The 576,716-nt window shown below is 33.0% G+C and overlaps 1 protein-coding gene and 1 non-coding gene across 5 annotated transcripts; one reads left to right on the top strand and one right to left on the bottom strand.

The window, feature by feature from the left end:
* Positions 1–66,544: 66,544 nt before the first annotated feature.
* On the bottom strand, positions 66,545–345,597 carry LOC118181677 (paired box protein Pax-6-like). 4 transcript variants are annotated; one of them, XM_035350860.2, is made up of 9 exons: positions 345,262–345,595; positions 327,870–327,957; positions 302,120–302,154; positions 207,614–208,618; positions 161,019–161,168; positions 144,268–144,423; positions 96,153–96,446; positions 75,814–76,004; positions 66,545–68,537 (listed from the first exon to the last, which is right to left on the bottom strand). In XM_035350860.2, exons 4-9 carry the CDS (start codon positions 207,891–207,893, stop codon positions 68,286–68,288), a joined length of 1,323 nt encoding a protein of 440 aa, XP_035206751.1. In that variant the 5' UTR covers positions 207,894–208,618; positions 302,120–302,154; positions 327,870–327,957; positions 345,262–345,595; the 3' UTR covers positions 66,545–68,285. The 4 variants fall into 4 exon arrangements, with proteins under 4 accessions (XP_035206751.1, XP_035206753.1, XP_035206752.1 ...); XM_035350862.2 differs by lacking the exon at positions 327,870–327,957 and having other exon boundaries at positions 66,545–68,520; positions 345,262–345,597; XM_035350861.2 differs by lacking the exon at positions 327,870–327,957 and having other exon boundaries at positions 75,814–76,001.
* On the top strand, positions 83,502–83,575 carry TRNAT-AGU (transfer RNA threonine (anticodon AGU)). Its single transcript has one exon. It is a non-coding gene; the product is annotated as a tRNA-Thr (tRNA).
* Positions 345,598–576,716: the final 231,119 nt, after the last annotated feature.

The following is a 576,716-nucleotide window of genomic DNA, read 5'->3' on the forward strand; positions in this document are numbered from 1 at the left end:
ATATGCAAGTGAAGCATAATAGTTTGGCTTTTTAAATTAGTCAATTTGACCTCAGAATAGCATTAATTTAAAAGATGTGCTTTCAACAGCAATGTTCTCTTTTCAAAAAGTAACATTAGTCTGTTGCAGAGTATTTTTGTTTTATGAAGAGAAACTTCTGTCTGATATTATTGAAAGGCCTTTCATATTATCATTTTGATTAATTTAAAAGTTCAAATTGATATGCTACTCCTTATATTTGCCCTGTAAAATAGCTGAAAAAAATAGTATGTTTTATTTGCATGTTTTAGTGTCAGTTAATAAGATATGTTCTAGAACTTTCTTTTTAGTAATTTTAGCTAAAATAGACACATGTTGCTTTAGATTTAACTTATATGAGTAAACGTGTTGCATGTTGATATGATCATATTATTACAGTAAAAGACATTTTGTGAAATATTTCTATGAAGAACTCAGAACAGCTGTTCTTCATATTTCAAAAATATATCCTCTCCTTCTAAAAAATGACATTTTCAGTAAATTAAAGAATTCAACATAGCAATAAACTTCATTTTGTTACTACAAGGAATTCAAATTTTGTTCATACGCTTGAATTACAACGTCTAACTATTTTTTTTATTCTTATCTGCACTCAGTGTTTGTCAACAGTCTGCTATTGTTTGAAATAATGCATAACTTTTTTACTTACCTTCAAATAATTTCCTTTGAATTAACAGATAGAAGTCTTTCATTAAAAACCTAATGTCATGCTTTTTGAATAAGCATAAAACTTTGCCAACTGACCTTAATTTTTAAAGCCTTGTTTCCCTTAAAATTCTTAATACAATTATGCCTTTAAGAAATTTATTTCTAAAATTAATGCTTCAGTTTAGCTTAAAATTTAATGCATTTTAATTTTACCTATAATTTTTTACAAACATAATATGTAATAAATCTAAGCTTAATATTTACCATTTCGAAAGTGATACTAAAAAGTATTCCTAGTTATTATAAATTTCGAGATTCGCATACAAAATTGTGAAATAAACATGTGACAACAGAAAACAAACTTTATGCTCTCTCTATATTACAGCATGTTAATTAAGAAGTTTATTGAATTTATAATTTTATTGTGAAACACTATGAAGCAAATGATATGCTAATTAAAATACAGAAGTAAAAATAATTTATTACTTAATTCATAAACTTTACATAAAACCTGAAAAAAAGAATTAATTAAAAAATAACATAATATAATTTAATAAACATTTCACAAAAATTCGTTTCGACTGCTTGGAAAAAATGAATGGTTTTTCTCCTCTTTGTAAACCATGTCTCCTAAATAAAGAAAAAAAACATTTCTTTTAAAATCATAATCATTCTCTTAAAAAGCTTATAAAAATTATTTTAATAGATGTTTTAAACATGTGCTTATATAACACTTTTAATCATATTTCCTTATAATATCTTATTTAATTAATAACAGCTTAAATTCTTTAAAAAATTGGATTACAGTGAACCGTCTCATTACGACAAGCTACCTCAGTCAATCACTTTTTAAATTTAACCAGCATTCCTCATAAAATAACTAATTAGTAAACATAACTTCTCTAGGATGCCCACTATCATTTAAAGATCAAAATTTTCAGGAATCACGTATAGCTAGCTTAGAGAAGGTTCATTGTACAAAAACAGCCAATATTCAAATATTTTCATAAATGAAGCCACCATAGTTATTAAATATAATATACAGTATACTTATATTCAGAATTCAGAACTTGAATAAATTTCTCGAACTGTTTTAGCATTCGAAAAATATTATATTTATTACCTTAAATTTCTAAAACAATATTACATATTCGTCCAAAGGAATCACTGGGACTCGGACAACATTTTCCCCCTAGCTTTCTTTTAGCACAGGATTCTGAATATGTTTTAAAGATTTAGGTAATGTTTGTCTCCCTTAAGGCGGTCACAAAACAAGTTACCCTAAATGTTTTGTCCGCATAGTGGTCATTTTCATCTTACTAACTGATTTGCTAGTGGATTTTGGGTGCATGGCCTATCATTGATTAAACAATAATAGTGAACAGCTTCAAGAAAATGGGGATATCTAATGCTCTTGATGCCATATTCCCACTTATTTTTACTAATTTTATCTTCCGAAAATTAAGAGGGAAAAATTAAACGAATAATTTAATTTCCAAAGGACACAGTCACAGTAGGAATATAACAAATGAAAAGTAATCATGGATAAACTACTACTGTCACAATATTATTTATTTAAAAGAAACCTCTATTTCAATAAGAATACACATAATTGCAACATCTAATAAGTTATCTCATTTCTTCTTTATAATTTGAACTTCTGTCATTCTCATTGTTGTTCTTGCAAATCCTTAGGCCTCAGATCATACATAAATAATTAGAGAAGGTTGTGGTCCGATGCTTGCTAGGGTGAACATTCAGCTGAAATGGCAAAATTGCACAGTGAATGGCAGTTGGTATTTGCTTTCACTATCACAGATCATTGTTTGTATTAGGCTGACATAATATTCAACAGTTAGAAGAGAAAGATTCAACGGGGCCTTAAGTGTGCAAAAGTTTGCCTTTGTTAGTATGACGAAACAATTATTATGTTGATAAATCCATTTTAAAATCTTGGGATATTCATTTTCTGAATGCATTAAAAGGGGGAAAATTATGTAAATATTTTTTTAATTTTCAGAATCTGGTTCTAAAGCTGGGTGGGGTGGAATATGCAACGCAATACGGTAATTCTGAAGATCATTGCTCGTGGCAGTACAAACTAAACGGTGATAACTTGCATGCTGTAGAAGAAGACACAAACTGCAGTTCCAGATGCATTAAATGCTTTGAGGTCTAGGGAGTAGCAGTGGGCAATACTAAGAGTGAAATTCAAGGTATAGGGAAGTAGGAATGAAAATTACTTTTATCAGATAACTTATATGGTTATGTTACTAAGCGATCTTATTGGAATGTAGGTTTCTTTTAAATAATAATACTATGATAGTTACCAGTAGTTCATTCATGAACATTTTTGATTGGTTATGATCTTATTGTAATCACATCCTTCAAAATTAAATTGATTGCTTAATTTCCCCCTTGATTTTCATACTATAATATTAGTAAAAAGGAAGAAAAAAGTCTGCAAGTAAACATAACTCCTCTTTCTCCCTCTCTCTCTCTATATATAGGTATGTATCTTCGTGTGCAACTAAGCAAACCAAATGTGACTTTTTCTTCTTTAAAAAAATTGTGTAAATAAATAGAATTAAGTTCATTTCAAAGACTTATGACACATGAAATATACATGATCAAAATAAATTAGAAAATTAAGTTCAAATAAATTTTAAGTTAAATTACGTGTTGCAATGTAAGTTGGAATAATTCAGTTGTAATAATTAATACTAACAAAACCAAACATCATATTCCCATTCTGCAAAGTATAAAAATTCTTCTGCAAAACTGAAAAAATGACCAACACTTTGTTTATTTGATAACTTTCAAATTCACTCCTTTGTTTGCATTTAGAATTTATAACTTTAATTTTCCACAGAAATTTGTTCTTGATTTTAAAAAATTTCACTGGCGTAATTTCATTAACTTCAGCATATATTAATAGATGCAGAAGGTTTTTGTACCTTACATAATTTTAAATCTTATGTAAACTAACGTAATTAATAACAAAATCAAAACATAGATCAGAAACAGCATAAAATTTAATTAATAATTACTACTAGTGTCACGCAAAATGCTATGAAATTAATTAATAAAATAAGAATGAGATAAAAGATATAGAATTAATATTCCACATGTGTGAAGTTTAGAAGTTTTACGTTAAATATTTTTTTTAATTAAGTATTTTTAAAAATGACCCCTTAAAGCATGGGACCTTTCGTAATTAGAACTTGCAAATCCACTTCGCTAGTCTTTCATAACATTGCTTTTCTTTTATTAACAAGAAATATTGCATTCAGTTATTTAATTTAAGATATCAAAAATAATGCTACTGAAAGGCATGAATACTTACTTAAATTTGAAATTAATTTGGTTGACTTAAAATAATATTTAAAAAAATAAATCTTCATATATACGTCTAAAAATCAGACCTTATTAATTTTCTTTTATTTGAACGATATCTGAATTCTGCCTTAGTTTGGACTAGTAAATCATTGGGCAATTAAATGCCAAGCTATAAGAGAACTAATGTAGTTTATAAATGCACTGAATCTTATTTCCGGTATTAACTTTCAAAGAAAGTAAAATTTTCTGCATATTTGCATCATTTGGATTGATAGAATATGGCAAAGCATGCAAAGACTATCAGCCTAAAGGGAAGTATATATTCATGGGCGGTTTTGTAAGGAAATGTAGCTTGCATTTCCATTTATTCATGTGTATATTTACATTGTTAATGCTAAAATCAATGCTTCATTAAAAATTCATTATTATTTTATTTTTAATACAACATACAGATACAGAATTGTTTTAAATTTCAATAAACAATAATAATTTATTTTTAAGAAAACTTATTTTATGATTTATATATTATATTACATGAATAAGAGAAACATTTGTCAAGAAATGTATTAAACTTGTATTAGCAGATTCATGCTATCCTAGTAACAAGACTATCATACTTCAAAACTGTATTAAAACTGGGCAAAATAAAATCAACGTAAATTCTACATTAAATGTTTAAAAACTTATAAGTATGCAATGGTAGTTATATATACAATATAATATATGTTGTCATTTATAAAATATTAATGAAATGATATTTTTGGAAATAATGCACAAAATTTTAGTTTTGTTTTATAATTAGATTAACGAATTGTTCGAAAAATATTTTAGGTCATTTCCATTTTTCCCCTGTTGATATTGGTATATTCAAATATATGGAATAATTAAGTTGCATCTAGTTAGTAAAACAAAACATTACGAAAAGTATGATACGGCATATTTTTAATCAATATAATTACTTCATTTTGGAGTTATAATATTTTCGTAAGAAATTAATACCACTGAAAAAAATATTATTACACTAAAGGAATAAACGAGATTCTCGACCGCGTTGTTCAAGTTTTTGTAATTTTACTTCATAACACACTCGTACATAAACATATTAGACTGAATTATAAACCAGGTATAACTAATTAGATAATCGCAGAAAAAGAATAAACTAAACCTAGTAAGCAAAAAAATATATACATTACATTCAGAATTCTAAATGTTTATATAAACGTTTCTCGCAAGGCCTGCCGGGAAAAAGATGTCAAACGTTCTTTGGTCAGACGATTGGAAAAGAACGCTAAAATGATTAGTTTTGTTTTCAACAACCACATTACCATTTCAATTATATACCACAAACAGTGATTAAATTTTGGAATAATTAGTTTTAAATAATAATACGGGCAATTTAAGGCGTAATTTATCGGATGCACAATGACAAAATACTACTATTAGATCTGCATTTGGAATAAATATTTTGCACTCTTTCAACTCATTAGACATTACGAACACTGATATTAATTAATCGCTAAGCTTAAACGTTTAAATACTTACTCACTACATATAACAGTGCAAAGTGCATGAGAATAATCTGCATAAAATGAACAAAAAATATTTCAAGTGGTAATTGTAAACATTTTCTTACTTACCTGCGCTATACAACCAACATCCATTCAGCCATGTTTTTTTCTGCAACTAGCTTTCAAACACTTTTCTCCTGATTGGCTAATTTCCAGTCAGTCACGTGATTCTTCCGCGCGGCTACTGAAACGTTATCTGTAATGTTACAAGCAAATCAGCTGTTACCGCTACAGTTTGCTTTCAACCTGTTACCATTACAGGAAATTCTTCTGTAACTTTTCGATTTCTGTAACTTTACAAAACTTTTGCCTGTAAAGAGCGAACTTTTTTTTTACCGTGTGCCTGCGTACAGAACGAATGCGCACAGATCTTCGCAATGCATTGAATGCATACAGAGCCGACGAAGTTTTTTTTCGCAGATGAAATACGTTATAGATCTGTAAATTTTCACAAAAGGTACTCGGACAGCTCTTCTCAGCAGGACAAAGCCCAATCAGTAGTTACCATTCATTTAGTTTCTTCAACTGCTGTGTCGATTTTAAATACCTAATGAATGAATTAATTCATTCTGCTAATATTCTATATGGCAGTCCAATTTGGTCTGCGTCATAGATTTTATGCAGCTTGTATTGATTTAGCAGTCCAAGTAAAACGTCTTTTATCCAATTATCAGCAGCATGATGATCTATTTCTTCTCACTATACATTTTATGATGAACAATGTTGGATTCTTTCTTTAACTTGCAAACCGTGTATCTGTTGACACAAAACTTTCTCCCTGCATTTAGCGAAATTGGGTGGGGAGTACAAATTAAAAATACAAAACTAATCTTAATCAAAAACTCATAAATGCTTTACAAAATATGAATTAGATAATAAAACAAATTCCAAATTCCAAATTTGGGCTTCCAGATACCCATATTCGGGTGGAAATGTACGCTATTCATGATTTGATGGCTCTAGGTACCGATGTTTTATCACAATGCGAGAAACATGTATACTGTTACGAATGTTGCATTTAGTTAGATATTTTTAGTAGAACTACAATTAAAATTGTTTTATTTCCCGTGCAATGCAGCGCGGGATAAATTTTAAAAGAAAGCTGCACCAGAAAAGTAAAAATGCAAGAGCACGTGCATTTAACATTTAATAAAAGTTTATCTGCGCAATTGATATTTAATTTGAATAAATGCAATTGACTACTATGTTAACTATAACCGGTAGGTCTACTCTTTTTGCTTTCCAGAAATTAATAGAATTATCCTGCAAGGCCGATTTAGAAAGCTATAAAAGCCGGGGAGAAGCGTCTCAGCTCAGTTGTGGTTTAGGTAACTGTTGTTTATTGTAGCGAATTCGAGGTGAGATTGGATTAGCTTTTTCTGCGCTTTGGATTGCGTTCTGTTTAATGTTTTAGTAGTGTAAAATCTAGCTACTGATTATATTGCATTATATCGTGATATTGTACGAACATCTTTGAGGGAAAAAAATCAGCGTTTTCTTATATTTCTTGTGATAAGAATAAATTTTATTAACTTTTTATCGGACTTAATCATTCAACCTATTACGAACCCGTACGCATGCAACAATACATTTATGCAGATTCTTCATTATTTAATTTCTCTAAATATAACACAGGGCTCTAATATTTGCTGGCAACAATTTAAAAAGGGATTCGTCATTTATAGTGAATCCACGCAAAATGCCAGAACGAAATTAGCAGCCCCTTTGGGCTAATAAATTATTAAATGCATACTGCATAGTTAAATAAAAGAAATAAAACATCGAGCCTCATCTTATTTGGAGCACCGGCTGGGTTTAAATTTCATTCACAAAACTAAGCAATAGCTTAGTTGGTTTCCGACTAAATTCATTCCCTGAATATACGTATAACATAATATTTCAAGAATGGGAGAAACAAAAACCATTATTTTTCCAGAATATCAGTCGAAAAACTTAAAAGCGTCACTAATAAGAATAGAGGGAATGCTAGAAACTATATGAAAATACAGAAATAAATTTTGATGGCGAAGTGTAGCTTCCAAAACAAAAAGAGAAGGGTCCAAAGCTTCCTGACCGCGATGCCCTGCCCATATAATTCTACTGTCAAGCAGATTGTGACTGGGCAAAAAGCTTTCGTCCGAATCGGATAGAGTAAGAGATCGAGAGAAAATTTAAAGTCTGCACAAGTGAAAATTTTTGTCCCACATATTTGGTTACATAGTTCAAGTCTACAGAAGCTTCGCAATTCACTAGCGCTGGATTACTAAAAATGATTACCCTACTTTTGGGAACAAAACATAAAATGCTACTTCCAATCATTTATTCAAATTTTAAAACCTACGTTTCTAGGCCTCAGAAGGTTTGCCTTTTGTCAGTTTAGTCGATCTGCCCAATCATCATTATAGGCATAACAACGCTTTCTTTGCTTTTGTTTTAACCTACGCAATTGCCAGTTTTTTCCCTTTCAAAGACTAAGACTTAAAACTAAGAAGCATTTTATTAACTTCTATTAAAAATCTCTGTAAGCAAAATCTGCCTATTTCAAAGGAAAATTTTGAGTATGAAAGACTTAAAAGAAGGGGTATAGAAGTTGTGCACTTCCACCTCCTATCAGCTGCTACTTAAGAAAGAACTCTCACTGAATTACAATATCCTCAAATTATTTTGATCGCGTAATCCTAACAGGAAAATAATAATAAGTAGTATACATACCATACCATATCATGCCATGCCATGCCATGCGATACTGTATTAGAAAGGCCCGCCAGCGGCCGAGTAGTAAAGTCACTGAACACTGGTAGTTCGGTCTGAGGTACAAATCCCGCGAACGGACTGGCTGCATGCGCCTTTTCGTGGTTTTCGCCATGTGTAGCGTGTATACGAGCCAATTTCCTTCAGAAAATCGTTCATGAAGGCACCCCTTTCCCCAGACAGATAGCCCTCATGTGCTTTGCCATAATCACATAAACCAAACAAATATTATATTATATTACACTATATGCACTTTAAGTCTGTGCACTTATGATGGTGAGCTCCTCAGACTCTAGTGAAACTAGACACAGCGACCAATGAAAAAAATCTCGTATTCAAGTGATCGTGAACCTACTTCTTTGGTGTACTATCACTTTGCACACATACTGGGCTATGCGTACCCCACTTTGGAGACCACTGTTCTGGAAGATTGCTTCTGTTAATCTTAAGAAAAGGAAATTATATTATTCTGAAGTCGTTATACATTTACTCAACTTACAATTTTCTAAGGACAGTGATGGACCGTAAGCACAGGTAAGAGAATTTTTTTAAACTTGACATTTGCTTCAAATATACACAGGAATATAAATGTTTGCTCACATAAACTTATAAAATATATTTTTATAAGTTTGTGTGAGATATGGCTTGTAAGAAATTTAAGTCTCAAGATACATTAAAATGCTTGAAACCCGTTTAAAAATTGAACATATACCATAACATTGGGGAGGAGGGATAAGCACAATCTTGGATTAGAGTAGATTTTCAATTATCTCTGTTCACTTCAATAATGATCAGTTGCAGTCCTTTCTTCTCCAGGAACAAAAAGTACCTGTTTCCGTGAAAACAGTTGCTATTAATTTTCCAGGTAGAACTGAAAACAATTTAAATGTTTCTTTGGGAACAGGGGAATTATCTAAATTTATATGCCAATCTATTTGCTCAATTCTTTTATGATAAAATTATGCCCATATTCTCAAAGGATATTAAAATGTTTTCTCGCGTAGAAAGTTATTAAATATACATCTTACACCCGCTTTTCAGATTATGAAAGTTCCTAAAATAAAGTAAGCAGTTTTGTAAGAACAGTTTTAATACTGTTCTGTAAATATAAAACGTATTTTTTACGTTTTCCGTAAAGCAAAATTTCTACTTCGTAAAATATTCATATAATATAAATTTTACAGAATTTGTGATTAAATTTTTCATGTGGGCAGTTACTAATTTAATAATAAGTACTATTATGCCATAAAAAAAAAATAAAAAATAATAAAAAAAAAAAAAAAAAAAAGAAGAGAACCATTCATTGCCAGAAATCCCAAATTTTTGTTTTGAAATAGCTTTCTTAATTAGGTTCAAAAGTTGTAGATTTTGATTAAAAATAACCTTGGAGAGTGATTTAAATCAGTAAATTTCCTCCCGAATATCTTCGAATTCTGCCTTCAATGGAACAGTAAAACATAATGCCTATTCTACTGGCCGAAAATTGTTCAGACCCTGTTAAAAGTCAGATTTTACAGGTAAGTAACTTTCTCATTCACAACACTCAAAGTTGCTTCATTAAATTCTATGCTTAATCTTGAAAACCATTTTCTACTTTTAATCAATAAGCTATCCAAAATGTGAAATGCAGAAAGCAAGTAGAACACTAAAGAATAAAATTATAATATACTCAATGTAAATACATTCATTCGCTTGCATGACTGTATATAAATAAAATCATTCGTTGGATACATATATTTGTTTACTTAAATATGTATTGTATATATTTATATATACTGTTTATATTTCACGTAGTTATTCTTATTTCCCAAGTTTTTCAGCACTTATTTGATCTTATATATATTTTTTTAATGTTAAATTTGGATCCATAATATTATACCATTTTAATAACATAGTTGTTTTTCTGTTTTGGACTTCGAGGCGGTTAAAAGCACTGATTTGAAGACCGCTTAATTCACAGAAAGACCGTTTCATGCTTGAAAAATTGCTGTTGTTAGGGCAGTATTCAGGATTAGCGTTATTTGCATGCGGCTTTCGGTAACACCAACATAATAGTCCAAACTATGAAATAATGTCCACTGTTACAACACTAAAACATTACATTTATAAAAAATTATTATGTGCATGTGTATTTATTAACCACTTTAACAGATTTATCTCCATGAATTTTGAAATAAAAAGAAGTTTACTTTTATTGGATTGAAGCCCATATTCACTCCTCAAACACTCATTTTTTAGCATTAAATGGCAATTCTTAAGCTTTGTTTGTTGTCATTAGTTAACGAGAGTTATAGTGTAGCCTAAGTTCTTTTTCTCTTTCTTTCCTTTCCTTTTCATTTTCTTGCACAAAGTAAAGTAAGTATTGTAATCGCGAAAATTTTCGGATAGCATATTTCAACGCAAATATTAATTTTCACTGCTCCTGAATTCTTTTGAATGATTTTTTTGCTTGATCTCTTGTACGTACATACAGAGTTAAAGGCTCTCTTCTCCAAAATTGATTGTAAAATGGATTCAAAGGAAACTTTTTTTTGTGATGTCTGTATGTATGTATACTGCGGGGGGGGGGGAATCTGAAAGGTTTCAGATTTAAAATTACGCCCAAAGGGGCATTTTTTTTAGCGTTTTCTGTGTTACCTTTATTTATTAAATATCATGTTCTTTGGATTTAAACCATAAAATTCAGTTCAATAGCAATATATTATAAATAGAATATAATTTAATATTCCGTACAAGGCAGTCATATCGTGTAAACATCAGATTTTTTTCCCTGCAGACGAGAGGGAAAAAACACATCGTTCAGAATTTCAAATAATTTTAACAAACTGCGTAAACCACATTTGGCGTTATTATAGCTTATAACAAATATGCCAAATTTCAAAACGCGCTAATATGGAAACTCAGATATATCTTAGAAAATTTTGAATAAAATACTAGCAAATTCAATTAACATCGAGAAGCTAAAATTTTGAGATCTAATCTTTTAGAAACTACTCGTGCGATTTTTACAAAACTTGGCAGTTTGGAATAATTTGAGTCGCAGAAAAAAAATATTGAAAAGTATTGTCATGTCATTTCAGAAAAAGTCCAATTTTGTGTCATATTACCTATATTAGAACAGTGCTATATATAAATCTAAAATATACCCTAAGTCGCGCTTTCGAGATATGAAAAACGCAAGTTGAATTTCGTCTATCAGCCCAGTAGAACGGGACACACAGAACTGTAATATGGTGTGTGTGTGTGCGCGCGCAGTGTACGTGCTATGCATTTCACAGAATTCAAAAACGATTAGCAGTAGAAAGTCGAAATTTTGTATATGGAACTGCTATAACATCTATTTGTGCGCCTACCTTTTTTATTGAAATCGGCAGCGCAAAACACATACACATTATATACACTGGTGAACTAAATTAAGAGAATTTGCATATTTTATCGAATTGCGTGAAAAGAACTGAAGGAAAACCACTGTTTCTAGATAAAAATGCGAATCTTGTACGGCAAATACGCAAGCGTACACGTGTGTAGGCGTATCCAGCATAAAAACATTCTTTATAAGCGCGTGGAGGGTAAAACGAATTGCGTTCGCTAGCACACCTCGGCGAATTCCTTGGTGTTATCTTGCAGCAGTCGGTTAAATTCACATCGGAACAGTAAAAATGAATAACCACCAAGATTTATACGAGATATGATGGAATGAGGTGGCAAATTTAGGGAAGGTCAGAGGCAGGCGAATCGCAAGTCCAGATATGTAGAGAGTTTAATTTAAAGCCCAGCGTCGTGTGTAACCTATGGAATCAGTTCTAGGATACTGAATCTAACGACAGAAAGCTTGAGCAAGGTCGTCCAAGAGCCACGACGGCCAGAGAAGATCGCTATTTGTCCATTAAAGCGAGGCGTAACAGAGAGGCTAGAGCTTCTCAACTCTCTCGGAATCTGTCTGCAGCCACAGGAATCCGTGTAACAAGGGTGATTGTTTCCAAAAGCCTGAATGAGAGGGTTGTTTGCCAGAAGACCGGCTGTTTGCGTCCCGCTTACAGGAGAGTTCGATTAGCATAGTGCAGGCAGCATAGTGTGCATATTACGGAGCAATGGGCGATCGTTCTGTTCACCGACGAGTCCCGTTTTAGCCTAAACACCGATTCTCACCGTAGTTTGATATGGAGAGAGCCAGGGACCTGCTATCTACACTCCAATGTCCGAAAAATTAACAATTATGGTGGTGACGTGTAATGGTCTGGGCAGGCATCATGTTGATGGCCATACACGTCTTTGGCAGAAGCTCTGTGACTGGTATGAGATATAGGAATGAGGTCTTGCAGTCCTATAGTCGCCTTTTCCGGGGGGCAGTAGGCCCCGAGTTCATCTTACAAAACGATAACGCGAGGCCATATAGAGCTCTTCCGGTCGACAAATTTCTCGAGCGTGAAGATATTCGCTGGATGGATTGACCAGCCAGGTTCTGTCCAGTAGTTCTGGAGATCGTAGATCAAATATGAAAACTCTCTTAATTTATTTCACCTGTGTATATATATACACCCCCATCTTATCTGGCCTTTATTTTTGCAATCATTGGTCGTAGTCAAATACTACTTCCAATTACAGAAGTATTTTAAATGACGAAAATATTCCTGTTTTGGCATTGTTAAATTTAAAACAAAATGAATTTTCATTAAATAACGAAATTTAATTTTTAAGGCAATCTCATGGTTCTTTCACATATATTTGTGACACTTTAATACTCGCTATGAAATTTATTTATATTTGAAAATTTGTTACGAAATTTATTTATCAGATATTATTTGTGAAAGTCTTATACTCATAATGAAAAAATAAAATTATGAAAAGTTTGATTCCCGCACCCGCAAAATCAAAATTTGACTGCGATATTTAATTTTAAAATATGCAATTTTTTATGTCATTTTCAACTTTCCTTGAGAGATCGGTTAATTATCTTAGAACAAACTGAATGAAAATAAGTTTAAATGAAGTGCAGCAAATAATTTGTATAATAGGCCGTCCAAGGAAGTCATGTGGTGCACACATCAGATTTTTTTTCTTTTATGTTCTGTTAAACTACGGTACGTTACATCAGAATTAAACACAACAGCTATCTGGATTTGTAAAGCAACTTCATAAACTATTACTAGTTGTGAGCACGGAGTTTCCTGGATGTAAGAACTGTTTCTTTTTTCCTCCTTAAATTTATCTTTGAAATTTTAACATGAGATCAGTGTAACAAATTAAGCTAGTTAAAAAATAATATTAGTGCTACTTCATTTTATTTTTTTATCTTTCAAATTATAATTAACATATCTTGCATAATATAGAGATTGCTTATCAGCATAAAAGGATGAAAAAATTCCAATTAACTGGGAACAGATTGGTTGTCTAAAAATGATTACCTTTCTTTGCTGTTGAAAAAGTTACTATTACAACGCGTTATCCATCGATTATCTGGATCCAATGATTCTATATTCGCCTGAAAATTATGGTATCGCGACAGACAAGAGAAGCGTTGTCGCAGAACGATAAGCCTCAATTCCGACAGGCCACGATCCAGACGCGGTCAAATTCCGAAACATGCCGGTAGGCGCTTCTCCTTCTTACTCGAGGCATAACATGAGCGTTATATAAGCAGCCAACTTCAGATGCTATTTACAAATGAAAACCCTCTGTACAATCTTCCCGTGTACACAAATTATAGGTGGCATAACTCATACCTAATTTCCGCTCAAGCGCCGAAATGTTTATCGTTAGTGCATATTTGACATTTGTTGCAAGTCGCCTTCATGGTCTATCTATTTTAATGGTTAGCAGTGCAGAACGAATTCTATAATCTACAAAATCTCTAACATGTATAAACATGTAATTTTTAAGTTACACCATGCCTTGACTTTTTAAAGAATACACGTGTTGTCTAGATATTTTACATAATATCAGTTAAATCTCTACAGTACTATACATCTCTTTTCTCTGATAAAATCTTCAATAAAAGCATGCTACCGACGGCTTTTGCATAAGAAAAAAAAAATACTGCAATTACTTCTTTCGCATGGAATGCGAGGAACTTTTTCTCCCATTTCGCTTATTTGTTAAAAAAAATAGAATAATAGAGTTTAGCAGTAAAATTATTTATGATACTGACGCTTAATTTATGGAAAGAGATTTTAAGAAGATACTTAAAGAAAAGTACTTTTTTATAATTGCTAATGTAGAACTGTAGATAAAAATATGCATTAAATAATTTTCCTTAAATAAATTTATTTCAGATGTAGCAAGAATTTTTTTTTTTTTTTTTTTTTTTTTTTAAATATTAAAATGTTATGTTCCCGGATGTCTTCTCCCGGATTTTTGGTATCGCAGTCGGCTTACCTAACCACTATACCGGCACTAGGCGGCTCTATGTTCTAAATTTAAATCATCATGTCCAAAATTCAGTAACATTTCGTAGATAAATTATGGACAATCTCGAGAAGGGAAAAAGGGACATACTGAGGATCGCAAACACAATTATAGGCCTAAAACTTACTCCTTTCTGAAATGTCTTTTTACATAACAGAAAAAAGTTATTTTATTTCTGTGATGTATAATTGCAAATAGCATAGATCAGCGATTCTCAACCGGTGGTACGCGTACCACTGGTGGTACGTAAGAGAAAAATAGGTGGTACGCAAAGAAACAAAGTATTTTTAACTATTAAATTCAAAAATCTTATGAAAAAAAAAAAGAACACTTGATAGAAATTCCCTGTTATCGAACTCTTAACTAAGATTTAAAAAATTGCACACTTGTTAACTTTTGGGTAAATAAAAAATTAAAAAAAAATATAAAGGCTATTCAAGTAAAGCTATTAAATTTTTATTGCCGTCTTTGCACCACCTACTTGTGTGAAAAAGGATTTTCTTCCACGTTTTATTTGACAAACAAATGCAGATCAAAATTAAAGGTGGATTCTAATTTGCTGTTAAAGTGGAATAAGATCAGAAATAAATAAATTAACCTCTCTTAAACAGGCCTGAAATTCACACTAAATTTCAGAATTAAAGTATTATAGCTTAAATTTTGATAATTAAAATGGTAACCAATTTTTAATCTAATATTTTTAATGTGGGCATATTTAATAGGCTGTGAAAATGGCAAAATATATTTGTTTTTAAATATACCTATTGAGAAATAATGATTGTAAAATGTAGTGGTGGTATTAAGTATTTGTTTAGATGGCACGCGTTAGTCAAAAGGTCGAAAACCACTGGCGTAGATCCAAGTTACTTACCCGGCCATCATAAAAAGCACAACATTTTATTTTTTTCTCTTTAGCCTGAAACCTGAGCAGAAAAATAACTATTTGCTTTGGGCAAAGTCTGCTTAAAATTATCTAATAAATTTTACAACGTCCATTTCCTTTACTGATTACATACACCTATTTAGAGTGCTAAATTATTTTGAATAGTAAGGCGCTATCGAATTCTGGAGCTTCAGGTAATTGTTCGCGCGTATTTTACTACAGTTTTGTTACTGTGTAACTGGAGCCGTAACGCCTTCCTTTTAAGAAATACGAAGGAAACTTTCCACCTAATTGTTGGTCATAAACACAGTTTACTATTCCGGTAGCAAAAGCTAACAACAACTGCTTCGTGTTCTTTAATGGTAACTATCAGCGGCAGACAATTTAAGAGTCTCGTACCTCAACGTTAGATAATAAAGACATTGAAATAGACACAGCTACATTATTCTACTCAAATCACTACAGTTGTACCTGGAAACGAATACAGATAAATCTTAGTAATTTTAACGTCTAAAGAGATTTTGTACGCGTATGTTTGCCGCTTTCGGATTTCTTTGTTAAAAGATAATTTTTTTCGGTTCCCATTTTTTCACCAATAGATTTAGCACAATTGTTTCTTTAATTTAAAACCGGCCAGTTTGTTGTGTTTGTCGGTCAAGTCCCGACAGCTTGGTTGTTGAGTCGTGGGAAGGGTTTTGTTTTGATGCGTAAATTCGATTCGAAAATTCGGCGTTCACGTAACGTATTCAGATTAGTCTTTCAGACGACGTTGGATATAAAGATATCACACCTTTTGTAGAGATTAAATTTAATGCATGCTTCAAAACAGATTTGAGAGTCAAGTAAAGAGTGAAGCAGGCTTTTTTGGCTCCCTGTGCATTTTTTTACAGGTCCTACATTCTGTTATGTCGCGCTTCCTTAAATTCTAAAAAATTTGCCGATTCTAAATTTTGCTGCTTAGTGTCTCGCTTAAATCCTAATAATTCTGTAATCCATAAATTTTGCTGCTCGTTATTTCTCTAAATTCTAAAAATTCTGGAATCCCTAAAACAACCGAGCTCGCGTTCATCTTGAGTAACTAAGTACCATTCATTATTGGTAGTTCGGTCCGAGGTTCGAATCCCGCGAACGGGCTGGCTGCATGGGTGTTTTCGTGGTTTTCCCCATGTGTAACGAGTATACGAGCCAGTTTCCCTTAGAAAGTCCTCCACGAAGGCATCCCTTCCCTTAGGCAGATAGCCTAGTGTGCTTTGCCGTATTCTCAATACACCACAATTCATTGTCCTCTAGTGTCGAACAGGAAGAAAGATTCAAAGCATGCTTATTTCATCATTGTTAAAGAACCATTTGTAAAAGTTTTTTTTTTTTTTTTTTTCCAACACCAAAGAAAAAAATCTGATGTGTACACCACATGACTTCCTTGTATGGAATATTAAATTGTACGCATTTTTTCATGCATTTCCTTTAAACTTATTGGACTGAATTAAATCTACTTCGTCGATAGCACATAAGATGCAATAGAATAAATGCACTTTTTAAAATTCATTATATTTGTATACCATAGCGACACTCTGGCGCTAGGTTCCCTTAACAGCGTTATATTTCGTTTAGGTTATAACTCAGAATGCACAAAATTTATATCATTTGAAGAATTATCTAATCCTTGTCACATGTTCTATTCGAATACTATACTAAATCTAGAACGATGTATAAAAGAAATTAAACAAACAAAACAAAAGAGAAACAGCTTTTCACAGACGATTGAGTATTTCTCAGTTAATTAATTCAGTTCTTACTTCGCGAGAAGGCAAAAATACATAAAAACTCAAAATACTTATATTAAAATTTACGAAGTAAATCTTAAACGCTTATTTCCTCGAAAAAATTCCACAAAAGATTAAGCATGAGTAAATTCGCAATAACAAATGAAGGCATTATCTTTGTTGTTGCAAAATTTAGTCTCTCTAGATTGACAACAAATCCACTATTCTGCTGTTTCAAATGATGTTATTTAAAAATTAGGCTTAACCGCACTTAAACAGCTTTTAAATTGTTGATAATTCTACAAATATTGCAGATTTCCTAAAGGCATAATAACCATAACTGGAAGATAATAACAACATCATTCAATCATTTTTAAAGCAAAAAGTGCAGAATTTAGAAACATAGAAGAGTAAAGAAATTGAGATTACTGAGCTGGGTAACAGAGTGGTTATATATATATATCCTTGAGTTTGTTAATCAAAAATTCGGTAAAGTTTTACAAAATATGAATTCGATAATAAAAAAAAAAATACCATATTTCAAATTTGGGCTTTCAGATGCCCATATTCGCAGTAGGATTACGTCATTCAAAATTCGATGGCTCTAGGTACCGTTGTTTTATCATAATGCGAGAAACATACATACATTTATGCAGATTCTTCATTACTTAATTTCTTCAAATATATTACACGGTGATAGTATTTAAGGGCAACGATTTGAAAAGTGATATAGCCTTTTAAAGTTTTCAACGCAAAATCGCAAAACTAAAACAATAGTCCTTCAGGGACAAAACCCCCCTTTGGACTAAAAATCTTTGCATAGCCATCTTATTATGAAAACTGAACATTAATATACCAACTCTCAACGCTGCATAGGGGATCCCAAACATATCCTGCTATGCTGGTTTTAAAATCTTTGTATTGCTGAATTGTATTTGGCGTAAAAGTGAAGGAAACGATACTTAGAAAAAAAAAAAAAAAAAAAAAAAAAAAAAAAAAACACGTTTAGCGGGAATGAGTGCAACAACAGACTAGTAGATTGCGAGCTCAGCAAGAGCGTAAAGGACCATAACAAACCCTTTTGAGAGACGAATAAAATATGAAATCTTTCAGTTTTTTGTTTTTATTTAATGATTAAAATTAGTCGATCCAAGGTCAAGATTATTATTTATTCAATTCATAATTCATAGAAACTATGAATTATGAATGCTCATGAAATTTACTATTAAAATTATTTTTAGAACTTGAATTATTTCGATAAATTCTGAGCCATCTTTTCATTTATTATTAATTAATTAATTTCAATATTATGAACCATTGCACTTTTTATCACTAAGGAATTATTTCTATAATGTTGAATTATCATGCGATTTAATATTAAATAATTATTTCTAGGAATTTGGGGTCAACATGGTATTTAGCATTAAATAATTATTTCTAGGAATTTGGGGTCAACATGGTATTTATCATTAAATAATTTTTACTATGAACTCTGAAGCATTGTGTGATTTACCTCCCTTGAAATTTCTATGAATTTTCATGACTTGAAATTTATTTAAATAATTTTTTTTTTTTTTTTTTTTTTTTTTTTTGTAGTAGAATCACCGCATAATTACTTCTGTTTTCAATTTTTGAAGTCCGGAAGTGTCCTTGTAATGATTATGTAACGTAAGAAGTTTTGTTATTGCAATAAATAAAGTTATAAATAGAATAATAAATAAATAGCGGAAAATATCTGATAATTTTATTCTTTAATTCATATCATTAACTGACAAAAATAAATAAATAAAATTTAAAAAATGAAAAAAACTGAAAGCTTTCAGACTTTTATATTACGCCCAAAGCGGCGGGTTTTTAACGTTTTGCGTGTTAATTTTTTTTATTAAATATCATGTTCTTCGAACTTACACTATAAAATTCAGTTCAACAGCAATATCACAAAATATTTAAAAGGGCGTATCTTTAGAATTTCCGATACACAGTCTAGCGCGTTGGAGATTTTTTTTTTTTTTTTTTTTTTTTTTTAAATCGTTCACTGTTACCATTGCTCACTTTGAAATTGTTGAGTTTGTTAATCAAAAATTCGTTAAAGTTTTACAAAATGTGAAATAAATAACAAAACAAATTATAAATTCCAAATTTTGGCTTCCAGATGGCCATATTCGAGTGTAGTACTGCATTATTCAAAATTTGATGTCTCTAGGTACCGTCGTTTTTACTTCCTTATACGAAGTAAAAAGGAAGTATTGTAATTGCGAAAAATTTCTGTTATCATATTTCAACGAAAATACCGATTTTGATCGCTATCAAATGCAATTTAAAGATGTTTTTGCATGACATCTGTACGTAAAAAGAGGATAAAGGACTCTTTTCCCCAAAAAATAATTGTAAAACTAATTTAAAATGAATTCTGAAGAGAATTTTTCGTGGCGTCTGTGCGTACGTACGTATATCTCTCGCATAACTCAAAAACGAGTAGCCTCAAAACGTTGAAATTTTGTATATAGGACTGCTATAACATGTAGATGTGTACCTCGTATTTTGGTTGCAATCGGCCGCACCAAACGTATATAAATATATGTATATATATATCCACTCTGTTACTCGGCTCAGTGAGCTCAGTTTCTTTATTCTTATACATTTGTAAGTTATGCATTTTTTTGCTTTAAAAAATGATTGAATTATGTTGTTTTTATCTTACGGTTAAGTTTTTATGCTTTTCGTAAATCTGGAAGCAATATTTGTACAATTAATCAACAATGTAAAAGATGTTTAAATGCGGTTTAGCTAATCTTTAAATAAATAACATGGCGGACATGTTTGTTTACATTTGAAACAGCAGAATAGTAGACTTGTTGCCAATCTAGAGAGACTAAGCTTCGCAACAACAAACATAACGCCTTCATTTATTATTGCGAATTAAATCATGCTTAATCCTTTCTGGTTATGTATTTTTCCCTTGTCGCGAAGTGAGAACTGAATTAATTGAATGAGAAATACTGAATTGTCTGTGAAAAACTGTTTCCTTTTGTTTTGTTTTCTTAATTTCTTTTATACATCGTTTTAGATTTATTATAGTATTTGAATAGAACATGTGGCAACGATTAGATAATTCTTCAAATAATATAAATTTATATGCATCCTGAGCTATAATATGGACGAAATATAACACTGTTAAATGAATCTAGCGCCAGAGTTTCGCTATTATAAACAAATATAGTATAGTGAATTTTATAAAGAGTGCATTTATTCTATTGCGGTTTCTGCGCTATCGACGAAGTAGATTTAATTCAATCCAATAAGTTTAAATGAAATGTAAGAAAAATGCGTATAATTTAATATTCCGTGCAAGGAAGTCATGTGGTGTACACATCAGATTTTTTCACTTTGCGAGAAACATACATACATTCGTTCAGATTCATTGTTTAATTTCTTTAAGTATAATTCCGGACTCTATTATTTCGTTGCAACAGCCTCAAGAGTGAAAGGCCGTTTTATAATGGACGACGCAAAATGCCAAACCGAAATTAATAGCCTTTCTGAGGCAAATTTCCTTTTTGGGCTAATAAAGTCAAATGAGGGAAATTAAAGCTAAAAGCATTTTATGATATTGGATAAGATTGGGTTAGATCATTAAAATTATGTCAAAGCCCTTGAGGACTATGTGCCTAAGATGCTTTCGTGGAAGTCTTTTTAAGGGCTATTCTTTCGTATTAATGTATAGGGAAACGTTGTGAAAAGTTCGTTCAGCCGATACGTTCGTTCACTAGGGACGAAATTCGGCGGTTTTATTCTTAGCTGTTGCTAAACCTTACGTTTAGGAAATAGTACATTTACTTCAAATCTCTTTCTGCCATAATTTTATAATTTGACTGATCAATTTACTGCTTGCAATACACTGCTGTAATCTGAATAATAAATTCAGGATCTTCTTTGACAGGAATGACACCAATTTTCAGAGCTGAGAGTTAGCTAATTATTGTGGTTAAAGATCTTATCCTTCAAGACTGGCAACAGATCTCGGAATAATCAATTTACTGTTGTTGCAAGGTTAATTAATCGTGTAACAGCTTAAGGGAACGAGAAGCGAAAAATGGAACCCCCCCCCCCAAATCCAATAATAAATATCTTTCCTACCCAGTTAAGTCAAAGTGACTATATTGCATAATACCAAAAAGACGTAACTTTCGAACTGCAATACTAATTACAATTTGCTCGGCATTATATAAATAAAACAGATTTTACATTTCTCAGAGTTACGTATTCTTTGTCCATCTTAAACACCACGACACATTTTTTTTTTTTTTTTCCTGATCACCTTTAAGGAAAAAGGATAAGAAAAATGAAAGGTACTCTTTTTTTTATGTACGAAAAAGAAATCGAACGACAGGTTTCCGACACCTGAACCTATTGGAGCCTCCTGATTATCTCTAATTAGAACTCCCGAAAAAGGAACCTTTCAAACAAAAAAAAGTAAAGTTAAAACCAAGCGGTATACGAGCTTTATCTGCGCTTGTTTATGGCTGCTATTAAACACGCTTACCCCGACACCCTAATGAAGTCTACGCCAACTTGATTAGGGGGACGGAGGCACCACTAGATTACTGCTTCTGAACCCCCCTGACGATCCCCTCCCTGACTCTGAAGTTGCCCCCGTAAGTTCAAACTCGGATAATGCAAGATGCTACTGAGCCTGATACTATCAATATCAGCCGAAATTTATAGTTGTCACTTTGCGATTTGTCGTGTAAGGACAAGTTGCTAGAAGAGATTATTTATCGCTCAATCGTGAAAGGCTCAAACCACGCCAAGTACGAATTCATCTAAAAGTTTGCTTTTCAACCTGTATCACATACAAAACGTTAATAATAGAAAGACAAAATATTTGTAAAGCTAAGACAAAAAATTTAAAAAGCTATCTTAGTAAGGTAACTGAACATAGATATATGATGAACTGAGAAAAGACGGGGGGGGGGAATCGAATAGAGTATTTATAAAAAAATCTGGAATGTTTCAGATTTTAAATTACATCCAAAGGGGCATTTTTTAACATTTTGTGTGTTACCTTTCTTTAACAAATATCATGTTCTTCGCACTTAAACCATAAGATCAAGTTCAACAGCAATATCGCAAAATAGTTTTAAAATGAGCGTATCCTTTAGAATTTCCCATACAAAAACTCACCCGCGCTGGAGACAACACCGTTTTTTCTGCACAACGTTGCCATGGCTCGCTTTGAAATCCTTGAGTTTGCTAATCAAAAATTTGTTAAAGTTTTACAAAATAGGAAATCGATAATAAAATAAATTCCAAATTTCAAATTTGGTCTTCCCCATGCCCATATTCGTTGGAGGATTACTTCATTCAAAATTCGATGGCTCTATATAGCGTTATTTTATCACAATGCGAAAAATATACATACATTTATGCAGATTTTTCATTTTTTAATTTCTTCAAATATAATGCAGGACTGTAACATTTTTGTGGCGAAAAGTGAACCGACATTTATAGGAGTCCGACGCAAAATGCCAAAACGAAAGTAATAGTCCTTCGGGACTCAAATCACTTTGAACCAAAAAACAAAAGTCAGAAAAGTGATTTCAAGTGATATAAGAAAAGAACCATCCACTGAAGCAGTTTGCCGTTGATATCCAGTTTGATATTGTGGTTTGATTTGATTTGGTGACAACAATTTGAATGTGAACCGAAATTTAAAATTTTCAGCACAAAATGGCAAAACGAAATTAATAGCCCTTCTGGGCTAACTCCCTTTGGGAAAAAAAAAAAAAAAAAAAAAAAAAAAAAAAAAAAAAAAAAAAAGAAAAAGAAAAAAACATTATGTTTCATCATTGAAGTATTTAAAGTACTGAGCATAATATCCGCGTATTTATCGTTAATAAAAATACAGCTGTTATTGAATAATAATAAATAATAATAATAATAAAAATAAAAATACAGCTGTTATTGAAGTTGCTAATGCTCCCACTTGTCTGACTTATCGTCAGCCCAAGGACACGAATTTCTCGTGGTAAGGAGCGCAAGTTTACGCCTGCCGTTGGCAACAGCCTTGAGCACTTACAAGTGACAGTGCGATTTAGCTCAGTTCCGCCCCCAATTTTGATGAAGAGCATTCCCGGAAGGACGGGTCCTAGGTGACCCACCTCTCTTCTCCTACCACCAACCTCACGAGAGGACTTTTGGCTCGCCGCATATTTAGAGTGTCCCCACTCCACACGGACACTATAAATTTACAAACATCCATGCCTTCTCCGGGATTCAAACTCGGCCCCTTCGGCACAGCAGTCAGCAACGCTAACCACTATACCGGTTTTGGCGGCAAAAATATATAGTTTTCATGTCCAGTTTTGTTATACAAAAATTTTCATCTGAAAAGGAATGATCCTTTTGTTCGAAGGAATGTAGATAAGCGTGATATTTAAATAATTCTAGAAAAATAAAAAAAAGAATTATAAATAAAACAACTGATTGAAATTTACTGTGTGTGTCATATTTTTAGTTTTGTACCTTTGTCAGGAGATGTATGTCTTTTCACTTGCTTCGAAAACATAACGTATCCTAAATAAGAACATGGAGCTTACTAAAGCTCTGTTCCAGATTGTGTGGAATAGACGACACAAGCAAGAAGGGTATACTGAACCCTTTATTCTCTATTTCTTTACAGGTGCTCCCGTACTTCGGGATACAAAGACCAACCACTCGTGGTCTGAACGTAAAAAATATAAAACTACTAACTAAAACTCTAACTGAAAGCTAACTTTGAATTAGTATACAAATGCTTAACACTAAGACTGGCCTTTTTTAAAAGGGGTACGTATGTAGTACGTCGAGCTGCTGAAACTACAATACGTTTTCAAATATCAAGGGGGCAAAACCTCTGGCCTTAAAGGCACGCAGCAACCGATTGAAAACTCGAAAGAATACAGTGGCAAGTGGCTCGCTTCCTCGCTCTCTCTCGCTGTCTTGGCAAAAAGTCACAACTTAAATGATTGGGTGTTAGCAAGACAATTTGCATAAACAAGTTAAAGCATTTAATTCTGGCCGGAAGTACAAAATAAGAAGTGATAGTACAGTTTTAAAATAAAATAAACGTTAGTAAAACTTAGGATCCTTACACCTTTTGCTGCGAAATCGTGTGTGAAAGAACGTTTGATAAAAGAGGAGTTACGTAACTGTATAGATGATATAGAACTTAAAATTTCAGAATTATTTTTTGAGGAAAACTTTTTTAGCACTTTTATGCAACAAACTTATTGGGTCTTTAAGAAACCAATTCATTATCTTATTTAGACTTTTTATATTTTACAATAGCTCGATCAACGCTTTAAGAGATTTATGTTGAATAAATTCCCTAATAAGAATTGTTATTTTCATCACTTTACAACTTCATCACTTTGCTTCACTTACTAAATTACTTTTTGTTTTAGATAAACACATTTCTCCTTTTCTTATTCTGTAACTACTTCGATAATAAATTAAATGAACAAGAAAATGCTGAGATAGATTTTCTCACAGTACAGTCATATACGTTTAGATTTCAATTAGATGAGAAGCAAGCCAATGAGCAGTTTAAACTCTATCCATTTCGATAGCGATCTGTCACTGGTCACACTTCTTCAGAAGAAAAAACAATTGCAAAGGTTGGAAAGGCAATCAACTAAATATACAAAGAAATCTGTTTGAAGCAATAGAAACGAACATAATGTGATTTATGGAGGAAAACAGTAATAAAATCGGAAAAGAAAACCAAGATAGCATAAATTTTTAAAGCACTGCGGAAAATAGATTAGATCTAGCGGCAAGTGCGCCAGATAAGCGGACTGCGGCCAAAGCAAAATTTACAAGTAATTGTAATTTGTGCATGTGTGATTTCAATACTTTCAACAATTCATTGGGCTCATTCAATAGAGCGTGCAGCTCGCCGGCGATGCGTTTGTAGCCACAGAACACCAGAGACGAGCCCCGCCATGGTACCGAGCCTTCCGGGAATTGCGTTCGTACTCCTGAGACCATCCAGGGGGCGGGCAAGCCCTACTGGTCCCACTTGGGCTTCCACGAAGCATGGGCTGGGTCTAAAGAACTCTATGCCGAGTTTAAACGAAGACTCTTTGCCCAGGTTACCATTCCGAGAGCATCGAAAATTTAAAAGAGTGGTCCATACCAGTACACGTCCCCACGAGGGACCGAATGAGACCAAACCCCTAAAGATAGCCACGTATCATACGATGTAACAACCCCACAGCCAAGGGGCAAACACGATAGTACCAGTACGATCCCTGCCAAGCCTGAACCATCCTGAGAATAAACCCGGGTTCTAGTCCTGTGAAGAGTGATTACATACCCCCGTGGTTGAGACTGCCTAAGTACAGATCCTAGCCAGCACTTTCCAGGAATTCTCCTGAGTGAACATCCCCGGGGAGAGGGGTTGTAGACACAACGTGCATCCACACGATTGGCAAGTGCTCTTTCGTAATCCTCACCGCCCATAAAGTAGATTTGTAAAAATTTGTGTAGTTCGTTTGGCATTGGCAGCAAAGGAGCAAACTTTATATTTGGCCTTTGATTTTGAATATTGAATTGAATTGTTGACCATTTGCAGCAACAGGTTAGAATCTGTATCCGTGCCGATAAGTAAACAGTTCAATGGTTCAGGTGATGTATCAATTTCAAGTATTTGCACCTTTCCTGAGGCGCAACACATCCCTGCTGGCTCATTTTTAAATTTAAGAGTATTACAATGCGGGCATTTCTTGTACATAGTACCAATTACCACTTTTGAATGAACATAATATTGAATATCGGGCTCATACTCGAATGGTAGACGCAGGAATAAATCAGATGTAAACGATCGATGTACCTGTTGGCGTTGTTGGTCATTTGCTCCGCGTCTGTTAACTATGAAACGGCGCGCTTGTCTTTGTTCTAATCTTGTTTGCTCATTTCGTTTAGCTCGTGCATCTTCTTATTCTGCTCGACGCAATTGCGCCATGCTCACACGCATATCAGTATTATCTTGCTGGATTTATTCTTCTGTTCTTTTGGGCTCTTCTTTTTCGCGTGTCTGCAGCTATACTTGTTTGACGGCCCAAATTAGCCCCTTTGCTTCTTGTTGGCATTGTTCACTATACAAAACACACATAAATAGAACAAATTGAATTACTTAATGATGAGAAACAGTATAGTAATAATATATTTATTCTTTGATATATGCTACATTTAGTGTTATTTAGTGTATATCTTGTATATTTTCTTTTATTATTTTACCTACCTTTCACAATATTTCTCTTTCAAAATGATTCTCACAAAATTTTTGTACGCACTGACTATAATAGTATTATTATAGTATCATTTAATAATAAACAAATTAATAAATTATAAATAAAAACTAATAAATGTATAAGAATAATTTATACTTGTTACACAATAGCCGCTGTTGGCGGGAGCTTGTGACACGTGGTGAGTACTTTTGAGGTTATATGAAATCACTTAATCAAATAAACGCGGAAACTACTTAAAAAATTGCTAATTTTATTAATTATTAATTAATAAAATAGGAATAAATATAATATCCTATCCTTAAAATTAATAATAAATTTACTTGAGAATATAATTAAAATGAGAGTTGCACTGAGATAGTAAAATGATAATTGTAAACGTCACTACTACGATCGATATACGATCGATAATAAATGGCCGAAAACTGTGTAGGGAGTGAGAGAAGGCTTATTGTGTGAGAGAGACAGGAGACCGGCTTCGGTCTCATCCTTACTACGCGCTGTTTACTGGGTGAGACATGACACCGGTAGACGCCTGTGAGGATAACTGATCACGACCAAGGTTGATAATCGTCAAATTACTAATATCGCTATTAAAACCCTCTGAGCGTTATGACCGGCTTTATCCGGCCATCAGAGGTTTTGCTACTTGGCATATATTAGCTTATAATGTAAGATATTTTGCTTTCTTACCTGCTTTAATAATGTAAATATCATTTTAATGATTGTAAGTAATTATACAAACTTAATTAATAAATGCTGTTTATATACCAGTCTTCATGACGGTTCTAAAATCCTGTGCCGCTCAGAGGGTTAAAAAATAGGGGTTGGTGGTAGAAGGGTGAAAATTTAGGGTTGTATGTATTTTTTAATTCCACATCATAAAAAAATAAAAACGAAAAATTTTGTCCAAAATAAAATAAAAAAACAAAGTTGGGGGGGGGTGGACCAACCTTATCACTTTGCGGTATGAAAAATAGATTACAACCGATTCTCTGACCTACCGAATATACATATAAAATTTCATAAAAATCGGCCAAGCCGTTTCGGAGGAGTATTGTTACAAACATTGTGACACGAGAATTTTATATATTAGATGTGTGTGTGTGTGTGTGTAAGATAAAATAATGAAGGTGAACTTCTAAATTTAATTCACATTAATCTCTTTTATTTTTTATTTCATTTGGGAACTTCATCTCTCTGTCCTGGAAATAGCGCCGTAAGTCTAAACTGCGTCATTCAAGTTAATCAGGCGATCTTACGTAACGCTTACTGCAGATATCTCTTGCCCAATCAAAACAATTGTAAACCAAAACTAACTTGAACTGAAACTGCGACACTCTTCTTTCTCTTCTGCGACTTTCTCTTCTCGTTTACACTTTCCTGCTGCTCAGACGCTGCAGCAATCACGCTTTTATCGCCATAGTATCAAAATTGTAAATGTTCTTTAATAGCGAAGAGTAGAGTGCCAAGTGATTGTGTCCACAAATGAATTTAAATAAATAATAGAATTTAATCCGGCTCCACTGCTTTTTCTTCAAAATGTATGGACGCTCTAAGCATGAAGTATCTACGCCATCAGTATTTGTACGTTTCCACATCACAGTGTTCTTACATTCAATGTTTCAAACATGTTGTGCTAATATAACATATATACATGTGTGTGTGTGTAATATATATGTAACTGGTTTTACAGGGCTATTTTAAATTCGGCTCATAGACGGATTTTTAATCTTGACCGAATATTTGCTGCAAATTCTTACCTCTCAACTTGTTCAAGGATCGACCTACGGAGATATAAAGGTATTTTCAATGGAGGGAAATAAGGAACGCTTTTTACAATGTAAACAAACAAACAAACAAAAAAAAAAACAAAAAAAAGCGAGAGATGTCAAGTGTTAAACCTACGCGTTAATGAGCTAGATTATTTATTTTTAGCCTTCGAACTCTTATAAAAATATTAGCTGAGTTTTAATTTTAGGCAGCATTACACAAAACGTCTGAAAAATTCCTTTATATTAATTTTCATAAAGACTTCTTATAAAACAAAGCTTCCCATTCCTCTCAGGTCAGACAAGCATTATGCATCTACTTCCGAAAATACTCACTCATTCGGCATACAGTAGCCACAGATCGATTATCGATATAAATAAATGTATCGATAATTCCTCGGAACAAGCCGAAACTTGTTTAATCAATTCCCAGCAACTTCAAATCGATACCTTCTCTCCCATCTAGAATAACACACGAGTGATAGCTTCGAGTTAAAGTACGGTATAACAGCGGGTTCAATACTTTTCCCCTTTGCGCAAAAAGGGGGGAGGAGAAATTTTCCTCCTTCCAACAACCACCAGATGTCATTCCATCCCTACCTGCATATCTTCCTCCCGAAATAAAAGAAGAAGACGGTCAAGAAAAAATTGTCGCCAGTGTACCTCTAAAAGGTTTGGCTGTGGGTCGAATCTGTAATGCCTCGGGCGTTGTTTTGACGTCATGACTGATAGTCAATCTGAAAAAGGCTAACCTTTTGGGTTGTTATCTTTGGCTCAGATTTTTGATTTGGTATGATTTCTTATTTATTTTTAATGCGTGCCCGCAGTCTCATGCATAGAGAAACGATTAGAAGGAATCTGTTTCGCATTCATTTTTTACTCGTAATTGTCGTCACAACCGCAATTATATGCGATCGCCGAATCGATTCGGTGTCACTTCACCGGCTGTATAAGGTGTTATTTTCTTCCGCGCTATCTTATATATAGATAAGAAGATCGTATGAATGCGGTGAGTGATTCGGTTCATGTCCAACTCTTAGGGTTGTAAGAACTTTAATTTTTCAGTTTCTAGTGTGGCAGTAATATTTGAAAAAGCACGTTTGTAGTACATAATATATTTTTTAAATGAGTTTATAATTATTTTATACATCACTCAACAATTAATAAAGCAATTCGCAGTTTAATAGCTTAATAGATGTCATCTGTTTTCCTAAAACTCTTCCTTCTCTTAAGGTGGGGGGAAAAATTACATTCCAAAGAATTTGGATTATTACAGTCTAACTCTTAATTATCAGTAATTATCATTTATCCGCGATTATAATTAGTAATATTAAAATAAATTCAGGGCTTTTTTGAAGGCTTTAACAATAGTGTGAATGCTACATAAAATACAATATAATTAGACCAAAGAGGCTTTGTCCCTGAAGGCTTATCGTTTTCGTTTTGCGGTTTTGCGTTGAATCACTATAAATGTCCGTTTCACTTTTCAAACTATTGCCACCGAATGTTGAAGTCCTGCATTATATTTGAAGAAATTAAATAAAGAAAATCTGCATAAATGTATTTCTGTTTCTCGCATTGTGATAAAACAACGGTACATAGAGCCATCGAATTTTGAATGACGTAATCCTCCTACGAATATGCCCATATTCGAATATACCAAATTTGAAATGTGGAATTTGTTTTATGATCGATTTCATATTTTGTAAAACTTTTTTTGATTGACAAACTCAAGGAATTTTTATTGACTTTTTTGAATTTTTGATTGAAATTTTGATTGACAAACACAAGGATTTTTGATTGACAAACTCAAGGATTTCCAAGCGAGCAATGGCAACACTCTACGGGGGGGGGAATACCTTTTTATCTCCAGCGCGCGGAACTGTGCATCGGAATTTCTAAAGATATGCTCATTTTAAAATTATTTTGCGACATTGCTATTGAACTGAATTTTATGGTTTAAATGCAAAGAACATGATATTTAATAAATAAAGTAACACACAAAACGTTAAAAAAAACCCGCTTCTTTGGACGTAATTTAAAATCTGAAACATTTCAGATTTTTTTTTCCTTTTATTGTTGTGACTTTGGGCACCATACAGGTGACAGTACGACTTTGCTCACTCCCGCCCAGAATTTTGAAAGAGAACTTCCCGGAGAGTAGTAACGGAACCACCAACCTCTCTAGAGAACTTTTGACTCGTATATTTGGAGTGCCTCCAGGCCGCACAGATACTATACGTTTACAAACATCCATGCCTTCTCCGGGATTCGAACCCGGGTCCTTTTACTACGGCAGTCAGCGTCACTAACCACTATCCGGGTTGGGCGGTAATATTTAATTTAAAATCTACATATATATATATATATATTATTCTCTCATAGCTGCTATATTTTTTTTTCAATTAAATGTGCGCATTTGCCTTTTTAATTCTTCTAAAGCCGCTAATTTTTTCAGTTTAAATCTGCCTTTTTTTTTTTTTTTTTTTTTAAATTTTTCTATACCTTTTAATATTTTTTCCCATAATTACAGTCTGCGTTTTCTTTCTTTCTTTTAAGGCTTCTGTTTGTTTTCCATGAAACTATGGCTGTTTGTTTGTCATTTTCCTATAGCATCTATTATTTATTTAATTGAAATCTACATGTATGCTTATCGATTCTTCTATAGCTCCTATTGTTTTTTAAAATTAAAAACTGAATATTTGCTTTTTTATTCTTCTATAGCTTCCCCTGTTCAATAGGAGATTTTAATTAGAAGTATATTTGTTTTTTTATTCATCCTCGACGTTTTCATCGGCAATGTTTTCGGCAGATTCCAGCCGTAAGTCCACCTCTTCACATGATACCCATAGTTCAAAAACGACTGAAACGCTAATCATAACTGCAACAAAATTCGTGCGACAAAAAGCAATAAATGTGTAGGGTTTATATTTATTTTAACTAACATTTATTTTAAGCTATTTTTCCTGTCAAGCCTTACTTTCCCCTGGAATTGCCAATGCCAGAGTATGTAAATTTTAGTAGAACGCGCAGAGTATTCAAATTGTAAGCAGAAGTAATTTAAGTTAAATAGAAGGAAAACGAGTTTGTAGGTGTGCTTTCTTGATTCACGAGCGTGAAGGTTGCTAGGTAGAAATTTAAGAACCGCGCGTTTCGGCCTGTGTGCTTACTTCGGCACTTAGTTGAATCTTTCAACTTTTTATTCAGAAAGTTTGCTGAAATCTCAGCTGTATCTTAGAACGCGGTTAAGTTAGCTACGTTTAGAGAGCCTCGTAGGTAGTGACTTGTTAGTATTCATTTTTAGTTGTACTTTCTTATTTTTATTTAACCGCCGGGTCGGCGTAGTTTGTGAGCGTCAAGTTGTAAGGATCTTAAGTTTTACTAACGTTTATTTTATTTTAAATCTTTACTATCACTTCTTATTTTCTACTTCCGGCCAGAATTATAAGCGTGAAGGATTTTATGCAAAGTTTGTCTGGCGAACGCCAAGTATTTAAGTGTGGCCTTTTTGCCAAGCGAAAGAGAGGAAGCAGTGAGTTCGAAGCAGGCCGCTTACCTTAGAAGTTACGCAGTTGCTATTTGCCTTCCAGGCCAGAGGTTTTAATCCTCTTAATAAATTAAACGTATTGTAGTGTTCACAGTCTCTGTGCTACATACGCTTCCTGTTATTATAAGGCCAATCTTCCACGTGTGTTATTCTAAAGTTAAATTAGAGTTTAGTTTTATTTTTTATACCTTTTACGTTAGACCCCGAGTGAAGGGTCATTGTATTCCGAAGTACGGAAGTCATTGTATATAAAGAAAAATAAAGGGTTTTGTATACCCTTCGTCTGTATCCTGTCTACTTACTACAATTAGTGAACATAGCTTTAGTAAGCTCTCTGTTCCTAGTCAGGTCATTGTATGTTTCCGAAGAAGGTTAGAAGAAACATTGAACCTGATAGTGGCGCCCGACGAAGAATAACCATGGCCGAATTTCAAGAAGAACCTGTGCTGCCTGCAGAAACGGCTCAGAATCCAGAAATGCCAGCTGCCGCCCTGGAAGGATTCGGTTACATCGTCCAGACCATGCGCGCTTCGATGAAACCAGAAGCAACGTTTAATTGAAACTCACCGGTAACCAGTTTTTTGGAAAAATTGGATGACCACTTCATGCTCTACCCCGTGCACGAGTTTCAAAAAGTTACCTTAGCTACCAGCGCTTTGAGGGGCCAAGCGCTTAACTGGTTCAAATGTATCGGCAGAAGTCTCTTGGGTCAAGCAGGAAGTCCCACCTATACTTATGAAAATTTCAAGACTGCCCTACTAAAAGCCTTCCCTGTTGTAAAGGATCGTGCGAAATTAGAAACGGAACTTTTTAGTATATATCAACAAAGAATCGAAAACCTCCCGAGCTTTATTTTAAGAAAAATTCACGTTTTCAAGCTCTTGTATGGAAACCGTCCGGATCCTGAAATAATTCAAGTGATTTTGCCGAGGTTACTACCCCAAGTGCAAGACTTTATTGAATTGAGAAATCCGACTACACTGGAAAAATTATTTGAGCTAGCAATCCAGTTTGAAAGTAGAAGAACGGCGGACGTCGAAAGAAGACGCCAATATCAACAGCGAAACCAATTTGGTACGCCAAGACTACAGCAAACTCAAGCACATGGCTACGGAGAAAAAGCGAATCAGTGGGCAAGGAAACCCGAGCATTCAAAAACAGCCGGCGAACGTCGACAGTTCAATAGCAACCCAGGAAAAAAGTCTCAAGGCCAATGGAAAAAGAAGGAAAGCACGGAAAGGAAAAATAATTTAAACTAAAACGGATTTCTGCTGACGAGAGGGTGCGGAAATCCGAAGGCCACGAAAACCCCTCTTCCTACAAGTTAAATACAGTAATGGTGAAAAATTTGACTCTTCCGAAGATTGAAGTCTTGGTGAATAATATCCCGGCCACCGCACTCCTGGATACCGGCGCGCAGTGTTCCTGTGTGGCAGAAGTCTTTTTTAGAAAGTATTTTCGCAAATACCGCATATATAACGCGGATAATACGACAGTATCAGCGGCGCAAGGAAAAGAATGTAAGTGCGTAGGTAAAGTACCTTTATATATCCGTATCAAGGACGAACAAGTAAAGGTGATGTTTTTTATAGTAAAGAATTTGCAAGCACATTTAATCCTAGGAATAGACTTTCTTTCAGACGCACAAGCTACACTGGATTTTAATGAAGCGTCCCTTAGGCTGACAATGAAACCAGTGCGTGTAGAAAAGGTTGAACCGCCAAGGTTAAATCTTGACCACCTGCCTAATGACGAGCAAGATAGAATCCGACAAGTGGTAAGTGAATTTGCTTCCTTATTTAGTGATATTCCAGGATTTACTCAGGTTACTAACCATAGTATTGACACCGGAGATGCATTGCCGGTTCGTCAAAAACCATACCGGTATGATAAGAATAAGGAAAAAATTATAGAATGGCATATTACCGATATGCTACGTAAAAAGATCGTAACGCCTATCTCAAGTAGTTATGCTAGTCCGGTGGTTTTATGTAAGAAAAATAATGATTATCCTTTGGAGCATCCAAAAAGGTGGAGATTCGCTATTGATTACCGTAAATTAAATTCCATAACGAAATATCCGGTATATCCGTTACCGATTATAGAAGAAATTTTAAGGAACATAAAATCAACCAAATTTATGACAACTTTAGACTTAACGAATGGTTATTTTCAAATAGGGATCAGGCCTGAGGACGTGCCCAAGACTGCTTTTATAACCAAGTCTGGCACTTATGCATTTTTGCGAATGCCGTTTGGCCTTTCAGGCGCCCCAGCAACATTTCAGCGATGCATGGACATTGTGTTAAGACCTGTTCTTGGAAAGTCCACATTTATCTATTTAGACGATATCATTATTACTAGTGATAATCTAGACCAACATGTACAGGATTTAAGACAGGTGTTTTCTTTATTAAATGAGGCCGGTCTAAAAGTTAATGTCGAAAAGTGCAAATTTGCAGCCCCTGAATTAAAATATTTAGGTTACAAAATATCCCAAAAAGGGATCGAGACAGATGAATCAAAAATAATCGCTGTACAAAAGTATCCGACTCCAAACACGGCAAAGAAGCTCTCTTCTTTTCTAGGACTTTGTTCATATTATAGGTCCTTTATAAAAGATTTTGCGGCTATCACTGAGCCATTGTTAAAATTAAAAAGGAAAAAGGCAAGATTCTCGTGGACGGCCGAAGCCAATAGTGCTTTCGAAAAATTAAAGCAAGCATTAACGCAACCCCTGTTTTGAAATTTCCTGAAAATGATGAAAATTTAGAAATTTTAGGATTTTGCGGTGGGAGCGGTACTTTCGCAAAATCAGCAGCCTGTGGCATTTTTTAGTAGAACTTTAAATCAAACACAAAGAAATTATTCCGCGACCGAGAGAGAGAGGCACTTGCAGTTCTGTTAGCAGTGCAAAAGTTCCGAGTCTATTTTGGAAAGGCGCCGATAACAGTATACTCTGATCATGCGGCGGTAACTAGATTGTACTCAGGGGAAAATTTATCCCCAAGGTTAATAAGATGGGCACTCAAGTTACAAGAATATAATCTGGTAATTAAGCACACCCCCGGAAAGGAAAATATCGTAGCAGATGCCCTATCCAGAATAAAAATAGATGTAGAAGGTAATATTGTAAAGGTGGCAATGCTCACAGCATGTACAATAAATTCCCGAGAAACTGTAATAACCGAACTGGGTAAGGATCCTGAGTTTGGAAACATTTATGAGTATTTAAAGGATCCTGAAAATTTTAGCCACCAAGATATTGTGGCGATAAGAAATAGGGCGGCCCATTACGAACTAATAGATGGTCTATTATTTTATACAAAAACTACGAATTCCATCAACGAATTTCGACCTGTTATCCCAACTAGTCTTAGATTAAATATACTGCAGGAGTTACACGACTCCCCATTAGTTTCTCATGCTGGTATTCGAAAAACCATCCAACACGTACGCGAAGCAGTTTATTTTCCTGAGCTGCAAAAGCTAACAAGGGCGTATGTTCAGTCCTGCCCAACATGTCAAGCAGTTAATTATATTAATTTCCGCCCGGCCGGGTTTCTAAATAGTATTAAATCCGAATTTCCAAATGAAATAATTGGCATCGATTTATTGAGCCCTTTCCCAAAAAGTCAGTTAAATAAAAGTCGCTATCTCCTTGTTATGGTTGATCATTTTAGTAAATGGACCGAAATTGTTCCCTTAAAACGAGCCTCCGCGAAATTAGTTACTGATTCTATTTTAAATAAATATATTTTAAAATATGGGGCGCCCCTAAAAGTTATATCGGATAATGGTCCTCAATTATTTGAAGTAATATATTTCAAGTAATATATTTGAAGACATGTGCCAAAAACTGGGCATACGTCATTTAAAAATGGTCCCGTATCGGCCGCAATCAAATATAGCGGAACGGGTCAACAGAAATATAGTGAAAATTATCCGTAGTTATGTTAAAAATTTTCATAAAAGCTGGGATAACTATGTCAATGAATTTGCTTTCGCCCTTAGGACCGCAAAACATGATACAACGGGAAAAACTCCTGCTGAGTTATTTCTAGGCAGAAAGATTATAACACCGTTAGATAAATTATTTTATGTGCAACAAAGAGCCCCAGAATTTAAAATGGGTGATATAGAAAAACTAATTAAGGAGGCAAAGAAGAATACTGAAGTAGCACAGAGAAAACAAAAATTGTATTATGACTTGAAACGACAGGGAGTAACTTATAAAGTAGGGGATGAAGTACTAAAAATTAAGCATTCACTTTCTTCAGCACCAGAAGATAAAACTGCCAAATTTTTTCCACGATTTGAAGGACCATATGTTATAGAAAAAATAACTCACGCTGTTGTAGTGTTAAAGGCCAGAAATGGTGAAATCTGTTCCGCAAATATTGATCAAATTAAGCCCTACTTCGATCGTAATAAAATGCAAATCTTTTCAGATCTTTTGCAGGATTCGGCACGGCAGACACCGCAGGTACAAGTTCCAGAGGTGGGAAAACGACAAGTACAAGGGCAAGCCAATGAGAGACAGAAGCAAGTGAAAAGAAAATTGCCCCGCGGAAAAATTGAAGGTAAAAAGAAAAAGAAGCCGTTCCACCGTCCAGAAAACAGAGTTCACGAACACCCCCAGAATGAAGAAGGGAGAAGGACGACGTATGTGAAGAAGACCAGGAGAAATGACGGCAACTATAACCCGGTTTTAAAACGGAAGATCGACTCATCCGACAGAACTCTCCGCAGCAAAAGTCGCCGAACTGCGGAAGGGCCATCAGCGGCGGAGGAAAAAGTACAAGAAAAATTTGAACGGCCAACAACGAGGTCCAAGCAGGATCACGACAGAAGTTTCCCGGTTCCACCAAGACCAGCTGCCTTCAAACGGCCAAGACCACAAGCAGAGGACAAAAGGAAGGTGTTCAAGGGTGGCCGTACTGGTGAAAAACGGAAGCTTCCAGAGGAAAGCACTGAAGGGCGAGCCCGTACAAGAAGGAGGATCAACCAAGCTACTATCTGCTATACCTTTAAAGACTGGGCCCAGAAAAGGATGTCCGAATATTACAAAGATAAGTAAAATTTTATGTTACGTTGCAAACTTAAGTTAATCTTTCATTCTTACTGCAAGTGGCAGATTTCAAGAAGTTTTACCTCATGCGAGGTCTACCTTTATCGCCAAAAGGGCGAGAAATGAGTTGTGACCGATTTTCTTATTATGTTTTTCAAATTACTCGCGCGTAAAACTAAAGTTGATGTATAATAGCGTTGTGTAAACTTAAATTTTTGTAAAAAGCTATTGTATAAATTTTATTTAAAACATTCTAGCAAGAGAGAAGTTTTAGTCTGAAAGACTTTTTGAAATGTAGTATTATTTCAATGTAGAAAGAATTGGCACTTGCTTTGAAAAGAATAGAAGTTAACAATGTACTACTAATGTATGTTTTCAAATGTGTAAAATTAACGGCATGTTGATATGTTCTTATATACATGTGAACTGTTATTTTAAATGTTAAAAAATACCGTGATATGGTAAAAGTGAAAGTAATGTTAAAAATTTGTTATTCGTGTGACTGTAAAGATTAAATCATGGCGAATATGTGGTAAAGGTTGAATGATGTAGTTAGGCTCTCTGACGCTACACTTTAGAGTTAGCCACTTTTAGAATAGTACCTCAGGGTTTAGAGTTGAAAGTAGGGTGTGTTAAGAGGTCTCGTTATGTTGAATTTTAACACGTTAGTGTTTTGATTGTAGGAGGAAGTGTGGCACACGTAGACAGAAACACATTCGTGTTTGGTGTTCTTTTACAACACATGTCAGAGAGCACGGGGAGAGATAATTAAAATAGTCATGAATGAAATAAGAATGTTAAGAGAAGTATATTCTATATGTTATTTGCAATGTCATTGTGTAACATTTCATTAAACTAGTTTTCCTTCCAGATCTCTGGAAGGAACCAGAATTGAATAAAGCTCCTGTTTAGATGCAGTACAGATGAAAAAAAAAAAAGATTGTTGTAGATCCTGGGAGCTGATATTGTAACAAATTTCTTTCTTTTAAATTTTTCTAGTTTCTAGCGAAGCATTTTTTGTAAAAGGTTGGCCTCGCGTTAGATTCTAGAGCTAAAAGTTTTCAACAAGGTCGTTTTAGACCTCAGTTTCAAACTAATTAACTCTGGCGGGAAGTATGTAAGGATCTTAAGTTTTACTAACGTTTATTTTATTTTAAATCTTTACTATCACTTCTTATTTTCTACTTCCGGCCAGAATTATAAGCGTGAAGGATTTTATGCAAAGTTTGTCTGGCGAATGCCAAGTATTTAAGTGTGGCCTTTTTGCCAAGCGAAAGAGAGGAAGCAGTGAGTTCGAAGCAGGCCGCTTACCTTAGAAGTTACGCAGTTGCTATTTGCCTTCCAGGCCAGAGGTTTTAATCCTCTTAATAAATTAAACGTATTGTAGTGTTCACAGTCTCTGTGCTACATACGCTTCCTGTTATTATAAGGCCAATCTTCCACGTGTGTTATTCTAAAGTTAAATTAGAGTTTAGTTTTATTTTTTATACCTTTTACGTTAGACCCCGAGTGGAGGGTCATTGTATTCCGAAGTACGGAAGTCATTGTATATAAAGAAAAATAAAGGGTTTTGTATACCCTTCGTCTGTATCCTGTCTACTTACTACAATTAGTGAACATAGCTTTAGTAAGCTCTCTGTTCCTAGTCAGGTCATTGTATGTTTCCGAAGAAGGTTAGAAGAAACATTGAACCTGATAAAGTGAACGCATCTGTAACTTCTAAAGTGGAATAAAAAGGGAGTTGAACCCTTCTTAAGAGTTTGTCTACTTTCCAGTTCATAGCAGTCACTACTGTTGTTGCGGGCAAGTTGGGGCCACGCAACACCACATTGGCGCCCGGACACTTTTCGAACTTAAATGACCGAAAACTGGATGGAAGCTCCTGGACAAGTCCAACAACAAGAAATGGCGAGCCAATTGGAAGGATTTGGATACCTGGTCCAGACGATGAGAGCATCAATCAATCCAAACGTCAATTTCGACGAAAAAAATTCGGTGGCGATATTCTTAGGTCTTGAAAATCATTTCCAGCTCTACCCTGTGCCTGAAAGACAAAAAGTTGCCATAGTTACATCTGCACTAAGAGGACAGGCCTCACTATGTTGGAAGAATATAGGTAAATTTTTATTAGGGGAATTCGGAGGCCAAACACCTTTAAAAATTTCAAAAAAATCATTATTAAAGGCCTTCCCCATAGTGAAAGACTGAGCAAAGCTAGAAGCCGAACTGTATAGTTTTTATCAACGGAAGCTGACGGATATGCTGTATGGGAAGAAACCCGACGCGGAGATTATTGAAATAATCTTACCAAGATTGCTACCTGCTGTTTAAGATTACTTCGAAATTCGAAACCCAAGCACATTGCAGGAACTCTTCGAGTTGGCGGTCAAGTTCCAAAATCGCAGAATAGCGGAAAAAGCTAGAAGGGCATCGTATTCTCAAGGCCTCCGAAGGCAATCCTCAAATGAACAGACCAGAAACAGAAATCGCTCTTATGAGGGAAAGAGCTATCAAGCTAACTCATCGAAGCTCGAAGGTCAAGGTCCAAAAAGAAAATTTGAAAACAACCGTCCGCGTACCCAGAAGGCAGAAGTTGAAAGGAAAGCTTTAAACGAGTAGAGGGGCCTGTAAAAGCGAGGGTCCAGACCCCGGAAGTTTCGAAAAAACCCTCAAGAAGATACCTAAATACGGTTGTCGTAAAGAACTCACAATTACCGATAATACAAGTCCTGGTTGGCGATGTACCAGTAGAAGCCCTCATCGATACAGGGGCAGAAGGTAATTTTATGAGTGATACGTTTTTTAAGAAGAATTTTAATAGGTTACGATTATTTAAAAATAAAAACACAGAAATCATAGCAGCGCAAGGACAAACTTATCAATATATTGGCAAATTATCATTACAAATACAGGTTAAAAATGAAAGCTTTAAAGACTTAGAAGAGGTTTTTAAATTATTAAAAGAAGCCGGTCTTACAATGAACGCATCAAAATGCAAGTTCGCAACTAAAGAACTTAAATATCTGGGGTATAAAATTTCGCAAAAGGGTATAGAAACTAAGGATTCAAAAATAAAAGCCATCAAAAATTTCCCAACTCCCAACACCGCCAAGAAACTTTCTTCTTTCCTTGGGTTATGTTCTTATTATCGGTCGTTCATAAAAGATTTTTCGAATATTGTTGAACCCTTGTTAGTAATTAACAGAAAGAAAAGTAAATTCACGTGGACAGCAGAAGCAAATACTGCATTTGAAAGGTTAAAAGAAGCGCTCATCAATGCCGCTGTTTTGAAATTCCCGGAAGGGGACGAAAACCTGGAAATTGCAGCAGATGCGTCGGACTATGCCGTAAGTGCGGTTCTCATGCAAAATGGCCATCCTTTGGCATTATTTAGTAAAACTTTGAACCCTACGCAAAGGAATTATACAGCTACAGAGAGAGAAACATTAGCCGTATTAATGGCTGTACACAAATTTCGAGTTTATTTCGGCAAAGCGCCAGTAACAGTCTTTTCGGATCATGCAGCTGTTGGTAGACTTTACTCGGGGAAAAACCTAACGCCCAGGTTAATAAGATGGGCTTTAAAACTTCAAGAGTATAACCTCATAATTAAATATAAACCGGGTAAGGAAAACAATGTAGCTGACGCACTATCTCGTATAAAACTGGACGATGAAGGCAATGAACTCAAATGCGCTGTGTTGACTTCAAAAATTTTAGATTCTAGAGAAACAATTATTGCTGAATTGAAAGCTGATCCTAAATTTGGAAGTATCTATGCGTATTTGAAAGACACCGAAAGCTTTGAACACACAGATATCGATGCGATAAGAAATAGAGCAGAAAACTATGAAATAATAGATAATTTATTATTTTATACGAAAACAACAAACGAAAATTTCGAATACAAACCAGTCATCCCAGCCTCGCTTCCATTAAGCATTTTGAAGGAATTACACGACGCGAAAACAGCGGTACATTTAGGTGTCAGACAGACTTTAAAAAGGGTACGCGAGGCAGTATATTTCCCGCAATTATACAAAATAGTAACTGCGTATGTCAGGTCCTGCAATCAATGTCAGTTAATAAATGATATTAATTACAGCCCGGCCGGGTACTTAAATAGCATTCGCGCTACATTTCCGAATGAAATTTTAGACATAGATCTTCTTGGTCCTTTCCCCAGAGTGAGTTAAATAAAAATCGTTTTCTTTTAGTAATTGTAGATCATTTTTCAAAATGGACAGAAATTGTTCCACTTAAACGCGCGTCAGCCAAAACAGTCGCAGATGTATTCTTACACAGATACATTTTAAAATAGGGTGCACAGATAAAAGTCATTAGCGATAACGGTAAACAATTCGTTAGCCAAATATTTGAAAACATTTGCACTGGACTTGGCATACGGCATATCAAAATGGTTCCGTATAAACGTTCCGTATATCGTTCCGACCACAGGCAAACATCGCAGAAAGAGTTAATAAAAATATTGTAAATAATTCGAAGTTATGTTAGCACACATCACAAGCGCTGGGATGGCTACATAAATGAGTTTGCTTATGCTTTAAGAACAGCAAATCATGATACTACGGGGAAAACTCCAGCAGAATTATTTTTAGGACGGAAGTTAATTACGCCACTAGATAAATTATTCTTTGTGCAACAAAGAGAGCAAGAGTTCAAACAAAAAGATGTACAAAAACTCATTGATCAGGCGGTTAAAAGTTCGGATACGGCAAGAAATAGACAGAAATTGTACTATGACCGAAAACGCCGTGAAGCAGATTTTAAAGTTGGGGATAAAGTGTTGAAGCGGAAATTTTCATTATCAAGTGCCCCAGACAATTTTTCTGCAAAGTTAGCTCCAAAATTTGAAGGCCCCTATGTAATTCAGGAAATCAAGGGAGTCGTATTGTACCTTAAGAACAAGAGAGGGGAAATCTGTAAAGCAAGTCCCGACCAGGTGAAAAAATATTATAATCAAAATGATTTTGAAATCCTTAAAAGTTTCTTGCAGGACTCAAGCGCAAAAGATGTGGAAGGTCCAGAAGTAACGTCACCCGCTCCACCACCCAAGAAGCAGAGAACAGAAGAGGAACCTAGCCCTTCTACAAGTCATGCTACGGTCCCGAAAAGAAGAAAGGAAAATGTTCAGACTCCAGCATTTAAGAAATACAAGAAAGCAACTCCGCCGCTTAAAGAATCTTTGGTAAAGAGGAAAAGACCAGTTACAACGTATCGCAGTAGAAATTCTGCGTCGAGGAAACCACTTCCAGGGCCAGATAGTAAGGAGCAAACAAGGCCGCCTCACGAGAACAAAAAGACAGCAGGAGGAACGAAAAGACCACCACCAACAGAAGAAATTCAAGCACGATTCCAGACCGGAGGCCGCCAAGACCAGCCGTCCAGGGGCAAAACGTAAAAGACAGGAACCCGACGACTACCACTTCAAGAGGCCGGCGTACAGAGGGCGAAAAAGAAAAATCACCATGGATGAAACTAGAAGAACACGAAAGAGACGACTGACTTCTATGATTTCTATAACGTGGGAGCAGTTCTGCCGGAAGAGGATGTCGGAGTTCCAATCATCGAAAACTCAATGATAAGTTAAAATCATCTATAATTTTTTTTCTTTTGTTCCGAAATGTTATGCGTAAATACGAAGTTCTATGTTTTGACGGAAGTCAATTTGTGTCGGTTGAGACTTAGTTTTGTTTTACTTTATTTAGCTAAGGCAAAAAGTATTATTTTCTTTAAGTATAAAATCTAAGAACAAGCAGTTCCTGTTGGTCGAAAGACTAATTCTGTTATGTTAAAGCCAAAATTTGGCCGAAAGTAAAATAACTTCATATTCTTGTATTAATGAGAAATTTAGTTTCAGTGCCGCCAGCTTGGCAAAGAAAGCGTGAAGTAAAACTTTATTTTTATCTTATTCATTGTATGGTAAATTGTAAAAATCATATGTATTAGAATTTTGTAAATATACGTAAATACTTGAAAATTATGTAAAAGTAGAATTTAGTCTAGAAGCATAAAATTTTAGATGCTGAAAGTAAATACTCGAAAGAAATGAATTTAAATTTAAGTATTAAACTGTAGATAAAATCATGCTTTAGAGCGAAAGCCTGCATGTCTAAAGATGAATGAGGGGAAAATTAGAATGAATGTGTTTTGTAGGATTGTCCACCTACACTTGAATTTTAAGAATGTTAAACATAGCTCATCGAGTTTTAGTATGTCGATTAAGGTGTGTCTATTTGGTCGCTGAATTCTAACAAATCATTGTGGTTAGGGAAAGTGTTGTAATACTAAAACACGAATATTCCCGTTTGACACCACACATGGTGCAGAACCAGGGCAAAGTTAAATTCATGTTTGAATACTTGAATGAATGTGAATTAAGCAGTTAATTAAGGAAAATAAAACGATCAAAAACAAAAACTTTATCCAGTGTTAAGAAAGTTTAAATTATAATGTATTTAGAAGATACTGATACTTATTAATTCCAGATGCTGGAAGGAAGAGAACAGATTGATTGCTGAAGTCCAGGAAAGGTTGCTGTAAGAAGAGATGGTAAAATGATTATCTACAGAAATTTATTCTAATTTGTGAGAAAACCGTTTGGTTTATGTAAACGAGGCTCTTGAATTTTAGTTCAGAATATGGAAACTTTTCAACAGGTCGTTTCTAGGACCTGCTTCCAAGTTTACCAAATTCTGGCAGCGGTAAATGCAGTGTTTATATTTATTTTAACTAACATTTATTTTAAGCTATCTTTCCTGTCAAGCCTTACTTTCCCCTGGAATTGCCAATGCCAGAGTATGTAAATTTTAGTAGAACACGCAAAGTATTCAAATTTTCAGAAGTAATTTAAGTTAAATAGAAGGGAAACGAGTTTTTAGGTGTGCTTTCTTGATTCACGAGCGTGAAGGTTGCTAGATAGAAATTTAAGAACCGCGCGTTTCGGCCTGTGTGCTTGCTTCGGCAGTTAGTTGAATCTTTCAACTTTTTATTCAGAAAGTTTGCTGAAATCTCAGCTGTATCTTAGAACGCGGTTAAGTTAGTTACGTTTAGAGAGCCTCGTAGGTATTGACTTGTTAGTATTCATTTTTAGTTGTACTTTCTTATTTTTATTTAACCGCCGGGTCGGCGTAGTTTGTGAGCGTCAAGTGAACGCATCTGTAACTTCTAAAGTGGAATAAAAAGGGAGTTGAACCCTTCTTAAGAGTTTGTATACTTTCCAGTTCATAGCAGTCACTACTATTGTTGCGGGCAAGTTGGGGCCATGCAACACCACAAATGGATTGAAAGAAAAAGATTTAAGACACAAAATATATATAAATAAAAATAAATAAATAAATTCGGAAAATAAACTAACAGTAAACTTAATAAACTCATTTTCTTAACTTAACCGTCGTTATCTTTCTTCTCTGATTGATAACTAATCGATCTAATTCTTTAACTCCATTGTACAAAAATGGGAAATTTTTATGTCCTCAATACCCGCTATGGTGGCACCTTTATGCAAATCGGCTACTGTTCAGTTAGATCTTTACATGAACGTCTCAGCATCTTGGTAAAGGTTGCATTCTTCATGGTATAAACTAAAATAAATAAGAGTGCCGGATTTAAATTAGCATATGATTTCTTAATGACTACCAGCCTTACAAGTGTAGCATTTGAGAGAGCATTCCCATGCACTTGCTTCTGCTGAATAAAAAATTATATTTTCGATTAGAGCACTATAGTATGGACAAATTATGCTTTTTTCCCCAATTTTTTTGTAAATTAGCTTATAAATCACAAATAAACAAGTGGTAAGATGACAGGCTTTAGTTTGGGAATCCCGTTCATTTGTATTTGCCACTATTGAGAACTTGCAGCATTTCATGTTACATTTTATAAGAAATACTAAGATTTGCGTATAATCTCACTAAAGTTATTCACATCTATACAAAATTCCTAAAAATCTGAAAGGTTTCAGATTTTAAATTACGTCCAAAGGGTCGTTTTTTTAACGTTTTGTTACCTTTATTTATTAAATATCATGTTCTTTGCACTTAAACCATAAAATTCAGTTCAACAGCAATGTCGCAAAATAATTTTAAACTGAGCATAACTTTAGAATTTCCGATACACAGTTTCGCGCATTGGAGATAACAAAATAGTAATAATAAAAGATAAAAAAGTCCGCCTCCCGTAAAGCGTTGCCGTTCATCGCTTTTAAATCGTTGAGTTTGTTAATCGAAAATTCGTTAAAGTTTTACAAAATATGAAATCGATTGTAAAACAAATTCCAGGTTTCACTTTTGGGCTTTCAGATGCCCAAATTCGCAGTAGAATTACGTCATTCAAAATTAGATGGCTCTAGGTACCGTCGTTTTATCACAATGCGAGAAATATACATACATTTATGCAGATTCTTCATTATTTAATTTCTTTAGATATACTACAGGGCGATAGTATTTGGTGGCAACGATTTGAAAAGTAATACAGACTTTTGAAGTTTTCAACGCAAAATGAAAACAATAGTCCTTTTGGACTAAAGCCCCTTTGGACTAAAAAGAAATTACTTATATATGTAAAGAATTTTCTCAATTTTTTTCAAGCAGAGAATTTGCTAACATATCGCAAATTATTAGTACAAAGAGGCAATTTGCCCAGAAGGACTATTAATTTCATTTTGGCATTTTGCGTCGATTCATTACAAGCGTTGTTTCACTTTTCAAATTGTTGCCACCAAATATTAACGGTACCTAGAGCCACCACATTTTGAATAACGTAATCTTCCTGCGAATATCGCCATCTGGAAGCCCAAATTTGAAATTTGGAATTTGTTTTATTACGAATTCATACTTTGTGAAACTTTAACGACTTTTTGATTAACAAACTCAAGAATTTCAAAGCGAGCAATGGCAACGTTGTACAGAAAAACCATTTTTGTCTTCAGCGCGAGAGACTGTGTATCGGAAATTCTAAAGATACGCTCATTTTAAAACTATTTTGCGATATTGCTCTTGAACTGAATTTTGTAGTTTAAGTGCGAAGAGCATGATGTTTAATAAATAAAGGTAACACACAAAATGTTAAAAAAACTCTCTTTTGGACGTAATTTAAAATCTGAAACCTTTCAGATTTTTTTCTTTTTTCCCCCTTGAATTATTTTTATATGTATTCTCCATCATTTTTTTATTTTATGTGCAGAACATAATTTATCTTCCTAAATTTTTATAATGCCTGAAAAGTTCCGAATAAAATGTCTATGTTTGTATTATTCACGCTTATATTTCCAAATACTTTTTCGGAAAGGAAATATTATGTTTGAATGCCGTTAAAACTGTTTTATTCAGCAATTCTCTTGAATTACCTGTAATTGAAAATGTCGATGTCTTCCCGTAACCTAATTATTTCTAATTAATATTTCAATTTTGCAGTTAAGCATTACGATCATTTCATACCTGTAATTCTAAATTCTTCCTTTAAGAACAACATATACATTGCTTAGTTAGAGAATGTTTACCAAACCTTGTTTTTTTTTAATTTCTCTTGGAAAATTCTCCCCCGAAATTTCGAGAACTGCGCTGACGTAACATTCTTCCAATTCCAGTTTATTTAACCAAAACCTCAGGAAGCATCGGAGAAGCAGTTTTTCAAAAACAACCCTAACCAACTTCATAAAAAAAGACGATGAACTGTCGCTAAAAATGCTTTTAGAAAACCGTCTCAAACCAATTTGGACACTCGTTAAAAATTATTTTCTCTTCCTCCGTTTTTCCACTTTTCCCATTCGTGTCTAAACAAAACCAATTTAGTGAGGTCGTAAAACTTACGCCGCTTTTCAACGTAAGAGGGTGGAAGAAGTGAAATATGGCCTTTCTATGTTCTCCGGCTATAAATATATCGTCTGCAAGAGAGAATCCATATCTATTAAGGATATGCTCGAAGTCCCAGTTGTTGGCGGGAACTAGTGAAGAAGTAATTTGTGGGCGTCATTAGTACGTTTAAAGAAGGCTTTCACTGGAGGGAAAAGATTTCAGAACAAAAGCACGTGAAACTATCTTCTGCTGCTTTTGTTTTCGAATAAAATATTATCATGTAAACATTGGCTCAATGATGGTGATTGGAATGAATAATTTTATCACGGTTATGTGATCCTCTAACTGCTATGTTTTAACCGCACTTCGTCTCTCATTTTCACTCACTAAATATGTCCCAATAAAATGAAAGATGCCTGTAAAACAAGAAAAGCAAGGAACTGAAAAAGATGCAATAATGAAGCTTTTTAACCTTATTAGCCTTCTTCCAGAGGATCATATTCAAGAGCTTTTCATTTAAATTTATGAACATGGACATAAAATTTTTTAAGGATGCCCACAAATCTCCTAATCAATTTTAAGGTGAGGAAATATCGGTTAATTATCGGAAAACGTTAGAACATAATTTTCTGTCTTTTGGTAAGCTTCTTGAAGGGTGATGATTAGAATTTTGGTACGACAACCTAATTTACACTCTGCACACATAGCAAAAAAGAGAATGGGACAGTTTTATATTTCCTATTCAACTGGGCCGGTGTACGAAATTTAACTTGCGTTTCTCATGTCTCGAAAGCTCGACTTAGGATGCATATTAGATTGATATATAGCAGTGCTCTAATATAGGTATTTTGATGCAAAATAGGACTTTTTCTGATATGACATATCGATTTTTTTCCATATTTCGGTTCTACGATTTAAATTATGCCAAAGTTCCAAGATTTGTAAAAATTGTGATAATAGTTTTTAAAAAATTAGGTCTCAAAACTAATTTTTTAAACCAATTACCTCAATGTTAATTGAATTTGCTATATATTCATAAATCTCTCTTTTTATTTCCTTGTACGAAGTAAAAAGGAAGTATTGTAATCGCGAAATGTTTCAAGCATCATATTTCAACGCAAATATCCAATTTCACCGCTATCGAATGCAATTGCGTGACATTTGTACGTAAAAAGAGGATAAAGGACTCTTTTCCCCCAAAAAATAATTGTAAAACTAATTTAAAACGAATTCTGAAGAGAATTTTTCGTCACGTCTGTGCGTATGTATCTCACATAACTCAAAAACGAGTAGCCGCAGAACGTTAAAATTTTGTATATAGGACTACTATAACATGTAGATGTGCACCTCGTATTTTGGTTGCAATCCGCCGCACCAAAAGTTTATAAATATATGTAGTATATGTATATCCACTCTGTTACTCGGCTCAGTGATCTCAGTTTCTTTATTCTTATATGTTTGTAAATTGTGCACTTTTTGCTTTAAAAATAATTGAATTATGTTGTTCTTATCTTCCGGTTAAGGTTTTTATGCCTTTAGTGAATCTGTATGCAACATTTTTAGAATTATCAACAATTTAAAAGTTGTTTAAGCGCCGCTAAGCCTAATAATTTTTTCCCATGGCGGCCATTGCTTGTTTACATTTGAAACAGCAGAATTGTAGATTTGTTGCCAATCTAGAGAAAGTAAGCTTCTCAATAACAAAGATAACACCTTTTTTATTATTGCGAATTAAATAATGCTTAATCCATTCTGGAATTTATTCGAGGAAATAAGTGTTTTAAGATTTACTTCATAATTTTCAATACAGACATCTTGAGTTTTAATGTATTTTTGCCTTGTCGCAAAGGGAGAACTGAATTAATTGAATGAGAAATACTGAATCGTCTGTGAAAAAAACTTTTTTTTTTTTTTTTTTTTTTGCTGTTCTTTGCTAAATTTCTTTTATACATCGTTTTAGATTTATTATAGTATTTGAACTGAAGATGTGGCAACGATGAGATAATTCTTAAGATGATATAAATTTTGTGCATTCTGAATTAAAAAATCTGATGTGTACACCACATGACTTCCTTGTACGGAATATTAAATTATACGCATTTTTTCTTGCATTTCATTTAAACTTATTGGATTGAATTAAATCTACTTCGCCGACAGCGCATAAACCACAATAGGATAAATGCATTCTTTAAAATTCACTCTAGTATTTGTTTACCATAGCGACACTCTGGCGCTAGATTCACTTAAGAGTATTAATAATTATATAACAGTTAACTTATATAATAATTATATAACGGAAATTAAGTTAACTGTTATATAATCCAATAATTATATAACAGTTAACTTATATATTTCGTTCATATTATAACTCATAATGCACAAAATTTATATCATTTAAAGAATAGTTTAATCGTTGCCACATGTTCTATTCAAATACTATAATAAAGCTAGAATGATATATAAAAGAAATTAAGCAAACAAAACAAAAAAGAAACAGTTTTTCACAGACGATTGAGTATTTCTCATTTAATTAATTCAGTTCTCACTTCGCGAGAAGGCAAAAATACATAAAAACTCAAGATGTCTGTATTGAAAATTATGAAGTAAATCTTAAACACTTATTTCCTCGAATAAATTCCAGAATGGATTAAGCATGATTTAATTCGAAATAATAAAAGAAGGCGTTATCTTTGTTATTGCGATGTTTTTAGTCTCTCTAGATTGGCAACAAATCCACTAGTCTACTAAAGAAAGCTTAGCGGCACTTAAACAACTTTGAAATTGTTGATAATTCTAAAAATATTGCATACAGATTTACTAAAGGCATAAAAACCTTAACAGGAAGATAAGAACAGCATAATACAATCATTTTTAAAGCAAAAAATGTACAATTTACAAACATATAAGAGTAAAGAAACTGAGATCAGTGAGCCGGGTAAGAGTGGATATATATATACAAAATTTCAACGTTCTGAGGCTACTCGTTTTTGAGTTATGCGAAATACGTACATACGCACGTACGTACATACGTTCGTACAGAAGCCACTAAAAATTCTCTTCAGAATTAATTTTAAAGCAGTTTTATCATTTTTTTGGAGGAAACGAGTCTTTTATTGTGTCCTTACGTACAGATATCACGCAAAAACAGCGTTAAATTGCATTCGATAGCGGTCAAAATAGATATTTTCGTTGAAATATGCTGCCTGAAACTTTTCGCGATTACAATACTTCCTTTTTACTTCGTACAAAGAAGTAAAAAATGAACGAAATATAACGCTGTTAAGTGAAACTAGGGACAGAGTGTCGCTATAGTAAACAAATATAGTGAATTTTAAAGAGTGCATTTATTCTATTGCATTTTATGCGTTATCGACGAAGTAGATTTAATCCAATCCAATAAGTTTAAATGAAATGCAATAAAACATGAGTATAATTTAATATTCCGTACAAGGAAGTCATATGGTGCACATTAAACTTGCTTGATTTCTTCTTTCATAGTTCAAAAGTTCAATTTAAATACAATTCGCAGATACTTTTTAATTTATTTTTAAAATTTGTATTTTTTAGTAATTTTTATAAATTTTCCAAAAATATTTTTGAAATATAACCTATAAAATTTATACCATCACCTTAAAATGGATGTATTTCTAGGCATACTTGAAAAAAATTCACACACGTATATTTAAACACACGTATATCTTGGAAAATTTTATTCAATCAAAATTTTCCAAGACATACGTGTGCTTAAATATTGACGGGTTTTTAAATTTGGCATATTTGTTATGAGTGACAATAACGCCAAACGTGGTTACGCACTTTGTTAAAATTATTGGAAAAAAATGAACGATGCCGTTTTTTTTTTTTTTTTCGTTCGTGCACAATGAAAGGGGAAAGGAAAATATGTTACCATCAATTCCTTCTTTCGCAATTCAAAATTTAGGTTCAAGCCAAATAAAATTTGCAGATATTTTATGATTTAATTTTAAAGTTTGTAGATTTTAGTAGGTTTTATAAATTTTTCGAAAAAAGTTTTTAATTATGACCTAGATAGTAAAGTTTTTACTATCACCTTAAATTAAATGTATATCAGGGCACACCCACCAAATATTAGAGATTTTTATTCAAAATTCCCGAGATATATGTGAATTTATACATTGAAGAGTTTTAAAATTTTGCATATTTGTTATAAGCGATAATAATGCCAGCTGCGGTTTGCTCACTTTGTTAAAATTATTTGAAAGGATGAATGATGCACCTTTTTTTCCGTTTGTGCACAATGAAAGTGAAAAAAATTAGTTACCATAAATTAAGCATTTCTACAAGTAAAATTATTCTTGGTGCAACTGGAAAAATTGCGCCAAGATAAATTTTTAAATTTCTCGGTAAGTTCCTCAGGAAATTTTACAAAATTTAATATTTAGGCATTAATTGAGTCGTAGCAAAATATCTATGTTATAATAATGCTGCATAAATCTAATATTTATCTCAAGTCACTCTTTCGAGGCATGAAAAGTGTAAACTAAATTTCGTCATTAGGCCCAGTAGAGCGGGAGCTACAGAGCTGTCCCATTTTTTCTGTGCAGAGTTTACCAAACAACTATAGCGTAATTAATAGTTTGACAATTACTCATCTACGTGGGCTGTTATTGGAACGTTTTTTCTTGGCATTCACTAATCCTCTCTCAGTTAATAAATTGTGGGAATCTTAACAAATATCTTTTGCAGCAATGTAAAACAGCATCGCTTTGTTGGAAAATAAAGCTGGCTATCGAGTTTGGTTCGCATTACTTTTAGAAATGCCATCATTGCCATTCCAAACCCAAATTTTGAAAATCCAGTGGTTTTTTAAAGTAAACATATCTAACTGCTAATTCGTTAAATTATCCTTAAATTATCCCTAAATTAAGAGGTTTTTAAAACTCTGGGACAAGGAATATAATTATATATGCAATAATGATTTTTCTCTTTTGTCAGTTGTGACGAACAAGTGTCCTGTAAATGTAAAAATTTCTGGTTTTTGTTGGATGATTTTGTCTAGTATTTTAAATGCAAAATATGTTTTCTATCTCTGTCTTTACAAAAAATCAAATCAGGATGTACTGTATATATAACGTTAATGTCTGCAGTTTAGGCTTTCTGTTTTTTGCATCCCTCTACTACGCTATGATTGTTATATTACGTTATAATACCAAAGTTTACCATGCAGGCGACCAAGAAATTACCAGTGTTCATAAGGTCATTAATTTATCTGACACATTAAACTGACGCATTGCTTAACAAAGTAATTTAAATGCATGATACGGGGTTTCTGAGAATGAATGTGCGATTTCGCGAGATGTCCGTGAAGTATGTGTTACGTAAAATGGACTTAAAATTTTCTTATTAAATTCGGTCATTCAAAGCGATTACGAATAAAACTAATAAGTCTGAACAAACGCGCCGTTATCAGCACGATGAAAATCGTAACGCTGTTCAATTTCGATCCACTCTCTGGCAAGAACATGTAAAGGCACGTTGGTAACTGCTTGCGTAATTTCTCGCTCAGATACTCAGAATTATGAAATTTTTCACTGTAAATATCATTTGTGACGAAGTCTCAGAGAACGAATTCTAGTGTACAAGATCAGGACTTCTTACAGGTCTACGGTACGAACTCATTTCTACGAGCTCAGCATTTTGGAACTGGCACTTGCTCGCACACAATTCGCAAAGCGTACGGTACTCCATCTTGTTGAAAGATCTACAACTCACCGTCTTCTATTTCCATTTGCCTGATTTGGTAAATGGAAATCTGGATCATGTTGGAAAAATATCTGGATCATGTTGGTGTATACATTGAAACTGATGTTATTTTCTACGAGGAAATATTATCTAAATCTTTCTTACATAAAATACTTCACCAAACTTTATCCTTGGAAGAATCTCGAATGTGTTCAGGAGTCATACGCTAACTTTCAGAGCCTCAAACTTAGCAAGAGGCAATACAAATGTTGGACAAACGTAACTTGTCTTCCTCGAAAAGGAAGATATTTTAAAATAATTCTAGATCCTTTATCAAGTCTCTATAGCTTTATAATAGCGTATATAGCCCTATGCTCCTTTTCTGCGGCTCTGTTGAAAGCAAAGGTTTGAACCTCAGTATTTTATTCGAGGCTTCATAAAGAGCTGATTTAAAAAGTCCTAGATGTTGATTACAGCTGAAATAGATTTTGAGAATTACGAACAATTTAAATTGGGAAGCATTTATTGTCCATTGGCGCTTTTTGTACGCACTACTATAAACACAAATGTATAATATTTGAGCTTGATTATATAAAAGCATTTTCAAAATACTTCACATAATGCACACTTTACAGAGCCTCAAGAAATCTTGCCATTCATTTTAGAATTCCGTATTATTTCTCCTGCTGTTTACGATATTCTTAGAACTGAAATGGCAATATTCTCTGCAGATAAAAAAGACAGTGAGCTATTTAATTATACAAGAAACATTAGGAACATCTCTCAGACTAACAGAAGATGATGAGGGCATTTCAGTAAAACCGAGGTGGATAATGCTGTAATAAGTAGCAAAAACCCATGCGAGGAATCTAAGTTATTAATAGCAGGATACAATATGAAGATACTTCCTCACTGTGAATCGCAATGATCTTGCATCTATTTTTATCTTACTAGTTACCGTGGCAAATAATAGACATGGCATGTAAAATGTTACGTCTAAAATACTGTCATTAGCGTAACTTGTAATCTCTAAATCTATATGGGCAATATTCTATTGAAATGAACTATTGATATAAATGAATTATTGACTTCATTTATTAATCCATAAATGAACTATTGACTTCTATTATTTATTTACGTAAAAGCTCGTTTTATATAGGTCACATGACTTCATATATTAGCAGTCGCTTTTATCAGAAAAACAGTTCTCTTTGCATTGTACAATCTGCACCCACCCACCCACTTGAAAGCTTTCAGATTTTATAGTACGCCCAAGGGGTCGTTTCATCGTCTATGCACATGTACAAGTTTCGAGAGCATTTGGGCTAATGTCTCTTTCGGCTAAAAATACTTAAAAACAGCATATCTTTAGAATTTTTGATAGACACTCTACCGTGGTTGAGATAAAAATGTTTTTTCTTCCTTAAAGTGTTGCTATTGCTCTCTTTGAAATCGTTAAATTTGAATAAAAAATTCGTTAAAGTTTTACAAAATATGAAATAGATCACAAAACCAAATTCCAAGTTCGGACTTCCAGGTGCCCATATTCTGATCGAAGATTGCGTTATTCAAGATTTGATGGCTCTAGGTACCTTTGGGCCCATCAGCGGCCGAACGGTAAAGATACTGAACATTGGTAGTTCGGTCCGAGGTTCGAATCCCGCGAACGGGCTGGCTCCATGGGCGTTTTCGTGTTTTCCCCATGTGTAACGTGCATACGAGCCAGTTTCCCTTAGAAAGTCCTCCGCGAAGGCATCCCTCCCCTTAGGCAGATAGCCCTCGTATGCTTCGCCCTAATTAAATAATCCAATCCATCCTAGGTACCGTTGATTTTTCACAACGCGAGAAACATACGCACATTTATGCAGATTCTTTATTATTTCATTTTTTTTTTTACTATAATACAAGACGATAATATTTTGTAGCAACAATTTGTAAAGTGAAACTGAAGTTGTGAACCGATGCAAAATGCCGTTTCCAAACTAATAACCCTTCTAGGCCAACACACCTTTGGGCTTAAAAAAAAATGGGGAAATGTTTTATATCTGCTATTCAACTGGGTCGACGTACGAAATTTAACTTGCGTTTTTCATGTCTCGGACCATTAATTATGCTTAAATAATTATCTGATGATACAAATATACAATAACTCAGATTTTTTTCGTTGGAATTTCGTTCGTTCCACTGGAATTAGCTTTTTTACAGTTTATCCTTAGATTTAAATTCTATATTATCCCGAAATCTAGGAAGACGTGGCCAGAATTTCTTTACTTAGAACTTTCTAAAATGGATGTAATTTGAAATCCTTTTTTTCTTCCAGATTTTATTAAATTATCTCCACTTCCGCTCTTTCGGGTATTTAAAGTACACTTAGAAAAAAAATCTGGCAGTTATAATAAGTACGAAGTAAAACTGATAAGATTCCGTTAAAAAATCTTTTACTAGTTAATATAATGCTGTAAGTGTTCATAATAATTATCAATTAAACAATATGTAAAAAATAAACACTATATTTTAAATTATGTTAATTAGATACAATATTAAAAGTAAAATAAAAGTTTAAATTATTGAAAAGTAGTTAAAATTATTAATGCTTTTAATTTGTCAAGTTATTTTACATTGACTGAATTTTAAAGATAAATTAAAGACCTTATGTTTTGCAGAATGGCAATTCTCTGGAATTAACGATTTGTAAGGCCGCTTCAAAAATAAATTACTAATCCTATATTTCGCACAACGGCGACATTTCCTAGTTTCACGTGAATGATATACGTATGGCAGGGCAGGCTACCGAACACAATGTAACACAGCGTAACGGTACGAAAATTTTGGGAAAGCACCGTTAAAGACTCTGTTTCTAATGTCAGAATAAAGCAAAGACTTAAATTAATGAGAAGTGCATTTATTGCTCTTAGGTTGCTTAGCTTGGGAAAAGAATGCATTTAAATTAAAAATATAAATTAAATATTTTTTATCCCCCTGAATGGCAACACTACAGAAAGAAGCTATTTGTGAATCAGTATGGAATTAAATTAAATACCTTATATTTCAACAACATCAGCCCTTGCTTATCTGCCTAATTCATAAACGCATAGTGATGTAAAGTAACTTAATAGTCAAACATTTTGGTAATAATTCGATAAAAGTGTTTCTAGTGTTTAAAGAACGTTCATTCGCTTTACAGTGCAAGACATAGCATTTTTCCGAATGTTAAGTTGCAATGCAAAGAATCAGAGGGAAAAATCCTTTTATGTGTGTTTGATTTATTTCTCAATTATATTATCGATCACTTGTTTAAATAAAGAAATATGTATCAATTATTTTATCGATATTATCGAATGACAACAGCATAATTATGTTGCTACTTGAAAAAGGTAGTCGGTTATTGATGTAAATTAAAGGAAACGGATAAGCATTTAAAAAATAAATCGCTTAGAATTAGCTTTTTTCTTTATATCTAATGAAGAAAAAAAGAAGCAATATTAAGTGCAGACATTGATCTTTTGTGGGATGATTTTTAATGCTCGATCATTCCCTTTAAATGCACTACTAATCTTCGTGATTAGAATATTTATATTTTGGACTTATGAATAATTAACCAAGGTTATTGATGAAATTTATATCGTGTTTCAAAATTAAGATAAACGTTCTACGAATACAAACCAAACGTTCAGAAAGATGTAAAACTGTCTTCATTAACATTCATCTTACATGGTTGAAATCATTTGCTGCACATATTGCATTGATAAGTTTACAAAGCAAAACCTTTCAATTTTATTCATATTCATGTTATAATGTTGTAAATCTGTATAAATATTTGCTTGTAATCCGTCGCATTTTTTTAAAATTTGTTTTTGGATTTGAATTTATTCTTTTTTTTTTTTTTTTTTGTACAAAGTAAAAGAAGTATTGTAATCGCAAAAAATTTCGGATATCAATGAAAATATCCATTTCAACTGCTCTCGAAACCATTGGTATTATTACTCCAAAAAGAATATTACTCTCGAAATAGATTTTGATTACTATAAATCCGTCGTTCACTTTTCATTCGAGTCTGTTGCCATTCGGCAAATGTAAAATAGTTATCTTTCAAATTGAATGGCTTTGTTGTGGATTAACAAACTGAGCTATTTGAAAGCAATACGTGCAGTGCTTAAGAATATTCGTTCCTTACCATTGAATCGGATTGATTTAAATATTAAAAATGCATTTAATTTAGGATCTATATCTATATATAGAATTGAAAATGTTGAATATTTTCAAACAATGACTTTACGTATTTTTTATTATTTATTTTATTTTTTATAAACCTTCAATGAATTTTTAATTAACTAACTCGATGATTAGAAAGCGCGCAGGTCCACAACTGTACGGAATAAATTTTTGTCTCCAACGCGGGAGACTATCTATCGCAAATACTAAAGATACGCTGCTTTAAAATATTTTGTAATTTTGCAGTTGAATTAAATTTTATATGTCATAAGAGCGCAGAACGTGATATTTAATAAATAACATTAACACATAATAAATAACATTAACGTTAGTAAAAAACACCAAAAAAAAAAGTTTTGCAAGCCAGCATTGAATATTGATATGATGAACTGAGAAAATACTGAAAAAATATATGCCAAAACTTATCACTACAACGGGAATTCCTAACATGTGTTGCTATGCTGCTTTTAAAATTTTTTATTTTGCTCACGTTTTGTGTGTTAGTTTTATTTATTAAATATCATGTTCTTCGCACTTAAACCACAAAATTCAGCTCAACGGCAATATTGCAAAATAGTTTTAAAATGAGCGTATCTTTAGAATTTCCGATACGCCGTCTCGTTCTCTGGAGATAAAAATATTTTTTTTCGTACAGTGTTGCCATTGCTCGCTTTGAAATCGCTGAGTTTGTTAATCAAAAATTCGTTAAAGTTTTACAAAGTATGAACTAGATAATAAATTCCAAATTCCACATTTACGCTTCCAGATGCCCATATTCTGCTGGAGACGTACGTTATTCAAAATCTGATGGATGTAGGTACCGTTATTTTATCACAGTGCGAGAAACATACATACATTTATGCAGATTATCCATTATTTAATTCCTTTAAATATAATACAGGGCTCTAATATTTGGCGGCAACAATTTAAAAAGTAAATCAACGCAAAATACCAAAACGAAATTAATAGTTCTGGGCAAATTGCCTCTTTGGACTAAAAAAAAGGAGGTGTATTATCAGGAGTGAGTGTAATAGCAGACTGGTAGACTGCGAGCTTAGCGAGAGAGTAAAAAACCTTAACAAAGCCTTTTGAGAGACCGTTAAAATCTAAAACATTTCAATTTGTTTCTAATTCACTTTATCCTTTACATTAAGTGTTGGCATAATTTTTTTTTCGTTAAATGACATTTTATTTTGTCATTTTCGCGTTACTGAATACAGTTAATGGCAGAGTCGGTAAAAGTACTTAAAGCTGGCAAACGCATCCACTTTCTCGATTCCATGAGGAACTAAGGAAAATTTTGTTTTTGTTACAAAGCTACCTTCTTTAATCACATCAGATACGAGCTAGTTTTTGTTAAGAATAGAATCCACGTAAGCATTATTCCTTACAAAGGTAACCTACTGCGTATTTTTCCTGTAAATTGCTTACTTTTGTCTTTATGCTGCATGATTTTAATTCATCCTTATGTAATTTCTCATAACGCTTTATGAGTATTTATGGGTAATAACTGAAATCAAAGAGAAGCTATGGGGTACGAAAGCTCTGGATCAAATTTAAAGAAAGGAACAAGATGGTGAGAAAACTAGAGGAAATTTTCTGTAATATAGCAAATTATTAGAGCATTAATTATGAATTAAAGATTAAAATGTTAGCGTAAAGAACGCGAGACTCGGTTTAGTAACCGAGTAATAAAATATACCTAGGTAGAAGTGAAATTAAATCTGCTAGGTAAGTAAAAATTCCCAGCTTAAAAATAATATCGTAAGTAATACTTAAAAAATAAAATTTAGTAAAAAATATTGACTAAGATAAAACTCTTCGTGAATAATATTTAAAAGATAAAATTTAAGCTAAAAACTGCAGAAAATAAATTTCTGGATTAAGCATTTTTGAAGGAAAAATAAATGCTAATGGGTTGATTTAAAACCTCATTTAGCCGTCGTAAATTTTATTCAATTTCGTTACATTCTCTCTTTATATATTTTCACATACATATAGGTTAAGAATTAAAAAATCAATTTATCTTAGCTAGGCTTTAAATTTTTTAATTTCTTTAGTAAAATTTTAGGTGTATTATTTTTTTTAACATTATTTTAGTTTTTAATTGAAAATTCATGCATACTTATTTCAATTGCTCAGAAAACTTGTCTATTCTTAAAAAAATTTTCAAATTAGCTTTCAATTTTTCAATATTTTTCTCTAGAGATATAATAACATTTTATTTATTTTGTCCTGCCTTTAAATGTCCTTTGTAAATCTGAATAAATATATCAGAAAAAAAAAAAAAAAAAAAAAAAAAAAAAAAATGGAGAACGCTCGGCTAAATTTTTTTTAGGTTTCAGCTCATTTTCTCATAAATGAGTTATTTGCTTACTTACACTAATGGTTGTAATAATTGCAATACCATGAAGGAATTATGAAAATTAAACCAAACTAAGAGAAAATGTAAAATGAGGTAAGACATGTAAGTGATTAAAATTACAAAGCGATTGCGCATGCGTGAAATGAGAACCGGCCGCCTGTTTTGTGTATATTTTACTGTGAAAGACCGAAATTGGAGAATGTCGACTTTCACCGGAGAATGTTAACATTCACCAAATACGTTGGTGAAACATCGAATATTGCATTACATTCTTGTATATTCGGACCCTCACCGGTGTATGTCGACAATCACAGATATGCTCTAGTGTATAAGTCGAAAAGAGAGGTCATAAAGTGCCATAATAGTTTAAGTTGTTGCAATAAATAAGATTTGAATCACATAATTTAGTAAGTTTTTTATTACTGTTATTTTATTTTCTCATTTAGAACGTACTGTATAATTAAGTAAATTTTTAACTTCTATTATTTTCCTTTCTCATTTTGAATGTATTGTGTGTTTTAGGTTCTCATGTTCTTAAATTCTTATTTCAAGTCTCAAGTGCATTTATTCGCGACTGAATTACGGAGAAGAAAATATAATATTGTTATATGTTCAACATTCACCATTAGTACATGGTAAATGTCGACATTGACCGGTGTAAGTCAGAAATAAGAGTACTTGGAAAATATTTCGGACATACACCAAGAGACTATATGAATGTTGACATTCACCGGAGAAAGTCGACATTCTCCAGATTTCGGTCTTTCACCGTAACATATATAAAGGATTGTAAAGTTGCGTTGCAATCTGTTTATCGTCCTCTGTGTGAGGTGAACGCTTAATTAGTGGTTAATATACCTCGTCAATAGCGGAGGGTGCCTGCCTTACCAACAACTAATGGACTTCCAACGAGGCTGCATCGTCGGTATGCGAGAGGGTGGACTTTCGTATATAGCAATCTTTGCCCGCACGCAGCATAATGCCGCAACGGTAATAAGTGTTTGGAAGAAGTGAGCAGAGGAGAACCAAATAAGGCGAAATCCTGGCAGTGGGGCACGTAATAGCGTAACGCGCGGGACTACACACACCTCATCCGCATGTCTGTGACGGATCGTACAGCGTCCTCTCGTGTTAGCACAACTTTCGAGCCCAGCTACAGTTGTTATGTTGTCTAGCTCCACGGTCCGTCTGCTGCAGAATAAACTGTTTGTAAGGATTTTTCTATGCAGGATTCCCCTGCCGTTGTCTAGCTCCACGGTCCGTCATCATCTGCTGCAGTATAAACTGTTTGTAAGGATTATCTATGCAAGATTCCCCTGTCGTTGTCTAGTTCCATGGTCCGTCACCGTCTGATGCAGCATAAACTGTTTGTAAGGATTTTTCTATGCAAGATTCCCCTCTCGTTGTCTAGTTCCACAGTCCGTCACCGTCTGCTGCAGCATAAACTGTTTGTAAGGATTTTCTATGCAAGATTTCCCTGTCGCTGAATCACAGACGCTTCCGACTTCAATGGGCAGGACAACACAGTGCGTGGCGTGCCCTTAGGCAATAAGTTGTTTTCTCCGATGAATCTGGCTACAAGCTGGACTAAAGTGATGGAAGACTGAGTGTCAGATGTTACAGAGAGGAAAGCTCTGTAACACTGCTCCCACAGTGCGATATCCAGCGTCATACCACACAAACGCCTGGCATCATGGCGTGGGGAGCTATTGGGTATAATTGCCGATCCCATCTAGTGAAAACTGCGGACAATCTCAACATTGATCACTACATAAGGGAAATTGTGGAGCCAGAGGTCCTCCCCATTCTTCGAGGCATTCCGGGTGCTGTATTTCGGCAGGATAATGCCCATGCATATGTTTCTCAGGCTTCACAAGCCTTCTTTAGGGCACAAGAGGTTTCACTTCTTCCACAGCCTACTTATTCACCGCATAAGTCTCCCACTGAGCGTGTAGGGGATTTCATCGGTGGGCGACTCGTTTGTACACCTGGTGGGGCACACAGTAAGACTGAACTTTGGTGTCTAGTCGAAACCATATGGAATTCCATTCCTCAGGATTACATTCGGAACATGTATGGTTCAATGCCATGACGTGTAGAGGCTCTCATCGCTCAACGTGGCGGTTTTATTTGTACCACTATCAATAATATTTGGAATAAATTTCATTCATTTACGACAATTCATTCACAGTGCTCCATTTTTCACAAGCGTTAATGTATTAGACCAACAGGGCCTTAGCCGGAATGGGCTATTAGTCTCGAAACCGTATTTTGCGTCTTCCACTATAAACGGCGAATCACTTTTTAAACTTCTGCCACCAAATACTGTCACCCTGTATTATCTTTAAAAAAATTAAATAATTACGAATATGCATATATGTATGTATGTTCCTCGCATTGTAAAACAACGATGGTGCGTAGAACCATGACACTTTGAATAACTTTGCCCTCCATCCAAACGTGTGCACCAGGAAGCCCGAATTTTGAATTTCGAATTTTATAGTTCATATTCTGTAAAATTTTAATGAATTTTTGATTAACAAACTCAACTGTGTGAAAGCAAGTAGTGGCAACACTGTTCGTAATAAAATGTTTTTTATCTCCAGTATACGAAACTGTCTGTCGGAATTTCTAAAGATACGTTATTTATAAATATTTTTGTGATTTTGTTATTGAATGGATGTTTATGTGACTTAAGTGGGAAGAATGAGATATCTAATAAATAAAATTAACACACAAAACGTTAATAATAAAAAGACTCACTAAAAAGGTTTGTAAGCCATGTTACTAAAAGTGAAGATTAATATAATAAACTGAGAAAAATGGAAAAACATATGTCTACACTTAACACTTCCTCTGAAATTTTAAACATATGCTGCTATGTTGTTTTAAAGCTTTTATAATTTTTCTATTTAATCGTATGTGGCGTACGTGCGAAGAAACTAGTAATAATAAATCTAGCAGGAGTGAATGCGACATCAGACTGGTAGATTGCGGCTCAGCGAGAGTATAAAAAAAGTAACAAATCCTTTTGGGGCTTGTTAAAATCTGAACTCTTTAAGTTTTTTTTATGATTTTTTTTAATTAAAAATTTTTTTTTTTTAATTTTTTTCCCCGCTTATGTAGGAAAAGGTAAAGTTTAGGGCCCGGAACATTTTAAGTTTATTTCTTGCCGAAATTAGCTTGAAAAATAGCTTGAATCTTCTCGTTTCTAAAATTCGTATTTGGTGCGTGTATTTTGCATTTAATTAATCACATTTGTACTTCATATGTTGCCGATTTCACATCATAGTAAACCTTTTGTTTAATTTCAGCAACACAGTTGTACTGTAATATGCAGTCGTTTTTTTAAGAAGTGCACGAATGCTTAAAACTAACTGCAACCGGAACTATAAACCAGAACTTGATTCCAAATTTCCGTCGCTCTGGATTAAGTCTTTTGCAAGCTCTCGTGATGTGGAGGAAATGTAAAGCATTTCCAAACCTCTTCTTAACGAGAGGAATCAAAAACCAGAGATGTGTACAATTAGTACCCCTTTGATTATTTACTTCTGTCCTATTAAGTGTCTGTCTCCCACGGGATGGTTGCGGTGTCACGACAGGAAGGGCTCTTCGAGAGTGGGGAATGTCTCACAACCGGATGCCCTCACGCGCGCCTAGTGGTGTAATTTACTGAGTTACGACCTCGTTAAGGTCGTTCTTTTGCACCTCTTGCTCGCCCCGTGGACAGGTCCATTCGTCACCGTGATGACTTCGTTAAAAATTGACCTCTTCATTTGGTCCGCCTTTCTCTTCCGGGAGAACTCTGTTTGTTCAATGCATTAACGACTTGACAACCGCAACTTCCACCCTTCATTTAAAGAGATCCCCTGCTGCTGCAGGGCGGTGACTGTCGAGAAATAGCAGCTCTAACGCAACCAGCGATTCGTAAAAGAAATATCCTGACTTTGTTTATCTGTTAAATACCTTGAATGTATATATCTGTGTGCGCGTGTGTCTAATGACTTTAGACGATGTTAAAAATAACATTTGCTTAAGTTCGCAATACTTTTAAAAAATTGAAAATTATATTACGTTGCATTATTGTTTATTGTATTGTTCCTTTCAGTCGGTAGATAAAATCCTGATCGCTTTGATTAATATCCTCTATTACAAAATTATACTGCCCATCATCGGAAAAAAAAGGGAATCATTTATAAGCAATCTTCTCTTCTTAATAACATGTTTAAAGAAATGCTATTTTATACCATTAATATGGAAGAAAATAGTACTTAATAATAAAGCTAGCAGGAGTTATAAGGTATTTTTCCCGCCTTCTTAGCATGCCTTCGTGGTGTGGTGGTCTGCACGTTGGGCACGTATTCAGAGGTCCGTGATTCGATTCCCGGCGAAGGCGTTGCTCATTTTTCATTTCTCCTGCTTCCAAAAATATACCTAATGTCTCTCCAGAGTGAACGCAACAGGAGGCAGGTAGACTGCGAGCTCAAAGAGAGCGTAACCTTAACAATAATTGTTTGATAACAAACCTTATTGATGCATTGCATATATTGCATACATTATGCATTGCATATATTGCATACATTGCAATTATATGCAATATAATTAATTATATCATTATATTATATATTATATTATAATGGCAATTGATACATTATGCATTTTCAATAATAATTAATAAATATTGATTTTAGTATCAATTAAATAATTATTAATTTTAATTTGACACTCATTAACTACTTAATTTTAAAATTATTAATGATATTAATAATAGCCATTTTATTTATTTATTTACTCTTGTTTGCTCTTTCCTGGATGTCTTCCATAGGGCTCCGGCACTTCTACTTTTAGATATTAATTAGCATTAAATATTGATTGTTTTATTTTGCTTAATTAGTCCTCAAAAATATTCTTTAAAAGCATTCATTTTTCTAAACTTAAATTTCAAAAGTAAGTTATTCACAAAGCATTAGTTAATAAAGCATTAGCACAAAAATAAGTTATTCACATAGAATTAGTAACATAGTTTTTATCCTTGCATATTAATATTCAGCTTAGTATGCTTATTCTTATTCATGAATCTATAAATCTCTATTCAGTTATAAGGTATTTCTCTCGCTTTCCTAGCGTGCCTTCGTGGAGTAGTGGTTCTGCACGCTGGGCCGGTATTACAGAGGTCCGTGGTTCGATTCCCGGCAAAGGCGTTTGCTGATTTTCCATCTTGCCTGGTTCCAAAAATTACCTAATGTCTCTACACAGTAATCACAGTTCCATCAGAGTTCTTGATTTGCAGCTTTTTGAAAAGACTTAACAGAGCCGATTGTGTTAGTCTGAATAAAGTTCATGAGTCATAGTTTTCAGAAAGGAAAATATACTACGAAGTAGTTCAGAAAAAGATTATATAATCATAAAAAAGTGACTAAAATCATTGATCGCAAATATAGGTAGAGTCACTAGTTAACATCAATGCAGAACATGAGAAACATGCTATGCCTTCTCCAGGATTCGAATATCGGACCTCCCGTTTGCCAGTCGGACATGCTAACCATTTAAAACGCGAAGGAATGTGCAAGGAAAGAGAACTTATTAGAAATTTTAAAAAAGGATTTAGTAGTAAGTTATTATTGTAGGAGTAAACTAGAGTGTGAGTTAAAAAGGATTTTAAAAACCAATACACTTTTGCAGGATAATATAAAGTAACTAATAACATAAAGTGTTCATTACTGCGCACAAATAGTAAATAATAACATAATGTGTAAAGTAAATAATAACATAAAGTGTTGCACAATATTTGGAAGTTTCATTTCAGAAATTGCTGTATTTTCTGTGTGATGTAACGTGAAAAATCTAAAGATAGAAGCTATGGCGGAACAATAAGAACACAGGAGCAAGTCCATTTAACACAATAAATGGGTATCTCGGTAATTTATCGCCCAGCTGACAATAATTTTGTCGCCAAATTTATTATTTTAAATAAATTATTTTGTTGCCAAATTCGGCAAGAAATCGCCAAAAGTCACAAAATTTGGCGACATTTTGATAAAGTTACTGTATTGCCATAATAGACATTGTACTTGAATAAAGGATCACTATCACTAATTCGTATTTGTATCAGTAATTCGACTCTCATATTGTTTTCTGGTAATTTCGAGATAGAAAAATCTCGGCGGCCGGGTGAAAGCTATGTAAAGCCGGAGAGAGAGCATCTGCTCTTATTTAGGCGTTGTTGTTATTTTTTCGAGTTGTTAATTCAACCTGAGATCGGACAAGCTTTCTCTTTAGATGCGCTTTGCATTGCGTTGTGTTTAATGTTCTTAGAAGTTTGAAATGTAACTACTGATTGTACTGCATGATACTTTGAACACTTGTACGAATATTCTGTGGGAAATTCCAGAGCTCTAAAATACTTTATTTGATAAAAATAAATTTTATTAATCTATAATCGGACCTATACATTCAATCTATTACGAACCCGTACGCATGCAACAATGCATGCAATATAAATTAAGGATACTGCTTTTTATTTTTTATAATGTTAGAGCCTTCCTATGTTTCATTATATTACCAAATACTTTATGGGTTTTTAAATTGGGAAAGTGGTTAGTGACTCTGACTGCAGTATCGAAGGGCCCTGATTATAGTTCCAGAGAACGTATGGATGTAAATTGGCTCTCCCTTTATAGCAGACAACAGTAGCCCACCTATTAGGTGCCTCCACAATAAAGTGATCATCCCTTAAGGCCTCAGTAATGGCCAATGCCTATAATGGTTAGTGCTCCTCACTGGGGGAAAAAAATTATGGGTTTCACGTCAAGTACCAGATGCATTTCGCAGCTTTGTCAAAAACTTGACCACTTCCTAAATTAAGAAATTCGCCATCTTCTGTGTTATTCCGTATTTGTGTACAAAGTTTATATTTACTGTTAAAACATTTAAGAATATATTTCGAAATGTACATTTTGTTACAGGGTAGTATTATTGCACCATGAAGTAATTTGGTGTTTTCTATCTATTTATCACCCTTTCATAAAGAATCAATACTGCAAGGTTTATTGTTTCATGATTATTATTTTTCGTGCTAGAAATTTAGGCTTTTTCATAAGAATAAATAAAACGTTAAATTTAATAAATAAAACGTTAAATTCTCAGAAATATAATATTGATGTCTGATTAACCCTACCGTGTATGAATTGAATGAAGTCTTATGATGAATTACAATGAGCAGATTAATGAATGTTTAGGAGGGAAAAAAACACAAACTCTTTTTTTAAAGAAAAAAGGAGATAAATTATATTTCACACAAGACACATACAAAACAATGATTGCTAACAAAATGCGAATAAAACAGAACAATATGCTGAAAAACTGTTTACTAAATACAAACATGGAGCAATTTCAAGGACTCATGCACATAATGAACATTTTGTAAAAGTCGCTTCTCTAAAAATAACACATACTGGGTATTACACAGTCCCCCAGATTTTGGAACTCAAAGACCAAAATTGGTTCATAGTTTATCTCTGTAGGGTCTACAGATGATTTCTTACTCTCACTTGTTAATTCATTGAAACGCCACAAGGCTGTTCTCGTATATTTTTACAATGTATTTAATATGTTTTAACAGTATTATCTGCCTTTCATAATGAAGATGAATTCAGTGAAACATTCTCACAACATTTACAAAATATTTAACTCATAAATATAAATAGTTGGATGTTTAAATGATTACGAATAATATAAATACAGAGTTAAGATAAATACAAAAGAAAAAAACGGTTTAAAATTTCAAAATGAGATTAATAATGTAATACGATTCGCTAACTAAAAATCATAACACTTAGTACAATTTTGTGTTTAATTAAATTTAATTTTTAATTTGAAAACAAAGGTTTAATTTATTTTTAATAATTTGCAACGTATTTTCTAGAAAGAAAATATTTTGCTTATCAAGCAATTAATTTTTGTTCATTGCATTGTTTTAAACGTTATTACGCATTTTTATTCAAAATCAAAGATTATTTCTTCTTTTTTTTTTTATGAAAATTTACAAAAAAAAAAAAAAAAAAAAAAAAAGAGAGAGATTTGTTAGGAAGCGAATTAGAATAATTGCTTTGTTTTTACAGAAATTCCAACAGAATATACTGCACATATTTATAATTTTTATTATAACGATTTTAGATTTTTGATTTCAATTTATATTTCAATTTAAAATATTCAATTTTAAAACTTTTGCTAATATATGGCGCTTATATACCTATGTTAACGAAACTATTTTTAGTTGCTTTACATATAATCGGCATTACACCCAATTCACGAATCTGTACGTTTTACATAAAATTACATCAAAAATTAAAGTCTTAAGCTTGCAGCACATGATCACAAAACATGAACTGCAAAGTCATCTGTAATTTTTTTATTCATAATGTTCAAGGTAAGACAACAAAAGTTTAATTTCTAAGTAGTTTTAAGATTCACAGTGAAATGTAAAAATCAACACAGAATCCCGAAATCTCGAGTAAGAATCACTAATACCTCGTTTTCGTTTTCTTTCTTTACTTAACGCAGTGCTGTTTAACAAATTTAAAACAAACAAGAATATTTTAAGTTTAAAAACAGAAGTAAGAATTTTAACAAAAAATTCGTAAATAAAAGAATATTTGTAAAACTGCGTGTTATAATTCGAATCAAAGTTTAAAACAATTCATAAAATTATGTCACAGGAGTAAATGGTACTACACAATGTACATTTAAATGTCTTTTTCTAAATCTTCCTTTTCTTTTATCATGAAGTGTTTTAAAAAAACAACAAAAGAAATAAAGATAACACCAGACTTGTGACCACAAACCAAATACTTCGGCTGTATCTTCATAATTTAAAGATTTTCGATTTACAGTCTTCGAAAGAGAACAGCCGCTGACAGCGATGAGTGATGTCATCGAGTTTAGTCTTTCAGGAAAGAACATATGAAAGTAGAAAGTACATTTGTCCGAACTTGTGTCAACGATTCATGAAGATTTTAGTGAGGAAAGTTTTTGGTGCAGATGATCCACACAGCAGGGGAAGATGCAGATAGTGATGGTGAAGAGAAGGATGAATCATTCCGAAGACGGTGAAGAAGAGGGTTGCCTAGCAGCTGGAGTAAAAGCGGAATTCTCGCCTCCCATCTTGGGTAGGTGATCCATGAGTCTTGGAGGTTGAGGTTGACTAGAGGGCGCCACTGGTTCTGGGGACGGCACCGGGCTTAGGCTTGGGGTCGGAGATGTAGGTGGGACGGCCCCATTCACCGGCTTCATCATATTCATGCGTTGATGGCGTCGCCATTTTGCTCGTCTGTTAGAAAACCATACCTGTTTCAAACAACCAACATAAACTGACTTCAAGAAGAAGAAGCAGTCACTCGCATTCACACATGAGCACATTTTAAACCCTCCATTACAGAGGACGTTAAATTAAATACTACAGGCACTTTACAGTTTCACAAAAAGCTTATCAATTAATTTCTTTACTAAATCGGGGCAAAGATAACCTGAGAATACTTATCGAACGATTTGCTATGTTTTCCTCTTGGCGTTATCATTATTTCAGAGAATGATGTGCAGTGTTTGGATATTTATTGTATTTTATAACTTCCAATGTAAAGCTCACATTCGACGCAGACTAAATTTACTGGTTTACAATCATCTTTTGCGCCGCCCACACGGTATAGTGGTTAGAGGAGCCTGACTGCGATACCTGAAGGTCCCGGAAAAGGCGTAGATATAAAATTGTCTGTCCCTTCACAGTAGGTAACGATTGCCGCCTATTAGGAGCCTTCACAATAAAATGGCCGCCACTTCTGGCCTTAGGAGTGGCTATTGCCGTTATAGGCAAGTGACTTCCATTGGAAAAAAACACAATCATATTTTTCTTTCCTGTTCTCCCTTTCTTCATTCAAAAGGGAGGGTAGGGGGCTGTTTCATATCAGACTTACAATAAGATTCCAAACAACAAACATATAGAATCCACACGCTAATAGATTTCGTGAGTTAACTCTTTATTACAATTTCCGAAGCATGGAAGTAATAAAACAATCAATTCATAAATGAAAATAAGTGAATTGACGGGAATCAAGCACAAAGAAAGCGAACTGAAAGGAAATATATTTATTGGTGGATATTGTTCTGGTGTGAAAATATAAGTTAATTAATGAAACAGGTTAAAATTTTAATAATCATGTATTAGTTGCTCTCATCTGATTGCAGTGCTCTTAATGATTTCTTGTAATTTATGATGATTTTCTGCTAAAATATCTTTATAGAGTATATTATCTAACACTTATATACCTTTCCTTACGTCTTCAGGTTAGTTTTGCCCCAAGTATAGATTTAATACTTATTACATACCTTAAATTAAATCCATAGTTAAGATCAAAATATAAAATGCAAATAAAAACATATACAGTGAAACTAAGATTACAGCTTTGAAAATAGTCTAATACATTCGCTGCCATGAGTGTTAAGTGTGAATGAATTTGTAATGGCACATAGTTATAGAAATCGTGGGAGGGGCTTCCTTTATTAGGCCAGTGGATTTACAATAGCTATTTCTCGAAATCAACTGCCAAATTTTATTATTTCGTGAGAATTTTGCCGCCTATTTGTAACCGACGAGGAAATGTTGCGAAAAATGAAAATTAATTTTATGTGTAAAATAACTAAAAGTACAGGGACGAATAAAAATATTTCAGTATCTGATTAACTGAATTTATAGAGTATATGCATACATATTAGGTACTTTTTAGAACTTCAGGAAATAAATTCTTAGTCTCCTTTTTTATGAAACATCCCGTAAACGAATTTTGCTGTTGAAATCTATTGGTCCATTTTAGAAGCCCGTCCCATAGTTGCCATAGTTATGTGCATTTACGAAATTCGCCGCCGGTGATTCTCAGCAAATATGTACCACCGATCTAAGTATTCAGAATTCAGCTTAATTTTTCATAGATATCATGCGTAAGTAAAGATTTAAATTACATACTAAAACACAATAAACATTCCCCGAATATTTGATTTAAATTGTGCTGCGTATTTAATGTCCTGCAAGTGATATGAATTCAAACCGTATAGGATTAAGATCCCACTTACAATGAATATCCGTAATACTGAATGCATTCTTGCAGAAGGAGAACCATAAGAGAAAAACAGAAAAGATGCTTCTTTTTTAAAATAATTTCTTACTCTTGTATTATTTACTTGATGGCAGCCAATGTACTAGAACGCATTTCTTAAATTTATGAAACCTCAAGTTCTATCAAAATTCAAATCTGAGTGTGAATTAGATTATTCAAAAGTTATTTTTATTTATTTCTGCCTTATATTTTAGCAGTACTCAATCCCAACGTTCCTTTAAAACAATTAGCATTAGAAAAGGAGTTTAGCAACCTCATTTACTGTATTGAAACTAATAAAACATTCGCTAATGAAATATTACCCTCTGAGAAATTTTCTCGGAAATTTTGTTTGCTTGTCTGTTTTGTATGTATGTGTGTGTGTGGCTCATGACATTGCAAATGTATTTGCATCGTTTAAATGCAAACCATTTTAGACCTTAATTTTATACTTATATATAGTTTTGTAAAGGTATATACGTTGTGTATAACACTGCTTTGAATTCAGTTCCCTGATACAAATTAATATTAAATCTCTTTTAAAACTTTATATTTCCCTCACATTTCTATTTCCAACCTTTTTTGGAATTTTTAAGTAGATTCCACATATTTAACCTAAACAACCTGCCATTTAAAAAGTTGTCTAATGGTACTAAGGATGGTCGAAAATTAAATTAAAAAGTTCCCTAATAGTACTAAAACTGGCTGACGGTGGTACTAAAAATATGTTGAAATTTAAGTAAGTAGTAAAAACTGATGCAGTTTAGAAGGGTGTATATCCTAACTAAATGTGAGGTTAAAGTGACTAAGAACTAAAATTAAAATTTTGTGTTCACATGTACCACAAGCATCCACCCATACATACACACGCATATACATATAAATTATTTTAACCATAGTTTAATTAAAAGAATGAAAACTAGCTAAATGGGGCTATTGAAATTAACAAAAACCATTTGCAAAAAGCATCGTAATATGTAGAATGAGAAGATTTTTAGTTCGACAATAAATAGAAACAGATATTTTACGTCCAAGATAAATTAAAACAATAATAAAAATGCATATATATTGAAATTTACAAAGAAATAGAGCTCTTTATTTTAAATAAAAATTTTATCACTATTTTTATTATTATGAAAAATTATGTATTAAATATTAATAGTTCGCTGTTACAACTGCAGAGTAATCTCATTTCTTACACTTTTACTTTAAAAAGATGCTTAAATACTTATACCAACGCTATTAATAATAATTTAACTCATTTGATCTATGACACCCTATAAAGAAAGGAATTTGGTAATTTAATTTTATCCAAAATAAAAATTCATTTGCAGACGCAGAAAAAGTTACCTAAAGGAAAAAATTTCCAGGTTAGCTATCACGTAAATTAATTTTCAGTCTAGTATCCAAAGGTGAAAATAATACATAAATTCAGAAACCTTCACGTCATACGAGAGCATTATATGCTTAGACTTATTTGTACAATTATTGATACAGGCCGAAACAGGAATTCCATAAGGCTAAAAGGTAGAGAGAACAAATACAGCGTAGAAGGGAAAAAAGCAAAAAAGTAAAGAGAAAATAAAAGAAGGCTCGCTATATCATTGCCTATCCGATAATGGATTCTCATATTGTGAAGCATAGTGTTTGAGCTGTACGTTGTAATACGCGGAAAAGGTCTTTCGTTTTGTGTATATAATATGCATTAGGTACGCCTTACTGTAGGTGGGTTTTTTCATCCGCCCTTTTGCTGCTTTCATCGTCATCATCATTATTATTATTCATTCTCCTTTTGTGTGATCCTCTATTTTTTTTCTTTCATTCTTTTCTCCTTTCTTTTTCCGTCGGTTCCTGCGAAAATAATCCAATAATCCAAACGCGGATCTGGCAACGCCACTGCTGAATAAACTATTGGAGTTGAGTTGAGTGCAAGCAGGCAAGCAGCTACACGGTCGATGCGTTTCGGGGATACCACCCCGCCCGGCGAATACACATGTGGACAGACAGACACATCACTTACATTAACTCCGCCCACCGTGGCAAAAGCACAGGGCTCCCATTTTCCGGCAAAGTTAAAAATATAATAACTTGGAAGAAAAAGAGAAAAAAAATTCGACAAATAAAGCTCCCCTTTTCAAAAAAAGTGAGCATATCTGCATTGGTTACACTGACGTTGCCATGGGCAACTTTGCGCGACCACTTAACGCTACATCTGTGTGCCCACGTGACATTATTCGTCTCTACCATAGGCGTAGAGCGATCTGAACACGCCCACGGGTGTTCTTGACGTCACTAATAGCGGCTCGTTAAGAGGTAATTACTGGTACATAAAGAGAAAATAGGGAACAGAAGTAGTTCGGTCATTACAGTACATTAATAATGATCTTAAATCGCTTCCGAAACGGTAATGGTCAGCTCTAGCGGTAGAGCAGAAAAATAAATTGTTGTTTAACAGTAAACTAGGGAAAACATATTTTTACATGGCCGTGATATTGTACTCAAAATGATTCTGGCATATGAAATATCAAAAAGAGTTAAAATTTTTAAAAAGAGAGAAATTTAAAATTCTTTGTCGTTTACTGAACACCGTATGGCCTGAAGTATCACATAACTGCAATATTTTTAGCACTTTACAAGGGAAAAAAAAGTTTGCATTATATGGGACTGAGATATCTAAAATTCTAAAATAATTATATGATTAAAATCTTTGTAATAAATCCAGTTAAATATGATTTCTTTTAATAGAAAATTTATTAGTCCAAAACTAAATGAAAGTATCGAAATGTGAGTTATGATTTTCCGTTGGTTCATTCCTATTCCATCTGAGAAAACTCTAGTGATCATCTCTACGGACAAACCATGTTAAACTTCGAAACAGCCTTTTTGGGCAATCGTCAAAGTCAGCTTTCAGATTTTTAATGCATTTTTTTAAATGCCTGACTATGTGACAGTGTATGATTTATAGGAGGACATATTATTGAAAGCATTTATTTAATAATTAATAAGGATGCAACATTCTAATCTTCAAATCCTATGAAGGATGAAAAACGTGTTGTAGATTTGAAAATTCAAAATTACCGCATTATTGTCGTCAACTGTAGTTTTCGAATCCTAATCTAAAAATTTGTGAAACCTGTAAATTCAAAGCTTCGGAAAAATCAGTGATAAATTTTATTATTAAGTCAAATAAAAGCGTTAGGAAGAAAAAATAGGATGAAAGAAAGGAAAAGAACTCTACTTGTTGCAATTTCAAGTAGCCCCTCGTTCAGCGTCAACAATATGGAGGACCCGAGTGATGGACTGTCAATGTGCTTTTATAAACGCTTAGACTTCTTTTTAATTTCCTGAAAAGAATTTAGCGTTCCATATTTAGTATTCATCTATTTTAATTTTTGAAATAATTTCGCCCGCCGCCCTATACTGTTATACCATATATCTTTTAAAATGAATGTGTACATTTGTAAAATGATTTAAATTATTAATGAAGTGTTTTTATCCTGTTAAAAATGCAAGAATATAAATTACAAATTTCATTTACGCTTTCTTAATAAATGTAGGCTTATTTCTTAAAACTGTGTTCTTAAATTTGTTTTCCATTAAAAGCAGATTTCAAAGTTTTCTTTAATTTAAAACTTTTAAGTAAAGTTATTTTTTTTCCTCCTTACCCTTACATGAAAGATTCGAAAGATCAGAGAAGAGTTTAGAATTTGGATTTGAGGAAATCTTAAGATTTGTTCAACCGTAATACGTAATCCTTAACATAGCAAGACATTTGTCAGGTTTTGGCAATAAATTGCTTTGTTTGCTAATAATTAGTCAGCTAAAATTTGTGGATTCTCCAAATTGTGTGTTCAAAATTGCGTGTAGTCAAAACATTCTTCCTGAGCAAATATAAATGAAAATGGCAGAGAATGTATTTAAAATCTAAAATCATAAACTTGAGTTTTGCATTTAAATTTAGACATTTTTTAAAATTTATTATCTCTTTTTATAACAGAAACTTTTCTAAAATAATAATAATGAAAAAATAAACATCCAAACTCTGGAATTCAAAGTAGAATCCTGAATTCGAATGACCATTAATGATGAACAATTTTTGACTATGCTAAAGAAAGAATAGTCAAAAAGGCAAAAGAATTTTTATACTTATATATTTTGGCATTCATATCTTATTCATTTATTAATTTTAATACACATTCGTATAAAAACATGTAAGCATGAATACAAATCTGAAAAAATGTATCATTCATACACATTCACTCAGGATGTTATTAACATTAGTATGCGTAAAATTGGATTCAAATGTTAAAGTGTTTACAACTACCCAAAAGCATCGACGTCATTTTTTATTTTTTTTCTGTATTTCTATATTTAAAGGGAAATAATTTATTACTTTCTAAATTTTAGCAGGTAAAATGAATTTTGATAAACAACTAACTTCGCAGACTTAAATTTTCGTGAATTTCGTAATTATTGTTTTATTTAAAAACGTATTATCATTTAATTCTTATGTCTATTCCTTTTTACTATTCTGAGTAACAAAGAAATATAAATAAGATTTAAACGAAGCAAGCAATCTTCGTTTTAGTTAGGATTTTTTTTACAATAAAATTACATACTATTAGAAACTGCGATTCCTTAAAACGTTTCAGTTTAAAATATAAGCATTTGTGACTGCTGTTGTAAAAAATAACAAAAGAGACAAGAGAAAATATTTTGCCAGAGGCTTATTCTGTTTAAGAAATGCAATATTAGAGGCTCTTAAAATGAAATTTTTATACACAGTATAAGCCCGAGCATTCGAAAAGTAGTAGATATTTCAGAGAATAACTGAAAAGGCAAAATTACAGCTGTTAGCAATAGAAACCCTTCATGTAAATACTTCGCAAATTTATGTGGCGCCGTTTCAGTGAATTTCAGTGGTGTATCATTTATTTTATTTGGAATATGTGAAGTACTTAGTTCTGTGGTATTTCATTTATTATATTACTAATTAGTACGTAAAGTACTTATCATAATGAATTATTTATTATGTTGCTAATACATAAAATCGTTTAAAAAAGGAAAGCATGTATAATTTTCATACACATATGTTTTAATATTAATGATTTGTTTTGAATTATAGTCGAGAATAAAATCATAAAATTTTAAAACATTCAGTTTAAATATCGGAAATGTCAGCATAGCTGGTTTTTGTTATTTGTATAAACTTAATGTTTCTTTTTTAAATTTAAAAATATGAAACACGTATCTTTTCATCATTTAAAACATTTTTGCAATCGGAAGTATATATCTACTACAAACGATTGAGAAAAATGGAGGCCGGGTAAAGACTTTTGGGGATACAGTGTATTAACAACACATTAAAAAAACTCAAATAGTCAAGATTATGCTGTATGTAGAACAAAGAAGTATGATCCTAACGGAATAATAATAATAACTGTTTGTCTTAGAACATAAAAACGTCATTTCCTTACCTGTACTCTGGCTTCCGACAAATTAGTTTTGGCTGCTAATCTTTCGCGGGTGCTGACGCAAGGGTAGTGCGTTTTCTCGAATTCCTCTTCTAGGACTTCGAGCTGCTCCGGACTAAAAGTTGTCCTATTGCGGCGAAACTTTGGCCTGTCTCCTGAATCCGAGCTTGCCCCTTCATCGATATCTTTGTCTGCTGAAAGAGAAAGGTAAATATAAATCTTCAGCTTATACTCGACGAAATGGCCATTTTACGGCTGTTTTACGGTTATATCTTCAATGTAAAATATATACGGTTATATCTTCAGTGGGCTAGGAACAGATAGACCAGAAAGGGAAATGCGTATAATTAATCGAGTTTCAAACAGACAGGTTTTCGCTGCAAATTTATTGATTTATCTCCGTTTGAAATTGAAAATACTTAATTACCTAAACCAACTGCGACGCACTTGATATTAATTAATTAATCTGGGATCGTCACTCAAATAAAAAATTTAGTTTTCAGACAAATAACAAGAATTATTGAAATTTTGAGTTACTACACAAATAAAAGGCTTAATTTATCTCTAAGACTAATGTTTCGAACTCATTAGAAATAAATTATTTTGTACTTAAGATTAGCTAATTATTTGTTTTCTAAACTTCTAACCTTTAAATTTCATATGTATACTATGTATAGAAGTCAAATTTTATCAATTATTAAATTGGCTTGTATGTATTAAAAATCAACCCTAATTACTCATAAGCTTATTTGCCTATGAATAATTTTGTGTTTTGGAAACTTACAAGAGAAAAATTACACGATGCGCATCATTTCTCAGGGAAAATACCAAAGAAGAATTTAATTTTAAAGCACATAGCACATAGATGTACTATAGTATTCTATATTTTAGTTGCATTTATTACTTTTAATACTATTCGTTTTACTTAGAAGATGGGCTTCTCTCTTTGTCCAGCATTGTTTGGATTCAATCATCTATAAATTTAGAAAGTCCTCCACGAAGGTATCCCTCCTCTTATTCAGAAACCCCTCGCATGCTTTCCCATAATTAAATATACTATTCAACCATAAATTAAATTTTCTAAGTCATACGCTGAAAAAGCAAAGGTAAGAAATATACGAGGATGAAATATACGTGAGTAAATACGGTAATTTATGATCAACCATACCAGAATAAACTTTTTACTATTATAAACTTACACGAAATGTTAAATACGATTAATTTTTAAACAGTATTTATTATTTATATTAACGAAAACTGAACGAATACACGAAAACGTTCAGCAAATCAATTAATGTAAACTGAGATTTGTCTCTCATACATGCAAATACATTAAAGCATTTGACATACTTAACATTACATATTAGAAGAATTCTGGTATTTCGTAACATAAATTTAAATAATGCGTTTTAATATAATTCATAAATAATGTACGAGGCTGAAAATGATAACCAGATCATTCGTTGATTAAAACTCGCCTATGTGTTGTCTTTTCCCCATAGCTCTAATCATGCAGGGAAAACCCGTTTTACAGGATGGTTAGTAACTGAAATCCCTTAAAGCAATAACTTAACAAACTTATGCAAGATGAAATGCAATCTTGTTCCAGATTTCATTTCAGGTAAAAGGAAACCTTATGTTTTTTAAAGATTACGTGGTTTTTTCTTAGTCAACATTTCCTTACTTTCATTCTTAAAACGCATCTGATTTGATTTTGGAAATAAAGTTAAACGCATTTCAAGAATGGACGGAATTTTCACGTTAAAAAGGAATAAATATCAAATTTTACTACTTAAATTGGTTTCAGAATTTGCATTCTCGCTTCCGTTTAAGCAACGCTGAGAAGGAAAGTAAGAGCAACTGTACACAACCCCCAGCAGAAGCCAGAGCTGCGTATCGTCTTTGTGGCCACCGTCCTGGTTATCATTGTGGTTGTACTGCAGCCCGCCGTCATACAGCGGTGTGTCAAACACAGAATGCTGACGTAAATACAGTTGTCGTAGATACAAACGAAACTAGAATTCTTTTAAATTACGAGATTTAATGTCCCGGGCAGTATATATTATGCAACAATATTAGTCGCGTGTCTGCCGACGTTATGCAATGGACATCACGTAGAGTAGACCCAACAAACATTTCGAAGCAGTGTTACCAGAATCAAGCCGCCACGCGTTAATCTGACCTTGTTACTTCCTTGTACGAAATAAAGGAAATGCTGCAATTGCAAAAATTCGGGTATCATTTCGATAAAAATTTTGACCGCTCTCGAATGCGTCTGAATGATATTTTTGCGTAACATCTGCAAATACAGACAGAGTAAAGGACTCTTTTTCCCAAAACGGATTGAAAAATACATCTAAAATTCGTTCAGAGAGATTTATTTCGTGGCGTCTGTACATACGCATGTACGTACAGACGTACCTCGCATAACCTCGCATAACGTTGAAATTTTGTACATAAGGACTGCTATAACATGTAGTGCACCTCCCTTTTTGGTTGCAATCGGCTGCATCAAAAGTATGCAAATATTATATATCTGTTATACTTTTGTATATAATACAAATACAAAAGTAAATAATATATACATATATATATATATGTATATATATATGTACCCACTCTGTTACTCGGCCCTGTGAGCTCGGTCTTTTTTTAATCTTATATGTTGGTAAATTGTGCCTTTTTTGTTTTAAAAAAGGATTGAATTATGGTATTCTTATGTTCCGCTTAAGTTTGTTATGCTTTAGTTAGTCTGCATGAGATAGTTGTAGATTTATCAACAATTTAAAAGTTATTTAAGTGCTGCTAAGCTTAACGTAGCCGCCATTTGTTTACATTTGAACTCTTAGTATAATAGGCAATTAAGTCAGTTACTGTACTTTCAGTTTCTTTTTGTGCAGTGAGGCCAAAACTAATCTTTCAGTTTTGTATACCGAAAAATCTGCTTTCTAGCCCGCTGGCGGAATTGCTTGCTTTTGCGTAGAAACTCTAATTTTAATTCTAAAAATCGTTTTTTTTAAAAAATTGTGTTAGGTGTTTTATATTTTTTCCTATTTTACAATTTTTAAAGATTGTGTTATGAGTTTTTATGCATGCTTTTCTCAAAATGGGCTTTTTCAACATTAAAATTCATTATAAATCTCTGAGAGACAAATTCAGATCTCTCATAACGTTTTATAAACGAGTTGAATGATTTAGACTGTGGCAAAACGCCTTAGGATTTTCCAATTTCCGTATAAATTTTATTTTCATAAATTAACTTAATTTGAATGTATTGCATGAACTTATTTAAATACAGCCGAAGAGCTGAATTATTAAGTCACTTATTTTGTTTAAAAATGTGTTTCATTGTTTTCAAATTAGGTTACATTTAAAATTGTTTCCAGATATTTATGCCCATCAAGATAAAAATAGGTGCATTTAAATTTCTAAATGTATTTGGAAATATCAAAACAAAGTGACTTTATATAGATTTCATGCATTACCTGTTTGTGTATCATGTATATGAGATGTATCGTGTCAAAGCATTTCTCCCCAAACTTTGCTGCTGAGGATAAAAATTAAATTTTTTTAACTAAAACAATCTGCACTTTTTATAAATAAAATGTCTAAACTATGTACTGAGTTTTACTTGCAAAATAATCAGGTTATTTGAAATTAAAATTTCTTTTTTTTCCTCTGTCGACATTGTTTTATTCTTTATAAAGTATAATTTTAAATCGATTAAAATAGTATTAAGAGCACTGATACAGTTTGTGGACGTCAGAATATTAAGAAAATTAAAACGTCTTTGGTTTATTGGAATAATTTAGAAATGTAATAAACAATGAATCTATTTTTTAAAAAAATGCTGAATTGTTTTTATTTATTAAAATAATTACCTGCGCATTAAACTGCACATTTATCTATGTAGTGTGATTTACACAGCACCACTTCACTGTAATAGGATGATTTTTTTCACATATCTATGGCAAAATTAAAAAATTCTGAAAATTCAAACTCGAATGTTTAATGAAAATATATGCATTGAGCCATGCAAATTTGAGAACGACAATCTGTCAGTTTTTGTCACAAGTCCCCATATTTGGTTTACCGTAATATATGACTCTACACTATTATATAACTTTTTTAATTAGCATTTTAAAAACTAGAAAGTGCATGTGTCTTAATTTTGAAAGGTGTAAAGCTACTATAAAAGTTTAGAGACATTAGGTTTTTTTTTTTTGTTTTTTTTAAGCAAGAATTAAAAAGTGAGCAATTTTCTCTTCATGTCTCGAATCTCGACCTCTGGAATATGTGTCGAGTGTGCTACCGTTACACGACGAAAGCAATGAAGAAAAGCATGAAGAAAGGAGGGAGAAAATACGTTATATACTCCCTTTCCACATTTACCAAATCCTGATGGTGAAAAATAATCATCCACCACCTTTTAGTTCGGGAGCTACTGTAGAGTCATTTAGAATTTTTGAACCAGGAAGCATGAAAAATGAGCAATGCCCTCGCTGGGACTCGAACCTGGACCTGTGGAATACGCACCGAGTACTGTTTCACCCCGAAAGCATGCGGAAAAGAGGGAGAAAATACCTTATCAGTTAATAATAACGAATGAAAGATAAAATTTTTATTACTCGATTTATAATTAACAAAACTCAGATAATTTCTTGTTAAAGTCTTAAATGTCTTCAAATTATAGAGTTAAATTTTTCAGAAATTAAAGGATTTTTTAAACTCAAATGCTATTATACCAAAAGAACGGGAAATATATGAGACGGAAATTCTGTAGTTAATAATTTTAAAGCAAACTTTTAGCAATTTAAACGCTAGACATATTTCCACAGGCCACATGAAGCTATTTATAATTTTCTACGAAGCTGGATAAATGATTTAGTTATTTTGATTTACAACCTGAAAACTTTTTTAAATTACCTTTTTATAAATTGCATTTCGGTGATCGAAACTGCCAGCATTTTATACCGGATCAGAAACTGCGTTGAATTCTGGCAGCGTATCTGATTACATTTGGATTGGGCACGTTAATTGCAGACTTATCGATACCACATAAACTTCGAAGTAAGAAAATTGGGTTTATATGGCCAATCAATGGCAAGCTCCCATCGATGATGGCATATGCACTTTAATCGATTTTTCCGACTTCGCATCGTATCAGCGTAGCTCTCTGCGTCACGTAACGATGCAATAATTACATACGAAGACTGCAGTGGGGAGGAGGGTAACGAATCTCATCTAGAAACGCACAGCGTGTTTCAGATTATAGCATGCATTTTTAATGCAAGCGGCAGGTTTAAGTAAGTCTGGACACAGCAAGCGCGGCAGTTGCACCAAATTTCTCTTCAAACTGATGAAGAATTCATCGTTGAGTTTATTGGCTGTAGTGTATTGGTTGCCATTAGCAACGAACTCTAAAGCTCTGATGAGCCAACACATACACGTGCAAGTGAGACGATTTATTTCACGTTTGCTTACTTATTTATGAGCACTTTTTTTTCAAACTTAGTTTAAAATCTAGCTGTTTGCGCAGACGTTTGTGAACACTTCAAGGGATACCGCTTTCGAATGGTTCATAAAATGTCGTACTAATATCCCCTTCCTCTCCCCCTTCGTCAACTTTGATTTTTTTTCCTTTCCGTAAGTCAACAAGATGGGGGAAGAACTGTTTTTCTTTTTGTTGTTATATTTTTCGCCACTTATCTTACACTTCTTTATGTGGTGTCGGACAATTAGTTGACTCCGGCGCCTGAAAGTTGTTCAGCGGGGTTGACAGATGGCGTGTGTGTGTGGAAAGCGAGGGGGGGATGGAGTTTCTGCCGCAAATTCTCACGACCCAGTAGTCCTTAATTTGCAGAGAAATATTTCTTGGGACTTTCACGATTTGTTTTTTAGTATTTTCATTTTATTTTTATTCGAATTTTTTGTTATAATTCATTTCGTCTCCCAAACGATAATTCGTCATTTTTAATAGAACGCCGGTTTCCACTTCAACACAAACAACAAAAGAAGAATTCACCGAATCTTATCTCGGAAGCTCATGTGCAGATATGGATGATATAAATTTCACAGAGGCATTTCAACAAAAATTTCTGGACTTCTAATGAATTTTGTTTTAGTTTCAGGACAAAATGTGAATCTTAGAAAGCACAATGTGCGTACATGACGATACGTAACAAAAATAACAGAATTATTTTACAAAGAATATAAAAAATGTAATCGCTACAAATGGGACTAATATAGCCTTTCTTTAGATTAGTGAAGCTTTAAAAAATCTCACTTTCCCCACTGAATGAGTTATTATGAGTTAATTGAGTTTAAATTATTAGCCCAGAAGGGCTATTACTCTCGAAACGGCATTTTGCGTTGAATCACTTAAATGCGATGTATCACTTTTCTGATTGTTGCCAGCAAACGTTATCCCATTGTATTGTCTTTAAGGAAACTAAATCATGAAGAATCTGCTTGAATGTATGTGCGTTTCTGGTACTGTTAAAAAACAGATGTCCTGAAGTAATCAAATTTTGAATAATATCGTCCTCCCACCGAACATGGCACCTGGAAGCTCAATTTTTTTTTTGTCTATTTCATATTTGATAAAATTTAATGAATTTTGTATTAAAAAATTAATGAATTTTTTATTACAATTTCAAAGTGAGCAGTGGCAACATTGTAGGGAATAAAAAATTTTTATCACCAGCGCACGAGACTGTCTATCGTAAATTCTAAACAGGTGCTGTTTTTAAATATTTTTAGCTCAAATTTTCTCGAAACGTATATGTGTCTGTAAATGAAAAAAAAAAGCCCTTCTGGGCGTAATATAAAATCTGGAAGCTTTCAGATTTTTTTTTTAAGTTTATAATTTTGATTTAAAATTGTTGGTTGGTATTTAGATGATGGCGCATTTTTGGCATAGCACTGCTAAAGTTAACATACATATATAGTAAAACTAGTGCTAAGAGAGCACCTTCTTCCTTAATACAAACATACTTTTCATTAACTTAAAACATTACAAATGGTAATAAAGAAAGGCGGCAATCTACATGTTAACTAGACAAAGCAGAAAAGATTATCTTATTAGTGGGAAGAGTCATTAGATTTTTTCGAAGCACGAGAAGTGAAAAATGAGCAATGTTTTGCCGGGACTCGAACCACGGACCTCTCGAATACGCGCCGAGCGTGCTGACCATTACACCACGAAGGCATGCTAAGAAGGCGGGAGAAATACCTTGTAGCCTTGTAGGGTTTTTCTTAATTTGCATAGCAAATTTATTTTAAGTTTTCCTGTTCTCAACTTCTCAAACTTCCCCTCACATTCTCTCTCCAGGATGTAAATTTAAAGTTAAGTGAAGTGCTATTTAAACGTGTGATTATCTCAGTTTATTCAGAGTGTGATCGCTAGCCTAGCACACGTTTCGTTGTTATTTCGCGGTCACGCTAGTAAACCTCTTGGCCATATCTGTTTAGTATCACGCCGGTTAGATTTCTGTGAGTCCATCTCTTAGGAGTAATTTTGAAGTGCGTTCTTGCAATCGTTTATTTTTCAGATTTGATTTGTATTCTAGTCTATGTTTAGTTATGGCCGCAAGTGAACGGTGTTTTGTAACGCACGAAGTCCGTGCTTTCTGTTAATTTAGTTTGAGTTAATAAAGGGTTATAAGGTATTACTCCCACTTCCCTAGCGTGCCTTCGTGGTGTAGTGGTTCTGCACGCTGGGCCAGTATTCCAGAGGTCCGTGGTTCGATTCCCGGCGAAGGCGGTTGCTATTTTTCTCCTCTCCGGCCTCCCCCCCCAAAAAAAACACCTAATGACTCTACAGGATTATTTTGCACCCTTCTTCTGTGCTGGTATTTAATTCACGTCTGTGCAAGAATTCGCCAGGTTTATTGTAGGATCTAAGTTAGTGTATGTGGACAAGTAGAGATAGATCTTACAACCTTATAAGTGTTAAATTAGAATGATTAAGTAACTTGAATTCTCAATAGAGGGACATAGTGTCACCTTATTACTATTAGTTGAAAAAAACTTTGTTTAGAATACTATCGACTCAAGGACTTTAGTTTTACTTTTGCCGTTATATAAATACATACGTCACTAGCCTTAGATAAAATTAATATGACAAAGACTAATTTTAGAACGACGCATTCCAGAAATTTTTATTATAAGTATTTTACTATTTTTAAGGTATAAATTGAAGTAGCTAAGTTAAAAAAGATTTTGCAAACATAATTTGGAGCTTTATTTTATATGTATATGTTAAATTTTGTCATATATTTCTTCCGTTACTAACAACACCAGAGGATAAGTCACATATATATGAAAAATGTCCTAATATCATATATTGAAACTTTATTTTTTTCTGCATAGTTATTCTGAGTGCTATGTTTGCCAAATTCCGCCAATAATTGTAACTTCTATTCATAAAATTATTTTCTTTATTAACTGACAAGAAGTTTCTTATTTGCCTTTGACAATGGTATTAACCTTTCTAGCAATCAGAGCATAAAATTCTTTTTTTTTTTGATACATAATAATGGGCCCTTTATGAAAAGAATGATGTTTAATATCTTCGTTCTACCTTAAAAATCAGTGTTGTTCTCAGCTTTTCTCTAGTTTGTTTATATTTATGCCGTTCTTCCTGATGAACACACATATTAAAAAGAGATACTGAGTTTAATTTTTTAGTTTTGTTTACTAAACATTTTTATGCCAAAATTCATACGTATTGTCAATAGAAATGATATAAAATTATCAGAATAAGTTCATATCTTATATCAGTTATTAATCAAAGATGAAGAAATTAATAATTTTTCTACAAATCTTCTTATTATTTTCGTTATATTTGTAAGTAAAAAGCATGCGTTTGTTTTTTAACAAACAAAGGAATTGTTCTGTTGTAGTCAAAATCCACTGTTAGCTTCCTGAAAACAATGGAACAAGAAACGTGTATTAAGGCTCATATCCCTACTAAATCTCCTGATGTATCATCCGCGTATTTTTGCACTTCTGGAGTTTTAAAAAGCGAATTATCCAAACGTCAAGCCACAACCCTCCTTGGACTTTGGAAAGCTGTTCAAGAGGAATGGGATAAAATAACACTTTCGATACTAGAATAGGCTTTATTGTCTCGAAAATTACGGCGTAGAAAAATTGTGAAGAATAAGGGGTATCAAATGGAACATATAAAATACAAAACTTTTAGGTAAAATATTCCTGTAGACACAACGAAAATCGTCTAAAAATATGCGAACAGTTTCTGTATAGCCGAAGTCTACCAATTATATTCCGGCATAAGTCGTTCGCTAGCGGACATTAGATAGCGCCATTAAAGTTGAGAAAGCTTAGTTAGACCATGTATGTACTATCGACATGCAATCCCTTTATAAATTGTAAATTCAACTTTATGTTGTTTTAATACCCAAAAGTGGCGGAGTTTTGAGTGTACGCAGATGTTGCGCTTATGTTCAATTCAAGGTTAAATAAAAAAGTTTATTTGAAACCTTCTTAAAATTCTGTCAGCGTTATGGCTTTCGTCTTGATTACATATGAAAATTTCTGTCGGATTTTAATGTATCGAATTTCGAGTTGGATATATAGTATGAAAAGGGAATCAACGTACAAAGTGAGAGAGTCATTTGTTTCATTGTAATCAAGAAAATACCATTTATTCATGGCATTTTGAGAATTTCGAAATTTCAAGGCTAAATCCGTAATGTTCGGAAGGTTAATAATTTGTCGTACATTTTCAGACGGATTAATAACTGGCATGTTAGTTTACTAGAGTCTGAAAGACTTAATATAACACAATTAGGACCTCATAACATCCTGCTCCAAAACAAATCTGGGATGAAGATAACATTCGGTCAAATCAAGGATAATCTTTAGCAATGCTCATTCAGGGATCACTCCGAAAATGTTGTCCTACATAAGGATATAAAGTATATTCTCCTTACTACCAGCATGCCTTCGTGGTGTAATTAGAAGCACACTCGACGCGTATTCGAGAGGTCCAGGGTTCGAGTCTCGGTGAGGGCATTGTATATTTTTCATGTCTTCAAAAAAATCTAATTACTCAATAAGGAAATTATCGACGATTAGTTCCTAGCATTAGTAGCTCAGTGATGCAGTACTTGTTCGCAAGGAGAAATCTCGGGTTCAAATGCCACTTAGAAGGCAGTTTTTCCAGTTTTAATGTATTTAGTGCAGCTTAATTTTGCTATAGCAGTAATAAGGTACACAGCCTAAGTAATAACAGTTTGAAATAGCACTTTAATTATTGCTAGATTGTGCAACATCATTATACTATAGCATTTTCCCTTTTAGCGAAACAGTTTCCATCTTTTCAAGTTTCTTCGGCAATGTCTGCATTTCTAAATTTTTTAAATTTTCATTTTCAAATGTAAATGTTTATATTTTCCTCGCATGTTTTTCATTTCGTTGAATGGAACTGACCAATTATAAAATTCTTTCTTCAGTTTAGTGCTGTATGCTTTTTGTGGTAAAGTTTCGGACGGGAAAATTTTTATGAGTGCCATCACCTTTGAGATAAATTTCATCTAAGATGTTATTTTCATTAAATCATTTCTGAGTGTTTACTAAAATAGCTCCTTTTTAAATTAATACTTAATTTCAACAGTTTTTTCTCAAGGTGTTTTTAGGAATGTCATGTGAATTTGAAATTTCCCTAAAAAGTTGCCTCCAAAACTGTTTTATTTATTTTCCAATGAAAGATTCAAATCATAATATAAAATTTAAATTATACGTATCATTTTCAGACCAAGTGAAATTTAGCTTTTCTAATTTATTAAAACCACGCTAAACTAAAAATGTTCTTTGATTCAAGGACTATAAAGAACTTAACATTTTACATTGCAACATCCTGGATTATCTGGATTAATGTCGGTGAAGCAGGTCACGATTAATTAGAAAACACAGATATTCCAAATTATCAGTTTTTTGCATATTGTATGCTTTCACATCTTTAAAAAATTAGTAATTTTACTTTGAGAACGTTTAAGTATTTATCGAATTTCAGTTCGTATTTCAAAGTACATATTTTATCATTGTATTCGAATCCACTTTGGCCGACGAAGTCCAACAGAAATCATTGCTGTTTCGGGACTAATGCAATTGTCAGTATTTTCTTCGCTTTATTTTCAGTGCCACTTTCTCCCTTTTCTGCTTTTGTGACATTTGAAACGATATCGGCACCTGAAAGCTCGCAGTCGAATCGCCATCGAACCATTCCAGGATTTTTTTTTTCGGCCTGATATTTTCGAAGAATTTTACATTTTTTATTTTTATTTTTTTGCACATAACATTTTTTATTTTATTTTATTTTTTTGCGTATAAAATTTTTTATTTTATTTCCTTTTTTTGCATATTTTTTTTAAATATTTTTTTGCATATAACTACAGCTACTGCCTCGGCTTCTTCACGATTAGATAAATCTTCCATTTCTATATTAGGAGGAATTTTTCTCCATGATGGAACGAGTGTTATTTATTTTACTTTCGACCAAGCATTTGCTACTCGTCTATAGTATCCATCGCAGTCAACGTTTTCCAGAACTTCATCGCAGTCCACCAGTAACGGAACGGTAAAATCACTAAACACTGATTGTCCGTTTGGAGTTCCAATCCCGGCGAACGTGCTGGCTGCATTAGCGTTTTCGTGGTTTTCCCCATGTGTAACGTGTATACTAGCCAGTTTCCCATAGAAAGTCCTCCACTTAATTAAATAAACCCAATCAAAGCACTAAATCATCATCTTCCTCGGTAAGAGTTATGAAAAGACCAGAGCGGTAAAGTCATTTCACTGATGATATTAAAATTTGATCCATTGGCTGAATTTAACTTGTAACATTTAGGGGTAAAAATTTAGCAGTCATTAGACCGTTCGTTATAAATATATTGAGAATCTCTCTCTCTATATATATATATCGCTTTTGAGTTACGCGAGATACATACAAACATACATACTTACGGACAGACGTCACGAAAAAAATCTCTTTTGACTCCATTTTATAATCTGTTTGGGGAAAAAGAGTCCTTTATTCTGTCCGTATATAGATACATTACGCAAAAAAACTCTTCTTAATGGATTCCAGAACGGTCAGAATGGATATTTCCACTGAAACATGACACCCAATATTTTCCGCTATTAAAAGAAAAAACGGGAGAGCGCGAAAGAGGCATAGTATTGACAACTTGTCTACCAGGACAAGATTGACACGGTAGCTCAGAAACCGGTTTTGATCCTGTATCGATGTTGATGACGCGCAGGTTTCGTATAGTTAATAATTTAATCAAATTCTTATATTATCCTGATCATGAGCGTTTACTAATTATAAATCTTGTCGGCTGTGCCAGCTTCGTATGTATGCTATGACAGTTTATTCGTAGTGTCTGTTTTATATTTGTGTCAGTCTTACGCCATGTCGATCCTGTCCAGTGTGGACCCTAGGCAGCGACGAATTTATGCCTGTATGCCGATCCTGCGCAGTGTCGATGCTATGCGGACATTGCACCAAGTAAACAAACGCTCATTAATCGTGTTGTTAATTATTCCATCATTTTTATTGCGTTAATTTAATGTCGGTTACTAGTAAAGGTGTATATCGATGTCGATCTAGTAAATGCAAACCAAATAGGAACCAAAAGATTCAGATTTTTTTAATTATCCATATGAACTTGTTGCAGTTACTTCCATTATTTAGTACTTTATTATACGTTTAAAATGTCGTTCTATATAATAGGGGTATATTCTATTCATAGAGAGGGGGAAAATACTTTTTCAGCTGCTCGCTCGATCTTGCGAGCAAATACCTACATGTTTTATAAATTCATTGCAAACTATGCATAAAAAGCACTCATAAAAATTCCTGTATAATTAAAAAAGAGGCAAAACCATCCTCGGAATGTAGAAAACCTCCATCGCGTCAACTAACGTAATGCCTGAGGTCACGTTAGCCTTTATTCTTCTGCATGAAATGGTCGGCAACAGGTATACAAAGTCTTTGTTGCCGTAACAGCTCTTCACATGTTAATAGCGTATAAATATCACGGCGAAGAAACAGTAACGGGGGTACTCAAAGCTACCTTACGACCGAATTAACATATCAAAGAGCAAAACAGAGCCAAAAAATTAAAGCAAAGAAATCACCAATTGTTGCAAGAAATTTCACGGAAACATAGCATTCTTAATCATGTAATTGCTTTAATTGCTAAATTTAAAAGAGACCGCAACAAAATAATACTAATAATAAAGATACTAAAGAGGCCGACTAATCTTTAAATAGAGACATCAAAGGCAACGTGACCTAAAAAGGGAAAAAAAATATATTACGAACACAGAGAAGAAATTCCTTTCGGCTTTGCTCTCTCCCAACAAATTCTCCCAAAAATCGCATTTAAGAAGTCCTAATCTACACTGAAATAACATTATACTGCGCACTAATATACGAGTATCAGTCAGGGGTAGAAGAGGCGCAATCGTGAGGGGGTATTAAAAGAAGATAATGCTAATGTATGCACCCCCAGGCACTCGCTGTTAATTAAGATAAGGGAAAAAAAGTCTCTGAAACAAAGGGAGGGTACCGCAGTAAACACGAGACTCATTAAGTTTGCAGAGATTGGGTTCAATTTAGTTTTATGTAAACTTAATTGTTAATCATTTGTGAAAAATTGGCTAGGCTTAACTTTTTCTTTTACGTAAAGCGGCCTTCCTTTGCTCTAATAACTTCATTGATGGGATTATTTGTAACTTTTTTTTTTTTTTTGGCTTTGCTTGTGTGGTATTATAAGCGTGGTTTCGTGATTGTGTGCTTTGGCTCGGTTTCGTATCAAATAATGCAAATCGGATTCAATTCTTATGATTGCAGTAGTAGAATTTTGCGCTTTTTAAGTATTAAACAAGATAAAAGTTGTTTTATACAACATTAAAGACGGCATATTTTCCTTATTATTGTCCTAGGTTCATGGTAAATATTTTTAAGTTCAGAATGAATGCAATATTTGTATCCCCAATTATTTCGAGCGGAGCTTTTAAAGGGTTAATTGTGTTTGTTTAGGAAAATGCTATTCTAGTGTAATTATACTAAATTATGTCTCCATGCTACATTGTGGAACGTTTTAGCTCCAACAATGCGTTCTTTCATTTTAGAAGGAAAATTTTTTTTTAAAATATACTCATGATCATCTAATTTTAGCAATATTTTTGATACTTAATCCATTTCCCATTTCATTCTCAGCGTAAATTAAAATTATTGAAGTTAAAAAATACGAATAATTTTATTCAAGTTTTAACGAATAAACTCGTAATTATGCATAACATACATTTTGCAGTTCTTTTTCTATATTTAAGCATTGCATCATTTTCGTAAAATGAAAATCTGACTATCCATTGAGAGCTAAATGCAAAAGCAGATATGAAATGGTGCTCTGTATATAAGTGAACCGCACATGTTTTTCAATGAACACATAAATTTTTAACTCTACATACTGATTTGTATTTCTTGGAGTCACCTTCAGTTATCAGGTAGACTATACATAAGTGAATTGTAAGTAAACTGTAAATAAGTGAATGACATAAGTGACTACTATGAATGTGACAAATAAATATTACACAGGAACTCTGGAAATATGTGAACAGCACCATATGATGTATATCCCGTTGATATTGTTCAGTGTAAAATGCATTTGAATAACTTCTTATATCCAAGTTACCACTGACTTCTAGAGTAAATATTCTCTGTAAACTCAAACTCCCAATGTATAAAACATTGCTAAAATCCTCATTCAACACAATCAAAGTTTTGACAGGGTCTCTTTAATAACCACAGGTCGCAAATACCCATCTTCCAAAGAAATTTTATAAATTACACTACAAATTTTAATATTCCATAGAGATTTTTCTTTGGGCCTAGCGACAACAGAATGCTCCACCAACTGAGCCCGAATGCTGATAGTCATATAACAGGAGTTACAGCAACTCAACTGGTGGTAAATAAGATAAATGCAGACACATAGTTTATTTTATGTTGTATTTTAATAGTGCACTATTTTTTTTATTGTAACCGAAAAAGTTAAACTTAACATCTGAACTTTTATCAATCTTTTTGCGCGAGAAAATTTGCTTGTTATTAAAAGTATAACTTATTTATACATATAGCAAATGGATAGCGAGTGAACAAATATTTATGATGTAATAGATGCAAAAAATGAAGATACCTTTTATAAATTCGGTAAAATATTTACTGTTAATTTCCTATGAAAGAATTTAAAGAAATTTGGAAGGTTAAGTTATGTGATCTATTTCAATATTCTTAAATAACTCAAGTTAGTAACTTGCGTCAGGAAAAAAGAAATTAGTAAATCTTGTATTACTAATCATCTCTTCGTTTCGCATTAAAAGCAGGATATTTTTCCATTATATATATAAAAAATACTTTTTCGACTGTTCAAGTAAAACTTTATATTTTCGCAGAATTTTTCATTTTCAATACATTGCAAGTCCAAGCTTTAACTTAATGAATTATTTTGTTATTGGCACAAGAACCTGCATTTAATGTATTTAATTATCATATTGCTTCAATATATCAAGTTCATACACATAAGCATTATACTGAAAATTAAAGTAACCGTACTACACAAAGAAAATGTCAATATTAAATAGCTTCTGGACTGTGAAAGGATTTACACATTTCAATTTTTAAAGCAACTTTGATATAATTTCGTCCGGGTTTATTGAACTCTTAGTGAGGTTTATCTTCTTCGACTATTTAAATGGACTTTCTTTTCTATTCTTCTATATTTATAAGATCTCTCGGTGACTCACGAGATCTCTCAGTTTTCAGTTACTGATTTTCATTCCGAGGTATGAGTCTCTTTAAGCATTTCATACGTCATACAGGCGACTCTTGATTCTCGTACATAATTGGTTCCTGAAACGGTGTCCCAAAGTTGAATGTTCGAAAATAGAGAGATGTAAAATTAAGCATTAAAAATTGTATTTTAAAATATTTATTTATCAACAATATTATTTATCTATGAATATGCGTGCATAAAGTTGACGAAGCCTGTTTAACCGGTTTCAGGCATTTTCTATGTAAACTTGTCAAGAGTTACCACTTTTCTTTTCTTAATAAAGAGTTCTATAAAGTGCTCGCCTTTCTCGATCGCTTTGTATACTTAAGGTATACGTTCTCCATTGAGATCACATTCTTCCATGATAGCCTCCATGATTCTTCCATGAATTTCTCAATATGCATGAAGGCTCCCTTCATATTTTTGATTGTGAAAGTGACGACGGTTTTATCAGTTTCATTTTTCTTTCACTTTCACTGTGTATTTCATTTAACACCTGTTGCTGAAGTAAATATTCCTTTGACGAAGATATTGAGTGAAATTCAATGAACTCATTTTAACACCTTCGTTGTTGGCTTCATTGTTTAGTTCATTCAGTAGACTAACTATTTCTGCTGTGATAGCTTTCGGAATTTCTTCAGAATTTGTAAAGTCACTTTTCATTTGTGGGCATAATTGTTTCCAAGAGACTTTCATTGTTGACTTTTTTTATTTTAGCCCACAAGTCTTCAATATTGTTCATTGCGTTCCATACGTTATAATTCTTTCAAAAATATCTCAATGTTGCCAGATGCCTTGATTGCGTGAGTCATCATTGTCCTCATATAATGTCGTTTAAACGTAGCTGTCCCTATTTGATGCATGGGCACTATTTTAACCATTGTTTGATCAGTGGGCTGAATGAGGTAGTTAGTATTGAGTGGAAGAAACATAACATTGATTTCCTGGTATAAATTCTACAGAAATTTTGGGTGTCCTGGAGCATTGTCTAAGATTAATAATGCTTTGAATTACAAATTTTTATCTTTACAATATTGCTCAACTGCGGAGACGAAAGGAAAAATCAACCGCTCTTAAATACTAACGCAGTAACCCAGGCTTTTTTATTCAATAAAATTTTATTCAATAATTCTCATATAATGTCGTTTAAACGTAGCTGTCCGTATTTGATGCATGGGCACTATTTTAACCATTGTTTGATCAGTGGGCTGAATGAGGTAGTTAGTATTGAGTGGAAGAAACATAACATTAATTTCCTGGTATAAATTCTACAGAAATTTTGGGTGTCCTGGAGCATTGTCTAAGATTAATAATGCTTTGAATTACAAATTTTTATCTTTACAATATTGCTCAACTGCGGAGACGAAAGGAAAAATCAACCGCTCTTAAATACTAACGCAGTAACCCAGGCTTTTTTATTCAACTTCCAAATGATTTGAAGCAATTCTTTATCTTTCTTTTTAATGCTTTCAGATTTTCTGCTTGATAAATTAACATTGGCTTCAGTTTTAAATCACAGACTCTTTCTAACAAGAAGCAATGCAGTTGTTTTTTAAGTTTATGTCCAGGCAACTAATTCTTCATTCGAAAAGAATGTACGATTAGGTATTTTTTTCCAAAATAAACCCGTCTAGCCTACATTGAATTTTTGGCTAAGAGAATATTTTCCAACTATAATAATTTTGTACAACGAGGAATTAAATTCTTTTAGAGTAATTTTATCTGTATCAGCGGCTTCTCCAGTGAATTTAAACATATTTTAAATTTGTCGAACCAGAATTAATTGCTTAAAACACCGCATCAGAATCTTCTTTTAAGATAGTCTTCTAATCTTAATGCAAACTGAGAGCTTTGCTTGAAATAATTGAAAAACTCAGAGAGTACTCTTTTGATGGTGATCATCAGTCCATGATGGTAAAGATCCTTTCATTTCATCCTTCTCTATGCCGTCTCTTTTCAAGAAAAAAAAAAAAAAAGCTTTCAAACTGTATTATTACAATTTGGAAGTATTTATCGTAATTTGAACCTTATTATTGTTTTTCAAAATTGAACATATTGTAGACTATTTATATTGTACAGATGGCCGATTGAAGCAAAAGATTTACTGCTTTTAGAATATTTAAATGAAATACTTTAGAATGATCGTATGAAGTTATGACGTCTTAATTTTTGTTTGTTCGTATCAACACTGCAGTTTCACCATTTCTCACTCATGTTTGTAAATTTGTAAGGGCGAAAGAAATTGGCAAAACACATAAAGCATCGACGAGTACTCTAATGCAAGACTTAAACCTGCCTATACATTAGCCCAGTAACCGCAGCTCGGAACCCTAGTGACATCATAACGACTCCGAGAAGTCCGCTACTCGAGGAGGCAGTATTTGTGAGTACTTGAGCTCTGTTCCGTAGTATAGTTCGGCCGTCTCAAACACAACCTCGGCTGGCATTCTGCCAAAACACAGACTCGTACAAAAGGGGCGTTATTAATTATTACGACGTGAGAGGTCACGTGAAGAATTCCAGAAAGAGAGAATTTTACATGCTCGAGGGAAAGAAAGTCCCCAGCCTTCCACTTTATTTTGAAAATAATTCGGTCCGAATGGCGCATGCGTGTTTGCGCTCATGGTTGGAAGCGAACAATTTTTGCAATATCCACAAAAATCCTTAAAACTAAATTTTCATTCTATTATTTTTCATTCATCGTGAGTTCAAACGCATCGTTCTACAAATTCTATTCATGACAGAGCTTTGTGATAGGTGAAATTAAATTCAATTCAGTCTTGTAAACTACATATTTAGGTTTTTATTCAGAACTGAATTGTCCTCTATCAAAGCACAGTTACTAACTAAACGTTTTTATAATGGGCTAAAACATTGCACGGGGATATATAACTGCTAATTTTATTTGCAAACTGATAATTTTTTAAATACCGAACTGCAGTGCTATTACATTTATACGTAGAAGATATGAGAAATAAGCTCATTCAGTTTTGCGTGTAATTTACACGATAATAATTTAGGATATTTAACGAATGATATTTACTGTTTTTTGTGGTACATGGTGGAAAATTTGTTGTTTTAGTTCCATTTGAATGACGACCTTTTAATCTAATCATCATCATTCAGGCAAAGCCAAAGGAAATGATGAATGATAATCATGTAATCTAAGATAATCATTCAGGCGAAACTTAAAAAAAAAGGATGAATGATAGCCACTATGATCTGCATGTTGCATTCAGGAAAAGCATCAGTTAAATGACCTATTTTTATCGGCTAACGAACGTGTGTTTTAAATTATTCTGTAAGCGCTCATTTATTTGATAATAAGTCTTAATAGTAGACTAATTCATTAAAGAAGTGTTTTTCCTTGTGTATACGTTTGAAATGTGAAATATATAATTTTCTAACGAAATCTTATAATTTTATGAACAGAAATAATAATGCTGCCCCCCCTCATTGGCGGGCATTTAGTAGGCTAGGCTTGGCCACTATTAAGTCCACTTTATCGTGAAAGAACCTAATAGGTGGGCCACCACTGCCCTCTATGAAGGGATGGACAATTACAGCCATGCCTTCCCCGGGAATCGAACCCGGACCTTTCGATATAGCAGTAGGGTCCCCTAACCACTATACCGTCTGGGCGCCAAATAAAACATAACTGTTCGTAAATTGCGTGCTTTAGTTCTTCTTTTGAACGTTTTTGGTTTCCAATAATGAAAGTTCAGACATTATAAAATAAAAAGTTGAATAGTTTCCCTTATTCGAAACCCAATGAGAAATCTTCTAGACAGACGTGCATTTCCGCTTCCCAGAAAAATTCTTCTATAATCACTAAATCCATAATCATTAAGCGGAATCATTAAACTATAATTTTCCATAATCATTAAACGCTTATCTAGTTTAGCATGAGATCAGGACTGTTTGACGCATTTTAAATTTCTATAATCAGAATAAAATTTTGTGACGCAAGCCTAATTTACAAGAAGTTTGTAAATCAGACTTTGAAGTTTAAGATAATCTTGTTAAAATTATCTTGAATGGGATTAACTGTAGTCAATATTAACTGTATTAAAAATTTAATAAACTTCTGAAATCATGATATCCAAATTAAACGGAATAAATAAAAATTTAAGAGAAAATTTTAAAGTTTATTTTGAGCAAATTATAGCCAAAGGTAATATTACTGACGCAAATAATGAGAACTAAAATGAGCCGGTTACTTTCTTTATGAAAATAATGTTAATTGTGATTATCAGGGCAGAGGAGCTTTGTCTAAAATGTTTTCTTTCCTATAGTTTGATTCAATCTACAATATCTTTATATCGTTATTAGTTTTTATTTTCCTTGTGAGTTCGAGCAAGCAGCTGAAGTTGGATACATTATGCATTACATAATACATATCAATTTATGAGGTCTTCCAGGCCGTTACATATGTGCATATTTTCATTCAAGAAATGGTTTGTTTCTTACCCATCTGCCTTTGGTCTCTGAGAGGGTTCATACCGGACAATGATGTCGGATCCACCGGGGATCCAGTCGCTAGAGGTCCGGCTGATCCTGCATGGAACGCCGGCCACATATGAGGTGTTGTAGCTGCAGCGGCCGCAGCGGCGCTCCAAGGAAAAGCTGCCGCAGCCGCGTACGGGTGATACATCCCATATCCGGCTGCCCGGGCAAACTCGGCGGCGGCTCTCTCGGCTGCCCGATTCCTCAATATCCGGTTAATGGAGCTGACGCTGGGAGCCGTACTGTTGGTACACACACCTGTCCGGAAGAGAGAAAGAGAGGAGAGTATTAATTACGAGTTACTAAGTTATAAATTTATAGTTAAATCTGCATAAAATAGCTACAGTTGCCGTGGCCAGATTATACGAGCGGCAATGAAAGTTAATTAAATCGCAGTTGAAATAGTACAGCTTTACTACACTTTTCGGTTATGACGCATCAAGATATACCGCGTTTTTTAACTATCATGTGAGGGTTAAGCATAGATGTCATTTAACCGAAATCATGCAACAAAGCAAATAAATTTAAACTTTGGATCCCCCTCCCCAATGGCGGGCTCTAACCATTTATAAGCGTTGCTCATTAAGGTTGGGAGCGGTGGTCTCTTTATTATGGAACCACCTGACAGGCGTGCCATCTTTGCCTCCTATGATGCGACAGATAATTTAAACCCAAGCCTTCTCCGGGATTCGGACCCGGGCCCCTTCAGTACGGCAGTCAGTGTCACTAACGTCTTTCCCGTTTGGGGCGGCACACTTTGGAAGTTGTGTGACACGTTTTAAGGAAGCATAGATTAAAGCTCGAAATGCAAACGGAATTGAAAGCAAATATTTATCTACGATAGAAAATTTTACGGAAAAAGCTACGCAATTTGAAATTTCTGATACGAAATCTTGGAAAAAAAATTCTTAAAAACAACTTCATAATTTGATTTTAGTTCCCGTATTCACCCGGAGTTATGGAAGTACGTATTTACTTTTGTGTACTATCTACTGCAAAGAATCAATAATTTCAATCAGGCGATTACAATTATTGGTTTAAATCATTGTTTTAATCAAATTTAAAAAAAAACACTGATTATTATTAGAATTTTACAGGCTCAAAAATAGCCTAGATTGAATTGCTTATTAGCCAGCTATGCTTATTAGTGAGGTACAAGGAGAATTTTTGCCAGAAAGGCAAACACTAGTTTATTAAATTGAAGTCTATATCTCAATCACCATTCTTCAGTGGTTCATTATTATTTAATGAATCTTTACTAATAACGGCAGCATTAAGACATTAGGTAGTATAATAGTATTATGACAGTGTATAATTGCATAAGTTATAAAAGACAGCATGAAAGTAAAAAAAACTAAGCAGCGCTGAAAACGCTGAAATAATATTTTCTGATATTGAAAGAATGTATTCAGAATTTGGTCGGGAGGCAGAAACTTGAGAGAAAAGTTAGGATTTAAAAAATTTTTCAAAGCTCATCTTTTTACTTCAGTAATTATATAAAAAAGATTAAATATGTAACTAAAAACGGGAATAAACTATCTTAAATTTGTATGCAGAGTATATCTCCAGTTGATTTCTGCTAATTGTTTAATCATTTTAAATTTCAAAGATTAAAAAAAAATGTTAATGGCCAGTTTACGATGATATTTATGTTTATGGTATATAATTATTTTTAATAACTGGGCAATAAAACTAGGTAGTGTTACATTAATTGGCTTGGACTAAAACTGTTATTCTTTGCGATAAAGAAATTAAAAACAAAAAGGCATGCTAAGAGCTTAAATAATTAAAAAATTCCGATTTAAATTACGTGTGTTAAATTTAGTGTGACGGTCCTCCCCCTGGTGAGGGCGGGGATATTACAATTCCTAAATTTAGTTTTCTTATTATATTTGTCATTTTATCAATAATACACGCTTTATTTATTAGCTTTTATGCATATTTTGTTGACCAATATGCATAGAATTTTTTTCTGAAGTTCACTGTTAAATAAATAACTTGGGACATAATTTCTCTATTTTAGGAAAATATTTGATTTTTAAAAATATTTTCCTAAAAATATATATTTGAAAGATTTGATTTTTTTCAATAAGGTATACTTCATTTTTATTGAAACAGGGAGGGCTTATTAGAGGTAATTAATTTTTGCTTAAATTATATTTCGCTTAAATTTTATTAAAGAATCACTGACATTACCTAATTAAGAAAGTACTCCAAAAATGCCAGCGAGAGCTGCAAACTATCAGGTGGATGGTGGATATATTGTTTATTACATCAACAAAAATAATATAAAATAACTAGGTATAAATTTTTAGGGAGTATTTTTATTGTTTTAAACGACTTGGATTACAACTGTTATAATTTAAAAGACAAATTAAAGATCTTATGTTATGTAGAATAACAATACTTAGGGAACAGGCTATTTGTATTTGTCAGTTTTCATAGTGGAGGAGAGAAGCTTATGGTGTAGACATAGCACAAATGGCTAACATAATACATAATTCTACATTAATAACAACCTTTTCAGAGTGACAAAAGCTTCTTCTACTGAAAGGTTAAGAACGCAAAATTAACCAATATAATAATAGTTAAATTTATCAGCATTTTCTGAAGCAAAGTAAAAAGTTAAGTTTAGTGTTCAAAAAGTAATCGGATAAAAAATTAAAAAGTGCCAAACGGCAGTACAAATTCCACAGTAGTAAGAAAAAAATCTGTAAGATCTAAAAAGCAAACAAAAGATCCCTATTGTAAAAATAACAATAAAAAATTATTGTAAATAATAATAATAAATCATTTTTATAAATAATAATAACTAATTATTGTAAATAATAACAATAACTGAAGAGCAGTCGAATTACACAGCATCCAAAAATTAAAGAATTTCTGTTTTGAATATTCAGTGCTAGAAATTTAAATTGATAAAAATAGTGGAATCCGGATGCCATAGATTCTAAAAACTACTTACATCTTACTAAAGGATTATAGAAATGAACCCTGCTGAGAATGAAAAATAAAGAAAGGGCGAAAAAAAACTTTAATACATGAAATGCTTGGGAGTTTAGTTCTATCCCTCTAAAGGATATTTATAAGTGAAATATACTGACTTTGAGTAAAAGAAAAGTATGTGTCAGTTGGTAAGGTTATATTTAAAGGGTGTTTAGGATTAATTTCAGTATATCTGTGAAACAAAATAATTCTTAATAGCGTTAATTCTGAGAACTTGAAATATTGTATCTTCATCCCATTTCTGCGAAATTCTTTATATTTGATATTACCTCTAAACATTTTTCAAGGTATTTAAATGGAAAAGAAGCAATCCAGTGAAATTATACATACATGTATAGCCTTAGCTTAGCATGAATTTTGAATAAAACTCCTGTTCATAAATACAAAATAATTAAGTTGTCAATAATTAGACATTAAGACGAAATTTTTCTACTTTATTTATAACAAATCCAATTATTAATTTTTCCAAATCCGAATTTTTTAACTGTATCATCTTCAATGAAAAGGATTTCTAGTCTATACGATCGCCGAATTTTATTCTAAATCAACGCCCGTCTAAGATTCTATCTTTGCTTTAAATTTCTAAGTGCGACAATGAATTGAATCCATTAAACTCGAGGACCAAAAACAAATAGTTAAATAAGATCACATGCAAATAAAAGCGTTCATCACTTTAATTACATTTCAGTACACTACTGATTAACCAGGGTTATAAAGGAGACAAGTCCAAGACTAACCCCCAATAGTGATTAATCAGAAGGTAATTAAAAAAACGTAAGAAAGACAAATAATGCAAGTTATTATTAAAGGAATTATTAACAACTGACCCGTACTTACAAGCAATTTAATCTGGAGGATATTTTCATTTGATTACGTAAATTAAATCAGTACTTAAAAAAAAAATTTTTTTTCAGAAAGCTTTCAGATTTTATATTACGCCTAAAGAGTCATTTTTTTTAACGTTTTGTGTGCTACTTTAATTTATTAAATATCATGTTCTTCGCACTTAAACCACATAAAATTTAATTCAACAGCAATATCACAAAATATTTAAAAACAACATATCTTTAAAATTTCCGATAAACAGTCTCGCACGCTGGACATAAAAATGTTATATTCCGTACGGTGTTGCCATTGATCGTTTCGAAATTGTTGAGTTTTTTAATTAAAAATTACTTCTTAAAATTTTACAAAATGTGAAACAAATTCGAAATTCAAAATTTGGGCTTCCAGATGCCCATGTTCGGGTGGAGCATTACGTTAATTTGACGGATCGTTTTTTCACAATGCGAGAAACATACATACATTCATGCAGATTCTTAATTATTTAATTTATTTAAATATTATGTAGGGCGATTATATTTGGCGGCAACGATTTAAAAAGTCATACGTCGTTTATGGTGAACCGACGCAAAATGCCGTTCCGAGACTAATCGCCTTTCTGAGCTAACGCTCTTTTGGGCTAAAACATGTAAATAAAGAAAATAAAGGAAGAATAAGCATTATTGTTGATTTAAAGAAACATATTAGTTTAAAACAAAATCGGTTAATCGTTATAAGCAGTTAAAACCGCTTATGTTTTAAACACTTTAGTTTGAAACAAAATCGGTTAATCGTTATAAGCAGTTAAAACCGCTCATGTTTTAAACACTTTAGTTTGAAACAAAATCGTTTTATACAGTTTAGTGTAATGAATTTTAATCGTTTTAAAAAGTTTAGTTTAAAACCAAATTTACAAGAGAACTTGCAAAATTTTATCAAGTTCAAACTCGTGTAAAAAGTTGGTTTGCATATACTTTTTGTTTTGGTCAGATTTCATCTGGTAGATATCATCTACTTTCACAGCTTTTATATCACGCACTTTTTTCCGGTAGAAAACTTTGTTTTATGATGACGATTTGTGATTTAATTTTTCTATTGTTCCGCAATAAACAAAATTAACCTTTTTTTTCACAGGACCCTTTAATCTGCAACCCGGTTAATATGGCTACGGTTAATCGGGAGTTAACTGCATTTTACTTCCATTTCAAAGTACATGTTTTTACTTTCCTTAATTACCTTTCTTTTATGCAGTAACGATCCATCACACTTAAACAATACATTCTGCTTTCCACAATCTCCAGAAAACTATTTAACATTCTAATTCTCACCCGCTGGAAAAGGGCAATTCATTCGAACCTGCCTTCCCTAACTCCTATCCCCAACCTCCCCCAGTTCAGTAGCGACGACCAAGCGACTGTGAAACAGAAAGACAAAGAAAATTGAAAAATAAAAAAAAAAGAAGGGAGAAAGAAGAAAAAGAAGAGACGGAGTTGGGGAACACACGGGTCATTATATGGTAGCTTCGGTTCCAGGTTGCCAGTTCCGCCCACGCAATTGTTGCCAACGCCGGAAATCAAAGTCCAAAAGGCAGGTGCTCAGTAGGCTTGTTTTTTATACGAGCTCATGGCTTTTCTGTATAATTATTTGAAGCCTAACCTGCCTTTCTTCTCCTTTCTTTAACTGTCTTTTGTCGGTTATTATACTGTCGTTCTGTAATCGTTCGTAGTATGTGTACTAGACCGGAAGTGCGGTAGATATGTCGCGAGCTATGTAGCGGACGCGGGTAACAGCCAATAGGATGAAAAGCCTCTTGTGACGAATTGGAACATTTGCTACAAGTAAACAGTCTATTATCCAATACGCCACATCATAGCCATTTAAGCTAAATGATAGGAAAACGAACAAATTATATTTACATCGAGTTTATGCGAAGAAAGACTCCGAATTTAGGGCGGAAAAAACTGGTTGCTATCAATACTTTTCCGCCAAAAAATTAAGCATGTTTTTCTTATTAAAAATTAAATTAAACTCATTTGAAAGTTTGCTTAAATATGTTTTATCCTTTTATCACAGATATCATCTCTTCTAGATTTTATTTTAAAGCGTTCTTCAATTATGGTATTCTGTCACGTGGGAAGCAGAACCCAAATTAAATTCGTGTTATAAGATCTCTCCCTTATACTAAAACATGAAGAGTATAAGGTCTTTCTTCCGCCTTTTTGGCATGCCTTTGTGGTGTTGTGGTCTGCAAGCTGGGCGCGTATTCCAGAGGTCCTAGGTTCGATTCCCGGCGAAGACATTGCTAATTTTTTTCAATCTCTCTTGCCTGCTTCCAAAAATACCTAATGTCTCTACAGTGGCTCCCGAACTAAAAGGATGTTGGATAATGGTTCTTCACACCCAGGATTTCGCAATTGGGTCCCCTAAAAACCTCAGTCGCCCTTTTAAAGGGCGAGTATATAAAGTATTTCTCCCACCTTCTTGGCATGCCTTCGTTGTGTGGTAGTCTGCACACTGGGCGCGTAGTAAAGAGGTCCACGGTTCGATTCCCGGCGAAGGAGTTGCTAATTTTTCATCTTGCCTGCTTTCAAAAAAGTATTTAATGTTTCTGCAAGAGTTTCTTAGTAATAATATTGATAATAATAATAATAATAACAGTTATGTTTTTGCTCATCATAGGAAGGAACGAAATTATGTTATTTTATAATTAGTAGTGAACTTCAAAAACTATTCGTATGTATTTCAGATTCAAATTTTGCATATTCTAAATGTACAAAATACAATAAATACACAGCGTATCAGAAATATAAATTTAGCTAACTAAATAGTCGATTTAAAAGGATAAATGCCGCTCTATCTGAAATCTTTAATTTATGTTTTGAATTATAACTATATTGCTAACAACGTATACATACGTTTGAGTTTGCCAAATGCAAAAAGAAAGGGAGATGTAAAACTAAATGTTATAGCAGTCCATATACGTACAAAATTTCAACGTTCTATGGCTAAACGTTTTTGAGTTTGGGGAGGCACATATGTACGTACGTACAGGCGTTACGAAAAATTTCCTTTATATTAGAGTATTTATTCTGTTTGCATGCACACGCTTTACGCAATAAAAAACCCTTCGAAATGCATTTGGGAACGATCAAAATGGGTATTTCCGTTGAAATACAATATCCGGAATTTTTTTCGATTACAATACTTCCTTTACTTCGTACAAGGAAATAAAAATTAAGATAATGTTGAGGATTACTATATAGACTCGCCATATACGATATTAATATATAGACTCGTCGCAATAATACATTATATGCAGTCGACACCAGCATAACATTGACACGACTTAGGATATAATTCAGGAATAGATCTAATAAAGTGTAGGACTGATACCTGCATATAACCTATATTGACATAACATTGGCAAGGCTTATGATTAGCAAAAGCGTATAATCAAGAGCGGGAGAACTTTGTTACGTTAAGCTACTTGGATATGGATTTATTTTTAAAGGGATGTAAATCCATTTTTTTAAATGGTAAAATCATATAATTTATAATTTACTGTTCGCATTTTATTTATAAACAATTCACAGTTATTATGAAAGCATATGGATATTTTTAAATAACGAATATGGATATTTAATCCATATGCTTTCATCAATTTAAAATTCGTCAATAAATGAAATTGCGTAACGATTGATTCTGAAAGTGGTTAAGTCCATTTTCCTTAGAAATATTAATTAAACACTTATAAGAATGGGAGTAAAACTTGAGGAAAAGATGGTCTATTACATTTAATTCAAATCATGACGCCATACGTATATATATTAAGCTGAAAGGTCCAAAAGTTTTTTTTTTTTTTTTCTTTTTCCTGGTTTAGCAACAAAAATCACTTAAATAGTTTAACAATAAGTAAATATTTTAATATTGAGAATAGGAAACGTTATTTTATTTTTAGCCCATTTCGTTTCGGCATTTTGCGTCGAATCGCTAGAAGTGGCGTATTACATTTCAAATTGTTGCCACCAAATTTTAGAGCCCTGCATTATATTTAAAGAAATTAAATAATGAAGAATCTGTACAAATGGAGGTATGCTTCTCGCAGTGTGATAAAACAATGGTACCTGAGCCATCAAATTGTGAATAACGCAATCCTCCACCCGAATATGGGCATCTGGAAGCCCTAATTTAGAATATGCTTTATTATATGTTTCATATTTGTAAAACTTTAGTGAATTTTTTGTCAACAAACTCATCGATTTCAAGGCAAGCAATTTCCACACTGAACGGGAAAAAATATTTTTATCTCCAGCGCGCGAGACGGTGTATCGGAAATTCTAAAGATATGCTGCATTTAAATTATTTTGTGATAATGCTGTTGAATTGAATTTTATAGTTTAAGCACGAAGAACATGATATTTAATAAATAAAGGTAACACACAAAACGCTATTAAAAAAAAGGTCCCCTTTCGGCTAAATTTATTATTTATTTTTTATTATTTTTTTATATACAAAATCAGACTAAAACACACTATATTTCAAGTAGAATTAAATTTTTGATTATTGAAATTAAAGGATTTTCACAATTTAGTAATTATGAAAATAGTGCAAGTCCATTTAAGACCCAGAAAGAGTATATTATTTTAGTTTAATTCAAATAAGTCATTTATGTAATGAAATTACGTATTTCTAAATTCGTTGAAATGTAGCCAAACTTAGTACAATTTATTTATATTTTTTAATTGACTAAAATGCTAACCTTTAAATGTCGAAAGAAGAAAAAATAGACTCACACCATTTTCAAAATAAATGCTTAATATAATCGCTGCCCTACGTTAGGCTGCAATAGATGTATTGTCATCTACTCACTGCACAATGGTAAGCATTGCCATTGCGCGATATGCAAAGTATTTATCTTCCTCGGACATGACCAATTTTCAAGATGCTACTACTATTCAGCAAAACCTGAGTTTTAATTTAGCTTTGGAATTTTATCATTCTGCATTAATTTTATTTATATTCTTAATTAATATAAATAAAATTCGGTACTGCAATTAGCAGAAAATATTTCTGATATTAATTCAGTATAGAACAGTTCGTGAACTCAGTACAGAACAGTTGACATGTTGATAAACTGCGAGCACAATTCTTCAGATCACTTTGTAATTTGTAAATCCTGTCACAGGTGTAGTAACATGAACAAACAGCAGATAACATGCCCTTCGGACAAACAACATGCATGAATAATCAATCAGTAATCCACAAGCAAAACAAATTTTTCCTTACAATGAACATCGAATCTATCATCGTCGGAAAGAGAAAAAAATAAAGCGTGATAAGCTACAGAACGTTCACTTATGGATCCTGTACCACGGTCTGATGACTTATAATGCCACGTGCCATTGGGATTTGTAAACAGAAGCTGATAGTCAAGTAGCTATTGTTCACCATTATGCCATCGGTCACTGTATTATAATCGAGATTAATGAGATTGAATGCAAGCACCCATGAATGTTAAGGAAGTAATTTGTCGTTATTTATTAGGCGTTTTATACTTCAGCTAACAACGGTAAATTTCTAATTGCAGTTGAAATGAGTATGGTTAAAATAAAAAAAAATTTCTATATTAAGAATTTATAAATATATTTATTTTCGATATTTGTTGAGAGGGGGACGAAAGTTACGGATCAGGGATTGCAACGCAATCGTTTTCCAACTAAAGTTGAAACGAAAACCGCCATTTCGAAAATTACTAATTCCATTCTACTAGTTCTTACAATTACATTTTTTAGAATTAAATAATTTTTTTTAAAAATCTGAAAATCTTCTTAATCTGAAAGTCTTTCAAATTTTATTTAAGTTTTTTTAACGTTTCGTGTGTCACCTTTATTTATTAAATATCATGTTCTTCGCTCTTAAACCATAAAATTCAACTCAACAGCAATATAGCAAAATAATTTAAAAGCAGCATATCTTTACAATTTCCGATAAACAACCTAGCGCGCTTGAGATATTTTTTTTTTTTTTTTTTTCTGACAGTGTTTCCATTGCTCGCTTTGAAATCGTTGAGTTTGTTAATCAAAAATTCGTTAAAGTTTTAGAAAATATCAAATTGATGATAAAAGAAATTCCTCATTTTAAATTTGGGCTTCCAGATGCCCATATTTGAGTGGAGGACTACGTTATTCAAAATCTGATGTCTCTAGGTACCGTTGTTTATTCACAGTGCGAGAAACATACATATATTCGTGCAAATTCTTCATTATTTAATTTCTTTAAATATAATACATGGCCCTAATATTTGTTGGCAATGATTTGAAAAGTGAAACAACGCTTATCGTGAAACGATGCAAAATGCCAAAACGAAATTAACAGCCCTTCTGGGCAAATTGCCCCTTTAAAGTAATGATGGTTACTGTTGCCAACTTATAAAACTAAATCTTTACTCTTAAAACAACTGGAATTCAACCCTTAAAATAATTTTGATTTTGAAATCTTCGATGCTTGTTTCTAACAAAATATCTTACTGTTTGATTAACATTTCAATTAGCGCTTGATTATAATAAAAAAAAATAATAATGATAAAAACAGAAATATTTGTACAGTGTTGCAATGTATATATTCCTGCAGAAGTTTCTTCAACAGAATCTTCCATAGATTTTTATTTCTAATCCAAACACTGCTGAGCACAATAATAATAATATATATATTAATACACATATATAGCTATACGTAGGGTATTTACACATTTATAGAATAATTTTGGGGCCATTTAATTTTAATGTTTAAAATGTAAAGAGTACATTTTTTAAATTCTCGATTTGACAGCCTATTTCAGGATTGTAAGCCTGCATTGTGATTTCCATGATAGAAGGGCTTTTCCTACAAATTTTCAATTGATTTTCTTTCCTCTTCTACTACTTTCCAAATTCCATTAAACGTGGTGAATTTGGGCTTAGAAAAACTCTTTTCAAGAGACCAAAAGTACAATAGTATATAAGTGAAACGTCAAGGCACTTCACATGAATACGTTGAAAAAGTACATGTGCAATACCTGTACCAGTCTTCAGTTTCTTAAGAAATGCAGTGGTACTTTTGGAAGTATGACTTATCGCTTTGTTTTGATGAAGTTTTACTCTTTGAAAATCATTGGGATAAACAAATGGAACTTGTTCCGTAAATATAGGATGTAAAACTTCGGCTTGACAGTACGTTGAGTTGATTTTAGTACTTTTATCACTCTCTTACTTTTAATTTCCCATTACAAGCTAATCCTGCCAAAATCATAAACCTCTTTCTTTGCATTGACGGAAATATCGTACATATTTTTTCTCTTCGTTTTCGTTAAAACAATGGATTTTCCCTCCATTCATTCTATTCTCATCAACAGTGACAATACAGTTCCATTTATGTCTTGCTAAATAATTTTCATACAGGGTTCTACAAACCGTTTTGCATTGAGCCTCCACAAAAGATGTTAAACATTATGTTTTTTTAGCTTTTTTAAGTTATAAATCTTTGTTTATTATTTTATTTATTGTTGCCACAAGTGCATTTATGGAATTTGCAATTGATACCTGCGTCGGCGAATTTTCTCTTGTTACCAAATATTTGACTTAAAAAGCAAAATACATACCTTTTTCGGCTATTCATTCGGAGCTTACTTTCCAAGTAGAAGTAATGACCAACGGTTTTCCCCTTTCAGATAAATAATGTTGTTTATTTTTCACTTAGAAATTTTATTACCATGCATTTTACAATGTTTTTGAATTATAAAATAGGAATATTTCTCTTAGAAAAGAACACAAATATATCTCTTCAACCCGCAGCTTTTTTACATGGGACATTTTGAAAGCAGAATAAATTTGAAAGTAGCAGACGATATTTCTCATTTCAAATAAGAAGCTATTGTCAGAAACTTATTCCAAAACATTTGCTTTTTTAAAATTCTTTACCGAAATCGCTCTAAAAATGTATAAACAGCCATTGTAATTAAAGTAGCATTGTCTATAGCTAATTATTTCCCAATGAATGTAAATTAACATTTTTTGCAAACCCGATTAAGATTCAGATGTAAATTACTTTTTAAATAATTCATATTTCGCACTCAAGAGGAACCCTAAAGAAAGATCTTAAAACTGAAATATAATTCTGCTAAAAGGAAGCTACCGGTATTTTTTCCGGAGCATGTAGATATTTACATATTTAAATAAGCATTCTAATATAACGGTGAAAACTTAAGCTAGCCTCACTTACGTTTGTTACGTTCCTAAGCATTCATTAAACGATTCGATTCTCCAAAATTTCTTCGAAACGAATCATATTGTATCTGTTTCAGCGAGTGCCATTTTCAATTTCTTTCATAAATTTCTTGTTTGCAGTATCATTTCAAGACATAATCTACTATATGAGTTCAAAGAACACTTTAAACGACTTTTGTTTCTCTTATAAAATATGAAGTAGAATGTTGTTTTCTGAACTGTTTACTTCTATTGGAATTATACACACAATCTGCTTTGAAGATATCATGAACATATTTTAAGGATCGTTGAACAAATGTTGTTTAGTTCTTTTCTGTTTATGAAATAGGATGATTACTTTGCTTTAACAGAAATTTTCATTATTTATAAAAAGTTTTAAACTATCTGGCAAAGGATTGCCGCACGGAACAAATTTTTAACTTTATTTCTAGTATTATTTCATGTCTAGATATTAATGTTTTGTTATATGTTTCGTTGACATTAACAAGTTCTGCAACTATTTTACATTTCTTATGTAAAACAATGGAGTAAAAGTAATTTTATTTAATTTTTAGGTAAATTTTACGTCAATAATACAATTCATATTATGTAATATTGTCGGAAATAATGTAACTAAAATAACAATGTGAATTTTTTTTAATGAAATGAATTACTTGTTTTTATAAATCACTTATGTAAATACTTATTAAAACAATTCTTTCAGATATGGACCCCCCCAAAAGAAAAACGCATTTATTTCTTGTTTTAACTAAACACCAACATGTAACAGACGCGGAATTATCATCAGGATTATTTAGTAGCAAGCTCATTTTGATCGTCTGTTATAGAGAACATTTTTCTACTTCGCTCTTAGAAAAGCAAAACAAAAAACTTTAAAAGCAACTTATTTTATACGCTTTAAATGTGCAAAAGAATAAGAAGTTTATATAAATATCAATGAAATTTATGAAAACATTTTAACGAAAACAGCTTGGTAATTTTAACATATGCTAAGTTAATTAATATCGCTCTAAATAAAAATTATAATTATAGGCAGCATATTTTTAATATCATCGGTCTATAAGTGAAATTATTGAATTCTTCACAGGAAGTTTTGCAGTGAATGAAAAAAAGTATCCCTATTTTGATTAACAAAATATTACTTTATACCTAAAGCATATAAAGTATCGAAGTCTTTTTCTAAATTAGAACATTTCTTGTGAAGAACACATTTCTGTTGTAATTAGACAAAATATTCTGATTAACACTCAAGTGTCCTTGACTGATAGAATTCTAGATTCTGTATTATAAAATACCCAAAGATTGAATATTCTTTTTATTCAATTTTTCACTCTGATTTCTTTCTTCCTGACATTATATTTAAAATATTTTAACATTGTAATTATTACAAAAAATTTGATACAGCTACAGATTTATTTAACTTTTAGGATTTACATTAGAGATTTAAAAGACTTATTTGGTTCTACTTGAAGTTACAATATACATATATATATATACTATTAAAATCTGTGCTCGTCTGTCTGTTTGTTGGTCGGTTTGTTTGTTTGTGGCATTATCTCTTCCGGAACGGCGGAGAGTTGAGCTTCAACCATTTCTCATCTTCGCACGACTTTAATTAGCCGAGATATTAATTAAAAAATCGGTAAAATGCTAATTTTCGCCCTCATTTTACCGAGTAGCAACAGTCTTACGCGCCGGAGATAAAAATCTGCTTTTTTTCGAAAAGTGTTGCCACTGTTCGCTTTCAAATCGTAGACTGTTAATAAGAAAAATTTGTAAATTTTACAAAATATGAAATAAAAACAGCGTTGCCGAATTTTAAACATATTAGGACTTTGCAATATTGATGGTGTAAAACGTAGAAGGTTAAACCTGTAATGAAGAGCAAACTGGCAACCGAGGCAAATTAAATCTTCATTTTATTTCAGAAAACATGTTGCGGCCACAAACAACTTGTCATATTATTTTGCTCATTTAAAAATGTTTACATTTTTGATAAATTTGCAATAAGAAGAGAGCAGCAGACGGAAGTCCAGTAGCAAAGCCAATGCGTTATGTTCAGGATAAAATCTTACTTGAGACTTAGTTTTGATTAGTGCTGTAAAATTATTATTGGCTGTTTGAATTTTAGTTTTATTCACATCATCAGAATTACGTATTAGAGTCACATAACATGGATTAGTCTCGAAATGACAAACAACAAATAGAGTTGCTATTTTTAGAATACAGAGGGGAAAATAATTTACGATGCTAATTTAAATTATAATTTCCCTTTTACATATTTTTACTGCATCATTTCTAGATCAATCTATATACATGGCTCGCGTTACGCTGATGACGTAGCTAATTGGGAACTTGAACTCAAAATTTTGAGAGCTGAAACTTTTCTGACTTAAACCTTCCTCTTAGCGATCTTCCATATTGGATTAATGTGTACTTAGCTTCTGTCTTTGTTGCTGCGCTTAGACGCAGTTTCGCTGTGCTCCCTTCCTATCGCAATAGTTTTAAAAAATGTAAATGTTCTTGAATCAGGCATGATTAGAGTGCAAAGTAAATTGTGGCCAGAAATGTCACTTGAAGTAAAGTTGAATATTTAATCTTACTCGGCTGTCAGGTTTCCTCTTTAATATCGATCTACGTGCTTCGCCGTCGTTATTTCTGCGTTTCTACGTCTCATGTTCGTACATCACTATTTCTAAAGTTACTTTTATTGCATATATAAATATATATATGTGTGGTCTGATGTCTGCTAGGCATTCAAACTGACCCTATATATACAGTGGTGGCCAAAATTGTGGACACTTTTGGAAATTTTTATGTTTTTGAAATTCGTATGCTTATAGAAAACGTTACGTTTCACAAAATGCAAACTTGTATCATTTTAAAGAGAATTTATTACTGAATTCAATACAAAATACTAAATTCAATTATTTGCAATACAAAAAAGTTAAACGATAATAATTATCGATATACATTAGATAGTGATGATTGCAGTGAGTTATCAGTATTTAGTAGGGTACCCTTTATTTTTGATTACAGCTTCACATCGACGTTTCATTGAGCTGACAAGAGTTTTAAGCTCTTCTTTCGTTATTCCATAATGCCAGAAAACAATTTATAGCCTCAATTAGTTCCCTTTTATTTGATGGGCGCCTCATTCGGACAAGAGTTTTCAAACGGTGCTACAAATTTTCGATAGGATTGAGGTCAGGACTGTTTCCTGGCCATGACAAAAATTTAATGCTCTTTGTACGAAACCACTCTTTCGATATTTTGGCCGTGTGACAAGGAGCAGAATCCTGCTGAAAAATAAGTGAAGCATTGTTGGGAAAGAGATCTCTGATGGAAGGTAGAAGTTTTGCTTCTAGAATAGTGTCAATGTATTTTCTGGCATTCAGTGTCCCATCGATGACATGAAGGCGACCAATACCATCCGCTGACATGCATGACCAAATCATAACACTAACTGGGTTCTTCACAGTTGCTTGAATGCAGTCAGGATGTAGCTCTTCTCCTATTCTACGTCTTACATATTTTCCCCCATCACTACCGAATAACGATATCTTAGATTCATCACTCCATATAACTTGTGACCACTGATCATCTGTCCAATTAATGTGTTCCTTTGCCCATTGTAGTCTTTTTTTTTCGTTGCTGAAAATTAAAATAAGGCTTTTTTCGTGGAATTCTACCTCTCAGTCCAACGTCTGTTAATCTTCTCCTGATTGTTCTTGAACTGACAGAAACACCAGCATCATTCAGATCAGTTCTGATGGCCGCTGATGACATTTTTCTATCTTGGAGACAGTCTTTTTATTATTCTGTCATCAATAGATGTGGTGCACCTTTTTCGGCCTTTTTCTTCTTTGTTTTTTATTGAATTTGTCTCCTGATATCGTAAACAAAACTTTCGGACTCCAGATGTAGTCACTGAACCACCCACCTGTCTTGCAATTTCAGCATAGGAAAGACCACTTTCTCGTAACACAATAATATTACATCTCTTTCTAGGTGTCCAATCTACTCTTTTATTTGATGTTATTGCTTCTTGACTAAATATTAAAAGTTTTTACAAAAATTCCTACTTGTAATTGCAGTGTATAAGAAACAGGTCCTCCTTCTACAGAACAAAGCAAAATAATGAATTGTTTCAAGTGTAAACATGATGTCAGCTTCCACTGGCAGTTACAAACATTTGATTGGTTCTCAGAACAAGAACAGTGATTGGCCAGGAAAGCTAGACATTACAAACCACTTCATAACTGTGTTTTTTATTTATATTAAAGTACATATAACTTTTTTGTATTGAAAATAATTGCATTTTGTGTTTTGTATTGAATTCAATAATAAATTCTCTTTAAAATGATATATACACATTTGCATTTTGCAAAACGTAACATTTTCTATAAGCATACAAAGTTCAAAAACATAAAAATTTCCAAAAGTGTCCACAATTTTGGCCACCACTGTATATATATATTGTACTTACTACATAGCTTTTTAATTTTATATATAAATTTCAATGTATTTTTAATTATATATTTAAGTTTATATATATATATATTATTTTTAAACTTAAATTGCCTTCATTTAGAGAAATGCCCGCATTTCAGCTTATGGGTACCTTACAGATGGTTACAGACTCATCGATGCCTATTAATAACTGCCATGCTCAGCATACTAATTTACAGTTACACATGCATCAGGCGTTATCTGAAGGATGAAGCTGATTGTTTTGATGCTCTACATAAAACTCGAAGCTTAACAGACGTTGAATGATATTTCAGAATACTCAGTGCCATGCGATCCTAAATTGAGCGTCCGAAAACGGTCAAATCAATTTGGGTTTACGTGATGAATAGTGCAAAAACATTACCACAGAGCTGAAACGCTCACAAATACAATTTAGGGTTCCGCATGAACTGTCTAACATCAACAAGGGTAATACCGTTCGATATGCAGGAGCAGACTGACAAGACTGCGCAGTAAGTATTCTCATGTGAACTACAAATTAGAAAATAGGTAGTTCCTGCAGTGCTTGTCATCTCAGATGGAAATGCTTGCCAATGCTTTCAGCAGATCTGGCTGGATAAAATTCGTTAAACTTTATAAAAAGAATCACAAACTTACAGTATAATAGTAAAATATATAATCATGCAAACGAAATCTTTTAAAAATAGATATAAATTAAGTAAATGAGAATGGGAAATTTCACCACATCCTTCATGTTCTATCTAAATACCCTCGGCTATCTGTCCCCTGTTCATTTCTAGATTCTTCCTTCACTGAGAAAATAATTGAATACACTGATAACGACCGTATCTACAGTCATATTAAAACCATTAATCATCGAAAAAAGCCAGAGTTCTTCCGTAAAGGAACTCAAAATTTATATGGAAAATAGATAATAAAATATTGTGACGAATTTTGTACATATCTAAGTAATTTTAGTTAAATTATCTGTGAAACTGTAATATTTTTTTTTAATAAAGTAATTTGAAATGCTTGAAAGAGAAGATGCTCTGCCGAAAAAATAAGAATACGGTGACAAGTCTATTTAACATTAAAGTAAACGGCTCTATCGCTAAATTGGCGAGATATCGCCAAGCTAGAAATGCAATTAAATTTTATTATTAAAATTATTTACAAGGTGGCCTATAAAATGTCAAACACTGAAAATGGCTTCAAAATTTTTAACGCGAATGATAGTATAGAAAAATTAGTAAAATAGTCATTGAAGTATTCATGCACTTCGCACCATTCTAGAAATCATACGGGGTCGAAAGATCACACGAAGCTTACGTAAAAACTGTCATGCACGAAACCGGCAACGTTTTAAAGGCTGTGATCGCCAGCTTCAGAAATCGCCGTTCTTGCTTGAAACTAATATGCCGGGGGATCCAAAAGTCCGTTAACATTTGAAAATTCAATAATTTACTGAATAATGTAGGTAGAGAGGTAAAACTTCACACACAGGCTTGAAATGACATGGGGTTTTATTGAAACTGAAAAAAAAAAAAAAAAAAAAATGCGAAAAAGGCCAAAACATGGCGCTGGGCAGCAAAATGTGAGTGACACGGCATTAGAATCGTAATTACTTTCTATCCTCGCTTTCGAGTAATAGTCAGGGTATAATGTGGATTTATCACATCAGTCATAATCGGACCCTTTTTCTTCGAGCAAATGCGCGGTTCTGCTATTGAAACTCGACATGTGATGAGTGCGAGGTACCCTGATATGTTACAGAATCGCATCATCACTAGAGTCTGGCTGATAAACACACGACTTTTATGCAAGATGATGCTCCACCCCATATTGCTACTTGTGTGAAAGCTCTCTTGCACAGGTGAGGATTGCGGCGCCTCACCAAGCACAGGCGCTTGGTGAGACTCGTATGCTGAGCTGCCACTTCCGTCATGGTTGGTCTCTCAGGTCCCCAGATCTCAGTTCGTGTGATCATTGGTTGTGGGGTTACCTGAAATCGCAAGTCTACCGCGATCGTTCGACTTCATTACGGATGCTAAAAGACAACATCCGATGGCAAATTTTCACCGTACCTACAGATATGCTGTACAGTTCTGTTCACAACATCGCTCTTCCACTGCAGGTGCTGTTTATGAATAACGGCCGGTAATCATTTGTTATAAAGAATATAGTTTTTGCTGAAAATTAATTGTTGTGCTAGTGATTACTTTTGTTATCATCCTAAGCGCCATCTGTTGGCCATTTCAAGCACTTTTTTCTTTCAATAAAACCCCATGATATTTGAAGCATGTGTGTCAGTTTTTACCTCTCTACTTACATTATTCACTGAATTATTGAATTTTCAAATGATAACGGACTTTTGTATTCCCCGGTATGTCACTGCAAAAATCTCAAATTCCAGTATGAATATTTTGAGCTGTCTGTCACGTTGCCTTTGATATGCACATCTTTGGTAGGGCAGTTAAATGTGGTCGCCACAACCCTCTAATAGAAATTTTTTTTCATTAAGGTAGTTGAAGAAAAAATTATCAGAAGCTAGAAAAACACAACGTAATTGAGAGAAGCCGTCATCTGGAGAAAGACTGGATTTCATTGAGGATTGGTAGGAAATTTATGTTGCAAAATTATCTAAGGAAATCTAACGATTCACTTCAAAAAAGCTTTTCCTCTAGACGATCTACACATTGAAGAGGTTTTGCATACTGCTTAGTACACGCAAACGCCAATATGTTAACTTTAGTTTTTTGTAATATTTTGTAAATTGAAGTGTTTGGCCTTCCGTACGTCAGCCACTCGATAAATTTGCTCAATCAAAATGTATCTAATGTGCAATTTTCAAGGTAAATTGGTAAATAAAGAAAGAAGGGAAAAAAAAGAGGGAACTTTTCGGAAAGGTATGATCACTCAAGCAATTCGCCTTTCGCTTTCTTTCGTTTAATTTTTCACAACCTGTTAGAATTCCAGAAACTTTTCACCCAACAAATATTTAGTGATATGAGTACCTAAAACGAAAGTAAATACATAAGCATTAAAAAAATGCTTACCCTCACCCAACATACTACAGGCATTTTGCGTTCTCAATGACTTCTTAATAACAATGATCACTACTATAACTCGTCAACAGCTCCTGTGGTCCTTCTTTTCACGTGCCTTGTGATCAAGCGTCCAGAAATGGAAGGTAAGCAAAACCTTTGCTTAATGATACAGATCAGACTGAAGCTGGTCAACAGTCCGGAAAAATTTTTTAAAGGAAAACATCGTTGCTTCTTCAGTCTTCTTTGCTTTCTTTTCTTTTTTGATGTTTTGTTTTTGTTGCCAAACCTCCTACTTTCGTTTATGCCACCAAGTGAGCTAGTTAGGTGAAAGATTTTTAGGAAGAAATAGAATTGTGACTCACTGGGATTCTTTCTTTTATTTATTTATTTATTTTTTAATTGTGATTTTTTTTAGATGCGTCTGCTCTTGCAATCTAAATGCGATCTAATAAAAATAAAAATCAATAAGATAAAATTACGTAGTGCTTATTGAAGATCAACAATTGTTCTAAATATAGGTTGTTTAATATTTATTGGAGTGTGTTTTCTGTGAGAAACTTTTCATAAAAAAATTTCATCTCGAACAAGAGCAACTAAAAACCACCGATTCTTCAAAGCAGGTTCAATAACCCAAGCAATTTGTTTGCAGTTTTAAACAAGATAGATCAGAATAAAGAAAAACAGAAAAATATTTACATAATTTTTTTAGTTAGATGTAACTTGAAATTTATTTTAAAATTTAATTTTAAAACTTATTTTTTAAGATAAACATTTTGCATAAAGGTATAATACTTTTCCATCTCTAGAAACAAATAATAAAATAATTAATTATTTTTTAACATTTACTATTCTTTATTGTATCAATTACATAAATATATTTTGCTTAAGAAATTTAATTTTTATACCATCAAAAGTACAGCTAAAACGATAAACATAATTTAGAATAATATTTGTGTATAAAAGTCATTTTCAGTCGGTCATTAATAACTTTTCATTTTAAATTTTATAATAAGTTAAACTTAGCACACTTTCTATCCTGTCCCGCTGCCAAGTAGTTTAGAGCCAATCAGTGATAGAGCGTACTAAATGCTGAACACTGAAAAAGCACTGATCTCTGATAATTCGATCCGGGCTCGAAACTTAGAAAATGGGCTGGCCGTATGGGTCTCTTTGAGGTCTTTCCCACGTGGAACAAATAAAAGCCAGTTTCCTTTAGGAGTTCCTCCAAGAAGTCATCCCTTTCCTTGGATAGATAATCTTTGCGAGCTTGGGCCTAGACACACCTAGTGCTCTTCACCCAGACACAATCAAAAGCATGAGCGTATATAAATAACTGAATAAGCAATAAAATCACTCTGTAATTCAGTTTCTAGTCCAAAAGCTTGGTTGAGGGTTTAAAGCAAAGCACGAAAGGGCTACTTGGCCTGAGGAAAGAAAAGGATATCTTCGTGGAAAACTTTAGGATAAATGACTAGCATTTGTGTTACACATAGGAAAAGCCAGTCTAAAGCACGCAAGCAGCCCGTTCGCTGAAATCTGGCGTTGGCTACACGGTCCCTATTCATGGGTCTCATTCTCCTGGTCGCTGGCAATCTAATGTCCAAAAGATATTTAAATTAACTCTTATTTGGGGCTAACACAGTAGAGGTTAGTGCAAATTACTTTTTGTTCGCGATGCAAATGTTCAAGTATGTGAATATTTTAGGAGGTAAAGTAATATTCGACGCCTTTCATAAGTCTGTGTCTCACTCTTTCTTTTAGGCAATTTTGTGTAAAATCCTTTGAAGCAGGAGACGTGAAAATGTACATTGCCCTTTCATGGACTCGAACCCTGTATCTCTCGCATCGCGTCGAATATGCTTCTAATTACACCCCGAATGCATGCGGAAAGGGGGGAGAAAAAAACCTTATATACTCAATTTTTAAAGGACGACTGGGGATTAGGAAACCTAATCACCAAATCCTGATGGCGACGAATTAGCCTCCACCACCTTTTAGTTCAGGCATCACTTGTAGAGTCATTAGGTTCCTTGAAGCAGGAGTGTGAACAACGTGCAATGCCGTCTCCGAGACTCGAACCCTGGACCTCTCGAATACGCTTCGATTACATAACATCGTCTTCCAATTACATAACGAAAGCATGCGAAAAGCAGGGAGAAAATACCTTGTAACTGAATCCTAACAGGTTTTTAATTTAGTATTTACGCTCGCTTTGTATATTATTCTTTCTTTTCGATTTAGTACATTATTCTTTCTTCTGTACATTTAATTGTAGTAAAAGTGTTTGAAATAGTTATTTGAAACTGAATTGCAATCTGCTTTAAAACAATATCAATTATCCAAATACAGTGGAAATCGAAAATAGAATGTTTAGCTCCATAAAACTTTTAACTTTCTCTTGGAAGAAACATTTTTAAAATTCGCATAAAGAAATTTCTTAACACGTTTTGACATAGACTATATAAAATAAGCTTCGAGTATGAGAGTTTAATTTACTGAAATAGAAATTAATAATAGTAGTCGTTATTCAATTTTACCTATTTTCCCTAAATAGCAAAATTAAAAATTCTGATGTGTACACCACATGACTTCCTTGCACGGAATAATAAATTATACGCATTTGTTTCTTGCATTTCTTTTAAACTTATTGGATTTAATTAAATCTACTTCGCCGACAGCGCATAAACCACAATAGAATAAAGGCATTCTTTAAAATTCACTCTATTTGTTTAACATAGCGACACTCTGGCACTAGGTTCACTTAACAGTATTATATTTCATTCATATTATAACTCAGAATGCACAAAAAGTATATCATTTAAAGAATTATCTAATCGTTGCCACATGTTCTTTTCAAATACTATAATAAAGCTAGAACGATGTAAAAAAGAAATTAAGCAAACAAAACAAAAAAGAAACAGTTTTTCACAGATGATTGAGTATTTCTCATTCAATTAATTCAGTTTTCACTTCGCGACAAGACAAAAATACATAAAAGCTCAAAATATCTTTATTAAAAATTACTAATTACTAAAAATTAAATTACTAATTATTAAAAATTAAGTAAATCTTAAACACTTATTTCCTCGAAAAAATTCCAGAAAGGATTAAGCATCATTTAATTCGCAATAATAAATGAAGGCGTTGTTTTTGTTGTTGCAAAGCTTAGTCTCTCTAGAATGGGAACAAATCTACAATTCTGCTGTTTCAAATGTAAACAAATATGTCCGCCATGTTATTTAAAACTTAACCGCACTTAAACAGCTTTTAAATTGTTGATAATTGTACAAATATTGCTTCCAGAATTACAAAAGGCATAGAAACCTTAACCGGAAGATAAGAACAACATAATTCAATCATTTTTAAAGCAAAAAAATGTACAATTTACAAACATATAAGAGTAAAGAAACTGAGATCACTGTGCCGAGTAACAGAGTGGATATATATATAAGTATAGTATTTATATACGTTTGGTGCGGCCGATTGCAACCAAAATACGTGCACATCTACATATTATAGCAGTCCTATATACAAAATTTCAACGTTCTGAGGCTACTCGTATTAGAGTTATGCGAGATACGTACGTACGTACGCACGCACGTACGTACATACGTTCATACAGACGCCATGAAAAATTCTCTTCAGAATTAATTTTAAAGCAGTTTTATCATTTTTTTGGAGGAAACGAGTCTTTTATTGTGTCCTTACGTACAGATATCACGCAAACACATCGTTAAATTACATTCGATAGCGGTCAAAATGGATATTTTCGTTGAAATATGCTGCCTGAAACTTTTCGCGATTACAATACTTCCTTTTTACTTCGTACAAGAAAGTAAACACGTTAATTGTATTTTATCTTCCTTTAAATTCAAATCTAATTTGGCATTCATTACATTAAAATACTCTTTAAATTTCTAGAAAGTATGACACAAATATCTTTTATTCAAGGATGCAAGTAATATTCCTATCATTCTGCCAAATTCCCCTCCTTAAGCAAATGAAATAAAATGAAATTCAAAAAAGAATAAAGGAATTCAAAATTATTGCTTTTTATTCATTTAGTGATAAAATGCGGCTGAATAGAGCAATAAGGATTTTGAAGAAGGGAGGATCATGTCATATTCTCTTGAAACGCAGAAAATGATCCATAATCAAACTAGCTAAAATTAAATTTTGTTTAAATTCAACTTTTCGCACTCTGCATTTGGCGATGCAGTGACAAAATTCTTTTTTTTTTTCCCAAACTCTCGAAACAACTTCCTCATGGCACTGTCATGACAGAGAAAACGAAACTTTATAAAGGAAACATTTTTAGGAAATAGTTGTAAAAAAGCATATTTATAACCATGAAATCTTTAACAGTTTACATGCCCAGTAAAGAAACATCTGATGTGTATTTGAATAAATTTACGCAAACACGATTACGAAATAAAACTCTTTTGAAAAAGTCATCTTTGTGCTTTACGAAGTTTAATTTCCCTTTGGACTTTACTTTTTTATATATAAAATTTAACTGCATATTGGCCCAAAAGTAATAGAATGAGTATAAATGACTGTTTCTGTTGAATACAGAAAAACGCTCGCAAGACCCAGTATTCTCTAGTTCAGTATTCAGAGCTTTATTTATGCGGAAGTATGGTCCAAAGCAAAGGATTTACTGTTTATAATGCTTTAATACAAACCTCCGAGACGGAAAGTGGTTAGCTGACTATCATACCGAAGAACCCAGGTTCGAATACCGCAGAAGACATGGATGTAAATTATGTGTTCCTTCATGGTGAATTCCTGGGAAGTACTGGCTAGGATCTGTACTTAGGCAGTCTCAACCATGGAGGTAGGAAAGTACTTCCTACCTCCATGGTCTCAACCACGGGGGTATATAATTAGTCTTCACAGGACTAGAACCTCGTTCATTCGGGGATGGTTCAGTCTCGGCAGGAACCGTATTGGTACTGTTTTGTCTGCTCCTTGGGTGTGAGGTAACAACATTGCTAGATATTGTGGCTCTCCTTGGGGGTTTTGTCCCCCTTCGGTTCTCTTTGGGAGACCGACATTTCAGACGGTATTCGATCTTCATCTGCACTTGTGGCTGCCAGGGTAGCGTCTGGTAGTATTTATGGCATGGGCCTAGTGGAGACCGCGGAGGCTGCGCCCTATTGGAGGATCTCCGGATTATGGATGCTGATTCCTGAAAGGCCAATACTTGGAGGAGTCCGTTTGTGATAGTCTGTCCTTTCATAGGAGGCAATGGTGGCCCACCTACTAGGTGCCTCCATAATAAAGTGACCACCGTTTCCGGCCTTAGGTGTAGCCAACGCCTATAATAGCTAGTGCCCACTATTGAAGAAAACAATACTTTAATGCAAAGAAAACTTAAATCTTCGACCGCTTGAAAATATACCCGACACTGTCTTATTCAGAATTTATATTTCTTCACTGTTGTTAGATTCTTCTTCAGATGCGCTGCTGTATTAATGCGTTGATGAAACTTCTGCTGAATATGAAACGCAATATGCGTTGAAGCATTATTAAAGCGATAGATGATGTATGGAATGATATTAACGAAGTTCTTGAGATAACATATCCCAAAATTTCGTTTTCGGCATAATTAAAGAGCATACAAATTTGGTAATAGTATGCCGCTATGGTTCATGGCAATTAAAAAATTAAATTTGGATTAAATTACTTATAATGTAAAGAGTGTAAATAATTTGAATCTTTGCAATTTTAACAAACAAGCTTTTGCACGAATCAATAATTAAAAAAAAAAAAAAAAAAAAAAAAGGCAATAAAAACAAAATTTGAATGTTTTCAGATTTTATATTACATTCAAATGGGCTTTTTTTTTAACGTTTTTGCGTGTTACTATTATTTATTAAATATCATGTTCTTCGCATTTAAACCATAAAATTCAATTCAACAGCAATATCGCAAAATAATTTAAAAAGAGCATATCTTTAGAATTTCCGATACTCGCGGGTCTCGCGGGCCGAGTCTCTATTTCCGAGTCTCGCGGGTCGGATATAAATTTTTCTTCTTTCGTACAGTGTTACCATTGCTCGCTTTGAAATCGCTGAGATTCTTAATCAAAAACTCGTAAATGCTTTCCAGATGGTGGAAAACAGGAAACATATTCGGGTGAAGACGTACGTTATTCAAAATTTAATGGTTATAGATACCGTTGTTTTATCCCAATGCGAGAAACATACATATGTTTATGTAGATTCTTCATTATTTAATTTCTTTAAATATAATACAGGGTTCTAATATTTGGAGGCAACAATTGAAAAAGTGAAACGCCACAAAATGCCAAAACGAAATTAATAGTCGTTCTGGGCTAACGCCCTTTGGGCTAAAAACTATGACAAAATTTGAATGGCATAAATTTAAATACATTGTATCTATAGTACAATAAAAATGTAGACAAAAATCACCTCCAGTAAAATATCGAAAAGCAGTTTATTGCAGCTGAGTGTAACGAATCTAGGTAATGAAGTCTAGGCATCCTTTTCCTTTCAAGCGTTTTCCTCGGGATACTCAAGAGTTAGCCCGAACAAATAGGTTCTCCAACCGTATAAACGATGAAGTCTGGAAGATGTGACCTTCCTGCTGAAAATGGTGAAATTTTAAGCTGGCAATAGGGCATGAAAATGACAACTTAAAGATATCTATCAAGTCTGTCGTGATAACCATCTGGGACTACTTCTCGAACGTAGGTGTCGTCTCTTCTTGGAGTGCCACTGTCTCCGATTACGCATGCGTCGCACGAGCAGTTGTCTTAAAGAGGGGTCTGCAACCTCTGATCGTCCATTTGACCAGGGCATCCTCACCGGATATGAGATAGCTCGACCCTTAATCATGGTCAATCGGCAAGCACACGCCGGTTCGTTACGCTCTCCTGCTTCTGCAATTGTACCTTATCATCATCTTCTTTTTGCTTTGGTCTTTTATTTATTTATTTTTTTTTTCTTCTTGCAAACACCCGCGGGTATCTTCTAAAAGTCTTTCGACTTGAATGTTGAATTTTTTTCCTGCCCAAGGGTATTTTGTCAGCGGAAGCGTCATTACTGTCTTGGTTAAGCTTCGGACGCAAAATGTTTCGACTTTTTTCTCTTTGGACTCAAAGCTTTTATTAGTGTTATTTAGTGCCAAATCGAGGGCGCGCTTGAAGAATTCCGTACGGTAACAGGAAAATTCTGCGAACTAAAAAGGTTAGGATTAAAAATAATATAAGTTTCAGCTCTTGCTCTGAACACAGAGACTTTTTCTTTCATGGAATTTTGTTTTATACTAACGATTTCCTGCGAATTCGTTGCAGGAAATAACGAATTTGTTCGTTAGTTGCATATACATGATTTCTCGAGAACTCTTGTATAAATTCAGAAAATCGATTTAAATGCTCATTATGATTAAAAATGATAGAACTTACAGGAAACAAAAATCGACTGAAACATTATTGTAACAGAAATAAATTTGTAAAAAATAATGAAATCATGTTGTATTATTTTTTCATCTGCAGCATTCGTACACCTTTGAGCTTCCGTTCCTTTTGCTACACCGTTTTTGTCCGGAAGGAGGTAGTCGTGTGTACATCATCATAAATTGCAGTAGTCATGCAACTGGGTGCAGTTGCCCTACTCACGATATACTTCGAATTAAATAATTAGTTCACTAGACATACAAAAACTTTTCTTGCTTTGTTAAAAAGGCATAGATTTTTACATTGGTGCAGATACTGAACATTTTGTGCTCCACCTATATGGGCAATTTATTTAACCATTTTTCTTTCTTAAGAATTTATTACATTTCTGTTATATTAAAAATAAATTTAAAGCAGTTTAATATTCTTGAAGAAACTATTTTAATCATGCATAATAGAAGTCAAATGGAATATATAAGTATTTCTGGAAAATAGCTTGCTTGCCAGGGAGCGGAGAGAAGGTACGCCTTTCCGAAGACTATTATTTACATTGTAAACACAGTCCTTTTGACTGTTCATATTTTTTCCTACGTTATATATCAGTTCAGATATCCTTTCTATATATCATTCAATTACATTTTGTAATGAATATAGGTTAATTTTGACACATGTAATGTAACCATATGAAAGGGTTATTGTTATTTAGCCCTTTCTTAAGAAAATTATATCTCTGCAAAATACGAAGTTGTTGCCAGTCCCCGCAATGTAACTCTTTCTTATATTTTTGTAATTACAGTAGTAGATTTCTTTTAAGTGTAACAGAATGCTTCTTAATAATATCTGCAAATTTTTTTATTGAAACAGGATTATTAATAGCATAATTTGTTCATGTGCAGTAATTTCCAGATAGTGATCTCAGTATTGTTCACAAATTGTCGTAAATGCTGACTATTTGGAAGTAAAAGCTATGACTTTAACAACATACCTTTTGTATAATTCATGAAAGACGGTTTCCGGATCACTTGCTATGTGATTCAGTTAAAAAATTTCTTTATAGCTTTTCCACCCTGAGTGCTATTTTCTGTATCAAATCCCAAAACTAACCATGATGATTACATTTAGTACTAACATTTAAGTTGCAGTAGTCTGTAACTGACTATATAATTATAGTTAAACATAAGACACTGCATCTTTAATTAAAGATTTTGCTTTATGAAACTATGCAACATTGAGTATTATTACTTACTATTATTACTGATGTTATTTATTCGAAGTCCTCCTATTTATCGACCTATGTAGTCATTTTATTTGTTGGAAAATAAAAACTTCAGCACTAGTGGTGACAGTGCGACATATCAGTCTCGGTCATGGCCAATCAAATCTTAAAATTCCAGGGCTTGCGCTATCATGTGAATGATGTTCAGTAGTCTTTCAGCTGAAGTGTGTCTAGCATCGTCTATGATATGGCATGAATTCAACAATTTTGCATTGTTATTGAATCAGTTGTAGAGGCATTATGTTATTTCGAAGCAGAAGAGATGAAAAATGAGCAACGCCCTCTCCGGGACTCGAACCTCGGACCTCTGGAATACGGGCCGAGTGTGCTGACCATTACACCACGAAGGCATGCTAAGAAGGCGGGAGAAATACCTTATATACTCCCTCTTTTAAAGGACGACTGGGGTTTAAGGAACCCATTCGCCAAATGGTAGTGTAAAATCATCATGCACCACCTTTTTTTAGTTCGGGCGCCATTGTAGAGACATTATGTATTTTTTAAAAGCATCAGAAATAGAAAATGAGCAATGCCCTCGCCGGGACTGGAACCTCTCGAATACGCGCCGAGGGTGCTGACCACTACACCCCGAAGACATGCTAAGAAAGTGGCAGAAATACCTTATAAGCTGTTTAAGAGGTGGATGAAAACTTGACTCATAGCTCCGACTTTACGACGGTCTCGCGTTAGAAAACTGCAAGGTTTCGCAAAGACCACAGAAACCAAGGAAAGTTATGAGGGACAAAAAAACAACGCTAATATTAATTTCCATTATCACGTGCATAAAATATTCGTATTTCAAGCTCAGACTCCTAATGAGAGTTTTTATTGTGAAGTTTCGAGATCACTCAGAGAGGATTATTTCGCGAAAACCCTATACTGTGCGAATGAGTTTTGGTTATTTTGTAACCAGAAGCGGATGGAGCTTCGGAAATTCGGAGATTTCTTGAAGTGCGGTACCTGTAATGCTGCCTCGTATCTTAAAATGTCGATGATTTAAAGACGATGAAATGTTAATCATAAATGTAAAATTCTTACAGCAAAAGAAAAACGATGGAAGAAAAAGATTTCAGGGTACTATTAAAAAAAAAAATCGAAAGATAAACTAAAGGTAACTGCTCTAAACATATCGTCTTAAGTCCGACTTCGTTGGTTTTTCTCAAATTCATAATCGTTCGACCTCGTTCTTTATGCCATCGCATAAAAACGAGGAATTTTGATATCCCGGACGATTTCTTAAAATGTCATAAAGGTGCCGGCATCTGTATACTAGTTGGCGACTGTTGACCAAGATAAAGACTTTGATATGTGTTATAAGGTTATACAACAGTTATAAGAGTGCTCAGTTATAATGGTGCCCGGCGTCTCTCTGCTTTTATGCTACAGCACCCTTATATCTGAGTAAACAATAGCCAACTTGCATTAAGATGCCAGCACCTTTATGCAAGTTGCCAGCACCTTTAGCAAGATGCCAGCACCTTTATGCAGGTTGGTCACGCCGATTAAAATAACCCCATCCGTCTCTGTTTGTAACCATAGTCCTAGTTACAAACAAAGTGTTCATTTTTCGGGAGGAGGCAGATACAAAACTCTTGATGGTCCTTCATTCTGTTTACTCGCCAAATTTTGTTCACTGACTTTCTTTTCTATTTTTTACTTCCACGGTTAAGAGTTACTATTCCTTCAGCCTAATTGCAAATGGTCTAGATATACTTAAATTAAAAAAATTCTAAGAAGTACTGAAATAATATTTTAAGCATATATACATAAATGCAGAAGGGATTACTTTGAAGCGGATGAAGAAAAGATTAATTGAAGTCAGTTTTCAAAACTTGTTTGAGCTCGTTCTATATTTCTTTTCGATCAGTTTCGTACTTCTACTATAACATGGAGTACTTTTTAATATCTTCGTCATCTAATTAGTGAGGTAATATTAGCTTTATTTATCTGTAATTCTTTTATCATTAAGGTTATTAATAATACCAATACAATTTTTATTGTCACAAAAATACTGTTTGTACGAGAAATTTCAAAAAACAATCCGGCATAATTTATTTTTTAAATCTTAAGTTTGAAAACTACACCAGTAAACATATCTTCAATATTTAAAACCATAAAAGTCAAGTAAGAAGCGATTAAAAGAAAAATATCACTAGTATTTAATGCTATAAAAGTCAAGGTATACATAGATGGAAAACTAATTGCTGGTATGCAGTGTTATAAAGGTCGAAGGAGCTATTAAGGTCAATAAACTCATCTATTGTCGTTAGTACTCTAAAAGAGTCATTTTAAGTGACAAAGACCATTATATCTTCCATTAGTGCCTGTTATTGCGAAAGGTCATGTTGGAGACGGAAACCAATACATTTGGTAAGGTTATTTTTGACGATAAAAGTCAAAACGGTGACCACGATAAACAAATGCATTAGTACCACGATAGCAGGAAGGCAGTTGAGACTATAAAATGTGTAAAAAATGTTTATTGCTCTAAAATTCCAGTAGGAAATTTAAAAAAGCATTAAAAGTACTCAGAATTGTCAAGCTAGATTGAAAGTTAGTAGAACATAGAGCAATCAAACTGGTCCATCTGACCAGTTTTTTAACCATCTGACTACCTGACCATCAGACTGATGGTTCATCTGACCATAAAATTGTCGTTTTTACATACCTGGGTACATTTCAAGTCGCATATTTACTGTATAATATGTGAAAGAATTTTTTATCTCATTCCATTCCATTGTTTTCACCGCATCATAAAGGTTATACAGTTAAAAAATTGAATGTTTTTTAGTGCATAAATCTCAGTGCAGAAATCTTCAACATAAGCCTTGGTTTACGTGAAGTTAACAAAGTATTTAATCTCATTAAAATTAGTATAGACTAAATTAAATATTAGTTTAATTAAAATAAAAACAAATATTACTATTACAGAAATAGAAAAATATTAAATTTTAAATAATAATACGACATTCAGTTTTAAACATTTTGTTTTAAATTTATGTAAATAAATGTATGTTTTCTTCGCATTTCTTTTACATTTTTAATGAGTTCGTTTAGAGAATTTTATATAGTTTTAAATTTGTGCATAAATTTAAATAATAACAGCCAAGTTAACGATCAAGGCAAACAAATCTCTCGTTTGTGATGCCATAAAAATAATAAAAAGAAGCTTAAGACGAACACCTTTTATCAGTATTTAGTATTATAAAGGTCGTAGTGGCTGTTAAGGTCATTATTCTCTAATACATTTACTAGTGCATCTATTTTTACTTTATTTTACTTTGCTAAATTTTATGTTTATGCCAAGGTTGGTAATAAACTCATGAGGATTAGACTGCAGTTAGTTGTTTGGCTTGTTTTATATTGCATATGCCTTTGTTTGCAATACAAATAGTAAAAAATAAATTGCTCCGGAATTAAATTTGAAATTTTCCTGATAAATTCCTTCATCTATTTATTTATCTAATTTAGTGTCAAGGAAGGTTTTATGAGATAGACAATTATTTTATGCAAATTCGGAGAATAAAAGGCCAAAGTAAAATTTCTGAGTAGGCAAAAATGTCACCTTAGTTATGCTTTGCTCCTGAAGTAGAGAACATTTATCTGATAGCTCTTGAAATCGAGAGTTTTATTCAAAATTTAAGCCAAACTAAGGCTGCTTTTTTGTCGAATTATAAATTTTGCTACCTCAAAGGCAAAAGTTAACAACTAAAGGAGCAAAGATACTAAATAGAAGGTGCAGGAAAATCTGAAGTTAAATTGAGGATAGTTAAATTGAGGATATTGTGAGGGAGGATATCCCTTAAAATTGATTCACGAGGCTTACCACCTGCTTAAAAGCAGGTGGGTGCAATCTCTTAATGATAGGTAGTCGGATGACTACCATTTTTGGTCAGATCTTTTTTTCACCTTGCTTAAAAGAAGAGAGGTAAAAAATTAACAAAAAAAAAACGACTATCCCATCTGCTAGCATTTTCAAAGTATAGAATTTTTCAACCAAAAATAATGATAAAAAAGGAAAAAAAAAAATGTCTGTTTAAAAAAAAAATTGTATATGGGGGAGGGGAAGTAACAATAATGTTTTTCTCATTTTTTTCTGTAACTGAGAAAATCAGTGATAATATATTCTGACATACATAATTAAAATTTGAAAATTTTGAAATAAAAATGTTTTCATAGATACAAGCTTTTGATTTAAATCTCAAACTAGTTACTTTTGGGGAAAAGAAAACTTGAATGCATATTTATTTTTCCGAATATATTGCTTATTTATTTAATACGTCCTGCCATTTTAATTTTCACCATTTAAAGAAAAATTAGCATTTATGGAATGGCAACGAGGCAAAGCTTTCCTTCTGCGTTTTGCCGGTGCTTTTATTTGAAAATGTTATTAGATTTTTGAATTAGAATAAAGAGATCTGATTGTAATAACAAGCAACGGAAATCTATTCAGTAAGTCACACAAAGGGAATTATAACAATAATATATGTCCAACTTTTATTTATTTATTTATTTACTTAAAATTTTAAACTGATTTCAGTTTGGTTTACATTTATCTTGTGTACTATTAATTATGTCTACGTGAAAAAAGGAAATAATGTGAACGAAATACGCTTTAATAGATTGCTGTTTTACTGAAGCCTTTTAATTCTGAATATACTTAATACTGTAATTAAATACCCAAATCACTGTCTTTTTTTTATTCATCAGCTATAACATTGAAACATCTATAGTTGTTAATATCCATTTACTCAAATAACCATTTACTCAGAATCCACTTTGAACAGTAATTTCGATCTCATAATTTTCACTCGTAGAAAAGAACGGTAGAACTAAATTTTCACTTAAGAAATTTTGTATTTAATTAAAATCTAGAGATTGAAAAACACACCTCAGAGTCAAACGCGCTCGTTGTTTCGATACTCGCAAACAGTTATTTTACACAGAGATGCGGGATGTCTGAAGCTAGAGGGATCTTTTATAAATTATGTTAATAATCTAAACATTTATAAAAATCAGTTACATATGTTACAAGTTAAAATACCAGTTATTTCTATTAAAAATTGATCAGTTAGATACATTACTAAAATTAGAATGAAAACCCTGATTATTAAGAAGCACGTATATATTGTTTTAAAATTTTAATTTAAAAGATAAGTTTAATATCTTCCATCTATACAATGGCAGTACCTCTAATGAGATACGATAATTTGCCTAGCCGCGTGGATGATAAATGCCCTCGTAGCTTAACGTTGCCCAAAATATAGAAAGACTAAGCTGCGGTCATTAATAATGTTAAAATTGCATTTGAAAAATTCATTTCACTCTTTCTGTCGCAGTTCTATTCTTCATTCCAATTCGCGAAACGTATTCCAAATTCCGCTCACGCTCTCGCACACTTATTGCGAACTCCTCACGCAAGGGGGTCTTCAGGTACGGAGAGCACACGCAAATTCGCGACGCGAGAAATGGCTGACCATTAGCCTAACCACCTCCTCTAAAGCCTCCCCGCGAGATAAAATCTCACTGCTCTCATCTTAAATGCACGCATAAGCATTGTGTTTCGAACACTTCCTCTGACGATAACAGAGATTTGTTCCACCCCCAGGGGTTCTAAGTGGGGGCTGTTATCTCTGGAAAGACATTGTTTCAATCTAGAATGGCGTGAGCCGCTCCTCCCCATCGGGGGGGGGGAGGTGAAGAGTCGAAGGTTAAGCATGTGCTTGAGGCGCGTGCCTTCCAGCATATAGATAGAGATGTGAAGATCAAGTTACTGAAGTGGGAAAAATGGACTGACATACGTCAGTGTTCTGCAAACTGTGCTAGATTCATTTGAACGCGAAGAGTGACTAGATAGCTTGGATTTTAGTGCGATGTCCCATTATAATATAAATCCCAGAATTTATTTTGAATTCTGAAAAAAGTTTCATATTTCATAAAAAATAAATAAAGATATTTCTAGTGAAATGGATCGTAATAAAATGCATGTGGATTCCAGATAATCAGAATGCCAATTATACGAATTGCTTGTTCTTCTTTTATAGGTCAAGTAATTAAATTTGTAGTTATTTTTTACGCAATATCTTAATTTATTTGTTGCTAATTACCTTTAAATTTTTTCTGAAAATTTAAATATTATTATTATTACCATTACAATTATTATTATTTGCATTATAAACAAATAAATAACACAGCAAGGTAAAATGGTCTTAACAGAAGATTTTAAACTAGTTAAGAACGAAATATGTGCCATCGAGATTAGTTTGCAGTGTTCACCAATATGTAACTTTTGAACGTTAAGGAGAAACCATTATGTATTATACTTAGCCCTAATGTTCATTCTTTACCCGTGAATCACTGTTGATGCAATGATCAACGTCCTTTAATGTAATACAGAAGAGAAAGCTTCTCTATCAACCCACAATCGATATGACAGCTGCAGTTTTGGTCTTGAGCTAGTGCCGATTTTATATTGGTATCAATTCTATGCAAGTATTTAAAAAAAAATATCTCATGTGGACACCACAGGACTTCCTTGCAAATTATACACATTATTTTTGCTGCGTTTCATTTAAACTTACTTCCTCGAATTTCATTAGAGATATACTATTTCTCATTCAATCAATCAATTCAGTTCTCACTTCGCGGCAACTTAAAAACTTAAAAATTATAAAGCACAGAAAAACCTTAAATACCAAATACGGTTTAAAAAATTGAAAAAATAATTTTATATTAAAATCAGAGTTTCTGCGCAAAAATAAGCAATTCGGCTAGCGACGCGAAGACAACACTTTCGGTGCAGCAAATTGAAAGTTAAATTTTGTTCTCACCGAGCAAAAAGATACTAAAGCTAGTGCACCAACTGACTTAATTCACTGTTCTATTGGGAGTTTCGTATGTAAACAAATGATGGCTTCGTTAATCCTAGCGCCACTTAAACTTTTAAACTGTTCATAATTCTACAACTACTGCATGCAGATTAACTCATTTCCCGGGTTTCGTATCTTGGTAAAATGAAAAACCTTGTTATTAGTAGAAAATATTTGTTGCGAGTCCCATTCGATAGCAATTCAGTGAAATGAATGCACTGCTGCGTTTTGAATAATTAAATTTTCTTCGTTAAATAAGTGCACAAGTATCCACGTGACATTAATTTAATCATAGCAATATGTTTTCTAACATTTGGTTTTGCATTTTAAGAATCAAGTTTTATATTCTTACCTTTATTTTCTAGGGGATTAATTCTTTCATCAGTTTATCAGGGCTTGTGCCAAGAGCCATACGAAAGCTGACTTTTGAAACAATCGTTTTAGATAACAAAAAGCTTAAACTGGGAAATAAAAACAAACAAATAAATAAGCATCAGGTAGATACTCCCTTTAAGCCTTCCTCTGTCACGGGCTGCCGACTAGAAAGTGACTTCCGGTCGTAACCTACCATCAAACCCCTCTTCCCCCATCTAGAAAGTGCCCATTAGAAACTATATCTTTCACTTGGCTCTCCAATCTGTCCACTGGAAAGTCACCGGAGAAAGGGGGGGAGAGGAAAGAGAAAAGGCTTCGAGAAACTATTATCAAAGTAACAGGGTTTTTTAAGTGTAGTAACTAGCGAAAAGGGAATATACTATGGAATTTTGTTTATTTTTTTCTGGTCTGAGTTTTCGCACTTTATTTTCGTCTGACGCAAGATTACAGGTGCAAGGGCAAGTATTGATTTATTGTTCAACTTTACGGTTTACGGTTAAGGCAAAAGGGGGTAAACGTAACTCGCCAACTGCTTTTTTGGTTTTAATGTAAGTTAAAAACGGATGTAAGAACGGAACTGCTCTTTGGGTACCATTGAACTTTTTATGACTTCTCCTTTTGAATGGAGATTGATCTCTGTCTCGTCGGCGACGCGGGGTCCTCTCGTTTCGCCAGTATAATGAAGGTGTCTGATATTGAATGAGAACACCGAAATCTGAAGTTAAATTTGGGAACTCAATAAAGTTTGACCCTGGTCAATGTTTGCTGCCCTGAAATATTGCTAAATACGGATTCCTAAAATATTGAAAAAAAAGTGCAAAAAAGCCCTCGAAAATGCTCCTATTACAAGAAAAAGTTTTAAAATAATAATAATTAAAAAAAAAAAAAAAAAAAACCTTGTTGGTGTGCTGTTGTTGTTACTTATCTCACTTGCCTGACGGTAACATCAAAACAAGTGAATGAAATTAATCGTGGCAAGGAGCGCAAGATTGCACCTGTCGTTGGTAACAGCTTCGAGCACTATACAGGTTACAGCACGACTTTGCTATGTTCCGCCCCCAATTATGATGGAGACCCCCCTGGCGGACGCGTCCAAGGGTCTCCCACCCCTCTTCCCCTACCTCCAATCTCTCGAAAGTTCCCGCATATTTAGAGTGTCCCTATGCCCCACAGACACTATACATTTACAAACATCCATGCCTTCTCCTCCGGGATTCGAGCCCGGGTCCTTCGGTACGGCAGTCAGCTTCGCTAACCACTATCCCGGTTGGGTGGCAAAAATAATCTTGTCATACGTAATTTGAAGCTAACTTATACTCTAATATTCCCCCCAAATAAAGTAACTGTAATTTCAAAGAAGATTTATTATATTTTAGAATGGCATAAAGAAAAATAAAAAATGTGCAAAAGATAAATTATAATTTAAATTAACAACGTAAATTCATTTCTCTTCTCTATTCTAAAAATAGTAATCTCTCTTTTCATTGTGTCATTTCGAGACTAATCCATGTACTATGACTCACATAATTCTGATGATGAAAATGGAACTAAAGCTCAAACAGCCAATAATAATTTTATAACTGTATTAATAATCCAGTCAAAAGGTACTGAGAATCTTAACTATCTCAATCTGAATTAAGATTTCATCCTGAACATAACGCACTCTCTTGCAACTTCAGTCTAGCTGAACTGCTGTCTCTTGCTTCTTTCTTACTCCAAAGTTATCCAAAATGCAAACATTTTGAAATAGGCACAAATATTGTGCAAGTCGTTTGTGGCCGCAACTTGTTTACTGAAATAAAATGAAAATTTAATCTGCCTCCACTGCCAGTTCTCTATACATTATGGATCGGCAATTCAGTTTTCTACGCCACTAAAATTTTTGCTCTTTGTTATGGATTCAATCTTTGACGTTCTACACAATCACTATTGCAAAGTTTCCTTTTTTTATTATATATATACTATTCTAAAATGTATATTTGTGCCGATTTTCAAAGATACTACGCTTGTTTACAAATCAAAAGCTCGAAACTAATGTGCAGTTTTACGAGTCCATTGGCACCAGTTTTCTAATTGACATTTAATCACTGTGTCGCATCCTAAATCTCTTGGAATCTTTCAAAGGTTTTCATTATTACTAGTATTACATTATTATTGAAAGCGGACCAAATAATTATCCTAGAAATTCAACGTTCATTGATTGTCAATACGTTTACATCTGAGTCTTCAAAAGAATCTTAATCCAGCGTCGGGACACTTGCTAGTTACGTTTTCTTCGAGAATGGCTTAAACCAGTCGGGAATTTATCTGTCTCTGCACCGAGAATTGCACTTCAGGTGACAGCCGATATTATATCCGTAAGAAGAGTAATAGACAACTGGAAACATCGGAGGCTTTGTCAAGCAGCCTTTCAATCGGAGCGGGGCCTTCAACAGACTTCTGTATCATTAAGATTACGCATCTCAAGAATTCCTCTTTTTTTCAGAGCATTTCTGAAATTTTCCTACATTTTATGCAAAAAAATTGCAAATTCTAGAAATATTTTAAACATTTTCCCTTTATATTGAAATTAAGACTACTAAGAATCGCACATTGTTTATTATGCATTTAGGTAAAATGAATCTTTGCAATTAAATTAGTTATTGCATTAAAAATAAAAAAATAAATTAGGGCCCTCTCATTAATTAAGGGATAGATCACGAGGACTATGTGCATCAGGGAATGATGCATTGATGGAAAACTTTCTAAGAAAACTTGATTCGTATTTAAGTTGGAAAACCTATGAAGCCCATGAAGTCTACCCGTTCGCTGGGATTTAAAATGGTTCGAATTATAAAGCGTCAGCTACTGGTCTACATTCGGTTACTAGTCAATGGTAAAGTTCTTATCAGAAGTTCTACTTTAGCGAACGAAAAAAAATGAGAAGAAAAAGAGCATTACTAGTGTACTGTGCTGTGCAAAATAAAAGGAAATACGTTATGAAGCCTGAAATATCATCTCACTTCATCCTTTGGGTCTTCTCTCATCTTAAGACAAGGAATGTGTTTGGCTTTGTTTAGAAAGTAATTAGTGATTTGGAAGCCTATCTCGACAAGGGAGGTCATTCGTAATTTTGTTGTTGTCTTGTCCATGTAATTCATGGAAGAATGGCTGCTAGAGCCTCAAGGAGGTTGGACTTCTACTCGCCCCCCCCCCGATTTTGAGAGCACTCGGGGAGTGGTCCGAGGGTCTCCCACCCCTCTGCTCTACCACCAAGCCACACGGCTGGCCATATGTTTAGAGTGCCTCCATGCCGCAACGACATTATACATTGACAAACATCCTTGCTTCCTCCAGGATTCAAACCTGGACCCTTTAGTACCACAGTAGGCTCTCCTAACCACTATACTGTGTAGGTGGTACTGGTAATTTTCACATGCATGATTATATAAATCAACTTCTGACTTATGCGTCAGGAAACCCAAATGGTAAAGCTATTCGCTTCGTCACTGAACCTCTAAAAATTGGACTTACATCCGCATATAGTTATTTAATTAAAAAAATATGACCAATACTACTACTAAGGAGATAATATTAAAAGCAGCCCCTCAAACTTTTTAAATGAACGAAAATTAATTTTAAACTTAGTTTAATGGTGGTGTTAAATATACTTACTTGATACCGTACTATTGCTTCCTTTTATTAAAAAGTAATAATTTTTTAGTTTTCTCACAACTGCTGTTGTAACTAAACTCTGGAACTAGGCATTCTCCCCCCTCCAAGAAAAAAAACTATCCATAAATGTCAGGAATATAAGTTAAAAGCCTGTCTCAATAAGTTCTACAAAGCCACGAAATATCTGAGGTCTCAATTAGTTTTTTTTTTTTTTTTTTTTTTTTTTTTACAACTAATCAGAAAACGCAAAATCGTGATACGATTGAAACAATAACGTTTGTTCTTTTCTAAAAAACTAAAAAAATAATAAGAAGTCGAAACTGCTTTTATATTGAGTTATTAGTGTAAGAATAAAATTTTAGCACACGAAATATTAATATTTTCCCAGCGCAGTTTTACAGTTTTTTCCCCTTGTTTCTTTTAAATGGCTAATAAAAAGGGGTGTTCGGAGTGTAAGTCAGTGTCAATGAAAACAACTGGTAAACTTTGATTTATTTTACTCATTTCTTTCACATGCTGTACTTTCACCCTCCCTTACCATTGCACCTGTTATTCGTGAGAATCAAATCCCCCCTCCACACTTTTTGACCCCTCCCCATTTATATGTTCATCGTAATGCTTCCGATTCGAAAAACGTGACCTATTGCACACAATATTCCAATAGCAAAGGGACCGCTTACAAATAGCGCATCAAAAATCATCTCTTCCGATTGGCGAAACGTGACCCACTGCTAGGGGGGTTACTTACAAATCTATGAGTGAGAAATCACTTTTCCGTTTGAAAAGTCCTGAAGTGCAAAGGGCTGATTGAAGCGGTTTGAAGCTGTCTCTGTTTCACCTTCATATTGCGACTCTGTACCGGCTTTTACCTGAAATCTGGTTACAGGTGAACATCGCGTAGAAAATAACGTCTGCGAGAAACATACATACAGTTATGCAGATTTTTCATTATTTAATTTCTTTAAATAGTATAATGCGGGGTTGTAATATTTGGCGGCAACAGTTTGAAAAGTGAACCGACATTTAAAGTTCTTAACGCAAAATGCCAAAACGAAATTAATAGCCCTTCTGGGCTAACGCTTTTTGGGCTAAAAAAGTATATTGTAATAGAAAATAAAAACGAAGAAACGTAACAGAATATAAAATGAATGTAACGTAACGGAAATGAACAGAAATGAAATTGTAATAGAAAGAAAATCGAAGTTTTTGCATAAATTTGTATCGAAGTTTTGCCATCGATTTAGAATGAAATCGTAGCAGAAAATAAAATCAAAGAGTTTGCGTAACCAAAAATTTGTAATTTTTAAACATCGTCATGCAGAATATCATGATAAAAAATAAAGCATTGCAGACTTGCGTTTTCTGACTGAAAAAAAAAAAAAAAAAATTAAATTAATTTTCGTGTAACGATTTGCGAGCAGACAAATAAACAGGTAATACCTATATTTTTCATATTTTTCTATTAGCTGATATATTTTTTTTAAACTCAAATTGCAAGAAGGAAGCTTAAACATTAAGAATCTGGAAATTAGGTAAAATTAATGCTATGTACAGTAATCAGTAAAACCTTAAATTTTTATATATCTTCCAGTTTCCGGTATTTTTTATACTATACGTTTTCATGAAGATTCACTAATATGTAATTTATAAAAGAAGTAAATTACAAAAAGCTTTTAAAAGATAGCAAAATAAGTTCAAAGTTCTATTTTAACAGAACTAAATTGTAAACTGAAACCATACACTGACATATGTGAACAAATAACATATAGTTACGTGCGTTCGGGTTCTTTAATGGATTGAATACATACAGAATCGATAATAGCTTGAATAAATTTATTTTCCAAAGAAAACCCCTGCACCGTTTTCTGGAACTTTCCACAAAAGTACTTGCACAGCTCTTCTCAGTATGACAAAACCCTAGTTCTTAGAAGTGCGCATGGTTCAAAGTAAATGGGAATGCTTCGACTTAAAAAAGAATTTTCATGCCTGCTTTAAACAGCCTGCTTAACATCCTTTATATACAAATGAATTTTTAAATGTCTTTATTTCTGTGTAACCTTGAATATATTCCATTGTTATTTTAAGAAGGTCTTCAGCTACCACCTCTACCCAAAACAATAATGTAAGCTTGATTAATGAATTTATTTATAAATCGCTGTAAAAATCTGTACGTTATCCCTTTTGACACTTTTGAGGGTTAATAAAATGCTCGCTAATCATTCTGCTAACTTTTATTGTGTCTTTTATTCTCTCAAAAATCTTTCACGTACAAAAAGTTGCTAACTCTTCTAACTTCCTGTGACCTTTGAAACTGTTACTAATGGACAAGCTCTTCCCGGCGTCTATTTTTCCTTTCCTATTTTTGATCTAAGTTTATAAATACGAAAATATTACACGAGAAATGGAAGAAATGTTACACATTGTTAGTTCAAAATACTTTAAAAAATTCTCTGAAGAAAACGTTCATAAAATTTATCATTGTTCATAACTGTTGAAATGAGAAAGTTCTCAGCTACCGATTGTTTCTTCTAACGCAGCCTCCTGCTGCGGCCAAGAGTTTGAATGTTTGAGTAAAAGCCTGACCTCTGACCTACCTGTCCTTTTCTTCATGCCCTTCTGAAGGGGAAAAACCCAGGAGCCAGTCGCTAAAAAAAAATGATAATAATAAATAAATAGAAAGGAAAAAACCTTCAATTACGGTAGCTTTCGCCCTTTGCTGGGGTGCAGTGCTGAAACGTTTCACGCCCACCTCAAACATTTCTGAATTCCTCCCTCCTCCCAACCTTCCATGGAACGTTGAGGTATTCTTAGGGCAGTGGGTGGAGGGATGGTTAGTTTTGCATCGGATGGTGACGTAATTGATTTGCGGTTGTGGTTATATTTGCGGTAAGCATAGGAAACGTGTTATTTGTAACAAGAAGAACCTAATACTTATATACGAATCATTGTCTATCGTTATTTAGGAAATTCTGTGATTTTTTTTTCCCACACTCTAATCAGTTGATTGCTTATATAAATCAGGTATATATATATGGAGAGACAAGGAGAAAGATATAGAGAGAAATCAAATTGAAAAATATTAATTTAAAATTATCATTGCGAAAATAATGTGACCAAAATAGAAAATTCTAAATTGTAATCAACTGACTGATGAAGAAAGCAAGCATAAGAAACGCAATCAATAAGCAAATATGGAAATTGATGTTACAATCAAATTAAATTATTCTCAAATCATAATCATATCGATCAATGGAAATTAAATCATAAACAACAACTCATTCGATCATTCTTTTGGTCTTTTTCAAAAATTCGTCAAGAAAATTACCAACAGTGTTACGTTTCTGAATTGTATCTGAATGAACTGTAGAAGATATTTATTTATTTTTGAGAATTAAGATTTTTCAGTTTTTAAGCAAAATTCAAAATATAAACGTGAACTAAAATAAATTAATAAGCACTCCTGAATTATTACTGAATTGAATTCATGAAGCAACTCCTAAGCGATTTACAGGTAAATATGTCTTTACATTTTACAATTACAATTTAGAAAAATGCAATTAATTTCAGCTATTACGTGAAAGAATACAATAATTTTCATTGTTCTGTTTTCAAAGTTTAGAGGAAAGCAATCTTATTTGCAGAAAAGTAACAATTAGCAGCTAAAGAACATCCATTTTTTATCCTTCGATTCCAGCAAAATGGACTGTTTTAGGTATGCTATTACTTAGCTAGCTTTTACTTTCATAAAATGCAGTATAAAGCTGCAGTTAATTTTTAAAATAAATTAATAAATGGAAAATATAAAACAATGTCGACATATCATTAAAACGTAATCGTCAATATACATCTCAAAATTGCAAACTAAGCTATAAATATAAAATAAAATTACAATTACTGTTAACATGTATAATTTATAAGGATATAATACTACACTGGGGCTGCTTATATAATATTAAAAAAAAGTAGGACAGCTTAAGAATAATAAGTAGACAAATGAATCGCAGGACTTGAGTATTTTTAAATACAGAGTATAAAAGCAGGTGCTCTCGTAATTTCAAGAAAACTTAGATATTTAGTTTAAAAGTGAGATATGTTAGAGAATAGTTGTGCCATAATAGTCTCATAAATGTCACACACGGTCTAGGTATATTCTCATCGCAGTTGGTATACGCCCCCTTACTTCATTGTTCATCGCCAATGCCACAAAACAAATCGTTGTACGAAATCTTAATTATCATTGCGAAAAGCAAATGCGTCCAAGCTGTGTAATAAACGACAAATAACAATGCCCGATGGTTTCTGACTGAGAGCGTGGAAAGTTGATTCATTAGCAGGGGATTCTGTTCAAACACCAGCTCTCGCTTTTCTTGTTCAGTAAATATTGACCTGACGAAAGGAAAAAAAAAAAAAACTTTAAAATGCTGACAGCCGTTTAACATAGTCGAGTCTCACAAATTAAGAACAAATAGAATTAGAGGTTTGACCTTTAAAACTGAATTCGTTTGGTTAAAAGAAAATCATTTGTTCCCTGGACTCGGCAAGATATTATTCAGCACCAGCCGCTGGCAGAGAATTTTTAATGCTCCCTTGTTGATATACCACTCTTGTTTGTTTCGTCTTTTAAACGATAATTAATATAATGACGATTGTTCTATCGGTATTGAAGGTTTGTTTGCGTAGCAGCCATACTGTTCGTTCTCATCGGAGTTCTTGTTAGAGTTATACGCGTATACTATCAAAATGAGGTACGTAAGCAAACTTTTAAACTTTGTTAACCTCTGCGTTAACTTTTATTTTCATTTTAGAAAGGGGGGGGCTTTCAATAGAACTTTGGAAGTCACTGACTGAAGTAACGATTAAAAATTTAATTTTTAACTTATCGACTGAGTCATATAATTTCTAAATTATGTTTATGTCGGTGAAAAGATTTTACGTAGTATTTTATTTTTAATGCATTTAAAATTGATATACAGACTTAGTGTTGTGTCAGGTTAACCTTTTAAACAAATGTAAACTCATTTATCGGCGTATAAAACGCACATTTTTCCTTTGAAAATAGATCTGAAAACCGGGGTGGGTCTTATACGCCGATACTACGTCTTATACGTCGATACGTCGTTTGTGAATGGGTCAAAGCTTCATGGGATGCTGTGAGAATAGAGACGATATTTAAATCATTTAAAATGTGTGTCATTAGTAATGTGCTGGGTGGTACAGAGCATAATTTGTTGAATGAGGATTCAGATGCTGATTTAGAAGAGATTTCAAGTGACTCTTTATTTAGCTCTGGAGATGAGTGTCTGCTTTGACGAATGAGATTAAAAGGTGTTCTTTCCCAGATAGACTGGGTATTTTCAGAAAGTATTACTTTGTATTGGTATTATTTTATATTTAAAATATTGTTAATTCATTATAATGATCATTAATAAGGTTTTATCCTTCAAAAATGTGTACAAAAAAGTGGGTGCCTCTTATACGCCGGCAAATACAGTATTTAATGCAAAATAATACTAACCGTACATATTTCAGATGACTGTAATTTTTTAAGTTTGCGAACAAGAACTTATCACCAGACAAAATAGAAGCAAATTTTGCCTTCGAATTTGTAAATATTTAGACTGCGCATAGGGTAATCAAAAGGTTTCTCTCTGATTCTAAAAATTTCGTACAAATTAACCGGAAAAATAGAAATGGGAGTTTTTATAGTTATGTCATCCTACTGTAGTTTCACTGTCACTACTGTAGTCTACTGTAGTCATTCTAATGTAATACATAGTTTATTTTACCGTGAAATTCATGCGCCTTGATGAAAGAAAAAAAACTACATGTATTTTTTAAATTGCTATAACAAAATGACTGGAGCTTTTGAAGTTCGTATACGGAGGCAGTTCTCCAAAAGCATCAGAAATTGGTATGAGATGTTTAAAAAAAGAACTGATAGCATTGGTGACCTTCCAAAAGTAGCAGGCATACTGTGAGTAATGAGATTGTTGACTCTGTAGTAAATCGGACACAGGACGTATTAAGGAGCAGGTCTTTACCCCGCTAATTCTTGATATTGATACATTGAAGGCCAGAATAACGTATGTTGTCAAGTTCTGTAGAGCAAAAGTGGAAAAGTTGGAATAAGAGTTAACATTCTTCAAATTACAAAGAGGACACACATGAAGATTTACTAATCCTTCTATGCGGTCCATAAACCTTGGAGAATCATAAAGATATTTTCTGTAAAAATGTCAACTCTTTCTGGTAAGTCGTTTTTAGACATTGAAACTTGTAAACAATAAACAATATTATAATTAAGACACAATAACACGCCGAACAAATACTAATTCAGAAGTCAAACAACAAAAATCAGCGTTAATTTACAAAATTTTCACAGGACTAGTTTCGATGGTTTTACCGAACCATCAAAACTAGTCCTGTGAAAATTTTGTAAATTAACGCTGATTTTTGTTGTTTGACTTCTGAATTAAACAATATTATATTAAGAAATGCACGAACTTTAATTTCCTTCAGTAAAATTCTAATTCAATTCTTAGCGCGGTTCTCGTTCTTTATTCTAGTAATTTCCGAACAGTAGCATAGATAGAGAGGGGCAAAAGGGGACATCCTTCCTCGGGTGCAGCATTCAGAAGTGATGTTACGAATTTTTAGAATGAAATATTTTCCATTCTTGGTGAAAAAGAGGGGTATGAACACTTCATTTGTCTTCGGAACTATAAATCCTAGATATAGGTCTATTCCCAAAGAATCACAAGGCATCAATGGACCGGAAAACAATTCTTGAGCAAAAGTTTTCAAGTTCCGTTTTCCTTATTACATAAACAAATTAGATGGAATGAATCTACATTTTAACAGTATACTTGTAGAATCATTAGGTTATTTTGAAGCAGGAGACAGGAGAAACATGCAATTCCCTTTCCGGGACTCGAACCTGGACTTCTCGAATACGCCCTGAGTATGCTATCGTTACACCATGAAGGCATGCTAGAAGAAGGGAGAAAATACCTTATATCCTTATAAAGTACTTTTTGGGGAAAAGTTGTGGATAATTTATGATAAGTTAGCTATCAAAAACTGAGTTAATTCATATGCTTAATGTTTTAATATTAAAGGGATTTGTACAGAGATACGCTAAGGTAAAGATAAAAATTACCAATCAATAAAATCTGCAGCATTTTTAAAGAATAAATTTTAAAATTATGTATTACTCCATATACTGAAGTTTTAACTAACTAACTTAATAAATTTATTTGTTCTATATTAAATATATACAGAGAAAGGAAGAGCTCTTGAGCGGTATGGTTTATGGCAAAGGACCTGAGGGCTATCTGCCTACGGAGAGAGATGCCTTCATGAAGGAAAGCTTCGAAGACCAACTATGCAGTTAATTCTTTCGCCTGGTAGTGAAACCAGGTCGAACCTTCTATGATTCAGCTGTCTTAAAATTCGATCACTGATGGGGTAGAATTTTTAACGGAGACTGACTTGTTTTTGGTTCCGCTGATAGCAATAAAAAAGGGAGGTGCATAACTAGATGTTATAGTAGCCCCATATACAAAATTTCAAAATTTTATGGCTAACTGTTCTTGAGATATGCAAGACAGATGCATATAAACAGACGTATGTACGTGTGTGCAGACGTCACAAAAAAAAAAAAAAAAAAAAAAAAAAACTCTTCTGAATCCATTTTAAATCATTTTTTTAACTTTTTCCGTTTTGGTAGAAAGATTTCTTTACTTTTTCGGAAAAAAAATCTTCCGAATGGATTAGGGAACGGTTTAAACAGATATTTCGTTTTGAAATATGATGTCGGAAATTTTTCGCTATTACAATATCTCCTTTACTTCGTACAAAGAAGTAAAAATGGACAGATAAATAACAGCTTCACAAGATATACATTACTATAATATTGGTGTGAATTTAGAAACGTTCAATGAACCTAAATATAAAATTTAATAAAGACGATTTTTAAAGTTAAATTAGAACTATTTATCGAAAATGGTAAATTTGAAATAAATTAAAAGCATTCTATTACGTAAGAAGATTTGTTAGTATTTAATCTATAAAAAAATTAATAAGAAATGCGCTACAAATTAATATTACTAAAATTAGTACCTTCTTTCAAATCCAATATTAAGTTCATTTAAATTATTATTAACTTACTTTGCAGCAATTGCGCCAGTAGTAGAATAACTCGATTTCGCACTAAGTGAATTTAGGATCATACAATATATATATATATATATATATATATATATATATGATAAAGCCTGTTAATGCTCTCCTGAAATTTAAAATCTTCCTACAAAAGCTTCCAGTTCGTAGTTTTAGCTGCTGATATGGACAAAGCAGCTAAAAACTATATAAGTAAAAAAACTATAAAGCTAAAAACCATAAATTACTGCTGATATGATCAGCAGCTAAAACTACGACCTGGAAGTTTTTGAAGGAAAATTTTAAATTTCAGGAGAGCACTATCAGGCTTTATTTTATTAAGCATTATAAAAGTCTAATATGTGTTTAATTGAATCCATTATTACTTTAGCGCATTCCAGGTTTTCATTCAATATTTGTTTTCTGCGCACAATATTCACAATATCCAAACGACGAAAATAGAGATTTGTAGTCTCATTGAAATAACGTAAGGATAAATGACTTGTAGCAATCATGTTCTTGGAAATTCGAGATCCTAGAAAAGAGAAGGAGGTATAAATAAAGTTGCGCAGTTCGCAGTTTTTCCAGCATTTCCGCTTTATTGGTCACTAGTCTCGCGCAGTTGGCCCATTGATAAGACCCCTCTTAATTAACTTTCACGCAGCTAGTACGCTGCTAAAGAAAGATATATACGAATGTTTTGGTTTGCTTACCTTCTGAGATGAGTCTTTCCCTGATTTCCCAAGCGAAGATGGTGGGATTTTCCCTCTTGTATTGCTCGATTTTTGCCACCACCACAGGGGTAGCCACTTTCGGCTTGCTACCCCCAATGATGCCTGGTCGAAGAGAACCCGTCTCATAGTAGCGACCTACAAAAGAGAAGAAAATTTTAATTATTTCAGTTTAACAACGAAATCTTTAAAGGAAGAAATAGTTTTGTTTGAGTTATTTATTTTACTGTTGCGTGCGTACGGGTTTGTAACGGATTGAGTGCGCACAGAACCGACTGTAGCTTAATAAAATTTCTTTAACAAAAAGGGACAATTTACAGTTCTAGAACTTTCTACAATTGCATAATAATTTGCTTATTTTCATTCGATTTATCTGTTTAGTTAATTTATTAAGTTTTATTGGTAGCTGAGATTTTTTCCTCCTTGATAACGTATCCGAAAACAAAATCATCTAATGTTTTAAGAAAAGCTGCTGTCCGAAACGTAACACGATGTTGCTGTGACAATAACGTTGAATTTTCATAACAGTTAAGCTTAATTTAAACATTGTTCTCCTATCCTTTAAATTACATCAAACATATTCGCAAAGACTAGAAGGCACGCGCAAAAGAGTCTAAAAGCTAGAGAAGGTTAACTGTAATCCATGCTCCGAGGAGTAAGAATCCAGCCATACCTTTCCATTCGCCGATTTATTTGGAAACAGGTAGTATTTCTCGAAGGCCGCATTGATTCCCTTTGACGCTAAGGGTTAATAAATACCTTCTTTATCTTGATTAACTGATAACTAAAACAGGAGTCTTGATTAAGAGGGTTTAGCTTCAGTAAGTGTAAATTTCAAGGCAAGTCTTTAAGAGTTATGGACGTAAAATTCCGTACGAAGCATGGCTTTCCTATTCAGTGTGCATGAAAATTTATGTCAGATCTTGATCAATCCATTTTCGGGCTGGATGTAAATTGGGTGAAAAAGAGCTAAGGTACAAAGTGAGAGGATCTTTTTGGGATCATGATCAAGAAAATGCTGCTTATTCTTGACATTTTGAGGAACTTTGAAATTTCAGGACCAAATTCGTAACGCTCGAAGGGTTAAAGTTAGTGCCGATAAGAAATGGATAATTAAGTTTATCGGGTCTCTTAAACTTAAGTAGCTTAAACTAACAAAACCTAGAAGAGTGCGCGACGAATTATCTCCTCAAGTAGGATAAAATTTCGAGAAGTATCTAAAGAACTGTTTGTTAACTCAATATAATCACAGACGACACCGACCCGTGTTTGCAAAAGCCAACACTTTTGGCTTAACTCAAAAAGATAACGACGAACTTGAAATTAAATGTAGTAAGTTTAGCCTAACGGCTCGCAGGATACTTTAACGCGCAGGATGGCTCTGACTCATAAGAGTCAGCGTAAACCAGCTTAGTATCTAGAATCGCTCGACGTCACAGAAATCTAAACGCTAGTAAATCAAAATGGCAACATGGCTTCAAGCAAGCATAGCACGTTCTAATATCACTTTCCGAAAAAAACCTTTCCTTAAATACTACTTCTTTCTACTTTGCTTTTGAATACACGCGTGGTAGCTTAATAATATTCTGGCAAGAAAGTGTGAGTTGAAAACGAGAATCAAAGAAAGTTGATATGAAATGAAAATTGACCGTTAAGTAAATTAAAGGAATCCAAACAAGTTTGAAAATTATTGCTTTAATTATAGCCCACGAGGAAGGACAGAGCAGGAGTTTTAATTATGTGATTCTGTAAGTTGATTGTAGTTAAGACAAGAACTCACCGACATTTTACGGAAATACTCTCGGTTAAGAACTGTTGGGTGAACGCACTTTTAGAAAAGTTTTAATAGTAGAAATGCATTGCAAAAGCCTGAAGCTAGATAAAGATAAAAACCCATAGTCTCCTCTTTATAAGCTGGAACTGTACCTGCTGACCCTATCGGATAATTTCTAACTAACTAGGCCATTAGTATTATTAGGCAGTGGAAGCACATATGTGTAAAAAAAAAAAAAAAAAAAAAGAAAAGATAGTTCTGTCATCATTCACGTAAAATCGCTTTTATGGAACAAAAAATGAAGGGAAAATACCTGTCATTGTGTTCCTAAGTCGTCCCTATCGTAGAATGCCATCAGCAGTACTTAAAACGCCCTCCCTCCGCCTTTTGCGTACGTTTACAGGTTAAAAACACGCGTTCTATACGTATATATATATATCTCGTGATTATAGAGGAATTATCGTGGAACGTAGGTCATTTCTAGTCGCTGAAAGGTCACGTAGTCAAGCTCGTTAGCGTTTTCTGTCTAAAGAAGTATGCACTTCGTCCCATGTGTATATTTCTTCATTGCAGAACTCTTGGAAACGTAGGGAGATGTAGCTAATAATTACAACTCTCTTCATTTCGATTCCTTTTTAGTATGTTTTGAGTCAACAGCAAAAAATTTAAAGTCTCGTGGTTAGCACGCAAATGTCTCGTAAGCATTGCTTCTTAATTTGATTACAACTTATGTTTCATTTTGTTTATAAGTAAAAAAAAGATGAAAATTAATAATTGAAGTTTTACATATCCTAAGGAATACATTGTAGACAGTAACATGCCCTTCTGCACCACGGTTTTCCTTTAAACATAATGATGTTTAGGCTAGGTTGAGCGATTAAAATTTTAGCTTTAAGAAAACTATGTAAAAAAAACGGAAGAGTATTTAAGTAATCTACAAAAGATTAACTATAATAAACTTAGTAAACCTGAAATTCAAAATCTTACCCTAAAAACACATAGGGAATGCTATTACGTCTAAAACAATCTCTGTAATGTGCGAACAACCACTGTACCGATGCATACCGCTCGAAATTTAGAAGTGAAATGACAATTTATTCCAACATAATGCTTTTATCTACCACTAAGTAGAGCTCTCAACCAACCACCTTAACGCTCCATTTCGACACACATGTTGCAATACAGAATCTATTAAATCTCGATCCTCTCTACCTGCTGTGCACTTTTGCTAAAGATTTTTGAATCACTCGGTGGAAAAACGCAAGCAAGCAAACATAAGTGATTTTGAAGAAAAACAGAGAGTATGTATAGTTAAGATGCGGCAAAAGAAAGCTTAGAAGATGAGAAGATGATTTTTCTGAGGACAGGTGGAATTATAATATTCTCATTTAATAGTGATTAGCAATGATGATGAAGAAGAAAAACTAACGACCACTTTTTGTCCTTACTGTATAATATAACAAATACTTTCGATTCACTGTTGATATTTCTACTAAGTACATTTTTGACCGTTATAAAAAATATATAGTTTTAATCATTTTTAAATCTTAATTTTGCTTTTTGCATTTTTTCTCTTCATCCAGCGTTACAAATTTACTTAACATTTTAGGTAATTACAAGCGAAATTATATGGAGTTTCCTTGCATTAACACTTTACGTAATTTTGAGGTAAATATATCACTTTTTTAATGCTTTTCCAAAACAAAAAATTAAAAGATTAATTTTTTTTTCAATGTCTGTGCAGTTATTAAAACGATGTTTCATGCCTGTTATTAAAATACAGTTATTAAAATAAGCAGCTTACAGAGCTGCTGTCAATATAAGATTTCTTTTTATATAATTCTGCACCTCAAGTGAACAACCAAATTAGCTATGAAAGCTTTCGGAGTTGAAGAGGGGCCGCATAAGGGGGGATTGCCACCAAAAACTGCTACCTAAAATTAACGGACGACTAATGATTTCCAGAAGAGGCATTTTGGCTGATGTCCCCGAGGTAGACATGTCTCCAATGTCATACCATCATGAGATCTCAGTTAATTAGCTAAGACCGCATATTTCTAAAAAAATGCTTGTAGGCCCTCGGAAAGGGAGACCTAGATGCGACGTTGCGCAGGGGGGAGGTGTAGAGGGTAGTTCGTAATGACACACTCTGTTCTGTCTGTTCGTGCCTTAGGCTAACAAATGGACAGCTAGTAGTAGAACTATGACGAATGTCTGGGGATAATTTTCTCTGTGAGCGCAGAAACTCGCCTCGAATTTTTTCTTCCTCTCTCGGAAATTCTACGCTTCGATACCAGAGCCAGGGGGTCAGAAACAGGGGCTGGTAGACTAGCAACAGCTATGCTGCTTACTGGGGTTTGACGGCATCGGTGTTCATCTCCCCCCTCTTATCTATACATGCTCAAATTAATTTTCACGTGGGTTGATTTTCCATTTCTTTTATGTTCCCTCTTTTTCTGTCTGTTCTACCACTATTAATGCCATCATCAACAACAACAAGAGACCTTCATTTCTTTTCCCTGGAGTTTACTGTCTTCATGCTTGGTCGATGTTATGAAGTGATCCAATATACGCGCTCGGAGTTGCTTTCGGGAATTGACTGTCGATGTATATTACAAGAATAGCAATAATAATGACTGTAGATCATAATAATAGCGGACTTCGTCGATGCGATTAGAGGAGCAGATGCTACTACGTATAGCAGAAATAGCGTTTATTATTACTATTATTATTGTTATTATAATATTTATTTGCCTCTTTCCTTGGCTCTGTTTTCTAATGCGGCGGCAGTACTGGGACATTTAAATTCGTATTTTTACCTTCGAACAACCTGATTGCGATAAAATATGTGTTTAAAATCTAAATTTGTTTACGTTTTCGTGAGATTTTAAGATGTATATTTTTGTTTTCCTGGGTTATAGTTTCTTCAAATGGTTTTATATTTTAAAAATTTCTTTTTAATAATGTCTTTCGTGAAAATCGTACTTAAATGAAACTTTTGTTTTCTTATTTTCTGTTAACTTGATGTAAACATCTACGTATAAAATTATTCACAAGAAAAACAATTCCACTTATTTGCATATATGTTTATACTCGTTAAGACCGCAATAGTCTACTAATTATTAAAATTTTAATGGTCCGAAAATGCGTTGAACATATTTCATATCCATTATAATTACCTTGGAAACTACATTAAAATATTTTGATAACTAATAGACTTAATCTCTGTACCACCATTAAATTCAGAATTAAAAATTAAGATTAGTTTGACAATGTAAATCTTTGCTCATCGAAAGAAATTTTTTGCAATCTTCAGAATCTTAAGGAAATTGTTTTATAGCCTTCTTCTTTATGTTTGCAGTTGATATATTTTCCCCCAAAGCGAACAGATCATAAATGTTGAGAGGACAAGTTCTTTTTAACTAATTTGTAAGGTATTTTCTTCGTCCTTCTAGCATACCTTCGTGGTGTAATTTTAAACATACTCGACACGTATTTGAGAGGTCCAGATTCGAATCTCCGGCGAGGGCATTGCGTATTTTCCCCCCTTCCTGCTATAAAAAAAGTCCTAATGTCTCTATAATGCATTACTGATTGGATCGATTAATTGATTGGAATCGGTAGAATTGACTTTAAATTATGCCTGTTTGTTTTACCCCAGTTTGACATTAATAAAAATCATAAATTTGATGTCACCAAGAATATTAAGAATAAAACTTAGTAAGCATGGTTAAAATATATAAAAAGTAACAAAAAAAATGGTGTATTCTTTAAAACACACTTTCTTTAACCTAATCCTATTACGAAATTAAGGTTTAATTTACATAAGCAAAGCATTAGCGCCCTCAGATTAATTTTCATAATTTTGCTAATGAAAATGAAATTATATTCACTTTAGACCCAAACTTTAGGGAAAAAATAGTAATAATCAAAATTATAAATTAAAAAATTTATTCGCTATAAACATCAATTTCATACTTTATCTTTTACAGAAGCATAATTTTTATGAAAATATTGCAATACTGAAAACGTTACATGAGCATAGTGTTATATAACATTCTGTTTGCAGTTAATTGTCAAACTATCATAAAAGAAGCGGAAGATTTCTAGTAAGCTCAACGAGAAAATTAATTTTACAATATCGGATTTTATTAATTTGTTTGTTTTTATTATTTTAAATATCTATCAAAGATTTAAATTTGACTAAAAATATTTTTATTTAAAGATATTGTCATTTTTATGAAACAATTTGACTCTACTACTTCTCCAAATGAACAGCAACTTTTTTAACGTTATTTAAATAAATTAATATCTTTGAAATCCTTTAAAAATGTGGATACGCGCACAGGAAACTAAATATTTCATGCAGCTCAAATTTTGAAGAATAATTTCTCTAGTTTTTTCATCTTATTTTTAAACTGCAGGTTTTAAAGCTACATAATGAAGATTTCCGCAACTGTTTCAGATTTATTAAACTAGATAAAAGCTTCGAATATAATTCTGTCCGCTTCTTTCCATGCCAAACAGTTGTCGATAGATACAAATCAATTTGTAATCCGAAATTCAGTTTCAGTCTTTTATCGAAAAAGTAGTTGATTGATTGCTTTAGAAGAACGTTGAAGGAACCTTAGACGAAATACTTTTCGTTAAACAAGAGCATTTAACCGCCAAAAATAAATAAATAAATAAATAAAATAAAACAAAAAAATCTGAAAGCTTTCAGATTTTATATTACGCCCAAAGGGGCATTTTTTTTTTTTTTTTTTTTTTTTTTTTAACAGTGTTGTCGTTGCTTGCTTTGAAATAGTTAAGTTTGTTAATCAAAAATTCGTTAAAGATTTACAAATTTAAAGTGCACAATAAAACATTTAAAAACGGCATATCTTTAGAATTCCTGATAGAAAGTCTCACGCGCTGGAGATAAAAATGTTTTTTCCCGTACAGTGTTGCCATTGCTCGCTTTGAAATACTTGAGTTTGTTAATCCGTTAATGTTTTACAAAATACGAAATACGTGATAAAACAAATTCGAAACTCCAAATTTGGGATTCCAGGTGTCTATATTCGGATGGACGATTATGTTATTCAAAATTTGATGGCTCTCGGTATCGTTGTTTTTTCACAATGCGAAAAACATGCATACATTCCTGCAAATTCTTCATTATTTAATTTCTCTAAGTATGATTTAGGGTGATAATATTTGGTGGCAACAGTTTAAAAAGTGATTCGGTCTTTTATAGTGATTTGATGCAAAATCCCGTTTTGAGACTAACAGCCCTTCCGGGCTAACGCTCCTTTGAGCTAGAAAAGGCTGCAAACACAGCTACGTTATGTTTTGTTACAGTCTTGATGGCCCTTGCGCAATTCCCAAAGTGGTACTTCCATTTCCTTGGGTAAATATGTGGCATCCATTAATTGCACCTCCTAGACATCTACGGCATGAAAAAGTGCAGGATAATTTGAAACAGCGATAAATGACAACAACCTAATATCCTACAAAAGGCGACCATCCAACCCGCGATATGTTTTCCCCAAAAATTATCCCCTGCCTTCATAATAACCAGTAAAAGATTATATTTAAACAAATGGCAAATATATTATTCCAATGATACTTTTCCAATTTTTCTTCTTTAGTATTTAAGAGTAGACCAGAAAACCTTGGGGGTGATTACATTTCTTCAGCAAGAGGGAAAATAAGCGGAATGCTGAGGTTGGAAGCTAAAGCAATGCTGCCTCAAATAGTGCTTATTAAGAAATATTTAAGCAAGTCGGTTAATGTTCACTGTAACTGCCTTCAGATTAATGATTCATCAGGCAGTCTCTTGTTTAAGGCCATAATTCATACAAAGTGGTGCCTCCGTATTTGATTTATGAAGGTAGACTTGCTATGTATATAAATACAGTTTTATGAGGGAAAAGACATCTCTTGGAGGATAAATAATGGTTCAAGATACATGCCTTGAAGATGAATGGGCAACTGCATTTTATACTTGGAGGTGTTATAGTGACGTCGAATATAGCTTTAGTATCTGTATTAGTAGCACAGATTTTAGTGTTTTAAAAGAAATGTCACATTAAAACACTCGGGTTGCCATGTATATCATAAATAATCTTCAATAAAAATTAATGCTGTAATGAGGATTTTCTCAAACTCTCTTTAGAATAATGGCTTAGAATATGGATGTAATAGATGTCAGTTTGGACGAATATCCGATACGGAACATTTAAAGTCAGAAAGTCTTTAAGTCCGGCTGCCGGTTGTAAAAATTGATTAAATTTACTTGGAACTTTTAATACTTCTTGGGTTACTAAGAAATCACTAAAGAAACAACGGATCAACAGAAGTTGTTGACATTGTTATAATTTGTAAGTCTTGAATAAAGGAAATGGCTTTATTATTACAGCATATAGCAGAACTGTTCAGCCCATTGCAACGCAAAGGTATCTGTAGCATGTAGGAACTTTCATACAGTGTGCGTCTGTTAAATTTCAGTGAGTTAAAAAAAAAAGAAAAAAGAAAAAAAATCTGAAAGCTTTCAAGTTTTTTTATTACTTTAAAGGCGAATTTTTTTTTTTTTTTTTTTTTTTTTTTTTCAATTACACATATACACGCGTTTCAACAACCTTTGCGATAAAAATATTTAAAAAAAGCATATCTTTAGAATTTCCGATGGACAGTCTTGCGCGCTGGAGATAAAAGTATTTTATTCCGCATAATATATTGCCACTGCTCGCTTTGAAATCATTGTATTTCTTAATAAAAAATTCGTTAAAGTTAAGACAATATGAAATAAATAATAAAAAAACTCGAAATTCAAGATTCGGACTTCCACGTGCCCATATTTGGATGGAGGACTACGTTTTTCAAAATTTTAGGGCTCTAGGTATCGTTGCTTTTTCGCAGTGTGAGAAACATGCATACATTCATGCAGATTCTTCATTATTTAATTTTTTTAATATAATACAGAGCGATAATATTTGGTAGCAAAAATTGGAAATACAGCCGTTTATACTGATTCGACGCAAAATACCGTTTTGAGATTAATAGTTCTGGGCTAACTCCCCTTCGGCTAATAAATGCATTAGACTCCCTCTTAAACCGCTTAACCGGAGCTCCTCTTAAACCGGCCGTAATTAATTTAAGGACAAAAAATAAAAAAATAAACAAAAAAATTACAAAATACTGAAAATTCCATAATTATATATATTTTAAATAGGAAATAAAAAAAATAAACTTAAAAAAAGTATTTTGTGCATTCAAGGCATCGCACACTCCTCTTAATTAAAAAATAAAAGGGTCCCAGAATATGGGTGGGGAAGGTATTGACAAGAATGACAATGCAACCTCAAGTGATTTAACATACAGATGGAGCAAATGCTTTGTGTGATGCTTTTAAAAAAAATGGCGAAAGTATGCAGCCAGTTGCCGAATTTCCAGCCTTCAGCTGAAAAAAATGACTGAATTTTTTAAACATTCCTACTAATGGTATGTAAAACTTTTGTAATAAACTGAAACACTTAATAAATGCTTACTTTATAAAAAAAAAAGTGCATTTTGGTTAATAAAATATCTATATTTTTTTCCATTCTCCTTTTTTTTCAACCGATATTTCGTTTAATCGGCTTAACCCCGGTCCCGCTTACGTCGGTTAAGAGGGAGTCAGTCTACTGTATACTCGCAGTCTTAACCCGTCTGAAGTCAGTTTAATTTCTTAATGGTTTTCCTGTTTTTGCGATCTTCATCCATTAAGAAATCAAGTTGAGATACTGAGATCAAGCTTAAAGAGATGCAGTCTTAGAAAAATGACAAAACTAAATATGTTTCAATAAAGGCACACGAGAATGTCTATCGGAAATTCTAAAGATAGACTGTTTTTCAATATTTTTATACCAAAGGAACATTCATCCAAATGTTTAAATACTCATTACACTTGCACATCAAATATTAGTCCCTTCCCCCCAAAAAAGCCCGTTTGGGCGTAATATAAAATCTGAAAACTTTCATATTTTTTTCTTCTTTCTTTTTTTCTCTCTCTCACTTTTTAAATATTTATTTATTTATTATAAAAACACATTCACAGCTCCCCCCGAAAAAAGTCTGCCATTAAAGTTGGAGAAGCTTCAGCATTTGCAATTTTTGCGGAAGAAAGACAATGTAAAAAGCAAACCAAGTATGAGAAAGTGTGGGAAGTAATTTAATACATAAATAAAAATACGAAAGTTGACAAGTAAAATTTCGTTTTCATGTTTTTGTATCACTAAATTTGTTTTTTAAAATTAGTTATTTTCTTTTCAAGGTAAATTTGTTTTTTAAAATTAGTTATTTTCTTTTCAAGGTAAATCAATGCTGCCTAACTTTTCAATATAACTGGCGTTGCTTGCTTTTACAATTTGTTTTAGAGATTTTCAGCTGATGTCAACAATAAGATCTAAAATTTCCTTGTTGTTCAAAATAACACAACAAGGGGGAAAAAACTCGATTTATTCCCTTTCATAACTAAGTAATAAATTAATTCACTCCACAGAAGAAAAGTGGATCACAAAATTACTTAAAAATCGCTGAAACATTTCTCAAAAATTTTAAAATAAATTAAAAGCAAAATCAATTTTGAAATAAGTTATCGAGTAAAGTAAACATTTCCTTTTATTTTTCTAACACCAAAAAATATGTACCATTGCTGAATAAACGATGCAGTTACTACTTAAAGATTATAAATATATTTTTCGGTAAATATTACGCAATTGTTGTTTTAAATGACCTTATAAATGATATTGTACATGATTCGGGTATAACAACAGCAATGTTAAATTTATTTTGAACCTCTGTGAATGCAATTGTTAAAAAAGGGGGGGGAACGAAAAGTTCTGTGACAATCGCTCGACACAATAGCTCGGCTAGATATCTCATTAACATATCTGTCATCGACCAATAGAGCCCCAGAGTCACACGAGCATATGGTCAGTAGAAATCCAGCGGAGCACGCATCAATAGTTTCCCCCCGCCCCCGCAAATTGTAACAGCATGCGCGCAGCTGTGGACAAGAGTCCTCATTGGACCGTCGTGCCGCATCGGACAATTAGGCAGCGGCAGAGCAAATGGGGCGCGCGAACACGCTTGAAGTTATTAAAAGCTTTGGCTACGTTGGAATTACGGAACAAATGGCAAATACGTCATTTTCAAATGATGCTCTAATTTACTGTCTCTTTTCTTTTTAAAAGTATATTGCCCTTATTATGTGTACGTCTGACGATGCGGAACAGTAATAAGCTTACCACATTCTGAAGAGATCTGTGGTTTGGGGAAATACTTTAAAGGTTTGCGCAACTTTAAAAGCCTACAAATAAATACTTAAAACAGTTTCTACTTTTCCTCACCTCCTTTTGTAATATATTTTCTGATTTTTTTTACTTTGGACAAATATGATAACTGTATTTTAAAATCTCTTTGAGAGTTTAAATGTTCGTAGTGTGCTAGAAAATCTCTGCTACATAAATCCAATTCTTCAAGTCAAGTTACAGCAGTATTCACTTTTTTTATCCTAAAAGGGTGTTAGCCCAGATGGGCTATTAATCTCGAAACGGCATTTTACGTTGAATCACTATAAACGGCTGCATTACTTTTTAAATTATTGCCATCAAATATTATCGCACTCTGTTATATTTAAAGAAATTAAATACACCATGAATATGTGTATGTTTCTCGCACTTTGAAAAAACTATACCTAGAGCTATCAAATTTTGAATAACGTAGTCCTCTACCCGAATATGGCACCTGGAAACTCGAAACGTGAATTTCTAATCCGTTTTATTAATTCTTTCTTATTTTTTAAACTAACGAATTTTTGATTGACAAACTTAACGCTTTCAAAGTAAACAGTGGCAACAGTACGGAATAAAATATTTTTATCTCAAGCGTGAAAGACTATCTACCAGATATCCTAAAGCTATAATGTTTTTAAATATTTTGAGCCCAAATACTCTTAAAACGTGCATGTATGTGTAAATAACAAAAAAGTCCCTTTGGGCATAATATAAAATCTGAAATATTTTCATCTTTCAGATTTTTATTTTTTCTGTTTTACATGCTTTGCCAATGAGCACTACACAACGCTTAACTTTAGAAAAGAAACAAGCTCGTATCTCAGTTACACGTGGCAGAAACCATAAAAATTCCAGCAGGTTCGCCGCGTTTCAAATCCTAGACCGAAAGACCAGTGTTCAGCGGCTTTTATCGCTCCTCCGCTGGTGGATTACATCAGAATTAGTACTTAAAGACTGATTGCTTATTCGAAACTGGTTGCTTATTGAAATCGGAGCCCCAGTTAAATAAACGAATTATTATTCTTTTGATTCGAAATGAATGCTACAACGATCGATTGCAAAAATCAGAACAAAATTAGCAGGCTATCAGGGAGGTGGCGCAGGTTGAATCTTTGCTTTAAATAGCTTTGCCAATGCGTACTGAATCATCATGTTTTTAAACCATAACGCTCGTTCCAGATTTATGACACAATTGAAAAGGATATTTTATTATACAAAAACTACTCAAACTCTACTTACAAAGTTTTATTTATTTTTACCATACTTTTAGCAGCAGTTTTCAATTTGTCTTATCTTGCCTCGATATTGTCACGGGTTGTATTATTATCTGGGTCGATTTTTATAAGCCTTTAACTACTGATCACACACTAACTTAAACAATTATAACCTTAGAATTCAGGGTTCACATTTTTAATTATTATCATTATTATGGATGCTATAAACTGTTAAATTAGTATAATTTAAATTCATGTTAGTCACAAAAATGATGCATTTAATTCATGTGAAGTTTGTGCTTAGAGTGTTCCACAATATTTGTCTAAAGTTAATTTCATGTGGCTGACACACTGAAATTACTTTCAAAGTGCATCTGCTGTTTTCTGTATTTAGATTTCACCCCTTTTATTGCAGAAATTGCTAATTCGAGCAGAAGCTGGAAGTTTAAAACAAAACAAAACAATTTACTGCTCTATTTGCGATCGTGCTACTTGCAGCTGTGGTCATTAAGTGTAAATTCAAAAGGACAATACTGAAATGTCGAAACATTTTGCTATGGTGGCAGATTCGTCTGATAAATGTAATAAATTTATAAATAATAAAAGCCCTTATACCTACTAAATGATAAAAGAGTGTTACTCTATTCCCATTCTGAGACTCATTGAAAAGAATAAACTAGATACTTTTGTTAGTGTTTATCTTCAACAATGTTGTTGACAATTTGGTACAGTTGGTTTCAAATTAAAATGAATTAAAAGCTTCCTGATAAATATGTAACAATATTTTTTTAAAGCTACTGAATGGTAAAAACTGCATATTTAAATTCTAAAATTTCGCGAAACAGCGGAAATATTGATTTTCTATAAATACGTGCATAGACTTTTAACACTATTCTCTTCAGAAACTTTCCAGAACATGCCACGTACACCTAGGTTTCCTAACAAGTGACACAAGCCCATTTTAAGTCTTATTTTTTCCAAATAATGCATCTTACAGTCCACAAATTAAGTAAGATTCACTGATGGAACTACTTAGCTATTAACTGTAACCGTGATATTTTGATACACGGGCTTCTTAAGATTTCAGAATTACATGAATGGGTCCTACAGATGAAAAGATTGATAAACGATGATTTAAATTGATAATAATTAATTAATTCTTTTGTTTTGATGGAATAAAATAAAAAGTATAACTTTACAAACATTTGTTTTCTATTTGTGCTATAATTTCTTCATGCTATCCATTTCAGCTGTAAAAAAATCGTCTAATAGAATCGGTATTCTCACCAATTGAAGGATTCTTCATGCTATTTTATTTTTTCAAGAAAATTCACCGTAGATACTGCTAATGTGTGAACAATGTTTGTCAGTGTTGTGAGTAGATGATATCAACAGATTTAAGAAAGGCAAGCAGATGTCTGTGAAGTGAAGGTTGGTAAAAAAAATGTCTGTGGCGACTAAGAATTTCCTTCAAGTTATATGACAAGCAACCTCAACGGCCAGGCGGCAAGTTTCTGAAACATAGTCACACAACAGCTGACAGCTCGATGTGACAAATGTTTTGATCGAGTAGACGACGTTGCGAGGAGAAATGACATAAGTATCTAACTTTAGTATTCGTTCAAATATTTTTACTCCCTTCCAATTTTTATATTCGAGCTCCTCAAAGGTTAATCAGAAAATAGTTTTCTTAAAATAAAACATTAGACACTGCTGTAAATATTTAAGTCTACTCTATTCTAATGGAACTCTTACATAATCATTAACTTCGAAATGGATAGCTGGTCGCAGTTACTTTCCAATAAAGCTTTACAACCAAGGCTCATTTGGAAAGCCGATTGTTAATGCGCAGGAATTTCTTCAGAAATAGTAATAAAATTCATTCTGTCTGAAATATCATCATTTTCTGTAATGTGAATTCAGTAGTACTTAATTCGATACAAGACACACCGCAGTAAATAGCGAACAATGTATAGAATAGGATATCTACGTAACCTGTATAAATTCGACGAAGTTCAACTGATAAATGTGGCACATTTAAACAGTATCACTATTAAGAAATAATAAAATATAATGTACCCTATATCGCTTCTTCTACTATATCGTTAATACAATAATGGGAAATTAACGCACCAGAATTTTTACTTTTTCTTTTATTTTCATTATTTTATTTCATTACGTATCACTTCGTGTACATTTTGAAACTTCAATGGACTTTTTTCCTAATTTATCACTTGACGTACATTTTAAAACTTCGGAGGATGTCTTTCCTTATTTATCACTTGGTGTACATTTTGAAACGTCAAAGGACATTTTCCCGTTATTTATCACATGTGGCACGTTTTAAAACATCAAAGGACTTTCCTTATTTATTACTTGGTGTACATTTTAGAACTTCAAAGAACTCTTTTTCCCTCATTTATCATTTGACGTGCATTTTAAAACTTCAGAAAGCTTCTTTCATTATTTATCACTTGACGTACATTTTAAAACTTCAAAAAGCTTCTTTCCTTATTTATCACTTGGCGTACATTTTGGAACTTCAAAGGAATTTTTTCCCTCCGCTGTAAAGGGCGATAATGAACCCGCGGGTAGGGGGTGACAACTATACGATCAAGATCGAGAAGTTTTCGAACATATCTGTTCGGAATAATTTTTACCTTAATTTTTCCTTATCGGCTTTCTTGAAAAATTGGCGCATATGCACATTTTCCAAGACAATACAATATTTAGCAGAGCTTCTTTCAAAATTTGATATCGTAAATATGAAATATTTCCCTTAGATCATTGCTCGTAAATGCTTCCTTTCCTTTAGGCTGATAACTTTGATGTGCTTTAGTTAACACCGGTTCCTATTACATGTAAAAAATAAAAGCCTGAATTAAAGAGTTTTACTTATATGAGAATTCTCCAGCAAACATTTTAATAATGCATAAGACACAAAATTATAATTTTATTAATGAATTATCGCAACTGAAAACAAGTTAAAAATAAAATTTTAAGTCAATTTTTTTTTATGACAAAATTGCAAGAAAACTGTTTTTCTCAATGGCGACGACTTCATTCAAAACTTGCCAAGTATGTCGCCAACTTATCGCCGTGCACGAAAGGATTGAATTTCTTCCGAACTCCTATGTTTGCACCTTTATGGTAATAAGCATCTGTCGAGGATTAAATAAGTCAAAGATCATTTATTGCCAAGTGAGTAATACCAGGAGCCCTGAAAAACAAACAACCCGTTCTTAGAGAAGGGCGGACTCCAATCTGAACTCGCTTTTCGCCCACCCTTTTGTCTCGGATTTATATTCATATTATGCCAGTCCACGGAGCATGGGCGTTGCGCTGGTGGCTTCTGTGTGGTTTGGCGTATATTTAAGATGTGTTTTATGAGAGATGGTTACGAGAAGATAGCTCGTTCATTGCTGGGGAAAGAAAATCGATTATATCTTGTCCCCATGTAGCGATCTGACGATTATAATTGTAAAAGATTTGATTCTTAGAAATACCTATGCTCTATAACTTAAATTTTCTAATTTTTCCATTAAGTTACCATACATTATGTAACATTAATAAGCTAAACGACTTAACAGTCGTATTTTGAGAATTGTCGTTCCCAAAATGCACGATTTTTAACCAACCTTTCAAATTATAACCGTACATTTTGTCCAAATATCATAATAATTCAATATATTTTTCATTTAAAGTTGTTTAAAATAAGAACGCATTTCATCTTTTTATACTTTTACTTTTTTAAATTTCATTATGTGTTTCGCAAACTATAAGGGTTTGGATTATCCGTATTTTGAAGGCTCAACATGAGGTAAAACTGCCGTTTTTGTTCGAGTATACACGCCATAACAATCAACTCCCGCATGCGTGTATATGCGCGTCTTTGAGTGTTATAATTAAGCGCTATTTCGATGACTGCCTTCACTAGCTGCAAAAATGTGTAAAATTTAAGGAAAAAAAGTTCAGTTTTATACACTCCGTTCTACTTGGCCGATTGATGAAATTCAATTCGCATTTTCGAGTCTCAAAAGTGCAGCTTAGGACATTCTCTATATTCGATTTATAATAGTTTTGTTCTAACATATGTGCTTTGATACAAAATCAGATTATTCCTAAATTGATATGCTATACTTTCTTTTTTTTTAATTAATTAATTTATTTTTTTTTTATTCTACGACTCAAATCAAGCCCGAGTACCAAACTTTGAAAAATTTGGTGAGAAATTTCCGGAGCAATTTGAGACCATAAATTTTGAGCAATTTTTATGCTTTGCGCCAAAAATAATTCACTTGGAATGAATGTCTCTAAAAAAATGTCTATTTATCTGAATCAATCTATGTAATGATTTCTTACATTTAAAATAAAATGAAAAATAAGTTTAATAATGAAAACTAAGAGAAAAAAGTTTTCAGTTACCTAATATTTTGTTCACCGCTGTCTGTGACGTCAGGAGCTGTCTTGCGAAGTCGTACGGCCTTAAACCATACGGAGAAAAATCGTGAACTATTCTCGGCTGCGGAAGCGTATCGGTCAACCTCGTATTCAGGTACAAAGGACTCAAATTACCTGCAAGAGCAATATACAGAATAAATTAATATATGGAAACTAAGTATAAATGTAATGCTTGTGTTGGTAAGCAAATTTTGAAAATTTAGTAGAACATGATTAAGAAATAATAATAATTTATATATTATATTAATTTATATTAACAGTTCAATGTTTTTAATAACTTCACATTAATTTATTACTAATATTTCATTCATTCATTTTGTGGTTATTAAAATCGCTAAAATTTGTTCATATTGCCATGTCTTAAAGTTTTCTGGTCCGACACTGATCGTTGCGATAAAACCGCTGAGCACTGGTAGTTCAACCTATGTTCGATTTCTGGCAAACGGACTGGCTGTATAGGCGTATTCGTAGTTTTCCCGTGTGTTTAACGTGAAAAAGAGCCAATTCCCCTAAAATACTCCTCCATGAAGTTATCCCATCATTTAGGTATATAGCTCAAGCGTTTTTTACCATAATCAGATAAACTAATGAAAACTTAAAACTATTTAAGAAATTAATAAATGTGTTAGATGTATGGCATTTGTTTTGCAATATTAAATTTATGAAGTTTTGGAATTTATTATTTGGTGTACTTTAGCAACAATAACTCCTGTTCAATAGATAAATGACGCGGCGTATCTAACAAAGTTCTAAAATCAATCTAAATGGAGCAACTAAATTTCTACATCAGTAGTTCAGCGGTATTTCTATCTAAATCAACATTCACTCTAGTTTAAAAGGTAATTAATTAGAATACCGAATAAATTAATCTAATCTAGAACCTATTTAACATTTCATCAGTAGCATTGGAGCTGCATCAAACAAATCGGAAGCAAGTTTTAAAGTTCCCACTATTTGCCACTTACTGTTCTGTAAATTAACGCATTTCTACTGATTTTTGCGTTGCCACTCAGAGTGAGAAAAATGTCTGTTCAAACCGAAACAGCTCCTAGACTAAATTATGACTCCGTATTAAGTAATTAGAATTCTGCCTTTCATCTGTTGCAAAAAATTTTCAATTCTTTTAGGGTTTATGCAATAAATTATATAAAAATTTGAAAAACGATTCTATTTGTAGTTATAATTTATGCATATTTATTTATTATAGCCCTTCCTCTCATTTTTACACTTCTTTCACAGAAATTTTTACATCTAGAAAAATGAAATTAAAAAAAAAAAAAAAAAAAGCATTTTAAAAACCATTTAGTCCTTTTGCTAAAAGATTTAGGAAGCATTACTTTAGAACAAGAAAGTATCACTGAACCAAACATTTCATTTGCACTCAGAATTATATATTCATTAAGACGTAGGGACAACAAAAACGTGATTAAGCTTTTAGCGACGACATGATGATAAAATGTACATGCCATTTTGGGCGAAAATGGCTACTCGAATTCTTTTGAATTCCAAAGAAAATTTAGAAAACAAGTTGAGCTTCCATTCCAGAAGAAAGCTTAAGAATCTAAAAATTTCCTAAAAGCAATAACTGTAGTGCCAGAGGGGGGGGGGAATATGAAAAATAAAATATTGCACTTCTAATGCTGTTGGAGTAAACACGAATTATCGTATCTTATGTGTCAGAACAAAACCGCTTGTGAAATAAAGAACTCCTTCCAGCGACCTTGAACGGAAAAAATTGCAACAGAAACTAAGAGCCAACCATAAACTTATTAATCAAAATTCTCTAATACTCCAGCAAATCGTACTGCCTGCAAGTCGGGGACATCCAGACATATCTGTCTCTAAAATGGCACCGAAAAAGAAGTGATCGTTATCAGTTCCAAAGCTCCAAAGAAAGCAGCCTCTCACAGCAAAAAGAAAGAAAGGAAGGGGAAAAAAAATCGTCTGCCGTTTCGTGCTAACTGTTGACATTATTAAAAAGGATTATTCGAAACGCGCAAGAGCAGCGAATAGTTCCTTTTTAATTGGTTACCCCCAGGCCACAGAGAGACTACCTTGTCATTAGGCCTGTTTACACTGGCCCTGTCACTGCGACGGCCCGATACACGCGATGTGGCCCAGCTTAATGGCTGCGGAGAGGGCCTTTCCATCACGCTACATCGAATTCCTTGGCCGGGCAAAGGCATTAATTAGAAAGTCCTTTTCGTCCTCCCATCGTTCGCGCAGCGTCTGCCCCCCAATGGAACCGAGAACAGCGTGCTCTGTGTTTAGGTAAGCAAGCAGCTTCCCCTCGCCGCGGTAATTAATGTCCAACGATCATCTTCAGCCTTTGGTAATCGGTCAGAAGACACGACACCCTACTTCTATCCCAAAGAAACTTGAGGAAGTTTTTTTTTTTAACTGTTCCCCCCTTTTTTTTATTAGTGTGCAACGTTTTTGTCGCTTTCTTCTCATGTATTTTGGCAGCAAGAGATAACTTTCGAATACGTACGAATTTTGAAATTCGAAAAGCATCTCCTCGTGTAACAATTAGATCTCTAAAAAATAAAATTACCAAAATCTACACAGACACCCGAGCCAGATGATTTGCATCATTTCGACCGCTTCCCCCATTTAATATGGTGGCTCGAAAGGATGATTTAAAGATGAAGCCGTCTTTTTAAAAAAACATCTAAGTAAATTCAGCTCATGTAGAACACGATTGGAAAAGTCATGTAGGACCCAGAGAAAAATCGCGAACAAGGCATGAGCGCTTGATCGTTATGTCTTTTCCCAGGAAGCTTTATTAAAGTTAAACTATTCTTCTTAGATTGATAGCTTCTTCGAACGTTAATAAGGGCTCATTCACCATTGGTGTAAATGGTTAACACGTCAATCTAGCAACTGAAAGACCAATGGCTAAAATTCCAGCGAAGGTACAATTCCCGTCTTTTAAATAACAATAATAATAATATTGACGTTCAATTTAAAATATGGAAACGATGACTCGTCAACATTTGCGACATTCTGAAACAAATTCATGATTTCTAATCTATGAATCTCTCTACTAATTTATGATGTGAAGTTCAAAGTCTGACGCTGAATCATGCTAGAAAAACTTATCTTCGTTGTCGCGTAATAAGAATTCTCTGCATATGAGGTAGCAACATGAGTCTCACAGAAACTATTTTTACATTTAAAGAGATTTGCAAATACAAATGGAGGAAACAAAAAATATGTGGGAGAAAAACGACAAGAGCGGCAAAGGCTGTAGTATTTTATCTGTCGAAAATATTCTTTGGCTTCAGTGATTAAAGTAATTCAAGAGAAAATAGTGAAGAAGAGAATGCAGCTAAATTAGTAAGGGGGTGCCAGAGTGGGCAAAAAATAGGCACATAATTGCACTACATGTGTACATAAACTGAATTCAAAATTAATGACGTAATAGTTTTCCGTTGTGTTTGTTACTCTGTCTAGCAGAATAGCTCTTAGAAAGAGGGAAGAACTAAGCTCAAAATAAAAATTGTTAGCTCGTAGAGTGATTAGGTTTTCTTGTTACTGGAGAAGAGAAAACTGTGCAGTGCCCTCCCTGGGGCTCAAACCTTGGACCTCTGTAATACGCGCCGAGTATAAAAAATACCTTATACACTCCCCTTTTTAAAGGGTGTCTGGGGACTAGTTGACCCAATCGCCAAATCCTGGTGGTGATGAATTATCATCCACCATCTTTTTGTTCAGGCCCACTGTAGATTAATTAGAATTTTTTGAAACAAGAGGCGTGAAAACTGTGCTGTGCTTTCGCCGGGAGTCGAACTTGGGCCTCTCGAATAAGTGCCAAGTGGGCTTTCAATTACACTACGAAGGCATGCGGAAAGAAGGGAGTAAACAAATTCTTTTTAAAAGGCGCAAATTCTGGTTGGGGCGAATTATTGTCCACCACCTTTTAGTTCGGGGGTCAGTGTAGAAATATTAGGTTAGTTTGAAGCAGGAGAGGTGAAAAATGTGCGGTGGTCACCCTGCACTTCTAGAATACGCGCCGAGCGTGCTACCGTTACACCATGAAGACATCAGAAGACGTAAAATGCCTCATAAGCTTGAGTAAATTTTAAGCATCATTTTAATCAAATATTATTTTAAATAGCATAAAAAATATCATTCATTTAAAATCTCAGAAGATATATTTTGTGGCATCTGGGAATTAATTACAATTTTATGCGATTATTTTCTGATTATTTGTCTTTATCGATTAGCCGTGCATTAATTACCATAGATAATCGGGGAACCAGTGCATAAATCTGCAAGACCGTTAAGTTTATTTCGGAGCAGGAAATATGAAAAATCAATCATGCTGCCTGGATTCGAACCACGGATCTTCCAGTTGGTAACTGGATGTGCTAAATAGTTACATCAAAAGCTCCATCACAAAGGCGGATGTGATAGTTTTTTACTTTCGCTCATCTGCTTAAAAGAGCAATAGGAGGGAAGACGAGACCCAGTTGACCAAATCCAAATGCTGAGGATTTACCGTTCACTTAATTTGAGTTCGGAAGTCACTGTAGAGGTTATTTAGATTTTTCGAAGCCATGGATATCAGGAAGAGGTTGAAGCAAAGCCAGTACCTCGCTAATTGTAAATCAACCTGCCAATTTTTGAGAAACAACACCCCACAGTTCTTCCGCGTAGCTGTTTGAGGATCTCTCACTCCTTTACCCCTACCTCCAACCACTCCAGAGGACTTTTAACTCACCGTGTACTTTCAGTGTCCCCTTGTCGCACAGACGCTATACACATACAAACATTCATACCTTCTCCGGGATTCGAACTTAAGCCATCGGTAAGACGGGAAGCCAATTATCGCTACGTTTGAATTTAACTGCAAAGACTTGGAAAAGTTTAAACGGTATGTTTATTACTTCCTTGTACGAAGTAAAGGAAGTATTGTAAGCACGAAAAATTCCGGGTATCATACTTCAAAGAAAACACCCATTTTGACGACTATTCGAAAGAAATTTAACGATGTTTCTGCGTGACATCTATACATAAGGACAGAATAAAAGACTCTTTTCCTCCAAAAAAATTATAAAATTGCTTTAAAATGAATTCTGAAGAGAATTTTTTGTGGTGTATGTATCTCGCATAACTCAAAAACGATTAGCCTCAGAACGTTGAAATTTTGTATATAGGACTGCTATAACATGTAGATGTGTACCTCGTATTTTGGTTCCAATCAGCCGCACCAAACGTATATAAATATTTTTATATATATATCCACTCTGTTAACCGGCTCAGTGATCTATCTCAGTTTCTTTACTCTTATATGTTTGTAAGTTGTGCATTTTTTGCTTTAAAAATGGTTGAATTATGTTGTTCTTATCTTCCGGTTAAGTTTTCTATGCCTTTAGTTAATCTGCATGCAATAGTTGTAGAATTATCAACAATTTAAAAGTTGTTTAAGCTTAATTTATTTTATCATAGCAGCCATTATTGTTTACATTTGAAACTTAGCAGAATAGTGAATTAAGTCAGTTTCTGCACCTTCGGTGCCTTTTTGCCGAACCAAAAGTAAACTTTCAGTTTTGCGTAGAAGCTCTAATTTTAACTGTAAAAATTATTTTTAAAATTGTTTTAACTGTATTTGTATTTTATATTTTTCCATATCTTTCAATATTTATGAAGCTATTTTGAGGTATTATGTATTTTTACCTTGCCCCGAAGTGAGAACTGAACTAATTGAATGAGAAATCTAGCTCTAATGAAATTCGAAGACATAATTTTAAATGAAATGCAGCAAAAAATGGGTATAATTTAATATTCCATTCAAGGAAGTCATATGGTGTCCGCATCAGATTTTTTTATTTAAGCACACTTTAGAGCATTAACGCACTTTCTTGGGCTAACAAAATGAACCACACCTCCTGGTGATGCAATTAAATTAGCAGTTAATTTAAGTTAAAACGTGAAATAATAGTCAAAGATTATGCAGTTTAAATACACTCCAAAGTCTTAGTCGTTCTAACCGGAGCTTCAAAAACAATTTATCAGCCGAGAATAACACAAAACTGAAAATTACCACAATCAGAGCTGGCAGGAACAAAACGTAACGTGCACGCGCAGGCCAGAAACATGCTCTGCCTTACAAATCGAAAAACCTCAGAATTAGTACTAGGTAACTCATTCTGGCGAAGGAAATAGAAAGAAGAAGTTATAGCAAAGACCGATATTGTAAATAACTGGTTAATGTAAATTATAGCCTTACAAATCTTGCGTATTAATTCATCAACTCTTCTGAATTTCTTCATTCTGCCTAATTGCCCTCAAAAGCCTAAAGCTATGAATCAAACTAGAATGAAAATTCACCCCAAAAGCTAACGTGAAACAATACTTAAACGTTCGTGCTTGCGTAGTTTTTGAGAACTTTGGCGTGATAAGCCGGCAAAAAGCATCTGCATTAATTAGGATTTTCTCTTAATGTTTTCTGTGTGATTTACAATCGCAGACACAATGGACTTAAGTCGGGACTTACTGCTGGAGTTCAGTGAATTTTCCAACCTAAAGCTTAAGTATGTGTAATGATTCATTAACCATATTTAAAGCGTTTTCAATAACAACCACTTTTTTCTTTTTCCTCTCTCTCCCTCTCTTTCTCAGGATCTTTTCACCTAACAACAACAGAATTAAGAAAAGAAAGGATGAGTCGGTATTGTTCCAGTATAAAAGAAGGATATTAAATCTTGTGTTTATTCAGTTCATTGGTTGGCGATTTCGAGGTAAGAGAGCAATAAGTAAAAATTAATTCCTCCGTATTCGGTATTTTATTGTTCTGCTTAATTGTGGGAACCATAAAAATGGCGCTTTGAGTTATCTGCTTTTCGAATAATCAGATATGTAGAGGTGAGATAAGTTCATTTACTCATTTTTCTTCGAATTTGTTATCTGAAAGTCATATCCTGCTCGCTGAGAAATATGCAGTACTCACCGAAATTTGTTGAAAAGTAAACGCATAAATTCCTTTGATAGAGGGAAATAAAAAAGGGAAGTTTAATTTTTTTCAATGCTTAAGTATAGGATATGTAATAAGCGATTGTTTTGAAGTTAAGTATATGACATAAGCGCATTTTTAAGTGGGAAAGCTTTAATACTTATCAAAGGATATACGAAAACATTTTTTGGAGGAATGCCATTTTAATACTGTCGATCTCTGCATTAACGAGCCTGGCTTATAACGAACCTTTCGGTTTCGTCAAGTTTCTTATGAACTTAATGTTATTTATACTGTTCTAACGAACCTTCAAGATACGAAAATCGGATATAACGAGCCTTACGGATATCTTTGATTAAAACTTTTTTTTTTTTTTTTAATTTCCATACTTCTCTCAGAATTTATAAAAGCTTTGTAAGGTATTTCTCCCACCTTCCTAGAGTGCCTTCGCATTGTAGTGGTTTTGCACACTGGGCCGGTATTCCAGAGGTCCGTGGTTCGATTCCCGGAGAAGGCGTTGCTAATTTTTCATCTCTTTTGCTTCAAAAAATTACCTGGTATCTCTGCAGCTTTATCGAAAAAAATTGCTAAACTTTAAAATCATCTACGTTTAAGATGTTAGGATCTACTTTCTACTTCCCATCCGTAAAAGAAAACACTTTTATTGTTATTTTATATTCTCCTAGAACTTTTCTCTGTGTTTTAAGCATAGACTATGCAAGACAGGTGCGACACCCAACTCCAGGAAAACAAAGGTGCAATAAACATATCTTAGGACACCATACGGTGTACGTGACCATTGAAAATATGAATCGAGTCTCTACTTTGACTGGCCCCAGACAGAACTCTGGCAGTGAATCTTGTCAGCTTGCGGTTTCACATCCACAGTTTATTCTTCTTTTTGGAAATGAAAGGTTTTGATCCTAATCAGTATCTTTTTTTGGGGGGAGGGGGAGTACAAATGCCTTGTCTTTTTTAAGTTCTATCCTCCGATTAAGGGTTTTGCGTTCTTCAGGTGTTTCACAAGACATAAGCTATTCTTTACACTTATTGAACTTTTTGTTGTAATCGTACATATCGTGGGATGAACGATTTATTCTCTCTGAACATTGCAGAAGACATGTAGGGGATCACGTAATCGATCTTCCTTTTCGTATTTTCCAGAAGAGCAAATCTCTCAAATATCCTTTGATCAAACTCTCTGCACTCTGTTTCTACTTCAAAATTCTTCCGCTTTTGGAAATTTAAATGTAAAGCTTCTGCATTGAAAATAAGGTGAACATTATTCGAGAAATATAAACCTTACGCAGCCAAATTTATATCTGCCAGACATACAGTTCATCCAGATCTATAGCTGGAAACATACGAAAAAATCGAAACTCTTACCATTTATGCTCATGAGAAAACTTTGGATACGAGGAAAATGTTTGCAAAGTAAAACATATGGATGTTGAAAAAGCATGCCTAAAATGGTTTGCCATTCAAAGGCCGTAATTTGCTCTTTTCTAGACAAATGCCAATGAATTTGCAGACACTTTACCCTTTGCCTACGAATTATAAAAGTTACCCAGTATTCTATCCAAGTGAACAAAATATGTCATAAATAAAGTAAATTTAACATTTGGGATATTTTTTGACAAACGGTTTTCGAGCCAAAGGCCGGGAGACACATGCCCCAGCCGTAGTTAATGGTGGGATACATATGTGCCACACATAGCGATAGATTTACCATAAGCACACCTATTATTCTGTAAATTATTCTGTGAAATAGATCTACATCGTATGGAACAGAATAAAAAGCATTCTTTGCATAACCCTACGTTAGGTATTGGGCAACTCATATTTACTCTTTTCTCTATGTCATTATGTGCAACGAGTATAGCGGCGTCTTGATTTTCCAACTATTTCAAGATGATCCCCAACATTCAGGAAATTCTTAGCAATCTTCGACCCAGCAGTAATTTTTAAACTTTTAGTCGGACATATATGCCCCGTTAGTAATCAAAGGGTTAAGAGATACTGGAAAGAACGAACAACAAATTTAATAACAGCACGTGATAATAATTGCAATTAAGTTTTAATATTTTTTTAATTGAATACATTATTCGCTTCTTTTGCTAAATGTGACAATGTTATTAGTCCAAAGGAACTTTGTCCCTGAAGGACTATTGTTTTCATTTTGCGATTTTGCGTTCAATCACTATAAACGGCGAATCACTTTTCAAACCGTTGCCACTAAATGTTAGAGTCCTGCATTATAGTTGAAGAAATTAAATAATGAAAAATCTGCATAAATGTATGTATATTTCCCGCATTGTGATAAAACAACGGTACATAGAGCCATCGAATTTTGAATGACGTAATTCTCCTACAACTATGGGCATCTGGAAGACCAAATTTGAAATTTGGAATTTGTTTTATTATCGATTTCATATTTTGGAAAACTTTAACCAATTTTTAAGTAACAAACTCAAAGTAACAAACAAACGATTTCATTAATTTTTAAGTAACAAACGATTTCAAAGGGCGCCATGGCAACACGTTACGGGGGGGGAACCGTTTTATCTCTAGCGCGCGGAACTGTGTATCGGAAATTCTAAAGCTAGGCTCATTTGAAAATTATTTTGCGGCATTGCTATTGAAGTGAATTTTATGGTTTAAGTGCAAAGAACATGATATTTAGTAAATAAAGGTAACACACAAAACGTTAAAAAAAAAAACCCTTTTGGACGTAATGTGAAATCTGAAACCTTTCAGATTTTTTTTTTTTCTTTTCTCTGTTTTTTCTTTTTTTTTTTTTCTTTCTTTGTTCATCATTTAATGCCTATACGTTTTTGTTATGCAATCAATTGTTCATATACGGATCGGATATAGCAAATCGAACTTCCAATCCCTTGATGTTCATTATAACAGAACACAAGTGTAATACAAATTCTGTACAAAAAAAACAACTAGTCATGGAGAATGAGTAGATCGTGTTTATTTCTTATTATAACAAGATTATGAAAACTTATTAGCATCATTAATATTAACTGTAATTTTGGGAATCGTGGTGCAATAAAGGAACTTTAAAATTCGGCAAGTATAGAGCTGTAATTATCAACCATACCAGACTGAGAAATATTGTCAGTAATGATAACCATAGCAAGTTGCAATGACTGCGTAAAAGAATACCTTCGGAATATTAAAAGTAAAATGGCAGTAACCTATGATTTGTGTAATAAATTCTTGGAAAATAAGCAATAATATGATGGGCGGCTTAGAAGTAGATGCGGAAAGTTCATATTCTTAGGAATTTTAAACATGGGAAATAATAGTAATGATAATAAAATTCTCCTGAAATTGGCTTCAATCAATAAGAGAGTAAGGACGATGTGATGATAATGATAAAAAAAAGAGAAGGATCTCTTATCAATAAGGGTTTTCTCATGAATCGGAAATAGAAAAGATAACAATGCTTAGTTTCCTCTTCTGAAGAATGAACGAACCTCGTCAAATACTGGAAAAAAAAAAAAAAAAAAAATAGAAGGAAAATCCAACCTTCTTTTGAGTGCTTGATATAAAAAGTAAGCAGGTACAGCAGCCGAAATAATAAATGAAGAAAAGAAATGAAAAAGAAAAAAAAAAGAAGATATTGAAGGAGAAAATTGGAAAGCTTAGATTCAAATTACGACTGTGAAGATGAACTCTGGGCAATCATTCACGTTTTGTGGGGGTGGCTGGTAGGGGCAAAGGAGCTTGAAAATTAACTGGGATGCCATAAGAGATCGTATGTCGATTACTCGAGACGCGCATCACTGATCAGTATCCAAATAACAGAATTTTAAGCATTTTTCTTGCCTTTTGGCGTTGAGTTAAAAAGTGAGAAAAATTTTTAAAAAGGGAAAATCGTATTTTGTTATTAAAAGAGAAGGAAAAATAAGTAAATAAAATGATGCAGTGTTGAGTATTATGCACGGGTAAACATGGGGAATGAAAAATTTTGCTATTATAGGTCTCATGACGGTTATTTCTCGCTGGATTTTATTTTTACTTTTTCTTAATTTTAAACGAAATTTCCGATTCTGTCGCCCAGGAGGCAAAACAGCATTTACAGGCCGTTTTGGCTGCGTAAAAAAAGAAGTTTTCGGTAATTTGGCAAAAGAAAACTACCATGAAATGTGTCATTTTATTCGGCGCCTAAAAAGTGTCGGTAGAGTTCAAAGCGACCGACTAATAGGGCGTGAAATATGTTTTATTGGTGATATATGTTTAAATCCATTACATCCACATTCTGATGAAGAGGGACCTTCATCAGGAGCAAAGAAATTAAATAAAAAACACTGCTTTTTATTTCTCTTCCCCCTCCTCCTTCCTATAAGAAAATAATACACGTTGAGTGAACTTGTACTATATTCTTATTGGCTGTATCGTATCTCAGGAGGACTTTTCGGGAAGATTTATCACCGGTTGTTCAAAATGGAATAATAAAAATATGTGGCTATTACAGTAATAAGATATATTGCTATTACAGTAATAAAATATATTGCTATTACAATTGGTATTACATTTCTTAAGGTTTCCAAAACTTTTGCTTTCTTTTGTTGAAGTGAAATCTAATCATAACAAAAAAAAAAAAAAAAAAAAAATCGGAATTCGATATTTTAATGTATGTGTCATTTTTTATTTTGATTCAAACATTCCTACGGCCATAATAATTTAACATTTAATTTATCTCATGAAATGATCTGAATCCTTTATGGTTCTAATTTATTAAAACCTGAAGGCAGCCCAATCAACTACTTACATAATATATTTTGTAGTCGATCAGCATCCGAGCGGATGAGACCATTGAACATTGGTAGTCTGACCCGTGCTCAAATGCTGGCGAACAGCTGAACTGTATGTGTGTTTTGTAATTTTTCGCATGAGTAAAGTAAATACGAACTTTAGAAAGCACTCTACGAAGGCATCCATCACCATAAATAGACAGTCTTAATGTGCTTTGCCATAATCTAATTAATGCAATTCCGTAATGTTTTGGTTTAAATAAGCATCGATTAATTGCCGTCTTTTTTAAACTGCCAAATATGCAATAATTATTATTTGATTTTCATTTTCGTTTGTATTTTTTCTAGATTAGATGGAATAATTATCGAAATAGATAGAACAAAGATTGGTATTTTCATATTTGCAGGAACTAATTTTCTAAAGTTAATGTAATAAAAAACTGTAAAAACCAATTTGATGTATGTCCATGCTTTAAAAATTAAAAAATGCAAAATATTTTGCGAGAATTTCGGATATAAATTACGTATGAATCAGAAAGCTGATACGAAAACTGCATTGGCTAGGCTATAATAGTGACATAAAATCCAATTGTTAGTTTAGTAAAGTTTATTTATTTAATAGAAAAGTATATTAAATTAAATTACATCCATAAAAATAATTCATTTAGAGAAAAATATCCCTTAAACAAATGGGTTTTGAGCGGAAATTCTATATACAGATTTTTATAATTTAAAATAACTATGATATCTAAACAGAAGAGAAACATGCCAAGTGAAACATAAAGCTAACATAGCAACAAACTTATGTTTGGCACAGATTTAGTCAATCTTGCAGATTTCTTTGCTCCTGATGAAGAGGGACCTTCATCAGGAGCAAAGAAATTACGCATACAAGTTTCTTGCTTTAGATAGCTATGATATCTAATAAGATGGCAACAAATTGCTGAGCAGATTTTAAGGGTGCATGCTTAATTAACACTGCGACAACGTAATGCATTAAAGAAAAATGTGAAAGGTGGGAGGGGAGATTAATTGTCAAAGAATGGGAAGATTATACAAGGGATAGTTTTAATAATTTAATCCATATTAATTATTAGCATTTTATATTAATCTTCTCAGAATTAGAGTTCAAAAGTGATATTTACTGTGAAAAAGTGATATTACTTATGGTTCTAATTTTGCTTAGAATCAATCCTAAACACAAAATTCACAGCTCTACGGATTTGTTTTGAACTGCGCAATCTTCTTTCAATCATATCTTTAATCACTTCTTGAAAGGAAAAAACAAAATCATTCATAACGAAGAATGGAAACAGATTTTTCTTCTTAGACAAAATACTTCATTCAGATCAATGACTTATTGTCAAAAACATTTAAGCGTAGTCTATGAATTCAACGAAATCATTTTGAAAGAGATGTTTTGAACAAAGTACTTCCGGTTCGAAAATAAGCGATTCCCGGAGTATTAAGTGGTCGGAGAGAGCTTAAATATTTACCTGGTAAAAAGAGTAGTTAAGGCAAACGATTTCTGAATATTAAACATATGAATTACCGTTCTCTCTTTCGTGGGCTTAACTTATTCCTTTATTTCTCTTTGTTAATATTTTTTAGCGAATTTTTTATTAAATTTCTTTAAAAAATTCATTTTTTTTTTTAATTTTACGCAAAGCAAGATTTATGTCAACATTGTAACAAAGTGCATGCTAAAAATGCTTTTTGAGCATTTGTCTGTCTTTAAAGGACATTTAAATTTTAAAAACTCTTTCTCAATTTCGTATTTTCTATTATTCTAATTTATTTCAACTCTTATAGCTCGAAAGGTAATTGGCCCAAAACCTCTGTAATGATCTAATTTTAATAGTATTTACTAAAAGCGCTATTTATGGTACGTTTAGCCAATTAATATCTCAGAGGAAAACTCTTCAAGCCGTTTATTAGCCCAAAGAGGCGGCAGCTCAGAAGGGCTATTAGTTTCAAAATGGTATTTTGTGGTGTTTCATTATAAACATCTCTAGCGCGCGAGATTGTGCATTGGAAATAAATTCTAATGATATGCTGTTTTTATGCTTTGTGATATTGCTGTTGAATTGAATTTTATATGGTTTAAGTGAACATGATATTTAATAAATTTTGTCCCGTGTCATTATTCCATATTATGTACATATGTATTTATATTTAATAAAGAATAACGATATGGGACAAAAATATATGTCTGTGTAAATTAGTATAGTCGAAATTTTAGATTAAAGTATGTCAAGCGTATTTTAACTGTAGAGTTTTCATATTACTTTTATACTTCAGTTGTTATAAAATTTATTTATTTTTTAAATTTACAGTTCCATTTTCCATTTGTTTAAAATACTGTTCATATTTAAAGAAATTTCAATATATATTTATGTGTTTATGTGTATGTGTGGTATGTTAATCATATACATTCAAATTTTAAAGCATTTAACATGAAAATGAGAATGATCGTACTTAAATTTCAATTGTACGGACGTAGCAACATTTTTCTTTTTAAAGAAAAAATTTTCATTTGCAATCTGATGTGTTTTCTTGGCTTTTCTTCTTCTTCTTCTTTTTTTTTTTTTTTTGCCTTAATCAAAACAATAACCTAATTAAATTCTACAAAAATTTTTTTCACTGGTATCCATGAGAAACAAAGATTTCTGAGTATGCCAGCACACACATCTCTCCCCCCAAAAAAGATGAGATTTAATTTTCTCCCTCCTTATTCACACTAATTGATTGTTCATCTGGAGATCATTAGTTTGGCAAAACAATTCGAAGGTAATACCTGTTCCTGGAATAGTCTTCTTTACCTACAGCAGGAGTTTTGTCATCATTTTCGCCATCAACAATTTTGCTAGATTTTAGGTCTGAAATACATCTCGCCTTTTGATGAAGTAATTTGCAATTGTTTCTGATTTTAGTTTAACCTAAGCCAGACACAATGCTATCCATAGCCTCAGGTATGTTTAACTTTCGTTAGGTTTGTGTTTGTGAAGGATGGTTTCAATAAATCTGCTCTTGTAGAATATTATATAGTCTTCAAAAATGCAAATTACCAGACGAAATGATGTAATTAGAGCTAGTGGACCACAAAGAACATTGATGGAAACGAATCTTTTTACCAAAAAGAAGAAATTTAAAAAAAATATTTGCTTTTTTTTATTGATCTTTCTTTATTGGGGGCTTCTAGATGGCTGAATTCTTGTATCCGCAATCAGACGGGACGAAATAAACTATAATTTAAAAAAGGTTAACATCTTAAAATAAACTTATTTAATTTTAATTGAATGCCTTGCTATGTAGTCCTAGTACTATACCTTACCTTATTTATTTACGTCTCTTTCTATTTTTCTCAATAGAGGGCGCTTTATCTCCATTGCACTTAAGCAAAAGAACTAAACGCTTGCTTAGGACAATTTTGGAGAAGAAGAAGACAGACTCTTACTAGTTTGTCTCTTGAAATGAATCAACAATTTTTAACTGATGCCAGATATAAATGTCCGACTTTAACCTGCTATTAATACACGATCATATATTCCATAATACATATTATATATCTTATATTCCATAATACATATTATATATCTTATATTCCATAATACATATCATATATCTTATATTCCATAATACATATTATATATCTTATTTAAATTTGGTTATGTAGCTTCTAAGACAACTGTATAATTTATCAAGATAGGTATTGTCGTCAAATCACGTTTTAATCCTGTCCCCCCCCCCAAATCCCAGACAAAAGTAATGAAAGAATAATAAGAAAAAAAGGAATAAACAAGCGAAGAGAATCAAAATCGCATAATCGCATAAAATATGAGCTCAAAAACGCACCGTAAAAAAATTCCTCGGAAAGTCGCCCATATATAAACCAAGGCCAAATCCTTAATGAGAGCTTATCGCGAACGCGAGTTCCATACATATGAGAATTTAATTGATTACAAGGTCAAGAAGATTAGCGATTCTTCACACATCTCTCTTAACTACTCCAAAGTGCTTGTGCTTTCTGGATTTCGAATGTGGTAAGAGCAGAAATGTGTTCGAAAGAACAACGTGAAGTGCACGATTACGTCTGAAAGAAGAGAAGGTCGGACATTCAAATGACTTCTTTTTGCAGAATTAGAAGTCTCGACGTTTGGTGAAGCGAATGGCAAAACATTTCATTTCAAGCAACACGTCCGAGGTTAATGGTAATAACACAATGATAAGCATTCACAAATATGGTTAGGATGTTTGTGTATTGATACAATCTAATGCAATATATTTCTTCCCGACTTTTAAATGTGAGATAATGTTCTCCTAATGGATGGAGTTCCGCTGACTTTGACCTGAATTTTTATCTTATTCACTGTACCCCTTTTTACATATAAGTTTAATCAGATTATATAGAACATACGCATTAAAACTTGTTCAATGTGATTGCGGAAGATAAAGTACAATCATGGTTCGTCATGTTGCAAATTCGGCTCCAGTCTATAGAAATAAAACAAAAATTGCATTAAAATGAATCATGAGAATTGTTTGATTTACATGCGCATATGAAAGTTAATATTATGTTATGCATATTTTATTATAAAATTTTATCTAATGCGATGCCGGAAGTCTCATATTGGCATTAATCGAGGTATTGCAAATTCATCTTCAGACCATAGTATTAAAATGAATATCGGAAAAAATAACATGAACTAGCCCGCCAGATGAACTGGCTGCAGCCAAAGCAAAATTTATAAGTTCTAGGTACCCCTGAAAAGCAAATACATAAAAACATTTCAAAGTGAATGAAATCAGTTCATTCTTTCCATGCAACAAACAATTCGAAAATAATTTCTTTGTTGCGAAACCAGGAAATAAAAGCTTTTGACAATTCAGGTTAATACGTATGATGTCGTGATTTAAATTTTATGTTATATTTTAACATATTATTATGTTATATGTTTAATTTTATGTTATATAACATATATTTTATGTTATATATAAAATATAACATAAACTATATGTTATATATACTTTTAATATAATGTCAGGAAGAACGAAATCAGACTGAAAATTGCATAAAAAGAATTTTCAAACTTTTGGTATTCTATTCTATTAGCTAAGGGCACTTGAGTGTTTATCAAAATATTCTGTCTAATTACAAGAGAAATGTGTTCTTAACGAGAAATGTTCTAATTCAGGAAAAGCCTGCGAACTGTTTTTTAGATATAAAGTTTTGTTAATCAAAATAGGGATACTTTTTTCATTCAATGCAAAACTTCCTGTGAAGAATTACACAATTTCATTTACAGACCGATGATATTAAACATATAACCATATTTATCATTTTTATTTAGAACGATAACATTGAATTCGCATATGTTAAAATTACCAAGCTATTTTCGTTAAAATGTTTTCATAAATTGCATTGTATCTATAACATTGCGATAGACAGTCTTGCGAGCTGGAGATAAAAATGTTTTATTCCCTACTGTGTTGCCATTGCTCGCTTTGAAATCGTTGAATTTTTACTTCCTTCTACGAAGTAAAAAGGAAGTATTGTAAGTAAAGTTTCAGGCATCATATTTCAACGCAAATATCCATTTTCACCGCTATCGAATGCAATTTAATGATGTTTTTGCGTGACATCTGTACGTAAGGACAGGATAAAGGACTCTTTTCCCCCAAAAAATTGTAAAATTAATTTTAAATGAATTCTAAAGAGATTTTTTCGTCGTGTCTGTGCGTACGTACGTGCGTATGTATCTCGCATAACTCAAAAACGAGTAGCCTCAGAACGTTAAAATTTTGTATATAGGACTGCTATAACATGTAGATGTGCACCTCGTATTTTGGTTGCAATCGGCCGCACCAAAAGTTTATAAACATATGTATATGTATATCCACTCTGTTACTCGGCTCAGTGATCTCAGTTTCTTTATTCTTATATGTTTGTAAATTGTGCACTTTTTGCTTTAAAAATGATTGAATTATGTTGTTCTTATCTTCCGGTTAAGGTTTGCATGCCTTTAGTAAATCTGTCTGCAATGTTTTTAGAATTATCAACAATTTAAAAGTTGTTTAAGTGCCGCTAAGCCTAATAATTTTTTCCATGGCGGCCATTGCTTGTTAACATTTGAAAAGCAGAATTGTAGATTTGTTGCCAATCTAGAGAGACTAAAAACATCGCAATAACAAAGATAACGCCTTCTTTTATTATTGCGAATTAAATCATGCTTAATCCATTCTGGAATTAATTCGAGGAAATAAGTGTTTAAGATTTACTTCATAATTTTCAATACAGATATCTTGAGTTTTAATGTATTTTTCCTTTGCCGCGAAGTGAGAACTGAAATAATTAAATGAGAAATACTGAATCGTCTGTGAAAAACTGTTTCTTTTTTGTTGTAGTTGTTGCTGTTCTTTGCATAATTTCTTTTATACGTCGTTTTGGATTTATTATAGTATTCGAACAGAATATGTGGCAACGATTAGATAATTTTTATGATGATATAAATTTTGTACATTCTGAGTTAAAAAATGAACGAAATATAACGCTGTTAAGTGAATATAGTGCCAGAGTGTCGCTATCGTAAACAAATATAGTGAATTTTAAAGAGTGCATTTATTCTATTGGGGTTCATGCGCTATCGACGAAGTAGATTTAATTCAATCCAATACGTTTAAATGAAATGCAAGAAAAAATTGGTATAATTTAATATTTCGTACAAGGAAGTCATGTGGTGCACACATCAGATTTTTTAATCAAAAATTCATTAAAGTTTTACAGCCAATAAAAATAATAAAAACTCCAAATTTGAGCTGCCAGGTGCTCATATTCGGGTAGAGGGCTACGTTATTCAAAATTTGATGACTCGAGGTACCGTTTTTTTTTTCACAAGCGAAAAACATACATACTTTCATGCAGATTCTTTATTACTTAATTTCTTTAAATATAATATAGGGCGGTAATGTTTGGCGGCAAAAATTTTAAAAGTGATTCAGACTTTTATAGTGTTTTATGGCAAAATCCCGTTTTCGAACTAATGACCCTTCTTGGCTAACGCAATTTGGACTAATAAACATATACGGTAGAGATGAAATATTTAATTTCCGTATTAAAAAGATTCCTAAAGTACAGAAAATGAAAGAAATAAAACAATAAAATACATTTAGTAAATATTTTTTAATAATCGACTTCGATTTATTAACAGAAAAATATATTTAAAATAGTAATTTGGAAAAATTAATCACCCCGAATAATTAGTAACTGAAAAAAAAATACTATTCTAAGGTGTTATTTATTTATGTTCTATGGTGTCCCCATTTTTTAACGACATTTTTATGAGGAAAAAATGTGAGTCTTAAAATTGAAGAAATATTTTGATAAAAATTTTTTGTGAAGACTCAAATAATAATAATAGAAATTTATATCTTCACTCTTCGACATTGCTGACAATTTTATTTAGTTCTGCTTCAATGCAGTTATAGAAAAATGTTTAGTATATTGCAAGGTTCCATCATAAAAACAGGAAGCGAGAGAATATGACTCACGGAACCCTCTAATTTTGTAAAATAATGCAATATCTATTAAATAATGCAATAAAATAAAAATAAATATATAAATAAAAATCTGAAAGATTTCAGATTTTAAATTACGTCCAAAGGTGCGTTTTTTTAACGTTTTGTGTGTTACCTTTATTTATTAAATATCAAGTTCTTTGCACTTAAACCATAAATTTCAGTTCAATAGCAATGTCGCAAAATAATTTTAAAATGAGCCTATCTAGAATTTCCGATACACAGTTCCTCGCGCTGGAGATAAAAAGGTTCCCCTCCCCCCGCGTAGATTGTTGCCATTGCTCGCTTTCAAATCATTGAGTTTGTGACTCAAAAATTCGTTTAAGTTTTACAAAATGTGAAATCGATAATAAAACAAATTCCAAATTTCAAATTTGGGCTTCCACATGCCCATATTCGCAGTAGGATTACGTCATTAAAATTCGATGGCTCTATGTACGTTGTATTATCCCAACGGTATTATAAAAATTCTGTTATTGATATTTATATGAATGATACAGAAGGGAAATGAGATCGTCTGTAAAGATATATGAAACTTTGGAACTCAAACTAAAACATTACTGTTACTTCTTAAAAAATCTAATAAAATAGTTATCGAGGGAATATTAGTGTTCTTATTTTAGCATTAGTGATTTTCTACATGCATTAGGATCCGAAAAGGGCAAATATTACCACTCTTTACTATCGAGCCCTTGAGAACGTTTATCGGTTAATGTATTAACTAATTAATTGCTGTTATTATTATATTACAGTTTTATAATTATTGCATATTATAAATTAATATTATATTGATAAAGAGATCTTTTTAAATAAAATTTCTTTCAAATACATTTGTTGTTGTTACTGCGACTTATCTCGCTTTTCTGACATCAGAACAAGACCAGGAAATTCGTCGTAAGAAAGAGTGCAAGATTGCGCCTGTCGTTGGCAAGTGTCTTGAGCACCATACAGGTGACATTATGACTTTTCTCACTTCTGCACCTCAATTTTGATGGAGAGCAACCCCGGGTGGGATGAGTCCAGCGTCTCCCACCCCTCTTCTTCTACCAGCAACCTCTCCAGAGGACTTTATCCTCACCGCATATTTAGAGTGCACCAATGCCGCACTGATACTATACATTTACATACATCCGTGACTTCTCCGGGATTCGAAACCAGGTTCTTTGGTACGGCAGTCAGCGTCGCTAATCACTATCCCGGTTGGGCGGCACAAATGTGTTTAATTATAATATAGAAAATATTGTTGGGTTATATTTAAATTTCCAAAACATTTCTTACTTGAAAAAATTAATAAAATTTATAAGAAACAAAATGGCAGTAATGTCATGATCTTACTTTGGAAAAATAGCATTGGGAAATGGCAATATTTCTAGAAACGTAAATAACTTTAATTAATAAGTTTCTGTTCCTTTAATTAAATAGAGAGAAATTTCCCATTTTAATAAAATTTAACAGAACGGTGTTTAAAAATTAAAAAGTAAAATTATAAGAATGTTACACATATATATTGGACTAATTTACCAGAAACTGCAAAAATTTGTTGCGAAGCCCTTGAACCTAAGAAAGCTCAGTTAATTGTAACCAGAACCCATTGTAACATAGGGAAAAACTCTGTCAGAGCTAGCAAGAGATAAATTAAAACAAAATAAGTTATTAAAAAATAGGTTAAAACAATCTATTAGAAACATACCTAAATGGTAACAAAAGGCATTAAAGGAATTAGATTCAAAACAACTCAAACTCATTTACTTTTTGGTGAAAACGAAATAGTGCCGGTACATCTAGAACCACAGAACTCTCCCTTTCCCCATAATCAAATCAAAAAGAGAAAAAATCTGCAGTTTTTGCAGGGAACAATCAGATCGAATCGTAGAATCTGTTAGATAAACTTGATTCCAGAGGTTTTCAGAGAATATTTCAAACGCATTCGTGTATCTACATTTCTACGTAAATCCAGAAGATGAACATTAACTTACTGACCGAACTGAAATGTAGATTCAAGTAGCAGTTTTAACAGAAAAAATTTAAGACATCGAATAGCTGACTGAAAAAGAAAACGTGTAATTTTTATTACATTCAAGCTTATGACAGAATAATAGTGGCAGAACAGTCTTACGTCCATAGGAGATAAAGGAATATCTAGTGTAGTTTTTATTAACATGTAGCTAAAAATTCAGGGTATCATTTATTGACAATTAAATAAGAGGGAAGCATTTTTAAGTAAAATTTTTGAATCAAATCAAAAAGAAATTTTTATTTTAGGATTCATGGAAAATAAAATTCATAATTGAAAATAACACATGTTATAAATATTATACTTCAAAAAATATTCATTATAAACATCATGCATGAAAAAGCTCTTGTTTCTTATTTATAATAAAAGGAGGGGGAAAGAATTCCTTCCGATTAATTCGTTAAACTGAATTCACTGATGTTCACTCAAAGTAAAAGAAAAATATCTGCATAAAAAATCAGGGAAACGTTTTTATGATTAGTAGAACCATTTCGTTTTTGTTTAAACTGTAGAGGCATTAGGTTTTATTGACGGAAAATGTGCATTGCCATCGCCGGGACTGGAAACTGGATCCTGGAATACGCGCCGAGTGTGCTACCGTTACACCATGAAGGCATGCTGAAGTAAGAGAGAAAACACTCCTTTTAAAGGGCGACTAGGGAAGAGGGAACCCAATCCCCAAATCTGGCGGTGACGAACTACAATTTGCAACTTTTTAGTTCGGGCGCAACTGCAATGTCATTAGGTTATTTTGAAGCAGAAGACGTGAAATATGTGCAATGTGCTCGACGGGACTGGAACCTAGACCTCTGTGCTACTTTTACACTACGAAGGCATGCTAGAAGTAGGGAGAAAATACATTATAACTGGACGAAACGAAAAGCTTCGTTCTTTATATCTGGTGGCTCGGTATAAGTTGCGTTCTTTATAGCAGAGTTAGAATAGAACATAAATTGTAATTTTTAGAATGAGTTATTAAAATTTGCAAAGTCATTTGGTAGAAAAATGATTTGCTATGATCATAGACTAACGACACATAAAGACTGGTGCACTTGTTTCATAGTAATAAAATACTTTATTGTTTAAAAGTTAACTGTACTTTTCTTTCACCGGATCATTTCTGCAAGAAGCTTACGACAAATACTTCCCCCAAATGGTAGCAATTTTTATTTTGATATGACACCACATCCGTTTCTTGAAAACAATAAATATCTCCGAAGAGGCTTTCTTTTGGGTATTTAAAAAAGGAAAACGTTTCTTTAATCGAATTCACTTGGAATTTTGAATTGTTTAAAATAAACACGATTTTTAAGCTGTGATTAAATTCTTCCGATCGAAAAGGAAAATTTTTGACGCAAATTACCGTGGCTGAAGGCATTAAAAATGAAATTCTTTTTTAAAAATGCCTCAGAGTTTCAGCATTTGTCGGATACATTTACAAAAAACGTTGAAGAAATTCAGTGTTACAAAGAGATTGCTTAAAAATAAATAAAGAAAAAATAAAAATTACAGTGGAAAAAAATTATTCTACAGGCTGTCTAAGTTCCCTTTGTCTCAAGTCGCTGAACAACTTGTTAAACAAGAGTTGCAAAAATGCATCCACGATTAAAAAGTGAACTCAACACCTTACAAAACAACAACTGTAAACATAATCTGGGAAGATAGGATTTTTTTCTCGTAAAACTGATACCTTTTCCCAAAGCCACGAAACAGCTTTTTTCTCCGTCAGTTTCGAATGTCAGAGAACCATTGAAATGAAACTGATTGAACTGCAATCCGGCAGCTCCGCCTGAGAAATTTGCTTGAACAAAAAGAATGCTTGATCGATTTCCATTTGGAAATGAGTCGTCATTTTCCCAAGCGGAAACCACTGTTGAACCTCATGGACTTTCTTTCTATTTTTAATCAAATATTTTCCCGCATGAATGTCATAACCATCTTAAGAAAGAAGATCCTATATCCTACTATGTGATCTTGGATATGAACTAACTCAGAGAGCAAGCTGTTCTTTACATTTCAAAAAATGTATTTTTATTTATCTGAAATTTGATATTAAGATCTTTCTTTCTTTTACGAGGTAAATTTTATGCATCAGCGTGCATTCGTTTCGATCCTAAGATTTTTTCCTATCATATTTACTTATTATTTAGAAGATTTTTTAAGTCCTTCTCTTTTGACTGCAAGCTGTTTGTTACTAGTTACATTTTCATGTTTCTAAAGATAATGTATTTTTCGTTTCTTTTTTTAAAGGAGGTTATTGACAGCTATGTGAATTAAATATTATGAATATCACCCTTTTTTAATGCTTGTGGACAATTCTAGGCAACGTATCTCCTTTAATAGTTTTCTGTTTAACTTTTTTTTTTTTTTTTCAAAAATTAGTTTCCTGCTTGCACATATGTTGTTTTAAATTCGACCAGCCCCTTGCGTGCATCCTAGCATAGTTATTATAAAAAATAAGAAATGTATGATAATTTTAATGTAATAGACAATATACAAATGAAATTAAAATGTGAAATGAAATTTAAATAGCAAAGTGTACTATTGCAGAAATTAAAAACCGGGATTCGTAATTAATGAAACTAGAAGTGGTCATTAAAATGCTAAAATAAAGAAATAAAAGAAAAGAATCATTATTGATTCCATTGAAAGATCCCGACTAATCAAGGAGAAATAGAATCTCTCCATACAACCATCGGGGCCCAGCAGCGGCCGAGCGGTTAAAGTCGCTGAACACAAGTAGTTCGGTCTGAGGTTCGAATCCCGCAAACGGGCTGGCTGCATGGGCGTTTTCGTGTTTTTCCCGTGTATACAAGTCACGTGTATGTGTAACGTGTATACAAGTCAGTTTCTCTTAAAACGCCCTCCACGAAGGCAACCCTTCCCTTGGGCAGATAGCCTTTGAAGCTTTGCGTAATCACACATATCATACAACCATCAATCAGCAATTCACGACAATCGCGTTTTTCCGTTATTTCGCATTTCTGAACAAAATCCCTATTCCAAGTTTAAATTTTCATCTTTCCTACTGCATATTCTTTTTCTGAAACTTTCTTCGTTCCTACAGTTATTTCTCTTTCTTTTATCTTCCTTCTTTTTGTTCTTTTATTGACTCATTCTTAGTTTTTTACTTTCTCCTTTTCTACTTAACCTTCTTCTTTCGTATCGCTCTTACTCTTTCAGTTTTTTCATTCTTACTCTTTCACAGTCTCGTATAGCTCATTCTTACTCTTTCATCTTCTTTCTTCCTACTCTTCTATCGATTCATTCTTATTCTTTTAATTTCTTCTTTCCTCTAGCTCATTTATTATTCTTTCACTTTCTTCACCATACTCTGACTGCTTCTGAGACTGCTTTTACTCCCTGACTGCTTCTGAGAAAAGAGTACTTTGCCCTGATAAAATTCTTCAGACATCATTGTTCTTCTTTTTCTGAAGTCATTTCTTCACATTTTATTTATTTTATCTCGAACATTCTGAATGTCAGAAATTATTCCAGAAAAATAAAGCCGTGTTTCTTCTACAGCCCAAACTTTCCTTTCTTCAAGTAATTTGACACTTTTTTTTTTTTTTTTTTTTTTTTATGGCTTAAGCATTTAGCTTGTAATCCAAGGCTTGGCAATAAAATTCGCCCCATCAAAAACTGAGAGTTTCGACGCAAATCAACAGCCTGAGACTTATTCCATGCTGATCCAAACGTACACTTAACCCTGCCTTACACTAGCCTGCATACACTAGCCTGACGGCAAAAATTTTAAAATGCATAAGAAGCACAAAGAGGAAAAACTTACGAAAGGCAGAAGCTTTAGAAATTAAGGGAGGTACTGTGTGAGCAGAATTTAAGAGCGACAAATTTCTTGCAATTTAGAGAGGCATCGGGCAGCAGAATTTAAAACCCACCAGCATTGGGTGGCAAATTACCTAATGTGGGCTCTTCGATAATTCACAGTATGTGTGTGTATTTAATTATGGTAAAGCACACTAGGGCTATCTGCCTAAGGGGAGGGATGCCTTTCGTGGAGGACTTTCTAAGGGAAACTGGCTCGTATCCACGTTACACATGGGGAAAACCACGAAAACACCCATGCAGCCAGCCCGTTCGCGGGATTCGAACCTCGGACCGAACTACCAGTGTTCAGCGACTTTACCGCTCGGCCGCTGGTGGGCTAATTCACAGTATGAATAATCGGTAAATGGGAGGCTCAATGGGTTTTGCAAATGTCAACTTTTAAATACCCGAACAGAGGAAACTTGATGCAAGGCATATATATATATTATGCCAAAAGTTTTATCTTGTTCATGTCATTTACTTAAAAATTTTCATTATTCAAAATCACTGAACAAGAATGTCACTGTTACAATAGGTGTTCCTAATTGATATACACTTCCATGCAAGATTAGAAATTATTATTTATCTTTTGGATGAAATGAATAATTTCCTTTCAGATAAAATGATTATTTATCTTTCGAATAAAGTAATTATTTCTCTTTTGTATTATTTAATTACTTATTTAATGGTTTTTTATCTTTTGTATTATTTAATTATTTATTTAATGGTTATTTATCTTTTGTATTATTTAATTATTTATTTAGTGGTTATTTATCTTTCAGCTAAAATAATTATTTACTTTTTCAACTAAATTTCGCATTAAAATTACATAAACTGAAAATTTAGTAGTAATATTAAAATGGCACTAAATTAGTTAAAATGAATTTTGCTGCACTAAATAATATAATTTTTTAGAAATTTAGAAAATAATACATTTATTCTGCTCAGCAGATCTCAGGTTAACTCTTTTTATAAGAAAGCAAATTATATAATTAAATTTTTAATTATTATTTTTTCCTTACATATGTTAGGAATATATATGAATATTATACCAAACTTTAATCATACAGAAAAATAATTTTCTTTTGACTTGAAATATATTAAATAGTGCCTAGGCAAGCAGATAATTTTTATAGCCACCAACTCTACCGGTTTCACTTGGAAACTCCTGGTTTTTCATCACATCTCCCTGTCGCCTGGTAGATTAGCGAATATTCCGATTTTTAATTTTAAACCTTTTTTAAGGAAAACTATTAAGGAAAATGTTTATCAGAAATAAATGAATTTTTTTTAATTAAACTTAAAAATTTCGTTACCCAACTCTAGTAATTTCTCTATAATTTTTTTAAATAGATTTTATTCGATCTGATTTGTCTTCTGCACATAGTTGTAAAATATTTTATAGAAATACAACCAGTGTTTAATTAGCAAAACTTGTATCTATTTTTTACATTAATAAATAGTATATTACTAAGCTTATCCACATAATTACTCGTAATTCACATATTACTCATATATTACTCGTAATACTTACATATTACTCGTAATAATATTACTCGTAATTCTATTTTCATCGGATTTAATACTACTTTAATAAATAAAGGTTTTCCTTCTTTATTCAGGACTTTTTTCAAGATAACAGTTACGAAAATTATGAAAAGAAAAATAAAAAAACATAACCAAAGAACATAAAATTTAGAATATCTAATTAAATATTATTATATTTTACATCATACTAACATATGAAATATTTTAATAATTTCAGTCATGAATTATAAAGTGAATTTAAATCAGTCTGGCGTTCTTTTGAAATAGCTTTATCCCACAGTGGAAAAACTCCCAGTTTTTCATATGTTAAGGTTGGCAGCTAAAGTTTTATACTAAATATCTATTTACATGAGAGCATTTATATTACGGTTTGTTTATATCTTTTCACATGTTAAATATAATGAGAAGTTCAAAAGTATCCTTACCTATTTTAGCAAAATGATTTGCTTTTCATTCTTAAAATTGGTAGCATAAATATTATCCACAAGAGATGTTTTATGAACATGATGAAGTTAATATCTTGTTGAGGGATAACCTTTTGTTTCATGTCGCATTCCAATAACAAGCTTTCTTTTTATTCTTTCTTTCTTTCTTTTTTAGTGCAAAGGGTCTATTGTTTTCGTTTCGCCCTGAGGGACTATTGTTTTCTTTTCGCGATTTTGCTTCGAATCACGCTGAATGTCCGTCTCACTTTTCAAATTGTTGCCACCAAATATTATCGCCCTGTATTGCATTTGAAGAAATTAAATAATGAAGAATCTGCATAAATGTATGTATGTTTCTCACACTGTGATAAAACAATGGTACCCAGAGCCATCGAATTTTGAATGACGTAATCCTGCTGCGAATATGGGCATCTGGAAGCCCAAATTTGAAATTTGGAATTTGTTTTATTACCGGTTTCATATTTTGTAAAATGAACGATTTTTTGATTAACAAACTCAAGGATTCCAAAGCGAGGAATGGCAAGTTTGTATAGAAAAAATATTTTTATCTCCAGCTGTGTATCGGAAATTCTAAAGATATGCTCAATTTAATATTATTTTGCGATATTGCTGTTGAACGAATTTTATGGTTTAAGTAGTGCAAAGGACATGATATTTAATAAATAAATGTAACACACAAAATGTTAAAAAAGACTCCCTTTTTAAACGTAATTTAAAATTAAAGAAACCTTTCAGATTTTTTTTTTTTTTTTTTAAATGGAGGGCATTAGCCATTTTAGGCTTTGGCCACTCTTGAGGCCAGAAGCAGTGGTCGTTTTATTATGGAGGCATCTTGCAGACATCACTGCTACCTCCTATGAAGAGACAGACGATTTACATCCATGCCTTCTCCGAGATTCAAGCCTGGGTCCTTCGATTCCAGGAACAAATAAACGAGAGTTTAAACATAAGAGCACTTAAGAAAACGCGTAGATAAGATTCATTGATTGGCTACACAGAGATCATATCGACTTAAGTATCTGTCATGATAAGATTCTGACAGAAAATTGGAGCTTCTGCATAAGCTCCAGTTTCGTTAGTTGGTTTTAAAGTTAAATTCCGATTTTCAATTTTTTTTTAATATTTTGTTCACAAATATTTTTGATTAGTTAATTATTAGTTTTGACAATAAATTTCCTGTAGTGTACCTTTAATTTATTCGGCTTCAGTTTCAAATAAAAAATTATATTGCTGTCAGAAAGACGCATATTTATTATACCTCTGAAGGAAAGATAATTCAAAACTTATCTTCAGATATGCATTAGGCATTTAATTTAAAATTAACGATTAAACAAAAAACCAGTTTATTTTTAATTTTACCTTTTTATCATTAGCACTGATGTTTAATTTTTTATTGCTTTCATAACTAATCAAAACTACTCAGTTATTCATAGTCTAGAAAGAAAATACGTAATTACATATTAAACACAATACGTGTTTTAAGTTAAAATAAATTTTAGCATTGTGTTCATATTACCAATGTAAATATAATATAAAAGGGCTGCACTTGAAATTCTTATGCTATATTTGTCTCAAGTATGTTTTCTAGAGCATAAGATCGTAGAAATCATGTAGTACTCATATAACATTTTTCAAAACTGTATATGACATTTTACATGCGTCATTGCTTACAACCGTATTTAAAAAAAAAAAAAGAAAAAGAAAAAGAAAAAAAAAAAAAAAAAAAAAAAGAGATTTTGAAAATAAAATATACATTTCATATAGAAATTTAGCGTTTTACTCGCAATGTGTATGCAAAAATATACAACAGCTCTTTGTATAACCTTCCTGTTGATGAAACGAAACTTCCTTCATTTAAGAGAAAAGAGGAATATGAAACAAAACACATTTTTTTCGGAAGAAATTTGAAGTTTTCTTCGCGAAAAGCAAAATATTATATTTATAAAAAGATGGTTATTCTATTCTAGCAAAATAAATAAAAAGTTAAGCTTTCTAAACAACTGAAAATAATTTTCTGTACGAGTGATAAAAGACAGTAACAAAAGAGACCACATTTAAAAATTTAGATTATGAGCAAAATTATTGATTTAAAAAAGAAATATCTCCATCCCATTCCTTCTGCTTTGTCCTTTGCATTGCTTTACCGCTATTGCAGCTTTAATTATCATCATAAAAATCCAAATTCATAGCTCTGAGTAATGCTGCCCTTCCCTAAGAATATCATTATTTTACATTTCAGACTGTAGCAGAACGTTGCTTATTAATGTAAAAAATCCTATGTGGACACCACACATAATCTCCTTGAACGCACACACACACACACCATTTCCTTGTCACACGACTGCCTATTAAATTATACACACTTTTTTTGTTGTGTTTCATTTAAACTTATTCCCTCGAATTTCATTAGAGAAGTACTCCTCATTCAATTCAATTAATTCGTTTTGCGGCAAGGCAAAAATACATAAAAACTCAAAACATCTTCATTAAAAAATTGTAAAAGACAGAAAAATATAAAACGCCAAATACAGTTAAAAACCCAGTTTTTACAATTGAAATTAGAGTTTCTCCTGCAAAACAAATAATTCGGCCAACGGATAGGAACACAGATTTTTCGGTGCACAGAACTGAAAGTTTACTTTTGGTCTCACTCGGCAAAAAGACATTGAAGTTTATACACAAACTGACTTAATTCACTATTCCACTAAGAGTTTAAAATGCAAACAAATGACGGCTTTGTTAGGCTTATTACTATTTAAACAACTTTTAAATTGATGATAATTCTACAGCTATTGCATGCAGATTAATTAAAGGCATAAAAACCTTAACTGGAACATGAGAACAACATAATTCAACAATCACTTTTAAAACAAAAAATACACAATTTACTGAATTTTAGAATTAGAAAACTGAACTCACAGAGCCTTGTAACAGAGTGGGTATATATATATATATATAAAACTTATACCCATGCGTATATGCTATACCCATGCCTATATGGATGACGAAACACGAATTGAATAATTGAAGAGTTAGGTTTGGAGGCAACTTCCCCTTGAAAAGATCTGTCTCCTGCACGCTCAACGATTATTCACTTTATGCAAATTAATTTAGTCTTAAAAATTCTTTAAAATTTTTAGGATTAATTTTTTGGATTGTTAAATAAGTTTTTCATGGTTTTAAATACTTGCACTTAATTTGCATATGCTCTCTGAATTTGAATGATATTGCAAATTAATTCATAGCAATAATTAATCTTTTATTAGTATATTAAATTTTCATGTATTAAATTTAAGTTAGCTTTATACAAATAGAGAATATTTGTTGAATTCAAATATATATATATATATATATATATTGGTGTTGCTGACTGCAACTAAAAAAAGAGGTGCACAGCTACATTTCATAGCAGCCTCATGTACAAAATTTCAACGCTCTGAAGCTACTCTATATACGTACGTACAAATACGCCTCGGAAGAATCTCTTCTGAACCCATTTTACAATCTGTTTTCGTAAAAAAAAAAAAAAAAAAAAAAAAAAAAAAAAAAAAAAAAAAAGAGTTTTTTATTCTCTCTTACTTTTTTTTGAAATACGATACCCAAAAATTTTCGCTATTGCAATACTTCGTACAAGTATTACTTTGTACAAGGAAGTAAAAATGGCACGATTTAAAAACAACATTAATATACATTAAATTTTTTAATATTTACTTTTTTATATTATTTTCTATTGCCACACATATGGTTTATTAGCATATAAAAGAGCTATTCAAAAGCTCTAGTCTTTTTAACAATTTGTGTAAATATCAGTAATAAAGTATTTATAAATATTGCATGATACATATATCACATAATGCATCTAGTTGAGAACTTTTAAAGCACAATTGATGTAATCAATAGATGGCGTTTCTGATATTAAAAATTATGCTCTTTAGTTAAGGTATAAATAGTTAATTTGCTCCTGTTTATGATGATGTTCATATACGTTTAAATGTATGACAACTTTGTACCGATAACATCATCATTTATTTGGACTGCAGCAATTACTAGATGCAAAATTCCAAGCGGACTAAATAGAAAGTTATTCAATGGGCCTAACATAAAGTTTAGGAGAATAGAAGGCTGTTTTATCTGCTTCGTTAAATTGGGCCGTAGGCAAATGAAATGTTAGCACAAGAACCATTTATAGCACAAGAACTACTAATAGTTGTTCAACCGTAATTTCTATTTCAATCAATAAGCCTCAGCTATAAATCAGATTAATTGAAAATAATGACTTCTAAAGTGCAAGCAATCGACCTGTAAGATTTTCTTATTGAATTCAAATTTTAGTGCTGAAAAGTAAGGAAATATTTAATTTACTTTCAGGCTATTTTAGCTTTACTTTAAGAACCGAAAAGAAAGAACACTTTGCATACGGATGCTGAATTGGAATACAGATTTAGCTAAAATATTTTAAACAGCTAATTTTGTTATTATATTGCATTTCTTTAATAATTTATAATGTGTTTATTCTAAAGATATTGTTTGAAATTTATACTTTGATAATAGAGTTTCAAAACTTATACCATTTAGAACTTTGAATTGTTTATCCAGTATTAGAAAAGAATTCATATTCGGTTAAATTAGAAAATTTTCCTAACCAAATAGTACAGGATACTTTAGTTATGTTCCAGTTACATAACGTTAATTTCTAGTGCAACAAACTGAGACATTACAAAATAATACATGTTTTTTTCGTAAGATTCTGATATTTTCTGAAGGCAAAAGTATTTTTGATAGGATATTTACTGTTTAAATACCGCAGCTTCGATATAGGGGTTTTATTCTTCTCCTCATAAAGAATGCCGAATTCCTTTCAAAATTTTTATTATTAGTACTAGTTGTATTAAAATAAAAAATAATAACAAAATCTGCTGCAATATTACAATTTATACGTCTACATCTTTCTTTCTTTTTTCACTTTGGAATTTAAATAGTTAAATCTTTCGACAAGGATTTATTTCTATTTAATAGTAGGAGGAAATATTACTCTTTTTTAGCCCAAAGGGACGGTAACTCAGAACTGCTATTAGTCTGAAAACGGCATTTTGGGGCATTTCACTATAAAAGACAAATCACTTTTTAAATTGTTGCCACCAAAAATTATCGCCCTGTATTATATTTAAAGAAATGAAATAATGAAGAATTTGCATGAATGTATGTATGTATGTTTCTCGCATTGTGAAGAAACAATGGTACCTAGAGCCATCAAATTCTGAATAACGTAGTCCTCCATACGAATATGGGGACCTGGAAGCCCGATTCTTAAATTTCGAATTTTTTTTATTATCTATTCCATATTTTGTAAAACTGCAATGGATTTTTGTTTAAAAATCTCAACGATTCAAAACGAGCAGTGGCAACACTGTACTGTATTAAATAATAATGACTGTTTGACTGTTTTTTTTTTTTTTTTTTTTTTTTTTTTTTTTTCAGAAAGTAAACTTTTCTTATTTTAAAAAACGATTTAAATTTTATTTATTTGATTATATCTTATAATCATCATGAGGACTCTCATACAAACTCAGATTTTAGTTTAAACAGACATATCAATGTTTTTATCTCTAAAATCAACTTAATATTTTAAGAATAAAATAAAATAGAAATTGCAATTCTTATAAAGAGAAAAAAGTGAAAAGTTTTTTACAACGATGATGAGAAGGTTCTGAAATTTCTGAAGTTTCCTTTCAACTTATTGTAGTTACAATGAGATAATCTTCTACCAAAGTAATTAAGTTTAAACTGTATCTAATGTATATTAATATTCACTACATAATATTTTTAATATATAAATTAGAATTTATGGAACCTTTTTCATATCAACTGCTATGCAAGTTTTATTTACATTCAGGCTCAGATAAATGACGGAAGATTTCTAAAATGCAGCAAAAATTAAATAAAAATACAGAAGTGATTTTTTTAAATGGTAGTGTAGTTTTATAACCTTTAACCCGCACAAAACTGTAAATTAATAAAAACAACAAGCAGAAAAGCGGAAAGAAATTATTTATGTTATGTTGAAATCAAAGTTACAAAATGAGAATACACTTAAAGTGCGAACTATTTAGCCTTCTTGGTATTAGATTCAAAACACGTTTTTGCTAATTTTAAAGAACGTCTTTTTCTCCCAGTTGGTGTTTTAATTGCACTTATGAAAAGAAATAATGTTTTCACATTATTTTCTCCAGTTTTTCTTAAACACGTATATTTTTAAACAGATAATTCTTCTCTTCTGACAAGTCTCAATTCCACCTAAATATGCCTATTAGGTGGATAGATTTATTTCCTGTTTATTTAGTTTCCCATTCATTTATTTATGTTTTTATTTTAATTTTATGGCTATAGATTAAATTTCCTCTAAAATATGCTTATAGAATTTAAAATTGAAATCTCAAGAAGCATTTAAACAATTCCAGAGCAATTATATAAGCAAAAAATAAATAAATAAATAAATAAATAAATAAAAATAAAATAAAATGCAATCTAAAGACTTTCAGATTTTATATTGCGCCCAAACAGGCGTTTTTTCATTTGCAGACAAATTCACGTTTCAAGAGCATTTGGTTATAAATATTTTAAAAAAGCATATCTTTAGACTTTGCGATAGAAGGTCTCGCGCGCTGGTGATAATGTTTCATTCCTTGCAATGTTGCCACTGGTCGCTTTGAAATTGTTGAGTTTTTAATCAAAAATTCGTTAAATTTTTATAAAATATGAAATAAACAATAAAACAAATTCCAAACTCGGGCTTCCAGCTGGCCATATTCGGGTGGAGGACTATATTATTCAAAATTTGATGACTTTAAGTATCTTTGTTTTTTCACAATGCGATAAACATACATACATACATACATACATACATACATACATACATACATACAGATTCTTCATTATTTAGTTTCTTTAAATATAATACAAGGCGATAATACTTGGTGGAAACAATTTGAAAACTGATTCAGCCATTTGTAGTGATTCAACACAAAATGCCGTTTCGAGATTAATAACCCTTGTGGGCTAACCCCCGTTTGGGCTAAAAATTCAAATTCTGAATGTTGTGGATCGAAATAATTGTCTTAGTAGAATTAAATCTGTTTGACAGGCAGTATTTTTGTACAAATATCTTTAAATTCTAGTACTTCAGTATATTCAAGCACAGCAAAAAGATTTCATATCAAATACTAAAAATTCCCTTAAAAATCAGCTAATCACTAACATCGTTAGCTAATCATTAAAATTCCCTGATTTTACTTTCACTGATATGAATTTACTGAAGATTACCAATAAATAGTCCTCCAATTATCCCTCTAATTCCGCTATTTATCACCAGGATTAAGTTCTTTGCTTTTGTTGTTTCGAATTTTTCAGCTGTTCAAAAATACTAAATTTGCTTTTGGAAGCGGTAATTATATCATTTCAAAATCTATGAAGATTTATTAACATCGATTTTTATAAATAATGACAGCATTTTCATATTATTATTATTTTTTTTTTGTTAAAAAAATCCCGATTTGCTACCCTATTTTAATTCATTATGTTCAGCTGATTGTGCAAGTTTCGAAACAGTTTTTAATCTAGCAGATAAGACATATTTTGCATTTAGTATCCTAAAACGTCTTACTATTGATAATTATGAAATTTTAGCACAAAGGAGAGTTAGCTCAGAAGGGCTATTAATTTCGTTTTGGCATTTTGCATCGATTCACTTTCTGCGTTGATTCACTTTTCAAACTCTTCCCATCAAGTATTATCGCTCTGTGTTAGATTTAAAGAAATTAAATAATAAGGAATTTGCATGAATCTATGTATGTTTCTCGCACTGGGATAAAACAACGGTTCCTAAAGCCATCCAATTTCGAATAACATAATCTTCCTTCGAATATGGGCATCTGCAAGCCCTAATTTGGAATCTGGAATTTGTATTATTATCGATTTCATATTTTGTAACACTTTAACGAATTTTGGATTAACAAATTAAACGATTTCAAAGCGAGCAGGAAAAAACAAACATTTTTATCTCCAGCGCGTGAGACTGTGTATCGGATTCTAAAGATACGCTTATTTAATTTTTTTTTTTTTTTGCGATATTGCTGTTGAACTGAATTGTATGGTTTAACTTCGAAGAACATGATATTTAATAAATAAAGGTAACACACAAAACGTTAAAACTACGCCTTTTTGGACGTAGTTTAAAACCTGGAAAAAAAAAAAAAAAAACCTTTCATTTTTTTATTTATTTTTATTTATTATTATTATTATTTTTTTTTTAAGAAAGAATCTCTTTAACACATCCTGTTAGCTTAAGTATGCTTTTTTTTTTTTTTTTTTTTTTTTAAATCAAACCTGGATTTTGAGGGGTTAGGAAAACGCACACAGAATTATCAGGGCGATTTAAAAATCATTTTAAAAATTAAGCACAATGCAAAATTTACACAATGGAGTTACAGTATTTCTGATAGAATGTTGATTTATTAAAATGGAAAATTATCAATTTTCTGATTTCAGTTGAAGTTTCTTTTCAACAATTAGATATATTTCGAAAAAATACAACTTATTTTGAATATTTTAATTCCAAATTAGTAAAATCAGAAAGAAAAGCGATAAAATCTAATACATTGCCCTGGTTTAAAATATTATTTTATCGATACGACAAGTATTCTGAAGAGTCTTAGCGCTTTCCTATTTAGGTCTTTTTAAAAACCTTGCATCCCACTCCACAAAATGGTTCATTTAATTAGCATATACTGCATTAATGCTGTTTAAACGATTATAACATTTTAGCAAATTCGTTTCAAAGTATTAAATATTTCTACCGCTTTGTCATATATTATCTCAACAATGAAGGTATACTGATGTTTTTTGGGCAATTCCATAAAACTGAAAAATTCTCTTCTGCTTAAATCTGAAATCGTCTGCCTCAGAATATTAAAAAATTATATTAAGTTTGAGTCTGTGAAAGTCATTAAGAAGGTAAATAACTAAAAAACACAGTTTACTGTTTATTAAGTAGAGCAGACTGTTCTCATGAGTAGATTTAGTAGATGAAAATCTTCATAGTTTATTAATTTAAACAGCTCATTAATCAATAACTTTTTAGTAATTAATGGATTACAATCTGTCAATCTTTTGACAGTGCAGATTTAAAAATCCCAGAGAAACAAACTAAAACTTTTAAGTATTATATAATAAAAGTATCATACTATACTTATTCTACGTTAAAAGGAAGAATTAAACTAATTAAGGCACTCTTGTAGTGTACGTGTTCTTGTATTTTAGTGGTTAACGCAGTTGGCAAATCTGTGGTTCAATTCCCGAAGAAAAGTTAATTTTTCCAACACCAAAAATCTAAAACCTAGTAGGCTTTACATTCTAAGAACTGCGTTGAAAACATTTGAAATCTAGCAGTGAAATAAAAAATTGCAGAATAATTAGTTCGCTTCGATATAAATTAAGGTTCATTAATAAAATTCAATTAATTAATATATTGCTAAAAGTTCTAGAAGTAGAATTTTTATACATATATATATGAGATGGGAAGTTTAAAAGAATAATTTCCTGTCTTTTGACATTCAGAAAACTCAATTGAAATAGCGGTAAAACCTTATCTTAATGCCGTTAATTACGTAGCAAACTATAAATCATCACGTCGTCATCTTATGCCGTTAAATTTAAGCAAAACTATGCTCAAAATTCATAAATTAAACCAAATTATTTCGAAACACTACTGCACTTATTTGACAGTATTGAATTTCATACAGCACAGTTTTTTTTTTTTTTTTTTTTTGTTTGGCAACATATACTATTTCATATAATTTAATTTCCCTAAATAAAAAATATGCAGAATGCTACGTCAATAGCAAAACTTCTAAAAGATCATACAAATAACTACTAAACATTGCATTATATTAATAAAAAATCTGGGGACGTAACTTGCAGCAGTGACCGAATATGGTGTATGAAAGAGATCTACTACCCCTTCCCCGGAAATAAATAAATAAATAAATAAATAAATAAATAAAAAATAAAAAACTGAAAGCTATCAGATTTTATATTATGCCTGAAGGAGCGTTTTTTTAACGTTTTGTGTGTTACCTTTATTTATTAAATATTATGGTCTTCGCACTTAAACCATAAAATTCAATTCAACAGCAATATCACAAAATATTTAAAAACAGCATATCTTTAGAATTTCCGATTCACAGTCTTGCGCTGGAGATAAAATGTCTTTTCCTGTATAATGCTGTCACTGCTCGCTTTGAATTTAGTTTTACAAAATATAAATAAAACAAAGATAATAAAATTAATTAGAAATTTAATATATGGGCTTTCAGGTGCTCATGTTTGGGTGGAGGATTACGTTATTCAAAAGTTGATAGTTTTAGCTACTGCCGTTTTTTCACAATGTGAGAAACATAACCTATATTCATGCATATTTTTCTTTGTTTAATATTTTTTTTAAATAATGTAGAGCGATCATATTTGGTGGCAACAATCTAAAAAGTGATTCAGCCTTTTATACCGATTCAACGCAAAATCTCGTTTCGAGAATAATTCTAACGCTCCTTTGGGCTAACAATGTTGAGTTATTTCCTCTTTTCTGTGCTTCACAAAATAAGTCAGAAAGTATAGGTCATTACGAAATCATGCATATGAGCAAAACTGTTGCAAGAATGCTTATCAAGGAACTCAAATCTGAAACAGAAAAGCTATTAATGCCGGCCCTAATACTAGCTCAAAATTTACGAGTCGGTAATTAACAAGTTCCCCCCCCCAGCAAGTATTATTTGGAAATACAGCATTGTAGCATTTTATTAATATATTTTAGACCGGAAACGATAACACCTCTGATGCTAATGTTTAAAGGAAGATAACAGCAATCAATAAACGCACTCAATCTAATTCATAATCTTCCATCTTATCAGAAGACCATTGGTGTCTTTTCTAACTAAGACTTGATAATTATCACTGCGTGTCTGATAGATAGAACTATCATTATTGGTACCAAATTAGTATCATCAGTCTCATGTGCTGAGGAACTTTCACCTAAAGGATTCCTTCCTTACCATGCTTGTTTTGGCTCATTGAGGAAGATTTTGCTGTTGTGACAAGGAAATATTATAGCAGTATTTCTAATGTTTTGAAGTCTATGAATGGTAGAATCTGTTTTGGGAAAAATGCCTGTTAATTTTTCTCGTTTTTTCTTTACCTTTTCAAAATCCATCATTTCAAAACGTTCTTTGCAAACTTAATGTTGTACATTCGAGGTCAAAAGTTTAATTGGAAAAGAAATGTAATAAGCGTCTTCTTAGGATTTTCAATTCACAATTTATTATTTTCATTCTTTGGTTTGGTTTGAAATAACATTTTTATGAAGAAAAAGCTACTTAAAAATAAATAATAATAATAATAAAGACAGCTGTAAATTATGTTTAAGCGAAGTTATTTTCTCTCTGTTCTTTAAACTTCATGCAAATCCTATTTAAAGAATGGTTTTTTAATGTTTGTTTTATTTAGGTAATAAATCGAGAATAATATTTAGGAATATTTTTTAAAATATAAACTAGAGAACTCAAGAAATACCACGTCTTTCTCAAGTCGATTTTCCGGGAAGAAGAAACTGTGTGAAAAGAAATTAGTGATTTGAATTTATCAGCTATGGAAGCTGCCGTGCTATTTTGCATATATTTATGATCAGCTCATCAAGTAACTTCATCCTCCAAAAAATTTTTCTTTAAAAAATTAATATATATATATATATATCTGAAAGCTTTCATATTTTTTATTAAGGGGCACTCTTTTCGTTTGCATACACGTTTTAAGAGCATTTGGGGTAATGTCCCTTTGGGCTAAAATCTTTAAAAACAGCTAGAATTTCCAATAGACAGTCTCACGCGCTGGAGATAAGAGATAAAAAAGTTTTTTTTTTCCGTACAGTGTTGCCACTGCTCGCTTTGAAATCGTTGAGTTTCTTAATCAAAAATTTCTTTAAAGTTTTACAAATTATGAAATAGACAATAAAGCAAATTCTAGATTCTGGCTTCCAGGTGCTCATATTCAGGTGGAGGACTTTGTTATGCAAAATTTGATGTGTCTAAGTACCGTATTTTTTCACAGTGCGGGAAACATACATACCTTCATGCAAATTCTTCATTATTTAATTTCTTTAAATACAATACTGGGCGATAATATTTGGTGGCAACAATTTGAAAAGTTATATAACGCTTTTAGTGATTCAACGCAAAATGCCGTTTCAAAACTAATAACCCTTCTGAGCTAAAGCCCTTTTTAGCTAAAAAGTTAAGACTTTTAAATACGACAGAATATGAAAAAGCTAGTTTTGGGGAATTAATATTATTCTATGAATATAGAGAATCTTTGAATAGTGAATAATTTTAATTTAAACATTTCAGGTTTTAGAATAAATTAGGTTTAATTTCTGTATTATGCTATGTTTATAAAACAGGAATAATAGGAAGTACGGTTAATTTTACTGCATGTAAAAATAAGCGCATCCGATATTTAAACTCTATATAATACCTGCTTTTCTTTTTATATAATAAGCAGAAGCACGAGTTCAGTATGAACATTGATTTCGTGATGTAACGACTGATATTTTGATTTCCATGATGCAACGATTCGAAGACATCTGCACATTACGTAATTGAATCAGCTATGGTAGCTGTCCCATTACGATTCTTTTTTTGCTTCCTTTGTTTCAATATAAGTATTTTTGTTTCATAGGGACCCATGCGGTTTTGTTACAAAAGAAAATATTTTTTATATTTTCTTTTGTAATTCTTTTGTTTTAATGTCTTTAGTATGATTTCCCGGACCATTTAATACAGTTACAGTGTTATTATATAATTTTATTATGTTACTAGGATACTTTTATTATTACTCTAGCAACAAAACCTGGATTATTAGAAGCAAAAAAAGCCTGTATTCCTCTGAGAACGATGAAATTCTGGCATAGAATAAGTAAAGCTTGTTTAATGCGTAAATTACGCATGCCAGTATCAGGCATGTACTGAGATTCTGAGTTCCTCAGCTTTTTAGTCAGATTACAATAAATTATCGCAATCCGCGTGTTCATGGTGTAAATAGTTAGCACATCCAGCTCCAGCTAACAACTGAAAGGTCCGTAGTTCAAATCTTGGAGAAGATTTGATTTTTCACGTTTCTTACTCCGAAAACTTAATGTGTCTGAAAAGTCACTTGACAGAAGGCGAATGCTTCTCAAATACGGGTGGGTTACTTTAAATGATGTATTAAAATATATTAAAATTTGAACTTCGAAAAATGCTTTTATGTATTTATATGTGAGTTACTTTTCATGCTTTATTTCTAGTTTTCAGTTATGTGTAATTGCGAAAAAAAAAAAAAAAAAAAAAAAAAGGCATGCATTCTATAAGTGGGTAAATGCTGTTGATTCTTTTTTGGCACATATGCTATCAGTTAACATTTAAGAATCAGAAATGTTGTTTCATCTTTACAAAAAGTTATGAGGTTTTGTTTTAATGTCATCAAAGAAATGCCTGTAAATCATACAAAAAGCATATCTTTTTCTGCTGTTTATTAAATTAGCTTTAATTTTAGCGCAGCATTTAAGGCTACTGGATAAAAGCGAACTAGAATTCACGCATTTAACAAAGAAATTTCTTAATGTCGAAAACAAATGACACGTTTCTATGGGATCATAAATTAAGAAATTATTTCTGGATTGGAAATTCGATCAACAGTTTAATCTAACTGTAAGACAAGATTTCAGAAACCTTTGAAAAAGACTTCCTGTGAGGGAAAAAAAAAAAAAAAAAAAACAGATAGAGAACTATCAAAAAAGGGGACCGATGATCTTTTTAACCTCACATGAGATTTTGTAACTGAACATTGCATTAAAACTTAACTTGTACTTTCACTTAGGTTTATGCCTTTCCTATGTAGGAGTACTACATGCAACTTTCATGGTGTGTGTTTTCAGAAGTTTTCCGATACTCAGAAATGTTTCAGGACCGGAGACTGACTGTTTAGGTTCTTAGGACAATGTTCATCAAGCACAGTTGAAAAGTCTTATTAAGGGGGGCGATGGGGCTCATTTGACTGGCGCTGCCAACTTGCAAATGGTGCCGACAGCTTTTGATAAGTCGGCTTTTGTAGGCCAAGACACAAGAGGTGCCGGTACCTTTATGAAGTGCGGCTTATACCATGAATAATGTAATCATCATCAAGATGCCGGGAAGTTCATATGAAGATCTAAATGAACAGTGGCCACTTCGCATAAAGGTGCCGACATTGTTCTGAAATCGTCGAGATGGTTGAACATAAAATTTCCCCGATTTTAGGCTACAGAGCAAAGAATTAAATCCATGAGTTATAAATCTGGATCAGCAAACGACGACGGGATTTAATATGTTTACCATTAGTTTACTTTCAAATTTATTTATTTATCTTTAATTTTTTTTTTATTATTAGAACACTTTTTTTTTTTTTTCAAATGAGTTTATTGCTTTTTGTTGCAGGAATTCTGCAGTTACGATTAATATTTCATCTCTTTTTAAATTACACATATCAAGTGACAAGATTACCACTGGAACCTCGAAAAATTTCCTGATTTCTCGAATTCTGCTAAACCAGGAACGGATGGACAAGTTTCATATGATCCTAGTCTTATTCTTTAGACGACTTTTACTCAGTAAACCCGTATTTCTGTGGGATGGTAAAATATCCTTAACATATCTGAATTAAGCAGACAGAAATCTTGTCAAGTTCCTATTTTTGAATGATGTGTATGGGGGATGCATTTAGATATGAAAACTGCCTGCAGGGAATCAGAAAAAAGTTTTATGTGAGGCTACGTGAAATTCAAGAAGAATTTGATTAATTTATAATAGTGTTTCATTCAACAATTAATATGTTCAAAAATTTTAAAAAAATGTAATGTTATAATTAGTTTAGGCATGACTATTGTGTCTTACAAAAAAAGTAAAATGATAAAGGATAATACACCAGATAACTTCAACGCATCTGATCATTTTTAATTTTCCAATTTAATTTAGATAGTACGAAACTTTGGTCGGGGAGTCAAGATGAGGATAATTGTTCCTCTGCTATGTTTATTGGATTAAAATCTCTTAAGTTATTATTTATTGCATTTTAATTACAGTCAGCCTTTCATTACATCGTTGGGTGTTTAATTTTACTCTATAGCAATAAAAGACTTCGTAAGATTCTCTTTAAATATTTCTGTATTAATGATTTATTTTATTATAGCCAATAAAAGCATAATAGGTGTAATATTTTTAAATGGTATAGCTTAACCTTTATTCTTTGCGACATAAAATGACAAATAAATAAATAAATATATTTAATAAAATGAAACTGAAACATTTTATCAAAGAATTGCTATGAAGGGAAAATTGCGGGTATGTCTTTTTTACTAGAAATCTAACTTAGAGTCTGCTATTTGTGGATTGGAACACAACTACTATGCTACCAAAATTTGTGTTTGATATCTGGTAGTTTATTTGACATTTACATGCTTAACAGGAAATCATATATGAAATACTACTATATTTTGAAATTTATTCAACACAAAACATTAAAAATGTGATCTTACTGAGAAATCCTAAACTTAAATACTTTTTAATTGCATGAATGCCAGTTTAAAATGTAAAATATTGTTTCATGCAGCAGCGACTGAACTGAAATTTTGGAGCCTAAAATAAAGCCTTCATGCGTATAAAATCCCTGAGAAGTCAGACCAGAAAAATCCATAATTTTCTGCAAAACTCTTAAAAACATTCAAAATTTGAATGCACAAAGCATTCAATATTTTAATTGGAATTAATTCATTGTAGCTTTAAGTTTGGACCTGACTAAACATATAGAATAAAGGTCAGTCTAAATTTTATATTATTGACCTAATGTAAACTTATTTAAATTTTATGTTACTGACCTAATGTACATATTCAAACAAACTTTTCTTTCAATTCCAAGGTTTTAATTAATCGCTAATTTTGCTGCAAGTAATTTAAATTTCCGTATGTTTGATAATTATGAATTGTAATGTCTAATTCATATATTTTAATAAAATCCTGAATCGTTTTATAGATTTGCATTTGTAAATAAATTTTTTCCTTGTTACATTTGCTTGTAAATAAAATTCATAATCTGATTTTTAAAATTATCTAAATGAGTGCAAAATTTAACAGCTTCAAAATAAGTCAAAGAAAATTTTTTCAAGGATTATATATTTAATTGCTTTTTGAAGCATTAATACTTAAATGATAATTTTTAATACAGCAAAGTTATAATATCCTTTTCTTCCTTTTCCATGCTATAATTGTAACTCTCTTCTTTAAAGTTCTTTAAATTCAAATTTTACTATGTTTATGCTATAATTAATAAACGTGCTTAAGCGCATAAAACTTTTCAACGTATTTACAGTTATATTTTAATATGATTAAATTTTAACGACATTTAAATATATAAAATTTTTTATCCTTTTACGAAATATAAATCATTTTATGCTTTATAACTGAAGTTATTAAACTAAATAAAAACTACAGTTTATGAGGAAAATGCTTTTTAAAACCCTTCATAAATCTCAATTTTAGAGTAATATATTTTTTATTTATTTAAGTTTTTAATGATAATTCTTCTTAATGGTCAAGTGTAAGCACAATCTGAGAAAGTAGAAACTTTTTTAATTGACTTAAAAGTATTAAATTTTTTTAATGAATAAAAAAAAAAACATAAAAACTTTATGATATAATGGAATTGTATTATGAAATGAAATAAAATTTAATTACTTTATTATTACTGTTTTATTATTAAATCAGATGAGGTTTTCATATTATTTAAATTGGTGATCTTTCTAAAGCAGCATCAAAATTTTATATAATAATTAACATACCCTAGATCTGAACTTACGTATTTTATTATCGCATCATTGTATCGCATTCATCTGTTATTAATATATCGCTTCATATCATACTTTGTTGAATCTGACAGCTCAGTTTTATTGTTCTTCGTTTACATATATATAAAACTATACCTTCCCTTGGACGTAATTGAATAACTATTTCACTGTGTGAAAAACTATATACAGTACATAAATTACTCTTATTAATTCTCTCTTGCAGAAGAAAAGAAAGGAAGTTTTATTTCATTAAATTAGCGTTTCTTCCTGACAGTTATAACAATGCAGTTTAAGTTATTTTAGAGATGCGTCTGCATATCAACATGAATGAATAAATAAATAAAATATTTTTTTAATAAAATAACTTTTTTTCGCTCATTTTACGTTAATAAAATTGTCGACATTAAACATTAATATTCTGCCAGAAAAATTAAGAAATATAACTTTTTCTTATATAATAAATATTTACGATTTTGCAGTCATATGTTAAGGTCACTTACGCTATTAATATAGCATCATTTACATTGACAGCGTGATTATTATTTGATTCTTTTAACAGAAGAAGTGCATTAATTTCATATTTCACAAGCATACTATTTTAATTCTCTAAACATTTATGCATTCATGATTTTCTTTTTCAAGTTATTGATTAACGTCAGGACAGTTTAATTAACAATAATTTGCACATCTTCTTTTCAATTTTCAAATTACTTGCATTTTATAAAACATACATGAAATATGAAACACAAGCATTCTTTCGAATATTCCAAAAATGGAGTCAAAATTTTATACTTTTCAAATTAATTCAAAATATTTAAAGAATCATTGCATTACTAATTTACTAAAAATAAGGATTTTTAGAAGTATCATTTTGAATATGTCTTATTCACATTTTTGAAGGATAAAGGGTTTATACTGACATTTTTAAACAGTCTATTATCAACATAATTTGTTGTGAAATAAAGTTAATAGCCAGACGAAATGGCATTCAAGAAGAAAAAAAAAAAAAAAAAAAAAAATCTTTGTATATATATAATATACATATTTATGGCATACATATTTTCACTGCATTACATTTAAACTCGTTTCTTAAGAACAGGATTATTTTTATATGATAATTAAAATCTGTTATGCATATATATAAGTCAAATAGCGACATTTTAAAGATCAAATCCTTAGTTATAGATTTGTGTTGAATTGCTTATATGTATAGGAAGGAGAAAAATCTTTTAATTTCATAATTTATAAATATGAACGCCAGTTTTCTATATAAATCAAATTACCTTATTATAAAAAATCTGAAAGCTTTTCGATTTTATATTACGATTTTTAAGGGGCATTTTTTAACGTTTTGTGTGTTACCTTTATTTATTAAATATTATACTCATCGCGCTTAAACCATAAAATTCGATTCAACGGCAATATCACAAAATAATTTAAAAAGAACAGATCTTTAAAATTTAAGATGCACAGTTTTGCGCGCTGGAGATAATTTTTTTTTTTTTTTCCCCTTCTTTTTTTTTTTTTTTTTTTGGTTGTTGTTTGTTTGTTTAGTTTTGCCCTTGCTCGCTTTGAAATCGCTTGGTTTGTTAATCAAAAATTCTTTAAAAGTTTTACAAAATTTAAAATAGATAATAAAACAAATCCCAAATTTGGGCTTCCAGATGTCCATATTCGAATGGAGGACTACGTTATTCAAAATTTGATGTCTCTATGTACCGTTGTTTTTTCACAATGCGACAAACATACCTACATTCATGCAGATTCTTCATTATTTAATTTCTGTAAATATAATGCAGGACTCTAATATTTGGTTTCAACAATTTGAAAAGTGAAACGCCGTTTCTAGTTAACCAACGCAAAATGCTAAAACGAAATTAATAAACGTTCTAAGCTAACGCCCTTTGGGCTAATAAATAAATATATAAAGTAAAGAATAAGCTAAACGTTGCTGTTTATATTTCTTTACCTAAAATTTACGATACTGTTTAAGAATGAGGGTCAATTCTCAGTGAATTATGTACCATATTAACGCATTATCAAATGATGTTTTTTCGCTTAAAATCTCAAAATGTCCTTCCAAAACCTGCCCTTATCTTACAAGTGAGTCTATAGTCCTCCCGCCAAAAAAAGAAAAAAAAAAAAAAAAAAAAAAAAAGATAATTTATCTCCTTATATGTCGAAAGAAAATGCATTCGCAATATTTTCCGTATACAGACCATCGATATATTAAACTCATATATATATACATATATAGCTATCATGTCACGTCATGTTTTTGTAAAACATCTTAAAAGTAGCGCGTCATCTTACATATGAGTTCATTACATATTCAAGACAGTACGACTCTCACGTTAACATTTCTTGCGAAATGTTAAATGAAATATGTGAACAGCAACATGTATTACAAGTGAAGCGAATAATTATTAAGTGCAAAGAATTATAAATAACATGCATCACTTACCCGTTAGCAATCCTGTGCTGAAAGCCGGATTTTCAACTGAAACACCCGCTGCAGACGATGAGGAAGTGAGAATCGACCCTCCGACGGCTGATGGCGGGACCAGATCCGACGGTCTCTGCGGGGACGAGGAAGCCCCTCCGCCGGGCGTTGGGAAGTGCACCATGCCGGGCAGTGGCACGGTGCCGTGCGGCGACACGGGCGACGACGGATAGAGCGAGGGTGGCCGCAGGGGAGCCGGCGGCGGGGGTGTGCTGGGCCGCTTGGGAACGCTTAAGTCCATCAACGCGCGACGGAGTGACCACTGAATAGATAGGAAGCACTAACCACACTCTGCATTGCCGAGAAGAAACACTGAAATTATAGAACGTCTGACTTCATTTGTGCACAATCACGTACGAAACTGTTCGAAGCTGTTAATCTGATGGAATCTACGATGTCCTCTGATGTTAGAGTAAAAAGTTAAGCTGATAATTAAATATCAATAAATAGAAAAAGGATGAATCGTTTACAGCCTAGTAGTATCTTCGTTTCAGTTGCGACTGCAAATAAAAACCGCAACTTGCTTTTAATGAATTCTTGATGACAGATGTACAATTACAATTTGGATGGCCTTTTTCACAGTTTATGCGACTACAATACTTAGTTGTTGATTGTCGCTTATGAAATACTTCTTTGAACACTTTCGCAAGTACATATGCAGAGTGATGGCTAAAATACAAATGTCTTGAGATCAACTATCATAAGAGCAAACTGTGATAAATTATTTCACTCTTTAGTTCTCAAATGTATTGATTTCGAGGAAGTACTGTTCAGCCAGCCTTCTTCCTCGAATTTAAATTCGTTTTTAATACATTGAAGATCTGCTCCACGGTGAAGAGGTAAGACTTCAAAAAATAATAAATAAACTTCCAGGATGAAGTGAAATTCAGACTTGAAATTCCTCTTGAGCACAATTCTTTCCTTGAATGCAGAATCCAGTTCTAGCACACCTTCGAAAATGTTGCACTGAAAGAAAAGCGAATTTTTTCTTAATTGGTTACACAAACAAAATAAAGCACAAGTAAACAATTCCAGTACAATATGTTTCGTCCAGATTTGGCAGTAGGGGAGCACGTGATAAGAAAAGGAAATTTAACTAAATCGTATGCAAGATGAAGCAACTAACTGACTAGATGCAGAGAGCGGGAGGTGTAGGGAGGAGATCAATCGGATCAGCAGCTTCCCCTGGCGCGGTCGACAATGAAATGAAACGAACCCAAGGTCCCCGTTGACAACAATTCCGGCAAGCAATTAAGGTTTACGTGGAGAGAGAGAGAGAGAAAGAGAAGAGGAATGTACCGGCCGGGACAGGCAGACTCACAACACTCTCTCATTCTCTTGACTTCACCTTGAATGGGGAGTTTTTAAAAAGTTGCTTCCATCAAGAATCAAGAGGAGAAGACGGCTGGACGGACAGCAGCTTGAGACGCTTCGCTGCTCTTCGCACTTTCGGAAGATGGAGGGGGGGAAGAGAGTGGAGGGCAGAAACTGTAAAATAATAATAATAATACAACCTGTAAGGAAATATAAAGAAGAAGAAATCGTAGAGATCATCGGTGGGCAGATTCGAAGACTGGGTTGAAGTTGGAGAGAGAGAGGTGGGGTGCTTAAAATATACCCCGAGGGTCTTAAAGTGGTGCGTGCCGACCAGAATTACTCACAGAAAACTCGGGGGTGCCCGTTGCTACTGGAAATCTCAGAGTGGTTGGTTTTTAATCTCATTGCATCGCGCGACAGGTGGCAACAAGTTTTGATTCCATTTAGTAGCGCTTGAGCGCTGTACAGTAAGCGTGAAATGAATCGATATTATAGCATTGATTATGATTTTAAAGGCTAATCGAATCCTCACTGGTGCGCAACAGATATGCGTGCCGGAATGTGAAAACAGTTTTCATTGCTGCACTGGCATACTGACATAATTCATAATTATTCTAAAACTTGCTTTTATCTACTCAACTAAACAAATAATTCATTTCTACGCCATTTTTATAAATCTACGTATCCAACTAATTATTTATACAATTCTGTGAGCAAATTTTGGATAAAATCAACATTTAACATTTTTTGAATCAGTCTTTAAATAAGAAATTTATCATACAACATTGAATTTTGCTTATTACTTCCTGCCAACAACATAAACAATCATTTTGTTTATGTCATTAATATTATCAGGAATTAGTTTCAAGGAATTCTCAAATTCAAGAAATCGAATATCACTTTCGGGTTATTTTATTTAGTTACTATGATCGTAATATGGTTTTCAGAGATTAAATCAATTAAATAAAAGGGGTAACATTTAAAATAATGATAACTGTGTTTTTTATATATAAATTTTTATTCGTCCATTTTATATTAATTTTTCCGAAGCACTTTTTTTTATAAATTTGACAATGAAAGGAGTATGTTAATGTGTAAATTATAAGCTAAAATTTATTATTTATTGTTATTCCAGCTTTATGTAGGCCCACATCTATCAAATAAAGATGCATATTTATTTATAAAATTGCTCTATGTAATAGATAAAAGCGATGTGCCATTGAAGAAAACACATTTCTACATTGATACATTTCTACATTGATAGGAAAAAAACTAATTTCCAAAGTGTTTTTTTTTTTGAAATTTTTTTACCAGTCAGATCAAAATAACGAAATTCACCAGTAGACGCTCAGAGCTGCTCTTCCATAGATAGATTTTTAAGACAAGTCGATTCTTAAATATTAGTAAGCTAACAGTATTCAAATAAAAATATTTCCATCACATATCCAATATTTTAAGACGTAGCTACATGCTCCATAATTATAAGAGAAGAATTAACCCTTAGAGAAAGTTTTTTTAATTCTACAAGCAGGATTCAAATACTTATCCGAAATTAATACATATACTTAAACTTATATACTTATCCGAATATATACTTTTCGGAATTCCATAATTACAAAACAATAGTTTTGAAAACAATACACAAACTTGTCTAGTATTTTCGCGCATTAAGCTGTAGAAAAATTATCATTAAAGATATAAAATGAGAAATTTAGGACTAATATTTCACAAAGATCAGAAACTGAAATTCATAATTAATAAATTTCAAATAATCATATAAATGCAACAAAGAATTTTAAAAATGTTAAAACCAAAACATTTCAAACAAGCATCAAACAATGTCACTTCAAAAATTTTTTGAAATTTAATGAAAAATGAACAAAAACAGAAGAAGAATTCAATCAACCTCAATGTCACTTCATCAGGGGGGTAGGAACTTTTAAATTAATTGAAATTGATTTTAAATTAATTGAAATCTCTCTTCTACAAAAATCCTTGCTTTTCTGTATCCAGAATTAACCGATGAATTATTTCAATGTATTTTAATTATAATTTTTCATTAAATTAAAAAAAAAAAACTTGAAGTGGGACTTTGCTTGTTTGAAATGTTTTGATTTTAACATTTTTAAAATTCCTTGTTGCATTTATATGATTATTTCAAATTTATTTATTATGAATTTCAATTTCTGGTCTTTGTGAAATATTAGTTCTAAATTTCTTACTTTATGTCTTTAATTGTACTTATCTGAATTATATACTTAACCGTACACGTACTTATCCATACATACTTGCCCGAATAATGCTTATCCAAAACATAATTCAAATACTTATACGGAATTAATGTATATACTTATCCGAATTATACATTTAACGGTATATACTTATTCCAATATGATTCAAATACTTACCCGAAATTAATGTGTATACTTATCCGAAGCTTATACATTTATCTGATAATATAACTTATCCGAATAATATACTGATCCGAATAATATATTTATCCTAATTACATACTTATCCGTACATACTTATCTGAAGCAAGATTCAAATTCTTATACGAAATTAATGTAGTTTTCTCTCAAAATTTGTAAAATGTGCTTCTTCCTCTTCTTCTAAGGTGCAGGTGACTGTGTTTCCTACTCAAAATAAATTTAAATAAAAAAATTAATTAAATTATCTTAACGTTAAATATTAGTTACCGTTTACCGAACTTCATACGTTTCTGTTCAATGATTCTCTTCAGATATTTAGGCAAGTGAGTGTAGGAATGTTTTGAGTTAGTCAACTTTTTGGTAAATAGTGGAGGTGAAACGAATCCTGAATTTTCTCTAATCTAAATCTTGAAGATTTTCGATTTTACTGTATCCATTAAAGAATAAGAAGAAAAAAGGGAAGAGGCCTTGACCTAACAAAAACAGAAATTTGACTTAATATTAAATTTTTTTAATTAAAGCAAAAGCTTAAATGTGCGTTTAAAGAAAAAACAATTTTAAGAGCACACTTTTTAAAAGCATGACTATATTAAACAATAAATTATCAATTAATTTTATAAATGATATCTGTTAGGGAAAATTCTGGATACATTTGAGATTCGATTTTAAATGAATTTTAATGTCTTAAATAAAAATTTAATTTGAATCTTTTTTTCGGTTTTTGATGAACCAGAAGAACGAAACATGTACTCGAAACATATTAATCGACTTTTATGAAACTTTAATTAATTTTCCTTGATGAGTTCTGAATTAGAGTTTCAGTAAAAGGAGATTAATTTTTATCTTTTTATCTTGTTTCTTTTTCCCATTTTTATTTTCCGAGTTTGTTCTACTGGTGAATTCTTATTTTAATTTTGATATGTTTAGATACTGTGTGGAACCTCTTATTCACGTTTGCAATTATTAATATTGTTGAGGAATTGCCTTGTTTTCATTCCAATTTAATTTTAACTTTAGATGCTTTAAGTTTAATTCACTTCTATTCTGCAGCTATGGCGCAGGGCTGGTTAAAAAAACTTTTGTTTTTAATTTTTGGCCAATTACTATATTTCTTCATGTACATGCATATTCGGCATATTCAGATTGAACGGGAGTTGGTTTGTTCCCCTTGAAAAGTCAACTAATTTCCGATCAATGACAATGATTACATGTTTTTAATTTTTCCTTTTACAATTGAAATTTTATTCTTCATGATGATTTAACTCCAGTCCCCGTTAAAACATTATTAACATTTGGCTTTCAAATTGCTTCAAAACATCTTTCAAAATATAACTTACCAGTATGGATTCACACTTTTAAAATACTTCTACTTTAATTAAACTTAGGAGATAATATAATCAATTAATCAATATTGTTTAGGAAATAAATTATTATTAACTAACTTTGCAGCAATTGCGCAAGTAGTAGTAACTTGTTTTCGCACTTAATGAATTTAAGATCATACAACATTATATATATATATATATGCATACCCACTCTGTTTCCCGGCTTGGTGAGCTGAGTTTTTTTTATTCTTATATATTGGTATCTTGTGCAATTTTTGCTTTGAAAGTGATTGAATTATATTGTTCTTGTGTTCCGAATAACATTTTTATTTCTTTAGTTAATCTGCATGCAGTAGATGTAGAATTATCAGCAATTTGAAAGTGTAAGTTCAGCCTACCAATGCCACCATTTGTTTACATTTGAAACTCTTAATAGAATTGGGAATTAAATCAGTTTGTGCACTAGCTTCAGTGCCTTTTTGCCAAGTGGGTCAAAAAGTAAACTTTCAGTTTTGTGTACCGAAAATCTGTCCTCCTGTCTGCTGGCCGAACTGCTTGTTTTTGCGTAGAAACTCTAATTTTAATTTAAAAAAAAATTCTTTTTAACCTTTTTTTTTTTTTTTTTTTTTCCATTTTGCAATTTTTAATGAAGATGTTTGAGATTTATGTTTTCTTGCCTTGCCGCGTAGTAAAAACTGAATTACTTGAATGAGAAATACATCTCTGAAGAAATTTGAGGAAATAAGTTTAAATAAAATGCAGCCAAAAATTTATATAATTTAACAGGCCGTAGAAGGAAATCATGTAGTGTCCACATCAAATATATATATATATATATATATAATTTATTTCCTAATATATATATATAATACAGAATGTACTAAAACATATTTATGTTATAAATTTATACTATATTTCATTCACAAATCTATATTACCTGTAATTAACCTAACTATAATTTACTTGTGTTATAATGTATTTTACAATTTACTTGTGAATTCCTTAAATTAAATTATTCCATTAAAAATGTATCGACATTTTTATTTGTCTCCGATCTTTGCTCCTCTCCCCTAAAAAGTTTCTGCAAATACCTGCAATTTTTAAGAATTATTACAGATGTTATGGTTAGAAAATTTTTCAAATTCACGTAATATTGTTTCAATGAATTCTAACCTACTGAATCTAAAAAATGCTTTCAATCAAAGCAAAAACAATAAAATTATATAAACATAGGGCTATTAGCGTGGGAGGGTACACATGTTAGCATTTAAATCCTTTTTTTCCTTTTAAAGTCCCTCACTCGGCGCTCAGGGTTTTTACTTCATAGTAATCAATCACATTTGATAAACTGCTGAAACAAACATGAACATTTCTGAAGGCTATTCAAATCATATATCCTTTTGAAAGTAAAACTACGCCTATTTTTACTTGCCTACGCATTTAGTAACATAACGTATTGCTTACTGGCATTTTACATATTTCAGCCAATGCCATGTTTTCTCTTTAGCTTCGAATGCATTATTATAGATTTAGCACTGGAAACCACGCCCTTCCAATTCGAACACCTTGCTTTTAAATACTATGCCGAAAAACACACCATTCTAGTGATCACCACGCTTTGTATTTTTTCTTTTAATCAATAAATTGTTCCCCCTAGACAAGTATTCTTTATATCAATCAATTTCACCCTATAATTATTACCGATAGCCTCAAATTAACATGGGCGGGACTAATAGAAAATCTTTCCAAGGTACTCTTTTCTTCTAATCATGTAATCACGCTAAATATGCATAAGATGGGCGCTTACGTGAAATGAACATAACGAAATAGTGATTATTTGTCGAAAAGTAGAGAAATGTTGAAGGTTTATATAACGTTTCCCAAAAATCAAGTACGAATATACAATTGATAGATATTAGAAACTCATGCTAATTTGAAAATTATAACTAGGTAAAATTCAGGCTTTAGTTTTACAGAAATGCTTTGTGGTTTTCCAAAACCACTGGCAGTGTCTCTTTTTGGAAAAGAAAAGATAAATTACAATTATACTAATATGTTCATCGGTAAATAGCTTTACGATGACGTACTGTAAATATATATGAAGTAGGGTAACCCTTTAACACACTTTCCAAGATAAAGCTCGATATGTTGTTGTTACCATTCTCACTTGCTTGACAATGGTCATCACATACATTCATTGTAGAAAAGCATCAAATGCGATTGTTGTTGGCATGAGCCTTGAGCAACTTAAGAGGTTATCACACATGGCTACAGCCCCTGCTAGACGGGACTTTTCTGAGAAACAAGATTCTGGTAGCACTAGTTTAAACGGGAGGATTCCTAGAAAAAAGAGCCCCGCCTGAAGCGAAGTCCCACCTAGCTACGGAAACAATGTTGCGGCTACGCGGGATTTTTTCAAACCTCACCGAAAATTTCTTGGGTTCCGGATAGAGACAACCAATCAGACGAAAGTTCTGCTTCTGAAGGATCACGTGATCCCTATTTGAGCGATAATCGATTACTGTTTGGCGTTCAAGTCTTTGTAGTAAGCGAGAATGGTAACCTAGCTACGTGTGTTTCCTGGAATTGTGCGCGTTCTGAGAATTGTCCCTTTCGACGTCAAGTCCCGCGTAGCCGAAACATAATGTGATTGAGACCTTACAGGTAACAACCCGATTTTAGCTCAGTTCCGCCCTCAGTTTTGAGAAGAGCACCCAAGGGTGGGGGTACGGGTCTGAGGATCTTTCCCTCTTCCTCTACCACCAACCTCTGGATAATCAACCTCAACGATAAAAAATATCAAATTATAATTTAATAGCATCGAAGAATTTATCCTAAAAATTAAAAGACATTTTAAAAAAGTTTACTTAGCTTTTAACTAACTTAAAAACTTAAAGTTAAAAGGCTATTCAAAATTAAAGCATATAAAAATTGTATATTAATTTATATGCTAAATATTTTAAAACAGTTAACTTTTAACTAACTAATATAAAATCTTATAGTTAAATGATTTTTAAAAATTAAAATATATAAAAATTACAAATTTAAAAAGACTGCAATTTTATTTTTGCATGTTAATTCCAGTTTAAAACTTCAAACAATTTTAAGCTAATTGCAAAAACCTATAGTTTAAGAATTCATTCTCCAGGAACTGATGTTATAGAATGTAAAATTACTTAAAATACGTTGTTCAAAACAGCCTTTAAATATAAAAACTTAATTAATTATGAGTTAATTAAAACTTCCGCTTAGTATGAAACAGGCAACGGTTAATTCGAGGTATAAGGGTAAATCAATAAATAATGCCGAAGAAAAATGATAGAGTTTTATAAATGTTTTCCAGGAGAAGAATCGGTTGAGTTAAAATCTCAAGCTTTTGTATTTATGTATATCAGTAACACAGTAATATGAAATAACATTTTCAACTATGAAATTGTAAGGATTTTAAGTTTTACTAACGTTTATTTTAAAACTTTACTATACTCTCTTATTTTCTACTTCTGGCCAGAATAAACGCGTGAATGTGCGGGACAAGCCTAATGGCTGGAAGCATTTAACGCCACAGAATTAAATTGCTGTTAACTCACGCTAACAACGTGGCTTTCAAGCAGGCATACATGCTCTAAATCCAACATCCGAAACCTTCGCTTAAACAGCATTTATTTCTCCCTTAATTTGTATACACGCACTAACTGATTTACATTCTGGCAGGAAAGCGTGGGTGAAAAGGAGAGTGACAGGAAAGTTGATTTAATTCAAAAATTAACTATTAGTTAAAATAAATAAATCCTTACAAAATATTAAATGTAAACTTGAAGATCTGTTTTCTTTTCTTTTGACAGGATAATTTAGTATTTAAATTCATGCATACTAATTTTTCTAGCAAGAAGAAAAACGCGTTGTTCTTATCCGCTATGTAAACGGAAAATGATTTTTGAATTATATAAAAAAAAAATCAATACCCTACAAAAGCTTAATATGGAATTATGATTTTTAGTAAATGAGCAGTTTAAATCCCAACTATTTCTTGCAATAAAAGTACAATAAGATAAAGGTAACCTGGAATAATCCATTTTAGCTTCTATTAAAAAGAAACTTCCAGGACATTAAGTTTCGTGAAACAACATTACCAGATTTAGACTTGAAATTTCATACCTCGTTTAATATTCCTGAACATAATTAATTTTATTACATTGTAATATCCTAGCTAAATTTGTAGTTTTTGAACGCTAGAATAGTTAAAAATAGTATAGCGAATAATCGCTGAGTTCCCACACGTTAATGTCGAGTCCAAAGAAGGGTTAAATTTACCCCTTATTTCCAACTCAAAAATGATTCACAGATGGGCCCTACTCGGGCTAGTAAGCCTCCGCTTGGACTTATAAAAATAAGAAAAAATAGAATTACAGAAAATAAGAAACTAATCTAATTCTAACTAAACTAAAACCAGTCGAAGCTGCAGAGAAATAACTAACAGAGTTGACCCCTTATTAAAGGTCTCCGGCAAGTACTAACAGATACTTAACAATGCGGCCTAATCGTAGTGAAATTAGACGTTTAACAACAACGTGGCCAGAAGGCAGAATATGCTCTCCTAGGCTCTTTGTAGCTCTTCTAGTGAAGTGACGGAGACTTCTACTTAAATACTGGTTTCTACCACATTTGCATAAAACAGGTACCTGAAAGCTCATTCCGATAGGGAATCGCAGGTGGGAAACAGGAAGGTAAAGGAAAGGCTTATTCCGAAATAAAAATAACTATTAGAAAATTAAAATAAACCCCTACAATATATACAATACACACTCATGTATTAGGAGATTATAATGAAAGTACACTTGAAGGATATGTCTTGAAATAAAATTTAAGGAGTAATTGAATCCTTTAAATTTCACATGTATGAACATACCTTTCCTTGTAAATTTATAACAGTTCACCTAATGGATATATAAGATTGCAAAATAATGGTAGTTCGCTCTGTGTCTGATTGCCAATGGGCTATCTGCATCCAATGTATTTTCCCTTAGTTTAGAGAAGTCTTAGGACAGTGGGTTCTGAACCTTTCTTTTGCATCATTCATCCATTTCACCATTGCTAAACGATCATTCTTCCCTTTTTTCCAAAACTCGAAAATACGTATGTATTTATTTAATTTAGATAATTTCTAAATATATTTTATAAATTAAACTAAAAGTATGGAAAATGTTGATAAATACAGAAACCTGAATAAAAATAGTTTTTTATATTCAGAAAATAAAACTAAATGCCGCATATTTCGGCGTATAACGCGCCGAAATTTTTTAAATTTTTTAAATTTTTAGATATATTTGCCGTATAACGCGTACCCTTTTCTTTAAGAAGAAACCTGAAAGATAAAGTGCGAGGATCTTATCTTTGAAGCCATTCATTCGGAGATTTTTTCCCAGAATTTCAAACAATTGTATACTGAATTGACAAACGATAAGGGAAGCAATGTGGGAGGGAACTGCTTAAGAGAGTAGAGTAAATAATTCTGCAAAGAGGGTTGGTTGTATTCAGTGCAGATGTGCACAAGTATATTATTCTAGGGTTTCAAGAAAAGGGGGACATGGGGTAAGAATGCACTTCCGACGCGAGTCAGATGTTTTCTCTGAACGGATGAAAGAATATGCTCTGGGTAAAGGAAATTATCCGATAATGAACATTTTTAAGTTCATAAGGTATGGCAGTACTTTTAAATAAGCAACATTTAGATTATATGTAGAAATCTGATTTCTGTTTGCTCTTCTTTTCGTAATTTTTGAATGTATCATTTTTATATCCGGTGTATAACTTCGGATGTTATAAATTTTGTGTATTTTTAAATGTATCATTTCTTAATCCTGTGTATGTTTATATCCGGAGTATAACTGTATATACCTGTAAAATTCGATCCTGTTTTTTGTATTAAAAGTGCGCGGTTTAGGTCGGAACATACGGTACTTAAATGTAAATGAAATGCTGAACGCATTCCTCCTAGCGGGGAATTCCTCCTTAGTTGAGAACTCCTGCCTTAAGAAGGAGCCCACCAGCGGCCGAGCGGTAATGTCGCTGAACACTGGTAGTTCGGTCCGAGGTTCGAATCCCGCGAACGGGCTGGCTGCATGGGTGTTTTCGTGGTTTTCCCCATGTGTAACGTGTATACGAGCCAGTTTCCCTTAGAAAGTCCTCCACGAAAGGCATCCCTCCCCTTAGGCAGATAGCCCTAGTGTGCTTTGCCATAATTAAATACACCACACCACCACCACCTGCCTTAAGAAGAATATCTTCCTGATGGCAATCTCTCCTAATAAACTTCTAGTGCCGGTCCGTGCTAGACGGGACATTCTGAGAAACGAGATTTTGGTAGCACTGGTTTAAACGGGAGGATTTCTAGAAAAAAAGAGCTTCCCTGGAAGCGAAGTCCCGCTTAGCTACGGAAACGATGTACCGACTACGCTTAATTTTTTTAAACTTTCTTGAAAATGTTTCTACTGGAGCTCTGTCCTGCGTAGAGGACAACCAATCGGACAAAAGTTCTGCTTTTGAAGCATCACGTGATCCCAATCTGAGCGATAATCGATTACTGTTTGGCGTTCAAGTCTTTGTAGTAAGTGAAAATGCTATGTGGGTTTCCTGGAAATGTGCGGGTTCTGAGAATTGTCCCTTTCGACGTCAGGTCCCTAATAGCCGAAATAGATATAATGTGATTGGGACCTAAGCTTCTCTGAACTGATTTTTATAAATCCTCGTGTTTTTCGCTAAAATACACTAGCCTACATTCTGCGGCTGTAAATTTGGTGAGAACAAAAGAAAATATTTAACATGAGAAAGATAGAAGTGTCTATAATGCATACAAATGCATTTTAGGTTATCGAAGGGAGTGGTAATTTTCGCCTAGAAATTACGAGTAACCGCAGTAAGTTTCCTATACGTATATTCTAGCTCCCAGAACAACAATCATGACTGATGTCACAATCATGGCCATTGGTAGACTTGCTAACTTCAAATAAGTATTAAATGTACGTATAAGGAAGTAGATGGATAAATAGTTATACCTGGTTAAAATGTGGTTACGTTGATGCTGGAAGAGTGAACCTGGCTGAGCTAGAGTTTGATAGAATTAGACCACGAGGTTATCAGTCATAGAACCTATAACAAGGCTAATTATATTAAATATTCCTAATCTCGATGTTAAGCAGTTTAATATATGCATCATAACATATAAGAGCACCCAAATTTCAGTTCTTACACTCTTCAGCCTTTAGCATTGCAAGGTATTAGAGATTCACATAACGCAAATTCACATTACTACACATCTTAATTTTTTTATCTTAATATAACAATATCGAATATTGTATAGTTTTACTAAACATTAAAATGTAATACTGATCTGAAGATATTCATGTATGATCATAAGTTTTCCCACACATCTTTTATTAAAATCGTTTATTCTTTGAAATTACCATTTTTAGAAATATATACATGATTTCGTTTTAAAGTAATCGTGAACATATATGTTTACTTTGTAAATTAAACTACTTCTTTGAGGATTTCTTCTTAAGAGAATGTAATCCTCAAACAAAAGACACCATTAAAACGGTATATTACACATATGGTACACCTGATAAATAAAGCATAAAACTGGAAATCTCCTCACGAGTTTAATTATGGATATATAGTTCTATTTAAAAAATATCTTTTAAAAGCTTTCAGATTTTATATTACGCCCAAAGGAGCGTTTTTTGCATTTACACATACATACACGTTTCGAGAGCATTTGGGCTAATGCCGCTTTGGACTAAAAATATTTAAAAACAGTATATTTTTAGAATTTCCGATAGAAAATCTCGCGCGCTGGAGAAAAAAAATGTTTGTTTCCGGTACAGTGTTTACACTGCTCGCTTTGAAATCGTTGAGTTTATTAATCGAAAATTCGTTAAAATTTAAAAAAAATATGAAATAGACAATAAGATAAATTTCAAATTCCAAATTACGGCAATCAGGTGCTCGTATTCGGATGGAGGACTACATTATTGAAAATTTGATGGCTCTATTTACCATTGTTTTTTCCAGATGCAAGAAACATACATGCATTTATGCAGATTCTTCATTATTTAATTTCTTTAAATATAATACACGGCGATAATATTTGGTGGCAACAATTTTAAACATTATTCGCCGTTTATAGTGAACCAACGTAAAATGCCGAAACGAAATTAATAGCCCTTCTGTGCTAACGCCCTTTAGGCTAAAAATATGTTACTAAAATTTTAATTAGAAAGGAATATATGCTTTTTTTTAATTGAAAGTAAAAAAATCCAAACTTCGAGAGTTACTGTGCGTAAATAAATTGCTCAAATTACAAAAATTGTCATATTTATAAATAAAATTATCAGAAATTTCTTTCTGGGAAATTCAAGCATATTAATTTAGGTAAATACAAATATTTCATCCGAAAACATAAAGATGTATTAGAAAAAATTAAATTTCCCAGTTCACTCAGAAAATTCGGGACTTTCAAAATGTTACGTTGGCTTAAAATTTTTAAACATCAATGCATGATTTTACAGTTTTAACAAAACATAAAAAATTATGTTTAATTTATTTTAAAACCTTTATACAAATATCTGAATATATAATTTAATTATTATTATTACACTTAAAACACATATAAGCATATTTTGCAGTAATTATATGCAGTATTATATGCAGTAATTATATGCAGTAATTTTGCAGTATTTCAGCTATTTACTCTGTTATTATCTCCATATTTTATTTGGTAATCTATATTTATGATGCTGAAGTTCTTTAACTTCTTTAAACTTCATTTCATATGTAATGCATAAATATACGCCAGTAGGAAATTGTACGAAATAGGCTTAATAAGTATGTTTCGCTTCTCATTGCGAATCTTATTTTGAAGATATTTCTAGTAATATTTAATGAAAACGCAAAAATATCTAATCGGATTAGGCAAGAAAGGTATATAAATGCCTTTCCTTTAACGACTGTCGCAAATTGATTTTGAATGCTAATCACCCAATGCTTTCGGCAGTGTCATTTTATTTTGACTACCATCTACTAATTACCTAAGCTCATATCAGAATGCATTTGGAGAATTTTCTTTTTATTAATGTTTGTGAAGGTTAACAGATGGTCTGAAATAATGCCATAATCGTGAGGAACGGGTTTAAACAGGAGGGAAAAAAAAGTTCTGCGTTAATAAGAAGCATAAACTTTTTATTGATTCAATATTTGTTGAACGATGTTCATGCAAAAGTAAACTCTGGTCATGATGCGAAATGATACAATCAAAATGACAAACTCATTAATATGCAGATTGATAAACTCATTGCATAATTAATAAAATCAAAACAGATTGTTATTTATCATAATCGGAGCAGGTGTAAAAGTCAATAGTGTGCGACAGAAATCGTATCACCAAGTCTCATCATCAACGTCGTTTCATAAAACATGGATGGAACTACAATTTACATGCATGAATAAATAAATATATTCTTATCCTTTTAGATTAATTTATAAATGAATACTAAAAATTTTAGATACGCGCAGACGATAAGTGGCAGAAAAAAATTATAAGTTATTTTCTTCCTCCTTTCTGATGCATGTCTTCGTGGTATAACGGTTAGCACACTCGGCGCGTATTTGAGTGGTCCAGGTTCGAGTCCCGGCGAAGGCATTGCACATTTTTCACATCTCCTGCTTCAAAATAACCTAATGTCTCTACAAAATTAACAGTTAGATTTGAAAATACGAATTATTTTAGCCTAACACGCTTCATGGAAATTTTATTGGCCGTTTGTGAGTAGTTTAGCGTAGAATTAATTTTAGGTGGAAGGAAAAATGGAATTGACAAGAGAACATTATCACGTTATGGTTTTCTATAATTTTAAATTGAGATTAAATCAAGAAGAATGCGCTCAACCTCTACCATAAGCATTTGGAAATGATCTTCTCTCTCGTGCTACTGTATTCAAATGGTTTACAGAATTTCACAGAGGTCGCAACTCTCTTCAGGATAAGGAACACACAGGAAGGCCGCTGTCAGCAGTAATCCCTGGAAATGTGCCTGCGATACGGAAACTGTTAATCGATGATAATCGCTGCACTTAGCAAATGATGCAAAAGGAACTTAACATTGTCATACATAAAATTATTCGTGAAGAATTGCATTGGAAGAACTAGTTTGCCGTTGAATTCCCAAACCAAATAGAGCAGGGTGTCAGAATCAGTAAAGATATAAGGTATTTCTACCGCCTTCTTAGCGTGCCTTCGTGGTGTAGTGGTCTGCACTATGGGCGCGTATTCCAGAGGTCTGTGGTTCGCTTCCCGCCAAGGGCGTTGCTCATTTTTCATCACTCCTGCTTTCAAAAAATACCTCATGTCTCTACAAAGAAACCCTTAAATTACTTAAAAATTGTGGTCACCGCATTATTTCTAATATCTTAACTACCTATCTTAACATACACATACCATTTTATGACGTTTTAATACGACAAGGAAAGTATGGGTCTTTGAAGATGATCCCATGCTGACAATGGTGAAATGATAACGTGCTATAAAAAAAGTAATATATGTCGTTTGCTTCAGAATTGTAGACCTGGTCGAAGCCATCAAGCTGGAACGATAGAAGACAGTCCAGCTGACTGGTAAACCGCTAAGTGTCTTCCAAAAGTTCTTCAAGAAGTGGATGTTAGAGGACTGATGGTCTACCATGACTTTCTCATTTAGCAAGATTGACAGTTGAGTTTCTTGAATAAAAACACATCAAAGTGATAGAACATCCACCGCTGTTCACTCGATCTAGCTATGTGTGACATTTGGCTATTTTGTAATCTAAAAAAGAACTTACGTGGACGTCGTTTTCATTCCGAAGATGAGACTGATGAGGCTAAAATTGCATTTTTTTTCATCGATTTCAAGAAATGAATGGCTTCAGGCATTTAGTCTTTGGAAAAGTCGAGGCGTATGGAAGTCGAAATATGAGCATCTGGAATTTGTTTTATTATCTATTTCATATTTTGTAAAACGTTAACGAATTTTTGATCAAGAAATTCTACGATTTCAAAGCAAGCAATGGCAAAACTGTACGGGGGGATACCACCAGCGCGCGAGACTATGTGTCGGAAATTCTAAAGATATGCTCTTTTTAAATTATTTTTTGATATTGCTGTTGAATTGAATTTTATGGTTTAAGTGCCAAGAGCATGATATTGCTTCAGAATTATGGACTGGTCAAAGCCATCAAGCTGGAACAATAGAAGACAGTCCAGCTGACTGGTAAACCACTAAGTGTCAGGAGGAGATATAGAGGGAAACGTATAAATAAAGTTAACACAAAAAACTTTATAAAATGCCCTTTTGGGAGTAATATAAAATCTGAAAATTCAGATTTTTTTTTAAATGCACTTGCGTAAATTCATCTTATATTTAATTCAATTACTTTTAATTGAGTAGCATCAACATCAAATTAACAGAAACCAGAAGCATCAAAAACATCTATTCGCGTAAATAATAAATACAAATTATTATTATAAATTTTGTAAATAGTTCCTTTCCTTTCTGCTGAAACAGGTTATTTTAAAATTCAGCTCTAAGACAGTAATTGAAACAGAGAAAAACGAGAAAAATAATAATCTAAAAAATTTCTTAAATTTACCGGTTGGGAATATCACGGGAAAATGATTAATAAATAAATGGTTATATTTTAAATTATTGAAAATAATTAAACAAAATTCTGCTTGATTTTCTCGTGCACTGAAATATACCAGTCGGGAATGTAGGGATTTTTCTTTCCCTATTTGATTATATTAATCATCATATCAAACCCATCACGAAAACACTTCCAAACGCATTGTTACAGGCGTCAAGCAGCAGTAATGAATTAGGGATAATTGATAATCGTGCAAGTCGGGCAAAGATCTATTTGTAAAAGTCGCCGCCGTGAGTGGAATATAGAGGGAAACGTTTCATCGAAGCAGGTGATGACGATGCATTAACTGTAACCACCTGTGTATGCTAGTACAGCCAGCTGACATCACGTCGAAGAGGGAGGGATTCCCTTCCACCTTCCACCTTAATCTAATATAAACTTATCCATCATTCAGGAAATATGCTAATATTAGAAGATATAATGTGATTTTTCAATCACTAAATTTATTGGGTAATAAATATTAGTACCAAGATTGATTTATCTATCAGAGGTTTTACTCGTCTACTTAAAGAATATTTGGTCGCTATTTTTTCTCTCTTGCGATCAGCCATTTTTTATCATTTTAAAAAATCAGAAAGAATCCTCGTAAAAGAATAAAAGTATCTTGATTAAACTTAAAATTAATTCACACTACTTTCCTATTATAATGCTGCTGGATATTCGGAATCTCGGTTAACGCGCTGCTGCTACTTAAGACCCATTGAAATAGCACTCCTAACAACAAAATTATCAACCTTCAAAATATTAACGTCTTCTTTACTTGTCAACAACAAAGCTCACCGGCGGCCGAGAGGATACGACAGCTAAACACTAGCAATTCAACCTGGATGCAAATCTCATTAAACGAGCTGGCTCAATATACACTTGCATGGTTTTCAACTTGTGTAATGTAAATGTGAACCAGTTTTTACTAGAAAACGCTCCACGAAAGCATCCTTTCCCTTAAGCAGATGATCTTGGTGTGCTTTGTCGCATTTTACAATAATAAACCCAATCGAGGTTTTGTGAACAAAACGGGATTTGAAAACAACGGCCTTAGCCCAGAATTTCTAAAGGTATCTGCATGTAGGGCTCTTGGAAATTAATAATTGGGAAGACTGTTAGTTATATTTTTAATCGATAATTTGCGTTCTTTTTTCTTCAAGCTCTTCAGAAAACAAACAAAGAATGTTTGTGAAACAAATGTGACGTGCGTTAATTTTACGAAATTATTCATCTTTTTTTTTTTTTTTTTTTTTTTCTCTTGATAAACAATGCTTATCCAGCTACTTGGATTGAATTATCTTGATATGAGCATGTAGTTAACACAGAGCCTAATAACATAAAAATAGTCAACGGAACTCGTACCATTTCATATATTATGCTGTATGCAATGGAATTCTTTTGAGTTCTATATAGTTATTAAATTTACTGTGGAAGTTCTTAACTCAGTTTTTAATTCGTTTTTACGATATTAGAAAAACATATAACAGTATTTTTTAAAATTTTATCATCCCGATTTATAAATATTACGAGGCGATTTAGTGGCACCCACATGCATGTAATTGTCCTGGAGAGGAGAAAAAATGAAGAAGCAGTCTAGAAAAAGTAATATAATGATGAATTTATAGTAGTCAATAAATATAATTAATGAATAATTAAGTAATAATTACAGACAAATACATATAATACAAGCGAGAAAAGGAAAATTTTAAATCTTTTCCATTTCACCTAAAATTGTTTCTGTATCCACTGCTGGATCTCTACTCTCTTCAGTAACTATAGTTATAGCTATAGTATAGTCAGTAATTATAGTGATCTATAGTTAAGTTTTTCAAATTTTAATATCTGTATGCTACCAGGCCATTTATCATTTTATCATTCAACTGATCTGGTAAAATATTTCCAGTCCAAGAAACATATAACCTTAAAGATCTTAAAATTATCTTCTGCCCTATCTGGCGAATAGCGAGTTCTCAGAATGTTGGCATTCAGCATGACAAAAAGATTTTTTATTATAGCCGTATTTGCTATTAAGTAAAGAGTCTTAAAAGTAATATATAGACTTAATAATTTATGTCTTTATGCTATTTTTAATCTTATGTTTAAATTGATGCAGCTCACAGTATTTCACCCGGTAATCATATTAGCGCCATTACTCCAATTCTTAAAAGATATTTTAATAGCATACAGAATGTTTTAAAAATATCGGAATAAGTTTTAAAGAGGTATAAATGCTGAAATAGATAGCTTCTATCATAGAATGCATAAACGCATGTTAAACGGAAAGACGCTTTCTTTTTTTCCTACACACGTCTCTTTCCTAACGCCCAGCGCGTGTATGAAATGTATGTTTTCTGCATATACTGATTACTATTTTTTACCCAAAGGAGAAATTTTCCCAGAGGGGCTATTAATTTCGTTTTGGTATTTTGCACTAGTTCACTATAAACGGCGTTTCGCTTTTCAAATTGTTGCCACCAAATATTAGAACACTATATTATATTTAAAGAAGTTAAATAATAAAGAATCTACATGAATGTATGTATGTATCTAAAACTGTGAAAAAACAACAGTACATAGAGAGATCGAATTTTGAATAACGTAGTCTTCCATTCGAATATGGGCATCCGGAAGCCCAAATTTGAAATGAGAAATTTGTTTTATTATCGATTTCCTATTTTGTAAAACTTTAACGAATTTTTAACTAATAGACTCAACGATTTCAAACCGAGCAATAGCAACACTGTACCGGGGAGGGGGGGACATTTTTATTTGCAGCACGCAAGATTGTGTATCGGAAATTCCAAAAATATACTCTTTTTAAATTATTTTAGGAATCTGCTGTTGAATTGAATTTTATGGTTTAAGCGCGAAGAACATGATATTTAATAAACGAAGGTAACTCACAAAACGTTAAAAAGATGCCGCTTTGGGGGCCAATATAAAATCTGAAATCTTTCAGATTTTTTTTTTATTCATTTTAATTTAATTTCTTTTTCTTCGTTTACATTGTGTGTACGAGCTATGTGATTTGGGGCATGGCTTTCCTTCTCAGTTGATGTTTGATGTTTGATGTTTGCAGTTAATATCTCTGAAATCTTCCCAAATAATATTTGTCTAAGATGTCACGATTTCACTTTTTTACTTTCCTCCCTCGTTTTCATCCATTTGAAAAGACTCCCGGCTTCAGGCTCAATGTTATCATGAGTATTTAATGGTATTCTTTTTACTGAACCAATCCCATCGAGTTCGGACGATATTTCTAGATAAATTTTCAAATTCATATTTCAAGTACGATCATTAGCGACAAGGATTTTATAAATATACGAATGAAGAGAAGGTGAACATCATCAGTTGTCGTTGTATGATTATTTAACGGTGAATATCGGGAAAAGGAAAACACCTACCAGCGCCAACTGCTTAACAAACGAACAGGCCTTCTATGATCGAAAAGTTCTCTTTTAGTATGTTCTTTTACCACTTAAAGTTTGTTCCAATGGTTTGAGCACTGTGTAAATTATATACCTGAGTCTAAATCATTTGTTTTTCAGGCAAAATTTATTTGAAATACGAGAACCTTCACTCTCAGTATAATGTGGGCGGTCTTATAACTAAATATTTTAATCTAACCGCATCATCTGCGTTGTAACAGAGCACTATGAACTTCGAAATTAATTCAATTAAATCATTTATTCAGTAAATAAAATTATGAAACTACATTCACAAACTTCACAGTGAGATCCAATATGTATTTTCACATATCCCAATAAATCGTAGTTAAATTTCACTCTAAAATATACGCACGTCCTTCAGTACAAAATGCAAAAAAAATTCAAAGCCGAAAAAGACATCTTCATAATAATTCCCCATTTTCCCCTCTACGGTGAATATTTTCCCCCTTCACCTGCTGGTAATTCCATTTAAAAAGCATTTGTAGAAGACACCTTTCCACCTGCTTCGCGTCATGAAAACACCCGGAAGGATCATGCTGAAACTCGCGTTATACTGAGGTAATTCTTGGACGGAATGCAGCTCAACTTTTCGTTGTAGCTCTCCTTTGCCCGTCCTTCCATTTATTCATTTCCTTATTTATAACATTAGCAGGTGATATTGCGTTTCTCTTTTAAAAGGTCAGTAACATAACAACCTGCTTTAACGCAAGCCACGTGGTTGAGCAGACAATTCTTTGCCTATTTCTAAATGATCAATTATTATCGACAATATTAATTATCATTGAAAATTAGAGGTATTTCGCGTTAATAAAATAACGAGATTTTAGGGGGTGGGGGCAGAATCTTCGAGCCTAGAAGCGTGGAATAATAGCATTTTATTTCTTATTTAAAAGACTGCTAAACAGATATATATTTTTTTTTTTAATTTTGAAAAATAGGAAAAAAAAAAAAGATTCGATACTCCCCTTTTTAATTCTTAAAATATGAATTCGCCAAAGTGACTAAAAACATCCTTACGAATGTTGGTGAGAAATTTGGTATCAAGCTTCTACTGGTGTCATAGAATATTTCTCATAACTCATATTTGTCGATAGACTGGTCAGATATCTTTGTACAGTTGTTTAGTCAAAATTGGCATGTTATAAAAAATGTTTTAATTTAATTAATCATTTTTCGTTATACCGCATATGCTTCTGAATTCAATTCAGTCTTGTTCACAAAATAAAATTTATCACGTATAAAAAGAAGATGAATTTGGTTTCGAGATGGAATGTTTTGAGAAAGACAAGCTGGAAGCACCTATATCCTTTCTTTAAAAACCTCTTGGCAACAGCTTTGAGCTCTTGTGGTTATCAGTATTAAAAGAAATACCTTACTTCTTACCTACCTTACTTATAAGGACAGGCAGCAAGAGTTAGGCGATTTTTATTGTAACTGGTTAGCTGGTTAATTATGACAACACACGCTAGTCTGCCTAAGGGGATGAATGCCTTCGTGAAGGACGTTCTAAGGAAAATCGGCTCGTATCTGCTTTACACATGGAGAAAACTACGTAAAGCTTAGTACCACTCAAATTTACAATGCACATTTTTGGCAAATTCTGAAATTCCGTTTTATATTATCAGCCGCCGTTTGGGCATAAATAACTGGCCACCGGTAATAAAAAATCCAAAAAGGTTAAATTATTTTATATTTTAAGACAATAGCCGGTAAACAGAAGTAAGGTGTAAAATATTTTCAGCTTTCTCCTTTAAAATTGGAGCGATTCAATAAACCTTACTTGTCACTCTACAAGAAAACTTCATATTTCTCAAAAATGGCGTCACATACTTCAATCTGTTTGGCTGGTCACACTAAATTTTCGCATAAGGTCCGCTGACTCCTTCTGTGATATTCTGTGTTATGGGATGTACACAGCTTCAGAGTGTTTGGAAGTTTCGAACAAGCTTGTAGGTTCAGTCTCTTAACACAGCTCAGATTTCATTACGTCAGTCAGAAACTGTTTAGGAACTAATATATTCATTACGTAACATATCCGTACTTTCCGTGTAACCTCTTGCATCTCGTACTGGAGGTTAATGACTGAGACCATCCTTTATTATCAGCAATAACATTCGTTAAAACTAGGATTGGCCTAAATGAGGTTGCAGTGCATTAGAAGACTATTAGTTCTTGAAGAATACATATCGTTGCAACTGAAGACGCCATTTCTAAGCAAATGTGACACACATATCTCGCCACATACACTGGAATTTTTTTACAGATTTCTGATAATCTATCCTTAGCATGGGAAAATGAAGATTGAATGAATTAATTCTATGCAGCCCGAATCACTAATCTTTTGCGATGTGCCCTTTTCAGCTCTGATATATTTATATAATATTTTTAAATTCATTGAAATCTTTCGCGTTCATAGTTCTTTGTAATAAGAAGCTATCAAGACGAGAATAGTACACGATTTTAGAATTACAATAATAAATAATACAATAATAAGCTACAAAGTATGAGGTAACCTATTAAAAGAAAGATTGTATTTTGGATCATTGCAAATAAAGTCAAAATACTTCATACATTGCATTTTTAATAATGCGCATTCTAAAATGTAAACATCTGGAGCAGATGATTTATTTCTGTCTTCTGTCAACAGTTCAGAAATTACTAATAACAATTATAAATTATTTATAAGAAACTTACTTCATGTATTATTTATTTATTTATTATTTCTGAGGGTTTTGTTAATTCATATAGAAATTTCATTTTGCTGATAACATTTTTTAATATTTATAATAATTTTATGCATGTTTAATAATACATGAATATTATTTATTTAAAATTTTAAATATAATTAGTTTATAATTTTCAGCTATAATAATATTCTTATATAATAATTATGGATAATAAATGAATTCATAAATAATTTTATTTAATTAATAAATATGACTAATTCATAATTTTCAGTTTACAAGTGAGGCTTTTGTTTCCTGGAATATATAGTGCTGGACAGTTGCTAAGGATGGACAACATTATCCCCCACAACAACCATAAAATGAAAGAAAGTAAAATGTGAAAAATTACAATAAGTGCCAAATAAAGTAAAGAAGTGTGCGTTCGCCTGTTTATCAGGTGAAGAAAGCTGATAGAAGATTTAAAATGTTTTGATGCGTACGGGCAATTTTTATGCCAAGTAGAAATTTTATAGGAAAAACTTAATTGACGATCTTGAAATTTTCGGTATGTCTTCCTAATATCCTTAGATGATTTTACTCGTGACTGTATCATTGGAAAGATCAAAGAAGGGTAAAAAATAACAGATGTTGCCAGGGAGTTCAACGTCGCCCGCGTCATTGTTTCACGGCTATGGAAAGCATTGCAAACAACAGGAACTTGTGGCCAGAGTTACGCAGGATGTACGATGTTCACAGGAGACAGGTACATTGCCCTTTTGTCTAAAAGAAACCGGCTCACCACAGCTCAGCAGATGGCGAATGAGTTTAAGGTTGCCACAGGACAGCGGATCTCCTGAAGTAAAATAGCCGGACTTACGGGGAAAGGAGCACTATACGCCCGCAAATCTGTTGTATATGTTTCATTGTCCAAACAACATCATACCATCTTTTTTCAATGGCATCGCGAGCGTCGCGATTGGAGTGAACAAGACTTCGCTTGTGTACTATCCTTAGATGAGAGATGAGAGATGAGAGATTTGAGTCTGTCACCGGATTATAGATGACAAATGATCTGGCATGAGAGTGGTACTGCTTATCGTCCAACTAATATCTAGGAAAAGAACCAATATCCGAGATGCTGGTATTATGAAATGGGCTGATACCATGATCAATTGCCGCATGCTCTACATGTGATTGCAAACGAGACTATGACTGGCCAACTATACGTTGAAGAAATTCAGACTACATCATGTTCACCTTTCCTGTGATGCTTTCGATGATAAATTTCTTTTCATCCAAGAAAACGCACCATGTCATCGAACGCTCGCTGTTCAGGACTGTCTAGACAGCTAGAATAGTCAACGGTCAACGCCTCGTATGACGAGTATGTTTTCCAAATCAAACCCCATTGAAAATATTTGGGATGCTCTGGAGAGATGACTTGCTGGTCAAAACTATCATGCAACGAATAAGAACACCTTCTTCTATGCACCGACTGAGGAGTGAAATCAATTGCCTCAACAGCTGCTGGATAATGCTGTGCACAACATGACGTGTGGAAAATTGCATCGAACTCCACCGTGGACATCCCTCGTACTAACACATTTTCAAAGTTGAGTGATGTTTTTCCTATGCATTTTTCCTTTTCTCTGTACACAGTATCAAAATAACACTTTTTTACTTTTGGATGTTTCAAAATCTCCGGTATTTCCCTGAATAAAAAATGTTCTTAATTCTAATGTCCGAACAGTGTAGAAACAGTATTTTATCCTGCTTAAACTTCACTCGCGCTTAATTTGGAAATTTTCTAGCAGTGTATGATGAATGGAAGACTGATACATTTGTAATCTTACAGTTCAAAAAATTTGTAACATTAAAACTACATCCAACTACTGTCAAAGGAAATGTAATAAAATTCAATGATTAGATAAAGATAAAATTACTACAATGCTAAAAACCCGATCAGTTAACTAACTAAAATATATCCTGCTATTGAATCAAATTGTTCGCTAATATGCATGTTTTAAAAGTAGCAATAAGAAAAAATACGATTACACCAGGCGCTAGCCATTTTACCGCTCGGTGCAATCTCTGCGAGTGTTAATTCCTCTGTCCTACCTAAATTCTAAAAATGTCACCATGAATTTTGCTGCTCAATACTTCTAAAAACTTTGCATTTCCTAAATTCTGCCGCCAGATGAGGTTGCACCGATTCTTGCGCCTATCCTGATTACGGTGCTTGTGAAGGATGTGCTCAATTGACACTCAGTCAAAGTCTAATCCAGAGAGAATTAATTTCAGCTCAAATCTTTAGCGAAAATCATGAGAAGTTGGATACCTGCTTCAGTACTGCAGAGGCATCAGATTTACTAACAGAGAGACGTCCAGAGAGAAGATTTATGTCCCAGTTTAAACCTTGGCTTGAAACAGGATTAAAATAAGAAAAATTGGGCAGAAGGGATAAGTTGGGTTAACATCTTGCCTCGGTATCCCAACTGATATCATTTCAGATGCGTTCAGGGGAAAATTGACATATCATTTGCAATCAACTGAAAAATTTGGACGTGGTACCCCTGTTTCAAACAATTTCACTTTTGATTAATTGGTTTCCACATAATTGGTGAACTTATTCACCAAATTGACACCGCATAGGATCGGAGCTGCATGAGATCGACAACACGTAGCGTCAACATGGCATAAAATGAACACCGAGTAACCCCAGCTACTGGCATAAGATTTACAAGATAAAAAATAGATTTTCATAATGATGTAATAATGAGTAAGTGGATCAGTGAACGTTTGTCACCTTTACAGCATTTTACAGGCATTGCGTTAGGTCGACGCAAGCATAACATCGATACAGAGAAAGATCGCTATAGAAATATAATCGACAGGCTTAGAATCAACGCCGGTATAAGATGGACATTACCACCATAGGTGATCGACATCAACATAGCACGTATACAGCGTAAGATCGACACCGGCATGCAATCGGCATTGCATAACATAGCGAAAGATTGTAATTAATAATAGCACACAGTAAAGAGGAGAATAATTTTGTTAAATTATTAATTTCAGCGTATTTGCGTAGAATCAACATTGCCATAGTGTCGAAATAAATTTTCGATCTCTGCCATAGGGTAGTTAAAAAGCTGTCGATTCTATACAGTTTCGATCTTATACCCCATTTCCAAACTTCTTTAAAATATTAATTACTAGATTTACGCAATAGATAAACAACTGTGACAAAAAATTGTACTTTGATTACAGATTGGTTTCAAAATATTAATCACTTGTATAGCTTACCCGAACCAGTTTGATAGCCGATGACTTGGCTATCCCCGGGAAGCCGTCAATGGCAGTGAATGCTTAGGTAGAATAGTATCCATCCAGTTTCTAATTGGCTGCCTATTGTTCGAGACAATTGTTGTGGTGATCTCCCCACTGCCTCAACAACCCTTCAAAGAGACCGGAACCTGGACGGTTAGAAACTTAATGAGATGAAAACACCTTGGCCTGCGAACAATTAAAAAACGGAGTGAAAGTAACTCAAGGTCGGTCCCAAACCGTTTTTTGAAGCTCTTATCTGATAACTGTCCAGCGCAGTAGTGTTCTCTTGAAAGTGAGCGTAAAAGGACGCCTTCTCTCTTCATTGTAATCAGCGATTCAAGTCTTGATCTTTTGTTTCTTGAAGGGTAGATTTATACCAAGAAGGTTTAGGTTTGTTAGTGTGATTGCCATTAATTTTTTTGTTCGAATTATATTAATGCTTTGGTTTAAGGATCAGTGACTGTCATTGTTGTGTTAATGCTTTTGTGAGCTCTCATTTCTGACTGCCCATGGTCTGGCAAATGGCTAAATTGAATCATCTTGACAGATGTTAAATAGAAAAGATAATTCTTTGTGATGAAAATTCAAAATGGTTGTCAGATCTCATTGATATAAATTTGTATTTCATTTTTATTCTAACGATTTTTTATGAACATCGTACAGCCAATGAATTATAAGCACAGATATAATGAAACTGAACGTTATTATAAGTAAAAAATGATAAGGATTTAAATTTATTTGTATTTTCACACACAAATGTGATAGCATTCCCATTTTGCGAACATTCGTTTTACGCAATTTTAGTTTTATGAAAACCTATTTGGTATTAATTTCGGTTAACAAAAGACATTCAAATGAATTTTCGTTTTCTTTTTTTTTTTTTTTTTTTTTTTTTTTTTTCCCGGAGGGGGGGGAGGAACTGCGTAAAGAAATGTTCAGTATCTTTTTATCTTTTATTTTTCTTTCTTTTCTTTATATTCTTTTAAATGCAGTTATTGCTAAAAAGTTCATCTTTAATAGTGACTGCCTTTTCTTAAATCTTCTGCTCTTAAATTTCCTGAATTCATAATTAATTTACTTCTCAAAATTTGAGATTCTCTTTTAAAAAAATTTCGTGCATTTTGAAATTCTAAAGATGTTCGGTTAAAAATCTATATTAATAAAAAAAAGTGAGGCAAAACGCATCATGGAAAATGAAGGAAGAAAAATTTTTATTAAAATATCATTTCAGTGCACAAAAATATTAATACTGATTTATTTCCTGAACATATTCTGTGTTCAGCCATAAGAAACTTCGGATAGAGCGTATTAGTATCATTTTTCGTTAACTTCGGAAAAGGTGTTTCGCAAAATAATGCATTTTCTGGTATTTTAAATCATAATTATTAATTGTATTTGTTAACATTTTAATCCATGAGCCTTGCTCAAACTTCATCGCAGGAAAACATTTATCTTAAGTGTATAACCTAAGATTAATTTTAAAATGTTCAATATTCTTTTACATTTCATCTGATGCGTATTTTCATTGTTTTCTTGTTGATGAAGAATTTTCATTTGCTGATCGCCCGTTATATTTATGTGTCCTAATCAGTCTTCCACCAGTTTCAGGGTTAAATTTCATTGCAAGTCATTCTTATAAATCCGTTGCACGTTATACAGCCGTAATTTTGGGGTCCCTGTTGATTTTTTCGTTGGATAAATCTCCGATTCCTCCATGTTAGCTTGGAATGTGGTTTATATTTCAGTGAATTTTGAACAGCTCTACGCAGTTTACATCGTTTTATTGCATATCGAATACTTTTATCAGCTTTAAAATTGTGAATCGCTAAGAATAGAACTTGTTAGTATTTATTGGCGTCTTGCCATGTTCACTTTGTATATGAAACTTTTAATTGTGTTTAATAAGTAATGCAGACGATAATTCTTATGATGTATTTTTATCTAAAACCAAAAAATATGACAAGCATTATCGTCTTCAAAACATCTGAACAAAATTTTCGCGTGTTCGATTTATATTGTGAGTTACTGATTAACAGTTTTGGGATAAATTACCTTATTTCAAAGAATGTTTTGATAATATTTATTTTGTAACAAGTCTTAAAATTAGAGGAAAAAGTAGTATATTGAGAAAAGTTTGAAGTCTGTGTTCAATACTTCCTAGAAGATCTATGCAAATAAATTTCAAAAATGCAAGTGAAATTTGCAAAACAAATGTGAGCCACTGTAAAATATCAAAATTTTCAAGAATTGGGACTTTATATTTTCTTATAAGTCTTCGAATTCCTTACATCCAGGGCTTGAACACGACTGCTAGATTTTAAATATGAAAGAATGTTAAATCAATTTCGCAACATATTTATCTTTTTATGAAAAGCATTGTAGAATAGAAAAAATTAAGAAGTTTTTAAAATATATACTCATCCATTAAAGTAGTTTTTTAATGTTTGGAAAATTACATAATTCTTTCATGCCAGATAAAAAATTTCAATAATAAACAAATGAAGATTAACATATTTGTGGATAATTCCTAAAGCTAAAAAATTAATAATTTTTTCTTTCCATTGAATATGGCATGTCATACGATGCGATTAAAATGAAATACAGCCAGTCGCAAAAAACGTGCAGTAATAGAACATCATCAACATCTAAGACATATATCAACTTTGCTTAGGTAATATAGTAAAATAACAATGGAATACAAGAAACTGTAACGAATCGGTCTGTATAATCTACCTTTATGTTTGCTGAAAGTAAACAGTATGGTTCTTCTCCAGACATAGCTTCCAATGATAAAATAAAAACTATTTTTCTTTTCAGATGTCTTCTTTTTTTTCCTCCTCTTTAACTTAATCCCGAATATCTATCGCCATTTCTGCAAAAGGCTATTGTCCGAAATGAACTTCTTCTGTACGCATGTGCGTAAGAACAAAATTTCTGAGAAAAAGGTCAAACACTGCGGCGAAAGAAGTGAAAAAAAATTGATTTGAACAAAGCGAAATAAAGCAGATTAGAATAAAATGGGTTTAAGAAAAAGAAACGGTGAGGTTAGAATGGATCGGAAATTACATGCCAACTAATATCAATTTCAGTTCTACGCAGCCTAAAGCGAATTTCGGATCTTAAGGAATGAATAACATTATATGGTTGCATTCTTTGCAGACGATACTGAAATAAGTCCATGTATGCGAAATTATTTATTTATTTATTTTGCGAGAACCCCCTTTTTTTTATGTCTAGGAAAAATCATAATAAAATACTTATGTATTGCTTCAGTTTGTTTTTGTATAATTATTCTTATTTTAAGCAGATTTTCGAAAAATCTGTGGCAAAATTGCACTGAATAAAACATTTTTATCTCCGGCGCGAGAGACTGTCTATCGAATTCTTAAGGTACGCTGTTTTTAAATATTCTGTAATTTTGTTGTTGAATGGAATTTTATGTGGCGTAAGAGCGAAGAACTGCATATATGATATAATAAAGTCAACCCGCAAACGCACAAAACATTAATAATTAAAAAAAAGAAAAAGAAAATCTGAAAGCTTTCAGATTTTATAATACTCCCCAAGGGGCGTATTTTTAACGCTTTGTATGTTAACTTTATTTATTAAGTATCATGCTCTTCGGACTTGAATCAAATAAAATTCAATTCAATAGGAGTATCAGAAAATATTTAAAAGCAGCATATCTTTAGAATTTCCAATAAACAGTCTCGCGCGCTGGAGATATTTTTTTAATTTAATTTTATTTATATATATATGTTTTATTATTATTTAAATTTTAAATTTAATTTTTGGTACTTTTACAAAGTATTAACTATTTAAGCTAGTAGGTCCTCCCATAAAATCTTGTATATTTTGACTAATAGCCAATCGCTATTTATTTTATTTTGTACATCGGCATTACCATTCCATTATCTACTGCCTTTATTACACCTTAATGTGTTTCTTCAAGCGGACGCGTCGGGAAATTGGAACAGAGAATTGAGACTAAAGATATTGACAAGTTTTTTTAAGTCATTAAAAAATGCTTCGCGTACAGTTTCAATTGTCTGTTTCGGCGAAACGCGATATGGAGTTAGCTTGATTCGAAATTCATTAAAAAATAATTTCCCCTGATGTGCCTTAATGAGATTCGAATTGGGCTAATCTGCCATTTGCCGCTTCTTAGTTTTTATATATTTTTATATTTTTGCTCAAATAATTTGTTAGTACTTTTACTAAAGTTTTAAATTTACCTTAATTAGTTTAGCATATTGCTTACTATTAGTATTGATTTTTACTTGTAAATATTCAAATGTTGTACTTTTTTCTCTTATAACACACACACACACATACACACACACACACACACACACATACACACACACACACATACACACACACACACACACACACACATATATATATATATACAGTTGCCATTGTTTGCTTTGAAAACGTAGAGTTGGTTGATCAAAAATTCATTAAAATCTTACAAAATATGAAACAGATAATAAAACAAATTCCAAATTTGGGCTTCCAGATGCTCATATTCGCGTGGAAGACTATGTTATTCAAAATTTGAGATTTCTAGGTGCCGTTGTTTTTTTCCCAGTGCGAGAAACATACATACATTCATGGAGACTCTTCATTATTTAATTTCTTTAAATGTAATATTGTGCGTTAATATTTAACAGCAATCGTTTAAAAAGTGATTCACCGTTTATAGTGAAACGCCACAAAATGTACCGTTTTGAGAATAATAGCCCATATGAGCTGCCGTCCGTGAGGACTAATAATTATCCAAAACTTTATTGCACTTAGAGGTAAAAAATAGTCTTTTAATATCAACTTTTTTTTCTCATAAAACTAAAGCAATCTGTTCTCTTAATTAAAAAAAATCGAGATGCAGCCGTGCGCAACTATGTATCAGCCCTTTAATGGACAGTTATAATTATTTTTTCTAAAATTATTGCAATCAGTATATTTTTCTTGCACTGATTCATTACAGGTTTACTTAACAGCTAATTATTATACTTCAACTACTTTAAATGACTGCTAAAGTATAGCATAATAATTCTTCCCTCCTCCCATTTTTAAAAAAGTGCGCTACTGGTTTATAACGCCTGAACTTTGTAAGAAGCCTAAGTGCTGCAGTTTAGACTATTAAAAAACAAAAAGACCTTGAATATTTTAAAACTTGACACGAACAAATTGCAAAATATAAGCCATGGCATTTTTCTTCCAATATATTCTATCAAAAAGGAGAGAAGCAACTTGAGTAGAAGGGGGCTGAGAAGAGTGAGTCCCGAATTTTTGCTTAGAAACCGAGGAGTTGGTAAGACGCAACCGGCAGATGAAGAAGCAGTGAGATTGGTTTCTTTGTTCGCACCTTCTGTCCGGTGGCTGCAGATATAATTGCGCGTCAAGCGCCGAACACACCCACATAATCAATGGATTGGGAGATAGCCGCTACTGTGAAGGGAGAGTTGTAAAAATTAGAAACAATGTATATAAAGGTCAGATTTTGGCTACGCTGTTCGTTTCAACATTCTGAGTTAAATATTGCACCTGGAAAACTCAGGTGAACTTTATTCAGTCGTTATCTAGTTACATAGCTCTCGTCATAACAAGACCTTTTGAAAGCTTACAGGACATATGGCTAATTTTTGAGTTATTAGTTACCTACTTGTTATAATGCTTTCAATCGTGCACGTCTGGATATTGATTTGTTCCCTAGCAGATTATAATAATAAAAGTGACTACGTTAAGAATAATTGAGAAAATGCTTGAAATGGGGGGGGGAATTGAAAGGGTTCAGATTTTAATGATCGCCCAAAAGAATTTATTAAGGTTTCATAAACTCTCGCTGAGCTCGCAGTCTACCAGTATGCTGTCATACTCACTGCTGACCCATATTTTTTTGTCTTTTTTTAGTTTTATTATTAAGCATCATTTTCTTCGCACCTATGTCATATACCATTCAACAGCAAAATCATAAAACTTCTAACAGCAGCATACGTTTAGAATTCCCGAAACAGTGTTAAGTGTTGACACATACATTTTTTTTTTTTCCAGTTTTTTTTTTTTTTTTTTTTTTTTTTTTTTTTTTTTTTCAGTTCAAAATTCAATTTTCTTAGACAGCTTATATTTTTTTTTTTTTTTTTGTCTTTTCATTATTAATGTTTTGTGCGTTAACCTTATTTATCACATTCTTCGCACTTATGCCACATAAAATTCAATTCAACAGCAAAATCACGAAATATTTAATGACGGCATATTTTTACAACTTCCAATATGCTATCTCAAGCGCTGGAGATAAAAATGTTTTATTCCGTACAGTGTTGCCACTGCTCGCTTTAAAATCGTTGAGTTTGTTAATAAAAAATTAGCTAAAGTTTTACAAAATACGAAATAGTTAATAAAATAAATTCGAAATTCGGGCTTACAGGTGCCCATGTTCGGGTGGAGGATTACGTTATTCAAAATTCGATGGTTTTAGGTACCGTCGTTTTTCACAATGAGAGGAAAATACATTCATTCATGCAGATTCTTCAATATTTTATTTCTTTAAATATAATACCGGGCGGTAATATTTGGTGGCAACAATTTAAAAAGTGATTCGCCGTTTATAGTGAAATACCACAAAATGCCATTCTGAGACTAATAGCCTTTTTGAGCCACCTTCTTTTGGGTTAAAAATGGCATTGGGAAATTATATTTGACTTAAATTATTTTAATAGTTTTTTCCCCCTCGTGTACCTTTTCTTTGTATAAAATGCTTAAATTAAAATTCTCTCGGCAATTTTTATGCAACAGAAAATAGGCAATAATATTGATAACGATAATAAACTGGAGGAGGGGTGCAAAAAGAAAACTGTAGATCACAGGGTATGACGACGAAAGGTTTATCATTGAAGTTTCAAAAAGTTATATATTTAAAGCAATTCAAAATATAAACTTATAATAAGGTAACAAGAAGCTGAATTTGTCTTAAAATGTAGACTTTAGTTCAAAGCTTGAAACAATTTTAAACTAAGCAGTTACAACACACTTATTAGTTTAAGAAAGAGCCCTCAGCGGTTAAATATATGAAATAAAATTTTACAGCTAAAGCAAGTTATCCAAAATAGCAAAACAATTGAAAGTAAAAAAATAATTTTACGATATTATGTCACAGGAAATTAATGTTAATGAAGACTTGAGCTTTAATTTCAAATAGGAAGAACTCAGTTATTTAAGGTTTGTTTCGTATTTATTTAAATGAATTAATTGCACAAGAGGTTTGCAACAAATATTTCCCCAAAGAGGAATACTTTATGTTTTGCCGATATTAGAAGAAATCCATAAGATGAAAACAATTAACATCTCTAAGAATTTTCCTTCGAGATGTTAATAATTTACTAAACGTATAGTAAATATAATGAGCATTGAGATGATGCAAATGAGAAATATGCGGAAATGTAATTTTTCGTTGCATAGAATGTAATTTGTTTTACATAGCAGTGCCATTTTGTGAGTATTTTATTACTCCATCCTTCATTCAAAAGTTTTATTGATTATTTTTTAAACTCATTGCAAACTTTACGGGGCTCCTAAAATGCATTTTTAAGATAAAAATGGTGGGAGTTAGCTTTTCAGCGATTTTCGGTTTCCGATAATGCTCTGCTCCTTAACCTGTAAAACGTAGGTCCTGCATTCATAGGATTGACATTACGTAAAATCGATATTGCACAAGATCGATATTGTGTAGGAGTGAAAGTGCATCGCATCGACATGACACAGAATCGACATCAGCATTGCATAGTTACCGGCATACGAATACGATCGGCACGATAACAGTAAATTTTGATACAGGAGATGCCGCGAAAGATTATCACGTTTGGCCAAGGGTATTATGATAGCTTTAATCGAATGATAACATTAAAGAACGATAAAAAAGATAAAAAATACCGTTCGAAACAGGATTGAAATTTAACTAATTTAATATAAATGCAACTAAAATGTATAAATAAGTATTTTTACAAAATTTTAATTAGAAAAATGCAAAAATTAATGAAATGTTCATAATATCCTCAAACAATAGTTCATTTATGAATCGTTCATAACATTTCTGAAAATTATTTGACGAATGCTATAACCCTAATCTTTATAATCGGGGGGGGGGATACATTCCACATTCACTGGAAGAGAACTCGCAAGTGTCAAATTTACAATTAGGCAAGAAAGCAACCTTAGTTTGGCATAAAAGGTTTCAGAGGACTTTTTTTTTTTTTTTTTTAATACAGCAGGCAAAAGGCTCTCCAACCTCTAGATAAAGGGAAACCTGCTTCTGGTCATCCTGAAAATCAATATAGTTATTCAGAAACTAAGCCAAAATAAGGTTGCTTTTGCCTAATTTTAAATAAATAGTTGTTTAAATCTAAAACCAGCTGTATGGAGACATTATCTCTCACTCGGTGGCATTTTTCTGATACTCGCAAATTTATGTAATTTATTTTGAGTTTATTTAGCAACTTTAGTTCGGTTAAAATGTTTTTTACGAATTTACTTTGATAATATTAATCAAACTGTCGACCCCACTCAGCGATGTATTTTCATGTGTTTGTACACAAACTAGTGGGGCATCGGCAATTCAGTAACATATCCGAATCACATTAAGCGGCGTCTAAATGATGTAATAATGAAAAATTACTGTTGCGTTTTTCAGCCCACTCCTGACACCAATTGTTTCGTTTTTCTCTTCGCAACAATTGGTGTCAGGAGTGAATAACGAGAACAGCACTTGATGAAGTATCGAAATACATTTTATTAGCCAGTATTATTCAAGACAGCTCCAATAACAAGTTTTACAGTCGTCGAAGAACTACTATAAACAAGCTGAAACAATCAGCGACACAGCCTCCAGGCTATAACGGCGAAGACAGCTTCACGGTAAAGCACCAGAGTACAGCTCCCGACTCTGCTCGGTTGTTCGCTTAACTCCACGTACTCCGAGATTCTCCACGCTATAACTCGCGATGCACTCGACGATACACTAGAGTACATACAGCTCCCGACTCCTTGGTTCAGTCGTTCCCGGAGCTCAACGCACTCTAAGATGAAACTCGACTAAGACTAACTCGCTGACGACCAACTCGGCACTTACTGACTGACTATCAACTCGATAGACTCTTACTGATTCGCGATCGAATCGCTAGATGAGACATTGACTCCGCACGGACTAACTCTTCGCGTACCAGCAGGGTTTATATAGCTTTTGGCTTATGTTCGAGAACATTATGGGCTAAACCAGTAAGAATTCGCTCCAGAAGCTTCTCCATTCGTCTATGTCATATCGCTAATTTTGTTGCCAAATGTGGCAACCTTGCCTTTCCTTGCCATTTTCTGGCAATCCTAAACCTGCATTGCAGGAAAGCTGTCTTACAATGGCTGGCCATTTCGTAATAATAGTGCACATTTATCACCTGCATAGGGTCGTCGTCGCAGGATATGGTTGGAACTGTCGCCATCGGTATATCATCAGCGTCGTGTAAGATTGACACAGGCATTGGATCAACATTGCATAGAATCAAAACCATCATAAAATCGAAACGGAAGATGATCGACTCCCATCTTTAGAAGCAAATTGTGCAGGATCGACACCAACATAAGATGGAAAGGGCGTAGAATCACACTGTGTAGAAACGACACCAGCATAAGCTCGAAATGGCATAAGATCGAAAGTTAGAAGTACTCGTAAAAGTGAGCGGTACACCAGAATTTTACAGTAGGATGTCCCGTCGCACTAGACACACAGCTCTGCCTCTGTTTTGATTGAGGGAGGCATCGGATGTCCCGGGGAAAGGCATCCGAAGATCTCTCATCCCTCTTCTCTACCACTAAACACCTCGAGAGAACTTTTGACTCTCCATTATTCTAAGTACCTCATATGGCACAGCCACTATACACTTACAAATATTCATACCTTCTCCGAGTTTCGAATCTACGCCTAACGATGCATCAGTCAGCATCCCTAACGACTACACCAATCAACGGTTTTTCCAAGTTCGACCCCAGCATTACATCGAAACGACGTAGAATCGACACCAGCATAGAATTTGCAATCAACAAACAGTTGTGTAGACAAGGGTTATAACGGATAAATTTGTTTAATAAACAGGGATACCAGCATCGAACTAAAAGCGGTTTTAGAGTTGCTGTGTCGATCATGTATCGGTTCAGAGATTATTAGTTCTACCCATTAGATCCAGGTACCAGTTCATAGATCCTTTGCAACATCCTGGAAAAGCTAAGGGCAGCTGTAATTCAAATAACCATGAAACGTGCTGATCTTCCACTTAATAAATATAAATCCGCAACTAAATCCCCACAAACCTTTTTTATAAACAGATTGCACCCAGAACGACGTCGTGGAATTTAAATACACATATGAACAAAGTTACCTTATCAATCCCTTTCATTCTGATTGAACAAAATCAATTATTATACATCCCCTAAACACGCGTGTACTTTCGCTGTTCTTTTATTCCTCTTCACAAAAATTGCAATTCTTCCAATTCTCACTTTCCTCAAATTATTATGATTTTTTCTTTTTAATCAAGCTTACGCTCCAACCTAAGCATTTAGGCAGATGAACTTTTTAAAAGTTGGTTTAAGTTAGTCGTCACGGTTTCGGTCGGTAGGCAGGAAGTTTCACGAGTTCGCGCTATAGAAGCCTTGCATGCTAGGAAAGGAAGAGAATTCTAAAAAAGAAATCGTTTTTTGCTACATATTATTTAATATTTACTTTCGTGTGGGTATATTTTAACTAGAGTCGGCGGTTTTAAGAAAGAATGATGATTATAATTATTGCGCTTGTGCTTGAATCGGGGTTTATTTTCTTCATCGCAATTTTCGTAAAGCTCTTTCGCTTTGTTATCTTTAATCTTGGTTTTATTTTTTGAACCGTTTGGAAGCCGCTTTGAGACCACACGCACACCGTTATTGCTCACTTTACTTATTTATTTGCATTTTAATTATTTCTCCAAAAGAATTATAGCATCACTCACAATATGCAAAACGGTGGTACTTTAAGCAATTCTTTCCCAATTTTCGTGAATGCTTGAATATATTTACTTTAATTTTGTAAATAACTTCGACTCTTTTTATGCAAATGAGAATGCATTTACAATGAACGTACATTTTTTAAGAGTTAAACGTTTTGTATGTGAAACTTGAAGAATTCATTATTGTTCGAACTACAGGGGCATTAATCGTGCAATCATGATTGCACAAGTAGGCTATAAACACCAAAACACGCCTATTTTCCCTTCACTGACTGACTTCCATTACCACTGAATAACATAAAAATGGTTTCCGAAATTAATGTACAGTCGTACTCTTGTAACCGCGTCTTCAGTACTTGTGGCTTAGAACGGAGGAAAAATGTTCTCTAAACTTTCAAAATGCACTTCAAGTGATGAAGAGCCTGTGACCAAATGTGAATCATAGCCAGTGAAACAACTTGAGCACAGTTATAAAGTTCTAGTCAATTTACGTGTCCTTGGCTACTAGAACATTAAGGAAGCGTCGAGCGACTATTTGGTGGCCTTCTAACAACTATAAAATATAGGTCCAAAGAAGAGTTAAAATACCCTTTTGTTAACTCAAAAAAAAAAAAAAAAAAAAAAAAAAAGGCTAATAGATGACTCCTCTCGGGCTTTCAGGAAAGCCTCCTTCCTCTTCCTCCTTGGGCTTTAACTTAGGCTTGACTAAAAAACTTAGGCCTTTAACTTGGCCACTTGGGTTAACACTTGTGATAGAAAATAAGAAACTAAACTAATTCTAGCTAGCTACACTTTAGCCGAAGCTGTACAGGGATAACTAACCGAGTTCATCCGTAATTAAACCTCACAGGCGATTACTAACATGCACGTAAGACCACGGCCATACGCAGTAAGATAGGCTTAAAAGCAAAGATGTGGCTCGAAGGCAGAACACGCTCTACTGAGAAATTCTGAGCTCTTCTACGGAAGTGACTGAACTTCCCATTAAATACTCGTTCTACTTCATTTACGTAAAACGCGATATTGAAATCTCATTCTGGCAGGAAGTTGAAGGTGGAAAACAAGAATTGCGGAAAATAAAGGAAAGGGTTAAAAAAAGGGTTTCAAAATTAAAAATAGCTATTAGGAAATTAAAATAATCCCTACACAGTATTTTCCCACGACTACATGCACGTGCATACACTTTCCTAACAGACGCAACTAAATGGAAAGAGGGGTAAAAAGCGTGGTCTTCGGAACCTGGTTATACGTTCTCAAGTTAAAGATCGTTCCTTAGAACTGCGCTTTTCTTAGCTGAGCTTTCCGACACTAAGATGGCTATTAAATGTCTTCAGAAGACCAGAACTATTAGCGTTCAAAATGTTTTACCATATGAAGTATTTTATTTAACTATATAAACCTTAAAAAAATGCCGGTTAACGAGAGGGAGGGGGGATCCCTGAGTTGCATTGCAGTAAATGTCGGTTTGGCTTACAGATAAAAAACAACCTAATTATCCAGATTTTTCAAACATCCAATTAGAGCTGAAAACCAAAATTGTTATATTTTTCAAGAAAGGGGATTTCTTAAGTAGGCCAGTCTAGCAACCGAGAATTTGATTTACATTCATAAGACTGATATTGCGTATAGTCGGCACTACGTAGGATCGACATGGCTTAGCATTAATACTTTCATATGATCGACACTAATTACCGGCATATGATCTACCTTATGAAAAGAATTTTGATAATGGCATAATAATGAGTATTAATACAGGGCGCAGTAGCGTTCTTAGTAGGATATTAAAAACACACAAGGCAGTAACTGTAAGTTATTTATTACCTCTTATGCCAAATAATAGTTAAAGGTATGCCATTTACTAATGTGTAAGTCATTGTCCATTGCTTGGATTACTTTTTGAATATGATGCCCCTTCTGCACAACACATTCATCTAGGCGGCGTTGGAAGCTTGCCATAATTTGTTGTAACGTATTCCCTGCGACATTGCGAGTTCTGATGCGATCCTTCAACTCAGGAATGGTGGCACAACGTGTCCGGAAAACTTCTTGCTTCAGGTGGCCCCAAAGGAAAAATTCTGCATATAAAAGATCAGGGGATCGAGGCGGCCAGGAAATGCCACCAAAACGGGAAATTACTCTACCGGGAAATGTCTGTCGCAATGGTCCGTCCATCTGGAACTTCCTCATGACGTTCCAAGTTGACATGTTGCCGAAATAGACGCTGGGTAGCAATAACAGAGTAGTTATTCTTGAAATAACTTTTAACAGCAAAGGCACGATGCTGTGAACTCCATCGATCCCTATCACTGTCACAGTCGAAATGGCAGCTCATTAGTACACGAAAGCGGCACGAGCTGGCGCGCATTCATGCAGCACGTCATTGTGCTACGCAAGTCAAATTATGCTATGAACGCTGTCGCCTCTGTACATATTTATCTCTTTCAGTGTTGCCGTAGACATAAAATCACCCCTGCATAAAGTCGACATAAGCATGACATCGACACGCCATAGGACTGGCATTGGTATTCAATCGACATATCGACTAGGTTTATACTAATTAGCGAAATCACATTTTAGGATACCTAGGGAGGATCGAAACCGTTTTCAAGCTCCCGTGTCGATCCGAATGTCTAGTAAAAAGACTGACTACATTACGAACTCAATCTTGTCGATCTTGTGAAGCATTTCCAAAAATGTCACTTACTCGGGGGAGGGGGAATGGTTACCATCTTTCTGTTATTTTTTAGCTCAGAAGACTTTCTATTTCTAGTTCATGAAATATTTATTTATTTATTTATGAATTATTAACGGATGTGGAAAAAAATCGGAATTTTTTAAGTAATATTATACGACAAAGGCGTTTCTAAAGCGACTACAGGAAGAAAGAACAAAGAGAAAAGGAATACGGTAAGTTTTGAAGTTTTGGGATTAAATTATCATCAAAGTAACAATCTTGAAACAAGGTGTTACCAATGACATCACTATAAGAAACTCGCCATGCAAAAACATATGGATTTCTAATAATTTTTATTGCAAATACACAATTTCCAAGCAATTTCAGAGCCTCATCAGATCTAAAATTAAATCGATAACATGAATTTCAGTCTGGCTGAAGTTCATGGAACCTGAGAATAGTCGATTTCTATAACCGTGCGTTTACCTCTTAAAACAAAATTCTGATTATAACTCTGCTCGGATGTATCAAGAGAAGACATCAACAGCAAAATAATCAAGACTTTTCCTTCAGATTTTAAAGGCATTTTAATAACAGCCAAGTCTCCCGTCCACGGTCCATCGGGCACACTAAAAGCCGTGATATTGATTACACGTATTATTATCACTGCATAACAGCGAGGCATCTTTAATCAACGGAATCGCATCTAAAAATCAAGAAGTTTCTCTTCGACAAAAACCAAAAGGAGAAAGAAAGAGGAATATTGAAAATCGCCCGGGGTAATCCAAACACCGGTCGAAATCGTCCACCTTGTCATATTCACGGAGGAGCGCGATGGTCGCCCACTTGTTGCCAGATAACAATTACCATCCACTGCAACATTAAATTAGGGCACTTTACGACAGTGGTGCGATCACAAACCTGTTCTAAAACGCCTTCTCGGCCCCCCTATCTCTATCCCCGTCTTCCGATAACTTTTCTCTCGTTGTTTCCCTTTCCCTCCACACAGCGTTTTTCTCGTTAATGAGTCGTTATTAGAGTTCCACAAATGAGGACGATGTATCACGCATGCGCGGAAGGTTCAAAAGAAATGTCACCTGTTTCTGGAGTTAAAGTGATGATTCCAAATGCACAGGTGGATTACTACTGAGTGCCTGTTAAACGAGGAGACATCTGTTCTTAAGGATTAAGGTTTCAATAGGCCGTAGAAGAAATGATTCTAAATCATATATCCGTACTTTTAAGAGCTTTGACTTCTTATTATTCGCATAGCTATTTCATTTCTAATCTCCTAATTTCATTTCACGTGGTATATCTAAAAAGATAACAAAGTGTTTAAAAAAGTACTCCGCAATCTGAGCTCATATATTTACCCGACTTTGTAATGGTAAATCTCCGGCATATTCTTACCGGTCAGTCTCTTGATGCAAATATGTAATATCGTATTCTTGCCAAGGATATACAATGTTTATAGATATGTATGAAATAAAGAGAGAATTCGCCGAATGATAGAAAAAACTTAATAAATCATAGGATGGGAATGTATTAAAATAGGATAACTGCGCATGGCAGTTTATTGTGCATTTTGTTATTTCTGGTTCATTCTCGTCACCGTCGGTTATCCTAATATTCATTATTACATTACATTTATTTACAGCAGTTTTCAAAACACTTAAAACTAATTTGTCTCTAATAGAAGTATAACGTGACGGTATTAGACTGTAGAGTCATTAGGAAATTCTTTTAATGCTGAAGACAGAAAAAATGTGCAATGCCCTCGCCGTGACTCGAACCCTGGACTCTCGAATACGCGTCGAGTATGTTTTCAGCTACACCCCGAAGGCATGCAGAGAAGAGGGAGAAAATACCTTATAAGACAATGTCATATTGGCTATTCGCGATGAACTTTTCTTGCCTTTGTTTGTTGACCGCATACAACGGCAATTCTGTACGTCATATAAGTCAAGTAATACCTTATAAGACAAATAGTAATTATATAAATATGAACATTAAGCTATTCATACTTATAGCGTTTCATACATTTTGTGAGTCCTATCGAATAACAGATTAAATGCTGTATTATTAATATACGAATAGTTCTTCTTTTGCAAAATTGCAGTAAGAATTCTTTACAATTTTATTCCGTACAACTTCGAAGGGAAAAGAGCTACGAGTAAGGATTTATTTTCGAATACTAGAAAGAAAACTGAAAAACGTGAGCAAAATATTAAATTCTGCAATTTCATTTAGCTGGTTTTAATGAATTCTAAACCATAACTAAAATTTAGGATTCTTCCCTTTCCTCACAATGCACGTTTGCAAATAAAATGCTATAGATGTACTTCAATTGCTGTTTCATGTTATATATGTTTAATTGAAAATTTGTTGAACGGGAAAGGGCAACTTTTAGGAAATGCTACTATTTTGTAACATGTTATGAAAATAATTAAACATAACTCAGAATTTGATGAACATTTCCTTTCAAAACGTGATGTATTTTCAAGAAACCTTTCCGAAACAGCATAAAAAATCGTATACATTTATGCAGTATTTCATTATAAACCTTTGATTGTAACGATATCTAACCAATTACAGAAAAGAATGCTTTAATAGACAAACATTTCAATGACATTTCTAGCGCAGTGGCATGAAATTTTCATTATTACATTGAATCTAAGTCCATTCATTATTACATTGAATCTAAGTCCATTTATCTTCTAACTCTGTTCTGCAGAAGCCTTGGGTTTTATGCAATTTCTACGGAAATCCGCAATTCATAATCTGAATTCAAAAGGTAGTAAGAATATATATAAAGCGGGAAATTAGATATTTAAAATAATTATTTATTTTTGGGATTTATCTCACTTGTCTCAAGGTCCGTACAGTGAAACGTTCCGTACAGTGAGTCCGTTCACCGTACGGACCTTGCACTCGTCTGACAGTAACATCAGACCAAGTCCAAGAATTTTGTCTAGAATAGAGCTTAAGATTGCGTCTGTCGTTGTCATAGGCCTTGGGCACAGTATAAGTGACAGTACGACTTCATGGATTTCCATCCCAATTCTGAGCGATAATTCCCTAAGAGAGTTCAAGAATTTCCTCAGATCTTCTCTTCTCTTCTACCATCAAGGCACTCTGGAAGACGTTCGGCTTGCCATATATTTTAAACGTCCCCATGCCATAAATCACTGTACACTTATGAACATCTAAACCTACTTCAAGATTCGACTCCGGACCCAACGATACGGCAGCCAGAACCATGTCCATTATACAGATCAGGCTGGATAAGGTAATTAACTAAAAACCTCTATTGCTACTTAACACAGTGCAAAGCAGATCAGTTTCCAAGAGTAAAATTTTAACAAAACAAGGATTTTCTTTTCATGTTTCTTGTAAAGTGCAAGCAATGCTGATACATTTTCAGTGTTTTTTTAACATTTGCTTACATGAGAATGGTAGGGGTTCAATAAATAAACGTAAGCGTTTTATGGGTTCCCCGAATCTTCAGGTTATGTTAAGTTATCTGAATACGACAAAGCCACAAGAATTATCTTCGTATGAGAAGAGATACCTTTGTGGAGGACTTTCTGAGAAAAATTAGCTCATATTCATGTTACAAGAGGGGGAAACTAACCATGCAGCTAGCCTGTGATCGAATTATCAGTATTCAGCGATCGTAACTACTCGGCCGATAAAATAGTTTCACTTTGTCGATTTTGTTTTGGAATCAAGAAAGTTTAAAGATAATCGTTCTAATTAAAACCAAACCATTTCTCAATCATAATATTATTTCATAAGAATAATGCGATTACAAATAAGTGCTATATTTTAGCCACTGTGTCACATTTTCTCATTTTTCATGTTATCACATACAAAAGGAACAAATGAAGTCAAGAAATCTTATAAGCATTTTCTATTGCGTGAATTTCTCCTTTGCGAATTTTCTCTGAAAGCCGCAACCAGTTTATAAGAAATTAATGCATTACTCCGTGCAGGCTCATGTGATGTAAATGGGTAGTACGTTCAAATTCTGGAGAAAACACATTGATTTTTTACGTTTCCGAACTCCAAAAAATTTAATATTCTGCGTTGTGGTGCCCGAACTAAAATGTGTTTGACGACTACCTCTCGCCTTACTTGACTAGGTCTCTTACCTCTCACAGGCATTCTTTAAGTGGGAGAGAAGGTAAAGAATTATCACATTCCTTCCCATACGTGGTCTCGAGGGATTAACGGTTAGCCTACCTAATTAATAGCTGAATTTTCCTATTCGAATCCTGGCGAGAATGCAATTAATTTTTAACATTTCACAGTTACGTTATAAACAACGTAACTGTGAAATGTTAAACGATAAACCTTATAATCTCTAAGCACAAATTCCACGTCTATTTGTACATTTAGATTACTCTTACCCCATGGTTCCATGTATTTTGGCCTTTGTTAGCTGATCTTTATTTCAAAGACCAAAGTTCCCATCTTGCATTTTTCGAAATAATTATGGGCAAGTAGACCTTTCCTAAAATTACAGAGTTCTGATTATTTATTCACTATTTAAAGTTTATCAAATTGTTTAAGACTTTCCTGGGCATTCATACATCCTCATTGCAATATTTACTGTAAGTATTATTTTACTACATATATATATATATGTCGCGATATTACTAGCTTCCATTGAGGTCTAATGAAAGTGCTGAAGGTTTTTAATTACTTATTGTGAATTTTAATTAAGTGTTTTCACCTAAGTTTTATAATTTCACTAAAGTTTAAAATTCTTTTGATTATATGATCTATGCTTAAAAGCAACATTTTGATTTTTTTCGCTGAAGTATTTTAATTTTTAACTTTCGGTTTCAATTCTTTGCACAAAATAGAATTCTCTTTATTTAAGGTACAAGATTCTGATTAGAATTTTTTTCGTAGCTTTGGGGAAGGGCCAGAATTTTTGGGTGAACTGTTATAATTAAAATGCATTGAAATAGTTCATCGGCTAATTCTGGATACAGAAAAGCAAAGATTTTTGTAGAAGAGAAATTTCAGTTGATTTCAAGGTTCCTTTCCTCTGATGCAGTGGCATTGAAGTTGATTGAATTACTCTTCTGTTATGTTCTGTTTTCGTAAAATTTCTTTAAAATAGTCTTTAAATAGTGGTATTGATTGTATAAAAGTTTTGGATTTTACATTTATAAGATTATTTGAAATTTATAATTACCGTAATTTCCGGAAGAAACGACGCGGCGTTTACGTGTTTAAAACTTAAATTTTCAGCGGGTGCGGCGTTTCTACCCATGCGGCGTTTAGGTGCACTAAAAATAAAATATTTCCTATGGTGGTCATTGTACATAGTTTGGATGGCCTTGTCATTGTGCATAGACTGGTGCTGTTCCCACACAAAAGACCACTCAGTTGCTTTTTGCGAACGTTATTTTGTTTACATTCTTTCCCTTGAACGGACCTACATGCCTTATTCACCCTAAATGAGATCTCAGAACAATAACATACTTCCCTCTTTCAAATCAACATTCTCATCAGTTTGAATAGTCTCTCTCCTCTGTCATTCGATGAATCTTCCAGGACCCACCTCTCCCCACCCCTGCCTTTTCTGCAATTTTTTTCAAAGGCGGACACGACTCCACCTGCCTCGCAATAACGAACTCTGACGTATTTCACCTTCAGCATGAATAGATTTTTATTGGCATTCTGCCAAATACAGATCCCATCAGTTTGGGTACAAGTACTTCTTGGATAATTTTTAAGTAAGAAGGGAGCGGAAAATTTTTGAAAATGTCTCTAAACGGCACAGAAGCTAATCATTTCTTACCTTTAATTTATTTTTGAGTTATGGTTTCATTTCATGCATTTTTCTTAACTGGTATGTCATATATCAGGACTTAGGTTGAGTTTTTGCATCTATACGGCCCACGACGATGTCACGCGCAATTTAATCTATTGCGGCATTTACGCTGATGCGGCGTTTCTGTGTAATTTTAATTTTTTTCCAGCCATTTTTCTCGAGTGCGGCGTTTACGCTGATGCGGCCTTTCTTCCGGAAATTACGGTAATAAATTTCAAATTTTTGATTTTTGTGAAACATTCGTTCTAAGTTTCTTACTTTGTGTCTTTAATGATAATTTTCAGCAGCTTAAAGGCATATTTATATTTTGTTTTGTTAAAAAATGTTTTGTAATTATATGTATATATATATATATATATATATATATTATATACGCATACAGATGTCAGTATAGCAGATATGATATGCATATATATCATGCCTACGCGTATCTTACACATCTCAGTGAAACATTTATTATTTGAAGCTTTAAACTTTTAGTGATTTCTGCGTTCTTTAGAGCTGATGCTTCAGAATTATTTTATGCGTTTTGATTGGATCTTTTATTCGTACCAATTATCACCAACCTCAGAGCGGGCGCTGAATGTGTTCCCGCTTTTAACATTTTATAGCACTTGTTAACATTTCTCCTCGAACAAGCTGCCATAAAAAGGCGAACTTAATCATAATCGAAAAGAAACTACTGGTCGTAAAAACCGGGCATAATAAAAGCAGCATCTGGAAATATGCATATTTTAGGCAACCAAACTCCAATAATTGTATATAAAAATGCTGTCTTAAAAATTACATTTTTTACATTTTTTTTTTTCATTATTAGTATTATTCTTGCCATCAATATTAATCAGCCAACCAAGCATTCATTTGATTATGATGTCTTTTTAATGGCCGCTGTTAAAGAAAGTAGTAAATAAGAGAAGCAAGAAAATAAAGTGAAATTAGCTCTCGAGGTTTTGGTTTATGACTGCAACGTTACAACTCAATTCGCTCTTAAAATTGCTCTTCTCCCGTAGAAGAAATGATGACCGCAAAATTGAATTAATTTCGAAGATTGTTTTGCTTTTTTCATTCCTCCCTTCTCTCATAATCTTTACAAATGAAGGTCACCTGACTATGAAGATTTTATGTGACCTTAAATGACGGAGAACCTAGTGGAAGTAATTTCATTTCTTATGAAACATAATTGCATCTTCATCTTCTTTCCAAGTCCTTTCGGTTTAGCTGTTATGCAGTGTGGGTAATGGCATTCCAAACACGCAGATTTAGAGTTCTATTTTGCAGCAGAAGATATTTTACTTCATTTGCTGGTGTTCTGGTATTTTCGTTTGACACATTTTTTGAGGACTCAGGGGTATCATTCTAATAGTTTCTGCTCGGTCTAGATCAAAAGAAAGACAAGGGGGGGGGAAGAATTTTACAGTATTAGTAACTGTCGAAAGTACTGTAACTGTCCTCGGAGGTTCGCCTCCGTTGGCCAAGCACAGGAAGACTGACGTTGTCTGACACTGTCTTTGTTTATTTTGGTCGGGGACTGATCGCCTTTGTCTTGCGTCCATTTACCTTACATTGCTTGCTGTCCCCCCGGAATTGACCGTGAAGACTTGCGGCCCCATAGATTGCTTCTAGGGGCTTAGGCGCTACTCCATGTTAGGGTGACAGGTAAGAGCGGATCCGGGCGGCTTATAAGACTATTCGGGTATCGTCCGGAATCCGCAACTGTATAACGCGAGAACTCTTTGTGGCCCCAGAAGAGCGGCTTCAGGAGCTTAATAGAAACTTTACTCCATGTTAAAGGTTGTTCCACAGCCTTGATCAGGTTAGTCTCTACCTTTTAGTCGAAGTGATCTATCTGCCTTGAAAGACATTCTTTCCATAGTGACGTATTCTACAATACTCGTTTTTTGAAAATAGTTTCCAAATTCGGGCGCTGTCACCATGATCGGCGTTAGGCTTTCCCCATCTGTGCAGTCTCTGCGACTGATAAATTCTACTATAATATGTCTTCATGTACTCTAAAAATGTCCCTAAGGTTCTGCCGCCTGGTGGGGCCACACCAGTTGTACAGTTCTGACGCCAGATTTAGTTATCGCACACTGGTGAACGCTAAAGGGATCTAGTGGGACCGTCATTGCTCCGAAAGGCAGTAATGAGTGTTCGAAACTAAGTGCGCAGGAAGAATAGGCTTAAAAAATTTGGTTGCCCTAACACTTTTGACACAATCATTTAAATATACATTATGGAAATATCAATAATGCAAAATATGCATTATGCAAAACATTAATTTGGTACGAATTGTATGTTAGGTGCATTTTTCTATTTCAAGAGAAGAAAGTTATAAGCTATCAGACTAGTGTTGTGAAAAATCACAAATATGATATCTGGCTATACATGAGAGCGGTGTGTTTTTTCCAAAACATTTCAATAATATTTATCAGGAACAGGAGGGAGGAAATGATCGAAATAAACGTAAGACTGCAGATACTATGAAAAGAATTAACAACATTTAGAAACCGATGAATATATATTAGAAAAAACAAAAAGTTGCTTGTACTTTTATTTTAAAAAACTGAGCCATTTGGGGAAATATACTAAAGATATGCATGCATATGTTAAAAAATTTTGAGGGAAGTCATGTCAAATGACAGAAGCTTGTAGTACTTGAGTCTGACTGCTAGAGCACTCTATAGAAGGAATATGAAAATCAATTGGAATAGTAGTTTAAGGTGCAGAATGAACTTAAATAAAGCGTCTTTTAAGCATTCGTGGCGTAGTCACATTTTGAGAATAGGACGTATGAATAAAAATACTCGACATTCTTTGCTGTTGTGACTCTTCCAACTTGTCTGATACACTTATCTGATACACCAGAGCTAAATCCATGAACTTAGTCGTAGTGAGAAGCACAGGATTGCGTCTGCCGTTGGCATGAGCCTTGGCACTTTATAGGTGATAATACGACTCCCTCTATATATATACATATAATTATGTTAAGTACTGTAGTGGGCCTTAAGGACAATATACATATTATAAACATATAAGCATTCTATGGGAGGGCTGTCTGTATGATTGCGTTTCGCCAGCTTTAACGTGAATACTAACCAATTTCGCTCACAAAGGTTCTCTACCAAAGTGTAATTACCCTTACGCAAATAGCCCTAGTCTGCTTCACCATATTTAAATAACCCTTCAGAATTCGACCGAAGCCCAACGGCATGGCAGGCAGCAACGTTAGCCTTTATACCGATCAGGGACTTTCTCATACTATGTCATACAAACACTTTATTTTCCTTATTTCTTATACTCTGACCTCGCTGTTCTGAATTATCACCATGATTTTACGTAGTCAATGCTTTCAGATAAATGAAGTTATCCAAAACGATGTGACGGCCATTTTTTGACAGACATAAAAAAAAGGCGATCTTTCAATATCTTCAGCCATGTCAAAATTGTTGGAGCAAGTGTTTACATTCCGATGGATGTATAAGGTATTTTGTTTCTCCCTACAGCATGCCTTCGTGGTGTAACGGTAGCACACTCGGAGCTTATTCGAGAAGTCCAAATTCAAGTTCCGGCGAGGACACTGCACTTTTTTTCACATCTCATTAAAATAACCTAATGTCTCTACAGATTTACTTCCATGATGACTAGGTAATAACGTTGTATTTTAATAAAACTATTCTACAAGCATTTTCTACAAGCGGTTTGCAAACGAGAGTTTAAATGTAGATAGACAATTTTATAAATGTGGGTGAGGATTTAGAAATTTCGTCAGAATATAAAATATATGAGATAAAGGTTTAGAAGCAAAGAATTCTTCCATTTTCGATTAAATATTAAAAAAATATCCTCCGGAATCAAGAAGATAAATGCCTTTTCAGGTACATATTAAGAGTTCACACTAACCCTACTTTAAATTAAACAGGAGATAAAATTTTCATTACGGTACAAACTAGAGAAATAATTTGGTTACTATTTCTTTATATAATAAAGTCGAAAAGGAATAAAAAAGGCATGTAAGTAAATAAAATATTTTATTCTTTCTCTAGAATAAACTTAGAATTTTATGGGAAAAATTTTAAAACATAACTTGTAAACTTTTTTATAACTCCATTTAATGCAAATTTCTTTACAGCTCCCATACCTCAATCACCTCAAATGTCTTACTACCAAGGTTTCTCTGAATCTTCTTTTCCTTTGCTGTATTCATTTTCTCTGCTCAAAACTAATTGGGAAATCTTCCTTTATAAAACAATTTTCCCTGTATATATATATATATATATACATACAGGGAAAATTGTTTATATATATATATATATACATACAGGGAAAATTGTTTATATATATATATATATATATATATATTTATATAAAATATATATATATTGTTTATATATATATATATATATCATATTCTCTCATTCTGATTGTTTACAATTCATGAATGTTTTACAATTTCTTTATCAAGCATTTAATGTCAAAACGTTAATCTGAAAGGGTGTGAAATACCCAAAGTTTGACGCAGACTATGCCTCTAACAGAAATACAGATATCTTACTATTTATAACATTCTTCCCGCTTATTCGTAATTAACTGAACATTAACTCAATCACGCAACGAGGAGCTTGAGTTAATTGAAGGTTACGATGTAGGAACGTATACTTTCGAACGCGAACCGGTCAAGATTGATCATGCTCAACCAGAACCAGATTTTGGGTAACACTGGTGTTCCAAGAATTCCATTTCAGGTAGCGAAGGTATTTAAAGGACAAGCTTTGCGACAAATAATTACAGTCGCAGAGCATCGAAGAGAAGAGAATAATTTTGCCCCCGACAGCCCTAATGATTCTTCTTTTTATCCCGAGGTCTTCCGTAATCATAGCATTTGGGATTTTTAATAGGGGTGCTCTTCATCTCCTTGGGCAATGTCGTTCGCTGTCTGCCATTGCGACGGTTGGGTGAGGGATAAACTGGCAGACTGCGAGAGATTTGGGACATGATTAGATGGAATACGCATGAAATTGATTCATTCTATCCCTGGCTGCCAGTTGTTAGTAATAGAGCTTTTAAAAGTCTTGACTTAGGGTTAATTGTTCAGTAAGCTCTGTGGAACTCCAAGGTTCGTTGAAAATTTGTTATGGATTCCATGCGAAAATGTCTGGCTGAAGAAAAATATTCTTCGAGCTTGTAAAAAATTTAAACTCTGGTTTCGCTGAGTTAACACAGGCTAGTAAAAAAGTATCGAATTAACAAGATAGTCATGCATATTTGCCATAGTTATAAAGGAACTCATTCTTATTCTGCTTGTCTTTCGTTTAGATACAGCTGAAGAAGGCAATGGTGCACAATTGTTAAAAGAGGTTCTTCTAAAATAAAACTGATTCATATAACGATGTTTATCTACATTCACATACATATTGAAAATGTCACTCTTTCTCTTTTACATTGCTTTTTATCATTTTTTATGATATCTAGTTTTCCACATAAAAAGTAGTCTTTGGTGGAATCTCAAAAGTTGCTCGTCTTTATTATTCAAGAAACTTAAAACGATTCTCAGTTCGTCCATTGAATTTCATTTATCTATGCTGCCATTTTTGTTTTGGCTCTTTATCTCTCCGGTATCAGACACCACGAATAATCTTGCTGCGATTAGAAGTGCTACTTATTGCAGGTGAATGAATAATATTGAAATTATGCATTGTAGTTAACACAGTTAGTCTGCTATTGTCATAGAAATCTGTCTTCTAATTCTTATCAGTTGTTGGGAAACAATGAAACCATTGATTTGTAGCATTTTTTGTGTCGTTCTGTAAGCTGTGGATTACAATAAATATTTTAAGCTGGTTTTTCTGGAACACTTTCATAAAGATGCTTCATTGCAACCTTTATACACTTTAACAGCTGTTCGAAAATTACAGACACCTTCATAAAGATGCCCGAAGCATTATGATTCTAGTAATACTTAAAATCGGAGTTTGGAGGAATGAAAATAATTATGCGTGTTTCTTCATTATGTATAATGCAATTAATTGAAAGATAAATTACATATAGCGAATTAATTGTTTGTTTGTTTATTTATTCAGTTATGAAAAAGAGCATAGCAGCTTTGAGAAATGTAAATATGCCAAATCATATAAAGGATCATATTCTTCGTCAAATGGTTTATGCTGCATGGCGGATAAATACTCTGGTAGCATTAAGACATAACGCAATGGGACGCAGAAAAGGAAATTCTAAACCATAAATGTTTTTAATTTCGTAATCCCACAAATAAGCTTAGCAGGTTGAAGTTTTTATACAAGTCTGAATGAATGCCGGAACTGTACTATTATTATAAATCCTTAAAGTTATTTCTAAATTAAAAATTTTGATTATATATTTGGATAGTTCTTCAAATTTTCAGTTTTATTTATTTATCTTATTTATATGTTTCCTTAATTTACTGATTATTGATTAAATAATTTTACTTAACTTTTGTTTGATTATTGTTTAGATTAGATCTTGAAATTAATTTTTGAAGCCTCTTCTACCAACCGAAATTCCTTCATATTTTTCAAAAGGAGTGTTTGCGATGACAATAAGATATTCCATAGAAACGTTTTCAAAACCTGATACAAATACCTTTTTATTTGGTGTTACCTTTTTCACTCAAATCCTTGCTTAACAATTAGAGTAATTGCGGCAGAAATTTGAACTTTACACCATGAATAATATTAGAATCACAATGACACGAGCTAATGACGTATAATATGTGATTAGAATGAGGGACAATCTTTCAGATGAAGATATTTTGCATTTTTAATTTAATTTGCTGAATTCTGACATTTTTTGCAAATTTTGCAAATTAATTGCAAATTTTAGCTATCTTGGGGCTAATAACAATATAAAGGATTTTTGTATTAAGAAATTGAGTTTTAATATTAGCAGATCCATAATTTTAGATGATCAAATTGAGTTTCTAGGTTAGATTAGGTTATTTGAATATGGCAAAGCACATGAGAGTTTTCTGCCTATGAGAATGGATGTCTTCATGGAGAAATTTCCAAAGAAACTCAAACATAATGTCAGCCCGTTCACCTGAGTTCGTACTTAAGTCGAACTACCAGTATTCAGCAGTCTTAAACACGCGGTCCATTGAAAGTATCGGGTTCCGAACTTAAACTGAAATTTAAATGAACTGAATGTAATCTTAATTCATATTGGAATGAATTTTTCTACGTTTCGAGATTTCGGAGACAAAGATTTCCTTTATTTATTAATTTTCCGTATTCTGTAAATTAAATAAAAATGCAAAATAAAAAGTATATTAAACATTTTACTGAGTTAAACGGTTCTAATTAAATGACTTAAGAACATAAAATAATTTGTTAAACCATCATAATATAAAAGTTCATATGCAACTAAAAATATAATGGGGCCTTTTATATTGGCGGAATATTTATACTCCCGCCTATACGTCAAAGTGGTTAGTGACTGTCACACCGCAAGGCCCGGGTTCGAATCCCGGAGAAGGCAATGATGTAATTTGTCCGTCCCTTCATAAGAGGCAGCGATGGCCCATCTATTAGGTGCCTCTATAATAAAGAGACCACTGCTTCCGGCCTTAGTAGAAATCAATGCTTATAAACGGCTAGAGTTACCCACTGTAGGGAATGGGTATCCGCAGACTTTAAATCTATATTGTAAAAAAGAAATTTTAAGGGAACTGATCGTAATTATTTTTATATATGTCATTTCTATACTATACCACTTCTACCGTTCCTTTAAATTCTGTTAATATTCCTATAAAATTCGTATGAGCTTCGCATCATTTTAGTTTTAGTCCCATATGATATAAAATATCATGATTACTGAAAAAAACTCCTTTCTTTTAATACATTTTACTATAATTTAAGATGATTTTTCGTATATTTTAGTTTCTTATTTTTCCTACAGAATTTTGAATAACGGTACTTAACAACTTTTTACATTGTTGAGCCCGAGGTATTTTGCTATTATTTCTTTCCACTATACTTTTTCCCTAAGCTCGAATTTTTCATCCTGCAAACAACCTACAATCAGTGCTGTGATCAGGGTGTTATTAAAATCGAGGCGAGAATTTTTCAGACGACATACTCGTTAGCGTCGTCCTGATTGGACTGTCATCTTGTTTGTGGCCTGCTGAGAACAATTTTTTCTCCCTGATATAATTGGAAAAGTCACTTTCTAGAATAATTTCCTCCGAATGTATAATTTTGAGCAATTATGAGCTTCCAAATCGCCATTTTTCCTCATTTTCCAGGTTAATGGAGAAAATATTAAAATGAATTTGTAAACAGCAGAGTCTTAGAACTTATCAACAAACAAAGTAGTCCGGAAAAAGAAATCAGTTACTTAGTTTCTCTTTCATCATTTAAATACCTTGTTCGAGTTTACTTAGGACAAGGTTAACTTGAAAAAAAATAAAAATAAAAATGTACAAGCGATTTACATTTTCTAAGTAATATTCCGTATAGATTTCATGTAGCCGAAAACTATAGTTACTTGAAAATTGTATAAGGTTTATTTAATTTGCATAAGAGTTACTTTAGGTTTTGAATCTTTACTGTCACTTCTCTCTTTGCGTTTTCCAGCCAGAATTCAAATTAGCTCCCGTGTATTTAAGTGAGGGTTTGAGACTTAAGTCAGACCGTGGTCTGCCATTTGAAGACCACCTTAGTAGGTTTGCAAGTCTAGATAACAGTTCCTGTTTTCGGAGTCGCTATTTGCTGATAGTTTTAAGTCACGCCGGTAAAGTCCGAGCTCACTTGTAGGGACATTAGGCTTTTCTCGAAGCAAGAGAGATGAAAAATGAGCAATGCTTTCGCCGAGACTCGAACCACGGGCCTCTCGAATACGCGCCGAGTGGGCTGACCATTACACTATGAAGGAATGCTAAGAAGGCGGGAGGAATACCTTATAAACTTTGTTATTAAATTACTCTGTGTGGCCTTTGGCTGTTAGGTATTTAAATTTAACTTTGCTAAGATGGCAGTCTTCTAAAAGATACCTAGGCATAAAGGTGCCAGCACGCTTATGAAGACTAGTTTCTATGTTGAAATTAGCAACCTTTGTAAAAGTGCTGGCATCGCTAAGCCGAGGCAATAATTTTTAATTAAGATTTTGATTTCCTTTATTAATTACAGTAACGAACTTCAAGACTCTGTCTGATACTATATAGCGGTGCCGGGAGCTCAGCCCCAGGGTGTTTATAAAATTGGCTCCACCTCAGTGGCAGGGCTGACTTATAAAGGGGCTTTCTGAAGAGCCTAAAAGCATAGCAAACTTTTACTGTTAGGTTGATCCAGCGGTGCGCAACGGTTATTTTAATTAATGTAGTGATAGCACCAAATGGAATATAGTCATTCTCTTTTCATTCAAGTAACGGATGATTTGATTTTTATTTTTGTTTTAAGAAATTTTACAAGCATGTAAAATCTGCTCTTTTTTTTTTTTTTTTTTTTTTTTAAACCCATCCGCAAAAATGTAACACTTTCATTGACAAAAACCTTCAGTTTCACTACAAAGCAAGCAGCTTTAAAATGCAGGTTTAAGTTTAGCTTCGGAATCCGCATTATAACTAGGGAGCGGTTTCAAAGCCACAAAAAAGACTAAACGTAGCATTTAGTAATTAATTAATCTGGGGAATTATTTTTATCGTATCACATAGCGCAGTTTAGTGAACCTAATTCAACGCCCAATCAGCAGGCTTGAACACTTCTGTGATAAACAATCATTTTTCACTGCACAATCGCTACGGAGGAGATAAAAGCCCAATAAAAACAAATTACAAAAATCCAATTTCGTCTTCATTAGTCGAAATCGGAACTCTTAATTAACCCGAGTTTTGTTGAGGGTGGGGCCCATCAGAAAATCGTGCAGGAACCCCGAGGCATGGGTTATTACTTAACGCTCTATTGGCGAGAAGGTCAATCAATCGAATTTAATAAAATCGTATGCTGGTAATTTAGCTCGACAGTGACGTGCAACACGTGGGCGATCGTGTAAATGCCAATTTTTGGAAGGGTAAAATGAGATCTTGCAGAGGGGGAATAGAAGGGTTTTTCCGATCTGATACGAGACTAATGAAACCTCTTCATAAATTTTCGATAATAATGTTTCGCTTGGCGTGTTTTTTTTTTTTAATTGAATTAAAAATGGAAGACGTAGGATTAGATCAATATATTAACATCTATTAAAGTAAAGGCAATATAACCTGTATAGGCCTATCTGGACATTTGAGCACCTCCGGTTGAATTCACCTCAATAAAGCAAATCGCATGAAATTTCAATTTCCTAGTTGATGTAAAAATCAAACTTAAACGCCTCACACTGCAGTCTACAAGCTCTATTTTGTTTATTTGTAAGGTAGTTGGGTTCTTTTTATGTGCAAGATTTGTTGAATCTCCTTTCTGACTTAATGTTAGACTTCTACATGCATCTAACATTAAAAAACTGTAGCTGAACTTGAAGTAATCGCACACCTTTTAATAATAATCTGTTGAGGTAGCTATTATGTCTGTAGCAGATGAGCGTAAGCATTGGAAATGTTGCTAAAATTCCTATTTACTCTGTATTAAATTCATATATTTTTCTAGAATTCATATATTTTTCTAGAATTACTACAATATTATAAATAAAAAATCTGATGTGTACACCGCGTGACTTCCTTGTATGGAATATTAAATTATACGCAATTTTAATGCATTTCATTTAAACTTATTTCCACGAATTTCATTAGAGATATATTTCTCATGTTTTGAGACGAAAACATCGCGGACGAAAACGCTGCGGAGAAAACAACGCAAGGCGAAAACGTCGTGATACATAACATCATAGAAGAAAATAATGCAAAGAGAAAACATCGCAGTTCTAAAACATCGTGGTACAAAATATCGTCGTCGAAAATAATGCGGTTCCAAAACTTCGCAGTTTAAAAACATCGTGGTCGAAAATATCGTGGTAAAAAACAAAGTGCCTACAAAATCATCGCATGACGATAACATCGCAGACATGCGTTTTACAGGCTTTAATAACTGTAAATGGATATTCGCATAATGATTTGTGAACGCAAGATGGAAAGAAGGATAATTTTTACTTTCATATTTTTATTAACTAATAAATATTTTAAAAACAGAACAAGAAATTTAAACAAAACAAGATATAATTTTCACTATAAGAGTATCATATTAACAAAAGTGGAGAACATAATCTCATAATTAAGTTAGCAATTTTTTTATAAATAATGTCATACAGTTACTTATCTTTCTTATTCTTTTTCAGATTATACTTTTCATGAAAACTTACTAGTAAAACTTAAGTAACTAGTAAAAATAATTTATTAATGACATTTGTTAGTTAACTATATTAGTTTAAAATTCTATTAAGTGCTATAAGTTGCATTAATTTTTTATGCTTAAGTTTCCATTTTACATTTTCAGTAAATATTTATCAGTTAATAACAAATATGAAAGTAAAAGTTATCCTTCTTTCCATCTTGCGCTTACAGATCATTATGCGAATATCCATTTGCAATTATTAAACCCCATAAAACGCAGGTCTGCGATGTTATAGTCATGCGATGATTTGTAGGCGCTTTATTTTTTACCACGATATTTTCGACGGCGATGTTTTTAAACTGCGAAGTTTTTGAACCGCTTTATTTTCGACGACGATACTTTGTACCACGATGTTTTAGAACTGCGATGTATTCTCTTTGCTTTATTTTCTCCCACGATGTTTTGTACCTCGACGTTTTCGCCTTGCTTTGTTTTCTCCGCGACGTTTTCGTCCGCAATGTTTTTGGCGGACACCGTTTCTTATTCAATTAATTCAGTTCTCACTCCAAGGCAAGGCAAAAATGCATAAAAACTCAAAATATCTTCATTAAAAATTGAAAGGTATAGAAAAACATAAAACACCAAATACAATTAAGAGAATTAGAAAACAATTTTTACAACTAAAATTAGAGTTTCTACGAAAAAACAAGCAAATCTGCCAACAGGCAAGAAGGCAGATTTTTCGGTGCACAAAACACTGTCTTTTTACCGAGTGGCACCAAAAGTTTCCTTTAGGTCATTCTCGGCAAAAAGAAACTGAAGTTGCAGAAAGACTTAATTCACTATTCTGCCCAAATGTATTTTCCCAACAAAGACATTTCAAAAATCGGTATTGCCGGCCAATCTTCACATGCCCTCTCATACAGTCTCCTCATTCCAAATATCCCCTTTACCTGCCAGTGAGTCTTCAGAGGAGAAGTGAGACTGGAACTCCCTTCCCACCCATATAAACCATGTAAAGATGGACTAGCGTTGTCCACATCCCATCCACACATGCCTCAAAACTGACGATGACAATCCCAGGTACCTCCCGTATAATAAAGTAAGTCTCCCCGCTTATTTGTGGTTTTTAATTTACAATTTAGTATATTTAAAATTAAAATGCATTATTTATTTATTCTAAATGTATTTTTGGTTGTTTATTTAATAGTATTTATATCTCTCATCTTATGAACATCGTTAGGAGTAGAGAACCTAGTAATATTTTAGAACAAATTCATGGTCCGAAGGGTAGTTCAGAACATAACTCGTTCGTAAGATGGGAAGAGTCTGTATTTAAGAAAAAGTGGAACTTTTTTTTCAGTTCAAAAGAGCTTTGTTCCTGAAGGACTATTGTTTCCGTTTTGCGATTTTGCGTCGATTCACTACAAAAGGCGAATCACTTTTCAAACTGTTGCCACAAAGTATTATCGCCCTGTGTTATATTTAAAGAAATTAAATAATGAAAAATTTGCATAAATGTATACATATTTCTCGCATTGTGATAAAACAACGGTACATAGAGCCATCGAATGTTCAATGACGTAATCCTCCTACGAATATGGGCATGTGGAAGACCAAATTTGAAATTTGGAACTGGTTTTATTATCGATTTCCTATTTTGTAAAACTTTAACGGATTTTTGATTAACAAACTCAAGGATTTCAAAGCGAGCGATGGCAACGTTGTACAGGAAAAACATTTTTATCTCCAGCGCATGAGTCTGTATCGGAAATTCTAAAGATACGCTCATTTTAAAACCATTTTGCAATATTGTTGTTGAACTGAATTTTATGGTTTAAGTGCGAAGAACGTGACATTTAATAAATAAATGTAACGCACAAAATGTTAAAAAAAAAACGCCCCTTTCGATGCAATTTAAAATCTGAAATATTTCCGATTTTTTAAAAAAAATTTTGTTTGTTTGTTTTTGTTTTACCAGATTATTATTATTATTTTTTTTTTAGTTTTTTTTTTATTAAACTTTAATTTAAACAATCGAGTTTCAGGTTTTACGTCCTACAGTTTCTTTTCATTTAAACATTTGTGCATTGTATTGGACTTTTCAGACTTCAATTACATAAGAAGCTTGTAAAAAATAATGTCGCTCTCTTTTTATATATAATTCCTTGCTAATGTGCCTGCAGCTTTTAAAGGGCTTTTAGGTCATTCAGACGACAATTTGTTCCTCAGTTACATGACAAAAAACAAAGCATTAAATGAAATTAAAAATAAAATAATAAAAGGAAAGGAAATAGACCGCACCTGGTGGTAGCCGTAGCCAGAGACAAGGTCATCACATTCATTGTAAAAGAATAAATAAACAAATGAAATAATACATATATATATATATATATGCATTTAAAAAGAAATAAGAGAAGGGTCGGATGTGCCCAGAACTGAACGATAACCATTAGAAAATGATTCGCTTGTAATTGCAATGCAATTGGACGACGACTTAAATGCAACGTATGTCGTTTCGCCTCAGGTACCTCTCTAATAGTCAGTCGTTATGCGATAGCCGCGCGTAAAAAAATAGTTCCTCATATTTGGGTTTCCCTCTTCACAATTTGCGAACCGCCATCAAACAATGAAATGGAGTTTAAATGACAGATTTTTGATGCGATTTTAACTTTCGATAGCATGAGAATGACCAGAATACCTGTCTCCCAGCGTGATATATCCTCAAAGTTTTATAGATATTCTATACTTCTTTAGAAAGCGATATTCTAATATTGTAAATCTAAGGTTATGCCTAATATTCACTTTTTGGATTAATCCAATTTTATTTATTTATTTATTTACTAGTGGAAGTACCCGATGCCCGTTAAGACTAGAGCACCTAACAACAGAGAGGAACGATGCCGCTTAATCTTTCTGTAATAACGATGCGAAAAAATACGATTCATAATCATACATTTTTCAGTCTGATGCGTTATGGAACCAACATAAAAAATTTCGATAGAAAAATAAACTAATTCTCTCTCATTATATCCAGCAAAGAATGGTACGCAGTTTTTAATGATGTTCGTCTTTCTAATCAAATGGTCGTAAACGCTTAAGTTCTATCCAGTATTTCACCTATATTCAATTTTAGTCGATTATATGCAGCAAAAAATTTATCATAATTGACCAGAAATCAATAACGCGAACACACAAACAGATATTCTTCTTTATGTACATAGATTTTGAAAAACTTAAAATTTTTTTATTATTAAACTCTACGATTTGAAAGCGAGCAGTAGCAACACTTTTCCAAATAAAGTATTTTTATCTCCAAAACGCGAGGTTGTTGCCACTCAGGAAAATGAGTGCCAAAATTAGTATTTTTAGAGTTTTTAATTAATACCTCGGCTGATTAAAGTCGTACGAAGATTGGAGCAGTCGAAATGGCTTCCCACGGATATTTGGAATCGAGAATAATGTATTTAATGTTTGGTAATGCCATTTTTATTTTACAGTTAAGGACCCAGAAAAGAATTGTAAAAAGTTTGGTGACGATAGCTATAGTAGTGACTGAGTTAATCGTGAACAAACACACAAACAACATTCTTCTTTATAGATATAGATTTATTTGTAGAGGTATCAAAGAACGATTACAGTCACATCTAAACTGCTAAATGATCAGTTTCTAAACAAGAGTCAGCAAAGGATGCCTAGCTTTCAGCTCGGTATTCTCGCACTTCCAAGTGCTAAGGATAATTTTTGAAGCTTTAAAGTATTGGAAAATATATCTTTCATAATTCCGTTCTACAGTTTTTTCCTAACCTAATTTAACTGTAGACATCGTCTTCCTTGCCTTACGAAAGTGTATCATAGAATTCTTTAGAAAAAATCCAATATTGAACTTCTTCAAAATCTTTTTGAATAAGGGCTAAATTTTCTATAAACTAGGTCGGAGATCGTTCAAAGAATTCTATAAAATTTTAGATATAGCTCCTACAAACTTATATACGGAGATTCTATAAAATATGTTTAGAGATTCTATACAGATATGTGCAGATGTTTTATTATAATTTGCACACTTTCCAAAGGTTTCACGTATTTAGCCCCTATAGTATCACCAAATAGAATTCTGCTGAAATTATCACATCCGGTTCAGAGGAACCTGGGCCAGAATTCTTAAGAATTCGAAATAAGTTTTCTTGCTTTGATTTTCTATAAAAGATCATACAAAAGCTTTTGAGCATTAAAAGCATTGTAAAATTAAGAAAATTTTCTTTAGAATTTAAAAGAGGAATTACATTTTTATTTTTGAATAGAATTTTTTAACTTAAATTTTGAAATGATTTATGACATAGGATGAAAGATAAAATTTTTCCTAACAGATACGTTCTTTTTCTAATAAATTCCAATTGTTTTCATTTCAAAAAATTATTTAAATAGAAACAAATACATTATAATTATTAGTTTAATTAAATTTAAGAATCCATTTCTCTTTTCCCGGATATACAATAATTAAAAGCAATAATTTCAGAACCTAAAATGTTATAACTAATACCATAAATTTGATTTTTTAACTATTTTCTGATTGGAATTAATTTTACGCTGTTACAAGATTTAATTTTTATGTTATATATCCAATATTATATGAGAAATAGCATCAAAGTAAAAAAACATCAAGCTGGAGGAAAACAGGCAAAAATTTCTATTCAAAAATGATTCGACACTTACAGATAAAAAGTGTTTATTTTTGTTTTGCTTTATCCCATATAGCACAATCAGAAACTAAAAAATCTGCAACTTTGAAACTTTAATCAAGTTTGATTAAGCAGATTTCTAGGGAAAACCATTCTACTATAAAGGCTTTATAATGTTTCTGTATGATTTTACAAAGCAACATTTCTAAAGAATTTTGTTTTGTAAAATTTTCCCTTATAAAAAAAAGAAAAGTTTCATAGAACTCTAAACAAACTCTTATAGAGCTTCTATACGTAATATTCTGTATATGTAATTTTCCCCAGCAGGGCTTCTTAAAATGTTTTCAGTCGCGACCCCTTTTTATGACTGAGATTTTTTGCGCGACCTTAGATATTAAAATAAAAATTAATATCTTCCTGTAAATAACTCATTTCTTTAGTAAACAATACACATATAAAAAGAAGTATTTTAATATTAAGCAAACAAAAGTTAAAGAAAATTTTAATGGGACAAATGTGCTCGTTTTCTGCTGCATAATGTTGGTGCGATATTCGACACTGCTGGGCATAAAGCATCTTCAACATGTTTCAGCATTGAACGATATTTACTTTTTTATTAGCGTTAAAGCTTAAAAAGTAGTTTTATAAAAATATATAGTGCTGAATGAGAGAAGAACATTTGATGCCATTTCAGAAATAATAAGAAATCTAGTTCTAACTCCGATCCAAAATTCATTAAGGATTTTTTGTGAAAACTCAAGTTTTAGGTTTGAATCACTAGACAGCTTTACAAAAGACTTTTGCACTTTATATAACAGGTAATTAATCTCTTTAATATCAATTAATGTGTAAAGCATTTCTCCCGCCTTCTTAGCATGCCTTCGTGGTGTAGTGGTCAGCACGCTCGACGCGTATTTCAGAGGTCCGTGCTTCGATTCCCGGCGAGGACATTGCTCATTTTTCACATCTCCTCCTTCGAAATAACCTAACGACTCTACAGTGGCGCCCGAACTAAAAGGGTGATGGATGATGATTCTCCATCACTAGGGCTTGGCGATTGGGTCCCTTAAAACCCCATATATATAATATATATGTATATAAAGTATTATTCTCGCCTTCTTAGCATGCCTGCGTGGTGTAATAGTCAGCAAGCTAGATGTGTATTCCAGACGTCCGTGGTTCGATCCCGGCAAGGTCATTGCTCATTTTTCACGACTCTCAGCATCAAAAAATCCTAATGTCTCTACAAATGTAATGTCTTGATAAGTCTAATCTCATTATTTCCAATTAATGTAATTTGTTTAAAAGTCTTATGAATGCAGTTTCTTTAAATTCAACTATCGAAAAGAATTTTCGGGACCCCAAAATTCCGATTTGCGACCCCATTTGGCGTCGCGATCCATAGTTTAAGAAATACTGTTCTACAGCATGGGTTCTCAAACTTTTTTTGCCCTATGCACCCCTTTCAAGATTTGCTAGATCATTTTACCTCCTTTTCAAACATCGCAATATAAATACAAGGTGTCTCAAAATGTCGTTGCCAAACTTAGCATGCTGGTCTGTCATACCGTGACAAATAAGATTTACCTAGAAACTTGTGTCCGAAAATGCGACCGCTAGAGAGCAATGTTCACAAGTGTATAGGGGAAGATAGAAAGGACGTCAAAAGATGTGTTAATATGACTTTATTTAAAGAGCATGATTAAATCACAGAAGATGTTCAAAATTCCTTCCATTGGCCGCAATGCATGCTTCACAACGTCGACGGATGGATTCACGGACCCGTCACTGACCGTGACGAAATTTCTACGATCCTGGCGACAAGATCTATGTTCGATGTTACGGTCGTCTCGATCCCCATGGACTTCATGTATCCCCAAAGGTAGAAATACACTGAAGTCATGTCAGGGGATCGCGGTGGCCATGCGAATGGTCCGCCTCTGTCAATTCAACGATCAAGGTATGTCCTATCGAGATATTCCCGCACAGTGCTGTTAAAATGTGCAAGCGCTCCATCATGCTGAAACCAGATGTTTTGTCATATATCTGCAGGAACCCCAACCATCAGATCCGGTAAGACTCTTTCTATAAAATGTCTATAAAGATCTGAGTTGGTGAATCGATTAATCCTTCTCCTGCAACGTCCTCGCCTGAAATAATCACACTTCCCACTTTCCCATAAGTCTGCCAACATTGCCTTCAAGCGGTCGCCGTTCGCATTTTCGAACACAAGCTCCTATGTAATTCTTATTTATCATGGCATGATAGACCAGCAAGTGAAGTTTGTCAGCGACATTTTGAGACACCAAGTATATATATTTTCTAGATTTAGCTGATATTTTTAACGCGTTTTATAAATTAAGCAATGAAAAATGTAGAGAATATTGATAAATGCCAAAGCTATATAAGTAGTCTTTTTATTCATAAATTAAAACTGAATACTTAACAGCTAAATAAAAGGCAGAACTCATTCTTGTCCCCCCTTCCATTCCTTAGCTTCTGTTAGTTGATTCTAAAGCCATTATATAAGATTTTATATATGGAATCTCTAGAAATTTTGCACAAATTTTATATAATCTCTATACAAATCTCTTTAGAATATATATACATATCTCCGTATAGCCTCTATACATAACTCTATCAAAGGTATATTTAAAATGTTATAGAATTCTGCGGAAGATGCCTGACTGTATAGAAAACGGGCCTATAATTCTAAAGAATCCTAAAGAAAATTAAAACTGGATTTTTTAATAAAATTCTATTAACCATTTTCGTAAGAGTTTATAAAATTTCTTTAGAATTTTATGGATAAGCATTTCTATCGAGAAATATTTATAAAGTTTCATAAGCATTTTGATAGAGCTCCAGTAGCCTCTATAAAATCTTTTGTAAAAAGCTTTAAGCTGTAATATCGGGAGTTGATTGTAAATGATTTTTGGTGAAGATGACAAGAAGTATATTTTATACGAAAGTTTATTTTTATACCCTTACACGTAATTATATTTATGGTCATCTGTAGCATAATAGTTAATGAATCCTTCAAACAACATTTCGCCAAATAAAAAGAACATCATTTGATATGGACAAATTATAAAAAGAAACCCGACTGAGGAACTGTGCTGTCTTTAATGACGTCGGCCATAAACAGGTTTGCCATCAATTTGCTCGACTAAAAACTGCTATCCTCTCAGCTTTTGCCGAATTGCGTGACACTATAACATTACAGACAGGCCGAAAAATCTCTAATTACAGAGCCTAAGTCATAAAAGTATAGAGATTGTGTTCAAGTAAGGGTGCCGTGCGCAACTCTGGAGTTCAATCATAATGATTTTCCTCGATTCTGTTTGCGCTTGCACAGTGGGGATAGAAAATTAATCGGTGAATCCCACGCAACCATTTCATTCCTGAGTAAACAGAGTATTTGTTGACACAAGCAGCGGATTTTTATTATTGCGCGCAGAGCAAGTGCGAACGATTGTCGAACGTTTGACAGGGTGGCTGCGGATTTTCCAAGCGATGTCATCAGCGAGCACGAGGAAAACATTCGATAGGCTTACCCATCCAATATTTTAACGAAGTTACTGTTTACAGAAATTGATTATATGAATACTAAGAAGATGAATATTTCCTTTTATGATTGGTTCACATGACTGTTGGAAATACCGATTTGTGTACATCTAATTTCATATTCTTTTCGATTTTATAGATAAAAAATAAAATAAGGCACTTTTGTTTGCTCTATAGTGGTACTGTAGTATTTTTTTAACATAGCATAATTTTGTATTTCTTAAGCCGACATTGTTTTGATAAGATTCTGATTTGCTATGAAGGTATTTGAGACTTTATTCATTGTAAATATTTAATTTAAGGGCTCAGATTAATGAAATGTATTAAATAAAATGGCAGAAATTTTGAAAAATTCCTGAATATAGTTCGTTTTCTGTAATGGATGCATAATCCCATTTGTAAAACTGAGAAATCTTGGAATTATATTCGTAATTGCTTGAAAAATGAAGAACTTTCTGTGTCTCTTCAAGAATGGAGCAAATAAATTTGTTAATTTTTTTCTTCATTTTGCAGTTAACTAACCGTTATTAATTAAAAAAATAATTTTCTCTTAAAAATGGCACAGGTTTCGACATTGCATCACTGCGTAGTGTCAACACGACATAGAAACGGCACCAGCCCAAAGTCGACAACTACATATGACAGAGACTAGTCATTGGTATAAGGTTGACACGATTAAAAAAAAAAAGATAGTGAGATGATGTAATAATCAAGTAAGAGGATTATTATACATTAATCGCCTGCGCAGAGCTGTCGCAGACAAAGATCGGCACTAATTATGGCCGACTTCGGGGTAGCAACGACAAGGCATAGGATGATAATGGCATACGACAGGCAGTACGTAGGACCAGCACAAAACCAACACACTGCAGAACCGACGTCGGGATGCTATCGACACTGAGTAAGATAGACACGGGTAAAGAACCGACACTGTGGTAGGATCACTACAAGCACACGGCTGACACTGATTAAAATCTGCCCCCCCCCTGCGCATGATCAAACTGCATAGTTTTAATATTAGCAAAACATGGACTCTGCGCAAGATGGACACAGCACAGGACGGACGGGTGTGGATTGGTCAGCTAATGACATTGCGTGGGGTCTAAAGTATGACATCGACATGGCGAAGGATCGACCACTGTAGGATCCTAATCGGAGTGACATCAATACGATGTTAGATCTACAAATGTGGAAGACTGTGTGAAGGATTGAGATGGGCATAGCATCGAAAGAAGCATCTGACTGACACTGCGTAGGGTCGAAATCAACATAGTATCGACACGGCGTGAAATCGGTAGAGGCACAGGAGTGACAAATCGTAGAATTGACATCTGCATAACATCGACACGGTGCAGGATCGATACATAGGATAGACAATGAGTGGAATAAATGTTGGCATAATGTAAAAAAGGTTTACAAGTAGCAGAATAATTTTCTAATAAGAGGAAAGAAACTCAAGAGAAATTGAGGAGGGGGTTACCTACATAGAACTGACACAAGCATAGAAACTTAATTTTGAGCTACTGTATCAGAGACCGTGTTGACTTATTTTAAAGGGTCTATAGAATTTTGCTTGCAGGACTGCCCACATGAAATAAACCACACAAAAAATAATCCCCGAAAAATTAAAAAATAAACAGATAATGTTCCTGGGTTGATTAAAAACTAGTATATGTATTAATTTGTATTAAGAAAAGAATTTTCAATGTAAAACAAAATAGAAAATTTTAGTTTTCATTCCAAGAGAAATACAAATATATAGAAATGTATAATTTTACCTTATTCCAAACCTTGGAAAATTTGATTATAAGCAGGTACTTGGTTAAAAATCAATATACTAATAGAATTATAACTGTTTGATTGTATCTTATAAATTAGAAAAGGAAATTTATTCAATTAGATATTCAGAACTGTTTTGTTAAATATTCAAAAGTATGAAATTAATTAAAAATCATGTTTTAACGCTTTCAGTTCTGACGATCGATCTTACATTATGTCGATCTTGTTCCTCAATCCCGAAATAAGCCCCTGTGAGGCTTAACGGTTACATTTGTACCTTCTCATAAAATTTTGCTGTGAAATTGCGCACTCGTCCAATAATAATTTTTGCTAAATTAATATCGTAAAATAAATTTATTATCTCCTTGTTCTAAATATTTTTTTATTGGTCATTCTTTTTAAATTTGCGAAATTTGGATTGGCACGAAAGTATTCCATTCTGCCCATTTCGGACAATAACAGGCTCTTTTCAAACCACTTGCAAGGAAAATTATGTCATACTTTCCGAATTACATCTTCTTCGCAGACACTTCTAAAAGGCGAATTTTCACTTTATAACTCTTGAAAGTCCCTTTTTGAGTCTTCTCAAAAGAACACCAGTTGAACGTGCTCAATTAGAAACAAAAGCTGCTTCAGCTTGTTAGTGAGCAATCCGTTAATGGATGAGCGAGGAGTACAGAAGAGATAAAAGTCCTAATTATCTCTGACTGGTAAGCATTGTGATCATCGCCAGAGACCGCGGCTTAGAAATGAATGGATTTCCCACCAATTATGACTTCAATGGTCGTTGTAGAAAGATGAAAGGGAAAGGGGGTGAATCCTTGCTCAATTAAAGCTACGAAACGCAGTGGTTGGGCAAAAGAAGAGTACTTGGCGATGCATATTTGGCGCCAAAGGCCTCCATTGTTTAACTTTCTTAAACGGACAAAAAAAGTCTGTCATATAAAGCAAACATTTTGATTCAGATGAGGTTCTGAGGAATTTTAGGGCTTTTTGAAAATTAATTTAAGGCTCAAATAAAATGTTGGTGTAATTGAGGAAAAAAGTCCCGATCAAAATGTTTAATTTCAATGCTCTTTTACACCTTGGAGGAAGTATATTATTGTTTTCGCATAAACACCTAGTTAAATAAAATTCATAGATCCAGTCATTATTTGGAAAATGATGAATGAAAAGAATTGAAACAATGTAGAAGCAGCCCTGAGCAAGTATTGTGGCTGCGCGAAATACAGGAATTGTAAACTGTCTTTCACCTACCCTCGCTCATAGTGGAGTCACAGTGTTGCCATTCAGCAGGATCTTTATTTTAGCTTTCAATTTAATCATTTTTAATTAATGAGCTGGACGACTTGAAAATAATAAAGGCACCTGTTTAATAACTTAAATCTTGTACTTTAGTCTTTTGATAATATACAAGTTAAATTATTTTTAATTTATAATACATCAAAATAATATTTTTTTCTGAATATTTGAAGTATTTACTGTTTGTATTTTTTTTTTCTTCCGGTTTACTCTTTGTTTATGCAGTTTACGAAAGTATCAGCCTTTTTGTCAGGCCCATCCTAAGTTGAATTGTGATAATGTTAAGCAGTTGTTGTTAATTTGTACAACGTGCATTTGCACAACGTGTACAAGTCCTTATATGGCCATTATTTTCACAAATATTGGTTATAGATATGCACCTCCAAATGAAAAAAATGTTCCAAAGGACGTAAATATTCATGTTATGTCATTTTCTTGTGATTTATTAGAGTGTAACATTTTTTTATTTACAAATTTTTAGGATTGGTATGCCAAAATAATTTTCACGCGAATAATCCAGAAAATTTTTTAAATGGTAGAACTACATTATGAATATTCGCATGATTTTTAATTACTTAATTATAACCTTACAATCAAACAAAAATTTATAGATCTAGAAACACTTTTCATTTTTAATTTTGGGCCCACCAGCGGCCGAGCGGTAAAGTCGCTGAAAACTGGTAGTTCGGTCCGTGGTTCAAATCCCGCGAACGGGCTGGCTGCATGGGTGTTTTCGTGCTTTTCCCCCATGTGTAACGTGTATACGAGCCAGTTTCCCCTATAAAGTCCTCCACGAAGGCATCCCTCTCCTTAGGCAGATAGCCCTAGTGCTTTGCCATAATTAAATAAACCAAACCAAACCATTTTTAATTTATGCAAATAATATTATGAACTGGCAATGTGTTAATACTGAAATTTTTCACTATTTTCTACAACACCAATGCTATAAAAATCTTCGAATAAGACCTCCTTTTTGAAAAATATGTGATATATTGAACAATGCGTTTCAAGTCTGTCTGCGTAATAATGCTCATCATTTAATCCATTAACATCAGAAGCGTTTTTCTAAAATTTCATTTTCAGTTAGCTCCATTTTTTCTTCTTTCATTTTTAGTTGTGTAGAGCTGCAAATATTTTGCTCTTCAATTTGTGTACGAACCAAGAACATGATTGCATACTTCATTGCAGGGAGATAAAAATCTCCATCAGTTTTCATGGCACGGAGGCAGACATTAATGTGTTTTATTTTTCATGACCAGTAGAAACTTTTACTTAGTATGACTTTAGGTACCAGGAAATCATATAAAACGGTAGATTTTTGCTATTTTGAACAAAAATACCAAAAAGCGAACTTTTGCGTCAAACAAAATATTAAAATTGTTCATTGGAAGTCTATATCTAAGACACCAAAGGTTTTGAAAACAAAGGTTGAATAAACACTTTTGTGAACAATGTGTATAGGAAGAATATTCAGTATTCCCGGACACGAAAGAAGCCTATCAAATGAGCTTAAATTGAGCAAAAAGTGACGTTGGATTGGCATAAATTTTGAATTAATTTATAGCAATTTCGATGACCCAATTCCCTCTTCTTCAGAAACTTATCTATGAATTTAAAATCAGAATTTAAAACTTAATTCTGCAACCGCGTAAATTGTAATTATCAAATTATACATTTAATTATAATTTGAAAATTGTAATAATAAATTATACATTTAATTTAAAGGTTACTTATTGGTCATCTTTGAATTAAATATGGTGTTTATATCTCTTACAGAAATACTGTATATTTCAAAGTCTGTCAGGAGATTTTAAAGCGAGTTTTTAAAGCCTGTTTCGTTCTTTGATTATTAAAAAAAATAATGTAAAAGATACTTCTCGTGTTCATTTTTTTTTTTTCAATGAAAATGATCTAATCATGACAACGTTTTCTTGCTGAAAGCTTCAAGTTGGCGCATGCATATGTATTTCTAGAGAAAAATTGTTTGACGCGTGTTGTTATATGAGGGAAAAAAATCTAAAACTTGTATGAAACTGATACTTGTACGAAATTGTCTATGTAATCATCACAGAAAACATTCATCGTAAAAACATTTAACAGCAAAATTTAAAAACTTTCTACTGGGAAAGAGAAGAACTTAATTTTCGTAACGTAAAATAATGAAATATATGATAGAACACATACTGTATTTACTCGTGTAATAGCCGTATCCTCATTTAGAAGCAGAAAAAATCGTCAAAAGTGTACAATATTGTGTAGTAAATTTCCCTGCAAAATAGTCACAGCTAGATTTTCACAATAAAAAATTAACAAAAAAAGTGCGGCTATTACGCGAGTAAACACGGTATATACATATTATTCCTATTAAAATTAAATCAAGACTGCCATACGCGCTTAGCATGTTCTGAAATATAACGTAATTAGGCAAAAAAGAATATAACGTAATTCTGTAAATATATTAATTTTTTTAAATCAAATATATCAAGAATTAGGTGTGTTTTTATTTAAATCAATCAGATTAAAAAGTTAAAAAATAAAATTCTTAAGAACTGCATTTTTTTTTCTTTTAAATAGCTCAGTTTGTTAATCGGTAACAGATTAAATTTGAAATTTTAAAAAAAAATCTGAAGGATTTCATATTTTAAATTACGTCCAAAAGGGCGTTTTTTTAATGTTTTGTGTGTTACCTTTATTTATTAAATATCATGTTCTTTGCATTTAAACGATAAAATTCAGTTCAATAGCAATGTCGCAAAATAATTTTAAAATAAGCATGCAATAGTCCTTCAGGAACAAAGCCCCTTTGGACTAATAAATATCTTATGTTTTTTCGAATGGCGGCAGACTCGAAATTCCATTCGAACAGAACGAAAATTGAAACAACGAATTTATAGTGGATGGTATTTAAAGTGAATCAACCCAAAATCGTGTTTCGAGACTAATACCCCTTTTGAGCTAAAAATTGGCAACAGTGATTTACAGTTTAAAAATTTGCGTTTCCGTAGAATTCTTCTGATTGCTCTCAGTCAAAAAAATTGCAGCCAGCAGGTTTCGGAAATTTTATTTTTATCACTGAATTATGAGTTTTGAAAACAGCTGTGATTAGAGAGAGATACATATTGTCCTATTTCATGTTATATTTGGAGCCGCAGAAGCCTAAAAAACTTTATATTCCTACTAATCCAATTTATTCCTAATAACCCCAACAATGCCAAATATTCTCGGAAAACATAGGGAGGAAAGGAACGGGGGGCATTTATAAAGCGCATACCTTGTCGTCGAAAGAAAAGAATCAAAAGGACCCTAAAAAAATTGCAATTCACCAAATTGGCGCCAATGTCACTGAGCGATCTGTCTGTCTGTCCGTGCACTCTCTTCCATTGTTAACACTGTCGTTGGTGTTTTTAATTAGAAGAGCCAGATACAAACGATTATTTCTTCCCCCTCCCTTTCCATTCCTTCTCCCCTGAAGAAGAATCTTCTTTTCTAGGAGAGAAAGGAAGTGTAAAGAATAAATAAATAAAAAAAATTATTCGCGACACAAAAGGGCAATTCGATCGCCGAGATGATTGGGGGTTTGGAAGCACAAAAGCGGTAATTAAAGACAGAATATCTAGTCTCTGACTGCGTGAAATAAAATTAAACGAAGATTATTCGAGGGTAGCTTTGTCCCCCCTCTTCCATTTTTTTTTTTTTTTTTTACTTTTCATTACTCTCAGTTCGAATACGAGGAAAACAGGCAAAGAAGACAATCATATTGAAATAATTTCGATTGTATGCCATCTAAGCAAAATAAAATTTAAAAAAATGTCAAAGATAACTTTTTTGTTCACAATTACTTTTCCCGCGGAATGTTTTAACTGTAAAATTGCAGCAAGCAATTAAAGTATGATGCATTTTTGACAACAAGGTACATATCTCGAAAGTATTTAGAAATGTCTTAATGTCTTTTTCCCTTCTTAACTGTACCTATTGTTTTCGCCACTACCCGTAAACCTAGAAATATTGTTACTGCTACATTGTTGCTCACTTGAACTCTCAGTTTTAGATATACTAACAGGCAAACATATTACCCCATTTTAAACCTTGAGCACCGCTGATGCTAGAACAATTTTGTATCTGACCCCTTCCCAGTTTTGATCTTGATCGTCCGTATGGATGTCTCAAGATCTTTAAATATGTTCGGAGGTCTAATACTCATTCTACCAGCAACTTTTCGAGAGAACTTGTGGATGGTCAGATTTTTAAGTGTTCCTTACTCTGCAAAGACATTAATTACACTCTCAAATTTTCATGCCTAATCTAAAATCTAAACTCTGGCCTTTCGGTACAAAAACAACTTCCGTTGACCATCATAACACTACGGAGCATTTAGACTTTCGCTCTGCAACCCCTGCCTAAAAAAAGAACAGTTTTAAATCTCCTGTTCTATTGGGCCAATTGATGAAATTTAATTTGCGCTTTTCATGCCTCGAAAGCGTGACTTAGATTTATATACAGCATTGTTCTAACATGTGTATTCTGACGCAAAATCGGATTTTTTCTGAAATGACGTATCAATTTTTCTTTCATATTTCGATGCTACGACTCAAATTATGCCGAAGGGCCACAAGAATCGCACGAGTTTCGTAAAAATCATACGAGTAGTTTTTAAAAAATTCGCTATCAAAATTTTAGCTCTTCAGTGTCGCCAAATGTTGTTTACACGCTTTGTTAAAAATTATTTGAAAGAATGACAGATGCACCTTTTTTTCGGTTTGTGCACAGTGAAAGGGATAGAAAAATAAGTTACCATAAGAATTTCGTCAAGTGAATTATTCTTGACGCAAACTGAAAAAAAATTGTTCTAAGGTAAATTTTTAAATTTCTCGGTAAATTTCTCACCAAATTTTACAAAATTTAATATTTGGCATAATGAGAGTCTTGGAATCGGAATATGGAAAAAAATCGGTATCTCATTTAAAAAAAACTTGCCATTTTTAGTCAAAATATTTATGTTTGAACAATACTATATGTAAATAAAATATGTATTCGAAGTCGTACTTTGGAAAAGTGAAAAACGCAAATTAAATTTCGTCGACTGGCCCGGTAGAACAATAGATATAGAAATATCTCATTTTTGAGTGTGTGCAAAATCTACAGTGATTCCCTATGACGAATGTTTGCGGCTCCCTATCGCTTCGTCCTCTTGTAATATACTGTTCATCTTAGAGAGTGGATGTTCATTACTAATGTTTATTTAATTTACAGAAATGTTGTTCATTTTTACAGGTGGTTGTCTTAAGGGAGCTAAGGGAGAATTCACTTTTTCACTTTAATAGAAAGGCATAAAGGGTGTAAAGATACGAAGGTTAAACATAGTTCATTCTAATCAAAATCGTAAAAACAACCTTGTATTTAGCGTAAGTATAGTGAAACACTCAATCGATTTCGAGGGGAGCTAAAGGTCCCTCCTCATCAGAAGAAAGAAATACATAGTAAGAAGAAAAATAAAAGGGAAGGAGTCTCAGAAACACGTGGTCCTTATCAACACTGCACGTGGTTATAACTGGATTTTTAATCAGAGTTACACTAGCCGCCTACTTTTACTGAGCCAGGCTATCTGATCAAACATGTAACACAAAGAACAAGAAACATTAGAGAAGTTAAAAATAGGGAGCGAGGGGCAACTGCACCTTCACGCTCAAAATCAGAACTTCCGAATGAATCCCTATTTTTTACTTCGCTAGTTTTTCTTGTCCTTTGTGTTACATGTTTGATCATATAGCCTGGCTCAGTAAAAGTAGGCGGCCAGTGTAACTCTGATTAAAAATCCGGTTGTAACCACGTGCAGTGCTGATAAGGAACGCGTGTTTCTGAGACTCCTTCCCCTTTATTTTTCTTCTTACTATGTATTTCTTTCTTCTGATGAGGAGGGACCTTTAGCTTCCCTCGAAATCGATTGAGTGTTTTAATATACTTACTCTAAATACAAGGTTGTTTTTACGATTTTGATTGTCACATTAGCGTGTTTCTCTTCTAGTATAGTTCATTCTATCCAGAGTAAAATAGAAATACATTTTATTAATTTATTGCTGTATAAAAAAACTGTTTCATCTTATCTGACAACATATATTCGTATTAAACACAATATAAATAATGAGCAATGAGCGTACTATTTAAAAATGCGGATTATTAAATATGTCTACAACACGCATAAATTTGCCATGACAATTACAAACATGCTACTTAGAACATATGACAAATAACGTAAAATAAGTAAACACTAAGATAAAGCTTTAAATTTCTTTAAAAAGACTCGCGTAACTCTAGAAGCATTTCTTAGATCTAAATTATACTAAAACGAATTAACCGCTGTTGGCCATTAATTTTTCATTTATCTACTTTCTGAACTTATCTACTTTTTCTCAACTCTCACTTCAGAGCCTGAGAAAAGAATCCCTTGATGAATAATGGGTTTTATTCTACGCCATACAGAGGGGATGGCACAGTAGCTTCTTCGCTCCCTGCTGTGCAGAAAACTCCAGTTTGACACCTGTTGATGGTTTGCTCTGTTGTTCAACTGTCTGTCCCTGCTAATCAGGCATCGCAATTGTGTGCTCTCCGCAATTTCCAGCAACGTTTGCTCTTCCCAAACAGCGAGCAAACATACCATCCCGAGTGCCACAATTAAAGACCAAAGTTCCCTTGGCTGCTTCTTTTATGGATCCATTTTTCGCTGCTATTGTTGGTTTCGCTTGGAGGTTGATGTGTCTGGATTAGTTGCTCGTGCCACATGTCAAGGAACTGAATAACAACAAAGGGGAAAAGGTTGTCTGACTTGATTACTGACAAATGGAAACGTGTGTGACTTTCTTGCTGACAAGTTATGTAAATCTACTCAACAATGAACACCACGATGGTCTGTAATATAAATCCGCTTAAACGAAACGCTAGGGGGGGGGATACGTTGAATTAGAAAACCACAATAACAGTTAACTTCAGTTCTTTTTAAAATCTACTTTTCTTTATTGTTTAATTTCTTTAAAAGCAACTATGTATTTTCTAAAGATATTTAATATACTTTATTTCCAAAAATATCTGAAAAAGGAAAAGAAAACACGCTTTATAGTAAAAAATATAAAATAAAATTAGATAGACATAAGGCTGAATTTTTGATTTGAAGATCTAACAATTAATTAAAAAACACATATATACATTTATTTGCATGAAACAAAATACAAAACATACGTATTTCTTTGATAAAATTAGGCAATAAAATCATTAGTCCAAAGGGGCGTTAGCCCAGAGGGACTGTCAGTCTTGAAACGGCATTTTGCGTCGAATAAAAGGCTGTACCACTATTGCTGCTACCAAATATCATCGCCGTGTATTGTATTTAAACAAATTAATGAGGAATCTGCATGAATGTACGTATGTTTCTCGCATTGTGAAAAATCAACGATACCTAGAGCCATCAAATTTCGAATAAAGTAATCCTGAACCCGAATATAGGCACCTGGAAGCCAGAATCTTGAATTTCGAATTTGTTTTATCATCTATTTCCTATTTTTTAAACTTTAACGAATATTAATTAAGAAACTCAGCGATTTCAAAGCGAGTAGTGGCAGCGCACTGTATGAAATAAAATATTTTTTTCTCCAGCCCGCGAGGCTGTCTATCGGAAATACTGAAGATTGAAGTTTTTAAATATTTTTAGTCCAAATGCACTCGGAATGTGTATGTAGGCGTAAATAAAAAAACTCCCCTCTGGTCGTAATATGAAATCGGAAAGCTTTCAGATTTTTTACATCTTTTTTATTTACCTAATTACCTTATTACCTTTTTTTTTTTTTTTTTTTATATATATATACTCATTTACCTAAACATACAACTAATTTCTGTTTCAATTGAAATCATACAAATGAATTTATTTTATTCATTTGCACTCCTAACCTAAACATAGAATTTAGTTTGTATAATTCCTGTAATAAAACTACAAGAAATTATCTCATCTTCCCCTCTTAAAACGCCGTCGTGATGTACGTCCAATTAGTAATTGAAAAATTTGCGATTCGATTCCGGGTGACGGCATAATATTTTTCCTATTTCTTAATCCGAGGGGGGAAAAAGAAGGAAAAAAATACTGTCTCTATTGCACCCATTCATGTCAAGTATTTTTCAAAACCAAAAGCGTTTAATAACTATAGTGGTAAATAAAATTTAATTCAAAGATCTGGAAACCTAGCCCTATAGCATTAAGTGGATTTCTAATACGCATTTGTATTAAAAAAAAATAGGACCATTAAATCTTTATCCAGGAAATGACAGCTTGCATTCATAGGATGGACACAGGTATAGGATCGACATAGCTATAGAATGGACCTCGATAGGGTCGACACAGCAGAGAACCAGCGATGCAGCACAAAATTCGCAGAAGATCGACACGACATACAACCAACAATGCAGCACAAAATCCGCAGAGGATCGACACAATATAAAACTAGCAATGCAGTACAATATCCGCATAGGATCGACACTATACTTAATCGACTATACTAACTAAATCGACACCGACGTAGGAACGACAAAGCATAGTATCAATACTGCATTGAACTGATACTGCCATAGGGATAGATGAATTTAGAATCGACTTCGGCGTGCAATTCATACTTCATAACAAAGCTAAGGTTTATAATTAGCAATGGCGCATAATCTAAAGTGAAAATTAATTGTTATTATTATTACCTGCGTCGGTTTGAGAGCAGAATAGGATGCACACAGGCTCAGGTTCCAAAGCGGCTTTTGAGATAGCGTTTGATATCCTGGGTCTGCAGAGGATGCTGTCGATTCTATGTAGGGTTCATTATGTCCACATTCCTGTCATGACCTTTTAATGTTTAGCAATGTATTATGTGTTTAAAACTGAAAGACTAAAAGTACCGATAGCGTAATGGCTAGCGGGTTAGCATCAGCACCGCAGGTCCCAGGTTCGATCCTCGGGCTGAGCAAGGTTGACTCAGCCTTTCATCCCTTGAGTGAGTCGATAAAATGTGTACCACGTTCGCTTGGAGACTAAATACCTGAGGTCCTACAACAAGCTGGCCACTTGTCCAGGGCATATATTCATGCACCCTGGGGCCCACAGTCAGGAAACATATCGGGCCACTCCAGGCCATAGCCCACTAGGGCTGTTGCGCCACTGGGTTTAGTCTAGTTTCTAAAAGACTAAATAATATACTAATATAAAAAAGGAATGATCAGACAATTCCCGTAAATTAATAAGGGAGGAAATGAAAAACATCAGAGAAAAATTTGACATTAACATGAGGAAATTAGACAGAAAATATACGACTTGAAAACAGGGGATAGATATATATTTTTCTTAACCTGTTTTTAATGAATAACAAAATAACATCGATTCCTCCAGTGGATTGTGAATAAAGCGATTATGTACCCGTATTCACGAAAAGTCATAACCCGCCCTTTGTTCTTGCAACCTAATGCAAATATTCAAGTTTTGGTATTTTCAAATTTTAAGAAATCAGTTTAGTAAAAATTAAGAAATTTTAAATGTTTACACATTTTTCCTGTCGCTGTACTTATAATTAGGAAAGTATTACACTATATTAAAAAATACACAAAACTCATGACCTCCCGCCCGACAAAAATTGGCCAAGGTATTTAAAGTTAAAATCGGAAATCATATTCGGGGGCCGTACAAAAAGGGAAGAGGGAAATATTCGCATTTGTACGTAGTTAAAAATAAAATATCAGTTAGAAAAAGATTTCTGGTGTTAAAAGCTTAAGTGACGAGCATTTCTATACAAATCGTTGTGAAAGTATTCATCATAGATTTTTTTTTTTTTTTTTTTAAATGGAGATCTTATTCACAGAATCTTTTAGAAGCCGTGTTCTATAAAATACTGCAGGCTTCTATAAAATACTGGTGTTGGCACATAGCAATCTCATTATATTATTTTCATTCATTAAAAATGACAAATATTTATATTTTAGTGAATTTTTGTGCGACTATCAGATTATGATTTTAAAATAATGAAACGAGAAATACCAATAATGTATTTTTATATTTAAAAAACTTATTACTTCTGCCAAATTTTCTTCGGCATATTAAACGTAATATGCAGGGTGTCCCGTAAATGTTGCGACAAACTTCTATGGTAGGTAGGGCACATTATGAGGATTAAGAATTGCATAGGAACCCATACCCGGAAATGTCAGGGTAAGTGATAGCAGAGGTAGAAGATGCAAAGGAAACAAGAGAGTGACTAATTTGAAACTTTTATTGGACGTGAATACAAATGGTATACGACAGCCTGAATGTTACAAGAGACACCACTGGACCATTGGTTGTCGTACATGTTCAAGCATACCAGGAGTTTCTTTGATTGTAGCAGCTGGGCAGGCGAGTCTTGCCACAAGATCCATTTCAGAAGCAACAAGATCGTGATACGCGACACTTTTGATGGCTCCCCACAAGCAGCATTAAGCAGGCGCCGACCAAAACCCGCCCACACATTAACTTTGAAGCGTTGTTGTGCCACGTGGTGCCGCATACCGAGGTTTTTTTTTTTTTTTTTTTTTTTTTTTTTTTTTTTTTAAAGCCCAAAAATGCTGATTGTGGTGTTTGAATATGCCATCCCTATTGAATATGGCCTCATTCGTGAACAACACATAAGCTATGAAATTACATCACAGGCATTTTCTTGCAGAAACAAATGTGCGAAATGCCCACCCGATGGTCATCGGGGAGCAATAACTGAACCCTTTGGAGATGAAAGGTGTAGAAGGGCTCGACGTTCAAGACAAGCTAGACACTGGTACGAGACATTCTTCATTAAGAGGCAATGGCACGTATGCTGGTCCTTGGATTACTCTCCACCGTATCCAACATACTTTCTTCCCTAATGACCAAGTGAGTCGATCATAGCCTGCCCTCACTTGTCCTGCCACTTCTTAATGACCCGTAGTCGCACAAATTTTGACGCAGACGTGCAAACAAACTGTGGGGTCGTTGATATCTGTTGTGGAAGCGTTCTCGATAAATGCGTGCAGCGGCTCGTCCATTACCCTCAGCTATTCCATACACTAAGTGTATGTCTGCAAGCTCTGCGTTCGTACAGCGCTTCATTCTCTTCGTATGATACCTACCGCTCGAATAAAGCAATCCTCACTTTCCACTAGCACTCTCCTGTACAACAAACCCGGCGGCGTACAGTGGCGTTTCTGGACATGTGGGGGGGGGGGTTCCTATGCAATTCTTAATCCTTATGATGTGCCCTGCCTCCCCCAGGAGTTTGTCGCAACATTTACGGGACAACCTATATATATGAACTCATTTGGGATTCATTTTAATATTAATTACTATTACAGAAATTTGAGCAAAACGGTTTTAAGTCTCAAATGGTCCAGAGGGACGAAACATTTGTTCGGAACTCATTAAACTCATCAATCGCCCAAGTTTAAAGTTTTTAAACACTCTTCCCTCAACAAGTTCTGTTTGAAGCGGTAAGCAAAGGGTATTAATATTATGTACTTCCTTTGTCCACGCACTTTGTCAGTTTTTTTGCAATGTTACATATGTACATTCGACTGCTGCTTTGATGAATTTTCATATTATCTTTAGTACACATTTCAGTGTTTCGGTTTCTGTTTCCCGTATAATAGGATTACTAATAATTACTCCACCACACTTTTCCTTAGATAGGATAATAAGGATTTCTTTTTATCATTGACCTCGAAATTGATTATTTTTACCTTTCTACCCTTGACCTTGGAATTGATTATATATAGATAAATGGATAGATAGGTATGTATATAATTGATAATTTAATGCATAGGAGGAATCGAATACTTCAACAGCTTGCAGTCTTAGATGTTTGAGAGGAAAGATGACGCTGACAAAACTGAATTTTGAAGAAGTCCCAATCTTTATTTTCACGCATATAAAACCATCTTAGTAGACTTTTATCCAGTCATAATTAAATATGATAATTTTTATATACAATGGTTTTAAAAGTAAGACGTAAGCATTTAGGCAAGGTAAAGCAGCTCAGTGTTGGCAGAGAAGTTAGGGAAGGGAAGAATGACCTAGTTATTTGCTAAAAATATTTATACTAAGTCTGATGCTTACAGCTAATCTGCGATTGATTAATTTTAGGCTGTTATGTAACATGGAAGGATCTCGAATTTGGGAAAACAGGTGAATTTAGGGAGAGAGCACCACATCTAGAATAGTTAATTGTGAGGTCGCCAATTATTCTTAAAGCAGCTATCGTATTTTGCTATGTCTTACATATATATATTAAAAACATAAAACAATATAAAACTAATATCATTAAATGGCATTTAAGGAGAAAAAAATCAAACTCGAATTATTCTAATTTAGTTCTTAACCGACTCCTCAATGTAAATTGAATATGGTGTAAGAAGCTGCAAATTTTGAATTTAAATTTCTCGGTCAATTTGTGTCGTACGACAGTCAAGCTTCTTTGGGTTTTACTTTTTAGTACGAGTACAAAATTTTCTTAAATATAAGTATAGACACCGAAGAAATATGTAAAAAGTTAAGATTCCATAATTTTTATAAAACTGATATCTTTAGATTCTAAAATGCTACAACATAAGTATTTGAGCCACTTAAAGCATTTATGTAACTGGAAATGTATGTCTACCACCAACAAGAACGCAAATAAAGGCCAAGTAAGGATTTTTGGAGATGCGATGTATAGTGCTCATATTGCAGCTGCATCATTAGGATAGGCCTAAATTATTATGTCTTAAAATTAGCATAATTACTAATTAATCCGCACCTAAGATACCTTTTGTCTAATTACTACTTGACAATCACGAAACATCCAGGATCTTTTAACTAAGGCAGTTTAGGAAGATCGCTTCGAATCGGTCCTCTCAGGGAGCTATGAATTAAGACAGCAAGAGGTAAGAATACCGCGGAACCAATTGGCTATTATGAGCGTGAAACTCAGTTGCACCGCAATGATTTCGGGGCTCGTAAAATCCATTTCTCAAGCTGCGGCTCACCACATGGTGCTGTCGGCAATTAAACGCTTTAACGACAAAACCGTGACCGCTTTGCGCAGTCTTTTTAGCGCATTAATAGTTTAGGATCTGGAGGTGGCGGGGGAGGGCCCGGCCAGGTTCGTGATACCTCTCTCGCAGGCTCACGCGTGGGTGACCAATTGGATTGAGCGCCAACCTCGTGAGAGCAAGGTCGGGACCTAAAAATTCTCAATTCGATTGCGCGGCGCGAGGTTAGATTTGCATGAGAAAAGAGAACTTTTATGTTGATGTTTTCCATCGTAGTGGGGGGTCTTCTAATGATCAATTTTCGCGGTTTAATTACAAGCGCAAAGTCACCAATGCGTGTCAAGTGTGAGAAAATCTCAATAGTTCACTAAGAAAGCAATTCGTGGAAAAATTCAAAATCGTGTTCAAAAACATAAAGTGTATAAATTTCAGATTCCGAACTAAGACGCTTCATGGAATCAAATGGTTCTGATATTGTTTTTATCTTCCTAAACGAACTGAGAAATCTACGGCCTGAGATGATCTCGATCAGACGCATGAATTAATCGTGGCCTAGAGATAGTAAACTCCTGTTGTTGGTCAGAGTCTTATGCACTTTACAGATGCCGGTTTGACATTCCACTCTGCTTTGATGGGGAATACTCTGAGAAACACATTCAGGGGTCTCCTTCTCCTTTTCTCTTACCACCGACCTCAGTTGGACATTATTTTAAGTGCCTCACGTCAAAATATTCTGCGTACTTACACACATCCCTACCTTCTGTCAAAGGATATGGCAGCTGGTTATTCTACCGCCATGCCAACAGGTGACGAAAGGATTCTGTGAAAGGTGCTAAAGACCCAACGAATCAGGTTCGAGAAAATGTTTCTAAGGGCACCTTAAAATATTTAAATTGTTAGGACTCCAAATATAGGAGCTACGGAAGACCATGGTTCATCCAGACATTCGAAAAATTCTAAACAATTGTCTTTTTCCTTTAGGTCAGATTAGAAAGTACTTTATAGTACTTTTTATATACGTTTTTAAACTTATTCTTTTTTAAAAGACCCCACCCGTGCCCGAGTGGTTATGACATCTAAATATTGGGTGTTCGATCCCAGCTGGATGGGCTGGCTGCATAGCTGGTTTCGTGGGTCAGCGTGAATAGGAACTGGTTTCCCTTAGAAAGTCCTCCATAAATTCATGCGTCTAACCTAATCATTCTTCAAGCAATAGTGGATATTGACAATACATTGAAGAAAAAAAACTAGATTGCTGCTAAAAACCTTGAAAAACAAAATTTTACTCTTTATGTTTTATCCTGAGAGGGTTACTGTTTTGCAAATATTTCGTATGTTAATAATTTAGTAAAATTTAAAAATAATTAATAATTTAATAATTTAGTAAATTAGTAAATTATTAAGTGTTTAAAGCCCATTGTGTTTTTTTCCCTAAAGACTGAGCTATATTGCTAATATGTTTCTTTGTTAATCTGAACTAAGTGGAAGTAGATGTAAATGGTTTTGTGGGCAAAAATTTATACCGCTTATAAAACCAAAAATTCTTCATTAAACTGCGAAACAGAAATATTTATATCCTCCTAGAAAAAAAAGATGCCTTCAGGTTTGGAAATTTTAAATCTTCGTTATAACTATTTTAGCAATTTTACTAATAATATTAGCAATAATAACAATACAGATAAATATAAAAAAAATATTTTTTGAAACAAAAAACAGTTCTTATAGTAAAAATCAAAGTGTAATAATACGTCGCAAAATTAAAAAAGGAAAAATCACGGAACTTCTGTATTGAAAAGAAAAACATACATAAAGATTTTTCAAACGACGCGCGCTGTCCATCTCGAAAATATCAACCTCTTTCGTTGATATCTGTTAACAAAATCGCTCATCGGTGCTTACTATGTACCAGACTTGGTACCTAGGAACAGATTTGTCTTCACCTTATACAAGGCATATCTTCGATACCCACACAAATCGACGAGACAAACAGACCGACACCTTGATAGATGAGATATGACCTCAGGGCTGTAAATGGAGTCCACATCGAAAAGGTCTTTCCCAGTCTATCCTGTCCTCCCCTCAAGATGGATCATTGCCCAGACCGTCAATTAACCAGGGCGTCTGCTCGCCTTTTTAATTACTGGACGCTTCATTAATTGGCAGCAACTGCAAAGAAATCTACGGCCTGAGGCGACGGTGTCTATTCGTGACGGTGTAACGCAACTGGTTCTCTATCGTTGATGAATGCTGAATTGATAGAAAGGGGAGCATATGATTCGGCTATCACTTCGGCAACACTCTGTCTTCAATCTGAATTAAATGTTTAAATAATTAGTTATTCAGAAAGTGATTTGTCTTTTATATGCGCGTTAGAAAGTTTTAATTCGTATCGTCGGATGTCGACATTGAATAGCTTTTTTTTTTTTTTTTTTTTTTTTTTTTAAATTTCCTTTCCTATCTCCACTTTTCTCGTATGGGCAAAACCAACCAAACATTTAAATGGAGTTCCACGGGTATTTAAATTTTTGATTCCATTATTGTTAGACATAAAATTATACGGTCATGCTAAGCTTGGCATATATTAATTACAAATTTATTTAACAATAAACGATATTTAAAATGAGTTCTAGATGGGAGGAATTTTTTTGAGGGGTATATAGGCTGGTGGAAATTTTAGATGTAAAATTAAGGTATAAATATCAAAACCTTTTCTTATAAATCTATCCAAATAAATTATCAGATAATTAACTCAAAGAAGCAATTTGCTCAGAAGGGCTATTAATTTCGTTTTGGCATTTTGCGTCGGTTTATAAACGGCGTTTCACTTTTCAAATTGTAGCCACCAAATATTAGAGCTCTGTATTATATTAACAAAGGTAAATAATGAAGAATCTACATGAATGTATGCATGTTTCTCACACTGAGTAAAACCAAAGGGGCCCAGAGGCATTAAATTCTGAATAACGTAGTTCTCCACTTGAATATGGGCATTTGGAAACCCAAATTCAGAATCTGGAATTTATTTTATATTCTATTTCGTATTTTGTGAAACTTTAACGAATTTAAATGAATTTTTTTAACGAATTTTTGATTAACAAACTCAACGATTTCAAAGCCAGCAGTAACACTATACGTGGGAAAAAAAAAAAAAAAAAAAAAATTACCTCCAGCACGTGAGACTGTGCATCGAAAATTTCTAAAGATATGCTCTTTTAAAATTATTTTGCGATATTGATGTTGAATTGAATTTTATAGTTTAAGTCCGAAGAACATGATATTTAATAAATTAAGGTAACACAGAAAGCTATAATAAAACGCCTCTTTGGGCGTAATATAAAATCTGAAAACTTTCAGACTTTCTTTTGTTCGTTTTTTTAACTCATAAATTAATTTATTTTAATGTTATTTAATAACTATTAGGATATTTTAATTATTAGAAAGCACACACGAAGGCTGTTTGTTTAGTTTAAAGAATAAACACCTTGAAGAGAACTCTGTAAAGTATAATAGTCTGCATTTACATTATGCTCACGAGCATAATCACGAATACACAAGCTTAGTGTAAATAGTTCGTTTAATAATTGGGACTAGAGCCCAAAACGAGAAGTCAGCATTAAGCTTAATCTGTTTAATCTAATTGCGATTAAGTTGATAAAAATCAGCGTTAAACTTATATCAGCTGAATAGTCACCAGTAAGTAGCCTATGGCCCCTAGTGAGCCTATATTGATATCGAAATCCTGTTGGACCAATTATCACATTTTTAATCTTGATAATTTAAGGTTAGAAATGGGATAAAACCCCAATAATTTAGTTTTATGGAATACATTGATGGTGTAAGAGACCTATGTCTTGATATGCCTGAACAATATGAAGAAAAATAGAACCGTAATTTAGTAAGTAACCTAAAGCGAAACGGTGGAATAAATTTTAAAATATAGTCATGAAGTAAAGTGGTTTTTAATGTACTTTAAATAAGTAATTATTGCCTAAAACTGCAAACTCTTGCAATGGCGAAATGCGTGTTACTTCGTCAATTGTTACATAATTACAATTATTTTGATAAATTACTTATTAATTCATTTATAAACTCAAAACACTTGATAGTTTACTTTCGTAGAAAGATATACTGAGGGGTTGTCCTTCATTCTTGGTACAAATGAGGAAAATTGTAGAATGTCCATGCAGCTCTCTAATGTAGCTAATCCGCTCCAAAAATTTTATTATTAACTTAACTTATCCGCTTAACTACTAGCAGATACAACATAAGCTAAAAATTCCCAGCATCAAAGTTTGGGAGATACTTCATAATTCAGCACTTGTAACTGTAGTTTTACCAGCTACTTTCTTGGAAAAGGGACTTGATGTTAGATGGTAAAACGCTGAATCTTTAAAAATGAATAAGAATTTTAGATAGAATTTTATTCGGACCTTCGCGTGCTCATAACCTATTAGCCGTAATAAAAGCGATGTATCCAGGCGAAATCAGATCCTGGTGGTTGACGTTTGACGTAATATTCCTCTGTGTTTCAAAGTTCACTTCATCAACAAAATATTATTGAGTTATACTAAGAAACAAAATCAATGGTATTAATTCTCTTTGAATCTCAAAATGGAATGTCCAAACCAATTGAACAAAAAAATCCTCGGTATAACTGTTGTTTCCATTGGTCCGTCTCCAAACGTATAAAATCAATGTCAAATTATCCTCGATGTAACGATTTATTCCCTTTTATTCCATAAAAATAAATATCTCTTAGAGCCGTATGAGCTCTCCAGTTCTGCTCTTTCTTATAAAATATTATTACATCTTTCTTAAGACGCTCTTCAGAAGCGGGCAAGGCAGGATGCAAAGTCTACAAATAGCAACAAAGTTAAAAAATCGAGTCAGTTTCGAAAATTAGTATTCGTTTTATGACATTACGTAACATGTGATTCAGAATTTGAAATGTCTGGAAGCCCCATTGTTGAGTAGAATTTATGTCGGCAAGACATGCGCTGAGGACACATACTTTACAAGTCTTTTAAGATAATTTAATAACTATTTATGATCCTATCCTATTTTCTCTTATAAATCAAGAAAAATGTATCCGAGGCTTTGAAATAAATACTGTCCTATAACCACACATTTTATTTATTGCGTTGAAGAAACTCAAATTACCAGAGAGAAAATAATGAATCATCTGATTCAGAAAGTGGAGATGGAATAACTGAAACAAATATGATACTCACTTCTGAGACAAACGAAACTTTATAATATGTACTCGTAAAATAATACTTGTTGAAGTTGGGTGCGGATGATGAAATTTTAAACCACTAATGATGAAGCTATGCTTTAAATTTAAAGACGAATAAATGTATAAAAGTACTTTTAAAGTAATATGTTTAAAATATACATGAGTTAAATAACTGATAAGTACAAAAAAATAGTAGTTTAGTGCAGGGGATTACAGCCAGGGGAGAATCTCACAGTTTCAGGGAATGAGGTCACCCTTTTATTTACTTGTTAAGTATTTGGTTATAGTTCATGAGTATAAAAAACTACTTTTGCTCAAGTTTTGGTATTTAGCAACATTTTCTCTTCGTTTTGTTGTTTAATTTAGAAAATCCATTATAAATAATCTAAATTTAAATTAATGTATACATATTTTTCGAATTTTAGAAAGAAAGACGGGGATTGATAGTCTAGCAATATTAAAAGAGGTGCATGGTACCAAAAATGTTGAAAACCCCTAGTTTAGAGCATATAAGTTTAAAACTAAGAAGTCTCATCGATTTAAAGATAATTTTCGTTGGCTTCTGGATAATCGCCAAATTGTTCGATTTGAACTGTAATGTAGCTCGCTTTTGATTTCCAGTGAGCTAAATTTTAAGTTAATCATAGTAAATTCACAGTCTAGTAACAATTTGTTAGGAATCAACTTCCTGAAGAGATTAAACTAACAATTAGATTAGAAAATAATCCGCACCATTATCTGAACCGAACGAACTAATTTATAGACATAATTGCCTTACGACAACGTTCCCACACGAAGTGAACACGCCAAGTCAACCGCAACAATTGCGCGTGCAGAACAATTAACTGGCATAAATCGAAGGGGGAAGGAGCGAAACAAAACACAAAAAGTACCCTATTCTGCTCACAATTTACCCTTACAAAACCTTATCACTCATATCTTTTTATCACCACCCTATCACATTCTGCACAAGTCCACTGTTTTTGGCGATTTTTCGTGATGCAAGGCTGGCTGCACGCGAGTTTGTCTGAAGGTGAACAATGATCGGGTAAAAGAAAAACAATGCGCTCCTGGTCGCACGCGATCATCAAATGATCTATTTAAGTAACGTCAAGCTTTAATTATGCTATTGTCCGAGATTCTGGAGGAGGGGAAGCAATCAGCGGCGGCATGCAGAAGCCTGCTTTACATTGCTAATACTTGGCAAGGTTAGGAGATTACGGCAAGGAATGTTTCTGAGTTACTTTTGTGCGGGTTCAGAAAGCTTCAGCCTTGGGGCTCTCCCGGGGCTGTGACGCCAATCTTGTCAAAACCTTCAGAAACAATGGTACCCAACATGGCAATTCCCAAGATGCTTACGTCCATCTATAGAACTGCCTTTCACTTTGTGCCTGTTTCGTAAGAGGACATCTGAGACCTTGTTCCAGAGCATACACCAAGGCCTTCATGGGACTGCATCACTGTTGCTGTCAATCATTCTTCACAATACTGAGGAATATATAACACCAGACAGATCTATTTATCATCGTAAAATGATGCCATTTAGTTTGGTTTAGTCTTTCTCGCTTGATTAACCACATCCACCTTTTGCTATGTATTACACAAAATATCCATCTTAATTATCTTCTTCAGTTGATTTGTGATTTTTCTCAAAAATTTGATTGCTTTTTAACCTTCAGATAAATTTTCATAATTTTGAAAATATTTCCCAGAATATTCTTAAGAATGTTTTCAATTATCTCGCCACCCATAATTTACATTTCTTAGAATATATGGGACGGCAACCAATATTTGTTACTGAGAATAGAGGTTTATGAAAATTTGCGCGGCTATTTTTACTCACAAATGAAGAAGATTTTGCAATGCCTGCTAACAATGTTCTCAAGATCCTTATAACGGATTAGGAATAAGATTATTTAGATATTGTCAAAAAAATTCGTTTGGGAATTGCATAATCTGGCATTGATAATTTAAAAATTGCCCTGGCCATTCTATACAAAATTTTATTGTCTCGTTCTGACAGCTACAGAAGTTTTTGAAGAGTTTCTCCTTCATTCTATGGCTTCCTGTTTTTTACGTATAGTTTATGAGTTATATAGAGCTACCGTGATGGCACGGTGGTAGGGAAGCCGGCTTGGACCGGGGTTTGAATCCCATAGAAGACTAGGATGCTTGTATAGTATCTTTGTGGCATGGGAGAACTTAAAATACTGTCAACCCGAATGTCTTTTCAAAGTATAAGAAGACGGATGGGAAACACTCGAATCTGTCCCAGGGTATTCTGCTTCAAATTTGAGACGAGTAGAACAAATTCGTCTTGCTACCTATAAAGCTTCGTTCACTCGGTGGTCTTAAAATCATAAGTGGTCTAAGGCGAACTTCATTCCTAAGCAACCAGACTTTGCTTACGTCACAAAAACTGGTTTAAAAATTTTGAAATGTTCTGACTTTTCAACTTTATGCCTCTTGGTATAAGAGCCAACCAATCACAGCGAAGTAAACATCGGTCGACGGTTTCGCTGAGTCAGCTACATATTTGATTGGCTACGTTTTAAGCCCTGTTAAACAGGTATGAATGGGCTTAATAATTTTTAAGCCTTAAACCACCAAACCTTATGACGCAAAACTTTCGCCTGAACGGAGCCTAAGGATTCATTCAGATGAGGATGTTGTGGTCATAAGTGGTGTAAAGTAGTGTAAGCCAAGCTTCACTGTCAGGCAACTATAACTTTACGCCACAGAATTTCGTATAAGGATTTTATGTTCCTCCATGGTGGTCTGTGGAAAGAAAAATTATGACGCTTTTGCGGGTTATGGAAACGCTTAGATTTCCGCAACTACACAACATAGAAAGCTGGTTTGTGTTTCGGTTGATAAATGAAGGTGTACGCTACACAATATAAAAAGAATTTTGGAATTGGAATTACGATTCAGTCACAGGTGAGTGACAAAGTTAGCGAAAATCAAGGGAATTTTGATGATGTCATACCTGTGGTGCATGCACAGTGAGTGGCCGTGCATCGCCGCTTCCACACATTCTCGTCTGATAGGCGGCTTCGTCTCAGTTGCTTGTTGGATGCGGTTGTGAATAGTTGTATAGATTGTGAATTTGTTTCACTTAAGTTAATAACATTTTAAAATGAGTCAACAAAAAAAATTTGTTGAAACGGACTAGAGAGCGAACAGCTGTTCAGATAAGTGAAGAAGAAAACAAAGAGAGAGCAAATAACTTGTGTAAAGAACGAAATAAACGCTACTAATGAAAAGAAAAAGCAAAATAATTTCAAAATCAACAGACTTTTTTCAAATAAATGAAACGCCTCAACTTCAAATTCATCTAGAACGTTATCATCAGATTTAAGCGTAACCTCAGACTGAACAGGCAGGAGAATATTTTTGCAAACAACGGGGGAAATATTTAGATGAACAATGAACAAAATATTTTACGGACAATAACTTCGGATATATTTGCAAAGGTTTTTTTTATTATTATCATTTTTTTATTATTTGTCCTGTTTCTTCCAGGGTGATGTAGCTGACTCAGCGAAATGGCTAGAGAACGTAAAAAATTAGTTCTCTGTAACCCAGAAGAAAAGGTTAAATGTTTTAAGCTTTATGCCAGCTTGATATAAGAACCAACCAGTCACAGCGAATCAAACACAAACAAACATTCGGTTGACGATTTCGCTGAGTCAGCTGCATATTCACTCATGTCCCTGATAGGCTACGGCTTAAAGCCTCTTCTACAGGTATGAACTGCTGAATAACTTTTATGTCTTAAGTAATGACGACAGAGTCCTGTGAATGTTCCCAAAGGTCCCAAGACTTAAGCCAATGATAAGCGCAACTCTTACTCTCTTCGCCGCGATAAAATAACTGGATCGAATCTGAGATTACTATCAGACAAGTGAGATAAGTTCCAAAAGGCATGATTTAGGAATCCGAAAAGCTGCTGCATTAAGTCTTTCTAATGCGGTAAAAGGCTTTCTAATGTGACTTGGTACTATTATTCCCCATGGAAATTCAAGTTACTTTAAATAATATAGTATTTGTCTTAGTATTTATAAGCGATACAGAAACTTCCTGTGCATATAACATTACTGTATGCAGTTATGCATGCTAAGAAACAGAACTCTTCGAAGCAGGAGTGATGAAAAATGAGCAATGCTTTCGCCGGGACTCGAACCACGGACCTCTGGATACGCGCCCAGCGTGCTGATGACTACATTACGAAGGCATACTAAGAAGGCGGGAGAAATACCTTATATATTCCGCCTTTTAAAGGGCGACTGGGGATTAGGGGACCCAATCGCCAAATCCTGGTGATGGGGAATGATCACCCACCACCCTTTTAATTCGGGCGCCACTGTAGAGACATTAGGTTATTTCGAAGCAAGAGTGATGAAAAATGAGCAATGCCCTCGCCGAGACTCGAACCTCTGGATACGCGCCCAGTGTACTAATCACTGCACTACGAAGGCATGCTAAGAAGGCGGGAGAAATACCTTATAAATTAATTGTAAAATAAATGAGGGATCCTTTGTACAGACTATTAGAATTTTCGAAGCGAGAAACTTGAAAAAAATCAAGCGAACCTTTAACAGGATTCGTGACACGTATCTTCTGGCTTCTAAGTGGACATACTAATTGTTTATATCACGAGAGCTAGCACGGGAGAATAAGATAATTCCTTCTGTTCTTCTCTACTTAAAGAGCCATTTGACCACAGAATGAAGATTATAGATGACAATTATTATTATTATTATTTCCAATGGCGGAGAATAAGATAAAAATTATACGAACAGAGCAAAACTTTGTGAATATAAAACGTAAAAATTCAGTATCACAACATTTGGCCTCTAGCTCTTCAATACCTCTCCACCTCAGAAGGTCCACGTCGCGCTGATGTGGATCTTCCGATGTGGACCCTGTCCACTTCTTCAATTAACTGTATTCTTACTATCCCAAAGTGGGCACTTTGGGCAAGAATACCAACACGATAGATATGGCTCATCAAGCACTCGAGATCAGTTTCAAACCTAAAACTGGCCACAGTTTCCCGTGGTTCGTCCGGCAATTTGCTTTTCAAGATGTCCGCCCCTCCTCTTGTTTAAAACACGTGTCGTAAGTTCACCTCACCATTTTTATTTAAAAAAAAAATTAAATACAAATATATAGTCCCACGTCGATCGCCACATTTTTGTTTGGGGACTACTGCAGAAACTAACTGAGATTTTCAAAGTTTTTCAACAGTTCTATAAAGTATTAAACTCAGAAAATGTTTTTTAATTTAACTTTTCTTGGAAAGAAAATGGTCATTTAGCTTCCATAAATTAATCCATTTTCCTTGCCTTGGATGTTTATTGTGATATCTCAAACTATTGCAACTTAAACTTGCAAGCCATTATTTGCTGCGTAGCCGTCTTTAAGTTTCACAATATAATTGTTTAAAATGTGAAAGCTGACAATCTTAATCATGGAGATAATTGCTCGATTGTTCACAGCTTTTAAAAGCTGCTAATGGAGTCAGACGCTAAACAAATAAATGACCTCTAAAGTCAAATGGAGCCATTTTGCAACACAGTCACGGAGACCTTGTTGCTTTGAATTTATTCCTAATTTAAATTTAAATTTTCAATTAGAGCACCTTGTAAAACCAGATCTCCTAAGATTTACTATCTAACCAGCGGCTGCAATTAAACCAATTTTATTGAAAGTGTAATAAGAGTTGTTTAGTTAGGATTGACACATAATTTCTGTCTAAGTCGTAATCGACTATTATATGCTGACGTAAAATTTATTTCAAGGATTCAGATTCAATTTTCTTTAGTAAAAGTTTAATAAATTTCAACATCCATATTTCTTCGAACAAATTTGGATACTTCTTCATACAGTTAAGTGCTCAAAGAAAAAGGTAAATCATTAACAAAACATAAAAAAAAAAAATTTAAATACAAATATATAGTCCCACATCGATCGCATCAAAACATAAATGATTTCAGATGGTATTTACAAAACCAGCATTTTTGGCACAGAAATACCCATTCGTCACAAATAATTACAAATATTTTTATTTAATCGTGTAATGCCATGTTAAGGTTTTGAAACTATGTAACGTAAGGCGGGAAAGGAAATTATTGCTAGTTCACGCAACATTTAGTTAATAAAAGGCTGGTACACTGGAAAAAAAATTGGAACAGTTCTACATATTCCGTCCTGTTGGGCCGATTGACAAAAGTTGTTAGGTTAGAATAATTACGGATGCCGAATCAGAAAATGCAAAGCATGATTAGATTAACTTGTGATTTCACGTAATATAATGTAATAGTAAAAACTCATTTACAAATAGCTATATTATTCACTTAATTTCGTAGTGATATATACTATGTATCTTATTAAACTGTCGATGAAATTCATATTTATGTCTGCCGCCCAGACGATATTGTGGTTAAGGGAGCATACTGCGGTACAAAGGGCCTGGGTTCGAATCCCGAAAAAGACATGTAGTTTTGTAAATGTATAGTGCTTGTGCGACATGGGGGCACTCTGAATGTGCGGCGAGCCGAAAGTCCTCTCGAGAGGTTGGTGGTAAGACTCTCGGACACGTTTCCTTCTGGGTGCTCTCCATCGAAATTGGGAGCGAATTGAGCGAAGTCGTACTGTCATCTGTATGATGATCAAGACTCTTGCCAACGCAATCTTGCACTCCTTTCCACGATGTATTTCGTGGCCTTGTTCTGATGCTACTGTTAGACAAGTGAGATAAGTCATAACACACACATATTTACGTCTTTCCCCATATTCCTTCCTTTTACTATACAGAAGAATATGTTTTCAAAAATCTTTCGGTGGTAGAAATATAGTAATAGAAATATTATTTTCAGTGACTTAATAAAATATTATTTTCAGTGATAGAAGGAAAATCAACTTGATATCAGATAGTGTAAAAATATTTCAACAAAACTTCGTAAAAAACTTTGAAGAAAACGCTTTAGCTCAGAAAGATCAGGTATAAAGTTTTTGAAATTTTTCCAGACTTAAAATAATTTTGAAATTAGCTCCAAAATATCAATTTAATATCGCTTTACAATACGTTATTACGAGCACTATAAATAATATCCTTTTAGCAGCTTCCGAAGTTTTATTTACTGTAATTTTTAGAAATAACAAAAATATCTACGCTATATTTTAATAGTCAGTGCTCTGAGAAACCATATCATTGGTTAAATAATCCCACACCAACAAACTGAAGTTTACAAAAGGAACCATACTCAAGCACAAAAATTCAATTATGAAAGCGAGCGAAATGGAATCTTTTTATATTGGCATAGAATGTCTCCAAGCATCTTAGGTTTATTCAAAAGTTCTGGCGATCCGTATCTAATGGCAAAATAATGAGTCCTGACTACCTGAACAACATGAGGAAATTCGAACTGTATCCCAGCTAGATGAAAGCTTCATATTAAGACATAGCGTTATCTTCAATTTTTTATGGCGTCTATTATGAGTTGGTAGTTATTACACTTATCCATTTTAATGACATATAAACAAAGCGACTGAGTCATAAATATAGAGTGCAAAATTTTAATGTTTTTTATTCATTGCTTGATGAAAGGAATTTCATTTTTCTGAGCCGTAGAAATGAGGAGGAAAAGGAGAAAAATAAATTAAAAAAATAAAACAATAAGTTAAAATAATGCATAGAATATGAGTGAAGCATTGTTTGATTGGAATATTTTTATGCTTTAAAATGAGGAATAATTTGGTAGATTTTCTTACCTGTAGCGAGCAAGAATTCACAGCGATTTTGCTTTCTGTAAAATAAAATTAAATTATGTTAGGAAAATAATAAATAATCAAAACATTGTCAAATAAGTAAATATTTCAATAAATAAAACATTGCGAAAATACCAAAGCTTTTTTTAACCCAAATGGGCAGTAGCCCAGAAGTGCTATTAGTCTCGAAACGGCATTTTGCGTCGAATAACTCTCTGTAAACGGCTGTATCACTTTTCAAATTGTTGCCACCAAATATTATAGCCCTTATATTTAAAGAAACGAAATAATAAAGAATTTACATGTATGTATGTATGTTTTTCGCATTGTAAAAAAACAACGGTAGCTAGAGTCATCAAATTTTCCTCCATCCGAACGTGGCACAGCACGAATTTGGAATTTGTTTTATTGTCTCTTTCATATTTTGGAAAACTTTAACGAATTTTTTATTAAAAAAACTCAGCAATTTTAAAGGGAGTAGTGACAACACACTGTGCGGGAAAGATTTTTATTTCTAGCACGCGAGGCTGTCTATTGAAAATTCTAAAGATATGCCGTTTTTAAATATTTTTAGCCCAAATGCTCTCGAAACGTGTTTGTATGTGTAAATGAAAAAAGTCCCTTTGGAAGTAATATAAAATCTTTAATCTTTCAGAATTTTTCTTAATAATATGAATTTTTGGGAGTAAGAGTGCATAGTTAACAGATTTTACAAAATACAGATAATTCAGAAACACTTCGCAAAAATAAGGGCTGTTGACCTATAAACATTATAGTTTTGAACTGAGTTTCTCCTCTTAAAACCAGATTTAATTTTTATTCCTCATTTTTCTCAGCAGAAAAATTCCGACTATTGGGTCCCCAAATAGTTCAGCATACCCGATAATCCAGCACATGAAATAAAAGCATATTCTGATTATTTATTTTTAATCTTCTCTTATTGTAGTCTTTAGCAAGGTCTATACTTGTCATTAAATGTAAAATAAAATTTAAAAAAAAATTTCATTGGGATAAAAGCGACTTTCTTGTAAACGACCTGTTTTATCACCAAAAAGTATTCGATTCTGGTCATTCATACGTCGTTTAAAGGGTTACAAAGTTTAAATTAACACTTGAAGACATCTTTAAATATTACAAGAGTATTTACCTTAAGGCTATTTGAAACTTTGGTGCTTGAATCATACACATTTCTGCAATTTTAAACGGGAAATCTAAAAATATCCCGAAAAGAAAAAGAAGCTATAACTGAAGAAAGGACAGACTGTAATTAATATAAGGAAATCTGGAGAAACATATGAGAAAATTGTTCAGCCTTTCAAAAGACCGCTTTCAACTGTAAAATAAATACTAAAAAGGCATCTGGAGTCAACAAATTTTGTAAACAGGACAAGATGCGGGCGACCAAAAACGTTGACCAAGTATGATAACCGATATCTTTTACAAGAAGATGAAAAAGATCCAACATTAAGTGCTCCAGAATTGAAACTACTGATTAAGACAGAAGTTTGTGATCAAACTGTAAGAAATGTCTTTAAAGAGCTTGATTATAAAGGACGATCAGCTCGAAAAACATTATTACGTGTCTGACGTCAATAAAAAGAAAAGCTCATCATTTGCGAAAACGTATGTGCCCCGGGACTTTGAGAAAAATGTTATATTTAGTGGTGAAAGTATGTGTAACTTATTTGGAGCAGATGGTAATTGTAAGATATGGAGACAACCAAAGAAAAAATTGAAATGAGAAATCTCCGACCAAAAGTAAAGTCTGGCGGACTTTCCGCTTGGCCCCGTTCTGTCGGTGGTATAAATGTCATAAAGGTATAAAATTTGGAAGTTCCATTCACACAGGGTTCAATTAGAGAAGATAAATTGGCGCATGTGTGGATTGCTTCTAGAGCTTTCCTGCTCTTTTTTCTCGCTCAATAGGTTTCCCGCGTTCGCTCTGATTGGTCAACTGCTATACCAAATCGGCATAAGGTTAAAAACCTCGAGCTTTATGCCCCAAAACTCTTAAACTAGTTTTTGCGAAGTAGCAAGGTCTGGTTACTTAACAACGAAGCTCGGCTTAAACCAGTTACGACATTTATACCATCGTCTGAACAGAGCCTTATGGTTTGGAGGTGCATGTCTTATGCAGATGTGGGGGAAATTACGTTTTGCGGATGGCACAATGGACCTATAAGATATATATTAACATTTTAAAAACAAATTCACATGGCAGTACTCAATTTATCGGATTACCGACAGATTTTGTATTCATACAAGCTGATGATCTGAAACATAAATACCAGACTTTGACTGTTGTACATCCCACCAAAAGCACTTGAAACATCCCCACAGTCACCAGACATAAATTCAGTTAAACATTTGTGAGAAGAATTAGGTCGAAGGTTCAGAAATAAAGATACCGCAAACAAGAAGAAGCTAAAAAACAACATTTACACTAAGAATGATATGAAATAGAAAGTGATTACATTAAAAAAGTAGTTGTAAACATGCCATCTAGATTGAAAGTTGTTATTAAGTCTATGGGATATCCTACAAAATATTAAACATAATATAAATCTTTTTTTCCCATTTTAGAAAAAACTCGAATGCTTTTTCAACCCACGCTATGGGATCTAAAATGTTTTTGCTTCTTTGTGCTAGTGCAAATTTATTTAATTTCTTTGGAAATGTTCCTGAGGAATATCTTCGTTCTGTAATTTTCACATTGGGCAAATAACATTTCTAGTTCATTGTTTAATTTTTTTTAATGACTTGTAGTTTAGATAATAGAACGAAGTTCGAGTACTTTTTCGAGTAATTGTGTATCTTATAGAAGTATTCTGTGGCGAGTTTATAAGCCTGTCATTCAAAAGCAGTCAGAACTTTTACTTCGAGGGCGACATTTGTATATCTGAAAGTTATGTAAATAAATTTTGTTGAAGAAACAAAATTATTGATAATCATGATTAATCACTCTGAACTAGATGTAAAGTGTACCTTCAAATAATTCAACTCGGATTCTAACTCGGGCAAACGGGCTGGCTGCATTTTCGTTTTTTTCTGTTTGTCTCCATGTGTGACATAAATATGAGCTAGGTTTCATTAGAAAATTCTTTACAAAAGCGTCTTCCTCTCAGTCAGATAGCTCTCGTGCGCTTTGCCACATTCAGATAACATACCCATAATAACCTTCCAATAATTCGCTAGTCTCAATTTCGCTTCTCTGTACGATATTTGAAAAGGACAAAGCCGTTATTTGGAAAACGGTGGCTAATATGACAAGGATGGTCAACAACTATTTCCATTTCGGACTAAGACGGGAATAAAACCGTCAAGACACTTTTGAGATAATTTTATTTTAGCCCATCACTTATTTTAAAATGGAAATAGAAAATGTTGTTGTTGTGACTTATCTCACTTCTTTGATAGTAACATCAGCACAAGCCCACGAAATTCATCGTGGCAAGGAATGGAAGATTGCGCCTGCCGTTGACTAGAGCCTTGAGCACCATACAGCTGACAGTACCACTTTGCTCAGTTCCTCTCCCAGTTTTGATAGAGAGTACCCCGAAGGGATGGGTCTGAGGGTCTTCCACCCTTACCACAACCTCTCGAGAGGATTTTGGCTCGCCGGATATTTAGAGTGCCTCCTATGGCGCGCAGACTATACATTTACAAACATCCATGCCATCTCCAGAATTAGAACCCAGGTTCTTCTGTACGGCTGTCAGCGTCGCTAACCACTGGCCTGTTTGGACGTTGGGAATAGGAAATAACCAAATTAAAGTTCTGGAGTTATTGCAAGTTAGTATTTAACTGCTTTTATGGTACATATATATATATGCAGGTAGAATATATGTTATTAGTCCAAATGTGCTTTGTCCCTGAAGGACAATTGTTTTCGTTTTGCGATTTTGCGTTGAATCACTATAAATGTCCGTTTTACTTTTCACACTGTTGCCACCAAATGTTAGAGTCCTGCATTATATTTGAAGAAATTAAATAATGAAAAATCTGCATAAATGTATGTATATTTCTCGCATTGTGATAAAACAACGGTACATAGAGCCATCGAATTTTTTGAATGACGTAATTCTACTGCGAATATGGGCATGTGGAAGACCAAATTTGAAGTTTGGAATTTGTTTTATGATCGATTTCATATTTCTTTAACGATTTTTTGAGTAACAAACTGAACGATTTGAAAGCGAGCAATGGCAACAATCTACGGGGGAGGACATTTTTATCTCCAGCGCGCGGAACTGTGTATCAGACATTCTAAAGATAGGCTCGTTTTAAAATTATTTTGCGACATTACTACTGAATTGAAATTTATGGTTTGAGTGCGAAGAATATGATATTTAATAAATAAAGGTAACACACAAAATATTTTTAAAAAAAGGCCCCTTTGGATGCAATTTAAAATTTGAAAGCTTTCAGATTTTTTTCTTTTACGTAATATCTTTATATGTGTTAATAATGTTATTCCACTGATTATATAATAATAAAATGCTTAGTATTTTATTATTATATAGCATAATTAATATATGTATAATTACATAGTTAACATATGCAAAATTACGTAGGCAAAAGTTATATACGTATAATATGTAAAAAAAATATTACATCGCTATTATTTTTGTAAATTAGCCGAGGGAATCTTATTTGAATGTAAAACTACAGGTAGGGAAAAGAGCAATCAATTATTTACGCAGTTGTTGTAGGTTTGAGTCTGAATCATTCTGTTACAACTTTTGCGCACATATGTAGCTGTGAATTTACATAAGGACGCCAAGTCGGGGCAGGGGAAGGTTACTGTATATCGAATACGATACGAAGGATATGAAAGGAAGAAATGCGAGCAGAAGCAAGATGAGCAAGTGACATAGCAAATGTGGTATCATGTAAGCATCTCTCTTTAATTATTTTTCACATTTCCGTCACCGTACCTTAGGAGAAGATGATTTGTATCTTTCAGAGACATTTAGAATCACAACGCGTCCGGAAGAGATAACGATTACGATCAACATGCGGCGAAATAATCGATTCGTGACGACGAGCACATTAAATGCGAGAACCAAAATAATATTTAAAAGAAAAAAGAGAAATAAATAAAGGCGGGAAGATCGTTAAAAAAAGACCGAATCGTTCTGAATGTCCGAAGCTTTTGGAGATTTAGGAGCACGAGACAGAGAAATATATCAAGGATTGTCAAAAGTCCAGAAGTCACGCTATCCTTCCGGCGTTGACCTCTTGGCGTCCTTTTGTCGCATCTTGGCGTCCACAGAATTCGCCGAGGCGAGCTGAGGTGTCCTTTTTATTTATTTATTTTATTTTATTTTTTTCCACCGACTTCATAGAATGATTGGCGCCGTCTGGCACAAACTATTTCACTTTCAATGATCTCTAATTGATTTGGGATTGCAGTTAAGTGACGGATTACTCCGGATTATGAATAAAATGACAGTAAGGAAAGAAGAATTTAGAGGTCAATTCAGTAGGTGACCCCAAAATTGCAACAAAAAATTGCTTAAGGTGTCAAATACTTATTTGTAAACTACTTGTATCAGGAGATAGGCATGATAAGTGGGAGTGTGCAGAATTCTAAGGTGTTAGGTTCTGTAATAACCCCTCCAGCTTTGACAATGAGATATATCCTTTCAAACGTCGGCGATGCAACCTCGAACTCCAGCACCTTTAACACACGCAAATACTAAGCAACTATTCGGAAAGACGACATAACCAATTCCAAAGGCTTTAAAATCCTATACGATAAAAGGTCAAACTTAACTTCGAAAGGATTTTGCTGCGTCCTATTATAGGCAAAGGAGGTTGTAAAGGGATAACTTTAATGGAAAACAAGTATCTTAAAAAAAATTGGTGGCAATGTAATTCTATAGAGTTTTTGGAATTTAGTTTTAGTTTTCATTGACTTTAAGCATTCTTGTTGAAAAACTTCATCTTGTCATTCGGTAAAATATAAATAATTTATCCCATAGTAACAAGTAGCCGAGCAAACGGCTAGTTGCCTAAAATCTGTACTATTAAAATCTGTGATCGTCTATCTGTTTGTTTATTTGTTTATGGCATCATCTCCTCCGGAATGTCGGGGAGTTGAGTTTCGAAAGAAGGTAACGTCGGATTCCAAAAATTCGTGGAAAGCCATTTCGACTATTTTCATCTTGTACGACTTAAATCAGCCGAGATATTACTTAAAAAACTATGAAAAGGCTAATTTTCACCCTTATTTTTTCCCAGTGGCAACAGTCTGACGCGCTGGAGATAAAAATCTGCTTTATTTCGAAAAATGTTGCCATTGCTCGCTTTCAAATAGTACAGTTTGTTAATAAAAAGAAACTGTTTTACAAAATATAAAATAAAAATAGCATTGCCAAACATTAAACATATTATTATTATTATTATTATTTAAGGTCATATTCTGACGCTGAAGAAAGTACGCACTACATAGGATGTCATTGTATGTCGAAAATCTCCGTTAATGTCAGCATTTTAAATAAATAGCTTCTGTTGACAACTTTTTTGTTTCCGATTAGGATAACTGAAACATTGCCACGTTAATTCTTTTATTGATATTCAAAAAGAGTTGCTATATTACATTAAAATTAAATCATGACGCCATATGTAATTAAACTGAAGTATCAAAAGTTTTGGTTTCCTGGTTTGGCAGCACAAAATTATTTACGAATTGGTTGTTGCTTAGAAAGAATGAACTGATTTTACTCATACTGAAATGTTTTTATGCATTGTCTTTTCATGTGTACATAGAACTTATAAATTTTACTTAACGAGTCCAACTAGTGAAATATTGTAAAAATATTTAATATTTTAACTGGGTATATATCATGAATTAAATGCATTTATATTTAAATACAGTCAGATTAAAAAAAAAACTAAATTACTAAGAAATAATTTATTTCATTTAAATCGCTTAGTTGATTAATCAGAAATTCAATTTGAAAGATAAATCAATATCTTACGCTTTACCGAAAGGTAACACTCTGGCGCGTGGAATATAAAAGTATTTTATTTCGGGAAAAGATAAGACATTGCTTTTAAATAGCTGAATTTATTTCATTGATTAAATTTGAAAGACAAATATTTTACACCGTGTCGAGCAGCAACACACTGGATCGCCGAAAGTGAAAAGAAAATTATTTGGAGGAGTGGAAGCACATCCCTTTTAAACCGTTGAATTGGTTAATCATAAATTCATTAAATTCACACAAAATATGAAATAAATAAAGAACAACTTCGAAATTCAAAATTCGGACTTCGATGTGTTTAGTTGGAGAACTGCATGTGTTCAAAATTTGGTAGCTCTAAGTGTCGCACTTTTTGCACAACGCCGGGAACATACATACATACGAGCAAATTCTTCATTATTAATAGGGGCTGCACAGTTAAGGAAAATTTGAAAAAATATATTGCATTTTTGCTCAGGAACAAAATATTATTGAAAAAAAAAAAGAAAAAGGTAGAAGAATAAGATAGAAAGACAGGTTGTTCACCAGATAGAAGAAGTAGAAACTAACTGACTGTAATTTCATTGCACTAAGAGTATAATTTCAATTCCAGACGAAAATTCCTTACATGGAGAGGAATCTGGCATGCCCATCTGCAGCTTTTTAATCCGTTTTTAAAAAAGGAGTACTGGCTATTCCTAAGCCTTGAGTCACGGAGTAAATAAGGAGAGGTAAGTCTAATGAGGGAAAAGAAGTTTTTTAATGTTTGTAGACTGCATGTTTACCGGGAATTATAAGCCAGTGTACATGTTGCATATACATTTATTAAAATTAATTTGACAATTTCTTAAATATATGTTTTCTCTACCATGTTATTTTTTCGCATCACTTAAGAGGAGAGGAAAGTTAAAAATAAGTAAGAGTATCAATAACAGCTATAAAATAAATATAGTAGAATATAGAGAAATAAAAATAAAGGTCTGCGATAAATTTAAATGTAACTACCGCAACATGCATTTTTGTACTTTAAATATTGTGCTTTAACTGTGTAGTAAATACACCACTGGAAAATAATTGCGGGTGTATTTCCATTTGTTTTCACATAATATTAAATTCATAAGGGTATGAAATTTGAAAATTATTTCACAGAAATTGGGAAAAGTTTTAGCTTAGCTTTCGAATCAGAAATGGCAGTTATATTCCTTTTTGTGCGAATTTTCATTTTATTGAGGTAACATCTTCGAAATTTAGTATGAATGCTCCTTGGATATAACGTTGCTTCCTAGAGTGAGTATATGAATATTAAGCTGATACTGATAAAAACCGTTCGTAAATAAAGCGGTCTTGAAGTAATCTGTTTAATAACGGAACAGAGCAACTCTACAAAATACAAGTAATTTATTGTGAATAACGCCATGTCCTAGCCATTTAAAATTCTAAAAGGAGTTTCTTTGAAACAAAGAATTATCTCCAATCAAGATATGATTATAGAAAAGTTAAAAAAAGGGAAACGATAGCTAAGACTTTCAATATAGTTTAAAATAATATTATGAAACATGCATGCTACAAATGTCGTTAGTAAACAGAATGTACAATATGTGATTACATTATGTGCCCAACGATGTAATATGACTTACAAGCAATGCCACGAATTTTGGTATATTTAAATAGTTAACAATTTAGTGTATCAGAGCGTGTTTTCAGCATAAACTACTTATAAATGAGCAGAATTTGTACATATATAATTAAATCTGTCTTCTTGTGTGTATATATATTTATAAAGTTTTATTATTATTATTATTATTATTATAGACATGATTATTCCAAACATTTTCGCGCAAACATGCTGCTGAAAATTGATCATTATATACAAAAAGTGAGAAATTTTAGAACCCTTTCTACACAAAGACCTAAATAGAATGAAATTCAATACTAAAAATTTTTTTAAATTCCAATAAACACAGAATCGGAATTAAAGAACTATGAAATTAAAACCTTAAAATAATAATAAACATTTAAAAAATATTACTTTTTGCACATATATATGCAAGATAATATAAATCAGCTTTATAATTTGTTTTAGTAATAGCCTCTTAATTAATCATTTTTAATTTATGTATTTTTCTCTGTATTCTATAAGTAATAATAAGTTTTCTGAACTGCGTCATTTCTAGATCAGTCCACCTCGCATGCATCTTGCGTAACGCTGATGACGTAACTTATTCGGAACCTGAATTCAAAAATTAAAAATTTCGAGAATTGAAACCTTTCTAATCTAAACCCAAACCTTCTCTTGGCGACCCTCCTTATTGGATAATTGCGCACTTTAGCTTCAGTTTTCTCTCTCAGCCAAGACGCTACCTCACACCATTTGCTTTATAAGCTTTGTGTGCTGCTAACTACGCCTTTATCTAAAATGTGTTATCTGTATAAAATGGTGGGATGCGTATTGCCTCCATGACCATGTGTAACGAAAAATATATTTTAGATAATTAATTTGTGTCGAGCAATAAAAATTATATTCAATTCACCCACGTCTGTTTACAAAGTATCTCCTCCGAGTGTCATCTTTCTAACTATGCAGTAAAGTCTCTCCAAGGTCATACTGCAGAGAACCATCATCAATCCATTGCAGCTTACCACAAGTCTTCATATTACAATGGTATAAAATTTTAGCCAACAGATGGCGCTGTTAGTACTTTCGCCAGCAGATGGTGCTATAAGACTAGAATGAGAAAAATAATATTTATTCGTTTGCATGGCGCTAAATAGCAAAACTATTAATAACGGAAGCAATTCCTGTGAACTATCAATTGCGCATCTTCTTCTAAAGGATTTAAATTTCCCATTTTCGCAGTAGAAACAGCACAACGCCATTTATCAGTGGAAATTTGAACTAAATTATTTGTTAAGCTCATATAAACTGCCTCTATGATAAATCTATAAGTGAAAATCGCATTCTGATAAGGAATTGATATTGATTTTATCTGACGGTCCGCAAAGGGTCCAATACAAGGGACACCTTGTATATAGGTACGATTGTCTATACTTACTTTTTGCGCATTAAATACAGCACTTTGAAATTTATTATTTTCTTTCTTTTTGTTCACGTGATTTGTTGGCAGAAATACCTAATAATAGTTTTTGATGTTTATTAAATACGCAAAACATACTCTTTTTCCTACATTATGAAAGTATTCAATATTTTTCGCTATTTAATCCTTCGTTTTCAGTAGAACGTGGATGATTTTATTACGGAATCTAATTCTGATCCCACCTCTTGCAGGATAGATGACTGTATCTAATATTTAAATGAAATATTTGTGATAATATAAATATTTATTAACTTTCCCAGTTTTATATACTTGCATTATCTTTATAATCCGTAAAATATACGCTTTTACGTATGTATGCCGGCATAGAATTCAGAATGATTGACCTAAAGGCAGTATTAAAAACAGTGCAGAGTTCTTACATTCGATACAATCCCCCCCCCCTCAAGACATAACTCATGAAAAGCTGCTTTTGCAAGAATCACCGATTTTCAACAAAAGCACCTCAAACTCACATTTCCTTTGACAAGCTCAAGAATTTATTGCCGTACTTAGAGGCACTTTCAGGGACTACTCGCTGCTCCTAGCTTAGCTCGTGTTCCCCTCCGATTATAATTCACCGTCTTAATGTGAGCAGAAACTATCAATTACCATTTTAGCTATTGTAGGTTGCTCTAATGAAAGAATTATTAGGACAAGAAAATACTTAGAATACGATTCAAAATGAAAATTATCAGTTTATTGTAGCTTCTAAAGATATAATCTTCTAATGATTATTTGCGAATTTTTTAGCGATTTTATTCAGTAATGTTTATTGCTGTTTTACGGTTTCATAAGGAGAATAAATATCTAATAGTTCATTTATGTATTTTTAAAAATATATACCTTGGTGCCTTCACGTCAATTTCCAAGGCCTGATTTTTAAAATAAGGCTGGAGCAAATGATCTTATCGGAGTTCTCCGTGTTTTTGCGTTTCTTCTCCTTTTTCCTTCTCCCTTTTTTTATGTATATACATACATATATCAAACGGCAGATCCCATTATAAAAGAATTCGAATTCTCTGAGAAATATGCAACGGGATTTTGAAAGTATTTATTCTATTTTAGCACAGGTCTGCCAATGCCTGAATATTAAGATAGATAAAGTTTTCATAGTTTACCCCGTGTGTGACGTAAATATGAGATAGTTTTCCTGAAGAAAGTAATCCTCGAAAATATCTCTTCCAATAGGTGGATAGTTTTTGGATCCTTCGCCATACTCAAATTGTAAGGTTGAACTCAGTTTGGCTTAACAAAGCGCTTGTTGCCGATTGCCGGACAGTCCTGTTTTATCAAAGTAAATATTTCATAACTTTGACAAAGAATTCCATTTGAATAAATACTTCAATTCTGTGATCTTATCCCCTCAGAGACGAGTGGACTGTCAGTACCCTCTACAATAACCTCGAGTGTATATATAAGTTCATATAGTCAATAGACTTTGTAATGAAGATCAAGTTTTTGAACAATTTACACAAATACAACGCGGCGCACAAAACATTGAGGAATACAAACTTTCACATAATCTAAAACCGCGTTGTTGTTAAAAAGATTTATCAAGTACTACTGGTACAATTCATAAAGTGCATATTGACACTTTATATAGAACATTGCTGGAGCTTTTACTGCCCTTCTGACATTCCTTGGATAACAAATGTGCTCATGTTCAGGGTCTTATGGAACCTTGATGAATTTGTAGCTTAATGAGTTTATGTCCGTGAAAACTTCGTGATTTTCTAAGCTGTATTTTATTTCATAGGTAGTTTCTTTTATGTTGAATCTTTCCTGAACTTCCTGTTTATATGAATTCTGTCAATGCATGTCAGGTATATATCAAAATTATGTATACATCAAAATCAAATTTTTATTGTAATATAAAATTTTAAATAAACGTGCTCCCACTGAGTGAGCAATAAAGCTGAAAGTCTTCATGGCGGCACAGCTGCTCACCCAGTGGTCTCCTGTCTCCTGTACTTCCTGTTTTGTCCGTTCACCAGAATATGTAAATGAAGTGAGTTTTAAATAGAAGAGACAATCTAAGTATAGGAGAGAGGATTGGTAACATCAATGGAATTCCTCTTCTACTGTCTGCCTCGAGCGCTTTGATACATTTGAATGATTTTGTCTTTAGTTGCAAATTAAGTTGGTAAGTGGGGAATAGCAGAAGCGTGGAGGGGGGTTTAGTCTTCAATTTTAAACTTTGGCATTTTAATAATCTGAATCTTTATTAGCAAGAATCTAAGTAAGTTATATAAATCTGCAAGGACTAGTTTCGAAGGTTTAAATAGAACCTTCATCTTCAGCTGCAAGAAGAAAATGACGAAGGAGAAGCCTGTGCTCACCTGATAACGATAGAACAGAAACTATGGTCGCACCCAGGTGATTTCATGCAGCAGCCTAAATTGCATAAATTTGCAGAACTAGTTTCAAACTTTCAAAACCAGTCCTGCAAATTTATGAAACTTATGCTGATTTAGTACCTTGAACATTTGTTCTTCGGGTGGTCTTTTTTTTTTTTTTTTTTTTTTTTTTTTTTTTTTGTTAGTTAGTAGTAAATTTGAATCTTTGCCGTCTGCCCAAGAAACGAAAGTTAATTTTGTAATGGTTTTAATTCTGCTTATGCAAGCTGACGTTCAAAATATAGTTTAGGTATTTTTCATTGTTGTAATTAGTTTATGTTCTGGTATTAAAAGGCAAAGACAGAACAATAATTCGTTCCGAAGTCTAAGAAGGTTAACGTGATATTTGGTTAGGTTATATGAGTATGTCAAAACACACGAGGACTAAACGGAGGGATGTCTTTGTGAGGAATTTTCTAAGGGAAACTGGCTCGCATTCACACTGCACTTGGGGTATAATACGAAAACCAATCATGAAGCCAGCCCGTTCGCCTAAGTCCGAACTCATTTCGAACTTTCAATGTTCAGCGGGCTTAACCTGGTTGGGTTCAGACTAATATCTGGGCTAAGCCAAGCAAAGCTGAATAGTATAATTTCTCTTTTATAACGTTTTGCTTATGTATACGGTTCACAACAAAAGTTATATGCTAATTTAAAGTTGATTATTGTATATTGCAATCAGTTCTTTGGGAATTCCTTTATCATGATTGCATGTAAGTCACGATAGACTGCTCTAAAACTTCTTTTCTCATTCCATCCTATTTTGGCCTGTAAAAAGTTTTACCTCTGTGAAAGAACTTCTGTTTTTTTCATTAACCTCTGTGAATAATTCTTCTTTACAAGCCAGCGAGAAAAGCAGCCGCGTACCATGATTAATGGTCGCTGCGCTTAAATGACCATTATCACCATCTGCCTCAGCAATCTCGAAACTACCCATGGTCAAAGTCTCCCAGAAATGATGCCACAATTTAAAAAATAAATGAAACCGGAAAACAAAAAATAAAAACACTGGCCCATCTGAGGAGGTGCGTCACCATCAATGCGTGAAATTGAAGAAGATGCTGAAGAGTTCTCGACTGTTTTTAAGTAGAAAATGACATGGCCCTTCAACACACCACAGTCTGGGGTGTGAAGAAATAGAAGGGGGGCACCAGAGTAGGGAAGGCAATGTTTGCACCTGTCCATCCAACCAGAAGACGTCTGATTTTTTCTTCGCAAACCCAAAATCTTGATTACTCTAATATGCGAGACGTATTCCATCTTTCTTCGAAGTTTTTTTATTTTTTTATTTTCATTCTCTGGTGAATATTCCTGATCAAGCACACTGCAAACATCTTTTGTTCTTCGCTGTTCGAAATTTAAGCATCCATGACTTGTCTGGGAACAGAGGAATTCGGAAGTGCTTGCGTTGCTGATAAGAAAATCTTTCTGGTATCACTGTGCTTGCACAAGGATGTATTGTGGGGATTCTTGTTTTTCATGGCCCATCTTGAATGATACTGGAACCATGAAGTGTTAATCCAAGAAAAATGAGTTCAGCACATTGAGGTAAAATACCTATAATTTTCAGTTCCATTAGATTCTTTCCTATTTTTTACTGTGTAATAAAGAAAAAAAAAAGTATCTGAAGGGATTCAAATTATAGAGCCACCTTAGAGGGTTTTCAAACCCTCTGATGCGACTTTTTCATATATATAAATACAAAACGACGCAATACGATATACATATATTAATTATATATTACACATAAGCGTTACAAAAATAATTACGAGTGTTATAACAATAGGCCACGTGATATTGTTTAGCATCGACAACATATGCATTTTGAGCGTTATAAGCATTCATGAATTCTAAGTGTGGTAAGCATTATAAGCGTCCATAAGTTATAAGTGTTGTAAAAATAAGTTAAGAGCATTATAAGCTTAAAAAAAAATAAATTACCAAGCTTATAATGTTATAAAAATAAGTTTATAAATGTTACAAACCTATTTTCTCTGATAGAATTTAAATATTATATAAATATTTATATATAAGATTAATTTCAGAAACAACAAAAGTTACGATTATCCTATCTATGGAAAACGGTGGGGAATATTAAAGATGTCTTAAAAGAAAAAATAGAAATTTAGATAAGTCGAACAAATACTTTTAAAATTGTATTGCTTAACGAACTGATAAAAGTATTAAAAATAGATTTTCACTTCGAATAGAGCGGACATAAATCATATAATTCTGATAATTTTTTAAGAGCTTTATTCTAATGTGCTAGCTAAACCTTATAGAATGTTACTAGGAACAGTAAATAATTTTTTTTTTTTTTTTGATAGCTCAACACTTTATTTAACAGCCATTAACCTTGCGCCACTACAAGGCCGAAAGTGGTGGCCATTTCATTATGTAAGCACCTACTAGGTGGTTACAACCGTGCCTCCTCCGGAATTCGAACTCGGGTCAATCGTTACGGCTGTCAGGTTGACTAACCACCATACCGGCTGAATGGCGGGACAGTAAATAATTGTTAATAATTAAATTAAAGAATAAACCAATATACAGAAAAACACACAAATATGAATTTAAAATAATACAAAAAAAAAAAAAAAAAAAAAGAGAGAGAGAGAGAGAGAGAGAGAGGGGGAGAAGGAACTTTGTTTGGTGTAGAATTAAAGTAAACTACGCGTTAGAATTTACACCCAAATAAAGATTGCTTATTCTTGCCTAATTTTAACGTAGTGAATAATAAATTAAATTAAGTTAATGGTAAATAAACGAATAACAAATTAGATAAAAAAAACTCATTAACGTATCCGTATTATCTCTGTGTGGATAATAAAGCTGTGGTAAATTTCGATTCTTTTAATGCTACTAGAGTCATACATATGATATGCAGAGTTGCCGAAAATGAAATTGTCAAAGCTTCATTGTAATATCTGTTCGCAAAAAAAAAAAAAAAAAAAAAAAAAAAAAAAAAAAATGCATCATTTGGTTTCGATAAATTTTCAGTCAGACAAATTTTTTAAGCATTTCTAAATCATTTACAACTTTCTTGACAGATCCATTAGAAATTTACACATTGCCGAAGCATTCCATGAATCTTCTGCTCTTCCTCGAGGGTAAGAATTCTGGTAAATGATGACGAGGAAGGGGTTTAATTACGCATATTGGTATAATAAGAATAACAATATTTTATTGCCGTTACAAGCATTAATAGAGCAGCCTTTGAGTCTTTACGTTACGCTACAAAATAATTGTCATTCGCAAGACCTCGCAACTGTTGACATAGTATGGGACATAAGATATTCAATTTCCTCGCGACTTGGCAAACAGTCAGTCGCGAGGCCGATTGTCATTAGATATAACATAAGATCGTACAAATTATAAATCGTACAAATAAACATACAATTTATAACCGTATAAATAAACTGTACATATTATAAACATACAAACAATAAACGTATAAACGTACAATTTATCGTACAAATTATAAATAAATGTAGATGCTAAAAAACTAAGAAAATCAAAAGTAATAAATATAAATCTTTGAATCTCTTTTTAAATTTTTAATAATATATTTAATTTATATAATCCATAGTGCATTTAATTCATTTGAATTATAATAAATCAAACTGATGATTTTTATGAACATTCCCACTGCTATCGTGATAAATAAAAGACGTTTCTAACCCCATATAACACGTAAACTGGTAGAGAATAATTTGCTTAGTTTAACTTCTTTTATTATTTACGGAATTATTTAACACCAAGAGATTTGTTATTGGTCTTTGATTTGTTTCTCTAACTATATGCCATAATACTATTAATTTTGTTACATTTATTTTTTAATTCCCGGTACTCTCTTTATACACAGTGCAGCTCATTCATTTGATAAATTTCTACTGTCAGAACCATGATTCCTAAATTTGTGCTACTAATTACTAATTTCTATTAAATGTGTACTACTAATGTTGTTGCACGAGACTAGTATTCCCGATGTTCTCTTTATACTCAGTGCAGCTCATTTATTCCATAAATTTCTATTGTCAGAAACATGATTCCTAAATTTTGTAAAGTTCGTAACCAAGATCAGCATAGCATTTCCTTTATAAATATTACTTGAGTTATAGATTCCTTCCCTCCCCCGTTTTCTTTTAGTTTGGAAGTTGTAACTCTGCACAAAATTAACACGCCCCGTGTTATCCAGCGTTAAAGCTGCCAAAGAAAAAGGAATCGAGACTTTAAAAAAAAAAAAGTGTGTAAATAAAATACTAATACGAATGACCTTGTCCGAATAGTGAAATTCACATTTAACTGTGCTCAGCTTCTGTGCAGAGGGGAAGAGCCAAAAAAAAAAAAAAAAAAAAAACGCAATACCGTTTCAGGATCTTCAGTCATTGAATAATAAACAAAACGCAGGACTGAAAAAATCCTTCGTAATAGATTTTCGAAGACCAGGGGATGGCAAGAGCGGAAATAATTCTATCTGGGGTGGTTGGGGGAGGTGTCGATCTGGAATAATGAATGTAGTGAGCTTGCGAAAACCACCTGTAGCAGTTATCCGTTCTCAAGTTACGCGGTGCCCTGAGGATCGGACGAAAACTGTGTGTAACTATATTATTAAGAGATGATTGTTTTCTTTGGGGGCCTTCCCCACATTGCACTGGTAGCACAATTTGAGGTCGAATTCTACTTCAACTTTCCTGGTAAAAAAGGAGCCGATGCTTGAGAAAGGGAGCTACGAATTCCTTCTTTAGATTAAAGCTTATTATCTAAATAGTGTTAAAAACTACATCACTCTACTTTGAAGCATACGAATCAAGGCTAAATTTATTGTTTTAGAAAAGCCGGAGAGCAATGGAAACCTGCCAGAAAAAGTAAACAAAATTAAATAAGTAATGCATAATTGATTAAATAAAATGTAAAGAAACAAATAACAGATCGACAAATTAATGTATTTAATTATCGGGATTCTTATTTAGGATTTCGGCTAGAATTATGATTTTATTTGGAGTGAGTGAAAGTTACTGAAGCCGAGCGTTCGCTTGAATTTAAGCCGCAGTGCGAGGGCAGTGATATATCAAAACTGAAATATTTTGCAAAAACTAAATGCTCGTTTGTGCATATCAGTATATTAAAGAAAATAGGTGCAAAAAATTCTAAATAATGTGTGTGTGTGATTATGGCAAAGCCTCGAGGGCTATCTGCCTAAGAGGAGGGATGCCTTCGTGGAGGACTTTCTAAGGGAAATTGGCTCGTATACACGTTACACATGGGAAAAACCACGAAAACGCCCATGCAGCCGGCCCGTTCGCGGGATTCGAACCTCGGACCGAACTACCAGTGTTCAGCGACTTTACCGCTCGGCCGCTGGTGGGCTCTCTAAATAATGAAAGTCAAACTTCATTGGAATGTAAAAGAGTAGAAAAACTCTTAAATGTTTATCTTCGCTTTTAAAATAAAAGATAATATTGACTGTTGTTTTTAGGATCTGCAAAACTATTAAACGAAGTGAGGCTTAACAAAAACCATTGACTTAAACAGAGTGGTCTCAAATTGGCGACGCGTATGCCGTATGCGACCTCCGAAGCAATTTTGTCCGGCCCACAAAAACATTTCAGTTATTTTCCTTACGTATGTATGCATTTTACAGAGCAGAGATTATGCATTTTACAGAAATTCATCTTTACGGTCACTTTCTTTTGTGTCAATAAAATTCGCAGTTCCATCCTTCATTCCTGTTACTTTAGCAAAAATATTCTGAAAAGTATTGATGTTTCAAGTGATCATTCTTCTAGCATCATCGAATCGTTATATGAGAAATTTTCCTGAATTTCATCTTTCTTAACGTTAAGTCTCCAAACTAAAGATATTTTCGTTCCTTCCATTTGTTTTCCATTTAATCCTAAAATGAGTCCTTACCTTTCTAAATGCTTCAAGTTGTATGATTTCTTGCTCTTTAAACCTGTTAATAAAATTAAGTTCTCGGTTGTGGAAAGAAGAAGTGCCGAACGTTTATTCATTATGCATTCATAAAATTCCTTGCGAATGTGATTTTTCATAAAATAGGACAAACCTGCAGATCTTTAAAAATTAAAGTTAAGCAAACAGATCCGTTACGGCAAACAAATTGAAAAGAACCTGTCTTCAACAGTATTTGCTTGTTTGCGCGATAAACCATATACGGAAGCATTCACACGATAGTCTATGTGTCATAACTGTCATAGTCCTAAGGCGTAAACGCAGCTAACACCTGTAGCACAGGATTCAACATAGCTAATCAGAGACGGCAAAGTTGCACATGCGTGAATGTGTAGTTGACTCAGCGAAATCGTTGATCGAATTCGTGCTTCCTTTGCTGTGATTGGTTTGGTTCTTGGCATAGTTCTTAGCATAATTGGCAATGTCGAATAGTTAGGACATTTAGGCAAAATTCTTATGCCATTTGTTTAAAGTAGCAAGGTCTTCTATAGTGTAGCAAGTAATAGAGTTCGGTTTATGAGTATTATTTTTTCAGGACAAAATTATTGCGCACACTGACTTGCCTCTGGGCATGGACTTCCTAACAGTGTCCGAAATCTTATGTTTATCAGTTTCGTTGATGAATTAACTTCGATTTCTTTCTTTCGGAGGCTTGAAAAAAAAAAAAAAAACTGTTACAAACATCATCTTTTTTTTTTTTTTTTTTTTTTCCCTTTCGAGCAAGCACTTCAACTTGCTAGTGAAATGCTGGCTTCTGTTGTGCTCATAGTAACAGCAATACTTTGATAAACTTATACAGAACTTCTTCTCCAGTTATAGTTATTTTCTTTTTTCTTTGGTTTAATTTTTGCATTGAATTGCTTCGTATGCTAACTAGAGCTGTCTTTGCTGTTTCCTATGGTATTACTATGATTTTGTTCGGATTGCGTCCATGAGTTCGTCTGTGATGCGTAGATTACAATTATTACATTCATAGAACCCACGCTCCAGAGAACAGATACTGCGTAGGACTGATACGGCGTAGAACTAACACTGGCATACAACTGACACAGTAAAATAAAAATTTTCATAATGTTGTAATAAAGAGAATTAATGCTTATCTATTACCTTTACCGACGCCGCGTATACAGTCCAACTAGCATGCACGAGGTATGAAAAACACCGGACACTGCACAATTATAGCCAAGAATTACAATTAGCAAGAACACATAATCAAAACGAAATGAATTTTATTTTTTAAGGTTTTTTATTTAAGGTTCCTTCATAGGCTGGACACCGGCATAGTGTCAAAATCGGCTTTTGAGCTGCCTGGTCGATTCTGAGTGAACAAAGAGGTTGCATATTCTATGTAATGTTGGTCCCGTGTCGCATTCCTACAGGCTATGCACTGGAGGAATTTGTATCTGATCTATGCCTTGTGTATGAAGTGTTATGCTTCCGGTTGTCCCCAGAGGAAAAGCCACAAGCTGTGAGTTCCGGTAAGCATACTAGCTGTGGGATACTCGCCTAGAAGCACATCAAGCTCTTTCGCCTAAAGATAAGACTTTGGCCTTGCGTAAAGATTTCCTTTGCAACTTTCATGCATGTTCTTGCTGTGTAATACCAAGAGCTTCCTTCCTGCATTACTAGTAAGAAAGCGCAACATTCGTAACAATAAATAATCTACATAATTTTCTTATTTGTGCAGTGAAATGTGTATATTGCCTGCGTTATTTCCTTTTCGTAGAGATTTACCTTCCCGATCTTTCGTTAGAACAAAGCATATTTCTTTCGAAACATGTCAAAATTAAAATAGTTGACAACGTCATACTAAATACAATCATTTACAATTGACTTAAACATATAATCAAATGAAAGATCAAAGATAAACTCAATGAAATAGTGTGCAATATTCATTCGCTAATTAAAAAAATCATTTTTACAGATTTGCTTCTTTCAGTATCGATTTCATCCTCTATCGTAACTCAAAGCTCAGAATGCCCCACTGAAAAGTCGATCATCCATTTGAACTCAGTTTTACCATCTGCCTTAGACATTCACTCTAAACTTCGTAAACATTCCCCACAAGAAGATGTACAAGCAGGAGAAGTGCGAAGCGCAAGAAATAATCATAAACCATCTCGCATGGGTGATTCTAGTAATGGTTTCAAGGGACAAGTGGTGATCGGGTGCACAATTTATGTCGTCTGACAAAGCGGCGACCGTCGAAACTTAACACGCTTTTGTGATTACTAATGTTCCTTCTCGAAAATGGATGGGGCAACGAGGAGCCGAAAACGTCTAAATGCTCAGTTTTAATTGCGCAATCATCACAACTCATGACTCCAGGGAAGCAGGTGGATGCGTATTTTCATACATTACAACCGGAAAGTAAGGACATTTGATGGATGTTTTTACACCAAACAAAAATCGTAATTATGGGAAGCATTCACAAGTAAATGCTGAATAACTTTACTCGCTATTGTTGAAACGCCAGACGGATGTTATTGTTCTAACACGCAGAACAAATTTATTCGAAGATTTGAACTTTTCTTTTAAATACGCAAGAGGGCTGTAATATCATCATGCAATGTTGAATTCTTTTTACTTCATTCAGAATTAAGATTGATTATATTGCAGCTCACCTGCAAACTTATGAGAGAAAAAAGTCAGAAGACTTTTGTAAAAGATTCAGAATCAAGCCTCGAGTGAATATTTCAGAGCAAACAAACTCATATCTGAATATTTTTAGACAGGAATTACAGCGGAAAAACATTTACTACAAAAAGTAAAAGTGAAAATTTAAATGATATTCATTTTAACATATTTACAAAAGAGCATTCTCCTCCCACACACACTTAAATCTAATTAGTATTTATCGTCTTGTTTAAATTACTGAACCACAACGGTTCTAAAAAGTCGGCAAAATGAAAATCAAAAATATTTTTAAACACGGCAAAGGGAAATAAAACCAGTTTCATTTTAATGTTACTTTTATTAAAGGAACATAATATCAATATATAACAGTAATTTTAAACATATCGTAATTGTCTTCTTAAAAAAGGGGGGGGAAGGGAATTCGGAAGCAGTTCGGCGTTAAAAGTAACATTTCATATTCACTTCAGGATTTCGTACGGGAAAAGCTGCAGAAAGCGAAAGATATGCGGCATTAATTGTTATTTCAGAAAAAGTTTCTAAAAATTAAAAATAATAATAATAATAAACCTATCAGAACAGATTCTAATAGTTCAATAAACTCCAAACTATATTTCAACATATTTCCTACATTATATTTAGTAAATATAAACATAACTTGCGATCTTGAACACAGAAATCAGAGATCAAATGAATCCTTAAGTTTCTCGAATCCGAATCCTGAAAGTTTCTCGAAACTCTACTCTCGAATCCTTCATATAAGAAAAAGAACAGGACGGGGGGGAGCGAGCGCTTTTACTTCATGTTTAAATGGTATAAGGATGATTTTGATATTATCAACAAAATTGAAATCTGCCATTTATGAGAATCAAATAAAACGAAAAAGTAGATTTTATAAATATGAAAATTAAAAAAAAAAAAAAAAAAAAAAAATCTGAAATTTTTCAGATTTTATATTACGCCCAAAGGAGCGTTTTTTTTAACGTTTTGTGTGTTACCGTTATTTATTAAATATCATACTCTTCGCACGTAAACCACATAACATTCGATTCAACAGCAATATCACAAAATATTTAAAAACAGCATATCTTTATAATCTCCGACAGACAGCCTCACGCGCTGGAAGTAAATTTTTTTTTCGTACTGTGCTGCCATTATTTGCTTCGAAATAATTGAATTTGTTAATCAAAAATTGTCAAAAATTGGTTACAGGTTTACAAAATATGAAGGAGATAGTACAACAAATTCCAAATTCGGGCTTCAAGGTGCCCATGTTCGGGTGGAGGTTTACGCTATTCGAAATTTGATGACTCTAGGTACCATCGTTTTTTCACAGTGCGAGAAACGTACATACATTCATGCAGATTCTTCATTATTTAATTTCTTTAAAGATAATACAGGGCGTAAATACATGTAATACTTAAATTTTCCGTAATTTGTTGTCTTTGAGTCCTATTTATCTTGTTGTAAAAGAACATAAAGATATACAACATAAAAATACATTATATTTCAAGCACTAATTCGAACTGTAATGTAATTTACATTCTGCAAACATAAAGCTGAAACATCATTTGAAATTATTACTTGAAATACAGCAATGAAATTATATTTCAATTATTTTCCTTAGAATAATTTAAACTGAATCTCTGTTTAAGGAGTGGCTGTACTTTACGTGCTTTGAAAAAATGGTTTCGAGGTGAGTCTAAGAAAGTATTCAAATAAAATCTAGACTTAATAAGGAAAAAACTACCGTTCTAATACGCATCTTAAGCTTCATAATACTCGCCATTTCAACTTTCGAGGACAAATTTTAAAGTAACAAAAATTATTCATAAAATAAAAAAATTAAAAAATAAAAAAAAATTAAAAATAATTCAAAATTAAATCAAATTATTATCAATTTAAATAATGTAAAACAAATCACTGAAACTTCTTACGTGAAACCTTTGAATCTATTGAACCGAAGAAAAGTTTGTGCTGATTGTCATTTAGAAGATGCGTCTATTATCACCTATTGTTACCTTGTTGTTACATTTTATGACAATAGATGGCAGCACTACAATACTCTTTTTTTTAATTTGCGTAAAACGTTATCGAATAAGCCAGAGCATTTGAAGTATGTACAAAGAAAATATAACAGTGTAATCAAATCCAACAATGAAAGTAATACGTAGAATTAACTTACCCCATACAGCGAATGAGAAAAGACGAATTTATCTATCAAGTGGTTAGTTCGTTGGTGCCATAATTAACTCAAAACCGAATACAATTCTTCATATTTATGTTATCTCAAAAAGTTTTATTTTATTTACCTATTTTACAACAGAAATAATAAAAATGAAAAAGAAAAGATTAATTCAAAGAAATTTAAAAATCTAAGAAAAAGGCTAGTTTTAAACGATAAAAATAAGAATTTCGTTACAGAGTAAAAATGTGTAGTGTAATTTGATCATTGACGATTTTTTATACCTCTTTTCTTTTCGTATTAATTTTGAAGAACATTTGTTGGTTTCGTTGGATAAGTGTACACAAATTTAGATAATTGATATTTGATGAAGCATTTCTAGTTAGTTTAAAAAGAGGAAGTGCATCTAAGGAACTTGATTACAATAAGTAGCATTTAAAATTGTGCTCTGTATTTTTTGACGCTTTCAAGCACATTTTCGCTTCTGTTTAAATTAATACGCTGTCAACTAATTCTTTTTCGAAAAGGCACAAGTGAAAATAACAATTCACAGCTTCCCAAATGTATTTTGAATTGTATATATTAAGTATCTATTAACAGAGTTTTGGAAGTATCAAAAATAATTTTTGGGGATTAAAAATTTCAACAAAGTATTAAAAACATTATAGAAAAAAAATGCAAAAAAATGCAAAATGCAAAAAAATGCATTGTTGGATTTTTTTTTTAATTCTATTCTGATTTCAAAGCATATAACGTTAAAAAGACTTTTTAAATACAACAAAGACGCTAATTTTCGCAAAAATTATCTTTGATATATATAAAATTATCTTTGATATATATATATAAATTATACGCGTTTGAGTTTATGCCAATCAGATGCATTATAAAAAAGAAAATATACATTTAAATTTGTAAAAACATTTTTATTACTTTTCAGTTTCTGAGTTTGCTAACTATTGATTGAAAGATAAATCAAAGATTGATATAATTGGTAAGGTAAGATAAAATTAGATTAATATAACTGATATAATTAAAGATTGATATAATTGATATGGTTGATATAATTAAAGATTGATATAATTAATGCAATTACGATTGAAAGATAAATTAAAGATTGATTTGATTGAAAGATAGATTAAAGAGTTTATATTTTGTCGAATGGTCAGATTCTGAGAATCCGCTTTGGCAGGGGGCATTTGAATGATAAATTAAAAGCCTTGTGTTTCACTCAGCAGCAACGCCTTCGAAAGGTTGCTACTAAGTCCATTTTGCTCGTCTGTTAATTTGCGAGACATAATCTTGTTTATGAATTTTATTTTAAATAATAACGCTACAATAGATAAATCATTAACACTACAAAAAGAATAGAAAATAATTAGAAATATTAGTTCTAATAACAACGCTACAAAAACATATTCACTTCCGCGTGGTATCCATTTAAAAGACTCTTTTATTGACAACAATTTAAAATCAAAACCTTTGATTCAAATACGTGGCAAAAGGGTAAATAAACAAACAAACAAACAAAAAAATTGTTATGCTTTTGGTCATCGTTACAGAGCAGTTGATTCATTTGCTTTTTGTACTGCGAATCTGTTAAGTAAAAATTGATTATGGTTTAATGTTTAAGTTCCCTACAAATGTTTTTGGCCTTAAATGTTATCAAAAAAAAATTTTTTTTTAAACAGCCGAACTTTTTATTTAACAGCCATGAGCCTTGCTCCACTGTAAGTGGCCGGAAGTGGTGGCCATCACTGCCTCCTGTGAAAACAGCCCAGCCACTATACCAGGTGGACTTCACAAGACAGCTGCTATCTTGAGATAAAGATACGTTATATGCATTAAAGCAAAAAGGGCTTTAATGCATATAGAAATAGACTAAAGATAATTATTAATATCTTTGGGAAAGTTATCACTGGTGCCAGCACGCTTTTGCTAACTGATCTTTTTTAACATTACTCGCTTTTTAGAGATAAACCTTTAAATTCAGCGCAAAATGAGAAGAAAAAGGGAATTCACAAATCATGGATCTGGAAATGTCACTAATCCAAAAATTTAAACTAGCAAAGATCAGCAACGTTCCAATTTTCCAATTTTTGGAAATCTTTCCAAAAACGATTCACAAAATTAAAATCGCTTTTTTAAAAAAAATAATGTAAAAGGATGTAAAAGCAAGTAAAGCATTTTTTTTTTTTTTTTTTTTTTTTTTTTTTTTTAAGGATAAACTTAAAATTTAATAAGAAAATCTTAAAAAGGAATTGAAAGATTTTTCTAACATCGGTTTAGAAATCTCGCCCCTTAATGCGTCCCTTTTCAGCCGAATACAAAGGTGAGGTTCGGGTAATCAACGGCTCGAGTTTACTACAGCTAGGATAATTAACTTCCGATTATCCGAGCCGTAGTTTATTTGTTGCATAAAGATGGAAAAATTATTATTATAAACTGTTAGCGTAAGCCAAAACTGCCTGCAGAAATTGGTAAAAAGAAAAATAAAAGTACCTGAATTAACAGTAAAGATAACAGACGACGTCAGTGCTTGGGAATTCTCTTTATCCACACAAGAGTATGTAATTCACTTTTACCTAATCTGAAATGTATAAACATTGTTAAATCATGCGTTAAAAGTAGCTTGTTCCATGATAAAAATTAATCAAGCATACAACCACTGATTTAATATCCTTTAGCATTAGGTTTTGTTATTTTTCACTTAGTTACTTTGTTTTTAAAAATGTTTATTTTTCAATTATTTATACTGTGTTCTTTTTTGTTTTGACTGCTGGTTTAATTTTCCTATCTAAAGACTAGACAGCTGAGAAATCCAAATAACTTGTTAGTGTTATATTTCCGTTAATTACGGTACAGATTATTTTCTTCCCCCTTTTTTTATTGCTCTCGAATTAGTTGCGATGAGTTATCTGTGGATGTCATCTCCGGTCTCATCCTAGCTAATTTGAAATCGACTTTGTTATTGAGGTTTGAATGCAATAAACAGTTAAACGACCTTAAATAAATTCTAATAAGAATACAATAAGTACTGTCTGCCCACATTAACCTGATATCCACGATGCTTTTGAGCACAGGCGAAAAAATTCAATTCATTTGCAGAAAAACAGTCAGTCAATTTCGCTGAGATGCGCTGATTTATTTCATGTTTTGGTAGGATCCCGCTGTAGTCGCTGTCTTTTTAAATACGACATGGTACACAAGCAATTAAAAATCCCCCTTCCCGAAAAAAAGGCTTAGAATCTTTCCAATGAATAATAAAAAGAATTCTAGTTCACTAAAGATATTTCTTTCATCTGAAATGGAAATCAAATTTTGCCGGATCGCTTGCAACAAGAGATCTACTATCGGTAGACAGTAAGCATTTTACTTTCTTCTACGAAGTAAAGGAAGTACAGTGTACTCTCGATTATTCGCAGCTCGGATTATCCGGACCTGGGGGTGGTAAAATTCGAGGTAAAGTTCTACGAAAATGTCGACCTGGTAAACATCGAGGATTGTTTTGATGGCGATTCGACTGAGCCCTGCATTTAGTCTTTGAGTGATGCTGATATCGTTTGAAATGTCACAAAGACGGAACAAGCAGAGAGTGATACTGAAATTGCAAGCAAAGAATTAAGATGGTGCCAGTTACATTGGTTCCGAGACAGCAGGACTTTATTGAACAAAGGGGATTTGGAATAGAGTGATAAAGTAGCATTTCAAAAAATACGCAGCGAAGTTCCAAATATTTAAACGGTCTCAAAAATAAAGTAAAAGCATCTGTTTCTTTTTAAATAAACACATGCATGAAAATTGATAGTTTGGATTATTCGTGTTTTTCAGTCTGTCCTCGAATTCGTTTTGACTATTTTTTTTTCGTGGCGTCTGTACGTATGAACTGAATAAAGAACTCTTTATTGCAAGACGGATTGTAAAATGGATTAAAAAAGACTTTTTCGTGGCGTCTGTACATGCGTAGGTACGTATGTCGCATAACTTAAAAACAATTAGCCATAAAGAAAGAAAAGTTTGTATATGGGACTGCTATAACATCCAGTTGTGCATCTCCTTTTTTGATTGTATTTATACAGGGATGGGTATATGTATATCGTAGAGTTATTAGGTTTTTTTTGGGGGAAGCAGAAGACATGAAAAATGAGCAATGCCTTCACCGGGATTTGAACCTGGACCTCTCGAATACGCGCTTAGTGAGCTAGCATTACACCACAAAGACATGTTTGATGGAGGAAGGAAATACCTTTTGATATACATATACATACTTAAATAAACACCCAAGCATACACATATATATGTGTGTGTATGTACACCCGCACCTTTTATTTTCGCGATCGTTGTTCATAATCATATACTTCCAATTACAAAAGTCTTCTAAGTGACAAAAATGTTCGCATTTCGACAATGTCAAATTTAAGAAAAAATAATGTTGGACAAATAACGAAACCTAACCGTTAATGCGGTGTTCCGGTTACCATACTTAATCAGGAAAATTTATGCTCGTTGTGAAAAAATAAAAACACAAGATGTTTGATTCCCGTCCGAAAAAAGGCGACAGAGATATTTAATTTCAAAATTTGTAATTTTTTATGTCATTTTCACATTGCCTTGAGAAATCAGTTAATTATAGAATTAGAAAAATTCTAGGAAGTAACTTTAAATGAAGTGCAGCAAAAAATGTTCATAATTTGCATAATTTAGTAGGCTACACAAGGAAGTTTTATGGCGTCTACATCAGTTATTTCTTTCGTAATGCATTCAGATGATCAATACATAAAATTTTATATTTAGGAATTTAAAAGAAAATGCAAAATAAAATAAAAGTTTTACGGGTTGTTTTGAGATAGTATTCTAACAAATAATCGTTCGATTTTTACCATGACCTAGACGGTCCTACTAGAAATCACTTATGAAAAATAAAAAAATGGTCAAAACTTTATTTTTTGAAGCGAATGTAATAACAATTAAAGATTTTTTTTTCTAAGAATATTTTAAATAGCACGCAAGTGGACAGTGTATACTGAATACTTTTTAAAATTATTCGAGAGGAAACATGTACACGCAGACAATTTTACTCTACTGCAAATGAAATTTAACAACGTATACTCGTACGAAATTAAAGAATACTGCTTTAGCAATGTGGATTAATATACAATACAACGCAAAAATATCAACATATTGATAGCCCGAAGAATGGCAGGCTTACATTCACATTTACATTTACAAGTTCGACGGATGAGTATCAGATACCTGTTATCTTTATACCATCAACAACGATAGATTATGATTATATCTTGCTAAAGATCAGCAGCACAGTTAGTAAAAGGGATAAAACACCTCATCAGTCTACAATTTCTTTGTTTTGAATGCATACATTGTGTCTACAGATTCTCCTGCACCAAATCGATACATGCCGCCTTGAGTGTTTATTGCGCACCAGTCTATTAGACACAAAAATCTGCTTCAGCAATCGATAACGCTTATGAGAAGCTTAACACGATATACAAGTAACAAATGTATAACTCGATACCTGACATAAAATTTCCTTTGCCGCTTGAATAAGTAAATCGAGGACTTGTAGTCAGTCCTCTTTCATACTAATTGTATCCTTTTGTTTTTCCTCTCAAAAATAAAACCCAAACTTTCTCACTTCATCATGCACTTCATAATACTAAAAGCAAAGTATTGCTATGAATTTTGTGTATATGTATATAATTTTAGTAAAATTATATGTAAAACTATAGTATCTCCCGTATAATGTAACACGGAAGACATCAAGAAAGTAAAAAATTAGGCAGCAGGAAGCAAATCCATTTAACATTGAGGTAAATGACTCGCCAAACTGGCGCTAGACTGGGAAGATAGTGCGAAGCTTGTGATGGTTTTTGTGACTAATTTTCGTAGCCAAATTTGGCGAGAAATAACAAAGAGTATCCATCTTGGCAACCGTATGGGTGCGATCCCTTTATTATTGTAATTGGTCTTAACTGTAACTGTTTCCGGCCTATATGTAACAATAACTCTATTAGCCTTCCAGGCAATTTCGAGAAATCGAAGGTACTGGAAATTTCTTGGCAAACAGGAGAAAATTATGGAAGACAGAAGAGATCATCAGTTCTCAGTTTAGTTCAGAGTACTGAGAAATCACTCTTGAATGAATGCGAGCTTAAGCATTAAAGCTTTTTATATTGTGTTACATTGAAAGTTCTTAGTAGTTTGACTGTGGTCTGTCATACCGAGAAGAGCTGTACGGGTACTTTTGGGAAGAGTTCCAGAAATGTAAAGTGTTTCTTTTCGGAAAATAAATTTTATCAAGCTGTCATCGGTTCTGTGTGCATTCAATCCATGATGAACTCGTACTTAATTTTTATCGAATAGTCTGTTTATATATGCATCATTATTCTTACTATAATGTGGACTGAAAAAACTTGAAAGAAAAGTGTATATAAGAGGCTTAATATATTCTTTAATATTTCCCTGAAGGACTATTGTTTTCGTTTTGCGATTTTGCGTTGAATCACTATAAATGTCCGTTTCACTTTTCAAACTTTTGCCACCTAATGTTAGAGTCTTGCATTATATTTGAAGAAATTAAACAAGGAAAAATCTGCATAAATGTATGTATATTTCTCGCATTGTGATAAAATAACGATACATAGAGCCACCGAATTTTGAAAGACGTAATCCTCCTACGAATATGGGCATGTGGAAGACCAAATTTGAAATTCGGAATTTGTTTTATGATCGATTTCATATTTTGTAAAACTTTAACAAATTTTTGATGAACAAAGTCAAGGATTTCAAAGCGAGCAATAGCATCACTCTACGGGGGAAAAAGAAAACATTTTTATCTCCAGCGCGCGGAACTATGTATCGGAAATTCTAAAGATAGGCTCATTTTAAAATTATTTTGCGACATTGCTATCGAACTGAGTTTTATGGTTTAAGTGCAAAGAACATGATATTTAATAAAAAAGGTGACACACAAAACGTTAAAAAAAACGCCCCTTTAGACGTAATTTAGAATCTGAAACCTTTAAGACTTTTTTTTTTTTTTTTTTTTAATTTTGGTCCTTTTCAATTTTTAAAATTATTCTAAATTCAATCTTGAATTGTAGTTAGTTTCGCAGAAACATTCTATACATTTTGAGTGGAAAAGTCACAAATCCCTCTTCTTTAAGAGTTAAAATCACACTAATATTGAAATAAGCCATACAAGCAGATATAAAGTCTATAAAAATTTTGAAAAAGAAGTAACATTCCCAAAGTCATCTACTAAGCAAAATAGAAAATAGAAAAGTAAACGATATTATCAGATCAAATGTATGAAAGCTTTGCTGAAGAAACTGAATTGGAGTCATTATATAGAGATGTTTACGCTTTGGTAAGTGTAGAACGCTTCAAGAAAATTTAATTTATCAACTAAAAACGTCTTTTAGGCAATTTTAGAACAAATAAAATTTAAAAAATAGTTAAGAGATTATTAGTTAGTTAAAGTTTATTTATCTCTACTATAAGATTCTTTATTGTGAAATTTCAGTGTATTTTAGTTAAAAATATGTACTCATGTGTTAACCTACATGAATAAAAAATGATGTAAATTACCTATAAATTAAAAATAGTGCTAAGATTTTCAAGACTTTAACAATAAAATACATTAATAAGAAAGTATCACGAAAACTGAGCTTGTGGAAAACTCTAGCAATATTATAACTAATAAAAATTGAGCTTTTGAAAAGTTCAGTTTTTATTAGTTCTAATTTTAAGTTTAGCACTACTATAACTAACAAAGGTTGAACTCATGGGAAGTCCTAAGCAGAAAAAGTTGAACTTGTGGAAAGTCCTAGTCATAGCATAATTAATTTATGCGGTGTGTATCGGAGTTTGCGGAGAATTTTAGTGATGTTATAATTAATAAAAGAGGAACTCGTGAAGAATCCTGGCAACAGTGTAACTAATAGAATTTGAATTTGTAGTGAATGTTATAAAATTCTAATCCTAATAATGTAATCTAATAGGCCGTACAAGGAAGTCATATGGTAACCATAGCATTTTTTTTTTTTTTTTTTTTTTTTTTCATAAAGAAAAATAACGTCAGTGATAAAACGTCATAAAATACTATCATGTATTAAAACAACACAACTTTTACAATCCCCATGAATTAAACCTGTTTTGATAAAATCATATGTTTATTGTAATTATTATTGTTAGCCCAAAGGGCTATTACCGTAGAATTTATTCGCGTAATAGTCCCCTTTTTTTTTGCAAATTTTTCATTGTGAAAGTCTAGGTGCGACTCTTATGCGGGGAAATCTACTGCACAATATTGTTCATTTTTGACGACTTTTCCTGCTTCAAAAGGGGGTACGATTATTAAGTGAGGGCGACTATTACGTAAGTAAATACGGTAATCTGAAAACGGCGTTTTGCGTCGTTTAACTTTCTGCGTTGATTCACTTTTAAAACTGCTACTACCAAATATTTTCGCCCTGTAATATATTTAAAGAAACTAAATAATAAAGAATCTACACGAATGCATAAATGTTTCTTGCATTGAGAAAATACAACTGTACCTAGAGCCATCCAATTTTGAATAACGTAGTCCTCCACCGGAACATGGCCACTTGGAAGCCCGAATTTTGAATTTGTTTTATTACCTATTTCAAATTTTGTAAAACTTAAGCGAATTTTTGATTAACAAACTCAACGATTTCAAAGCGAGCAATGGCAACACTGAACGCAGGAAAAATTTATCTCCAGCGCGCGAGACTGGGTATCGGAAATTCTAAAGATATACTGTTTTTACATATTTTGTGATATTGCTATTGAATTGAATTTTATGTGATTTAAGTGCGAAGAACATTACACTAAATAAACATAACTCACAAAATGTTAAAAAAACGCCCTCTTGGGCGTAATATAAAACCTGAAAGCTTCCTTTTTTCTTTTTTAATTGTAGCTATCCCACAATACTCACCACAACACGTAATTTTGCCCGCCTAACTCGCGATTTCTGAAAAGTCAAACAAAAAAAAAAAAAAAAAAAAAAAAATCAGCGTTATAAATATAACGCAGAACTCTTACTTGAAGTAATATTTCAAGAGATGTAAATTATTTTTATCACTACACTACGATCTCTGAATACATATCATTTTCCATCCCTAAATTGATTAACTCCAAACAATTTCCAGATTTTTACTGTTCGCAGATTCATATTACTGTATATATAATGAATGAATCTCGTTGGCGGTTTCGCAACGGTTCATCTGGGAAAACTGTTACACTTTTTCTGCCTCCTTTTTCTTTTTGGCGTTCATTTTCCTCTTCCCGGCATGTTAGAATTAGCCGCTAGGAAGCCCAACGGTGACATTTACGGCCACCTGATTTCCGAAAGATGATTCAGACCGCTGACATTCACCGACAGGTGGTCCGGACACGTGCAGAAGGTGAATTAGATATCTTATTTCTATTCGATCCGTGGATACCTCTTTGGGGCTGTTGTGCCGACTGAAGTGAAAACGCTCTGCTTTGGTACACACGATGCCTTTCTTTTAGCACTAACGAATAATAGAAACATTGTATCAGTTGGTATTCGAAATTACTATAGATGCAGAATTATTTGAGTATTTTGCAATGCCATCAGATTAAAAACTGATGCTGTTAGGACAGTAAATTTTTAATATTTAATCTGTCTCAAAGAAAATTTTGGAGCGAATTAATGGGACTGTAAAAAATTAATTAATTAATTAAAAGTTATTGAATTAATTATAAATTATTAAAACATTATTTAATTATTATCTTCAGTCTAACTCAAAAAGTATTGCAATCAACAGAATATTAAAGAGAGCGGTAAATTGCACTATTTTGAAACTTTTATTAATACTATATTTTATGCACAGAGTTATGTAGTGTAAGAAGAAAAAAAAAAAAAAAAAGCTGAAAAGGGTAGACCTGATTTCGGCGAAGCTTGTGACGAAATATGAAAGAGAATTATTATCGAAAATAATCATTATCTATTAAATATTATGATTTAATGATTTTTAATAATTTTGACTTTTTCGTCTGTTCATTTGATCTATCCCGAACTTATATTCTTACCTGGGGGGATTAGTAAGATTTTATTTAATAATAGTAAAGAAATTTTTTTTTTCTTTGAGTGAAAATGGATTGTTTAATCAGAAGTGTGAAGTTACAATTGCTTTTAGACATGAAAATTTGCAAGTAAATTAGCTAATGCAATCTTTCACATCCATTCTCATAGACTCGCTTTTTATTTGTAACGAAGCGTGTTTTTCACCATGAATACATTTTACTTCTTGTGTTTCTTCGGAATATAATGAAGCAAAAAAATTCTTTCATTGGGCTTCATCATCTTTTTTTTTTCTTGAGAAAAGTTTTGAAAGACAGTTTAAAGATTTTGTAGAGCAGTGACTATCAAAATGTAGAGAAGGGTTTTTTAAACTTTTTTCAGTCGCGATCCCTTTTTATCATTGAGATTTTATCGCGACCCCCAGGCCCCCATAATAGTTACAAAAGTTTTGTGGGACCCCATAAATATTGCGCAAATCCGACACACGCGTGAGTAAAACTGTCAATTTTTTCACTTGTACTGTAATATATTATTGCAGTTTTAGGTCATTAACTTTAATTTTTAATTTTAAGACATACAGCAATGTGAAAATTGTAAATAAGTAACAGACGAAATGACAGCGTCACGTGCAAAGCAAGAAAAATTAACGTTTATATTATAAAAAGAATGTGTCGAAACATTTTCGTTTATCTTTGTCTGTATTGTCTTATCTTTATCTACTTTCAGATACATTGTGTAAAAATATTTGGTAATTGTAAAACTATTATAATAAGTTACAGAAAGAAATATCAAAACTACTAAAATTTTTGATGACCCCGTTGGGTTCGCGACCTAAGAAACCCTGGTTTGGAGGATATTTATTTATTTATTTATTTATTTATTTGTGGGTTGCTTTAATTTTTTTAAATTTTCTTTTTCATATTTTACAGTTATACTTAAGCATTTAGTTATGAAATAATTAGTAATTTTTAATTAATCTTAACAGCTAGCTTTCTCACTATATGTTTATATATTTGCATGTATAGCTTACTAATAATAATAGTAATGGCAGCAGAGCACTAGCAGCAGAAATTAGCAATAATAATTACAAAAAAAAAATATATATATATAAAGAAAGAAAAAATAAAATAAAATCTGAAAGCTCTCAGATTTTACATTATGCCCAAAGGGGTGTATTTCTTAACTTTTTGTCTGTTATCTTTATGTATTAAATATCACATTATTCACACTTAAACCATAAAATTCAATTCGACAGTAATACCACAAAAGAAAAACCTCGCGCATAAAATATCCGTGCTTGAAGATGCACGCGATGCTAATAATAATGGAACGCTTTGAAATCGTCGACGTTGTCAATCAAAAATTTGTTAAGGTTTTACAAAATATGAAACCGGTAATAAACCAAAATTCCAAATTTGGGCTTTCAGATACTCATATTCTAATGGAGGACTACGTTATTCAAAATTAGATGTCTCTAGGTACCGTTGGTTTTTCATAATGCGATAAACATGCATACATTCATGCAGATTCTTCATTACTTAATTTCTTTAAATATAATACAGGGAGATAATATTTGGTGGCAACGATCTGAAAAGTGAAACGCCATTTTATTGTGAACCAACGCAAAATGCCCAAACCAAATTAATAGCCTTTCTGAGCTAATGCTCCTTTGGGCTAATAAATAAAAAAATGAACTATTACTATTATTTTATTAACTGCATTATTTTCTTGTAGGATCCCCGTTTCCGCTCCTTATTTTCAAGGCAACTATAGATCAGAAAGGATGTCTACATAATTAATGTAGTAGTTGATATATCCTTACAGAAACATATATTAGGCATCTTTTTATCCATAACTATAAAAGTTGAGAACAGTATGAAGCTTGAAAATATTTTCACGGCTTTCAGACCTTTGCCGTGTCAGCAGCAGCTACAGCAGCTGGAGTAAGTTTCTGTACATTAAATAAAAATCACTGTTTAGTAAATACAATTTTACTGAGATTTTTTTAAATTGGAAAAATTATTGTAATTATGTATTCAATCTAAATTAACATTTTTAAATTTCTATTTTAGGAAAAAGTATTTTACCACACATCTAACGTGTAAATAATTTTTTATCTTTTGAATCTTTTGTATTTTTTATCTTGCAGAATGTTGTTGTTCTTACTTATGCTGACTTTTCTTGGCAGTAACATCAGCCCAAGCCCACGAAATTCCTCGTGGCAAGAAGCGGCATCTTGCAGAATGAATACGAGATGTAAATTTTAATAGATAAAATGTAAGTTCTAAATTTAAGTAACCTATTAAAACCGAATTGAGGACTCGTATGATTTGAAACATAAATAAAGTACATAGAAAGTTCCTATATCGGGTATCATAGTACACTGCATAAAGCTTGCCTTAACGTGGAAGGTAATATTGCTATATGTAATCAGACACATATCAGACATAAGACAAATTATCCGTTCATAAATAGAATTTCATCAAAATTTCATAAATGAAGAGGCAAATGAACTTTCAGCCATCATTTTCAATTTAAAAACTTGATTTAATTTTACGAAAATTTTAAAAAAAATTTAAAATAAACTTCCGCACGTTGAGGTACCTAAACCAATGGATTCGCATAATTTAAATTAGGTACTTGTTATGTAAGGATCTAAACATATACTGAATTTGTACATTTAAATACTAGGTAGCATTCATAGTATTTTCCAGTTACAGAAAAATTACAATGCTGCCTATTAATTTGTATTATACACATTCATAGTTGTTTTGTCACGTTATTATAGCAACTGCTGTCTGCTTTATATGAAAATAAAAACTACCGGAAGAAATTGAAGGTGATGCCAGCTTAAGGTTATAAATAAAAAATCTGACATGGGCATAGCATGACTTCACATGACATGTACGGTCTGTCACATTTTATCTTGCACTTCAATTAAACTTGTTTACTCGAATTATTCTAACTTAATGAACCAGATCCTCGAGGCAAGTTGAAAATGACACCAAAAACTGTAAATTTTGAAATTAAATATATTGTTAAAATATTTGTCGCACGTGAATCAAATTACTTATAATTTTATTCTTTCATAGCGAGCATAAAACTTTCCCAAATATAAATATAGGAACCGCGAGACGATATTAAAAGTTAGATTTCACAATTTGTCAAAAACCAATATTTTTTTTTTAAATTTGAAAGCGCCAAAAAATTAATATTTACGTCATTTAAAACACTTCTGTAACTGGAAGCATATGTCTAAGATCAACGATTGCGAAAATAATGGCCCGGTAAGGACTTTTAATTCAGGTAAATATGTGTATATAGGGTGTATGTGTACGTGTACTTTTAGTATTGCCGATAGCAATAAAAAGAGAAGATATACAATTCTATGTTATAGCAGCCGATATACAAAATTTCAACCTTCTACGGCTAATCCTTTTAGAGTTATGCGAGATACATTCGTATATACGTACAGATGTCACGAAAAAAATCCCTTTTGAATCTATTTCAAGTCAGTTTTAAAATCTGTTTTCGAAATTAGTCTTTTATTCTGTCCATACGTACAGACATCAAGCAAACAAGTGTTTTATAAAGTCAATTCCTACTTAGGTCACCAAAAAAAATTTAAAAAAAATTAAAATACAAAAATTTTTTAATTAATTAAAATTTTAAAATTAATTAAAAATTAAAAAATTCATATGTTTAAGAACTGTGTTAATATTGTCATCAACTACAAGTTATAAAAAATGTATTTGAACTTGAATGGATGAATAAAAAGTACTTTATTAACGATTAAAAATTAATTAATTAATAAGTAATTAATTAATGATTAATTAAATAAAACTTTTTTCAAGAGAATTTCTACTTAGGTCAACAAAGAAAAATTTTAAAAATACAAACCCCCCCCCATAAAAATACAAAAAAAAAATTTAAGTTTTTAATATGGGAAAAAAACTGTATTAACATCAAGTGTCACCCACTACAAGTTAAAAAAAATGTATTTGAACTTGAGTGGATGAATAAAAAGCATTTTATTAACGATTGAAAATTTGAACAAGATATAGGGAGAGTGTGAGCTAATAGTAGGAATTTAAAAAAGCTCCCAAATGGATTCTTTTGTTGAAATATGATAGCCCGAAATTTTATCCGCCCAACCGGGATAGTGTTCAACGACGCTGACTGCCGTAGCGAAGGGCCCGGGTTTGTATCCCGGAGAAGACATGGATGTTTGTAAATGTATAGTGTCTGCGCGGCATGGAGGTAGTTTATGCAGACGTAAATTCTTTTATTATTCATTTTACTGTGACTTTTGAGACTTGTTTTCTAAGAATCACAATTACTTACCTTTTTTTCAAATGCTAAACCGTTCATCTTACTTCCAGAAAACAAATTTGATGAATCACTGCTTTCTATCTACTTAAATATTAGTATTTTATGATATAAACTTTACACTGCGTCATAGTTAGCTATTATTTTTACAGTAATAAGGTAGAAAGTTCTATTTCAATAATCAAAAAATCACTCATTACATCCTATTAATAAACCATTACCTCCGAAACGATGTTTTTTGTCGGTTTCAAAACGAAAATGAGATTATTTTTATAATGAAGATAAAGGTAGCATTAATAGTAATAAAATCCAGTATTATTTTTAAAATATGCAAAAGATAAGATTTTTTCATTTCTTTGTCTATAGTTCAGAGAAATTAAAAGAAATATCCGTAAGGGAGGAGATATAAACATGCTAAAATTATATAGTCACATTCCTTGCATAGTTTCTTAACTGATACTTCGTTAAAGAAGGCGAATGCCCATGGAAAGGTACAGAAACAGCTGATGTTTATTTAATTTTGGATAAAGCCACTAAAACAAACATTAAAAAGTTTAGCTTACTCATAAATTAATAAACATAACAATCATACTCAGTGGAACTCAGATTACGCAGATACAATCCTGAAAGATAGAAAACTTGAAGAAAATAGAAGCTCTGAGCCATAACGAATGTACTTGTGTTCTGAGCTTAGTGTTAGGGGGGGAGGGAAAAAGGAAGGGAAAAGGAAAAATGCTAATAACTATAAAAATAATGGTTATGTCAAAATTTTGCATAGCAGATTTTTGAAAATTATTTGTAAAAGTTTCTCCGAAAAACTGGACAAAGAACTGTTGAAAAACATTGCTTTAATTCCAACTGTAAAAATTTCATTTTTAATGATTTCAATTACACTTAGAGCATTGTTTTTTTTTTTTTTTTTTTTTTTTTTTTTTTTTTTTTAATGTGAAGTAACTGGATCAGGATCATTTCGTATAACTCTTATAATATATTTCTATATCTATATTATTTACTAATTTTTTGAGCGTTCTCGTACATTTCTGTCACATCATTGAATAATGAGCAATAATACAAAAATCGTTCTTTTGAATTATAAAGATTGTACAGTTCTAAATTTTTGTATACAATATTCTGAGTTATTTTCATCACAAGCTAGATTGTTACCTTTAAAAATTAAGATTACGAAAAGAAATCAATTAAAATTAATCGCTTTTGAGGCTCCAGCGATTCAGTGTTACTTTGTCATTTCAGTTAAGTTAAATTCGATTAAGTTTCATTCTATTTGCAAATTCGTTAAAAATTAGAAACGCAAAAAGCTCATTATAGCCTACAAAGGACTGTTTTATGCAGCGATTAGATATCATACATATATTATATATTTTGCTGGTATTTCCGATTATGTAAATATAATTATGTTACGTTAATCCGATTATGTTATACTAACTGTAATAATGCTGTTAAGTTTTAATGAAAATTATCGGTTATACGTATTAAAATTTCCTTGAATTTGATTTCTTTGAAATTGTATTTATTACAGTCATTATTATGAATTAAGGGAACAAATTATTTAGAAGTATTATTGCTTTTAAATTAATTGTTTAATTAAGCAATGTATTGTTTTAATTTGAAAACTCAATTAAAAATTTTATAGAATGTCCAATTAAAACGCCTCTGAGAATTAATTAATTGGTTTACTCGGCAACGTGGGAGTTTAAATATCATGGAAGTGTGACCAGGAACGACGTCAGAGCCGGGCAGCGGTAATTAAGGGCGGCAAATGATTTAGAATTTAGAAAGGCATTTGGGAGCAGAATTTAAGAAACGCCTTGCCCCGAGCGGCAGTAAGTATAGCACCAACCATAATTGTGACGCAATATAAGAGACAAGGAATAAAAAGTAGACAGAGTCATCTTAGAGATCGTCTTAGATAATCGTCCTATTCTCAAAAAGGTAAGAAATAATAGTTGTTGTTTGTCTTGTCCATATTACATGGAACAATAGTTGCCAGAGCCTACTCCAAAGAGAGAGAAGTAATAGTTTAAAATTTTATAAAGTATTTTATTGTTTTTAGCTTTCTTTTAATTATTTTTAAATATTCTGTTGCAGTTTATTTCTCTTTCTCTACACAATTTTTTTTTTTTTTTTTTTTTTTTTTTTTTTGTCCAAAAGGGCAGTTTGCCCAGAACGACTTATTAATTTCGTTTTGGCATTTTGCGTTGATTCACTATATACGTTGATTCACTTTTGAGATTGTTGCTTCCAAATATTAGAGGCCTGTATTATATTTAAAGAAACTAAATAATGAAGAATCTGCATAAATATATGTATGTTTCTCGCATTATGATAAAACAACGGTACCTAGAGCCATCAAGTTTTGAATAACGTAACCCTTCACAAATATGGTACTGGAAGCCCTAATTTGGAATTTATTTTATTATCGATTTCATATTTCTTAACACTTTAACGAATTTTTGATTAACAAACTCAACGATTTTAAAGCGAGCAGTGGCAACACTCTATGGGGAAAGAAAAAAACATTTTTATCTCCAGCGCACGAGACTGTATATCGGAAATTCTAAAGATATGCTCATTTTAAAATTGTTTTGCGATACTGTCGTTGAATTGAATTTTATGGTTTAAGTGCGAAGAACATGATATTTAATAAATAAAGGTAACACACACAAAAAAGGGCCCCTTTGGGCGTAATGCAAAATCTGAAAGCTTTCAGAATTTTTTTTTTTTTTTTTTTTTAAACCCAGTGCTTCACAGTTATCTATGCTCACATTACCAGTAGGTACACTTTATTCCCGTTGATCAATATTTAAAAGGCTGTTTTGGCGGTCATCTTTTTGATGTACTTTAGCAGTTTTTCCATTACAGTATTCGAAACAAAGCTTTGAAAAATTATATGAAAAATTCGAAGCTACTTATATATTCGTTTCTGGTAAGTGGGACTTTGGTTAATCTGGATTCTTTCTAATGAACTTTTGTCATGATTTCAACGGTTATTTACTGTAGCACATGCAATGATATGCTATAAAATATAACCATTTCATTAAAGATATATGAGTACTCATTAATTTACTTACTTCATTACAACCATACGTTTGGTGCATTGTAAGATCTTACAGCACTTAATGTTAGTTAAAATGTACAGCACTATATTGTTACCAAATAAATCGTTTCCAGTAGGTTCATTGTAAAACCCATGTCGTTAAAATTTCATCATTATTATAACAAAAACAACACTCCTTTTATAGAAACTGCAATTAACAATACAATTGTAAAAATGTGGTTAACGATGCAGGCACAATTTTTAAAGAACTCTGCTAATAAAAGCCAATTATAATACAATCTGCTTATAAAATATATAGATTTTGCTGCTTTAAACAATTTTTACTGACCTGTGTCACACGAAATACATTTACTCGAGAATACTTTTCTTGCTCACTTTAAATAATTAATTTTGATAATTCAGTCCAAGTGTTTACTTCTAAGTAGCATACTTGTTATTGATGATATGATTAAAATTTAACTTTTAAGAAACTTTCGTAATTATTAAAAAATCGCTTAGTAATTCTAATTAATGCCAGATTTGTTATTCATAACTTTAAAACACTGAAAATAAAATAATAAAATAGAACAAATTTACTATAGTTTAAAGAGCTATTTTATCCTTCAGTAGTTTATTTTATTAATCTTAGTAAGTTTAAATAATATACATTAATACGCAATCACATTTTTATTAACACAAAGGTATTGTTCTCAAATTAAAAATCTCTCTAATTACATAGAAACACTTCAGTTCAGTTTCATTGTATAATCAGTAAAAAATATAGCTACTAGGAACATAATCTCAAATATTAATTTAATGTTTATCAAATTTAAAGCAATGATTATTAAATTATTATGATGATTGTCAAATAATAATAATTAATATTATTATTATCATTATTATTTTTATAAATTGAAAGCAATTGCAAAATAAGTTCATTAGTCGTCATATTATTTATTTTCTAATGAATACTAGAAAAAAAAAAAGCATTACAGCCCATTTATTTTTAAATTTTCTCTTAGCATTCATGAATTATATTCAGCAGCACATATTGTAGTAGATAATGTGACATTAAAGAAATGATAATGAATTTTACATTAACTATGGCGTGATGAACATCGAAATATAATTTATCCGAGTTATGCATTCTCTTTGATGCATTCTCTTTTGATGATGTTCAAAAGCATTGCAATGCAAAGGAAAATAATGAAATAGGAGATAATAAAGGTATTCAAATATATTTCTGAAGCATTAAAAATTGTTTTGCCAAATCCACATAATAAACTCTAAAAAGCGCATGTCTTTAGAATTTCCGATACAGTCTCGCGCGCTGGAGATAAAAATGTTTCTCCTCATACAGTATTGACATTTCACGCTTTGAAATCGTTGAGTTTCTATTAAAAACTCACAATGCGAGAAACATACATGCAGATTCTTCATTATTTAATTTCTTTAAGTATAACACAGGGCAACAACATTCGGTGGCAACAATTTGAAAAGTGAAACGGACTTTTAAAGTTTCCAACGCAAAATGCCAAAACTAAATTAATAGCCCTTCAGGGCTAACGCCCTTTGGGTTAAAAAAAGCTTTGTTTATTCAATTAATATTTAACTAAATCAAAATTATAATAAATAAAGAAATAAACAGAAAAGTAGAAAAGGATTAATAAATCTTTTCAAGAACAAATTATATAGTTAAAGTAAGTATAAATGAACAATAATAAAAATATTTCAGTAACCAGTACTTCAAAAAGTAATTCAAAGAGTGGAAAAAAAAAAAAAAAAAAAAAAAGTCAAAGCAGATTATTCAAATAGAAGTCAAAAGTAAAGTGATGAAAATAATTTGAAGGAAATTATCAATGTATTTTTTAAACCTTTAGCAACTTTTCATGACTCATAAATAGAAAAAAAATATCTAGATATCTTAGAAGAAAAGAACAATATAAAATAATATTCAAGGGTAATCTCACAAAATACTAGAATACGAATTTTTATGTGAAGTGGAAATAATAATTTCAGTATGTATATTATATTTAAACTTTGCTATTAAAGCGTTAGAACTTGATTAGAAACTTAAGTAAACATTGATGTTAAATTTTATTATTTAGTTAAGTGCTATTGATTCATTTAGCAGAGGTAGAATGAATTAATTTGCAATCTCAAATAATATGTCACTTTTTCCATCATAATAACAAATACTTTTAGCTGAAATAATAAATTTAATTTTTCAACCTTATCGTAATAATATATAAAGAAATTAAAAGAAAAAAAAATATGCATATAATAGCAAGTAAAATTTAAGACAGAGAACTGAATTTTAAATTAAAAATAATTTATGGTACAATTTTAAAAAATCGATTCATTTACTTTTAGAAATATAAAAATAAGAAAAAAGACAAAATATTATTTAAACTTACCCTCTCGAACTAATAATAATTATAATAAGTAACAGTCTGTTCTGTAATTGAATTAAAGAGCATTTCAGTTGAGTCACTGATTGAAGAGTTCAGTTGATTCAGTCTTTCACTGAGCAAAGAAAACCGTAAGTCTTAATTGCATCTTTTCTGATAGAGTTCCTGAGCAAAAATCATGTGGAGAAGAAACAAGGGTACGCAAGCAAAAAAAAATCTTTTGAAACCGAAATCAGGCAGAGTTGCTCTTCCGACAATTGGCGACCAAAACCTGGTTGCTGGCGCCCTCTATTGTCAGACTAGGAGACACTGGGAGAGCATGTGTACCTCCGGAGAACACAGCGACTAACACTGTGCGATTTTGATCGCCTAGGTCACTGTTAAGTTGCGTTCAGATCTGCTCATCCAATACCCGCCCATCATGCTTGCCCAAATGCAATTCTCTGCCACAGTATTGGTCAGGCAGCGCGCATTACGCGACCAATGGCAGACATGGGCGGGGTTTAGAATTGTGAACAAAGAAAAGAGTTAAGCTGGTTTCTCTGATTATGCAGTTTTCGGTGCCTCCCCCCCATAACGTGGTTCCCGCCCTCCTGCTTTTGTGATGGATTGCGTCTGGTGGTGTCTGTGGTTGCTATTGGCTAAGGAATCTAGTGATATTAGACAATGGAGTCGCAAAGGTTCTGTAACGTTGTTCTTTGTTCTCAATCAATTTTGCCATCGTATGGATTGAATGAATACTTTTATGTACGCTTATTAAATTTGTCAAAATGTTTTATTCTGTTTTACCAAAATCTATTTTTTAATAATTTAATTTAATTTTTAATTAAAAAATATTAATTAATTTTCTTACTTTCCTTTCGAATGCTTATTCTTTTAGCTATTACATTTTTTTTTTTGATAGTGAGAAGACAAGAGTCACCAGAGTTCTAATTTTAAATTAAACTTATTTTTAAGCGGAACGCTGTTTATTAATAAAAATAATCATTCAGTCAAGATTGTCATAAAAATTGCTTACAGAACTAAGCATACAGGCTTCTATTATTTTAGAAGGAAAACTTACTCGAAAAGAAGAGCATGAAAATTAAACTGCAATTAGTATGAAATAGTGGAAAATCTTCCATTCCATGTTATTCTTGCATTCTTGCATACAGTATGTTATTCGTAACGAAGATTTTCCGTTAACTTTATTGCAGCATCTAATAGTATAACTTAATCACCTTCTAGATGTGAATAGTTTGGAAGCTAATGCAATTCATATAATATTTACATTCATTTTCATACCATTTTAATTTTTAAATTAAATCTTAATTAATGAATGCTAATTTAACTTTTACATACTCAGATTTAATAGCTCAAATAATTTAAAATTCACTTTAGAAGAATTAAGAAAGCAAGAATAGTAGTTTTTGCAAAAAGGAAGTCACTTTGGTAACTGAGAAATTTCTGTCACGATTCTTTACATGACGATCGTCTGTCATCATTTAACAAACTCTAATATTCTTTCCTTCAACGAATTTTTGATAGATTTTAACTCACAAATATGTTACAGAAGGCCGAATTTCAAAAATTTAAGTCGCTATTTTACTTCAATTAATTTATAAATTATCGGTTTAAAGTTTAATAAAATATTTAAAATTTAAATAAATTAATAATTAAAAACTAAATTTTGCAGAAAAGTCTGAATTTTTATTCTTAATTACCCATTTAGATATTTCCTCCTTTTTTCCCTTAATTCATTTATCATAAATATTAAGCAAGTTAAAAATAATGATATGGCAACACAGAGCTCGCCAAAAATAAATTAATAACTCTATAAGTAACACTTTTTTCTGAAATACGTAGTTTCAGTTTAGAATCGAATGCGATTACGAATTATTAATTATTATTCAACAAAGTTTCTTCTTCGTTTATTTTTAGCCCAGAGGGACGGTAACCCAGAAGGGCTATTAGTCTGGAAACGGCATTTTGCGTTGAATCACTATAAATGGCTCTATCACTTTTCAAACTGTTGCCATCAAATATTACCGCTCTGCATTAGAGAAATTAAATAATGAAGAATCTGCATGAACGTATGTATGTTTCTCGCACTGCGAAAAAATAGCGATACCTACAGACATCAAATTTTGTATAACGTATTCCTCAACTAAATGGGCACCTGGAAACCCGAATCTTGAATTTCGAATTCGTTTTGTTACCTATTTTATATATTTTAAACTTTAACGAATTGACTAAGAAACTCAATGATTTCAAAGCCAGCAAAGACAATACATAAAACATTTTTATCTCCAGCGCGCCAGACTGTTTATCGGAAATTCTAAAGATATGCTCTTCTTAAAGAGTAGTTTTATTCCAAATGGGCGTCAGTCCACATGCTCTCGAACCTTTTATGTATGCGTAAATGAGAAAAGCGCCCCTTTGAGCATAATATAAAACCTGAAAGCTTTCAGATGTTCTTTTCCTCCTTTTTTAGCCCAAAGGGGCAATTTACCCAGAGGGGCTATTATAATTTCGCTCTGGCATTTTGTGTTGACTCGCTACAAACGGCGAATCACTTTTAAAATTGTTGCCACCAAATATTAGAGCAATGTGTTATATCTAAAGAAATTAAATAATGAAGAATCTGCATAAATGTATTCATGTTTTTCGCATTGTGATAAAGCAACGGTATCTAGAGCCATTACATTTTAAATAACGTAATCCTCCACCGAATATGGGCATCTGGAAGCCCTAATTTGGAATTTGTTTTATTAGCGAATTCATATTTTGTAAAGCATTTCTGAGTTTTTGATTAACGATTTCAAAGCATTTTGATTAACGAACTCAACGATTTCAAAGCGAGCAATGGCAACAGTGTACGGAGGGGGGGGGGGGAGGGAAATCATAAATACATAAAAAAATCTGAAAGGTTTCAGATTTTAAATTATGTCCAAAGGGGCGATTTTTAACTTTTTGTGTGTTACCTTTATTTATTAAATATCATGAATAAATATAAAATCTGAAAGCTGTCAGTTTTTTTTAATATAATATAATTTTTTTAATAAAATAAATAAACTCGAGTTTAAATTTTTTGCTTGTTGGATTTTCTTATAGTAGAAGAAACGATGGTAAATTTTTGCAGGAATACGGTATTTTGTCGCAAAATCGCTAAAAGAACAATACTTCGAATCCTTTTTTCAAAGTGATGGCTACGAAATTTCCACTACAATGAAAACAAAAATCGGTTTGTAACTAAGTTTACTGATTGTCTTTATTTAAATTTACTTTTAAACATACAGAAGATGTATAACGTTCCCATGTTAGCCTAAATGCATATTTATCTATTATCCTATGAACTATTTCGCCATTCGACTTGGTCCATCTCTATTGATAATCTTTGCTGATAAATTATATTGAACTTTAAAACAGCTCTTTTGAGCGAAAGTTAAAATCTGAAGCCATTCGGTTTTAATTTATTTTTTATTTTCTTTTTATTGTTTTGTTTACCTTTTATTTTTTAAATTAACAAATGAAAATACAGCATTAAATATCTTTATCCATAATTTTAAGAAACTATGAATGTGTTTACGAAAAGTATAACTATGTTTTATATTCTTATTAAATGAATTTAATTCCACCGAAATCAAGGTTTTCAACCTTCACTGGTGAAGAAAACTTTACAGTATCAACGTCAAAACACTTATAAATAAAAGTTCCTCTATTAAAATGCAGCGTTCTTTTAGGAAGCATTCTGTAAGTTGAAATGCTTTAAAATAAGAAAACTATTACATTATTTTATATGAGAGAAACATCATAAGCCTTCACAAGTCTCCACATAAATCTGTGAAGTCAGAGATAGCCTCAGTCAGGCCTTCAACGGATTCAGTATATGTAGAGGTTGGTTTAGTCGATCATGGCGAAACACACTAAGACTATCAGTCTATGAGGAGGGATACCTACGTGGAAGGCTTTCTGAGGGAAGGTAACTCGTATACACATTACACATGCGGAAAACCATGAAAATGAACATGCAGCTAGGACGTTCGAAAAGAATTGAACCCAGGTCGGATCTACCAGTGTTCAGCGATTTTACCGCTCGGGCGCTTGTGCGCCCCTATTAGGCAGTGGGAATTACTCATAAAAAAGATGAGGGAATTACTCATAAAAAATGAAGGGTAACACTGAAACTTTTACAGTTTTTTAATTCCACTAAAAGCAAAATCTGAAAATTTTCAAATTTTATATTACGCACAAAGGAGCGTTTTTATCATTTACATAGACAAACAAGTTTCGAGAGCACTTGGGCTAAAGTTCCTTGAGGCTAAAAATATTTAAAAAGAGCCTATCTCTAGAATTTTCGATACAGAGTCTCACGAGCTGGAGATAATGCTTTTCTCCGCACAGTGTTGCCATTGCTGGCTTTGAAATTAATGAGTTTGTTAATCAAAAATTCATTAAAGTTTTACAAAATATGAAACAGATAACAAATTCCAAATTCCGAACTTTAGCTTCTGGGTGACTATATTCGAGTGGACGACTATGTTATTCAAAATTTTATGTCTCTAGGTACCGCATTTTTTTTTTTTCGGAATGCGCGAAATATACATACATTCATGCAGATTCTTCATTAATAATTTCTTTAAATATAAAGCAGGGCTCTAATGTTTGGAGGCAACAATTTGAAAAATGAAACGCCGTTTTATAATGGACGACGCAAAATGCCCAAACGATATTAATGCCCTTCTAGTCAAACTGTTCTTTTGGGCTAATACATCCGGCAAATATTCTCAAATGTGTAGAAATTTACCGAGGGAAATGCGTGCCAAAAGCGAAAATTATGATTTATAAAAGCAAAAAATTAAAAGTTATAGGTCTTCTTTACTTGTAAGATCCAAACTATGCAGGACTTATCAGTATTATAGTGCTTAGTGTACAGATGTGTTCTACAACATATGTACATAAGTTTAAAAAGTTAAAAAAAATAAAGATAAACGTTTAAGATAATTTTAAAAAAACGCACACTTCGGCATTGGGGTTAATTTAAAGAAAGAAATAAAAGTGTGTGTGTGTGATTATGGCAAAGCCTCGAGGGCTATCTGCCTAAGGGGAGGGATGCCTTCGGGGAGGACTTTCTAAGGGGAACTGGCTCGTATACATGTTATATATGGGGGAAAACCACGAAAACACCCATGCAGCCAGCCCGTTCGCGGGATTCGAACCTCGGACCGAACTACCAGTGTTCAGCGACTTTGTCGCTCGGCCGCTGCTGGGAAAGAAATAAAAGAGTAAACAAACAGCGTTTTCAGCCGAGCAACATACTCCAAGCTTACAAACCTATAATGACCCGTTAGTTCACAAATAGTATTAAGAAAATCAATTCTTTGATTATTTTGTAAACGGAACTGTTGCTCTTTTCATGTACGCAGCGATCTATTTTCGCTCAAAAAAGCATCTGTTCTACTCCTATACACAACGATCTGTTTTTGCTAAAAAATAATTAGAAGAATTGCACAAAATCGGTACTGCGCTCATTAAACAATATATAAATTATGTTCATTATAAATAAAACAATTATTCTTTTCATAAAACTTACAAACCTATAATGACCCGTTAGTTCACAAATAGTATTAAGAAAATCAATTCTTTGATTATTTTGTAAACGGAACTGTTGCTCTTTTCATGTACGCAGCGATCTATTTTCGCTCAAAAAAGCATCTGTTCTACTCCTATACACAACGATCTGTTTTTGCTAAAAAATAATTAGAAGAATTGCACAAAATCGGTACTGCGCTCATTAAACAATATATAAATTATGTTCATTATAAATAAAACAATTATTCTTTTCATAAAACTTACAAACCTATAATGACCCGTTAGTTCACAAATAGTATTAAGAAAATCAATTCTTTGATTATTTTGTAAACGGAACTGTTGCTCTTTTCATGTACGCAGCGATCTATTTTCGCTCAAAAAAGCATCTGTTCTACTCCTATACACAACGATCTGTTTTTGCTAAAAAATAATTAGAAGAATTGCACAAAATCGGTACTGCGCTCATTAAACAATATATAAATTATGTTCATTATAAATAAAACAATTATTCTTTTCATAAAACTTACAAACCTATAATGACCCGTTAGTTCACAAATAGTATTAAGAAAATCAATTCTTTGATTATTTTGTAAACGGAACTGTTGCTCTTTTCATGTACGCAGCGATCTATTTTCGCTCAAAAAAGCATCTGTTCTACTCCTATACACAACGATCTGTTTTTGCTAAAAAATAATTAGAAGAATTGCACAAAATCGGTACTGCGCTCATTAAACAATATATAAATTATGTTCATTATAAATAAAACAATTATTCTTTTCATAAAACTTACAAACCTATAATGACCCGTTAGTTCACAAATAGTATTAAGAAAATCAATTCTTTGATTATTTTGTAAACGGAACTGTTGCTCTTTTCATGTACGCAGCGATCTATTTTCGCTCAAAAAAGCATCTGTTCTACTCCTATACACAACGATCTGTTTTTGCTAAAAAATAATTAGAAGAATTGCACAAAATCGGTACTGCGCTCATTAAACAATATATAAATTATGTTCATTATAAATAAAACAATTATTCTTTTCATAAAACTTACAAACCTATAATGACCCGTTAGTTCACAAATAGTATTAAGAAAATCAATTCTTTGATTATTTTGTAAACGGAACTGTTGCTCTTTTCATGTACGCAGCGATCTATTTTCGCTCAAAAAAGCATCTGTTCTACTCCTATACACAACGATCTGTTTTTGCTAAAAAATAATTAGAAGAATTGCACAAAATCGGTACTGCGCTCATTAAACAATATATAAATTATGTTCATTATAAATAAAACAATTATTCTTTTCATAAAACTTACAAACCTATAATGACCCGTTAGTTCACAAATAGTATTAAGAAAATCAATTCTTTGATTATTTTGTAAACGGAACTGTTGCTCTTTTCATGTACGCAGCGATCTATTTTCGCTCAAAAAAGCATCTGTTCTACTCCTATACACAACGATCTGTTTTTGCTAAAAAATAATTAGAAGAATTGCACAAAATCGGTACTGCGCTCATTAAACAATATATAAATTATGTTCATTATAAATAAAACAATTATTCTTTTCATAAAACTTACAAACCTATAATGACCCGTTAGTTCACAAATAGTATTAAGAAAATCAATTCTTTGATTATTTTGTAAACGGAACTGTTGCTCTTTTCATGTACGCAGCGATCTATTTTCGCTCAAAAAAGCATCTGTTCTACTCCTATACACAACGATCTGTTTTTGCTAAAAAATAATTAGAAGAATTGCACAAAATCGGTACTGCGCTCATTAAACAATATATAAATTATGTTCATTATAAATAAAACAATTATTCTTTTCATAAAACTTACAAACCTATAATGACCCGTTAGTTCACAAATAGTATTAAGAAAATCAATTCTTTGATTATTTTGTAAACGGAACTGTTGCTCTTTTCATGTACGCAGCGATCTATTTTCGCTCAAAAAAGCATCTGTTCTACTCCTATACACAACGATCTGTTTTTGCTAAAAAATAATTAGAAGAATTGCACAAAATCGGTACTGCGCTCATTAAACAATATATAAATTATGTTCATTATAAATAAAACAATTATTCTTTTCATAAAACTTACAAACCTATAATGACCCGTTAGTTCACAAATAGTATTAAGAAAATCAATTCTTTGATTATTTTGTAAACGGAACTGTTGCTCTTTTCATGTACGCAGCGATCTATTTTCGCTCAAAAAAGCATCTGTTCTACTCCTATACACAACGATCTGTTTTTGCTAAAAAATAATTAGAAGAATTGCACAAAATCGGTACTGCGCTCATTAAACAATATATAAATTATGTTCATTATAAATAAAACAATTATTCTTTTCATAAAACTTACAAACCTATAATGACCCGTTAGTTCACAAATAGTATTAAGAAAATCAATTCTTTGATTATTTTGTAAACGGAACTGTTGCTCTTTTCATGTACGCAGCGATCTATTTTCGCTCAAAAAAGCATCTGTTCTACTCCTATACACAACGATCTGTTTTTGCTAAAAAATAATTAGAAGAATTGCACAAAATCGGTACTGCGCTCATTAAACAATATATAAATTATGTTCATTATAAATAAAACAATTATTCTTTTCATAAAACTTACAAACCTATAATGACCCGTTAGTTCACAAATAGTATTAAGAAAATCAATTCTTTGATTATTTTGTAAACGGAACTGTTGCTCTTTTCATGTACGCAGCGATCTATTTTCGCTCAAAAAAGCATCTGTTCTACTCCTATACACAACGATCTGTTTTTGCTAAAAAATAATTAGAAGAATTGCACAAAATCGGTACTGCGCTCATTAAACAATATATAAATTATGTTCATTATAAATAAAACAATTATTCTTTTCATAAAACTTACAAACCTATAATGACCCGTTAGTTCACAAATAGTATTAAGAAAATCAATTCTTTGATTATTTTGTAAACGGAACTGTTGCTCTTTTCATGTACGCAGCGATCTATTTTCGCTCAAAAAAGCATCTGTTCTACTCCTATACACAACGATCTGTTTTTGCTAAAAAATAATTAGAAGAATTGCACAAAATCGGTACTGCGCTCATTAAACAATATATAAATTATGTTCATTATAAATAAAACAATTATTCTTTTCATAAAACTTACAAACCTATAATGACCCGTTAGTTCACAAATAGTATTAAGAAAATCAATTCTTTGATTATTTTGTAAACGGAACTGTTGCTCTTTTCATGTACGCAGCGATCTATTTTCGCTCAAAAAAGCATCTGTTCTACTCCTATACACAACGATCTGTTTTTGCTAAAAAATAATTAGAAGAATTGCACAAAATCGGTACTGCGCTCATTAAACAATATATAAATTATGTTCATTATAAATAAAACAATTATTCTTTTCATAAAACTTACAAACCTATAATGACCCGTTAGTTCACAAATAGTATTAAGAAAATCAATTCTTTGATTATTTTGTAAACGGAACTGTTGCTCTTTTCATGTACGCAGCGATCTATTTTCGCTCAAAAAAGCATCTGTTCTACTCCTATACACAACGATCTGTTTTTGCTAAAAAATAATTAGAAGAATTGCACAAAATCGGTACTGCGCTCATTAAACAATATATAAATTATGTTCATTATAAATAAAACAATTATTCTTTTCATAAAACTTACAAACCTATAATGACCCGTTAGTTCACAAATAGTATTAAGAAAATCAATTCTTTGATTATTTTGTAAACGGAACTGTTGCTCTTTTCATGTACGCAGCGATCTATTTTCGCTCAAAAAAGCATCTGTTCTACTCCTATACACAACGATCTGTTTTTGCTAAAAAATAATTAGAAGAATTGCACAAAATCGGTACTGCGCTCATTAAACAATATATAAATTATGTTCATTATAAATAAAACAATTATTCTTTTCATAAAACTTACAAACCTATAATGACCCGTTAGTTCACAAATAGTATTAAGAAAATCAATTCTTTGATTATTTTGTAAACGGAACTGTTGCTCTTTTCATGTACGCAGCGATCTATTTTCGCTCAAAAAAGCATCTGTTCTACTCCTATACACAACGATCTGTTTTTGCTAAAAAATAATTAGAAGAATTGCACAAAATCGGTACTGCGCTCATTAAACAATATATAAATTATGTTCATTATAAATAAAACAATTATTCTTTTCATAAAACTTACAAACCTATAATGACCCGTTAGTTCACAAATAGTATTAAGAAAATCAATTCTTTGATTATTTTGTAAACGGAACTGTTGCTCTTTTCATGTACGCAGCGATCTATTTTCGCTCAAAAAAGCATCTGTTCTACTCCTATACACAACGATCTGTTTTTGCTAAAAAATAATTAGAAGAATTGCACAAAATCGGTACTGCGCTCATTAAACAATATATAAATTATGTTCATTATAAATAAAACAATTATTCTTTTCATAAAACTTACAAACCTATAATGACCCGTTAGTTCACAAATAGTATTAAGAAAATCAATTCTTTGATTATTTTGTAAACGGAACTGTTGCTCTTTTCATGTACGCAGCGATCTATTTTCGCTCAAAAAAGCATCTGTTCTACTCCTATACACAACGATCTGTTTTTGCTAAAAAATAATTAGAAGAATTGCACAAAATCGGTACTGCGCTCATTAAACAATATATAAATTATGTTCATTATAAATAAAACAATTATTCTTTTCATAAAACTTACAAACCTATAATGACCCGTTAGTTCACAAATAGTATTAAGAAAATCAATTCTTTGATTATTTTGTAAACGGAACTGTTGCTCTTTTCATGTACGCAGCGATCTATTTTCGCTCAAAAAAGCATCTGTTCTACTCCTATACACAACGATCTGTTTTTGCTAAAAAATAATTAGAAGAATTGCACAAAATCGGTACTGCGCTCATTAAACAATATATAAATTATGTTCATTATAAATAAAACAATTATTCTTTTCATAAAACTTACAAACCTATAATGACCCGTTAGTTCACAAATAGTATTAAGAAAATCAATTCTTTGATTATTTTGTAAACGGAACTGTTGCTCTTTTCATGTACGCAGCGATCTATTTTCGCTCAAAAAAGCATCTGTTCTACTCCTATACACAACGATCTGTTTTTGCTAAAAAATAATTAGAAGAATTGCACAAAATCGGTACTGCGCTCATTAAACAATATATAAATTATGTTCATTATAAATAAAACAATTATTCTTTTCATAAAACTTACAAACCTATAATGACCCGTTAGTTCACAAATAGTATTAAGAAAATCAATTCTTTGATTATTTTGTAAACGGAACTGTTGCTCTTTTCATGTACGCAGCGATCTATTTTCGCTCAAAAAAGCATCTGTTCTACTCCTATACACAACGATCTGTTTTTGCTAAAAAATAATTAGAAGAATTGCACAAAATCGGTACTGCGCTCATTAAACAATATATAAATTATGTTCATTATAAATAAAACAATTATTCTTTTCATAAAACTTACAAACCTATAATGACCCGTTAGTTCACAAATAGTATTAAGAAAATCAATTCTTTGATTATTTTGTAAACGGAACTGTTGCTCTTTTCATGTACGCAGCGATCTATTTTCGCTCAAAAAAGCATCTGTTCTACTCCTATACACAACGATCTGTTTTTGCTAAAAAATAATTAGAAGAATTGCACAAAATCGGTACTGCGCTCATTAAACAATATATAAATTATGTTCATTATAAATAAAACAATTATTCTTTTCATAAAACTTACAAACCTATAATGACCCGTTAGTTCACAAATAGTATTAAGAAAATCAATTCTTTGATTATTTTGTAAACGGAACTGTTGCTCTTTTCATGTACGCAGCGATCTATTTTCGCTCAAAAAAGCATCTGTTCTACTCCTATACACAACGATCTGTTTTTGCTAAAAAATAATTAGAAGAATTGCACAAAATCGGTACTGCGCTCATTAAACAATATATAAATTATGTTCATTATAAATAAAACAATTATTCTTTTCATAAAACTTACAAACCTATAATGACCCGTTAGTTCACAAATAGTATTAAGAAAATCAATTCTTTGATTATTTTGTAAACGGAACTGTTGCTCTTTTCATGTACGCAGCGATCTATTTTCGCTCAAAAAAGCATCTGTTCTACTCCTATACACAACGATCTGTTTTTGCTAAAAAATAATTAGAAGAATTGCACAAAATCGGTACTGCGCTCATTAAACAATATATAAATTATGTTCATTATAAATAAAACAATTATTCTTTTCATAAAACTTACAAACCTATAATGACCCGTTAGTTCACAAATAGTATTAAGAAAATCAATTCTTTGATTATTTTGTAAACGGAACTGTTGCTCTTTTCATGTACGCAGCGATCTATTTTCGCTCAAAAAAGCATCTGTTCTACTCCTATACACAACGATCTGTTTTTGCTAAAAAATAATTAGAAGAATTGCACAAAATCGGTACTGCGCTCATTAAACAATATATAAATTATGTTCATTATAAATAAAACAATTATTCTTTTCATAAAACTTACAAACCTATAATGACCCGTTAGTTCACAAATAGTATTAAGAAAATCAATTCTTTGATTATTTTGTAAACGGAACTGTTGCTCTTTTCATGTACGCAGCGATCTATTTTCGCTCAAAAAAGCATCTGTTCTACTCCTATACACAACGATCTGTTTTTGCTAAAAAATAATTAGAAGAATTGCACAAAATCGGTACTGCGCTCATTAAACAATATATAAATTATGTTCATTATAAATAAAACAATTATTCTTTTCATAAAACTTACAAACCTATAATGACCCGTTAGTTCACAAATAGTATTAAGAAAATCAATTCTTTGATTATTTTGTAAACGGAACTGTTGCTCTTTTCATGTACGCAGCGATCTATTTTCGCTCAAAAAAGCATCTGTTCTACTCCTATACACAACGATCTGTTTTTGCTAAAAAATAATTAGAAGAATTGCACAAAATCGGTACTGCGCTCATTAAACAATATATAAATTATGTTCATTATAAATAAAACAATTATTCTTTTCATAAAACTTACAAACCTATAATGACCCGTTAGTTCACAAATAGTATTAAGAAAATCAATTCTTTGATTATTTTGTAAACGGAACTGTTGCTCTTTTCATGTACGCAGCGATCTATTTTCGCTCAAAAAAGCATCTGTTCTACTCCTATACACAACGATCTGTTTTTGCTAAAAAATAATTAGAAGAATTGCACAAAATCGGTACTGCGCTCATTAAACAATATATAAATTATGTTCATTATAAATAAAACAATTATTCTTTTCATAAAACTTACAAACCTATAATGACCCGTTAGTTCACAAATAGTATTAAGAAAATCAATTCTTTGATTATTTTGTAAACGGAACTGTTACTCTTTTCATGTACGCAGCGATCTATTTTCGCTCAAAAAAGCATCTGTTCTACTCCTATACACAACGATCTGTTTTTGCTAAAAAATAATTAGAAGAATTGCACAAAATCGGTACTGCGCTCATTAAACAATATATAAATTATGTTCATTATAAATAAAACAATTATTCTTTTCATAAAACTTACAAACCTATAATGACCCGTTAGTTCACAAATAGTATTAAGAAAATCAATTCTTTGATTATTTTGTAAACGGAACTGTTGCTCTTTTCATGTACGCAGCGATCTATTTTCGCTCAAAAAAGCATCTGTTCTACTCCTATACACAACGATCTGTTTTTGCTAAAAAATAATTAGAAGAATTGCACAAAATCGGTACTGCGCTCATTAAACAATATATAAATTATGTTCATTATAAGTAAAACAATTATTCTTTTCATAAAACTTTATGCCGCCATCTAATTAGATTTCTCATCGACATTAATGTATAACTCTGTGTGGAGTCCCTTTAACAGAAAAGTAACATTTTAAGTTTGAAAAACGCGGCCAGATAGTTATTGTAGGTACTTGAAAGAAAAGGAATGTGTAGAAGGACTTTTGCTGTCTTTCTGAACGTATGACAGATGCAGTTATTTATCATGCCATTGTTTCCTACTTTACTAAAAAGGGAATAAAAGTGTTCAGAGTGCTAGCTGGTGCAGTCTTAGTTTAATTTACAATTTAATTTAATTAAGTGAAATTTTAATAGACTGATTAATATTTTACTGTATTTAATAGAGATAAGAAAAGCAGAAAAAATGCGAAAATCTGATAAACAAGTCTATCAAACCATTACCTGAACGTAAGAGCTACAGAGATGGCAACAAGACTATATCCATCTTACGGACCAACTTCAGTCCTAGTTGGTTTCCAGTTTCTGATTTATCGAAAGCATTGGTTGGTGTTAAGAAACGATAGCAAATGTTATTCCATCACGATCTATCACTAGCATTTTGTGGCTAAATGAAGGAGTTAGCAGGAAATTCTTCTCAATTTTAAACAGTAATAAAAAGGGCAATTTAGATTCTCTTCAGGATTTTATTTTGCAGTTACACATGCCAATGTTCATCATTTTATCATCAGTTTGTTTGAAGATAATATGGTCCAAATGCTTGCTTCGTGAACTTTAAGATCCTGGAACTGCACTCAAAAGCTCTGTTGCGTTATCTTAGTTATTTGCTGCCTATATATCCACGATCGTAGTAAGGACAGCTTCAACTCCTCAACTGTCTGTAGCCGTTGTTTGAAGGTTCAGATTCCTCCTCTGTGTGAAGGTTCGCTCTCAGAATTATGTATGATATTCGGAAGCTCTTATATGCCTTATGACCATTCTTCATTGATGAATATGGACATTTCTGTCCACGATCCCGTTCATTACATCTTCAATGCTCCCTGATTCTGATGAATTTGCTAAACTTAAAGCTGAAATCGAGGAGTTAGGAAAGACTGACTGTAGCTTGAAAGCTGTCATCTCTCTTGAAAGAGGGACCCCAATCTTCGGTTGCCACTGAATCTCTTCCGGTCGATGACCTGGTTCCGAAGCTCGTCTATGTTTGGAAGCAAGTCAAAGAATTCAGAGTTAAGTGTACCTCAATTTGCATTTCAGGCCTTGATGGTAATAATTTTAAAAATAAAGTTACTAAAAGAAAAAATGAAGCTTATCTTAATGCCGACCTAGATAGTTTCGTTAAAGCAACCAAAACTGCAAAGCAAAGTAAAACTGATATCCCCCCTAAAAAGTCTCCTCACTACCAGTAACAAATTTAATGTTTTTATAGCGAACGATAAGAGTGCTGTTAATCAGAATTTAAATCAAGAAGAACAAGTTGTGCAACCTCAGCCGAAATCTAATCATATTACAGGCATTCCCTCATCCATCCCTATTACGAATCTCAAACCCTAAACTATTCGAACTTCTTGCAAAAATTGGATCAGATTACAACTATATAGGTCCAATTGTTTGTGCCGCGACCCAGCCCCGTACAGAGGTTATCCTAAATTTCCGAAAAGTAAGTTTCCACGTCAAAAAAGAGAAAACCTGATCAAACTTTAATACCTTTTGTGCAGGCGGTAAGAAAAATCGGCTTCAAATCAAAATTTTAATATTAATTCTGATCCCCCACAGTCGACTAAGGCTGCATAAACTAATGGTTAAATGTTGAAAAATTCTACTGATAGCGGTTTGTCTCTGAAATTTTTAGTATTCTAAAATTTATTAAAGAAATGAATGATTTCTTCGGAAAAAATGCATTGGCCAAACTCATCACTACCTGCAAAAAATACCAACGGTACTAATTTCCGCTTCTTATACCATAGATAAAATTTATATTATCTGGGCAATCATTTCAGAAATAGCTGAACAAGGTCTTAAAATAAATCCTTGTTCAGAATGATTTATTTAGGTTTGGTTTAGATTAATTTTGATTTATTTAGGTTTGGTTTAGATTTATTTTGATTTATTTAGGTTTGGTTTAGATTTTAAAGTTTTTAAATTATTATTGGCTGAAATATTATGTAAGTGTGTATGTCATTAGCGTTATGCAGTAATCATTTGACAAGGATTCATTTCAATATAATGCAATTTAGAGAGCTTTATTATAAGTAGTTGCTATTTGTAAGACAGAAAAAGGAAATAATCAAATTAAAATGGAGAGCCAAGGAAGTATTGTAAATTAAAGTTAGTACATTATTACACTTTTTCCTAAAAAGAAAGAGCCGCACGGCCCATTAAAAGGAAGTCGCATCAATCAGTTAAAATTGGAGAAATCAATTTCGCCAGTGTACAAATAACACGAAGAAGAAAAAATAAGTATTTATTATTTAAGTGGTATGTAAAATTTAAAAATAACTTGGAATACTGAAATTTTTTGCGGCTAGTGGTTGCAAATTAAAATTCATTCTTCTTCGTATGGAATATGATGAAGGATGAAATGTATGAATATGCAACACTTATAATGCAAAATATGCAGATGACAAATATTCTTCAAAGCATGCACTGAGAATCACTTTATTTACTTTCCCCGAAAAGTTTCCGGAAGTTAATGTGTAATAAAACATACCTGACAATGTCTCAAAGACAACATTTAAATAAAAACAGCAGAGGCAAGGATTGTTCATTTAGAACAGATATATTCTGTATTCGAAGAGTTAACTATTCTCCAAAACGTGATTTCAAGAATATAAAGTTTTGTAATGCAATAGAAATTTATTGTTAAAAAGTAAAAGCTCATTCAAAAGTTGCATCTTTCTCAGACGACCAGGACTGTATGATGTGACAAGAAAGGATGTTCCAGGCAACACTTAAGCAATTCTGAACCTCGCAACAAGCACAGGGACCACCGCGATTATCCACAGAGGCTAATCTGAACTATCAAGGTCGATATTTCAATGGAGGATCGATGGATCTTTCTTCAATGATGCAACGCGAACCAAATTTATCAAGTATTGTAGAACGCGGAAAAGAATTTGCTAGGCAAGGTGAATTAAGGATTGCATCCACCTAACTTCTTCCTCCAAAAAATGTAAGGTGGAGTCAACATCTGTGAATCCAAGATAAGTGCACAAAGCTCTCGTATGAGTTATGTGTCAAACTGAATTGCAATCCTAGACGCATTTTCATTCAAGGAGAACCTGAGACTTGCAAATACTATCAAATGTTAATGTTTAATATTCCTTTGTGCTAATTTAACCAGTTATTTTGATTTAGGTCTTTACTGTCACTTCACTTTTCCCTACCAGAATGTAAATTATTTCGAGAATACATAGCATGAGACTTTCGTATTGTAGACAAAGCGTGTTTCTGCCTCTCGAGGCCACGTTACGAGGTTATTTTAGCTCAGACATTGCATTATATTGCACACACTTAAATACTTACGCCGGTTAGATTTGTGATCCTGAATTGTGTAGTCTTTGACTACTAGCTTAATTTTAAATTTGAACTTACTGTCACTTTAAATTACATCATCACAAATGATTGGCTGACTTGTAAGCACAAGTCATGCATTTATGTTCCAATTCTGATTTAATAAAAAGTTTATTTTAAACCTTCTTAAGGCTTTGGAGTTCTGTTCAGACATAGCGATAACTGACTTGATGTCTGTTAGGAGTTTGATACTAGTTTATGGTATCAAAACAAGTCAAACTTTATAAATGAATGAGGAAGTTTACACGGAAGTTGTCTGTCTGTGAAGGCGTTATATGAAAAGAAATTCTGTCAATAAAATCCAGTTCTCACGGAGGCTCTATTTCAAATAAAACATATTTAAAAATTTTATTTTCCATTAATCTTTAGAAAACCGAAGCCTTCGCTAACCTGTATACTTAAAATGCCGAAAACTTTAACGCACAAAGAGGTGGAGATTTCAAATCAAATCCTTTCTACTTCCTAACAAAGTAGCTTCTGTTAGCCTTTTAGGACAAGTTGTCTGCAGTATACTGATACAATGCATTTGGTGAAGCTACACATGCTACTGCATACCTTAGGGTAACGGAAGAAAACCACATCGCTGTTTCGGGCGATTGTTGTCGTTTGAATGAATGGCTGTCTCAGATGTTTTGGCCTTCAAAGGGTTAAGGATTAAATTGATGGTATATTAGATCTCTTAAATAGGAGTAAGAATGAATTAACTTGGGTGCACTGGGTTGCATAACTCTCTAGAAAATCGGTGATGATAGAAGTAAAAGTTCTGCACCTGCTGTCAGAGCCTCTCTCTCCCTTTTTCTCCTTCATACTGCTATCGACATGGAATTCTGTCTGATGGATGATAACAATAAATCCTACAGATCTCATCTGGTGGAAAATATCAGGAAATTGATGATATTATCTGAATGGATTGGTCAGCAAACTCCCTGATTTAAGACCTATTAAGTATACTTAAAAAACATTAGAACGCCGAACAGGGAAACGCCAGCCTCCACTAGGAACTTGCAGGAGCTCATGTTAGCCCTTTCAAAAAATAGGCAAACAAATCCACAAGAACTGATTCATAGTTTCAAAATCTCCATGGAAAGACATTATTCGTGCTGGTGTCCAGTACGAGCTGATTACACATCTTATTGCTGTTATTCTCAATTGGGTTTCTTTAAGTTGCCCCTCTCTAAACATTTAAGGTAAATTAATTTATATTAAGGCTCCTGCAATGCCGTTCTTTCTTCCTTTCTTCCTACATCGCGAAGAACACTGGACAACACACGCTAGTCCAGTTTTAAGCAAAATCCTAATTCAAAAGTAAATTTTTTGTAGACTAAAATATAAAATATTTTATTTCTGTTTTCTTAAATTTCTCCTTCTCTTTTTCTGTAGCCAGCTAATATTGCGACAAAATATTTTACCTTCAAAAGTAGTTCATATGAAAAATTTAGTCTTATGAAATGCATTTCTGAAATAAATTACTTGCATACTTGAACAGACTATGAAACTGCATATTGTTTATCGTTAGCCCTGCAGGATTAGATAATTAATCTTTGTTGTTAGTTAAGGAGCATGACATAATCAAAAATGCTAATATAATGATATAAATATGTAAAAGAATTCTAAAAATAGTCTAAAATCAGTTTAATGTAATGTAATATACGAGTGTGCTGCAACCCTCCTGGCCGATAATAATCGGCTCATGATTAACGCAGCACACCCAACACAGATTAAAACAAAAATGCAGTTAAAAACTTAAATTCTTTCCTGCGGCAATAGAATTCCTTTATGTTACCATGTTTTTCCCTAACATGTGGCATAATAATACGCAGTCTTCGACGAAATGTCGCGCGTTGCCTTCAGCACTACAAAAAAAAAAAAAACCAAGACTATTATTTTGCAAATTAAATCTTTTCAGGAACACAGGGAAGCGCCCGTACCTACTAATTATTTGATTGTAATCAAAATCACACATCATTCTCGTATTTTTAGAAACTTCAAAATTCAACAAATAATCTTTCCTTTTCCGGAAATAGTCCATTCCTCTTTCCAGCAATCATAATAGAAATCCTTAATTTTACCAATAACAATCTTTTTGATGCCTGAATATCGAACGCATCCCCGGCATTACCCATAGCAGCCTCTCTGGCCAGCATGTCGGTCCTCTCACTGCCTATGACACCAATATGAGCTTTCCCCCAGTTCATTTTCACTTCATGTATTTTGTCAACTTTTGCAAGGAGATCTTTTACATATGAGACCAAAATATCAATGCTATCAGCATCTGCTAGTGATTTCAAACCAGATAATGAGTCTATATATATATTACTATATATTTTTAAAGTCAGGTTTTCATCAATCCATTTAAGAGCAAATATGATAGCAACCAATTTGGCTTGAAGAACCGAATTGTAAGGTTCAAGGTCTAATTTTACCATAGTCTATGTCTATACCAAACTACATAGGCTAAACGAATCCCATTGTCTTAACCCGAACCGGTAAATATATTCAGCAAATATACCCAATTCTCCTACGCAAGTATTTGGTTTCTGATATTCCACTGCTTTTCTTAATGCGGCTGGTACTTGTGTGTGTGTGGTGAGGCTGGTACTTAATGTGGCTGGTACTTCTGTGTTCTTCTGTATGTACGGTGAGGCTGGTAATATTACAAGCCTCACCGTACACACCAGACCAATACGTACCAGCGTGCCCACTCACAGAGACGTGGCACATGAGACTGCCAGTTGATGATGCACCATTCATGCGCTTCTTCATTAATCTCTGCTCAGAAAACTAAAACTCATGATTTTCTTAATGTAGGATGTATACTGTTAATATTAAAGACAGACATGTATTATAAGCAGTAAAACCTCCGTAAGTAATAAATAAACTTTCTGTAAACGTAATTTAAATCTATCAACATAAAAAGACTAAAATATCGAAAGGGGCGACATACCTGCAATATGCAAACGGCTTCCATCGAGACTGTTTTAAAGCATCTGGTCAGAAGCAGCAGCCAGGTTAGTTGGTATTGTATCTAATTTATTTCTCCGTGGCTCTGAAACCCCAAGCCGCAACACCGTGTAATATAATGGGAGCAATAACTATTTTGTAAATAAATCTGACTCAGCTCAGAAACTGCTTTTATAATACATCAGAACAGAATTAGTTCGTTTATAAATATTATTAAAATGTTCTTCAAAATTCAGTTTACAATCGTAAAAAGCAAACACCGAGATATTTAAGGATTTCAACATATTTAATTCTTCACACCTTCATATTTTAGTTGTTGTGGTATAGCTTTTTCTCCACCCTTGGGGTAAAACACGAAATTAGTTTTTTATAAATTTAATCTCAGCTTTTCTTTTCAATCTACAACAAATGAAAACAGTTTCTCTAATTTCTCTAAAGAGTTTTCACAAATCACATGTATACGAGCCAGTTCCCCTTAGAAAGTCCTCCACGAAGGCATCCCACCTCATAGGCAGATATCCCCCGAGACTTTGCCATAATCACACACACAAATCACATATAAAATGTCATTAGCGTAACATATCATTCTTATACCATTTGGACACTTTTTCTTTAACAATGCATACATTACAGAGTTCCAGAGCAGCGGAGCACTGCAGGAACCCTGTGGGCATCCTTTGTAAACCATTCTTTGGATACAAATATCCTTATTAAATCTGTAAATATCTTTACTTTCGCTAAATAACTAAGTTCTACAAATATTTTTGAATATCTCAAAATCTCTAAGGGTGCAGAGCACAGATATCCATTTAATAGAGTCGAAGACTTCCGAGACATCGAATGAGTGTTTATCGGCAACGAAAGTGCAAACTCTGAAAGGGCAAAAACATAGCAAGTTATCTTTAGAATAGAAATGAAAAAAGTAATTGGTTTCGAAATTAAGATTCCCCTAATTTTCACTTATAAATTATGATGCTAACAATTTTTATATAAAGGAAACGGGCTGTTTTATGAAAAAAAAAAAAAAAAACACGTTAAAGACTACTAAAATTAAGAAAATCAGAAATTGATTAATTATATATTACCTAACTTGCTCGTGTATTTTATTCCTCGCGCATTCTCTCCCATTACAGTTTAGCATAAGGTACTGACAATTTTTTAAATATTCATATAATTTTCCCATCCCTCAGGGCATTCAGAAAACGAGCTTGCCTAAATATTAAAATAAATTCGTCTACGTATAGTTCAACCGTCTCAAACGCAACCTTGGCTGGCATTCTGCCAAAACGCATAGAATCGTTTAAAAGGGACGTTAGCTACATGCCGCGAGGTGAAAGCTAACGTAAAAGTGCTCTCTTCGCGAAAAAGAGGGAATTTATGCGATCGAGGGAGGGAAAGTTCCATGTCATCGAGTGATGTCATCTTTATTACACTTCATGCCTTTAGGTTTATATATATTGGCAGAAATAAATGCTAAGATTCGCATTAGTTTGTACCCCGTAAAGAATGTTGAAACCTTTTTTTTTAATAATTTATGAATTTTATATAAACAGTATGTATTTCATCACTTACTTTTAAAGATAAGGTCACTAAAAGTCATGGAAGTATATTCTTTAGCGGAAGTATTATTTTTTTAATAAAACAAGGAAACCGGGCAATAGGTCTCCACCCCATTTGAGAGGAATTTGTGTAGTTCGTAGTTGATTTTGCCAGCGGGACATTTACTAATGTTTTGGTCTTTTGTGTAAATGTTAAGGATAGCTTTTTTTATCTTTAAAATCGATTAATTTAAGAACAAGGCGTTTCACAGTAGTGCTAAGAAACTAAAAGTAAGACGTAAAAATTTCCTACGAATATAACCTTTTTTGAGAATAGGTCGGTCCGAATGACGCATGCGTGTTTGCACTCATGGTCGTAGTTGAGGCGGTCGAACTTAAACCTCCTCGAGGTATTAGCGGTTCATCGTTTGGTTATGTCAGAATGATTATCGTATTCCAAGTTGCGGTTACGGTTTTAGAAACATCATTTATGAATTATAATAAAAGCATAGATATTTATAAAAATATCCATTAGAGATATAAATAAAAAATCGCTTGAGAATGTATAAAATAAAATGTTTGACAACAGAATCTGGCATAAACCTTTTTCCTCGCACTGAAAATTTGTGGCAGCTGGGTTAGAATTTGCTGGAATAGATTACAAACTTTTTATTTATTTACTGGCTTATAATTTTTTGTTTAATTTTTAAATTTTTCCTTTTCATTAGTAAGCCAGCATTAAAAACAGAAGACGTCATATGTCAGTACTGATCTTAATGAGACTTACACAGAGAACAGTAGACGTCTTTATCTGCTTTTATCTTTTTGCACCAGATTTGCTCTCAGCTTAAGACAGAAACAATGACTTGCGATAACAGTAAGCCTATTTATAAATATTCCAATGCATCAAATCCTGTTAGATGGATTTCGGCAATTACTGTTGGAAAAATATGCTTTTGGATAGGACAATAACATGTTTGTAACTTTTCAAGTTTATTAACCCCTTACTATTTTTATCTTTTATATTACTTCTACTTTCTTTGGTTTCTACCTTGGTAGATATTTTATAGGGTTGTTCGAAAAGTAGTTTCGTTTTTTTCCTAACAGAGGGCTTAATTGTATATTTTCAGAGCCAGCTTCACACTTAAGCCGTATAGTCATTATATATTTTGACAGCTGATATAGCAAGTCTTGTTTGTGAAAACGTTCGATTGATTCTACGCAATTCGTTGGTGCCCTTTCAGATATGGAAAGTGAAAAGCAGCATTTTCGGCATGTTTTAGCTTTTTTACTATCGAAAAGGTAACAATGCTATTCAAGGGGGAAAAAATATGTGTACGAAGATGTGTGAAATGATGTGTACGAAGAAGATGTATTGACAGAACGGCAGTTCCAAAACTGGTTTCCAAAATTTCGATCCGGCAGTTTTGATCTTGAAGATGCACTACGTTCTGGAACGTCAGTTGAATTTGATGGAGAGTTTAAGAACACGAGGGATCCATATATCAAGGTCTGAGATTAAATCTAGGCGTTTCTAATGACCATGAATTGTCAAATTCAATAGATTTAATATCTCAGCGGTCTTATGAGTTTTATTAGCAGTTTTGCATCAATTAATGCCTTTTGCAAACCATTTTTGCCACTGGCATTCTGTCAATACATTTTCTCCATACACATAGGATAGATTTTTTTTTTTTGTTTTTTTTTTTTGTTGTTGTTGTTTGAACAGCATTTTTATCTTTTCGATAGTAAAAAAGTAAAATGTACTGAAAATGCTGCTTTTCACTTTCCATATCTGAAAGGGCACCAACGAATTGCGTAGAATCAATCGAACGTTTTCACAAACAAGACTTGCTATATCAACTGCCAAAATATATAATGATTATACAGCTTAAGCGTGAAGTTGACTGTGAAAAAATACAATTAAGCCCTCTGTTGGGGAAAAATGACATTACTTTCCGAACAACCCAATATTTAAAGAATAGAGTTATATAACTCTGTTAAATTATCAGACAGAACAGAGTCTTATATATGCCTGGCAGACATATATAGAACAGAGTTCTTGAAGTTAAGAAAGCTTTGTCAGCGATCGTTTATCCTCTCCGAACTAGTTTCGCCCAGCACTCGGATTTACCTAAATGGGCCCAGCACTCGGATTTACCTGAATGTCTTTTACTAGCCACTTCTGTTCGCGGACTAGAGGGCCTGAAGACAATACTTATAATAGGACCTTTCCGTATGAATTTCATACTTTAATTGCTTTAATTTACTGTTTTATTAAATAGTGCAAGAATAGATAACTTATTTTCTATCACATGAGCTGTATATTTCGTTAAGTTGAAGCTCTAGTTAAAATATTTATCGTAAATCTTCTTTTGAGTTTGTAGTTATTTATCCGGAAGATTGAAAGAGGGCGATACGTCGTTTGAATATCTACAAACAGCCAGAATTTAGATTTAAAGTACATATACTCTTAGATTCCATATAATTTTTTCCTATTTCAACTACTAATCAGTTTTTAAATTTTATTGCTTGATAATTAAGTGTATGTTACATATTCAAAAATTAAGTTCTGTTTTCTTATGAAGAAAAGAATAGAATAAATGTTTAAAAAATACTACTTTGTATTACAAGGTTTGTTTTTAGATAACATGTTATTTGAATGTTAATTCTTTTCTGTTCCTTCCATTACTTTTGTCGGCTTTTACCAGAATACGAATTAGCTTCAGTTTAAATTGCGAGCAAAACTATAGGTTAGGGAAAATGTTACGGCAACCATCCAGTACAGCGTGTTAAATTAAGATAAGGAGTTTTCAGACTATTGAGTGAATTTCAGATGTATTATAGACTAAAATTACAATTCAGTTTCCGTTAACTAGAATGGAATTAATAGATGAAAAAAATAGATTTTATGTTTTAGTGCTTTAATTACACTCATGTCCATAAATTAAGGATAATTCGGAGTCACGCGGAAATCGAACTCTAAAATAAATATATCACCTGTAAAATCACAACACACATCTTCAAGAATCATATGCAAATTTCAGGAAGTAACCAGATGACAATGATGGTACATCAAAATGACGAGAGTGTAAGAGAGTGATAGATAAGGAATACAGGCAAAGAAGTAAAATTGTTCGCACGCGCTTTATAAGCATTTCAGTGCAATAACCGAATAGTTATGACACAAAAGACGCATTTGGATGATTTTTTACGTGGTAGAATTATCGGCCGTCTGAAATGTGGGCGTACCCAACTGGAAGTATCAGACGAACTTGGAATTGCCCAGAGTGTCATCTCCAGGCTTTGGCAACGATTCCAAGATGATGGTAATGTGAGTAGACGTTACAGCACAGGTCGCCCCAGAGTTACAACGCCGAATGAGGACAGGTATTTGGCAGTTACTGCCAAAAGAAACAGGCGGAGCACAGCCTCCAACCTGTCTCGTCAACTCTCTTCAGCCACTGGTACGACAATTTCAAGGCAGACTATATACAGACGCTTAGCGCAGATTGGTCTATATGCTTGTAGACCTGTCAGATGCGTTCCACTTACTGCAACTCACTGTCGCCTGCGGTTAGCCTGGAGTAGAGAGCATGCATTGTGGACACCACAACAGTGGGCTTGTGTGATGTTTCCCGACGATTCCAGGTTTAGCTTGCAGTCTGATTTTCGCCGGACTTTCTTATGGAGAGCACCAGGTACCCGTTACCACCAAGAAAACATCATTGAACGACACCGTTACGGTGGTGCAGGAGTGCTCGTTTGGGGTGGAATTATTCTGGGTTCCAGAACTGAACTGCATGTTCAGATTGGAACCATGACAAGCCAAATCTATCGGGACGTCATTCTGGAACAACATGTACGTTTGTTTCGGGGCGCCATGGGGGCACAATTTGTGTTAATAGATGACAACGCCCGTCCTCACCGTGCAAACATCGTAAGCGAATGCCTTCAATCGGAGGATATCACCCGTATGGACTGGCCAGCATTCTCACCGGACTTGAATCCAGTAGAGCACGTGTGGGACATGCTTGGCCGACGAGTTGCGGCCCGTCAACCTCCTCCTACATGTCTACCGGAACTTCGGAGAGCATTGCTTTTTGAGTGGTGTAATATCCTCCAAGATCAGATCGATAATTTGATACTCAGCATGCCTAGGCGTTGTACGGACTGTATTGCATTGTCTGGGAGACATACAATGTATTGACAATCATACCAACCATGTAATATTGGTTTTTTGTGATTTTTTTTTTTTTAATTTGCTCCAGGGAGGAAAAATCGCTAATTTTTTTAATAATATCAAACATATAGCACCTTTTTTTGCTCTTTACCTTTTGTTTAATAAATAAGCGTTACAAATAAGTCACATTTGTTTTGCTTCTAACTCTTCCTTTGCCTGATTTTGCATTATCCTTAATTTATGGACATGAATGTACTTATGCAACTGAAACCTTGTTTGGTAATTTAAACTTACAAACTATAGTTCGACCGCCTCATCCGCGACCATGAGCGCAAATACGCATGCGCCATTCGGACCGAATTATTCTCAAAATAGGGTGGAAGGATGGGGACTTTCTTTCCCTCCAGCATAGCTCTTTCCGAAGAAGAGAAGACATTTCACGTCGCACCAAGTAATACCGCCCCTTTTGAACGAGTCTTTGTGTTTTGGCAGAATGCCAACGAGGGTTGCGCTTGAGACAGTCGAACTATGCAAGGAAAAGTGTTAAACATTTTGAGTTCAGTTATAGATTTTTCTTGTGTTACTGAAGTTTACATTTCCAATTAGTTATGAAGATGATAACTCGCTGAATTAAGAAAAGCAACTGCCGATTAGATCATTAATTAGACTTAATTTTACATTTTTCCATGTTTAAGTTATTTTTCTTACAGTTTTCCGTGTTAATAATTTACATATGAGTGGCACTTGGCAGTTAAGCCTTTAGCCGTCCTGTTTTTCAGGCTAACAGAACTCGGGTAACAACTTCGGAGTAACAGAATAAAAATTATCAAAGGCTGAGCATATGTTTAAATATTCTTTACCTCAGAGTTGTCCAGAGCCACAAAGAAAACACGCTGAAGAATTTCAGAGTCTAATGTACAAGAGATCAATATTCAGGCAATCATGTGCAATCAAAAGACGGACTGAATGGCGCAATTTTTGCACTAGGAGAATCTGATAATTATACCTCTTGCCCAGGAGCCATTGCCGAGCCTTTTCCTTAAATTAATCAGCGTAATGGAAGGAAGTCCATAGAACTAGGTTTTTTTTTAAGACAGTCGCTGCTTTCTCTGCCAGGGAACGTGTACTATCATTCCCCTGTAACCCATGAGCTGCATCCACTGTAGGGATATTAAATATTCAAAGATGTCAGATCTCATAAATATGTTTTGAGTCACAAATTCTGCTGGCGAAAACCTAAAGGACTGGACTGGCATTCGAGAAATGACAGCTTTGGAAAAAGCGTACCTAGGACAGCAAAGTTGTCGCAAGACCCTAAGGACTGCATCCAATGCACCATCAAAGCTAATGGTATCGTCACCGATTGCTTTATAATGGGGAAAACGTTTGCTGTGTAGACCGACTCCAGCTTCAATGTCCCTCTTCTTCACTGAGTCATCCATATACATATAAGAGTCTACTGATGATCGGCTTTCAATAGGTTGAAGCATTTATCCTAATACAGCCCCAGCTTTCGGATTCTTTTCTCACAGGAATTCGCTGCTGGTCCCTTTAACTAACTCCGTTCATCATTTTTAATTTCTTCGCTTTCGAATCACTGAAAACTATATTCAAACGCAAGAAGCGTAAGAACATTTCAGATCCATGGCGAAGTATAACTTTTGGTAGTTCTTTCGACTTTCACAATTTTGCAGACTCCTTGTTGCAGACGACTCAGAGATCGATGGAAAAACTAGCTCTGCCTATGGGATTATCATGCCAACAAAAGGACAGATCACTTGGAAAGCGTTCTTAAATCCCGAGAACAGTGTATTCTGAGCAATTATTCTTGCAGCAACACAGGAATTACCAAAACTAGCTATCAAATATGACAGTTTCTCAGCGCCTTATGCACTTTCCAACACGAAGTACTCTTCCCCAATAGTTCAGGAATTTTTTCAATAATCCACAATAACCTTCAACTTTGTATTAGAACTGCCTGGGTGAAATCACAGTGGGCCTCTTCAGTAATGGATACGCAGATCAACTCGTAAAAGAAGCGATCAGATTATCAGCGGTATGACCCTAAACATAAAATAGCCACTGTTTAATCTTAACCAATCAGATGAAAAATACAGAGAATAAACAATGGCAGATAAAATACAGAGAATAAAGTGTTTGGAATAATGTCCGTCAAGAAAAAAGAATCCATGAATTTTGGCCACAAGTAAAATACGATAGGGAGAGTGCACATTTCTTCCCAAATCAATACTTGAATGGACACGATCCATTCTCGATGTATTTTTCACAAAAAGGATCTCTCTCTTAATGGCATCTGCTTTATAGGGGGGAAGAGGGGATCCTGATCATTATCCATTGTTCGTTAACGGCCTCACATCACAGCAAACTCCCAGCGACAAACTTATTACTTTTCAAGAGGTACCTAGTAAAAATCAAGCAGATGAAACACAAAATAATTAAAATAATGGCATCTTCTCGAGTTCTACTGAACTGAACTGTGTCATCCATAGACAGTATACAAACAGCTCTTCTGTCTTCAAAACCATGACTCATTCTGACTGTTAACCGTGGCTTTGAAACAGGCATGCAACAAGTTAGTTTTTTATCTGAATTTGGCACAGCTGATGTATACTTTAGAGCTTATTTAGTAATATAATACTTAGTATCATAATGCCAACTTTGTAAAATAAACAATAAATGTGGTAATAATTGCAAATGTTGCTGTGATGGGGGAAAAGCTGCCCAAGATAAAAAGGCGCATCATATAAAGAAAACTCTTTACTCTCCTTATCAAATTCTAGTTTTCAAAGTGCAGTATCTCATTTCTAGATTTAAATTCGAAATTGGGTGAAAATAATGAATAGTATGAATGTCATAGTAAGTACTACAATAGAATATAATCCATCAATTAGTGTTTTTATCTTGGAGAAATAGTATGAAGAGATGACACCATATATTAGGTGTCGTCTATACCTCTATTTATCTATCTATCCATCGATCTATCTTCTTCCTCCAAATTCTTTGCTGTTTGAAACTGAAAACTAACCACCAAACTTTGAAAACTAACAGGACTAAATTAATGGAAACTGATACAATGAAACATATTACATATGATATTCAGAAAAGACGCTAATAACTCGGAGCCCGACTGAGATCATATTGAATACGTTACTACTCTATTGCAGATTCATAGCTAAAAGAGAAGATAACAGAAATAATTAACACGTACTTCTTTCTCCCCTTCTCTCCAAAAAGATCCAGTGGAGAATTGCTGCGCCGGGAACGTGATTCGAAATGATTAATTAAGAAAAGCGACAAGTTTCAGAGTCCGCTTTGCGTTCAGTACCGGGAATAAATTTCACAAAATTCATCTTAGGAATTATTTTTGAATTCTAGTCAGGATCACTGAGTCACTCCCGATCGATTTTGTAAATAATTTTTTTCCTGAGTCATGAGACTTCGACTACTTCGTGATAGCTGTCTGGTATTTTGAAGCCGTCTAAAGGCTCATGTTTAGATGACTCATGTAGAGATGACTTGTTTGTCTAGAGGTTTCAACATATGATTTCACTAAAGTGTTATAATGTTTTCTGCAAAAATCTTTTAAATCTGTGTTCAGAACTAGAGTTAGTCTAAAACAATATATAGCAAGAGATAGAATGACCAATGAATAAATACTTGACGGTTCAAACATAAGAACAAATATCACTTTTAGGAACAGATGTTTAAAAATGATAGGAATAAATAGAAAAAAATATGAATGTTTTCAGATTTTATATTACCTACAAGAGGGACCCTTTTTTTAACGTTTTTGTGTGGTACATTTATTTATTAAATGTCATGTTCTTCGCACTTAAACTATAAAATTCAATTCAACAGCAATATCGCAAAATAATTTTAAAAAGAGCATATCTTCAGAATTTCCGATACACAGTCTCGCGCGCTGGAGATAAAATGCTTTTTACTTCCTTGTACAAAGTAAAAAGGAAATGTTGTAATCGCGAAAAGTTTCAGGCAGCATATTTCAACGAAAATATCCTTTTCGACCGCTATCAAATGCAATTTAACGATGTTTTTGCCTGACATCTGTACGTAAGGACAGAGTAAAAGACTCTTTTCCTCCAAACAAATTATAAAACTGCTTTAAAATGAATTCCGAAGAGAATTTTTCGTGTTGTCTTGTACGTACGTATGTATCTCGCATAAATCAAAAACGAGTAGCCTCAAGACGTTGAAATATAGGACTGCTATAACATGTAGATTTTGCCTCGTATTTAATCGCAATCGGCCGCACCAAACGTATATAAATATATTTATATATATATCCGCTCTGTTACCCGTCTCACTGAGCTCAGTTTTTTTATTCTTATATGTTTGTAAATTGTGCATTTTTCCCTTTAAAAATGATTGAATTATGTTGTTCTTATCTTCCGGTTACGATTTTTATGCCTTTAGGAAATTTGCAAGCAATATTTGTAGAATTATCAACAATTTAAAAAGCTGTTTAAGTGCGGTTAAGCCTAATTTTTAAATAACATGGCGGACATGTTTGTTTACATTTAAAATTGCAGAATAGTAAATTTGTTGCCAATCTAGAGAGACTAAGCTTCGAACAACAACAAAGAAAATGCCTTCATTTATTATTGCGAATTAAATCATGCTTAATCCTTTCTGGAAATTTTTCGAGGAAATAAGTGTTTAAGATTTACTTCATAATTTTCAATACAGACATCTTGAGTTTTTATGTATTTTTGCCTTCTCGCGAAGTGAGAACTGAATTAATTGAATGAGAAGTACTGAATCGTCTGTGAAAAACTCTTTCTTTTTTGTTTATTTAATTTCTTTCATACATCTTTCTAGATCCATTATAGTATTTGAATAGAACATATGGCAACGATTAGATAATTCCTTAAATGATACAAATTTTGTGCATTCTGAGTTATAATATGAACGAAATATAACGCTGTTAAGTGAATTCAGCGCCAGAGTTTCACTATGGTAAACAAATACTAAAGTGAATTTTGAAGAATGCATTAATTCTATTGTGGTTTATGCGTTGTCGGCGAAGTAGATTTAATTTAATCCAATAAGTTTAAATGAAATGAAAGAAAAAATGCGTATAATTTAATATTCCGTACAAGGAAGTCATGTGGTGTACACATCAGATTTTTTTTTCCCCCCGACACAGTGTTGCCATTGCTCGCTTTGAAATCGTTATTCGTTAAAGTTTTACAAAATATGAAATAGATAAAAAAATGAATTCCAAATTTCAAATTAGGGCATCCGTATGCCCATATTCGGTTGGAGGATTACGTTATTCAAAATGTGATGGCTCTAGGTACTCTCTTGTCACAATGCGAGAAACGTACACACATTTATGCAGATTCTTCATTGTTTAATTCCTTTAAATATAAAACAGGGCGATAATATTTGGTGGCAACAATTTGAAAAGTGATACAGCCTTTGAAAGTTTTCAACGCAAAATGTCAAAACGAAAGCAATAGCCCTTCTGGGTTAACGCCGTTAGAGCTAAAACGTTTTATCCAACGTTAAATGTATTTTAAGAAGCCATTTTCTGAGATATTTAGCTACACTTTGAACCATTACATATTTTTCCCCTTTATTTTATTTAAAAGAGCAAAAATAATCTGCAAAAACTTCTGGTCATAGTTTTTTTAAGCCATCTGTTAAGAAAGGGGTACAAGAAGATTTTATTATTATTATTTATTTATTTATTGTATTTTATTCATTTATTTACTTATTGTGCCTCGCCATCGTCAATAAATTTCCATAAATTCTAAATGACTTAACTAAACTAAAATTATTAATATGAACAATCTGTGTAATTGACTAATATGAATATTCGATCTAATATGAAAAATACGGCTATTTGACTAATGTGAACATGCCGCTAAATATGAGCAGTTATCTAACTGGCTAATATGGTTTTATCTGATTATGGCAAAACCTCGAGGGCTATCTGTCTAAAGGGAGGGATGTCTTCGTGGAAGACTTTTTAAGGGAAACTGGCTCGTATACATGGGGAAAACCGCGAAAAAGCCCATGCAGCTAGCCCGTCCACGGGATTCGAACCTCGGATGGAACTACCTTTACCATTCGGTCGCTGATTGAGCACAACTAATATAAACAATCCGTCTAATCGATTAAAATGAGCATTCTGTCTAATGCGAGCAATCCGACTAAATGATTACTAGGAATAATCTGGCTAATTAACTGATATAAACAATCCGTTTAGTGATTTTTTTGCTCGGCCACTAATAGGCGCTGAAGCCTTGAGCAAAAATCTTTAATATTTTAAACCACTTGTTCAAAAAACATTTTCTCGTAAGAATGCATGTCAAGAATTTTCAAAATTTCGCAATTTACGTTAATTTTGATAGAGTTTGTTCATTCCAGTATTTTCATGAATATTTTTGTCATGAAGTAAAATATTCTACAGATTATTTTTGTACTGTCACCTCTTTCTTTTCGTTTTCCCGCCAGAATGTAAGTCAGTTCCCTCGTATTTATATTGAGGTTTCAGATTGTTAATACAAAGCGTGTTCTGCCCCTCGTGGCCACGTTATTAGGTTTGCCACTTTTGGAGCTTCTGTCTTCGGCCTTGCATTATAATTGCCGATAGTTGAATTCCCGCCTGTGAAGTTCTGAGACAACTTCGTGTTAAATTGCTCTGTGGAGCCTTTGGCTGTTAGTGTATTTAAATTTAAGCTCCTGAACGTTCTACTAGACTTCAAGTTTCTCACCGAATACCTCAAAATATTTGTAGAACTGCTTAAATGGGGCACTGACACAAAGCAGAAAATTGTGGTTGGCAATGTAAAATACATGGTTGCAAAATGACGCTGACTGATTGATTCAAGCAGGATTCCCGCGAATTTTCGTTAAAATAAAATCACGGTATCTACATGCAATATAAAATAAATTATAGTAGTTCCACTATCCTGAATAGGAAGAATTAGCATAGTGCATAGTTATTACGAAATGACATGTAATGATCCCAGCGCCTTTACAGTGAATCATAATTTCTTAATAATAAATAATCTTTTTGCGTTAATATTAATTCTTTCAGTGAGAAAAACCTTAGCTCTCAAACTAAAGCTATCTTCCTCTTCAAGATAGTCAGTCTTTCAGGAAAAATTTGGAGACTTGAAATTCCTAAAATGCCATAACCGAGGATGGAGAACCACATCATTTTGTATTGCAAGTACCCAAATTGATGCGGAGTTTTATGCTCTTGAAGTTAGCTAACAATCGCAATGAACTAGCGCTTTCACTAATATTCGATAGAATAGAATAACTAGTTATCGATGCTCCAGGATTTCGAGACAAAGTAAGTTGAAAATGTTTCGACCCGCAATGACGTCACATAAAATCGCGTGCTTTCTCAAACGTCAGAACATGATCTTATATAATAATAATACATTTAATGTTTGGCAATGCTATTTTCATTTCATGTTTTGTAAAACTCACAAATTTTTTATTAACAAACTCTACTATTCGAAATCGAGCAGTGGCAACACTTCTCAAAATAAAATATATTTTTATCTCCAGCGTGCGAGACTGTCACCACTCGGCTTAATGAGGGTGCAAATTAACGTTTTTAAAGTTTTTAATTAATATCTCGACTGATTAAAGTCATACGGAGATGAGAATAGTCGAAATGCCTTCCTACGAATTTTTGGAATCCGGGGGTACTTCTCTCGAAACCCAACTTCCCGTTGTTCAGGAGGAGTTAATGCCATAAACGAACTAACAGACAGACGCGCATAATATAATTTTAACAATATAGATTATATTATAATAATTAAAGATAAGAGTTCAGTACGCGCATTAACCATTATCTTTAAATATTCCATTAAATTTTCTTTAGCCCCATGTGATGAAAATTTTAGTAATTTAGATCATATTTTATCAACTAGAATTTAGTGAGTCATTTTCATTGACTTCGAATTCTTTGTTGTTTTTCTCTAGATAGCTGCGGTGAACTGGCAACATAAGTAAGGAACTGCTGAACACCTACCTACCATTACTCCCCCCTTCTCATCTCGTGGTTATTTCTCGTTTTCTTTCCTCCCGTTTCCATTGTCGAATACTGGCGACTCGTAACAAGCGGTTCGTTGTCCCCAAACACCGATCCTATCCGTTCAATCAGTGCCCAGTGACGCGTGGCAAAAAGGCAATGTTGCACTTCTCGTGAAATGTATGCCAAAGACGTATGTAGATGGTTGAGAATGAGACAGTATAGCTCCGGATATGATTGATTCTCTTGTTTTAAGAAAACTCAGAACCTGTACGAGATCTTTGTACTTTTGTTCTTCGATTGGTTCCAGTAACAGTGATATTTATCTGATTCACTAACTGAATTCTTCACTCTGTGAATATGTTGAATTAGACGCCTAATTATTGAACGGATTTTTAGCTTTTATCACTGTTTGTATTAATTAGTTAGTAAAGTTAATTGCTAAAATTCCTCAAGCTTTAATTGAAAAGTTTCAGAGACGGTGTTTTTTTACAAACGATAGCCTTTCAAAATTATTATCTGCTCATGAAAACGTAATCGCTTTGAATAAAAAAATTTTCTTCTCAAATATTAGGATTTTCCTGGATGAATACGTTGTACTAATAAGATCACCAATAAAGCAGCGCCTCTTAAATATATGAATTATATTTCTCTGTATAAATAAATATAGAAATATCAAAAGATAACTGGCTTCCAAAAGTTAAGCATGCGACTCTAAAATTAACAAAAATGGAAAAGTAAAGCTTTGATTAACATCAGATTTTACATGAAAGTAGCAAGTGCGCTCAAGCATAAAAGAAAACAAGCATTATATATAAAGATGAAAATAATATTTAATTTTAGTAAATTAAATGACGACGTTACATTTGAATTATTAACAAATTCATGTTTAAAGCTAAAACAAACAAATCTTATTGGGTTAGCCAGTAATTCCTAGTGTTTTTTTAAATGAAAATTTTACTTGAAATATGAAATGTATTGGCAATGCGTTTTCGAAAGAGAATTAATTGTGTGCTCTACAAAATAGCGTGTTTAGCTTTTTTTTTTTAATGATATGAATTTTTATCTTTTCATGTCATTAAAATGGAGTGTCAAGTTGACAAAAAAGAGCATTTTTGACATAACCTTAAAACAAATAGACACTTTCTACTTTTTGCGTTTAAATAGAGCTGTCAAAGCCACAGAGGTTGCTCTAGAGATTTGTGAAGAGTATAGCGAAAAAATTAATTATGTGCGTCTGGAGGACGGTTAAAAATTAGTTTAAGTTATTCAAAGGCGCAGCCAGTTGGATGTCTGGAAGAAGTTGTAAAAAACCAACGAAGAATACATTATTCATTGATTTTTTAAATCTAAACTTAGGAAAAAATACGCCAGAATTTATGGGCCAACCGAATGCATTAATAAGTCTTGACTAATAAGGCAGGTGACTACCCCGGACAAACTACAGTGATTATCCATACCTCCAATAAAATTATCACTTATCGCTGATGCTACCATGCCTAAAATAGAGTACTTTTCAACTGTCTGAGCCGGTTAGACTAGAGACTAGAGGAAAACAAGCAGAAACGAGACAGCTCGCTCGAAAGCATACCACTGATTTTCTTTAGGATTATGATTGGGGTGAATACGGTGGCCATTCAGTAAGAGCTTTCATACTCCAGGTATTACAATATAACACGGAATCGTATCAATGAACTACAAAGTTCTGTCTCCGTTAAGCATAATTCAAACGTAATTCAAGTTCGCAACATCTGACCGTTGTTAAATGTTTACTGCTTTACATTAAAAATAATACTTCATTATATGAAATAAAATTATTTATTTCCAGACAGAATTACAAATAAACATACTGTCGCTAGCTACTCAACAGTTGTGTAAACGTATTTTTCCTTAAAGTTATTTTTTACGGTTTTGGCAACACTATATTTCTTAAGTTTTAAGGTTATGTTCAGAATATTTAACAGAAAGGCGGAATTTTGCCATGTTTTCGTACTGAGGGGAATTGCCTGTTTTATTTTAATCGCTTTGATGGATTGCCTGCTTCACTTTGCTCATTTACTCCTCTTTTATTTTTATTTATATATTTATTTACTAGAGAAACCACTCAATGAAGGCAATTCAGATAGAATCTCGTAACACATACATCGTAGAGTCGAAAATATTCTATAAAAGTTGCAGTTGCCGATTAACACTGTGAGTGGCACAGGATTTTACTCGTAGATCCGTCATGAAGACGTGTATTTAAATAGCGTTTATAATTGAGTTTGTATTATTTTTTTATTTACTTATTTTCGTCTGTATTTTCATAAACTTACAATCATTTACATTATTAAAGAAATTAAGAAAGCAAAATACCTTACATTATAAGTTAATATATGCCAAGTAGCAAAACTTCTAAGGACCGGATAAAGCCGGCCATAACGCTCAGAGGGTCTTAAAAGAAGAAACATAAAAGTTTAAAGAAATTCTGCAGAGGATTGCGAAGCAATAAATGCGATGCGAAGCAATAAAAAAATCAAACTGGTAATAGATTTTACATTAAAACATATCTCAGCCAAGACCATTGCCAAGAGAAACCAAGACCGTTTGTTTTTGATTAGGATTCCGCAACACCAGGTATTCGTTAACATGTAGACTCGATTGGGTGCGAGCTTTATCATCCATACGAAAGAAGACAGAACCAACTTCTGCAGCGTAGTCTCACAATGGAGTGTAGAACTTAACCCTGATACTGTATAGCTGTCACAGAACAGTCTTAAAAACCCTCTAACCGGCAAGGCCGTATATATACGCCATAGAATATTTTTTGTGATATCTGTAAGAACGTATATATACGTGCTTCTTCCAATATGTCAAAAACTTTAAGGCAATATATTAAAAATGCATAAATATAGGTATAAAGCACCAGGAATATTTTGGCATTAAAATCAAGAAAATATCTCGTTCTCATGGCAGTTTTCGGAAACTCGGGCTTTCTCCCCGTGTCGATCAGAGGGTTAAAGTTGCGTAGCTGAGTGCGGTATTCAGTTGGAAAATTTAGCACACACCGTGATGCTACCACCTCTCGTTACAGGCGAAAGCATAGCAAACAAAAACATCAAGGAGAAAACAGCGCAAGGGGAAACCATGATCATATAAAACATCGTGAGAGAAAGAAAGCAAACAGGAAACATCGCCGTTCTGAAGTATCGGGGTATAAAGCACCGTTAACTTTTGAAACATCGAGGTAAAAGATGAAATATACAGGATTCATTGCATGGTGACATCGCAGACATGTGTTTTCAGGCATTAAAATTTTAAATGCATGTTTGCTAAATCATTAAATGAGTCATAACGATTTCTGAGCATAAGAAAGAATGAGGAATATTTTTACCTATTCGTATTTTTAACAAACTAATAAGTTTTTGCTGAAAAAGCAAGAAAAAAACTTAAGCATTCAAGAACTGAAATTTAATAGAAAATTAATGCTACGTATAACAGTTAATAGAATTTTAATGTTATGTAATTAACTATTAAAGGTTAATATTTAATAATTTAGTAATATTAATCTCTTTTATAAATTGGACTGGTATTGCGAACATGCATTTAACACTTTTTATATCCGAAACACATGTCTGCGATGTTATCATCACGAGATGATTTGTAGGCGCTTTACTTTTTATCAGGACATTTTCTTTCACGATTCTTTAAAACTGAGAAGTTTTTGAACGCACTTTTACTTTCAACGAGGATATTTTAGAACTATGATGTTCTGGATTCGCCCATAAACAGGACGTTGGTCCAATCTGAGACAATTCAATTGAGATGTTCACAACACTTCTTTAATCTTATCCCTCTGGAACAGGTGATTAGTGGAACAAAAATTCTCACGTAAAGCCTTCGACGCACACAGTACTGGCAGATATTGCCAAGTCGCGCAAGTAAATATTGGAGCAATACCCATTCAATTCTATAGTAAAGTATCTGGATCCTCATGCTCTTTACGTGTTTACCTATTTACTAAGTCAGGCTACAACCATGGATATTATATTTATGGAGATCTCGGTTTGATTCCCCTCGGGTACTATAGCAATATATCGATGTTCAGAACTGGTGGTAACACGTAGACCAGGCACAGGTCTCAGAAAAACTGTTTGGCTTGTTGAGGGATTGTTTCCACATTCGAGAAAATTCCTAATGAAAGCCAAAGAAAAGATCAGCATTTATGTTTGATTACTCTGTTTCAGTATATGCGACAGCACGCCAGTACTCATTATCCACCATTCGTCTTCTTTCAGTCATAGAAAAAACATACTACCAAAACTTATCCTATGAAAGTTATAAACACTTACATATCAGCACTTAGTAATCATCTTTTGCTAGACATTCTTCGACACAGGCCCTTTTGGTAAACCTTTCAAACATCGATATTCTCAAAATATTAAACTATTACTGTAGCATTTAATTACAGTGTAAGCATGAGTGCAGCATAACTATTACTGTAGTGTTTAACTACAGTTATTATTTTCGAAGTATTAAACTATTACTGTATTTAACTACAGTTGGTATTCTCGAAGTATTACACTATTAGTTTACTAGTCTTGAAGTATTTAAACTATTACTGTAGTTTAATAAAACAACTTGACCAGTAAAGTCTGATATTTCTTCTTTAAAGACCTGATGTACGGCATTGATAACTGGAATTTTAAAATGTCTATAATTTGCATAATGTCCTTTCTACAGTATATGAAAATCACCACCTAGTGGTGAAAATTCGAACTATAATACTTTATTGCAGTTTTCTTTTCAACCATAGTGCAAATAATATGTACACCAAGTTTCAACAAATATGCCCAAATTGAGATCTGTATAGGTTTGAGTAGGGTTGCTTTAATTATTAGCTCCCTGCACATACTGTTTGTGTAAAATCTGATGGTCCATCATGAAAGGACCGCTTTGATATTATATTTCTCTTTTCTACTTTCCGAATAACCATGAACTTTTTCCAAACGTATCGGTTCCCGCGATGGCATGTTATAAAAGGGGATAATGCTTCGACAGTTAGAGCACAGTTTGAAATTGTCTAACATTATTATAAATATAACCCAATAAAAAAATTAAAATTAAAAAATAATGATACATAGTAAAATCTCTGTTTCAAATTATGCAATAACGGTCATAAATACATGCTGTTGCCATTAGACGATTCATAAAATATTGTTCATTACAAAGTGAGGCGCATTTAACCGCCAAATAGCCACATGTGGCTTGCGAGCCAGTTTGGCCATGCCTTGTACAGAGTAATGTACTGGTACTCTTTCTAAAGTTTTTACAATTTCCATCCATATAAGCACACGCTTAACTTAATCTGTATAAATTATGAATATATTGCATGTTATATTATTTCATATGGCAATAAAATGTAACAAAAATTTGCTTTTGTTTCATCTTTAAAAATTTGCATGCAGACTGTGGTTAGAGTAAAATAAATGTAAATAATCTGCTCAAGGTTATGAATATACAACATTTAACAGCTGAGATTTAATAGTCAGATAATATAAACTTAAGGAATTTACGCTTTTTCACATTATAGCTGCCCTTGAAATAACCTTGATGAAACTGCGAACTCAATAAAAACGCACTTCTTTAAAATATTAGAACGCTCTACTGTTTAAGATAACTAACTCCTCAGTTAATGCTTAATGCTCATGACTACTGATTAAGTTTCACTTCTTATTATAGTAGAGAAAAAAGACAGAACTGGGGAGAGGAATATGAGCAAGGTCGTTTTTGAAGGTGAGCAGCTTCTTTGCATTCCGCTTTGTGATTTTAAAATTGTTCATTTTTAAAATCAGCGAAGGAATAAATCAAAGTTGAAGTGCTTTCCACGTTATCTCAAGGTAGACTTTAAGCTAGGGAAATATACAATTCCTTGTGCTAAATAGCGCGTTATACACTGATGCGCGTTTTACGCCGGAATACATGGCAAATACAAAATCTTATATACTATTATAAGTCTCTGATAAGAGAGCTGAAAATAAAATAAGTGAACATATTAGAAAAATATTCAATAAGGTCTTCGTAATTATTTAGTATTTCCTAGAGTTTTAATTCTATAAAATGCTTTATTTTTCCGTTTTGCAGTATTTGCAAAACTTCGAAGAAATCCAATCTGACATTTAAGCTCTGTTTCTCATGTCATAATATGCATAAACTTCTGTTCTTAGCCAATGTATTGTTACGAATTTTGTATTTAGATAGCTAATTTTAATAGAATTATAATTAAAATTGTTGTATTTCCCCGTGCAATGCAGCGCGAGAGAAATTTTGACAGAAAGCTATGTCGGAAAAGTAAAAATACAGGAGCACGTGCATTTAACATTGAATAAATGAATATCTCGGTAATTTGAATTGAAACTGAATAAATGTAATTGAACACTAAGTTAGCTGTAAGCGTAGTTCCATCGTCTTATTGGTTTATAGAAATCTCCAGAAACAGAAAATGCTAGAACCATCTCGCGCAGCCGGATGAAAACTATTTTAAAGACAGAGATCTCAGCTCAGTTGTTTAGTTTGTTGCTTAGTTATTGCCTTTGAGTTTTATCTAGTTCCGCGTGGACTGAGATATCTGAATTAGCTTTTTCTTTCGATAAAGCTCTACATTGCGTTGCATTTTAACGTTTTTAGTACTTTGAAGTATAACTACTGATTGTATTACGTGATATTGTGAACACTCTTGCGAATATCTCTGAGGGAAGTTCCAGCGTTCTGTAATGCTTCTTTTGATAAGAATAAATTTTATTAACCTTTTATTGGACTTGTGCATTTAGTCTATTACGAATCCGTACGCACGCAACACTTTTTGGGTCTCAGGAGTGGAGCTGAATGCCAGTGACAAGAGCGATGGAAGAACAGTTAAGGAAATTGGGGTCAACCTTTGCTGAGTTCAAAGAAGAGGTGAAAGCAGGCCAAGAATCCGTTAAAGGAGAGATGAAAGCCGTTCAAGAAAGACGGCAGCTGGTCAGAGATGAAAGCCGTTCAATAAAAAGATGGGGAAATCCGTCAAAGAAGAGATAAAAACCGTTCGAGGAAAGATTGAAGCAGGTCAAGAGAAAATAAAAAATAAAATTACCTGCGTAATAGAAAACAAATTTGAGGCTATAAGAGTTTCTTCTATGAAACAACTAGGAGAGAGAGTTTATGCTGTGGAGCAACTATTCGAAGGAAGAGTTTCGGCCGTCTAATAACAAATCGAAGAATGAACTTGTTTTTCTGCCGCCCAAGCATGTATCGAACAAAAAATTGAAGACAGAGTTTCTGCTGTTGTCAGCAAAGAAGTTGACACATTAAAGAAATGCATAGCGACTGCAGGAAGCAATTCTGATTGGCTTTAAATTTTTACCCATGCCTGCTGGTTCCTCCCTGAGTTTATCCACATATGATGGGAAGACCTCTTGGCAAGTGTATAAGACACAATTTTCTATTGTGACAGAAGCGAATGGGTGGGATCCCCAAGCTAAGGCCTGTCATCTTGCCTCTTAGAGCAGACGCAGTGGATATCCTTTAGATTTTTTCCGAAAACCAAAAACTAGATTTCGAAGCTCTATCCGGCGCGTTGGGGCTGCGCTTCCGGGAGACATGTTTAAAAGACTACAGTAGGCTTTAATTAAAATCCCGTCGACAAAAGCCACGGATACACTTCAGGAGCTCGCCACGGATATTGAAATGCTGTCTTATCTAGTCTTTTCCAAGATCCTGGGTTCCGGATGCCCTTAAAGAACTACGTAACAGCCGTAAATGAGGCCACTTCGGAATAATGAAGATTTTGCAGAGAGTTCGAGAACGCTTTTACTGGAGTAATGCGAAGGATGACGTGCAAAAGTGGTGCCGATCTTGCAATGGCAGCGGATCGGAAACGACTTGAGAAACACAGCCGAGACAAGCTGCAACGTTACAACATAGGAGCGTCTTTTAAACGTATTGCCTTTGACATCTTGCGACCTCTGCCACGAGCTGGTGATGGCAACAAATACATCCTCGTTGTCATTGATTACTTCACCAAGTGGCCTGAAGCATATCCTATTCCTGATCAAGATTCCATCCTCTTATTTGTTTCCAGAAAACTCGAGAATCTGCTAGAAATATCTCGAGCGGCCGGTTGAAAACTATTTAAAGCCGTAGAGAGACATCTCAGCTCAGTTGTTTGGTTAGTTGCTTAGTTATTGTTGTTGAGGTTTATTTAGTTACGCTTGAACTGAGATATCTGAATTAGCTTTTTCTTTCGATAACGCTTCGTATTGCGTTGTATTTTAACGCTTTTATTAGTTTGAAGTATAACTACTAATTATATTGTGTGCTATTTTGAACACTTGTACGAATATCTCTGAGGAAAATTCCAGCGTTCTGTTATATTTCTTTTGATAAGTATAAATTTTACTAACCTTTTATCGGACTTCTGCATCCAATCTATTACGAACACGTACGCACGCAACAATATTGTTACGAATTTGGTATTTAAAAAGCTAATGTTAGTTCAATTATAAATTAAATGGTTTTATTTCTCGCGCAGTGCAGCGCGTGACGAATATTAAAAGAAAGCTAAGCCGGAAAATTGAAAATACAAGAGCGCGTGCATTAAATAAATAAATATCTCTTTTTGATTTCGAGAAAGTACTGGAAAATTCTAGCGCGTGATTTTAAAATCTTATAAAAGGAGGAAAACATCTCAGTTTGTAGTAGTTGCTTAGTTTGTTGTTGTTTAAAAAAAACTACTGTTGTTGATTGTAGCGAATTCGTGGATTAGCGTTCTTTAGCTGTTTTGAATTACGTTCTATTGGACATTTGAGTAGTTAAAAGAAAACTACTGTGAGATATTGTAATACTGCGTGATAATTTGAGAAAATTTAAGCATTTTTGTTGTGATAATAATAAATTTTTGTTCATTTTTTTTCATCGGACTTGTGCATTCATTTCATAACGAACCCGTACGCACACAACAATATGTAATTGAACTAAAGAGTAGATAGGATTGTGTTTAAAATAAGATTGACTTTTATTAAAAATAAAACATTAGAAAATCCTACTGGTAGGCAATCTTTCTCTTAGGCAAATAGAGCTCTTAAGCTTTGCCATAATCAAACAAAACCAAACGAACCTAAAACTAAAAAATAATTTTCTAAATTAGTAATTTAAGAAAATTACTTGGATTTCTTAATAGTATTCTGGCATTCTGTAACACATGTCAGAATGTAACACTACAAATGTAAAAAATAAATAGGTTTCTGATAGGTTTAAATTATAAATAACAAAATAGGTTTCTATTCTGATTACTGTCAGATGGGAAAATTTCCGAGTCCACTTCTTGTATAGGCTGTCAACTGCATCCAAAATAAAATCTATTAGTTATCATGAAATATTGCAATAATATATATTTCAAGCCTCCTTGTGTAATTTTAATTGAAATGTAATGCGCATTTGATTTAGTTTGATATTTTTATTTGGCGCACTTTTCGTTCAACAACGAAATGCAGAAACAAACGATCGAGTTCCCAAAATTATATTTTTTTAATTGAGTTTTATTCAAAACTAAAGATATACTTTCATGATTGCAATTTAAGAAGAGATTATTTTATTGCTTTATTTTAATTAGATCATTTTATTATTTTATTTTTATTTAAGAAGAGAAACGTAATATATATGTGAATTTCTGCATCTTAAAACTTTTATATTTTTTAAACATTTTGAGGGAGAAATCGTTGCAGTGCTAGAGAGTAACCGTAGTTTCAAAATCGAGCTATTTTTTGGGGGGGGGGGGAGGAACTTATTTTATTTAAAGTTAGTTTTTTTAAGAATTAAAGTCAGGCAGAGCTTTTTAAGGTTTGACTTTAAACTCTTTATGTCTCATATTTCATAATTATTTGCATTTTTTATTTAATGTTTGGAACTTAAAATGGTAAAATACTAGTATACAGTACGACCTTGGCGCGATTTTAAAAACTGTCGCCAACACCAGAATGATGCGTTTACTGTTCATCATAAACAAAAAAATACCGCTAGCAAGACAAAAATAAAATAAAATAAAATAAAATAAAGTAAATAAATAACTACAAATCGCTAAAAGTAGTCGCGCCCAAGAGAATGTAAAATGGTTATACAATTAACACAATTAACAACTCAACAATCACAAAAAAAAAGCAATAATCTACCAAATCTTTCAAAAACCGCTGATACAGAATGTAAACTTTACGCCTTCTGAATGTCTTCGAATCCCGTGTGTACTGAGTACTAGGATTAAGCCCTCAAAATTAGTAATTTCTTCGATTTCACAATTTTTTAAGTCTAACATTTTGACTTTCATTTCTTATGTCAAGAAGCCTGAGCTGATTCGCATTCTACCTGATCCAAGAACAAGTAATAAAAATTCTTAACACCAGGTATAACATGTCATTGAAACTTTTCAATAATTTATTGTTTTATATCATTAATACAAAAAGTAAAATATGTTATTTAATTATAGTTTAAATTTAAACAAATTTAAATTCAAATTTTAACAAACACGTATAAAAGTAAAAAAGCAAATTTAAAGTCAAAATAATTTTAAAAAAAATTTTAAAAATGTGCAAACATATTAAAAATTTAATTCTCGAACTAATCTACAATATCATTTAAATTCAGAGGCATAAGCAAATCAAGTGCAAAACCAATCCATGAAAATAAATTCACTAATTTAGCAAATTAAAATTAAACTAATTTTTTTTTTTAAATGCATAAGTGAATGACTGTTGAGTAGGCAGGAGACAGACTTATCAAGGGGAAGTTGCCTCAAAACCTAACTCTCCAATCATTCAATTCGTGTTTCGTCATTCAATGCAGGCAAGGGTAAAAGTCAAAACCAAAAGTAAAAAGAAATACCAATAAAGTGGTACCCTTAGAAATTAACATTTAAGAATTAAAGTTCAAAAAGGAAAATACTAATGAAGTCTTTTGAGAAACAAGCAAGTAAAGTCAAGTATTAAATTAAACGTTTTTTAAAAAAAAATTATTTTTTATAAAAAAAATAATCTAGAAACCGATGTATTTTAGAAACCCTTGTCTACAGAAGCCTCCCCGACACGAATATGCATATCAATAAAAAGAAACTAAAAAAGAACTAGACATAATCCATATAAACCAATAAGAAACAAAAATAACTAATTCACAATTTTTAAAAAACAAATATATATTTAAAAATATAATTTCATACTTAGAAAATACTTTAATACTACATAAAAAAATTAAAAAAATACTTAAAGCAAGTAAATAGTAAGTTTTAATTCTAACTTACCTACTATATGAGTGTTGGGGTCTGCAAAAGTGTTGTTAAAGAGAAGTAAGTGTGTTCTTCAAATTATATAGATGGCGCTTATGTAGGTAAAGTTGAGTGTCAAGCTGCTATCTTTGTTATATTAAAAATTTTTTGTAAACATTAATATTAAAAAAATTAAATTAAAAATTAAAAATTAAAAATCCTAAAGGTAGTAATTATCAATAATTTAGGGAATTAAGTAGCTGAGCCAATCAAGAGATGTAAGTTTGAAAATAAAGTTAAGGGTATTGTGAATTAAAAAATGTAAACTGTTTGTAATGTGAAATGTGTGTCCTGTTGAAAAATTGTTTAAAAATTGTAAATAACGTTAAATGAAAAATTTTTATGTGTGAAAATTGCAAATAATTAAAGTAATTAAGTAAAACTGAAATGTTTTAAAATTAAAGTTTAAAAGTAAAATTTCCCAAAATTTTTTGAAACGAAGTCCTTAAAAAACCTCTAAAAAATTCCCAGAAATTTCCCAAAAATTAAAAGTTATATTTAATGAAAGAAAATATTAAAAGTTTAATAAACTTGATTTCAATTGGTATATCAAAACTTAACTAAATACTGGCTAAAGTATGGAAAGTTAGAAGAAGAAGATTAAAATCTTCATTCAATTCGGGGTATAATTGAGACTTTTGAAAAGAGTTGGCCCTTTATTAGTAAAAGGAAAGAATCCAGTATTGATTAAATATACATATTTACAAATTTATTTACAATAAAAATTTACAAGATAATTTCTTTACTCTTCTATATCCTTCATTACCCTCCAGCTAAGGTTTAAGGTAATGTTATCATATCCAAAAGAGCCAAAAAAATTATAAAGTAAAGTCAATGCCTGCCTTTTTAATATATAAATTAATAAATTTTGGTGGTACTTGGTTATCAACTTGAACATTAATTAGCTTTATTATTTCTTCCTTTAAATCGTCTATTTCAGTACATATATTTTTTATTCTGATTATTTGGCTATGAAACGTGTTTTCTATTACTTTTCTAGAGATATTAGAGTTCCAATTAATTAGTTTAATAGTATGAAAATGGAGTTTAATAGTATGAAAATTCAATTAATTAGTTTAATAGTTCCAATTAATTAGTTTAATAGTATGAAAATGGAAATTTCTTCTTTTATTTAATTATAGTTAGCTGAACAGTTTTCCTGTGGCTGTATGCTTAAAACTGCTGCACACAGGTAGATAGACCCGGGTTCAGATCGTTAGCAAACGGGGTGGTTGAGTGGGTATTTTCGGGATTCTTTCCACGTAACGTAAATATGAGCCAGTCGCCCCCACCCGGCAAGTCCTCCACGTAGGTATTCCAGCTTAGCTAAGCGTGCTTTGGCGTACTAAATTAAACGAATAGACTGATGCCATATGACAAAGTTCGATTAAAAATTTTCAAGTACAGTTGCAAGACTTAACAATCGTCTACGTTAAAAATAATCTTGCATGAAAATGATGAAACAATCTAGAAAACATTGATTGTAATCTTGTCTGTAATTTGTAATTGTAATCTTCTCTTTAAAATTCAATTTTCAAACGGTAATGTACATCGTAATATTTTGATATTTACCTAAGTATACCACTACATTCCAAAACGAAATGCAGAATGAAACGAGAGAGTTTTACAAAATTAAAATTCATTCTTTGAGTTGGAATTTTATCTTTGTTTAACGCCAATAATTCAGTTTTATAAATAAACAAATAGCATGCATTGGTTTGATTTATTTAAAGGTATAAAATATCTTCTGAGACATTAAATTGTAATACAGTTGCGCTTGGTAATGTCCTTCTACCAAAATGCAAGTCTGTTATTAATATTATTATTATTGCTACATTTTTTTTATTTGCTTTAGATAAAGGCATATTCCACGTACTTCTCGAAGGTGAGATAATTTCTCTACCATCATTTCAATGACGTCTGTATGTTGTTTATAAATATTACATAAATAGTTTGCTATTTTAATCTTGCTTGTATTTTTTGCTGTACGTAATGCCTTAATAGACATTCCATATAATAAATTCAGATATAATATTTCATTCATCTTGGCTGGAAAACGTTTCATTTGCATTGCAATCACGCTTCTGCTATGCTGCAAATTAAGCGGCTTGTTAATTGTGAGGGTTGCGACAATATTTGTGGATCACATGAGGTTATTAGCAGTCTTACATCTCTTTACACGCTTTAACAGGTTCTTTAATTGATGTACATTGCATTCAAGTCAGACAAACATGATTCATATCGTTGGCAGAATCTAAGAAGACATTGTCGGTGAAATGTCTGTGACCGCTACTGTAAATATAGCGATTGTTAAACGGACAAACGAGATAGAGGTTTGATATTTAAAATGAAATGTAATGTCCTGAAGACTGAATATATGTAAAAGAGAGGTAACAGAATTAAAAAAGAAACCTTTAAAATTTTTCCGGTAATTCACAGGAAGATAATTAAGAACGCTTTAACTAGAAATGCTTTATTAATTTTTTGAAATTATTTATTCGAATTAAATTTAATTAGATTTTAATTACTATGCAGAGGAGTTTCTTTTCGTCACTATTCCTTTCTAGCTAATTTTATAACGTACTTTATTCTAGATCATTTTTTGTATTTCATTATGCATTTACTATTTCAGTTATCAACAATCAACCACTGCTAGTAATTCAGAGTTTGTGATTAGAATTCTGTTGTCATTCCCTTCTTTCCATCAATTAGCTATAAAATTGCACGTATTTTACAAAAAATTTAACTCTCGGATCGTTTATTCTCCCATCAATAAAATTCCGAGTTCCATACTCAAGAACCCCATTCCGGATATAAATTCCTGGGATATTTACAGGATTCCTTGACAGTGAGGTTTAATTTACATTGTCCAAACTAAGAAAACTTTAAACTTTCGCCTTAAGGAACATGAGACATATTTTAGAAAAAAAGGAAACACAGAAGTCTTCTGTTGCCCAGCATTGTTGGTCCGAAAATCACATTTTGAATTTTTCTGCAGCTAAAATTATTCAAAAACTATCTTCCATTGGTGAATTAGATTTTCTAGAGGAATTTTCCATTCAAAAAATCTTTCTGTTCTAGTTAACGATCCTAATTCCAATCCATCTACGCCTTCAGCCTTTAAGGAAATTTAGTTCTCGTTTCATTAACAGATGGCGCCAATAGCTTAACTCCTGTCCAGTCTTTCTCGTATTATCTTATCTAATTACTTTATCTGGTTCATTTGAGCTTTTGCAGCTGAGGATGATGGTTCGGTAAAACCACCCAAACTAGTCCTGTGAAATTTTGAAAACGTAACGCTGATTTTTCTTGTTTGACTTCTGAATTAATAGACTTCCCTTCATATTTGCGGATAGGATCAACATTCACTTCTAAATTTTAAGCAATTCCCCCCCTCGAATTTCTTGAAATATATTTAAATTAACTTGTCTTTTTTTGTATAGCATTTTAAGCCCAGAACACTTTCTAAGTTAGTGTGTAATCAAGTGTTTAAAGAGTTCAATTTTTAAGTAAGTTAACCTACATAATATCCAATTTATACAAAAAAATTTCGCCTAACCATTTTCATTCGGCTCACCAGTGACAGAGCGGTAAAGTCCCTGAATACTGATAGTTCAGTCCGAGATTCGAATTCTGAAAACCGATTGGGAGTTTTCGTGGTTTTCCCATGTATAACGTGCTAATACGAGCCAGGTTCCCTTAAAAAGTCCTCCACGGAGGCATCCCTCCCTTCCGTGTAATACCTTACGGTGGTACACGTAAATAATAATAATAATCATTTTTAAGATTTCTTAGCTTCTTTCTTCAGACCCATGAAATCAAAATTTCAGTTGTTTTTATACTGTGAATGGCCGTTACCAAAGGCCTCGGGTTCGAATACCGGAGAAGCCATGGATGTAAATTCTCTGTTCCTTCATAGAAGGTAACGATGGCCACTCAGCAGGTGTCTCCATAATAAAATGACCACCACTTCTGGTCTTAGTAATGGCGAAAGCCTAAAAGGATTAATTCCCGCCATAAAAAATAAATAAATAAATAAATAAATAAACCACTTTTCTCGCTATTTTGAATTTGGATCGTTACTTTCGATATTTGACAATTTTTACGATGCTTAACAAGCAATTTTGCTTCTTTTGGTATTTTAAAAGCGTACAATTTTGATCACAGAAGCTTTGAATTAATAAAGTAAGTTTTATAATGGTTTCTAACGCATTTAACCGAAACGGTTGTTGTTTTAAACGAAACGGGTTTGCATATTTGTTTTTATTGGCTCGTACTTAAGCAATGTAGTTGCTTCAGTCTTATCTGAAACGCCTTTCAGTTTCACTTCCAAAATATTCAATGCAGTGAGACCTTTTTAGTAAACTATTTACTTTCAAGGCCTTTATGCGTGCTTAAATTGCTGTAAAATCAGGAATTTTTCGAAATCATTTTGTGCGTTTTTTAATAGTACCTCAGATTCACATATTGTAGTTTTATACATGCATAGACATCAGAGATATACGTAAGTATGGAATGCAAAGAGAGTCTTATTAACGTGTAAAGAGTTGTCTCCATTCTCCATCCTTTGTGTTGTAATCAGAACTACGCTCGCCTAGCAATCCGAAAACCAGAATTCGAACCCCTAAGAAGGCATTGCTGATATTTCGTGTTATCTGTGCCAAAATAAATAAGTGGTGCCGAACTAAAATGTGGTGGATGGTAATCATTTATATCATTCATCATCTGTATCTCTTGACTAGTGCCCTCTTTTCAGTCGCCCTTCAAGGGAGGAGAATGTAAAGAATTTTCTCCTTGCTAACCTTTTTCTGTAGTATAATTGCAAGCACATCCGGCTAGCAATCCAGAGCTCAGGGTTTCGAATCCAGGGAAGGATTTTTATTTTTTATTTATTTTTGAGCAGAAAACATGAAATCATAGCTGATTTTCATGCTTTCTGCTCAAAAATAAACCTAATGAGTCTACAAATGGTGCCGAACTACAAAGTTGATGGACGATAATTCGTCATCATCTATATTTCATGACTAAGTGCCTTCTTTTAAGTCGTCCTCTAAGAATAGGAGAATGTAAGGAATTTTCTTCTTCCTTACCACGTACCTCTGGGGTATAATTGCAAGAACATCCAGCTTGTAATCTGAAGATCCGGAGTTCCAATCCCGGGGAGGGGGGGTTTCATGTTATTTTTCATTGTTAATTTTTTATGTTTTCTATTCCAAAATAAACTTAATGCATCTACAAATGAAGAGCTTGTTCTATACAAACGTTAAACAGTCATTAGAAGTAAAATGAAGTTTTTCAAAATGAATTTTAATGTTTGTCTAGCAAGCAGTTTGTTTTAATATTTACCTCGTCATGAATGTTTAACTAAAATATTCCTTAATTTTTAGTACTGAAATTAACTCACTATAATTATCCGAAAGTCAAACTGCATCGTATGTAAATGATTTCATTTACTGTTAATGACAGCGATGCATTTGATTTTCTGTTCTTTTGAAATAGTTAAACAAAGAAGCATTACATCTGCCGCTGTAACAATCCTGCCTATATTGTTACACATATCTATATACATATATTAAGTTAACATTTTACTGTTAACCGAAATATAAATGGATATCATAAATTAATAAATTATACATATTAACACCAATTAATTAATTTAACCCATAATAAACCTATAACCTATAATGAATAATTTCTATTTTGCCCAACAACAAAACCGTCGAATGTATTGGCTTTCCATTCATAATTATAAACAGATGGGGTATAGACACTTGGTGCAAATTTGAATTAAGTGACAACTACTAATGCTGTTTTTTCACAAAGCGTGTCTACCAGTACTAATTTACACTTCGTTAAGAATCATTTAAATGCCTCAGCGGATGCTACTAATGAGAGTTCCTTTCCCCCAAAGACAGGATTCCCCTACTTAACGCTTCGGTTGTACGTCACACCCTACGGAATAGAAACATTTCAATCCTGCCAACCATTTTTTAAGTCTATTAATTGGACATTTAACGAGCACTGTTTGGTAGAGAATACAGATGCGAAAAAGGGATTGATGTACTACGGCTCTTTGACTTTTGTTTTAATCTCTAATAATTTAAAATAGACCGTCTATATCAATATGCTTGTGTTCAATTTACAAAATAAATGACTTAACCGACATACTTACCTGCTAGTTTAAGTTAGCAATATCACAGAGATTAATTTAATGAGTTTTGTTATAAAAATGAATGAGAAATTCCGCATTGTACAGCAAAACTTAGGTTATAGCTATTCTAATAAATATTAATTATTTAATATTGTAAGGAACTATGGCGTTCGTCTCAAAATGAGCTCTTGTTTAAATAATTCTTTAGTGGCTAAAACATGCTGATAACGCCTTGAAGACCCACTTTTCGGTTCTTGGCATTACTGATTTTTAACGTTCTCTGCTCTAAAAGCTTAATAATTTCTACAGTGCAACTCCTTTTTTTTTCAATCGCAGTACTCAATTCATTCTTAATGTTTATTATAATTAACGTGTTGTTTTTTAATTTGATTCTGTCCTGAATTTCTACTACATTCTACTCTACCAGAATGTGTAAGTACAGTTAATTTTAAACAGTAGAAAGAGGAGATAGGAGTGGCAACACAGCCTGCCTCAGTTAAACTTCTCTAATAATGTCTGCCTCGAACGTTGTTGCCATCATATATTGAGTTTGTCTTTCATTGAGAATAAAGTTAATAGTTACGGAATAAAGAATCTAGGCTGTTAAACTTTTAACTTTTGATTCGTATATAATTTGAATCACTGTTTTGCCTATCCTGTAAGTTATTAATTATTTATTTCTGTACCCTTATTTGAAGTTTAAATAAATTCTTCAGTTGATTAGATGTATTTTATTTATTCAGTGTTGGCAATGAAATAAAAATGGGGTGAAAATTCGTCCAGCAGGCTAGAAGGTTTGTCTAAACCAGAGTTTAGGCAAGATGTTTAGCTCTAAACACTATGATTCATTATAACGAATAACTTATTAAATGAACTAAATTTATGTCGATGTATTAGTATCAGTATTATTGAAGGAATTCCGTAACTGATGGTATAGTAACAGAGTTATTTAAACTAATTTAAACTACTGAATCATTTCCTTTGAGTGAACGATGGAACATTTTCCAGCTATCTAACGGTGTGATAACCCTTTTTTTTTCCCGATAGTTTTTATTCGCCATTACGCTTGAAGATGGATGGTATAGCAACATAGTTATTTGAACTATCGAATAATTTCATTTGATTGAAATATGGAATATTTTCCGAGTATGAAACAGTGTGATAACACTTTTTTTCGATAGTTTTTATTTAATAACACGCTCGAAGCTGAATGGCATAGTAACAGAGTAGTTTGAACTACCGAATAATTTCATTTGTTTGAACGATGGAATAGTTTCCAACTGTCAAACAGTGAGATAATTTTTTTGATAGTTTTATTCGATGTTACGCTTGAAACCGAATAGTATAGCAATACAATTGTTTGAACTATTCAATAAGTTCATTTGATTAAACGATGGAATATTTTCCAACTATCAACCAGTATGAAAAAAAATGAATAATTTATATTCGATATTACGTTTGAAGCTGAACTAAATACACAAAGAAAGTATAAATACAGCGAGCTATTGTATTCTGCGAAGATATTTTAGGAGAAATGCTTTAATTGCTATAGAAATCACTTAATTATTAAGAGATAAAAGCAGTAAAGAAACTGTTAATTTAACTGTAGCATATTAATTGATTTTTATAAATTTCGTTACTCTTAAATAGTTAGGTAACAGATCAGCGCTTATTAATGAAATAACTTAAATTGTCGGGTAGAGTATTTATTTATTTTTATTAACCAGTTACTTTATCTTAGTGATATTTACTGTCTTTCTCGCTTTCCGTTTCCCTAATGCTAATTTCTGGTTCACATGTATTCAAATGAGATAGAAAAGGGGCAGTAATTAAATGAAGGTTTTAGACGGTAGAATCAGAGCATGCTCAGCCTGCTGAAGGCCACGTTGCTAGTGAAATCTCTTGACAGCAGTTTGCCTGCGGCGTGCGTTATTCTCTCCATTGGTCTGTTACGCCTATTTTAGGTCTAAGCCAACTTGCGCGTTTTCTGTCTGTGTAACCTTTGGGCTAACTACAAACTTACCATTTCGATATGTTGGACACGCACCATTAATACTGGCTGGTTCTGTAAGCACAATCTAGGCCTTCTTTTAAATTATCTGAGTTAATAAAAGGATCTTTTACACCCTTTTCAAGTTTCTGTAGTAATTTCCAAGACATAGCAAGAAATGGCTGAAGTCTTCAGAGTTTTCACTCAGTTTATGTTACCAAAGAGGGTGAGACTCTATAAACGAATCAAGCACCTGATTCTCCATAGCAATATATCCCACCCCAAAATCGATGTGAATTTGGATCCTAATTTCTGGAAATTTTTTGATAAGAAAGCCTGTCTAATTCTGTTTGTGTATTCCTTTATAGTAGGGGTAGGTTACTTATTCACCTTCCTTTAAAAGAAACTGAAACCAGTTCTGTTTACCCAGTGCTCCCTTTAACGCTTTGTTTTCCCAGAAATATGTTATTAGTGTTAACAGCTGTTACTGCATTCATTAAAACATTACAATATATGGTTTGTTATCCTGTTTTTCTTCAGTAGGTTTCAGCTATTTGTCAGCATTTCTGCTGAAATTTTTGCTAAATATTATTATTACTGTTCTTTACGTTCCGATAAGATAAATATCTAGTTGAACAAAATTCTATCTTAAGTTCGTGTGTAGTTAAACAACAGTTCTCTCTTTCAAATTAATGTGCAGTTAAGGAACAGTTCTTAGTTTAATGTGCAGTTGAAAAACAGCTCGGTCTCGAGATAAACAACTGTTATAATGGAACCGAAAAGAATTTAAAAAGAGGATATTTCGTCCGTTTAATATCCTTATGCTGAAATGAAATATTTTATATTAAGTCGTTAGTTTGAAAGTTAGAGAAGTACTCGCACATCTTTTATTTTTACTTTTTTGCCATAAAGTAATCGCTTTGTTGTTCCTTTATGATCAATGCAATAAATCATTTATTTTTGCTTAAAAATTAATTTTTCTGTTGCTTTGTCTTTTTGATGTCTCGTGCTAATAATACGCGCAACGTCTTCAATGTTTTGTTCTATCAGTCAATACTGATTTCAATATTCATAGAGAGATAATTTACTTTGAAAAAAATATTATCTTATTAATAAGCTTATAATAGTGGTAAATACAGTAGATATATTACTGTATTTCCTAATGATTTTCTTTAGCTTATACTTTGTTATAAGGTCATTTCTTATAATCTATTGTTTTTGTCTTCTGTATTTGTTCTGCTATTTACAGTTATTATTTGGAGAGGCAAAAATTAAACGGTTTGTATCAGTATTCCCCCAATAACACATAGGTTAACGATATATTGCCCTAAGTATTATCACTGAAAAACTTTTTATACATATTCCTTTCTAATTGTTAATTATTATTATGTCGGTTAATTTATAATGATGTATCAAATAAATCATAGCAAATATATACCCTGCAGCCATTGGTAGAAATTAAAATTACAGTCATTTCATTTAATCATATGTATCCAAAGATATTCATAAATTTATGCCAAACAAACAACTCAAACTATTTACGCTGATAAAAGATATACTGCTTAGTCTTTCTTATAAATGCCGATAAAAAATATACCGCTTAGGCTTTCTTACGAGTATAATGCCAGTAAAAGATATACTATTACTTAGGCTTTCTTATACCGGTAAAGATAGCTGTTCTCCGAGTTTTTTAAGGGAAATCTGTCACGTATACCTGTACTGGTTTGTCAGTAAAAGACAACAATATGGCGTTCGGTAGACGAGAATCATCATTTTACGTTTGGGAATAAGCGATATCTCTTCCCATTTTGATTATGCAGTTAAGATTCGGAGCAGAATTCGGGACTTTGCTGTTGTTTTCAACAATATCAAAAATAATCTACATAAAATTCTTGTCTGAAGGCAATCTGCGCTCATATCATAGTCTTAGATGTGACTTTTTAGAATGCAGATTTGTTAATAATACTGACTTTAATAAATTACAAAAAAGTTAGTTCAGTTAATGCCAAAACTTATACTCTGTGTAATGAAATCTAAAATATGTCGTATAAAAGTTTAGAACATTTGATATGATTAAGCACTTTTTGGTGTTTCTTATAATTTTATTTAAGTGTTCTAAGACATTCCTAGACCTCATTTTGCATTGGCTGATTAACTATTCTTTTTTATATTTTAACATATTATCCAAGTGAATTTCATACTTAAATTTACAAGGAAATAGATATTATTTAGAAAATACTATTAAAGAAATCTAACTTAACCTGTGTACACTTTCTTTTTGACCCAATGTAGATGTTTGCCTTACCAGCACAGGAAGACACCTTCAAGATTTTGTGTAGCCTGTACTTTTAATTTAAGAAATCAAAAAATTCCTTAATCCTTTCCGGCACGCTACCTTTTAAAGTTAGCGTTTTGATTTAAAAAAAAAAAAAAAAAGGTAGGCAGTTTAATTAGGCCTAGAGGAGTACACAAGTACAATTTTGTGAAGATAGCACTTATCGTTTAATTCTGTGGGTGTGTCCAAAGTGGGCACACTGATTGAATATAGCTTCGAAAAGAGTGCTGAAATGAACATTGTCATCAACGAACTGACCGAATGGATGCGGAGAAACAAATAATACAGACTCTCAGTTGCCCTAGATTATCGGTGAGCCCCGTCTGGGCATACCTAGGGTTCGTCGTTTGATTTTAGGCAAGATTTCAAGGTAGAATAAGGAGATCAGCATACAACCAAAGTATTAACACAGAATTTTTTTCAAACAATTCCTTTTTATACCCTAAAAAAATCTGGAAGATTTCTTTGAAAAATGAGGGTCTTAAAAAACTAAACATGGCTAAAATATATGGACTGGTTTGTGTTGAGCTGCCATCTACTATAAATAAAGAAGGTTCAGAGTAACCTATGGTAACCTATAAATCCTTTTTCATTCAATTTTTCTGTGCATACAGAAGGAAATTTTTAGGTGTGTCCAGACCGGACACGCTGTGTCGCAAAGAGTTAACTAAGAAGATAAATAAGATAGGTAAAAAAGAACTTAAGTTTTCAGTAAGAAACAGACTTAATGTTTTCAGTTGTCGATAGATAAAATTATAATACCTGATATTGAACATCGTGTTATACATTTTCAGAAATGTAACTTCCAATATTTAATACGCAAGCTTTCTCATCAACTGAGAAGAAAATGGCAAATTCTTCTTTACGTGTTCATGTGAAATACAAAAGGTTCTCATTTCGAGAAATAAATGCTACAGATATCCTTGACAAATGCAAATTACTCTGCATATGCACCTTTTCCCAATAACCTTTACTCAAGTTATTCCAGAATAGATTTAATAACAAAAACAAAAAATTAAAAATAATCTTTATTCATCATTTGTATATAAATATATTCATGTGAATAAATTCATTCATCAGATAACAAAATAAAACTGCAACGAAAATAAAAATACAGATGTTAAGTAATTTTAATATACAAGCTAATAAAATCTGGATGTATTTATTAGTTCAGATTTATAACCTTGGGGACTTGAAAACGTCAGTAACTTTCAGAATTAATTCCTCCTTTTGGTGTTGCTTTTATTTCAAATAATACGTCCACATAATGTAGAAAAATTTTTTTTTCCTAGTATAATAATTTTATTTATTCGAAAAATTTATTTATTATATTTATTAAAGTCATTTTAAAAGACTTTATTAATCTAATGGATTTGATTTGACTTTATTAATCTAAAGGTATTATATTTTTATGATGATTTACATTTTCTGATTTTAAAGCTGAGTACAGAAATTAATATACGACAAGAAATATATACATTTAAAGGAACTATTGCAGTCACAATTAAATTAAATTAAACTGAACTGACTTGATCTATTTTCTTTTTTATACCAATTACTGATTTAAATTAAACAGACAAACTTCTTCAGGATCATCATGAATACCATACGCATCAAAGACTGATCAAGTTGCATTTAGAATTAAATATGGAGCTGAGCTGAGCACTGAGCATAACGCTTCTTACGTTTCGCCGTAAAGAAAGAAATGACTTCCCAAATATGACATTAGTACAAAAGTTCAGTATTTATACTCTAATGATATAACTTCTGATGGAATGTAGTACAAGATGGATTTTGCATAGAATCAAAAGCCTTTCTTCCGACAAAGAATCGACGTGAGGACTCAAAATTCCTGTTTCTATTATGTCGATCCTTTGTAACGACCCTTTTCTTCTTACATTGTCGATCCTTTGCAAGTACTCTAAACTAATAATTTAATTCAATTCTTCGTTTCTAGATTGTGCACCATTCCTAATTATAAAGCAGGTTAGTACAGCAGTATCGGTTCAATCCAATGTCGTTTTAAGTCTGTGAAGGCTCCCAAATATGCACTAACCCTCTTGTTGTTGTTGCCTATGCTCACTTGTCTGATGTACAGTCAGCCCAAGCCCACGAAATTCCTGGTGACAAGGAGCGCAAGATTTCGCCTGTATTTGGCAACAGCCTTGAGCACCTAACATATTACAGTGTCATTTGTCTCAGTTCCGCCCGCGAATTTTATGGAGAGCACCCCGGGAAGGGAAAGAGTCGGAGGATCCCACACGAGAGGACTTTGGGCTCGCCGATTATATTTAAAGTGCCGCTACGCCGCACCGACACTATACATTTACAAACATCCATGCCTTCTCCGGGATTTGAACACAGGTCCTTCAGCACGGCAGTCAGCAAGAGCGGCAATCATCTTACTGATTGCATCATTTGTAGTTTTTGTAGTGTCCATAGTATGCTGATGTCGAGGTTGTCCAGTATCGATTCTACCCATGTCGATGCTAAGCAGTGTTCATCCTATGGAGTGTCAGCCTTGCATCGTACAGACTCCAAACAGCATTCGCCGATGCTGTGGAACCTCTGAGCTTTTCAACGGTATATCTGGGGTTTCAAATTTAATTCTCGGAAAAATAATTTTCATCTGTAAAATAAAAGAAAACAAAAATTATTTTCTTCATTAAATTTGCCTCATAATAGTTTTTCTAAAAACTGAGTTTTTCAATTATTTCAATAAAACCAAAATTTAACACTCTTTGTCACTAACTTTTACAGAAATCTAGACTTGATGTTTCCCCTTAAGCAATATTAGTGGCTAGCAAGGGCAACTGCGATGCTGATAAACTGGATTTGAATTGTAGATAAGACTTACATATTGTAAATTGTTATACTTACTTTAAGCGAAAATGTGTAAAATCTGTCACTTGAAGTTTAGCTTGGGTAGCTTGGGTAGGATCGCTAAAAGATTCTCATTCAAAACCGGGATAGAGTTGTCGCGACGAAATATAAGGTTTTTAAGAAACGGAAAATATGAAAAGTCAGTTGAACTGTCTGGTCTTCAAGTTATAGGTCTTTCACTGCTAGACGGTGTAACGTCTTTGCGTAGCTACTCTACTAACATAATACCCAGTAAGAAATGTAAAGAAACTTTGCGCATAATACTCGTATATCCTCACTTGAAGATGCATGTGCTTGAAATGTTTCAGTTTTTATGTAAGTTTGAATAATAAAATATTTGTTGTTCAATCAAATAGGTGAAATTAAATTTTAAAATTTCCTTTAAAAACTTCTTTACAATGGACGGGTTACCATTCACACCAAGAAAATATGCACGGGGACTAATCAAGTATTTAGATTTCTTACCTTCTCGCTCACCCAACAGCGACGGGGAAAAGTCCCACAAGACACTTCATCTAAGATAAAATACGTTATTTCGTGAAGCGGTTTTTTTTTTTTTTTTTTTTTTTTTTTTCATTATATATTTATCTAAAATCATAATTTGCTGTACTGAAAAAGTGACTTAGCTTCGTAAAATCTAGATGCGATTCTGATGTGAGTTTATTTTCTTATGTGGGTTCGTTTAATGAAACTGCAGTGCTTTGCTATTCATAAACAGTTTCAAGCATTACCGTGCCCAGAAAAATTGTTAAATTGTGAAATAGTAATTATTGAAGAGTTAGTAGTACACAAGTTTATGGGATTAAAATCCCCATCTAACAAGGGCATAGTACAAATTATTTTATCATACATATCGTTTAATAAAGGATATGCATTAGCTAAAACTTTCCTGCGAAGCTCTTTTGCTCGAAAAAAGCTACAAATAAGGCGGAAATGCATTAGTTTTAAATAATTTTATGCAATTAAAAATAAATAAATTTCATTAAAAATATGCTACTAACTGGCCACCGTGATTGGTATAGTCGCTAGCGATGCTGGCTGCCGTATCGATGGCCGTTCGAAACATGGATAAGATATAGACATTTGTAAGTGTAGACTGTCTGCGCGGTATGGTACTGTTAAGCCGAAAGTTCTGTCGACTGGATTGGTGAAAGGGGAAAATAGATGAGAGACACTCAGAATCAATACGCCGGTGTCTATTCAGCATACATTAACACCGGCAATTATTCAGCATACCTTAGCTTCATAATTTTTGTCACTGATCCAGAATTTTGTAAATAATCAAATGGAACAATAATTTGTAGTTCTATGGAGAATATGTGATAGTTAAGGGTTAACTATCTAATTACTGTGAAATTCCTTTAAAATAAGTTTAGATGTAACTAAAAACGAGCATTTCATTTTGAAACACTTAAGCGATTTTTTTTTTTTTTTTTTTTTTTTTTTTTTTTTGGAAAATACCCAAATGTCAAAAATACGTTTTTTTTCCCCCCCACAGAATTTCATGCCGCAGAAACACTAAATCAAAGAAGAAACCGAGTTTGTAACAAAGATGCCTCAGTTTGTTATAATACTTACAAATAGGGGAAAAAATTAGAAGGAGAAATTTTATTGAAGCAAGATGCATGATTTGCATTAAAAATCTAAAACTCAAAATTCATACCAGCTAAATTTCTTCTTCCTCAAACGCAGGAAAATAAAAAAACTAGCTTCGGCTTAAAGCTCAGTCGTGTTAAGAAGTTAATTTGACACCTAACGGCAGCGCGGTCCGAGGGCGTGACCGAAAGAATAATCATCTTTCGGTTATTCATAGCCTTTGACCTTCTGGCCACGTATCCCCATAATTGCTTCTTGAGGTTCGTGACCTCTTAATAGGGTAGCAGAAGCGGGGGGTATGTCGGCAACTGCTTCTTGGGAGGTACAATCACAGAAGCAAATGGGACTGTTTTCCACTTCGTCGCTGTTCTTCTGATCCCCTTAGCCATTTCCGACTGAGATATAGACATCAATATGCGGCTAAAGAACTTAAAAGGATGATTTTTTAATACATTTTTAGTGGATACTAAGAAACAAATCGATCGTATAGCAATAACACTGAATTGGACTATTTTGGAAAGATGTGCTTAGCGCCTCTTCAAGAGGTATTTGTAACCCATATCAAGTGCTTGCACATTGTTTTCTGAGTTCTAATGCCTTGACCTATGTGATATTCTCGTATTGTGAGGCTTTTTACGGAGAGAAAGTCAATAGAGAATATCTAATCAAACATTCGTAATTATAGATAAGCCAGTACGTATCGTTTTTAGAAAGTAATAAACAAAGTATTTTTGCATGGGAAAATAATTTTATTTCTTTTCAAAATATTCACCTTTTAGCACAAATATTATGTTTCGAACAGATTTTCAAACCCGTTATGTCGTTCATATTTTGTATAGTTCATATTTTGTATGTGATTTTTCAAGCTTCAACTGTTCCTTTTTGGCTGTTGAATAACTAGAATTTCAGAATATGTTTCCTTACTGGAAATAAGAAAATTCATTCGACACTAATTAAATTAGGCGAATAAAGACAATGACTCGTCAAATCAAATTCTTCGTGCTTCATAAAACTGACAGTTCGAAATGCGAGTGTGAACTTGCATTGTCACGTAGGAAAATGATGCGACGTTTCGAATTCTTCCCCTTCCGTTTTAGTTCCTTAACTATTTCTCGTAAACTTCCTGTCAGCATTTACTGCTGAATAGACAGCAGTCGACTGTCATCAAACAACAGTGAGTATTTACTGTTTTCCAATCTTTCATAGCGACGATTTGATTCCAAGAGGATTTTTACCAAAATGTAGCAATCATTTTCTTTGAAGCATTTCGTACACGAATCATTTTTGTAAGATTCGGCTCATTTTGAAACACCTAAAACAGTAGACCTATTCTAAAGTAAAAAATAAAATTTCGAGGCAGTATAAATGAATTTTTTTTGAGATTTTCCTTGCACTACTTGAGACGAATATCTTTCTGAGTTAACTTACATTGAAGGGAAAGCGCAAACATTTTCATAGTTTTTAAACGATCCTGTAAACTTAAATGTATTCTGATCCTTCAACTGTTCAACGATGGCTCAATTTTACCATAACCAATGAATAACAAACTCTCACTCAGATAAAATGGCCGTTTATTGTACAGTATGTGTTTTCTTATATCAAAACAATGCTTAATCCATCTTCATTAAATTCATCTCTCCAACTTCTATGCCCAAGATGGATTTTTTGAAACCAACTGTAAAATGTTGCTGTAGATGGTGGTTCGTGAGATTTCTTTCATTAATTCGCTGCTATTGGGTCAAACCGAACTGAACGTTATAATAAATCGTAACTCAGAAATTTAATGTAGTACGTTATAATAAATCAACATAGGAAAATTAACTGATATTAGTATTACTTATGGAGAAATGCTAACTTATTTGCCAAGAAACAAATCTAGAACGAAATCCTATTTTTCAGTTATCTAGTCAAATGAGTTTCGTCTTATCAACTGGGTCGATATTACTAAGTCAGATTTTTTTTTTTTTTTTTTCATTAAGTAGTATTAAGGCATTTAAATTTTCCAAAAGTTATTGCATATTATAATTTTTTTCATTTTTCATTTCGTAACTCAGAAATTTAATGTAGTACGTTATAATAAATCAACATAGGAAAATTAACTGATATTGGTATTACTTATGGAGAAATGCTAACTTATTTGCCAAGAAACAAATCTAGAACGAAATCCTATTTTTCAGTTATCTAGTCAAATGAGTTTCGTCTTATCAACTGGGTCGATATTACTAAGTCAGATTTTTTTTTTTTTTTTTTTTTCATTAAGTAGTATTAAGGCATTTAAATTTTCCAAAAGTTATTGCATATTATAATTTTTTTCATTTTTTTTGTACTTTTAAATGATGTCATAAAAATGTGCGTTGTATGAAAATTAAAGCAGCTAATATTAAAATGTTTAGAAACAAATGCATTGATTGGGCTTTCTTCGGCTAATCTTCTAATACTCGCTTACTTTAGTGAGAAAAATTACAAACACATTGTTGTTATCATAATACGCATTTGCTGAATTTTTGGCATATAATCTTCTTTTTCACATACGTGTCTATGTCAAAAAGAATAATTTTTTACAATAACTAGTTAATAATAATAACCACTCAATAGCTTAATAATACTTAATACTTTCTTAATAACTATTACTTCGACTATCTTTACACAAAACTTTAAAACTTGCCACATATTTTTTAAAGATGGAATAAATAAAGCAATTCATCATTTTAATTTCGATTTCCCAACTTAACAATAGTCTGTTTAAAATCAAGTTGAATTTTTTTTCACACGGATTATAAATAATGCACATGGATTCAATTAAAAACATCGTGAACTTGCTAGACAATTATTTCATTAACTTCCAACTATTTTACTATTTGCATGAATTAATTTTTATTCTCACACTTTTTGGGCTGCATCTACACAGCATTAAAATAATGCATACAAAATAATAAAAGAAAATCTTTAATGCAAAGGGCTTTTATTTCTCTTGCATTCATCTCAAGCATTCTCAACATTCATTCATAAAGCCGAACTTCAAATAACTAATAATTTTTTACTACGAACTTCAAATAAACTCATCATTACTACGGGAAGCCATTTCGACAAATCTCATTTTCGTGCGGCTTTAATCAACGTGACATTAATTAAAAACTGAAAAAGTTAATTTTCATCTTCATTTTTCGGAGTGTCAATAGTCTCGTGCACCGGAGATGGAAATTTGCTCAATTTCGAAAAGTGTTGCCACTGCTCGCTTTCAAATCGTAGAGTTGTAAGGTATGTCTACCGCCTTCTTAGCATGCCTTCATTGTGTAGTGGTCAGCACTCTCGGCGCGTATTCGAGAGGTCTGAGGTTCGAGTCCCGGTGAGGGCATTGCTCATTTTTCATGTCTCCTGCTTCGAAATAACCTAATGTCTCTACAGCGGTGCCCGAACTAAAAACAAAGGTGGTGGATGATGATTCTGCACCACCAGGATTTGGCGATTGGGTCCTCTAAACCTCAGTCGCCCTATAAAAGGGGTAGTATATAAGGTAGTTCTCCCGCCTTCTTAGCATGACTTCGTGGTGTAGTGGTCAGCACGCTCGACGCGTATTCGAGTGGTTCGTGGTTCGAGCCCCGGCGGAGGCGTTGCTCATTTTTCACATCTCCTGCTTCGAAATAACCCAATGACTCTACACAGTATATATTAATGAGAATTTTATAACTTTTACAAAATATGAAATGATAAAAAGAATAAAAGTAAAAAAAAAAAAAAAAAATCTGACAGCTTTCAGATTTAACATTACGTCCAAAGGGGCGTTTTTTTTTTTTTTTTTTTTTTTTTTTTTTTTTTTTTTTTTTTTTAACGTTTCGTGTGTTAACTTTATTTATTAAGTATTATGTTCTTCGCACTTAAATCATAAAATTCAATTCAACGGCAATATCGCAAAATAATTTTAAAACGGAGAATATCTTTAAAATTTCCGATACGCAGTTTCGCGCACTGATGATACTTTTTTTTTTTCTTTCCACCTTTTTTTTTTTTTTTTTTTTTTTTTTCTGGTACAGTGTTGCCATTGCTCACTTTGAAACTGTTTAGCTTTTTAATCAAAAATTCGTTCAAGTATTACAAAATATGAAATAGATAATAAAACAAATTTCAAATTCCAAATTAGGGCTTCCAGATGCCTATATTCAGTGAAAGATTACGTTATTCAAAACTGGATGGCTCTAGGTATCGTTGTTTTATCACAATGCGAGAAATAGACATACATTTATGCAGATTCTTTATTATTTAATTTCTTTAAATATAACACAGGGCGATAATGCGATAATATTTGGTGACAAAAATTTGAAATGTGAATGAACGTTTATAGTAAATCGACGGAAAATGCCCAAACGAAATTAATAGTCCTCCTGGGCAAATAGCACTGCCAAATATTAAATGTATTATTATTATATAAGGTCATATTATGAAGTTAAAGAAAGTACGCGATTGCATGTGTCGTCATTGTATATTGAAAATTCTTTGTTAATGTCAGCATTTTAAATAAACAGCTGTTGTTGGGAATTTTTTGTTTCAAGGCACTGTATGTTATTGCCACTTTAATTCTTTTATTGGTATTGAGAAAAAGTTATTACGTTAGAATAAATTTAAATCACGACATCATTCGAATACATATTTATTTGATGTGTCGAAAAATTTTGTTTTCTGGATAGGCAACAAAAAATTTATTTACGAATTGGTTGTTGTTTGGAAAAAAATGAACTAAATTTATTCATATTGAAATTTTTCATGCATCTTCTTTTCAAGTGTACTTAGAATTTGTAAATTTTGCTTTGGTCACAACCCGCTCATCTGTTCGGCTTGCCATATTAAAATTAATTAGCATGCGTAAAAGTAGTTGTAATTAGTCACCTCTCAAAAACATCGCATCGTTTTCATTAGACTCACAGAACGTCAGTGCAGTTAAGAAATACACAATCTCATAATAACGTGCATATGACCCACGTAATAATACTCCATTTAATTCTGAAATCGTATTCCAACGGTGAAATTGAAATGCAAACAAAACGATATGGAGAACTACTCTAGGGCTTAAACATCGCTAAGGCTCTTTTAGTTATAAGGTATTTCTCTCGCTTTCTTAGCATGGCTTCGCAGTGTAGTGGTCAGCACACTGGGCACGTATTCCAGAGGTCCGTGGCTCAACTCCCGGCGAGGGCGTTGCTCATTTTTCATCACGCCTGTTTCCAAAATACTTAATGTGTCTACAGTGGCGCACAAGCTAAAAAGGATGGTGGATAACGATTCTCCACCCCCCCCCGGATTTGGCTATTGGGTCCGCTAATCCCCAGTTGCCCTTTAAAAGGGGGAGTATATAAGGTATTTCTCCCGCCTTCTTAGCATGCCTTCGTACAGTAGTAGTCAGCACGCTCGGCGCGTATTCGGGAGGCCCGTGGTTCTAGTCCTGGCGAGGGCATTGCTCATTTTTCACATCTCTTGTTTCAAAAACAACCTCATGACTCTACGCAGTACAGAATTAATGATGTCATCGAAAAATGCATCCATTCGCGAAGATAGAATTTCCCATGTGTTCGTTTAAGATGCGATTTATTTACTTACGAGTCGGTAAGATAAATAGACTGTTTTAAAAACCCTCGCTTTTTAAAAGTAAGATGTTAATATAATCAAGATTATGAACGCAAAGTTAAGTTAAAAGCGGGCATCTCTCTAATAAGAGATCTAAAAATTTCGAAAGCATCAGGAGATCTTTTTAAAGAAAATAAAACTGCTTTGCCATCCAGCATTAATTTTTGATCGATGATATTTTATAGTTCTTTTCTGATGGGATGAAGCACACTTTTTTTTTTTTTAAGTATCAGATCTTCTCCCATTTTAAGACAAAAGAAAACAAGAAAGCGGCTCATCGAATGTCACGTTTCTCACATTAGGGAGATTTCTTAATTACCTTTCACCTCTTGACAGATAGGTGGCTGACGCTTCTTCATTCTTGATGAGGTCATGGATTGGTGCACTCGTGGACTGACGCCTAACCTGGAAATGCTCCATCTCAGCGATGGCAGCTATTGTAGGCGGGGAACTGATCAGAAATTACTTTGTTAATTTCTCTTTTGTAATTTATAAATTTTTCTGAAGGCAACTTCAATGAGACATAATTTTTGGCTTTATTGCTGATGTGAGAATTTGCTAGACTTGACTCAAACAGAAGTAAAGAGTTATTTCTGACATTCTTTCCGCACTCATTTTTATGTCAAAGAAGATTCTCGAAAAATTTTTTAGTTGAGAACAATGAATAAAAATGGCCTCTTTAGTTGCTTTAAAGGTGGGAGTAGTAAAATGGAGATTGCTAACAAAGGGAAGTAGATAACATACACTAAAACAGAATCAACGGTTCTTCAAGTTAAGTTGGTAAGTTAAAATTTTCTCATCATCTCAAAAGCATGCATGGAGAAATGCGATAATTCCTTTTATTCTCTCCATTTGAAAAGGCCACTGGAGAGAAGTACGAGACCCAGTCGAGCAAATACAAGTGGTTACGAGTTACCGTAAAATGCACTTTAGTCTGACTTCTTTTTATAGATAGTTAAGTTTTTTAAAGCCGGGAAACGTGAGAAACGGAACTGTGGTTTCATCGACGTTCAAACCACGGAACTTTCGTTTGTTAGTTAGATGTTCTAGCCACTTAAGCTTCTCATAACAGCACACTTGCAGGGAAATACTGTAATACTTTATATATTTTGCACGACGATGTTTTCAACGTGAGTTGTTTCTCTCCCTGGTGTTTTAGTCCGCGACATTTTCGCCTGCACTTAATCTAAAGCTCGTATCACACATTCAAAACATTTCAGAAGAACAACAGTTTAGTGCAATTTTTCTCTTTTGTCACATGGTATGAAAAACCAATCGCAACGGATCACTTTGGGGTTACCATGTCAAGGAGAAACTAGTTCTCCATTACAAGCAAAGGCTAATGATGGAGGGTTCGAAACTGACAGCTGACTGGTTATTAACAGCGAACAACTAACTCATAATTCTTTTCGAACGAAAGGGAAAAAAAATCATGCATCTTTCTTTCGGTGGTAAAACAAAGATTTTAAAATTACTTTGTTAATCAATGATTTAAAAAGAGTCTAAATGATACAGTTTTGAAATTTGAATGACACAATGCATATTATCACAGTTAAGTTAATCTGAGGAAAATTCTAAAATGAAGAAATCTTTGCATGACGGAATTACGTGAAATGGCGTTTTATTGTTCGATGTTATTTAAAGGCCAAAAGAAGTAAAATTATAGTATAAAAGTGAAACTCAGATGACATACCAAAACCATGATGAAAGGAGCAAAATTTAGATGAAATGATTCATCTAAATTTAAACCATGATTCATAAAAACATGGGGAAAAAAGCAAAACTTAGATGAAATAATTCATTTAAGTTTAAACCATGACTCGTAAAACCATAGTGAAATAAGCAAAACTTGAATGAAATAGTTTAAAAAGCTGTATATGGAAGGGATTATTATTCCCTTTTAGTTTGCAAACTATCTATGAAATATTAACTCGTATTTTTTTTTCAAAAATTCAATTAAATATTGCACAACTTTTAAAACAGTTGCTTGTTTTACTGATTAAAAAGAATTAATGGAATGTTGTTTTACTACATCTAATGATCATGTGATAATAGAAAAAAGAAAGAAAGGAAGTAGCAGAATGGAATAAAAGTTTGACACATTTGCTTCGATAAGAAAAGATTGATACCTTTGCACTAATAGGGAAGCACAAAAGGGTAAACATCCTAATTAATCATTTTCAAAATTTTCATTATTTTGTACTAGTAAGTATGAGTTGGATCGTCCGGTGACAAAATGGCTAGCACGAAGAAACAACTTTTAAACAGTTGCTAGTTTTACTGACTAAAAAAATTAACGGAATGTTGTTTTACTACACCTAATGATCAAGTGGTAATAGAAAAAAGAAAAACAGGAAGTAGTAGAATGGAATAAAAGTTTGATACATTTGCTTCGATAAGAAAAGATTGATACCTTTGCGCTAATAGTAGAAGCACAAAAGGGTAAACATCCTAATTATCATTTTCAAAATTTTCATTATTTTGTACTAGTAATTATGAGTTGGACCGCCCGGTGACGAAGTGGCTAGCACGTCGCACAGCTGTATAAAAGGTCATAAACAAAAAATTCTAACCTAAATCAGGAAAATTGCTTTAAATTCCTTTGAAGTAATGTGAAATTTTTAGAACGAGGGTATAGTTCCTAAGAACAGCCGACAAAGTCCTTTTTCGGCATCGCATGCATGACAATCCTCGTAACATGGCTTTGAACGCCTGGAATATCAAAAATTCTTTCTCTTTTATAGCTCGGTTTAGGTTTGGGAACAGAAAGAAGTCTATTGGAGCAAGATCAGGTCTGTATGGTGGATGATCGAGGACTGCTGCTGCTCTACAGGCCACATTATCATGGAGAAGGAATCAAGAGCTGCTCGGCGTAATTTGGACATGTACCACATATCCTTTATAATAAAGTAATTTCTTTATTACTTTATTACAAAGTTACCTTGGAAGTAATTTGCCTGAACATTAAAAATAAGTTTTCATCTCCGTAAACTAATTTCAACACGTGGTGACATTTTCCACATATATTTACCATATTTTCCAATTTTAAATTCTTTCGATGTCCCCCACTTTACAGCCGCCCTTACACTTGCACAGTAAAGTATTTCGAACAGAAATCTATGAGGCTTTTTCCTATGCCGCGCTCAGAGATCTTTAAATACGTTATTGAGTATCTTTTCCGTGCTTCGTGATGCGCCCACTCCTGGGCATGCGCATCTTATGACGCCCTCACCGAGCTTAATTGTGATACATGGGGTTCGAATCCCTGTGAACGGGCAGGCTGCATGGGCGTTTTCGTGGTTTACCCCATGTGTAATATTTCCCACAAAAAGTCCTTCACGAAGGCATTCCTTTCCTTAGGCAGATAGCAATGGATGCATACTTACCGGATTATGCATTACCATTCCCAGGCTCTTACCTCAGAAAGGTAACATATGAATGGTTAATAACACAATGGCAAACGAGATGGGATACTTCCAGCACTGGGCGACGAACGCATGCCTTCCTCCCTAGGGTATCAGGTAAAATCTTTTCGTTTCCATGTGCTATCACAACATTTTTTCAGGGCATGGTCCATTCCAGACCTACTTACTAATAGATCTGGATTTGTGGACAGCGGATTACGTTGGGTTCACTGGACCACTGGGCCTTCGAGTGCCCGTTAAGTAGATGCCATCACCTAAAAAGACCCTCAGAGCGTTACTGGAAGGAATAAACACTTCATCTCGTGAAGCGCCCAGCAACACACACAAAACTTATCAAGATGCTACAAATTTGCATTGAAAAAAAAAATTGAGTGTCATCAACTTGGCATTTAATTTGCATAAAGTATGTATAAAATTCTACTCTATTTTAGTCCGTCTTTTAATCTGCAAAAGTATCCAGTATCCTACTCTGTTTTCTAATTTGAACAGTATGTATTCTATCGCTGTATACCCATGTAGTAAATGTACGTTACTCTGGAATTTGTATTGTAGGTTCTGTCAAATTAACACAGGTATCTGACTTTAAAAAAATTGTATGAGAAGGAAAAATATGCGTCAGAAAATGAGAGACTGATAAAGAACCAATAGGCGAAAAAAGTATAAATTATATATTTAAAAAAATAATACAAAAAATAAATAAATAAATAAAGGTAAGATACCTCGATACCTTGTATAAACTCGTGTCATTTTATCAACTATACTAACATTCTAAGTAATCTAAGACACCGCATGTTAAATCTGTACTCAATGATATTAATGTATCGTATACCGTACGGTATTCTCAAGAAATGTAATTTATTCTTTACTATATTGTTTCCTCATCTGTATAACTTAAATGTAATGTAAACTGCACACTAATCAATGTGTTGTGCACCACACTGTATCTTCATGCAATGTAATGTATCGTATACTGTACTGTTTTTTATCATCTGCATAATTTAAATGTAATGTAAGTGCAGCGTTATGTTATGTAACTTCGCCTTCTAGGCAACGCATTTTTATTGTAAGCAACATACATCACCCAATTGTCACACCGTCACCATGCATGATGTCTGCGGTACTTAAAAAGACAGCAGTTACCTCTGTCTATGCTACAAACATTCGGTCGGCCAGGTTGTCTCGAATTTTCCTCTAAGTAGGCATTACTCCGCTTAGTTTGTACTTAGGGCGGAGGCCTTCTCAGAGGGTTTAACCTTTACCCTTAGGCAGATAGACCTCGAGTACTTAACCGTAATTAAAATAAACCAAACCAAATCATAATTGTTAAACTTTGCATTTAAAAGCCATGAGAATAATCCAGACTCATTAACTTGTTTGTCAGAAGAATGGTTAAGCTGTTAAGTTGTTTACTAATTTTTCTAATTGAAAAATTAACTATTTTTAAAAGAACATTCAGAAAAGATAAAATATGGTTCGGATCAGATATGAAAGAACAAATAGAATGGAATTAAAATTTAATTTAAATGGAAATTTAAAAAAAAATTTTGAAAAAAACTAGAAGCTTTCAGATTTTATATTACGCCCAAAGGTGCGGTTTTTTTTTTTTTTTTTTTTTTTCCATTTACACACACATACGCGTTTCGAGAGCATTTGGGCTAAAAATATTTAAAAACAACATATCTTTAAATTTTGCGATAGATAGTCTCGCGCGTTGGGGGTAAAAGTGTTTTATTTCCTACAGTGTTGCCACTGCTCGCTTTCGATTCACTGAGCATTTAATGGAAAAATTTGTTAAATTCAAAAATAGGGCTTCCAAGTGCCCATATTCAGTTGAAGTACTACCGTTATTACATATAACATAGGCCGATAATATTTGGTGGCAACAACTTGAAAAGTGATTATATGCTGTGAATGCTTCGACGCAAAATGCCGTTTCAAGACTAATAGGCCATCTGGGCTAAAGCTTTTTTCGGGCTAAAAATTGCAAGTTTTTTATTCTTTGCTTTTTCTAGTACCGTTAATGTTACGGTTAGTTATTATTATTGTTCAACTCAATTTAACAGATAATTTTAACTAGTTTTTTAAACTAGTATACATACACCGATTCCTACATACTAGTTGCTCTTATATTTAAGCGTTCTAAATTTCATACCATTTCTATAATATTTGCTACTTTCAGTCAATTGCTTGGTGATCTAAAAGTTAACCTTTGTTACCAAAAATATTTCCTGCGAAAAATTAGTCACTTTTTTGTTCCTATATATTGCAACATGCACGAGCCCACTAAGACACATTTACCACAGTATTCTAAAAAAAAAGAGAGCTCAGTCACCAAATAAGCACTGGGTTAAAAGGAACTGGTTATTATTTCCTCAGAATGGCAAAAACAACTGCTCTTCTTCAACTTGGGAGGGCTGGTGAGACGATTCGAACACCAGCGTGACAATAACACCAAATGTGACATCATAATATTATCGGTCGATAATTTAACCGTCAAGAATACGTGGTTTTAACCAACGTGTGGCCCTCTGCTTTACGCTCTTAAAAAGTGTCATTCTCTTTCGAATGATTCCACTCTTGTTCTTCCCCCTCATTTTTGAAGTTGATGGTTAAATCGGAGGGTTCCTACGCTTTAGCTGACGTTAAAATCACCTGGTTGGATCAAGGTTAAGTGACGTAAGTCTTTTGCAATAGTTACAGTTATAGTTGATAGTTTGAACTTACTCATATATACGAACGTATATATATATGCGTGTGTGTAAGAAAACGTACGTATATATGTATGTAAGATAAACAAAAAATATGTAAAAGATAAATCAAAATTTAAATTAGCAACGTAAATTAATTTCCCCTCTGTATTCTAAAAATAGTAATCTCTATTGGCGCTGCATCATTTCGAGATTAATCCATGTCATATGACTCTTACATAATCCTGGTGATGTAAATGGAACTAAAACTCAAACAGCTACTAATAATTTCACAGCAGTACTAAGTATCCAATCAAAATGCATTGGGAACCAAAACTAACTCAGTCTGAATTAAGATTTCACCCTGAACTTGCTCCTGAAACTTCACTTGCTCGCTACTCTTCGGTCTAACTGGATTGCTGCCTGCTGCTTCCTTCTTGCTGTAAAGTTATCAAAAATGGAAACCTCTTGAAATAAGCACAGATAATGTGCCAAGTTGCTTACGCCCGCAATATGTTTACTGAAAATAAAATGGAGATTGGCTGCCATATCTTATTCATTATGGATCAACATTTCTAGGCCATCACAGTTCCTGCTGTTTATTACTTCTAAGTTTGTTTCTACGAGTAATTACATGTCTGTCTTCGAGTGTTATCTCTCTAACTACGCAGTAAAGTCTCTTCAAGTTATAATGCACAGAACCAATCCTTTGCAACTTTCTTTCACCAAGTCATCTTACTAAATATATATATTTAAAAGTTAAAATCCTTATGCAAATTGAGAAAAACGATTTTTGTTGATAAAATGAGCTTGATTAAAAGATAAGATAACCAAAAATAAAATTATTCTGATTTTCTTCATATTACGTTCTGTTTGGTAAACAAGCAGGACAGCATATTTTGTCTGTTTGCACTCAAAACTAAATATATATATATATAATATGTTGCATAGTAAGCTATGCATAAATGATACAGGTGCAAAATTTAATTTTTATCGTTAATAAAGCTACAGTATTGTTGGAATAATGAAATAACTTTCTCTCTAAAGTAAAAATAATTAAATGATAATTAAATTAATTAAATGTTAAAATTAAATGTTTTATTAATTTTTGATTAGCGGAATATCAAAATATGTGTGTTGAAACAAAGATTACTAACAAATACACAGAAAGTTCTATATACTGAAGTCTTGAAATGGTTTCTGTGATCTGGCGAAGGCGTAGTAATTGCCAAAGGTGAAGAAGAGAAAAAATTGCAAGTTGAGAATCTCAAATTTCAGTCGAAGGCTACAAAGAGTTTAAAATTTCAAAAATAGAAACATATTTAAAATTCTTAAAAATATAAAAATCATAAAATCTCAAGAAACTGTAGTCTAAATTTCGTATTCTGAATCCATTAAACACCTGAAGCAATTTTAAGGAAAACAGTTACAATGCGTTTAATAATTTAGCATTAAAACACTACAAATTCAAAATAAATAAATAAATAAAACTTAAAATCATATATCTAAAACAAGTTATTTAAAATAATACTATATGCCATTGGAAAAAAAATGCTATAATATTATTTCAATAGTAAGTTTCTAACGAATCGAATATGCGAGTGCGCGAATTCGCTACGGTATGAATTACATGAGAATGAGAAAGGGAGACTTAAAAATAAGACTATAAATGAATTTTCAATGAAACGTGTATGAAAATTGTAGCTAACTATCTGAATTTTTGATCAGCTGGGGGAAATAATTATTGGGAAATAATTATTAGATTATTGGATGTTCATGATTTTAAAATAATTTCAATATTTAATATTATTTCATAATTTTAATTTGAAATAATCTTAATATTTAAAAAATTGTATGATATAAAGTTTTGAAATTTTCACAGATTATAAAACAAACATTTCGCCCTCTTTTGAAATAAGAATGATAAAAAAATATTAATTGAGCGATTTTCGTAATTTTTTTAAGTGGGCTGTAGTCTGAAGCAGACAGGAGAAAAAAGACGTTTCTCCCGGAAAATAGCTTTGAATTAGCCATCTTGGTACACTTAATGACGACGTTTTGCTATCTTGACGCATTTAATGACGAACTGACGATATTTATTATTTCATTTTAGCTTCATGTAAAATGCTTGTTGTAGCAATCTTATCATATGCAATTTCTGAAGCTAAATCTTCAAAGCGGTTTCTTCATTCTCTGAATGACATTTTGATATTTTCCGTATTTCAAAATTTTCTTATAAATTATTGCTCGCGTTTTAATAATGATAAAAAATTTCGTCATCAATAACATGCAACTAAGATTTTTTTTTTTTTTTTTTTTTTCTAATTTCCGATTGCGAGTACTAGCCGTTATAGGCACTGGCCACTACTTAAGACCGGAAGCGATGATCACTTTATTATAGAGGCATCTAACGGGGGGGGGGGGTCACCGTTGCCTCCTATGATGGAACAGAAAATTTACATCTAAGCCTTCTCCGGAATTCGAACCCGTATTTTGTATTTAGTTCGATATTTTTAGTAGAATTATAATTAAAATTGTTGCTTTTCCCCGTGCAACGCGGAACGAGATAAATTTTAAAAGAGAGCTATGCCGGTAAAGTAAAAGTATTAGGAGCACGTGTATTTAACATTGAATAAATGGATATCTCTTAAATTTGTATTGAAATTGAACAAATGTAATTGACTACTGTGTTAGCTATAACCGTAATTCTACTCTTTGCTTTCCAGAAATCTCGAGAAGCAGAAATTTATTGGGAATTTCTCGCGACCGATTTAAAGCTAACTAAGCCAGACAGTGAAAATCACAGCTCAGTTGTTTAGTTAGCTGCTATTGTTATTGCTGCGAATTCGCAGTGAGCTTTCTCTTTAAATTCGCAATAAATTGCGTTCTATTTAACGGATTTGCGTTCCACTGATTATTACTACCCGATATTATGAACACCTGAACGAATATCTCTCAGGAACTTATTTATTTCCTTTTATCGGACTTGTGCATTCAATCTATTTATTAACTCGTACGCACACAATAATATATAGTATTAAAAATATTTTATTTAGAGGAAGGCGTTCAACTGAATCTGATCTACCTCCTCTTGATGACGCTGAATCAGAATTGCGTTCCTTGCATTTTCTGGTTTTTAATTACATTTCTTTCGTGTCTTTGCGCATTTCGTTCTAAATTTCTTATTTGTTTTGTATATATGTTTGGTACTGCCGATTGAAATAAAAAGGTGAGGTGCACAACTAGATTGTATACCAGTCCCTACATGAAAATTTCCATGTTTTTTTTGGGGGGGGGGGTTACGCGAGATGCATACTTACGTACATATAGTACAGGAGTCACGGAAAAAAATCCGTTTTGAATCTATTTTAATTCCATTTTACAATCCGTTTTGGAGAAAAGTGTCCTTTATTCTGTAGAGATATCACGCAAAAAAATTCATCCGAATGGATTCGAGAAAGGTCAAATTGGATATTTATGATGAAATATAATACCCGAAATTTTTTGCGATTACAATACTTCCTTTCTACTTCGTGCAAGGAAGTAAAAAGTTCTTATGAAAACATTACTGGATTAGAATATTTCCTTAAATATCTTTAGCAGACTCATTAAAGTGAACTCAAATCAAGAAGGCTTAAAAAATAATCAAAGTGTACTTTCTGCAAACTAGACGGTTGAACATTATTTAGCAACAGATACGTTTAAAATTTGTGTTATGACATAACCAATTAATCAATATGCATGGCAGGCGTAGCCACAAATTGAAATATGTAGAATTAAAAGGATTTCTTGATGTAAAAAATTTCTTGATGCGCTACGCCTGCCATTTACTCATAATCAAGTGTATCATTCTCTAAACTCTTGCAAATACCGACAGAAGAATGAAAAGGTTGATAGATTTTCGTTTAACACCTCTAATGTTTTTTTATCGAATACGCAGTGAAGGGTGTACGTGATTTCTAACAACTTATCAATGAGCTCGTTTCTGCCGCAGGTGAATTTATATTTGAAAGATTTTATGTTTATTATGTTTATGTTTATTATGATATTATGTTTGGATAAGTAATAACCACAGTTACAGATATGTTTTATATTTTGTTTTTTACATGGCTGATATTATGAGCGGTCAAAAAAATCCACGCATTGAACATTAAAAGCTTGTTTCTGTTAAATATTTTTGTTTTTATTCAGTGTACTATTTAAAATTACGAAAATTGAGGATATATGAAGCAAAAGCTTATTATTTAGAAATTTATTTTAAAAATATCTTGTGTGGACACCACACGATTTCATTGTACTGTCTAAAAAATTATACACATTTTTTTGCTGCGCTTCATTTAAACGTATTTCCTCGAATTTATTCGAACTCCGAGATATATTTCTCATTCAATCTAACTTTTAATGTGATAGTTAAAAAAATAAAATCTTAAAGCTTTCAGACTTTACGTTATACCCAAACGGGCAGTTTCTTCATTTAAAGATACATATACGTTTCGAAAGCATCTGAACTAACACCACGTTGAGCTAAAAATATTTAAAAACAACACGTATTTAGAATTTTTGATAGACCGTCTCATACGCTGCAGATGAAAATGTTGTATTCCCGACAATGTTGCAACTGCTCGCTTTGAAACTGTTGAGCTTTTTTAATCAAAAATTCTTTAAATGTTTTACAAAATAGGAAATAGACAATAAAACAAATTTCGAATTCGGGCTTCCAGATGCCCATATTCGGGTGGAGGACTGTGTTATTCAAAATTGGATGGCCTTAGGTATCGTTGTGTTTTCACAATGCATACATGGCTCATACATGCATTCATGCATATTCTTCATTACTGAATTTCCTTAAATGTAAAACAGGGTGATAATATTTGGTGGCAACAATTTGAAAAGTGATGCAGCCGTTTATAGCGATTCGAAGTAAAATGCCCTAGCCCTTCTAGCCTAACGTCCCTTCGGACTAATAAATTTAGACTTGCATTGTTAATTTACTCATATATCCTTAACTGCTTTCCAAATATATGAAATTGCAATTCCATACAGGATATATTTCTTTAAAAAGTTATTAACTTAACAAAGGTAACTGTGTATGATCAGTGGCTCTGTCCCTAATACTTCGAAAGTATATAACCTATATATAATCAGCAATTAGTCATACCTGTCGGTCCAATATTCATTGCCTATTCAGTAAGTCATAGCGCTAAGAGTAATTTTACTTTTATATGAATTTATTCAATACGAAATAATGTTTCAGTTTAATTTTAACTGAATAGAAATATGTTACCTGTTTACACGAATAAAATGTACTAAAAATAAAGCGTGATCGTACGTTTCATGATGCCATGAAGATTATATTACCTTTAGTTTTAAGGTTCACATAAATAAAATTTAATTTTATAGCTTTATTTTAATAGAAATAGGGAAGTGTTACGTTTTAGACAAAAAAGTGTAATTCCATTGTTTAATTTCAACAAAATATTTTATATTTTTCTTCACATAAATGCTTAAAAAATGTAAAATATTTGTTTAAATAAAATTCTCTCATTCGTTTATAAGACAAATGCATTGGAGCTTGGACTGTCCGAAAACAATAAAGATCTAGGAATAAGATTTAATTAAATTCCAGGAAGAAAAGAAGTGTAAGTATTCGAAAGATGAAAGGATGGGTAAACATCTTAAGCTCATCGCGTAAGCTCGTGAATCTGCCCTCCACTTTAAACTTGCCTGAAATTTAAATTCCAAAGCAACTGATTATCAGTTTTTCCAAAGCTGCAATATATATATAAAATTGGCTGGTATATATACATATATATATATATATATATATATATATATACCAGCCAATTTTTCTTAAAACTTCCTCTATCAAGGCACTTCTTTGAAGCATAGTCTTCCCGTGCTTTGCCATAATCATCTAAGCAAATCAAATGGCAATGAATGATATCTGATACCAAATATATGAGGTGCAAAACAAGAGTATGCATTATTTTTACACAAGTTTTGTTTGATTTATTTAAGTAGAATAAATTCAAATGAGAATAAATGGAGTCAAAAATGTAATCTATATTTGTGGCTTGTCTTTAGAAAATTTTACGTAATCTGCGCAACGCCGAAATGAAGTCGTATAATAGTATTTAAAATAAAACAAATTTTTAGAAATTTAATTTTAAGAAATTAAGTTAAAGAATATTTTGTTAACTTTTTTTCATTTAAATATTATATATTTAAATCCCAAATTCATTTTCGAATCTTTCATGCTGAATAGCCATAAGAAGTTACATTTAAGAATATATATGCTGAAGAATTGTAAAATAGATTTATTAAACTTACTTGGAAAATGGCAACATAATTCATTATTTAGACTTATCAGGTTCAATGTTTCTTCTAACCTTCTTCGGAAACATACAATGACCTGACTAGAACAGAGAGCTTACTAAAGCTATGTTCACTAATTGTAGTAAGTAGACAGGATACAGACGAAGGGTATACAAAACCCTTTATTTTTTTCTTTATATACAATGACTTCCGTACTTCGGAATACAATGACCCTCCACTCGGGGTCTAACTTAAAAGATATCAAAATAAAACTAAACTCTAATTTAACTTTAGAATAAGATTGGCCTTATAATAACAGAAAGCGTATGTAGCACAGAGACTGTGAACACTACAATACGTTTAATTTATTAAGAGGATTAAAACCTCTGGCCTGGAAGGCAAAGTAGCAACTGCGTAACTTCTAAGGTAAGCGGCCTGCTTCGAACTCACGGCTTCCTCTCTTCTGCTTGGCAAAAAGGCCACACTTAAATACTTGGCGTTCGCCAGACAACTTTGCATAAACTCCTTCACGCTTATAATTCTGGCCGGAAGTAGAAAATAAGAAGTGATAGTAAAGATTTAAAATAAAATAAACGTTAGTAAAACTTAAGATCCTTACATACTTCCCGCCAGAGTTAATTAGTTTGAAACTGAGGTCTAAAACGACCTTGTTGAAAACTTTTAGCTCTAGAAACTAACGCGAGGCCAAACTTTCACAATCATAACTTAGCTAGAAACTAGAAAATTTTAAAAGAAAGAAATTTGTTACAATAGCAGCTCCCGGAATATACAACAATCTTTTTTCTTTTTCATCTGTACTGCATCAAAAGAGGAGCTTTATTCAATTCTGGTTCCTTCCAGAGATCTGGAAGGAAAACTAGTTTAATGAAATGTTACAGAATGACATTGCAAATAACATATAGAATATACTTTTCTTAACATTCTTATTTCATTCATGACTATTTTAATTATCTCTCCCCGTGCTCTCTGACATGTGTTGTAAAAACACCAAACACGAATGTGTTTCTGTCTATGTGTTCAACACTTCCTCCTACAATCAAAACACTAATGTGTTAAAATTCAACATACGAGACCTCTTAACACACCCTAATTTCAACTCTAGACCCTGAGGTACTATTCTGAAAGTGGCTAACTCTAAAGTGTAGCGTCAGAGAGCCTAACTACATCATTCAACCTTTAACACATATTCACCATGATTTAATCTTTACAGTCACACGAATAACAAATTTTTAACATTACTTTCACTTTTACCATATCACGGTATTTCTAAACATTCAAAATAACAGTTCACATGTATACAAGAACATATCAAGATGCCGTTAATTTTACACATTTGAAAACATACATTAGTAGTACATTGTTAACTTCTATTCTTTTCAAAGCAAGTGCCAATTCTTTCTACATTGAAATAATACTACATTTCAAAAAGTCTTTCAGACTAAAACTTCTTTCTTGTTAGAATGTTTTAAATAAAATTTATACAATAACTTTTTACAATATTTAAGTCTTTATACAGCGCTATTATACATCAACTTTAGTTTTACGCGCGAGTAATTGAAAAACATAATAAGAAAATCGGTCACAACTCATTTCTCGTCCTTTTGGCGATAAAGGTAGACCTCGCATGAGGTAAAACTTCTTGAAATCTGCCACTTGCAGTAAGAATGAAAGATTAACTTAAGTTTGTAAAGTAACATAAAATTTTACTTATCTTTGTAATATTCAGACATCCTTTTCTGGGCCCAGTCTTTAAAGGTGCTGCAGACCGTAGCTTGGTTGATCCTCCTTCTTGTACGGGCTCGCCCTTCAGTGCTTTCCTCTGGAAGCTTCCGTTTTTCACCACTACGGCCACCCTTGAACATCTTCCTTCTGTCCTCTGCTTGTGGTCTTGGCCGTTTGAAGGCAGCTGGTCTTGGTGGAACCGGGAAACTTCTGTCGTGATCCTGCTTGGACCTCGTTGTTGGCCGTTCAAATTTTTCTTGTACTTTTTCCTCCGCCGCTGATGGCCCTTCCGCAGTTCGGCGACTTTTGCTGCGGAGAGTTCTGTCGGATGAGTCAATCTTCCGTTTCACAGCCGGGTTATAGTTGCCGTCCTTTCTCCCGGTCTTTTCCACATACGTCGTCCTTCTCCCTTCTTCATTCTGGGGGTGTTCGTGAACTCTGTTTTTTGGACGGTGGAACGGCTTCTTTTTCTTTGTACCTTCAATTTTTCCGCGGGGCAATTTTCTTTTCACTTGCTTCTGTCTCTCATTGGCTTGCCCTTGTACTTGTCGTTTTCCCACCTCTGGAACTCGTACCTGCGGTGTCTGCCGTACCGGATCCTGCAAAAGATCTGAAAAGATTTGCATTTTATTACGGTCATAGAATGGTTTTATCTGGTCAATGTTTGCGGAACAGGTTTCACCATTTCTTGCCTTTAACACTACAACAGCGTGAGTTATTTTTTCTATAACATATGGTCCTTCAAAGCGTGGAAAAAATTTGGCAGTTTTATCTTCTGGTGCTGAAGAAAGTGAATGCTTAATCTTCATCCCCTACTTTATAAGTTACTCCCCGTCGTTTCAAGTCATAATACAATTTTTGTTTTCTTTGTGCTACTTCCGTATTCTTTTTTGCTTCTTTTATTAGTTTTTCTATATCACCCATTTTAAATTCTGGGGCTCTTTGTTGCACATAAAATAGTTTATCTAACGGTGTTATAACCTTTCTGCCTAGAAATAACTCAGCAGGAGTTTTGCCCGTTGTATCATGTTTTGCGGTCCTAAGGGCGAAAGCAAATTCATTGACATAGTTATCCCAGCTTTTATGAAAATTTTTAACATAACTACGGATAATTTTCACTATATTTCTGTTGACCCGTTCCGCTATATTTGATTGCGGCCGATACGGGACCATTTTTAAATGACGTATGCCCAGTTTTTGGCACATGTCTTCAAATATATTACTTACAAATTGAGGACCATTATCCGATATAACTTTTAGGGGCGCCCCGTATTTTAAAATATATTTATTTGAAATAGAATCGGTAACTAATTTCGCGGAGGCTCGTTTTAAGGGAACAATTTCGGTCCATTTACTAAAATGATCAACTATAACAAGGAGATAGCGACTTTTGTTTAACTGACTTTTTGGGAAAGGGCCCAATAAATCGATGCCGATTATTTCATTTGGAAATTCGGATTTAATACTATTTAGAAACCCGGCCGGGCGGAAATTAATATAATTAACGGCTTGACATGTTGGGCAGGACTGGACATACGCCCTTGTTAACTTTTGCAGTTCAGGAAAGTAGACTGCCTCGCGTACGCGTTGAGTAGTTTTTCGAATACCAGCATGAGAAGCTAAAGGGCTGTCATGGAGCTCTTGCAGGATATTTAATCTAAGACTAGCTGGGATAACAGGTCGAAATTCGTTGTTGGAATTCGTAGTTTTTGTATAAAATAATAGACCATCTATTAGTTCGTAATGGGCCGCCCTATTTCTTATCGCCACAATATCTTGGTGGCTAAAATTTTCAGGATCCTTCAAATACTCATAAATACTTCCAAACTCAGGATCCTTACCCAGTTCGGTTATTACAGTTTCTCGGGAATTTATTGTACACGCTGTCAGCATTGCAACTTTTACGGTATTACCCTGTTCGTCTAATTTAATTCGTGACAGGGCATCTGCTACGATATTTTCCTTTCCGGGGGTATGCTTGATTACCAGATTATATTCTTGCAGCTTGAGTGCCCATCTTATTAACCTTGGGGATAAATTTTTTCCAGAGTACAATCTAGTTACCGCCGCATGATCAGAATATACTGTTATCGGCGCCTTTCCAAAATAGACTCGGAACTTTTGCACTGCTAACAGAACTGCAAGTGCCTCTCTCTCGGTCGCGGAATAGTTTCTTTGTGTTTGATTTAAAGTTCGGCTAAAAAATGCTACTGGCTGCTGATTTTGCGAAAGTACCGCTCCTACCGCATAATCCGAAGCATCCGCTGAAATTTCTAAATTTTCATCCTTTTCAGGAAATTTCAACACAGGGGCTTGCGTTAATGCTTGTTTTAATTTTTCGAAAGCACTATTGGCTTCGGCCGTCCACGAGAATCTTGCCTTTTTCCTTTTTAATTTTAACAATGGCTCAGCGATAGCCGCAAAATCTTTTATAAAGGACCTATAATATGAACAAAGTCCTAGAAAAGAAGAGAGCTTCTTTGCCGTGTTTGGAGTCGGATACTTTTGTACAGCGATTATTTTTGATTCATCTGTCTCGATCCCTTTTTGCGATATTTTGTAACCTAAATATTTTAATTCAGGGGCTGCAAATTTGCATTTTTCGACATTAACTTTTAGACCGGCCTCATTTAATAAAGAAAACACCTGTCTTAAATCCTGTACATGTTGGTCTAGATTATCACTAGTAATAATGATATCGTCTAAATAGATAAATCTATTTGTGGACTAATCTAATGTGGACTTTCCGAGAACAGGTCTTAACACAATGTCCATGCATCGCTGAAATGTTGCTGGGGCGCCTGAAAGGCCAAACGGCATTCGCAAAAATGCATAAGTGCCAGACTTGGTTATAAAAGCAGTCTTGGGCACGTCCTCAGGCCTGATCCCTATTTGAAAATAACCATTCGTTAAGTCTAAAGTTGTCATAAATTTGGTTGATTTTATGTTCCTTAAAATTTCTTCTATAATCGGTAACGGATATACCGGATATTTCGTTATGGAATTTAATTTACGGTAATCAATAGCGAATCTCCACCTTTTTGGATGCTCCAAAGGATAATCATTATTTTTCTTACATAAAACCACCGGACTAGCATAACTACTTGAGATAGGCGTTACGATCTTTTTACGTAGCATATCGGTAATATGCCATTCTATAATTTTTTCCTTATTCTTATCATACCGGTATGGTTTTTGACGAACCGGCAATGCATCTCCGGTGTCAATACTATGGTTAGTAACCTGGGTAAATCCTGGAATATCACTAAATAAGGAAGCAAATTCACTTACCACTTGTCGGATTCTATCTTGCTCGTCATTAGGCAGGTGGTCGAGATTTAACCTTGGCGGTTCAACCTTTTCTACACGCACTGGTTTCATCGTCAGCTTAAGAGACGCTTCATTAAAATCCAGTGTAGCTTGTGCGTCTGAAAGAAAGTCTATTCCTAGTATTAAGTGTGCTTGCAAATTCTTTACTATAAAAAACATCACCTTTACTTGTTCGTCCTTGATACGGATGTACAAAGGTACTTTACCTACGCACTTACATTGTTCTCCTTGCGCCGCTAATACTGTTGTATTATCCGCATTATATATGCGGTATTTGCGAAAATACTTTCTAAAAAAGACTTCTGCCACACAGGAACACTGCGCGCCGGTATCCAGGAGTGCGGTGGCCGGGATATTATTTACCAAGACTTCAATCTTCGGAAGAGTTAAATTTTTCACCATTACTGTATTTAACTTGTAGGAAGAGGGGTTTTCGTGGCCTTCGGATTTCCGCACCCTCTCGTCAGCAGAAATCCGTTTTAGTTTAAATTATTTTTCCTTTCGGTGCTTTCCTTCTTTCTCCACTGGCCTTGAGACTTTTTTCCTGGGTTGCTATTGAACTGTCGACGTTTTTGTCGACGGCTGTTTTTGAATGCTCGCGTTTCCTTGCCCACTGATTCGCTTTTTCTCCGTAGCCATGTGCTTGAGTTTGCTGTAGTCTTGGCGTACCAAATTGGTTTCGCTGTTGATATTGGCGTCTTCTTTCGACGTCCGCCGTTCTTCTACTTTCAAACTGGATTGCTAGCTCAAATAACTTTTCCAGTGTAGTCGGATTTCGTAATTCAATAAAGTCTTGCACTTGGGGTAGTAACCTCGGCAAAATCACTTGAATTATTTCAGGATCCGGACGGTTTCCATACAAGACCTTGAAAACGTGAATTTTTCTTAAAATAAAACTCGACATGTTTTCCATTCTTTGTTGATATATACTGAAAAGTTCTGTTTCTAATTTCGCACGATCCCTTACAACAGGGAAGGCTTTTAGTAGGGCAGTCTTGAAATTTTCGTAGGTATAGGTGGGACTTCCTGCTTGACCCAAGAGACTTCTGCCGATACATTTGAACCAGTTAAGCGCTTGGCCCCTCAAAGCGCTGGTAGCTAAGGTAACTTTTTGAAACTCGTGCACGGGGTAGAGCATGAAGTGGTCATCCAATTTTTCCAAAAAACTGGTTACCTGTGAGTTTCCATTAAACGTTGCTTCTGGTTTCATCGAAGCGCGCATGGTCTGGACAATATACCCAAATCCTTCCAGGGCGGCAGCTGGCATTTCTGGATTCTGAGCTGTTTCTGCAGGCAGCACAGGTTCTTCTTGAAACTCGGCCATGGTTATTCTTCGTCGGGCGCCACTATCAGGTTCAATGTTTCTTCTAACCTTCTTCGGAAACATACAATGACCTGACTAGAACAGAGAGCTTACTAAAGCTATGTTCACTAATTGTAGTAAGTAGACAGGATACAGACGAAGGGTATACAAAACCCTTTATTTTTTTCTTTATATACAATGACTTCCGTACTTCGGAATACAATGACCCTCCACTCGGGGTCTAACTTAAAAGATATCAAAATAAAACTAAACTCTAATTTAACTTTAGAATAAGATTGGCCTTATAATAACAGAAAGCGTATGTAGCACAGAGACTGTGAACACTACAATACGTTTAATTTATTAAGAGGATTAAAACCTCTGGCCTGGAAGGCAAAGTAGCAACTGCGTAACTTCTAAGGTAAGCGGCCTGCTTCGAACTCACGGCTTCCTCTCTTCTGCTTGGCAAAAAGGCCACACTTAAATACTTGGCGTTCGCCAGACAACTTTGCATAAACTCCTTCACGCTTATAATTCTGGCCGGAAGTAGAAAATAAGAAGTGATAGTAAAGATTTAAAATAAAATAAACGTTAGTAAAACTTAAGATCCTTACAGACTAACTATTAATTATTTAATTAGCTTCTTTCTAAAAAATATTATTATAAAGAATTTTTATTTTTATTTAATCTTTAGTAACATTTACAGAACTTTTTACCTTTGTATTTAAGCATTTTTAAAACGTTTTAGTATTTTCATTTCGCTTATGCTGCTTTATTGTATAAGTATATTAAATCTTAGTATTCGTTTAGTATTTCGTTACGTATGGACCTTAATCTGTACTACTAAAAATATGTGCGCATCTGGTCTGTCTGTTTATTTGTGGCATCATATCCTCCGGAACGGCGGGGAATTGAGTTTCGAGACAAGTACCTCCGGATTCCAAAAATTCTTGGGAAGCCATTTGGACTATTCTCCTCTTCGTATTTAATCAGCCGAGATATTAATTAAAAACTCTGAAAACGCTCATTTTCCCCCACATTTTTCCGAATGGCAGCAGTCTCGCAAGCTGGAGATAAAAATCTGCTTTGTTTCGTAAGATGTTGTTATTGTTCTCTTTTTCAAATCGTAGAGTTTGTTAATAAAAATTTGTAAGTTTTACAAAATATAAAATAAAAATAGCACTCCAAAAATTAAATATATTATTAGTTCAAAGGAGCGATTCGTCCAGAATGACTATTAATTTCGTTTTGGCATTTTGGGTTGATTCACTATAAATGTCGGTTCGCTTTTCAAATTGTTGCCACCAAATATTAGAGCCCTGTATTATATTTAAAGGAAGTAAATAATAAAAATCTGCATGAATGTATGTATGTTTCTCGCACTGTGATAAAACAATGGTACCTAGAGCCATCCAATTTTAAATAACGTGCACAATCCAAATTTAAATAAATATGGGCATCTGGAAGAACAAATTTGGAATTTGGAATTTGTTTTATTATCTGTTTCATATTTTTTCAAACATCAAAGAATTTTTGATTAACGAACTCAACGATTTCAAAGCGAGCAATGGCAACACTACGAAAAAAGAAACATTTTTATTTCCAGCCGGCGAGACTGTGTATCGGAAATTCTAAAGATATGCTAATTTTAAAATTGTTTTGCGATATTGCTGTTGAACTGAATTTTATGGTTTGAGTGCAAAGAGCATGATATTTATTAAATAAAGGTAACACACAAAACGTCAAACGCAAACGTAAACGTATACGTATTTAACCTGAAGTGTCCAAAGATTTTGTTTCCTGGTTTGGCAATTAAAAAGTATTTACGATTTGATTGTTGCTGTGAAAGAATGAACTGATTTCATTCACACTGAAATGCTTTTATGCACTTTCTTTTCAGCTGTGCATAGAACTCATAAATTTTACTTTGGTCGCCGCTAGCATTTGGTATACACTACATTTTAAATGAACAGTTCATTCTATTTTCAGTTTTTCAGTAAATAAAACTTATAAATATTGCTTTGCCGTAGCCCACTTATCTGGCGGGCTTGTCCGCTGGGATTGTTTCAAATGTAACAACAGGACTCAGATATATACATCTGCAATTATAAATAGCATTTTAAAATCTCAGTTAATGTTTATATTAGATTTTATGTCATTAGAAATCCACATGTATTATTTTAACATCGAGTGTCAGCATGTAAATAAAATAATTCATAACTTAATATTTAATGTGTATTCAGTAGTAATGTTTTGGTACTTCTAGTTCCTTTTTGGGCCATAACTAGAATTTTTTGCGATAAAAAGTATACTTTTTCTTGCACATACACCAATATTCAGAGTAGCGAAAAACACAGAAAAAGACACTGACTGAAGTTTTCTCTCCTTTTCAGTCCCCCCCCCCCTCTGTTTTTTTTTTTTTTTTTTTTTTTTTTTTTTTTGACATTCTTCTAGCTTGCCAGTTTTGGTCGCGGTCTTTTAACGACTTGTTTGACGTCCAAACGAGCAAGCCACACACGGTCGTCTAACACCACCTCTCATACAAAATAAACGGTTTGTGTTTTTATACTCTAAATAATTCCCATGAGAACTTCGACGAAGTTCAACAGTTCCCATTTTTTATTCTGACTTTCTCGTAATCTTCGATGTTCCTTTTGTTAGTTGTAAACCTCTAGCTGTCTCATTTATTTATTTTTCATAATAATAGGCACGAACGAATGACATACTGGTACTTTTTTTTTCAGACTTTCTTGTATTTGAGTTACATTTTTATATGACAATATTTTGTTAACAGAACAGTGTTTAAGTTGTCATATTGTGTTTCATAAATGTCCTTTTCTCAAAGTTAAACCGAAATTTTATATTTTTGATCGTTTGCACCTTTTACGTTATTTATTTATTTCCCCCCTTTTTTTTTTTTTTCACTAACAAAGGTGATGCTGTAATAAACTGTAATATATTTTCTTTGCAAAATATGGTCTGGGTAATGTGTTTTACGTATAACTTTTTTCTAAATTTCTTTCAAAATCGCCGATTTTTCTGATTAATTTTAAATATAAAAATCTTACTCTTCGCAGAGTGGCAACATATTGGTTTTCAATTATTTTGCTTAATTCACTAATTTTACAAATGAAATAATTCTGCCTTCGAAGTGCATATATTCGGGGGGAGGACGACGCGTATTCAAAATTTGGAGTTTTAAGTGCCGTCATTTCCCGTAATGCGAGAAACAAACACACAAGTACTTCTTCATTCAATACCATTGATTAAAAATCATATGGAATAGAGAGAATATTTGCTTGGAGTAATTTTTATTAATGATCTTTGTGAATGTAAGTTATAGATCGTACCTTGTTTTCAGATTTACACATACCGCTATTATCATGTCAGAACTACGAATCCCTATTTTTTATTTTTACCCTTACATAAATTTTTAAGCTGTTTTTTCTATACTTAATGCTATTTTCACCAGGAATTAAACTTTTAAATGCTTCTTTCTTCAAATCTTACAGGTTTGCGGTTTTGGTATTGTCTCAACAAAGAGTTGAACTTTTCCATAATTTTCTACAAAACGAGAAGAGAAATAACATAAAATGCATTGGAAAATAGCAAGACAATTTCTTTTAAAGGAAAGTCATTATTGCATAGTTTCACAATATATTTTTGCAGCACTATCTGAAAAGGCAAAGTAAAATATTGCAATGAGAAACATACGATCAAAATACTGAAATAGATTTCTTTAATGAAAAATATTTATTCGAACGTAAGAACGATATATAAACTATGCATGAAATCTCGCATTACATAGCCTGGTCACTTCGTATTTACAGTTACTGCAGAATCTCGACTATCCGAATCAGCTGGGATCGTAAATGACCTCGGATAATTGAAAACTTTGTTAGCAGGGGGAAAAATTAATCCTACCAATTTTTTTTAAGAGGGTTTTTCAAAAATTTTTATTTGAAATTCTAAATAGTAATTCATAAATCTTACTACTATTAACATTTCAACAAACGTTTCTTTTTATAGGTAAAAAATATTTCCCTTAATTTAACTAATAATCCGTACAAGGTTTTATTTCGTAGCAAAAATAGTCAGGAAAAAACGGGAATAAACAAATTCCGTCAAAATTTACTTCCGAAATTTAGTAAATTTCGTATATGCGATTTTATGATGTAATAATTTTTTTAAAATATATGGCTACCTTTCCTTTGTAAGAGTCATGCTACTTTATCAGCCATTGCACTATCACACCACATTTCTATCAACAAAAGATCCAAGCATAAGAAAATTCCTTTAAAAATTAAAGAAGCTTAAGGCTTCAGCATAACTACTTTCACACTACCTGTTTCCTTTTCAACATGATCTCCACTGTCCTTAACGTGATTCAACTCATAACTGCAATTTTTATTGTTCTGACGACCTGTGACAGGGGTAATTTCTTCACCATTAAAAACTTGAAAATCTGTTTTACGGTTATAAAGTTATAGTTAATTTAGTGTTCTTGGCAACCAGAACCTTGTGAAAGAGTCTAGCGACTATTCGCTGGTCTTTCTTACGACTATAAAAACAAAGTCAAAGGAAGGGTTAAAATATCCATTTATTCATTCAAAGAAATATTTGACAGTTGGCTCCTCTCAAACTTACAGGAACGCTTCCACTTGGACTTTAAATTAAGATAGAAGATAAAAAACTGAACTAATTCTAACTAACTAAAATTTAAACGAAGCTGTACAGAAATAACCGAGTTGGCCCTTAATTAAACCTCACCGGCGCGTAAGACTACTTCCGAATGTAGTGACATAGGCTTAAAGCAATGACATGGCCCGAAGGCAGAACACTCTGTACTGAGAACTTCTAAGCTCGGAAGTGACTAAATTTCCCATAAAATACTGGTTCCACTTCATTTACATAAAACGCGATACTGGAAACTAAGTGGGAAACAAGAATTTAATGGAAAGGGTTTCTAAATTAAAAATAACTATTAGAAAATTAAAAGAACCCCTACACAGTTTTCTACATTTATATATTTAGAAAAGTTATCCCGAGGATAAGATAAAAATAAAAAGATAATATAAATAAAATAAATAAAGGATAAGGAGATAAAAATAAAAGGATGTGAAGACACATCCTTTTATTTTTTGAAACATACATTCCCAGTGTGGGCACTCTATTTATTTATCACATGTAACTGAACAAAAAATTTATGCACAAAAAACATTATTCTGTGTGTAGGTCAAAGTCCCGAGAAATTAAGTTCTTTTCGTTTTGCAGTGATGTTGATTAGTATATTTTTTCTATTTCTGTTGAAATTTTTTTCTTTAAGTCTCCTATCTGTATATTCTTGACTCCACTGAAAATGAAAATTAGAAGTAAAGATGTAACTCTTAAGAGTACTAAACGTTGAAATACCAGTACATTTATAATACGTAAATTATGCAGGTCGGCAAAATTTCTTTTCTTCAGTAATAGCTACTCAATTCCCATTCTTCTTCTGGTTCTGTGAAATCGCAGAATCTCTAGATTTCATTTTGTTGTATTTTATTACATTTCCTTTTTCACTTCCGTGTACGAAATAAAGGAAGTACTGTAATGGCGAAAAATTCGGGTATCATATTTCAACGAAAATATCCATTTCGATTGCTCTCGAATCCATTTGAACAATGTTTTTGCTTGATTTCTGTAGGTACGGGCAGAATGAAGGACTCTCTTTGCCAAAACGGATTGTAAAATTAATTTAAAATTGATTCGGAAGGGTTACACACATATATACTAGGCTCGGCGAGTTTGGTATTTTTATTCTTACACGTTGGTAAATTGTGCATTTTTTTCTTCAAAAGTGATTGAATTAATAATTTAAAAGTTTAAATGGCGTGTTAAGCTTAACAAGGCCACCATTTGTTGACGTATGGTACAATAATGAAATAAGTCAGTTAGTGCACCAACTTTAGTGTCTTTTTGCCCAGTGGGATCAAAAGCTAGCTTTCAATTTTTTGCATTTCTGCCGGCTGGCCGATTTGCCTATTTTAGCGTCGAAACTCTAATTTTAATTGTAAATTTTTATTTTTTTCTTTCTTACTCTATTTGGCGTTTTAGGTTTTTCTGTATTTCATAAGTATGAATAAAGATGCTTTAAGTTTTTATGCATTTTTGCCTTTTCGCGAAGTGAGAATTGAATTGAATGCATGAGAAATATATCTCTAATGAAATTCGGCGAAATAAGTCTAAACCTAATACAGCAAAAATTATGCATAATTTAATAGGTCGTAGGAGGAAGTCATGTGGTGTCCACATCAGATATTTTTTTAAACACCAATTTCTGATCTTAGTCTTTTCATAAATACTGGTCGAAACGAACCTCGTGAAAAACATTGAATATAAAGGTTAAAATCTGAGATTTCGTTTCCAAAATATTCACCATCCTTTCGATACTTCTTTTTTGAGCAAATAATACAATTATTTCTGTATTCTAGGATTATAATAGTTAATTTGAATAATTTCGTAAACAGGTAAAAAACTAAGAAACTTTCAAATTTAGAAAATCCTATTTTCTCAAATGAGTTCGTCTCTCTCCATATATATATATATATATATATCCAAAGTATAATAACTATAATCAAAATTGGTGTTTAATAGCTTAGCAGTAAGAACATACATCAATTGATTTGCCCGATTATTTCTCTGGTTTCTAGTTTAGCTTTTTCTAATTTAATCCTGCTTAATTCTTTACAGTATTATTTGTTTAGGGTCACGTCGGAGCAGATTATAACTTGATGAATTATTGAGAAAAATGCTTAGATTGTATTGCAATTTTTTAACTTGCTTTTTTATTATTTTGTGAATTTATAATTATCTAGATATAATTCAGAAACATGCTCTGTTGTAGCATTTTCGGCTGCTCCTCGAAAAAGATAAAAGAATTTGAGCTATTTGTTGTGTTAGTTCTACTATATTGTTTCACAGAACTGCTTTGTTTTTAATTCACATTTAATTGTTTAAACATTCTGTTATTTTATTATTTAAACAGTCTTCTAATTTTGTATTTAATTATATTTGATATTATTTATATTTTGTTAATATGTGTTCTTATTGTTTAAGGCTCACGACCAATTTTGATTTATTTACTGTATCTTCATTTTACATATGTATATTGAGCATTAGGAAAACACGAAATTTTGTTGCAAATCTTAAGCTTTCTCTTAGTAATTCAGTTCAAGCAGCGAGATAATTATACCGATCACCAAACGAATTAAAGTTATGATTTATTTGGGTTAGAAATTTATTTTTACAGATGGCTACATATACTAAATTAAATCTTAAAAAAAAGGGGGCGGGAGAAGTAGCAATGCATTTTAATGTAAAGAGACTCAAAGTTTACTTAGAAATATGTTTCGTATCATTTTCCATTTCAAATCGATGAACCAAGTGCAATATTTTTGGTTGAAATAAAATTATTTAATAATTGATAGAAATTTGACATTTTATTTTTATTAATAAAATTGCTAGCTGCTTGTGTGATCAGGCATCTAACAGAGTTATTATAAAAAGAAAATATAATTATTTTAATGATTATTAGTCCAAAGGAGCGCTAGCTCAGAAGGGCTATTAGTCTCGGAATGGGAATTTGCGTTGAATTACTTTTCAAATTGTTGACACCAAATATTATCGCCCTTTACTATATTAAAGAAATTAAATAATGAAGCATCTGGATGAATGTATGTATATCTCTCGCATTGTGAAAAAAAAACAGGGAGACAAATAGAGCCATCAAATTTTGAATAACTTAGTTCTCCCTCCGAATTTTTAATTTCGAATTTGTTCTATTGCGTATTTCATATTTTATACAGCACTAATGAATTTTTGGTTAACACGTAGAGACATTAGGTTATTTCGAAGCAGCAGACATGAAAAATGTGCAATGCCCTCGTCAGGACTCGAATCTCTCGAAAACGCGCCGAGCGTGCTGACCATTACACCACGAAGGTATGCTAATAAGACTGGAGAAATATCTTATAAACAAACTTAATGATTTCAAAGCAAGCAACGGCAACACTATACGAAAAAAAAAATTATCTCCAGCGCAATAGACTATCTATCGGAAATTCTAAAAGTATGATGTTTTTAAATATTTTAATGTGTATTTCAAATTTTGTAAAACTTTAACGAATTTTTGATTAACAGACTCAACGATTTCAAAGCGAGCAATGGTGACATTGTACGGAAGAAATTATTTTTATCTCCAGCGCGAGAGAGACTGTCTATCGGAAATTCTAATGATGGGTTGTCTTTAAATATTTTTAGTCAACATACTCTCGAAATGTGTATGTGTATGGAAGTGGAAAAAACGCCTCTTTAGACGTTGTATAAAATCTAAAAGCTTTCAGATTTTTTTCTGATAATGTAATTTCATAAAAATGTTTTGTGTTTTTAATAATAAATTAAAAGTATTGGGTTTTTACTACATTAATTTAATCAATTATTCGTCCAACGATTCCAGATTTTAGATAACTCAGTTATCGATTATTTCTTTTCTTCCTTTTGTTCGTTTTTATTTAGGAATTTGACGATAGCGGACACAAATGCTACTTACTAACAGTCATCATATATATTATTTCTGTAGCAAGTTTTCCCCTCATCTGCATGTGGTTTTTATATTCCGGTTAAGGTTTTTATACCTTTAGTTAATCTGCATTCAATAGTTTTAGAATAATCATTAATTTAAAAGTTGTTTAGTCCTACTATGCCTAACGAAGCAGCCATTTGTTTACATTTGAAATTCTTAGTAGAATAGTAGATATCAGAACTTAAATTGAACCGGAGCCCATTGAAGCTTAGCTCCGGTACTTCTTAGTTTTTGGTATAAATCATAATTCTACCGGTTCTTTTGTGTAACTCAACAACAATTTCAAATGTAATTTGATCTCGAAAATTTTATTTTGAGTAATAAAATTATATTAAAATCGCTTATTCAATTTTAATTTATCAATTCGCAATTTATTAAATTCTAACTTTAATTATTTATTTACTTTAATCGTTGAATATATAATTATTTTAATATTTAATTATTTACTTTTTTAATTATTAGCCCAAAGGGCGTTAGCTCAGAAGAGCTATTAAACCAGAAGAGCCTCTGAGAAGCACAGGATTTTAGATCCGTTATGAAGACCAGTATTTAAACAGCATTTATTAATTTAGTTTGTATAATTACTTATTTTAGTCTGCATTTTCCAAAACTTACATTCATTAAGATTATATTTACATTATTAAAGAAAGAAAGCAAAATATCTTAAATTATAAGCTAATATATACCAAGCAGCAAAACTTCTGATGGCCGGATAAACTCGGTCATAACGCTCAGAGGATTAAAAAATGTAAAATGAGGTAAAAAAAAAAAAATAAGTATTCTACAATTATTTACGCACAATATGACGTTAAAAGTTTTTTATAAATTAAAAACAAAACAGCAAATTTTCAAAAAATTATTACTTAGATATTCCATGCATTGATTGCATTTTTAGTTAAATCGATCCGATACATTATCAGCAAAGTTAAAAGTATTATTAAGAACTTTATTTATTACTTTTAAATCTCTTATGTTTTAATCGATAACAGATCGATTAAATTAAAAAGTTAAATTAAATATCTTACTCTTTGCTCAATGGCAACACACTGGCGTGTCAAAGATAAATCCGAGAAGAGGGGACACAATGCTGTTAAACCACTGATTTTGCTCATAAAAAAGTAATTAAACTTGCCCAAACTTTTAAATAAATTAAAAGCAGATTTAAAATTCGTAATTTGGGCTTTGAGATGCATACGATCAAGTGACGGACTTACGAAAATTTGGTAGCTCTAGGTGCCTCCGTTTTACACACAATGCGGGGGAAAAACATGCAGCTTCTTCATTATTTATCAACAGATCTTATTGTTTTTATTGTAAATTGCTGTTATTTTTTTTGCCACCAACTCCACTACAATTGCTACTGCAAGTCAGAGAGCAAAATGACTTCGTTTTTTATAGACGGCAGTTGCAGAATAAAACTGAGTCATAATTGATAAATAGTTTGCTTAGTTTTTATTATTTAAATAATTGATTTTCTAGAAAACAAGCATTTTTCAAAAATAAGTCAAGGTCAAAAGTTAAAGAGCAATCTATTTTCTAAAAAATTGCAACTTTGCAGAAATTAGCTCATCGCAGATCAGAATACTTTTTTTGCGAAACAGAGTAAAATAGCAAAAATGGGTTCAAAAGTCTTTTTTTATATACAGAGAGAGTAAAACAGTTACTTTGCAAACTTACCTAGTTAAATGAAAGTCTGAAAAGTAATTCAAGAAAGGAGTTACAGAAGCAAATCCGGTATCACTTCCGCCGCAATGTGAAAGTCAAGTTGCCGTTGACAGTGCACCATTTGCCGCTACTGATCGCCAAGTTTGCGGAGACAAATGTCGCTCTAACGGCTGTTATGAGATGCGAAAAATTTAGGTGACGTCATTTTCGCTACATCACTCAAAACATTTAAACGTTTTGTCATAAACAATAGATGAGGAGTATGAAAGTGATTTTTTCCTTCTTTATTAACGTTCAAGTAGGAAAAAAAAATGCTTTTATTTTAATGCCTTATAGCAAAACTGCATAGGAGGAAACTAAAGATAACATGTGAATTGATTTTTCTTGACCCGAGATAGAAAGTGCTTGTAGTCCACGATTTTAGCATTTCGGCTTTGTGATTATTTATAAGAACAATAATAATCGAATTGTCAAAAATATTAATATTAAGCATAAATAAATGTATGTTCAGTAGTAGATTCTGCAAAATGGGTGATTTTATTTTTAATGACATGAGCAAATAGTGCAAGAGTTTTCTTTTTAAAGTAACGCAGGGAAAATATAGAGTAGAATTTGAAGTAATAGTTTTTAGGAATTCCATTATTAGTCCAAATGGACTTTGTCCCTGAAGGACTATTGTTTTTGTTTTGCGATTTTGCTTTGAGTCACTATAAATGTCCGTTCACTATAAATCACTATAAATGTCGGGAGGGGGGAACCTTTTTATCTTCAGCTCGCGGAACTGTGTATTGGAAATTCTAAAGATAGGCTCATCTTAAAATTATTTTGGGACATTGCTATTCAACTAAAATTTATGGTTTAAGTGCGGAGAAAATGATATTGGACGTAATTTAAAATCTGAAACCTTTAAGATTTTTTTTAAACTTTTGAATCTTTCGTGTATCATTTTTAATATGAATAAAATAATATGTCTCATAATCTATACAAATTAAAAAAATAAATGGTATACTTTTTAAAAATTCATTTTGAAATGGATACTTGAGAAAGGATAACTACACCCCCCCCCAAAAAAAAATTCCAGTTTATTCCAGATACTATAATAACGGAAATAATATAAAGCATAAGTGTGTGTGTGTGTCCATTTGTAATACAAATTCCGCGCTTTGAACTACAAACAAAAATACTTCGAAGTGGCACACTATTTTCAGACTTTAAATGTGTAAAGAAAAAAAATTAGAAAATTTTCTCTTTTATGTATTATATCGGGCTATGATAATCTACCAAACATTCAATTCGGACAATTCAATTCGGTCACAGAGGTGATATCATACATTTCTTAACATCTTTTATTTATCCTTCAACCTAAAAACGCATAACTAATTATTAATGCTTATTTAATTAACGATTTAAAAGCAATAAACAAGTTTCTTTTTATACCTGATGTGTCGTGCAATTAATACATTTCAGACGTTTGAGTTACTATCCTCTATTTAGCGCAGTTTTATTAAAGAAGCATAAATTAGAATAATTATGAAATCTTTATTTAACAAGTTAGAGAGTTTGCTTAACACAGATAGAACATAAATCAAAGTTAACAGTCTTTACAACCATTTAAATCGAAGTGTTGATATAAAGAACTTACAAGAGGCTCACTTATAAGTTTTAAATAGCTTCAGGCTTACCTATTAGGCAATATACTCCATAAAAGAAGATAACACGCTGTAAAAGATGTTTCTAATGCCACATATTACGTACGTACTTCATGATGACTTGCCTTTCACTCAAAGAGTTCCTTTAAATTCAAGATGGGGAAGATCCAGACGTTCTGGAACAGTTTAAGAATAATTCAGGAATAATTATAGTGCAATGTATGCATTCATGCAAAAAGAATGTGCATGAATGTATGCATATTTCTCGAACTGTGAAAAAACAAAAGTACCTAGAGACATCAAATTTTGCGTAACGTAGTCTCCCACTAGAATATGGGCATCTGGAAGCACAAATTTGGAATTCGTTTTATTATCTGTTTCATATTTTGTAGAATTTTAATGAATTTTCGATTAACAAACTCAATGATATCAAATCGAAAAATGGCAACATTGTCCGGAAAAAAAAATAATCTCCAGCGCACAAGACTGCGTATCGGAAATTCTTAAGAAATGCTCTTTTTAAATTATTTTGCGATATTGCGTTGATTTGAATTTTATGGTTTAAGTATGAAGAACATGATATTTAATGAATAAAGGTAACGCACAAAACGTTAAAAAAAAAAAAAAAAAAAAAAAAAAAAAAAAAAAAAAAAAAAAAAAACCTCTGGTCGTAATATAAAATCTGAAACTTTCAGATTTTTTTATTTAATTTAATCTAACTTTTTGATAATAAATATTGGATTATATGTTTACTTTCTTTTACTGCTATTATTTATGACACAAATTTAATCCATCAACTGCTACTATTTTTATGGGACGTAAAGATAAATTTCTTCTTGCACTCTGTTAAACGATTTGCTGATTGCAACAAAAGAGGAATTCTATGTTCGCAAACTACTTGGGCTTTGGTAACAATTACAATTACATTAAGCAGCTACTGTTGTTTCGTTAACTGCTAAACAGAGTCCTTACGAATTATCCAAAATGCCGCTGTATCCTCTAGTATTAGGCTTCCACTGACATAAACTGCAGACATGTTAGCCGTAAATTACTTTTATTTGTGCTATCAGAGGCAATTACAAACAAACGTTTTGCTATAGCTATTATTTTTCTATTGTGGTTTGGACATCTTTGTTATTTTAAGATCTGGCAAGGCAATGAATTGCCCACGTCATTTTATTATAGATAACCTGCAGATAAAACGTCGAGACTTTAAAATGGCTCCGGTTTTTATTATTATTATTATTATTTTTATTCGAAAACTTTCAAGTTGCAGTCTTGTGTAAAATTATCTGATTGAGACTGCTGCCGTCTTTTTGAGATAAGAGAATATGATTTACAGACTACCGTCTGGAGTTTTATTGCAAAAGATGCTCCAGCTACTAACCCCGTAAGTAGAATGTTTATCATTGGTAATACTTTTTAAGATGCTGTAGGCATTCTAATAGGATTGTGATGAAAACATAAGAAAGGTCTTATCCTGCAAGTTAAGTTATAGTCTGAAATTCATTATAATTTTTTTGCGCTTAATGCATAAATGTTTTTACGGTGCTTGGCTTAGAATTCTTTAACGAGTTTCAAAATGTTTTAGTAAAAAGAACTGAAAGTGAAATTTGAAGTTTAAACGGAAATTTCAAAGAACAATTCACCGTAAAAAAAACCTCGGGGATTCAATTCTCCTTTTCTATTTATTTTTAATTTTATTTTCCTAATTTATTTACTTATATATATATATATATATGTATGTATGTGTGTGTATGTAAAGTAAGAAATTTAGAACTGATATTTCTCAAAGATCAAAAACTGAAATTCTTAATTAATAAATTTCAAATAATCCCATAATTAAACTGAACATTAAAACATTAAATTAAATTAATGTTAATTTAACTAGAACATTAAATTAATGTTCATTTAATAAAAAGAAAAATGAACAAAATAAGAAGATGAATTCAATTAACTTCAATGCTACTTCGTCAGGGGGAGGAACATTGAAATCAATTGAAATCTCTCTTCTACAAAAATCCTTGCTTTCCTGTATCCAGAATTAGCTGATAAAACGTTTCAATGCATTTAATTATAATAGTTCCCTCCAAAATTCTGGCCCTTCTCCAAAGTAAGGGAAAAAAAAAAACCTTAAATAAAGAGAATTCTATTTTATTAAAACAATTGAAAACGAAAGTGAAAAAAACAAAATACTTCGGTAAAAAATTTTAAAGCAAAATGTTTTTATCTTTAAACAGATAATCCTTCACTTCTGATAATCTTCTGATTTATAAGAATTTAAATAATTGAAAGGAATGAAAAATACTATAATCAGAGAGCATTTCAAACAATATTTTCCCTTTTTTTTGTAAGTTATATTTTAAAGCAAGTAAACACAGGGAAAAAAAAAAAAAAAAAAAGAAAGAAAGAAAGAAAGAAAGAAAAGAAAGAAAGAAACATTTCTGACATGTTTTTAGTTTGAGTTTGTAAGATGTTTATAACACAAATTTAATAATATAGAAATAAAAGATTTCAAAGGAAGGAAACTTGGTTTTTAAGGAATGTTATTAAAACTTAATCGTCTGATTCCAATAACTAATAATATAATTAAGACACAATAACACGCCGAATAAATACTAAGTCAGAAGACAAGTTTGTCTTCTGAATTAGAACTTATAATATTACAAATGATAATAATTTCATACCTTGTTGCTTTCATGTTTTTATCAAACCCTGTTATTTTCGTGCTTTTACCAGTCTCACTTTTTTGACAAAGGTCAGCACCAGCCTGCCGCATTAAAATTATTTAATGCTTTTAATTAGCTGTCGTTGGCAAGAGCCTTGTGCGCTATATAGGTGACAGCCTGACTTCTTTTTCGCCCCCAATTTAAGAATGAGCACCCTAGGAGGGACGGGTCCGAGGGTCTCCCACCCTCTTCCCCTACCATCAACCTCTTCAGAGGACATTCAGCTTGCCGCATATTTAGAGTGCCCTCATGCCGCCCAGACACTACACATTTACCTTCTCCGGGATTTACAGGCAGCTTTTCGGTACTGCACTGAGCGTCGCTAACCACAGTCCCAGTTGGGCCGCATTTTGTACCCTATATATTAAGATTTTAATTAATGACAGTAATTTTGTATGAAGAGTAAAATAAGAGCATATTTTCTCTCCTACTAATCATTTCCGCAAAAAGTTTTTAAAAAACAAAATTTTTGCTTTCGTTAACTCATTGAAAGATAAACAATTCAATGAAAATTATAATTCTATATCTGGAGAACAAAACTTTAAATTAAATTAAATTTCGATATCTTTAATGTAAGAGGTTTTATAAAATATCTGAATGAGTTCAGATTTTAACGATGACCCAAAAGGTTTCTATCGAAGTTTAATATGATTTATCAGCAGCGATTATCAATAAAGATGGCCAGGTGGAATAAACAACATTAAATTAATTAAACATTTTATAGATTAAACATTTTATAGATAAACATTTTAGATGAACATCCATTTCAAATAACATAGGAACGTTATGTATCTTTTATATATGTTCTATATATTTAAAAAAATGAAAAAAAAAATATAACGTAATTCTATAAAATTATTTAATGCTTTTAATTAGGTGCATCATGAGTTATGTGAAATTTTATTTAGATCAGTCTGATTAAAAAGTAAAAAAAAAAAAAAATGTTTTTAAGAACTTCACCTATTGCTGTTAAATAATTTAATTTGCTAATTACTAAAAGACATACAAAAAAAAAAGATTATAAAAAATAATACCTTATATTTTTTTCGAATGGCAACAAATCCGACTGAAAAGTTAAACAAAGCAAATTCGCTTTTCGAGACTAATAGGAGTTTGGGGATAAACAATGGTTCTGATGATTTGCATTCTAATGATTTTTATAAAATGTTGCCTATATGTACTGCATTTTATATATGTAATTATTTGCATATAATTGTATATTATATGCGAAATAATTACATATGATAAAAAATTTTTATTATATGAAGAAAAATTATAACTACATCTATGATTTGGATCTGGATTCCAGTCCTAGTGAATGACTTGGCTGAGTAAGATTTTCCGTGGTTTTCCTCATGTTAATGTGGATGCGAGCCAGTTTCTTTTTAATTACAGACATACAGACTATTGAAAACAGACTTTAATTAATTGTTTAAAGAAATTTTCTGTAGATGCAATTTTTTGCAGTTATTGTCCAGTATAATAGTAAAGAGAAATATATATTTTCAGCACATTTTACTAAATGGAAATTATAAATACTATATGGTATTTTCTCCTTTCTTTCAGCATGTATTCGTAGTGTATCGGTAGCACACTCGGCACTTATTTGAGAAGTCTAGGTTCGAGTCCCGGCGAGGACATAGCACATTTTTCACATATGTTGCTTCAAAATAGCCCAATGACTCTAATAATTTGACCCCCTTAATTAAAAACTCCCCTTTTTAGGCCGAACTAAAAAGGGGGTGGGTAATGATTCGTCACCACCAGAATCCCCATTCGCCCTTTAAAAGGGGGACTACGTAAGGTATTTTCTCATCCATCCAGCATGCCTTCGTGGTGTAACGGTAACACACTCAGCTAGTATTCGAGCGGTCCAGGTTTGAGTCCAGCGAGGGCACTGCACGTTTTTCACATCTTCTGCTTCAAAATAACCTAATGACTGTACATACCTTAGCAATTTTAATAAGTAAGATATCATCTGCTCGAATTTAATAACTAATTTTATATCCATTTGACTTAATAAGTAAATAAATTTTTCTTAATATGTGATTAACTACTTTTTGTCATATTCCGTGCCTGTTTTGCTCTAGCAAGATGTTTTTCACACTTTGAAACATGTATATAAAATATTTTATTATTATAATTATAAACAAAATATAGGAGCTTTCCGGAGACACTTTCAATAGGATTGAATTTTGGGTTTTTAGCGGCCATCACATTTTTTTTAATCTCTATTTTATTTAGATACATGCCATGAGCTATATGTTATCTTATAAAATCATCTATTCATTGCCCTCTTAAACATCAACAGAGTTTATGTTTATAGACCATCGATTGCTGATACTATATGATACCATACGTTGATTGTTTATGATATGACGAAATATGATTGTGTCATCCAACCACTTCTTCCATTTTCCTTGCTGAAAATCTTTCAAGCTTTCAGTGTAAATCATGCCAGTAATGTGTGATACCGTATCTTTCTAACCCTCCCCACTCAAGAAATTAAAATTGTTCATTTATCAGGTTATATCAGGGCCATTTTATTTCTCAATTTTATGTCATTCTATTAACATATATGTTGACTTCATATCAGCGTATAAAGAAATGTCGCTTTCTTCCGTGCGTGATCTCATGGTATAAATGGTTAGCACGTCCAACAAATTTAGCTTTAAATTACTACTGGCAATTGAAGAATGGAATGCTTAGATCTGGATTTCTTTTTGTCAAATTAAAATAAGTCTTTCCATAAATCTTCCATATGATATTTTCTAAATCTCTTGGCTGCTATGGTCAGAATCTTTTGGTAACGTACTTTTAACAAAAAGTGAAGGAATTAGTCTATTCTGTGTGCCAAAACAAAATATTTTAATCTCATAATATATATAAATAAAGTTCTTAATAATGCTAGGTCAATGAATCTCATAATCCAATAAGCTGTCGCAAACAAATCCATATAATCTAATAGAATAGTTCATTATACAGAGTGGTTATAATTAAAGTTTCACTTTGAAATTGGTCATAAAAGGAAAACTAATGGGTTGGGTTATCAAACTTGGTAATCTTGTAAAGGAGATCATGGGAATTTATTTTCCGCTATAAAAAAAGATTAAAAAACTCACCACCAGGGGGAAAATGGCGCTGTATGCAATATTGTTAAATGAAATAAGACGTGAAGACATCGGTTTAAAATGTGGTTAATCGTTTCTGAAACTTGTTACGAAGCATGTTCAATGTGGCGTCCACCTTTTTCCGAAAGCAAGTTAAATGGTATTACTGCATTCTTTACAGCAGCTCTTAGCATATCACAAGGAATGTTACGCACATGTCGGTGTATCGCATCTTTGAATTACACCAAATTGTTTAGATTATTTGCATAACTAATTTGCTTCTTCCTTAAGCCAATTACAAGCCATTGCGGTTTTGACTCATCCCACAAAGAGTTTCGTTTTAGAAACAATTTAAAAAGTTTTAAACCGACATTTTCATATCTTAGTGCCGAATCCAGGCTTCAAAAATCACAAATTAGCTATGTGTAAGAAAACGATTTCCGGAATGAGCACATTTTTGTGAAAGATTTGCGATCTCACATTTCCTAATCGCTAATTTGTGGTTTTCACGGACGAATTTCTCCGTTACACGGATGGCGCACTCTACTTTTATGGCTTTTTAATGGTAAATTTGTTTAGGTCAATTTTTCTTAATGGTATATAACAGGTTGAACCCGTGTAACAATAGGTTAAGTTAGATTCCGACCCTTATTTCGTTTAACAAGATTGCATACAGCGTCGACTCCCGCCGGGGGTGAGTTTGTGAATATTTTTTTCTCCGGGAAATACATTCACATGACCTCCTTTACACGATTACCAAGTTTGATAACCTTTAGGCTAGCAGTTTTCATTTTATGACCATTTGAAAGTGGAACTTTAATTATAACCACCTTGTACTTACAAACTGACTTGAGGCACCTCTTTTTATTCACTTTGCACAAAAACACGATTCGAAGTTTTCTAGGAACTGAAGATTCAACCTGAAATTTCCGAATGGAAGAGGGTTCTGATTTTAGAAATACTCGGTGTTTTGAACCAATTCCTGATTTAGTTAATTATTTTGTAATGCAGTTTGAAAAAACTTCCTTTGATATTAGAAAACGGGCATTTACAATTTTTTCTAATGAAAATTTTTTCAATCAGGCAATGGCAAAATTTAAATCTAACTGTAACTAAACTGTTTCTCATTAAAATCACTTAAAAAAAAGCTGTGTGGTAACACTTAAAACTCGTGCAATGAAAAAAGTTAACTCATTTATACCTAATTTTAAAAAAAATATGCATAGATCTGAGAGACTAAAAATTTAATTTGGAATTGTAACGCAAACCCAATCATCCTCCGAAAATCACAGACAAGGATAGTCAAGTTTCAAAATACCAAATGGCAGACGTTGCAAAGATGTCGAAATCATCGTGACTCGGCAAAAAATTTCAGACTCACGAAATTGACAAGAAAAGGATCCATTTGAATATGCAATAATTTTTCTTAAAATTCAAAATTCATTCCTAAAATGGATTTTCTAGAGTTTACTAAAAGAATAAAAGTTAAAAACTCATGGAAATACCATCAGTCCAAAAAACGCTTACTGAAATACGCAGTTATCCTACTTATATATAGCGTTATTATCCTCGTTATTAGGAAAAAGACTACGTAAAAAATCTGATGTGGGACCACCACATGACTCATAAGGCCTATTAAATTATGCATATTTTTTTGCTGCATTTCATTTAAACTTATTCCGAATTTCATTAGAGATTTATTTCTCATTTAATCAATTGAGTTCCTTCTCATTTGGCGGCAAGGAAAAAATACATAAAAACTCAGAACATCTTCAGTAAAAATTGTAAAACACAGAAAAACCTGAAACATCAAATACAGCTAAAAACCGTTAAAAATAATTTTTACAATTAAAATTAGGCAGAAAGATTTTTTGGTGCGCAAAACTTTTTAAATTGTTGATGATTCTACAACTATTGCATGCATGTTAACTAAAGGCATAGAACCCTTAACCGGCGCATAAGAACAATATAATTCAATAATTTTTAAAGAAAAAAAAAAAGAGGGCAATTTACCACCTTATAAGAATAAAGAAAGGTAGTTCACTGAGCCGGGTAACAGAGTGTAACAAAAATAAAGATTATGTAAAAGATTAAATCAGCAGCGTAAATTAATTTCCCTTCTCTGTTCTAAAAGCAGCAACATCTATTTGCACTGCGCCATTTCGAGAAAAATCTATGTCATATGACTCTTACCTAATTCTGGTGATGTAAATTGAACTAAAACTAAGCAGCCAATAATAATTTTACAGCAATCTTACCTATCCAATCAAAATGCTTTGAGAACTAAAACTATCTCAGTTTGACTTAAGATTTCATCCTGAACATTACGCACTTGCTTTTCACGCTTTGACTTAACTGGACTGCAGTCTGTCTGCTCCTTCTTTTTTGCTGCAAATCTATCAAAAATGTAAGCTTTTTGGAACAGTCATATTTAATGTGCCGCCGCAACATGTTGCTGAAAATAAACTGAAGATTTAATCTGCCTTCCCCTCCAATTTCCTATTTATTGTGGATCAACACTTCTACGCCATCAAAATTCCTGCTCCTCTTCAGTTACTTTGTTTTTATTTCATATATATATATATATATATACATGTATATATATATATATATATACCTTTGATGCGCAGATTGCAACCAAAAAGGAGGTGCACATCTACTTGTTATAGCAGTCCCATGTACAAAATTTCAACGATCTAAAGCTACTCATTTTTGAGTTATGCTAGATACATTCATATGTACGTACGCATGTACGTTCAATTGTCACGAAAAAAATCTCTTCTGGATCCATTTTCACGATCTTTTTTGGGAGAAAGAGTCCTTTATTCTGTCCATAAATACAGATGTAACACAAAAACATCGAGAGTGATAAAAATGGGTATTTTGTTAAACTACGATACCCGAAGTTTTTCTCGATTACAGTACTTCCTTTACTTTGTACAAATAAAAATTTTTTACAAGTAAAAAGAATTTTCCGTTTTAAAGGTACCAATAAAAATATTCCTTTTTTGAATATAAAAGTTTGCGAATCGAAAAGTAGCAAAACATTGTTTAAAATTACATTATCGTTTGAAAAAAAAATTATAAAATCGATATATTGCTATAAAATATTATGATGATGATTACACTTTAAAAATGGAAAATTTAAAGCACAGAAATATGTATTACATGCACTAGGGAACGGCTTTTATTACCAAAATTTGTGATCTGAAATTTAATATAGTTAATTACAATCAAAAAGTAATAAAATTTTACAAATAAGTAATTTGAAATGACTTTCACTGTTGCAGTGATAAGTGCAGTAGGAAAATTTGAAAGGTAACTGCGGTATGGAGTTACGTTATTCATCCATGTTCTGTAAATGATCACTTGATCTGAAGGGAATATTCCTCTATCACTCACGGGATTCGAAAAAAAGAAAACAACAATACATGAAAACGCTTTCTGGATTAAATTTAACTCCTTGGAACTGCTAAAAGCTCAAAACGTGTTACTTAGAATCTTAAGTAATCTAATAACCTTAGAATCTTAGTAAACATATGATTTGATTACGTCAAACATATGATTATTTCATAGTAAACATAACATATGATGTATAGTAGTAACACATGATCGTAGTAAACATATGATTATTGGATAATAAACATATAATTATTAGTAGCAACATATAATCTTAGTAATCATACGATTATTTATTCACGGCGAAGTACACTAGGCTTATCAGCAGAAGGGGATGGATGCCTTCGGGGAGGACTATAGTAAAACTGTCTCGCATGCCAGTTATACATGGGAAAAAGCTACGAAACGCTCATGCAGCCAGCCTAATCATCTGGGTATCGAACCCATATCGGAAGTGCCCGTGTTCAGCGACTTAACCGTTCTGCCACAGGTGGGCTTAGCAAACCCATGAAACGTTTATTACGAAGACGTTTTTCGTGTTTATAGTCTTTATAGAGTCGTGTTTTTCGTCTTTCGGCTTTAGTTTTCGTCTTTTTAGTCGTTCTTTTCATCTTTATAGAATTACTAAGGAATTACTAGGCATTTTAATTGATTCCAAAAAGCTAATGGTTGACGGTGAAGACTAGTAAGCTTGCCTAGATTTCAATAAATTTTAGTGCTTGCAAATTAATTGCAGAATTTAAATTAAAAAATAAGTAAAATATTGTTTAGGGCTCACAAAGTGAAGTTAACAGTTTTTGTTATTGTAAAATTCTTCAAATAATTAAATTTAAATTAAATTTGAATAGAAATACGTTTCCCCCTAATTTTGCTTACAGGACCATGAGACGAAAGAACATACGTACAACAAAGAACGTAAGTAAAAATGTCTTCTTGATTTAATCTGTTATTATTTCCATATTCTTAAATTACATCACGAATTTAACATTAAATTTTGCATTTCTGATCATATAGCGAAATATTTTTTAAATACCCCTGATATGGCATGTGATTATTTTGAGAGATTATTTGTATTAATGAAGTCTTTTTAAAACCATTGACACATTAACCCAATCGTTCTAAATTACTGAAAATGAACTTGCAGCGACTATTAGATTGCAGTAAAAAAACTTGCAGTTATGATTTTTCAATTGATTATTTTTTTTTCCAGTGGCGGGCACTAGCCACTGGAAAATTGTGGTACGCTTTATGCTTTTAAGGCTCATGGCGAGAAGACTTCTTGTTTTTCTTCTTGTTCGGAATTTAACAAGGAATGCCAGGTTCACTCGTTAGCCATTATAAGATATTGGCTTATTAGCCATTATAAGTAATATCTTATAATGGCTTATTAGCCATTATAAGATATTGGCCACAACTAAGGCCGGATGTGGGTGATCACTTTACTAGGAGGTACACCTAATAGTTCCATCACTGTTACCTCCTGTGAAGGGACAGACAATTTACATAAATTCCTTCTGCCGGATTCCAACACGGGGCCTTCGGTACGGTAGTCACAGTTAGTAACCACTTTTCTATCTGGGCCGCTCAACTGATTAAATTATATAAGATTTATATTAATTAATATGTTATTTTATGTGCTAATTCTGTCTTGTACTTCAGTTCTTTCCGGCACCTCTGCCAGAAAGGAAAATTAAGTAGGTTTTAAATAGCAAAAGAAAGTGTAAGTTAAGAAAAGAATGTCTCGCAACTCAGCCAAGAGCAGTGTTTCTTTCATAATCCATTCGCCTGATCAGCTGTGTTAGTTTGGATGAGTTTTCTGAATTTTATTAATACTTATGCTTAGAGATCACGCATAATAATAAACCCTGTTACTAGACATTCACTTTTGTTTATATTTCACTTGCATTTCCAGATCCCACGTGGAGCGGTAATGTAACTGTTACATTTTAGTCTTGCTACCACCAGTCGCAGCACAAACAGACTTTTAGTTTGATTCAACTCTTGTTACATTCAGTAATAATCGGACTTTAAGTTAAAGGCGAAAGTGATAAGCTGTCCGTAGTCCTGGAGGTTTAAACGACAGTTTTGTTTAAGTATATATCAGGTTTAAGCTTACAAAGTCATGGGGTCAATGTGTAAGGAACTTTCTTTTTTCTTACGACAAGCTTTCATAATATAAATGGGAAGCACATCAGTTTAGGTCCGAAGATCTGGAGTTAAAATCTCGGCTGAGAGCATTGCTGAATTTTCATGCTTTCTGCTCCGATAAATAAATATTGGACTCTATAGGTGGCGCTCTAGTGGACTCTATAGTGGACGATAACTCATTGCCACCAAGACTTGGCAACTGGATCCTCCGCTCTCTAGTCGCCTTTAAAGTGGAAGAGACTGTAAGATGTTTTCTCCTTTCTTACCACACGCCTTCGTAGTGTAATTGGAAGCATGTCTATCTGGCAATCGGAAGGTCCAGGGTTCAACATTCCGGCGGAGACACTGCAGAATTTTTTCCCCTATTTCTAAAAAAACAGTGCCTGCACAGTTTAAAGTCATAAATTGTAAATTTTTGTATGTAAAATGCTCGCGATAAATACTATCTAAATTACAGTTTTCTCAATCACTTTATAACCGCAAAAGAAATTAAATTTCTATTTCAAAATGAAAGGCTCTAACATTTCCTGAACTGCCCAACCGGTATAGTGATTAGCGTCGCTGACTGCCATGCCGAAGGGCCTGGGTTCGAATGCCGCAGAAGGCATGGATGTTTGTAAATGTATAGTGTCCGTGCGGCATGATGGCACTCTAAATATGCGGCGAGCCGAAATTCCTCTGGAGAGGTGGATGGTAGGAGAAAGAGGAGCGGTAGACCCTCGAACACGTCTCGCGGGGTCCTCTCCATCAAAACTGGGAACGGAACTGAATTAAATCGCCCTGCCGCCTGTAAGGTGTTCAAGGCTGACTCGTGGCAAGGGCGTAAACTTGCGCTCTCTGCCACGAGGTATTTCGTGGTCAGGCAAGTGAGCATTAGAAACAATAATAACATTTCCCAAAGTTAGCATTTTGCATTATTTTATACGTAAGCTTACGAACTCGTTCTGTAGCAGGTTTATTTAAAGGTGTCCTCCTAGAGAAAACACCTGGAAGAAGAATCCAAGAGAGTGTGCTGTACTTCCTCTTTAAAATGCTAAAAACATCCAATATCTTTTGGGCAAAGATAAAATAAAATAGATCCTAATCTTTCATATAAACCATAAACCACAATTTTAATACAGTTTTTGCATTACAGGTGAATGAACACTTGGAAAATCTTTAATCGTTTAAAAGCTTAACCACGTAACTATGGGAATATTATTACACAAAACATCATGCAGCAAAAAGGAAAATTCAAAATCCTAGTTTTACTACTTTTTGTTTTGTCTTCCCTTTCATCGCAGTTTCAAGACACGTGTTAGAATCGCGTTTTATCTGATGGTTTTGTTGGTTATTGTGGTACGCTTTATGCTTTTAAGGCTCATGCGAGAAGACTTCTTGTTTTTCTTCTTGTTCGGAAATTAACAAGGAATTCCAGGTTCACTCGTTGGTTTATGGCGGCCTTGGGAAATTCTCTGTAAAACCTGAAAGGATGAAATGATAAGGAAGCGATATTTTTTAATGCTTCGTTAATTATGGCAAAAGTAGGCTAGCAATTATGGAATATTTTAGATAAGTGATTTCGATGGAAAGTGCAAAATTTTATGATAGCATTTAGAAAATATTACACGTGTTCAGTCTGACACACTTCTAAAATTTTATTTAAACCTTGGAATAAATGAAGTGTTTTAATTTTTTATTTATTTATTTATTTATTTATTTATTATTTTTTTTTTCTAAAAATTGTAATGTCCGAAAAATACTTCGTCATTCTTGATAGTGCTGAGAAAAGATTCCAAAAGAACACTATGCCTAGAGTCCCACTCTGCCAGTACTGACAAGGCACTGAATAATACTAACTGCTTTACGATTTAGAGTACTCCAAGAAAACAATATTTCCGACTTAACTGACCACAGTTTTGTTTAACAAAAATCAATCAGAAGAATTCTTAGAAGTATATCGTAATGCGTAGAAGGACATTACCTATTATAATTAATATTTTAAATACTTTTTGAGATTTTATGTGCGTATTACCCAAAAAATGCGGAGTACAAATATCTAAAGTGCTCTTACATTAGCATAAATTATACATATATATATACAGATAATTTTTGTATAATATATAAATTATATGTAATTATAATTATGTATTTATATATAAATACGCATTATACGCATTATTATACGCATAATTATGCGTATAAATGGGAAAAGAAATGCGCTTAATTAAAATTTTGCCTTGTTAAAATTTAGTTTTTTTTTATAGTTTTTAAATTTTTGCCTAAATAAAATTTTAAATTAGGCAAAAAAGCAACCTTAGTTAGGCGTAGATTTTGAATAAAATTCTATCAGTTTCGAAGACAATGAGACAAAGATCCATCTTCTTCTTACGCTATTTGATTACGTTATGTTCGTTTTGGTTTCGCTGTCCATTGTTTTTGGTATAAAACCATTGCGCACCCCTCATTTTTGAAAAAAAAAAAAAAAATTGTTTTCGATCCTCAAAAACAGAGACGTGTGTCTGATCGCCTTTTAGAAATCGACAGAGTTTTATTCAGAATCTACTTCAAATTAAGGCTGATGTTTTGCCTCAATTTAAGTAGATACCATAAATGTGAATTTTTCGTATTAAAAAATCTATAAATTTATTCGTGCCTTTTACTTCATGCTGTTGTATATAAACTCATATGATACATATATAGAGGGAAATTTCGCTGTCTCAGTCTCTGAACTATGTCTTCCAACAAATCTCTTAGCATTTTTCAGATAGATAAAGCTGACATTAATTTACAAATAAAGCACGCAGAAAGGCATGAACAATAATTGCCAACTTATAAACGGTCTTGCTACGTACGGGGATCATAAAAGAAGAAACATTTTGAATGAAGAAACATGAGCTCGACATCCCAAAACCACAAAAGAAGTTGAAAAGCAGATTTCTTCTGATTTACGATGACGTAAAAATAATTACGAAACCCCGATGCAATGATGAACATGACTTTCATGTCACACACACACACACACACACACAAAAAAAAAAAAAAAAAAAAAAAAAAAAAAAAAAAAACTAATTTCTATATTTTTCTGATGATTTCATGGCATTAACGAAACATTTGCTCTGTTGTCTGATATAAAAAATTGGAACTTATGGAATGTATCGGGTCAAGTTTTCTTGGCGATAATTTTTGTCTGCATAATATCTGAAATGACATTTTGGTAGCTTTAGCAAATAGTTAGACTGGATTATTTGGTTATGGAAAAGTACCCGAGGGCTATCAGTCTGACGTATTGGATGCGTTCGTAAAGGACATTTTAAGAGAAACTGACACCTATTCAGATGTGCAAGGAAAAACACACAGTCAGCCTCTTCTCTTGAGATTTGAAACCGAGTCAAACTACCAGTGTCAAGCGGTCTTACAGCTCGGCTGGTAGCATGAATCAAACTTTTGCAAAACAATTACAAGTATCCGGTTCCGCTGGAGGCAAATTCTGTAAACTGTCCTTGATTATCATTATTAAGTAAATAATTAAGAGTGAATGAAAGTTAGAAACAAAACTGAAGTGTTGGAAGATGAGAAAAAAAAATGCAAATGATTGTCGATAGGGTTATATGTTTTAGAAACAAAATTATAGAGATAAGAAATATGTAAGCATTACTAAAATGTCTTTAGAGATGTCTTATCCAAATCATTAACAGGAAGTAAATGTGAGTTTTTTTTTGTTTTGGTTTGGCTAATTTGATTATCGCAAAGCACTCGGAGATTATCTGCTTAAGGGAAGGGGTGCCTCTGTGGAGGGCTTTTTAAGGGAAACTGAATCGTATACACATTTACACATACGGAAAAACAGAAAACGCCCATGTGGCCAGCCTATTCCCTGGGATTCGAACCTCGAACCGAACTACCAGTGTTAGCGACCGCTAGACTGCTGGTGGGCCCCAAGAAAATGTGATCCGGTAGAACTGATAAGTAATAAAAAAATCTACAAAATTCCTTATAGTAAAGGAAAATATCTGACAAATTGATGTTCTTTTGAAATTTAAATAAAATTGCATTGTTTTGAAACTTTTATTTTTTTAAAAATATTCTTCTGTTTTGGTAACTCGTCAACAGCATGATTCAACATAATTTGCTTATCTCGTGACAGCCTACCAGTGGACAAACGGTGAAGTTGCTAAACACCGGTAGTTCGACGTCGGCTGGAATCCCGGCGAAGGGGCATGGAGTTCCGCGTTTTTCCCAAGGCTAGCTAATAAATAATGTAAGGCTCTTTGCTACGCTGTCGTCACTTAGTTACAAAAATAGAATAAACGAAAGCAGAAAGAGGTGATTGCTTTTGAACAGGTTAGGAGTCAGAGAAGTCCCACAAGAGCAAACCTTGTAGTATAGAAACACTGGTTTTTCCCATATGCAAGATGGGTACGAGCCAGTTTCCATTACAAAGTCCTACGTCAAAACATCCCTCCCATTGGACATATAGCCTTCGAGTTGCTTTGCCTTAATAAATTAACGTAACCTAAGCTTACCCCGTTACATGTCGATTTATCAAAATTTCATTTCATTTATTTATTTTTTCCCATAATATTTCAAATGATTTCAATTTTATATACAGAGAACAATGTCTGAAGAGAAAAATTAGCTCCTAACCCTGAATAAAACCAACGAAAAATTATAAGGCTGCCTTAACCTCCAGGAGCAGAACATGAGAGATGAGATAATCATACAGCCCACTTTTATCGCTCTGCCATAATTGACCTTTTAAATCTCGCAGCAGAATAACGTTGAGCAGCACGATTTTAAATTTTGGAGTAGTCACCGAATAAGCCACTTAAGCCTAATTACATCGTCTTGTAAGCAGTAAGGCAACCTTTTTGAAACATTCGCTATCAATGCTAATAAAATAGTCCTTTTAACGACTCGGGTAAACCCGCAAATTCCGATTTCACGTCAAGACTTGAGCAAAAAGGCGACATTAAGAGCGTGCAGAAAATTCTAGTTAGCCGATTATTTCAAGGAAAAAGACGCTTTTTCTCTCCCCGTCTTTTTTTTTTCTTTTTTTTTTTTTTTTTTTTTTTTTTTTTTTTCAATTCCATCGACGGTGTAGACTTAAGACCACGATAAGCAACGGGAGGTTCTTGATATCAAAACGAGCGGAAGAGAATATATTTTTGCAGACAGGTTTCCAAAATATTTGTTTCTATTTTCGCTCGTTTGATTTCAACTGATAAATTTCATTTTTACTTCCTTGTACGAAGTAAAAAGAAAGTATTGCAGTCGCGAAAGATTTCAGGTATCATATTTCAACGAAAATATTCACTTTTGTCTGCTATTTAATGCAAGTCAACGATGTTTTTGCTTGACATCTGTACTTACGTACAGAATAAAGGATTCTTTTTCCCTGAATAAATTATAGAAATGCTTTAAAATGAATTTTGAAGAGAATTTTTTCGTGGCGTCAGTGCCTACGTACGTACGTACGCACGTATCTCGCATAACTCAAAAACGAGTAGTCTCAGAACGTTGAAATTTTGTATGTAGGACTGCTTTAACACGTAGATGTGCTCCTCGTATTTTGGTTGCAATCGGCAGCACAGAAAGTATATAAATATATGTATATATATATATATATATATATATCCACTATGTTACTCGGTTCAGTGAGCTCAGTTTCTTTATTCTTATATGTTCGTAAATTGTGCGTTTTTTTGCTTTAAAAATGATTGATTTATGTTGTTCTGATCTTGCGGTTGAGCTAGGTTTTATACCTTTAGTGAATCTGCATGCAATATTTGTAGAATTATCAACAATTTAAAAGTTTCTTCAGTGCGGCTAAGGCTATTTGTTTACGATCGCAGAATAGCGGATTTGTTGTCAATCTAGAGAAACTAAGCTTCGCAACAACAAAGATAACGCCTTCTTTTATTATTGCGAATTAAATCATGCTTAATACATTCTGGAATTTATTCGAGAAAATAAGTGTTTGAGATTTACTTCGTAATTTTTAATATAGATATTTTGAGTTTTTATGTATTTTTTCCTTGTCGCGAAGTGAAAACTGAATTAATTGAATGAGAAATACGGAATCATCTGTAAAAAACTGTTTCTTTTTATTTATTTATGTATTTATTTGCTTAATTTCTTTTATACATCGTTTTAGATTTATTATAGTATTTGAATAGAACATATGGCAAAGATTAGATGATTCTTCAAATAATATAAACTTTGTGCATTCTGAATTATAATATGAACGGAATATAACGCTGTTAAGTGAACCTATCGCCAAAGTGTCGCTATGGTGAACAAATAAAATGAATTTTAAAAAGTGCATTTATTCTATTGTGGTTTATGCGCTATCGAGGATGTAGATTTAATTCAATCCAATAAGTTTAAACGAAATGCAAGAAAAAATGCGTATAATTTAATATTATAATAATAAGTCATATGGTGTGCGCATCAGATTTTTTGTGTATAAAATCGTGACCAAGTAAAGAGTTCGAAGCAGTTGGATTTGTAAAGAGCTATCTTAACTATCATTTCGCATTCTATTTACAAAAGCGAATCTCAGACCTAGGTCTCTAATTAAATTGTACTAGATAGCAAATTATAGCAAGTTTATATATTAGCTAAAATCTAAATAAATTTATTACAATTCAATAATGATATTTTAAATTAATTTATTATATTTTATTGTTTATAAATATTAGCTAAAATGTAAATAAATTTATTTTTAACTTAATTATTTGCCAAAGAAAGTTATTATAGGAAATTTGCAATCTGAAACTTTCATATTACGGCCTTAAAGAAGCGTTTGTCAGTTAAAATTTTAAAAATTGAACACACTCTATTTTGAACAATTTTAAAATACAATACGCCTTAATTTTTTTTAATTATTCTGCACTGGTTAGTTAGCATATAATATTTTAAAAATAGTTTTATTAATTACAACAAAGCTGCAGGCATTCATAAAAATTATCAGTAAGATGTATTGCAAAATAAATATACTTTAATTTATACCAGCTATATACATCAATCAAAAAGGTAAATAAATCTCCTACTTTTTATGAACGATAGCTAATTTGCTCCTGAAAGATAAATGAAAGATCTTACGTTTGACTTAATGGCGACACAGTGAGAGCAGGCTACGGGCAAAGACGCAAGGAACAGGAATTAATGGTACAGCAGAACCTCTATTAATCTGGTCTCTAACAACCGAAGTCTTTCTAAGCCGACCCGGTAATCAATTTAAAGAAATAAATGCGAAAATGGAACATCAGAAAGGAAGCAGCGAAAATCAATAACATTAAAGAATTTTGGCATTGATTTATCTTTGGCCTTCCTTATAAGTAATGGATAAATTAATGGCCTTGCGGTGCATAACGGTAAAAGAAGAAGTGATTTACACGTGTAAGCAACTATAAATCAACAACTGATCCGTAGACATATTCCAAAGGATAAAAAATATGATATTTCTGGATGGATAAATGTATATTATTAAATAAAGAATAATTTGCATGCGTGTATGTAGGATGTAGGTATGTATATATATTTCTAACATTTTGGAAAAACGGCGGCACGTTGAACAAAATCACAAAATATTTACATATCTTTAGAATTTCCGATGGACAGTCAGTCTCGCGAGCTGGAAATAAAAATGTTTTATTCTGTACACTGTTACTGCTGCTCGTTTTCAAATCGCTGAGTATGTTAATAAAAAGTTCGTTAAAGTTTTCCAAAATTTGAAATAGATAATAAGAAAAATCCGAAATTCAAGATTCGGTCTTCCAGGTGCCCATGTTTGGGTGGAGGACTATGTTATTTAAAATTGGATGATTTAAAATTAGAAAGAAAGGAAGAAAATGAATCAAGCACTTCAGATTACTGTCTTAAAACTACAAAACAGAATATAGTTAACATTTCAAAATTCAAGTATATGTACGTATATATATATATATATAGGTAGAGAGAGAAAGAGAGAACTTATAAGATTAAAATAAATTTTAATTTTATTTATGTAGATTTCTGTTTAACGACTGAAACAATTTTAAGCTGAGCAGTACGACAGTATAATAATTTAAGAACGAATCCCGTCAAAATTAAAAATATAAAAAGTAAAATTTTACATTTAAAATTAATTATTCAAAATGGAAAAATTAAATGGTAAAAAATAAATTTGCTGTGATATTATCTCTCGTCGTAAATTAGCGCCAAGAGAAGACTTATGTACTTATTTATTGAGGAATTATTATTCATTTATTCATAACGCAGCTGTTTATTTATTTCTCTAAACCGCTTGTGCTTGGGGCTTGCAAATATTTCCTTCAAATGGCAGAACTTTTATTTTGTCCGGCTATAAATTCCCCGAACTGAAAGCTAACTGCTCGGAAAGGTTTCCTTTGATTTTTTTTTTTTTAATTGCCTTTAACAGGCACTAAATTTTGACAAAATGTTTTTGAAAATTTTGATGAAAAATGAAAGTATGCACATCCCCTCAACTTTTAAATATTTTTCTGAAAACCTATCGTAATTTTTCCACGACTCATTAAACGTACTGCTTCGCTGCTACGGTACTTAACTACGCTAAACTTTTAGTGAGTAAATGTAAATGAGCAGCTTCCCGAAAAAGAATAACATCGAGATAGAAGTTTTCACAGGCCTCAAGCATTTGTAAGGTGGTGCAATCAAAATCCACACGCATCATGGAAAGCACGAAAAAAAAAAAAATTCAGAAGTTGAAACATTTTTGTGGTTCCAAAGAAATTTTCCCATGACTAGTGTTCACATGTAAGCAACCTAACAATTCCATCACAGTATCGAGCATAAAAATTGTCTTGTCCAGTGCAACAAAGTCTCGTGGGATTCAGACTTCTGAAAAAGAAAAAGACGCATTTATCGGTACATAGATATATACGCAACAATTATACAGCTCGCTGACTGCCATGATCCCACGCGAAAAAAAAAAAAAATCACAACTTGACGGACAGCCAGACGTAGAAACAACCCACCTTTCCAAGGTGCAAGCTGAGAACAAGGAAGACGACTCTGTTCCATCCCCTTCTTACCACCCCCACCACTGCAGTTACTTTGAATATACACTTTTTTTCCCTTACCTTATCGTGTGATAGAAGCTAGCAAGGTGAAATAAACCTGATTGACCTTTGGACAGTTCGAAGAGCTCGAATCTTTTGTGTTCTCTTATTTTGAAACTTGAGAAAGAAATAAAAAGAGAATTCATTTCACTCATTGCTTTATATAATCTTTGTATTGGGCGACTTCATTTGTTATAGTCTAATTTTTAAATTTATAGGTTATAGATAAGTAAAAATCTTAAATGGTAGTATAAATACTTGTGCGTTTAACAATTACTGCAATGTGTTATTACTGTTGCTGCATAAACCTTGTAACCTTCATATTTTTTAGTTATGTGAAAGGTTGCTCTGTGTTAAACGGGGTAGATGAAAAATGGCTTAAAAACTGTCAGCAATTTATTTTTAAAGTCATATTAGTTACATAGAATAAAAATATTGTGGCCACGGAAATGGAAGAATTGTACCATAAATCGTTTCTTTTTAAAACTGTATTTCAGGGTTCCAGCATATTCCAACGTGAAGAGTGGCCTATCGAACTCATCACAATGTGCAGTGATACTGAGTGCTTTCTGCATATGGCTTCACTAAGAAGTAGTTTCATTATCAGAAAATCTCAGCGTTTCAGGCCTGGAGATCTGGATGGTCTTGTCCAAAATTCACAGAGTAAGATTTAGTTGTCTAATAAGAAATGGTGTTATATATCACCTTGCTAAAAAGTGTTATAAAGTTCTACTGTTTGCCTTTTTTCAAGTTAAAGAAAATGCTGTTTCGTATTAGATAAACGTAACGATAACTTATATGAGTGATATTTCGAAAGTATAACCTTATGTACAATATTTTAAGTTATAACATCATTTTTCTGTATAAAACTGTAACTGAACAATTAACTTTAAAACACTTTTTTTCCAAATGAAAAGAAAAGGAAAACACTTTAATTCATGCATTTCCTGTATTAAACGCGTTACTGTCATAAATTTATTGAAATGGGCATTTCTAAAATGCTTACCGGACTTTTACTTTACCTTATAATTCCAGAATCGATGTTTAAAAGTCAGTAGCCATTTTTTTCCATATTTTGTATATAATAAAAGCTCAATAATTTAGCAAGTTTAGGACTTTGACAATACCAAATCAGCAAATATACTGAGCTTATCAAGTCATTGAGACGAAACAATTTCGTAAAATAATTTAACCTGCTATCAAATGAAAACCTTTAAAGGAAATTCTTCATAATGTAATTCTGCAAATACATTTGTTGGTGCTGTTGCTTTTACTCACTTCTCTGACGTAGTCAGCCCAGAGAAGTTCCTCTTGGCAAGGATTACGCCTGCCTCAAGGACCTTCAGACAACAGCCTTGAGCACCTTCAGGTGGCAGTGCAATTATGTTATAGCTTTTATAGCTGTTATAGCTAATTATAGCTTAGTTCCGTCCCAGTTTTGATGGGGAGAGCCCCCGGGGAGACGGGTACGAGGGTCTCCCACTCCTTTTCCCTTCCAGCAAACACATGAGAGGATTTTCGGCTCGCCGCGTATTTAGAGTGCCGCCATGCCGCAGCGACACTATACATTTACGAATATCCTTACCTTCTCCAGGATTCGAACCCAGGCCCCTCGGCCTGGCAGTCAGCGATGCTAACCACTATACCAGTTGGGCGGCACAAATATATTTAATGATGGAAACCATACTAGAGGATGAATTAAAGAGTATGCATAATTTATAATTTCGCAACAATTTATATCTGCGAATCTATTGTATTTCTGTTGCACAAAGGCTTTTAAAATTCTAAATGCCCACCTTCTTATCAAAAATCATCCCAGAGATTTTGAAAATTCATTATTTCTTCCTTAGCGTGTAATTTTTATAACCTGCAAAATTCACAAATATGTTTTATACTTCAACAGCCTTCATCAGAAAGTAATATTAGTCAAGTCTTCTCAATGGTCACTCTCCACTTACTTTGGTACCAGCCCGAGCTTCCATATGAAGCTTATCTTTGGCATTTTTAAGCCATTTAAAGGCCCACCAGCGGCTGAGCGATAAGATCCCTGAACACTGGTAGTTTAGCCCGCGTTCAAATTTCGGTTAAAGGCCTGGCTGCAAGACAGCATTCACCACGTTCCCTATGTGTATGGAATAACGTATCGTATTCTTTGGTAGCATAAACTAACTGGGCGTTAGCAGACTGTGTAGGCAATTATCCCTACGTCGCCCCAGAGAAGGGTGTAAAGAATCCTTTATTAACTCAAATTAACATCCATAGATGGCACAAACTTGAGCTTACAAAAACCAACGCTTTTGGCTTAACTCAGGTAAAAGGTAACTTAAAATTAAATGTAGTTCATTTTAGCCTAACGGCTTCACAGATTACTTAACACGCAGGCTGGCTCTGACTCGTAAAAGCCGGCGTCAACAAGCCTAATGGCAAAACGTGCTCAGCCACAGAAGTCTAATCACTAGTATATATATATATATATATATATATATATATATATAGGAACGTGCCTTCAGGCAAGCAGAACACGCTCTAAATGCACCTTACAAAACCTTTCCTTAAATACTAACTTCTTTCTACCTCATTTGCATACACACACGCTAATTCATTTCATTCTGGCAAGAAAGTGTGAGTTGAAAGCGAGAGAAATAGGAAAGGTTGCTTTAAAATAAAATTAACTGTTAAGCAAATTAAAATACGACTAGTTCCCCTTTAAAAGTCTTTTATGAAGGCATTGTTTCCTTTAGGCTTATAGCCCTTGTGGGCTTTTGCTTCTTTGGCAATCCAATCCAATCCATTCAGCAGATCTTGCCCTTAGGAAGTGTGAGGACAGTATTTTTTAAAGAAGCATTTTGGAATGAGTTCAGAGATCAGAGTGTAGAATCTTAAGACTGCTTTTGCTTTTTTTCAAAAGAGTTTTGCTACATGGCATGCAATGATAATGATGATGATCTCGAAGCAAATGCTGTACATTTCCGATTATATTCTACTTCCGATTAACAGGAATAATACCGAGAACTGTTCACCGGTTAACTCAAAATCAAGATTAATCCGAATCAATTAAAAATATGCATTGAAAGTAACTCATAGTGTTACTAACACAAAAATACTATTGGCAGTTTACCTGTATTTTCAAATATTAAAAAAAAAAAAAAAAAGATTAAGTTAATTTTGATTACTTAATCAGAGTTATGAAATGCTTCAAAACAAAAGGAACAAGGCCTTTTTTGCTCATTTCGTTTGCATTTCGATAGCAGTGAAGATTAATGGCAAAACATTTAATTTATTTTTACGATTTACCTCAGCTTATTTCTATAGAGGAATTAACCATGTTTATGTTGTTATGAATTTTGTATATAATTAAATAATTTTAATGAAATTATGCGCAAATTGTAGTATCTCCTGTATAATGTAATACTATGACAGACCTAAGAGAGCAAAACGTCGGCGTAAAAATAGGGTTGCAGGGGTAAATCGATTTAACATTGCGGTAAATTGCCGTCTTGACAAATTGGAGAGGTAACGCCAGGAAAGCCATGGTTTTGACGACTGATTTTTGTCATCAAATCTGGCAAGAAATCGCCAGAATTCGCCTTACTTGGTAACATTTTGGTCCAATCTCTGTGTAACTGTAACTGTGTATGCCTTCCAGCAATTTTGAGAAATCGAGGTACGAAATTTCTCGGCGGACGGGGAAAACTATATAAGCCCGGAGAGGTATCAGTTTTCCTTGATGATCAGAGATGAGTTCAGAGTTTACCTGAAAGTATTGAGAAATCACCGTGCGAGGTTACGCATTTGAGGCTTTTTATAATGCGTGTTAAACTTTCTCAGTAGTTTGAAGTACTATCTATTGATTATACTCTGTCATACTGAGAAGAGCTGTATAAATACTTTTGTGTGAAAAGTTCCAAAACTGTGATGTTTGTTTTTCAGGTTACTGTTGTTTTAAATAAATTTCATCAAGTTGCCATCGGATCTGTGTGCATTCAGTCTCTCACGAGCCAGTACGCACTTAACAATACATTCCAAATTAGGTTGTAGAGACATTAGATTATTTTGGAAGCAGGAAAGATGAAAAATTAGCAACGCCTTTGCCGAGAATCGAACCACGGACCTCTGGAATACGCACCCAGCGTGCAGACCACTACACTACGAAGGCATGCTAAGAAGGCTGGAGAAATACCTTATAGGGTGTAATTAAATTACGTACTGTTGTAGATAAAAACAATTCCCAGATATTGTGACATCATAAGTTGCTATTATTCCGCACATTTTTCTTCATCTTTTTGGATTTACAGTGGACAGTTTTGCTTTACTCTGATTTTTTGTGATAGTAGTTTTTCCATAGTTCCGCAATAAACAGGCTTTTACTAGACAACGCCTAATTGATCTACTACTTGACTCATCTACCCTCAGTTAAATGCAAATTGATTATACATCCGAATGGCACACTTAAAACATTCTTATTGGATATAATAGTACCAGACTGACTGTCATGCCGAGCTACTGAGTGCCGGATTTTCGGACATTTAGTATATTATATTCTAATACAGATCGCATTAATACAGATGTGTACGTAATTAAACAAAAATATACAAGTGCAAATGAATTTTTAACAAGCGCTGTACATTAGATCCACTACTTCTTACGTGGCAGCAAAATCCCAATAGCTGTTACACAAAAAATAACGTAGCCTCCCCAGCACTTTATCATCAATTTGTACTTCAAAAGTTGAGTAATTATTCCTTTGCAAATTCGCTATTTCCGCATTAGTTCTGCATGTCACAAATGCTGTCTACACCCTCATGTTCTCGTTTCAACTATCACAGAAAACTAGAAACATGATATTCTCGTTGTGAGGATGAATGATTAATGGATCGAAACTTAATCAAGGATGCTGTAACCAGCTTCATAGTTTTATTGAGAATATTTGAACTGTTTCATTTTAGTCGTTTGATTCTTTACGTCTCAACAACTAAACTCTTCAAATCTTGAACTCGTTGCTTATTAGAAGACAAACATCGATCACTTTAGATACGTTAAGAAAAGATGTTACACCGTTGCAGTTCGTATTCTACAAAGGCTGTAATTGTCTACCGAAGTTCATCCTTCGTCGATTAGGATTATGTATGTAACAATGTAAACAGATCGAAACTACAACAGGAGCCTACATTGGAATCAAGCTAGGAAAAGATTTTTCTTAATTTTAGATTTCAAATTCACATGATTTTCTTCTATGTAGCAATTTTATTTAAACTGTAATCTTTTATGTCTCAAAATATCATAATGGCTTTGGCACTGAATAGAAAATCCTTCCCTTCAGCAGTTGGGTACTTACTCGCTAAGCATTGGTCGATAACGACCCAATCTATCAGCCATTGCAAAGTTCCTTATGCAGGCAACAATTGATGGCCATCGGTCATTGGAACATTCTGATGTAAGCAGCGACTATTAACCGAATCCATCAGTTATTAGTTACTGCAATATTCTTCATTCATGCAATGAGTAAAAGACGAATATTTCGGCCATTGCAATGTTTTCGATGTGAGCAATGATTTATGGCCCAACCCATCGGCCTTTGCAACATTATTGACGAAAATAATAACTAATGGTAGAATCTATTGATTATTGCAACATTGTTGGTGCAAGGAATGATTAATGGCTGAATCCATTGGTCATTGCAACGGTCTTAATGCCCCAATCTATCGGTCATTTAGTCATTAAATCTTGGGAAAAGAATGTTTTTGAGTAAAGGTGTATTTGTAGATATTATTATAAAAATGATTAGTTCATATTTGCTAATTAAACTGAAATACAAACAGCATTTATCTTTGTTTAATAAATGCGATAATAGTGAGATAGACCCAGATGACTGTAAAAGTGGACGAGGTTCTATTCCAGAGGGAAGACACCATGAAATTTCAACATACATCCAGTCTTTTCCTCAAGTATGAATATATGTGCTTTCATGTATATTGTTCTTTGACGAGATTTACCTCTTAAAAATACATCAAATGTTAACTTCATTCATTAATAGTCACTGCAAACAGGTATATTGTGCGTCCCCAAAGCTTTAGGATTGAAATTTTTTCCACCATTTATAACAAAGTTTCAAAAATATTATTAATATCAGCGGTACTTACTATTTAAACTTTTAAAATATCATCTTTTTAGCAAAAGAAATCTAAATGGAATATTCTTCGACTTTATGAAGCCGATATGTGTTGTTATGGACTCAGAGACTGAGCAAAAGGAAATGATAAATCTAATGGTCACTATAAATTAATATTAAATGAATAAAAGCAATCCAAGAGAAGGCGTTTTGCTGTGAGTCTGCCTTTCAAGGAATTTAAATAAACACTATTTTAAAAATATTTTATAAAGAAAGATAGCTATTACACTAAAAAAAAAAAAAAATTAGGTATTAACGTTAATGTCATATAACTGATATTTTTCTATAAAATGTTAAAGTCAGCTCAACTTAATCAATAATTTAATTTCACGAATACGATGGATCCTCGATTAACGAATTTAATTCGTTCCTGAAAATCGTTCGTCAACCGAAATGTTCGTAAGGCGAAGTAATCTTTTCCATAAGAATTAATTCAAATTGAATTACCTTCTTAGGAAGCACATGACTGCGTATTTAAACTTCACAACAGTACTTTGTGTGCAAGTATGTAACCCAAAAACCAATGTAAATCAGTAAGTATGAAACACAAAAAGATAAAACATGTTAAACAGATAAAATTGACAATAAAATGTTAAACAGATAAAATTGGCGAAAACTTTAATTCTATTAACACTTGTATGAAGGAAAGGGAATGGTATAAGAGGAAAATTATGAGGAAGATGCTACTGTTTGAATGCAGTATCTCCTTCCATAATATCAGCAGGTAACGGTCTTCCGGAGGCATTTTGTTTTATATTTTCTTTGCCTCCAAACGCCATTCAACTTCGCTTGAGATTCTCTAAACCTCTGGTTTCCTCAAAATTTGTCCATTGTGATTTGCTGTTGCCTATGTTTTGAAACGTTTCAAAAGTAATACATGTTATAGTCATTGAAAATACTTGAAACTTTCTATTGCTTTGTTGCTTTATCAGGAGCTGGCGATCTTCCACTATGAGGGCATAAGCAGTTTTCTTCGAGGTACATTCTAACATCGTACTCACAATGACGTATCTGGTAATAAGTAGGCTGCTTTGACTAGTCTGGTTTTTGCGTCTTTTTGCGTACGCTGCTTTGACTAGTCTGGTTTTTGCGTCTTTTTGCGTACGCTGCTTTGACTAGTCTGGTTTTTGCGTCTTTTTGCGTACGCTGCTTTGACTAGTCTGGTTTTTGCGTCTTTTTGCGTACGCTGCTTTTTGCGTCTTGGGGCGCCTTGTCGGGGACAATCTGAATGATTTTCGTGCCATGCTGATGATAGGACATACATTAGTCTTGGAACCGGATAATTCCAAAAGTTGCTACTGTATCTCTATGATGTCCTTACTTGAAAACGGGCATCTTAGTCCATTTTGCAGAAATTTATGTGATCAGAGAATTAAGCTAATTTTTTTCCCATCCATTTCTTTCTGAAGACATAATCGCCTTTTTTTTTTTTTTTTTTTTTTTTGTTGCTTCGGAAGTTCTTGGAATTCTTTCTTGTTGAGCTCATTTTAATAGTCTTTTAGTAACTTCCCCACATCTTCTTTGTTAGCTCCTTAGATTATGAGTGTCAGTCTAGAGACACAATATCATAGATAACAAAAAAAAAAAAAAAAAAAAAAAAAAAGATGCCAAGCACCTAAGTGCTCAAAGTCTCTATCTGCATCCCAGTCTAACCATAACTTCCTTCAGTCAAAATTTGATTGAAATCTTGAAACTTCTCCAGACCAAATTCATAGTCGTGCAAACCATTTGCTGCTAGATTTTGTTATTTAAAGGACTTTGTTATTGTTTAAGCAATAGAAAATGTTAAAATAATGGTTTTAAAACTCTCTGAGGGTTAATTATGTGGCATAGGTTACCTCAAAACCATGTTGCTGACTTGAGCTTTTATTGATTCGAGACACAGTTCGTCATCCGAGGTGCTCTTGGTTGAGATATTTTATTCGCGATCAGAACTATTCGTAAACTGAGGCTTTCGTAATCAAAGATTCTATAGTATTTTATTAGTAAGATTTATTAAATGTCGTATCAACATTAGAAAAATGTTTGGAATAAATGCAAAGGCAGCAGATAACGAGACAGTGTTTAGTAGCTGTGTTCCTATCCATATATGTAATTTTATTATATATATTTTATATATGTAAATGTTATATGTACGTAATTTTATTATATATTTTTTATGTATGTAATTATTATATGTATGTAATTTTATTATATGTAACCCAGAATCAAAGCATCTTGTAAAAGCAAATTGCTCAACCCCGTTGTAAATTTCTATAAATCATTAAATTCATTTGATTGCATTGTTGTTTTTACGTGTTGCTGTAGTACTTTGAACTGTTTTATTTAGTTATTTGTTTATATTTACTTCCTTGTACGAAGTAAAGCAAATACTGCAACCCCGAAAAATTTCGAACATTATATTTAAAATATCCATTTTGACAGCTCTCGAATCCCTTTGAACGAAGATTTTGCGGGACATCCCTACGTACGGGAAGAATAAATGACTCTTTTCTCCGAAACGAGTAGAAAAATGGATTTAAAATCTACTCAGAAGAGGCCTTTTTCGTGAAATTTTGTGTACGTGACTGCTATAACATGCCGTTGTGCACCTCCTTTTGATGTTGTAATCGGTCGCACCAAAAGTATATAAACGCACACATATACACACATATATTTATATATATACACTCTATTGTTCAGCTCGGTTAGCTCAGTTTTTTTATTCTTATATGTTGGTAAATTGTATACTTTTAGCTTTAAGAATGATTGAATTATGCTATTGATAAGTTCCAATTAAAGTTTTTATGCCTTTAATTACTCTGCACGCAATCATTGTAGAATTATCGACAATTTAAAGTTTAAATTAAGCTTAGCGATGCCGCGATTTGTTTGCATTTGAAACTCTTAGCGTAATAGTGAATTAAGTCTATTTGTGCACCAACTTTAGTGTATTTTCGCCGAGTGGGATCAAAAGCAAAGTTTCAGTTTTGTGCACCAACAAATCTGTCTTCCTGTGCCCTGGCCGAATTGATCATTTTTGCGTAGAAGCTCTAATTTTAATTGTAATTTTTTTAATTGTTTTTAACTGTATTGGTGTTTTAGATGTTTCTGTTTTTTACAATTTTCAATGAAGGTGTTCTGAGTTTCTATGTATTTTTGCCTTGCCGCGAAGTGAGAGCTGAATTAATTGAATGAAAAATACATTTCTAATGAAATTCGAGGAAATAAGTTTAAATGAAGTGCAGCAAAATATGTGTGCAATTCAATAAGCCGGTGCAACAAGATGTGGTGTCCACATCAGGCTTTTTTGCTGTTAAGGTAAGCTGTGGTAATTTTAGGGTTTATTTTGTGCTTTATCGACTTTGTAGCCACATTTTTGTGTATAAATCATTATTTCTTACATAAAATTGTGGATCTTTATATTCTAAGTCCAACAAAGCTTAAATTGCAAAAGCAGCTCAACTAGAACGTTACAGTTCCATTTCATCATTAATTAATACTTCTATTTAATCAGAAGCATGATTGTTTTGGTAGTTGTTATGGTAGAAAGTGAACGTTGTTCCCATACCGAAATATTACAGTTCCATTTAATCATTAATTAATACTTCCATTTAATCAGTAGCTTTGGCGACAGTTATTGTTGCGGTAATTTTTTACCAAGCCGCCGGAAGATTTGGGAAAGCTCATCGAGGTATTACGACTGATTTCCCCCTAAGCTTCCAGAAGCGCGTGCTACGGTGTATAGATAACCTCCGACAGCCGGACGAGCCAGTTGTTAATCAGCTGTGACAGCTAACGACTGACAGAAAATTAGAGTTTAAACTGTGAATGAGTTTGGGAAATTAATATTAGTTTTCTTGCGCTAAGGAGGAATTGCTTAATATCTGCTGTTTCGAGCTGTCTACAGCAATATTTTTCTTGCCGTATGACATTATTATTTACAGGAAAGTTAAAGTTTTTCCTGCTCATCCGATTACTGAAAGCGACAACTACGAACCCGTAGCCTCAACAACAGTAAAAATAAATGAAGGCTTAACCAATTAATCTTTTATTTCAAGTTGACTCTTGTCGAAATGCAGGACAGGAATGTAAGCAAAATCTTAGTTCTTTTTTGTATTGGAATAAATTCATTTTGTTTTGAAAAGTGATATAATTGAATATACAAATCGATATAATTGAATATATTGATATTGTTACGTTATTTTCTTCCTTCACGTTCGTAGATTTGGAGTGAATAACGACGACACTTGATGAAGTATCGAAACACACTTTATTTAGCCAATATTAATCAGGACAGCTCCAAAGTCACGTTTTACAGTCGTCGAAGATCTACTATACACTCGCTGGAGCAATCAGCGACACAGCCTTCAGGTTAGCAGGCTATAACGATGGAGACAGCTTCACTGCAAAGCACTAAAGTACAACTTCCGACTCTGCTCAGTCGTTCTTGGAACTCCATGTACTCTCGAGACTCTCAACGCTACAACTCGCGATGCACTTGACCGAGCACAGCCCCCGACTCTTCGGTTCAGTCGTTACCGGAACTCAACACACTCTCTCGACGATGTACTAATCGCGATACACGAAGAGACTTTTACGATGCACTCGACAACCCACTCGGCTCTCGTTGCCCGGCTGTCAACTCGATCGACTCCGTACGGACTGACTAATTCGAGACTAGGTATCTCGCACTGACTCTCTGCGTACCAGCAGGGTATATATAATTTTTGGCTTGTGCTCGAGAAAATTCTGGGCTAAACCGGTAAGAACTCGTTCCAGAAGGTTCTCCATCCGTCTATGGCATATCGCCAATTTACATACCGCCAAATGGTCGATCCTCGCCAAATGTGGCAACTCTGCCTTTTCTTGCCCTTTCATGGCAACCCTAAACCTGCTTTGCGGGGAAACTATCTTAAACTATATTACCGCACCTGTACATGTCGTAACAATATTGATATATATTGAATTGATATAACCAAATGAAATTATTCTGCAGGTTTGGCTGTTTGAAACTACAGACGAATTCTTAATAATATTTTATTTGTTAATTATAATATGGGTTATTCATTTTTGCCGTATCTTTTTTTAAGCATCGTCATATTAACAATGATTTTGGGTTAACTGTGCAACTCCTCGATATTACTATGGTTAATCGAGAGTTAACTATATAGTTATTTCCTGCAAGGGAAAGAAAAAAAATAAAGAAAAGGCATTGAAAGTTTTCTGAGGCTATGGTCTCAAATGATTTTTGGTCATCTGCGCATGTGGACACTATAAAGGGAATGATTATCGGGTGTTCAATGACCCTTATTTAAATATGTTCTGAGAAATAATGGTCGCTTTCAGAGGCGGTAATTGTAAGAGCTTTTGTTGAAATTGCTTGTGAATCAAAATTTCGCCGTATGACATTATTATTTTACCTAACTAGCATTAACTTTTCATTAACTATTCACAACCGTTTAATCTTAACTATACACTCGCTGGAACAATCAGCGACACAGCTTTAACAACTTTACAGCCAATTGACTAAGTTAACACTTACTTCACACACACACACACACAAGGGGAAAAAAAGACTCATTATATCGTCTTTTTTATTTTGAGAAGTTTATGCATGATCTTGGTAACTGTGCGAAATTTTGATTTCGCACAGTTACCAAGCAATTTCAACAAAAGCTCTCACAATTACCGCCTCTGAAAGCGACCATTATTTCTCAGAACATATTTAAATAAGGGTCATTGAACACCCTATAGTCATTCCCTCTATGGTGTCCACATGCGCAGATAACCAAAAGTCATTTGGGACCATAGCCTCAGAAAACTTTCAATGCATTTTCTTTATTTTTTTTCTATCTCTTACAACCGCAAAGGGAATCTGCCGATGTATAAAAATTAAAAAAGAAATGCTCAATAATTCGCAATGTGGAATATTTTGTAGTAAGTATTCGCGGCTTAATATAAGAAAATGATATCGCTTTTTCAAAGATGCATTTGTCGGCAAATTAAAAAATAAATGCAGAGTAATTACAATGTAGAATTTTTGATAGCAAACAAATAAAAATTTGCAACTTAATTTAAGAAAATGATGTTGCCTTTCCAAAGACATGTTTATTGGCACGTGGCTTTAATTTTCTACTTCAGCTTTCAGTAAAACTGAGGGAAAACTGCTTACGAATTATTAAAACATAGTAACTTCGCAGTTGTGATCTCAGATATTAAACCAAAAGTTTTCAAAAAGAAATCCCGGTGCCTAAGCTAATTCTTTACAGTATTGTTGCGTTCTACGGGTTCATGGATTTGGAGGGATTGATAACAACACTTGATGAAGAATCAAAACACAATTTAGTCGTCAATATTACTCAGGACATTTTCAAAGACACGTTTGCAGTCGTCGAAAAACTACGATAGACACGCTGACACAATCAGCAATACAGTCTTCAGCCTAAAATGGTGAAAACAGTTTCACGGCAAAGCGCTAGAGTACACCTCCTGACTCGGTTCGGTCGCTCTCAAGCTATCCTATGAACTCAAAGCTCTTCTATTGAACTCAACGTACTCTCGATACACTTCACGATAAACCCATGATACACTGACGATGAACTGCTACTCCGCGTATAAGCAGGGTTTATATAGCTTTTGGCCAGCCTTCGAGAACATTCTGGGCAAATCGGTAAGAATTCGTTCTAGAATGTTCTCACTCCGTCTATGGCATATCGCCGATTTTGTCGCCTAATGGGCGATTTCGTGCCAAATCTGGCAACCCTACCTTTTCTTGCCATTTTCTGGAAATCATACACCCGCTTTGCGGAGAAGCTATCTTACTTAAATATAATACTGTTACGAAATGCCGCAGCTGGGCATTTCGTAACAGTATTATATTTAATGTTAAGCATTTTATTGTAATATTTCGTAATTGCTTTTTTCTGTGCGTCTGTCAGTCTCTTATAACTCTGCACGTTTCGATCAAAACTTTATCAAAGTTGGCAACGATGTTCAAAGTTTGCAAAAGCGCTTGCCAGTCACCGAGTGATAAGAACGCTTGTATTTTAATTCTACAAATCCTGGCGAAACGATTGGCTGCATGATTATTTTCGCAAACTCCACATGTAATATGAAAACGAACTGAACTCTTTTAGAAAGTCTTCCTCAAAAATCTCCTTTCCTTCAAGAAGCAGACAATCCTCTAAACTTTCCGAACTCATTTAAAAAAATAATAATAATAAAAAAACTATGACTGCAAGACTTCCATTTAATCAACACCATGATTATTATGGTAGACAGTGAAAATTGTTTCCGTACCGAAGTATTGCGGTTCCATGTAATCATTAATTAATACTCCCATTCAATCATGAATTAATATTCCCATTTAATCAGCTACATAATTGTTATGTTAGAAAGTAAAAGTTGTTCCCATGCCGCAGTATTGCGGTTCCATTTGATCATTAATTAATGCCTACATATAATTCCCAGCGTGATTATTATGGTATATAGTGAAAGCTGCTCCCTTACGGAAGTATTAAGATTTCAATCTGGCAAAAGTTTACTCATGAATGCATTAAAGCTTCCTGTGTCCTTCTCAAGTAATAGTTATTACTTGAAGTAATTATTAAGAAGAAGTAATTATTATGAAGCAATTATTGTTACTGTTGTGCTGTTGTTTTTGTCGTGTTCATATAATTATTGTTGCTAATTATTACTTATGAAGTAGTGTAGAATCGAATTGACGCTACTTCAAATGTTAGCTCCTATAATACAAATAACTTTTAGTCCCGCCGGACCTTCTAAGGAAAATAACTACAAATTCAGATGAAGTTTTAAAATAACTTTTTATTTATACATCAGTTTGACGGTTTCAAATAACTGATAACAATAACAAAAAATAAAGTAATGGAAATCGTAGAACAAAAGTTTCAGTCAAATTAAAATATTAAATGCAAAGTACGTGAGTAAATAAGCTCAGCTTAAATATTTTCGCGAAGCAGCTGCGGCTAGCGAAGCTAAAGTAGATAATGCGTAACAGAGGAACCGGTCAACGATAGCTGCCGAAGGTTGTCTGCCAAACTTATGTACTCTAATCATTAAAATAGTTAACTAATTTGCATCCTGGGAGAGATGAACGAAAGTAGTAATAATACAGGCAAAATAATAAGGTTGTTAATTAAGATAAATCTCTAATGCCTTTAATGGGGGAAAAACTATTTATTAGTCACTTTCCAACAATTATCTTTAATGATAATTGTGATTCTTTCTTAAAAATTCAATGAATAATTATGAGAATTCAATGAATTATTATAAAATTTCAATGAATAATATATTCAATGAATAATTGTGAATAATTATTATTAAATTAGCATATTAAACGCCATTCCGATCTGTGTGGCGCATAGCGTAAGCTGGTTTTTCAGACTGCATTTATAGGATATCGATACTGATATGTAAAAGACAAGTTTAGTTACCAACATACGATCGAAATGATAAAGAACTGGACTCGAACATGGACCTTTCGAATACGCGTCGAGTGAGCTACCGTTACACCACGAAGGCATGCTGAGAGAAGGGAGAAAATACATTATATATTTCACCTTTAAAAGGGCGACTGGGGATTAGGGGATCCAATCGCCAGATCCTGGATTTAACGTCCACCAACTTTAAGTTCAGACGCCGCTGTAGAAATATTAGGTTATTTTGAAGTACGATATGTGAAAAATGTGCAATACCATTGGCGGGACTCGAACCCGGACCTCTCGAATACCCGTCGAGTGTGCTATTGTTGCAGCACAAAGGCATGCCGGAAGGAGGGAGAAAATACATTATAAACATATCCTCAGGAAATAATCTCTTATGCTGTTTGCCTAAAGGGATGAATAACTTCATGGAACGTTTTCTGAGGGAAAATGGATGTATTCATGTTATATGGAAAACAAAAAATCTAACAATGCAACCTGGGATCGAAACCCAAGTAGAACTCACAGCATTCAGCAGTCTTAACCACCCGGCTTAGGGGTGCAGAAAGGGTCGAGATGGTAAGAATTATTTTAAAGGGCAAAGCGAAACCTTTAGAGCTGACTATCTGGAATGCAGAAGATAGATTCTGCAAAGATAACTTAACATTACTTTATTATGTTATTGATTTATATTAGAGCTTAAAGTGGAGAACTTATATTCATTAGCCCAAAGGGGCTCTGTCCCCTGAAGAACTATTGTTTACATTTTGCGATTTTGCTTTGGAAAAAAAGGTTATGTCACTTTTGAAATCTTTGCCACAAAATACTATCGCCCTATATTATATTTGAAGGAATTAAATAATGAAGAATCTGCATAAATGTATATATTTTCTCGCATTGTGATGAAACAACGGTACCTAGAGTTATCCAATTCTGAATGACGTAATCCTACTGCGAATATAGGCATGTGGAAGACCAAATTTGAAATTTGGAATTTGTTTTATTATCGATTTCATATTTTGTAAAACTTTAACGAATTTTTGAGTAACAAACTCAACGATTTAAAAGCGAGCAATGACAACACTCTACGTGGAAAAAAAAAAAAAAAAAAAAAAAAACACCTTTTTATCTTCAACGCGCGAACTGTGTATCGAAAATTCGAAAGATTAGGCTCATTTTAAAATTATTTTGCGACATTGCTGTTGAACTGAATGTTGTGGTTTAAATAAATAAAATAATAATAAATAAAGCTAACACACAAAACGTTAAAACGCCCCTTTGGACGTAATTTAAAATCTGAGACCTTTCAGATTTTTTCTTTAACTGATTCATTTTAATTTTTTATTATGTAGAAGGTGTGTATACAATCAACTAAATTTCAGCGTCTAATTGTTTCCTTCTGCTTCATTGAAATTTTGTCGCACCTGCTTCAGCGTTCAAATCCTCTTAGCAGCAAATATCAGAGTCAGTTTTACGCAACTAGACTCCTGTTGTGTTACACATCTGTCGTTTTCTATTTACAATCAAGGTCTTCTAGCCATTTGGCAGCGCGTCTGACACGCGCTCTTAGTATGGGTTCTTCTCATTAAGAATGACGGATATACATTTTAACGAAACTAACAAAAGAAAAAAATATGCATACATATCAACGGCATTGCGTGAAAAACGACGGATATCGCAATTAACCGTTAAATGAAATCATTATCGTTGTTCGGATCATATTGATAAAATCTCTGAATGGCTTGTTCGGCTGAGAGCGGCAGTCGTTGTTATTGTTCGTCCTTGAAAATCGGCGCAATTCTTCTTCTTCTTCGTTTTTCTTTTTTAATCCAAATGGAAGACGTCGAAATTAGTGATTCTGTACCCACCTGTGTTCTTTGGATTTAACTTTGATTTTTAACATTTATGAAATAATTTCGCAGACGACAACTTTGCAGCTGATGCGTGGATTTCAGCAGTTTCGTAGCTGTCGTTTTCGTAGCCGTCGTTCAACCGTTTGAATCACATTAAAAAGGTGGAGTGCTTCTTTACGCACAAAAACAGTACTGAATTATTCAACAATGGAAAACACTCTAGGGCAGCGATTCTCAACCTTTTGTCTAACGCGTACCATCTAAACAAAAACTGAAAACCTGTAGTACCACCACTACAAAGTACTACTAACACCTCCACTCTTGAACAAAGCTTTCAGATCGCATAAATTTACGATTGTTAGAGAAAAAACTCAATCAGGATGTTGGGGTTTTAATTTTTGTATTTAATAGTTGAAAATACTTTGCTTCTTTGCGCCCCACCAGTTGAGAAACCCTGCTCTAGGACGTTTTTTCAAAATTTTGAAAGAAATTCAAAATTTTTCAAAACTCAAAATTTTGAGAGAAATTCCACCAGGAAATGAAATCTCAGGATTTCTAAGTTTCGATTTAGGGCCTTACCCACTCAACCTTTGATATTTTAACAGTTAAGCTTCAGATGGTCTAGTTTATATGATTATGGCAAAGTCTATCTGCCTAAGGGAAAGGATGTTTTCGTGGGGGATAGTCTAAAGGAAACTGCCTCGTATACACGTTACACATGAGCTTCAAATGGAAGGGTTAAATAATTTTATTCCGATCTTAACCCGATTTGGAACCAACTTATTTATAACACTCAATCGTCCCTATTTTATAAATAAAAATTTATAAATAAATTAGTGTCAGTACTCTCAATAACATCTGTGCAAGTTGGGTACTTGCACAGATGTTATTGGTAATTTTAATTATTGTATTAAGATGTTAAGTTGGGTACATCATTCTGTCGTACGCTAATAATATTGTGTTCAATTATATCATTGTCTTAAACTTACATGAATACCTCCATTTCACTTTCGTAGTTATTTATTTCCATTTGTGTGTACATGTTTCAATCTAAATGACCTGAAATTAAAATTAAAACATCATGGTCCCTTTGCATATAATCCCTCATTTTCCTAATATTTTTTAAAGAGTTTCTGTATTTACCAATACATTATAGTACAATAAACTAGCAAATGAAAAAGCAGAAAGATAACTGCTACTAATATTGAGCCCTTACGAAAGGCCATTTGCGAAAATACGCTAATGCAAATCACATAAAAACAAAGAGTGAAAAATCATAAACTCACCTTCCCTTACTTGTTTACGAAGGTATGGTAGATACGTTCATACTGAGAATGACTATCGAGATATACGTTCTTTTTAGAACTAAATTAGGAAAAAAATATTAGAGATGAAATGGGAAAAGGCTGAATCGGGATATCACTGAGTCTTTACTTACCTCCAGTTTGGCCCCACCGGTGGTCGAGCGGTTAAAGACGATTGAACCCTGTAGTTCGTCCTGGATTTGAATCCAAAGGAAAAAAAAACGAGCATGGGTGGTTTTTGTGGTTTCTCCTATTTGTAACATAAATACGAGACAGTTTTCGTTAGAAAATCCTCCACGAAGAAAAACCATCCCCTTAGCATATAATTCTTGTGTGCTTTGCAGTACTAAAATACTATTAATAACCATTAACCTTGGTTAATTAATTTTCCTCTTTTAGGTCAGTATATCTGAGAAACTCCTCAAACAAATGAGGAAATGTGTTTCATAATTAGGTTAGGTTAGATTAATTGATTAAGGCAAAGCAAGTCAAACGTTTTCTGCTTATGGGAAGGAATGCCTTCGTGGAGCACTAATCGAAGCTAATCGAAGCTAGCTCGTATCTATGTTACATATGAGAAAACCCACGAAATCCAACTATGTAGCCAGCTCATTCGCCAAGATTTTAACTCAGGTAGAAACTACCAGAGTTTAGCGAATTTACCACTTGGCCGCTCTTGGGCGTGTCATAATGAAGGTAGTAATTTTACCACGGGAGAAAAGAACTGGAAATTTGCGGTCAAATAGGGATTAGCGTATAGGGTCAAATAGGAAATTTGCGGAAAATTAGGGAAGCTTCTGCTAGCTTGGATTTACACAGTAAATTTCATGAAACGTTTGCAGTGAAGGATTTATATTACTGTTTCGGAAGGGGTAGATATCTATAAGAAACCAAGCTGTTATACAAATAACTAGTATGTAAATTAATAAAACATACATTGCACATTATAATCGAAATTCATATTTATAAACCAATCAGATTCTGGAAGTGTATTCAACTATCTTTGATTGCTATTTATTTGGACATGATTTTGTACATTATACTTTTATGTACAAAGTTTTTTTTCCATCAAGTAATGTGTTTTTAAAAGAAGCGTCGAAATTATATTATATCTGCATTTGAAAGAAAACGGAGAAAACTTTATTACAGCTTGGGAAATAACTTTCTATAATATTCTAGATGTCCAACAAACTTAGAGTAAATCTTAAAATAAAGGTCAATATTTCTGTCTGGAATTTGGAGTAGGATTATTTTGCAATGCATTTTTGAAGAAATTCCAAAGGAAAGAAGCATAAAATTTATTTAAATATGAAAAAAGGATTTAACAGTTACAATAGAAATTAAAAAGTATTAAGAAAAATATTTGAAATTCGTGAATTTATTCCACATTCTTGAAAAAATATGATATTCGTGTGAAATTAGAAAATTTCCTGAAATTCGCGGAAACAATCGTGGAAATTCACCATCCAATAAGTTATCGTAATTGATGAGAAAATACAGCGACGTCTCGATAATCAGTGAACGAAAAAACTTGATCGCGTATTATAGGGCCTTGTCCAAACAAATGCTAAACAAAAATGATCTAATTCTTCAGTGTAAAGACAATGCCCAGTTTTCAATAAATTTATGGCCAGTGAAATCACTTGTATCGTTCAGAAGCTATTTCCCCCGCTTGCGAAGAAAGTGATAAAGAAATTATTTGAATTATAACAATTCAATCGATAACTTATAGAAATTCTCGAAGCAGCAGTTATAGAATTTGAGCAGTTATACTATTAACACATGAAACGATGTGGCTTAGAAACAACTTAAGTTGGAAAAGTTATGGAAACAAAGCAAATGCTAACATTGAGTTCCTTTGTTCTTTAAGGGTCTGCATAATCAACACTTAGAGATTTTATAGCGGAAGGTTTCTCCATTAAGCAAAGAAAATACTTATTCAGTTTCACTTCCTAAGAGAAATCGTTTTTATTCTGATGTACTGAGCTATCACAGCTTCTTTAACTTTCAGAATGTTTAACAGTTTAGCGTTTAGTTCAATGTATTCAGCGACAAGTAATGTCTTTTCCGAGAAAAATCTTTGGGAATCCCATAATTTTGGGATTTTCGAGTTTTAATTAGCCATCACGATTGCTAAATTTAAAAGGACCACAGAATGTTGTTTTTTCCTGTGAGGTTACTGAAAAGGAGGGGCATATCCACAAAAACTACAAACCATACAACCGCTTAAAGCAGACATTCAACTAGCCATTCAAGAGCTATAAACCCAGAATTATTGCAAAAACTGTAGAGAATTTCCTGGATAGAACATGCCGCTATCAATGGCCGCGGTTTGACAGGTAATATTTACCATAAATTGTATTTGGAGGAAATTTAAATAAATAAATATTGTTGACAGAAAAGTGTTATTCGTTGTTTAAATTCTTACGTTAACTATGCCCTGCCTATGTTTCTAGTATCTTGTAATTTATTTCAAGTTCTAGAGCCATTAGGATTTTTGCAGTAGGAAACACGAAAAATGAGCTGGGACTCGAATCTGGACCTCTCGAATACATGCCGAGTGTGCTACCGTTACATCACGAAGGCATGCATAAAGGAGAGGAAGCGTAAAGTGACAATTCCAAATTTAATGATGTTGTTAGGAGGGTAGAATTCTGGGTGAAGGCTAACCAGCGAAAGAATCATTAATCTTCATATACAAGATTATGAATGAAATTTGAATGCTTCATAAATTTTTACCACCAGAAGGGATATTACTCTTACGGGGTTGGAAAAACAGTTAGCCTGCGGGCCGAATGTATCCCTTTCAGCTGTTTAGTCCGACTCGTTATGAAATCCTGTACAACAAAATTTTCATTCCTTTTGTACCCAATTTTGTACTCAAACTACCGAAATTAGAAACACTTGTGCGCATTTACTGTTAAAGTACGCAAGTGTTAGCTGCTGGCAAAGTGACAAAAAAAGTCACACAACAAAGGTCAAATTTGGAATACCTGACACCTGAAGTATATAAAAAGATATACAGGCTGTTTCAGTAAATCAGTTACAAACTTTCAGGAGAGACAAAGTGCACCTAAACGATGGAAAATCACAAAGCAATGCATGGTAAAAAAGGCTGTCCTAGTGTGGTAGTGACAACACAAAACACAAGAAAGGAAGGACATGCATAGGGTAAAGAAACATGTTTATTATGCTTAGTACAACAGAAATCAAGAATAAGAACAAAAATAGACAACGATCGTCATCAAAAAAGGTGTTCGAAATTACGATCCCGGACCCTGATGCAGCCCTTACATCTCCAACACATAGAAGATCTGATGTCCTAGCAAATACCGGGCATGTCCCGGACTTGCCCAGCAGCTACCACGATGCGTGCAAGAAGAATGGGTAGCACTTCTAACGGAAATTTCGTACACCAATGTCAATACCTCCAGATGAAGTAGTCGATGCAAGTGAGGTCTGGCGATCTTGCTGGACAATGCACCGGACCATCCGTCCGATCCCATGTTGAGGATACGTTTCGAACGGAATTTCGAACATCTCCATTGATGGCGGTCGTCTGTTTTCGTTCTTATATCTTGGTTTCCACTGCATTAATCATAATAAACTTATATTCTCACCCTGTTTGTTTACTTCTTTTCTTGTATTTTTTGTCGTCACTACCACGCTAGGAAAGCGTTCCCGCCCATGCATTGCTATGTGTTTTTCCATCGTCTAGGTGTACCCTATCTCTCCTAAAAGTTCGCAACCAATTTGCTGAAACATTCTGTATAAAAATATACACAACCCAACTCTAATCTGAAAGTACCAGTGTGATTACTGCTGCACCTGAGCCCACCACCGCAAGAACGATGGTTTTACTCCTAAGAGAGTAGCTAATTTTAATTTTTCCCTTTGGCAAATGAGTTCACATCTATTGTCGTGGGCACATAATCGCATGATTAAACTAGATGTCGACCTGAGCTGAGAACAGTAAATATGCTCGAAAGCACATGCATTCGCTGAAGAATATACTTCTGCAATTTCTAGCAACTTTAATATAAAAATTAAATAATGAAATATGAAAAGAAATTTGCAAGATGGACTGTGTACGGATTTTACAGTCTTGCAAATTTCTTTGCTGCTTATGAATAGGGACATGCTTGTTATCTAAATCTACGCTAGGTTTGTTTCTTATATTTTAAGCCTAAATTATTATTTAAAAATGAAGCAACATGCATGTCAATCATTTGGTGACTAATATGAGAAAAATTCTCGTTCTCGTGCCTTTGGAGGAAGCTGCCAAATTTCCACTAACCCAACAATACTCTATCTCTTTTTAAGAAAAGTAATATAATAATCAATTATCCGTGACATGAAGAATGGAAAGCTGTTGTCATGAGGATTTTTGCTTAACTCTAGCTTTATCGTATAATCGGCACAGTAAACTTTTAGTGATTAAACTCGCTAAGTCCAGCAAACCGCATGCGTACATTTCATAGCTGGCCAAAAATATGCACACATGGAAGAAATCGGATATTCGTAAGTGACTGCTACGTACGGATAACTTGAAAAAAGAGAGAAAAAGCTGCTATTCTGTCGTCCTTAGATTGATGCAAAGTACAGTAACTCGGTCGGGATCGCATTGAGAGCAATAGTGGCAAGTTAGAGGGTTATGCAAAAGCAGACTTCATATTTTGTGTAAATTTTAAAGCACGACCCGTCAAAATAGCCCACGACTAAACAGCCCCGTTAAAATAGCTCAAGACTAAATAGCTCTAAACTAAATGGTCCCGACAAGATAACCTCGACAAAAATAGCCTCGAAGTAATAGCTAAACCAAGTTATATAAAATTAATTATATTAAATTATATTAGTAAAAAATGAATTTCGACAGAAAATTTTTATTAAAAAACGCATTTTAAAAATTGTATATGCACATATTAGTAAAAATTCTAAATGTGGATTGGCAATTCTCTACAAGCCTTTAAGATTTGTGTTCCTTACCACATTCTTTACAAAATTACGTTTCACATATATGTTTCATCTGGAACAGCGCTTATGGCGAAATGTGCAAGAACTGAATTTGGCAGAAGCTTATGTAAATAATGAAAAATATATGTGTGTTTATATAAAAATGTTGTTAGCGTTGAGTTTTGTACCAGTGCACGATGATATCAGCGCATTTTAAGAATTAATTGAAAATTGCCCAAACAAACTAGACCCCATTCTCGATTACTGGGAAGATACGTATATAGGACGAGTAAGATGCAATCGCCGAGCATCTTGCTTAGGTAGAAGGGTGGCCTAGAGCATTCCAGCAAACTGCTATCATATATACTCATATGCATGGTGTAATTCGCAAAATTAAGTATGCGCAACTGAATCGAAGCTTCAAAGCATTAGTGGAAAATTGCGCAAATATGAGCCTATAGACATTCTTCTTAGTATTTCACATAACTTTGAAATGTAATTTTTGTAAAGAATATAGTAAGGAACAGAAACCTTAAAGGCCTGTAGAGAATTACCAAATCGCATTTAGAATTTCTATTAATATGTTCATTTAAAATTTTTAAAATGCGTTTTCTAATAAATATTTTCATCTGTCAAAATTCATAGTTTTACTGGTATTTACTAGCATATTTTAATACAGTTAGTTTTATATAATTATGTAACTAGGCTTAGCTGTTACTTCGGGACAATTATGTCGGGACTGTTTAGTAGGGGGCTAGCATCCCCAAGATAAATAATTAATAGAAAGTAAAAGATTTGGAATCCTGAGATTTTAGTGATACATGGAACAGCAAAGCATTTATTTGCAAATGTAAATAATGGAGCAATTTGTTTAGTTTGCAAAGAAACGATTGCTGTACTCAAGTAATACAGCCTAAAGAGGCATTTTCAACAAAAATTAGAAATATGAATCAGTTTAGTCTAAGAAACAGCAAAATATTGCAGAAAACTTGAAATAAATTGCAAAAGAAACAGAATATCTCCACGTAACAAAACGGTATCAATAAAGCAACCACGAAAGCTAAATCATGGGGTTGTACGTAATGTTGTAAAGTTGTATAAATTTTTTTATTTAAATAGAGCTTGTCAAGGACTGCATGGTAAAGTTTTTGGAAATGCATTATATTAAAAAAAATATTTGAAAGTGCAAACCTTCCTAGAAGAACGGTAGTAAGCCCGATCGGAAATATTCCACATATTTATTTGACATTCAATATTACGGCCTGCTGCAAGTGAAATGGAAACTAATATGTATGTAATAATCTGAAATGAATTTCTGAGATTTCACGTTGTACAGTAAGTCTATATTGTTTAATAATTTTTTTGCAATAATTGTTTGTGATAAAAATATAAATGTTTGCAAAGCTATAAATATACAAAAATGTTTGATTAAACATTGATGCTTCTCTCTCTCTCTCTCTCGATATATATATATATATATATAGCATATTTTTTTGACATTTACGTGAAATACAGAAAATATGTGACCTCTGTTGGGTTATGCAAAGAATGCTTTATCCTGTACCGTACTAAATCTCTTTCATATAATAATTTTTTCCAGAATAACAGATGTGCTTATAGTAAGTCGATCGCTACGTGTGGGGCCTATGTGTCCCACCATTAAAACTACAGCTGGGACATATATGTCCCAGGCTTTGGCTCGAAAACCGTTTGTAAAAAAAAAAAAAAAAAAAAAAAAAAAAAAAAAAAAAAAAAAATCCTAACTGCTAAATTTACTTTATTTGTGACGTATTTTGTTTACTTGAATAGAAAACGGGGTAATTTTTTTTTAATTTTTATTCAAGGGGTAAAGTAAAAAATATTAAAAAAATAATAAAATCTGAAAGCTTCCAGATTTTATATTACGTCCAATGGGGCGTTTTTTAACGTTTTGTGCGCTATATTTATTTATTAAATATCATATTCTTTGCACTTAAACCACATAAAATTCAATTCAACAGTAGTATTACAAAATATTTAAAAGCAGCGTATCTTTAGAATTTTCGACAGACAGTCTCTCACATGCTGGAGGTAAAAGTGTTTTTTTCCGTGCACTTTTGCCATTCCTCGCTTTGAAATCTTTGAGTTTGTTAATCAAATTTCTTTAACGCTTTACAAAATTTGAAATAGATAACAAAACAAATTCCAAATTTAGTCTTCTATGTGCCTATATTCGGGTAGAGGACTACGTTATTCAAAATTTGATGGCTCTATGTACCGTTGTTTTTTCACAATGCGACAAACATACTTACATTCCATATTCTTCATTACTTAATTTCTTTAAATATAATACAGGGCGATAATATTTGATGGCAACAATTTTAAAAGGGAAACGAACGTTTATAGAGAAACAAAGCAAAATGCCGTTTTAAAACTAATAGCCCTTCTGGGCTACCGGCCTCTTAGGGCATAAAATAAGTGAATAAAATATTATTTTAAAGTATAGTTTTTTTTTTTTTTTTTTTTTTTTAAACTATTTCTGTGGAGGAATGTATCCCTTCCTCTTCACTGGCTTATAACGCCTATAATGCTATAACGCTTGGACGCTTATAAGGCTAAAATATATCATGTTGTCGAATAAGACTACGATAAGTTAGGTGGCTTTCCACGATAAGGTATATGGCTTATAAATTATTCTTACTATTGAAGCGTGTCACTTTTTATGTAGTACATGGATGCTTATAAAGCTTATTATTTTCCCCCAGTTCTGCTGGGTATCACTTTTCAAGTAAGCTTATAACGCTTATATGTAATTTACAAGACAACAATTTAATAGTAAAGAATAAAGTTCTAAAAGGGACCGAAAAATAAGTTAAAATCAAGTGCTAAAGCTGTTTAAGATTTAATTTAACAAAAGCTTTAAATTAAAAAATTAGAAGAAGAAACGTTATACTATCTAGGAAAAATTTTTTGAATTAAATTAAAAAAGAAAACATAGAGAAACTATTAAATTTCAGAACGAATTAAGATGCAAACTGATATATAAAAGTATTATATTGAAAAATTCAAATTAGGAATATTGCAAAACTCAAAAATATGAAAAAGTAAATTAGTTTTTCATATTTTAATATTTCAAATCACTAGTCGAGGGGTCTTATTTTTTAAATTTTAAACTTTTGTTAATATGTAAGGTATATGTCATATACATATATTTATATAAATCTATATATCTGATATATATATTAGGGAATAAATTATATATATATATATATATATAAATTATTCCCTAATATATTATTTAATATATTTAACATTTTATGTTATTTAATATATTACCTATTAATTTAATATATTACCATAAAGGTGGTTAGAATTCTATTGAAGTTGTTATTCTATTGAAGGCGTTTCGTCTTTTAATCTTTAAAAATCAATTTATCGACGATATCTGGGCCCATCTCAAAGCTTTTAAACTAAATCTGTTTTCTGGGCAACTAGCTAAGAACGACTTGTCTCATTTCCCGAGGTTATATTCAAGACTATCAGTAAATGGAGAGGAGTTAATGAAGAGGAGTTATCTGTAAATGAAGAGGAGGAGGAAGTATTAGGAAGATGGCGTGAATTCGAACGCAGATTTCAAGCTTTCAGTGCCATTCAAACAGAAATGTATATTTTTACTATGCCTTTCAACGTAAAATGTGAAGCAATGAAGTCAGATTAGCAGCTTGAATTAATTGAGTTGCAATCTAACAATCATCTCAAACAGTTGTTTCTAAATATGCTAAAGTTAGAGTTTTACAAATCATTATCGAATGTAAATTTCTGAAATTTAATACCTCACGCTCAGAAAATCAGTGCTTTGTTTGCTTCATTTAATATATGTGAACAAGTGCTTTCAACGATGAACCTTAGAAAGAATTATTTCAGAAGGTAGACTGGCCAGATGAGTATTTAGCATCGTTCCTTAGAATCAGTACATCTCACTTCGAACCTCGATATAAGAAATTTTTAAAAATGAAATCTCAATTTCATTCATCTCATTAACATATTTAAATTTTAATACTTGTATATTGTTTTTAACATTTTAGAAAAATTTATCTTGGCCGGACAAACTTTTTTTTTCCGACTTTTGGCCTGCGACCGAAAGAGTTTGCCCATCGCTGGTATATGTACATATGAGACCCGAGGAGTTTTGAAAACTTTCTGCTGCGACATCGATTGCATTAAATTTGTGTTTCTTTCATTTTTCTACTCTCATCAAGACCGGACATCAACAGCAGCAGCTCGATAGGGCGTAGTCCCGTTCTGTACCTGGTCAAAGCACGAGAAGAGCACTATGATCTCATCATCCATCCTTCATCAGTCCAAGAAGACACAAAAGCGAAACAAGGCCATCTCACATCGAAGCGTGTCCGCGATGGGAAAACCGCCTTGTGATTGGCCGAATCCGCCGACGTGTTCAGTCATGTATACCAAGAACGTCATTATATTTCACCTCAATCAAACGTCAGGCGAAGCAAGAATTTAATAAGTTTCCACTGATTCGTCGCGTTCTTTTGACATGCCCGCACACATCTTCCCTCTAACGAAGGCTGTACTTTTTTTAGGTTGTTAAGACTGTCTCATTACTCTATAATTAACAGTCGCACCGACGGGAGTGACGTCACCCATTAAGGGCCGGTGGTTTTCGGTTGGACAGCTTCATCGTTAGTGCACGTATCGCGATTGGATGCCTATTTTAGATTCGGCTTGTGTGGGAGTCACGACTTTATGTTTTTCTCTGGTATTGTCTTCCTCTATGCAAACATCACGCGGATGCAACAAGGCGCGGATGAAAAGGACGTTTAATTTTGGAATGGAGCAAACCACGCGTGAATGATGAATGCCGGGATATCCGACGGCTGTTGATGCCATTGTTAAGTGCATAACTATTTACCGTGTGTTGGTTACGAAGTGCATCGTCTTTCGAATACTTCATGCGCAGCATCTGGATTAAATAAGTTACCTATAATTAAAAAGTACATAAGAATTAATTTATGCACTTCAGAACTTCATCATAAATTATCAGTATATCTTCGATATTCTTCAATAAAAAGAAATTAAATTTCTTAAGCACTAGGTTTGCTAAATTTTATAAAATCATTCGGAGTTAAGGAATTCATTTGGATTTTTTAATTCTTCTTTTTCCACCAACCTAAATTCTTTTACGTGAAAATTAATTCAATTTCTTATAATACTCACGCACCAAATCATTTATATTTAAAATAAACCTCAAATATAAGACGTTTATCGGTTAGCAAAGGTGACAACCATTTTTGTCGTCTTTTACTAAAAAGAGCTCAAATTATTAATGATTCGTGAAATATTTATTCTTTGAAAGAAATTGCTCACGTAATAAAGTAATCATGAATAACATTCATTTCTTTCAGTATCAGTTGAAATGCTCACACTGCTAAACCCATGCATTAGATTTACTAAAAATATTTTAATGATAAATTTCAAGCTAAACAGTGTGCAAATATATGGTTTATGATAGGATATCGATGCAAAAATCATTTCTTCTTTGTAACTATTAAGGATGCAAAACGACCCATTTATTTTCCTGTATGTATAAAGTAAAGGATGTATTGTACTCGCGAAAATTTTCTGCCATCATAATATTCATTTGGAACGTTCAGAAACCCATTTTTTCAGTGACTTCTTACCTATGGGTTGAATAAAAGACTCTTTTTAGCCCAAAGGGCTATAGCCCAATGGCTATTAATTTCGTTTCGGCATTTTGTGTTGGTTCACTATAAATGTCTGTTCCCTTTTCAAACTGTTGTCACCAAATCTTATCCTCCGGTGTTATAATTAAATAAATAAAAAAATGAAAGGTTTCAGATTTTAAATTACGTCCAAAGCGGCGTTTTTTTAACGTTTTGTGTGTTACCTTTATTTATTAAATATCATGTTCAACGTACTCAGCTATAAAATTCAGTTCAACAGCAATATCGCAAATTAATTTTAAAATGACCATATCTTTAGAATTTCCAATTGGCGCGCTGGAGATAAAAATGTTTTTTTTTTCGTACAGCGTTGCTATTGCTCGCTTTGAAATCGTTCAGTTTTTTAAATCAAAAATTCGTTGAAGTGTTACAGTATCTGAAATCGATAATAAAACAAATTTCAAATTCAAATTAGGGCTTCCATAGGCCCATATTCTATGGAAAATTACGCTATTCAAATTTTGATGGCTCTAGGTACCGTTGTTTTATCGCAGTGCGAGAAATATACATACAGTCATGCAGATTCTTCATTATTTAATTTCTTTAAATATAAGGCAGGGCAAAAATATATGGTGGCAACGATTTGAAAAGTGATACAGCCTTTTAAAGTTTTCGACGCAAAATGCCGAAACGAAATTAATAGTCCTTCAGGGCAAATTGCCCCTTTGGACTAATAATGAAGAATCTGCATAAATGCATCTATGTTTCTCGCAATATGAAAAGAACCACGATACCTAGAGTCATGCAATTTTAAATAACGTAATCTTCCAACGAATATGGGCATCTGGAAGCCTTAATTTGGAATTTGAATTTTGTTTTATTATCGATTTCCTATTTTGTTTTGATTAACAAACTCAACGACTTCAAAGTGAGCAATAGCAACACTACGGAAGAAAAGAAACATTATCTCCAGAGCGGGAGACTGTGTATCGGAAATTCTACAGATATGCTCATTTTAAAATTATTCTGCGATATTGCTGTTGGACTGAATTTTATAGTTTAAGTGCAAAGAACATGATATTTAATAAATAAAGGTAACACACAAAACGTTAAAAAACATCCCTTTAGACGTAATATAAAATCTGCAAAATTTCAGCCCCGCCCCCAAAACGGTACGAAAAATGAATTTAAAATACATTCAACAATAATTTAAAATACGTGATGTCTTTATGTACGTACTTATGTATGCATCTATCATGCATAACTCAAAAGGATTAGCCACGAAACGTTGACAGTTTGTATATGGAACTGTTATTACATCTAATTATGCACCTTCCTTTTTTATTGCAATTGGCAGTACCACACGTATATAAATGTATATATACACTCATGTCCATAAATTAAGGATAATTCGGAGTCACGCGGAAATCGAAATCTAAAATAAATATATCACCTGTAAAATCACTACACACATCTTTAAGAATCATATGCAAATTTCAGGAAGTAACCAGATGACACCGATGGTACGTCACAATGACGAGAGTGTAAGAGAGTGATATATAAGGAGTACAGGCAAAGAAGTAAAATTGTTCGCAGGCGCTTTATATGCATTTTAGTGCAATAACCGAATAGTTATGACACAAAGGACGCATTTGGATGATTTTCTACGTGATAGAATTATCGGCCGTCCGGAATGTGGGCGTACCCAACTGGAAGTATCAGACGAACTTGGAATTGCCCAAAGTGTCATCTCCAGGCTTTGGCAACGATTCCAAGATGATGGTAATGTGAGTAGACGTTACAGCACAGGTCGCCCCAGAGTTACAACGCCGAAGGAGGACCGGTATTTGGCAGTTACTGCCAAAAGAAACAGGCGGAGCACAGCCTCAGACCTATCTCGTCAGCTCTCTTCAGCCACTGGTACGACAATTTCAAGGCAGACCGTGTACAGACGCTTAGAGCAGATTGGTCTATATGCTCGTAGACCTGTCAGATGCGTTCCACTTACTGCAACTCACTGTCGCCTGCGGTTAGCCTGGAGTAGAGAGCATGCATTGTGGACACCGCAACAGTGGGCTTTTGTGATGTTTTCCGACGAGTCCAGGTTTAGCTTGCAGTCTGATTCTCGCCGGACTTTCTTATGGAGAGCTCCAGGTACCCGTTACCACCAAGAAAACATCATTGAACGACACCGTTACGGTGGTGCAGGAGTGCTCGTTTGGGGTGGAATTATTCTGGGTTCCAGAACTGACCTGCATGTTCAAATTGGAACCATGACAAGCCAAATCTATCGGGACGTCATTCTGAAACAACATGTACGTTTGTTTCGGGGCGCCATGGGCGCACAATTTGTGTTTATGGATGACAACGCCCGTCCTCACCTTGCAAACATCGTAAGCGAATGCCTTCAATCGGAGGATATCACCCGTATGGACTGGCCAGCATTCTCACCGGACTTGAATCCAGTAGAGCACGTGTGGTACATGCTTGGCCGACGAGTTGCAGCCCGTCAACCTCCTCCTACATATCTACCGGAACTTCGGAGAGCATTGCTTTTTGAGTGGTGTAATATCCCCCAAGATCAGATCGATAATTTGATACTCAGCATGCCTAGGCGTTGTACGGACTGTATTGCATCGTCTGGGAGACATACAATGTATTAACAATCATACCAAACATGTAATATTGGTTTTTTGTAAATAGTTTTTTTTTTTTTTTTTAATTTGCTCCAGGGAGAAAAAATCGCTAATTTTTATAATAATATCAAACACAATTTGTTTTGCTTCTAACTCTTCCTTTGCCTGATTTTGCATTATCTTTAATTTATGGACATGAGTGTATAATATACATATACATATACACACACACGCACCTTACCCGGCCTTTGTGTTCACAATCGTTGCTCACAGTCATATACTCCCAATTACAGAAGTGTTCTAAATGACAAAAACAAATTTTATAAAAATTTTTAAAAAATTTAACTGTAGACAAAATACTAAAATTTGATTTTTAATGCGGTCTCCAGTTTCTATGCTTATATCTGGGAAGTTTAAAAATCGTTATGAAAATATAAAACTTCAAAGTGCTTGACTCCTGTATGACAAAAATTTACTGGTATTTTTAATTTCAAAATTTACTATATTTGATGTCATTTTCAACTTGCCTTGAGGGTTATCGGTTAATTATGTTAGAATAATTAACTGCAGCAAAAAATGTGTATAATTTAAAAGGCTGTAGAAGCAAATCATGTGGTTTCTACATTGGATTTTTAAATTAAGCGCCATTTAATAGGATGTAATAATATTTAACTTCCTAGAAGAACATTGCTTGCGACGGGTAGGTACAAGCTTATGCAAACAAAGTACCATAGGCAAATATCACACTTACCGCTAAAACGCTTGTTTTCATCTCCTGAAAAGTTGCTTTTTTGACGTACGATGTGTGGCAGTAATAAAGAAAAATTAAGCCTCCCCCCCCAAAAAAAAAAAAAACTGAAAGGTTTCAAACTTTATATCACTCCCGAATGGGCGATTTATTAACGTTTTGTGTGTTATCTTAAAATATCATGTTCTTCGTTCTTAAACCCAAGATTCAATTCAACAGCAATATCATAAAAAAAGAAACCTCGCGCATAAAATATCCGTGCTTGGAAAACGCACGCGATGTTAATGACGATGGAAGGCTTTGAAATCGTTGAGTTTGTTAATCAAAAATTCGTTAAGTTTTACCAAATATGAAATAGAAATTCCAAATTCGGGCTTCCAGATGCCCATATCCGAGTGGAGGACTACGTTATTCAAATTTGATGTCTCTAGGTACCTTTTTTCCACAATGAGAGAAACATATATATATTCATGCAGATTCTTCATTATTTAATTTCTTTAAACATAATGCAGGGCTCTAATATTTGGTGGCAATAATCTAAAAAGTGAAACGCTGTTTATAGTGAACAAACGCAAAATGCCAAAACGAAATTAATAGCCCTTCTGAGGAAATTGCCCCTTTGGGCTAAAAAAAACTGAAAGCTTTCAGATTGTATATTACGCCCAAAACCACGTGTTTTTTTTTTTTTTTTTAAATTTACATACACGTTTCGAGAACATTTGGGCTACTGTTCCTTTGGTCTAAAGAAATATTTAAAAATATCCTGTCTTTATAATTTCGGATAAATGCGCTGGAGATTTAGAAAAAAAAGTCGTACAGTGTTGCCATTCCTCGTTTTGAAATCCTTGAGTTTGTTAATAAAAAAAAAATTCGTTAATTTATAAAATATGAAATACACTATAAACAAATTCAAAATCCGGGCTTCCAGGTGTCCATATTCGGGTGGAGGACTACGTTGTTGAAAATGTGATACCTCTAGGGAGCGTTGTTTTTTTTTTTTTTTTCACAATGCGAAAAACATGCATACATTCATGCAAATACTTCACTATTTGATTTCTTTATGCATAATACAGGGTGATAATATTTGGTGGCAACAATTTGAAAGGTGGTTTAGGCTTTTAGAGTGATTCAACACAAAATTCCATTTTGAAACTAATAGCCTTTCTAGGCTAATGCTCCTTTGGGCTAATTAAAGTAATTCCCAAAAACGGAATTGTGACATGGGGCAGCGTTTCCTGTTTACAGATGACAGAATGACGCATGCAAATCAGCATCATCTTTAAAAATATTGCGATAATAATAACGGATGATAACATGTCAACGAACTCCATATCGTTGTTATTGTCGTTACTGAACTGTTTATAAATATTTACTCTGCTGCATCAGACTTATTAATAAATTTCATTGTTTTTACCAGTTTAATATAGGAACACTCAGAAACTAGCAATTTAATTTCTTCTGTTTTGAATATTTCAAAATGCCTCTTGTTTTCCATATCTTACACGTTAAATGTGATGCTAATTTTTCTCTTAATTTATTCAATATAATGACATAATGTATTTAGGCCGGATAGAGAAAAAAATTTCTAGCGGGCAGTCGAAATATTTTTTTTTCTTGTTATGTAATTATGTATAAATACATTTACTGATTAATAATAATTACTGATTAATTGGTAATTATCAATTTATTGTTAATAATTAGTTTTTATTTTTTCATTACTGCAGAATTTTTTTCTTTCCTTTTTTTTCAAAACAATTATATATGTGTTTGTGCAATAGATAGGAACAAAAGGGTGGTTAGAAAGAAGCTTCCCCGATGTATATGAACCCCGAATGAACTAAGCTGTCAACGAATGGAAATGAAATTTCAGTTATTGTTTTTTGAAAGTACTCTCAAGATTGTGATGATTTAAAACAATAGAGCTTTTTTGATTACAGTGAAAAAATTTCGAAATTTTCGAATGGCAATACCTTTTTTTTCCTGCGCAATCGATCAGCGCATGGAAAAACCATAAATGGCTTAAGAAAACGAAACATGTATGAAAAAACTGCTGTCTTAAAACATTTGCAAAGAAGAACATTGTAAAGGACGAATGACGACACAAGAGAAGAGAGGGAAAAATTTTTTATTGGAAATAAAAGTTTTTGACGGGCCCATTTTTGCAGACAATAATGAAATCACGAAAATATTGGTTCACGTTTTGAAAATTTCAAATTTAAAAAAAGAATAATTTTCGACAAATAGTAAAACTTAACTTTCAATACGGTCCCGTATATTGTAGAAAATTTGTAAAAATTGTACAAGCAGTTTTATTTAAGTAGCACTCAATATTTTACCTTCATAATAGTCATTGAAATTTTTTTAAGTTGACAATATCGCTCTTATTTATATTTCCTTTTACATTATTTGCGATTTTGACTTAACTCTAAAACGGCTCAAAGAATTTCTGATTATTATTTTTTTTTAATTTTTATTTTAAACAAGTCGCAAAAGTCCTTCGGAAATCTTTTTTGATTGGAAACCTGAAAAAAAAATTCTACATCAGTTTAACATAAACATATAATTTAGTGTACTATAAAAAAATTAAAACTCCTTATTATAAAATGTCGGAATTATATGTAAATTTAATCATTAAAAGTGCTTGACGAAGATTTAACAGCTGACGCCAGGAGCAAAAATCGCTAAACATACCAAACATAAACAGTTTTTCATTTTACAGTCTTGAAGCTTATTTACAACCACTTATTTTTCGTTCCATTTCAGTTTCATCAAAATTTATGAGATTAACCTATCAATAGCTTAAATTTTTTAACTTAAAAATGACAGAAAATTAAAAATATTTACAAAATTATAACAGCATTAGAAATTAAAAAATAATATTAAAGAACAGATGATAATCGATTAAATTAAAAAATAGAGGTTTTTATTTACTTCTAAAATATTACAAATCTAATATATTTTTAATATATCTAATATATTTTATTATAATCTACTAATCATTTATAACCTTCATATTTTATTTACTTCTAATTTTACCTTCAGTTGGTTTGAACATTCCCTGTTTTCAAATAAGCAGATTTATTATTGAGTCCTTTACAGTTTTTTGCTTTCCAAATACCGAATCAGTTATATATCAGAAGATTAATAATTTTATTTTTAAAGTAAAATGCAACAAGGCACGTGCATGGTATTCCCTCAATATGTAGAGGAAACTACTTTCTAGGCTCCATAAACATTCACTAGTTTTTGCAGCAAAACAAAGAAATATGATGAAATACTACACTAAATCTTAAGCAATTCTAATCATCATTGTTTTAGGTTTGAGCTTTCTATCACGGGATTCAATGACTTCCTCGCACAGATATGATTCCATGATGGCATACAACGTAGAATGTTGAATCCATAATGCACAGAAAGTTGGCAGCCGATGCAGATAAAATATTCATTTTTATTTCAGCAACATGTAGTGGCCGCAAACACTTGGCACTCTAATCATGTCTATTCAAGAATATTTAAATTTTTGATGCTGCCCAACCGGTATAATGGTTAGTATCGTTGACTGCCGTGCCGAAGGACCAGGGTTCGAGTCCCGAAGAAGGCATGACTGTTTTTAAATGTATAGTGTCCATGCTCCATGGAGGCTCTCTATATATGCGACGAGCTGAAAGTTCTTTCGAGAGGTTGAAGGTAGGGGAAGATGGGTGGGAGATCCTCGGAAACATCTCCCGGGACGCTCTCCATCAAAATGGGGAGGGGGAAGGGACTGAGCTAAATAGCATTGTCACCTGTAAGGGGCTCAAGGTTGTTACCACCGACAGGCGTAAACTTTGGCTCGTTGCCACGAGAATTTCTTGGTCTTTTCCCTGACTACAGGTCAGAGAAGTGAGCATTAGCAACAACAGCATTTTTTATACTGTTGCGATAGGAAGAAAATAGCACGCCAGTGTCTTAACGACAAGTGAGCTAGAAGCAAAAATGCGCTGTTATCCAATATGGCAGCCTGTTAACAGAGAAGTTTGAGTTGTCGAAAGTGAGTTCAGGTTTCGAATTAACTACGTCATGAACGCTATGAATGCCATGTGACATAGATTGGCATAAAAATGACTCAGTCTAGAAAAAAAACATTACTATTTTTCGAGCAGAGTGGGGAGAACTGAGAGGCTATTTTTGCTAGTTTAAATTACAATTTTGATTTACCTATTTTTTATCTTAGATATCCCCCCCTTCAAACAGAAAAAGACTTGACTACAAAAAGCCTTTTTATGAGATAATACGTTAAAATATTAGCAAATGAAGAAAAATAATTAAAAAAAAATACAAATCATAAAATTTTGTTCAAAATAATAGTTTAAAAAACTGAAAAATGCAAAATTTGAAAATATTTAAATGGCATAAAAATTTTGAGTCTCAAAGTCTTTGTGTTTTATACAGTCATGCAGTCGAGAGAAATTTTGGTGCACCGCAGATGCTAGGGAGGGGTGCTAGAGAGGGAACATATGAAAATCTAAGGAAGCAATTTTAAAAGTTATTGCCAATTTAGCAATTTATTACAGAGTTACTTTATATTTTACATATATACATATAATTATAAAGCAATTTTTAAGAAAAACATAATAAAATCAAGCCTAGTATTTTCGCGCATAAAGCTGCTGAAAAATTATCAGTAAAGACAAAAAGTAAAAATTTAGAACCAATTTTTTTCACAAAGATTGTAGAGACATTAGGTATTTTTGAAGCAAGAGACATGAAATATGAGCAAAGCTCTCCGCGGGCCTCGAACTTCGGACGTCTCGAATACGCGCCAAGCGTGCTGACCATTACACCACGAAAGTATGCTAAGAAGGCGGGAGAAAAAAACAGAAATTAATTAGTAATAAATTTCATTAAATCCTATAAATGTAAATTTAATTAAATAAATGTTAAAACAAAAATACTTCAAAAAGTAATACCCTAATTCAAAAATTTAATGAAACTTAATAAGGAATATGAAAGAAGAAGAATTCAATAAACTTCAATGCCACTTTGTCAGGAGGAGAAACATCGAAACCAATTGAAATCTCTCTACTGTAAAAAATCCTTTCTTTTCTGTATCCAGAATTAGCTGATGAACCCATTGCAATGTATTTTAATAATAATAGTTCACCCAAAAATTCTGGTTGCTCCCCAAAGCAAAGAAAAAACAAAGCAAATTCTGATCAAAATTTTACCTTCAAACAAAGAGAACTCTATCCAAAAAATTGATGGAACACTTTAAAGTCGTTAGTTAATTAAAAATTCGTTAAAATTTTACGAATATTAAATACATAATAAAATAAATTCCAAATTTGGGCTTCAGATGCCCATATTCCAGGGGAGGTCTACGTTATTCCAACTTTGATATCTTTAGGTACCGTCGTTTTTTTACAATACGAGAAATATACATACATTCATGCACATTTTCATTATTAAATTTATTTAATAATGCAGGGTTATTTAATTTCATTATTAAATTTCTTTAAAAATTTATTATATTATATTTATATATTATATTAAATTTCTTTAAAAATTTAATATTCTAATATTTAGGTAATTCAGACTTTTATAGTGAACCAACGCAAATTGCCAAAACGAAATTTATAGCCCTTCTTCGTTAACGCCCTTTGCGCTAATAATTAATAATATAGCACAATAATAAAAAACTGTATTAACTTGCATTATTAATAGAAACTACATAAAACTGTTAGTATATAATTAGTAATAATCGTAATAAAAATGCAGAAATTGGGATTAAAATCCAGAATTATAAGCCCAGCTTTAAAGTTCAATTGTTTAAAATTCATTTATTTTATCTGTTACACTTATAATCCAGCATAATGATTATAATGTGGATTATATCCACATTATAATCATTATGCTGAGGTAACTCATAATTGTTTACTTTTTAACCAGTAGACAAGAAGGTATTATTTCATGCAAAATCCATCATTAAATAACTCTTGTTTCCTTTAGAATACAAAGAACGCTCGATTCAACACGAAGTTGCAGAGGACAAGCAAATACTCTTAAAACTGTGTTTAGCAGAACCCATTAGTTCCATGGAATTCCTCCAAGAGTATCGCAAATAAAAATCAAAATTTGAAAGAAATTTTAATATCATTTGGATCACAAGAGATAAGCAACCAAAATAATTAATTAAATAACGGTTTTTGTTTACAATTTATTAATGAATTATTACTTTATTGACTGATAAATTAGTAACTACACTTAACGATACTTCTATTCAAATTTTTCAATAAAAAATTTAATGATATAATGACTTTCTATCTATTTTCGGCAGAAATTTTATCCACTGATATACTTTCAATGGTTTTTTAACAATCGCTTTTCTGAAAATGGTAGGAGATCCAGGGGAAAAAAAAAAAAAAAAAAAGAAAAAGAAAAAGAAAAAAAAAATGTTTTTTTTTTAAATCTGAAAACAAAATTTTCCATATTTTATATTAGGTTTTTTTAACGTTTTGTGTGTTACCTTTACTTATTAAATATCACGTTCTTCGCACTTAAACCATAAAATTCAATTCAACAGCAGTATCACAAAATAATTTTAAAATGAGCAGATCTTTAGAATTTTCGATACACAAACTCGCGGGCTGGAGATAAAAATGTATTTTTTTTTTCGTGCAGTGTCTCCATGGCTCGCTTTGAAATCATTAAGATTGGTAATCAAAAATTCTTTAATGTTTGACAAAATAGGAAATAGATAATAAAACAAATTCCAAATTTGGGCTTCCAGATGTTCATATTCCAATGGAGGACTAGTTATTCAAAATTTGATGTCTTTAGGTACCGTTGTTTCTCGCACTGTAGGAAAACCACAGTGCGAGAAACATACATACATACATTCATGCAGATTCTTCATTATTTAATTATTTTAAATATAATACAGGGCTCTAATATTTGGTGGCAACAATTTGAAAAGTTATTCGCCGTTTATAGTGAATCAACGCAAAATGCCACAACAAAATTAATAGCCCTTCTGGGAAAATTGCCCCTTTGGGCTAAATAGAGTTTCATGAGTTTTCCGATAAAAAAATTTATTTACTGCAAATCTGAACCAATATTTCAGTCAAGCTAAATCAGTAATTTGCATTTCTAACTGCGGAATAAACTCATTAGATGGTATGAATATAAAAGTTTTTGCCAGTTCATCAAGAAATATGACATAAAAATATTTGATAAAATAATGCTACAAAGGCAAACACAAAATTTGCCTTATTGATAGAAAAATATACGAAATCAACAAATATTTGCAAACTTGCTTTTTCATCGTTACGAATCAGCAAGCGTCATGATTTCTGATGAAAATCGTAGAGGCGAATGTATAAATGCTCGTCTTCAGGTTCTACAACATAATGAATACTCTTGCACAAAATGATGCAACACGAAATACCACATGTTGTTTTGCATGCTTATTCGAAGTATCAGTGGCTGTTGCGTAGTTTAAGAAAACTGTCTAGAACAGTGGTCAACAAAGTGTGGCTCTTTGGCTCATGAGTGTGGCTCTTCCACAAAAATAGCACATGCGGGCGCGCGCACGTAAAAGCAAGAGTAAATACAACACAAAGGCCGTTAAATTTTACACAAGCAACGAAAACAACTGAAAACATACCCGGCAATGTTACTCCAAGGAAATTCTTTTTTCACCGATCTTGGCGATTTGGTTGTACTGTTGTAGTCATTGCCATACGCCAAATTTTAATTCATGAAGACTTTGGATTAATATACCATTCAACGGCAATTTTAACTAAGAAACCAAATAACATAAAAATAAAGTTTAGTTTCAAAATATCAGATTTTTTACCTTCTAAAACTTTCAAATTTGAAGTTTTTCCCAGTGTCTGAAACAAAAATTTTTCTAGCAACTGACTTTAGGCAACATAAAATACATAGACGTTTGTGTGCGTATAATATAGAAAATTTTCAAATTTGAAATGTCTAAAAACTAAAAACCCAGATATTTCGAAACGAAATTTCATTTTTACGTTATTTGGTGTATCAGGTTAAAATTGCCATTGTAATGATTTTAGTAAGAGTGTAAATACTAATGTATTCACGAAAGATACTAATGTATTCACGAGATGCTTACCATTAATCAAGAAGCGCATTGTTTGCAGACATTTTCAGAAGAAATTTGCAAAGTTATGGAATTGGTGATTATGATTATCAATTCCATTCATAGCTAAAGCTCATAATTATAGCCAGTTTAAAGAATTTTTAGTTGAAATGGAGAGTAAGTACGCAGATCTGCTGCATAACAAAGTACGTTGGTTATTTAGGGGAAACGTTTCGCTTCCTTATTAAGAGAAATTAAAGCACTTCTTATTTGAAAAGGATACTTATTATCCAGAACTAACAAACGATCAGTGAATCCAAAAATTTTATTTCATGGCTGACGTTACGTCTCATCTAAATCACCTTAATGAAAACTACAGGGGAAAAGAAACATAGCTTTTCCGATGTTTATTTCATTTGGAAACAAATTATCTCTTTTTGTTCAAGATTTTGAAAGAGAAACTTTCTAAGCTTGTTGAAACATCGCCAAGAAAATAATTCTGATATTGACATTTGTTATTTCAAAACAACAGTTTTAAATATGAAAGGAATTTTTCTCAGCAGATTTCAGGAATTCAGAACCAACAAAGTGACGTTAGCCTTTGTTGAAAACTTCTTAATACTACAAAAACAGAATTAAATTTTTCTCCCTTTAATATTGCCAGTTAGCAACTTTAAAATCCAATTACTGGAATTAAAAAACAAAGAATTATGGAGCTCAAAATTTGAACGTCTTAGTACTATATAGAAACATTGGAGAAGACCAAATGTGAGCTTAGTTCAGAGCACAAGTGCCTGCTTTGAAAGACATGCAGACGGAAGATATGTTAATTTTTAACATATTTCTGACTCATATAATCGGCTGATAAACTAGCGTTTGTTGCTCTTTTTTTATTCGGGTCTAAAAATTCATTTCTGCGAACAAACATTTTCAAGCTCGAACCTTATTAAGAGTAAATTAAGAAATCGTCTTATTGATGGGAACTTGGAATCATGCTTAAAATTAAAAACAACATATAACTCTGAGTTGCACAAATTTTCCAAGGAGATGCAAGGGCATTGTTTGCATTACTGTTTGTTCGTCATTATCATGATTTAAGTTTTGGGATACCTTACAATTTTATTTTATCGATAAATAGTATCGCTATTAATTGTAATATCAAGTTTTATTCGACATACCTACGTATATAGTTCAACTAAGACTTAAAAATTGAAGTATCTAGTTAATTTTAGAGAGTATTGTGGAGTGAAAATAATGCAGTGTTGACAATTGAGAAAGGTATGTTAAGATGGCTTGGATATATAGAGAGGATGAACGAAAGAAGATATACGAAACGAGTTTAGAAGACAAATGTGAATGGGAGAGATGGAAGAGGGTTTACCTTAAAGAACGTGCGTTGATCAGACTGAGAACGTTCATAGTAAAAGCCAGAGTAAGAATGCCCTAATTAAGTGAACAATAATATATCTACCTATATAATTTAAGTTTTAAAAATGTGGCACCCAAAAGAGTTTTCAAACCTTGAATTGTTGATAATTGGCTCTGTTGATTAATGAGTTTGTTAACCACTGGTCTAGAGCAGTGGTCTTCGAACTGTAGTCCGCAGAAACCGAAAGTGACGCGAGTGAAAATAAAAATTTATAGTCCATTAGTTTTTATTTGCTAAAAAATCTAATGTGGACACCACATGACGTCCTTGCACCTATTAAATTATACGCACGACATATTAAATTATCCATACTTTTTGCTGCATTTCATTTAATCCTATTTCCTCGAATTTCATTAGAGATTATTTCTCATTCAATGAATTTAGTTCTCACTTCGTGGCAAGGCAAAAATAAGTAAAAACTCAAAATACCTTCATTAAAAATTGCCAAATACAGAAAAACATAAAATACGAAATGCAGTTAAAAACAGCCCTTTACTCTGTCCTTCTTCTGTTGTTCTTATGTTCCTGTTTAACCTTAACTGGAAAATAAGACTAACATAATTCAATCACTTCTAAAGCAAAAAATGCATAAATTACCAACATATAAGAATAGAAAACACTGAGCTCACCGAGTCGAATAACGGAAAGCGTATACATACACATGTTATATAATTTTCGTGCTGCCGACTGCAACCAATAAGGGAGGTACACAAACACATGTTGTAGCAGACCCATATACAAAATTTCAACGTTCTGAGGTTACTCAATTTTGAGTTATACAAGGTACATACATACGTACGTACGTTATGTAGGTACGGTGTCCGCCGATAACATCGCCGCAAAAACATCGCGGACAAAAACGTAGCGGAGAAAACAACACAAGGCGAAAACGTTGTGCTACAAAACATCGCGGTTCTAAAACATCGTGGCACAAAACATCGACGTCGAAAATAAAGCGGTAAAAAATAAAGTATCTACAAATCATTGCATGACAATAACATGGTAGACATGCTTTTTTCAGGTTTTAATAATTCTAAATGGATATTTCCATAATGATTTGTGAGCGCAAGATGTAAAGAAGGATAATTTTTACTTTCACATTTTTTTATTAACTAATAAAATTTTGCTGAAAAAGTAAGAAGGAAACATAAGCATAGAAAATTAAATGCAACTTATAGATTATACTTTTCAAGAAAAATTACCAGTAAAAACTTTATAAAAAATGATTTATTAATGGCTTTGTTAGTTAACTATGTCGGTTTAAAATTCTATTAAGTGCTATAAGTTGCATTAATTTTCTATGCTTAAGTTTCCTTCTTGTTTTTTCAGCAATAATTTATTAGTTAATAAAAAATATGAAAGTAAAAATTATCCTTCTTTTTATCTTGCGTTCACAAATCGTTATGGGAATATCCATTTATAGTTTCTAAAGCCTGAAAAAAGCATGTCTGCGATGTTATCGTCATGCGATGATTTGTAGATACTTAATTTTTTACCACGATATTTTCGACAACGATGTTTTTAATCTGCGAAGTTTTTGAACCGCTTTATTTTCGACGGCGGTGTTTTGTACCATGATGTTTTAAAACTGCGAAGTTTTCTTTTTGCGATGTTTTCTCCCATGATGTTTTGTACCACGACGTTTTCGCCTTGCGTTGTTTTCTCGGCGACGTTTTCGTCCGCGATGTTTTTGCCGCGATGTTTTTGGCTGTAACCGTAAGTACAGATGTCACAAAAAAATATCTTCTTAATGCATTTTACAATCCGTTTTGGAAAAAAGAGTTCTTTGTTCTGTCCGTATGCACAGATGTAAAGCAAAAATATCGTTGAAATGGATATTTTCTTCGTAATAGGCTAATCTAAATTTTTCTAGATTACAATACTTTATTTACTTCATACAAGGAGGTAAAAATACAGCGATAAATTTAATTATAAATTAGTCTTAAAGCTCAACATACGGTCATCATACGTCAAAAATAACGACGTGCAATGCTTTACAAAACTAAATGGAAAATGAACCTCTGGTTTACAGGCTCCGCTATGTTTCTTTACTCCAAATATGACAAATTATGGTCTTCTTTTGCTATACTTTTGAACATTTAATATCTTCCTGGCAAATGTTGCCATTTCATAGGGCATAAGATCTTTTATATCATCCAGATAAATATGAAAAATGAGTTTTGTAGCCTCTCAAAACTCGTTTTTCAAGTTGGAACACAACACTACGTTGCGATTGATTTCTTAACAATCCGTACCTTTATTTTATTTTAAATACTTTCTCTGACGCCAATACTCGACAGTTTAAACAAAATGTTTTAAAAATACATGAAAGATTGGATTCTTATTTCTCTAAGTTTTATTATTAGCCAAAGGGGCGTTACCCCAAGATGGCTATTAATCTCGAAACGGCATTTTGTTCTGAATCATTTAAATGCGATGTATCACTTTTCAAATTGTTGCCACCAAATATGATTGCCCTGTATTATATTTAAAGAAAGTAAATAATGAAAAATCTGCATGATTTATGTATGTTTCTCTCACCGTGAAAACACAGCGGTACCTAGAGTAATCAAATTCTGAATAACATAGTCCTCCACTCGAACATGGGCTTCTGGAAATCCTAATTTGGAATTTGTTTTATTGTCTATTTCATATTTTGTTAAACTTTAACAAAATTTTGATTAAAAACTCAATAGTTTCAAAGCGAGCAGGACAGCAGTATAAGGAATAGAACCGCGCGGTACTGTCTATCAAAATTCTAAAGGTATGCTGTTTATAAATATTTTTAGCCTTAAGTGGCATTAACCCATATGCTCCCGAAACGTGCATGTGTCCGTAAAGGGAAAAAAAACTCCGTTTGTGAGTAGTATAAAATCCAAGAGCTTTCAGATTATATTTAGCTTTTTTAATTTTTAGCCCACAGGGCGATTTGCCCAAAAGGGCTATTGATTTCGTTTTGGCATTTTGCGTTGGTTCACTATCGACGGCATTTCGCTTTTCAAAGTCTTGCCACAAATATTATAGAGTCCTGCGTCACATTTTCAGAAATTAAGTGGTGAAGAATCTCCATGACTGTATGCATGTTTCTCGCACTACGAAAAAACAACGGTAGCTAGAGACATCAAATTCTGAATAACGTAGGCTTCCATGCAAATGTGGGCATCTGGAAGCTCAAATTTGGAATTTGGATTTAGTTTTATTATCTATTTCATATTTTGTAAAACTTTAACGAATTTTTGATTAACCAAGTCAACGATTTCAAAGCTAACAATGGCAACACTGTCCGAAAAAAAAATATTTTTATCTCCAGCGTGCGAGACTGTGTATCGGAAATTCTAAAGATATGCTCTTTTTAAATTATTTTGTCATATTGCCGTTGAAAGTAAAATGGTTCTTTGAATATCTCCGCAAAACTTCCACAAAAGTTTAAGAAACATTTTGTACTTAATTTGTAAAAACTAATAAATAAATTTCTAATTAAAATATGAATTTTAAGCGTCCTTGAGAAAATGACATATTTCTCCCCCTCAGAACATTCTCATTCACATTACTTTCCTTAAATTCTACGCCCTTTATTTTAAGACACCATTCATTTGTCTAGGGCTTGGTTCCCCCCCCCCTCTTTCTTTTTTTTTTTTTTTTTTTTTTCTTTCATATATCACCAGAAAATAGATTTGATAATAAAAATGGAAATAAATGCATATCACATTATTAAGCAAAAATATATGCTACAATAAATTTCCTTCGCTGCATTATTAAAATAACAAAAGAACTTTAGAACTGTTTTCTCGTAATACTCACGAGTTATTACATTCTGCTGCCATTTGATGAGCAGCAGATATGAAAGTCATCTCTTACATAAAATAGATTTCGCAGTTCCTCGTTTTTCCATACTTTCAAAATTACTTGTTTCCATTATACACTATGTATTTATTTTTAAAAATGAAACTGTACAGGAAAAAATAAAACAGAAGGAGATGATGGTTATCGGTATCTAATGATTCAAGGCAACTCTCTTCTTGCGATTTGGTTAACAGAGATTCCGGTCAAAAGAATTTCGGTTACAGAATGTTTCACTTTTACGGAAAACGTCGCATTAGAGAGGATTTACTTGAAAACTTCTGCCAATTTTCTATCGTTAACATACTATTGCTTACGTACGAGTTCACATTAAGTTGAATGTACAGAGGTCCGATGATAGGTTAATGAAGTTTATTTATCAAAAGAAACACTTCACACTTCTGGACCTTTTCACATAAATAATCATACAGATATTCACAGTATAACAGGGTACAATAAGTAGTTACACTTCAAACTACTAAGAACGTTAAATAAACTGCAATGTAAAACGCTTATGACTTTTGCTGGTTTTGATATAATGACAAATAAAAATCAAATGGATTGCAGAAAACTGTTAAAGTCAACTCTATTATCAGGAATGTATTTTATACCTAATTTTCAAAAATAAAATCCCTTCTCTTTACCTTCAGTGCCACTGATCAGTAGAACTGCATCAAGACAAAGCAGCAGCAAGTCAAAATCCACTGTTAATTTCCTGGTAAAAAAATGGAACAAGAAACGTGTATCAAGCGCATACCCTTCGCTCATATCCTATTAAATCTCCTGATGTATCATCCACGGAATTTTGCGCTTTTAGACTTTTGAAAAGTGCATTGTCCAGACGTCGACCGACGTAATGTGCGACAACCCTCCTTGGACTTTGGAAAGCTGTTCAAGAGAAATGGGATAAAATACCTCTTTCGATACTTGAAAAAGGATTTATTGTCTTGGAAATTATGGTGTAGAAAAATAGTGAAGAATAGAGAGTATCAAATGGAACATTTAAAACACAAACAGTTTTGGTAAAATATGTGAATCCGAAGGAAAGCCTCTGTATAAGGTAATAAAATGAAATAAAAAATTCCGATACTTCAATCTATTACTCAAGAAAAGATGCAGCAATGAAAAAATGTTGAACCTTTACTGTATAATCTTTTCAGAAAGTGACAGAACGATAAGAATCCTGCTTTCCCATCAAAGCACCACATAAGCAGTAAAACACTGATCCATCATACATGTAAGACAACAGCATGTTAAAACAGCACTAGATAGTTTAGGCTTTCTGACTTTCACCATGTTGCGATCTATTCTTGATTAGTTGAAATCATGTGTATTTAAAAGCCACTTGCTGTTTTTCAAAAGCATTGGGGGGATGCAATAAACTATGTTCATCTGAAACTGAATGAGAGTTCTGAATAAGCGCGCATGCACATTTCATTACATGCATGAGGGAATTTTAAAATACTCGAATAATCTTCTGCCAGTGAACTCAATATTGTTTATAATTAAAGACTGCCTTTTTAAATTGGCAACAACCAGAGTTGGGAATTCAAAAGGTGTAATGGTCAGCTGAGCTTGCATTTTTTGAGTACTTGTGCAAAATAAGTATTTTCGTTAACTTAAGTGCATATTTACTGCACGAAAATGTTCACTCATTGCATTAGTTTAAATAGAAGTCGAATACACATGTGTAACCAATAAAGTGTAATAACGTAACACGATGCAAACAACAACTTAAAGCAAATTTTGTTTTGAATGTTCCATCCAAAGAACAGTTTAAAATAAAATGTAAAAAACATAAAACATTTGCACAAAATTTAGAACCCAATAGTTAAATTAAAAATTGAAAAATAAAAAAAATTACCTGAATTTTAATAATCAAAATAATATTAAAGCTGACTTACCTTATATGTCGAATCTTAGTAGAAACAAGAAACCAAATCTTCCGTTACTAAAATATTCACAACTTCCGAATAAACAACAGAAGAATAAATAAATAAACAAATAAAAAGATGAGCCTCGGAAAGGAGACAGTGCGCATAGAATTTTCAGTAAAAGTGACCCTCCCCCTTCCTCTTTGTCCTCCCTCCTTCCTACAGGTGGCAAGAGCGTCCGAATTGCCACCGGAAGTGGAGAACGTCTGTGCATCTCAGAAGTTCCACCCCTGCAGACATATTTGTCATTCGTCAGAATCCTCTGTGTCTTTTTAATTGTCAGGCTGAAAGTCGACACACATCCATGTAGGACGTGCAACAATCGTCATCTCACAAAACACATCGGAAAGAAATCCAATTTCTATTTCCTTTTTTTTTAACAATACAAGAAACTATATTTTCTTTGAAAAATATCAGATTCACGACTTTGCCGGAAATCAATATTTATTTTATCCATTTTTAATCACTTTTTATCCCCTTTATGAAAAAATGTTTTTAGTACTTATAAGTAGATTTGAAGCCAAATCTGTTTTATTATTACAGGAGGAGGATGTTGTTTTCACCTAATTACGGGAAAGCTTTCAGATAAAGTGCTGTTGGTGTCGTAGTTCCTCGGAGCTGTAGCTAGAGATAATATATGCACATTTAAATTGCCAGCAGCTTGACCTGTAAGTTAACTTGTGATTGTATAAAGCTATGGTTTAAAGCAACGAATAATATTTCAAAGTTAAACAAATAAATAAACAAAAGGAATCCAGAACCTGATTGGTTTGGTTTTAGGTTTTATTTGTCGTTATTGTTACCAATTTCATTTGCCTGAAAAAGGTCATCACAAGACAGCACGACATTCATCGTGGCAAGGAATCGAATGTGCCTGTCGTTCGCAAGAGCCTTGAGCACCATAGAGGTGACAGCCCGACTTATCTCAGTTTTGCCCCCAATTTTGACAGAGAGCACCCACGGAGAACGGTTCCGAGGATATCTCATCCCCCTCTTCCCCTACCATCAACCTCTCGAGAAGACTTTTGACTTGCAGCATATTTAGAGCTCCCACGGCGCACAGACACTACACATTTACAAACATCCCTGCCGTCTCGGGCCCTTCGCTGCGGCATTCAACGTATACCCCCATGCAGCTAGCCCATTCACCAGGTTTCGGGCCCCGGACCGAACTACCAGAGTTGAGTGACTTTTATCGCTCGGCCGCTGGTAGGTCCTCCAGGATAAGAAATGAGATAAATCTGTAATTTATTTTATCTCAAATTTGTCACTGTAATTAAATTTACGCCAGAATGTTATTTAGTTTCTTTTTGATTTGAACATTTGAATTTCGGTAAAAATTCCTTTTTCGCCTATCTTACGAAAACTTGCTTTCGTTCACCTCCGGCACGTTTAAAAATTAATTCGTTTCTTTAAAAAATAAACTGAAAGTAATAGCTTGAATTAAGTCAAATTTTTAACCTTTTTTTCCTCCTTCCGTTAAGAATTCTCACTACCCCTGGCTTAAGTTACGTTCAAGGCATTATTCCATTTAGACACAAATCAACTTTTTGTTTATTCAAAGTCTTAACAACATCTTTCGTATGATGCAGTAGTGAACAAAACAAATTTTGTTCATTTTGATTAAAGAAATAAAACTCTTTTTTTTTTCGTGCACTGATTTAAATAAAAGAAACCACTTACAGTTCTTTGAAAAAAGACTAATTTAGAGGCATTGCTTTCTTAGTTCTTTAGCGGCCGATATCGTTACTTTTTCACGTGATTTTTTTCTGCTGGTTTATTTCTGAAGCGACCATAATTAGGAAATAGTATCATAATGAAACGATTTTAGAAATTAGAATGCCACTACTGAGATTCGAAAGGTCGAATTAAAGATTAGAAACTGAGATTAGAAGCAAATACAAAAATATGATTATCATCTATTGTTTTGAATTTTTGCTCACTTTCGAATACAATCGATTGTTTAAAACAGTGGTTCCCTAACTGTGTTCCGCTGCGCCCTGGGGAATCGCGAAATATTGTAAGGGCTTCAAAATTAATTCAAACAAGACATTTAGCCTCAAGCACAAAAAAGTGAGAAGCTTCAAATGTCTAGATATTTTGTGTGGTTTGTTTTTATTTGACTCTGTATAAAAGAAAAGTCGTCAGCGCAGAGTATTCCCACGAACGCATATCGACAAAGCCATGCCTTCTCATTCGTTCCATATGATCGCGCTATATCTCAGGACAGTATAACCTGTGAATACATAAAAGGCTGCGGCGACCTGTTCACGGCTTATTCCATAAAAAGAAACGGTGAAGTTGCTAAAGTTAGCTCATCATGTTGTTTGATTCGGGTTTGCGAATACCGATTTTCAGAGATATTTTTTTCCCCGGAGCAGAAAATCCATCATTTTCTTTTTTTAGTCGGATTTCATGCGATTTATGCTCGCCAAAGAAGAGATCCATTTGAGGCTAGTGGTCCATCTGAATTTACTTTAGCCGAATGGGATCTTAACGAATTATCTTGCGACGACAGTTTGAAAGGAAAATTTGGCAGCATGGATTTGACAGAATTTTGCATTTCAGTAAACGATGAATGTCCTCTTCCAAGTGAAAAGGCTCAGAGGATTTTAGTTCCCTTTTCAACGTCGTATTTGTGAAAAGTTTGGTTTTCGGCTGTACTCGAAAGCGAGTTTAGAGTAAAAATTAACGTGGAAAAGGAATGAGGGTGGACGTGCACACTTTATCTCCCCGATTCGAGAAAATGTGCAGTGATTCCCAGATTCAACTATCACACTGATTATAAATTTAATGTTAATAAAGTAAAAAAAAAAAAAAAGAAGTTAAAGAATAAATTAAAAATGTATTAAAAAGAAAATCTGAAAAATTTCAGATTTTAAATTGCGTCCAAAGGGGCGTTTTTTTAGCATTTTGTGTGTTACCTGTATTTATTAAATATCATGTTCTTCTCACTGAAACCATAACATTAAGTTCTAGAGCAATATCGCAAAAGAATTTTAAATTGAGCATATCTTTAGAATTTTCGATACACAGTCTCACGCACTGGAGGTAAAAATGTTTTTTCTGTACAAATATTCCATATTGCTCGCTTTAAAATCCTTGAGTTTGTTAATAAAAAATTCGTTAAAGTTTTACAAAATAGGAAATCGATAATAAAACAAATTCCAAATTTGGGCTTCCAGATGCCCATATACCCAGGAGGTTACGTTGTTCAAAATTTGATGGCTCTAGGTTTGATGGTTTGTTTTATCACATAATGCGAGAAACATACATACATTTATGCCGATTCTTCATTATTTAATTTTCTCACACATAATACAGGGCGATGATATTTGGTGGCACCAGTTTGAAAAGTGAAACGAGCATTTAGAGTGATTCGACCCAAAATAGGAAAACGAAAACAATAGCCCCCTTTGGACTAATATGACGATATATGAGTTTTATTTTTTATCTCTTAAATACGATTCATATTTTTACTTAAGGTAGGGCGACAAGGAAAATTTTAGTTGAAGGAAGTTGAATTTAATTTTAATTAAATTAAAATTAATTAATTTAATTAAATTTTAGTTTAATATATAGAGAGTATTACTAATTTATAAAAGAAACAGAGAAAAATTAAATTGGAAACTGGTAAGCGCTGGAAATTATGATAAAGGAAATAAAATTTTAACCATCTCTTGAAATCCGAAAAATAGTACAAGTACTTTGCTTCGTGTCAGGAAGTAAAAAAAAAAATAATTTCATTCAAAATCGCATGGTAGATGATATGAAAAAGTATTGGGCTTTATATTCGAATTCATTATTGGGCTACAACGCTTTCTGTACAAATTCTTATAGTGTAGGAGCAGTTTTGGGATTCACCGTATGGCTTCAAGAGTCTAGTAAAATTCTGACCTTGAAATATAAGGAAATATAAAATGCAAATTTGTAGCATCATTACGCTAAGCAGGTATTATACCGCAGAATTTACGAAACAGACATAAAAATTTGAAGAATGAATATCATTATTTAAATGAAAGTATTTTTATAGCATAAGCTTAAATACGACCATTATAAAGCTTTTTATAAATAAATGATATTTCATGTTTGGTAGGGGGGAAATTTATTTTTCGCGGCCATTATACAACTTAAAAAATTGTGAAAAAAAATCCCAATATTTCTTTGGAAAGTCACTTTTTTTAAAGATCTCTCAAGATTCTTAAAAATTATTCTAGAAGCCACACTTAATTTGCAAGAAATTTTATAATTTGTAAGACATCATATTTCCCTGTATATGTTCTAACGATATGCGACTAGCTGGCTAGAAGATCCATGGTTCGAGTTTCAGAGAGCGCTCAAATGATTTTTCATATTTCCCAAATCCTATGCGGCTATAGTCTCTATAGTGGCACCGACTGTAAAGATTTAAGGAAGATTGTAGTGTCCAATAGTTAGTGAATTTAGTAGTTTATCCATGAAGGATGTTTGTAAAGCCTTTGAATGGATTTTACCATGTTGGTAAATTTATATGTGAGCGACCATGAAACAAGTGGCCTTGTTTTAGATGGTATTAGTTCTGTCAGATGGTATTAGTTACGTGTTAAATTTTCTTTTGAGACTTTGGAAATTCATTTCACCAAAAACAGCAGAACAAAGGTCGTTGTAGTGTCAACAATGCGAGCGTCAACAGATGACGCCGCATAAATGTATTTCTAAGGGATTGATTTAAAACGTTCCTTGCTCCTAACAGTGACGCCTGAAGTAAAATATTGTGCAGAAAATACATTCGCCACCATTTGGATTTGGGCTACTAGGAGGACTGAATTTCGTGACCCTATTCGCTTTTTATAAATTTAAGTAAAAAAATGTAGAAAATTATTGCTTTTCTCTCCCCCCCTCGTGGTCCCACCGGTAACTGAGTGGTTAAACCGAATGAATGCTGGTAGTTTGACTCTCGCTCGAACCTAACCGAACAGGCTAGCTGCATGGTTGCTTTTCCTAGTTTTCCTCATATACACTGCTGTGCAAAAATTAAGGACGAGACGGTTTTTTTCAATATGACTTTGTACAAAAGCTTTCCAAATGAACACATTTAATACCGTAAGGTCCCCAATACGTAAGGACAGGAGTAATGTAAGCAACACTTACTAAAAGAGAAATCAGAGGGATAAAAAGAAGCTTTATTGAAAAAGTAGCATGGAGCGCAATGCGACTGAAGGCCGAAACATCCCTGTGATGGGTGTCCAGCAAGAAACACCCGGTCTTTAATAGGGGATATGATCTCCCCTGACTGCTAGGCAGGTTTCACAGCGTCTGCTTATGCTGAGAATGAGGGTGTCAATGAGTTGTTGAGGCATTGCTGCCCATTCCTCTTGCAGCGCCAATCGAAGCTCCGGAATCGTTACTGGTAAGGTACGAGCTGCCAAGCGTCTGCCTAGAAAATACCATACATGCTCGATGGGATTGAGATCCCGAGATCGTGCCGGCCAATTCATACGTTCAATATCCTCACTCTCTAAGAGCTGTTCTGCAGCTACGGTGCGATGGCAAGGTGCATTGTCGTCCATGAAAAGGAACTGCGGACCCATAGCGCCTCTAAAAAGACGCACGTATGGAAGAAGAATCTCGTTACAATAACGGGTCCCGTTGACTGAACCTGCGTCGAAGATGTGAAGGTCTGTACGACTACCAAGCATGATGCCTCCCCAAACGAGAACACCGCCACCTCCATACCTGTCCCTTTCAATGATGTTCGAGGGATGATTGCGGCTTCCCCGCTCTCTCCAGATGAGTATGCGATGAGAATCGCTACTCAGACTAAATCTGCTCTCATCTGTAAAGAGTACTCGTCCCCATTCATTGTCTCTCCAATTCCGGTGTTCACGGCACCACAGAGAACGCCTTCTCCGATGGCCAGGCGTTAGAGGTACACACCGTACAGGGCGTCGTGCAAACAGACCACCACCGTGCAGTCTTCTGGCCACGGTAAAACGCGATATCGGTCGTCCAGTCGCCTTTGTCGTGTGTCTAGCGATTTCTCCCGCTGTCTGCTGCCTGTTTCTTCTGGCCTGTAAGGCAATATACCGGTAATCTGCGGGTGTGGTTCCGCGTAGACGACCACTACTAAACCCCCGGATAGCTGTTACTGTAGTCTGAAATTGTCTCTAAAGTCGTGAAACGATGCTGTGAGCAATTCCGAACTCTGCAGTCACACTTGTCACACTGCGGCCTTCCTCCAACTTCCCAGTGATTCGACCTCTGGTAAAAGCATCCAGATGTCGTCTAACAGATTGATTATTCGCCATTTCTCGCTGAGGCAGCAACTCGGTGTGATTTTAACTGCTATACGGCGTGCAATCTCTTTGCCAGAAATACTGATCTTACACCGACAACATGCTTTATACTACTCAGACACTCCCCCATTACGTCTACCTGCATATCTGCGCATGTGCTACCGTACATCACCTTACTTAATCTCCTGATTGGTCTTTCTGTCCGCTCTGCCTCTTCAGCTGATATGCTAATTTTTCGACTTCCTTAATTTTTGCACACCAGTGTACAACGTAAATACGAATCAGTTTCCTTTAGAAAATTCTACGAAGGCATCTCTCCCTTTGGACAGTAGCCCTTGTGTGCTTTGTCATATTTAAATAACCAGCTTATTCCAATATTCGAGCTCTCATGGTGTAAGTAAAGAGTATATCTAGTTCACGAAATGGAATGTCCCGTGATTCGAATCCCAGCGAAGGTACAGTTAGTTGATTTCTCCTGTTTTCTGATTCAAAAATCCTAATGACGCGGGGTCTAATACACTGAGCGAGAAGTAAAAATGTGGCAGACAGTAATTCGTTATCATTTTGATTTGGATGGCTTGATAAAGGCTCTTTTAAGGAGGAGAGTGTAAGGAATTATCGCTTTCCCTCATAGGTTACTTTTATAGTGTAGGTGTTTAGCATATCCAGCTGGCAAACTGAAGATCAGTGGTTCAAATCCTGTTGAGGGCGTTGGTTGATTTTTTCTTGTCTTCTGATTCGAAAATCATAAATGTGTCTAGAATTTGATTGTAGGGCATGTTTCTATTCGGGTCTAATAAAATCAGAATAAATGTTAAAAATTCACATTAATTGTTTCCAAAATCTGCGGATTACAGAACCCAGGCATATAACAAAGCTAAGCACTGTATGAATGAAAGAGGAGTTTAGAAGTGATGTTCAATTAAAAATAAACTCACTAAAAGGTGGACATTTCGATAAACTGAGCTGAATTGTAACGTCTCAAAAGTACAATGCGAGGCTAGATTTTTTTTTTTTTTTTTTTTTTTTTTTTTTTTTTTTTTTTGCAAATGAACCGAAATTCGGGACTGCCTAGAACAATTGAAGATGTCGGATCCCTCTTTTTCTGATTAAAATCAATGAAACACATGCAGTGCTAAGTAATAATAATTTAAATTCGTAAAATATAGCTCGTTTCTGCACAATGGGATACATTCCGATAACTTCAGACATCACGTGGCTTATGTATAACTAATGTAAATAAACAAGGTTATTCTTCTTCTTCTCTTGTGAAATGTATCTCATTAGCTACTACAAAATTGAAAATCACATATACAAAAACACTTTTTTATCAGCTTTCTGTTACAAGGTTTTGCCAGTTACAGAACGAGAAATTTTTACGATTTTTTTATATGTTTATCATACCATAAGTGAATTAGATTTAATATCAAATATGTTGAAGTGTGATAATTTTCAGATATTGCTCTTTTTGCACAGTACAAACCACACCTACAAATTTTCAAAATTGGATATTTCCAGGTTATCAAAGGGAAGCTGCTAAACGATAATCAACGTTCAGAAACTCTTATTCCCATACCTAAACACGCTTTCATTTATATTTCTTCTGCTAAAGAAATTTGAATGAAATACTTGTTTGATTTTTACGAAGATGATACCTGTCATTACGAATCCAAAAATGAACAATTCAAAGCAAGAATGTTTACCTCGCCCAATGCCAGTACCATTAATATCTATATTCTAAGCAAGTAGTAGAACTGCCCGTAGCCCAGTCTTGCCAATTTTAGGGTTACGTAAGGCTACGATGTAACAGCGTTAAACTTCTACTTGCGCTTGACCCTTTTGCAACAGTTGCTATTCTGTGAGTATATATCGTTCAAATTGTAATAGTACTTAAGTTATCTGTATAACAAGCTGATTGATTTGAAAATAATATTTGTATCTTTCAATGATTTCCATTGAAAATAATATTTGTATTGTAAGGATTATGTTAATTTTATTAATAGTTAAATTTTGAGTTAAACTTTCTTTCCTATCGCTTCTTAATTTAAACTTACCACTTCTGGCCAGAACGTAGTTTTAGAATCCCGTCTGAATGCTAATGAGGAAGAGCGGTATTTAACAGCGAACTTCTACTGTCTTAGTCGGAGAGAACCAGAGATTCTGGTTAGTACGCGTCCGCCTTTTTAGGCTACTCTCTCTTAAGCTATTATTACGCTCGGCGTACTCCAGGCCCTTGATAGCTTCGCAGTCAATTAGCGTTAAGGGGCCAACGTCCTTAGAAGTTTGATAGCTCCAACTATATCTCTTTAGTTAAGATTAGTTTAGTTTAATTCTTAGTTTCTTAGGTTCAAGCTTAAGTGTCGGCTTTATTGTACAACTCCAAGACGGAGTTCTATTAAATCTTATTTGAATAATAATGTGTCTTTTAACCCAAGTTTATTTGCTGTCTCACGAACTCAAACGATTATTCGCTTACTAGTTCTTAAGATTCTTCACATTCAGCTGTAACTTAGAAGTACACAGTATAGAATCTTTACAGTATCTTTCAATGATTTCCATCTAATTATTTATTCTTTTTTAATTTTCAAATTACAACACTACGCTACTCATCAATGAAAAAACGTTATTTAAAACAATTTTCTTCTTAATAGCTTAAATATCGATAATAAAGTATTTAAAAATATAATTTGTGCCATAATCATAATAGTTTTAATAATAAATTTTGTAAATATTTACACAATTCAGAATTTCACAAGCCATATATTACATACCTTGACAACGGAATAATTATTCCTTATATTGGTAGTACATTTGTAAAAATTAAATTATTTTTATTTAACCAGCTATTTTATGTTCAGTACTTTTACTGTCATTCTCCCTTTCCGTTTTTCTGCCAGAAGGCTGATTTTTAGTTCACGCGTATTCAAATGAGGTAGAAAGAGATAGCATTTAATCAGAGCGTGTTCCACCTGTTAAAGGCCACGTTACTAGTAGAATTTTCTACGATAGCTGCTTGTCTTCCACGTTGCTTTACTCTTGCAAGTAGTGCTTGTCACGCCTTAAGCTAACTTGCGCGTTATTCATTTCTGTGTACTTTGGGCTAACTTAGTTACGACTTAGTAGATTTTTAATTTCAATTCATTACTTTTTGAGTTACGTCATAAATGCTGGCTGATTTGTAAGCATAAGGAGTGTCTCCTGTTAACTATTTGAGTTTCTTAATGAAAGGGTCTTTTACACCCTTCTTACGTTTCTGTTTCTGTTTCTGTCGTTCTGTTTCTGTCTTCTTACGTCTTCTGTTTACTTACTGCACATAGTGAAAAGTGGATCCAGCTAAGAGTCTCGATTTAGTATGTGCTTCCCAACTAGACGACACTCTACGTATTTATATTTTATTTTAATTGGTACAACTTTATAAGATTTCAGAACAAGAAACATATCCCACATATAACGAAGTACAAATTGGAGTGGTGTCAATAATGTATCAAATTAATTTTTATTCTTATTTTGTGACTGTTTCTTTATATTTTATTATTATTTATTTTTCAGCATTACTTAAGCATACAAAAATTCATTCAGAATAAAATTAATTTTATAAAATTAGCTTTTGAAGCTGTATCTAAAGCATAAATTTCTAAAGCAGAAATTTTGGGAAAAAAGGTTTATTAGATTTATTAGCCCAGAGGGTATTAATGATTACTAATTTCGTATTAATTCAGTATTCTAAATTATTAGCCCAAAGGACATTTAATTTTGGTTTGGCATTTTGCGTTCATTCATTATAAATGTCGGTTCACTTTTCAAATTATTGCCACCAAATATTAGAGCCCTGGATTATATTTAAAGAAATTAAATAATGAAAAATCTGCATAAATCTATTTATGTTTCTCGCTTTGTGATAAAACAACGATACCTACAGCCATCGAATTTTGAATGACGTAATCTTCCATCGAATATGAGCTCTAATTTAGAATTTGAATTGAATTGAATTTAGAAATGAATTGGAAGCTCTAATTTAGAATTTGAAATTTGTTTTATTACTAATTTCATATTTTATAAAACTTCAACGAATTTTTGATTAAAAAACTCAACAACTTCAAAGAGAGCAATGGCAAAACTGTGCGGGGGAAAAACATTATGTCCAGCACGTGAGAATGTGTATCGGAAATTCTAAAGATATGCTCAATTTAAAATTGTTTTGCGATATTGCTGTTGAACTGAATTTTATGGTGTAAGGGCGAACAACTTGATATTTAATAAATAAAGGTAGCACAAAAAATGTTTAAAAAAACGCCCCTTTGGATGTAATTTAAAATGTGAAACCTTTCATATTTTCTTTTTTTAATAATTAATCTTTTCATATTCTTTAATAAAACACAATTAACTAAACTTGAATCTTGGAATCTATACTACTACAAACCTGGCGTGTCTGTTTGTTTGTGGCATTACCTCTTTCGAAACGGCGAGGAGTTGAATTTCGAGAGAGGGTGCCTCCGTAATCCAAAACTTCATGGGCAGCCATTTTGACCATTCTCATCTTGTACGCCTTTAATTATCGGAATATTAATTAAAAGCTCTGAAAATGCTTTTTTTTTTTTTTTTTTTTTAGTCCAAAGGGATTTGAATCCCGAAGGACTATTAGTTTCGTTTTGGCATTTTGCGTCGGACTCATAAATGTCGGTTCACTTTTCAAACTGTTGCCACAAAATGTTAGAGTCCTGCATTATATTTGAAGAAATTAAATAATGAAAAATCTGCATAAATGTATGTATATTTCTCGTATTGTGATAAAACAACGGTACATAGAGTCATCGAATTTTGAATAACGTAATCCTCCAACGAATATGAGCATGTGGAAGACCAAATTTGAAATTTGAAATTTGTTTTATGATCGATTTCCTATTTTTTAAAACTTTGACGAATTTTTGATTAACAAACTCAAGGATTTCAAAGCGAGCCATGGCAACGTTGTGCAGAAAAAACATTTTTATCTCCAGCGCGTGAGTCTCTGTATCGGAAATTCTAAAGATATGCTCGTTTTAAAACTATTTTGCGATATTGCTGTTGCACTGGATCTTATGGTTTAAGTGCGAGGAACATGATATTTAATAAAGAAAGGTAACACACAAAATGTTAAAAACGCCCCTTTGGACGTAATTTAAAATCTGAAACATTTCAGATTTTTTTTTTTTTTTTTTTTTTTTTTTTAATAGAGTAAAAGGGAAGTTAATACCGATAAGATATTAGTCTCGAAATCGCATTTTGCGTTGAATCGCTATAAACACTTTCATATTGTTGCCACGAAATATTTTCCCTTTGTATTATATTTAAATAAATAAATTAAATAATGAAGAATCTGCATGAAGGTATGCATATTTCTCGCATTGTGAAGAATCAACCGTATCTAGTGCCATCAAATTTTAAATAACGCAGTTTTCCACCCGAACATGGGCACCTGGAAGCCCGAATTTGGAATTTATTTTATTATCTATTTGATATTTTGTAAAACTTAAACAAATTTTTGATTAACAAACTTAACGATTTTAAAGCGAGCAATGGCAACACTTGTACATAAAAAAACATTTTTACCTTGAGTGCGCTAGACTATGTCAGAAATTCTAAAGATACATTGTTTTTAAATGTTTTGTGATTTTGCTAATGAATCGAATTTTATGTGGCTAAGCGCCAAGAACGTGATATTTAATAAATAAAGTAAACCCATAAAACGTTAACAAATAGAAAGTGAAGAAAAGGTTTGTAAACCATCTTGGTAAGAAAACTGAACATTGATATAATGAACTGAAACTGAAAAAACAGAAAAATGTATGGCAACTCTTAACGCTGCATCGGGAATACTAAATGTATAATGCTATGCTGCATTTTTTTTTTGGGGGGGGAGGGAATTTTGCTTTGAACTGTATATGGCGTAAATGCGAAGAAAATTATGTTTAATAGACAAGCAAAAAAAAAAAAAGTTAGGATCAGTGTAACAGGAGACTGATAAACTGCTAGCTCAGCGACGAGAGCCTAAAAACCTTAAAAAACCCTATAGGACGACAATTAAAATCCGAAACCTTTCAAATTTTATTTTTATTTTTTTCTTGTGTGTGTTTGTATATGTTTATGCGAGTGTATTATTAAAAATTAATATATATCAGCTTTATAACAATAAACAATTAATTATCAATTTTATTTAATGCATTTTGGGGTAATCAATGGGATCTTATTTCCAGTGCATATTCGGCTGTAGATCCTCAATCGAACCTTTCAGTATCAATGACCCCCTTTAAAATTTTATCGACATCATTGAGCACCCTTGATCTAAAGCATTCTTTTAACATCTCTATGTGATATAATGGTACCTTTACCTTGAAGAGAAGTGACTATCCAAACCTCTTGCGCAAGAACTTTCAGAATAAGAAACTTCTAGACCAAACCTTACTTAACTTTTCAGTTCCAGCGTCGAAAAGACATCAGAATTGACAGCCTCTTTGACGTCGTCAAACTAATCAGTAATCAAATTCACTCGCACATACTGAAAAGAGTGGGGGGAAAAAAGGACGTTTAATGATCGAAACTCATTATGAGTCTGTAATGACTGCAGATTGCAACTCAAGTAATTGGGAGGCCAGTCCAAGAAAAGACTTGAACCCCCAATCACCAGTTTAAATTCCCATTGTTTCTGGCAGCGCATGTCAATCCAGTTGCAAACTAATCATTCCACCCTTCGTTTGATGACGAACAAGCTCAACGATTGATGGATGAATGACGCAATGTCTTCAACCTTTCCTTCAAAGAATTGCAAAACCATCAGTTAGGCGCGTGTATTTTATCAAAAAACGTAGAGGTCAGATGATTTTTCTTTTACCACATAAAATACAAGGAAAAGGTTACCTAATCGAAGAATGTTATAAAGGTAGAAAAAGTTCGATAATCATTTACGTTCGGGACTTTAGCGATGCCAGATTATTGGTCTAAAATTATATAATGCAGCAAAACGACATTTTCGCCTTATTCAATATATTAAAAAATTTAAGAAATCGCATATGATAACTATGCAAACATGTTCATAGATAGATCTTGTTAGAAAATGAATTTGTTCTTAGTTTAATAGTATTTAATCAATTTACGCTCTAAAATCCTCAATATTACCAGTCCATGAAATCGTAGAGAATAGAATTTATATTTTGATTTATTTTATAAATTGCTTTTTTTAATTTAATTTTGTTAAATCTTGCTATAAAATAGAAATATTTATTATTTCTTCGGTAGTACGATTCTTAAAGTTTTCGCTGATTTTACGAATATATTTAACGTTTTGCCAGCCTCACAACAAGCGATTTTTCTCCTTTTTCGTTCTTCTTTTCTTTCATGCGGCGGGCAACCAGCAGCCGAAAGGTAAACTTTCTGAGAATTTCTAGTTTAACTGGGTTCGATTCCCGGCAAAAAGGCTGGCTGCACCAACGTTTTCGCATTTTTCTCCATGTGAAACATAGTTATGAGTCAGTTTCCGTTAAAAAACTCACTTTGAAGACACCACTCCTTAGGCAGATCTCTGTCATGTGTTTTACCATAATCAAGTAACCAAAGCAACCTGGCTCAACGGGCGAGCCGTAAAGTGACTGAACGCTGCTAGTTCAACTGTTCAATTTGAATCTCGGTGAATGGCCCAGCTATGCGGGCAAAATTTACTAAAGTTGGTTCACCAACTGACTTAATTCACCATTGTACTAAGAGTTTCAAATGTAAAAAAAAATGGCGGCCTCGTTAGGTTAACTCGTCACATAAACTTTATATTGTTAATAATTCTACAACTATGCAGAATAGTTAAAGTCATAAAAATCTTAACCGGAACATAAGAACAACATAATTCCGTCACTTTTAAAACACAAAAAGTCCACAATTTGTCAATGTATAAGAATAAAAAAACTGTGCTCACCGAGGAAAAAACTAATAAATTTTAATACAAAAAATTTTAATTTACACAAGAACTACTGTGTCAAATGTACTTTTTAGCAATATTTTTTAAACATTCTTCTTCTTTGCAAATATTTTTTAAATTTTGCAGCTCAATGCGCAACATTTTTTACCACTAAGATCTCTCTTGTTCATGTTAGCTTTCTACTTTTATATATATATATATATATATATGCCCACTCCGTTACCCTGCTCGGTGAGCTCAGTTTTTTTAATCTTATGTCAGTAAATTGCTCATTTTTTACTTTAAAAATGATTGCATTATGTTGTTTGTAGATTCCGGTTAAGGTTTTTATGCTTTTCGTTGATCTGCACGCAATAGTGAAGAATCGTCAACAATTTAAAAGTTGTTTAAGTGTTACTAAGCTTAACGGAGCATCCATATAAGTTTACATTTGAAATTTAGCAGAGTAGTGAATTAAGTCAATTTCTGCACCTTCAGTGTCTTTTTGCCGACTGGGACCAGAAGTAAAGTTTCACTTTTGTGCACCGAGAAATCTGTCTTATTACCCGCTGCCCAATTGCCTGTTTTTGCGGAGAAACTCTAATTTTTAATTGTAAAAAATTGTTTTTTTTTTTTTTTTTTTTTTTTTTAAATTTTTTTAACTCATTTGGTGTTTTATGTTTTTCTTTATTTTTCAAATTTTAAAGGAGATTTTTTAAAGTTTTATGTATTTTTTCCTTACCGTGAAGTGAGAACTAAATTAATTGAATGAGAAATGTATCTCTAATGAAAATCGAGGAAATACTTTCAAATGAACTGCAGCGAAAAATGTGTATAATTTAATAGGCCGTACAAGGTAGCCATGTGGTGTCCACATATTTTTTTTTCTTTTATAAAACGCACCATTTTGCTTCCAGTCATATGCAAAGAGATGGATCAACTGTTTACTGTAGTAATGCAATTTTGTTCATTGCGTATCGACTGATAAATTAATCGTGCAAGTTATTGTGAAATATTTTTGTAAAATTAAAAATCAGATAAAGTTAAGTTGCCGGTAACACGCACAAAAATAGCGAAGTCTTTCGAAAGTGAAGATAACGTACAAAAAATAACAAGGGTAAAATATCAATCTTTATGCTAGAAACGCATTAAGACTTCAAATTGAGCCAATTAAAGATGAAAGAGAAGCCACGTTTTGTCCGTTCATTTTATAATTTATTACTGTTCAATTTTACGGGCTTCGTTTATACTTGTTAATGATAGCATGTCCTTTAAAAAGAAATCGTTCGTTAATCTTGTGGGGGCAAGGTAAGATGTTTTTCTTGTACAGTCCAGTGATATTGCCTAATCCGGTGATATTTGCAGTCTTGCTTTAGCTGGAAGCACATGTGAGGCGACTTTGAAATTCTAAGGGTGATGCTTTAACAAAACAAAATAAAGCTTAGTTAGGGAACGACTTCACACTTTTAAAAAATTTTTTATTTTATTATATTTATTTATTTATTTATTTATTAGCCCAAAGGGACAGTTGGCCCAAAAGGGCTATTAATTTTGTTTTGGTATTTTGTGTTGGTTCACTGTAAACGGCGTTTTACTTTTCAAATTGATGTCACCTACTATTAGAGCCCTGCTTTATATTTAAAGAAATTAAATATCTGTATGAATGTGTGTGTTTCTCCTACTGTGGATAAACAACGGTACCTAGAAATACCCAATTTTAAATAACGTAGTCCTCCATTCGAATATCGGCATCTAGAAGCCCAAATTTGGAATCTGGAATTTGTTTTATGATCTATTTCATATTTTGTAAAACTTTAACGAATTTTTGATTAACAAACTCAACGATTTCAAAGCGAACAATGGCAAAACTGTACGAAAAAAAAAAAAAACATTTTTATCTCTAGCGCGCGAGACTGTGTATTGGAAATTCGATATGCTCATTTTAAAATTATTTTGTGATTTTGCTGTTGAATTGAATTTTATGGTATAAGTGCGACATGATATTTAATAAATAAAGGCAACTGAAAGTATTTAGATTTTTTTTAGACTAATACTTGAGTTTTTTTTTTTTTTTTTTTTTTTTTTTTTTTTTTTTTTTTCCAAAAGATTAAAATAACATGCTTTGAGGTGAAATAAAGTAGTATATTTTTTCACACATTTTTCCTCCTTTTTTTTTAATCATTATCTTTTATTTATTTTTTTAGTATTATTTAGTTATGGCGTTTCACTGTGGCTAGAATTCCCATCGATTTTTAATGTACTTTCTGATAAGTTATTGAGTTTAGATTTTGCACATATACTATTGGTCGATGATAATGCAATGTGGTGAAGGCTTGCTTTCAAAATTCAATTTAGAATTTTTTATTTGATATTTGAACGACTTTTTTGCGCATATGTTCATTTAATAAGCAATTAAACTTATCAGAATATTACTGTTTATACCATCGCAAAACAAAAATTGTGTTTTATCTCTCGATTTTTTAGACTATTTAACGTTTTTAATTTTTAAATTTCGAATCTAAAAATGTGTCAGATGTAAAGTCGTAAAATTTTCACAAAAATATAAAACATTTTCGCAGTTTTTTAAAACAAGAATGATAAAAAAAATATTAATTGAATGATATTTAAATTTTTTTGAATGTGTTGCAGTCTGAAGCAACTGTTAGAATTACCTGCTACTAGTCGCCTAACCATTGTTACGCGAGTACGTATTCGTAATGGATTGAATGCACGCAGAACCGATGACAACTTGAAAATTTTATTTTCCGAAAGAAACACTTTACATTTCTGGAACTTTTCCCAAAAGTACAGCTTTTCTCAGTTTGACGGACCACAATCAGTAGTTACAACTTCAAACTATTCAATACATTAAACATAATGCAGTGCAAAGCGCAACTAAAGAGCGAAGCTCGCACGGATATCTGTCAGCATTCCGAAGTCCATTCTGAAATAAAAACTGAGAGCTGATGCACTCTCCTGGCTTATTTAGTTTTCTTCCAGTCGCCGAGAAATTTCCAGTACTTTTAATTTCTCAAAATTGCTGGAAAGCATATCCAGTTATATATAGTGTCGAATATATTACAGTTACATATAGGGCCGGGTGTGGTTACAGTTACGTTGTGATGGAACCAATTATAGTTACGCAGGGGTCGCACCAAAATGTCGCAAAATGGTCACCACGCTGGTGACATTTGTAAATTCTCGTCAGTTTTTGAGACAAAAATTAGTCGCCAAAGCCAGGTTTGGCGCTTTCTCACCAATTTGGTGAGATAGCGTGTTAAATGGACTTACCTCTGTAACCTTATTTTTCCCACGAAGTTTCATTCTGTTGAGACCTTTCATGTTACATTAAACAAGCGTATATTATTTTACATATAATTTCACTAATGTTATATGCGTGCATGAACAATTCGTTACATTACCTTTCTTTCGGTAAATTCTTAACTTTGAAAGCTTTGAAAAGCACTGAATAGGATGTAAATATATGAATATTTAGAAAAGATGAACTTTCGCGAAGCAAATTCAGTTTAATTGGCTTATTTATTTTACACATCAGAAATTATATTGAAATTGTTTTTTTTTTCACATAATAAATCCAAATCGAAACTGTTTTCCTTTGAATCTACTTTGATCTGGATTTATTAGATAAGAGCAAAGCAGCTTAGAGTTGTCTGCCTAAGAGAAGGGATACCATCATGCAATGCTTTCCAAAGGAAACTAAGTGTATTAAATGTTGCACTTACAGGAAAACCATAAAATATCGAGTTATAAGTTAGCCCATATTCGCCAGAACTTGAACCTGGGTTTGAATAACCAGTGGTCAGCTGTCTTATCCACTTGTTGAATAGAATTACAAATTACAAAATTCTATTCAGCAGCCGCTTATATGCTTACAGGAAATAGAATTCAAGAAAAATCTATCCGGGCATTTTGTCATTTATTTTCGAAACTTTTGTACGATTTTCTAGAATAAAATTTTTTTAAAAAAATCAAATTTTAAGAAAGAAAAAAAGAGAGATATTATTACAGAATAGATAAAAAAATAATAAACTCTGTCTTTCGTTTTATTTCACTAATTTGTTCTTTAAAGTGAGAATCTTTTACTATATCACGTTTTTCGCATTTAAAATTCAATTCAACAGCAGTATCACAAAATAATTTAAAAAGAGCATATCTTTAGAAATTCCCATACACAGTCTCGCGAACTGGGAATAATTTTTTCCCCGTACAATGTTGCAATTGTTCGCTTTGAAATAACTGAGTTTCTTAATCAAAAACTCATCAATACTTTACAAAATAGGAAGTAGAAATTAAAGCAAATTGCAAATTTAGGACTTCCAGATGCCCATATTCGTGTGGAGACGTACGTTATTCAAAATGTGATAGTTCTAGGTACCCTTTGTTTTATCACACATTTATGCAGATTCTTTATTAGTTAATTTCTCTGATATTTGGTGTCAACAATTTCAAAAGTGATTCGCCGTTTATAGTGAATCAACGCAAAATGCCAAAACGAAATTAATAACCCTTCAGGGCTAACGCTCATTGGGCTAATAAAGCACCAAATACAGTTAAGAACACGTTTTTTGCAATTAAACAGTTTCTACGGAAAAAAAAAAAAAAAACAAGCAATTCGGCCGGCGGGCAGGAAGACAGATTTTTCGATGCACAAAACTGAAAGTTTACTTTTGGTCCCTCTCGGCAAATAGACACTAAATTTGAAGCAGGAAATGACTTACTAAGAGCTTCAAATGTAAGCAAATGACAACTTTATTAGACTTAAACAGCTTTTAAATTGTTGACAATTCTAAAACTATTGCATGCAGATTAACTAAAGGCACAAAAACGTTAACTGGAAGATAAGAACAACATAACTGAATCATTTTTTAAGCAAAAAGTTCAAAATTTACCACATATAAGAATAAAAAAACGTAAGCTCACCGAGCCAGATAACAGAGTGGGTATATACTATGTATATATTTATATACTTTTGGTGTGGCCGATTACAAAACGGAGGTGCCCAGCTACATATTATAGCAGTCCCATACACAAAATTTCAACGTTCTGATTCTAGTCGTTTTCGAGTTATGCGAGATACATACATACATACAGACGTACAGATATAACGAAAAAATTGTCTTCTGATTTTATTTTATAATTTGTTTTGGGAGAAAGTGCCCTTTATTCTATCCGCTTGTATAGATGTCACGCAGAAACATCTTTCAAGTTAATTTAAGAGTGGTCAAAATGGATATTTTCTTTGAAATATGATACTTGAAATTTTTCTCTTACAATACTTCGTTTTCTTCTTACAAGAATGTAAAAATCGATTTTTTTTTCCTTTTAGATTAAAATTCGATTATTTTCAAGTATTTTAAAACAAACCGCATGTAAAAATTCCCTCTATAGCCGAAGTTGTATTAAAATATATTTCTAATCTTTTACCTTTTATAGAGGCTAGGTTAGTTAGTTGCATTTCTGCAAATTTCTCTATTAAATCCTCTGAAGTATATATAAAATGCTTCTACATGCAGTTTTATACAAATTTATAGTTATGCATATTTAAAAATTAATTATCAGCATATCTTTCCATATATTTATTAATATTAAGAAACTAAGGTGTTTACACTATTTCAAGATAATTTAATTTTGCAATTAAAATTTCATAAAAATGTGGTTTTCTAGTTTGCAATTCATGATTATCATAAACTGGCTGATTAGAATTTCGCTAAATTTTGATTAATTGTGTAAAAACTGTATCTATATAAAATGGTTAATTATTATGCATTTCCGACATAAGAAATTTTAGAGTTATAACTAAATTTGAAATAATATGAAAATACTTGTCGGATAGTCACTTTTTACTGTCTCGATTTAAATTATGATGATTATGTGTGCAGTACTATTTAAATATATCAGTATGCATATTTACAAACTCAAAAATATATTTTATTTATTTATTAATATCAAAAAGTAATGTATATTTTCAAGATTTGAAAGTAATTACAACTTTAAGATTTTTATAAATTTGAAAGTAATTACAACTTTAACATTTTTATAAAATATAATTTTTATGCTAACGTTAATGATTTCTTTGTAACCTTTGGCTAGAATTTAAAGAAATTTTATCTAATTGAATAAGCTCCATGTCAAAATAAATGCCCAACACCTATGCTAGATGAATTTCAGTGTGCTACCGTTACACCACGAACGCATGCTGAAAGGAGGAAGTCAATACATAATATACTCTCCCTTTTAAAGGGCAAATGGGAATTGGGGGATCAATCGCCAAATCTTGGTGGTAAAAAATCATCATCCACGACCTTTCAATTCGGTCGCCACTGCAGAATTATTAGGTTATTTTGAAGCAGGAATACATGAAAAATGAGCAATATCGTCACCGGGACTCGAACCTTAGCATCTCGAATACGGGCCGAGTCTGCTACCGTTACACTACGAAATCATGCAGACTGGGGGGGGGGAGAAAATACCTTATAAACCCTTATCAATTGTGTAATTTTACAGTAAATTATTTCCGTCTGAAGATCTATGCATTCGACAAACATAAATCAGTTATATTTGAGATAAAATAAACAAAGGAAGTTGTTTCTAATTATAACAGATCATAAAAGACTTGTCGAACTGGTGTTCTTTCTTCCTGTGAAAATATGCCCTTCATGGCACCCTCGATCACCTTTCAAAGGAGCAGACACAAGAAGATATTCATTACTTCCAATGCATTTATATTCAAGCGCCCTTGAAACCTGTGTGAAACATAAACCGTCCCTTTAACGTCTAGCTGCGATTTCCCACAAGCGATGTCCAAAGAAACGAAACAAAGCAAAACCCAATACTCGGCAATCTTCCTACACCTTGTAACTTCCTTCAGTCGGCAAGGTGAGATGCCCTGAGGCATGTGTCCCGTTACATTGTGAGCTGGGCGACTTTTTCAACGGATAGTTCTTCCTGCTTGGGATGACTTCTCTGAGAAACTCTCTTGACGGGCAGTTCTAGGAGAGGCATTCCCACCAGTTTCGGTAGGAGGCTAAATTTAATTGCGTTTATTTATTAAATGTGTTTTCGGCATTAGAGGTTGCTAACCCGTTGAGAAAAAAGGATGACAGAAAATTAGAAAGGGATTGGTGAGAAGAAGTTTTTTCACAACCACTCTTTTTGGTGGACTTCCTGTTCCAAAGGGAATTTGAGTCGTGTTTTGTTTTCCAAAGCGGTCACAAAAGGACACAATTATAACAGAAATCTCACAGGAAAATGTAACATTGTATGACTTCAGCAGGATTAAGAAAATAATCCTCGTATTTTCCCATTTAGCAATACGTTGCTCATTTATTTTATTCTAATTACTAAAAATGACAAAAGTGTGAGATTTACTGTATCGTATTTTATCATTCAAGTTAGTACTTCTAATCAATAAAACCACAGTTTTATTTTAAAGAAGTTTTGGATAATACGAATTTTTACCATCGTGCCACTTAATAATACTTTATTAAAATAACCACATACTCTAATTAAATCAACACAAATTTGAGCTTACTTTGTAAGGTATTTTTTCCCCTTTATCATACGCCTTCGTTGTGTAATTGTAAACATGTCCGGGCAATAACTGGAAGATCCAAATTTCGAATTTTGGTGAAGCAACTGCTTGTTTTTCATGTTTCTTTGACAAACCTAAATATCTACAGTTTCGCCCGAATGAAAATGAGGTAGGCGATAAATTCGTCATCATCTGGATTTGACAACTCGGCCCCCAACCTACCTAGTCGCCTTTCACACGGGGGAGAATGTAGGTGATTTTCTTCCTTCCTTTCGGCATGCCTTCGTGATTTGATTGAAAAGCACGTCCAGCTAGCATCGGGAGGTTGAATTCGAATTACGGCGAACGCATTGCAGATTTCTTCTGTATCTTGGCTTTGAAAGTTTCTAAATGAATCTGCAGTGGCGTCTGAACTAAAATGTGGTGGGCTATACTTTATCATCACCGGGATCTGACAATTTGGCTCCCACCGCGCCATTCACCCTTTAAATAATCTAGTTTTAAGAATTTATGAATAAAAAATGTTTAATTGCGCATGTGTGGAAAGAATTTTCTTGATTTTTTTATTAAGACCTATGTGCGTATGTATATATATTTCTATACAGAAACTAGACTAGAAAGACATAAATGTTCAATCAGTATTCCCTATTTATTGAAATACTTTTTGGAAAAAGGCTTATACCCTTCGATGAAGTCAGCCTCGTTTCATTGAATCATCAAGAATTAATTATTTTTTCCTTGTTCATAATTATTTTCTTCAATTTGAACTTAATTAAATATTTTGCCTTAATTAAATTTGCAGTAGTTGTTTCCATGCACCTTTATTTCCACGTATAATCTGAGATTAATAATCTACAATTTATTAATTAAATTGTTTTAATCTTAACTGCTTTAGCGAGAAAATTATCTGAATGTCCAAATATCACTTTTACATATTTATTTATATTATAAGGTATTTCTCCCACTTCCCTAGCGTGCCTTCGTGGTGTAACGGTAGCACGCTGTGCCGGTATTCCAGAGGTCCGTGGTTCGATTCCCGGCGAAGGCAGTTGCATATTTTTCATCTTTTCTGCTTCCAATAAATCCTAATGTCTCTACAAGTGGCGCCCGAACTAAAAGGGTTGTGGATGATGATTCTCCGCACCCAGGATTTGGAAACTAGGTCCCCTAAAACCTTAGTCGCCCTTTAAAAAGGGGAGTATATAAGGTATTTCTCCCACTTCCCTAGCGTGCCTTCGTGGTGTAACGGTAGCACGCTGGGCCGGTACTCCAGAGGTCCGTGGTTCGATTCCTTGAGAAGGCGGTTGCATATTTTTCATCTTTTCTGCTTCCAATTAACGTAATGACTCTACAATATATACTATATATACACATAGACAGAATATATATATATATATAAAACGTTTTACTTCCATCACTTAATACTTGAATTTCCAGCCATTTGGTTTTCAAATTTTGAAGGTCAATTTGTTAATTTCAACTTTCTAGTTTGATCTTTAAAATTTGTAATTAAATACATATTTTAAACTTTAATTTTGAGGTAGTATCATTCTTGATCTTTTTATGATTTTGAATTAACTTTTAATGTTCTATATGTTTACCTCTGTTTTTGAAATTAAAATGAGAGTGTAGGGGAGTCTTCTAAAGTAAGCATATCGTTCAGATTAATTGTGTTCTTAATAGAAACTTTAATTTTAAGATTATTAGCTATTTTGTTTAACAAGATTCTTGGCTAAATGGACTAATGTCTTATCGATTGAGTATTAATTTTGACTTATGGTTAACTTGATGCTTACTTGGAAGTAAGATGAAACACTCTCTTAATTTAGTTGCTGTTAATTGATGGTAAATTGGTTTAACTTGTCGAACTCGTTAATGGAATAATGGAACCATGATAATGGAACCATGATAAGTCAATTAATTAATCTGCGATCAATGACAATAACTACTTTTTCAATATTTAGAACTTACTTTTGGTATTTCTGCGATTTAAGATTTTTCTTAGCAAAATTTTTAAACAAGAGGTTGAAATTATTATTTAAAATACTAATTTAAATTCTGACTAAAAATTTTTCATTCATCGTTTTAAATTGAATTTGTGCTCCTTGGAGACGGTATATGAAAAGTTTTCTTATTATACATTATTATGAATTATTAGTTTATTATATATAGAGAGATAGATATAATTACGTAAATTTTATTAAAAATATTATTCCATCCTAGGAAAAATTGTTTACATTAAATATTGATTCAGTTAATTATTAGCAAAGTGAGAAATTATTAAATTAAATATTAAAGCTAAATAATTGTTTTTCTTAAAAGGGATATTGTGAATAGGTAATAAAAGGTTAGGTTGTAAAAATATAAAGAGGAGGAACAAATAAAAACTATTAATCACTCTTAAATGCTTCAAATAGAACTTTTCAAGGGGTTAGTATTTAAAACATTAAACCCGGATGATTAACGAGATAAACACATGCTTCGTTCTTCTTACCATTATAAGTCCATTAGAGTCTCTCTATATATAATTTTTAAAATATTGCACATTATTTTAAATTATATATATATATATATATATATATATGGTACATCATTTTAGTTTTACGTTTAGAATATAGTTAATTTTTATATACGTTTTGTAGTTCCTGTTAAGTTTTGAATAAAATGTCTTTTTTATATTATTTTCTTTTATACTTATTTGATAAATAAGTATAAAAGCAAATAATATAAAAATTAAATTAAATTAAATTTTTCAAGGAAAACTTTTTCAAGGAAGGAAAAAGAAATACCAGTAGATTATCTGTAAACCAGTTTTACAGAACTACTGGTAATTGAAAAAGTCATTATATTTACCATTCTTATCTGCTGCTGATTCTGGTAATGAAACTTTTAAGTTCTAGCTATGGACAAAGAAAAATTGCATACTCAAGTAAAACTAAGAATAAAGAAAGATTTAAAAAATAAATAAATAAATAAAAAAAGACAGAGAGAGAGAATTGAAACGTTGAACAACAACATCGCTTATCTTCTTTCATCCATACTAATTGCATTCTGTTCTTACTAGATTACGAATTTATGTAATGAAGGTCACTGAAAGAGTAGGTTAACTTGTTTTTCTTTCCTTGTTTTATGGGCAGCAGCTGTCAACAGCTAAACTACTATGAGTAACAGCTGAACTACTATGACTAATCAGATAATGGAATTAAAATTACGCTTCGTGAAAGTGAATGAAATACTACACTTTGTCTCAGTGATAAAAATTACGTGCTTGTTTTTCAATTTAAAAAAAAATTTAAACAGTTTCACTTTATGATTAAAACAAATTTTAATACAACAAACTTCTGATTATTCATAATAATTAATGTTCGAGTATATACGGGTAATTGGAAAATCTCCTCTATACTATAAAACATTTTAATAAAATGAGCTGTCAGTTATCCATAATAATTAATGTTCGGGTAACCATAAAATCTCCTGTATACTGTAAAACATTTTAAATAATGAACTGCCAATTATCCATAATAATTAATGCTCGAGTGTATACGGATAATCGGAAAATCGCCTGTATTATAAAAAATTTTATGTACCCCCGATTATCCATAATAATGAATGTTTGAATGTACAGGGTAATAGGAAAACCTGCTGTATACTATAGAAAATTAACGGGTGCTGAAACATTAAAATCTTCCAAAAATGGTGATTTTGGATTTTTGCATTTTCAAATTCTCTACACTTTTCTCTGTCTAAAAATATCATTCTTTAATCCCTATGAAAATTAGGACTGTAAAAAATCTAGTTTTAATTTGTAATCGAATGCTTTAATCAATGAGGTTTTTTACATAAAAACGCGTTTTTCTCCGAACGTGATTTTTTTATACTCGATGTATCTTTTCTCAGGAACTACTGCTCATAGATATCTAAAATTTTTATGGCTTATTTATTAGGTTTCCTAATATTTACTGAAATGAGCTTTTGTGATAAACTAAAGAAAAAAAATTTTAATTTTTTTGTGTGAGAAAAGTGCTAAATTTTACTATGCCTAACAAAATATTCTGTAAATTACTCTAAAATTCAAAATGTTTCAAAACCTCAATTCAGTATAATCAGATAGGTATACTTTAATTACACAAAAATTTCAAGCGTGTATCTACAGCAGATTTTGAGAAAAGATAATTCTAAAATGGCCAATTTAACGTTGTCGGTATAGGGGTTGCTGTTTACTTTAATGCTTCATAGGTTTTAAAGTAATGGCATATTGTATAAAGATAGGATTTATTTAATATTATGATAAAAGTTAGGTTGTTGAGACATTAGGTATTTTTTGGAAGCAGGCAAAATGAGAAATGAGCAATCGCCTTCGCCGGGAATCGAACCACGGACCTCTGGTATACCGGCCCAGGGTGCAGACCACCGCACCACGAAGGTACGTCAAGAAGGTGGGAGAAATACCTTATAAAGTTTGGTTTCCAATTTTTCGTCTCAAAATGTGCTTAGTATTCCCCTTTTCGTTTTGCTGACGATGTTTCTGACAACATCAAGAATACTTCTCAAAGTTTTAATACCATAAAATTTAAACTAGATTTGCTGACCTAAACTTTTAGCAATCTTTTCTGGATCACCGTTCATTTCTAGTTCGTTAACTCTTCCTACACAAGCAACAATGTCCTTTGAATGAGATCTTCAGGCACTTTCTGAAAACGCACAAAAGGTTTTTAGGTTTTTATTGCACTTGTATTACATTAAATAGTCAATTAAAATTTATCATGCAATACGAAAGCAGAGGGAAACTGAAGATTTCTAAATGCATTTATAGAAATCAATCTGCTAAAACATGCATGATTCAGGCTTATTGAAATTACGGCAAAGCGCACTAGGACTGTCTGCCTAAGGGGAGGGATACCTTCGTGGAGGACGTTCCAAGGAAAACTGGTTCATATGCACGTTACACGAGGGGAAAAACACGAAAACGCCCATGCAAAGCCAGCCCGTTCGCCTGAATTCGAATCCAGGTCAGAACTACCACAGATTCAAGTATATATTAAAAGAACAAGTTCCTTGGGCTTACTAGATGCCACTGCATATATGAATTTGTAGTCTTATTTTCAGAATATTTGTCTGACAGTTTGTAACTTTATTTCGCTTAGAATAGAAATACATGCAACTGCATGCATCTGCTGTATGAAATTACATGCAGCTGCATGCATCAATTTGTGTGATGGGTCAATTGGCATAACTGGGTTATGATTCATGTCAAGATGTGTTGTGGAGTCATTAGTTTATATATATATATGCTGGAAACGTGAAAAATGTGCAATGCCCTCTCCGGAACTCGAACCTGGACCTCTTGAATGCGCGCCGAGTGTGCTACCGTTACACCACGAAAGTATGTAGCAAGGAGAGAGAAAATGCCTTATATGCTCCCTCTTTTAAAGGGTTTAGAGGACCCAGTCGCCAAATCCTGGTGAAGAATTATCATCCACCACCTTTTAGTTCAAGTGCCACTGTAGAGTCATTTAGTTTTTTTTTTTTTTTTTTTTTTTTTTTTTTTTTTTTTTTTTATTTTGTATTTTGTTTGTTTGTTTTTAATGCTAGAGACGTGAAAAATGTGCAATGCCCTCGCCGGAAGTCGAACCTGGACCTCTCGAATACGCATGAGTGTGTTAACTCTCGAAGGCATGCAGAAAGAAGGGGAAATTTTCTTATAGTGCGGCTTAAATATTTATAAAATTAAAGGAATACTTCAGTATATGTTTAAAAAGAATTTAATGCACTTAAGTTTTGAAAACATACTCTTTTTGCTTTCTTTCTTCTCAATGTGTTCTTTATTGTCCCACGGACTAGTAATGTACCCACTAAAGGGTCACCGAAACGTCACCGGTGGGCGATTACGTCCACGTTAAGAAACTGTTCTCCAGATAATATGTCAACATAGTGTAGCTGATACTTACTCTTTCACTTTTACATTTACCTTCTCATTACACTTTTCACATTTCACTTCTTCATTTCACTTTCACATTTATCTTCACATTATTTCTGATTACTCTTCAATCTGGTAATGTTCTTCAGTTAAATTGTTTGCCCGATAAAATCTTATAATTTTCATTGCTCCCGTCTTTCTATATATTATTCCGCATTTTCTACGAGTATATTTAACTATGACAGTACCAAATTTCAGTATAATTTTTAAAAGATTCGGTTGTTTTACCTTTTTATCAATAGAACATTTCTTTTTTAAGATATTAGAAATCAGTTTTTGTTAGACGTGACATCAATCGCTAAACTTTGAGCACTCTAATTCATAATAAACAGATTCACCACATTGCGAAAATTGCGGATTCCTTCCCAACACTCAGAAGTTCTTTTTCAAATAAAAGTATTCTTAGGCAGATTGTTTGAAGCATTTAGGGAGATATGTGGGTAGTTTCGAATTATATGATGGCCAAAAATGTTAAAAAATTAATCCCAAAAAGGATGACCGAGAATTCAGTATTTAATGGCGTATTTAGATTTTTCGAAGGAAGATTGTGCCAGTAATAGATTAGTGTGTGTATTTAATTATGGCAAAGCTTACTAGGGCTGTCTGCCTAAGGGGAGGGATGCCTTCGTGGAGGACTTTCTAGGGGAAACTGGCTCGTATACACGTTGCACATGGAAAAAGCCACGAAGCCGGCCATGCAGCCAGCCCATTCGCGGGATTCGAACTTCGGACCGAACTACCAGTGTTCAACGACTTTACCGCTCGGCCGCTGGTGGGCCCCAGTAATGGATTAGATCTTAAAGTTATCAATAATTCTGAGTGTTTGATTTAAGCTTTACTTAATCTTTTAAAATATGAAAGTAAGTTAAGTAATTTGATATTTAACATAAAAATGTAAGTTAACGCAAATGGCTAAAGTTCGTATCAAAAAGTTAGTCTCGAAAAATTAACGTTATAAAAACATTCACATTTTATTTTTTGATCTTTTTAATCTTAAATTTTGTAGAAAAGGAAAAGTAAAATGCAATTGTTAATCAATATTAATCTTTCACAACATCTGATTCAAAAAATTAATTATATTGTTCTTCTCATTTCATAGCATATTTTTTCCAGTTTTAATTAATATAAAGTTTATAAACTTTAGTTTAATAAATAGATAACATGCATTCTTTTTAAAGCGTTAATTCCTCAGCCTCAAATCTTAAAACTTGGTTCGAGTTTAGAAGATAAATATTGCTTATACAAATTTAGAAATTTTTTTTCATTGTACATATTTCTAATTATTCATTTACTCCACACTGAAAACAAAAAAGATATATATACACAAAAGTTTTATTACTTTATTCGATATCTGCTATAATAACACACTAGCCTCTCATTAAAAAAAATCTGGGCCAATGCACAAATATCAATATTTTTTATTAATTACAATCAGGCTACAATTGTTCATAAAAACTATTCCTTTAAGTTATAGAGTTTGACATTCTTTAGTAGCGTAACGTAACAAACCTGAAGCGAATTATCGCCGTGCCTGGAGTAACAACAGAGTTTTGTAAAGGTTTAAAATAACAATTTTCATTAAAATCAGACTCGAATATAGACGCACGTTTGGTAATTACAAAATTAATCCACCGTTTGAGGCGATGCAACTTAAAATAACTGTAAATTTCAAAAGTTAATTTAACCCTAATAGTCAAAGACTTTGCTGAAATCGAAGTTGGTTTGAAACTTCTCAACGTAGTAACAATCGGCAGCAATAACGCAAAGACGAAGAATTAAAATCTTGAAGAAGTGCGAACCTTAGTAGCGTGGCTTCGAGAGGCAGACACATGCTCTGTCTTACAATCCGAAAACCTCAGCTTAAATACCCTCTAACTGATTTGCTTTGTGTTGAGGAGACGGAAAAGGAGAAGTGATAGTAAAGGGTGAAATTATAAATAACTAGTCAATTAAAGTAATAATAACCCTAGAAGTTAAACATATTTTACATTGTATCATTATTTAAAAATATTGTAACGATTAAAATTATTAAAAAAAAGAGTTTGTGTCTTTTAAACTCACAGTTTGTTAAGCAATAATAAAGTCATTAACTTTGAGGCCCACCAGCGGTCGAGCGGTAAAGTCGCTGAACACTGGTAGTTCGGTCCGAGGTTCGAATCTCGCGAACGGGCTGGCTGCATGGGCGTTTTCGTGGTTTTCCCCTTGTGTAACATGTATACGATTCAGTTTTCCTTAGAAAGTCCTCCACGAAGGCATCCCTCCCCTTAGGCAGATAGCTTTAGTGTGCTTTGCCGTAATTAAATAAACCAAACCATTAGCTTTCAAAAATAAATTAACGTCATCTTACTCTCCTGAATAGCAACTCACTGAGAACAGCCATGTACGATTTCGAGTGCCTTAATATATGGCTCGATGCCAAGCTGCGAGAATAAATAAATATGTTAGGTTATTAAATTACGGCAAAGCCTCAAGGGCTATCTGCCTAAGGGAAGGTATGCCTTCGTGGAGGACTTACTAAGGGAAACTGGCTCGTACACACGTTACACATGGGGAAATCCACGAAAACACCCATGCAGCCAGCCCGTTCGCGGGATTCGAACCTCGGACCTAACTACCAGTATTCAGCGACTTTTACCGCTCGGCCGCTGGTAGGCAATATATAAATATATGACAGAGTATTGTAATGCCGCAGCACTAATATCTCCGAAAGCTTGCGTTGAAAACGTTTCTAATGCAAACAATCCTACTAACGATCAAAAATATATATTCTCATACATGCATTTGCAATTTTGTGAAATTTTGACATAATTTAGTTATTCTTAAAAAAAGAAGAAAAATAAAACAAAGACTAAAAATCATTCCTTGTATGTCCAGACATATTACAGACACGGAAAAGACAAGGTGCAACGAAGAAGGATTAAGGGTCCACTAGCAATAAAAGTAGCAAACAATCATTTTACAAAAAAACAGGTGCACCATTGGTTCACCTGGGTTTATGAAGGACAGTCAACATGTCCAGCTGGCGAAGATTGCTGTATTAGGTACGAGCAGATGCTACGGGTAGTGGGCAACTTCAGGAAATCTGTCGTAGAGGAAAGTCTTAAAACCTTAAAAAAAATTGACCCATTAGAATTTTGACTGAATGAACATATGTTCTAGATGAGGAAAGACAGATTGAAATTGAAAGAAACTGGCCTTCAAAGTATTTTACATTGATCGCACCAATTTCTTGACCTAAGCTCCTTATGTGATCCATTTATTAGAATCTTGGCTGGTCATTCTCACCCATTATGAAATTAAGCTCAGTTTCTGATTAACAGAGCGCCTGTTAGTCGGCCAGAGAAGGTTAAACAAGGATTTTACTTCAAACGTTAGTCAGGTTTTACCTTGCAAGTGAGAAGTACGGTTTGATTGTTGAATAAAGCGAAACATACAGAGCTGTCTACTTAAAGTAAACGGAATTCTAAAGGAATTTCTAAAGGGAAAAAGGCTAGCTTTCTGACCCAAGGAGAAAACCGCGAAGATACCCGGCCCGTTTCCGGCATTCATATCCTGATAGAACTGCCGGTGCTCAGTAGTTTTAATAAAAAAACTGAGCTCACCGAGTCGGGTACACCCCACTATATATATGTATGTCTATCTTGTCGATATATAGAGAAAGATATAAAGTAAGAAATTTAGAACCTATTTTGTACAAACACCATTCAAAAAGTGAAATTCAGTACCAATAAATTTCAAAATATTCTATAAAAATACAAAATAAGAATTAAAGAAATATGAAATTAAAACCTAAAAATTATAGGTATATATTTTCAGATTTTTAATTTTTAGGATTTAAATTATAGGTATATACATATGTAGAGAGAGAGAGAATTATAAATAAAAATTATAGGTACAGTAAGACCCCGCTTAAAGGGGGGGATACGTTCCATCAAAGTAGAGCGTAATGCGAAACAGCGCTAAACGAGGCTATCTTTACATATTGGGGTTAGGGGAAGATGGCTAGGAAATTGGTTAGGTATTAAATTTAAAAAGTATGTTTTTTTAATAAAAATAAAAGCAAACATTTATTTCTTAAAGCCCAAATTAATACCACATTATTATTTCTTGCAAAAATAAAAACAAAATATAAGTAACAAAATGAATATTCTTAAAAAAAAAAACAAATAAAATTCTAAGTCAGTCATATTTAGTTAGCCTTCCGCGTTTTCAGTGCTCTGCCTTTTTGTGACAAAAGCATCTAATTTTGTTTGCCTTTTTCTTTTGCGTTGTTCTCTTAAAAGTTCTTCATAAACGGAGAGAGTATCTCTAACACCCCGCCTTACTTTTGAGCTCCTGTCAAAATTCGGATCATTTTCAATGAATTGATCCATTATTTCAGTTATGGTAGACAAACTCCTTTTTACAAACGCCATCGAAAGTTCTTTTTGCTCTTCTTCTGAATCACTGCTGTCAACATTTTTGTTTTCTTCTTGTTCAGTTAATTCCTTGAGCTCATCATTAGAAAGACTAGCCGCTGCTTCTTGAATTATTTCTTCGACATCTTCCACATTTACCCCTTCAAAATATGTCTGTACAATACCGCACCAAACAAGAAATACAAGTACACTCTTTCGGATATGTATTTGAAACCTATCGCTGCATAATATTTCGGGGAATCCCCGTATGCTGCGAGCGATTTCGTGGAATCCCCGGGTTGAAATAAAAGAGCGCTAAACGAAACAGCGTTAAGCGGGGTCTTACTGTATGTATTTTTCAGGTTTATGTAATTTTTAGGTTTTAATTTCCCATTTCTTTAATTCTTTTTTGTATATTCATAGGATATTTTGAAATTTATTGGTATTGAATTTCCCTTTTTTTCGGGGGGGGGGGCTTTGTGTAAAATAGGTTCTAAATTTCTTACTTTTTGTCCACATTGTTAAATTTTTTGGAGCGTATAGCGAGAAACTACTATGAATAATTATATTTTTTTAAATAAAAAAAGTGTGATACTATATATATATATATATATACGTTTAGTGCTACCGATTGCAACCAAAACGAGAAGTGCACAACTATATGTTATAGCAATATCATACACAAGTTTCCAGCATTATAAGGCTACTCTTTTTAAGTTATACGTTGCATTCATACGTATGTACATACAGACGTCATGAAAAACTCTCTTTTGAATCTATTTAAATCCATTTCGCAATCTGTGTTGGGGGGAAGTCCTTTATTCTGTCCGTAAGTGCAGATGTCAAGCGAAACCATCGTTCGAATCGATTCGAAAGCGGTGAAAATGGATATTTTCGTTGAAATACGATATCCGACATTTTTTGTGATTACAATACTTCTTTTACTTCCTACAAGGAAGTAAAAGCAGTCCTTAGTATAATACAAAGTAAATTTTCTGGTTAATGAATTCATGCACATTTTAAATAAGATTTCCTTCCCCCCCCCCAGTGTTTTTCCCCTCTTTCATGGAGGAGGGGAAGGGTGTAGGCTTTTTTTCGTACTAAAATGTTAGAAGCTTTCTAACTGATCATTCTCTCCACGGCATAAAGCTACAAATATGAATTTGTTCTTTTCTTTAAAATAAAATCTTTTTGCAATGAAAGCTAATTTATTTTGCATTCATAAAGAATTAAGCAATTTTTTTAAAGTCGATAATAATGTAATGTTTTCTAAAGCTATAAAAGCAGTTGTATATTTAAGAAATATGCTTTGAATAAGGAGACTGGTTTGAGAAGCAAATAATGTTATTTTAGCCTCAAACAAGCACACGACTAAACAATTCGAAGTAAAGACCTTCACAGAAACTTTTCAACAAAGTTCTCATTCTCCCAATTCAAAACAAAACAAGAGTATTAAGAACCACAAATCTCTCCCGATTTATTCTATGAAAAGGGAGGGGCTTGTAGAATTTGCCAATCTCCCGTTGTGCACGGCACTGACAAAAGGGACTCGTTGGTAGATTAAAATTCAAGTCAGGTACTACCTGAAAGAATACTGCGACCTTAAAAGATCGTTCACGATGCGTTTTGTCTTTTCTTTTGTTTTGTTCTGTAGTGAAAAGAGAAATTGCTGTAATGTGCTTTTTCGGTTTTTAACACCTGCTAAACAGCCAAGCCTTAGGTAGAATTGTTGTTGGGAACACGTAATATGTAGCTGTGCTGGATTAGCTGTTTGCACTCGTAATAAAAATTTTGGAATATTGATGTAGAAAATTATTATGAAAGATGGATGGTTGTATGAAAGAGCAGTCATAGACTGCTGAACCTTTCTTTAGTAGTGTCATATGATTCATTTAACACATCAGTGTTGCCAGATTTTGCGATTTTTCGCAAATTTGCTACTTTTGACAAATCTGTACTACTAAAATTTATGTCTATGCAATTTTGAGATTTCACCATTTTCTTATGCTACCTTTTTGTTGTCTTAAAATTTTCTAATGCATCATAAAATACGTGTATGTTAAGATACTGTATTAACTATCAACTGAAATTAATTTATAACTAGCAGGTAAGCCCGCCAGATGAGCGGCCTAGAGCCAAAGCAATATTCTTAAGTTCTATGTACTGACAAACTAAAAATAAAATAAACTATTAATTTAATGCAAAGTTGCTAATTGCGACCAAAGCAAAGTTTATGAGTTCTATGTACGCCTGAAAAGCAAATGTACAAAACATTTCAATATGAATGAAATCAGTTCATTGTTTCCAAGCAACAATCAATTCGTAAATAATTTTTTGTTGCCAAACCAGGAAACAAAATCTTTGGACACTTCAGGTTAATACGTATACGTATGCCGTCATGATTTAAATTTAATATAATATAACAACTTTTTCTCAACATCAATAAAAGAATTAACGTGGCAATAACATATCGTGTCAATTATCTTAATCCGAAACAAAAATATTGCCAACAATGCTAACATTAAAGAAATATACAATGACGTTAAATGAAATCGCGTGCTTTCTTCAACGTCAGAACATGATCTTATATAATAATAATATATTTAATGTTTAGCAATGCTATTTTGATTTCATATTTTGTAAAACTTACAAATATTTTTATTACCAAACTCTACGATCTGAAACCGAGCAGTGGAAACTCTTTAAGAAATAAAACAGATTTTTATCTCCAACATGAGATGCTGTTGCCACTTGGAAAAATGCGCATTAGGTAAGCACCGCTGAATCGTCTGAGAAAAACTGTTTAATTTCTTTTATACATCGTTTTAGATTTATTATAGTATTTGAATAGAACATTTGGCAACGATTAGATAATTCTTCAGATGATATAATTTTTTTTCATTCTGAGTTATAAAATGAATGAGATGTAACGCTGTTAAGGAACCGAGTGTCACAGTATCGCTATAATAAATAAATACTGTTGCGTGTGTACGGGTTCGTTATGAAATGAATGCACAAGTCCGATGAAAAATGAACAAAAATTTATTATTATCACAACAAAAATGCTTAAATTTTCTCAAATTATCATGCAGTATTACAATATCTCACAGTAGTTATCTGCTAACTACTCAAATGTCCAATAGAACGTAATTCAAAACAGCTAAAGAACGCTAATCCACGAATTCGCTACAATCAACAACAGTAGTTTTTTTTAAACAACAACAAACTAAGCAACTCCTACAAACTGAGATGTTTTTCTCCTTTTATAAGATTTTAAAATCACGCGCTACAATTTTCCAGTACTTTCTCGAAATCAAATAGAGATATTTATTTATTTAATGCACGCGCTCTTGTATTTTCAATTTTCCGGCTTAGCTTTCTTTTAATATTCGTCACGCGCTGCACTGCGCGAGAAATAAAACCATTTAATTTATAATTGAACTAACATTAGCTTTTTAATACAAACTTCGTAACACTGCCCCCTTCCCAAGGACTGCACGTCCCGGGCAGTGCAATCCCTGGACAGGAAGCTAAACTTACAACTGTGGCATAAATGCATTAATAAGCATTACATTACAATAATAAACAACATGAACAATAAATGCAATAAATAAAACAAATCAAATGCTATCAAATACAAATCAAAAACAAAATGCAAATCAAATACTAAATACAAATCAAATCAAATACACATTTAAAAACAAAAAGGACCATGGTCTTATACTATTTACAATTATTTACATTACGTACTACGGCCATAGTAATGAGATAACCTGTCGTAATGAGCGACTTTAGGTTTAGAGTTCGAAGACTTACGGAGACGTCATTCAGTGTGTTCAGCACTGTACATGGACCATCCAAAGGTGACTGTAATTTAGGACTGAGTCCTTTTCGTTGAATCGGGTTCCACAACCTCACCTTGTCTCCTTGTTTGAATTTATGTCCAGTAGCTCTCGTGTCGTATGTGGTCTTCACCTTCTCCGTCGCCAAGTTCACTCGCTTTCGTGCGGAACGGTGCATCACTTCAAAACGGGCCTGGACATCTTGGATGTGTTCCTCAGGCGATGAAGGAGCATCCGTACGGCGATCAAACAGGCGGTCACAAGGGAGACTAAGGTTTCGACCGAAGAGCATCTGGGATGGAGAATAGCTGGTAGTCTTGCGTTTTTTTTTTTTTTTTTTTTGGCCCTAGCACGATTTCGGCAGCTTCCTGAACTGGGTCTTTTGGACAAGGCGTCGGCATTTCCAGGTTAGGATCCCTTTTGAGGATGGATAGTCATGCCATCAGACGCTGAAAGCAGTTTGTTGTTTTTCAAGTCTAAGGAAAAACTGTATTTCCTTAAAAAGTCCAATCCGAGTATGCATGGATCTGTGATATCCGCTACATAAGCCGTGTGATGGTAGGCGGCATTTCCAAACGTGATGCTTACGTTTAACTTCCCAGTTATGTCGATTTTATCACCAGACGCAGTCTGAAGGGTAACACAGGATGGCGTCCAAATAAGTATATCTTTAAACTGTTCAGCTAAATCTTTCCTAATGATGGTAACATTAGCTCCTGTGTCAATGATCATATTGCAAGGAACTCCATCGATATTCCCATTAATGGACATTCCTTTACTGTTGCCACTTACTGTATAAATTTTAAGCGCTTTAAAACAAGGTTTTTCACTATCGGGCAACCTCCGTTCCTCGATATGGTCACTAATTTGTTTACTGCGTCGTTGCTGGGAAATGGTCTTATTTTCCGTACCTCGGGGTGTTTTGCAGTTTCTTCGTATGTGGCCTTCAACTCCGCAGTTCCAGCACTTTAGAACTAGTTTCTTTTCACTTCTGTTCCGTCTCAAGCCACTGACTTGTCTGGTAAAATCATCTGCTTTATATTCCGTACCCTGGGGCGTTCTGCAATTCCGTCTTAGGTGACCTTCACTACCACATCTCCAACACCTTAGAGCCACTTTCTTCTCGCTCCTACTCCGTATCAAAGCGTCGAATTGTCTGGCTAAATCATCTAAACGAGCCATCAGTTGATCCACTGGCTCATGGACTCGCACAGCTGTAACTGGGTAGCGATTTCTACTAGGCCTTCCCATGCTGGTCTGCCTCGAACTTCATGGCGTACAACAGAGCGCTTTTCAGATCTTTAACATCCGCCATTCACAGTGCTTTCTGTATTTCAGGGTCCCGGATGCCATCGATGAAATACTGCAGGGACAGGATTTCCCTCGTTTCTCTCGGGCACTCCGTAAAGGCGAGGTGGGACAGCCTTTCAACATCCGTGGCGAGTTCCTGGAGTGATTCGGTGGGCTTCTGTTGACGGGATTTTAATTGAAGCCTGCTGTAGTCTTTTAAACACTTCTCGCCAAAGCGCAGCTCCAATGCGCCGGATAGAGCTTCAAAGTCAAGTCTTTGGTTTTCTGGAAGCGTCTGCAGGATATCCGCTGCGTCTGCTCTCAGAGAAGCGGCGAGATGACAGGCCTTAGTTTGGGAATCCCATCCATTCGCATCCGAAACGATAGAAAATTGTGTTTTATACACTTGCCAGGATGTCTTCCCATCATATGTGGATAACTTCAGAGATGGACTAGCAAGCATCGCTAAGAATTTAAAACCCTCAGAATTGCTTCCTTCTGTCGCTATGCTCTTCTTTAAAGTGTCAACTTCTTTTGCAACAGCAGCAGAAACCCTTTCCTCAATTTGTTGTTGAACGGCAGAAACTCTTTTTTCAATTTGTTGCTCTCCCGCAGAAACTCTTTCTTGAATTTCTCCAACTTTGTCTTCAACTGTATCCATTCTTCCTTCCATAGCTTGGAACTTGTTTTCTATTATGCAAGTAATTTCTCTCTTCAATTCCTCTTGACCTACTTTCATTTCCTCCTTAATAGATTCCTGGCCCAATTTCATTTCTCCTTTAACGGATTCCTGGCCCAGCTTCATTTCTTCTTTAACAGAGTCTTTCATCTCTTCTTTAAGGCTGCCATGAATTGTTTTAACTGTTCTTCCATCGCTCTTGTGATTGGCATTAAAATCCCACTTCTGACACCAAAAATTGTTGCGTGCGTACGGGTTCGTTATGAAATGAATGCACAAGTCCGATGAAAAATGAACAAAAATTTATTATTATCACAACAGAAATGCTTAAATTTTCTCAAATTATCATGCAGTATTACAATATCTCATAGTAGTAATCTTTTAACTACTCAAATGTCCAATAGAACGTAATTCAAAACAGCTAAAGAAAGCTAATCCGCGAATTCGCTTCAATCAACAAGAGCAGTTTTCTAAACAACAAACTAAGCAACTAACTACGAACTGAGATGTTTTCCTCCTTTTATAAGATTTTAAAATCACGCGCTACAATTTTCCAGTAATTTCTCGAAATCAAAAAGAGATATTTATTTATTTAATGCACGCGCTCTTGTATTTTCAATTTTCCGGCTTAGCTTTCTTTTAACGTCACGCGCTGCACTACGCGAGAAATAAAACCATTTAATTTATAATTGAACTAACATTAGCTTTTTAAATACAAAATTCGTAACAATCAGTGAGTTTTAAAAAGCGCATTTATTTTATCGTGGTTTATGCGCTATTGACAAAGTAGATTTAATTTAATTCAATAAGTTTAAATGAAATGCAGAAAAAAATTGCGTATAATTTAATATTCCGTACAAAGAAGTCATGTGATGTACACATCAGATTTTTTAATTATCTGCATAGGTGAGTGAATCCGATGCGAGAATCAACACTTATATAAATGACCATCTCTCTGCCGGAGTACGATTCACATGGTGCCTCCAAAACTGGCTCCGACACTATGTCGATAACTGAACTAAGCTGGCATTTTTCTGTGTACCTGCCCTAATAAATCAAAGCTAATTTATTGAAATTCTTTCCCTCTAAATTATGCGATATTGCTTATTAAAACCTTGTCTATGTTATATCAATATCGAGTATTCCTGTATCGATCGATTCTGTGCAGGTATCGATTTTACACAGAATCAATTAATTTGTGTTAACTTGATTGCTATAGTCATTAAGCAACGCTGACTGCAGTATAGTTGAGCTTGGATTCGAATACCAGATAAGACTTGGACGTTTCTTAGTGTATAGTGTCTGAGTGACATGGGAAGCAATTAAAATACTGGCAAGTCCTCTTGAAAGGTTTTGATGGTAAGGAAGTGGAAATAAGAGTAAGAGACGATAACTCGGGTAACAAATAAAAGTCAAAATTCGGATGGAGCTGTACAATTCGCGTGGAGTTCATCAAAATTGAAACGGAGCTGTACAGTTTGTGCGGTATATATGTAAGACCATTGGCCAAATTCTGCTGTCTCGCTCTTCTTGTTTTTGCTCTGACTTGTCATGTTAGTTGGTTATTTAAGTATGGTAAAACACACGAAGGCTATCTGCCTAAGATGAGTTTGTGGAGGTTTTTACTAAGAGAAACTGGCACGTATTTACACACTCACGCATGTATCTTATCAGTATGCCTGTACTCGTCTTATGCAGTGTCAATAGTATCCTGCTGCCGACTGTATGCAGTATCGATCAAATGGTTGTGACGATTCTATGTGCGAATGACAAATATGCATACTTTATCATTTCTCTTGTCCAATGGTATATTGATAACTAGCGTTTTTTTCAGTCCGATTCGATCCAGTGCCACAAATCGTTTTTACGCTGTGTCTACGTTAATATATGTTCAATCCAACGTAGAGCGGATTCTTTGCATTGTCGATCTCTGAGTCTCAGCTGGCAAGATCAATAATGACTTAGGCTCGTGATCAATATTTGTGCTGCCTTGTCGATCCTGTGGAGCAGAGAGAATATCACCATATGCTGCATTCCCTTAAAGTTTAAAGGTGCATATCGAGGAAACGTGTCTTGAAAAACTTTTCTGTCCACATATTTGCCTTACCTTGAATAAGCTTGAAATACTTGAAAAGATTTCTACTGTATATTTAATGCTAATAAAGTGCAAAATGTGCAAGAACGCAGTTTCGTTTCCATTTAAATTTTAAAATAATTTCAAATGTCGTTTAAATAAACATAAAACGTTATCAAGGTTATAGATTCACTAAGTTATTTTTAAGCAAGAAACATGAAAAATGAGAGATGCCCTCGCAGAGACTCGAACCTGGACTTCCCCAATACGCGCCGAGTGTGCTACCGTTGCATCACGATAGCATACTAAAAGGAGACAGAAAATACCCCCCCCCCTTTTAAAGGGCGACTGGGGATTAGGGAGCCAATCGATAAATCTTGGTGGTGATGAATTATCGTTCAACACCTTTTAGTTCGATCGCCACTGAAAAGTCATAAGATTTTTTGAAGCAGGAGACATGAAAAATGAGCAATGCTTTCTCCGGGACTTGAACCTAGACTTCTCGAATACGCGCCGAGTGTGCTACAGCTACACCACGAAAGCAAAGGAAGAAGAAAATACCTTATATTCTCTCCCTTTTTAAAGGCGACTGGGGATTAGGGGACCTACTTTCCAAATCCTGGTGGTGACGGATTATTGTCCACCACCTTTTAGTTCGGGCGCCATTATAGAGTCTTTTAGAATTTTTTGGAATCAGAAAATTGAAGAAATCCGCAATGTCTTCGCAAGGACTCGATCCTTGGCGAATACGCGCCGAGTGTGGTGCCGTTATGCCACAAAGGCATGCTAGAAGGAGGGAGAAAATATCTTATGAGCTTGCTTTAATTTCCATGAACTCAGTTTTTCTTTTTATTATCCTAGAGTTTTTAGGAGTTTAGCATGGCGCCAATATTAATTTTCCAAATTTTATGAGTTTAAATAAAGCTTCAAGGTCTTATCATATAATTAACTTCAGAATGGCAACTAATCATTCAGCGTCACTGTCATTTTCATCTTAAACAGCATAAACTGCATGAAGATAACGTCTTTCGAATCAGGGACACAAGAGATTGGTTAAACTTTGCTACTCAAAGAGTTATCATAAATAAAATAAAAAGCACAGAAATGAAAAGTATAACATTGTTTCTTCCTTGTTCCTTGACGAAACTGAAATTTCCTTATTTATGTTTCCGAGACTGAGACGGAGGAGAAGAAGCGATTTAATCGTTGGAAGAAAAAATTAATTCACAGCCCAGCCTTCCATTGTTTCCCGACGGTGTCGTTACTCGAGCTGTTTCCCAACACCTGCGTCTATGAGAAGAACTTACCTCCGTTTGCAGGAATCAAACAACAAAATAAAGAGCGGAATTGTGGGCGTGGGTATGGTCTTCTTTTTAAGTGGAATCCCGCCGAGAAGGATCGGATGTCGCCTCTTTGTTTCTGATTGTCATTACTCATCGGACAGCCTGATGATAGGACTCCGAAATACATACTATATCTAGATCGCTCTTAACATTTTTACCTAACATATTATATACCAATAATGCTTTTAGATAGCATATTATTTGCCATTAATGATTTTTACACAATATGTTATGTAACAAGGCTTGCCAACGAGGCCGATGTTCGCCTCCTGAGAGTAGATGAAATTTTAAAGGGGACAGTTATGATCAAGGGATTGAGAGCCGGATATGCACGGGCAGCTGATCGGTATAATACAGACTGTATTGACAGCCAAAAAAGTATTAATATTGTAAAACTGACAATTACTTGTTTATTCGTATGCAACTTTATCATGTGGTAAGAAAGAAATCATATTAAATAAAGAGAAGAATATACACAAATTTTTCAACATATTTTTAAATCAATAATGCTTTTCTTAAATACATAAATGTTTTATGTAAAAAGGGGAATATAAGAAAACTAAAACGCTACGACGCAAGGAAATACAATAAATAATAATAATAAAAAAGAAATACGAAGAACGTGAAACTTCCTTGGACGATTTATTGTTATATACAAGCCGCTTGAAAAATTTAAAAGAAATTTAATATTCGCTTCCAAACCATTGAAAATTCCGATGCAAGTGATATATTCGGATGCCAAACTGTGATATATTTGGTATTGCTATATACAAGTTCGATGTACCTTTTCTCAAAATCTGCTGTAGATACAAGCTTAAATTTTTTTCTGTAATTAAAGTATACCTATCTGATTATACTGAAATGAGCTTTTGAAACATTTTGAATTTTAGAATAAATTACAGGATATTTTGTTAGGCATAGTAAAATTTAGCACTTTTCTCACACAAAAAAAGTTAAATTTTTTTTCTAAGTTTATTACAAAAAACTCATTTCAGTAAATATTAGGGAGCCTAATAAATAAGCCCTAAAAAGTTTAGATACCTGTGAGCAGTAGTTCCTGAGAAAAAGTACATCGAGTATAAAAAAATCACGTTTGGAGAAAAACGCGTTTTTATGTAAAAATCCTCATTGATCAAAGCAGTAGATAACAAATTAAAACTAGATTTTTTTACAGCTCTAATTTTCATAGAGATTAAAGAATGGTATTTTTAGAAAGATAAAAGTTTAGAGAATTTGAAAATGCAAAAATCCGAAATCACAATTTTTTGAAGATTTTCGGGTTCCAACTCCCCTTAATGCAAGAAGAGATGATTGCATCGCAGGAGAATTATAAAGCAAAAATTTCATTCAATATGCATATGTATATGCTAAGTTTTGGAATTTAAAAGTCATCCCAGGCCCAAAATAAAACTTATAACTGAACAAAATTATTCACTTTTCTTCCTCCTTACCTAATACAGACAGACTTTAGAAACGTATACAATCTATAATTTGTTTCAGAAAATAAGAAGAAAAGCTAAATGTTTTCGAACAAGAGTAGCATAAAAATGAGAGTTCTGCGCCAGGAGGAGCGAGGAGCTGAGGGCGTGGCCATTGACGTCATACAGAGGGGGCAAAGTCAACGGGCAACGTTATCAATGACACACACTAGGGGGGCGTTGTCACGAGTTGAGTTGTTTTTAGACTCTTGTTTAGTTGTAGAACTCCTGCTAGAATACTAGAATGGTTTAAAAAAGTAAATGAAGTTAAAATTCAGAATATATTGAACATTATAATGTTAACAAAAGCGTGAAATTGTATCTAAAATTAAGTAATGTAACAAATAAACAGCATGTGCGAGAACGTTAGTGAAATATAACATAAGTTAAAAATCAGGGTATGCTGAAATTTATGAAAGGTATGAAAAACATAATATGCGAAAATTAAATAAAATATTACAAATTAGAAACTTTAAGTATTAAAAAAATATGAAAGTAAATGAATATGTTATTATGAACAGAAAAGCTAAGAAATAAATTAAAGTTTCATGAAAACCTAGAAAGGATAAAAGTATCAGAATAAAATTGAGTAATAAAAACAAATTATCTTGCAGTTTCATTTTCATGACATGATGAACTATCATTAAAGGAAAGTCATTTTTATATTTGTTTCTCTTACATTGTTTTCAGAGTCGCGCATTGAATAATTTTAACACTAGGCTTAAAAATATATTTCTAAAACGTATAATTCACTTTTTCATCAACAGAGGGCAGCATCGCCATATCATCAAAATTAAGATGCAATAAATATTCCCTGTTGCCAATTTTAAAAATATAACTAAAACCAGGAGGTCTACAACTAAACCAGCAGTCTAAAAACAACTCAACTCAACTCGTGACAACGCCCCCCCTGGTGTGATGTCATTGATGACGTTGCCCTTGGCCCCGCCCTCTGTGTGACGTCAATGGCCACGCCCTCAGCTCCTCGCTCTTCCTGGCAAAGAACTCTCATTTTTATGTTACTAACAAGGATATTTAAGAATTAAACAGTTTCATGATAACAAATAAAAAAATAAATCAAGTGCAGCTATCACACTAATGAAAATCGAACTTTTGTACAATTAGAATCGGTGATTTTGTTTCTGAAAACTTGCTTATACTTGTAAAATTAAATAATAACAGCAATAATAAAATGAAATAAAATTATAAAAAATAATTCGAAGGCTTTCAGAATTTATATTACACCCAAAGGGTAGTTTTTTTAACGGTTTGTATGTTACCTTTATTTATTAAATAACATGATCTTTGCAATTAACATAAATTCATAAAATTCAATTCAACAGCAATATAGCAAAATATTTTTAAAAACATATCTTTAGAATTTTCAATACACAGTCTCTGGATGTATATATTTTTTTCCGTACATTTCTCGCTTTGAAATCGTTGCGATTGTTAATCAAAATTTCGTTTTAGAAAATATGAAATAGAAAATAAAACAAATTCCAAATTCTAAATTTTATCTTCCAGATGCCCATATTCGGGTGGAAACGTATGTTATTCAAAATTTGATGGCTTTAGGTGCCGTTCTTTCATCACAATGCAAAAAACATATATACATTTATGCAGGTTCTCCATCGTTAGCCCAGAAGGGCTATTAATTTCCATTTGGCATTTTGCGTTGGTTCACTATAAATATCGGTTTACTTTTCAAATTGCTGCCACCAAATATTAGAGCCTTGTGTTGTATTTAAAGAAATTAAATAATGAAGAATATGCATAAATGTATGTACGCTTCTCACGTTGTGATAAAACAACGGTACCTAGAGCGATCCAATTTTGAATAACATACGTCTAGACCCGAAGATGGGCACATCCGAAGATGGGGTACGTCTAGACCCGAAGATGGGCTTCAGATTCCAAGCCCGAATTTGGAATCTGAAATTTGTATTATTATCGATTTCATATTTTGTAAAACTTTAACGAATTTTTGATTAACAAACTCAACGATTTCAAAGCGAACAATGGCAATACTGTACGGAAAAAAAAAAAAAAAAAAAATATCTGCAGCGCGCGAAATTGTTTATCGGAAATTCTAACGATATGCTCATTTTAAAATTATTTTTGGATATTGGTGTTGAATTGAATTTTATGGTTTAAATGAGAAGAACGTGATATTTAATAAATAAAGCTAACACACAAAACGTTAAAAAAACACTCCTTTGGGCCAAAAATGTAAAATCTGAAAGCTTTCAATTTTTTTTTTTTTAATTTCTTTAAATATGACACAGGGCTCTAATATTTGGTGGCAACAATTGAAAAATGATCCGACATTTATACTGAATGAACGCAAAATGCCAAAACGAAATTAATAACGCCCTTTGGGCTAAGCATAATAAACGTAATAAATAATTTTTTAATCTTTTATTCACATTCTTAGTCTAACTATTATCTTTGAAGTATTCATGTGAAATTATTTGTATTATGATTATGTTGCATGTTATAGAGAAAAATGTAAGAGTTCGGTGAAGAAAGTCATTCTTTTGAAATGAGTTAATAAAAGAAAAAGGTTGGGAATCCCTGTTTTATACTATTGATGATTTTACATAGTATATTATATGCTATTAATGCTTTTTACATCGCATATTTCTACATAGCGTGTGTATTTTCGTATATACGGCATGTATATTTTCGTTTTTTGTGTGGCAAGTATATTTTTTATTACGTCTCTGCTTTCCATATTTCAAAATATGTATTAGCATAAATTTTCTGAAATATTCATTATGTATATACCTATATAATTGTTTCAAATTATGTTGTAGAAAATGATAAGTATATTGCTTGTTTCTACATGCTAGTATCATCCCAGGAAATAACGTATATATTTATATTTTTGTGCAGAGGAAAATATTACTTAGCTGTGCATTTAAGAGATTTAAAAATTTCACGGCAGACAGTGTGGAAATTAAACTGGGCTCTGGACGGATTTCGGGCTATAAATCACCCAATGCAACTTATGTGTTAACCACTTGCGCACGAAAGAACGCGATAATTCCTTATATTGTGCCCCAGTTGAATGGCGACTGGGGAAGGCACAAAAACTCAGTCGATCAAATGCAGGGGTTGCAGATATATTTTTAATTGGTAGAGGTAGAGGTGTAAAGTTTTCGTGGTAGAGGTGTAAAGTTTATTTCAGAATTATAAACGGGAGATATCAAATATAAAGAACTACTGTATTTCCCACGCTTGTTCTCGTGGTGTAAATGGTAGCACGTCCAGCTAGTGGCGAAAGCACAGCTGACGTTTCCTGTTTTTTGCTTTGAAAAAAAAATGCGTAATAGAATGTACAAGATTAAATTAGTATCTATTACAGCAAACCAACGGAGATTAGATTCTTTACAGAAAGTATGCCTTCATTCGCCATTCAACTGGGGCACAATATAAGGAATTATCGCGTTCTTTCGTGCGCAAGTGGTTAACACATAAGTTGCATTGGGTGATTTATAGCCGTAAATCCGTCCAGAGCCCAGTTTCATTCAGAACTTCCAAAAAGAGCATTATATTACCCGCATTTGCGCAGCAATGGAAGCGCTGTGTACCAAGCCCACTGGATCACTCAGATCCGAGCACAAGAAAAGCATTGAACGGGTTTATTCGTAAGGATTTTAGTGGGCTAGTCTGTACAGAATGGTTGTGTAGTGTGGTTTCAGCCTTTTAGATCTATTGCTCTGTTCAGTACTTTTTTTTTTTTTTTTTTACTTTCTTTACAGACTGACTTCTTTACGAGTAAATTCTTTATTAATGAGCATATAGTAAAAAAAAAAATATTAAACATTTTAATTGTTTAATTATGAAGTGTAAATAAATATGCCTGCTAGTTAAGCAAATTTTAGAAAGTGTTAATACAAAATTATAATTCAGAAATAAAATTCGTTGTTATTAAGAGCGAATTAAATCAAATATGGCTACCTATCACCACTAAATTATTTCAACTATGATATGCTTTCATGATTAGTCATAGTTGGTCGTGAAGAAATTAGTAGGATATGGCTACACCGCTGACAGCTTTAGCATTGATTTTAGATAGCAGATAGATGTTTGCGACTATAATATTTTGCGAACGGAATTGGATTTTGAAGAGTATGGCAAAAATACAATTAGGTTGTCTGCCTAGAGAAGGGATATCTTCATGGAGGACTTTCTGAAAAAAACAAGCTTATCTTCATGTCATACTTGGGGATAAATCACGAAAAAGAACATGCCAACAACCCACAGGATTTGAACTCCATTTTACCTGCTTGGCAGTTGGTGGTCCATAGTGTCTTGCTCAATGGTATCACTTGAAATGTTATAGAGACGAAACTCTTCTTTGCAAAATTAAGAAGAGTGAAAGAGTCTCAGATTCCACCTCAGAAGTGCCTTCGATCAAAACTGATCTTTTAAGTAGACAGCTTCATGGTCTTTAAAACGAAATTACTTGCTTAAGAAAACAGTTTTGTGAGTTGAAAAATCCAGTCCAATCTAATTCAACTACTACGACCAACTTTTTGTATTAAGAATCATCCCTTTCGCAAGAAAATCAAGTCTCTAAGCTGATACCGACTGCATTGGGCATCTTTGTTTACATGAGTAAATGTTAATTTGTTGATTGTAATCAGAAAACTTTCGGTAAGAAACGAATCTGGAGCTCGGATAAAATGTAAAACCGTTATTCTTTTATCACTTTCATCAGTTCAGGTGCAAAACAGCTGCTCGCTTCTGTTTGGCAACATTTTTTTCCCGTCTTCCTTTACTGTTTTGTCTCTGGTCCTAAATATCGTTTAAATGTGTTGCAATGCTAGGAAATGAGCCACACTTATAGAACATAAATAATTCAATAAAGAAACCCATTACGCCTACAAGTCTGCAAGAAATTTCACCTGTCTAGCAGCAGATGGAGAGTTATCTGAAGGTGAAACTGGTACATTTCTTTTCAGCTTGAAGTCGCGTTTTCTACCTTCATTGCTGTTGTTGTTGTGATTATTATTGTCATCTGATTATCTCATTATTATGTCTTTTTATTTATATTCCATCCTTACGCATATTCGTACGTGATACACCTGCAGTGCAAAAAAAATCCATATTTTCTGTATCATTTGTATTCTGTGCTGTATAAAAATTTTTTACTCGTAGAAAATTTCTTTTCAACACTTCTATAATATTTCTATAATATCTGTGCAACATTTATGTAAGTTTCTGCAACACCTTCCTAACATTCAGAAGCAATTATATTATATTCCCTGTAACATTTATATTACATTCTGTAATTTATTTTTGTAACTTTCATCTGTAATTTTTATAACTTTGTGTAATTGCTAATATTTTCTGTAGCATTTGTATATATACTGTAACAAAATTTTGTACTCATAGAAAATGTTTTCAGTAAAATCTCCCGCTAAATGATTTGTAAAAGCCGAAAGCTTCCCTGACGATACAGCAGCTCATTTGGTGGAGTCGAGTATAAAGAATCAAAACCCCTCTGTTTCTTAGTTCCTTAACAACTAAGTACGTTTGCTGTTACCGATACCCTTTGCTTCAGAATGTTTCACAGTGTCATTAATCCAAATAAAATGCGCTTGACCTATATAATATTTAAATTATTTCTACAGTTTATTGACTTGTTGCAGTACATAAATAAATTACTGACAACAAAATTGTAGTTAAAATTTGCAAAAACTGCTACGCCAAATATGAGACATAATTTCTTGTAACACCAATCAGTACAGCTGGCAAAATTCAAATTTTGTTTGCGTTCATTTCAAATGAAGAATTGTAAGTTCCTGAAGAAAGGAGATATGTTATTTATCACTCGAAATGCATCGATTCATTTCATGTAAAATCGCAGTTTTAAAAAAAAATGAAAGATACAGTTATTGATATTAATTTGCGGCACAGCTTTTATCAACAATGTGTGTTTTTACCAGGGGAATTTCCCATTAATTTCTGGAAAAGGTATTAGTACTTTTATCAATTTCATAAATGATTCGAAAACTTTAAAAATTAACAACATTTATTTAAAATTTTAAAAGTTCTGCAATTTGAAAAATTATAAAAGACCATATTTTTTCTATACATTATAAAAGAATAATGTTACTTGTAGAGTCATTAGGTTTAGTTTTTTGAAGCAGGAGACGTTAAAAATGAGCACACCCCTCACCGGGACTGGACCTCTCAAATACGCGTCAAGTATGTTTCCAGTTTCATCATGAAGGCATGCGGAAAGGCAGGAAAAAATACTTAATATACTTCCCCTTTTAAAGGGCGACTGGGAATTAAGGGATCCTGTCGCCAAATCCTGGTGGTGACAAATTAACGTCCACCACATTTTAGTTCGGACACCACTGTACAGTCATTCGACATTTCTTGAATAAGGAAATGTGAAAAATGAGCTACGCCCTCGCCAGCACTCGAACTTTGAACCTTTCGCATACGCGTCGAGTATGCTTCCAGTTAGTTACACCACGAGGACATGCGGAGAAAATACATTATATACTTATGAAACACTATATTTTTGTTTTACCGCTAAAATAAGTATGTTTGTGACTTTTTTTTTTTTTTTTTAAGAATAATAATTTTTCTGAAATTACTGTATACATGTGCCTTTTTTATTTTTATAACAACTTCTTTGAAAAAAATCGACTATAAATCCGTGTAATCAATCTAAATTATCATATTTACTCCGAATTTCTTCTGAAAGAGTAAGCGATAGAAGAGCTCAGGAAATAAATGGCGACACAAGAAGACAGCTCCAGTCCTGATCCGGTTAATCATTCTATTTTGATGAATCCTGAAAGATTTCCCCAAAAGAAATTCTTATACTGTTATCTTTTGTTATTATTATTATTGGAGCTGGACTCTGTAAATCTCATTATAGAAAATCGTCCAGTCATTCTCGATTTATACAATAATTAAGTGTGCGGAACATTGTTTACGTTCTAGAAAAAAGAGCTGACTCATTTGGGAATAAACTGTAATTCTGAATGGTTACAAACTGCTTTGAAAATGTTTTTGAAACCTTTACAAAATATTACAACAGCACTTTTTGAAGAATAGAATCTGATAAAATGAAATTCAAGCACGTGGAGCAGCTGAAATTTATAGCCGTATTTTTTCATTTTTATATTTGGTATTATTTTCTTGTAATAAAGTAATGTGAAATTAAATAACTTGCCGAATAAATATTTAATATTATATATTCAAAATTTAAAGAACGTCTGCATACGTAAAATAAAATTTTCTGCAAACTCGTAATATAATTTTCTGTATGTAAAAGGGGATGTGAAAACGTCTAAATAGTGAACATTATTTTACTTTAGTGAATTTGTAATATAGTATATTAATTTGCATAGCCCAAAAATGCAAAAACATTTCTGATGTGGACACTACTTCCTTGTACGGCCTAGTAAATAATGTACACTTTTTGCTGCATTTCATTTAAACTTATTTCATTAGAAGTACATTTCTAATTCAATTAATTCAGTTCTCACCTCGCGGCAAGGCAAAAATACATGAAAACTTAGAGCATCGTCATTAAAAATTGTAAAGTAGAGAAAAACATAAAACACTAGAAACGGTTAGAAAAAAAAATTACAATTAAAATTAGAGTTTTTACCCAAGAACAACCAATTTAGCCAGCGGGCAGAGAGGCAAATTTTCGGTGCAAAAAACTAACTTTGCTCCCAAAGGCAATGCTTTCGGCAAAGAGACACTGGAGTTGGTTCACATTCTAACTTAATTCACTATTCTACTAAGAGTTTCAAGTGTAAACAAATGGCGGCCTCGTCAGGCTTAGAACCAATTTAAATTGTTGATAATTTTACAGTTTCTGCATTCAGATTAACTAAAGGCATGAAACCCTTAACCGAAATATCGAAATATATGAACAAAATAATTTAATCACTTTTAAAGCAAAAAAGGCACAGTTTACCCACATATAAAAGCAAAATCCCTGAGCTCAACGAGCCAGGTAACAGAATGGGTATATATATATGGGTATATATAATGGGTATATATATATATATATATATATATATATATATATATATATATATATATTTCACAAGAATATAGTAGTAAATTAGTTCGCTGCAATAACTTTACTTTTATTTTTGCTATTAAAATTTCTTAATTAAATTTTAAATTTATGTTAGCTTTATACGAATAGAGTATATATATATTTGTATATGTTTGGTGCGGCTGATTGCAACCAAAACAGGAGGTGCACAATTACATGGTATAGCAGTCTCATATACAAAAATGCAAAGTTCTGATGCTACTCGTTTTTGAGTTATGCGAGATACGTACGTACAGACGACACGAAAAAATCTCTTTTGAATCCATTTTAAATCCACTTTAGAATAAGAGTAATATATATAGAGTCCTTTATTCTGTCCTAACATAGAGATGTTACACAAAATCATCTTTAAATTGTAAGCGGTTAAAATAGATAATTTCGTTAAAGTATGATACCCGTAATTTTGCATGATTACAATACAATACTTCCTTTACTTCGTATAAGGAAGTAAAAAGAGTCCTCTATTCTGTCTGTGCATACAGATATCACGCAAAGACCTCGTTCAAATGGATTCGATAGCGGTCAAAATAGTTATTTTCATTGAAATATGATACCCGAAATTTTTCGCCATTGAGGCATTTTTATTTTTTTCCGAAAAGTTTCATTACATAAATTTTATAGTTACAATTAATAACGTATCTACCAGACCACGCGTTCTCAACCAAAGAGGAATTTTCCCCGTAGGGGGGGATTCATAATTTCAGAGAGGAAACCTTCAGCGTTTTATTCGGTTGTTAAACATTTAGTTTTAGTTTGTGAATACAAAAAACAAACAAAAAAAAAACACTTTCCCCCTCCCCCCCCCTTTTTTTTTCAAATTTTGGTATTTATCAACATTTTCTGCCCTTTTTGTTGTTTAATTTATAAAACACATAATCCAAATCTAAAGAAATGTGTATACGTATATTTTGAATTTTGGAAAGGAGAAGAGGAAAGAACGTCTAGAAATCGTGAAAGGGTACATGGAGCATAACAAGTTCAGAACTACTACACTAAGCTTATTGTGCCTTCGGAACTATAGAACTTAAGTCTATACTTTTAAGCCATCACTAATGTAGCAACAAGAAATTTTGCAAAACTAACTTGAAGATTCATCAAGAAATCCATTATTTTGAAGTCCCCAGAGACCTTGTGGTCATATTCATCATACTTATAATAATTGTATAATTTGTATCCCATTACAAAACCATAGAATTAAGAAAAAAACTCCTACATTAATTTCTATTAAAGTCTTCCTTTCAATGATAAATCAAGGAGAACAATTTTTCGCTTTTAAAAAAATTCGCTGTTAGATGCATTTAACATGAATGCACTTTTGCGTTAAGCCAAAACACTATGGCCATCCCCACATATTTCAATGAACTCGTTTGGATGACGTGCAGGACATGTGATTAAATTGGAATTATATTTAACTGCTGCTGGAGAAAGGTAAAGAAACTTCCCAACGGGAAATGGAATCGTGCAGCAGGTCAGCGCCTCATGCCACAAGATCTGAATTGTGTTGAAGTGGTTCGTTAGGTTAGGTTAGGTTATTTAATTACGGCAAAGCCTCGAGGGCTATCTGCCTAAGGGGAGGGATGCCTTCGTGGAAGATTTTCTAAGGGAAACTGGCTCGTATACATGTTACACATGGGGAAAACCACGAAAACACGCATGCAGCCAGCCCGTTCGCGGGATTCGAACCTCGGACCGAACTACCAGTGTTCAGCGACTTTACCGCTCGGCCGCTGGTGGGCCTGGAGTGGTTCGAGGAGTACAAGATTGAATTTCAGTTAATATCGTGGCTCCCTAACACGCAGGATCTGAACCCGATAAAGCACATTTGGGATGTCAAGGAGCGGAAGCTCAAAGCTTAAACACCACCATGTCAGAATATCTCGATTTTGCGTCACCGCTGCATAGACATGTTGGTACAACCTGTCTCTAGTCATCTACCAAGAACTTGTGACATCCATCCCAAGGCGAGTCACAACTGTTTTGCAGGTAAAAGGTCACGCAACGCCTTATTGAATAGGTTATCATAATGTTTTGGCTCTTTAGGGTATTTCTTATACATCCCTGCAGTAAATATTTCCAGACCTTTACTTTACATTCGCTAAGTTCTGAAAAGCTAGATTTCTTAGCTGCACAGTGTGCATGTAGTTTTCGTTCCTTCATACGCATATGTAAAAGCTCATAAACTCAGATAAGTACAAAAAGGCTCTAGAAATTTTAATAAATAATGCATTACGAATTTTCTATACGCAAAGTTCTATTCTTACTTAAGGATGACAATGTAGGCCTTGTGTACTCTTTGTAGGCCATGAGGAATGTAAGCGTAAAATAATGATAATTCTTAAATTTGATTCAGAAATACCTGCAACATTTTTCATGCAGGAAAAAAATATGTACCAAATAAATGTTTATTTGAATTGACTTTGATGACATATGCATTTTTTAAGACACATAAGTCTTTTCTCTTGCTGCAGTCAGAAAAGGTAATTGCAGAAAATATAACACATACACATCTGAAGCAAACAACAATGATACTCAGTTCCTTATGTTTTCAAGATTTTATCTTGGATGAATGATAGCAGTATTACGTAGCTGTTTCAAAATTTTATTATATTCATATCTCAGTAATAATTTTGTGAATATTAACTTTAAGATTAATTAATTTTAACATAATTTATATTTTTACCAAATGATTTATTGTTTTTCTATTTAACAGCAACTAAACATTTTTCCCCTGAAATGTCACCTTGAAAATATTCTTAAGCGTCGCAAATTCTACTCCAGTTAGTCGTGATTATGGAGCAAATGTTTTATCAATATCTATTTCCCTTACATTTTATTGGCATGAACTTAATCATTTGATATGAATTATCATACCAAAAAATTTAGTCTAGAATAGCATGTGGGAACCACATCCGAGCTATTTTAATTTACCCAGCATTTCTTTAAGATATGCTCTTTTCTTCTGATTTTATTAAATTTTATTTTCATATTTAAATAAAACAGCAAAATTCCTATCAATTAGCTATTTATGCTTTAAAAACCTTTTCATATATGAACACAGAAGAGGATGTTTAGGAACTTGTACTATTAAATTCCTTCTGTGTTATTCATGTGTTGAGTGTAGGCATCTTCCTCTTTTACTTGGTGCATAATCCCGCGTTCAGAAATGTCCACGATCACCATGGTTTCTGCTACCATAGAGCGAGTGAACAATATCACGAATGAATATTCAGAATCTTTGTTGGAGATAAAAGGGGGTACAGAGGAAATAATTATACAAAAATGTCCGTCCTCACCGTGGTGGAAGGTCACGGCAGCAGTTCTTTCTCTGTGGTTGTCCTGGGCAAACCAGAGATCCTCTTCAGTTGGCATGTATAGTCATAATTGAGATTGTTGCAGAACACTCTTTTTATTTTCCGCCTGCAGAGTCGATGCTTTTCGAGACAGTAATGCCAATCTGTGTGGTCCCCTAATTAAAGGGCCATGATAAATTGCGAAGAAGAGGTTGCTACCGTATTTGGGAGCAACCCTTTTTTTGGTGGCTTATGTGAATCTCAGCTCAGATTGCAGAAATATTAATGGTAAAGATTTTTTTTTTTTTACTGTTGCGAATTTCTTAAACTACAGCGTCAATTACAATTTGGTTAAAGGTATATACACTGCTAAGACTAGTTGTTAAGCCAATGTAAATTTGAGCAGCAAATGCAAACTTATTAAACAAAGATCCAAATGCAAAAATAAAAATTATATTTCATAAAACATTTCATGTTAAAACAAATAGTGAAATATAAAGCAAAACAATCGGCTATGTTTTAAAACAATCGTTAATAACTTAGAAATAAGTACATATAAAATATCTAAAGCCAGTAACATGAAGTCATTCGGAAGCTCTTATACATACACGACTTGTGTTGGCTGCCTAGATTAAAAATCTCATTTTTAGATTAACATGTAAGAAGTTACCGCATTTATGGATGATTCCTCTCGTAATGCAAGTATTTAACACATCCAACTGGCAATGACCTGTGGTTCAATCTCCGGTGAAAGCACAGTTGATAATTCACGTTTCCCGCTCCGAAATATATAATAGATTTCTTACAGTGGCCTTCAAACTAAAATGTCATGGGTCGTAAATCATCGCCTCCTCGACATGGTCGATGGATGTCATGCCCTCTATGTCAACTTTTATATGGCGGGAGGGGATGATGCTAGGAATTATCACATTTCTCCGTGCGTGTTCGCGTGGTGCAAGTGGTAAACATAACCAGTTAATCATTTTGGAAGATCCGTGGTTCGAAATGCTGCAAAAGCTCAGTTTTTCACGTTTTTCTATCCTGTAAGCCTAATTGTATTTACAAGCAATACTTGTTGAATGAATTATGGCAAAGCACGTTAAGATTATCTGCATAAGGCGGCAGATACCTTCTTGGAGTATTTTCTAAGGGAAAATTGTTCATACTCAGATTGTGAAGAAAAAGAAAAAAAAACGACAAAGCAGCTCCGGGTCGAACAATCATTGCCCATTTGGTTTATCCTCTCAACCGCTGGTGGGCTTTTAAGGTGGGAAGCTTTGGACTAGCTTAAAATCACTTCTCTTTGCTAACAAAGAAATAAGCTACAACAGGATTTAAAGCAAAAATCTCTCACTCTTCATTAGAAAGCTACTCCTACCAACCGACTGTTTCGAATAATTTCCACTTAAAAAAAATTCTGAAGATTCAGCTTAGATGACAGTCCCTAAATAATAACTCATCGAGTTAAATATATTAGCAAAGTATAAACTTTCACATTCTACATAGTCATCACATTTCCAAAATTTAACCATAATTTCATCCAATGACCAATATATTGAATTTCGAATTTCAGACACTTGTTAGTTCAAGAATTCGAAAACTCAACGATTATTTGGCTGTCTCATTACCGAAAGTGTTGCCCAAAGCGTTTCATAAGGAATAACCAATAATACACCTCCAAGAAGGAGGATAGATAACCAAAAACATACATGGTTTCTTCCGGATTCGAAGTCTTACTTTAATATGCTTCGGTGTTAGAAAACACTTTAAAGAAAGCCAGCTTGCGTATTGATACATGTCTTTTCAAATATTCTTCCTAATATGAGACTGACTTGTTTATTTATAAATACTGTATACCTCAATACACTGTTTGAACAAAGAGAACGTTTTCCAGAATGCTTGAATATTATTGCTTTACACAGAAAACCAACCGTTTCCTCCAAAATTATGATATTAAAATAATAAACTTCTCTAAAATCGAAACGAAGTTTATTGCATTTTATTCAAATGATTCTTTCTGTATTTTTCATTCAGTTTCATATTCTATCTGTATTCAAATAATTCTTTCTGTATTTCTGAATGTTATTTTCCGTCGTTGAAAGTGCAACTTAATGAGAACGATATACTTACGCAACGCATCTTTATCAGCTCAATATCAGTTACTCAGAAATACAATATGGGTGAATATTTCCCCTCCATCATTTACCAGAGAGTACTTGGTAAAGAATTAATTTGTGACAGATTAATGTTTAAGAGCATTGCATAAAAATGAGAAATTTTTAAATTTTATCTGACTCCTCTTCAGACAAAATACTAAATTACAGATATTACAAGTAATACCTAAAACGATCTGTGAAAACAATGAAACAGTGATGAAAACTCACTTTTTTAACCTGTACCGGGGAAATTATTTTATGATAATCTGGACTAATTAATTTAATATAAGTATTTTCTACCTCTTTACCGCTTTCCTTCATGGTGTAATTGGCTGCACGTCCGGATAGCATTAGGGAGGTCGAGGGCTTGAATCCGAATCCCAGGAAAGGCACAGCACGTTTTTCACATCTCATACTTTCTACAATCCTAATTACGTTCTGCATTATTATGTGATCTTTAACATTTGTATAAACTGAGGAAAGGTGCGAAATTTTCATGTGAAGTGTCATCGTGATAAAAGAGCAAAAAGGTAATATATTTTCAGTGATATTGCTATATCTCACTTTAAAAATATTTTAAAATGTAGTCAGCAGTAAGTCCTAGTGGACAAATTTCGAATGAAATGACGCCTAGTGAATCTTAAGCAGACTGGAGTGGCGTTGAAAAAATAAAAAAAAAAATGCTCTCTAAAGGCAGTTACCGGATTTTTTTAGAGAAGGAATTTTCGCAAGAAAGCAGTAACATCTTCTTCATCATTTTTTTATGCCATCTACTTTCCTTCGTACGGGTAAAGTAGAATAAAATTAAGTTTTTGTCTCTTTTAACTGCTTAACTTTGTGTTTATATTCATTCGTATGGGAGAAATTCGGTTGATGAATGGCTTCAGAAACGAATTCAATCCTTAAACCGAGATTTCACTGCATTCCTAAGAAGAAAAAAAAATCGCAGTGTCAGGCGAATTTGAAAACCAAGTAAGATACACGTTTTCCGAATACACTGATTTCCGAATAAAGCCATAAGAAACAAAAAACAGGTAATATAAAAAAAAATCAAAGTCAGTTCCTACTTAGGTCAATTAAACTTAAGACTTAATTCAATTTAGTTCAGGAATTGAGTTTAATATGTGAAAAAAACTGTATTAACATCAAGCGTCAGCCACTACAAGTTTAAAAAAAATGTATTTGAACCCGCTTGGACTGAATACGAGGTGTATCACAAAACAATTTCATAAGAATATCTGTAATGTGTGACAAAAACGCGAATGATTGAAGTTTCATTTAGAATTTCAGTGGATACCGTATAAGGTACTTTCTCACACCTTCCAGCACGCCTTCGTGGTGTAACGGCATACTTGGCGCGTATTCGAGAGATCCAGGCTCGAGTCCCGGCGAGGGCATTGCTCATTTTTCACGTCTTCAGCTGCACAATAAACCTAATGACTCTACAGTGGCGCCCGAGCTAAAAGGTGAACAATAATTCATTCGTCATCAGCACCAGGATTCGGCGATTGGGTCCCCTATTCCTCAGTCGCCTTTTAAAAGGAGTATTTTATAAGGATATGATATGATATGAAGGACACAGCCCGACCCTCCTGGCAGACTTTACGTTTTTACGGGCTGCGCCAGAGCAAGCTAGAAACAACACCTTCAACAAACAGACATAAAGAACATAACTAACAAGCAAAATTAAAATTACTCTACTACAAGCTTACCATGATTAATCTTCTCCGTCACTTTTCTGGCAAATTTTTTCAATCTTGTAAAATCTTTAAAATATCATATATATTAAAAACATCACTTTCCTTAAACTTGCTTCTGATAATCAGAAATTATTACATGTTTCCACATAATGCTCCGCAGTGCTTGGTTCCTTACAAATATCACAGAGGTCAGACTCTTGTAATTTAAAGCTTTTAAAATAGAAAGGAAAACGGCCATGACCTAATGATTTGGTTAACGTTAATGTCTGAATAACATAAACATTTTTTAAGTTTAACAAATTTCATATAATCTTTATTTCGATCAGACCTTTCCCACACCTCCCTCCATTTATCATAAATATAATTTTTCATAATAGTCACAGCTTTCCTTCTTAATCCCTGTACATCAATATCACGAGCATTAACATCGGGTAACTGCCTCCTTGGCCAGTGCGTCCGCCCTCTCATTTCCAAAATGTCCAACATGCGCCTTCACCCAATTAAACAGAATATTTTCATCTTCTCTCAAGTTTTTATATAATTCTCTAATATTTAAGATTAAAGGGTTATCTTGATCAGGTTGTGAGGGAACTTGAAGAACTGTCAGACTGTCAGAATAAATATGTATATCATATTTCCCTTTAAGAGTCTTCTTAATCCATTTCAATGAATAGAAAATTAGCCATAGCCTCCGCATGATAAACTGAGTTATAAATATTGAGTTTAAATTTATTATTCTCAATCTCTGTTCCATAATAATATATAACATATGCGAAATCAATGGCGTCTCCCAGACCTGACCCGTCTGTATAAATGTCAATTCTCCTATTTTTGGAGCATCCAAATAAGACGAAATAAAATTTTCGAAATAAAAATAAAAAAAGACAAAATACAAATAAGACGAAATAAAAATTTCAGCAAGGGGAATCAAATTTAAATGAAATTTTTCAAAAGCACACCGTGTTACAATAGAATCTCCATATAATTTAAAATCAATATTTCCTATTCTTAGACCTTATTATGGCATTTTTCATAGACAGAATTTCACTGAGGAAGTTTCTCCTGTAATAATTTTAAATTATAATTAAATATATTCTGATTTTTTATGAACCATATTAAAATGTGAAATAAAATTTAATTTATCAACCACAATTACACCAAGAAATTTAATTTCTTTTCTAAGCTTTATTCTCTGATTCTTATATTTCAACCTTTGTTCTCGTGTCGGCTTTTTCCTGCACGGGGAAAGAACACAGCATTTGTCTTTTGAATATCGAACTTTAATCCTTCCTTTTCTCCCCAATCCTCTAATTCATCAAAATATTCTTATTTCGAAAGATTTGCCTTTTATAAGCACCAGAAGGCATCAGCATAGGCTACCAAACGTATATATTCAGGAAAATGTCTTTTGCGTAAATCATTTGCAATGAGGTTCCAGTACAGATGAGCACTAGAAAACCCCTGAGGGCAACCCTTGCTAGAATCAATAATTACAGTATATAAGGATATTTTCTCCTTCATTCCAGCATGCCTTCGTTGTGTAACGGTAGCATTTTCGGCGCATATTCGAGTGGTTCAGGTTCGAGTCCAGGTGAGGGCATTGCTCATTTTTTCTGTCTTCTGATTCAAAATAAACCTAAAGGCTTTACAAACATCCCACGTAGATATTTATGGTAATGAAAAAGCATATCTCTTGGCAAAGAGTGGTTCCGGAGTTATTTATTGATCAGAATTCCATTCCTATGGATTTCCTCAGAAGAAGTATTCCAGAGAATCTTATATCGGCTATAGAACTATCAATTAAAAAATTAAGAACACAGAACTATCAATTAAAAATTTAAGTCTATTTTTTATGTCTTAATTTATTGGTGTTGTAAAGACTTGGATTTTAACGTTGTAATTTTTACGTGTTTTTAATATTTTGATAATGTCGATTTTGAATTTAATGTTGTTTTTGGCCAGTGGCCTGATGTAAACGGACTGATTTCCGAATAAAGCCATAAGAAACAAAAAACAGGTAATATAAAAAAAAATCAAAGTCAGTTCCTACTTAGGTCAATTAAACTTAAGACTTAATTCAATTTAGTTCAGGAATTGAGTTTAATATGTGAAAAAAACTGTATTAACATCAAGCGTCAGCCACTACAAGTTTAAAAAAAATGTATTTGAACTTGAGTGGATGAATAAAAAGTGTTTTATTAACGATTGAAAATTTGAACAAGATATAGGGAGAGTGTGAGCTAATAGTAGGAATTTAATAATAAATTTAACGTATCACAGGTAAGTATATGCCAATTATGTTTTTTGCTGCAACCCTTTCCAACGGAATGATTCTATCTGACTTATCCTACGTATCAAGGCTTTTTCACAAGCCGGAACAAGAAAACCCTCCACCGTAATTTTAAGGAGATATAAGACTGGGGATTAGGGACTCTTTTAAATCTACATAAAAATACTAAAATTTCACTGAATCTACATAATTTGGTTCTACTAGATCCACTACATCTTTCCCACCAAGTTTAATTACGAACTCATCGTCGTAATTAAACTTGGTTGTAATTAAACATTCTGTATCCATCAACTAAAATTTGAATCATCAGATACTTTCCTTCAGTTTATGCACGCTCCCCGAATAAAAAATTCATCTCATTTTGGTGAGTGAGCTTGAAGGTTTAAAGATTACAGCCATTGCATTTGATGCCCTATGTAACTGCTCCCCAGGTGTTAATGTAGAGACTTATTTACTACGATCTGGACTCAATCTTTTCTCCTTCAGCCCATTTGGACTGACGTACCGACATGTCTCGTCCCCTATGACGCCGCGAAGCGGAGAAAGAACAAATTATGCAATTTCCCATTCCTTGCGTTTAACCTTTAGCCTTTAAATTCTATCCCCTTCATTACTTTCCCGCTTCGCTCTCCGCTCCTCAAATGGATCTTTCGTTAACTCAGAGATTTGATTTCTTTCTTCACGATGTCAAATATCGCTAATTTCTGTAATATTAAACACAAGGGGAAAGCGATGATTGTTAATTGAAAAACAGTTTAAAATTTAATTTGAATGAGGGAAACTTCACAGGTCAAAATATCGTTCTGCTACAAATTTAAGTCGCATTCTTTAATACATTTTTAAGAAATAAAATTACAGTACAGCTTGAATTCGAAGCGAAAATTTTAACATTTTCTTAGTCCAAAGGAGCGTTAGGCCAGAAAGGCTATTAGTCTGAAAACGGCATTTTACGTCAGTTGACTATAAACGGCGTATGACTTTTCAAATTGTTGCCAGCAAATATTATCGCCCTGCATTTTATTTAAAAAACTAAACAAAGAATCTATGAATGGATATGTGTATGTTTCTCGCATTGTGGATAAACGACGGTACCTAGAGCCATCAAATTTTGAATAACATAATCCTCCACCCTAACATAGGCACCTGGAAGACCAAATTTCGAATTTTGAATTTATTTTATTGTCTACTTCACATTTTGTAAAACTTTAGAGAATTTTTGATTAACAAACTCAATGATTTCAAAGCGAGCAATGGCACGGAAAACTGTACGGAAAAGAACATTTTTATCTCTAGCGCGAGACTGTCTATCAAAAATTCTAAGGAAATGCTGTTTTAAATATTTTTAGCTTAAAGAAACATTAGCCCAAATGCTCTCGAAACATGTATGTGTGTAAATGAAAATGAACGCTCCTTCGGATGTAATATAAAACCTGACATTTTTCAGATTCTTTTATTTTTTCTCAGTAAATTTTACAGCTTATTATATTTACATTTGTGCTACTTAAGAAAAGAAGATTGCTTCTTCTTCAGTGCCTTCTATAAAATCCTTTTTAGTTTTTAGCATTTTTCCAGTTTACAAGTTTTAAAGTCCGACGGAACTCAAATCTGAAGGCGATTACTTTTTATTATCTTTCCAAATTTACCAATTTTAGATTGATATTGAGACTTAAATTAGAAGTAGTACCACAATTAGAGTGGAAACCAGTGTTATCAGAAATAGCTGTTTGATTTTCCGCTGATTTGTAGCTCAGTAATGACCTTCTTACTAGGATCAGTTTCTTAATAACTATTATAGAACGGGCACATTCATTAGCAAAATACATTTCCTTAATAGATTCTTTGTCATTCGATTCGCATATGAGACATGAGTAAATATTTCTCATTAAATTTATTTTTACCTTGCACGAAGTAGGGGAAGTATTGTAATCACGAAAAATTTCGGTATCATATTTCAATGAAAATATACATTATGACCGCTCTCTCATCTAAACGATATTTTCGCGTGTAGCCGTAGAACGAGTAGCCGTAGAAAGTTGAAATGTTTTCTATGGGACTGCTATAGCATGTACTTGTGCACCTCTCTTTTTCCTTGCAATCGGCTTCACCAGTCTTATGTATATATATATTTGAATTTAACAAACATTCTCTATTCGTATAAAGAAAATTTAAAGTTAATTAAAATTTAAATTTTATGAAATTTTTATTGCATACAAATAAATGATTAATTATTGCTGCGAACTAATTTACAACATCATTTAAATTCTGAGAGCATATGTAAATTAAGTGCAAGTATCTAAAACCGTGAGTAAATATATAATATTCCTAAAAAAATTTTTTAAAGATTTTTAAGACTAAATATTTGCATTAGTGAATAATTGTTGAGCAGGCAGGAGACAGATCTTATGAAGGGGAAGTTGCCTCCAAACCTAACTCTTCAATTACTCAAATCTTGTTTCGTCATTCATAGAGGCATGGCTATAGTAATATTCAAAACCAAAAGTAAATCAAATGTAGTGAATTACTAAAAAATTTAAATAAAAGAAATTTAGAAAGAAAACTGAATAAAAATCAAAATAACAATTAAATGTAAATTGCCAATGTAAAAAGAGTAGAAAACCAAAGTAATTTAGAAACCTTTGCCTATTTGAAAACTTCCCCAATACGAATTATGCATGCAAATCAAAAATAAACTATATACAGTCTATAAAAATACATAAATAATAGTAAAATAATACTAAAAAGGCAAGTAAATAGTAAGTTTTAATTTAACTTACCTTCTGTACATTTGTATTTCGGAGAGTGGAGTAGCATTTGCTAATCTAAGTGAGGTTAAGTAGTATGTTTCTGCTTAACTGTATAAATAGAGCGCGCTAAGTGTTAAGCTGCTACCTGTGAGATCGATTGTATAAACCTATTCTGTAAACTCTTAAGTAATGTCAAATGTGTGTTTTGTGTGCAAAAATGATTCTAACTAAGAAGCATTGTAAAAATATGTAAAAAATTGAAAAAATTGCTAACTGTTACGGTTTGTGAAAATAGATGTTCCAAACTACTAAGGATTGTAAAAAATCGAAAAAATATTTTTGAAATAAAGTTCATAAAGAATTTTTGAAGTAAAATTAAATTAATTTTAAGTTTGAAAATAATTTTTATTTTTTTTTAAATTAAAGTAAGAAATTTGAAAAGTTGTAATAGTATGAATTTATCAAAACTGAATTTCTACAAGTTTTATCAAAACTTTACTAAATACTGTCCAAAAGTAAGGAAATTAGAAAAAGATAAAAATCTTCACTCAGTTCGTGAAAATTTTGAAATTCGTGAAATTCGTAACTCTTTTGAAAAGATTTGGCCCTTCATTAGTAAAAAGAAATAATCCAGTATTGATTAAGTATACATTTTTACAAATTAATTAATTAATATTTACAAGTATAATCCATCAACTCTTCAAAATCCTCCATCATCCTCCAGTTATGGTTTAAGGTAATGTTATAGTACCATAAAGAGTCAAAAAATTAAAAAGAAAAATTAATGCCTGCCTTTTTAATATAGAAATTAATAAATTGTGTTGGAACCTCGATATTAACTTGAACATTAACTAGCTTTATTATTTCTTCCTTTAAATCTTCAATTTTAGTACATATATTTTTATTCTAATTATTTGGCTGTAAAAAGTGTTACCTATTACTTTTCTAGATATAATTTATTAATATAATATATATTTTTATAATATATATTTTTAGATATTTTATAATTATATATTTTTAGAGTTCCAATTAATTAGTTTAATAGTATCAAACTGGAAATTCCTCCTTTTATCATACAATTTAATTTTGCTGTGTTTAATTATGAGCAAATCTAGGTATTCAGTATTATCTTGATTCGTATTAGTTAAGTGTTAAACTATTGGGGTAAATTTTGAATTGTTCAAAAGCAGAATTATTTTTGAAAGTTATAATATCATCAATGTGTCTAAATGTATTTGCAAGTAACTTTAATTCATTCTTATTCAAACTTAGTTGGAATTCATATTCATTAGCAAAAAGAAATAGGTTACATATTTGTGTAGAACTGTTTGCTCCCATTGGAATTCCTTTTACCTACTGAAAGATCTTATTATTGAATTTAATGTAGTTATTAAATAATGCACAATGCAGGTAAGTTTTCCATCCTTCAATTCAGAGGATTTTAAGCATGGCAGGAAAAAGTTGCATTAACGTAGTAAAAATTTCTTCCAATGGTAGAGAAGTATAACGGTTTTTAGTCATAGCAGTTAATGTTCTTAATTTCTAAACTTTTCAATTTGTTGAGAACTGAAGCATTATTATAAATAATCCAGCTATAGTTGTGCTGCTTGTTAAATAGTTGATGAATTAAAATACAGATTTTGTTAAGTTTAATTGCAAATATGTAATCTATATTCTTTTTATAATTATTTGTTTTATTTCCCATAAATCTAAATTTGAGTGGTGATTTATGGAATTTAGGAAGAGCATAAAGATTTGCTAATCTATTGTAGATTGATGATTGTGTAATTTGTAGTTTCTTATGAATTGCTTTTAGCTATTTTGCAATGACATTTTCTTGTGTATTGGTAAGTTTGTAAGTAATGGCATTATTCAGTTCAGTATCAACAAGTGAGACAGAAAAAAAATTTTCAAATAATGCTGAAATTATTACTGGCTTTATCAATTTTGGTGATTACGAATTTTTGTTGCAATAGAGGATTGAGAAAATTCCATGGTAAATTGCTGTTAAATTCAATCCTTCGAATTCTTTGCTTCAATTCTTCTACACTTCATGTTTCCAAGCCATAAAGGCAGAATTTAGAATATTTAATTTGTAACTAGTTTTAACTATGGCTTGTCGAGATTTTTTTTCGAAACTTCTAAAACTGTGATTTTTGCCAATTTTCAGTACTGGTCTAAATTTTGTGTCTTTTTTCATTAAATTTCTTAAAAGCTGGTTTTGAACTATTGTTTAATTGCCAGTAACAATATGTTTATAAAATTCGTCTACGTAGTCTTTGTATTGAAGCTCTTTGCAGTATCAATGGGCTGTAGAAGCTAGATCATGGTGGTTAATTAGCAATTTGCTAAGAGGTTTTTAATACTTGAAATCTGATGAGATTTGTACTTTAGTAGCTGGAAATTGTTGTTGATATTTTCTGAAAATTTTGCTGAACTGAATATTGTCATACTTCGCATGTAAGAAGTTGATTTTGTAGTAATATTTATTGCACTTGTTAGTGGTAGAGAATTTAAAATGGCAAAAATCTATAACAAGGTCTTTGATTATATTGTGTCCGGTAAATTGCTGTTTAACAAAATTTATAAGTTTTTCATTAAGAATTTGTGCTTACAAGTGTGCAACCAAGTAATAATATTTTTGGTGAAATTTTCAGTTAGAGAATAATTGTTAATATTATCGTTTAACTTTACTGTATTTATTGTAGAAAATAATTTATTTTTCTGTTTATTACCTGCTCTGGTTCCTCGTAATGTTTTTTTTACTAAATAATTTAAAATGGTTGCAAGTTGGCATTTCAGAATTTAATTTAATGTGTTGGTTGAATGTATTTTATCCATTGTGTTTTGAATTTAAGCATGTAGAGTGACTTTTGAAATATTTTTTCTTTATATTCAGGCACAATGTTCAAAATTTGAATACTAATTTTGCTGAAATCATGTACTTAGAAATGTTTTAACTCTTGTATTACGCGTTTTAAAATTAGTAGTAGCTAATTTTTAATATGTACACTGTGATTTTTAATTCTAATATTAAGACTATTTTTGGTTTGTCCTACATATTTAAGGTTGCAAGTGTTACATGAGATAAGATAAATGCAATTATATGATTTTCAAAATGGGAGTTGTTTTGTGGCTGTGATATTAAAATGCATAATGCTAACTTTACAAGTGTAAGTCATTTGCTAGAATGACATTTACGGAAATTTATGGGATTGAGACGAGCCATTATAAAAGTAAAGATGGAGTTAATCTACAATACAGTGAATTTCTAAAGTAAAAATTCTTAAATACTTTTGGACAGGAAAATTTTAAAAAACTGGGAATTTAAATGGTATTGCTAATTTAATTCATTAAAATTTGAAAATTTAAAACATTATAAAAATTTATTAAAACAGATACTGTGCTGAAGGGGAGATGGTTTCCGCAGGACTGTTGGAATCGTCAAGGCCATTCGCCATGGATGAAATTAACGCAGTGGAGGATTTTTATTCATTATGCTAATTAATCTTCTAATTTGCCAATCTGTCTGCAACAAAGACCAAACCTCTTTTCAAAATCTGGCAATTATAAGATTCTAAATTTCGAGCCGATCGGACTGTTAGTTGCCGAGATACGTTAATTTTGTGTATTTTTCGCACAATTCGTGATTTTTGGATCTGAATAAGAAAAGCAACTTTGAATAATACAAATTAATATTTCTAATAGCTTAAATCAGCGTGCTCATTTGTGTTACTGAGCTACGTAATCATTCACTGCTTTTGTTATTATATATAAGTTCACTAATATATACATTGTTGTATTTTTGATAACAAATGTTTCTGTTCGCATAAAGCTAATATTAAATTTAATTTTAACTAAGAAATTTTATTTGCAAAATATATATATATATATATATATATATAAATAAACTATTTATTTAAATTCTGACTATTTTTGTTTTTTTTCGTTCAGGGTTTTAAATTGAATTTCTGTTGCTTGAACATGGTATATGGAAAGTTTTTTTTATTATAAATAATTATGGTTGATTAATTACATTAATATATATATATTGATGCACTTTTGTGTGTGATTATGTTGAAGTTTATCAAAAGGAATTTTAATAACAAATCTACTGTTTGAATATTATACCCGAAAAGTTTTGTGGTTACACTTGGCAAAAAGCCTGAGCAATAAAATCGCTAAACACTGGTAGTTCAGTCCAACATTCGTATCCAGACCAACGGGCTGGCTCTATGTGTGTTTTCGTCATTTTCCACGTGTGTATCGTGTATGCGGTATCTTCTGGATGCATAAGTGAATAAAGCGGGCGCAGCCCGCGTAAAACCGCTGAACATTGGTAGTTCAGTCCAACTTTGCAATATTCACTCAAGGGCTGTTTGCGTGGGTGTTTCCGTTATTTTCCCCATGTGTATCGTGTAAGTAGTATCTTCTGGGTGCATTAGTAAATAAAAGCGGGCGCAGCCCACGCAATACCGCTGGACACTGGTAGT

Source organism: Stegodyphus dumicola, chromosome 2 (genome assembly GCF_044657685.1).
Source record: "Stegodyphus dumicola isolate Sdum_Otavi_A_Nest chromosome 2, ASM4465768v1".
In the NCBI taxonomy this organism is placed as follows: domain Eukaryota; kingdom Metazoa; phylum Arthropoda; class Arachnida; order Araneae; family Eresidae; genus Stegodyphus; species Stegodyphus dumicola.

What these genes read in the sequence shown, in the direction of transcription:
- LOC118181677 (XM_035350859.2), bottom strand. Translation starts at nt 207,893, where the DNA reads ATGGACTTAAGCGTTCCCAAGCGGCCCAGCACACCCCCGCCGCCGGCT. An exon ending in CAGCACAGGATTGCTAACGG is followed by an intron (nt 161,169 to 207,613) that starts GTAAGTGATGCA and finishes TTGCTCTTGCAG; the next exon opens with GTAATTTGAGTCCTTTGTAC. An exon ending in GGAAAGACTCATCTCAGAAG is followed by an intron (nt 96,447 to 144,267) that starts GTAAGCAAACCA and finishes TCTTCCGGACAG; the next exon opens with GTGTGTGTACCAACAGTACG.